Below are 576,716 nucleotides of genomic sequence, written 5' to 3' on the forward strand. Positions count from 1 at the left end.
CCTCTCTCTCTCTCTCTCTTCTCTCTGTGTGTGTCTCTCATGAATAAATAAATAAAATCTTGAAAAAAATTTAAAAAATTTACTCTGTATCTAAAGTGCAAAATATTTCATTATAATTGTCAGATTGAATGCTAAAAACAAACCAAAGAAACAGAACCCTTGGCCATGTAATAGTGCTAGGAGAGTATAGGAAGCTGGGGAGAGCCTAAGTGCTGAGGTCAGGGTCCCTAATTTCCTCATCCTACACTGGAGAGTCAAGGATAAAGCCGATGGCATAAGAGTAACTCAAAGAAGCAGCTTCATTCACTGTGTGAAGTTCAGGAGGAGCACGGGAGGGAAGGGGAGTTAAATGTCTCATGCATCATATCGGGCAGTTACCATCATAGCAACAGCCAAGTGTAGGTCATCAAGATATGGAAGCAGAAGCAAAAGGGCTCATCGTAGGATTCATTTGTAGGACAACTCATCAAACTCGTTACTGTTGTTTTTAACCACTTGGTAATGGTAGGAAGCCTTAGAATTAGAGAAACTTAAAAGAGCATCTCTGAAATAATGAGAAAATACTTGACAGTGAAAACCACACCCCAATCCCAGGCATATTTTGAGGAGTTCTTGCACATTTCATTTGCTGCTGCAGCTGCTAAGTTCCACTGGTACTGAGAACACGGAGCTGGGCTTTATGAGGGACATCGACATTCGCGGACTAAAGAGGGAAGAGGATTTCTTTTTTTTTTTTTTTTTTCCTGATAAAGCTTTAATTGCGGGACATGAGCAGGTACAATATACGTGCTGTCACCAGGGCGATTGTGCCAATGCAATCAGAGTAACCGAAGCTTGATTCCTCCTCTGTGACACTCGCTGATCAGTATTATTACTCCTCTGCCTCCTCATCAGGGTTTTGCAAGAGTTCGAATCCACGCAAAGCAAAGCACTCACACATTTATAAAGATAAAAACAGATGTGAGCTCTTCTAGGACCCAAGTGGCAAGGAAAAGCATTCTTTAAACAATTTTCTTGTAAAAAACAGAAACACTGGAAGTATTTTCCTTTGAGAGGCGTGGATTATTAAACCATCACATTTCTTAGGTTAAATTGTCCCTTTATTTTTGTTCTTTCGACACAGGAGAGGTTGAAATTAGGGCTTGCTTTAATATATTAAAGCGTTCTGACATATGAAGGTATATGTGGTGGGGAGCGGCGCGTAGAAACCAAACCAAACCAAAACAATTTTTTGGCTCTCAGCTGCAAACCCTTCTTTGCCCTGCTTTGTGGTATTGGAGCTGGAACTCTGCACACATTTCTTGACGTTGGGGTTACGCTTTATCAACAGAGGGTGCTGGAGTCACTAGAATGATAGTGACAGCAAATCCACCCCCACCCCCCACCCCGTTATGGCCCCATTAAGAGTGAGGGAGCTACGGGAGGACTTCCAGCTGCATGTCAGGACTCCTCTCCATCGTCCCCACACCGCCCAGTAATGGTGGACTGCTTTTACAGACCTGTACTCACCGAGTTTCTTCACCTCCAGCAGGCTGTGCTCCACCATTCGGCAGGAGAGGGGTGCCTTTTGGTTGGTAGTTTCTTCTCTTCCTCAGCACGGGGAGGGGTGTGTGTGTAATGCAAAGCCCAAGGCCAAGGTGGGGTATAATTAAGCAAGAATGCCAAAAGACTGTATTCTCAGAGGAAGGTGGAACTGGAAGTAAATACAAAACAGTCCCCTTCTCCCTAGGGAACTGTGGGAACATTACTTTGGCTTAATCAAGGCTGTCACCAGTCTGCTGTCCTGTGAATGTGCACCCCAAATTCTCATCACCAGGCTGGTCTTTAGAAACCCCACATGGCCAATTTACTTTAAAAGTGCATCTAGTGGGCAGCCCTGGTGGTGCAGCGGTTTGGCGCCGCCTGCAGCCTTGGGTGTGATCCTGGAGATTCGGGATCAAGTCCCACATCGGGCTCCCTGCATGGAGCCTGCTTCTCCCTCTCCCCATGTCTCTGCCTCTTTCTCTCTCTCTGTGTCTATGAATAAATAAATAAAATCTTTAAAAAAAATAAAAGTGCATCTAGTGCTTGCTTTGGCAGCACATATACTAAAATTGGAAGGATACGGAGATTAGCATGGCCCCTGTGAAAGGAGGACACGTAAAAGTGGATCTAGGGGCGCCCTGGTTGGCTTTAGTGTTAAGCATCTGCCTTTGGCTTGGGCTTGGTTCACGATCCTGGAATTGAGCCTCACATTGGGCTCCCTGCTGGGCGGAAGGGGGCTGCTTCTCCCTTTCCCTGCCACTCCCCTTGCTTGTGCTGTCAAATAAATAAATGAAATCTTAAAAAAAAAAAAAAGGATAGATCTAAACTTGGGAATTTTCAAACCTGGAGGAAAAAAATGAGAACTAAAAGACATTCCCAGTTTCAGAAGTAACTGCTTACCAGAACAGAGACCTACATATTTTAAAGAAAACAAAATCTAGAACTCAAAGGCAAGGGTCAACAAACAACAGCCTACAAGCTAAATCTTGCTGCCTGCTGTTTTTGTAAATCTAGTTTTATTGGAACACAGCCACACCCACCCATTTAGTATTCCAAGCAGACCTGACCCACCCTTCTGCCCACAAAGCCTAAACTATTTTATCTGGCCCTTTTTTAGAAGCTTGCCAACCCCTGGCTCAGGCCACTGACATTTATTATGATTATTGATGTGGTTGGATTCTGGTGCACCAATTTTTGTTTGTCACTGTGGTTTGTTTTTGCTTCCTGTTCCTCCCACCTTTCACTTTCTTTTGGATTACTTGAATAATTTTTAATATTCTATTTTAATTTGTTGGCTATAAATATGCATTCTTTAAAACGGTTGCTCTAGGGATTACAAATATACCTAAGAAGTTTTCTATTTAAGGGTTAGTATCATTCCTAATATTAGACTTCATGTAAATTGGAAAAGCCTTGCAGCAATAAACTGAAACAGCTGAGACTGAATATAAAAATGGACAATGGGTAGACCTCACATGACAACAAACGGACTCAGGACCTCTGCAGCAACCAGTTTAGGTCGCCAAATGAAACCCCTGCAGCCAACTAACTACCCAGAATGGTCAAGATTTGTTTGGTGACTGCTAACATCCTGACTTTTTGTCCAGACTCAGGACCAGAGAGCCAAATATGTTCCCCCTAACAATCATGTTCCATGCCTGCTGCTGGCTGGCCAGGCTCCAGCTTTCTCCTGCCATTGATCTCCAATCAGAACATGCCTGCAGCTTTGTTTCTCATTATAAAGCTTTCCCATTACAGACTTCTGCCTGCAACTCTGCAGAACACAAGTGGTCATGTTTTGCTATAACAAGATCTGAATCTGAATGAGCCTGTCCTCATTTCTGGGTGTTTTTTTTTTTTTTTTTTGGGGGGGGGTGGTTTTTATTTCCACAACTCAAGTGTTCAGCAATACAATAAATGTGACATGATCGTCTGTTACTGCATATATGAACAAAGGTACATCCATAAATTGAAAGAAAAAAGCCCCCAAACTAGAGTTTTATTTCATTTCCTTAGATGTCTCTCTAGTCAAAAAGAAAACAAGGTATTCTCCTGGCCTCTGCACATTGGCTGAGTTGGGGCTCTTTCAGCGGGGAGCTGGATCACTTACAATTCCACCTTATCCTTCACCCCCTGTACCTGGGAAGCGCAAAGATCAGAGGTGGAGGCCTAGGGTCCTCTCAAGTCTTTCCTGAGACTGTGCAGTTCTGGGCCTGTGCGTGGCCTTCTGGATTCCCTGATTTACTCAAGAGTCCTTCAAAGCCCCTTTACTCCAACCCCCTGCCCCCCCATCTATCTTCCTCCCCAGATTTCCGGTGTGTGTACCATGTCTGACACTAGGCAACTGTAAGTAATAGTTTTAAAGCCTCAATAGCTCAGAGAGGGGTAAAACAAAGGCAAATTTCTGAATTAAACCCTCAGGGAAATGCCAGACTGGTCAAGACACAACAATGTGAGAACAGAGCGCCCCTCTGGCACAGTCATGCCACACCAAGAATGTCTTACAAAAGAGGCTACTGCCTCTTTATTAAGCGCTGCTCCAGTTGTTTTAGGTTCTTATTATATTCCAGAGATTCAAAGATTAGATTCTAAAAGCTTTTGCCAACTTAATAGTTGTCTCAGTAAAGGGAAAAGTTTTTGGTGCTCACTACTCCACCATTTTTGGTCATGTCACTATGTCACATTTTAAAAAGATGAAGTTTTAGAAATGGAGGATGGATTAGTGGCTGCCACGGGGTGGAGGAATGATGCAAGAGGGAGAGGAACAGCAACAAGAGGCATCTTTGTGGTGTTGGAGTTGCTCAGCATTTTGCCTATGGTGGTGAATACATGAACCTACACAAGTGATAAATTTAGAACTAAATAAATTCACACGTACCATATAATACAAGTAAAACTAGGGAAATGTGTATAACACTAGTGAATTGTATCACTATCCTAATGGTGATATGCTATAGTTTTATGAATACTGAGGGGAAAAAAAATCAGAGGAACAAATGTACAAGGAACCTCTCTGTATCATTTCTTAACAACTGCATGTGAATCTACAACTATCTATCTCAAAAATTTTAATTTAAAAAAGTAATTCAGAAGATTCAGATTTAGGATGAGGTTTTAGAAGCACATTATTCAACTGATTTTTATGCATCCATAAATGATAGAAATTATCTTTAGATAAATCTAAAATAGCTCTTTTAATAAGTAAAATAAAATTCTCAAGAAAGCATCGTACTATAGAATTATACTGATCTTTTTTAGTGGCACATAAAATAATTGAGCATTTCGCAGTTAGTGGAAACTTAGGATTTGATGATTTATGGTATTTATGGTATGAGGTTTACTTACAGGTCCATTTTGGTTTACATCGCTAGCTTTGGCACTAACCATCAAAATATCTGTAATAAACAGTGACAGTAACTAACAGGATAGATGGAGTCAGGAAGCATATAATAATTATCCACAATTCTGTTAACTACGTGTATAAGACAAGTTCAGGAACAATGGGAAAGTAATATATGCAACTTTATTAAGAAATGAAATATAAATTATAAACTACCATTTACAATTTACTTTTGTACACCAATACATCAGTATTTCCACTCATTAAATAAAGCACATGTAACTCAAAATGCTAAATAATTCTTAGTGACTAAATTCTCTAAAGAACACAATCTTGATGAATACTCAACATTGTTAAGTAAGGTATGGGTGGTTATTTAACCTTAGTTAACAATCACCACAGACATCAAAATGATCATGGTTAATACCAACTGCAGCATTTATAGAATATTACTTAAACCCAATATTGATGTATTACATGAAAATACAGAAAAAAAAATCAAAGAAACTGGTATTTATGACACCAGGTTAATGCAGATTTAAAACCATCTTTGTCAAAGTTTTAACACTGGAAGAAAGTTAAATGTACCTAAATGAGACATGACGCTATTTTTGGTAATATTACAAATTTTGTCTTCCTATGGGTATTACTATTTTAGTTTTCTCCTCTATATGAAAAACTTAAATATGTTACTACTTATGCATGGATTACCTCATACATATAACATTCTATAAACAAATGCATTGGTAACTAATCTATTAAGGCCATCATCAAGTCTTAGAGAAACTTCACTTTAATGTGTCTTACAAAGGTGAGGTTAGCCTACAGACATGGAATGGGTTAATAGGAATAAATATAATTTTTCTTTTACCAGGTTTTTTTTTCCTTTTAATTGGAATAGGATTTGGGGATGGGGTTACTGAAAGCACCAGGGTTCAACAAATTTACATTTTACCAAAGGAAAAAGATTCTTAAAGAATGCAATGACGGGATCTAATCTTACTCTTACAGCATAATCTCCATTTTAGTTAAAGTGATACCATAATGATACTGTAATGCTTTAGACAAAAATTTTAAGATACATCAATGACCACGAAGTTTCAAAGAAAATGCAGTGATCAAAATATTTAACTGTCTTTTCATCAAGCTTTTACAAACACATTCAGTCTTCACTGTCTGAGCAAATCAGTTTTAGCTTCTTCATAGTCCTCCATCTGTCTTTTAACATGACGCCTGTTCGGTTGTTGAATTTATAATGTAACAGTATTTTAGACCAGTTTCCCTCTCCGTATTTCCTCACACCAGATCTCAGATTCTTGTCTTCTTCCCAAAGCCATGCCTTTTGATAAAATGCAGAACAGTTATTCACAGAAACAATTCTTTAAAGAACATGCTTACTATAAATCCAACTGTTTAAAATCAAAGTGATATTAGTTTCTTAAGTATGGAAGAATTTGCATATATGTATTAGATTTCTATAAGAGCTTATAAGATTTCTCAGGGTCCTTACTATTACTGTGCATTTTATCTAAGTACAGTATGGCTCAGCTGCCCAAGATCAGATAGCTACACAATTGTAGAGCTAACCCAACCCAATTTATCAGACTTTAAGCCTACATTGTCTCTTAGATGCTTTTCTACAACTGTCATGAGACTGGTATTCTGCGTCCCTCACCCTTTAAAAAGATTTATTTATTTTAGAGAGAAAAAGAGAGAGACAGAGAGAATGCTCGCACACATGTGAGGGGAGGAGTAGAGGGAGAAAAGTGGATTCCTTGCTAAGCGATGGAGGAGCCCAACTTGAGGCTCAATCTCAATCTCACAAACCTGAGATCATGACCTGAGCTGAAACCAAGAGTTGGAAAATCAACTGAATGAGCCACATAGAAGCCCCCAGATGATACTTCTTAATCCCATGTATCTCTAAACAGAACTTATGAATATTTAATACTTCTTTAAGGAACCCAGAGAAAACCCACTTCTATGTCAGGCAAAGTACGCATAGCCATAAACCTCAAATCTTCCTTAAAACAGATTCTTTTTTTGAAAGTTTTTTTTTTAAGATTTTGTTTATTTATTCATGAGAGACACAGAGAGAGAGGCAGAGACAAAGGCAGAGGGAGAAGCAGGCTCCACGCAGGGAGCCCAATGTGGGACTCGATCCTGGATTGAGGATCATGCCCTGAGCTGAAGGCAGACGCTCAACCGCTGAGCCACCGAGACGTCCCCTTAAAACAGATTCTTGAAAACATAACTAATCAGACGAATTCAAAACATTTTATTTTGGAGAAAAATGGCTGAAGATTTTTAAAAATCAAGCTAGTACCATACACCGAGAAAAGTTATTGATAGTTGGCATTTGCTACAGGTGAGACCAACTAACCTATTCCTTATGCTGACATGCTGAAGGAGCAAATGATTATGTGAGTGTTTATTTATTGTGTCTGTGATTAGTTTCCCCAGTTGAATTTCCTATTTTCTTTAAAAATCCATTCATCATCAAGTCACAAAAAGATAAATATTGTATGATTTCACTTACATAAGGTATCTAGAATAGTCAAACTCACAGAAACAAAGTAAAATGGTGGCTGCCAGGAGATGGGAAGGGACAATGAGGAATTAATGGGTACAGAGTTTTAGTTTTGCAATATGAAAAAGTTATATAGAGATTGGTTGCACAACAACGTGAATGCACTTAATGCCACTGAACCATACAGTTAAAAATCATTAAGATAAATTTTGTTATGTATGTTTTACTACAAAGACATAAAAAATGATCAAGGGACTTGAGAAGACATTTCTTCAAAGAACATACACAAATGGCCAGTAATTGCATGATAAGATGCTTAACATCACTATCATTAGGGAAATGCAAATCAAAACTACAAGATATTACCTCACACTCATTAGCACATCTACCATCAAACAAACCCAAAAAAACAAAATCTAAGCACCAGAGAAAAACTAAATGTTGGTGAGGATGCAGGGAAATTGGAATTCTTATGTACTGAGGGAAGGAATAAAAATTGTGTGGCCAGAATGGAAAACAGAATAGTGGTTCCTCAAAAAAAAATTAAAATTACCATGCTATCCAGTAATTCTACTTATGGCATATACCCAAAAGAATTGAAAACAGGTAATTGAAGAGAAATCCATGGGTATCAACACCCATGTTGATAACAGTGTTAGTAAGCAAAACTTGGAAGCCAACTAAGTTATCCACTGATGGATGAATGGATAAACAAAATATGGTATATAAATAAAGTGAGAGATCATTTAGCTTTAAAAAGTAAGGAAATTAAAAAAAAAAAATTAGGGGATCCCTGGGTGGCGCAGCGGTTTGGCGCCTGCCTTTGGCCCAGGGCGCAATCCTGGAGACCCAGGATCGAATCCCACGTTGGGCTCCCGGTGCATGGAGCCTGCTTCTCCCTCTGCCTGTGTCTCTGCCTCTCTCTCTCTCTCTGTGTGTGACTATCATAAATAAATTAAAAAAAAAAAAAAAAAAGTAAGGAAATTCTGACACATAACTATAACATGGATGAAACCTGAGGACAATTATGCTAAGTGAAAAGAAGTCAAACACAAAAGGACATATACTATAGGATTCCACTTGTATGAGAGGTACCTAAAATAGTCAAACTCGGGAGATAGAACGGTGTTTGGCAGAAGCATGGGAGAGGGGCAAATGGGAAGTTATTGTTTAATGGATATAGTTTTTGTTTTGCAAGTTGAAAAGAGTCCTGTGGATGGACAGTAGTAATGGTAGCACAACAATATGAATGCTTAATGCCACTGAACTATATACACTTTAATATGGTTAAGATCATAAATTTTGTTACGTGTATTTAGTACAATTAAAAAAATTCCTACTCCGCTAATCTGATGCACTATTTAAAAAGAACTCAGGGTGGCTTCCAGAAGACAGACCTGAGATGAAGACTTGTAAATAGCTCAATGCCATAAAACTGGAAGTGACCATAATTAAACCTTGTTTGCGATGCTTGTCTTGGCAAATGTGTTGTCTCCTGAGTGCCTAGTGTACATGGCTAATTGATCTCTAGACAAAAAGAAAGAAGACATGCTCCTATGATGGTCTACATTAACCTGCCCAATTCTCAGTCACCACTCCTACAAGCTTCAATCCACTGCTTGTCACTGATGCTAAAGCAAAAGAGATGTAAATTTTTCCACGTGTGGGTGAACAGTTTAAAAGAGAGAAATGGACTTACAGATTAGATCTTTGAGGATATAATCAAAGCTGTGGATCCATCTCACAGAGAAGTGAAGGTTACAAAATTTTATGTAACATTTCAGGGGCTACTTAGGCTAACCTTAAAAAAAAATAACTGCTTTTACTGTCCCCAACTGTAGAAGTTGCTACAGTTTTGTTCAGTTTTAAAGAGTAGTTCTTAGTTTAGGCAAATTTCATATATACACCATAATTTTCTTGTTTGAATATGAGCTAATTACTATTAAAGAGTGCACAGATGATATCTGATACAATACAAAAACTCATTTATCGCAAGAAATAAATAATATTCTCTGCCTGAATCTTACTTAGGTTCCTGGATACAAGTTTAAGCAGTATTTTCCAGTGGATCACATACAGCAAAGGTAGCAAGCTACTGCCAAAATCCAGCCTCAGGCTGTTTGTACTGTCCAGAAGCTAACAATGGCTTTTACATTTTAAAAGGTTGCTTTTAAAGGAGAAAAAAAAAAAAAAAAGAAAAAATGTGATAGAAACTATCTACGGCCCAGGAAGCCTATTAAAATACCCACTACCTGGCCCTTTATAAAAAAGCTTTGCCAAACTCTGACCTAGAAGTTAGTTATAATTTTGTCAAGTGAAGGTTAACTGAAAACTACCATTTTTAAGTATTTAATGTTTTCTTCTATTGAAAAAGAGCAACTTTAATTTGATATATTGTTACTCTGTGATTATGCCTTCTTTTGTTATGAATGTTTGGAATCTTAATTTCATCTATGTTTTAAAGGTAAGTGTCTTGAAAAACATCATATGGAACAAGATCATATAACCAAATAATAACACAATCTTTAAAAGTTTAAAGAGGCCTGGGCGCCTGGGTAGCTCAGCTGGTTAAGCACCTGACTCTAGATTTGGGCTCATGTCATAATCTTAGGGCCATGAGATCGAGCCCTGGATGGAGTTCTGTGCTGGGCATGAAGCCTGCTTAAGATTTTCTCTCTCCCTCTCCTTCTGCCCCTCCCCTCCCTGCCTGCCCCTGCAGGTGCGTTCTTTCTCAATAAAAAATAAAAATATTAAAAGTTTAAAAAGGCCAACTCCTACTTTCAAGAAAGGAGTTGGATGACACATTTGGCTTATCAGTGACAGATCAGAAAGAAAATGTCAGGGTAGCACAATTTCATGAGTCTACTCTTTTGCTGACTCTTGTAGATTCCATCCATAATATCACATAGCTAACAAAGAATTTAAGATAATATATTTTAGGATATATTAAAAAAAACCTGTGCTTTTTGTGCTTTTCTGTCTTCCTTTTCTTGAAAATTTAAAAATAGAATCAACAACAACAACAAAAAAAATAACAACCCTGGTCAAGCCCACAACCCAAAAAGATACAAAGAACATATAACAAATTAAAACACAAATCATTAAAAAAAAAAAAAAAAAAAAAAAAAAAAGAACCACCAATCTTTTTCTTTCCTAAGGCTAAAAAGGTTTTATATAACTTATATTTGAAAATTATATATCATCTTTAATGCTGTTCAGAGGAAAAAACAATGGTTTATAATGCCTAAAGTGATACTATCTATAGTAAAAAAAAAAAAGTTATATAGTAATTTCCATCATATACTATCTCTGGGAAAAAAGTCTTTCTTCTTGAAAAACATTTACTTTTCTTCTTTAATAGAATAAACTTACAAAAGGAAGTCTCAGTGAACTGTGATGAAGCTGGTAGAAATACCTATCTGTTTAACAGACAAATACAGCAAGGAGAAATTATCTAATCAGGTACAGAGTAGTGCAATAAACATTTTTTAAAGAATCAAAATGTTAATAACACAAAGTAAGATAAAATCTGTTACTCATCTGAAAAAAAAAGTCCTACTCAAAAAGCCAACAGAGGAAAGTAGAAAATAAAATGAGACACTTGTGATAGCCACAGAAATCTTTTTTGGCATGGTAAGCAGTGATAGACAGTATCACCTATAATCTAATTCTAAATTACACAGTTGATTACCCACATTTTGTTTTGAATGCAGAGAGAGAGAGAGAGAGAGAGAGAAACTGTTTTTTAATATACGTCTATTAAATAACACCTACAAACTCACGAGAATTGTTGCCAGAATAACTACTGGGAAAAATCAATTAAAATATGAGGCAGAGACTTCTAGTTTGGGGACTGACATATAAAAAGCTTGCAAATATTACTCCAGTTCTGACAAGAAAAAAACTAAACAAACTGAAAGTCAACAACTCTTTGTAGATCTGTCAGAGAACTAACATCAATAGGTAAACTGCTGCCACAAAACTAGAAAAACATAAAGATGGATACAGAGAAACCCAGCTTACCAGGAACAGAAGCTCACAGCTGGAACCAGTACTGACAGAAAACTTAACCATGATGGATGAACTGATAGAGGCACACTGTGGACAAGCTTGAGTTAAAAAAAAAAACTCCAGATGTCCAGTCTTAGCGGGGCCACAACTCCAACTCATCTCCACTTAACTCCAGCTCCCTCCACCCTTCCATCATGGGAGGGAAATGCCCAACTTTTACCCCTTCTAGCCATCCTTTCTGACTGAAGGGGGGGAAATAAAAGCTGAGAAGCAGATATGAAGGCTTTAGTCTAGGACACAAACTCACTAAAAGAATCAGAAAACCACACAAAACTATAGAATACTTCTTCTCTTCCTCCTTCATTATACCATATTATTTAGGTTCCTGTAAATCAACTGTCTTAGCTGAAAGAGCCATCTCAGGTCCTTACTAAGGAGACCAGGGAAAACCAAAGACAGCAAGGGAGACAAAAATAAGGAAATTTTAGCCTCTGACATGGACTAGAGCAAATAGTAAATAAAGCCTACCTCTGAGCTACACAAACATAAAACCTTATGCCCAAGGTTAGCTTACAGCCATTCCTTTTACCTGATACATCATGTCCAGCTATCAACAAAAAAATGGCAAGGTACACTAAAAGGGAAAAAAACACAATCTGAAGGGACAAAAGCATCATCAGGCTCAGCTATGAGAGAGATTTTGGAATTATCAAACTGGGAATTTAAATAACTACGATTAATGTTAAGGGCTGTAATGGAAAAAATGGACAACATGTAAAAACAGATAGGTAAACGTAAGCAGAGAAATGTAAACCCTATGAATCAAAAGGAAATGCTAGAAATCAACACACAGTAACAGAAATGTAGAATGCCTTTGATGGGCGCATCAGCAAACTAAACATGGATGAAGAATCAGTGAGCTTGAAACTAAAAATAGAAACTTCCCAAACTGGAAAGCAATGAAATAAAAAGAATGAAAGAAAAAGAGAGAGAAAGAGAGAAAAGAACAGCCAAGTACTCTGAGAAAATTACAAAAGATGTGGCCTATAGATAATGGGACATCAGAAAGAGAATAAAAGAAAGAACTGAAGTAATAACAACTGAGAATTTTCCAAAATTAATGACAGACGCCAAGACACAAGAAACTCCAAAGAAACAAAGTAGGACAAATGCCAAAATATCTACACCTTGGCACATCATATTCAAAGTAAAAATTCAAAGACAAAAAAATATGTAAGACTTTTGGCTGCATATATAGCAGCATATGGTCGGCATTTCCCCATTCTCCTTTGGGAATTCACCCAACAGCAACAAGGAAAGAAATAAAATCCCAAACTCTTACAAAAATTAGAAGACCCCTATGATCTGAATCATAATATAGGTGGAAGGGGTACACTATTGGTGAACTGACAGAAGGTATGCAAGGAAGCAGAACAGAGCCACTCTGCCTAGAGATCTGAGAAAGCCTGTGGATGTGCAATTTTGCAGAGTAAAGAAAACCTAGCCTGAATTTGTGGTGTGCAAGAGCAGGAAACTCTCTCATCATGCAGTTGCTCTAAATAGTAAAGGTGGTGGTGCAAAATAAGGAATCATATGGATAAGCAATATTTACAGGAAGCAAATCAGAAGTAGGAACTGCCTGGAATTTGACCTTAGCCCCAGTGTCTGAACATGAACCATCTAAGGGGGGTAAAATTCCTTAAAGGAGAATAAGAAAAAAGAAAGAAAAAAAGAAAAAAGTAGAGTCACCTTCAACTTCTAGCTGTGATAGAAAAGGACTAGATTTGTTCACTTGCTATAAACAACTAGAAAACTAGATAAACTACAGGGAACAATGGTTTGAAACACTGGACCAATGGCATAGGACTAAAATCACTGAGTGCAGAAATGAAGTCCTAAAACTAACTCATCTGAACTTTCTGAATAGAAAAATTCCCTGGGGACGCCTGGGTGGCTCAGCAGTTGGGCATCTGCCTTCGGCTCAAGGCGTGATCTCGGAATGCCTAGATCGAGTCCCACATCGGGCTCCCTGCATGGAGCCTGCTTCTCTCCCTCTGCCTGTGTCTCCGCCCCTCTCTCTCTGTGTCTCTCATGAATAGATAAATAAAATCTTAAAAAAAGAAAAGAAAAGTAAAGTAAAGAAAAATCCCCTATCAAATGGTTTCTTCTTTTTTTAAGGCACAGAAGGACCTTATTTAAATTGGATTCTTATTCAGAAGATATGAATATAAAAGCTTATAAGGTGGATTTAAGTCCCAATTTACATTGATAAATAGACCTATGATAGTACTGTAGTAATTCTAAATAAATGTCATTATCAATATGCAACTTAAGGCTATTTTAAAAATACAGGTGAAAATATTTTTTTTGGAAATTTGAACAGGTAGATTGGTCAATTAATCTAACATGGCAAAATCAAAGACGGTGAAGTGGAAACATTTTACATTTAAGATCTTTTAGAGTTGAGCAGAAATGATGTAAAATAATCATCGTTAATGTCCACTATTATTAAATATAATAAATACCTGTTTCTTCCTAGATTGAAGTTTTTTAGAAGTTACTGGGTGACTGTTCAAAACAGGTCTTCTCCTGTTTTCAGTGGTTTGTCTGAATCTTTTCTTTCCTCCTAAAAGTAGAAATAGTTATCAAAAACTGTTCCAAATTATAATAAAAAGGGGATGTTTAAAAAAAAAAAAAAAAGGGGGATGTTTTTAAAGGTTACCATGAAATTCCTATCTAGTATTTAGCTATCTAAAAACAAACAAACAAAAAAAAAACCCCAAAAAACAACTGGGATGCCTGGGTGGCTCAGCATTTGAGCGTCTGCCTTTGGCTCAGAGAGTGATCCTGGTCTGGGGATCGAGTCCCACATTGGCTCCCTGCAAGGAGCCTAGTTCTCCCTCTGTCTGTATCTGTGTCTCTCATGAATAAATAAATAAATAATAAATAAATAGAACTCTATCTGCTTATTTTTTTCCCCTTTGAATCTGGGAGCAGCATAGTACAATGCAAAGATCAGTTTCTGAAAATCACAGGTGGTACTGAATGTTGTTGATTCTTTTATAGGTCTTCAAACAAGTTAGCTCACCTTCCAGAAGAACCTACCTTTTTTCATCATCTATTAAAAAAAAGGAATAGTATAGCAGCCCGGGAGGCTCAGCGGTTTAGCACTGCCTTCAGCCCAGGGTGTGATCCTGGAGACCTGGGATTGAGTCCCAGGTCAGGCTCCCTGCATGGAGCCTGCTTCTCCCCCTGTCTGTGTCTCTGCCTCTCTCTCTGATTAATAAATAAATAAAATCTTAAAAAAAAAAAAAAGGAATAATATTTATCACATAGGATTGCTGAAATTTTCTTAAGATGTTTAAGGAGTATTTGACCTAGTATAAGAAGACAGCCCTTCTTTCATTCCTTTCTTATTCATAGTCAGTTTAGTAAGATAAAAATGTATTTGTAACTGAAAAGAAAACAGTTAAGTATTGAAAAAAAATTGTTGGGCAGCCCAGGTGGCTCAGCATTTTAGCGCCACCTTCAGCCCAGGGCCTGATCCTGGAGACCAGGGATCAAATTCTGCATCCGGCTCCCTGCATGGAGCCTACTTCTCCCTCTGCCTTTCTCTCTCATGAATAAATATGATCAGTAAACAAAGCTCAATAATATTTCTGTTCATTAGCAGTAGTTAAAATATTGACAATAAAAGATAGTATTTACAATACTAACAAAAAATATATTCTTAGAGATAAATCATGTAAAAGTGGTAAAGATGTGTATATCTAGTAAATTTTAAAGCTTTACTATGTGTATGTGTATATATACTACACATTATAAGAAAATACATATAAGACAATTTAAATAGAGAAATATACTTCTGTTCATGCATAGAAGACTTAATATAATTAAAGCCTATAATTAACACTAATATATAATAACTGTGTCCATTCTTTCTGAAAAGTATATTATTACAACACAGTTTCAAATCAAAATTTCAACAGAGTTTTTTGGTAGAACTTAACATTATTCTAAAATTATATGTGTTGTGAGTAGTCCACCACTGGCCCTGAGCATCCCTGCAGTTTTTGCTGAATGTACAAGGCTTATTTGTTTCCTGATACTAAGCAGTTTTATAGTCAAATAGGCACCTAAGTAGGTCAAAGGAACCATAGCCTGACCACCATGTAACTACTCTCTCAGGGAGCAGACTGGCTAGTTTGCTCTCCTGTTTTGCTGCTTACTCAAAAAGTGGTAGGCCCTTAACACCAAATTTCTAAGATATAGTACAACCTATCTGCCTGTACAGCATCTATCTGGGGCCACTGTATTGCCTATGGGACTCAGGATAAAGAAACCAGCACAACTATTCTGATGCCATGCTACTGTTTTGCTCTGACTCATTAAGTCGTATTGCCTACTTTTGGCACCTACAGAGTGGTAGCAGTTTTTCTGCTTGCGATCTTCTATGAAGTTCGGTTTTTTCCTGACAACATGGAAGATCAAAATACCAAGAATAGTCAAGATATTCCTGAAGAACAGTAAGATGAAGGGGATTTCCCTATCGCATACTGAGTTATAATGAAACTACAGTAATTGAGACAATATGGTATTGTTGCAGGAACAGACCATACATGCTGATCAGACTCTAGTCAGGAAAATGGAAACCACACTAATTATGAACAGAGATGTTCATACTGCAAACTGTTTAAGCAGGTGCTAGAGGACTAAAATAGCAAAAAAGGAAATTAATAAATTAGCAGAGATTAATAATTACCAATGAAATTCATAATTACAGTTGGAGGCTTCAATACTGTCTCTCAGTAATTGCTGAAACAAGTAGGCAAAAATAAGCAAGCATACACAAAATCTGAACAGCACTATGAATCAACCTGACCTCATATTTATAACAGAATTCACATTTTTCTCAAGTGCATATCAACACTCACCAAGATAGACCATATCATGTACTATAAAACAAATCTTAAATTTAAAAAAAGAAAGAAATCCAGGGCACCTGATGGCTCAGTCAGTTAAGTGTTTGCCTTCGACTTAGGTCATGATCCCAGGGTCCTGGGATTGAGCCCCATGTTGGGCTCCTGGCTCAGCTTCTCCTTCTCCTCCCATTCCCCCCCCCCCCCATTCGTGCTGTCTCTCTCTATTTCTCTCTCTCAAGTAAATAAAAATCTTTAAAAAAGCTAAGAAAAAAAATCCTACAAAGTATATTCTCTTCCAAACAGAATTAAATTGGAAAGCAATAATAGAAAGATATCTGGAATACCCTTAAATATTTCAAAATTAAACAAACAGCTTCTAAGTATCCTGTAAGTCAAAGAAAAAAAAGTCTTAAGGGAAATGAAAAAATATTTTGAGCTAAATGAAAAAACAACATCTCAAAATCTTTGGGATGGAACTAAAGCAGTAATTAAAGGGGAGTTTATAGCATTAAATGCACATATTAAAAAAGACCTGGGAATCTATGAATAAAAGGCAACTCATATATAAAGGGGAAGAAAGGCTGACATCAGACTTGTCCACAGCAGCACTCATAAAGTCAAAATATAATGGATCAGTATCTGCAAAGTTGTAAGAAAAATATTTCCAAAGAATATTATATTTAGCCAAATTTCTTTAGCAAAAAACAGTATACACTTAAGGTATAGCATAGTTCCATATGTCAATGGCATTGTAATAATCTTGTATGGGGACAGATGGTTAGCTACCCTTGGGGTAAACACAGCATAATATATAGTTGTCCAATCACTATGCTGTACACACAAAACTAATGTAACATTGTATGTCAACTATACTTCAATAAAAAAAAGAAAGGAGCATCTTCCACCTTAGTGATGATAAGAGTATGGATCTGTCAGGGGTTGCCACCTGAAGAGTCTGCCTAGAGGGGAAGCCATCACAGAGGAAAGTAGAACTGAGAGAGATAGAGGAAGCAGGTCTAATCAACTACTGAGAGAGATAGAGGAAGCAGGAACTGAGGTGAATGACTGAATTGCTGGATCCAGCCACACTTGAAGGTAATGTACCTCTGAACTTCTAAATAGGAGCCAATAAATTCTCTTTCTCAACTCCCTCCAAATAATAGATCTTCCCAGCAATATAAGAATTTAGAAATTATAGAACCTATAATCCCATCTTTTTAAAAAACCTAGCCAGTGGATCCCTGGGTGGCTCAGCGGTTTAGCGCCTGCCTTGGCCCAGGGCGCGATCCTGGAGTCCCGGGATCAAGTCCTGCGTCGGGCTCCCAGCATGGAGCCTGCTTCTCCCTCCTCCTGTGACTCTGCCTATGTCTACCAATCAATCAATCAATAATCTATCTATCTATCTATCTATCTATCTATCTATCTATCTATCTATCTATCATCTATCTATCTTTAAAAACAAAATCTAGCCAAACAAGAGGTAAGGAATGGGGACATGATGATCAAAGGTTAGTAACTAGCATGAAATCAATTTAAATACAGATTAAATTATTTTGGGAATTAAGACTAGTAAAGAGAATTCAACAAATTTTTATCATATAAAATAAAACTAAGAAAAATTGGGAATTGGTAGGAGAGGGCTGTTTTGTTTTTTTGCTAATATCGCAAATCAACAGTCTAAAATTTAAATTTATGATTACAGAGGCAAGCCTAGCCAATCTCTTGAAGCATTTCATATTCTTTATTCTTCATTTTGGAGGAATCATATAGATTATGATAGACTTCTTATGAAACAGCATTTACATAAAGTTCAAAATGTAAATGTGTTTTAAAGTTAACATGTAAAAAAATAAATAAAGTTAACATGCAAACTAATCACATTTTTCTAAATTTTTATTTGACTATTTTTCTACTGATGTAGTCTAGCCCAGCAATTAAAAGCATGGGCTCTGCAGGCAGAAGGTCTAATTTTGCCTGGCAGACTCAGTCGGCAGAGCATGAACCTCTTAATCTTGGGGTTGTGAGTTCAAGCCCCACTTTGGGCAAAGAACTCACTAGGGACACCTGGGTGGCTCAGCATGAGTGTCTGCCTTTGGTTTAGGGTATGATCCTGGAGTTCTAGGATCGAGTCCCACCATCAGGCTCCCTGCATGGGAGCTCCCTGCCTGTGATTCTAGTTCTGTTCACTATTTCTGAGATCAAGTAGATTTTACTTAATCTCTTTTTGTAGTGGCTTCCCCATGTATAGAATGGGATTATTAAAAAAAAAAAGGCACTTTTAAGATTTTTGAGGATTAAATGAATTTACATACTGTTTCGCTGGATGCTAAGTTTTTTCTGCACAGAAAGAATTTAGGTAATTTTCTTTCAAGTTTTCTGAATCACTCGATTTTTTAAAAGTACATGACAATTTTACAAATCTGAAAAAAAATTTTTTGTAAAGGGTATTTTAAAAAAAAATTTGAAAAAACTGTTTAGCATAAATAAAACGAAATCCATTAATTATGAAGAAAGGGTACTGTGTACCCTTTAAGCAAAGTGGAATTAAAAAAAATATGTATGTATATATTACTAACATCTAACAAAAAGTTAAGAAATGTACTACAACTCAAAATCTTCTAGGCTCAATATCCATAGCCAGTGTCAAACCACTGCAATGGGATTACAGTTGAGTTTAACTACTAATCAACTACTTAGAATCTAAAAAAGTAGTATAAGTTTCCATTTCTTTGAATTTTGTATTATGAAATTAAAAGCCCTGAATCCCCAAATTATTTTAGTTTAGAATTATGATTCTTAGCCATTTTGCAGTAAGAGATGCAGAACAATTTTGGAGTAACAACATGAATTATTTCTTTGAGTTTAACTTTACCATCTTTAAAATGAGGATGATAAGATCTATGGATGTAAATGTTTTAGAGGTATAACTTACAAATATTAGTTAAGACTAGTCCTGTCGTCAGCCATCAGTTATGAACTAATTTAGTCAATTAATACTTACTGTAGCTCTACTATGTCCCTGGCATCAAGTTGGTACATCTATTATTTTCATACTGACCAATAAGTTGCTAAGTGTGGATCAATAGTTTAAAAATGATTGTATTCATTTTCATTCATTACCTAGAATGTAGTGAGGTTCAATAAACATTTGCTGAATGAATAAATATCAATGAGAAACTTATAATCAAATTTTAATTTAAAATAATTAGGACTGCTTTTAAGATTTTTTGGGGGGGGTGCTTAATGTTGTTTTTTAAATACAGTGATCCCTTTTATAAGAATAAATTCTGAGGATCCCTGGGTGGCTCAGCGGTTTGGCGCCTGCCTTTGGTCCAGGTGTGATCCTGGAGTCCCGGGATGGAGTCCGACATCGGGCTCCATGCATGGAGCCTGCTTCTCCCTCTGCCTGTGTCTCTGCCTCTCTCTCTCTCTCAATCTGTGTCTCTCGTGAATAAATAAATAAAATATTAAAAAAAAAAAGAATAAATTCTAAATGCAAGGAAGAGAGTAGCTAGATTCCAGAGTCAATCCTCATTATTCATGTATCCTGTATTTGTGAATTTACATCCCTAATAATTTGTAACTCAAAAGTCAATACACAGTGGACACTGGTGGACATTCATAGACCAAAAAATTCATCTCACCTGATGTGTGTTCCCAGCAAAGGTTAATAAACAAGATAACTCTCTGCCTTTCTGTTTTAGCTCTATTATAAATGTCTTTTTTAGTGTCTATTTAATACTACATTTTGTGTTTGGGGGGTAATTTTGCTGTTTAGAATGGCCCCCAAATGTATTGTGGAAGTGTTGTCTAGTGTTCCTAAGTGCAAGAAGACTTGAATGTTCCCAACAGAAAAAATGTGTTAGCTAAGCTTTACCCAGGCACAAGTCACAGTGCTACCGGCTGTCAAATCAGCATTATATATTAAAAAGTGTCTTTAAACCGAAACATGTAAACATTCTGAGCAAGACTATACATTTATATTTATCAGTTGACAAAGCTGGTGACAAGACGCTCAAAGGAATCTAACCCTGTAATTCCCCTAAGGTTTAGTATTTACTAGTTGCGGTGACTTTATAGAACATAACTACCATAGTAACAACTTCCATGTTTCAGATAAGTAACTATTTCAAGTTGCTGAATAAAAGCTAAAGTAGAAAAGCAGTGTGCCAACATAGCAAAAGTACTCCAAGCTAGGCAATCAGAATAGCTAATTTTCTAAATTAAGTACTAACTTTCTAAGTTAACTCTATGGAGGTATGGCATTTAATCCTTTGTGCTTCAGTTTTCTGAAGTGTCTGGGTGTTATGATGGGGAGGTCAGGGGCTGGATCAATTTCAGGGACACATTAATTCTCCACTTCTAAAATTGAAGTAAGAGTACTCACTTTGAAGAGTTTCCACTCTTTCTTCTTTCCTATTAAAATCCTGTTGTTGGCTTCCATGTTTTGACTTATATAGAAAGAGATTCTTGTGAGACCTAAATTAAACATAAAAGCATGGGATTGGTTCCATAAAAAGTAGAATAGCTATGAAAAAAAGATAGATGATTTGTCTTAATCTGTTATAGACCTTCTCCTACTTCAGGTTGTTTCCTTGCTGAGTGTCTCCTCTTAACCACGGCCTCTTAAGATTTTTGTTGTCCGACTTCCTCTCTTCCTATCACTTAATTTCCCTATCTCATCTACTTAGAAATCAAGATTCTTTTGACCTCCTAATTATATAGGTGAAGGAAAAAAAAGTCCTCAGACTATCAGCTATTAACTTTCATCTCTCTTGTGGCTTTTAATTACCAAAATAGGAATTCCAAAATTCCTTTACACATAATGATTATTTTTATAGCTTCCAAAAAGAGCTTTTTTGAAATGAAGGCTGTTTGGAAATACAGGGTGTAGCAAAATTTTGACAACACTGCAAAGTTGGTATTATTTCAATTTTTATAAAGGAGCTAGTCTAGATGAAAAATGTAGTTTACCTAAGCTTAGGAAATGATTTTACCACCACCTAAAACCTCTATTTTTACCTAAGTACACATGCAACCTGCTAATCTGTTCCCGTTCTCCCTGTGCTCTAATGTCATTCTCAACCTCTTCACCAGCTCCCCTACTTCTTTTGCCCCAAAATCTAGCTCTCCCTTAGGGAGAATATTTTTCTTTGTGGCCTACTCAAGTAGACAGGTTTAATCTTCTACCTTCTTATGAACTGAGTCCCAGAGGTGGGTCTCTATACTTCTCATTTCCTAACGAATACCACTTTTAGGGTCCTGGTTCCACAGAAATTTTAGCCCTTGAGGATTTATGCCACTGATGTGTATCTCCATCTACCACTCTTCAGAATCATTCACTAACCTTGCAAGCACTTCCCATCATTCAAAGATCTTTCTCTACCCCCCAAGGATGGTTTTATCATGTTACTTCAGTGTTCTCATGGATAACCCATATACAATCCTGACCTCTCAATTCCTCAGTTCCACTGACCTCCCCCACACCAAACCAAAACCTCGCATCACTGTTCCTGTTCAGCATCTCAGCTGCTCTATCTCTGAAATCATTCATGCAGACTTTCTATTCTCTGAACATGTTACATGTCTGTAACTAAAATGTAGATTAAACATAGTTTTTCAAGTAATTTCATAAAATAGAACTTGGGATATTGGGCAACTCCGGTGGCCCAGCGGTTTAGTATTGCCTTCAGCCCACGGCATGATCTTAGATACCCTGGATCGAGTCCCACATCAGGCTCCCTGCATAGAGCCTGCCTCTCTCTCTCTGTCTCTCATGAATAAATAAATAAAATCTTAAAAAAAAAAAAAAAAGAACTTGGGATATTCATCAGAAATGTAACTGTCCCCCACCCCCAGCAACAGATCCTTGTTTCTAGGACAGAATTAGAATTTATTAAATATTGGCTTTAAGTTCAAGGACTCCCTATATGTGTATGCTAGTAATGGCCTTGTGGAAACAATGTGTAACAACCCAGGATCCCAGAGGCAGATCTCTATGGTTTGGAATTTCAAGACATGTCAAGGTCTTGAATACCTGTTGAGATAAGCAGTCACCTACGATATTCTCTAAATCATAGTATTTATATGACAGTTATTATAACATATCTAAGTCTGTATGAAGTGTTTCAAAGATTTTAAAAGATAGATAAGAAATAGGTCAATTTACTTCACCTCAATAAGGATACTGTATTCCTTGAGAATTCAGTTCCTGCAGGCTGTTTGTCACTAATATTTCAAAAGAAGAAAAAATATGTAAGAATGTAAGCAAAAGAAACTTTGCACAAAGTTAGTACCTACTATATAATCAAGTCCTATTTCAATTTATACAAAATATCTTTGGAAAGAAACTCTGATAATATTAGAACATACAGAGAATTACAACATGGATAATTTTTGCCCAGATGTGCTTACCATATATTAAATCAAGCCTTCACAAACATAAATTAAGCAGAGTTAATGTTATAATCAAGCATTCATATGGCTCTTTCAAAAACTCTTCCATAGATCTTTATTTCCATGGATTCAAGTTTAATTTCTTGCCCTCCCCACCAGGCTCCAAATGAACTTTTTTACCAAGTCCCTTCCCCCTTTGCTGAAGTTAAATTTAGCCTCCACAAACACAGCGTGACCATTTACACCTTTGGGCCTTCAATGGAACAATTCTACTGTCCTAAAAAGACATTTCCTCTTCCATCCAACTGTAAAAATCAAAAGTATCTTTCAAGTGTCTGCCCAATGCTCACTCCTCTTGGAAGCTGTCCATCTCAACTTCTTCAGCATTTAAGTCTATATATTTTAACAAGTTATGTAATGCCTTCTGCTGTTCCTGTTTCATGTCTATAATTCATTTTGTCACAAAATAGCTTATACACTTTATCAGGGCAAAGTTTTTATTTTATCTATCACTGATAACATGACGGTTTCATCTTTCCTATTATTTAATTTTGCAATCACACTTCTGATTCTATCCTTGTTCATTTCTGTCCTGATTTTTATCCTGAGACTGGTGATTTTGATGCTTAACTTGTCCTGATTCTATCTGCCTCCAGGATGGCCTTGATATCTGCTTGGTTCTTGATCTTTATTTTGTCTCTAGTTTCAGTTTTATTCCCTATGTCTAGTGCATTGCAAATTCTTTCAGCTTGACCCTGAATGGCAAGTAAGGGCCTGCTTTGGAGACAACAGAAAGAAGAGAATTCAAAATTGAAGCACGAGACAGGCACGAAAGAGCTTATAGTATTTGAGGATTGGGATGAAGTTCTGTGTTGCTAGAAAGTACCATTTAGGTAGGTAGAGAAAGGCTAATGCTTAGGGATAAGGTTGTATATAAAAAACAAAAGGGGGGGGGGCTAAGTTTGGCTTTGTAAGCCATGCCGATAAACTTCCAACTCTCATCTAGCACGAAACAAAGCCAAAAGAGATTAAGCTGGAAAGTGACTTAAACAGATTTATTCTTATGGGATGCTGACTCTAGAAGTCATGTCAAAGATGGATTTGCATGGTACAAAGCTAAGTAATAACCTAGGACACAAGTGATAAGAAGAATATATTAAAGCATGGAGATGGAAGTCATAACACGTAGGGAGTTAACTGGACATGTAAGGAGAGTCAGGGTACAGAGACAGATGAGAACATCAAGAGTTCTGTTTAGATATAATGACTATATATCCGACTTGAACTCCAATCCCCACCTCGAAGTAAGTAGTTAAGATGAGCAACCTGCAGCAATAAAGTCATGGGACCAAGAAATCCACTGCCAAATCCATCCACCCAGAAATCATAAGGATCTGAGGTCTGGCCTTGAGTTAAGGGTAGAAGAATAGAGGCAATGGACCATAGGTTCAAGAAAAAAACTTTAAAATGGTAGAGTTTATCTTCTTCAATAAGGTTAGCTTCTAAAGCCCAAATGAAAGGTAAAAATCACCCCTGAAAATCCCTAAAGAAATAATTTTGGAGACTGAACTTGTCTCTTACTACAGTAGTCCACCACTTATTTGCAGCTTTACTTTCCACAGTTTCTGTTACCCATGGCTGACTGCATCTGGAAGATCATCCTCCAAAGAATCTTATCAGCCTAACACTATGTCATAATGCCTACATCATTACTCTCACTTCATCTTACCACACAAAGTATTTTATCAGCTCACATTGTCACGCTGTCTCAGAACTCAGATATTCTGAAAGACCACATTCACATAGCTCTTATTACATTATCCTGTTAGAATTCTACTGTTGTTGTTAATCTCTTAGTGTATCTAATTTATAAATTAAACTTTATCAGAGGTATGTATAGATAGTTAAAAACAGAATATATATATATAGGTCTGGTACTTTCAGAGGTTTCGGGCCCAGACTAGGGGTCTTGGAACATACCCCCATGGATAAGGGGTCTATGTGTAGGACTGACATAGCCCATTTCCCTTCGGCATTGAAGCAAATCACAATTTCTTCAGCTGAGCACCAGACCAAGTGGTTAGGCTACTGTTAAAGATGTAAGAAGAGGGCAGCCTGGGTGGCTCAGCGGTTTAGCGCAGCCTTCAGCCTATGGCCTGGTCATGGAGACCCAGGATCGAGTCCCACGTCAGGCTCCCTGCATGGAACCTGCTTCTCCCTCTGCCTGTGTCTCTTCCTCTCTATCTCTCTGTGTCTCTCATGAATAAATAAATAAAATCTTTAAAAAAAAAAAAAAGATGTAAGAACAATGTCTTAAAACACATTCCTCAGTATCCTGGGGCCCATGATGGGGGATGTGAGATCTGAGAACTAAGGGGCACAGATGAGATTCAAGTTTTCAAACTTAACAGTTTCAGAGCACATGCTGCCTGAGAATGTACACTATTTAAACCACTATTTTGCTTAGCACATATAACAATTTACATAAACCATGAAGTAATTGTACAGTATTCCAAATATCCAAATGTTAATAATCAAACATGCCCTCTATAAAAATTGTTAAAAATGTCTCACTAGCAACATGTTCACATAAAGATGCATCCATGAGATTGAAAATAATGAATTTACAAACCTTTTTCCTACATTCAAATTAGCTTCAGTTTCCATTTCAATATTGTTACCATTAGGTTTATCTTGAGAAGTTGTTCTTGACCTTTTACTTTCCACTACTTTTGCTGCTGCCTTAAAAAATGGAGTTGTGGAGGAGGAAGGAATCCATTAGGTCATTTTGAACAAATAGTATTAAAAATAAAGCTTTCTAATATTTTGATAGTCATAACCAATATATCTGTTCACAGGTCAATAAAAAGACTGCATTGTGTTCTCTCCAGTAACTATGACATCAACAGCAGCTGCTTTAGTTACCTGCTTGGTCTACAAGCCTTATAGAGAAAATCTTTCCTTGTATATGTATTTGATACACACAGTGCTTGCTAGGCAATTTTAAGATAAAAGGTTACTTTAAAAAAAAAAAAAAAAAAAACAATAAAAATTCCAGATTGGGGCACCTTTGTGGCTCAGTTGGTTAAGCATCTGCCTCTTGATTTCAGCTCAGGTCATGATCTCAGGGTTGTGGGATCAAGCCCCAGAATGGGCCCCACGCTGATCATGGAGTCTTCTTGGATTCTCTCACTCCCCCTGTACCCCCTTAAATAAACAAGCAAAATCTTAAAAATTAAATAAAAATTTTTAAAAAATTCTAGGTATCTACTACACTCCCTTAATCAGTACTCCATTATAACATTAAGTTAAAATTTTTTGAGGCCAAGACTGAGAATAAAATATTATTAAAAAATCTTTTTAGGGACACCTGAGTGGCTCAGCTGTTGAGTGTCTGCCTCTGGCTCAGGGCGTGATCCTGGGATCCGGGACTCATGGAGTCCCACATCAGGCTCCTCGCAAGGAGCCTGCTTCTCCCACTGCCTGTGTCTCTGTCTCTCATGAATAAATAAATCTTAAAAAAAAAAAAATCTTTTTAAAAGGTCCTTCTTCAGCCCAATTTTACTTTTTCCAAAAACATGCTAAAAATTTCTTTAATCTGTTCTCCCCTCAACTTTAATTCTGAAAAATTTCCCCAACTCTTATTTCATAAAGTTTAAAAACACTGCAAAGATCACTAATAAATGTTACTAATTATAACATTTTGCCATTCTTCTACAAAATCACTAAATAAAATTCTGATTACTTTTAAGGATTTCTATTTCAAGTATTCCCCTTTATAATAACAATTTCTCCTTACTCTACTGTTAGAGTCTGAAACATGCATACCTTCATAAGAAAGGCTGATGATTTTTCGTTTATCACATAATCCACATAACTCTTAATTTTCTCCATCATGTGGTTGTAGGTGAAGTGTTGAAAAATGGAGTGAAATGTGTCTTTCTGAGAGATTATCACAAGCAATTTCCTTTTTAAAGGCTAAAGACAACAGGAAAAATGTATTAACACATAAATCACAAATAAGATAGAAATTTTGTCTTATTTAATTAAAAAAATCACATTATAAACTCAGAGACACAGGAGATTTTTTTAAAATAAATTCTCCTATTTTAAACGGCTCACCAATATATTTTTTCTTACTTTAAAAAAAAACCTACTTTGCATTTCACACACATACAAAAGGATTAAAAAATGATGAACCTGAATGTCCACTGCCAAGTTTAAGAAAATCTCATCTGTACAACTGAAGACATTGTTTACTACCATAATGATTGCACCTCCAGCTTCTCCTCTCCTCAAGGTGGCCATTATCTTGAATTTAGAATTTATCATATCCATACATTCCTGTAACTTGCACTAAGTATGAATGTACCTTTAAATATATGGTACTATTTAGCATATGCATATTTTTCTGAAACTTCCTATGTTTGCTCACTCTGTGACATTTATCCATGTTGATTTGATTTTTATAGAACTAATTACTTTCACTATAAAACAATATTCCACTGATCAAAAATACCACTTATTCATCCATTCTTCCAGCCTTTTGAAAGATTTTAAAAGCTATTTTCTATTACTGCAATACTGTTGAACATTTTTCTACAGGTCTTCTTGTGGACAGTACAAGTTTCTCTTGGACTTGTTCTTTCAAGGCTGGTTATACAATAAAAGCTACAGATCCTTAAAAAAAATCTACTTAGGCTCTATTCAGATCAATTGTCTTAACAGGGCAAACTGTCTTTTTTTTTTTTTTTTTTTTTTTTTTTAAGATTTCATTTATTTATTTATTCATGAGAGACAGAGAGAGACACAGGCAGAGACACAGGCAGAGGGAGAAGCAGGCTCCATGCAGGGAGCCTGACGTGGGACTCAATCCTGGGTCCTCAGGATCATGCCCTGGACCGAAGGTGGCACTAAACTGCTGAGCCACCCAGGCTGCCCTTTTTGTTTTTTATAAATAAAACTTCATGGCTTTTAGGGAAGCCTGGATGGCTCAGTTGGTTGAATGGCTAACTCCTGATTTTGGCTTAGGTCATGATCTCAGGGTTCTGCGATCAAGCCCTGAGTTGGGCTCTACGCTCAGTGGGAGTCTGCTTAAGATTCTCTCCCTCTGTCTTTCCCCTCATTTGGGCTCTAAAATAAGTAAATCAATCTTGAAAAAACAAACCAAAAAACCCGTTCATGGCTTTTAAAATGGGCAGCAAGAATAAAAACAATTACTTCAGGGTATTTATCTAGAAGTAGAATTGCTGGAATACATACTTACAGATTTTGCTAAAATGCTCTCCAAAGTTTAAGTACTAATTTATAGCACTAAGAAGGTATGGCAGCCTTAACATTTCCCCACTCTTTGAGCCAACTGTTAGTATTCTAAGATATTTTAATCATTGTCAGTCTGAGGTATAGAAATACTATTTCAATATATCACATGGGATTGCCCGGATTACTCACACTAGTGAGGTTAAACATTTCCTCTTATGCTTACTGGCTGTAAGGTTTCCTCTTCTGTGAGGTACAGAGTGGGGTTTGCAGTAGCCTAACAGTGCTAAGGCAAAAAAGTAGAGGCAAGGAACCCAATAAACAGATCAGGCTCTCAGCTGAAATCTCTGGAGGGTTATACCCTAGGAACAGGGGCAAATTAGAGACAGACCGAGCCTTAATAAAACTTCAACCAACTCTTGACTCAGCATAGTCCCTCAACAGATTAAGGTGACCAGCCCCCAACTCTCTACAAGCACAGAAAAAGGTGCTCAATTTCACTAGTCAAAGAAAGAGAAACTAAAACCCAATGTGATACTACCACATATTTGCCAGAATCACTAAAAGGAAAACTACAGAGAAGGTCTGTGAAGCAAGTACAACTCTTCCACACTACTGAAGGAATGGACAGAACCACTTTGGAACACTGTTTGGCAATATCTACTAAAACCGAGTATGTACATATCTGATAACCCATCAATTCTATTCCTAAGTATATAACCAATAGAAACACATATGTATTCTACAAAGAATATGTAAAAGAATGTTAATAGCCAAAACCCGGAAATAAATGTTGCTCAACAGCAGAATGGAGAAGTTGCATATTCCAACAATGGAACATTGAGAATAAATGAACTATTGTTACAAGCAACTCCATGGATCAATCTTACATAAACTTGCTATATGATTGCATTACATAAACTTCGGAAACAAGTAAAACTAAACTTGGATGTTGTAAGTCAGGATAGTGGTTATCCTTAGGAAGGTGGGAGGGATAGTGACCGGAGGGTGCTGGCAATGTTCTTTTTCTTGATCTAGGGGGTCATCACAAAAGCATGTTTCTTTTGTGAAAACACATCTCTTTATACACTATATTACACGTATGCTACTAAAGGTATGCTGCTGTTCAATAAAAAGTTCACTAAAAAATGTATAAAACTGGGGATCCCTGGGTGGCTCAGCGGTTTGGTGCCTGCCTTCGGCCGGGGCCTGATCCTGGAGACCCGGGACTGAGTCCCACGTCAGGCTCCCTGCATGGAGCCTGCTTCTCCTTCTGCCTGTGTCTCTGCCCCCCTTTCTCTTTTTTTCTCTCTGTGTCTCTCATGAATAAATAAATAAATAAAATCTTTTAAAAAAAATGTATAAAACTATCATTTCTTTAAGTTTTATTCCAACAATGCTTTGTTTTTAATATTTAAAAACTAAGTTCAATTGACCTTAACATTACACATATACACAAAAATTACTAATGATCACATAAGAAACCTCTAGAAATAAGCTAATTATAATGCTTTTTTTCTGGGGGTACTTGGGTAGTTCAATAGGGTAAGCAGCTGCCTTCAGCTAAGGCCATGATCCCAGGGTCCATCAGACTCCCTGCTCACTGAGAAGTCTGCTTCTGCCCCTCTCCCCTGCTCATGCACATGCTGGCACTCTCTCTTTCTCCCTCCATCTCAAATAAATATATAAACAAAATCTTTTAAAAAATGCTTTTTTTTCTCTACTTGTGCTGCCCAATATAGTAGCCATTAGCCATAAGTAGTTACTGACCCCTTGAAATGCGAGACCTGAATTTAGATAGAAGTATAAATACACACCAGATTTCAAAGACTCAGTACAAAAAACAAAGTGTAAAATATTCCACTAATACTTTTTTATGTTGCTTAAACATTAAAAGTAATGTTTTTGGATGTATTTTGGGCTAAATGAAATATTAAAATCCATTTCACTAGGTTTTTTGACTTACTATGGCTACTAAAACACATATGACTTGCAATTATATTTCTATTGGACAGCACTGCTCTATACTGTTTAAAAGATAAAGCATCCTTTTCTTCCTCTAGTATTCTTTCATTTACTTCCATAGACGCAGTTCTAAAAATTCTAATTTAAACAACTACCTCATAAGAATTCGGGTCATCAAATATTCTTTCAAAGACTTCTTCTGCTTCTTTAAAATTGCCATTTTCCATACAAACAGCTATAGCCTAAAAGACAGGATGACAAATACACATCTTAGATTATTTTTTAAAAATGTAAAGTTGCTGTTTAATATTGAAGTAAGTCTTGTTACGTCTAAACTACTTCACTATCTTTTCAAAGATGAAAACTGTGGTTTGAAAAAGATGTAAACATTTTTCATTGGCCCCTTGCATATTTTATTTGCTAGTAAATGCCCAGCTTTCTAGATCTTTTGAATTTAGGCCAATTAAAAGCAGACATTAATAAACAAATTAGGAGCTACATTATGTACATTTAAGACCCACCTAAATATTAATTTTAGCAAAAGGAAAATGAGGGAGGAGGTTGATGGTGTTCATGACAGGAGGATATTTAAAATTAGCTAGTTAGGATCCCTGAAAAATCTCTAATAGAAACCTAGGAAGCCAGATGATTCTGAATGATCATTTGATAAACTGGCCTGATACTGTGGTAAAATAGGGACCAATCATTACCATCTGGGTAGGTCTGTAAACTTTGACAAGCTATTTAACCTCCTGTGCCTGTTTTTTGTATGTCAAATGGTGGAGATATAAGCACCTACTTGTAGGGCTGCTATAAGAATTGAAGTTCTACATGAAAAGTGCTTAGAATACTACCTGACAAATAGTAATGTATTACATGTTTGCTATGTATTTACAGTAACCTACTCAACTTTATCTTAGTATATTAATGATGGTCTCCTTCTCTAGAAACCCCCAAAACAGACATAACAAAACTCTCTGTCCCAGGCTGAAATTCTTAAAAGTAGCAGTCATATTTCTGCCCATTCTCCTCCAGTTTAATTCTACTGGACAGTCACCATACTAACAATAATTAATTTTTGGGAAGGTGGGACATCACCTGGATTTTCTCTTCTACCCAACGATAAAATAATTTTCTAAAAATGAAGACAAATTTATTTAACTAGAACAATCCTTAGTATTTGCTCTGCCCATTAGCAAAATATACTTTCCCTGCTATTTTATCTTTGGATGACTTTTTAAGCTTCTCACTCTTTAATAGGTTACTCCTTAAATTTCCTCTACAAGATTAAAATTTTACATTATCTTATTTACAAAAATCCACTGATTTCTTACTGAATACTTATTTTTTTCATATTTGTAATCTTGAATAGAAATTGGGAGAGCACAAAGCACTGGTTTTTGAAAGTTGCTTTGTGATCTTTAAGTCAATGCAGTATATTTTCTTACGTGGGGGCAATACATACTTAAGTAGCAAACATTAAGTCCTAGTTATTAGAGCATGCATCAAGACTATAAACCAAAGGTCAATTTACTAAAGAGAATGATTATATTAAGTTTTACTTTGAATTTACCGCCCAACTTCTATTAAGTGGCCCTTAGTTTCTTTAGATGTAATATGTTTATTTTCTAGCAAAATAATAATAATGCAGTACACATACATACCTGAATTTTAATTAAATTCTGTATTTCTTCATGAAGCTTGTCATGTTCTGTTTCCATTGAAGCCCAAATCATCAGGGCTGATTCCAAGGGTGTAATTTGTTCATCAGTTTCAAATTGTGCATCTTTTAAAACCAGAACAAAGATAAGTAACTTAGGAAGCTAAGTAAAACCTTACTTTGTCAGTTTTTTATGAATTAATTTCTTTAAATATTTACTGAGTATATACTATGTACCAGGCACTATTACTGTATCCAACAGGTCAGCCAAGTGATTTTTCAAGTTAATTTCCTTTTCCTTCTTTGAAAAATTAGAAGGAGCAAGCAATTTCAATGTTAGTAGCTTCAACAATTTCTACTTTATTTCCTATTGTCTTCTCCTAATTGTTTCTCCAATATTTTAAACATAAAAATATATTAATTCATATACAAAGTCTCTCTATATTTCAGGCCCTGTGTCAGATATTTAGGATACGACCAGGAAGAAAAAGACAGTTCCTGCCCTTATGAAATTCATATGCCAGCTATGAAAAAAGACAAATCAATGTGATTGGTACTTTACCAAATTTATTATGCCGGTGTTCTCAATCCTACCTATGCCTCGAAATCATCTGAGGAGCTTTTAGAAAAATACAGATGCCTAGACCCGTCCTTTAGAGATTGATTTAATTAGTACAAGGTAGAGCCCCATGTATTTGTATTTTCCAAAAACTCTCTAGGAGGATCTAGTGTATCTGAGAAATAGAAGATTAGCTCTATGAAAGGATACCGGAAAGAATCCTTTATGAAAAAAAAAAAAAAAAAAAAAGAATCCTTTATGAAAGAGAAACCATCCAAATTGGGACATTTAGGATAAATAGGAGATAACTAAGTGAAGAGGATAAGGAGGGGAAGGAGAACATTTCAGGAAGGCAGCAACAGAACATAAAGTAGAGGAGGACAAAAGATATTCACACTCATAGTCAACACATATTAAGGTATGTTAGGCACTAAACTAAGTGCCTAAGGTGCAGTAGCTCCATTATCCACACGATTTCTTTAAAAGAGTATATAATATATAACATTATCAACCTTGTCTTATAAAGTAGGACCTGAGTCTTAGGTCACATAGCTAGCAAGTAGCAGAAGTGGACACCAGAACCCTTAAAAACCACAACTGTGTCTCAGAAACAAGTTATTCCTGTGTTTCAGGAATAACAGGATGCCTGGTAAGTCTAGAGTACATGCTGGAAAGCATGAAATATGAAAATGCAAAGGCAGATTGCCTAATCCTTCTTCATTTCACATTGGTTTTTCTTTTAAAACCTCATTTAAATATTTGCATTTCCTATTCTTTTTGGACATTATCTAACCCATCTCATTAATCTGTTGCCCTCTTATAAATGTGAGATATAGAAAACCAATGTGTCTATGTTAGACCTTTAGAATGTTTTTAGTAGACTTTCACTTTCAGGTAGAATGTAGGACACTGCAGTAGGCCAACACTCTCATTACATGTAGAACAAAGTAGGGTAAGTTGCAAAATCATATTGCTAAAGACATGGGATAGTGGTGGAAGCAAGAGAACTAGATGAACTACATTTCCAGGGGTGAGGTGAGTGGATGATTTGTAGCTTTTCTTCCCTGGCTTTGTTTGCTTATAAGGATGAGAATTCAGTGTATTCCAGGCAGGGAGATTTTACTGGGGTAAGGTAAACAAAGGCTTTTAGTGGTTTCCTTGGGGCTAGCTTGCTGGACTAGAAATTAGGAGAACTGAAAACACATGGTTGGTTTTTGCCTCAGGACTCTTGCTGAATTCTGGAGCACTGCAGAAAGCTGAAGTGGAAAGGAAGGAAGTCTCCCACAGTCCTCAGATCGAGTCCTACATCAGGCTCCTTGCTCAGCAGAGTCTGCTTCTCCCTTTGCCTGCCACTCCCCCTGCTTGTACTCCTCTCTCTCTGGCAAATAAAGAAAATCTTAAAAAAAAAAAAAAGTATAAAATATATCTGAGATTTCAAAGACTCTGCAAAAAAAGGGGTAAAATATCTCATTAACACGTTTTTTTTTTCATTAACACGTTTTATACTGATTTTATGTTGATATATAGTTTAGAAATATTGGGTAAGTAAGATACTGCTAAAATTAATTCTACCTATTTCTTTTAAATTATATATATAGCTCACATATTTCTACTAGGCAGTGCTGCTATTGAGCAACCACTTTATTAAAAAAAAAAAAAGCAAGAGTTACGCATAACTGAAAATCCAACATGCAAATTAAAATAAAATTTAGCTGCCTCACTTGAGTCCATTATGCTGAGCTATATTGATTCTTGATAATTGACATGGGTCTATTATGTCTAAGATATACCTAAAAGGGGATCCTGGTGAATTTCAAGATCAATGGGGTCACACACAAAAATTTGCATTTCTTTACAGAAAGAAAGGACAGGTTGAGGGATCCCTGGGTGGCACAGCGGTTTGGTGCCTGCCTTTGGCCCAGGGCGGAATCCTGGAGACCGGGGATCAAATCCCACGTCGGGCTCCCGGTGCATGGAGCCTGCTTCTCCCTTTGCCTGTGTCTCTGCCTCTCTCTCTCTCTCTTTCTCTGTGTGACTATCATAAATTTTTAAAAAAAAAGAAAGGACAGGTTGGGGGACAGGTTCGGGGACAGGTTGTAGGGGAAAAAAGTAAGATTCACTGAACAATTGCTAATATATGAAACAAAGTTGGCATTTCAGAATATGTTGTCATATTTAATTTACAAAACAACTGTTAACAACCACACTAGCTTATTGTCTACATGGTCAAGAATTCTACAATTATGTCTACATTAAGACGGTTTTCTTCTTTAGCTACAGGCCCAGACTACCTATAATTCTGTCTCCCTAACATTTACTCTGCTTCTAATCCTATTCACTTACAGGCCTAGCTTCACTACTAAAATGGAGCATACTATGTAAGCCAGAACTAGATAGTGAGGGCCATGAGAGTGGTACTAACATATTGGGATTTTATGTAACACAACAGGATTATAAGTAAGCAGCTCATGTTAAGTACCACCTACCACCTGGTACTGTTGGGAAAGCATTTCATAAATTGTAAAAGCCAACATAAATATGTAATTATTTGCGACAAAAGGTCCTTGAAATGACCATGTTGTGGGGCAGCCCAGGTGGCTCAGCGGTTTACCATCATCTTCAGCCCAAGGCCTAATCCTAGAGACCTGGGATCGAGTCCCATGTCGGGCTCCCTGCGTGGAGCCTGCTTCTCCCTCTGCCTATGTCTGTCTGTCTGTCTCTCTCTCATGAATAAATAAATAAAATCTTAAAAAAAAATGACCATGTTGTAAGTATCAGCCATTTCTAATAAACTGAAGCAGTCTTGGGCAGCCCTGGTGGCGCAGTGGTTTAGCGCCACCTGCAGCCTGGGGTGTGATCCTGGAGGCCTGGGATCGAGTCCCACGTCGGGCTACCTGCATGGAGCCTGCTTCTCCCTCTGCCTGTGTCTCTGCCTCTCTCTCTCTGTGTCTGTCATAAATAAATAAAACCTGCTAAATAAATAAATAAACTGAAGCAGTCTTGCCTGTTACAATCTAAAACAACCTGTGGCGATAAAGGAGGGATATTATACCTACAAATCATATTTGCCTATCTAAAGAAGGGCTGAAATCCAGTTCAAATAAGAGGTGTCAATTATCATAGTTGCTAGTAAAAAAATATATATATGATAGTAAAAGAGTCACCACCAAGTTACCATAGTCAAATTTGAAACTCTCCAAGACTGTTCATGAAGTGTGGCTCCTCAGTAACAGTGTTAGAATCACTGGGGAAGTTACTAGAAATATAAATTCCAGGGCCCTTCTCATCCAACCTATTACATCAGGAATTCATGATGGGGAATTCTGTGTTTGTGTGTGTGTGTTTTGAACGAGTTCTCTAATAATCCTGAAAAAAACTAAATTTGACAACCAGTGCTCCAAAAGGATTAGAACTATATTTCTTTTACTTTGCTTTAGATATGCTTCTGTAGATGTACATGCCAAATACATTGTGCCAACTCTCAAAAACAAGTAATAACTCCCATCTGTTTCTTCTCATCATTTTACCTTTAGACATAGATTGAAATATTTCCAAAGTAAGATAAAAACATATTTACCGAGGGATTTTCCTGCAGCGATTCTTGTCAAAAATTGACATATGTATATAGTTCTCAGTTGATAAGCTGTTAGACTGGACAGTCCGTGAATAATAGCTGAAGAAGAAAAACATGAATTTTATTAAAACATTTTTTTAAAATATTTTTTTTCTTTATTTATTTATGATAGAGAGAGAGAGAGAGAGAGAGAGAGAGAGAGGCAGAGACACAGGCAGAGGGAGAAGCAGGCTCCATGCACCGGAAGCCCGATGTGGGATTCGATCCTGGGTCTCCAGGATCGCGCCCTGGGCCAAAGGCCGGCACCCAACCACTGCACCACCCAGGGATCCCAAAACATTTTTTTTTAAAAAGCCAAACTTGACCCAGCAGTGCCTCTGTGTGGTTGGTTAATAGGTTACAAAACAAGAAAAAACTGTCACAAACTGAGAGCTGTATGCTTTTATTTACGGGCAATTTTTTTTTAAATGAGAAAAATAGCAATGAACACGTCTTGCAAAATAAAAACAGATTTTCATATGCAGATAACATTTAATAGTACTTCCACAGGTAGCACTCTATACTAACAAAAGGGGCGATTTGTTAGTATAGATTCAAACTATAAAACGTGTCAAATCATTAGCTGGAAGCTTATGTCTTAAAACCTCTAATACTATAGGAATATTTTATATTTTGGTCAAGGTTCCAGTTAAGTGAGTCTGTTAAGTTGACAAAGATCTTAAAAATATATTTATTGGGGCAAGATGGCCGCAACAGGGATGGCCCGGTGGTGTTGGGGGTGGGGGGGGGGCTAGATACTAGGCCCCGTGCCTTTCCTGTGAGCTCTGAGGATCAAGTGGGCTCACAGCCCAATCTGACAAACACGTTGGCTTTTCTCAATGTGGGCACACTGAAATAAAGCCTCTGCCCCAACAGGCAACTCCAGCATACCACAGGCCTGACCTGGAAGCTCCTGGAGGGCTGCAGTGTAAGCACCAGTTGGAGGTATGAGGCCAGTCAAGCTGGTCCTGCTGTCCCTGACAGGTGTGACGCTGAGCACCCTATGGGCCCAGGGAGGCAAGGCCTCCCTCAGGGCAGCCATCTCTGCTGGTTGCTCTGCCAAGCAGAGGCTCTGGTAGCAGCTGTCAGTGGGCATGTCAGATCTGCCATGCTGGCTGGTGGAAGAGTTTGTGTTGGCTGAAAAAGGTGCTCCATGTTCTAATTCCCAGGCTAAAACCACCTCAGGTGGAGTTCCTCAGAGTATGTGGAGAAAATCATGTGCAGTTCATCTAAGAGGAATGTTCAAAAGCTGCTGCTCAGCTCTAATGTAACAACACTTGTTCTGGAAATTTGAAGAGGCTACTGAGAGCATGGTTTTGTTCATTTGTGACAGTTGGACAGAAAAGCTCTGGAAAAATCCTGGAAGCAAATCAAGTCCCTGTAGAGGTCTTTTATGCTTTGATAAAGGTGTTAGGGACAGTACCTCAGATGTAGACAGTACAATGAATGGGCTCATGCTCCTCATTCTTGGGACTTGTGGTCATCCCCTTCTCTGTCTCCTGTCTAGATCATTACCAAGCAAAATAAAAGAGAATGGTTCCCTTTCCTATTGTAACTTGATTTGGGACAGGAAGTCATGGAGCCAGACATGGAAAAGGGATGGCAACCTTAGGCCCCAGTTTACCAACTACCTATATCTTCCCCTTCTGCTACTGATTTAAAACTTTCAGGATACAATTTCAGCAAAAAAAGTTTACTTCTCAGTCAGAACCTGTTTCTCCACAACCCTAACTTCAAAGAAGAAAAACTGCAGATGTATAAAAACAAATTTATTAATATTAATTTCCCAAATATTTGAATGCCCGCCCAGATATTATGAGTATAATGGTGCATAAGCCATAATCGTAGGCCTCAGTGTGTTTATTATTACTATGTAGTTAACAAAAGACAAATGATTAAACAGTAAAAAAAACATGGAGAAAACTGAAAAACTACAGAATGCTGTGATGCATGTAACAAACCTTTAGAGCGTGTTTTAGTAGCTAGCTGGAGAAGTTGGAAAGCTTCTCTGAGGAAATCATGTTTAAAGACCTGAAGGTATCTGTTATACTTCACCCAGGGCTTGGTTGGTATGTATTACAAACATTAAATCAACTAGCAAAACCAAAAGCAGTCATCCTGCAGCTACCAAGGAAATAAATATTTTTTGTATGTATTTCCTCAATTCTAAACTAGCATAATCTTATGTTATTCTAGAGATTATTCAGACGAAATATAGCCACAATTTAAACAGGATTCAGAGAGAATAGAAAAGTTATATAAAATTTAAACAATTCATTCAATACTTACTAAACATCTACTGCTACCCAATGTCAGGGACTAATAAGACAGCCAGCCCCTGCCCCTCAGGAAGGTTTTAGTTTGAGAAGACATAACTCAAAATTTATGTCAGTTATTATTTAAAATTTTAATGCCACCAAGGTTAAGTATGGTATAGAAGCAAAACAAAAGGACCTGCGCCATCCTAGAGAAGAAAGTCAGGCCTCCATCTTCACTTCACTCTATGTTCAATTTAGTCCACTATGCAATAACTACAAATACCCTACATAGCACTGCCCTGCTTTTTCCTCACCTGTAACAAAACACTGATGACAAAAAACACATTAGGGACATCAAATGACTAGCTTTAATAGCAACTGTATTTAAGCACTGATAATACAAGGCACTATTCTAAGCACTTTACACCAGTGGTTTTCAACTAGGGATGAATTTGTCCCCTAGGGACATATGGCAGTGCTGAAGACAATTCTGATCATCATGAGTAGAAGGGGTGTGCCCCTAGCATTTAGTAATTGAGGTCAGGGATGCTGCCAAACATTCTACAATGTACAGGAGAACCTCCACCTTCATGCCTACACAACCCCTGCCCCCACCATGCATTCACAGAAGAATTACATGGTTCAAATGTCAGTAGTGCTGAGGCTGAGAAACTTTGCTCTATACCTGAGAAACAGCTCTGTGAGATAGATACTACATCACCATTTTACAGATGAGGAAATCGAGGTACCAAGAAGTTAGTAACGTGCTTCAGGCCTTACAGCTAGAAAGTAGCAGAGCCAGGAATCATACTCAGACCATTTATTCTGGGGCCCACACTCTTAATCACTAGCTTTACACTGCTTCCCATGGAGAAAGAGAGGTTAGGAATACAGTCTAGAAAAGGCATTATCTGAGGTAAGGGAGATGCGTGAGAACAATTCTGAGTCAGAATGAAAGAGCTAGGGCAGCCCGGGTGGCTCAGCAGTTTAGTGCTGCCTTCAGCCCAGGGTGCGATCCTGGAGACCCGGGATCATCCCATTTTGGGCTCCCTGCATGGAGCCTGCTTCTCCCTCTGCCTGTGTCTCTGCCTCTCTCTCATGAATAAATAAATAAAATCTTTAAAAAATAAAAAAACAGTTTACTCTTCTCTGGGTTTCTGTGCCCTTAACCTTAAAATAATAGAGGTAACCTAGATTATTCTTTGGGGCTTGATCTAGAACCTCAAAAGGAGTCTTTATTTTTCAGAAAGGTAATTCTGTAAATTAACAGAATTACTATGAAGATATTAGTCCTATATACCCTCCACCCAGTTCCCCCTATTAGTATGGTATATATTACATTAATGAGCCAACATTAATAATGTTTAAAGTTCTTAGTTTTCCTTAGTTTTTACTTAACTTCCTTTTTCTGCTTGCAAATCCCACCCAGGACACATTACATTTACTTATCATGTTTCTTTAGGTGTCTCTTGGCTATGAAAGTTTCTGACTTTCTTTGGTTTTGATGACCTTGGCAGTTTGTATTGGGATTTGTCTGCTGTTTTCCTTACAATTTGACTGGGGTTAATGGGTTTTGAGAATATCAGAGTTCCATTTCAACACATCATATCAGTATAGATACTACCAAATGTCACTGTTCTTGTTGACCTTGATTACATAGGCATGAAGTAGTGCTTGCTAAATTTCTTGAATGTAAAGTTTTCCTCCCTCCAATTCCATACTGTAGTCTTCAGAATAGTCACCATGCACAGTACACTTAAGGAGTGGGGTGTTATACTTCACCTCCTTGTGAAGGAGTGGAGTGTTATACCTCACCTCCTTGAGGTGAAGGAGTGGGGTGTTATACTTCACCTCCTTGAGGATATAGCAGCTACATAAATTACCGGGGATTCTTCTGCATGAGATTGTTTTTTCCTGCCATTTATTTTTTCCATCTTTATTTACATCAATATGTATGGACTCATAATTATTTTACCTTTGGACTCTAATCCAAACTATTTTCTTGCTTGAGTTGCTCTGGCCATTGCAAGCTCTGCAGTTGCTTCTGTGTCCCTTTGTGTTGCCACCATTGTGAGTTTTTCTGTTTGGGGGTTTGGTTTTTAAGTACTCCCTTACTTTCTGGCACAAGATGCTCCAGGTTCATCTTGCATATTTCCTGTCCAAGAATCAAGCCATTTTTCCAAAGAGCTATTGTTCCCTTTATTAAGGAATGGTATTAGAGACCAAGACTGGAGTGCTAGGTTGCTACGTAGGGTTCCATTGCTTCTGTGCCCTTTCATCTAACAGAACAAAGAAATATATGAGCATATACTAACCTGTGCCTAGATATGTATAGAAATACATATGCAACGACTGTTAAAACCACTGGCCCAAAATGGTCTTTCAGGCTGAGTCCCCAATCTGGGGCTTAACACCAAATCTAACTGTCCTTTCAACCTCCCCCAGAAATACAGTCTTAACCTGTTGGTGAGGAATTTTGTGACTGGAGCCAAAGAGCCAGCCAAATGTCCCCTCTCCATCCCCCAAAGGAAGATGAGGTAATCTACATAATGAACTCATATCGGGATTTAACGTTTTCATAAATATTAATTAACCACGGCATCTGTGGTATCTGATACAGGTGGAGGGCCGGTTCTTGAGCTGGAAGATAAGGCACAGACGTGGTCACAATCCTTTTCATCTACCAATACTTGAGGCCGCTAGATTAGCCCACTCTGTAAACTAAGATCACTTACCTAAGGAATGGGCTTACTATGAAGATGAAATGTGTCAATATAGTTTTCTGAAGTATTTAATTTTATATTAAATAGAGCATTTTTCTGTCATCATTGAAAAAGCCAGGCCAAGTCCCTCTTTCTCTAAGGGGTCTGTATCTTTGTCTCAGTTACAGACTGTGGTGTCTTAGGTAGGAAATGTCACTGACAAGTTACTTTTATCCCGCAGCTGAGACTGTGCAGGCATGCCAAAGGAGATCTAAAAACGTCACAAATTAATAGAAAACCCCGATTCTTGGGTCCCTTGGAGGCCCATCGGTTTGGTGCCTGCCTTCAGCCCAGGGCGTGATCCTGGAGTCCCGGGATAGAGTCCCACGTCGGGCTCCCCGCATGGCGCCTGACTCTCCCTCAGCCTGTGTCTCTGCCTCTCTATATGTGTCTCTCATGAATAAATGAATAAAATCTTAAAAAAAAAAAAACATGCATGCATGCATGCCATCCCAGAAATACCTGAGTTGAAAAAAAAAAAATACAAGCGCCAGAAAAGAAAAAAGATGCGGCAATTTCACATTTTTTTTTTAAGATTTTATTTGTTCATAAATAAAAGAGAGAAAGAGACAGAGAGGGAGGCAGAGGCACAGGCCGAGGGAGAAGCAGGCTCCATGCAGGGAGCCCGACGTGGGACTCGACCCCCGGTCTCCAGGATCACGCCCTGGACCGAAGGCGGCGCTGAACCGCTGAGCCACCCGGGCTGCCCGATTTCACACATTTTCACTCACCAAATCCTGTTATCAATTCCAAACGGGAGTCTTACTCTTTTTACTGAAGAGAAAAAAATTAGAATGAGAAAACCTGAGAGGCTGAAATCAGGCGGATGCGCGATTGGAACCAACAACGTTCATTTAACCCGGAGCCTCGGAGCCTCGGTCCCGCGGGTCGGCCCCCGCCCCCGCCCCCGCCCCCGCCGGGGCCGCAGCGCCGCAAGCCCGGCGCGCCCAGCACTCACCCTCGGCGCTGTCGCGGGCCCGGTGGAAGTCCTCGGAGCGGCCGTCGCGGAAGGCCCGGCAGAGCGACAGGCAGAGGAAGTCGAGCATCCAGCCGGCAGCTACCGCCTCGGCCTCGGCCACCGCGCCCGCGTCCTCTTCTTCCTCAGGGTCCCCCACCTGCACCTGGTATTCGAGCAGCTCCTGGCACTCAAACTGCTCCTGGTCATCTCTCGGCGTTTCTGCCGTCGCCTCTTCTGGGGGCGCCGCGTCCTCCCCGTCCGCACAGCCCCGCGGGCTCGGAGCCGCCGAGGGAGCGCTTTCCGCCATGTTGGTCGCTCGCGCGGGCCCGGCCCCTCCGCACGGTGCCCGCGAAGGTCTCTTCCGCCGGTGAGGAACCACCAATCACGCTGCTCGGATGGGCGTGCGACTCGAGCCTTGCTTCTGATTGGCCGAGCCTTGCTCCCGCCCCTGGATGTTGAATTCCCCGCCACGCTGGGGCGGGTTCTTGTTGGTAAACGGGCGGCCGCTACCCCGGGGAGGGAGGGGCCGCCTCGCGCTCCTGTAAAACGCGGGGGGACGGGAATGGCAACACGGTTAGTTCAAATAGAAAAGCGTTTTATCCGTGGTATACTTCAAAAAGGTATGTTATTTAAAAGAAAACAAAACAAAACAAAAAAACACCACTTAGGTTATTAGAACCTGTCCCCGTTTTTCAGGGATAACGCTTTAGACGCTAGGATTCCCCAACCCAAACCCTTCCAGCGGACTTACGTCCCTGCCCCTGCGACCTTCGTGCATCACAGTGACCTCGGGGGCTTGTGAAAACGTAATCGCTTGGGCTCCGTTCCCAGAGTTTCTGTTCCGTGGGACTGCATTGAGATTCTCGAGTTTGCAAGTCTAACAAGTTCCCAGTTGATGCTAGGCTGCTTGTCTGGGGACCACATTTTGAGGATCACTGTCTGGGGAAAGAGTATATTACTAGGGAAATGGATTTAATCAGGTTTTTTTTTTTTTTTTAAGGATTTTATTTATTCATGAGAGAGGCAGAGACAGAGGCAGAGGGAGAAGCAGGCCCTGCGGGGAGCCGCATGCGGGACTGGATCCCAGGACCCGGGATCGGGACCGGAGCCAAAGGCAGACGTTCACCACTGAGCCTAATTAGGGTGCCCCATAATTAGGGTTTAAACCAGATTATGGGGGTTCAGTAAATAATAAGTGAAAATTTTATTATGAAGCTTGAAACTTAGAGCATAAGAGGGAATGGGGATCTCTCGTTATATTCTGTTTCTCTACGTGGGTGATATTTACTTTTGAACATGATTTATGCACTTCCAATATTCAATATGAATAAAGAGTCTACTCTTAAACCCTTTTTCTTTTTTTTTATATTTTATTTATTTATTCATGATTGTCAGAGAGAGAGAGGGAGAGGCAGAGGGAGAAGCAGGCTCCATGCAGGAGCCCCATGTGGGACTCGATCCCAGGACTCCAGGACCACGCCCCAGCCAAAGGCAGGCACTAAACCGCTGAGCCACCCAGGGATCTCCTTAAACCCCTTTTCTTTATGACACAACCAACATTATCAAGGCTTTATGTGTTCTACACATTTGTTATTGCCTTAAGGCCATAGTTTAGATGTGGAGTCATTTAAAGCACTATGTTGTAACCATTAAGAATGCCTAGGTGAGAATGTCCCCTACCAGTTATGCACTAGTTGGGTGACCTTGGATGAGTTATAGCTCAGATTTCTCTTACGTATAGTGGGCATAATAATAATGCCATCACCATAGATTTGTTGAGAGGATTTAAAGCCTTAACAAATGTGAAGAGTTCAAAAGTAAACCAAGTACATAATAAGTGCTCAATCAATATTAGCTGGAAAAGCAGGATATTTGCTATTGCGAAAGAGAGTAATGAATCAGAAGGGATTGCACCTTCAGGCTCTAGAGGCCCCATGGAAAGGAAGTCCTGTTGCAAGTACTACAGGTAAAGGGGTCTAAGGGAATAAGGGCTAAGGTACGTTATGAGCATTATCAAGCAAACCTCAGGTTTTCAACACTGAAATTTTTTGTTATTCAATGCTTTTACATGGGGCCTGCTTTTTCTTCCTTTCCTCCAAGCTTCCGCTTCTTCCCAGCAGGAGTTAAGGCTTATTTTTATGTATATCACCAATTTATTCAAAGCCACAAAGTAAACAAACGTATTTTCCTATGGCATCAATTCACTGAAAGATTCATGGAAGTGAAACCTTTTTTAATATTTAAAGGAATGATGTGGGACCCCTGGGTGGCTCAACCATTGAGCGGCTGCCTTTGGCTCAGGAGTGATCAAATTCAGGAATCGAGTCCCACATCAGGCTCCCGCATGGAGTCTGTTTCTCCCTCTGCTATGTCTCTGCCTCTCTTTGTGTCTCTCATGAATAAATAAATAAATATCTCTAAAAAAAATAAAGGAATGATGTATAAAGATATGAAGTGGAAAATTTTCATTAGGATTTAATCTTAATCAGCAACAAAATTTTAGTTTAGGGGCTACTTCCAGCTACATACTGCACTTTCTGTCCTCTTCTACTGGTATTTCACTGAAGAATATTTAGGAAGGACTGACTTAATAGGGTGCGTCAAAATTATTTTAAACTTTTATTCCAGTGGGAAGTCAACAGAGTTTTATTGGGTTGTGGGCCAGAAAATAGGCCTGGAGGAGGAAGTCTCATAAAAGAAAAAAAAATGTATTAATTTCTTAAACCTACTCATCAACGTGGATGGTAGATTGATTCTTCTGAAATAATAGTTTGACACTGCTATGATCAGAAAACTCAGCTGTGATAACTGTAAAATAGCTACCATAATACTTGTAAAATATAAAGTCTTGATCACACTTTAGCTGTATATATTCTAATTTAATGGTATGATAGATAAATCAAAACATGGCATTTTGGCATTTTTTGATAAATCAAAACATGAAATTTTATGTAATTAACAAAAATTCTGAGGTAGGGAGAGGTTTTGTATTTTTTTTGTTTTTTTTGTTTGTTTGTTTTGCCTGGGTGGCTCAGTGGTTGACCATCTGCCTTTGGCTTAGGGCATGATCCCAGAGTCCTGGGATGGAGCCCCGCTTTGGGCTCCCTGCAGGAAGCCTGCCTCTCCCTCTGCCTATATCTCCCCCTCTCTCTGTGTGTCTCTCATGAATAAACGAATAAAATCTTAAAAAAAAAAAAAAAGTTTATAAGATATCATTTCCTTCATGCCTGCTTTAAAGAAGATGGACCCTAGTAGTTTGAGTTTAAGGAATGGGTGAGTCAGGAGAAAATCTTGAATGTGGTGATTTTAAAGTCCTCCCTTGGGTAAAATTAGGAGATTATATTTCTTACAAACTTTAGTTTGTGGATTGAGCTCCATAACAGCTGCACTTACCTTTAGTTACAGGAGCATCATGAGAGGAGAGATTTGATTTGAGTTTTTGTGATGTTCCTAAGAGTATTTCATGAACCAAAGACTGAAGTTTTGGGGATACAACTTTGACTTCATATCACATGTGCTTTCTATCCATTAGAGCTTTTCCACAAGAAGTACTGATTTTTCACTAGAATCATTGGGGTAATGGCTGGCTGATCGCTGGACAAAGATACTGTGGAAAGATTCTTCTATGGACTGAATTGTATTACCCACCCCCATACCCTCAAAGTCATGTGTTGAAACTCTAACCCTCAATGTTACTGTACTTGGAGATTGGGCTTTTAAGGAGGTAAGTAAGGTAAAATACAGTCATAAAGTGAGAACCTGATCCTGTAGGATTAGCAGCCTTGTAAGAAGAGATGCCAGAGAGTTCTCTCTCCTCTTTCTCTCCCCAGCCATGGAAGACACAGTGAGAAGGTGGCCATCTGCAAGCCAGGAAGAGAGTCCTCACCAGGAACCAAATCAGCCAATACCTTCATCTTGACTTTCCAGCCTCCAGAACTGTGAGAAAATAAATGTATGTTGTTTAAGTCACCAAGTCGGTGATATTTTATATGGCAGCCCAAGCTAACTAATATAGATTCCCGTGAAGTCTAGATGGTATTTCCTGTGCTGTTGCAATTCCCAAGACTGTTTTTGCCTTGTACTGTTTTCTAAAGGAACACTTCAAAACTCATAAGTTTCTTAAATTGTGTTTACCATATTGAAAATTTGTGACTACTGTAAGCTAATGGTCTCATTATGAGTAATATAAACTGTTTTATTTCGCACTTATAAGTGTCTTTTGATTATCCAAATTACACACAGATCTTCCTTGATTTACAATGGGGTTATGTCCTGATAAACCTTGCAGGCAGAGAGGACAGAAGAGAGAGGTGGGTGCAAACTAATTTGTTTTTTAAAAGTAAGTGTTAGGGAACCTAAAATACTAGTTTTGCTGTCCTCACAAATAGTTCTCAACTTCATTTGTGCCTCACATTTTCTCAGTTGACTGAGGTAGACTTCAGATTCACTAAATTAGAATTTCTAGGAGCAAAGTGCAAGCATTTGTATTTTTCAAAACTTCCCCTGTTGATTCCAATACAGAAATGGGATTGACAGCTACTGAACACACAAATAAAATGATACTAGAGAAGTGCCAGATTTCCACTTAACTTTGAGGTAGTGGACACTATAGGTAAATATATGTGAGTGTATATATATATATATGTATGTGTACACACACACACACACACTATAATACTTTTATCTTCCTAGTCTAAAGAAGCACACTCTTATGAAGACTTCTTCCTTTTTCAGAATCGATAAATTAATACCAATGACTAAAGGAATGTTCAGAGCCAGAATGAAGCAGGTTTCAGGAAGGAACATATTATTTCAAATAATTCTAATTCTTTAGAGCTTTAAAAATATTTAGAAGATCTTGGTAACCCCTTGAGATGTTTTAGGAGGTATTACATGCATTTCAGGATAAGCGTGGGATGTGACACAGAATACAGGCATCAGAGAGCTGCTGGCTTGCCCTTCCAGGAAATACAGCAGGTTGGATGCCGGAGTCCAGTATGATTCCCCATGATCATTGCATATCATTGCTTTATTAAAAAAAAAAGAAAGAAAGAAAGAAAGAAAGAAAAACCTTCTGGTGCATGCCTTTAACAAATCATTGATTAGCTAATATTTTTAATAAAATGCATCTGTCAAAAATGAATGCAATAACATTATGTAGGACCAAAAGAATAGGACTGCAAACAGCTGAGGACCAAAGGAAGAATCCTGTTTCTACCTATTTCTCCCGGAAAAAAAACAACTCTGGATAAAACAGCATATCCTGGTGATGTGTCTTACCCCTGGATAGAAAAATAAAGGGAAATCTCTTGACCACAACACTAAGAAATAAATTCTATGGACAGCCTATATTTATTAAAACAGTGCATGAGCTACATATGTAATTTTTAATTTTCTAGGAGCCACATTTTAAAAAGTAAGGAGGTGAAATTCTTTTTTTTTTTTTTTTTAAGATTTTATTTACTTATTTGAGAGAGAGAAAGAGGGAGAGAAAGCATGAGTAGGTGGTTGGGATGAGAGGCAGAGGCAGACCCCCCCACCCCAACAAAGGAGCCCAATGCAGGGGCTTAATCCCAGGGTCCTGGAATCACAATTAAAGCCAAAGGCAGATGCTTAACCCACTGAACTACCACCCAGGCCCCTGGAAATTCATTTTAATATCACAGTTTATTTAAGCCAGTATATCCAAAATACATATTATGTTTTAATATGTAATCAGTATAAAAAATTACTGAGCTGTTTTACATTTTTAAAATGTCTTCAAAATCCTGGTATATTTTACGTTTACACATAGATCAATTTGTAGTAGCCACATTTCAAGTTCTCAAATAGCCGAATATAGCTAGCTAATGGCTGCTGTGTAGGACAAGAAAGCACCATGCAGCTAGAATTTCAGGCTCTGAATTCAGAAAGACTAGATTTGAATTTTTTCTTCACCAATTTCTAACTCCTTACCCTTGAGCAAATTGATTGACCCCTTAATACTTAACTCCTATGTTCCTATGTGTTAAGAATAACAACATCTGTTTTAAAGAGTTGCTTGATGGATCAAGGACTCAATAAAGTCTTTTTTTTTTCTTAAAGATTTTATTTATTTATTCATGAGAGACAGAGAGAGGGGGAGAGAGAGAGACAGAGAGAGGCAGAGACACAGGCAGAGGGAGAAGCAGGCTCCACGCAGGGAGCCCGACGTGGGACTGATCCTGGGACTCCAGGATCAGGCCCTGGGCTGAAGACAGGTGCTAAACCCCTGAGGCATCCAGACTGCCCTCAATAAATAGTCTTAATTGTTGATAGTTTGTCCCAGTGTTATTTTTCCACCCTGCCAAGCGAAAAGAGGATTTATTTGATCATTTGTGTTCAATCTATCTCTTTCACTGAGTAGCTTTGTGTGACCTTGAATACGATTCCTTGCTTCTCTATGGCTCTTTTTCTGTCTTATAGGAAATAATGGTACTACAAAGGAGGAAAAAGTTTTTCTCAACCTTCTTAGGGTTCCTGGCTGTGTCTGAAAATTAAACTGGCAAAGGTTCATAGGAGAAAAATATACAGACTGTATTGAATTTTTACTGGTACATGGGAGCCTTCACAAGAGAATGAAGAGCTAAAGAAGTGACCAGACTAGGAAGCTTTTATAACTTTTAGAGAAAGAAATGGTGAACTTGTGAAGAATTGACAGTCAAAAAGTTTTAGGCTAGAAGTAGTAAATGGTGAAGAAATATCTAGGAAGATAAGAGTTAGTTTAACAAGGTTTGTTTAGGGGATCCCTGGATGGCTCAGAGGTTTAGAGCCTGCCTTTGGCCCAGGGTGTGATCCTGGAGACACTGAGATCGAGTCCCATGTCAGGCTTCCTGCATGGAGTCTGCTTTTCCCTCTCCCTCTGCCTGTGTCTCTGCTCTTTCTATGTCTCTCATAAATAAATAAAATCTTAAAAAAACACACACACACACACACAAACAAGGTTTGCTTATATAGATTTCTTGGCTCCAAATTCCTGTCTCTAGTGATGTCTTCCCTCCTCCTGGTACAGGGAGGGGACCTTTCACATGGGAGTTTTATGGCCTAATTTCAGGGAAGAAAGGTGATGGGAGTGGGGGAGGTCGGAGTGACCTTCCACCATTTACAAAAATTTTCTTCAGCTTAAGGTCTTTAGCATACCAAGGTGCCACTTTCTGGGGTAGCATGTCTGGAACCCCATTAGTGTGTAACTCAGAGCTGGCATGAGGGTTAAATGGGATAATATATGTAGAAGCGCTACACAAACCCTCATTTCCCCAAGTGGAGCTAGAGACATTCAAAGTTGACCCAATTCATGATTTAAAGTTGGTTGGAATTGTGGTGGTAGTTACATGATTGTATAAAAATTCATACTGTTGTATACCTAGAATGGTTGGGTTTTATTGCTTAAGAATTATTCCCACTAGACTTGGTTTAAAAAAACACAGTTTGGGTAATTCCTGGTTTTAAGAAAGTAGCAGTTTTCTTTTCCATGGCTTGTCAGGGCCATATACTAATCCATACACTACTGTAGATTATGAACTTCTGAGTGAAACGTAACATCCAGCATGTCCCATAATTGATCATTGCACTCATTTTTCACAGGATGTTCTATAAAATTACTGTACCAACAAACATACTTTGCCACTATAAACTGCTATACTGAGGTACCAGCTATTAAAATTATTCTGTGATATCTAAGGGTTATGGAAAACTCAGCATCACTGACCAGTCAATCGCACCATCCTCCCGATAAATTTTCTGTATTTGACTTACAGGATGCCTTCCCTTTCTGGTTTTCCTCACACCTTCCTAGCCACTTCTCAGTATTCCTGTTGGCTGTGTCATGTCTCCCTAAACAATAAATATTAGAATAACCCCATCCTCAGCTTTTCAACCTCTTCTTGATTCTCACTGTATTCATTCTCTAATTGGATCATCTCTCCTCTCCTTGTTTCAGATCACAGATCTTGCCAAGACCCAAAGATAAGTCTCCCTCCCTAGCGTTTCTGCTGAGCTATCCCACATCACTGCTTGGATTATTATGCCTCTAAATTTAGCAAGTCCAACTGTAACCCCCACCCTGTCAAACTAGGGACCTACCCCTCATATTCCCTCTGATGGAGTTCAGGGTAGGCCACCCCAAAATGTGCCATTTTGATTACTAATTATTGCTCTTATTTGAGTGATGATTATTTTGAATTAAAGTTGTTAAAGAAACAGCTGGTACAAGAAGGACACTATGACCCTTCTTTGTCCCCCTGAAATCAGGAAATAAATTCCTATGTGAAAAGTAAAAGGCATCCTTATCACCAGAGATAGGAAATTCAGGTCCAAGATGGGTGTAACAAATCTTGTTACTTCTTCATTAATTTGCTCCTTCAAGCCCAGACCCTTTGTCTTGTCAATTTTTCACAAATTTATTGTTTCTTTGTCTCAAAGGTATGCTTTGAGTTGCCTGCTTTGGTCACTTCTTTGAGTCTCATTTTTATGAGCTCCTTTATGTACAAAATGAAGTTTGTTTTTCTCCTGTTAATCTGTTTTATGTAAATTTAGTAGTAGAACAGCCAAAGGAAGTAGAAGAGAAGGATTTTCCTCCCCTGTACCTCAGCCAATTAATTGGGCTCCAAATACAGGCTTCATCCTCAATTCCTTTCTTTACCTCATACAACACATCCAGGCCTTCAATAGCTTTGGTCAGCTCAACTTTCAGAATAGATCCAGAATCTAGCTACTACCCATCATCTTCATCTCCATCCTCAGCCACAGATCCTTATCTCATTTGGACCCTAGTAGTCTCCCAATGGATCGCTTTGATTTTACCATGGTCTTTTTTTTTTTTTTTCACCTGCTCAAAACCTATAATGATTTGTGATCACTCTTAGAATAAAATCCAAATTCCTTACTAAGGCCTAAAAGGCATTACATAACCATGCTTCTATTTATGTTTCTAATGATAGCTCTTAAAAACTTTGCCCATTGCTCACTCTGCTATAGTCACTCCGGCCTTCTTGCTATTCCTTAAATAAACCATGTTCACTCTTGTCTCAGGGCCTTTGCACTTGATGTTACCTCTGACTTGATTATCCCCCCAAATAATTGCATAGATCTCTTGTCAACCCATTGCATTCAAATGCCACCTTCTTCAGAGAAGCTTTAAGTTTTTATTTAAATTCTAGTTAGTTAATATACAGTGTAATATTAGTTTCAGGTGTACAATTTAGTGATTCAGCACTTCCATACAATGCCTGGTGCTCATTAAAACGAGTATCCTCCTTAATCTCCATCACCTATTTAACCCCTCCCTCCACCCATCTCCCCTCTGGTAAACCATCTGTTCTCTATAGTTAAGAATCTGTTTCTTGGGCAGCCCTGGTGGCGCAGCGGTTTAGCGCCACTTGCAGCCCGGGGTGTGATCCTGGAGACCTGGATCAAGTCCCACATCAGGCTCTCTGTATGATGCCTGCTTCTCCCTCTGCCTGTGTCTCTGCCTCTCTTGCGCTCTCTCTGAATAAATAAATCTTTAAAAGAAAGAAAGAAAATGCTATTTAAAAAAAAAAATCTGTTTCTTGATTTGCCTCCCTCTCTCTCTTTTTTTCCCTCTATGATCATTTTGTTTCTTAAATTCTACATGTGACTGATATCATATGGTATTTGTCTTTCTCTGACTCATTTTGCTTAGTGTAATACCCTCTAGCTCAATCCACACCATACACTATAATAAATTCAAAATGGATTAAAGACCTAAATGTGAGACATGAAACTATTAAAATTCTAGAGGAGAACACAGGTAGTAACCTCTCTGACTTTTGGCTGCAGCAACTTCTTTCTAGATGTGTCTCCTGAGGCAAGAGAAACAAAAGCAAAAGTAATTGTTGGGACTTCAGAGAAGCTTTCTTTGATCACTTTACCTAAAAAGCTTTTGTCTGCAATACTCTGCATACTATGTATCACTAACTGGTCATATTTATATTTCAGTTTTTCCTTTTATTGTCAGCTTCTTTTATTAAGATGTAAGGGTTCTGGGGGGAAGGCGTTTTGTCTGTCTGGTCCACTACTGTATCTCCAGTGCTTAGAAAAATGTCTGTACATGGTAGGTGTTCAATTAATATTTATTGAATGACTGTATTAATTCAATAGTTTTCTTAGATGTGACTAGAAGAAAATTGATACTCAGAAGAATAGAAAACATTCTTACCAGTGAAATTCTCTAGAACATTTGAAAACTGTTAGGTACCAAGTGCGCACCAAGATTTGTTGCATCTGTTCACAAAAAACCAGGAGCCTTCCATTTCTATCTTTTATTTTTAGGAGGTCAGACCAAGTCCCATCAACTAGATACTAATGATGATGGTAATAATAATGATCATATCAGCCACATCTAATGTTTATTGCATGTTTAATTGGTGCCAGGAACTTTCCTAGGTGCCTTTTATGTATTGTCTCATTTAATCTTTGCATCAAGTTTGTTAGGTAGATGCTATTATGATCCTGCAGTTTCATAAAAGATGGACCTGCAGTATAGACAGGTAGGTGTTAAGTCACCCATGACCAGTAAGTAAATGAAGTTAGCCATTTAGTAAGATAGAGACCCAGGACCTATGCTATTCCTGCTTCTCACTAGAAGTCTCTCCTGGGATAGCAGACACCAGCCAGAGTTTATTTTCCTTGTTGCTCTTACTTAGGCCTAGAGATTTACTTCCCCTTTCTCTCTGCTGAAGAATTAAAGCCAAAGGCTCTCATGCATATCAACTGTTTTTGCAAATAAGTGCATAAGCACTGCTAGATCCTTCTATGACTCAGGATGTCACAGCACATTAAATTATTCTTCCTCACAAGATTATTTCAAATGGGGACACCTGGGTCAGCAATTGAGCATCTGCCTTCATTCAGCTCAGGGCGTGATCCCAGCCCTGATTGCAGTGATTGAGTCCTACATCAAGCTCCCTGTGAGGAGCCTGATTCTCCCTCTGTCTGTGTCTCTGCCTTTCTATGTCTCTCATGAATAAATAAATAAAATTTTTATTAAAAAAAGATTATTTCAAATGGAAAAGGATAATATTTTGCCTTGTTTAAAAGAATGGAATCAGGGCAGCCCAGGTGGCCCAGCGGTTTAGTGCTGCCTTCAGCCCAGGGTGGGATCCTGGAGACCTGGGATTGAGTCCCACATCAGGCTCCCTACATGGAGCCTGCTTCTCCCTCTGCTTGTGTCTCTGCCTCTCTCTGTCTCTCGTGAAAAAATAAATAAAATCTTTAAAAAAAAATGGATTCAGAGAAATTATTATATTTGACTTATCTTAGGTCGCAGTTGTTGGAATCAAAAACAAATCTTGGTTTTTCTCTTGCCAAGGGACCAAGAGGTTTTGCCTGGAGGAGAATGCTCAGTTTCTGGTCAGTGAAATTTCAGAATAGAGAAGAGAGCCACTGTCAGCACCCTTTTGGGCCTGGCCTGAAGTCTCAGAAAGCCACCATGAAGGGAAACTGATAGAATGAAAGTACATCTGGGATGCCTGGGTGGCTCAGCAGATGAGTGTCTGCCTTCGGCCCAGGGCATTATCCTGGAGTCCCGGATTCAAGTCCCACATCTGGTTCCCTATATGGAGTCTGCTTCTCCCTCTGCGTGTGTCTCTGCCTCTCTCTCTCTGTGTGTGTCTCTCATAAATTAAAAAAAAAAAAAATCTTTAAAAAAAATAAAATAAAATAAAAATATTCAGAGTACAATTGGGACTTAACAATTCCTAATAGCAGATTTGACCAGCATTGCCTTTCCAAATTAACCAATTCCTTGACTAAACAGGTTAATTTGGCTGCTTATTTCATCAGCCCTGTTGATATATTTCTCCTTCCCAGTAGAGGTCACTATATAATGAAATATTTGTTTAAACAATAGAATACATAGCATAATGCTCCCTCATGCAAATATTGTCAATCTTAACAACAACAACAAAAATTCTGTGAAATTCTTTCTTACTAGCTCACTTGTTAATCCAACAAGCAAGAGTAAAATGTGGGGTGGGATGGGGGCCACAGCTGGTTTGAAAGCATCTGCATAAATACAAGTAACATTCATCCGTGTGGCTTACTATTACTTACTGCTTTTGGCAGTCTAGAAAAGTGTGCCCTTACTCTATGTACAGGAGGTGACTATCCTTGCCTAGAAATATAATAATTCTCTCTTCTCACTAGAAGGATAGTTTGCATACAGAATGCAAAATTGGAAATTGCTGGAAGATAATTGCCCCACTATCTTGTAGCATCCAGGAATACCATAGAGAGTTCTGTTGTGATTAAAGTTTTTATCTTTGTCTGGAAACTAATATTTTTTCCTGCCTATACCCTTTACAGTTTTTTCTTTGTTTATAATCATCTCCAATTTCATGATCCTCTTTCTTGGTGTAGTTTTGTTTTTATTTACTGTACTAGTCTCTTCGTGATTACTTTGAATTCAGAAAGTCATATTCTTTAGTCCTATCTTATATGTGTGATAAACCGTATTACTACTGGTAGTTTCTTCCTCTCCATTTTTTTCTGTTTCTTCTTTCTAGAACTCATGATAGAAAATGGCCCTCTGACTAATCATTTAATCATTTTCAAAATCTTTTCTCTTGATAAAAATAGTTCTTTTATCTTTTTGGTTTTGCTTTCTGGGAAATAGTTTCAATTGAGGTATTTCTTTTGAAATTCTTATTTCCATTAACTTATTTTTTAATATCTAGAAGCTCTATCTTTTCCTTTGAATATTCCTTTTTTTTTTTTTTTGTCTTTTAAAGATTTCATTTATTTATTCATTAGAGACAGAGAGAGAGAGAGAGAGAGAGGCAGAGACACAGGCACAGGGAGAAGCAGGCTCCACGCAGGGAGCCCCATGTAGGACTCCATCCCAGGATTTAATCCCGGGACTCCAGGATCACACCCTGGGCTGAAGGCAGGTGCCAAACTGCTGAGCCACCCAGGGATCCCACCCTGAATATTCCTTTTTAAAAAGTGCTTACTGTTCTTGTTTCACAGACTTTATATTTTCTTTTATCTTTCATTGGATATGTATTATGGTTTGTCTCTACCCTAATTACTTCTGATTTCTGTCTAACCTCTTTGTTATTCACTTGTTTTGGTTTCCCTCTTTAATATTAAATGCTTTCCTCAATTGCCTCAAAATCCTTGTTTATAAAAAAAAAAAAAATCCTTGTTTATATTTGAGAACAGAACTCTAAAAAAAACCTAACTGGAAGTATAGGGGAGGAAAAAATTTTTCTCTACCCTTCTAGGTGCTTGTGTGTGGTCTATTAATTATGTTCTCATTAGATTAACAGGAGAAAAACAAAATTGGTTTTATATATACAGGAGTCCCACAAAAGACAGTCAATCAATTGAAGTTTATATGCCATCATGAGCAAAGGAGAAGGAGGCAAGGGTCTGGGCTTCAAAGGGAAGAAAGACAATTCACAAGAAAATGGGAAGAGCAAATGTTTGGTAAATAAGTGTTTGCTATACCATGCAGAAACAATGGAACATAGAGAACACTTTGAACAAATAGGCCCTGCTGAGCTCCCCCTAGCTTAGCAGATCTAGCCCATACTCTTTGTAGTTATCTCTGGTGATAGCTCTCATCCTGGACCAGGCCCTCTATCTAAATTCTTTTAGGCGGTTGAGGAGAAGGTAAAAATCTCTTCCTGAATCTTTGAGCTTTAATCATCTTTTTTTTTTTTTTTAAGATTTTACTTATTTATTCATAGAGACACACACAGAGAGAGGGGGATAGGCACAGGCAGAGGGAGAAGCAGGCTCCACACAGGGAGCCCAACGTGGGACTTGATCCAGGGTCCCCAGGATCAAACCCCAGGCTGCAGGTGGCGCTAAACCGCTGCACCACCGGAGCTGCCCGAGCTTTAATAATCTTCAACTCAAAATAATCAGCATGCCCAAGTGGCACATCCTGGAGAGACTCATTCTGAACTTCAGCAGCCATATATGTTAGTGGGGCTTGTCTACCATGGGCCACACTATAGGTGATTGGAGAGGCATGGATATTTCATGAGAGCCTCTAATCTCTGCCAATTTTTAATACCTTTCTTTTTTTTTTTTTAAGATTTTATTTATTTATTCATGAGAGACACAGAGAGAGAGAGAGAGGCAGAGACATAGGCAGAGGGAGAAGCAGGCTCCATGCAGGGAGCCCGATGTGGGACTCCAGGATCACGCCCTGGGCCGAAGGCAGCGCTAAACCGCTGAGCCACCCGGGCTGCCCTAATATCTTTCTTAGTCAGTTTGGACTGCTATAACAAAAATACCGTAGACTGGGGGGCTCAAACAACAAACATTTATTTTTCACAGTTCTGAGGCTAGGTCTGGTGTCAAGGTGTCAGCATGATCAGGTTCTTGGTGAAGGCTCTCTTCAACAATGATTGACTGTTCATTGTATCCTCACATGGAGAAGAGGAAGAGAGGAAGCAAATTTTCTCCTGTCTCTTCTTATAAGGGCACCAGTCCTATTTATAGGAGCCTCATCTTCAAAACCTGATTACCTTTCAAAGGCTCCACCTCCGAATATCATCACATTGGCATTCAAGCTTCAACATAATGAATTTTGGGAGGACACAAACATTTAGTCAATAGCAGTATCCATAGGTCTTTTCTCTTGAGCTGGATGGTTTCTCCAGAGAGGAATCTTCCTCCCATATGGGGTCCCTGTTTCCAGCACAGTGCCTAGCTCACCTCAGCTGGGTCTGTGTACCTGAGTCTATGGCTGATAAATCTAGTCATGCACTTGGGTAGTTGAAATAGCTGGGATTTACCTGCACCTTTTTTTTTTTTTTTTTTTACCTGCACCTTTTCAGCCTCACACTGCACCTCAGCCTTTGGAGGTACCTGCCTCTTCTCATTTCTTAGGATTTTTAGAGTTCTGAAGAAGAATACCTTCATTGCCAGACTTTAGTTTTTGTGTTACATGAAGTTAATAATCACTAATCTAGCTACTTTCCACAGTGGACATCTGTTGTCTCCTCATCTATTGTCTATGTCATTTAGGCTATCTGTCTTTTACTAATTAATTAATTAATTAATTAATTTTCATTTTGGGCAGTTTCAGAAAGGAGATAAAAATATGTTCAATCACCATTTTAAACTTGAGTTGTTTCATTGAGTAAGTTTGTTTGTTTGTTGTTTTGTTTTAACCATATCATATAGGAGAAAGTTAAAACCAAAGAGGCTAAATATCTTGCCTAAACTAGGAAGTTGGCAAAGAAACTAGCACTTATTCTTATGAACCTCTTTAACAAGGGATAGAAGACAATGTTATAAATATCCACAATAAAGACGACTACAAGGAACTGTTGGTGGCATGAATTACCTTTCACTGTTGTGAGCTGTGTAACTACTGGGACCTTTCGGTGCTGCTGTGAACTTCCAGAACCCGTATTTCCATCTTGCCTTCCCTAACCTCTGCAGCAATATCACCAAAACAGACTTCACTTTAAAATGACGAATTACAATGTAGTTACAATGTTTCTTTTTAGACACTTAAAACAATCAAGCAACATAGAGGTTTCCAGAAAAATTTCTTATAAATCACTTTTTATAAGTTTCATGTTTCTACTGTTGGCTGATTAACTCAGGATGGTTTTGTCCTAATTGAGAATTGGCTTTCCAGTTCCTATAATTTTTGTTTTAAATTTCTACCTTGGGTTTTCTTTTTTTTTTTTTTTTTAATTTGTATTTATTTATGATAGTCACACACACAGAGAGAGAGGCAGAGACACAGGCAGAGGGAGAAGCAGGCTCCATGGAACCCGACGTGGGATTCGATCCCGGGTCTCCAGGATCGCGCCGTGGGCCAAAGGCAGGCGCCAAACCACTGCACCACCCAGGGATCCCTACCTTGGGTTTTCATCTTTGTTTGTAAGCTTCAATTAAATATGTAACAGATGTTAAAATGCGAAGTTATGTTGCCACGCAAAAATAATAAATGTGAAATTTCAGGGTGAGAAACCAAAGCACCATAGGTTTTCACGTTTTCAGAGGAAACGGTTTAGAACCTATTCTAATTTTCCTACCCATTTTAAGGCGTGAAAGGTCCAGAGAATGGAAGGGGGATTTGTGAAAAATTTTTTGGCGGAATTGTCATTATCTCATGAGCCTGCACCCCTTCCCCATATAAGGTGTGAGAGTAGTTTCTGTGTTCTTCATATAAAGTCTAATGAAGCTTCCACAAAGAATTGGTAAAGCTTCTTACACAGAGATCTTAATTTGTGGCCTAGCAGTTGGGGGCACAGTAGACTGAGGTCTGCTCCTGCTCAGAAAACAGAGTTGACAGGAAGAGCTACCACTTGCTTTGGTTGGAGTGCAAAAAAAAATCCTGCTCTTTTTTGGAGTTTGTTAGGACAAGGGAGGTATGAGTTCTTCTTATGGACCAGATGTGGACAGCACCCAACAGTCAGTATGGGTAGACTTGGGTCTCAGCCACTAAAGCTGCCTTGAGTAGTAAAGGCATTGCAGTAGCAAGAAGCTGAAGGTGAATACCTTCAAGACAAAGCAATGCTAAAAACCCATCTTTCATAGTGATAATCCTGCAATTTATCAAGGGAAGAGGGAAGTACTGTGTATATTGCAATCCGCTAACCGCCTGGAGTCAGTGTCAGACTCTACAGGTTTAAGGGCATGCTCCCAGTAAGAGTGCCTTTACTTAAGACACTGCCCGCACTTTGGAGGTACCCAGCTTACCTGCACTATTGACTAACTGGCTATACATTTGGAGTTTTCCATTATCCCCTAATTATTTGCTATAGTGCTCACAGAACTCAATAAAATGCTGTACTTATGATTATGATTTTATTATAAAGGACATCGGGCGAGTTCTGGGAAACAATGCAAAGCTTCCACACCTGATCTTTATTGAATTAGGATCTGTCACTCTCCGCACATCAATATATTCACCAAGCAGGAAGCTCCACTGAGCCTCTCTATCCAGAGTTTCTATTGGGGGTCTTACTGCATAAGTATGATTGACAAAATCATTGGCCAAGTGAGTGAACTTAGTTTCCAGCCTACTTCCCCTCCCCAGAGGTCTGGCTGACCCAAAGTCCCAGTTCTCTGATCCCATAATTGGTCTCTTTGGTAACCAGTTTGCATCCCAAGGGCCTACCAATAGTCACCTCATTATCATTACAAAGATTCTAGCATTCAGGAAATTCCAAGAGATTTTAGAAACCCTGGGCCAGAAACTTGGGACAAAGACAAGATAAATTATTATGCAGTAAAAGACTCAGTGCCCATGAAAGAAAGCACCAGGAGAGTCATCCAGAATGTGAAAAATCAGCTGATGATGGTAATAGTTCAAGTAAGACCTTTTCCTACTTCTCTTCTCTTCCTTTGTGGCAGCCATGGAGGGATAACACTTAAGGGAACAGAGAAACCAAGATGCCAACTGAGTTCCCATCCGTTATCCCACACCAGGCTTCCACCTTGAACCAAACTCAAGCTATGTGAGGCGAGAAGATTTGACTTTAAATAAAATTCAGAGTTTTGATTAGCCTTCTGGACTAAACATTCTAATTCCTGTATTTGGTCTGTGATTGCCCATTACAGTGACCATAGGACCTAAGAGTGAAGAACAGAAAAGTCAGGGATTTGGCAATAATTTTCATTAAGGATTGGGGTAAAATTATCCACACTAAATGAAATTTAAAAGAAAGATGAAGTGAAAAAAAGTAGGTGAGTGTTGGTTAAGTCGTGATTGGTGCTATTCAATATACCAATTTCAAATACTTAAATACACACAAAGAAGAGTGCATTTAAAGCAGCATTTCTGGGACACCTGGGTGGCTCAGCAGTTGAGCATCTGCCTTTGGCTCAGGGCGTGATCCTGGGTCCTGGGATCCAGTCCCGCATCGGGCTCCCTGCATGGAGCCTTCTTCTCCCCCTGCCTGTGTCTCTCTCTCTGTCTCTCTCATGAATAAATAAATAAAATCTTAAAAAAAAATAAAGCAGCATTTCACAATCTCAGCACTCTTGCCATTTGAGATGGTGCCATCCTTTATTATGGGGTGCTGTCCTGTGCACTTAGGGTGTTTATAGCAGCCCTGGCTTCTACCCACTAGATGTCAGTAGCTCTTCCCTGTACTCCCCACCAGTTGTGACAACCAAAAATCTCTGGGTAGGGGGGTGCAAAATGCCCTCAGTTGAGAAACACTGATTTAAAATAATGCTTTTTTATGTAAATGAGTTTTTGTGATTCAAATAATCATTTTCTAATTTACTTGTTTTGAAAATCCGGGTGGTCATACATCATATTTTTTTAAAGTAGGAATAGCTGCAATCCTACTTTTGTAGTTGTTCTCATGCTGAAACAAGTTTATAGAATTTTTGTGGAAAATTTGTCTCACATTGGTCAGAATCACTGACGGAATTTGGGACCAGTCAAAATGAAAAGTCTGTTGTTTAATAACCATATTATGTTTACAATGCCTTTAATCTTATTATATGAAATTTACATAATATTAATGCTGTCTTTTATTTTGTGAAATAAATTTATTGTTGGACTCTTTTTTTAAAGATTATTTATTTATTTATTTAATTTTTTTAAAGATTTTATTTATTTATTCATGAGAGACAGAGAAAGAGGCAGAGACACAGGCAGAGGGAGAAGCAGGCTCCATGCAGGGAGCCTGATGTGCAACTCGATCCCGGGACTCTAGGATCACGCCCTGGGCCAAAGGCAGGCGCCAAACCGCTGAGCCACACAGGGATCCCCTATTTATTTATTTTAGAGACAGAATGAGAGAGAACATGAGTGGGAGGGGCAGATGGAGAGGGAGAGATAATCTCAAGCCCCAAAGCAGGGCTCCGTCTCACCACCATGGAATTACGACCTAAGCCAAAACCAAGAGTCCAACACTTGACTGTGCCACCCAGGTGCCCCTTATTGTTATTGGACTCTTATGACAAAATATTACTCAAGGAAAACCCTTTGTATCATCTGGTGCTAGGAAAAAACTTAGATATATCTTTAAAAAAAAAAAAAACCCAACCTGTTTCTCAAGATAAAAAAATAATGGGAACAACCATTTATTTCTCATTGATACATTGCAGACGTGCTTCACAATAGCATTGTGCTAATCCTCACAGGATCCCAGTCATATGTTATCCACATATTACAAATGTGGAAAATGGATGCTCACAAAGTTAACCTGGCAAAAGTCATGCATTTACTAAGTGAAAGAGCTAGAATTAGAGTCCATGTGTAGTGAGATCAAACCCTTTCTCTTGGGATGCCTGGGTGGCTCAGCAGTGATCCCCGGGGTCCTGGGATCAAATCCTGTATCACACTCCTGGTGGGGGGGCCTGCTTCTCCCTCCGCCTGTGTCTCTGCCTCTCGCTGTCTCTCATGAATAAATAAATAAATAAAATTTTTAAAGATTTTATTTATTTATTCATGAGAGAAAGGCAGAGACACAAGCAGCGGGAAAAGCAGGCTCCATGCAGGGAGCCCGATGTGGGACTCCATCCTGGGACTCCAGGATCAGGTCCTGGGCTGAAGGCAGGCGCTAAACCACTGAGCCACCCAGGTATCCCAATAAAATCTTTAAAAAAAAAACAAAAACAAATCCTTTCTCTTTTCACTCTTAAATTGACTCCTTGGAATGTACAAATACACAAAATGTTCCACTGAGAAGACTAAATTCTACATTTAATATCTTCATTAAATGATACTCTCAAGAAGGAAGGCAATCCTGCTATCTACTATATCAGTACTGTTTACTCAGAATGTGGTCTTCAGCTGGTGCCAGTCTGTGACCTATTGATTACTGGCCCACAAAGTACAAAGCTGAGATTAAGTATTTAGAAACTTTTATAGCAATTAAATATTGCAATGATATCCAAGTGTATAATTTCATTGAACAAAGTCTAGACAAGTTCAAGTGTTGAACTCAACACAGTCTCATGGGCATATGGTGAGGATTGTGAACTATTTATAAGAGTAGGACTACATATTCCTCTACAGAGACTGAAATATAAAAGAAACAGATCCTTCACTACAGATTGTTTTACCACTATTCTAAAACGACATAAATAAACCAATTAAGACAGTTCAAAAATTAGTGTTAATATTTCCATAAGATTTTTTTTTGGGGGGGGTCCATAAGATTTCTTAATGACTATTGCACATTCTCCTGAGTGCAAGAAGTAATGTGACAAGTCTTGCATGCAAGTCACTACAGACTGTAAGACTTTGTGGGTAGTAATGAGTGGACAAAGACAAAAAATGTTGTGGAGCCCTTGTGTATGGGAAGGATGAGGATGTTGATAGACTAGACAAGGAGTCACAAATGTGTGTTCAGGTAGCTGTCAAAACTTTTCCAGATTTAGTTTGAAAAGGAGAAAAACACATAGTGATAAGATGATAAACCCTGGAAAGGCCAGCACCAACAACAGGTAAGAACTATGTGATTCACAGGAACAAGGTAGGTGGTTACACACCAAAGTGAAGAAACCTCAGGAGAGTTATGGGGGTGGTACACAACAATCTTCAGAGAGACAACTCAATGAGGCAATGGATTATGTTTATAAAATTTCCTATATAATCATGTGCCAATTCTGTCTTGGCTGATCTGGGGCTAGTAGGTAGAGATAAGTGAGGACATTTGACTGGATCTGGAAGTGTGAGAGAAGAGAAAAAGGCAGCTCTTTTCAGGCAGAGATTGGTGTCTTAGATTGGCATCAGATTCTCAGTGATAAATTTTACATAGAAAATTGGAATTTGGGCAGCCCGGGTGGCTCAGTGGTTTAGCGCCACCTTCAGCCCAGAGCGTGATGATCCTGGAGACCCGGAATCGAGTCCCATGTCGGGCTCCCTGCATGGAGCCTGCTTCTCCTTCCGCTTATGTCTCTGCCTCTCTCTCTCTCTCTCTCTCTCTCTCTCTGTCTCTCATGAATAAATAAATAAAATCTTTAAAAAAATGGAATTATTTAAAAGTTGTGTTGATTTTGTTGCCAGAGAGGGTTATCTATCAATTGATCTATTATCATCTATCTGCAATCTACCTCCCTTCCTAACTCCTTCCTGTCATCTATCCATCCATTTATTCTCCTTCCCATCATCCATCTATCCACCCATCCATGCATTCATCATCCCTCCATCTCTTTATCCATCCAGTCTCATTCTGCAAAGCACTTACAGTAAAAATAAGACATACTTTTGTAAGAATGGGATGAAGAAAAGATGGTAATCTTTACCTTGATACGATGCTAAAATATTAACCATGTGAAATTCTGCTAATGAAAAAAAGTAATAACTTCAGAAGACAGATAAAATGTAAAACACAGTGCTTAAAAAGGTGAGGATGTTGACTAGAAAGATCCTGATAAGTCTTAAGATACTAACTAATGTGAAAAATATTCCAATTGCCATCATTATTTTAATTACCTTGTCAATAGCCTGGCAAAAATTTCTTGGTATAATTTTTGATATGTTGTAATACAGAAATTCTTTTTTTTTTTTTAAGATTTTATTTATTCATGAGAGACACACAGAGAGAAAGAGGCAGAGACACAGTTAGAGGGGAGAAGCAGGCTCCATGCAAGAAGCCCGACATGGGACTTGATCCTTGGTCTCCAGGATCACACCCTGGGCTAAAGACAGTGCTAAACCGCTGAGCCACCCGGGCTGCCCTACAGAAATTCTAAATAGAAATAAAAGCTATTATTTAAACTTCTACTAATTTGCCCCAGGGCAACTTTCTACTGAAAATTTTTTCCTATGAAGCATTATAACTATGTAATATATGTATTGATTTTTTAAAAGTAATAATCTTACTCTGTCAAATGCATTGAAACCTTACATTTATTTCAGAAGTGTTATGAAAGGATCAATAATTATGTTCTTTTATGTTCTTGCTATAAAATCTTGGAATTCTAATTTATGTTTACCATATTATTTTTACTGGCATAAGAACTGTAGAAATTCTTCATGTCAGATTTACTGGGAACTTTGTAGGTGGCCACAATGCACTGCAATAAAGGATGGGCCTCCTGGAAGGGCCCGTTGCCACTCAAAGATCTCCACTCGACTCTAAATACTGAGTGATGAGGCATTTGAGAATAAACTATAGAAATGTTTTATTAAGCACAAAATACTACTTATAAAGGTACTAATCTCTGCAACTTATGATATTGGATGGATGGATGAAGGGTTAATTGAAGGCTGGATAGATAGATAAGATGATAGTTTTCTGTTGCTGGACAGCAAACCATCTCCAAACTTAGTGAATATCTGATGTACGTTCATCATTTTGTACACGCATGAGTATATACATTCCCAGACGCGGAATTGTGTTTGTGGTTTTCATTGCTTTAGAATAGTTTTTATTTGAGTAAGAGTTTTTCCTGGACTTGCTGTTTCCTGGAGGTTCATGTGGGGTAAGAAACCAGGGCCGCATTCTAGACAGATAAGTTTTTCTTACAATTGTTTTTTTTTTTTTTTTTCTTTTTCCATTTGGTATTTTTTTTAGAGTTGACCTCTAAGAGTCAGTGAACTGGGGCAGCTGTAGGGTTCCTCAGAAGGAACACTCCCCTTCTCTCACCCTAGCCCCTGCCAAGTGCTCTGCTCATGAATACAGACTACTTTCTACAAATATGGCTTGTCTGAGCAATCCCTTGTCGAGGCCTCTCCTTGGACTCCCAAATGGGTCTAAGAGACCTCCTACCTCCTGCCTGCCCATGCCAGCTGGTACTGCTGTGGATGGTGGTTGGCCTTGCACTCAGAGGCTATCCTAACCCCTACTAAGTGTCCTCACCAGTGCTGTCTCACAGCTGCAGCCCTGAGTGTTCTCTTTGATGTCTCCTGCCCAGGTGCTCAATCCCCTCTGCCTCTGACAGTACTCTCATGGGGATTTTGGCTATCTTCTCATTGTGTCACATTAGGGGTGATGCTTTTGCTTTTGCTCCTTGTAGTGTTTTGGTGAAGACTGAGCTGAAAAGAAGAGAGGCTTTTACTCCCTGTATTTGAACCAGAAGTCAGAACATACTTTTGAAGTGTTAATTCAACAGACAAAACTTTCCCTCAGTGACTTTCCCTAAGTCATTTGTTTGTCTCATGAATCTGCAATTTGAACAGGACTCAGAGAGAATGGTTCCTCCCTGTTCTACACAGCATCAGCAGTGGTGGTTTGAGGCTGGAGGATCTGATTTCAAGATGGCACACTCACATGACTGAGTTTTGATTGTTGGCGACCTCAGCAAGGGCTAAGAGTCAGCTTTGATTCTTTCCCATGTGGGTTCCTTTTTGTGGCCTGAGCTTTTCATTGCATGGTGGCTGGGTTCCAAAGGAGAGCAATCTCCCATAGAAAGAGTGCCAGGCAAAAGTTGTATAGCTGTTCACGACCTAGCCTGCAGAGTCATAAAGCACGACTTCCACCATACTCTATTACAGAGTTGCTCAGTCTCCATCTCCACACTATTGCCATTTCGGGCCACATAATTCTTTGTTGTGGGGCTGTTCTGTCTACTGTAGGATATTCAGCAGTGGTAGCACCCTTCCCACCAGTTTGTGATGACTAAAAAATGCCTCCAGACATTGCCAAATGTTCTCTAGAGAAGAGAACACCACTAGGTAAAAACCACTGCTTTATTTTTTGAGGCAGTCACAAAGGCCTGCTCAGTTTCCATCTACTTATAGGAGAATAGCAAAGTTTTGGAAAAGTATGTAGGACAAAGAAATATTTGTGGCCATTTTTGGAAAATATAATTTGTCACAGTAACCTTTTATCTAATGCTATGGGCGGAATGTATCTCCTCCCCCACAATTTATATGTTGAAACCCTATTTGGAGATGGGGCCTTTGGGAGGTAATTAGATCACAAGGGTACAGCTCTTAGGTGGAATTACTGCCCCTAATAAGAGGAGACTTATCAAGAGAGGGCTTACTCCTTCCCTCTCTCTGTGCCCCATGGGAGCAAAAACAGGAAGAGGGCTTTCAGCAGGAAGGCCCTCAAGTGATGGCCTCTTGATCTTGGACTTCCCTGCCTCTGAGACTGTGAGAAATAAATTTCTCTTATTCAAGGCACCTATTCTATGGTATCCTGTTATAGCAGCCTGAATTTAGACAACCGAAGAGTGTAAATTTTTTCTATATATTTTCTGCGCTGATTATTAAAAATGTTCCAGAGCTATGGCGTCATCTTCTTATTACAAAGATGCTTCATTCTGAATGTGCCATCTTGATAATTTTGTTGACATCTCAATTAGAGCAATACTCAAGGCGAAAGCCCTTAATATCATTAGATTAAATTATTTGCATTATCGTCCAAGAAATTGGAGCATTTACCTTTATCTTGCCTGTTATTCCCAGGCTACAAATTTGTGATACATAGACGTAATATCTTTTCATTAATTTTCAATCTTCATTGATTATTTTCTGATTTTTTAGAGCTACTTAATTCCCTTTCTGTGCTTCTACTGTCAGATCACCTTAGTGAAACTTCTCTCTCTAGTCTATGAAACTTAGTCACATTTTCATGTGTTTTCTCTAGTTTATCAGTGATTCTGTTGTGCAGCATCAGAATAAAATAAGTATATTAGATGCCTATTTTCATATTGACAGGAAGTCTGAAATTTTAAAATTCCTAGTTTAAGAAGTAATTGGAAGTAGCAATTTTCTCTTTTAAAGCAGAACTTAAAGTGTTGCCCCAAAAATATTTAAAATTTTCATTTAGAAGTATTCCCTCCTACAGATCTATCCAGTGAAAAATGCCCTGTACCATTTCTTCTCTAATCCTTCCAGTAGTACCATGACAACTCCCTGAAGAAGGTTTGAAGGGCTATAGAATGTGGGCTTTTCATTCTCAGTTTCATTTTATAAAAAGATTTTGAAGGATATGACTTCATTTCAAAACTTGTAAAGACTTTCCATAAAAACCTATCTCATGCTTTTGAAAAATGAGGCTGTCTAACATTTCTGAGTATATTCTATGTAGATTATCTCATTAAATGTCTGTAAGAACTCAGTGAGTGCTTACTGTTATTATCCTTTTTTAATAAACAGGATAATTTGCCTCAGGATGTTCATCTTATTAGTGGCAGAGCTCTGATTAACTTGAGGGCTCTATATTCCCAGCAGTCAAATGGAGACAGAAGCTTGGCTACATTGTCAGGCTACTCTGTGTGCTTAGGCTTAGCATTGGAGTGGGGAGGTTGGGGGAACTAGGCCAGATGAACCAGTCAGGAGCCACATGAGTGGTTATTTTTCCTAATTATCCTTTGCTATGTAAAATACCACTCCAAAATTTGTGGCTTAAAACAACAGTTGTTTCTCATGATTCCATGGGTTGGCAACCTGGATAGTCTTGCCTGGGATTACTCATATGTTCACAGTCATCTTGGATCGGGTTCTAGATGCCTCACTCACATTTCTGGCTGATGGTATTGGCCATTAGCTAAGGTACCTTGACTCTCCTCCACGTGGCCTCTCCCTCTCCGCTAATTTAGAGTAGACTTTTTCAGTGTGGTGATCTCCAGGTGCCAAAAATGAGAGTTGAAGCTGCATCATTTTTTGTGGCATAGGCTCTGGGACTGGCACATTCTTTTGGTCAAAGGAAGTCACAGGCCTCCACCTCTGGATGGGAGGTGTAGCAGTATTGTGTTGCAAGGAGGCATGGATGTAGGGTATCATAATTTATGTGCATGGGGAGCATTACTATAACCATCATCATAGTATTTCTGTATCAGCTATATACTGCTGTATAAAATATCACCCCCCTCCAAATTTAGGGGCTTACAGCAATGACCATTTTATTGCTCATAAATGTGTAGGTCAGAAACTCAGGCACATCTTGATAGGTTTTGCTTTTCTTGGGTCCACATGGTGCTGACTGGGGCAGTCAGCTCGAACTGGAGGGCCCAAGATAGCCTCAGTTACATGTCTGGTACCTTATCAGAGATGTCTTGAAAGATAGGGTTCTGTGTGAGCTGATAGGGCCTCTCTCTTCTCGTGGTTTCAGCTGGGCTCATGCATACGTCTGGATCCTTGGTTTTCTCCATGTTGCCTTTCCTTCTATGTGGTGTCTCCTCCAGAGCCTTCCTCATAGCCTCTCTCTTGAGTTGGATAGACTGGACCGTTTTCCATAGCAGCGAAGCTCCAAGAGTGAGAACAGACATACTTAGGCCTCTGATGACCCAGGCCCAGAGTTATAGTGTCACTTCATGCCCTTTCAGTCAAAGCAAGCCATGAGGCCATCCCAGATTCAATGGTGGGCAAGTAGACTTCACCTCTTGATAGGAGGAGGAACATGATTTGTACAGGGATGAAAGGAACGATTGAAGGCTATCTTTGTGAACTAGGTACCAGAGTGTTCAACTGAATGTGGAAATATGAGAAGCTAGGGTCAAAGGGTTAGTCTAGGCTGATGGCTACCCAAAGAGATTGTACCTAAAAGCCAAAATGACTCAACATTAAGAGAAGGCAACTATGCATGAAGGAAATACCAAGATTCCTTTATTTTTTTTAAGATTTTATTTATTTATTCATGAGACACACACACACACACACACACACACACACACACACACAGAGGCAGAAACATGGGCAGAGGGAGAAGCAGGCTTCCTGCTGGGAGCCTGATTCAGGACTTGATCCCAGAATCCTGGGATCACAACCTGAGCCAAAGGCTGATGCTCAACCACTGAGCCACCCAGGCATCCCAGGAAATACTAAGATTTCTATCAAGCAGCAAATCAAGTAGAAGGAGACAATATAGGACAATGGTGGAGAAAGTAGGTGGAATATGTTCTGGACATGGTGTTACCATGTTAGCTGGCTGTGAGGTGATCAAACAAGAAGCCCTGCAACCTCTGTAGCCAGAGGGAATATTTAACTGTTCCATAGGAAGCACCAAGGAGATCCATGTGTCTTCCCCAAAGCATTTTGTCCAGATCAGACTAATGTGGAATTTATCCTCCCACCAAAAGAATGAGATCATAAAATACCTCTTCCATCACCACAGCTTGGGCAAAACCCAGAAGCAGATGGCCAGACAATATGGAAGCTCTAATTAGGGAGAGAAAGCTGCAGGGCCACCAAAATAGAAGGAGACATCTTCTGTTGGTAGTAACTAGGCAGTTGTAGGCATTTTGCAGAGTGTTTTGGAAGAAAATAAAGGCTTATTTTGTCTGAGTGTGCTATACAAGGTCCAGGTGAAATTTTACTGCTTCAAGTGCCTTTTTTTTTTTTAAACTATCCATTCCACATAGAAGTATTTTTGGTTTTGATTTTTGAAGATTTGTTTTTTATTTTTTTTAATTTTTATTTTATTTATTTATGATAGTCACAGAGAGAGAGAGAGAGAGAGAGAGAGAGGCAGAGACATAAGCAGGCTCCATGCACCGGGAGCCCGACGTGGGATTTGATCTCGGGTCTCCAGGATCGCGCCCTGGGCCAAAGGCAGGCGCTAAACCGCTGCGCCACCCAGGGATCCCGATTTTTGAAGATTTGAACAACTTCTGATATTCCTGACTTTGGCAGAACTGAAGGCAATAAATGTTTTCAATTTTATCCATTTAATATTCTGTGTCTATATAGACTCTCTCTTCAGTCCCAAGGGCAAGTATTTTCATGACAGCAGCAACAACAACAATAAACAAATATTTAAGAGAAAAGTTTACCTTTTTCAATGTATATTCACATTTATTATTTATGTTTTATCTTGTCTTACTGGTCAGTCTGGGTTTTCCATCGTTCGTGACACTCTGGAATATCAGAAGCTGTGAAACAAAATGGTGCTACACACATCAATTTCCTTTTAATTATTTGAGCATTTGATTATTTCCTGCCCTAGTTTACAAGTCCACTATTTTTAGTAAAAAGCAAAGAACATCATATTTGGAAGCCAAAATTTAATTAGGACCCATAAATGCTAATTTTGTTCTTCCTCTAATGAGAAACATTACTTGTTACTGTATGTGTCCTCGTTAACACACAAGATGAAAAGTAGTGGTGATATCTGTTTAATTAGATTATTAAGGTTTGTTCACAGCTAATGAGTACAGTGCTCATCAGTGGGTTGACTTAGAGCAGGAGAGAGAAAGGACTGGACTTGTCCCTTGCTAACTCTCTCCCTCTACCTCAGCCTAGGAGCTGCTGTAGAGTGTGGCAGTAAAGAACCCTGACAGTCCCCAGATTAAGGAAGGTTCAAGTCACATGAGATAAGCCCAGAGCAGATCCTTTTTTATGTGGCCTAAGGCTATTGCTCCTTCAGGGATGTGGAAGGGGTCCTTGTGGTGAGCTGCTCTGAAGTTAAAGCTACATTGGCTTCACAGAAGTGGCTCCTGCTGGGACTGGAAGACCTGCAAGGGCTGGACCCCTGTGGAGCAGAGAGAAGTGAATGGGAAAGAGGGCTGCAGAGAGGAAGAGGTAGGGAGCAATCTCTCAGGAGGATCACCTTAAAACAAAGTATAAAAAGTCAGTCTTAGCTTATAATTTAAAGATATTGTGGGACGCCTGGGTGGCTCAGTGGTTGAGCATCTGCCTTTGGCTCAGGGTGCGATCCTGGGTCTGGGGATCGAGTCCCACATCGGGCTTCCTTGCATGGGGCCTGCTTCTCCCTCTGCCTGTGTCTCTGCCTCTCTCTGTGTCTCTCATGAATAAATAAATAAAATCTTTTTTAAAAAAGTTATTGTTTTATCAAACTTTTGCTTATGAATCTTGATATATTTTTATTTTTAGGTTTGTGCTGGTTCACAATGTAAAATGAATTTGTTGCTGTGAGTTATGCTAAAGTAAAGTTTTACAGTACTTAGTCTCAGGAAATTAAGGGTGTGGGGAATAAATCCCTACTTTTAAAAAAGAGTACATAGGCTACATAGACTGGTTACTTAGCCTTCCCCTTCTCCCTGAGTTCATATAAAAGTGAAGAAAATCAATTACATAGCAGATAAAATATGAAGATATTTGGAAGTGCACAGAGAATTAACTGAAATTTTCACTTTTCATGAGGTGTTTGATGATAAGATTTTGTTTGATGTCCCTCTGAGTATTTAATATTTGGGGGATAAAAATCTCTGGGTAAAATCTAAATGTTTCAAGATGATACAAAGTTAGTTTGGAGAAACCTGCATATTTAGGTGAACTCTAATAGTAAATCAGATTTTACTTAATGCCAAATGTTATATTAATAAATGCCATAATGCTGCCATTGTAAATTTAAACCCAGATGAGCTTAAAACTACAAAAAGTTTCATTGTTAATAATTCATCAATTTCTTCTCTTTACTAATGTTTAATTTTTGTAAGATCTTGATTAAACTGCACAACGTTAGCATCTAACAGATTGTTCTTTTTTGAAATAGTCCTTAATGTATATTGGTATACTGGAAATAGCATCCATATTTTCATTCAGATAATTCCTGTTTTTCAGATTCTCTAAAGACACCAAAATTTAAAATTTAACTGCTTGACTTTAATATGCTTTTGTGATGTGGCAGGATTTTCATTGTACAGCTGGACTTGTTAGATCCAGCTGTGCCTGAAGCCACAGTGGTATGGGTACGCCAAATCAATGTTTTGGTAGCTTAGAGAAGTGCATAAATATAGTGGACTTTGGTAGTTCTTTTTCTACTTCTGAATATAACTTGGGTGAAGGAGCCTTCATTTGAAATTTTTATTTAGCTAATTAAAATATCAAATGCTTCTGTGACAAACTCAAGGCAAAGGAAAATCATATCCTTATTTTTTGAAAGGGTAGAGGAGGCTTTTGGAGGGAGAGGTGGAATATTTAAATGAAAAATATCTCCAGCCTTTCTTTGCGGCCTCACTATCTTTCTTCATTCGTATTGATGTTGTTTGCTTGGTAACTGCCAACTCTTATACTAACATAATAGTGCCAGAAGCTTTCATGTTTTAAACTCTTTAAGGGCTCACACAGCCCTGTGAGGTGAGGCTTGTTATTACCTTCATTTATAGATGAGGAAACAGATAAAGTTGCCCAAAGTCACACATCTATAATGAACAGAGGTAGAGCTTGGATAAGCCTCTGGGTCCAGTGTTTTATCTCTAAATCCATTCATAACACCATCTGTTACTTAGGGATTGAGCTCTGAAGAGCCAGCCCAGATGAAAGAAAGATTTTTCTAGGGTACATAGAATTGATGGCAACAAGCAAATTTTCTGTTGAGTCATTTCAATTGTTCTTAGAAACCACAGATGTTCAGAAAGGGCTTTAGAGATCATCCAAGCCAAACCTTTCATTTTTACAGACAAAGTAACCAAGACTCAGAAAACCAAACACCACAAAATCAAAATGTGGTAAAAACAAGTTTTCTTTTTGAAAATGACTCTAGAGTCTCACAGAAAATGAGTTTTAATTTCTATCAAAGATTCAAAGCTAAACAAAAGAAGAAATTTCTTCATATTCAGAACTGTTAAGCATTAAAAAGAAGAAATTAAAGAAGAAATTATGGAATCTTTTCAATTTCCCTAATAATTGAAGAAATGTTTGCCTAAAACAAGGGCGATAAACCTGGGATAAGTGGTTATCTGTTGTTTTCTCTGCTTCCACTGACTCTTTTCTTAGGAATGATATCTTGATTTTTCTCAGGGGAACATTCCCTCAGATGCCCTCTGTCCAGGCCTGTGCTCGGGTGAGGATGATCGTGTCCATCCTGACTGATCCAGGCTGGGCCAATGAGAGCTGTGCATTGCCTTGGGCACAGTGGTTGGTTCGGGGTTGGGCACAGCACGGAGGCAAATCTGGGAATATGAAGGAGGCATGATTTTTCATTCAGGTTTATGAGAGAACCCCCTTTGGGGGAGAGCCTACTTGAAAATAGAACCAACACAGAGAAAGCAAGGGGATAAGGGGGCATCATTTGAGCCACTGGATCCAGCCCTAAGTCCAAAAATCCTTGCATTTTTGGATACTTGAGTCTCTATGATTGTAGTCATAGGGGATGTTTATTGAGTGCTTCTTAAGTATCAGGGAATGCTGCAAGAGCTATATGTGGGTGGGGGCAGCCCTGGTGGCTCAGCGGTTTAGCGCCTGCCTTCAGCCCAGGGTGTGATCCTGGAGACTTCGAATCGAGTTCCATGTTGGGCTCCCTGTGTACTTCTCCCTCTGCCTGTGTCTCTGCCTCTCTCTCTCTCTCTCTCTCTCTGTGTCTCTCATGAATAAATAAATTAAAAAAATTTTTTTAAAAAGAACTATATGTGGGTTACCTCATTCATTTCTCAAGACAGCGTTGTTGAGATGCCTGGGTACCTCTGTGGTTGAGAATCTGCCTTTGGCTCAGGGCATGATCCTGGGGTCCTGGGATTGAGTCCCACATCAGGCTCCCTGCAGGGAACTTGCTTCTCCCTCTGCCTATGTCTCTGCCTCCCCCTCTGTGTCTCTCATGAATATATATATATATATATATATATATATATATATATATATTCAAAGATAGCCTTATTAAACACTTACTATTATTATTCCCATTTTAAAGGTGAGAAAATTGTGGTTTGGAAGAATCAGATTGGTACCCTAAGGGCACAAAGGTAATAAATGGTGGGCAGGAACTTGCTCTCAGCCCATCTAAATCTTGGACTTGGATTTTTAACCATCTGCATTTTCATTCAATTCTAAAAGATAGTTGGGACTCAAAGATTAGAAACCACTCTCACCCACTTTTGATAGAGACTAGATAATTGCTCCAGATCTTTTTTATAACTATAACAATTCTATATTGTATTGCTTTTCTGTTTTGCAAAAAATGGCAGCAGATTTCATTTTAAGTCTACATCTTGGTTCATCTGGACAAACAGAGCGCTTTAATCTTGTTGAAGTGATATTTTTCCTCACAAATTCAAACCAGTCTTATTTTTCTGTTGATGACTAAACTATTAATAATACTTTGGGTTTTGGAATTGCTTGGCCCATTTTTAAACATTGCAGCCTAAAAGGCAATGTAGACAATTTCTCAGAGCTAAAGGAATTGTTCCTCTATTACCAGGCCCTTATTTCCTGGCTTGCTGCTTCCATCTTTAATGATGGAGTGGTTCTTTTGATGGTGGCTCATTTATAAAGCAGTTACATTTATGAAAACTCCTAAATGGGCATCGGTGCTCACAAATGGGAAATGGCTCTTTGGAGAATAATGGTTGATTACTTGTTCAGTGAGAGCAAAGTTTTCCATTTCCACAAAGAAGAATTTTTAGGCTGTTTATGAAATTTCTTTCAGTGCTTCAGTATCTGGAAACTTCCCAGGGCAATTTCAGACAGGTTTAAGAGAAAGTCTGAGGCCCCCAAAAGAATGTTCACAAGAGGTGTTTTAGGAGGTCTGTCTGGAAGCAGAGTGTTCTCAGCAGGCAGTCAGTCGGTGGGGAGGAGGAAGCAGCTGGGATCCTGCATGGCCTAGGCAGGTCAGCAGTGCACTGCACACAATCCCTCACCTTTCCTCCTCCTGCCTGTCTTCCCTTTTTATTTCATGAATATTTTTCCAACCCCGAAACAGCGATAAGTAAGAAAGTGGGCTGTGATCAGTATTAACAAAAAGGAAGGAAAGGTGAGCTGATACAGCATGCCCATCTCCATTCCATGCATTCCTCCATTTAGATTACACCTTGCTCCTGTACACTCCAGCTGTGGTTTCTCCTACTTTACCGAAATGTTACAAATAACTTTTTCTTGTTTAACATTTTTTTTGGTATTTTTTTTTCTTAATTTGGGAAAAAAATGTACAGGTATAAGAAAAAATCCAAATGGTACAAAAAAATTTATAGCAAAAAGTTTTACATCTCTCCCCTGATCCAGCCCTCAACTATCTTTTGCAAAGGTGACTATGATTACCATTTTCTTTTTTCAGTTAAGGACTTGATCTTTCATGGAATTCCATTCTCTATTTTAAGATTAGTAAAACTCCTTATTGATGGTGTAGGAGAGGAAAGACTTTCTCTGTGTTTGAACACAAAACTCAACTGAGTAAATTTAAAGACCAAATTGGCTATATTCAAAGATTCAGCAGGAGAGTGAGGTTCTTGTCTCATGGAGTTGAAGAAAATCTCACAAAGGAGAGTGAGCAAATTGATAGAATTTGATTAACAAGGATACAGAAAAAGCTTGGGAGTGAGAGGGTTCCTTGGCAGGTTGCCAACAGTGGGCCTCCACCAACTGTCTTTTATTTAGAACTGACCAGAGAACTTGTAGCCTTAACATTCTTATCACATCTTGGTTTGAATAAGGACTCGTAATAATATCTTTAATGGCTCACTTCTTCTTTGGGATCTGGTCATAATGTGATTGCCATTGCCAAAGACCCCACCTCTGGGCAGGGCGGGTGGCTCAGCGGTTTAGTGCTGCCTTCAGCCCAGGGCATGATCCTGGAGACCGGGATGGAGTCCCACGTTGGGCTCCCTGCATGGAGCCTGCTTCTCCCTTCTGCCTCTCTCTCTCTTCTCTCTCTCTCTCCCTCTCTCTCTCTTTCTCTCTCTCTGTCTCTCATGAATAAATAAATAAAACTTTTTTTTTTTTTTTTTTTTTAAAAGGCCCCACCTCTGATGCCTAGGGAAGGGTAGTCTGGTTTGTTTCCTAACTCTGGTTTCATTAAGCCTCAGCATTTCTGAGATTTGGGAGATGATTGCCAATATGTATCTTGGTGGGTAGAGATAAAGAAAGTTTCCAGAGGAATTTTTATATGTTAAAATAGATTTATAGGACCCCGGCAGTGGGGAGGGGGGTCAGGCTAAGACTGATTTTTGTCCTCAGCAAAGTATTAGCATTAAGGCAGCCGAGTTCCTAAAGAAATGTTACTCTGCTGGTTTCAAAGACTTGTCAATGGGCTATAAATAGTAAGGAAATTTAATTTTCCTCTTTTGCCTTTGTTTCCCACATTTAGTGACACTACCATTAAGTCTTGGCTTCCTTTTGTGGGGCCAAGTGACTCCATTTTGAGACTGTTCCTTTTTTTTTTTTAAGATTTTATTTTATTTATTATAAAATCTTTAAAAAACAAAACAAAACAAAGGAGTGAAAGACTATTAATGGGAAGGTGAAAGGAGATGAAGGAAATGAAACACAGTTTGCCCTGTTATGCAGATAAGGTAAAGAGGAATCTCTGTAATGACTCTCTTATACACACTGGAAGTTGAGGAGGAGGTAAGGAACTTTTCCTGAATCTGTTGGGTTTTGATTGCTTCTAATTCAAAATAATGTTCTTGTCCAAGTGGCCCATCTTGGGGCATCCTGCCCTTGGCCCCTACAGACCTTAGAATAGATGAGAGGTATGATAGTTTGCAACAAAATTTGTCTGGGTATGGTGTCCACATCTAATCTTCTCTCCTGGGATAAGGAGCAATCCTCCCAACTTATGACAGTTTGGAAGATGTGTCTTTAGGTCAAAGAAGTGGAGTTCAGAGAAAGCCTTTCCCTGCATTTGCTTTTCTTCGTGTGCCTGCAGCTCAAAACAATTCAATACACTGAAGTCCCACATTGTTGGATGGCATGTCCTGAACTCCTACAGTGGACATTAAGTTTTATTCGGTGTTGCTTTTGTTTTATTTATTTATTTTTTTAAAGATTTATTTATTTATTCATGAGAGACATACAGAGAGAGGCAGAGATATAGGCAGAGGGAGAAGCAGGCTCCCAGCAGAGCCTGAAGCAGGACTGGATCCCAGAACCCGGGATCATGACCTGAGCTGAAGGCAGCTGCTCAACCTCTGAGCCACCCAGGCATCCCAGTGTCACCTTTTTAGAGTAGGCTGTGATGAACATCTTTTTGCTCATACGGGAACATTTCTTTAAGATAAATTCCTAAAAGATGAATTGCCACGTCAAATCAAATTTTTAACTTTTAATAGATACTAAGATACTTTTAATAGATACTTCCCTCCAACGAAGTTATAGTGATTTAACAATCCTACGGTATATGAGAATGCTAGTTTCCTACACAATGAATAAATTGTATTGTTATTTAAAACAAATCTTAGCTATTCTGATTGAAGAAAAATTATATCTAATGGTAGTTTCATTTGCATTCCATTTGAATGAAGTTAAGTAATTTCTAGGCTTTTTTTTTTTTAATTTCTAGGCATTTAAAAGTCCTTTGGAATTCTTTTTTATCACTGTTCAAAATTTATTTGGTATTTTAGTTGGTATGACAGATAGTTGGTTGCGTTGTCTTTTTACATTATATGGCAATGTACACTATATTCTGACATATATAGTACACAAAATAGATCCTTTAGAAGAGTTATGCACAATACATGCAATATTGAATTTATACATTGGATCCCAGGATGTGACTGAAGAAAAAAAGATGGATGAGGCTTATTGGGTATTGGGGGTAAAGGAATCAGAAGTTACAGAACACAGTAAATACACATCTGGTTTGAGGAGTAACTGCAGCATATATGACATTGGCAGGGGTGCCTCCGAGATGGTGGAACTATATTATGTTAACCAGCTTAGGAATACACAAGACAGGTGTCATCCAGCATCAGGGTATAGCTGCAGGGTTTTGTGAATCATTCCCATTTGTAATTTTAGGAAACTGATGTTTTTCTTAGGCCATTTTAATATTATGACTTGAGTAACAGGTCAGATAATAAGGACAACATTTACAACCTCCAACTAAAATCTTGTTGTAGTCTAGACAGTGACGTGGTACACTAGAAAATTTTAAAACTGCAACTCCTCTTGGATCCTCCAAAGTGTATCTGCACTCTTCTTCAAACAGGCCTCTTCCTCGGAGTCAGAGTCACCTTCGCAACATAGGAGATTCCATTCTGTTCCAAGATGCAAGGAGCACTAAGGAAGACATCTTTTATTCCATAGACACCCTTAATCACAGTGGAAATTGGATGCACCCGCTTAAGATTCTTCATTATAGGGATCCCTGAGTGGCGCAGCGGTTTAGCACCTGCCTTTGGCCCAGGGCGTGAACCTGGAGACCCGGGATCGAGTCCCACATTGGGCTCCCGGTGCATGGAGCCTGCTTCTCCCTCTGCCTGTGTCTCTGCCTCTCTCTCTCTCTCTCTGTGACTATCATAAATAAATAAAAATAAAAATAAATTAAAAAAAAGATTATTCATTATACTTTCTGCCAAATCTGCCACAGACAGTCCAATGGCCCAGGAAGTGTAGCCTTTTAGTTTGATCACCTCGTAGACACTGTCAACCACCTGTTTGTGAACCTCTTTCCACTGTTCCTTATCTGCATCAGTGCCTAAGTCAGGGTGCAGATTTTTCAGAGAGACATCAGCAACATTTGCTCCACTCCATATAGGCACACTGGAGTCTCCATGCTCTCCAAGGACCCACTCATGACAGCTTACTGGGTGAACTCCCAGCCTTTCCCCCATTAGGTAATGGAACCCAGGGCTGAATCCAGATTGCAACCACTTCCAATAACGCGGTTTTTGGGAAAGCCACTTATCTTCCAAGCCACATAGGTCAAGATATCCACTGGATTGGAAACAACAAGCAACTTGCAGTTTGGGCTGTATTTGACAATATTAGGAATGATGAATTTAAAGATGTTCACGTTACACTGGACCAAATAAAGATGACTTCCTCCCTCTTGCTGAAATGCCCCAGCCGTAATAATAACCAGCTTGGAGTTTGCAGTCACATTATAATCTTTGCCAGATACAATTTTTGGTGTTCTAAGGAAAAGGCTGCCATGCTGGAGTTCCATCATCTCTCCCTTCAATTTGTCTTCCATGACATCAACAAGAGTGAGTTCATCTGCCAAGTCCTTCATTAAGATACTGATGGCACAAGCCATGCCAACAGCACCAACCCCAACAACTGTAATCTTATTCTGGGGGATATGGTCTTCCTTAAGAAGATTCTGAATCAGCTGATCCTTGAGATTTGCCATTTTGGACTTAGAACCAAAAGGAACTGGGAGTGCACGTCTTGGGTGTGGCTCCAACTCAGTCCTTTGGAATTCTTTTATTGTTGTTTACTGCTTCTTCCGGTTCTGTGCCCATTTTCTTTTGGGCTTAGTGATTTGGAAGAGTTCTCTATAAATTAAGCAAATTAGCCCTTTTATAGTTATATGTGTTGCAGATATGTTTTTCCAGTTCTTAGTTTGTCTTTCAAATCTGTTTATAGTATCTTTTAAAGTTTATGTTGCCAAATTTATCAACCTTTTCTTTCTATAGATTCTAGATTTTGCGATCAGGACTAATGAAGAGGTCTTTATCAATCGACAAATTCAGTGACCACTCCTTCTCAATCCCTATCTAGCATTTGACAGTTCTCCATTCTCTTCTTCCTCTTTCCTGGTTTTTTTCCTAACTCTTTTACTACTTCCAACTTTTCTGGATCCTTCTACTCTTTTCTTTGACTTGGACATTCTCAAGTGTACATCTGTTGGAAATCACCATGAATGACAAAATCTGATCATAGAAATTTAAGCAAAAATGTAGAGATGTTAGAAATCTATTAAATTATTTCACTTAAATGGGTCATGTAATACGCACAGGACATTGAATTTAATAATCTCAACTTTACCATTTTAAGAAACAATAAGACTACTCACATGGGATTACGATGCTTATTGGTTATTTAGTTTATTTATTTATTTAAACCCCACCTGTGTTCAGGAAAGATTTCAGGCAAAGGGAAGATTACATGCAAAGATTCCTTAGTAAAATGAATAAAATAGAAATACCCAAGAATAATGGCATAGTTAATTCTCAATTAACCTAAAATATAATCTTTTTTAGTAATGTAGTGTAGGGGAGGAAAAATAATTTTTCCTTTACCCATCTAGGTTTTAGATGGCTATAAGAAGACAGACTAGCAAGATAAAAATAAACAGAAATTTAGTAACATGTGTACTTCCTGACCTCCATTCCTTCGTAAAGAAGAACATTATTTAATCTTAACCAGAGAAAGAGATTCAAGGTGTAACAACCCAGTGTCATCATTTGCATCTCCCTTCTTAATGGGCATTGGCCTAGGTAAGTATTCTCAACCATCTGGCAACATTTTTATTGTTACCACTGGGGAGTGCTACTGGCATCTAGTGGTTAAGGTCAGGGATGCTACTAAACATTCTAATAATCACAGGACCTCCCTAAAACAAAGAAAACTCATTCAAAAATGTCAATGATTGAGAAACCCTGGTTTAGATAAAAGAAAAATAGGGCTGAATGGATCCTAAATCTAGAACAGAGGTTGATAAACATTTGATAAACAGACGTGAAAGATGCTTATTTCTGAGTTAAGTACATTCTGATTTGATTATTTTTCCTCAAAATATTAGCAGAAATGCTCCATTCACTTGAGAATTCTAATAAGTTGAAATTTTACTGTACACATCTCCATGACTATAGTCATCTAACCTGGGGATTAGCCCACTGTGGTATTTGTGTCTGTTGTCATGCATACTCTTATCTCCCTTGTGGGGGTAGAAAAATACTTTTCCCTTCACTCTTCTAGGTTCTTAGCTGAAACCCCTCTGTATTAAAAAGATTAAACAGGAAGAAAACCAAAAAAAAGTTTAATAATGTGTATCTCTTGTATCTCCATATCATGGAAGATATCCAGGAAAACTGGCTATCTTGCCCCTCCCAATGGCCAACACCATCACCTTATATATAATCTCTAGCTAAAGAAAAAAGAGGATGTTGGGGGGGAAGGTGGGGAATGAGGAGGGCAGCAGTGATGGAAAGTACAAAGTACAGTAAAGCAGGGTATGGTTATTGTGCAGATTTAAGTCTGCTTTCTCCATTAATAAGAATTTCTAGAGATTTAGTCATCCCCAAGTTCCTGGTATAGGGACGGAGACACTCTTACAGATGGAGATTTCCCTTTAAATATAAATGTCTTTTACAAAAGAGTAACTTCTTTTCCTTTTTCGTATGTCTACTGTTTATTAAAAATAATCAGCCTAAAATAATCCTTTACGTCAAAGAGGCATATTTCTGGGTGGCAAATTCTGTTTCCCTTCACACTCTTTTATAACTAACCATAGTATTATCTCTAAATCACTAAATCTTACTCTTCTGTTTTGATATCTAGAACATTTAAAAACTAAAGAATGTCTGCTTCCTCTTCACTTAATCTGGTGGGTAGAATAATTTTTCAGGGAGGAAAAGTGAAAGCAATAGCTAACTTCCGTTTTGACATCACATCACAAAACATACTCGTCCCCTCCTCCCAGTGTCTGTTAAAATAACCCTAGCCAAATCACACCCACTATTTATTACTAGAACCTCAAAAGTGAAATTTTTGTTTTGTACCCTATCCCTCTTCAATTAGGGTACTATTGTATCTATTTCTTTTCAAGATTTTCTTCTATTTTCAATTCCTATGTAAGAGGAGAGCTGCTTGATGACCTCTAAGTTTTCTTCTGGGTTTCCAAATATATCATTCTATATCATTTTTAATATTTAATTATGTCTTGGCTTTCATTCATCTTTTTTAATGTGTGCGTGCACATGTGTTTGAGTAGCGTCATTAGATTTTCTTTCTTCTTTCTTTCTTTTTCTTTCTTTCTTTCTTTCTTTCTTTCTTTCTTTCTTTCTTTCTTTCTTTCTTTCTTTCTTTCTTTCGCCTCCATGCCCAGTGTGGACCCCAACACAGGGCTTGAACTCACAACCCTGAGATCAAGACTTGAGCTATGATCAAGAGTCAGATGCTTAACTGACTGAGCCCCCAGGTGCCTCTAGATATGTTTAAACTATACAAAAATGTATGGCTTATGAGCTCCTTGATGGCAAGAACTATGAATCCCAAGGACAGTTTTACCAAAAAGTTCATGAAACTAAAATCTCAGGGCCCCTCACAGGCATAGGTCCCCTTCCAATACTCTTGTTCTCCAGGGACTCTGGGAGGAAGCAGCAGCTCCAGCCATGTACTAAGGAATGGAGTGCTGCTCTAGAGGAGGGCTCATGCTCTTTTCTGGATTGGCTGTTCTCAACTTTGTGTTGAAGGGGAACAGGACACCTGACTGCAAAATATGCCACTGTGGCATGTGAATTATTTTGAGTTAAAGGCAATGAAGACCTAGCAGATTCAAGGAAAAAAACTTTACCTCTTCCTTAACTACCTAAAATAATTTAGAGAGGAGCCTGGCCCAGAAAGAGAGCTCTCACTGGGGATAGCTTCCCCCCCACCCCACACTATCACTACCACCCTCTTCCCAGGTTTCCTCTGCCAAGAACTACACTTCCCAGAATCTTCTTTCCTGCATGACTCTGAGTTTGAATTTGCCAACAAGAGGAATTTGCATGAGATATGGAAGGTGGTGGTGAGAGAGGCCAGCGTTTTTTTTTTTTTTTAAGATTTTATTTTTTTAATTTATTTATGATAGTCACAGAGAGAGAGAGAGAGAGAGAGGCAGAGACACAGGCAGAGAGAGAAGCAGGCTCCATGCACCCGGAGCCCGACGTGGGATTCGATCCCGGGTCTCCAGGATCGCGCCCTGGGCCAAAGGCAGGCGCTAAACCGCTGCGCCACCCAGGGATCCCCCACCCCTTTTTTTTTGGGGCGGGGGGCAGTATTTGAGGAGGGGCGCTGCAGCTTCTCGTACCTCTGAGGGAGTACTATGTCATTCACTGCTGCAGACTGGGAGAATTGGTTTCTCAGAGAAACTCAGGAATGGTAGCAGTTTGCTGGTGAGATTTGTGAGCTATTTGCTTTGGAGTCAGGTTGCAACCTTCCTGCCCTTTGTTTCCCTAGCTCGTCCCACTGTGTGTGCCCTGATTTCTTTTTTTTTTTTTTTTAATTTTTATTTATTTATGATAGTCACAGAGAGAGAGAGAGGGGCAGAGACATAGGCAGAGGGAGAAGCAGGCTCCATGCACCGGGAGCCCGATGTGGGATTCGATCCCGGGTCTCCAGGATCGCGCCCTGGGCCAAAGGCAGGCGCCAAACCGCTGCGCCACCCAGGGATCCCTGTGCCCTGATTTCTATATTAGTTTTTTTATTTCTATATTAAATTGCTTGACTTCTGTAATACTTTATTGCAAAAGCATTAGTATTAGTATTACTAATACAACTCAGTTTTCTTAACCATATGCAGAGTGGGACAGTTGGTATCAGTAATAGGGTGCTGCCTTAAGTGCATGTGGCATTGACTTTGGGCCAGGCAGTGAACAGCGAAGGACAAGGCTCCGAGGTGGAATGTTGAGGCCAAGAACTGGTTTTAACAGGTAGTGCACAGCTAATGTGCGCTTTCTTTCTTTTCTTTTTTTGTCACTTTTAATGCAGTCTCCAAATGGAAACAAAAGCAGACAATGCATATAAAATGCTGTTCTCTAAAATACCATTTCTTATATTTGTTCCCTTTGGGTCTTGTGGGTCCTAGTTCAGCCCCTTATTTCTCATTGAAATTTTTTGGGGGGGCTGTAATATCTTTTATTTTTATTTATTTGTTTTTATTGAGGTATGGTTGACACAGGGTGTTGCATTCATTTCAGGTGTATGGCACAGTGATTCAGCAGCTCTATGCGTTATGTTGTGCTCATCACAAGGGTCGTAACCATCTGTCGCCCTACAGTGCTATTACAATGCCACTGACTGTATTCCCAATGCTGTGCCTTTCATCCGGTGGCTTATTTATTTCCCAGCTGGAAGCTTGTACCTCCCACTCCCTTTCACCCATTTTGCCCATCCCTCCCTCATCTCAATTATTAGAAGAGTATTCCTGCTGCCAAAACTCAGTTTCAATTTTTTTTTTTTTTTTAAGATTTTATTTATTTATTCATAGTCACAGAGAGAGAGAGAGAGGCGGAGACACAGGCAGAGGGGGAAGCTGGCTCCATGCAGGGAACCCGATGTGGGACTCGATCCCGGGTCTCCAGGATCACACCCCAGGCTGCAGGCGGCGCCAAACCGCTGCGCCACTGGGGCTGCCCTCAGTTTCAATTTCTAAGCCTCAGTTTCCATTCTATGAAGTGGGGGTAGCAGGAGAACTTTCCCAACTCATAAGGTTGCTGTGATAATTCTATAAGATTAGTCATGAGAAGCACATAGGATTTTTTTTTAAAAAAGGTTTTATTTATTTATTCATGAGACACAGCGAGAGAGAGGCGAAGACACAGGCAGAGGGAGAAGCAGGCTCCATGCAGGGAGCCTGACGCAGGACTCGATCCCGGGTCTCCAGGATCACACCCGGGGCTGAAGGCGGCGCTAAGCCGCTGAGCCACTGATGCTGCCCCCACATAGGATATTCTTTACCAAATAACAAGTGCTTGGTCCCTTTTCCCTGTTCAAGTCCCCGGCCCTCTTTGCTTGAATGTCTCATTTGCTTCAGGACAGATCATGTCACTCTCCTCCTTTTTTTAAAAAATATTTTATTTACTTATTTGAGACAGAGAGATCACAAGCAGGGGGAGCAGCAGTGGGAGAGGGAGAAGCAGACTCTCTGCCAAGCAGGGAGCCCAATGTGGGGCTCGATCCCAGGACCCCAGGATCATGACCCGAGTAGAAGGCAGACGCTTAACAGACTGAGCCACCCAGGTGCCCTTGTCACTCTCCTCTTGAAGGAATTTCACTCTCTAGTGAAAGCATGACTTTCGAGGTTCTATACCTAGCCCAAGCCACTCTACATCTTCATGCACTCTGCGAGGTATTTGCTATAATCTGGAACAAGCTGGGTGCTTTCATCTCCTTATACGCGGTGGCTTCTCAAAAACCCTTTAATACATATCTTGCTAAAGAAGCCCCCTGAGCTCTCCATATATAATTTCTGCACTTCATCCCCTGCAGCACCACTGCACTCCGCTTGCACTTTGTCCTAGTATTTTTTTTATTTTGCTTTTTTAAAAAAGATGATAATTTACAGGATGTCTATTTCTTCTATGATTTTCCCACAAGACCTTGTATGGTACAAGGAGCCCGGTTTGGTATGACTCATTTAAGACATCAGCCCTTTCAGGACCCCTGGAGGGCAGAGATGGTTGAGTGTCCACTCTTGGCTCTGGCTCAGGTCATGGTCTCAGGGTCAGAGATTCAGCACTACCAGGCTTCTCCCACTTCTGGGTTCCCACTGGGTGTGGAGCCTGCTTAATACTCTGTCTCCTATTCCCTCTGCCCTGACTCTCCCTCACTCATGTGGAGACATTCGCCACAGAAGGGTGTTCAAGCCCAAGCGTTCATTGTGATGTGGTTGGCATTTGGCTGGGGGCTGAGTAGAGTCTCTAAGGGTTGCAATTCTCAGGACTCATGATACACCAGACTTTCTCTTCCCTTATGATTTTTCCAAAATGCTGTGCAGAAGTAAAAAAGGAAGACCTAAAAACTTGCAATTCTATCAACGAAGAGAAAGAAGACTTCATATGTTTTCTTGTCCTGTATTTCTTGATTTGATAATGATCTGGAAGTCTGTAAATTGCTCTCCCAGCTTCTCCTTTCTCCTATGCTCCTTTTCTTCTCTCCATTTAGCTGGCACATGCTTTGTTGTTTCCCTAAGTTATTTAGCAGAAATCGGAAGATCTATGTCAACCTTGTTCTGGTTGGGAGTGGGATGGGAACCAAGAGCCTAATGGATAGGACTTCACGCTATAGACAAAAGTTTAAGAATAGATAAAGTCAGATGGCTCCATGTAACAGCTCATAAATGTTGGGATGCCATTATTTAAAAGTAAGAAATGGAATGGGATCTTCTTATTGAAGCTCTAGCTACTTTGGGAAATGACTTCTACCATGAGGCATTACAAGGCAATTTCTTGCTAAACCCAGATGCGACAAATTATGTTTTTCTGTGTTACAATTAGCAAAAAATTTGAATTCTTAAAATTGAAAAATTTTATTTCTAATGTCTAATGTCATTTCTTGTTTTTCTTTTTTAAATGACTGGGATTGCAAAATATGTTTGTTTCTACAAGGAATACATGGTTATGAAATTATAGCCAACTTTAAGGCATTTTAGCACAGATTAATTTATTCACGCAAGTTACAGTGATTAGTTTGCTTGGGTTTCTAGGCCTTTACCTTTGCATCATGTCTAGTGTGCATTTGAGACATTTTTTTTTCCTTTGAGACATTTTTGAGAGTAATTCTCTAAACAGGATTTGTGCTTCAGCATAAAATGTAGATATGTGATTAATAGAAGTTAAAAAATATGTTTTTGCAAATTGCTTGCTCTCCCCCTTTACTAATTTGTCATTTCTGCTAAGTGGATGTGGAGACAATTTAACGAATACAATTTACCGCAGTCTTTAGTAAAAAATAAATTTGATTCTGGAGCACCACAAATTGTAGAATCTCGGAAATGAAAAGAACACTGAAAGGTCATCTGGTTTGTCCTTCTTCATTTAGACAGGTTTGCACTTCTCATTATGGCTGGGTGAGAATCTATCCTAATTCTGAAGACATCCTGGAAAGAAGACTCACCAGCTTTCTCGTTATCGCTAATGTGAAACATCCATCACTTGTGGAAAATTTGTCTGAAGGACATCTAATTTCCTCATACTGGAGTTTATCCCATTTTCTTTAAATGAGTTGACAACCACATAAAATTTCTGTTAACCAACCATTTCAGAGAGACAAGACTGAAAAAGGTTGTGGTCATAAAGTGCTTAGAACAGGGTCTGGAACTCAATAAGCTCTACAAGTGCCATAATAATAATTATCATGATTCTCATTGTAGAGGGAGACATGGGGGTTCTTTGGTGATAAAGGAACACCAGATAATTTTGGGGTTAGCAGCTCTGACTGCCTGGTTGTGGTTGAATTGGGTGTGGTATTCTGAACCTGCATCCTGGTTTAGGGGAAAGAATGCATGATTAATGGTTGACCTGGGGGAGGGCTGGAGGCATGGAAGGGATGGCCACACTCCTGCCAGTTATCTGCCGTCCCCATGATGAGATGATGGCAGGCTCTTTGGGGGACAGAGATTCCAACTTACTGATTTTGGGTCTGTTGGACTTAGCACAGTGCCTAACATAGAAAGATGTGATATGAATTGAATAGGGAAGTGTTGATGGTTAGAAAAATCACTCAACAAAATATTTGTTATCATATGAGTATTATTCCTGTCTTTAAGTATGGTTTTATAATTTTTATTTTATTTTATTTTTTTAAAGATTTTATTTATTTATTCACGAGAGAGAGAGAGAGAGAGAGAAGCAGTCAGAGGTGGAGGGAGAAGCAAGCTCCCTTTGGAGCAGGGAGCCTGATGCAGGACTCGATCCCAGGACCCTGGGATCACGACCTGAGCCAAGGGCAGGTGCTTTGCTGCTTAGCCACGCAGACGTCCTTGGTTTTATAATTTTTAGAAATTTGTCCTTGAGCATATTGCTGTTGCTCAGGTCAGCCTTCTCTTTTCCATTTTCTTTGATTTGGACAAAGAGGTAGTTGTGACTCTCCTCTGAAGGTGCTTCAAGTTCATCCAGGCTATTTGTGAGTTATCAAGGCCAGAATGAAACCCTGTGTCTCATTACAACCTTGAGCATTGTGAGGAGTTCTGATATTTCACGCTCTGTGCTGATGCTTCCTGGCATCACGCTGGCTTTGTATGCATGTAAGGACTGATAAAGTTCAAAGTCATGTGAGGTGTCACAATGTTTCAGCTAATGTAATCAGAGGCTTCCGTGCAAAATTTGCCCTGATCAGAGTTGCTGACCACTTTGCAAATCTAGCTATAAGTTCATGATGGGGGACTCTATCATCTTGAGCCCTCAGAAGACTGTCAGAGGAGCCCTCAGGTGGAGAAATGCAAACCTTGGGGCTGGGGTGAGGACTGTGCTCCCTTTGGGCTCCAGCACTCTCTCTGCTCTTCCACAGACACCTGAGTCACGCTGTTAAACCCATCTGCTTATGTGAGGTTGGAGATAAGAAAAGGTGGAAAGGGAGCAAGGAAATCCTTTTTAGTTCTCTTAGACTAGATGTCACGCTCTTTCCCCCCTTCTACCTCCATTTTTTTGTGGCCCAAACTGTGCACTGGAGGAATCACATTTCTAGGGCTGAGGGTGGAGGCTGGATAAGGCAGACTGCAGCAGAAAGAAGGGACCCTATCAAAGGTGCAAGAGTTTTGTATTAACCAGGTCAACAGGGGGAGGAGCTGAGTGCTGCTTTTATTCCATTTCTCTCTGGTTAGGTGGAATTCTGGGAATGTGACTCTTCCTCTACTTCACATTATTTTCTCTCTTAGTCTGTCTCTCTTGAATTTCCAGAAAAGGAGGATTCTGGAAATGTACTGTGGCAGAGAGAATGGAGGAACTTATGTGGGAGAAGATTTATATTGCCTTTTTGTGGCTAGATTGCCCTTGACCTGGGGCGCTGCTGACCCTCTGGAATGATCAGAGACTCCTATGGACATTTTGACTGACTGGCTGCTCCTGGGTGGCACAGCTAACCCTGGAGGGTGGGGGGTACAGTAGGCTTTTGGGGATCCCTCTGTCCTCATCAATGGATTTGTATCTTGAGCATTAGCCCAGAGCAGAAGGGCTTTTGCAGACTGGTGAGCAGTGAGCACATCACTCCTTGTCTAATTCTTAGAATTCACACTGATTTTCTCTACATCATCAGCCCTAACCTCTTATGTCCATAAAAATGCAGCCTTTATGTGTGTTTCTCCACTTTAAGTGAAATGATGGCCAGACGGGGCCTTCTTGCTTTTAGGAAGATGTGTGGTGCTGTCTGAACTAGGGAGGCACAGGGAGTCCAAGGTCAGCCCATTCTCCTTGTCACTTCTTTCCCCTCCGTCAACAGTGCAGGAGTTGGGCATAGAGAGTCTGGGAACTCTGTAGGCACATCTGTGTTGGGCCACAAATACACTGGCCATACTTTACTCAATATTTATAGTCATCTCATTAATTTAACTCAGGCAAGTGTCCTTGGCATTACGAGCAGAAAAACATTGCTGTGGAGAGTTGGAATTTCTCAGAAGGTATCATCCTTGAAACTTTTAGACTATTCAGCAAAGGTCTTTAAGGTAAAGACCATAATGCATGTCCCCAGTACTCTATTAACAGACAGAATAAGGCATTTTTCTTTGATGGGAAGCCAGCATTGGCCAACACAGCCAGGTATTCAAACTCTAGCCAGATGCCTGAATTCAATTTCTGGGTGTACTACCTAGGTGACCTTGGGCAAGTACTTAATTTCTCAATGCCTCAGTTTCCTCTTCTGTAAAATAAGGAGGATATTACTATCAGGATTAAATAGGAAAATATATGTATAGGACTTGGCACATGGTAGTTGCTGTCTAAGAGTCTGTTGAACAAATAAGCCTGTCTCCTCACTACCTGTTAACCTCTTGCTTTGGAGAGCCTGATTCAGTTAGTAGTCTTATCATTTGCCTCACTGGTCAAGCAGGACTAGAGATCTAATTTGTGGGGCCTAATACAACATGAAAAGATGGCCCTTTGCTCAAACATTATTAAGAACATCAAGATGGTAAAATCAGGGCATTAAATTAAGTGTGGGCTCTTCAGAATGTCTGCACTTCTGAGCAACCGCATAGGTACATACTGATCAGACTGGCCCTGGGGGCAGGAATTAGGACTGTCTGGAACTGATTTCAGGAATGGCTGTGGGAGACTATCTTGAAATTCTTTTATGATTTTACCCCAGAGTCCCAGCAAGGTGCTTTGCACTGAACAAAAATCATAAGCAAGTGACATACATCGGTAGCCTGCCTGAAAGGATTCATTTGAAAAGGAGAGTACCCTTAATGGCAATGGATCCAGCTTTTATTTTTTCCCCAGACTTAGCAGTTTTATCCTACACTTCCTCCAAAAGCTATGCGCCTCAACAGTCAGTAATGAGGTGTCAAGAAACCATGGATTGCTGGGTGGGGCGGGCATGTGCGCCATGCTTAATGTAAAGTGACTTCATGCAGAGAACTGAAATGACACAGATGATTCATTTACACATTTATTTTCTATCTTGCTTATTCTACTAGACTGAAATGGAGAACACTGCCAGCAATTTTATAGACATTTTGACATAAAGTAAACAAGTATTTTGATGTTGAACAATTGTACAGACTACTACATGCATATAAGTATGCTGATTGGTGCAGAAATATAGAGTTGATCAGCAAAAACTACTCATACAAAATCACATTTTCTTTTTATGGAGTTAAAATGCAGCAGATATGGGGACACTGATACAAACACCATTAAATGGGAGAGAAAGGCATTGTATTAATGGTGCAGGATGGACAGCTGAACAAACACGAGTATGCTGAACCATATCCTCTTCACAAGATTGAAATCAGAACACCTCGTTTGCAAATATAATGAAAGAAAGCATGTGGAGGCAGATGGATGACACTAGACAAGACTTACCACTTCTGTGTAAGCTTTAGCTTTTATTGAGAGTTTGTACTGAAAATATTTCAACACAGCATAAGATGAAATGTTGACGCTATTACGTGTATGGACAGGACGGGATAACCCAAATGAGAAATCTTAAAACATAAAAATACTGATTGTGCTTCTTTTCCTCTGCAGCATTCAGAGCATTCATAGAGTAGTATGAAAACCCTCGAAAACACTGAAGTGAATAAAAGTGAAAGATGCTTCATGCGACTGTGCCTATAAATCTAGTACCATGTATAATTTAGAAATATGAAATCGTATTACTTAATGTATACAGCAATTGTAGGAACTATTCATTTAACTTGTAATGCCTGATACTCTATATTCCTTAGGTTTTAAAAATAATTTTGAATGCTTTTAATCTGGGGGATGTTAGGGATTTAATAGAAACTCTTAAAATCTCTACAACTTGAGGGAAGAAAAAAGAATAGGTTGCATGTCAACCTGTTTTTTAGGGAAATCACCCATGATTATTCCCAGCAAGGCTTTTTATGTGCATTAATTACTGATAGCTTTGTAGTTTTGCCATAAGGTTTCATACAATTATTTTGTGACTCTTCACAGAGTTGTCCTGAGTTTAACAATAAGATTATAATTCTAACATTAAACATTGAATTAATGAGTCTGGGAGTTAGACATATTTGGTTTTAATAATATATGACTCTATTTAACTGAAAAAGCAGTGGATGATTCAGGCTCCCCCTCCTGATCCTAAACACACTCATGTTCACACGCTCACATATACAAACACATACAGCCCTCCCAAAAGCCAATCAACTTTTCAAAGAATACACACTACAAACTTTAGTTTCTCTTCATTTAACTCATTTGGAGATCTGCCTTTCTCTATTAGGTTTTCTTTTTTTTTCCTCTCTCCCCTCTCTGTCCCTCTTGTCTTCTTTCTTCTTTCTTGTCCAATCCTCTCCCTGTACCCCCCTGCCCCCCGGCCCCCACAAGATGCTGGCCTTTGAAAGTCTAGACGTGTTAATTTTGTACATTTCCAACTTTACTTTTTTGGAGGCCAAAGTGAAAATAAGGTATCCTCTTGACTACTGGACATCACTAGATGGGTCATTCCTGAGGAATGTATATCCTTTGACTGGTGAAAACGGCTAATGTCAGACAGGTAAGCATTCACCAAAATATCCTCTTTTCATTTCACACAGAATAGTGGTGAAGGAAACCATTTAAGGCAGGTCTACACTGGCAATGGCAAATGATTTAAGCAACTAAATAGGAAACCCGGTAGCTATTTCTCTTTAGTTAGTTTGCTAGTAGGCAACACTTTTTAAACGGAGTTATTTGACATATTTTAGACTACGTAGATATGGTATAGAGATTTGTATTACAAGCCTGAAAAGACAGTTAAAAAACACTACCTCAGTATTTATGGTTGAAGAACGCATGATGGAAATGATTCCGTGAGCCACTTTAACTAAAGGCGTAAGTGCACTGCCTCAGCCCTTTCTTGGGCTAGATGTTGAGTAAGTAGTTTATAGTCACTTTTGTACTGTGGCCTATGTACATGACACTGTAACATGATGTGTTGACATAATAATATGAGACAGTCACTCAGCAGCTTTTCAATGCAGCAGACAAGGATGGTCAACGTGGAGCTTTTACATAAGCTATGCAGAGACAGGTACTAACTACATTTCGTGAGCTGGTTGGATGGTATTAATGCTTTATCTGAATACTATTTAACAAGCGAGGACCTTTTTTTTTTTTTAGAAAACAGGTAGGAACACAGTATTTGGTAGGCTATAGCTAACTAAATAGTATGATCTAAATGATCCTGCAATTATGCTCTAGACCATGAATTACTTTTCTAAGCATCAGATGTTGATTGAAACCCCAAACTAATATGTTATCCTAAAGCTTTCATAAAAATACTAGGCAAAATAGAACAAAACAAACCCTCCATTAAAATCAAAATGTTATTTTCGGTTTTCCAGATACTGGATCCTCTGGAGGTAAAATTTTAGAGTATATTGGAGCTTCCTTTGCAGATTCAATGGAAGATTTTCCCAAAATCAGTCTGTCTCTCATATTGGAGTTAGCTGCACTGCCTGACTCCCCAGAATTTGGTTGGAGTAGTTGCACTTCGTGTAAAGACTCTACAGTGTGCTGCATCACATGTAGTCTTTGGTCATGACTCAGCTCTGAGGCTCTTTGTAGGAAATAAGGGTTGTATCTAAATTTTTTGTGACATGGCATTTTAAATAAATTGAAATAGAAAATGAACTCCCTCTTCTGTTACCTTTCTTGGTCAGTAAGATTTTAACATTAACAAAAAAGCAAAACAAAGAAGTCATAGATTATCATAGTCTAATGATAATCTATGCTTTAGAACAGGAAAACAAAACTGAATAAAGAATTCTTATTAAATTGAAAGCTTTTATTCTCATTTTATAGTTTATTCTGGCAAATAGTCAATTGTGGCAAATCTGGAACCAAATTTGGTTATGAATTACCTTGGATATAAATATATATCCATCTCGTTGGGTTTACAAATATTGAAAGCATAAAGATGGAAGAGCGTGTTGCACAGTCACATGCCTAAGTATGTTTAATTTTTTGGTAATAAGGAGAGTGTAAGAGAATCTTCAGATAGATCATAAAGCTAAAGTCTTATAATTGTAGGAAGCTGATTTTTCTTTAGAAGAAGTTGACATTTTTTTTATTAAACATTAAAAATGTAAGGCTGTTAGGTTAAAAAAATTGCATTACATAAGTTGTCATAGCACGTTATTTCTCCAAATAACGTCAGTCTCTTTTTTAAAGCCACATGAGGTGGAGATACATATATACGTAAACAATAGAATACATATATATGTAATTTAGCAAATAAAATATACTCTATTTTAAAGTAACAGTGAGTGAAAATCTACACTTATACTTAGACACTTTAAAATTTTGAGTGTTTAGGGATGCCTGGGTGGCTCAACGGTTGAGCATCTACCTTTAGCTCAGGGCGTGATCCCGGGGTTGTAGGATTGAGTCCCATATTGGGCTTCCTGCATGGAGTCTGTTTTTCCTTCTGCCTGTGTCTCTACCTCTCTCTCTGTGTCTCTCATGAATAAATAAATGAAAATCTTAAAAATTTTTTTTGAGTGTTTAGAAAGCCACAGAAGAATTTTAGAAGACTCAGTAATAAGCACACAAATGTGAGTTGAATGATTTCTTTTGGAATATTTTCAAAAAAAAAATAAAAGTATCTCCTGTCGGGTATTATGTGAGGTACTTCACTTTATACCATCTGGCTTAATTTATAATGTTTTTTTTTTAAAAAAAAACTCACAGGAAAGTGAGAAATATCCATTTCAAATGACCACCTAAAGATACTTGTGTGCAAAGAACTTAAAAAGAAATCTTAATCCAAATTCAAATTATTTCTAACTAGATGTACAGCAAAGTACAATATTTCGAGATGGCCTTTTTCTTCACCCCTAATATCTTTTGCTGAAGTTCTGTTTAAATTGCTATTACATTTTGGCCAAGAACCATATAAAAACTACCAGAGTAATAACAATTTTCCCCCAGCTGAAATGTTGTTACCATTGAAAATGGAAAGGATAATATCAGTATTTTCCTTTTTGGATACTGTTTTGAAAGCAGACACACTAATTGGCCGCACACAGAAATTTAGTGGAAAGTGCATTTAGGATGATGCCCAGTGACAAATCGGTGAGGTAGACACCACCTTTCTCATCAGTCTAGTTATTTACCTTTGAAGTTCAAGAACTTAATAGAGGTTTTAAAAAATTATTCTTTTGTTAACAGGGGGAGAAAACTACAGTGTCATTGCTTTGATGGTCAAACCATATTATTACACTGTGTCGATAGTTCCTTGGTACTCAGGCTTCTCTGGCCACCTGAACAGCTCCCTGGTATTCTTAGCTTTGAGCTTCGAGTTGCTATTGCTAATGCCTCAATGGGTCCTGCCCATGACTTGAGACGGGAAGTACTATACAGTCAGGCAAACTCTAGGCGAGGATTGCTGGTAGGCGCTGCAGACGAGACAGGAATCGAAAATCTGGATGAGCAGGATCTGAGTTTGATCAAAAGAATCTGTTGCTAAACCAAGATGGTGAGACTTGAGAAGGCAGAAGGGAAGGAGGTCAAGTCCCTTCCACAAATGGTTTCCCTTGTACCCCGGGCCCAGTAGGTAATGTTAACAACTGTTGTCCAATAACTTCCCCTTTGAACACATTGTTCCACTTACCCTCACTTCTTCAAACAAAACAAAGAAGCAAGGAAACACAACAATATAAAACAGAAGAGCTTTCGGGCTGAAAACAAGATGCTAAAAGCAAGACATAACCATTATGCTGTCAAATGAAAGATTATTAAAAATGCTTCAGTGTGCCAATGGTACCTTATATATGCTTAATAAACCTTTTTAATATATTCACTGTTGCATTTTTAAAGGTTTAATGTAATACCTTTTTAAAATTGCATAAATTTGAAACTTGGTTATTGTATGACAAACCTAAGTGTTTCGTAAATTGCAGGGCTTTTTTTTGTTTTCTTTTTTTTGGTCTTTGAATAGGAAAATTTTGCCAAATCTTTAGTGAGATTTTCATACTATATACATATGTATACATATGTATATACATATATATTAATTTTGGTGATAGCATTTTGTTGGAGAAGTAATTTGGGTAACGTTAGTACCTATTACTTTCTATGTATCTCTTTTCTTTACAAAAATCCTCCTAATTTCAATTAAACATTATGATGTATTTGCAGGTTAAAGTCAGCCTAGCCCATACACTGCAAATAAGACTGTTAGAAGTATCTTGGTTAAAGGTGGCAGAAATCTGGCTATAATTGAATTTCTGGCCAGCACCCACAGATGTCTCTTGGGAGTTTAGAAACCATCTATTTTTTCACTGGGGTCAATTCAGGGGCATTTTGTGTTCTATCTGTAAACTCCAGGAAGAATGGAGATCATGGGTTTTGGAGTTAATCAACCGAATGACTTATTTTTTACAAGTTTATGATTCTTAAAAAAAAAAAATCACTCTTTTGAGTTCTCTCTAGTTTTGCACTCATAGTGGTAAGGTCAAAGTAGCATTTACTATGTAGTCAGAGTCCACACTAGACACTGTTAAATAGCAAGACCTGTGATTTTGTTTTGATTTGGAGGCGGCAGGTAGAAATATTCTGAAAGTACTGTGCAGAAAGTCACAACAGTTTTATCAGATATTTTGAAATAGGAAAAAGGAAAACTGAGAAATGATCACTGAAAAAAATGTCTAGGATGTAGTTGTGATTTTGGTTATATGCACGTGTAATGGAAGGTGTAAAATCGTAGAAAACTTTCTTTCAAGTCCCCATTACTGCTTCCTTTCCAGGCAAATAGAGAATTTCGCTTTCTTTCCAATCGACCACTAGAAGGCACTCAACATGGAGAATAAACAGCAGATGGCAGCCCATGTCATACTTTCTGGATCTGCGTGTCTATCTCTGGTCTGTTTTCACTATTTTGTGTCTGTTACCCCGGATCTTGATTTTGAAAGTCTATTTTTATTGTTTGGTATGACAATTCACATCCTTTTTAGGTTAAAATGAAACAAAAATAACTAAAAGAAAAACCATTCGGCCATATCATTTGCCATTACTATCCATAGTGGATGGGAGAGAAAATACTTGCTCAGGTTGGATTAGATTTTCATCAGATCAGTAGGTTGTGATGGCTTTTATCACAGCATATAGGCCAAGAGTTAAAAAAAAATAGTTATGGGAGTACAAAAGCAATTATTTTCAATATCATTTTTTGCTAGAATCATATTTCCTTTGATGGAAGAGGGTAATATCTCCATTGAAATACACTGTCACTAGATTTCAGATAGCTACTATAATTTTAAAGATGTATGTGTAGAAAGCATATATGTGGTGGTCATTCAGATCCTAGATTAAGGAATGAAATAAAGAATTTGAGTCTGAGGGAACATAAAAATGGATTATAAGAATGCTCAGACTATAAACTCAAACATACTACCATACTATTTCCAGCTCACTGTGTGGAATTGGATTTCACTTGGGAATATAATCTCTTTAAAGATGGAATCTCTGCTAGATGGTAAAATTAAGGGATAAACTGTGCACAAATTAATTTCTGGCACATGGTAGACAATAAATGTTAGCTGAATGAAGTATTTTATTTATCACAGCAATCTGGAAGTATCTGTTAAATAAATTATAAGAAATAATTTCTTTTTTTTAAGAAATAATTTCTTAAGGAGAGAGATTAAACTTGGAATTATGGCCTCAGTTGTGAATTTCATGTCGATAGTAAGTCTATATTTTATAAAAGCATATACATGTACCTAATATAAATTTCTATGCTTAAAAAAATGTTTAACTTACTCACATGTTTGTCTTTCTTTCTTCATTTTTGTGCTTGTATCTTTTGTTGGCCTTGGGATGTCTTATTATTATAGAGCATCTCCCCCCACCTCCCTTTATATTATATTCACAGATTAATACCCCTTGAGTCTTAAGAAGGAAGTAGTTATGCATTAATGGTAATGGTAAATAAGGACTTAGGTGATTGTGCTGTTTTAAAAAGGCAAGTAGAAGAAACGGTTATTGAAACCAATAACATTATATTGCAGGATAACATTATATTACAGTAAGCACTAGCTTCAATAACATAGAACCAAGGCTTTGGAGTTGGGGCCTTTCCTCTTTCCTATTAGGGATGGGCCTTTGAGCATTTCCTTTTTTTTACTTAGATTTTGTAGAGTCTTTCTTTTTTTCTTTTCTTAGTTCTGTATGGGTGAGGACAGTGGCAGTGGAAAAATATCCAATAGATTTTTTTAATTTTTTTTCCAATAGATTTTCAAAGTCACAAGGACCTCGTGAATAAGTCCCCTGAGTCAAGCCATACAATAGAATTTTAAATATCTTCCATTTAGAAATTCAGAGGGCTAAACAAAGAATAGTGATACATTGCTCAAATGTTACCTGTAGTCAACGGGAAGTAAGACAAACCATAAAAATGGTTTGTTTTTAACCTCATAACCATCATCAACTATTAAAATATAAAATGTGCTACAGACTTTTCACTTAAATCTTGTTATAGTTATTAGTGATAGACCATGACTAGCTATTTTGACAAGCAGCATCCCTAATTGAAAAATTATTTTCTGATTAACCAGATAATGAGGAAAGACAATCCATTATCTTACTCAGGTTAACAATTTGTTATCTCATGTAAATCTAAATTGCGTCTCAAAAATAATTATGTATCAGACTTCCATTTATGCCATCTGTCTATTTCTTAGGAAAACAGTTTGCAGGAAAAGCATTTCACTTGTTGTCATCTGCTTCCCTGGTTTGATAACGGAGTGATTTTTTCCATACTCAGAAGAGACATTTTTCAGTACCCCCAAATGATCCTCAGCCTGGTTGTAAATGGGCCAGGCAGTCAGCTCTGTGAGGTTAAGGGTTGTACCCTAACACCAAGCACAGTGCCTTCTATGGAATACAGAGGTGCTCACTTAATATTTAGGCATAGAATACCTAGTTTTAGTAATAGAGGAGTGCTCACCTAGTATTTGCTGAATGAATGAACAATGAAATGACAAATTCAATTAGACAAAATTTTTGAACTTCGACTAGAGGAATTTCTAAAGTTTTAGTTGTTTTTGTTTCAGAAAATCAAGTAGCTTCCTTCAACCCTCTGGCTAATATGTATGTCATGTTACATCATGAGCTATGAATTCTTTTCTTTCACCCATGAGTGTGGATCTTATGACAAGAATTCTAAATTGGCAAACGTGTGCTAAAGATGGTCAATGTCATTTATCTTCAGTCAATTACCATTTGGCTATGATCCACTGCTGCTTTAAGCAAACCACATGACTATAAATCTATCTCCAGGGTTTTTTTTTAACATAATTTCATATATTAATGGGAAAAAAACCCCTAATGAAGCATACTCTAGTGTGTTGATGCCAGACAACATGGATGAGGCTGGGTTCTTCTACTTGCCAGTGACCTGTGTCAGCTTGAGCAAAATACATATCCTCTCTGGTCCTTTATTGATAAATAACACCTAATTCAGAAGGCTGTTGTGAGGATTAAGTTCAAGAAGAAACTATAAGGTACTCTACATACATAAGGCTTTTTTTTTTTCTTTTTGCTATTCAAATTCTAGGAGAAAATAGTTAAATTGTTGGCTTTCCCCAGCCTGTGTCTACATGAGAGTGAGACTGTTTTGACAAGAAATTAATGGGAACAGATACTTGGCATACACTCTCTCCTTGTTACCAGATCTAGTCATATCAGGATAATGCTTGATCTAAATGCTTGCTTCAAAGCAGTTGGTTTTGCCAGAATGGAGAAATTTCTAGTGGAAATATTTAGAGACAAATCAGATCAACTCCAGGGACTCAATTATGTCACTCTTATATTTGTGATTCAACCCAAGACATTCATCCATGTGTCCATTTCTATACTTCTATGATTCATCTCAGTCTTTGAGCTAAGTTGATCTTGTGGCAATTTGCACTGGTTGTTAAGATAGCTAGAAGAATCAAATTAGCCATTCTTGAGTCTGTATTATTTAGAGTTCATTCAAAGTCTCTACTCACTGATGTTTGTCCTCGGTCACTGAGCTAGTTACCGATGAGTACCCTTTCTCAGTAGCAGAAACCTCCAGCGTACCTGAAAGGTCAGTCTATGTTCCCGTCATTCATGCAGTGCTTCTTAAACTGGGGATATGTTTTCCAAGGGGTACAAAAGAGGTATATGAAGTTATAAGAGTATCAATTTTACTAGTTGATAAGCAATATAAAACATCATTTCTTTTATATTGAAACATAATGGAGTAAAATGCAGCATTTATATGGATTTTTAATGTAAAAATAAGACTTCAAAAGAACTCTGTGCTTGGTATATTTGTAGACCATTTCAGGCATACACACGTTCATTCTCTGCGTCAGGTGCAGTTCATTGAAAGGATTTAGGAAGTGCTGCAGGAGTGCATTCTGGGAGCCCTCAGTTCCCAAACCGCCTCCCTGTGAAACAACAAAGTCAGTTGTTTTTTTGTTTTTCATTTTTTCGTTTTTTTTTTTGTTTGTTTTTAAGGAGCATTTTATTTTTTTCCTAACTGAAGACTTTTGGCCGGAGGGGCTAAGAAGAATTGAAGGTTGAGCTTCCCATAAGATGTTCTTGAAAACTCTTTGAAACTTAAAAAATATTAAAAGGAAAAACGTTTTTAAGGAAAATGCTTCCAGGTTGGAATGTCTAGGATTCCTTCTCTAGGCAAGATTTCTAACATTAAGCATTCTGGAGCAGGGTCTTAGTAGAAAGCCTAATGGACACATGAAAGTGGGCATTAGTGAACAATCAGGGCAAGAAGACAAATCCACCTATGCAGACAGATCAATAAAAAAATTGAGATTCAACAATACAGAGACATTAGAAAAATAACTGTTTCATGAGACTATGTAAAGAAAATGATTTTCATAACTTATTTGCTATTCATCTAACAGAAGACATACCTGTTGGACTTGAAAAACTACATGTAGAAAATTTGAACACTCTAGATTTACAAAAACAGATCGACATTTCATTATAGACATTGAAATAAGTAGGAGTACTGTAAATATCAATAGTTAATGACCATAAACCCTTAAACATTATGTCTTGAGACAAACATGAAAATCATTAAGAAATTATAAGCACAGTGAAAAAGAAACACTTAAAACTGCTTTTAGCCATAGGGATGCTTGGATTTCAACTAAGATCAAAACATGTTTTCTTACCTGAGATATAATGACCAGATTCTGTTAATAAATGTTATTCCCAAAGCCTTAAATTCTAAACATTTGGGTTGTCTTTTTCCAATGTTCTTACTGTAATTTTAAAAATAGAATAAGATTTAGAATTTTTTTCTTTAAACAAAAGTTGTGCTTTAAATTTGGTCCAGAATTTTCCCAAATCTTTCCTGAACTACACACACACACACACACACACACACGCACACGCATGCACACACACACAAGCAATGCATTATGCTGAGGCAAAACTTGGACATTCCTGAGAGACCAAGGAATCATATTAATTTGAAGTCTTTAGGGAGCTTAGAAATATTTTTGTCTTGGGTTTATTGGGGTAAAACTGAGACTACGAGGTTTTCAAGACTTGTCCAGAATCACACATCTAGTAGTTGTGGATCTGGAAGCAGAGCCTTCATTTCCCATGAAGCAAAATGGATTCATATGACCTGGGTTCTTAGCACAGACTCACCAACAGCATAACTGCCAACAAGTGTCTTAACTCCTCTGGATTTCAGTGTTTTCAGTAGAAAGTGTTGGAAGTGACTTTCAACAAGGATAGTCTTGATGATGCTTGGGGACATTGGAAAGGTGAACGGGTGTTTCTAGCTGCTGCAGTTACTGGCAGGTGCCCACTGGGGTCTGTAACACTCCTCGTGCCACAGTGTTCTCTCCCCTCACTGGGAAATACTGGACTCCTTTTATGGTAGCTCATTTCTGAACCCAACTAACTATGAGAGGGACAGCAGTCTCACTTAATAAAAAGTTTTGCTTTTAGTTTGTCAAAAGTCACTTTTTGGAATTCCCATTTTGGCATATCTGCATTCTATCTTTAGTTCTTTAGATAGAGAAGTTCATGTCGGCTATAAGTGGAGAATACCGTCCTTTTTTGATGGCCAACATACAACTAAAAAAAGACACAAAACCCCAAAACAAACCCAATTTCCAAATGTGGAGTGGCATTAAAAAAAAAAAAAAGTTGAGTTGTATGAGAACCTTTGACATATTTTCAGGTTTTTTAGGCTGTGGCAAAATTTGGATTGGCAAAATTTCAAGTTTAAATTCGAAATTTGTTGATAATCTGGTCATTAAATCTTGCCTGTTTTCATGATTTATAAATAAAGCACAAATGCCAGAACTAAGCAGAAGCACAAAAGAAAAATGCACCCTATGAATTATATCACAATAAAAATACTGTATTCCTTTAAACAAATGTACTTTTAAGAGCTTTATAACCCAAAGCAAGATATGTGAGATGGTTTAAGAAGAGGTTGCAATTTTGCAACAAGAAGTCTGTACAGCTCCTCCAGGCAGTAGCTGAGAAGGAAGTACCTGTGTCTCAGAAACTTGTTTCCAGAGGTTCTTGACAATTTTGCATCCCGGGTCCCATTATTTACAAAGGTACACATTTTGCCAGCTCAAAGCACCTTGGTCCTCATAATTATGAATGCATGCAATGACATTTCATCCTTTCATGTGCAAATTCTAAAATTCATTGTAACAGAAAAGGTAAAAGTCGAAAATCTGTCTACAATGTGGAATGAAAGGACCAAAAATGTCAGACATTGCAGAATACTGGTTCCTAATAGAGCTCTCTTTATTTGTTCACTGTTCCTCAGTCATTTTTGTTTGTTTGTTACAAAATGCAGTCTTGACTCTTTATTTAAACAGTACTTAAACTAAACTGTTCATGCCATGCAAAAATAACATTTTATGCACTTTTTTTGGGGGGGGCAGGGGCTTCCCATGGTTTTAGTTCACAGGCATTATTACCCGGTTTTTTAAGAAACAAGTGTTTTATTATTATGATTATTATTGCTTTTGTAACTAGTCACATGCTGGTTTCACGTGTGGGACAATAACCTGTGTCTCCCGAGTTGGAATGAATTTCTGGGGCAAACAAGTGGTTTTCCATCTTGCACCCTTCTTGACTACTGTCCTTTTTCATTTCAGCCACAGCGTGGTAAACGTCTTGCCTACAGTTGTGACTGGTGTCCTGGGGGGAGGAAGAGCCCACACAGGCCTCTTCTCTTAAAGGGTCTCTTCCGTCGCTAGGTTTATCTGCAAAGCAGTTAGGGCTGGGCTCGGCCTGCTTGTCCTGCCCGGGCCCCTGGAGCTCTAAGAAGTCATCGTCTTCGCCAGTGTCTATTTCGGTGAAGCTCCTCCTCTCTCTTGATGAGAAAGGAAAGAGTTTCTGCTTGGGAAACCGGGGTGTCAGCCCCTTGGAAGGTCCCTGACAGTGTGCCGAGCCCTCGGCGCCCAGCAAGGGCCTGTCTCCCTGGGAGGGGGTCTCTTCTAGGAGGATGGTGCTGATGAGCTGCGGGGCGGTGAGGGAGAAGTCCGCCGTGGTGACGGGCAGCGGCCGGGCTGTGCTGGGGGGGGTCTGCGGGGCGCTGCCTCTGTTCTCCTTGAAGTTCACTCTGAGCGATCTGGATTTCAGGGGGTTGCTGCCTTTCAGCGAACTCTTGGGGCTCTCCGAGGCACCGTCGGGCTGCAGGGGGCCGTGGAGCCCACTTTGGGAACCGCTGGCATCCAGGCTCACCGTTATGTCGACTGGAGCATATTCCAGGATGGCATCCCTGGCCGCGGGCCCCTTCTCCCTGGCGAGCATCAGGAACGGGGGCCCCCGGGCTCTTTGGTGCTCGTCGGTCCCTGCGAGGTCGGGGGGGAACCTCATCTGCAGGTGGGAGGCGGAGAGTGGTGGCAGGGGCGACCTCTCCGTCTCGGTGAAGTCGGTGGCGCAGCTGGTGAAGCTGTCTATGCTGGACGTGCTCTTCATGTCCACGATGACCTCGCCCTGCGCCACGGCCAGCTGCTCCTGCGGGCAGACCACCTCTTCCATTTCGATCTCCTCCTCGTAGGCGGATGGCCTGTCGGGCTGCTCTTGGCCGTCGGGGTTCGGGGCGGGGTGAGGCTGGGTCTTGGTGATCTCGTTGTAGAGCATCTCCAGCTTCTGGGCGCTCAGATGCTGCGGGCTGGAGGAAGACGTGTTGTTCAGCTGCTCGTGGGAGTCCTTCTGGCTCACCTCCTGGTACTTGTTCTCGAAAGACTTGTTGGAGCTTGTTTCCGACAGAGCTTTCCTGGCCCACTTCCACCGGCTTGGAGAGAGGTGGTTATCGTCAGCCGAGTCCTTGGTACTGGCCGACTCGCCTGCCTTCTCCACGGCCACGTCTATCAGTTCCATGCTTCGAGCAAAGGCATCTTTTAAGTTCATAGAAACGATGCTTCCGTTCCTTTTGGCCCGCTCCAGAGCCTCCCGCCTTTTAATCGCTTTTTCCTGGCGTTTCTGCTCCTTGTAAAACTCAGAAAAATTATTCACGATGATCGGGATGGGAAGGGCAATCACCAGAACCCCGGCAATGCAGCAGAGGCCTCCCACGATTTTCCCTAGTAGTGTCTTGGGGTAAATGTCACCGTAGCCCACGGTGGTCATGGTGATGGTGGCCCACCAAAACGACGCTGGGATACTGGTGAACTTGGTAGCATCTTCATCCTTCTCAGCAAAAAAAACCAGGCTGGAAAATATCATTATCCCCATGGCCAAAAATAGTATCAGTAAGCCCAACTCGTTGTAACTCCGTCTGAGGGTGAACCCCAAAGACTGCAGGCCTGTGGAATGTCTGGCCAGCTTCAGGATCCGGAGGATGCGCATGATCCGGAAGATCTGAACGACGCGCCGCACGTTCTGGAACTGCAGCACGCTCTTGTTGGACTCCGTGAGGAAGATGGTGACATAATAGGGCAAGATGGCCAGCAAATCAATGACATTTAGTGGGCCTTTAAAGAACTTCCACTTATTTGGTGAGGACAGGAAGCGTAAGAGGTACTCCATGGTAAACCAAGCAATACACACAGCCTCCACGTGTGCCAACTGGGGGTTGTCGTTGGGTTGTCCAAACTCATCCATTTCCTGCAGCTCTGGTAAAGTGTTGAGAGACAGTGCGATGGTGGAGAGTACGATGAACAGGATAGACACGATGGCCAAGATCTGGAAAAGAGAAGCAAGTCCAAGTTAGCAAATCCTCTTAGTTGTTTAGGCAGCTGGGAGACATACGGATTCGCTGTTCTTTAGAGGAATTGCTCAAAAAGATATTCCAGGAAGGTAACGTTACAACCTAAAATTCCCTAACTAATGCAAACACATTCACTCTTTATGAGTTCATCTTACTTAGAAGCCCAATGTAGTACACATTTAAATTCCAGGGCCTAAGCAATTTGAGCAAAAAGAAAAATATCTACCCCCCGCCCCCGCCTTCGTTCTTAGGCACGTTTGTGTGAGTAACCACCCTTTGGAATCGCCTGGAAGAGCAATCTCTCCTCTCTTAGTTTCATTATTTTTCTCCCTTAACCACCTGGCTTGTATTTCTTTAAGTGAATCGCCTGACATGCTACATATGCTAGACAGAATTCATGGTTTCTAGAAGTTTTATTCTACAACTAAAAAACCACGAATGCAGACCCACACATGGAGAGATAATATGGCACTTAGTACAACAATGCTTCTCATCCAACAAATACTGTTTAGCTGGTAAACACTGATGGCAGAGCCAACTCAGGAGAGCCTTCGCCCTGGGATGTGTGGACGTCTGGCTGGCATCATGTGGGAAAGGAAGATTAGCGCAAACTTCATTCAGTCAAGGAAGCTTCCAGAAAGCAGAGCTTGTTGACCATCCATGGTGATTTTGGTGCAGGGCAGACGTTTTACGTGGAGGAAATAGCACAATGTCAGATGAGGCAGGAAAGAGGAAGAGCTCAGGGGGAAATGAGAAGCTGGGGTGACTGGATTTTAGTCAGCTTGAGCTCTGAGTCTGGATTTATCGCTTACTGGGTGACCCTGGGCACATTTTCAACCTCTCATTGGCTCAGTTTACAAATCTGTAGAACAAAGAGAGCAGTCATAGCTGTTTCGTGGTTGTTGCGAAGATTACACGACACACAAATATTGCTAAATGAATGAAAGGCACTCGTATCATTACAGGCTGAAATGAACAGGACTTCGGTCTGGATAGACAATGGCCAGGAACTGGTATGTGGGAAATCCGTGAAGCCATGGACGATACGACAGCCCATGTAGGGATCTCTGTAAGGCTGAGATTTAGAAGGCTGAGGATGAAGATGAAGGTTTGAGAGCAAGGGAAGAAGTACTTTTTTGCTTAGTAAAGACTGCATCTAGGACACACACATCTTGGTGAAGTAGGAAGCCCCTCTTACCTAGATTAGGTCTGGCTTGGTTTCCTCTGACCTTTGTCCATGATCTTGGGCATGGCCACTGCTATCAGATATTATATGTAGCTTTGAGAAATATATCCTGACAGTGACTATTTTATTTTATTTTATTATTTTTTAAAGATTTTATTTATTTATTTATCCATGAGAGACACAGAGAGAGAGAGAGAGAAGCAGAGACATAGGCAGAGGGAGAAGCTCCCATTGGGGGCCTGATGCGGGACTCGATCCCAGAACCCTGGGATCACATCCAGAGCCAAAGGCAGACACTCAACCACTGAGCCACCCAGGTGCCCCATGGCAGTGACTATTTAATTGAAAGATCCAGTAAATATTTCAAGGGATAATGATTAAGCAGCTTGAGACCTCACAGCTCAGTAAACCTGAAATCATGAAAAAATCAGTTTGCCTCTGACATCAGGACTTGTAAACAAGAGTCTTCTCTTGTTCTTTCTCCCTCTGTTTTCCTCTCTTTACTCTTGTACACTTCTCTTCTCCTGGGTTACTTTCCTCACCCTTTCTCCTCTTAGGCCTCCTCGACACCTTTCACTGTTTTCTGTTCTGTTCTTCAGCTTCCAGCTTTCCCCTCAAGTAAAACCACAAGTATCAAGTAAACCCACAGTATAATGTATTTCAGAGTGTGTTACAGATGCTGAATCAAGATTTATTGTTCCTTAGCTTAAGAAACAGTATTTTACTATTAGTATTTTACATATTTTTCTTGGACAAAACTAAGGTAAGTACTTTTTGCCTGAGCGTACTTCAGAATTTCCTTGAAAAATGTGGATCAATGAATCACTGTAGAAAAAAGGTTGTCCTAGACCTATTCTAAGAGATTGGGGAGGCTAAGGTTAGAAGTCCTTCCAGAAGGTTTAGATGCATCCATGGATGATGGATTCAGAGGGTTTACGAAGGCCAAGTTGGGATTGCTCATCTCAAATCTGCACCCACAGAGGCCAATGGCAGGATGACACCAGCAACTTTCTGCTCCTACAACATTCCTTAGAAGGCACTGGTCAGGTCCCATCCACTCTCGTGCTCTTACCATAAGTAACCAGGTCCCTCTGTACTTTCTAGGAGGTCACACAGTCATATAACAGGTATATTACATTAAGAGGGCATTTTAAGTTCTGGGATTGCTGCTATCATTCTTGTTCTGACAATCCATATTCTAGATTTTCCATATCTTATCTGTTCAGATGCCCATTTTAGATGCATCTTCCTGATGCTTATCACTGCAAAGAGCAAGGAGAGAAGTAGCAATAGATGAAACTATTCTATTATCTCCCAATACTTTTTTTTTTTTTATTCATGATAGTCACAGAGAGAGAGAGAGAGAGAGAGAGAGAGGCAGAGACACAGGCAGAGGGAGAAGCAGGCTCCATGCACCGGGAGCCTGATGTGGGATTCGATCCCGGGTCTCCAGGATCGCGCCCTGGGCCAAAGGCAGGCGCCAAACCGCTGCGCCACCCAGGGATCCCCCTCCCAATACTTTTGAACAAAGAACAGAAGTGGATGGTCCAGGGTGGACTTTCAGTTTACCTTGACTCCATAATCACAGCTAGACTTTAGGTCATTTGGCTTCGGTAGCTGATTTTGGGAAATAATGAAACACCGTATAGTACTGACGCAGTCTATGGTCTAGCTGATGGCAACTTAAAACATATGGCTACCTTTTATACCTGGAAATTCAACACATGTACAACATGACCTGGAGTACATTCTCTTTTTTTTTTCTTCTCCAAAGATTCATTTTATTGAATTGAGAGAGAGGGTGGAGGGAGGGAGAGGGAGAAAGAGTCCTAAGCAGACTTCACATGGAGCATGGAGCCTGACATGGGGCTTGATGTCATGACCCTGAGATCATGACCTGAACCGAAACCAAGAATTAGATCCTTAGTGACTGTACCACCCAGGTACCCCTGGAGTACATTCTAGAAGGAAAAGAATGACTACGGCAAAAAACCAAACACTTAAGCTCTTAGCAATTCCATATTCATGTTAAAGAAACCATTGGTACTAAACTGCATTATTTTCTGTCTTATGTTCAGATTTAATCTGTCAAAATCCATTTGCTCTCAGTTTAGAGAAATGGCTTATTTTAAATATCTTGTGAAGCTTGGAGTTCTCCCAGAAAGACAGCCCTGTAGACAAATTATTCAATATATACCAAAGATGATGTGTAGGGCAATAAACCAAATGTGAGTTTATTGTTTTATTGTAGAGTTTTTAAAACAAAATAAATATAACGAATGTGACATTTTGCTATAAACTATAGGATATACTTTTTTTTTCTTTAAAAGATTTAATCTCTTTATTGGAGAGAGAGTGAGAGAGCACAAGTGAGGAAGCAGCAGGAGAGCAGGCCCCCTACCAAGTAGGGAGGTTAATTGGGGGGCCCTCTGGGATCATGACCTGAAATGAAGGCAGATGCTTAACCAATCAAGCCACCCATGTGTCCCTACAGGATATACTTCTAAACATGGATATTTTTTAACAGCAAACCCTTATGGCATTTAGGCATTGCTTCGTTTATCCTAACCATGCACAAGTTAGATTTTTAACTCCTACCACCCCTACCAACTGGCCTCCAGAGCTGGTTATTCTCTCTCAGCTCTAGAAAGCAGCCTTAGGCGTGCACATGGCAAATGAAGTGGACATGCAGAAATTGCAAACAGTTATCTGTGTGATATTGGCCAACTTGGATTAGATCATCAGCAGGGTTCCTTTCACTTCTCATATGTGATGATTCTCTTTCTAAACCACCACATTTTGCTAATCCCTGTCATGTCTACAAACCAAACCAAGGACAAGTCACAGCTGATCCTGTCATTTGGCTGAATGGCCAAAATACACTTTTGTTGGTTAAGAAATAAAAATTCAAATGAGAAGACTTTGAAAGCTATTGCGCTGTTATGTTCCAAGCATTTAGTGACTGGGAAAAGACGCTTTTCTGGATAAAACTTTTCTTTCCTTTTGAATCACCTGGATAACAATTTTAATTTCTCATATAAACACAGATATTCACAGGATCACATGGAGTTAAGATTGGGATTCCTAGCACTTGCATTAACAGGCACCCGAAATTGGTTGCATTGATAGCTGTTTGTGAGAGGAAGTAAGGCAGTTAGAGACTTGCCTCAATTGTACCAGCTTGTTGATGTTATATCCTCTGAAGGGATATAATGATGTTAATGGATGTTTTATGGTGGAAAGAATACAGGACAGGGAATTAAAACACATGCCTCTATCTCTGTGGGCCACTTGGCAAGCCATCCCTCTCTGAACTTCAGTTCTTTTATTTGCAAATGAGGCGCTCCACATTTGCCCTGCTTACCTAACAGGGTTGTTAAGGGTCAAACGATGCACATGAAGCATCCCATAAAATGTAAAGTGGGATAAGTGTAAGAAATGCTGGAGATGTGTCTGGACAAAGCCTTTGGCCAGCATCAAGAGGAAATAAAAAATGCCTAAACTGTTTATCCCCCATTTAGATACAATTTCATGTCTGCTTTCGATTTATTGACATTCAACACTCCACGAAAACACATGGAAACTTCTGTGCCTTGCAATGAAGGTCAGTGCAGGTATATTCTTTCTCCTCTTCCCTAACCTTTCTTCTTTCATAAATATAGGCTGAAACGTGAAAGTGAGGTACCAGCTCTTAACTATATAGCATTCTTGCTTTCTCATTAAAAAAAAAATCAAAACCCTGATCAGCAATAGAAAACAACACGGAGAACGTGATGACAAGAATTTTCAGAAGAGAACCAGCTTATTTAAACTGACAGGAAGAAAAAGCCCTGTGACAAACATTATTATTATTAATATTATTTATTATTAATATTATTTTTAAAGATTGTATTTATTCATGAAAGATGCAGAGAGAGAGAGAGAGAGAGGCAGAGACATAGGCAGAAGGAGAGCGGGCTCCCTGCAGGGAGCCTGATGCAGGACTCGATCTCAGGACCCCAGGATCATGACCTGAGCCAAAGGCAGACGTTCAACCACTGAGCCACCTGGGTGCCCCATGTGACAAATATTATTAAGAGCATGAATAATTTTCTACTTTCACAAGAAGGACAAAGCATGAACATATAAGCCAAAGTTTAAACCATCTGTCGAGGGAAGAGGCTAGAAGTTCGTTAGAATATCATGATTTTCCACCCACCCGTTTTCTCTTTCTAGCTATTTCTCAGGACACTATCAACCGTAGCAAACCAGAAAGCAAATTCTTTGCTTTTTGCTCTAAGTTTTCAGTTCTAGCTTTCATATTCCTAGAACACATAGTACTCTTCCTCTATGCTCGTGACCCTTAGCTGACTACTAGATCTTTCTTTCTTTCTTTTTTAAAAAATATTTTATTTATTTATTCATGAGAGAGAGAGAGAGAGAGAGAGGCAGAGACACAGGCAGAGGGAGAAGCAGGCTCCATGCAGGGAGCCTGATGTGGGACTTGATCCCGGGACTCCAGGATCATGCCCTGGGCTGAAGGCAGGCGCTAAACCACTGAGCCACCCAGGGATCCCCCTACTAGCTCTTTCCTCTCCAGAATGTTCCCTTGGCCCTCCCAGGACAAAAGGGAATCTGCTTGAGTACCCTCAGCTGATATGCACAGGCAAGCATGAAGCCCTTACGTGCTAACACCACATAACACGTTGCAAAGAAGGAGCATCACTGAAAGGTCTAGTTGTTTCTCAATTATTTTTGCCCTGTGACTAACAGGGACCCAGAAATTCAATCCTCCCCCACACCTATTTGTATGCCGTTGAATGAGGGGTTTGAAAAGACTTAATCATCCATGCCCAAGCTGAGGTAAGCTGTCAGCCTGCATAATGCTTTTCATTTGGGGTAGGGTGTGAGAAACAATCTAGTTCCACATATTACCAAATTATTCTTTCAGGTTTTTTTTGTTTGTTTGTTTGTTTTGTTTTGTTTTTTTTTTATTCTCACATACAAAACCACTTCTTAGAAGAGTTTTTGGTTATCTTACAGCTAAAGATACTAATTTGATAGTTTCTTGGTATCTCCTAGAATAAACTTTGTTTCACTACCCACAATATATTTCTGTTATTTTAAAAGATTCAGTATTAGGAAGAAAGTTAATAGGTGGAAGGGCAGTGAAGGAAACTTTAATGTTACTTTCAGTAACTCTTCCAAGAGAAACGCAACAGTGAGCAACACACACTCCAATGTACTCTTTCTAGATAACTCGTTCTTATAAGTCTTCAGGAGCCAGAGAGTGAAAATGGAGACTGGCTAAGCTGGGCAGAACACAAACATCACTGCCCCTATGCACCCCTCAAAGGCAAGGAGCAAGGCTCTCCTGTTTTGTAGACTGTGTAGCATCTCCACGAAAAGCACAACATAAATGTTTTGACTCTTCTATTTAGTCTCTGAATGATAGATTTGGGGGGAGGGGCACAAGAAGAGAATGAGTGTTTATCCTTTGCATAGAATTTCATTTAACTTGGTATCTAGGCTGTAAAAAAAAAAAAAAAAAAAGGTTCATAGAACACTCAAGTTAAAGGAAAACTTAGAAATACTACTTTTCTCATTTTACAGAAAAAGAAATGAAGATTCAGGGAGCCTCATAAGTGCCTGGGAGGTAGAGAAGGGTGGTAGTAATGTGGGGCTCAGGGTTGAAAAGTTTGAGTTTGAGTCCTGTTCTGATATACTTTACTAGTTTTGTGACCTTGGGCACCATAATTTTCTGGGGCTTAGTATTGCCACATAGAAAAATTGAAAACAGGGATCCCTGGGTGGTGCAGCGGTTTGGCGCCTGCCTTTGGCCTAGGGCGCGATCCTGGAGACCTGGGATCGAATCCCACGTCGGGCTCCCGGTGCATGGAGCCTGCTTCTCCCTCTGCCTATGTCTCTGCCTCTCTCTCTCTCTCTGTGACTATCATAAATAAATAAAAATTTAAAAAAAAGAAAAATTTGAAAACAAATACTTGTTTCGCTTACTTATACAACATTGTTTTGAGGACTGTGATGATTTTAATTTTATGTGTCAACTTGTCTAGTCTATGGTGTCCACCTGTTTGGTCAAACACCAGTCAAGAAGTTGTGGTGAAGGTATTTTTTTTTTTTTTAGATGTGATTAACAAATCAGGAGACTGTGAATAAGGCAGACTACCCTCTACAATGTGGTTAGACCTCATCCAGTCAGTTGAAGAATGAAGACAGGTTTTCCAAAGGAGAATTCCATCTTAAGACTGCAACACAGAAATCCTCCCTAAGTTCCCAGTCTGCCTGGCCTGCTCTGTGGATTTTGTGTTCAAGACTACAACATCGACACTCACTTGAATTTTCCAGACTACTATCATGTCCAGTGGATCAAACTTGCTGGTCATCACAGTTGTGCCAGCTAATTCCTCAATCTCTCTCTTAGATATATATATGTACAGTGGACCCCGACAACAGGGGGCTGAACTGCACGGGTCCACTTCCATGCAGATTTCTTTTTGATATAGCACAGGACTGTAAATGTGTTTTCTCTTCCTTACGATTTTCTTAATGATATTTTCTCTTCTCCAGCTAGCTTTATTTTAAGAATACAATATTAATACATACAGCATACAAAATATGTATATGTTAAGTGACTGTTTATATTATTGGGAAGGCTTCTGGTCCACGGTAGGCTATTAATGAAGAATTGAGGAGCTGAAAGTCATGTGTGGATTTTTCACTGGCAGGGGTTCAGTGCCCCTAACCTCTATGTTGTTCAAGGACTAGCTGTTTATATAATCTCTTTCTCTCATATGTCATGTATATATGTAAATGTTTATATGTATATAAACATTTAATTTACTTATTTTTATTTAAAAAATTTACTTACTTACTTACTTATTTATTTATTTATTCATGAGAGACACGGAGAGAAAGGCAGAGACAAAGGCAGAGGGAGAAGCAGGCTCCACACAGGGAACCCAATGCAGCACTTGATCTTGGATCCAGGATCACGCCCTGAACCAAAGGCAGACGCTCAACCGCTGAGCCACCCAGGTGCCCCTCATTCAACAATTTCATAGGAAATAATTTTACTTTTCAAGCAAGACTTTAGAATTCTGGAAGGCACTGACTACCTATGTTTCATTGAACTTCTTCTAATGCCTAACACAGAGCACACGGAAGAATAAGACAGGTTCCTAGCCACGTTCCATCACTTCTAGGCAGCCCAAAGTCAACCTAAAAGCTTTAACCAGCAACAGAATTTTTTTTAACAATAGAAATTCATAGTATACATAGAACATTTTATGATAACAGATCAGCTTTACAGGTTCAGCAACATAATCTTTTCCTAGGTTTAAGCTATCCTTTTTATTAATCCTCTCTTCACTATCCTGAATAGACTGCTGTTTTTTTTTTTTTTTAATCTTATTCTTTAAGAAGCCTGCTTGGGACTATACATTAGCTTTGAACTTCACCTTCACAGAAGGATACATTTTCTTAAAGCAAAGTGCTGTACTTTTCTGTGTCACATTTTTTCCCCCTGAGTCTGATGTGCAATCTGCAGTTAATTCAGTGAAGTGATAGTTCCATGTACAAATCAAGGTAGAGTCAGGTTTGTGCAATAAAATGTTAAGCCACTGAGAAGAATTAAAAATGTAGGTTATCCATTAAAAAACACATACAAGAAAGACAAATATCAACTTGTATATGGAATCTAAAACAAAAGCAAAACCAAAAAAAAAAAAAAAAAGACAAACCACAAAAAAACAAAACACCCCTCATAGATGGATATGGACAACAGACTGGTGGTTGCCAGAGGAGAAGAAATGGGTGAAGGGGGATGCCTTGGTGGCTCAGTGGTAGAGCATCTGCCTTTGGCTTGGGTCGTGATCCCAGGGTCCTGGGATTGAGTCCCACGTCGGGCTCCCTGCAGGGAGCCTGCTTCTTCCTCTGCCTGTGTCTCTGCCCCCTTCTCTCTGTGTTTCACATGAATAAATAAATAATTAAAAAAAAAAAAACAGAAATGGGTGAAGGTGGCCAAAGGTACAAACTTCCAATTAGAAAATAAATCATGGGAATGTAATGCACAGCATGGTGACTATAATTAGTCACACTGGCATATTTGCATGTGGTATATTTGCTATATGGCATAGTTGTTAAGGGAGTAAATCTTAAAAGTTTTCATCACAAGAAAAAGATTTTTTTTGTAACTATGTATGGTGATGAATGTTAACTAGACTTACTGTGGTGATCATTTCACAGTGTATACAAATATAGAATCATTATGTTTTTCACCTGAAACTAATAGAATATTAAATGTCAATTATATATAAAAAAGTCAATTATACCTCAATAAAAAATACACACATATACATACACACAAACAGGCATAAATACATACATACATACAAATACATGCACAGGCACATCACTATTTCATGTAATCAAAAGTCAAGCATCACAGAAAAGAAGTAAAAAAGTCATAAAAGTGTAAACTTAAGAATGCTATACATTTCATTTAAAATATTTATTTACAAATTAATTTGTTAAAATACCATATCTATATAAATCCACATTTTGGAGATGTGCGGGCTAGATCAAAATAAATGGAAATAAGCCTCCCTCCATTTTCCCCTTATTATCAGCTCTCTAGTTCTTTAAAAACATAATTCATGAAAACCTGAGGGCGAAATAACAGATTGAACACTTAGTGTTTTGGACACTAGAGTATTTATAATTGTATCCAGATTCTATAAACTTCTTCCTTTTCCTGTTGGAAAAAAAATGTTTCCTTTTCTCTAAAGACAATTCTTTTTATTTTTTAAAATGGTTTTATTTATTTATTTTAGAGAGCCACATAAGGGAGTGGGGGGAGGGGTGGAGGGGGAGGAAGAAGGAGAGGGAGAAAGAATCTGAAGTAGACTCCGTGTTTAGTACAGAGCTGGATTTGGGGCTAGATCTCACGACCACAAGATCATGACCTGAGCAGAAACCAAGAGTTGGATGCTTAACTGTCTGTGCCACCCAGGTGAACCTCTAAGGACAATTCTAATCATAAATCTACTCTTTGAGAGGGGGTAGATGAACAAAGGATGAATAGAAGTTGCCATGCAGAAAAGAAAATAATGAGTATTATAGGCCAAGAGGACTAGGTGGGTAAAGGCTTTGAAACCCAAGCCATATGGTTTGCTCAGAAAATTCCAAGTAAGGGATGCCTGAGTGGCTCAGCGGTTGAGCATCTGCCTTTGGCTTGGGTCATGATCCTAGAGTCCCAGGATGGAGTCCCACTTTGGGTATCCTGAATAGAGCCTGCTTCTCCCTCTGCCTATGTCTCTGCCTCTCTCTCTCTCTGTGTCTCTCATGAATAAATAAATAAAATCTTAAAAAAAAAAAAGGAAAATTCCAAGTAATTTTGTATGACTGGGGACATCTATAAGGAGGCATGACATGGAGCAGTGATTTCAGGGCTGCTATGTGTTAGTGTGTAGGCTGTGCACTAGTCAACTGCAAAGGGTGCTAATAAAGAGATCATGTGAATGACACTTCCATCATTTGTGCAGTGCGATACTTGCACAACCTTCCCACAATGCTGATTTCAGGGACCTGAGTAGTAAAGTGTGATTGGTGGAGGTATAGAGATGGGTAGGTGTGGATGCTTCTGGGAAATTAGGCAATGAACAAATTCTGAAGGTCACTTGATGCACGGATGAAGAATCAAAGGCCAGTTTTCCTCCAAGTGTGGTCCCAGACCAGCAGCATCAGCATTTAGTGATAACTTGTTAGAACTGCAATTTCTCAGGCCTCACTCCCTAACTACTGAATCAGAAACTGGGGAAGGCCCAGAAATTTGTTTTAGTAAGTCCTCCAGGTGATTCTGATGCTTGCTAAATTTTGAGGGGTAAGGAGTAAAAAATAAAACCAAAAAACAAACAAAAATTTAAGCAAGGGAACAGCATGCTCAGATTTGCAATTTAGAAAGATCACCAATTACGTGGACTTTTTTTTTTTTTTAGCAATACAAAAGATAAATATTTATTCAGAACAAAACTTTTTAACAATCGATTTTACATTCTAAGCCACAAGGAAATAGCAAAACATAAAGCAAAGGAAAAACAAAGACTAAAGAGAAAAGCAGTGTACTGTCTCTTCTACTTTAACTTGGTAACACTTATTGACCCAATGCCCTCTTGCTTGACCTATTTTGCAAGCACATTTTAGAGTTAACAGCTTACTTATGATTCCAGGTTAAAATCACCTTTCTCCTGCGAGTCAGGAAATTGTAGATGAGCTCCAGTTAGAGGCTTCTCTGGGGTTTCTAGCTATTGAGGCTAAGGTGCAAATGTAAACCTCTGGTAGTTCTCCTTATTCAGGAGCACCCCCATTTCTAAGTGGTGGCAATGAACGATGAAGGGTAAGGCCCCAAAGGACTTGGCACTTTAATCCAGATATGACACCCCAGGGAGCAATGAGTGCATCCTAGATTATGTTCCTTTGTCCCTTCCTTATCTCCCAAGTATTCAGAAGCCCTGCTAAATCCCTTTCTGCTTCTCCCTCCAGATGATTTCTTAGCATTCTTCTGGGCTCATCATTCAGGGGGAGATCAGACTTTCTGGGCTGACTGGGGTAGAAGAGCAACTGAAGAGCAGAATTTTCTACTGCAGTGGTTCCAGAAGGAAGTACATTACTAAATTATTGATAAGGTGATCTCAACCTCACCTGCTGTGAAGATGGCAAGTCTAGGAACCCTCATGTTTATGACTCAGTTTACCAGGAAGACAGTGCCCCCAACGTATCTCCGTTGAGTATCTCATGTGAGTACGAAGCTCAGAGTGATCCTTTACTTAAATTGTCACTTTCTTTGAAAATAGTATTTCTTCATATCAAAAAAAATTCTAATAAGCACTTCAGGGTTTGGAAGAGAAATAGAAAAATTTCTCTCTTAGAGTTAAACAACAGTTTATTGGTATAGGAAAACATTACAAGACACACACTATTATTTGCCAGAGCTATTTTCCTTTATAAAATTTTACCTGAAGTGTACTTTCTGCAATCACACTGGGCAAAGACTAGTGGGGGCACCCATTTATACTAGCTGAAAGTACGCTCATTTGTTGAACTATTTCTCACCCACTCCAACTTCCAATTTCTGCAAGGAAGTCTTCTAAATTTTCAGATTTAAAGTGCCATTGAAACCTGGCTTTGTTCCTTGGACACCTCAGTGGCCTCATCAGCTCATCAATCACCATCAACAGAGAAAGGCAAGGATTTATTTCCACCATTATCCCTATACCTAAAGACTGCGACCCAGCAGTTTCAGGAGAAAAAAAAAAAAGCCCCAAAGCCATAATGAAATCATTATTTTCCTTTTAATGAATCTCTGCAGCAAACCTCTTCTGAAAAGTACTTTTGGGGTCAGCATCATCAAGACCACATTACAGAATGGCAGAAAACGGATGACACATGCGGGCCACTCTGAAATGGAGCAGCTCTGCCAAAGGAACAGTGAGAGGAGAGCCAATCCAGCTGTGCTTCCAGAATACTTGCAGGGTGTGCTTTACATATATGCTCCTGGAGGCAGGCTGCTGTGGGGTCCCAGCGCCAGAAAGCAGCAGCAGCTCCGTGATGCTCCCTTTGCCCAATGACAGGTGCTCTTCATGAGCACCACAAACAAGGGCCTTTACCTGAATCCTGCTTGGCTTGTTCGGACAGCAACAATCGTGGAATGATGTGAATGGGCTCAAGCACGTCTGTACTTATCAGGAACTGAGGAGGTGTTTACTGGGCAGAGGGTCCTGCTTTTTACAGCTGTTGGATGTGGTCATTTCCTACAATCACACAGACACATTCTGTTATCGGTATAGAGTCACTCCTGGGTTCTCTCAGGAGGACTATATAAGGCCTTCAAAATGTGATCCTGAAACAGCAGGATCACCTGGGAGCTTACTGGAAATGCAGAAGAATATGAGGTCCCATCTGGGGCCTGCTGAATCGGAATCTGTCCTTACAAGATTCCCAAGGGGTTCATATGCACATTGAAATTTGAGAAGCCCTGACCTAAGGCACAAAAGCATGCCAATAAAACAATCAGCTTCAGAGGCTCTTCTGCAGATTTTTACAGTGGATCTCAGTTTTTAACATTATTCAGAGGTTCTGGGGTGAGTGGGTATAGTTACTAGAAAAAAGCCCCATAGGTGATGCTAACGCGGTCTCCAATTCCTCCCTGACCTCCTGTCCAGCCTGCAGTTGACAGTCATTGCTTTAAACACTTTCACATAATACACTTGAGCTTGACCGTAGAAAGAATGCTGGGTTAGGAGTTAGAGGACCTGACCTTCTCCCTGGGTCTGCATTACTAAATTAATCACATGACCCAAGTAAAGACTGGAGCCACCGTTTCTCCTTGTGTAGCCTGGGGCTACTTGTGACAATTTCATCTACATTACTGGGTTGTAGTGATGATGACATTACATGGTGCATGTGGGAGTGTTCTAGAGGTTATACAATTCCATAGAAATGCCAATATTTTTACACTAACCAAATACATTTTTTTCCCTATGGACTCCAGGATTTAGGGCAGAATTATTCACTAGTATATATTGTTAGAAGCATTCTTACAACTTCCTCTTAGAAGTTAGCACACTGTTCCCTATGTAGTTGCCACTGAGCTCATTTCTGTGGATGCTGCCGACTGATTTCAGTAAGTCTGGTAGAGATAAATGTCTGGTCCTTTTGGAGAGTCAGCATGCTGGATTGAATAGTGCCCTCCTAAATTCCTGTACATCCAGAACCTCAGAATGTGACCTTATTTGCAGACGTAATTAAGATGGAGTCATATTCAGTTAGAGTGGGTCCTAAATGCGATGACTGTTGTCTTTCTAAAGAGGACTGGAGAGATGCAGAAAAACACACAAAGGGAAGATAGCTATGTGGCAGTGGAGGCAGGAATTAGAGTGATATGGCTCTAAGCAGAGGAATCCTAGAATCGATAACAACCACCAGAAGCTAGGACAAGACAGGGCAGGATTCCTCTGTAGAGCCTCCAGAGGCAGCAAGGGCCCCGCTGACACCTGGATTGCAGACTTCTAGCTTCCAGAGCTGTGGTGGGATATGTTTCTGTTGTTTTGAGCCACCCAGTTTGTGGCATTTTGTTGCAGAAGCCCTGGGAAACCAATAGTCAGGCTGTATTTTTCAATGGAGAGGGTCTAGTCTTTAGTGTTAGAGCTGAGAACACACAGAGCCATTCCACAGATTTCCTTCAAAAGTGGATTTAATGTTATGTGCAAAGGAGTGGAAAATCAAAGAGGTTTGGAACCTTAGTCAGCAGGAAAAACAGTTTAATTGGGAGAAACTAAGTTGTATTTACTGTTGGGAGTAAATAGTAGGATTTGTTAAGTAGGTAATTAACACCTGCATTCTAAGTAGCAGCCACAAGTTAGAACATGTAGGTCCAGAAGCTATGGAAGTCACTTACACCAGCAGGATGTAGGAGAAAGATAAGTAAGGAAATACTACAAAATAACAGATTAACGTGGTAAAGTAGGCAATAAGAAAATTCTCTGATGTTAGGAAATTTATTTTATTTTAAAAGATTTTAGTTTTTTACTTGGCAGAGAGTGCAGCAGGGGGAAGGGGGGAAGCAGCCTCCCCTCTGAGCAGGGAGTCTGGATGTGGGGATCGATCCCAGGACTCTGGGATTATGACTTGCGCCAAAGGCAGATGCTCAACTGACTGAGCCAAGGATTCATTCCTGATATTAGGGAATTTACAAATTCAGTTTTAGGACATTTTCTGTAGTGTTGGTTTATAAGTTAAAAGTGTTGTCTAGATAAACCAATTTTTTACATAAAAAGCACTAGTAAGTGTATCTCTGTCTCTCTGTAAGTGGGTCCTTCCAAAACAGCTACCTACATACAGCACCTTCTGAAAATGACTTACGTATTTACGTTTTACTTATTTATTTAAAGTAAACTCTACCCCTAATATGGGTAATGTGGGGCTTGAACTCATGACCCTGAGAGCAACAGCCTCATGCTCTACTGGCTGAGCCAGTGAAGGGCCCATGTACAGCTCTTTTGCATAGCATTTTTCAAACTGTGAGAAACAACCCCTTTGTGGATCATAAATCAGTTCTGAGTCATAACCAGCATTTTAAAAAAGATTTATGTATTTGAGAAAGAGATTATGAGACCACTAGCAGGAAGGGCAGAGGGAAAGTAACAAGCAGATGGAGGTGAGTGAGACGTGGGGCTTGATCCCATGACCCTGAAGTCATGCCCTGAGCTGAAACCAAGAGTCTGCAGCTCCATCGATGTGCCACCTAGGTGCCCCATAACTAGCATCAGAGAATATCAGGGAGGTGAGTAATGTTTTGTCAAGTGTTTATTGAATTGTAATTCCTACTCCTAAATAATGGTAACAATAGTCATTAAATTATACTTATTTTATTTCAATGACTTATATAAAGGTAACATGATGCTAATGTTTCCCAAGCTGAGTTTCAGATAATTTCTATCAATGAGAGAGAAGGAAGCCTACTCTCCCCCAAGGACAAACTCTTAGCCTTTCAATATTACTCTGACTTAGGACTTTGACAACTTATCTACCTTTATATCGCTTCTGTGGCATATTCATATAGACCCTTTCTTAGTTCTGACATTTAGATTTCTGATTTTTTATTCACTACTTTTTGTGCTTGTTATTTGGGTTTTAAATGGATCCAAGGAGTTTACTTCATGATATTTTCTAGGATAAAGCTGGAATGAGAAATTGTCATTAATAACGAGCAAATCTATTTTGCAAACCTCTTATAAAATTCATATGGTTATATACTTTTGTTGCAAGGAAGTGTCATATATTAAACCCTGCCTGGTTATTATTGCCATTTTAGGACTTTTACATTTATTTAATTTATTTTTTAAAAGATTTTATTTATTTATTTGACAGAGAAAGAGAGCATGAGCGGCAGGGAGGGGCAGAGAGAGAGGGAGAAGCAGACTCCCTGCTGAGCAGGGAACTGACTTAACCTGGGCTTAATCCCAGGATCATGACGTGAGCAGAAGGCAGATGCTTAACCGACTGAGCCACCCAGGTGCCTCAGGACTTTTAAAAAATTAACCTCTGAATTAAATAATTCAAAACTGAATAGAAGTTGACATTATTGATATAGACCATTGTCTGATATTGGTTTCTAAATATCGTGTGGATTTTTCAGTGAGATGATTTGTCTCAAAATAAAAGACTGGATTTTTGATTACATACATGTTTACCCCATAAGAGTTATGTATGACCTAAATAATTAATATTAAAATAATTGATGCCATCATTTTAAACTAGTCTTAGCTTATAGGTCATGTTTTAGATTCAAATCCCAGTCTGTCACTCATACAACTGTGAGGCATCTACTTTTCGGGTAATAGAGCTGATAAGATCAAGATTAGAGCTTAAATATACACAGCATCCAGTAGGTGCTTATTTAACAGTGGTTAATGTTTCTGTACATATTCAACAAATAGTTTTCACAGACGAAGACTTATGTCTACAATGATTCCTGGTTAGCAATGTAAAATTCAACTGCCCAGATATTTAGTCTACATACAAAAATATACCGATTGTATTACGAAAAGTGTTCAGATCTGTTTCATATATAGCCTTAACATTCTCATGTCTGAATTTCTTACTTTTTAGGTAGAAGTCTGCCAGTTGTTGACTTATATATAGTCACCCTGTCAAAGCCTCTGGCCATGCCTGCTTTCCTACAGCTGGTAAAATATTCACCAGCTGTGAAGGGAGGTAGAGGATCAGGTCTGAAGGCTACCACACATCTTTCCTTCTCATGGCAGGAAGGAATGTCTGTTCAGAAGCATATGTTCTGTGTTTTGAATCAGGCTCAGTTTAAGCGCTATGTTTTCTAAAATAATCTTTCTTGATCTCCATATTGAGAATCACTTCCTTCTTCGGTTTTCAAAATGGGTTTTTTGGAGACTTGGGGTTCTGTGGATATGCCATAGGGGAAACTCCATAGGGGGCCACCGTGGAAAGGAGAGTTAGTGGACAGGACAATGGGAAACCCATCCCTGCTACAAATCAGGTGGCGCTGTCCTTCCATGTGGTGCTGAAGACACATAAACATGTGAAGAGGTGGACATTTTTCATAGAAGCACTTTCATTTCATGGTATAGCATATGTACACATACAAACACATGCCTGCATATACATAAACAGCTGTCTCTCTCGTTTGGAGACAAGAATACTGATAAACATTGCCTCCTGTGTTTGAGGACATGCTGGAAAAGACCTATGTCTTTTCCACACTATTTACTCACAAATAAATGGCTATTTTATTAGTGGCCACAGCTGTTGTTTGCAGAGTTGGTTATTGAACACAGCTTTGTCTTTTACACTTCTAGGTCTTCTAAGTGCCAGGTCAGTTTTATATATGCCAAAAAGCTAAAATTTGACCTTCCCAAACAGGCAGAGGGCATAACTAAACACATTATATTAAGCTAACACATAAAACTGCAATCCAGTGAGGCCTGGCTGTCACCAACCAGCGGTACCACATTAACTGGCCTGTAAGAGGCTGAGAGGTTTTGGCTCTGGGAGAAACAGAATCATTGGTTTTCTCATAGTATCAGGGTATTATTTTATGGTTTTAGATCATTTAGATAAACATAATAAAGTATATAAAATTCATTTTGTCACATTATTTATAAATTGGTTCAGAATTTCTTAAAAAGCATTTTCTAGGATTTTGTTCAGGTCTGAATACTCAACCCAAAGAAGGCCCATTGAATATGTGTGTTATCTCATCAAATTTTTATTTATGCAAATGCAAATCCAACAAATACCATCTGTGGCCCTTAGAGTTTCTAAATCTTATTTCCTAAGACATTAAGCTGAGTAAAACAAATTCTAAGCTTTCTATATAAATAAAAGAGTTAACATAATAATAATAATAAAAAAAACTCAGTGTCGTTCCCACAGCCCCATTCTCTCATTGCATAAATAGTAGGTTTTTGCTTCTGAAAATCTAAGCAGACAAGAGAACAAAGCACAGGCAAATGATGGCTTAGCACTGCTGCAGAAGACACAACTTTTATGCTGCTTGATCTTTTTGCTTTAAAGTTCTCATCCTAATGATATGGTTGGGAGATTGTCAGGTACCACATATTTGGCAGAAAAACAAAGAACACCAAAATTCACAATAGAAATGGGCTGAAAAGAACTAATTTGCTCTCTGCAAAACCATGACTAGGTAGGTTGAAAATGAGAACATAATTGGCCCATTGCATATTGGCATTCCAGGTTAGTCTGGGAGATGTTGTGGGACAAGTTTTATTTATTCTGGGCTCCCTTCAGCCTGCTTCTTCTTCTACCCTCTCTCTGTACCTTTCACATTCATTCCTTTCCCTCCCCTTGCCTTGTAGGGCCAAGTTCTCAGCCTCTGGGGGGCTGCTCGGGGGTCTCCATCAAAGCACATCCTGCTGCTGCCCCCTCCTTCCACCGTCTCCATTCTCTATAGAAATACTGTCCAGTAGCCTTTACCTTTGGCTCATGTTCTACCAAATTGATACCACTATGAGAGCTGGCTTGTATCTTGACCCAAATGAGTATAACCTCATCTGTAGAATTTCAGGCAATAGAGATATTTTTGATCTGTAGAACTTTTTAAGTTATACACCCACTGTACCTTATTACAAGGCTAATATTATTGGTGAAATGTGCTCTGGTACCAGGAATCATCATTCTTTCAAAAATATTTACCACTTAAATGAATGGTAAGTAATATTTTTTTTTCTCACCTAATCTCAACCTCACTAGCAGAATAAAAATTCTGCTTGAACTGAACCTAAATACTTGGTTCTTTCACGTGGCGTACACTTGTCAATTAAGGATATTTTAGATAGAGTTGACCTATTGATTAGTTCTCAGGCTTTTGACTTTGGAATTTATTCTTTGTTTTTAATAAAATGACCATATACTCACTTAAGGGTAGTATAAATAAATTCCTTCTTATTTACATTGGTTTTTGGCTTTCTTTTTTATCTGAACATTTTAATAAGGGTGATATCTCACTTATTAATGACTGCTTTTAGCCAACTGATGATAGTGTTTACTTTCTTCCACTGAAAGTATATTTGGTGCTAAATTCAACCTTTTGATTCTTGGTTTCTCTTAGCCATAGATGAGTTTATTTCATTTTATTCACTCTCTAAACAGACGATTTCTCAATTTCAGTAATCATTGAAAAAGTCTCAGAAGGAAATTTTTCCTTCTTAGCTTAATGATTTATTGCTCTTTATGTCTAGAAGATTCCTTTATAATGAACAACCTTTTATATTGAACTAACCTTCTACAAAAGCACATGGGAGTGAAAGTGATTTCAAATTAATCCCTAATATAAACAAATTAATATAAGTTCTTTGCACAGGTATTTTTTTTGGGGGGGGGGGGGTTTCACAAAATTTCAAAATGTCATGGATTCTTTCCATAGATTTCCTGATTTAGAAATTGTTTCCTGAAACCAGTTATACCATTTCCAACTTCCTAGGTGATATTTCCACCTACATATTCATTGGTTCCTCTAGTCTTACAGTTGAAAAAGGAAGCTTATGATGTCACCTTCCATCTGAACTTCCTGCCACAAATCCCTCTTGATTTTTCTATACATACAGTCTTTATTTCATTTTTCTGGCCTTGGAGTTAAAGTTTTTTCCCCCAGTTCTGTATGTCTGTATCAATGTTCATATACAAGTCTTCTTCCTCAAGCTCCACATTCAAATCCCTAACTTCTATTCATTCATCCTATAAGACCTATTTTCCTTTTTTTAAAAAAAGATTTTATTTATTTATTCATATAAGAGAGAGAGAGAGACAGAGACAGAGAGAGACAGAGAGAGACAGAGGGAGACAGAGGGAGAAGGCAGAAGCAGGCTCCATACAGGGAACCTGACGTGGGACTCAATCCCAGGTCTCCAGGATCACACCCTGGGCTGAAGGCGGCGCTAAACTGCTGAGCCACCCAGGCTACTCAAGACCTACTTTCCAATCCATCTCTTCTTTTCCCTTCTCTGGCCCTTAACTTTTCATTCCTAAACAACTATGTTAACCTTTCAATTTCAACTACCTTTCTGTCTGGGGATGAAATGAATGTGAGGGAAGAGAGTATTCAGAGTGGAAGATGCTTTCCTTGCCCTTACCAGTTGCAGTCTGCCAGTAAATCTTTCTTATGATATATATATATATTTTAGATTTTTATTTATGAGAGAGAGAGAGGGAGATAGAGAGAGGCAGAGACACAGGTAAAGGGAGAAGCAGGCTCCATACAGGGAACCTGATGTGGGACTTGATCCCCGTCTCCAGGATCATGCCCTGGGCCGAAGGCGGTGCCAAACTGCTGAGCCACCCGGGCTGCCCTTTCCTATGATCTTATCGATTAGTCATTTGTCTCATCTCCCCACTCTGGATTACAACTTCTCAATGGTCAGGACAGATTTGAGGGAGACATTTTCTTTAGAGCTCTAAACATAATGCTTATACTTAAGTGCTTAATAAATAAAATTTAATCAGTAATTTTTTCTAATCAATAGTATTCATGAATTTATTTTTAATATTTAGTAGTACATATTGGCTATAGTAGTACATAATTGGCTATATTTTCCTTTTTTTTAAGTTTTTAAATTTTTTAAAATTTATTTATGATAGTCACACAGAGAGAGAGAGAGAGAGGCAGAGACACAGGCAGAGGGAGAAGCAGGCTCCATGCACCGGGAGCCCGACGTGGGACTCGATCCCGGGTCTCCAGGATTGCACCTTGGGCCAAAGGCAGGCGCTAAACCGCTGCACCACCCAGGGATCCTTTGGCTATATTTTCAATGCAATATGCACGTTCCTCATTAACTTGTTTTCAATACTCTTATCTCCCCATAGATGAAACTATCTTGTTTGGATCACTGGGTGCCTTAATCACTTTTACATCATTCAATTGCACTTTCAGGTAGGCAAGTTCTTTTACTTTACCTCCAAATTCCACATTGAAACAAAAACAAGGCAAAATAAACCATTGCATCCCAACAACCCAACTGAGAACTCTTTCTCCTAAAGCTATCAAGGTTTTTCAATTATACATGGTTCTTGCTAGGAAGTTTAGAAGGTTTAAACAGAATCCAAAGTGCTTTAATTAATGGAACCCAAGCAAAAGAGGAGTGATATTCCCACTCCCTGCAAGGTTTTCTTCTCTCCTAAACTTCATTTTCCATCCATTTATTCCTTCTGAACTCCTTCTCTTAGACAAAACTTAGAAAGTTTATCAAAGTACAATCCCAACTCCAACCAACTGACATGGTATAGGAGAGAATTTAAATGATTAACCATTCATGGAATTTTTTAGGGAATCAAAAATTCTGAGGAATCAAAGTAACATCTGAGTGCCCCATAAGAGACCAGAAGGTCTGATCTTATTAGACCAGGTGTGATTTCTGGGAGCTCCAGACTGGATGAGGAGCTCCTGAGGCCCACTCTCAGATGTCAAGCATGATGAGCATCTTAGCTCCTGGCTTCTGAGTTGGGAGTGCCTTGTGGGATGGGCCATTCTCTTACCTATCCTTGGAATGCAAGTGTTCAGTCATGGTCTGTTGAGTCGAGATGAGAGTAATGAAAGGCCCCAGGGACCTTGCACCCAGCCTGGTGTTTGCCTCCCCCAAACGCAGTGGATTGATGCAGGATCCTAAAAAGTAGCTTGGTATTCCTATAAGGGACAGTAGAGATGCTGTGCTTGAGTTGTTTCATAAATAGCTGGATACATATGATTTTTTTCCTTTTAAAATGTAATATCCCAAAGGGAAGATTCTGTCCATATCCAAGACATTTCAAATAATAATAATTGCTGTCATTCTTAAAATAAAGGATAGAAATCTATGACGTGAGGCTCATTCCCACCAGTAGGTGTCGCTGTTCCATCATGCTCTCCAGCAAATTCCTTTAGGTTTCCCCTGGAAATATAGATGTTACATAAAAGCTATCTTTTCTTTAAAAAATGGTATACTCTAAAGAGAAGATATAAAATGACTTCTCTTTTTATTTATATTCACTGTAATTCTGAATTTGGCCTTGCTTTTCAGCACTGGTTGCCAATAATGCTGGAGAGCATTTTCAAGATAAACCCCCTTTTCACTCTTTGGTACTTAGATTAGCATTGTTGCTAGGCTTCGCCTCACTTGAATCAGTGGTGCATTTCTGAGCAAAATAGCAATAACTAAGTTTCTAGGTACGTGAGGCTGCTCAAAAGGTCAGACTCTTTCTCCTAATCATTTATTCCCTTGCCTATAAAACCAGGCCCTGGGTTGAGCATTCCCTGGAGTTGCCTCAGGTGTTAATTATTAAGAGATGGGTTAGGAAGCATAACAGTTAAGTATGTAGCCTTTGACTCCAGATATCTGGGTCCAAATCCTAGCTCTGTTTCTTGCTACTGGATTGATTTTCTTCTAGCTCCTTATTCCTTTTGTGCTTCAGTTTCCCCATATTGAAATAACGGTAGGACTAATACTACATGATAAAGTTGTTCTAAAGAATAAATACATCTAAAGTGGTTGGAACACTGCATGGCATGTGATTTGTTATATAAATATCTTTTGTGTATTTAACACATATCTTTTAGAATATATTTCATGTATGTGAAAAATAAAAGCTAGTTCCCATGTTGGCACTGCTGAACTGAGTCGACAAGGTTCCTGAAGGACACGTGTGCACCTTCTTTGTGGTTTGTCTCTCACAAGGTATGGATGTTAGGACAATAAAACTAAATATTGTGGAGGTGTTCCCTGAACTTAGTTATTTCAACCGCTCCGTGCATTTTCATAAGGAAAGAGCCACTAGACGACCTTCCATCCGTCACAACCCAGGAAGCTCCTTTCCATGTGGAGTTGGGTTTCATGGTTTTGTTACAAACATAACTTGAAAAATGGAATAGTGAGTGATATAATTAGAGACCCACGGGTCAATGGGTAAATATCCCACGATGACGATGCACAAAAGTTTTCATGAAGATATCCCAATTTTCCAATCAAGTTTTGACGAGGGACGTCAACCACATGGAGGGAGATGGTTAATAGTGACCACTAAAGATCTACATGCATCAACTCATGTCAGTGTCTCAAACACATTTTAAGTAGGTAGTTTACAGAGGGGAAGAGGAAAGACACAATGGTTAAAGACCATGCACAGTGCTAAATATCTGATATTCATTATTCATGTTGCCCTCACCACCACACGGTCGGCTGAATCGATTGTTGTCCTGATTTTATACCAACTGGGAAACTGAGGTACAGTAAGGTGCCCATAGCTGATAAGTGGCAGAGCCAGGGTTTGAACCCAGCCAGTCTGGCTCCAGAGACAACTCTACTAAAGAGGGAAATAGCCCATCCCATTGAGCTGACACTTGAAACTGAAGACTGCCATGACTGCCTAGAACACCCTGGGTAAGGAGAAGGGTTCTGCTCTATTGTGACCATTGATGCCTCAGTACATGTGCCCAAAAATGAATCGCTTGGTTCCTCAGCCCTCTTGTCTGTTAAACACTATTTCCAGGTGAAACACTTTGAGTGATGTGTGCCTGTGTATGCGTGTATGTATGAGTGTGTGCACCTGTGTCTGAGTGAGTGTGTGTACTTTTGTGTGTGTGTTTAGAGGGAATTAAGCTGGTTTGGTTTTAGGGTAAAGGCCATAACACAGATCACGGACAATGTTCACCCAAGGGCAAATAAATAAATCCTGGGTGCAAATCCCAAATCTATCTGTTCTTTTTGTTAGTGTCACTGGGAAGAGAAGGCTGGCTTTGAACCCACAAGAGTCACTGAGAAGACCCTGAAATGGGGCTGAAATCGGGATGGAGGCTGTTGTCAGAGTTTCTGCTCAATAGAGACATTATAATGCTCTAAATGGGAAAATGAATTCTCCAAGTGAATATGCACACAATGCAGAAAACTGCTACTGATTCTATGTAGAGTTTAATTCTTTTTCAGAGAAGCCTTGAGAACAGAATAAACACATTATACTTGGTTGGTGTATTCAAGAAGTCTCCTCTATAGGAAATGACTTTAGAATGATTATTTTCCCTTTCCTTTGCCAGCACCTGACAATGCACGATAAAAAGCTAGAGTAGGGCATCCACGTCCAGTCCCTGAGGATCTTTTTGTTACACACCGAACCAGAGCCCGAGGCAAAATCAAATTTCTGTAGTCAGAAAACATTTTAAACTTTCTTTTATGCCCCTGCCCTGAGCTTTTTTTTTTTTTTTAATAAACACTGTTCGCATACTAAATAGTGATCCATACCCAGCAACTTCTCTAAACCTGGAATAGTTCTGCTTTTTGGTCTCTCCTCTTCTACTGAAACTGTTGTCTCAGGGGTCACTGATCCTACTTGTCCCAGAATTCACTGTCACTTTACAGCTCTTATCTTTCATGACCTTTTGGTAGGATTTTACTCTACTGACCATTTCCTCTTCTTGAAACCTTGTCTCCCCTTGGCTTCCATGATGTTATGGCACTCTTCATTTTCCTCTTTCCTCCCTGGCTACTTCTCAGTCTCTGTTGTCTTTGTCCTTTGTGTAGCCCTTCAGTGGTGGTGTTCTTTTCTCTCCTCTCTCCATCTCTCCCCTCTTCTCAACATCTCTTCCAGGGGTTCTGAATACCATCTGTACGTTGGTAGTTCTCCAATCTATATGTCCAGGGTAGATGATCCAGCTACTACTGCCATGACCACTGAAGATTTATTGAGGCATTTTTTTCATCTGTTTCTCCCAATTTTCTATGAAGTAGGTTATATTATTACCCCAGCTTCTGATGAAGAAATAGGTTTAATAACCTATTGCCTGAACTCACACAGCTAATAAGTGACTTGAACCTAGGTTTTCTCTGACTCAAAGCCCGTATTGTTATGGACTCTGCTGCCAACAGTCACAATGACAAATGAAATCTCTGTTCTTAGTTTCAGGTGTGTTAACCCAATTGACAACTATTTCCCCTGTGATCTCCTATGGGTACTTTTTACCTAACACACCTCAAACTGAATTCATCTCTCCTCTGTCACTCAGAGCTATTCCTCTTCTGTGTGCCATGGCACAGTGCAAGCCCCCACCATCTACAAGTGATGCCAGCATCCTTGATCTCTCTCTTTCTCCTTTCTTGCCCAATCAGCCCTCAAAGCCAAATACCTCTCATATCTATCCACCCTTTTGCCACCCACTGAATGTGGGCCATCATCATAACTTTTTAAAAAATATTTTATTTATTCATGAGAAACACAGAGAGAGACACAGGCAGAGGGACAGGCAGGCTCCATGCAGGGAGCCCGACGTGGGACTCGATCCTGGGAATCCGGGATCACGCCTGGAGCCAAAGGCAGACGCTCAACCGCTGAGCCACCCAGGTGTCCCCATCATCATATCTTGCCCAGATTAATGCCTCAATCTTGGAACTGTCTTTCCTGCCCAGTCCTGCTCCTTCCGAGGGTATTATATACTGTAACCAATCAGTTTTCTGAAGTGCAGAGTCCATCCTCCCTCTGCCCTCACTGAAGGGCTCAATTCCCAACGTGGATTGCAGGCACTGTGTGATTCTGCACCCTGCCTCACTCTCCAGGGTTTCCCTCCTCTCCTGCCCCTTTTGCCGCTCACCCTGGTATCTCGCACCCTATGCTCTAGAATTCCTCTCATTCCCTCTCTGTGCCATGTCCTCTCTGGTCTATGAATTTGTGCACATGCTGGTCCCTTTGCCCAGAACATTCTTCTACTTCTCCACCAAGTAACTCCTCTCTGCATTTGCTTTGTAGCTTAGATCACATGTTCTTTGGCTCTGCATATCCCTTGAGACTAGGCTGGGTGCTGCTCCCTCATATGCTCATGGCACTCTGAGCCTTTCCTATTAGAACACTTACCACACTGAGCTGCACGTACTCATTTGCTGTCTTGCTCATTAGTCCCTAAGCTTTTCAAGGACAGTGGCCACAACCATGCCCATGTTTATATCCTTCTATCCCCACTTCCTGGTATGTGGCCGATGGCTTAATAAATATCGGTTGACTCACTGTCTGTCTGGCTAAACCTGGAGTTTCAACTTTCCTGAAACTGTCCAAGAAATGGCCAGGAAGAAATACAGCAAATTGTCGTTCCACTGGTATCGCCACATGTATCAAGCCCAAGTCTGGCTCAACCCCTGATTCAAGGATATCTTTTTGCTGTGTGGATCCCCTGGGTCAGGAAGTATTTACAAGCCAGGTGCAACTCTATAGTAGGGGCATATAGCAGGGGCATCATCCTTTGGAGGGTATCCCTTACAAAGCATACTAATCTAAAAAAGTATAGAGATGTCTGAGATACTGTGACTCAGCCCCTCTGTTCCTGCTGTTCTGCAGCTGTTGCCTTTGTATAAGCCTCATCATCCATGACCTGAGCCACTGTGGCACCTCCCTATTCGTCCTGCCTACTGACTCCCCCCTTTCCCTGGCTGCTCTCCATCCTGCTACTTTGGGGGAACTTCCTGAAACACCAAACTAATCATTGTTGTTTCAACATCTTTGTTGGTTTCTCATTGCCAAGAGATAATGTTGAAGTACCTTCGCAAGACTGTAATTTCACCCTAAACCCATTTTTTTCCATGCCTCACTATACTTATTTTCCTATAATATGCTATGAGCTCTTGGAGAGAAGAAACTATGCTTCATTTATCAATCTAGTCCATTCATCATCCACCAATCAATTCACCAAGTAATGGAGCATCACTATGTGCCAGGCACTAGAAAAAAACTATTGAGAAAAATCAGACATGATTCTTGTTCTCAAGTCGTGAGATAGTCAATAGTAAAAATAATCAATAAATGAGCTTATTTATAAATAAAAATATTCTATTAAGGAAAGGCTGAGGTTTTTATAACAAAGAAGACTGATCTAGACTGGGGATTAGGGATGCTTCTCTGAGGAAGTGATGGTTCATATGAAGGATAAGGAGGAGTTACATAGATGTAGAATGGGGAGAAAAGTTTATATTCCTTCACCTTGACAAAGTTTTCCCTCATTGGATGGCACAGAAGGGGAGCTCAGTAAATATCTGCTGAATGAATCTGGGGTGTTGGGAAAAAAATACTTAAGGAAAAGTCAAGTCAGACCTTGTCTTAGAGGAAGACTTTAAACCAAGCGATGCTGGCAGTTTCTAGGACGTGTTAGAGGAGAGATGAACACAGCCTTTGTTCAAGTGGAGGATGACAGTTTCTGTAGACAGGAGTACAAGTACCAATGTCTTAGGATGCTGGGAAAAAAAATTGCTTCTCTATCTTATCTCAAGTAGAAAGGAAAAAATGAATTGGAAGTTAAATGTAAGAACAGATTAATTTGGGATGTAAGCCTTATCACATAACATTCAGTGGATACCGAAGTTAAACTTTAAACTTTGTCCACTGGGTTCACAGACACCCTGAGCTACCTGAATCTAAATTGCTAAATACAGTGAGTAGCAGGTAGACAGAGTTACTGATGCTTTCAGGCCCTACCTTTGGCACAGTCTGACTTTGGAGTCTTTAAAACACAGCTTTCATTTTCTATTTGCAAATATTTTTGTGTCCAGAGAATCCAGGAGGGCCCCTGTCTTCCTCTAGGTAAAATTCTTCTTAAGTTTTCATGAAGCCCTTAGTTGGGGGATTTCAATCAGGGTCTGCTCTGCTGGGCATATCGTATACCCTGGAGTGACTTTACCAATCTATCCTTTTTTACATAAAGTACAGCTTTCTTTTGCAAAAGTTATAATTTTAAGTAGCTTATGAAGACTGCAGCTTAGTTTTATTTATTGAGGATACTTAATGGTTGGTTAATTCTTTGTAAATAAAAGCAGCAAGGAACACATACTATCATCAAGTTCCTATTTTTACTTCTAAGCAAACAAACATTGATTTGCTTTTCTGCTATTAATGGAAGCATTCTTATGGGATACTGATTGTACCAGGTGTAGGATTAGAATATGAGGAGATACATCTTTGTAATGATAGACACCCACAGTCATAATTGCCTGGTGCATCCTCCAAGGACAGGTAATATGAGGTCACAACTGGTAGCCCTGGTGGCAAAAGTGTGATATTTATAATGGAAAACTTAACATTAATTAGAAAGCAATCAAGTGACAAGGCAGTCTTTGCTGTCGGGAAGGATATATTTTAAAAAGTCAAAACATTGTGAGTCACTCTTTTACAATGCAATTCTCTATTTTGGCTCCACCTTGTTAATTTGCAAACCAGCTTCTACTCTAAGAGAGGAAAGGAAAAGATTTTCACATAAAATCACCGAGCAGATTTCTTTCACTATATGGTTTGCATTCTACAGATTATCATTTAAACTCTTTTTAAACTATTGACTATTTCAGTTGGAAAGAAACTGGAGGAAATACTTTTATTAAAAAAGATTTTATTTATTTATTTATTTGAGAGAAGAGAGAGAGAGAGAGAGAGAGAGAGAGAGAGAGAGCGCCCGCGCGCAAGAGCAGAGGGAGAGAGAAGCAGGCTGAGCAGGGAGCCTGCCCTGGGGCTGGACCCCAGGACTCCCTGGGATCATGACCTGAGCCAAAGGCAGATGCTTAAGGGACTCAGCCACCCTGGTGCCCCACAAATATTTTTTCTAAATTATAAATTATCTTGTTTAATTTGACCTAATCCTAGGACTAATGAAGATAGCTGATCCAAATCTCTTCCTGAAGAAGTTTTAGGTACTAGCTAGAGTCTGAGGATCTTTAGGGGAATAAAAAGCAAAAGAGTCATTAGTTTCTTAAAATATGACGCTTAGATTAACAACTGTAAAAAGCTTAAGAAATTAAGGAATCTGAAATTTTTTTTTTTTTTTTAGTGGAGAATAAAGAGCAAAAGGCATAATGCCAGGTTCTCACTTTGCTTTGTACTTTTTCCCTCCCCTAAAGCTTCTTCAAATACAGTGACCAGTTTTACTTATATGCAGAAATGAACCCTAAGGTATTCAGATGGAAAGAAAAATGGCAGCTCCTTGACAACTTAACAAAAGCATCAAGAAGAAGAAGAGAGAAAATTAAATAGTGGCTGGCTTTCCATGGTAGAAGAGAACAGTCTTGTTCAGGGTTAATCCCATGGATTTTGCCTGGAGTTATCGCTACTGTGGGCAGTGGCCTTACGGGATTCTACACTCCTTCACTGTCACTCTTGATTTGGGTTTCAAATAGCATATTAATTCCTTTTTAAAATTTTTTACAATTTATTTATTCATGAGATACACAGAGAGAGGGAGAGGCAGAGACACAGGCAGAGGGAGAAGCAGGCTCCATGCAGGGAGCCCGATGCAGAACTTGATCCTGGGTCTCCAGGATCGTGCCCTGGGCCAAAGGCAGGCACTAAACCGCTGAGCCACCCAGGGATCCCCTCAAATAGCATATTAATTCCTGATGGTTTTGTGGCTTTGGGGGGCACAATATGTTGCATGTGTTCTGGACTGAGCTGCATAATCAGTCTCCTCAGGGGTCTTGGCGGGTTCAGGGTTAAAGTGGGGCCATTACAACAGACTTAGGGATGTGACTGATGGTCTTAGAGCAAGTGCCCTTGTGAGAATCAAGCCTGCCTCACGCATAGAATAGGTGGAATGTTCTACTTCCTGGTAGACAGTCAAGCTGCATTGTGATATGTGTGCTCTCATGTAATCAGGAGCAAGTGTCTACAGCAGAGGACTGTAGCCAGCTGCCCTGAGCAGCAACTCCACTCTGCATAGGTGCTAGCGCTCTTCTTTTGCTGAAAGCCTTCTTCCCTGTAAAGAATGCCTCACATTATTAAAATTCACAATTTTCTAATTTGCCTATAATTTTAGGTCCTCAGTTTTATTTTTATTTTCTGCAATTATACTTCCAAGAGTCTTTCTTTGAGTTCCATCTGAATGGCTAAAGTGAAGTAGAGGACTGCAGGATCCTGTTAATTGGGAGCCTTTGAGGTGGTCAGCCCGGAGGGAGGAAAGGGAAGAGAGAATCCTCAATAAAGCTTTGTGAATCCAACCTCAGAGTGTGTTTCATCAGTCTGCAGCGAGCTTTAAAAAAACTCAGTTATTTTCATTTTCAGAGGCCAAGCTTAACTAGTAGAAGTTTTAGAGAAACTTTTAAAAACATTGGTTCTTTGTCCATTTAAATAAATCATTTGATATAACTGGAGTCAGGAACCCCTTGAAAGTAAGGGTGAACTTTGACAGGTATTTCATGGCTAAAAGACAATCATTGAGTAGTTCTCCAGGTCCATTGTGGAGGAGTTCAGTTATAGCTGCATCCCATCCATCCATCCATCCATCCATCCATCCATCCATGCACCCAGTGTTTATCTTTGTCCAAGGTTCAAGGAATAGGACAAGATTCCTGTACCTTAGATACTGTGTTCTGGTGAAAGAGAATGAGGGAGATGAAAGAGGAGGTAGGGGGAGAAGCAGAGGGCAGGTATCTGAGCAAAGAACTACAATACAATGAGATAAATTTCTAAGTAAATAGAATGTGATAAAGGGATACCAATGAAGAAGACTTTATCTTTTTTTTTTCTTATATACCAAAGCTACTTAGTGGTAACCAGATAAGCTAAATTAATTTGTATCTTTGTTTCTTTTTCTTGTCTAATTGTTAAAGAACTCTGAAATGCCAAAGATCATTTCAAGGTGCAAAAGAAAAATGGAGAAAAGTTAATATTATACAGAAAGCGAATAAGTCACTTCGGATAACTAAATTGCAAAGAGTCTAAAACTATTTATACACACTTAAAAATAGCATTGTAGTTGTGCATCTTTGTAACGCTATACTTACCTGTAAGCATATCGATATTGAATAAAAATAATTGGCAATGTGGCCAACTTCTGTATACAAAAGCAAATCATTTAGATAAAAATAGAGTTGAAAATAGAGTAAAGATAGCATAAAATGATAAATGGAAATATTTCAACTACTCTCTACTTCTTAACACCTTTTAAAAATAACCTAGAAATCTATTTTTACTTATACTACTCATATGGGATTTGGCCTGCTATGGACTGTGGTTATTTGCTTATATTTCCATGTGGTTTTATCTCCCCTATTAGTGTATAATCTCCTCAAGGGCAAAGAGCTATAACTTATCTAGCCAAGTACTATATAAAATTAGATTCTGTTTGAATAGAGAAATATATTTTTCATTCTTAAACCTAGACTAGATAGAAAGAGAAACATATTATTTACCTGATCAAGAAGATTTGGCTTCTTAGATGTCTAGCTTTCATGAGGAAGATCATCTTTTCAGAGCTAACCTTTGATTTAGGGTCATGGAATATTTGAGAGGTGTTTCCATCATCTTGAATCTCATTCTGTGGCAAGAAACTGGCATGATTTCTCTTAAGCGGTTTTAAAGGATAAACACGAGAGTTTCAATATTTGCCTTCAAAATAATTTGAAACCAAAGTAATTTTGGACTAGACAGGGAAATATAACTAGAATTTTTACTCTCTGAGTTATTTTTAGTTACATAGTTACAGAAATCTAAATTTTAGAGTTAGAAGTGCATCAAGAGATGATCCAGAACAATCCTTATTTCTGAAGATGAAGGCTCAAGGTAACACGTAATGAGCAGCGATGATGGTACCAAAACTCCAATTTCCCAATTTATGCTTTTTATTTCTTTCTACTATATATTTTTTCACATATAGAGCAAAATAAGAGACAAGCAAACTAATATGCCAATATCCCTTACTAGTCAGCTCTCAGGGACAAAAATCACAGAACAAGTCTGTAATGCAATTCCAAATACTACTGGCCATTATCACTAGTATCCTTAAGCTAGATTGTCTCCAAAGAGCTGGTAAGTCTTTTCTGCAGCAATTGGTTTTTCATTCATTTGTTCATTTTACAATTATTTTGTGAACTTTAGCTGTATGTTAGATATTTCACTATCAGAGTGAAATGATAGTAGACATTTCCGCCAGTGATCATACAATTTGTTCAGTTCCAGCCCTATTGCAGAGGATTTCAATGTGCTTTCTGATGCCCTAGCCTCTCAGCGTCTCAATCTTCTTATCTTCAATTCCTCCCACTTCCTCTGTCTACTTCTGTGGTCCCACCACGACCTTGTTATCTCACCTGGCACTTCTCCATACCTGAAATATCAAACTCTAGAATTGCACACTCTGATGACAGCTTTGTAACCCTCTGGCTTTCCCGTTACTCTACTAGCATGGCACTTGTCTTTGACTCTTCATCATGATATACTGGCCTGTAACACCTCCCTACTTGGGCCAGTTAGCTTTATTTCCTTCTCCATCCAGCTTAGATTCCATTCTCTTGACAATATCTCCAATTCTACTGACCCCCTCACTATCTGCCATTCCAACCCTGAGACAGATTAATCCAACCATGTATCTTTGTAAAGTCTTAGATGTGTTCTCTGGACCACTGCTGAAGAAATGTGCCTGACTGATGGTGGGAGAACCTCAAAGGTCAGAGGCCAGATTGAGTCCCGAGCCCTCAACACTGCTGAACAGTCCTGTCCTACCTTGTTGCTCTGCTCCTTCTTCAGCATTCCCAACACTTCCTGCTGCCCTCAAGACACGAATTCCACACCCACTGTTCTCTATTCACTAATGACCTTGTTATCTATCTCAGCAGAAAGCAGAAGCCCCAGGCTTGAAGTATCTGATTCCTAGCCCGCTTCTCCAACATCACATCATCCACACTTGATTGCTGATGGGAGTGCAAAATAGTGCAACCTGTATGGAAGGCAATTTGGCAGCATCTAGCAAAAGCACACATACCTTGAATCAGCAAACCCACTTCTAGGAATCTATCTGAGAGGTAAAATGGCAAAAGCACAGAGTGACCTATGTACAAGGCTATTAATTCTAGCATTGTTCATAAGAAGAAAACAGGCTGTTGCCAAATGTCTTTCAGTACCATAAACTATAGCACATCCACAGTGGAATACTGTGCAGCTGTGAAAAAGAAAAGGGGAAGCTTTCCACAGACTATAATGGAGTGGTCTTCTGTATTCATTCAGTGAAAAAAGCAAGGCATTGAAGGTTATAATATGCTACTTTTGGTGTAAAAATGGTGGTGAGGACAGAAATATATATACACATTTGCTTACATTTAAAAAAAAAAAAAAAAAAAAAAGCAGTGCATGGCTTTCTGACTCTTACATATTGACCACTGCCTGGATGGCCCTGGACAGGCTTCTGCCTCTTTTTTTTTTTTTTTTTTTTGAAACTCTGCTGTTTTTTGCCAGTCATTTGCTAAAATGCTCCTAAGATTGTCATTCCACTCAGATATCCTGTTGTACCCTGCTCACTACAATGCCAGAGTCATCTTCTAGCAGGAGTCTGTGCCTCTGCCACCAGCTTCCAGCTCTCTGTCCTTGTGTGGCTGGCTCTCTGTATTCCTGCAACCCTCTCTGACCCCACTTCTAGACTAGAAGTCTAGACTTCTAGACTACTTCTAGACTAGAGCAATGCAGAGGGCCAAAACAATGAAATAAATGATAGTTTCTAAAGCAAATAAGGGAGTGTCTGGGTGGCACAGTTGGTTAAGCAACTGACTCATTGGTTTTCGCAGAGGTCATGATCTCAAGGTCATGGGATCGAGCCCCACGCTCAGCAGAGTCTGGTTGAAATTCTCTCTCCCTCTGTTTTTCCCACATACATTCTCTTTCTCCAAAAAATAAAAAAAAAAAAAAAAAAAATTAAACAAATAAATAAATAAAATCTTTAAGAAAAAAAGCAACTTATCGGCATTCAGGGCTATTAAACTTACTACTTTAAAATGGAACCTATAGTTTGTTGTTTCCTCTACTCAAGCATGAAAGTTCTCAGTTAAAGCAACTGTCCTTCAGTGGGGTAAATCACTTTCACCGAGCAAAAAATAAATTAAGCTGACAGGCTTTCACTAGGAGAAGACTGTAAATTAAAGGAAATCTAGAATAAATTTATCAGAAGCCAGGCACATTGGTACATGTGAAAGAAACCCTTGGAATCTTATTGGCTTGACATAGTGATGGGTCTGTAATTGATATTCAAAGAATAATTATCTAATATTTGTTGAATTCAGACAGCTTTTATAAAGTTGTCTGAAAAGTAACGTTCATGAGCCCACGAAGAAACAACCTCTTAAAATAAATTTCTAGGTAGCTCAGCAAAATTAGAAAGAAATATAAAAGAGTAAGGAAAACTTCTGGCTTGGTTTGATAAGAGCCCTGGCTTAATTTCACTATACTTGGTGAGTATAGTTTAGGCTAATGTTGCTTTGGCCTCCATAATGCAGGCCAGAGAATAACTATGCCACCAGACAATATAGGTGGTGAGCTTTTCAATGTCAATGGTATTTTTTGCCTATAGTTGTAATCTGTCAGACACCTAGGTGTTCAGTTCCCTTCAGATATATTAGTCCTTGTTAGACATGTAAATCCTCTTGAATTCCATAAAGAAATAAATCCCCATTGAAAAGAAAAACAACAGAATTTGAAGGATGAAATGAAAGACAGCTAAGACAGTCCCCAGAGTCCATGGGCTGCTTTCAGAAAGCCCAAGTAATCCTTAAAATTCTAGAACTATCAGATGTAACTGTCCTCGAACCACACAGGTTTGTTTTGTAACCACCCAGGGCACCCCCATCTTTTCATCAGGGTCTGTTATACTCTCTTCCAAGACACACCAAGTCCTCCCGTATCTGAGAATAGGGTGCATCCAACAAGTCAAAATTGCAAATGAAGAATACAGTATCAGGGTGAGAATTTTTTTTACTTGATGGAATTTTATACTGATTTCCCATACTTAGGATTTATTTAAAACAGTCATCCTTCCTCCCTAAGCAATAATGCTTTCAAGGGTGAGATCAAGACCACCCAAATGAGGGAGTGTGCTAGAAGCAGGAGTTCTGAATTAATGAATTTGAGGGAAGTAGACGATCAATCTGAATAATTAGGATCAAGTCCCAAGCTTTGGTTTTGCATGGCTGTGTAGTTCTGGTCAAGGGAGCTAATTTTAAATGATTAGCTGCTACTATCTTTTAAATAGGTTCTTAAATAAAACACTTAATCTTGATCTATGAGTATGTATGCAAAACAAGGAGAGGGGATTGGAATATTCTGTGGATAATTCAGATGAAGGTGACTTATGCTTTAAATATCTCAATAGTGGCAACAGTTGCTTTTCTAAATTTGATGTTTAGATAATTTCTTAAGTTCTCTATTATCTTGCTAAGTTGGATAAGTTAGGGTCTGGAGGCTTTATTTATCTAGTTTTATTATTATTACATCAAACACTAAAATTAATTAGATAATTTTTAAATTTTCACTTGATTTTGTATTGTTTTGTTAGTTTTCTGTTATTTGTAGAATGAAATTCAAAAAAGATTTAGAGGACCACTATATTCCAAGGATAAGGAATTATATAAAATTAATGAGTGTGGCCTCTGTCACAACATAGGGATAAATACATGAAAGATCAGGGTAATTTCCTATATTATAATGATATAAAGAAAAAGTTTGGTCTGGAATGGTCTAGAATTTAGATAATGCACATGTTATTTACATCTACACATTTTTAGGCACAACCATTCTTTTTTTTTTTTTTTAATTTTTATTTATTTATTTATTTATGATAGTCACAGAGAGAGAGAGAGGCAGAGACACAGGCAGAGGGAGAAGCAGGCTCCATGCACCGGAAGCCCGATGTGGGACTCAATCCCGGGTCTCCAGGATCGCGTCCTGGGCCAAAGGCAGGCGCCAAACCTCTGTGCCACCCAGGGATCCCCAGTCACAACCATTCTTGTATTTTCCATGAGGCTATTCTAATTTCCTAGCAGCCCAGAACAATAACAAAAACATGATTTTAAAATGCCCATTTGGGGTAAATAGATATTGACAACAAAAGGGAAAAGGAATTTTCTGGACTTGATGTCTGTTATCAGGTTGACAATATGAATTTCTCTGAATGACTCATATCTTGACTTTTTCTTTCTAGCAACAGAGCCTGGATCCAGAAAAACCCTCAATTAAAAGCAATCATTTTGAAAAAGTATGGCAAGAACAAGAATTTCTGACTGCTAAATACAAATGCTTTCTTTTGAAACATTTTCTGGATCACTGGAATTAGTGTATTTGACCTAATAATTTAGATCTCAACAGTCTGATATTTTGCAGCAGGCAAAATGAGCTATATTAGGATGAACTTTGTATATTTACATACACACATCTGCACAGATGTATAAACACGGAAGTTTCCTATGTAAGTATGAGGATTCATACATAATTATGAATCTGATAAGGCTACTTTGTTCAACATCTGAGCTATAATTAGAAAATTTCCTTTATTTTGTTGGTGAAATATCATGTTCACTCTGTGAAAGATACTGTGTTGTGCTGTACATAGTGTGGACACAAAAGTTGAAAGATATGTTACATGTGTCCTAAGGAGGAGAAAATTTAGAGAGAGACAGAGGCTAAACCACACCAATTCTCAGAGCAAGGTATGCAGGTGATGTTGTCCTCCCCAGACTGGCTTATGTAACAGATAAACATAGACAGTGTCAACTTTCTGGAAGAGGGACTGGCTGACACTTGTCATCAGAGTCAGGTTTATTAAATATCGATAGGCACTTAGGAGGATTTTCTGAACAAACCTTCTCTTAGTCTGGAACATTCAGCAAAATAAAACTCTGCCAATGTATAGATTATGCTTCATCATAACTCCTCTCAAAGATCCACGGAAGTTTACAGAAACTTATTTTAGAAACTTGAAAAAAATAAAAGCTCAAGGATATTATGCCCTGCTAATTTTATGAGCAGTAAATGACAGCTCAAATTGTTATGAAATATAGACTTTTAAAATTAGGAACAAGATCTATCCCCTAATCAGCAGCCATATTAATTAACCCCAACATTTTAAAATTTATGTGAAACCATTCAAAAACACTCTGTACCCTGCATTAATTTAGGTAGGCTGCTGGTCATGAGGGCTGGCCCCGACAATGTTAATTAAGAGCTTTGTTTTGTCTTGTCTTTGGCAGAAGGTTTTCTATCACAGGTCCTTTGGATCACGATTTGTATCCCTTGTGAGAAACTCTTAGCCTGAGACTCTGCTCTGTTCATGGCTCTCATCGTCACCTCTTGAACCTCTTAACTTATTCCACAAGTGGAGCTTTATTCTACTTATTGCTTTTTTGTTGCTGTGGTAACCATTTACCACCCACTTAAAAAATGCAGATTTATTATCTGTCAGTCCTGTAGTTCAGAAGTTCGAAACAGGTCTCATTGGGGTAAAATTAGTGTGTTGACAGGGTTGTATCCCTTTTATTTTATTTTATTTTATTTTATTTTATTTTTTATTTTATTTTTGGTTGTATCCCTTTTAGGAGGCTCTAGGCAATAATGCATTTCCTTGATCTTTCCAGCTTCTCAAGGCCACCCCTGTTTTTTGGGTCATGGACCCCTCTTCTTCAAAGGCATCAACCCATGCCTTTCTCCTTTTGTCACATCTTTCTATGACTCTATTCTGATTCCTTCTTCTGGTGTAAAGACCCTTGCAATTACAAGGGGCCCCCCTGGATATTCCAGGATAATCTCCTTATTTTAAGGTCTGCTGATTAGTAACCTTAATTCCATTTGCAGCCATAATTCCTTTTTGCCATAGAACATAACATATTGACATATGCTGGGGACACAGGCATATTTTTCGGAGTGCCCTTGTTCTGCCCATCACATTATTACAGAAAGCTAATAAGTATCATTCTCTTGTGCTCACTGATTGCTTTATCACTGTTGGCCCATTTTTCCCAACCACTTTCTAGGGCCGTAGGGGCAAGGTTGGTGGATCATAGGAGTGTTTGCTACCTCATTTCTTGGAGTTAAGAGATCTACAGGAACAAAGCATGAAAATGCTCACCTGAATATTTACAATATCTCTTTAATATCCCTCCCTTAACTCTAGCAAGTGCCATCAGGACCAGGTCCTCACTGAGTGTCCAGATGCTCTAAAATACGCAGTGTAAACCTGTTGCAAAGTAAAATCAATACTCTTGAGATAGAGTTATGAGAGTGATGGAGACTTGCTTGAATCACATGTAAGGCTATTGGCAAATGAGAGTTTAGACCAGACAACATGGAAACAAAATGAAATGGCAAGGAGACTGCTGCCATTGGTGCCTCACAGGAGAAGCCTTTAGAAAGACTGATGGACGGATCAAGTATGGCCTCTTCATGGTCACGCTGCAAGGTGAGCAGTGAAGTGAGGAGGCGATGTGATGTCATGCAATTGGACATAATCAGCAGGTAATTCCATTGGCTCTTTATTCTGAGAATTAGTGCACACTCACAACTTGAACTTTGATGTTGAGAACTTTAAAAAAATGTAAATCAGACTGGGTGTTTCCTCTTAAAACCCTCTAATGGCTTCCTCTCACATCCAGAATGAAATGCAAGCTCCTTGCCCAGGCCTGGACAGCCCCACATGGCCCTGCACTTCCTCTCTCTGACCTCCTCTCCTCCACTCTCCACCCTGATCATGGGCCTCTCGCCAAGCTCCTTCCCAGTTTTAGCATTTCTGCCCGCCTTGACACCTGCAGTTCTTGTCCTGCTCATTGCCGCATCGCTGGCTACTTCTTGTCATTCAGACCTCAGGCTCAATGTTACCTAAGTGAGACTTTCACCATCTACCTACCCTCACTCCTCACTTTACTTCCTGGCACAGCACTATCACACTCTGAGATTTTTCTTGTTAATTAGACAATTAGCTCCAAGAGAGCAAGGTAAGTGCCAATCTGGCTTACTGCTGTATCCTCTATGCCCAGAACAGTGCCCGGCAGACAGAAGGGGCTCAACTGTGGGTGGCATGAAAGAATGTGCAATTGGGTTTATACATGACTTTATTATTGTATCATTTGGATTGGCACACTTCTGGGTTTAAAAACTGATTTTACAGTGTTCTGGAATTTACTATGTTCTCTGTGAATGTTTCTGTTAAGTGTCCATATAACAAAACAATTCAATCAAACTATGTCGCTTTTAAGTTTGTATAATAAAACATCTAGATTAAAAAAGAAAGTCATTAGATATTTTGGTTTTGTGTGGACATCACCCACAGCTCAACATTTTTCCTGTGTTATCTGTTAGGTGATCCCCAAAAAGTGAGACAATCTTTTGCTGAGTTGCACTACTCTTAGTCGTTTCAACTAATTTTGATAACTAATACACACAAAGATTGAAGAAGGTGATGCATACATAAAAAACACTTTGCACAGCTTACTTAGTCCTACTGTGAAAGGTTTTATGATTAAACTTTAGGTTTCAATTTGTGTTTATTAATATTGTGGGCTTTATAGGTTAAAAGAGGCAGAAGTCCCAGAAGTACAAGTAAAATATCTAAAAATATAAAGTGCATAAAAAAATCCCAGGATAAAGCACTCAACAGAACAAATCAAAGGTATATTTTCTGCTCGATGCTGGAATGGAAAATAAATTTAGTTTAATAGGACTTGGGACATTAAATGTATTTATCATGCCCAGATAGCAAACTGATGAGTGTGAATTTTTTTTAATAAGCAAAATAAATGTCAGGGCAGATAAATCTACCACAAAAGCAAACAGAAGCTCTCCATAAATAGCAAATCACACTGAGCCATGGCCAGCTTGTTTTTTGTCAACTTGCATAAACCTCCTTCTTTTTATCAGTCCTCAGATCTAAATCACACACATTCATCATCCTAAGGTCAAACCACATTTTCTGGCTGTGCAGTAGTCCAGGACAAAATCATTAAATATTCCCGAGGGTTGATCAGTTGGCACTGAAAAGCTCACGGTCTCAGAAGTGAAATGCTATCGTGGTCATTTCCTTAAGCACATTTGCTGCTTTTAAAGATTATTTTGCATACTTGTTTGAGCAGTGATTTAATTTAATTTACAACCTAATGGCTTTGTGTCCAGAGCCATCAAATGGTAGAAAAATTTTCATAGGCAACAATTTTCTTAGAGGATTTAGTAAAAATTAAACCAGAACTGAGTGAGATACAGCATGAGGATATGAAGCAGTGTAGGAGTGAGAAAAGGGAATAGTCCAGGAAGTCTTGTACAGATTTGATTTCTGGCTTGGCCACTTTACAGTGACATAAACCTCAGATAAGCTGGGATACCGTTGGGAGCCTATTTCCTCAGCTATAAAATAGGGACAGTCTGCCAACTTTTCAGGCCATTGGAGGTTCCGTGCGGTGATTTATGGGAAACACATGACATGTGCTAGGTACCTAGTAAGTGGCTGTGGAAGAGCCAGGTGGCCTATGTAAAAATGAAAGAAGAGGATGGAGCAGGAGTAGCCTTAGCTGTTTGTGGAAGGGCCTTCTAATTTGCCTAAGAGGTAATTTTTAAAAAAGATTTCACTTATTTATTCATGAGAGACACACAGAGAAAGGCAGAGACATAAACAGAGGGAGAAGCAGGCTCCCTGAAGGGAGCCCGATATGGGATTCGATCCCTGGACCTGGGATCATGCTCCGAGCTGAAGACAGACACTCAACCGCTGAGCCACCCAGGTGTCCCCAAAGAGGTCATTTTTGATTTTCCATGGGTAGTGGCCCACCTAGAAACTTCCTGTTGTTGCTGCCACTCCCAATGATATGGGGCCCTGGCCTGCGGTCATTGCTCCTGGCTCCCCTCTTCACACCCACAGCTGGTGTCCTCTCTCCAGAGTGAACAACAGGAAGTGTTCCTGCAAATCACATAGTGAGAGCCCAGTACTGGGAAGCTACTGATTGTGAATGATCCCCAGGAGGAAAGAAGTTTAAAATGGACAACCTGAGAGCCTAATAAAGCTCAGGAAACAACTGTAGATTTCCTCTCCTACTGTTGTTTTCAGTGAGCACTGACAAGGGGATGGAGGCATAATGAGGGTGCAGACATGACGTCTTTGGCTTCCCCCCAGTTTCTAACCCACTTCCTCTTACAAGTCTGCTCTGGCTTCTCAGATCTGGGAGCACATTTCAGATCCACCTGCCAAACTCCCAAATTCTCTCCTCTCCACTCAGAGCTTACCTAAAACTCCCATTTGATCAGTCATCTGTGACAAGGATGATATCTGATTAAATTATTTATACCAGGAGGAATGCTTGATAGTAAATGTAATGTGTTAACTCTTGAGAGCTTGTGTTTTAAAAGGAAAAAAAAAATTCCTAGATACTTTTGGCCAGAGCATCCCTTTAGCTTAAGCCATGGCATCACCAGCTCTGTCTGGAACAGGTCCAGCTTTAGTTAAAGCTCAGAAAAAGTTCCATAATACAACAATTTATGAACCATGAGTGAATGGCTAAGGAAATCATTCATTCACTCCATCATTTATTCATCAAAGTGCATGCCTGCATTTTAGATGTCATATGTAAGTGCTAAAGTGGACTACAAGGCACAAGGTAGCCCACATTTTTGGCCTTGGCTTTCTTCGTTCACATCTTGGAAAGAAGACAGGTCTCCTATAACCTAAACTAGAGAGTTACCATTTCAGAGAACTGTATCATACAAACTCTGTTCATCAATAACTTTATTAGCTTATCTTTTTGCTATTAATCTTCCTCCTTTCCAGTTCTTGCTACATAAGCATGTATGATAGTTTTTAAGGCAGCAATGGAACTTCATGGAGGACCTTGACAGCTCCCTCATACCCATCCTGCAAATGGAAACAGTAGTCATGATCATCTTCAGCTCTACGTCTGTATTCTTTGAATCTGTCTCTGTCATTGCTGCCTAGTGATGACACAGGGCCACAGTCTTTATGGTTCCAAGAAAATAAATTTAGTTTATATTGAAAGTATGTAAGCAGCATGTGGTTTTATAACCACTAAGATTTTTGCATCAATGCAGGAATTGGTGTTCCATTTTTATTGTATTTATTTATATACGATATTTAAGCAGGGTGATTAGAATTAAGAGAGGTGACAATCTTAGTCATGTTGAACCATGTGTCATATGGATTCAGTGTCCCCCCAACATGACTGCACTGGCCCTGAGGACAACATGGTTTGGGCCAAGAGTCTCATGGTGGGAGAGCTATGCTTGGTATTCTTGATAGTTTTTCAGTGTAATCCCAAAATGCATATAATGAGCCACCATTTGCAGTAAATTAAATTTCTGCCTCAGATTGCGATCTACACTAACCTAAACTTGTCTACTTCTGTCTACAGAAATAAGGCTACCTCCATCGTTGCTGTTTACAATTATTTACAGGCAAAAGGAGTGGAAACAGTGAAATGTAAGTGAAGGGAACATGATCTTGAGGTCAGAGGTGGCCCCTTTGATTCTTACTCTCTGATATGGGTACCACATAACTTCTCTGGGCCTCAGTTTTCTCATCTGGAAAATGAAGTTGTGGTGAGGATTAGATAAAATAATGCCCCCTGTAGAGAATAGGTGCTTAAAATGCATATACATTTCACTTTTCCCTGCACAAGTCTGGTGCTATGCTTCCTGTAGTGACTGCGGGGAACAAGTGTGGCAAGTGGTTTTCAGGGTAGGAGGACAGGAGGGGACCCGGGCTTCACAGGTATGAAGAACACTGGATTGGTGGGGCTGAGACTGACTGGTTCTGCATCCTGTCTCTGCCCTGCCACGCTCTATACCTTCCTCCATGAACACGTGGTCATACCCACTGTGATTGCCAGCATCTATGCCCTCTGACTAGACTTGTCTTTCCTTTCTATGCCTTCTGTGCCTTGTCTTTTCATCTCTGCAGTCCCAGCGCCTGGCACTGTGGCAGGATGAGTGAAATAACCTTTAGGTATTTGTATTTGGTAGATTGGCTGCCTGAGGTTACTTTGCTAGAGAGAATGTTCTAGAACTGCAGAGTCTGAATCTAACCCTCTGAGACATGATTAGAGAACTTCAGAAGAGAACTTCTCTGTCCCTATCTTTCCTTTCACTTTCCAATCTAATGAAAAATGAAGATAAAGAAATAATGAAAAAAAAAGAGTTCTGCTTTTATCACTTCATGTTTACTGTTAATTTTTTTAACAAAATACTTGGATAAGGGAGATGTCTTTCTCCTTGAGAGAGGCTGTGTGAGAATGTACCTTTACATTCTTTTTCTTCTCCCTCGGTGTCCGGTGTTCCTATGTTTTTAGCCTCAGTGAGCATGTCTTTTTAGGTGGATAATGAGGATTTCTCTATTCAGTGATGCTGGGAACAGTCACAGCGAATGTTGTGAAGGATTTTCCAACATGAAATGTGGTACAGTACCCAGTACTATGGTGCTGTCATCCTCCGTCTCCCCTGACGCGCATGTGGGGCTGCCTGTCAGATGTTGGGGAAGCCCTACAGAGAGTCTGTTCCTTATTGTGCTGCAGAGCTTTCAGAAGTAATCCAGAACATTTCCCCCAGGCTGCAGATCCTGAGTAGATTCTCCGAGTCCCAGAGTTAGTGTTATACAAACTGCAATTTGTGAATCCCAAATTTCATAAGAGCAGTAGCAGCAGCAGATGGTGAAAATACATTTCTAATTCATTTAAAACCCGCTCCAAGAAATGAGTTCTCCCTGTACTCTTCACATTGTTATTTTTCTATATATCTCTTCCATGCCTTCTAAATAAAATAATTGTAAAAGAGAGAGACTGGCTTATGTTCCTCTCTGCTGAGAGGCAGCAGCAGTTTATGTATCACGGTCCTACTGGGGAATCCTAATATCAGCCTCCATTCCTGAAGAACCAGGAGCCTAATTTTGTAGTTTTTCAAGTGTGAGGCTTTCGTGATGGCAAGGTGCTATGTGTAATTTACCTTTATGTCTATGGAAGGGTTTTTTATTTTAAAAGGTATAGCTGTCTCGACAGCAATAGTCAGTTTGAGTCAAGAGCTTGAGGACTTACTTCATCCTTGGTTCTTCATGAATTTTATGAATCACAAGCAAAGTTTTAGTAGCTTTAAAAAATAGCCTTTATAATCATGACTGTGATTGTAGGTACATTGGAAAATTAACTGACTGGGGCACCTGGGTGGCTCAGTGGTTGAGCGTCTGCCTTTGGCTCAGGTTGTGACCCCAGGGTCCTGGGATTGAGTCCTGCATCAGGCTTCCTTCAAGGAGCCTGCTTATCCTGCTGCCTATGTCTCTGCCTCTCTCTGTGTGTCTCTAATAAATAAATAAATAAAATCTTTAAAAAAAATTAACTGACTGGAAGTCAATCATGATATCTTTATTAGGAGACTGCCATGTGCAAAACACTTGATTAAAGTGTAAAGGCTCTTCCCTGAAGGAGCTTAAAATCTGGTGGAGACAAGATACATAAGTGGCATGAGGCAGACTATATTTATGGGGTGTGTCTTACCGATAGTACACCTCCAAGAGCCAGGGAACAGGCTGAAGGACTGTGATGGGGTGTCTCCTCCCTGGAGCTGTATAGGCAGAGGAAGTCCAGGGCCTGTGTAGGAATGGGTTTCAAAGCGGGTCTTGATGGAGTGAGGGGAGCTGGGTGGGGCAGGATTGGGGGGTGTCTTGCCTGTGGGTACAGGACAGAGGGGAGCAAAATCAAGGAGGGGTGACCAGGTAGGTCAGAGAGTAAAGCACTTAGGAAAATGGAGCTGGAAATGCCTCTGGGAAGCAACAGTTTGCCCTGGAAAGAAGCCTCTCACCAGGAGACTTCTGCTCTGCCCGGCAAAGGCCTTGTCAGTTCAGACAGTGGTTCTCATCAGAAGCCTTCTTCCCATTTTTTTTTTAAGATTTTATTTATTCGTTCATGAGAGACACAGAGAGAGAGGCAGAGACACAGGCAGAGGCAGAAGCAGGATCCATGCAGGGAGCCCGACGTGGGACTCCATCCCAGGACTCCAGGATCATGCCCTGAGCCGAAGGCAGATGCTCAACCGCTGAGCCACCCAGGCATCCCCCTTCTTCCCATTCTTGCCTGGAGATTAGGCTAACCTGCTGATCTTCTCAATAAGGGGTGATTGTTTGAAATTATACCATCTGAGAAAATCAGGAGCTATGTCAGCACCTACCCATGTAACCAACAGACTAAATTTGTCACGTATTTTGGCAAAGTTCCCTCTCTTTGTGTTTTGAAATAATGTCTTCCATTTTGTTTTAGTTCTTGGAAGATTGTTCATGGAGTCAAGACCCATCGCCAGCATGGCCAACTTTCAGATGTAGAAAACTACATAAGATGTGATACTGATTGCATCTGTCTTAGACAAAAAGGTCATTTTGGGGTGGAAGGAGGCATTTGCTAATGCTGTGGCTTTGTGTGAAGGGCTACAGTCAGGATCTAACTCAGCTCCCTCCCTTGATGGATCAGCACACAGTTACAGAAAATTCTCATGAAGCTGGTTTAGGGTCTTTGTAATCTCCTTTCACTAATACAGATCAACCATAAACAGAACACATCCTTTGTCTTGCAGAGCTTGCCTGTGGATGAAAAATGCTTTGGCGTTGGGTAGATTCCCCTGGCTCAAGCATCTCTAACTGGTGGGACATGTGCCATCCCTGGAAAATTAAGGCCTGGTTTCTGTTTAGTGTGACCTTGGTTAAGCCATCAGATTATGCTTTTGTCTCTCTTCAGTGCCACTGGATAGCTATTGATTAATATTTACTGAAGGTTCACAATGTACCAGCTGCCACTGTGATGGAAGTAGCTGATTATGTGTTGAAATTGCTATTTTGTTTCACTGAAAGAGTTGGGCTACTTGAAACTTTCTGTGAGTCTCATGGCAAGGGGTTGTGCCAAGGGCAACTGTCCCGTCAGGGTTGGGGCTGCTCCAGGCTCTGTGGGAACAAGGAGCTCAGAAGTGCAGGCAACTCCAGTCTCCTCCTGAAGGGACCTGTTTTGGGAAACAAAACAAAACAAAACAAAAACAAACAAACAAAAAACAACCTCTTTCTGCTCAGAGGGAAGTAGGTGGTGGGGATTTACACTTCCTTCCAAGTGCAGAAGTTGCTTTATGTTTAACTACTTGGGGGTAGGCAGACAGTCTAGGAAGGAAAGAGAAGATCCGCTAAGTAAAACTTTTGGCCAGGAGCCAGAAGATTGTCACAGGAATGTGCTGCCATCCTCACCCCCCTCAACCCCCCTTTCTGTTTGATTTGGTCTTCTTGATGGTATCTGGAAAAGAGAAAGAATGACTATGACCGAGTAGCCTTTAGGATAATAGAAAAATGTCAGGGACTCTGAGATGAAATAAGCACACAGATTCTGCAGGTTGAGGGGGTAAGATGTGGGAGGGCAGGGCACAAAGATCATGGGGCAAGTGAAGAAGCTCACGGGCTTTCTTTGAGTTTGGCACAAGAATATATGAGCGAGTATCTGAAAAAGAATATCTTTTTCTTTTCATAAGTTTAATAGAAACATTTACAACACGTAAAATTTAGCAATTAAACTAATTTCTGACATAGGGAAAAATAATCTGTTGGATATGAAGGCAAAGAAGGATAAAACGGTGCCTTTTTTCCTTCTAAAGCAGCTAGTTTGGAAGTCTTAGCGTTGGGGGTTGGGGTTTGATTATACTCCAAGTTGCAACATCGGCGTCTATAGTCAGAATTAGAAAAATACCATGGAAGATAGAAGATGAAACTACCCGGAGACAATCTTTCTGGCAGCACATTCTACCTAGATTCATGAGAATTTAGAAATAGTCCTGCTTACCATCTCAGAAATCAATTATAATTTCAAAATCACTGCAGAAGGAGTTACTTTTCAGAGTTGAGCTTTGTCATGTGTGCAAATGAAACAGTGAAAAAGGCAGGAGAAAGGAAGGATGGAACAGATGGAGGAGAAGAAATAATGATAGGAGAAAATAGAAATTGTAAAGAGGTCGTAACTTCTGATGTTGTAGACAGTTTTAAAAACACGAAGTATTATGATGTATCTCTTTGTGCCAATAATGCTGACTACTACAATGAAATGGATAATTTCCTAGAAAACAATGAATTACCAAAATGACTCAAGGAGAAGTTGAGAGTCTGAATAAAATAACCATTAGAGAAACTGAAATCAGTAGTCAAAAGACACAAAGCCTGAATGGTTTTACACATGATGCTTAACAAATCTTCAAGGAACAAATAAACTCTTTATTATATCAACTAATTTAGAGAGAGGGAAAAGAGAAAGCTACCCAACTCATTTGGCTAATAACTAAAAATGAATAGGAAGTATAAGAATGTTATAGACTGGGATCCCTGGGTGGCTCAGCGGTTTAGCACCTGCCTTAGGCCCAGGGCTTGATCCTGGAGACCTGGGATCGAGTCCAATGTCGGGCTCCCTGCTCTGAGCCTGCTTCTCCCTCTGCCTGTGTCTCTGCCTCTCCCTCTCTCTCTCTCTCATGAATAAATACATAAAATATTAAAAAAAAAGAATGTTATAGACTAATCTAAAAAATGAATGTGAATGAAAAATCCCTAAATAAAATACTAGCAAATTAAGTCAGCAGTATGTATGACCAAGGACAATATACTCAAGGAATGTAAACATAGCTTGATATTTAAAAGCTCTATTATGAAATATAATAGATTGAGAGATTATGTCATAAACCATGTCATCATGTCAATAGACACAGAAAGTTCTTTTTTTATGGAATTCAACACTCATTTAGGCTTAAGAATTCTTACCAAACTCTCTCTCTATATATATTTAAAGATTTATTTATTTATTCATGAGAGACACAGAGAGAGGCAGAGACACAGGCAGAGGGAGAAGCAGGTTCTCTGCAGGGAGCCTGATGCAGAACTTGATCTCAGGACCCTGGGAATCACAACCTGAGCTGAAGGCTTATACTCAACTACTGAGCTACCCAGGTGCCCAACTAAACTCCTTATAAAAAGAAACCTCCTTAACCTGACAAAAGATAGCTCTTTAAAGAAGATCCCAAACTAATCTATAGCACAGCAATTCAAATGAAGTCCCACAAGAGATTCTCATGATACACAACAAGCTGATCTTAAGATTCTTACAGAAGAGCCAAAGGTTAGAAAGAGTTAAGAGAAGTTGGAAATACAGAAGACAGTGGGACTTGCCATTACTCTGAAGCCTTCCTTGGTAATGAAGGCATGTGGTTGAGGGGTAGCATATTTTAAAAAGGACCAAGCAAACAGAAACAGCTCCAAACATATGTGAAAACATATGTGACACAGGTGACATTGCAGATAAGCATGGGAAAAAAAATTCAGTGGAAGTGGGAAATTGATAAGGTTCCTATTTCCTAACATATACAAAATGGTCCAGAGGAACAATGCTTTACATGTGAAAAGTAGAACTTTAAAACTTTTAGAAAAAACTTTGAAACTTAAAAAAAAAAAAAAAAAACCTTTTTAACACAGGAAAATGTATGTATGATTGCAAGATAGGGAAATCTTTTTAAAGTAAGACGTAACATAAGCCATAAAGAAAAGTATTAACAAACTAGACTACATTAAAATTAAATATTTCTGTAAACAAGACCCCATATAAACACACACACACACACACACACACACACACACACTCACTCACCCACGTATGCACAGGGAAATCTGTGATGCACATAACTTCCAAACAATTTCTTACTAGAATTAGAAAACATATCTACAAATCCATAGGACAACCCAATTGAAATGAGATATCACCTCACACCAGTGAGAATGGGGAAAATGAACAAGGCAGGAAACCACAAATGTTGGAGAGGATGTGGAGAAAGGGGAACCCTCCTGCACTGTTGGTGGGAATGTGAACTGGTGCAGCCACTCTGGAAAACTGTGTGGAGGTTCCTCAGAGTTAAAAATAGACCTGCCCTACGACCCAGCAATTGCACTGCTGGGGATTTACCCCATAGATGCAGATGCAATGAAACGCCGGGACCCCTGCACCCCGATGTTTCTAGCAACAATGTCCACAATAGCCAAACTGTGGAAGGAGCCTCGGTGTCCATCGAAAGATGAATGGATAAAGCAGATGTGGTCTATATATACAATGGAATATTCCTCAGCCATTAGAAATGATAAATACTCACCATTTGCTTCAATGTGGATGGAACTGGAGGGTATTATGCTGAGTGAAGTAAGTCAATCGGAGAAGGACAAACATTATATGGTCTCATTCACTTGGGGAATATAAATAATAGTGAAAGGGAACAGAAGGGAAGGGAGAAGAAATGGGTAGGAAATATCAGAAAGGGAGACAGAACATGAAGACTCCTAACTCTGGGAAATGAACTAGGGGTGGTGGAAGGGGAGGAGGGCAGGGCGGGGGGTGAATGGGTGACGGGCACTGAGGGGGGCATTTGACGGGATGAGCACTGGGTGTTATTCTGTATGTTGGCAAATTGAACAGCAATAAAAAAGAAATTTATTATTAAAAAAAAGAAAACAAAAAAATAAAAATAAATATATTTGTTGGGCAAAAAAAAAAAAAAAAAAAGTGCAACATCAGTGAATGGACAATTCACAGGATGAGAAATTTCCACGGCCCCTAAACATGTGAAAAAATACTCAGCCTTTCCTGTAATTAGAGAAAAATCCAAACAATAACAAGATGTCATCCTACCCTCAAATTGGCTCAAATCAAGAGCCTTGACATGCCGAGTAGTGGAAAAGATGGGGAGGAAAGGAAGCTCTCATGAATGGCTGCTCAGAGAGCTAAAGCAAGGCAATTGTTCTGCAGAAGGATTTGGCAATAAAGTCAAGAAGTGCTGCCTTGTGACTCACAATTCCACTTCCAGGAGTATAAAGAGACGCATGCAGGTGTGTGTAGGAAGACAGACACGGGAGCCTTCACTGCAGCATTGCTGGTAATACAAAAAGTAGGAAACAATTTCTATGTCCATCAAGAAGAGACTATAATCCATCATGGGGCATCTTACAGTGGAACCCCACATAGCACTTAAAAAGGAACCTGTATTCAATGTTTAAATCTAAAAGAAATGTATTTAATATAACATAAGAGAAGTGCTTTAGGCTGCTAGTGACCTCTGGGAAGTTAAAGAGAAGAAGATCAGGGGATCCCTGGGTGGCTCAGCGGTTTGGTGCCTGCCTTTGGCCCAGGGCGCGATCCTGGAGTCCCGGGATCAAGTCCCACATCAGGCTCCCGGCATGGAGCCTGCTTCTCCCTCCTCCTGTGTCTCTGCCTCTCTCTCTCTCTATGTCTCTATGTCTATCATAAATAAATAAATCTTTAAAAAAATATTAAGAAAAAAAAAAGAGAAGAAGATCAGGGTGGGATACCTGTGTGCTTTTATTCCTCAGGAAAGAAACAGTCTGGAGCTGTGTGGCAATGTGCTAGGTTTGGATTAAGCAGGAGGTGGATAAATTATACTGTCCTCAGTTCTTTTCCATAGATGGCAAATCACGGATAATAATTAAAAAAAAACAAACAAAGAAATGGTTAGAGACGAGTCACTTTTATATGATTGAAGTGAAATGCAGCACCAGGGGCATTGGAGAAACAGAGACTCACAGCAGCCTTGCAGCCAGGTTGGTGAGGATGGGGAGGGGCTGTGTTGTCTGCACCCAGATAATACATGGCATGGATGGGAGAACGTTCCTGAGGAGTGGCTGGAGCCAAAGAGATGCCCAAAGGAGGACTGACAGCACTTAGGGAACCTGCTAGTTATACCGCCATTAGGCTGGCACTCTGGGTTTTCACCACACTGTTTTTTCATTTTCTTTTCAAGGCAAGCCTTCTAAAAGAAAATCTGCTGTTCTGAGACAAAGAAACATTTTAGTTCTTTGTAAACCAAATGAAGTAGACCTTCCCCAAGGCCTTGTTCTCAACCATCTGGCCTCTTAGACACCAGCCCTGCCTGGGAACCCTGCTTCCCAGCTGGCTGTAGAAAGGGGTGGGAAGTGGAAAGCCCTCTGGGACCAGGTGGGTCAGAATGTGGGGGGAGGCAGGGGCAGGTGTGGAGGGGATGGTGGAGGAGGGGAAGGGGTGTCTAAAGCAGGCAGTGGCTACACACGGGGCTGACTATTGCCACGGGGAAATATGGGTGAGTGTCACTGGATTTCCCAAGTCTCAGGAAGCCGGAAATAGGGATTTAAGATGTGAAATTTCCTGATTTTTAAATGTTCTAAGAAATTCAACATTTTTAAAAAATTACGTGAGACAAAACAACAACAATAGCCACAAAACATAAGCAAGCTGCTCCTTGGGGATCTCTGCTAGGAGACTTATTATCTCCTTTGGAGTCTGCAGAAAAAACACCAGCTGCTGGGAGCCTTGACTGGTCACAGTACTCCCCCTGCAAGAGCAGGACAGTAATGAGCTCTCTCTCTTGCCCTCTCTTGCGGCCCTCAAGAATTGGGATAGTCGAAGATAATGCAAACATGTGCCAGGTCAGCTTTACCAAACCAGACCCCTGAATGAGCTGGAAGGAGTCATGGAAATTCCCTAGCAATGAGCCATGCCCTCCTGCTACACCCCTCCTTTGCTGCACGGTCCCCACATCCCCCACACTCACTCTCATTCCATGGGTGGCCCTTGAAGGCGTCTGAGCTTTTACAACAGCTTATTGTGAAAGGGGACACCCAGGAGGAGAGGTGTGAAGGCGACACCGCACTCTTACATCAGGAGAAAGTGTCCCTGCCAGTGGAGGAATTTGAGAGTGTGCAGGCGGCTGCAGGTGTGCCCCGAGGGTCTGAATGACACCTGAGGGCGCTACCACGGATTTTTTATTTTTATTTTTCCTGCGAAGGACAGAAGATTGTAGAATCAAAGGAGGAAATTTAGGATTGTTATAGAACTGCTCTTATTTGCAGCTATAAAAAGACACTGTACATTTCCCCAGCCCAGTGAAATGATAACTCTGAGTTTTATTTTTGGAAAAAGTACTTTTCATCTTGTAAAAATTTAATGGCCTCTGAGTGACAGGGAAGTTCCAAGTGGCTTTCACTGGCTCTTCTCTGGCTGCTGCAGAAGGTGGAAGTGAGGGCCTGGGTCTCCCCCGCCTGCTCGGAGAGCAGACAGGCAGTTGGAGGAAACACTCCCTCCCTAACCTCTGGGTGCTTCTATCTAAGAAACTGCCAGCACATGCTCTTTTCTCTTCACAGGAACCTCAGTGAGGCGGGGCCAGGGCCAAGGTAGCCAGACATTGCTGTTATCAACAGTCAACATCTCTGTACTTGTGCTTTTCAACCTGCAGATGTTTCGGTGTCTTCATTACTCTTTCTTCTAAGACTTGGAATAAGCTGAGATTTCCTTACACTTGCAACTAACAAAGTAGATCATACATCTGATCATTAATAAAAGAGTCAGAGTGGGGCTTCTGGAACTTGGCCCTGCATAGGAATCACCTTGTGTGTGGGGGGTCTTATTAAAATGTAGATTCTGATCCCGCGGGTGTGGGTGAGTGTGAGATGCTGCAGAGCTACCAAGTTCCCACGTGCTGCCAATGTTCCTGCCCATGGATTGAAACCTTGAGGAGCAAAGTGGGGGGGAGGGGGTCAAGGCTAGGAGGGGGCAGGGGAGTATGGGAGGGAGGTGTAGCTTCCCTTTCTTCACTCTGAGGATATGCCTTTTCTTCTTGCCCGGGACAATAATCTGTCATGTGAGCCTTGTTGGGGAAAACCTTGTTGGGTGACACAGCACAGGCCCAGGGGGACCCGTGTGTTCCTTCTGTGGAGGATGATGCTGCCACCAGTAGTCATTCGTTGTTCTCAGCTCTGGAGGAGGTGAGCTGAAGATCTGAGGGTGACCACAGAAAGCAGCCACTTGGACTCATGAAAGCAGCAAATGACCAGTTGTGTGTTGGCTTCGTGGCTGTGGCAGGCTAGGTAAGTGAGAGGAGGAGGGAAATGCTGTCAGCCTGTTCCAAGATTTTCCTTGTTGCAGACTGGAGAGAGTGAAATGAAGCCCTCGAGCGCCAGGCCTTTTGGCCCAAGTCCCTGGCACACAGATGGTGTCACAGTCGGACCCCCCTCCCCTTCTCTCTCTGACATGGAGGTGATGAGGGCCTCTGGGCCCCACAGGACCGTGACAGATGTTGTTTGGTTCCGACAGCCGCGTGAGAGCCCCATCCACAACGTAAACATCCCATGTACTCAGCTGGTCCTGTCGCTGCTCTGAATAATTGTCTTCCCAGGTCTTTGCATTCACCTTTCCATATGAAAGATGCCAAGCTACTGAAGGGCAGAGGTTATGGTGTTCCCCTCAAGCTGCCCTTGTGCGGTTGGAGAAGCCCTAGAAACTGAATTGGCTAGAAACCCAACCCACCCCCAGTGTCTCAGGGCACTCCAGGGGGTAAATTTGCCTTAGTACCACCTCAGACACACTGTGAAAGCCTCTGACATGTCCATATCCATCTGTGCCTGGAATAAAATGGAGCCTTCAGGCCTCACTTTAACACACCTTTAATAATCATGGAACGTCTCCAACTAATTCCAATCACTTCCTAGGGCAAAGCCACATTACCTAAGATTCTTCCTAAATAATTTGGGCAGTGGTAAAGATTTTTTTAAACGTATGTAAGAAATTTCTATGCCCAACATGGGGCTCAAACTCATGACCCTGAGAGCAAGAGTCATGTGTTCTACTGACTGAGCTGGCCAGGCACCTCTAAAGGAAAATTTTTTTAAAAATGAGAATTATGTCCTACACAAACTAAAGGAAAAAAAGTTAAAGGAAAAGATGGTCTCCAACTGACAAAGGAGCAAATAACCTAATTCAATTTAAATTGAAGATATGAACGAGCGTGAGTAGGCGAGTCCACACTTGCCTATTGATGCTTCTTCTGGAAATAAGGAGAATGCTACATATACTTCGTGTATTTCATATAATATCAAATTTGTCAAAACTGTAAGCAATGATTTACCTGCAATCAGAAAACAGTAGTTTCAGGAAAAGCTATGCTTGGAAAGAATCTGGGAGGAAAGGCTCTGATTCCTGTAAAGGTAGGTGGGCTCATAGGTATAACTTGGGTGGTACTGTGGATGCTGCAAGCCTCCCAATCCCTGGCTATAGCGGACGAAGACAGGAATGTCCCTTTGTTCTAAATGGGAAGACTCTTGTGTGGGGCATCCCCACTATACTGTGTAGGATCGAGCATCTGCATCACTGTCTCTGCCTCCCCACTGTCATCACACAAACACTGAACACCAGATAATGCCTATTCTCTTTTTTGCCATGCACTCATCACCTACAGCCATAGTTTCTTGTTCCCTTGTTGGCCAGTTTGGTCCTGCCAGAGGCTCTTTGGAAGAACAACCAGCATTTGTTGAGCAACTGTTTTGTAACAGGTGCTTTCAAGTATCTCACTTAATCCCACTCCAATGAGTTGGGGGTGGGGGCGGGGACTAGTTTTATTATTCCAACTACGATAAAACAAAACTTAGGTTTTTTTTTGTTTTTTGTTTTTTGTTATATTTAAAATCAAAGGCTGCATGGCATATGTCAGAGCCAGGTTTCAAAGTCATATTGACTCTTAGTGTCCTTTCTATTGGCTCTGCAAAACAATGAAGGGGCGGTGGTTCCTTGCATTTGTGAGGTGCCTTGCAGTTTACAAACAAGTGAAGCAGCCTTAACCTGCATGATACGTGGTACCCTCCACGGAGTAAGAGAAAAATGACTACCCTGAAGTACTGGCCATGCTGGTTTCCTTTCAAATTTGGATTTTAATAATGGGGTTTTGAAGATGAAAGTCATCACTGAGTCCCCCTATTGTGGCATGGTGGAATGCAGAAGTGGCCAAGGGATCTAGGAAGAGAGCAGAACTTGACTTTGTGCTAGGCCAGATATGAGTGGTGCCGATTCATGGCACAAGGATGAGTCTCCTTGTGATTCCGTCAAGTTGACGAACTCTGTTGAGCTCCTACTGTGTGCATGGCTTCGAAAGGAATATGCAGACACAGCTTTAATTTGGAGGAGATAGCTCCTTCAAATAGATTCAGGACAGAGCTGGCCCACCCAGAGAAGTGTAAAAGTCGTGGTAGGCAGATTAGGTAACCCCCCAGAATATTTTAGGAGATTATGTGCCAGGACTTTCTTTTCTTCTTGATAGTTGAATTGCTTGTTGATAATGAGAGATGGTTAGGCACAGGTTAAAGACCACATTTCTACCTTTATGCTCTTCTTTCACAGAACGGTAAAGTTTCTGTTTCAAAAGCTGTTCTCTGTTCCATGTAGAACATCGCGCTATCGTTAATGTGCTGCTCTTCACAATTTACTAGTGACAGTTATTTTCAGTACAGAGAGAAGTCACAGAAACCTCCACAAATTGTAAATGAAATCTTAAGTCTTCCTTCCATTATTTTTCCCCAGAACTAAAGATAATTAACATCCAGCAACCATGCAGGGACTTTCCCACTGCACACACAACACCAGTGCCTTAGAACTAATGGAGAAAGGATAAAACCCCGTAGAAAATGCACATCAAAGAAGGCCAGCCAAAGAGAGAATTTTTTTTAAAAAGGCTGATTGGGAGATGTTTGAAATGGGGCTTTTCTGACAGAGTTCTATGCCTGAGAAAGATGGTCAGTGTCCTTTATGCTAAGAACTTCAGCAAGTTATAATCACAGCTACACCACTGAGATGACAATTTATATGCAGATGCTACCAAAAGGAGCAATTTTCATAAAGTGCACCACGCTAATTCTCCAAAGACACTGTGTTGCAACAGGCAAGTGGTCACAGCTTCAGAGACTCAGCAAGCCGTGTGATGCTGGCAAGCCAGCAGGAGAATTCTTTACCCTTGAGCACATTATTGTTGTTTTCAGAGAGAGAGAGAGAGAGAGAGAGAGAGAGAGAGAGAGACCTCATGTGGGAGTGGGTAGGGAGTGGGGGGGGGTAGGGGAGGGGAGGAAGGACAGAGGGAGAGGGAGAGAGACAATCTGAAGCAGGTTCCAAATCCAGTGGAGAGCCCAATGCGGGGCTCTATCTCATGACCCTGAGATCATGACCGGAGTCAAAATCAAGAGTTAGATGCTTAACTGAGCCACTCAGGCGCCCCATTGAGCACATTGCTTTTGAACAATGAGGGGCCACCCTCCAAAGCTGAGAAAAGAGTATGCAGGACTGGTCCTACCAATGAGAAACTCCTAGATCTGCTCATGATTCTCTTCCAAGGTATAATGGACTTGTATGATGATTTATACTAGCAAGAATCATGAATGGAATTTTGAAGTATGATTTGATGAAAGTAGTGTATGAATTTAAACTATTCTATTGTATCTCCTACAGTACAAAGTGTATTTTCTCAAGCATCTGCTAGCTATGTGGTTAGCAACACAAATTTAAAATAAATGTACAATGGGAAACTTATGAATTTATTCATTCAAATAATATTTATCAAAAGCCATTTTTTTTTTTTTTGAGTCTCACTGATACAAACAGCCAAGGAAGAGCCTGGGGGAAAGAATGGAATTAAGAATGTTTCAATATGAAGAGAGATTAAGAATGGCTACTAGAGCAAGTCTTGTTGGATAAATTCAATTCAATTCAATTTCTAAGCATTTGCTGAGTGCCTGTTGTGTATCAACACTGGGATGGGAAACGCTGGAGATACAAAAAATGCAAGACGTGTACCTTCTTGAAGCTGACAATCTAAGACACTTACATGTTGGTGAAAGTTATAGTTATGGGTTATTAGTTACAATCTCCTTCTCAAATGAAATACTTGTCATTTTTGTCTTCAGCGGCCTTTGCAATGCTTTTCACCATTAAGTATACCAGTGGAGACTTCAGTATTCTTTTTTTTTTTTTAAATAGATTTTATTTATTTATTCATGAGAAACAAAGAGACAGAGAGGTAGAGACACAGGCAGAGGGAGAAGCAGGCTCCATGCAGGGAGCCCAACCTGGGACTCGATCCTGGGTCTCCAGGATCATGCCCTGGGTCAAAGGCGGCGCTAAACCCCTGAGCCACCCAGGCTGCCCAGACTTTAGTATTCTAAGTGTTGAAAGCTTTGTGAGGCATTCATTCATTCAGTAAACATCTACCAAATAGCTTTTGTGTGCCAGGCATTGTACACTTCCCTCTATAGAATTTTCAACTTCTTTGGTAATAATAATTCCTATATATAATTCTTTTAGCTGGTAATACACATGCTTCTATATCCGTGATCTCATTGCTCTTTTAGCAATCTTGTAAGGTTGGCAGATATTGTTATAGATGATGAAACCAATACTCAGAGAGGTTAGGTGCCTGGCTCAAGGTCACACAGCAAAAACAACAACAACAGAACTAGAAGCTACCTTTTTTGACTCCACTTTAAGTGTTTTTCCATACCATTAAATTAGTGCTTTGAAACAGTAGGTAGGGAAATTATTTTGTATATATCTCATTCAAATACAATTAAAATTTATGAGGAAGTCAAGATTCAGATAAATTAATTTGTTCGAGGTCATACAGCTCATAGGTAGAAGTGACTTGTGAGCCATTACCCTATATTATTTTCTATTCTGGAACACCCTGTTTCCTTTTGATAAGAATGTAGTATGAGGAACGTTCAGATCTTTCCATGATGTGGCCTCCTTGTCCACTGGGCACAGTTTGCACTGTGCCCAGGACACTTACTTTTAGGGGCCCACTAGATGTTTTCATTTTAAGTTCATTTAAAATCAGAAGAAAAAAATGGATGTGACAACTTACCCATAACAATGAACCCAGCCTGGATTATATTTATCTTTATTCCAATGTAGACGTAAGATATAACTTAAAAAAATGCTTTTAATGAAGGGAGTGTCTAAAAAACAAAGTGCCTTGGGTGCATGAAAGTTAAAATGCAGCCCTGCTATGTTGCTCTCTCCCTAATGTATCCAAATCCTGGAAGAGAGTCTGTGATTTTTCCCTTGTGTTTGTTTCTTCTCCAAACCCCCTGGCTGGCTTGGAGGCACACACCCACTTCTCCCTGCTTGCTGAGGGTCACCTAAATCTGTTGCTGTCATCACCTGCAGGGCAGACAACTGAAACATACCCCAGTTCTTACCTATGGGCTGCTTCCTGAGTGAATAGCTTTTCCTCCTCTTTATAGTGAGAGACCTGGTGCTAGCTTGGGCTGGAGGCTCACCTTCCTGGATGATCAGTTTTTTCTACCCTCTATTACAACCACCCCCCACCCCTGCCCTCAGTTCTGGCCACCTACCTGGGTCTGATTTTCATGAATGAGGACTTTGGAGGAAGAAAAAAACACAATCCTACTGAGGAGTGGTTTGGAGTGATGGATGGTGGCAATACCTCATGAGACACAGGGAGGAGCCATGTTTCGATCTTCAAGGGCCTGGATGGAGTCTTTCATGGATGCAGATGTGCACCTTTGGCCCAAACACACTCTTCCTCTGATACTCCACCAGGTTTCTCCATTTCAAGTGCTTTTACTTTTCTTACCAAGTCAATTCAGAATTATGCATTTTTACATCTTCCTGTCTGGGCTGTAACTCTGGCAACTAAGGTAGTACTTTTTAAATGCTCACTTTATAACATAGACAGTAAGCTTCAGAGTTCTGTTCATAACAAGGTCCTTGTTAGAATTGGAAAACGTGAATGTGCATAATTAAATTTCAAAAAAGCTAGAATAAGACAGAAACCAATCTGCACTGGCTTGTAGACTATTATTTCATTGACCAACAACACGGATATCTGCTATACTTAATGTTATTCATTTCAAAGAACTAGACAGACAGAATTTTTCCTGTAAATCCTTATGCCACCCTTGTTGGGTAAAAGGGCGGGGGGAAGAAGATAACAGTCAAGTAATGTTGGAATATACCTAGAGCAAGTGCTATTGCTTCTCTGCTCTGCTCTGTTAAACAGTAGTGATGTCATCTTCATTTGACAAAAAAGAAAAAGAGACTTTGCAATGGGAACAATGTCACTGGATGGATGTTTCAGGGCATACCAGGACTCTTGTGGGCTAATAGCTCCCTTTAAGTGTGAGTGGACTTATTGGGCTTGCCGTATTGAAGCCTTGACAAGCAGGGGCAAAAAATGTGTCCGAACTCACTAGTTAGGTTCATGAAATATGTAGCTTGTACTATTGCGGACTATTTTTTTTTCCTTAGGATTTTGCTTATTTATTTGACAGAGAGAGAGAGAGAGAGAGAGAGAGAGAGAGAGAGAGATATTACAGGTAGGGGGAGCAGCAGGCAGAGAGGGAGAGGGAGAAGCAGACTCCCTGCTGAGCAAGGAGCCCAATCCAGGGCTCAATCCCAGGACCCCGGGATCATGACCGAGCCAAAGGCAGACACTTAACCAACTGAGTCATGCAGGTATCCCTATTGTGGACTACTTTCTATAAAGGTCTCTTTTTAGATTACAGACTCATTTGACTAATTTAAGTTTAAATAAGAGCCATTATTCATTATCAAGAAGAAAATCTGTGGCCTGCAGTTTTAAGACTTTATCACAAAGTACTTACTGCCCAGAACACAGGTAAGAACAGTTTCCTAGAAATTGAGTAAAAATTCACATCTGGAGCGACATGGCTTCTCAGATGAAGCCATATACTTCACAATACAGTATTCAGTGATACATTAATGAGGTGTTACTTGTATAGATAATGTCTAAAGTAGGGAAAAAGAAAGAGGCTTATGATTGGATGAGCAATTGACTAACATCTCTCCAAGCCACTGACTAACTCATTCATTCATTCATGCATGCACGCATTCATTCATTCATTATTATTTATTAAGCTCTTACTCTATGCCAGGCAGAATGATGGACATAGTTCGGGAGATAAAATTCCTCAGAATTCAGAGCTGAAAGACTCAAATATCTTTTGTAGGTATACGGAGGAGGCTGTGAGAGCACAGAACAAGACACCAAGCATACAGTGGGGGGTCTGACATAGTTTCCTGGTGAAGAAGACAGACAACCTGACTTAATTTCAAAGCCTGCATCTGATTTAATTAGGAGTCCTACTCTTTTAAAAAATAATACTTTCCGACCTGCCTCAAAGCATTAAAATAAATGAGATGAGAAGTTTGCTTTCTTTTAAAAAAATAATTCATGAAGTGAAAGTGTCAGTAGAGCAGTCATGGTTGCTTGTAGGAAGCACACCTACTTCTCTGAATATCCCTGCAAGTAAATTCTGACAGGTTCAAGAATGTTATCTTGACAAAAGTGTATTCCAAAAAAGGATTGTTCTGTGTGAAATGTGTTCAAACACAGTAACTGTAATGACAAGAATATTCTGAGTCTTCCCTTTTAAGCTTTTTAACTCACCAAGTCATGTACTTCTGGCACAGAAAACTTGATAATTTTGGGATCCTGTGTACGGCTGTATTGTACTTATTATGCAAAAGTGTTCAGTAGAAATTTAAATTAGGTAATTGAAACTGAGGAAAAAACAAATCTGTGCAAATATACTTAAATGTATACTTATACTTAAAGGACAGTTTCCCATCTTCCAGGCTTTGCTCCATCTACTTTTCATACAGGAGACTCTACAGCACGTGGAGCCCTTTAGTGTTGGGGTTAGATGATGTTTCTGTTTTTAGGTAGAATGCTCTCAGTATTAAGTGGAACTGGCTGGTCAAGCCATACATGCGAAGAGTGATGGGAACATGTTCCAGGGGTAACACAGTACAAGTTTCACAATGAGAATGTCTTTTCTTAAAGTCATGCTCGGCATACCCAGACTTATTTGTTGGCTTTTCTCTTTACTGATAGTTCTTTGCAGTCTTCATTTTCACAGTCTGAATGTGGAATGTACATTCTGCATATTTGGTCTGGGTTGAAATCGATCATTACTGAACAAATATTTATTGAATGACCACACTGGGACAGGTCTTGTGTCAGGAGCTGAAGACACACAATCTACTGCCAACGGACTATTACAAGTACTGTTGAGCACCATAAAGAAAAAAAAAAAACAGAGTGAAGTTAGGACAGGAGGGGAAGGGTGTTCCTTAGAGTGGTCAGGGATCACATTCCTGAGGAGGTGACATTTTGGAGAGGACCAAAAGGATAAATCAGAGGCAGCAAGCTGAGGAGTGAGGAAACAAGTGTTTCACACAAATGCATGAGTTTCGTGTGTAATCAACTCTGAAAGTCAGAGGCTTTATTAAAAAAAAAAAAAGATTTTATTTTTAAGTAACCTCTACAACCAACATGGGGCTCAGACTCACAACCCTGAGATCAGGAGTTGTATGCTCTATCACCTGAGCCAGCCAGGTGCCCTAGAAGTTTTTAAGAAGGAAAGTCCAAAATTTTTGGAGTCTGTGAATGCCTGTTACATGTAAGCAACTTGGAGATAGGGAAAGACTAACATTTATTAAGTAATTATTATGTGCCAAAGACTATTCTAAGTGATTTAATCATCATCATCATCATCATAATCATTCTTCTTTAATAATTATTTAATCAGCACTAAACACTATGCTAAAGGCACTCAACATGTATTTTCTCACAAAATCTATACAATAAGGTATGCCCTTGGAGATGGGGGGAGCACTCTAGTCTCTCTAAAAGAAACTTGAGAACAACAAGGCAGAGCAAAAAGGAAGGTGCCTGCCTGGGTATTGGATGTCTCGGAGCAGGGCATTCTTAAGAGTTAGTAGAGTAGTACCTGGTGCCTGGCTGAAGGAACAAAGTTCCAAGCCTTTAGGGTCCAAGCAATGGGTAACTGTTGGCTGCTGAGATGGGGGCTGAGGATGGGAGTAGTCAGGCATTTCTGAGTGGCGGCGAGACAAGTTTAGATAGTTTTACGGCTATAACTGCCAACAATGGGGTGAAGTGAGGGGAAAGAGGGTCAGAGTGGTTCTCAGAGGCCAGCCAGGGGCCAGCCAGCTGCAATAATTCTGGGAAAAGACTCAGAAGTCCCTTGCCAGGAGAATGGCCATGGGTAGAGGGGAGAAGGCAAGGGTGAGACTCGTGGGAGGTGAGCTTGGCCAGGCAGGGAGTGGGCAGAGAGGTGATGAGTTCGGTACTAGGGGTTTTGATTCAAGGCATCAGCAGGAGAAACACGTTTCATACAATGCTGGGTCTGATTCCTTCTCACAACCATTTCATTAAACCAAACAGAATCCCTTCTGAGAGACTTAATTAAGCAGGGCTCTAATAGAGGCTGGTCACCAGCAATTCCCATTCCTTTACAAAGGCTCCTAAAGAAACATCAGATGGTTAATCAAGCCAGGCAACGAAAGAAGAGTAAGTGCTCAGAGCAGCTCCACATAACATGCTATATATAGAGTCCTATCACATTTATCTTCTGTCTTCCTGTTGTTTTCCATATCTGTACTGGTAAATTATATGTCAGGACATATCTATACTCACTGGAAGCAACAGAAACCTTCCCTATCTTGCTCCTGGATCATTAGCTCAGAGCTCACACTCCTCTGACACATACACATTGGACATAATATACACTCTGGTTGACCTTAATGGAAACTCAATAAATTATTTATACCTCCTCTACAGCAGGCAGAGGTGTCTACTAAAGGAACTCACAGAGGGGTTTTTGCTTTGGTTTTTATTTCTGTTCTTATGACTCAGGAGAGAGAATGGAAGATACATCTTTAGAATAAATAACCTTACTTGAAGGATATAAAAGATGGACTTTACAACAAAATAGTTTTATATTTCCATAGACCCACTTAGTACATGTTTTTGTTTGTTTGTTTGTTTTGTTTTTTGATAAGGAGCATGAAAAGGCTGACATTGGTCCTTTGGGTGGCCTGTGGGTAGACCGCCAGACTTAGAGTGGTAATGGTGGGTTGTAACTCATTGGATGACTTCTGTATTATTTAAGCTCTGATTCCATAATCTTTTCCATCACCCAGCATTCTGCACAGGAGCTACAATTGATTTGAACCAGGATCAGGGATCAACTTAGGTAATGGGGAGATAGGTTCAAACTGGGTTTTAGAAGACAGTGATTTTCCCTCATGCTGCCACCTGGACTGAGTGTGCAGAAAATTATTAAATGTATTGTCACACGTTCACAAATTGGCAGGCTGCCACATGGGCTCCACACTTGTCTCAGAGGCAGGAGGCCCATGTAGGGGACCATTATCCTTCCAGTGAAAGGAATATTCTCTGTGTACAGACTCCAATTCTTACAATGGTGACCACTGAGGACAACATGATGGTGAGCGATCCAGGTTGCGTGACCCCTAAAAGGAGGCCATACTGGTAGGGAAGCCGATAGAAAACACTAGCTTTTTCTTTTTATTTCACTTTCTTTCTTTCTTCTTTTGGGAATGCATTAACTAACATGGGTTTTTGGATAATAATCTGGTATGAGTTCTGAAATCCATTAAAATCTACAAACACCTAATAAAAATTCCACTAATTCAGCATTTATTATCATTTTGACAGGACCAAGCTGAGTTGGCTTATTTTTGCTTAGTAAAACACATTCTTAATAGTGTAAAATTAATAGTGCAAACCAGATTGTAGAGGGAATGTTTAAAATACTTAAAGGACAAATTGTTTTCAGCACTGACAAGCCCTGTAGGAGTGCTGTTTACATAGAAACAAATGACATGCTGCTTACAAACCATTAGAATTTGTTAATTAAATCAGATCTTCCCTACTAGGCAGCACTGAATTGGCTTAATTTGAGTTATTGTATGGTTTTTTTGAAAGACTCAAACTGCACTTCTTAACATTCTATTGTAATTAGAAAGAAAACTACTTGGAATGGTGCAAAAAAACATGGGATTTAGAATCAAACAAATCTGGATTTGCATCACAGCCTTCTTCATTCAACTATCTTCGTGATTCTGGGTGGAAGGCTTACTCTCTCTGACACTCCGTTTTCTCTAAGGTAAAGCAAGGCTTCTATACTTCCTTAGGTTATTGTGAAGATACCACAGTTACATATAAAGCTATTTGAACCCTGAGAGCACATAATAAGGGCTCATTTGTATTTTTCTCTGGATAGCCTTTGGGCTTGAGAGGTAAAAATGTGACTCTAAAGAAATACTACAATCTCACCAACTGCAGAGAAAAGTAAGGGAGAATGGTGATTCGATTAATTACAGGAATAGTAAAAATAACAGCTCTCATTTACTAACAGCTATTATAGAATCCTCTTTTTATAGATGAAAGAACTGTGGAAACTTTTGTTCTTTATAACTTTAGTGTTAAATCCAGTGGCTGAGAATTAGAAAAGAAAGGATTTTCAATAAATACACTATCTTAAAAATCATAAAAGTCTCTTTAATGTAAATATTTTAGAAATTTTCATACTTTTTAAATATTTAACAGCAATTACAATTTTTTTATTGGTCTTAGGCTCATGTAAAAATATTAAGAAAGCAAAAAAAATATTAAGAAAGGAATTGACTGTATAGTTAAAGGCTACTTTTAACTAATGTCCACAGCTGGCAAAAACATTGGCAAGCTCATGATTTTTATTCCTCTTTACATCTCTATTTATACCTGAAAACTAATGATTTGTTTAACTTACTAACTAACTAAATTACATTTGACTTGTCTCTAAACTTGAAGAAATTAAAAATGGTCATTTCACAAATCTGAGTTTCAAATTTCTAGCGTTTCTCAATGAAATAAAAATCCAATCAAACATTTTAACTTGGTAACAATTCTAATTACTAAAGACGGTCTTGAACACAATGACATAAATTATCCCTATTTTACAGAGCATTCATGGGACATTAGGAAATCACCTTAATTAACAGTAGGATTTAAGCACAGCATTTATTTTAAAAAGATTAATGAATTTTGCGAAATAGTCTTTGATTTGCTTTGATTTCCAGGTCAGGCAAATTGAGATTTTCCTTTTGGCAGGGAGCATCCGGTCCAGTCCTGATGCAGGAAGGGTCAATGCCAAACCCAGACTGGTCCCCTCCCACATTCTGCTACACAAGAACACCCTTGGCCCATGCATTGGATTTTGAGCTCTCAGGATCCTCTCATGAGCTTTTTTTTCTTTTTTTTTTTTTTAATCTCTCAGGACCCACCTCTAGGGAGATGTGGTGTAAACTACCTCTGAAAAGGTTACAAGTAAGAGGAGTTAGTAAGCATTTCTTGGCTTCAAATCGCATGGCTATGATCAAATGCTTTATTTTTACTCAAATTACATTATGACAAGTGACATAATGGGTTTGAGGTTAGAAGTATACAGAAAAATCACAATTTGTGAATTTGATCATTTTGATTTGCTTCCACTGGGGACATTAGCAAATGTGTAGGAGCTCAAAAGTTATAAATAGCCTTGTTCAGAGAAGACAAGCACTTAAGCTGAAAAAGAAAAGTCACTCTCCTCATTATGAACTGTACTATTTTGAGAACAAATAAATAAATGCACATAGAAAAGGAACCTCTTGTGTCCTTCTACCTTTTTTAGGTGGGTTTAATGTGTAGATTCTTCTAAACTAGACAATTCCCTTACTAACACACTTATTCATGAGCCGCTATTGTATGCTCAGCAATTTGTAAGGTACTTTGGTGTCATTTAAACAATAAGATACATATAAAAATAAATAAATAAATAAATAAATAAATAAATAAATAAATAAATAAATAAAATATTTAAAAAATAAATAAAAAATAAAAAATAAAAAATAAAAAATTATCTGCCTTTTGAAAAAAAATAAAATAAAAAATAAAAAATAAGACACAGTCCTTAATTTGGGGTGGTTTAAAATATAGTATATACATGCATGCACATAACAAAACAACTTAAGTATAATTATGGACAATATGAGTGATCTTAGGATACATAAAAAATTTTATATTGGCCCACTGGTCACTGTATCTGAGAATCACTAAAAAATAAGACAAAACAAACCAAAAAACCCAAACTTAATACTATCAGCAAAAAAACCAAACAGCAATTACATACTTTGAAAGATGATCAAGTAATTAATACATGTAACAATATGTATCAGGAACCTACAATATGCTATATAATGATATCAGCAAAAAATTCTCCCAAACTTTTACTAAAGATAAATGTATAACTGATGTAGGAAAGATGTTGGGGTTCAAAGCAGATGGCCAAGAATGAATTCTTGAGACCGTCTTTGGTGCAAAAAGTTAGCTTTATTAAAGCCTGGGGACAGGACCTGTGGACAGAAAGAGCTGCACCGGAGTCATGAGGAATGGCCCATTATATACCTTCAAGTTGGGAGGGGGTTAGGGATAGTGTAAGTCTCTAAGGAATTTTGGAAGCAAGGTTTCCAGGACTTTGAGGGGGCTAGCTATTGCTAGGGAAAGGTCATTTATTACCTTCTAATAAAACCTTAGTCATGAGATCCTTCAGATGTACATTGGTGGGTCATATGCTTGGAAGATGATTGCCAAAATGTATCTTGGGGAGGTGGGGGTAGGGATAAAGGAAGTTTCCAAAGGAATTTTTATTTATTTTTAAACATTTTATTTATTTATTCATGAGACACACACACAGAGAGGCAGAGACACAGGCAGAGGGAGAAGCAGGCTCTATACAGGGAGCCCGACGTGGGACTCGTTCCTGGTCTCCAGGATCAGGCCCTGGGCTGAAGGTGGCGTTAAACCTCTGAGCCACCCGGGCTGCCCCAAAGGATTTTTTATATGTTAAAGTATATTTACAGGATTCTGGGGGGTCGGGCTAAGATTGCCTTTTGCCCTTAGCAAAGAATCAACATGGAGACAGTGGAGTCTTTAGAGGAATGTCACTCTGCCTGTTTCAAAAACTTGTCAGTGGCTATAGGTAGTAAAGAAATTGAACTTTTCTTTGCCTTTGTTTCCCCACATCATAATCTTTTGGTTAGGGAGGAGCTAGTTTCAAAAAAAATTATCTATAACGTTCTTAAAGACTGCAAATTTTCAAGTATCTTCCGATGCATTCAGTACTGTTTGTTTTCTGTCGTGTAAATGTATCTTTAAATAGTGATAAAAATTTCACAGAAGTGCTGAACAGACTCAGAACACAATGATATGGGAAGGACTTTAAATCACAGAAGACTTCTTAGAGGAGGAAGAAATTTTAAAACCAGTTTTAAAGGCAATAATAGACACTGCTGGATTGAAGCAGTGAAGCCATTTCTGGAAAAAATAATGACATGAGCAATGGCTTAGAGATAGCCAGAACTAAGTCAAGAAAACAAAACTTGTCTGGAGCCCTTCTACACTTTTTGGCACACTCCTTTCATGAGGTGGTAGCAGGGAAGCGATATCCTGAGCAACCTTGCCCTTCCAGTAAGGAATGACTGGCATGGATGCCAGAAGGACATCAGAACCTACAAGGAATTTGATTTGCAGATTTTACCTGAGTTCAACTCTGTACAATTCAAGCCTGTGTGTCATTGGCCCTGTGGCTCCAGGGACAACTCTCTCTGGTCCAGCAGAATTAACACTTGTGCAAGAAAGCAGAACTTCCATTTGCTTGGTGGGCAAGTATCTCTCTCAGATACTTTGTACAAGCAGATTTTCATTTTTGTCTCTAAATTTTAGCATTGTAGTGTTTTTTTTTTTTTCTTCTTAAAAGTCAAACACAGATTCTAGGCTGGCTCAGTTGGCAGAGCATGCAACTCGATCTTGGGGTTGGGAGTTCAAGCCTCACGTTGGGTAAAGATTACTTAAAAATAAAATCTTTTTTAAAAAAGTATTTCATTAATTTATTTGAGAGAGAGAGAGAGAGAAAGAGAGAATGAGCAAGGTGGAGGGGCAGAGGGAGAAGGAGAAGCAGATGCCCCACAGAGCAGGGAGCAGGATTTATAGTTTGATCCCAGGACCCCAGGATCATGAACTGAGCCAAAGGTAGATGCTTAACAAACCAAGTCACCCAGGAGCCCCACAAATAAAATCTTTATAAAGGTCAAACATGGATTCTAGCCTCTGTTACCCTCTTTCCATGTAATGAATTATTTCCCCACTCATCAGACTAATCTATAGCAGGTTATAACTGTCTGGCTGTACATGCCCTGTGGGATTTGCCTCTAGGTGTGGCTTTGAAGAGGGCAACACTTGCTTCTGGCCCTCATTCTTGCTCTTGAGTTTTCTTCATACCTACAGGTTGTCCTAGGCTACCAGGGACTCTTCACTGCTGTGCCCTCCTTTTTTTGCCCCTTACTTCCCAAACCATTTGGCAGGGTCACCCCATATCCTAGGCCCTGGACCCCAATAGTGGAGTAACCCTCACCTCCATTAGCCTACCCACAAAGCCACCCAAATAAACATAAAACTAGGTTTAAAGCAGTATTCTTTTGGTACACATGTAGCTTCAAGAATTCTCAGGGGTCCCGGGGGGGATCCCTGGGTAGCTCAGCGGTTTAGTGCCTGCCTTTGGCTCAGGGCGTGATCCTAGAGACCCAGGATTGAGTCCCACATCAGGGTCCCTGCATGGAGCCTGCTTCTCCCTCTGCCTGTGTCTCTGCCTCTCTCTTTCTCTCTCTCTCTGTATCTCATGAATAAATAAATAAAATCTTAAAAAAAAAAAAGAATTCTCAGGGGTCCCATACCTCAACCAAATTTCCACTCTAAAATCCATCACTGCCAGTGCCCAATAAACTACCATCAGAAAGGAGATGCAACATTAGAATCCTGGAATAAGGAACTGAATCAGTTAATTCATATCCGCAGTCACATAGTAAATGCTCTAGAAGTAGCATTTTGGGACAGTATGTCCAGTAGTCAAGAAGGCCGACTTTGGAACTAGTCTGCCTGGGGTCAAACCTTACCTCTGCCACTAAAATAGTGGTGGGATTTTGAGCAACTCTGTAGATAACGTTTGTATCTGAATATAAGATTAAGGAGTTAATACCTATAAAGCACTCACACATACCAAATGCTTAATAAGTGTTTGTAGTTATTTCAATAATAGCTTATCTAAATTGCAGAGAAGAAAGGAGATCAATTTCCCATACTTTGGCAGAGAGATCTTTGTGGTACATGGGCCTTTTGGTACCCTGAAAACAACCTCATTTGTGTGACTACATCCTTACCTGCCTCTGCTTAAGGAAACTTTGATGCTATATAACCCAGTCCACACACACACACACACACACACACACACATACTCTCCCCTCACTTTCCTGTCTCTGATTTTATGACCCCCATTTGCGTTGAGACCTGAGGTCTGAAAACCACTGGCTTAGGTGCAGCTCTGTATAAATGAATATATCCAGTCCAGTCAATTTCCTCAGTCTGAGTTACATAGGAAATAGTTTTTCTCTTCTAGGACATTTGATTTATAGTTCATCTCCATGAAGCCAAAACCTTAAAGTTTTTTTGCCTAATATAAATTTAAAGTCACTCACAGGCAGTGATAGAACTTAGAACCAGCAGGGACCTTAGAGAGGGTCTGGTGTTATGAAAACTATATTGAACCAGGGAGCTTGACAAGTAGGTCCTGCTTCCACTCTCTTCACCAGTATGTATGGATCTGAGATGAGTCCTTCAGTGTCTGCGTTTCTCTGTTTGGGAAATGAGGAGCTTAGGTCTTTTCCAGCTTTCTGACAGTTAAAAATTATGTAGCCTTGTAATTTCACAGATTACAGACATCAACATTTAAATTTAATAAGCCATGTAAGAAAAGTGTTTTGTTTTGTTTTTAATAACCAAGCCCTAATTTAAAAAAACTTTCCTATCAATTATTTAAGCTATTTGGATTTGGATTTAAGCAATTAATTGTCTTGTTGGTGTGAACTTGACTGTTTTCCAGGTAAATGGGAAACCTTTCCTTGAAGAGTAATATTGGTTCATCCTTCAAGAGGATGCATCATGCATTTGAGAAATATCTGGGGAGATGTTCATCTGCTCTCGAGACTGTTTACTGATGGATTAAGAAACGGTTAAGGAAATGGATTTTGCCTTTTAATTTCCTTACTACCTTAGGGGTAGGAATGATGCCTTCTTTTTAAATATAAGTCCTGATGGGCACCTGGGTGGCTCAGTCAGTTAGGTGTCCAACTCTTGATTTCAGCTCAGGTTATGATCAGGGTCCTGAGCATGGAGTCTGCTTGTCCCTCTCTCTCTGCTCCTCCCCCTGCTCTCACCCCTCTCTCTGTCTCACAAATAAATAAAACAATAAAACAATAAAACAATAAATAAATAAATAAATAAATAAATAAAGTCCTCAGACACCAGCAAAGGGTCTTCTTGCTACAGGACATGCTTTTCCAGGTGGATGGAAGCATAGTTCTACAGACGCAAGTAGAAAAAGTACAGCCCAAAGAGCCAATCCTTTATTTGAAAGTCTCTGGCCATTACCTGGCATGTAGGTGGTGTTACTTTTAAAACACGACAGAGAAATAGGTTTAAAAAGAGGCACCAACACAGATGGCTAACAAGCACATGGAAAGCTGCTAAACATAACCAGCCATCAGGGAAATACAAATCAAAACCACAATGAGATACTGCTTCACATCCAATAGGATTACTAATTAAAAAGATAGATATAACAAGTATTGGTGGAGAGGAAGAGAAATTGGAGTCCTCACACACTGATGATGGAAATGTAAAATGGTCTAGTCTTATTGAAAAACAGTCTGACAGTTCCTCAAAAGGTTAAACAGAATTACTGCATGATCCAGTAATTCCACTTCTAGTATATACCTAAGAGAAATGAAAACATAGGTCCACACAAAAAGTTGTACACAAACCCTCATCACAGCATTAGTATTAACAGCCCAAAGATGGAAAAAACCCAAATATCCCTTAGCTGATGAATGCATAAATAAAACGTGGAATATCCATCCAATGGAATATTATTTGGCTATAAAAAGAATGCTACGACATTCCACATGCTACCACATGGATGAATCTTGAAGATATTATGCTATGTGAAAGAAGCCGATCACAAAAGTCTATATATATTGGATGATTCCATTTATATAAAATTCCCAGAGTAGGCAAATGGATAGAGATAGAAAGGAGACTACTGATTGCCTAGAGCTGGCAAGAAGAGATTGGGGATGATGGCTCAGGGATAGCTATAGTTTCTTTTGGGGCTAATGAAAATATTCTAGAATTGAATGTGGTAATGGATGCACAATTCTGTGAATATACTGAAAACCACTGAATTGTCTATTTTAAATGGATGAACTGAATGGAATGTGAATTACATTTCAATAAAGTTGTTATTTAAAAAGTAATCAAAGCATATTGAAAACTTCGAAGAAAACAGCAGTGCTTGATAATACTACACACTAAAATTCTCAATTTTGCTTTGTTATCTTCAAGGAATCTCCGGTGAGTGCCTTTTGATGCTTCCCCATCTATGAGATGGCAATAACCATGGCAAACCACTATACCCTTTCTTCCTCATAGGGACCTGGTGAGAATCAACACTTTTATGTCCTGGATTCAGGCTGAGATTTGTCTTTTCTTAAGGAGACTCATGCTTTAAAAATTAGAGGCATTATTGTGAAAAAGAAAGGTTTTAGGGCCCACCTATGAGGATAGTTTGCAGGAGCAATAATCTTAGCATTTGTGTAACCTTAGATCTGTAATGGAGGAAAACAAGATTAAAAGCTCCATTCCTGAAGCCAAGAGTAATTTACATGAGATAAAGGGTGCAGAAAATGGAGAACATTATTCCCCTCGGAGAGTTGCATTTAGTCAGGGAAAGTTACCAGGGAAAGGAGCAACTCATACCAGTGTAAGACAATATGCACTCAGGAGGAGAAGCAGCCACAATAAAAGCCAGATTCCCAGGTGGTCCCATTCTGCAGTCACTTGGCAAGGCCGCTGGTAATCATAGCAGGTTCCAGGGGGGGGAGCCTTATAGATTTATAGTGACAACTATCTTGAAACCTCATATATTGTCCACCTTGTTCCCAAAGTTTTTCTTGATAAAATTGATTTTGCTACAGGCTGTGACCTCAGTGTTAAGCTGTAGAAAGCAGTGAATTGTGCTACCACTTCAGCTCTGCAAAATGGGAAAATTCCTGCTCAGTTTCTGTGTCTTAACACCTCAAAAATGCAGTTATGAAAAATAATTTAACAAGTTTAGGAAAAAATGGCTACATTGCACATTACAGTAAAGAATTAAAGTAACTCCCTTATCTAAGCATATTTTTCTTTTTTTAAAAGCACACTTCTTTTTATAAAAATTAGTGTAGTGCTTTTTTTTTTTTTTAAGATTTTAAAAATTTATTTATGAGAGCTACAGAGAGTGAGAGGGAGGCAGAGACACAGGCAGAGGGAGAAGCAGGCTCCATGAAGGGAGCCCGATGTGGGACTCGATCCCAGGACTCCAGGATCATGCCCTGGGCCGAAGGCAGCGCTAAACCGCTCAGCCACCTGGGCTGCCCCTGTAGTGCTGTTTTTAATGGATGTGGTTATGGTTTCATTTTAAGATATATCTTAAAATTATAATATACATCCCACAAAATATCATTGGGCCAATGCAATTTAATTTGGTCAATCTTCCTTAACATATTTTAGGACACGTTAAAATTTAAAAAATGGAACCCTATGATTTAGAAACATAATAGTAGGGGCACCTGGGTGGCTTAGTCGTTGAGCATCTGCCTTTGCCTCAGGTCATAATCCTGGTGTCCTAGGATCGAGGCAGTTTGGCTCTGTGAAGGGTGACTTTCTTGGAACTTCTCCCTCTGCCTATGTCTCTGCCTCTCTCTCTGTATCTCTCATGAATAAATAAAATAAAATCTTAGAAACTTAACAGTACACATGTAGATTAATATGTGTCACCATTCTTTCTTTCTGGTTCATGTATTATCTTACGACTATGCATGTAGAAAGGCAATGAACTAGCAAAATTCTCAGTTTTAAAATTAAGGCCAAACAGATGAGGTTGAACTTTTAATGTCAGAGAATGAACATTAATTTAACTCTAAAAATTACTCTTTAAACATCAGCTAAGATTGCCTATTTGATGAGCCTCACAGAAAGAGGTGTTGTGGTTTGACAGATCTGAGTTCATATCCTTTATGCACCATTTACTAATATGCAATTTGACCAGGTTACAAAACCACTCTGGAGGCACCTGGGTGGGTTAGTTGGTTAAGTGTCCAACTCTTGATTTTGGTTCAGGTCATTATCTCAGAGTCCTGAGATTAAGCCTTGAGTTGTTCCACACTGAGTGTGAGGCTGCTTAAGATTCTCTCCCCCTACACCTGCCCCTCCCACCCCTATTTGGGCTTTTTCTCTAATAAGAAAAAAATTCTATTTCTACACACACACACACACACACACAAAACCCAAAGCAAACAAACAAAAAACAAAAAACAAAAAACCAAAAAAACCCAAAGCAAACAAACAAAAAACCCCACTCTGAAGTTCAGTTTTTTTCATTGCAAAATACACTATAGGAAGAACTAAATAAAATAATTAAATAAAATAAGAAGAACTAAATAAAATAAAATAATAAGGTTTTCAACGAATAAATCTCCCTTCCCAGGTTACTACATCCCAGTAATTGGTTCAAATCCAGTCTTGATTTTTCACTGTGATTAATGAGGCCTTCTAATTTTTTCCTGAATCTTCCATCTTCTTTATTTACCATTTGTCTATTTACTTCCTGCCATCTTGCCTTGTTGTTTCCATTTCCTCTACCCACATCCATCTCTAGGTAGACGCTCTGCCTCTCCTCCCCTTGTTCTAGTCATTTTAACCAATTAAACCAACCATCCCACAGGCACCTGTAACTGTAACAATGTTAGCTCTTTGTGAGCTTATTCCTGGCCTACTTACCTTTAGCCTCATTAATGGCCATTCCAGCCTTTAAGTTCTACTCTTCATTCACAATGATTCTTCCAGTTCCAAGAAAGTCAATCTTCACAGAGCCAAACTGCCATATGCTCTCTTAAATTTGGATTTTCTATATGCTCTTTCCTTTACCTATCTGATCTGCTCCTTTCTATTCCACTGGCCAACTCCTACTCCCCCTTTGTTTCCCAGCTTAATGACCTTTTCTTGGAAAAGCCTTTCCTGAGCCTGTGGGCCAGATTCCATCCATTTTAAAAGCTCTCCATCCATCCATCCATCCATCCATCCATCCATCCATCCATCCATTCTCCATCTATATGCTCTTGCACCTTTCACCAATGCATATCACAGACTTGCTGATTTGACTCCTCCAAGGAGCTGTGTGCTCCTTGAAGGCAGTAATTGTATGGTCTCAGGGTCCAGCACAAGGTGTGCACATAATAAGTGTTCAGTAAGTATTTAGTGAACAAATGAATATAAGAATGAATGAAATAAGATTATATTTCTCAAGTATGTGTCAGTCCTTGAACTCAAGTATATGTCAGTCTTTGATAAATAGGCATAGTAAAGAAAATCAGTCTTTCTATCCATAGAGTCTACTTCTGTGTTTCCATATGTTTTTGTGGTGAAGGAGGGGAGGCAGGAAACTGTGGAATCTTACTCAGTGAGACTAATAAGTTGATCAAGTGAGAAAAGCTCTAATGCTGATTTTGGGGCAAAGAGAAAATGTTACTAGGCGAAATATTGTTACTAGGCAAAATATTGTACTTGTTGGCTTCCCCCCAAAATATGGATTTTTAAAACCACATTACAGTGCTCTTTGATTGCATCTAACTATCTCATAAGTTTGTAGTTTTAGAACCAGGAAGAGTGCTCAGTAGAGGAACTACTGGCTGTTTTTGCAAGTAATAATAACACTTAAGCTATCTTCAGATATGTAGAAACCGGTGAAAACATTTTATTCCAGAAGCACTGAAAGCCAAATCAGATAGTTCAAGCCTCTAAATTCTCAGACAACTGGTTCCTTCAAGGTCTTTTCAATGAGTCCCATATTAATTCTGTTCGACTTGTTCTCAGGTGCTTTTTTTTTTCTTTTGGTTATTGATGTTGCTAGCCTTACCCAGATACTAATGATCTAGATCTGCACTGTCCAGTGGGACAGCCAACAGCCACATGTGGCTATTGAGGACTTCAAGTGTGAGGAGTCCAAACTGGGACTTGCTGTAAGTGTAAAAGACACTAGATTTCTGGCACTAAGCATGAAAAAAGAGAATGTAAATGTTGATGATTTTTATGTTGATTACATGTTAAAATGATAGTATGTTCGATACATTAGGCTAAATGAAACATATTAGTAATGTTGACTTCACCTGTTTATTTTTATTTTTTTATTTTTTTTAAAGATTTTACTTATTTATTCATGAGAGACACATAGAGAGAGGCGGAGACACAGGCAGAGGGAGAAGCAGGCTCCGAGCAGGGAGCCCGACACTGGACTCGATCCCAGGTCTCCAGGATCAGGCCCCGGACCAAAGGTAGTGCTATACTGCCAAGCCACCTGGGCTGCCCTATTTTTACCTTTTTAATATGGTTACCAGAAAATTTAAAATGTGGCTTGCATTATTATATTTCCCTTTGTCGGTGCTGGTCTAGATTCTAGGACAGTTGAATTAATGGGTCTGGAAAGCAGGCTGACCCCACTGCCTGCTCAGATCTAGCCAGTAATCTTGATTATCTTTTGCCAGAAGTTATGCTAGTCCCTAGAAATACAGAGGCAAAACAGATATATCTGACTTTGTGAACCCCCTGTCTAGTCTAGTGGGAAGCAGCTCCTGATACATAACTCAATAATTTTAATGGCATGAAAAATTCAATGAAGAATATGGAAGATGATATTGGAACACAAGAGGGGGTCAAATACCTGGTTTGGGACAGTGAGAGTTTAGGAAAAGTGTCCTCAGGGAGGCATCTGTCAGAGCAAAATGTTGGAGAGGAGGGGCCAGAGGCCTGAGACATTATGATATGTGTCTCTTTTGATGAAAATCTTAGTGAAACCAAAAGCAGCTGGGAGTTGCTGAAGTGTAAGGGTGCAGGGAGAAATGACAGAAAGGGGTGGAGAGATAGTCCAGTCTTGAAGTGCTGTCTATACAAAATCAAACTGTCCTGCAAACAAGGTTTAGAGCATAGCAACATTAGACATATTACCTAAGAAGGTACAGTGGAAAATAGATCTTAGTCTTCATAAATATAGCTGTATGATAAGGCTGTACCTGCTTTTAGCTGCCTTGGTACAAGAACAATTCAAGATTGACCAACAGTGACCTCTGACAGGCAGGTAGAGAGGAAGGACTAGTGCAATGGAGCTGAGAGGTGTTGATGGGGTCCCCAGTGGGAAGGTCTTTGGATCTAAAGTGAGGATGGTCCCATGCATGCGGTGGGCATAAAATACATTTTCATTGCGTTGATGTAACTCCTAGTTGAGTGACCTTCTTCTCTTTTTTAATTCTGTACTTAGCTTCTCTGGGTTATTGCTCTTAGACTTAATGCTTATCTTATCATCTTAGGCTCTACCTGTGACAGCTTGGTCATGTTTCCTCCTGCCACAGTGGCTCTGCACATGTTCTTTTCTCTACTTGGAATGCTTCTTTCACTTCTTACTTTATCTCCAATGTCAGCTTCTTACTTTCCTTCTTACTTTATCTCCAATGTCAGCTTAATGATCACTGCTTTGGGAAGTCTTCTCTGATACTTGCTCAACTTTCACTCCCTTTTGGCACCTAACAGGTTACATTTACTCATTCTGTGATTAAAGTCAGCCTCACTATCTATGATGCACTTGAAGAGGGAAGGTATTAGTCATGTTTCTGCTTACTAGGTTCTTAGCACAGTGTTCGACACCAAATAGAAACTTGATAAACATCAAGTAGACAAATGAATTCTAACTCTTAAAGACATTGCAAAATCTGAAAAGTACTAATCAGCCCTTATAAAACATCACAGTGTCTAGGTTGAAAACACGCATCAAAAGCTAAATTTTGAAGTGTTTTCCTAAAACTTTAAAAAAATATTGAACTGACATTTGCATGTTATCCGAGTTGTATTTGCCAGGCATGTGTGGAGGAACATGAGATTTTACTTATTTTGATTTTATTTTTTCTGTTTGGAGAAAATGCATAATAATCAAAAGGTAGCAAGATTCAGTCTAGAGAATACCATAATAGCTCCTGATTAAGACTGACTAGCCCAGGAAGCAATCAGTGGCTCTAAATAAATAAGTAAATAAATATCCCATAAATAAGTTATTATATTATTCAAACCAAGCAAATTAGCCCTAATTTAATTGGGAAGAAATGTCTTAGACTTACAGATGAGTTGTCAATTTTTTTTGGTTTATACTAATAAAAGAATAATATCCCATAGATAGTGAGGAGGGTAAGAGAAGAAAGCAGAACACTGCAGACGTATATATTCACCTACATGGAAAAACACCACTTAGAATTTAAAATTAAGTAGAAGTTGGAAGCAATTGGGAAATTTTCATTTAAGTGAGGCTAATGTGAAGGTGTGGAGAAAGATTTGTCACCCCCGATGCACATAAAAAGGCACATTTTGGGAGAGGAAAAACAGCAGGTCCCAGAAAATTTTAAAATATCAGCTTATAATCATTAGTTTTAGTAATGACATTGAAAATGGCAATAGCTAACATCTGTTTAATTATTTGCTGGTTACAAAGCACCTTTATATAATGACATAGCACCTAATTCTCGCAATAAGCCCCTGGTCCAGCTATTGCTCTCATTTTACAGTTAAAGAAACTGAGGCTTGGAGGGTAGGTGGTAAAACGTAGGTCAGGATCCCTAAAGCAGAGCCTAAGACAGGGATTCTCATTCAGTGATGTCCTGGAAGAGTGCCTTCAGGAGCACAGGAGTGTTGGGAAGGAAGGATGGAGGAAGGAAAAAAGCCTATGGGAGAACATGGTCTCAGAGGGAGATCAGCTTCAGCCTGAGCCCACAGGAGCTCTGAAGCATGCTGCGTATTGGTTCCACCTTAGGCAATGGGACTGGCCTTTTCTACTGTATGCCATTGGCTGTAGGCTTCCCTGGGTGGAGGACATGGTGTAGGATGTGTAAATTCCTGAGCAAGCTCCTCCTGGCCTTCCATGAATAGGGAACAACTCTGCTCTATTAGTAGCCATCATCCAGAGCAGTTGAGGATGGGTGCCTTGACCCAGTAAAGGGGATCTGGTTGAGGAACAACATTTATAATAAGCAGGTTTGCCCAAGATTACTCAGATAATAAGTATCAAGTACACTTTGGATCCAAATCTACTGATTCCAGATTTCGTGCTCTTTTCTATAGAATTTAATAGAAACCAAACATTTCACTTAAAAAAACAAAAAAGGAGTGCCTGGGTGGTTCAGTCGGTTAAGTGTATGACTTTTGATTTTGGCTCAGGTCATGATCTCAGGGTCCTGGGATTGAGCCCCATGTCACTGGGCTTCCCACTCAGTGGGGAGTCTGCTTGTCTCTCTCCCTATGCCCCTCCCCTTGCTCACACTCATTCTCTCTCTCAAATAAATGAATAAATCTTAAAAAAAAAAAAAAAAGAAAAGAGAAAGAAAAAGAAAAAAAGTCTATTGCTATAGGCAGAGGTAGAATTTAGCACCTGCCAGTGCAAAGGCTCTCCATGTAGTCAGTGTTTTGCTGTTACTGATTACATAGTGTTAATGAAAAAGCATTATGATCATAGACTTATTTTCTTAATTCTATGTATGTGAAATCTAGAATTGAATAATTCACAGTACCTAAAAGCTACCTGATATAACAAAGGCTTAATTTTATAAATTATAAATGACCAAACTTCTAAAACCATGAGTGACTAGATAATCTGTTAATATTTGTCTATTGTTGCTGTGCATTCACTAATAGAATATTCTTACATGGAGAAATAAGAATAAGAAATTAACCATCAAATTCTATTGGAATATCTCCACCATCCTGTGCAGAGAATGATTACAGATGAACCTACTCAGTTGTAGATTATCCACTGTAGAATATGGCTATTGATTGCTTTTTCATCCCACATGAATATTTAATCATATGCTCTGCTATAAAACCAAGATTAATGTAATAGAACTATAGGGCCTGCAATATTTCAACCGTAGTTTGTATCACAGGAGCACGAGTGTAAACAAAGCAGTAAATACAACAGAACATGTAATATTGCTGATAAGTAACATAAATCTTTTTTTGGATTAGACGAACAGCAGTAGAAATGGCTATGAAATGCATGTTGCAGTAGTGAAACAAGGATAATGTTTGTTCTAAAAAATATATCTGGGAAGAAAAACTTCAAAAACATTTAAAAACTGTCTTCATTTAAATTAAATCTGCAAGGGACTGGCAGCCTTTTTAATTAGTGTACATCAGTTAATACTGTTTTTTGAGTGCCATGCTAGGGAACCTCAAAAGAAGCATAATATATGGTTTCTTCACTCAGTTTTTAAGGAACAGAAAGAAACTTATTTTGAGAATAAGATTTTAAGATGTATGGTAAGCATTAAGGTTTGTTGACAGAATTAATATCTTCTCTCATGGTTTTCCTGACTGGATTCCAACAATGAAGAGATTTTTGAGAACGTGAAAATCTTCTGGAATAAATTACATATTAACTTACATTATCTAAAGTGGCATTGTCCAACTGCAATGTAATGTGATTCACAGGTGTAATTTAAAAATTTCTAAAAAATAAACAAATAAAAATTTCTAGTAGTTACATTGAAAAGACTAATAAGAGACAGGTAAAATCAATTTTAATAATATATATTTAGTATAATAATATTTATTTAACTCAATATATCTAAAATGTTATCATTTAAACATGCAATCAATATAAAACTTATTAAAGAGGTATTTAAAATTCTCCTCTCTCTCTTTTTCATAAAGTCTTCAAAATCTGTTGTGTATTTTATACTTACAGCATATCTCAATGGGAATTAGCCATATTTCAAGTGTTCGATAGCCATGTAGGTAATAGCTACTGTACCGGACTCATGAAAACAAAGGCATGACCTGTGAAAATTAAACATAAGAGAGTCCCTTTTCCTCAAGTTTAAGAGTGCTAACTAGAACTCCTTAAATAGTAGATAAAAGAAATGAATTCTTTCCTTCTTATACTCCTTTTTGTTCTTTACACACACATCAGATTTTCTCATATCTAATCAAGAGTTTGCAAAGACAGTGGGGAAGGTTCTGGAATTTGGAAGCATGTGGCTTTCCACTAGCTCCTATGTTTAGAAAAAAAAAAAAAAGGAAAGAAAAGAAAAGAAAGAACGCTTTGCTCACTTCAGGTAAGTATCAGCTCTTCCAGTAGAGCCACCTGGCAGCATGCTACTTGGTGAGTAAATCATGCCAATGGTAGTGCTGGAATCTTCTCTTCTCTCACATGAAGCCAACTGACATTTTAGAGCTGTGGAACCTCAGTTCATGGATGTTCAGTGGGAGTCGTGGGGATAAGTCACTTGCCTGCTCTGGAAGGGTTTGTGTCACTTCCTACAAAATGATGGAAGTTCAGTTGAGGTACATCAAATTTAGGTTTTGGAGGAGAGATCTGGCTCTAGGTGTCCAGGTCCAATTCTTTAGAGAGATTTCACTTCAAATTCATTCATTTTGAACCTCAAATTATAAAAATAGTGCAAATCAATGTGCAAATGTAATAAAGTGCTAATTAATATAGCGCAGGCACTCTATCATGTGTGGTTTGTCACAAATTGTTGTAGATGGCATATTTTGCTTCTCCTAACTGGACTTCACTGCAACTGCACTGTGCTCAGGTCTCAGGGCTAATCTCACAGGAGGAGTTCCCTAAGTACCAAAGGTTATAGGCAGTGATGCTGAGAATTTCCTATGTGTAGATATCAGCAGAATAAGGAGAGGTGGAATCTTCTGTAGTTCACTTTGGGAAATGTTCTATTTCATTCCACAAAAAGGCTCAGTATATTCATATGCTTTATAGGCTTTGCTGCCTTAGCTTTTAGGAAGATAATCAGGTTTGGTGATCATGGACTCTTTTTCTTTTCTTTCCTTTTTTTTTCTTTTCTTTTTAAAAGTTTTTATTTATTTATTCATGAGGAGACACACACACACAGAGGCAGAGACATAGACAGAGGGAGAAGCAGGCTCCATGTGGGGAGCCTGATATGGAACTAGATCCTGGGACTCCGGAATCACACTCTGAGCTGAAGGTAGACGCTCAACAGCTGAGCCACCCAGACGTCCCTCATGGACTCTTTCTCATGGGATATAGTTTGGTTTCTGTGTGGGAGTGTCGTGGCTTAGGTATTGGCAAACATGGTGGAGAGTTATCCATCGTGCACATATGTCGGAGGATGATAGCAACTATATGGGATTCAATATCAGACACAGACACAAATACTGGATTCCCATCACACGACCATCAAGATAACCGTATCAACATCTTATGATTGTAAAAAAAAGAAATTTTTAAGATGGGCACTTATACAGAAGTTCTGTTGTGTAATCACACACACAAATGGGAAATGATTTGAATAATCAGCCTCTCCCAAATTATGCCATGTGTAACTTCCCTCATCTCGTTCACCCAGGGTTTTAAAACTATCCCATTAAAATTTCTCCTCTGACACTGACACATTAACTGGAGTTTGGGATTTATACGATTGTATGATGACTACTGTACCTCACAAAAGTCTCCTTCAAATAATTTTTTTTATAAAGCAGAATCTGAGTTTTGTACCATAATTACTCATGCGGCACGCATGAGCAGAGGATTTTTGCAATTTGTTAAATGTAAATGGTATGAACACCTTAAATATGTACTGCCTTTAGCTTATGCAAAATTAAATCTATGCACACCCATACCTGAGAATGTACTATTAGTGCGTTTAGTGTTGACTTAACAAACATTTGTTTGGTCGCTACTAGATGTCACAATGATGCTTAATGTTGGGATACAAAAGACAAACCAAGTGTGATCCCCGTCCTCAAGACGTATATGATTCTATTTGACAAAATTCTGGCTATTGTAGATGGCTAAACCTCACCACAACTTGAATGGCAGGGCACTGATTACCAGACACGTAGCACTATTGGATGTTAGGTCACAAGATTTGAAGTCTCATTTTTGTTTTTTGAAGAAAGCCCCCCAAGCCTCATGGTTCACATCAGTGATTATAGAAAAAAAGATATCTTGCACTCTTGAAGAACGACTGAAAAATGAATACTAGCACAGCCTCTGCTTTTAAAGAGCATTTTTGGCCAACTCTTCTCCAGAGCATTAAACAGATTTAGCTTTCTCACTTTAAATGTCTATAAATTTTCAATGGAAAGAAGATTTTAAAAAGTAAGCAGAATGCTGGTTTATATGATCTATTTTAAATGATGATTGACAGACTCTGAGACTAAGAGAACTTGTATTTAGGAAAAATGGATTTTATAGTTACAGCACATGCCTGCTTAGAATTAGAAAGATTGCTAGAGCTAATCCCAATGAAACGGAAAGAATTTTTAATTTACATATTGTAATAAAGAATTGCAAGGCTGGTGAGTGAAAACCCTCTTTTTGTGGCTAAGAAAAGGAGAATAATGAATACTTAGCTGGTCCTTAAAATAATTAGTGTGCGTGTGTGTGTGTGTGTGTGTGTGTGTGAGAGAATGTGGTAGGTGTGTATTAATCCCAAGGATGAGGAAAATACTAAAAAATTAAAAAATAATGTTAGAAATAAAAGTTAAAAATGTATAGTAATTTTATAACGTTAGATTTTTAATCTCCAATATTTTGAATAATTCTAGGGAAAATATTTCCAGTAGTAAGTAAGCTCTTTGAGGCTAGACACAGGGTCTTTCCATTAATGTATCCCCAGTATTTAGCACATGCCCAACTCTTATTAAGTGCTCAATAAGTAATTATTGAATAGTAGGTGGATGGATCAGTTAATAAATTATTTGAAAAATGAATTTTGGGAGAAAGGAAATGAAAGTAACATTATTTAGATCTATTGTGTGTTATACCTTGTCTTGTCTTAGGTGCTTTACATAGTAAGTCACAGATCAGTCCTCTAAGGCAGTACTACTCAAAGTGAGGTCCATGGACCTGTGCCCATCTGCAAATTGTTTGTCACAGTTCATGACAAGATAAGTACAGGAAATAATAGTAAGCATTGAGAATTTTTTATTTCTATAGCAGTTTGACATTGTCAAAACAGCCAAGGGCATGATCATGTTTATCCCAATTTATGTTTATTATTGTTATTTATAAAAAATACCAGCCTATAACAAATTGGGAATTACAAAAGGAAAAGAAAAGAAAAGAATGAATGAACCAGAAACAAATCCTTTAGCAGAGAGTTTGAAAAGCACTGCCATAAGATATGTACTACAATCCTGCCTTCACTGACAAGGAAACCAAGGTTTATAAGACAAGTAGCCAGTAAGGTTGGGATTGTTGGAACCAAAAGCTCCCAGCTTTTATATTTGGAAAGAAGATAAATCTTCTAGCTGAGGGCCTGATTTATGACCCTCATAAATAGACCTGGTGATTTTTCTAGATTCCAAATGCAAAATGCGTCTCACTAGTGTAAATAACAGCCTTCCTGGCAACACCAATATTTAGGATTGATTCCCAAAACAATGCAATGCAGGGAGAAACACATGAAATAAATGGAAAGGGAAAGCTTTACACAACAGATCAGGCCTGGCTTATATATGATGAGAAGAATGAATGTTCAGAGTGAGAGAATTTAATTTGCCTCCCACAGAGACCTGTGTTCTACCCTACACATCCCACAGAAGCAAATATGTGTGTGGGTATGTCTGTCTATTTATAATAAGATAAGGAAGTGAGAGAACTAGCTGGGCTACATGGCAAAACATTGATTCCCTCAACCAACTATTTACCTGGAACATCCAGGATATTGGATGCCATGCTTTATTTGGGCAATCCCTTTTAATTTGTGTTTTCTTTAGTTTGAGCATAAATAGAAGTCCTGCTGACTTCTCAGAAAACCCAGGGACTCCTAGGTCAGTAGCAGCAGATGATTCTACTGAATGAAATTAAAATTTCATATTTTACATATTCAAAGTGATCTCCCACTCTTTATTGTTGTACAGATGCAAAAGAAAATACATAATTTCATGCAAGAATACCGAATTTATGCATATGTTAACAAATATCTAGGAAACTAAATGGTTAATAACAACCACAGGCTAGATGCTGTAAAGCAACTTGTTTATAGAAGCACTGTGCAATCCTAGTAGCAAGACTGAAATCAGATGCTTGGAAGGCTGTCATCCTGAGAGGTCCCAAGTTCAAGCACAAGTTGAAAGGCCACTTGGGGGCGATGTTGTAAAGGGCACAGGGGAGTGCTTGACCAACACAAAACCCCGAATGTTGCTTCTAAACCTAATCTCTTCCTGAAAGAGCTGATTTTTATGCTATTTCTAGAGTGGAATTCTAATCCGACTCATGGAATCATTTCAAATTTTAATGTGGGAGACTTTCAAAACCCTGCTGAAGGATCACTTCTCTTTACTTTTCCTAGCCTCCCTCTTGCAAGTGAAACATGTATTTTATTAAAGAGCACCTGTGGGAATTAGTGAATATTTTTAGTATGCTGTTTTCTTTTTCCTTATTAAATTATAATTTCCTGAAAGGCAAAGACAAAAACATACAACTAATGTTCAAAAGATGTTTGTTGAATGAAGGTAGAATGTGAAATTTTCTAGGAAAAGAGGAGACAGCTCTTACAGAATTGTTTTCTGGCATTTAAATGACATTGATCATTGATATCTTTGTTACATGAAAAGTAACTATGAACAAATGTGGAAGATACAGAATTCAGAAAAAATAGAACAAACATATTGTGCAAATCATTATTAGTCTAGAAAAAATATTTATCTGGTAATGAGAAAAGTAGAAGAAATCATGCAGAATGAAAGATGATTGATGTTGAATGAGCATCTTATTATAAGCAGTGATTTTTACTATTATTATCTATAGAAAATAATGTTTTAATATATAAATATATAGCATATATGCTATTATATATAATATATTGTTACATACAACCTTATATGTGTAAATATATAAATTATATATCATTATATACAATATATTGTTTTATATATTTATGATAAATAATATATAAATAGATTGTATATAAGCAGGTAATATAAACAGTGTATTGTTTTAAATTTTATATAGTTTATTATATTAGATTACCTTTTTATTTTTTAAAGATTTATTTATTTATTTAGAGATTGAAAGAGAGAGCATGAGCAGAAGGGGCAGAGGGAGAGAGAGAATCTGAAGCAGACTCTGCAGTGAATGTGGAGCCGGATGTGGGGTTTGCTCCTATGACCCTGAGATCATGAGCCCAGCAGAAACCAAGAGTCAGATGCTCAACCAATTACAGAACCCAGGTGCCCGAGATTACTTTTTAATAAAAATAAAGAAAATGTTTATGATAATGCTGAAAATAAGTTTGAATACTTATAAAATAATAATTTTTTTTTTACAAAAAACAGTGGAAGAGAATTATCTTGCTTATTCAGCATCCTAAATTCATGTTGGCCTCAAAAAATTTGGAAATTTGGGAATCTCTGGGTGGCTCAGTGGTTTAGTACCTGCCTTTGGTCCAGGGCGTGATCCTGGAGCCCTGGGATCGAGTCCTACATCGGGCTCCCTGCATGGAGCCTGCTTCTCCCTCTGCCTGCGTCTCTGCCTCTCTTTCTCTCTCTCTCTCTCTAGGTCTCTCATGAATAAATAAATAAAATCTTTAAAAAATAAAAAAAAATTGGAAATTTCATATGAATTAAGGATTTTTCTTTAAAATTTCATAAAAATCACATGTATGAAATTTTCTTCACTTTACATATTACTTTATCCATTTTTCTGTATATGCAGACTTACAGTATATGTTACAACTTCGATCCAAAAATCTTAATGTGAAATTACCATACCAGAAAATAGCTATAATATGTACAACATTTACTCAAGTACTTAGTTAATAAAAATTTTAAGAAGTGTGCTGGGTGAGTACATTTTCTAAAGAGAATAATATTAACACCACATAGCCTAATTAATATAATTTAAGAGGGAATGCCAGTTTGAATATATATATATATATATATATATATATATATATATATATCAAACCCCATAAATAATTCTAAAGAAATACAGCTGTGTTTTAAAAATATTAGTCTGTTTAAAAAAATATTAGTCTAGGCCCGAACTTTGCTAATAAAATATTTTATAGTCTTGGTGGGTTTTGGTAAATAGTTTCTTTAATAAATAGACTGAGAAAAAGTTTTGAAATTAGCATAACAAATGTTTTAAAGTGCCTGAAAAGATTTGTTTTTCAAAATCTGCAACATTTCCCCTTCTGATGGGAAAAACTGCTATGAGATTAGTAGATCTTGCTATGCCACTAGTTAGCTCAACATTTATTGGCCAGGTAGTGTAAGGTGATAAATTTTCAACATTAGAGGCTTTTATTATCTAAAAATCATGGATTCCTTACTGATGGGATTAGAATGAAACAGATTTCACTGTATATGTACTCAGTAACTTCCTCTCGAGTAGCCTAGGCTCAGGGAAGATTGAGAAATCATCTGGAAAAGTCATGGTGCAACTTCTAAATGTAGTACCCATCAGTCTGATTTAAGAATTTGTCTAAGGACCAGGGGAGTCTCGTGAAAGACCCCCAGTAATTGTCAAAATCCAGATCTTGGGGTGCTCAGTTGGTGGAACATGCCACTCTTGCTATCAGGGTTGTGGATTTGAGCTCCACACTGGGTGTGGAGATTACTTAATAATAAAATCTAAAAAAAAAAAAAAAAAAAAAAAATCCAGGTCTTTAAGAAGTATCTTTGGAAATCATGAGGGTCCATATTACCCCAGCAGTCATTGTAGGCATGCCAGTTTTTCAGTCAACAAGCAGAGGCACAAGAAATCCTAACTAGAGGAGGAACCTCTGTAGTTCATTTGCCACAAAGCTCCAGGTAATATAAAGGTTGTGGCTGACCTGAGAAAGATCATAAACCTCAGGGGGTCCTTTTGCTTGTGAGTAAAGGGCAGTTATAGGGTGTTATTCTTGAGAGTTGCAGCCCAAAGACCAGTTATTAGTAAAGATTTCTTTAATTCAAAGAATACTATGTATGTATGATTCTAGACACATTGAATTGATAAAATTGGGCTCAAACTCCTTTTTTTTTTAAATTTATTTTTTTATTGGTGTTCAATTTACTAACATACAGAATAACCCCCAGTGAAACTCCTTTTTATAGAATTAGAAGCCACCATCTGGAGAAATGTTCTAACCTTAAATGGTCATGTTCACTGTGGAGAAGAGTTTTAAAGAGGTCCACCTTGAATTTTAAGTATTTGAATAAAAGGAGAGAGCAATTGATAATGTTTTGGGTAGTGAAAGTAGAATAAGGTGATAAACAGGCAACAGAGTTCATATTCCTTGGCACAGATTAGCCGTTTATGAAAGGGATACCTGCCCCAACTTGCAAAATTTCTAGGAAAAATGAAAATTTCAAGAAGAAAGAGTTAACGTAGGTTAGCACTACCACTTGCAACTATTACCTGTCTGCTGCTGGGCCATGGTAACAGGCATGTCATGCCTCTTGCAAAGTACTTCCATTTTTAGATTGTTTTCAAAGAAACATATCTGAATTTTTCATTCTCATTGTTATTTGATTGACTATAAGCTGATGGGAAAACAGGCTTGTTTTATTTATTTTCTTAGAGAGAGAGAGCACGAGCACAAGCAGAGGGTCGGGGTGGAGGACAGAGGGAGATGGAGAGAGAGAATCCTAAGTAGGCTCCATGCCCAGTGAGAGCCTGACTCGGGGTTCAATCTCACAACCTTGAAATCATGACCTGAGCTGAAATCAAAAGTTGGACACTCAACCAACTGAGCCACCCAGGTGCCCCCAAAATTTAAAATATTATTATTATTATTAATAATAATTATTATAATAATATAATTATAATATAATTATAATTATAATTATAATTATTATTTTAAAATAATGTTACTTTGCAAATCCGACTGAACCACCCAGGTGCCCCCAAAATAGGCTTGTTTTAAAATAATGTTACTTTGCAAATTGTAGCCAGTTTTTTTTTTAAAAAGCAAAATTATAGCTGCAGCATGACAATTTTGAATATTATTTCATTGGTGAATTTTTTTTAAAGGATTTTATTTATTTATTCATGAGAGACACACAGAGGGAGAGAGGCAGAGACACAGGCAGAGGGAAAAGCAGGCTCCATGCAGGGAGCCCGACATGGGACTCGATCCTGGGTCTCCAGGATCGCACCCTGGGCCAAAGGTGGCGCTAAACCGCCAAACCACCCGGGCTGCCCCTGGTGAATTTTTTTAATACTAGTTTCTGTTACTTCTTTCACAGAACTTGGCAAATTCAAAAGAATTTGTCATTTTAACTTAAAATCTAGAGAATTCTGTGAGCAAAAGAGCCCAACTGAAAATTTACTATACTATACTTCAAAATTAGTGAAGGATGGAATTAGTAAATAGGAATTGTTATGACAGGACAAAGAAAAGGGAGGCCAATACAAGGATGAAGGACACTCGAAAAGCCAAATATACCATATGTTGGCAAATCGAACTTCAACAAAAACAAATTAAAAAAAAAAAAAAAAGAAAAGCCAAATGTCAATGCTTGTATACTTGGGAATCCTGTTAATGTTCACAGTCAGCACAGCGACTTTTGAATACAGTGACTATTCATAGGATTGCTGAAAGAGTGAATGAGTATGTGAATGAATGGATATTTTCTAGAAGTGTATTTGTAATGGTTAGGGCAAGAGGTAGGTTTTTTATCTGATTTACCCAGTTTGGCTGTCTACACTAATCCTATCAATAAGATATTTATGAAATTTTCAACTTGTGCCCTGAGTGAATTGTACTTTTAAGTTGTGAGCTGTACTTCCTAGTTCACCTACATCTCAGGTGTCCTTACAAGTCACACATCTGGGAAACCTTTGAATGGGAAACATCAGAATAAGTGCAGGTTTTTTTTTTTTTTTTTAGATTTTATTTATTTATTAGAGAGAGCATGAGAGAGCGAGAGGGCATGAATGCAGGGGAGGGCAGCTGCAGAGGGAGAGGGAGAAGCAGATTCTTGGAGGAACAGGGAGCCCGACTCGGGGCTCGATCTCAGGACCCCAGGATTATGACCTGACCTGAAGGCAGACACCCAACTGACTGAGCTACCCATGCACCCCATAAGTGCAGGTTTTGATTCTGAAGTACTGGAAGGACTGTCAAGTCCAGTTCCACAACTCACAACGCCAAGTGTAAAAGACAGAGACTGTTAGTGTACAGGTTATCCCACCAGGGATGCAATGAAGAAAACATGATTCTCAGAACTCTCTACCGTGGGCACTATCCACCTTTTTTTCAGCATGTTGGAGTTTATGCTTAGCCTTTTACTGTTGTTGTTGTTAGTTTGTTTTGCTTTGTTTTCGGTTTGTTTGTTTTCTATTGCTTCCTTCTTCCTGACAAGTGCTTTTGAAGTTTAATTTTGAGGATGGTGGGGTATACTATTTCTTCCCATAAGGTATCTTAATTGTATATTAAGTTAAAATATTTGACGACTCTATTACACTTAACAGCAATGTGAAGTCTTCACAGCATACTTATAATCTGAAGTATTGTGAACAAAGTGGCTTTGGTTAGCATTTGCCTGGTTTGTTTCTATCCTACATGCATGCTTCCCTTGATTCCGCACCCCCCCCCTTCAAGTCATGTGTGAGCTGGGTTACTCTTCAAAGGTACAATTGTTCTTGGAACATGAGAAATGAGCCTCACTACAGGAATCTTCACTAGAGGACTAATATGATCCCCTGTGTTCTGCTAATTTTCCACTCATTAGCACTGCCATGGTTTGGAGGAATCAGTTGCCCTATTTGCAGGGCTCAATGGAGAGTGAGAGAAATAAGAAGGCAAAGCTATATACATTTCTGGCATGACTCCTTACATTATATTCAAAGATGGTGATTAATTTTTTTCTACAGTAGTCATAGTAATGGTTTCCCTAAAATATCCCTGGGTTTCTTACTTAGAAAGGCATGACTAAAAAAAAAAAAAAAAAAAAAAAAAAAGAAAAAAAAAAAAGAAAGGCATGACTAGGTTGGGTGCATCCTTTTTACCCACCAGTATTCTGGACATGGAGCTCACATCACTATTCCTGGGCCAGATGTCAGACTAAAGATATCTTAGGAAAGTCACAGCTCCCTGGAAGATTGCTCCAGGACTGGTTTGAAGTATGTGTCTGAGAATTTCCAGCAAGGAATTTTGGTTTGGTTCCACTGCATATCAAAGTCTTTAAATTATTTTGTGAGTTCCCATGAGTTGGGCTTGATAATGAGTCCCTCAGAATAGTGTCTCCGGGGGGGTTGTGTCAAGGATGGTCCTCAGATCTCTTCAGGCCTAATCCAAATTCATGCCCTGCCTTACTTCAGATGTTGTTTTCTCCTATAAATTGCTTTCTTCTTTGTATACTAATGTTTCTCCAAACATTTCCCTGATCAAAATTCTAATGCCACCTCGTACTATGTAACTGCAAAGTCAGATGTCTCTTCATGCCATCTTTCCTTATCATTATCATGAAATATTTTTGCCACTTGGGAGACCAACAGAAGAAGAAACTCAGGATGTTAATGGATCAATGCACGTTTAAAATTTAGGATACATGGTTCCTAGACAGGTTAAAAGATGTTTTGTACAGGTGTATAAATAAGTAGATTGTTAGAAATAACTAGTTTATATGGAAAATTTAATGACTCACAAGGGCACAAGTATGTCTTTTTCAGTTAAGTATTGCTTTAACAACTCTGTTTTTTACAAAAAGACACAAAATTAAGAGGAAGGGATGGTGGATCTCTTTGTTGTTTTCTGGAGAGTCTTCTTCTGCCTTCATTATGACTCAACTGATAGGCCCTCTCCTCCCAACTGCACAGTTCAACATTCTCATCTCCAGAGAGTTTTGTCTGAATTCCACTTCAACCAGCCACTCCCAAAGCCTCTTTTTATTTGGAATTGCTCCTCTGTCGAAATTTATACTCCTTTTCTGCAACCACAACATTTTTACCTTCCAGCTCTTGTCCTTCCATAGTTCTGATAGCTCAATTTTGATTTACTTATACAGACTTTTCTTCCCCTCCTGGACTTTCTGCTACTCCCACCCTAAATAATTTCTACCATTTGGTTCTCTTATTCTGCTTTCACAGAGCAGAGATACAGGTCAAAGGCCCCAACCATTCTAATCTTCCCTCCTAAGAAGTCCACACAATCTTTCTGTCCTCAGCTGGACCCTCACTACTTCCAGCAGTCTTCTAGTTCATTCTTGTTGGAAGCATGTCACATGCCCCATAGTAGCTATCCAAAACTTATGAAACTTTTTTTTTGTCTCTTTTTCATCTCACTTTCCCCTTCCCTCAGCCCTGAACCATTCTGGTAGATCTTCACAACTGGTTTCATCCCTTCCTTAACTCCCAAGATAAGGGCATTGTTGTGATTAATAAAGTCCTTTGTCTGACTCCTGGTGAGCACACACTATGGTGTAAGTGCAAGACTACATCAGAGTGGCTCTCAAATTTTCATTGCTTTCTTTGGCCTAGTGTCACAAAGCAGAGGGAAAAGGTGTCTGGATGAGATTCAAATGGTGTCCAAAGAACCAAGAGGCCAGGCACTAATTCTCAGCCATGGCATGACCCAGAGGACAGAAGTATGCATGTTTACCTGCCCAAAAGACCAAAGAACAGTCCATAAACCATGAAAAACAATCAGTAGATATTAAAATGTAAAGTTACTATGCACCTGGACTTAAGAGACTAAATGAAACATGGAAGAATGGGTGGGATGGGTAGTAATAAGAACTTGACAAATAGTTATTCTTACTTGGACAAGGCATTGATTGGCTTACTCTATTTAGTATATAATGTCCCAAGTGTCCTTTTCTTTTCAGTTTGAATTAGCACTAGCTTGGGTTTTGAATGGCCCTATATAGTTCTCTCTGAATAGGTGCATTCTGATGAGCAGAACCTATGGGTGAGTAAGCAGACTTTCACATATGAGGATAACCTATTTTTTGGTTACCTTCTGAACAGGAAAGCTGAGGTCTCTTTCCCTCCCTCCCTTCCTTGTTGGCAAATATCTATAACGACATCTTTCAGCTCTAAGAATTTCTACGGTTATAGCAACATGTGTGGGAGTATGTCATTTGAAGGCAAAGAGACTATGATGAAGTGGGTTGTGTTACACTAAAAGCAGAAGAAATAGTGAAGAGCAGAAGAAATACGATTTTGAAGAACATTGGATATTCTCAGTTGACAAAGAGTGGCAATTTTTAGCAACCAATTATGGAATAACTAGGCTTTTTTTGTTTTGTTTTAGGCAACAGTTCTTTTTCCAACTCTCTTTCTCTTCCTATTACTCTTACTTTCTTATTACTATAACAAAGAATAAGAATTCATGACACAATTTCTCACTTTCTGCCTTACAATATTTATATAAAGGTGTCCACCTATATCAGTGGTTAAAAGGCCAGTCACATACAAAGACTTATTAAGACATTTTAATTTCAAGCAGACATGTTATTTTTGCTTTGTTTATTTAAATCATCAAGTGCTGAGGAACGGTTTACAAAGCCAAATAGAACAGTATATTAAAAGCTAATATTTGGACGGTACAAAGTGGAAAGAATGTGCAATTTTGAAGTGCCAAACCTAGGTTGTAATTCTGACTCACATTTATTAATCATGTGACCTGAGGCACGTTATCTCATTTCTAGAATTCTCACTTTTCCCATTGGTAAAGAAGGAAAAGGAAGATCCTTCTTATAGAGCTGTTGTGAGGATTTACGAGACAATATTTTTAAAACAATGTCTTTGGAAATTAGGAACAACTGTGAAAATATTAATTTCTCTTCATTATTATTCCATGTACTCTTCACACAGAGGCTGTTTTAGCACTGCATCAGAGAACACAATTCTGACAATATTAGTAGGCTTCCATTCACTCAGGAAGTTGTTTCTATAGTAGACTGCTTTTCCTTAGTAATGTGCTGAGTTGGATAATTACTGAATCTGAGTACATATAAAGTATTTTGTGAGCATGTCCACATACATAAGTACTGTTAAGACCATCTTTACTCATAATAATTCAGGTTTCCCACATCCTTAAATTTGGGGAATACTTTTGGGCAGTATTATCTAAAATAAATGACTGACTTTTATTTCAACAGGTACAATTTAGTCTTTAACGGTGAATATTCAGAATCTTCTCTAGGTAGAATCATGAGGAGACAAATGAAATTATAATGAATTATGGGAGGAAGCTTGCCTGAAGGGGCCTCAAAATTAGAGTCGAACAGAGGAACACTAACATTATTAATCTGGAGATCATGAATGCGTGCAGGTACAGCGCCCATGCATTTCTTTTTAATAATATTTTATAATAGTATTCTGAATGAGTCAGAACAAGAAATATAAGGAGCTATTGTCAAGCTATCTAAAATGTTAAGCTTTCTTTGAGTTCTAGAAGAGAAAAGGCACCAGCATTATTACTAGTTTACATTTTACTTTGAGACTTTTGCTTAAGTAGTACTAGGGACTTTGTAGGCTTAAAGTATTAAGAATGGGTGAATATAACAACCTCATTCTTAGAGGGCTTAGAAAATGAATGATCTTATCTTGGCTTAAAAACTATAGAATAGAATATATTTTTAGCATAATAAATCTTTTCAATCCTTCCAAAAAATAGATCCATAGAAAGAGCTAACAGATGGAAGCCCATGTGCTGTTTTGTAACATGTCCAGGGTTTTAAAATTGGATAAATACTGAAACCCTGCAGGCGCAAATCTGTCCTTTCTCAAACAAAATCCTATGAGATCAGGAGAGCTGCTCTAATCAAATATGCACATTAAAAAAAATCTAGGAACTCTTGCCAACTTCTCTACTAGGGCCATATGATAAATGGTCTCAGAGCATGGGCATTAATCCATTTCTTATTGATGAAAATATGCATAAGTACTTCTAAGATGCTTATTACTGTAACAATCCAAGCACTCAGGATAGTAGATCAAATAGAAAATCATACTGAAATACTGTAAAAACTAGGTTATTTTCCCACATGCTCACAGCACATTATTTAACAAGACACTATAATAATTTAAGGCCATGAATACATTTTGATTATATTTTTCTTTGTTTTTAAACTGAAGTATAGTTTACATACAATATATTAATTTCAGGTGTACAACGTAATGATTCAACAATTATATGTATGTTATGAAATGCTCACCAGAATCAGCATAGCTACCATCAGTCATCATACAGTGGGGAAGCAACCTAAGTGTCCATCAAGAGATGAATGAAAAAAATATGTGATGTATACATACAATAGAATATTACTCAACCATAAAAAAGAATGAGTTCTTGCCATTTGCAATAACACAGGTGGATCTAGAGGGTATTATTTTAAGTGAAGTAAGTCAGGCAGAGAAAGACAAATACCAAATGATTTCATTTACATGTGGAATAAAAAAAACCAAGAAAAATGAATAAATAAATAGACAAACAACAAAAACAGATTCAGACTCATAAATATGGAGAACAAACTGGTGGTTGATAGGAGTGCAGGATGGGTGAAATAGGTTGGAGGGGCTCAAGAGGTATAAACTTCCAGTTCTAGAATAAGTAAGTTACAGGAACAAAAACATATAGCACAGAGAATATAATCAATAATATTGTACTAACTTTGATTATATTTTTCAATGACCAATCCTTAAGCTGAATCCTCATGAAAGAATTGGTTAAAAAGAAACTTGTATTTTTTCACCTTGTTCCTTCATCATATATTTCATATTATTCCTTGTGTCAACTATTTCTTTTTCTATATGGTTGCCATTAAAAAGAAATTTTGTTGAAGAAAGAACAATATTGCAATTTGAAAGCACAGAACAGAAAGTGAGGAAGAAATAAGGTTTTCTGAGGCTTTATATCACCAGTGTTTGGCACGGTAACCTATTTGTAAATATCAAGTAGGCATTCATCAATGTTTGCTGAAAGACAAGTGAATAAATAAATAAAAGGTTGGAGGTTTGGATCTCTTCACAACTTAGGGGCTGGTATAGCAATTGAAGGTGTTTTTCTCATTTGTCTTGAATTTACTCATTTCTCCTAAGATCACACTTAAGGAGCTGTTTGATTGGAATTTTTTTTTTTTTTTTTTTTTTTTTTTACCATGGCAAAGTATATAGGTTTAAAAGATCTCTATGATGTATTTTAAAGGGTAGATTTTGTTTCCTGGCTTAAAACAATCCAATAACTACAAATACCTGTTCAAATGCTTTAGAAATGATAGTTACTGTTGAGATAAAAATTTATCCACTTAACTACTATAAATGTTTATATATACCAGATGCAAGGATTTCAAAAACGAGAATGCCACATAGATTCCTCTAAGAAGCTTGGCAAGATTGGACAGCATATTGGGGCTGCCACATACATGGACAACCACAAGGTGTTGAGTTCCATGATAGGGGATACCTTGGATACTTGGCCTGGGTTAAGTTCAAGAAGCAGGGAAGTTTTAAGGAGCCTGAATCACTGTGCTTTAAGGGAAAAGGCATGGTCATATGAGAGAGCATGATGTGTCCAGAGGAAAGATTTGTAGTGCAATGTGGCTGGCACTGAGGACTTAGATCTGGGGCTGAGGCAGAGTGGGGAAATGGTGGGTGATGAGGCTAGACAGGCAAGGAAAGGTAAGAGACAGGGATGAGCCAACAATACCTCTGACATCTGTCAGGTTCACTTTTTGCATTAGTAAGGAAGAGTGACACAGTGATATGGTTGGTCCTGGACCTGGAAGGTAAACATCTCAAGTATAACATGGATGAACTTGCCTTGAATTTGCAAGGAAAAGAAAGAGCAAGGCCCATTATTAGGTTAGCTCACATATAATTTTTTAATGGATTACCTGTGGAAAAAAATCTCAATGTCAAAATGACTCCCCAAGATACATCCAAGTTACTTCTCTCTCCTTCCCTTCTCTTCCTGAGCCACTGGTATGTGTTCAGAGGATGGGAAATAAATTTACTACTATTCAGCTTCCCTCACCTTCAGCTATCATACAAAGGTCAATCTTTCTCTGCTGAATCAGGTGATCTATTCTAAAACCAAATGATTCTTTTTTTTTTTTTTAAGATTTATTTGAAAGAGAGAGAGAGAAAGAGAGAGAGAGAGAGAGCAGGTATGCTCCAGAGTGAGTGGGGGAGGGGCAGAAGGAGAGAGAATCTCAAGCCCTCCCTGCTGAGCACAGAGCCCAATGTGCAGCTTGATCCCATGACCCATAAGACCATGACCTGAGCCGAAATCAAGAGTCAGCTGCTCAACCAACTGAGCCACCCAGATGCCCTCCCATATTTATTCTTGAATTATCTGATATTACAGATAATTAAGCTAGGTTCCCTTCATTACAGTGATCAGCTAAAGGTGACTGTAACAGCAACATTCAAGTATGAAACAAATATGGCAGAGAATGAAAAAGCAAAAGTAACACAAAGGTGCTATTTTTGTTGCTTATGTTTAGCTCTCATAAATCGCACAAGAATTGTATAAAAGAAATAGCAACATATGTGGAAGTTATATCTGCGAGCACTCTGGGTTTTAATTCTTAATGTTCAAAATTATGGACTAGTAAGATAAAGAAATTAATTCCTTTAAAGTCATGGTTTTATTTCTTGCAATATCATTTCCCAATGGGGAAGAGACTTTAAGGAGTCCTCTATTTCACCCCACCCCCCCATTCATTATTTTCTTTAAGAAGAAAAATCTCTAAAGAAAGAAATTTACCATCCTCGGTAACCTAGATACACATTCTCAGGAAATATCTAAATTAATCCTTCATGCTGCAATTTAAACTTATTTCCTTTTATTCTTTCCTCAGTGAAGTAAGGGAACAGCTGTCTGCAGCCCTTGTCATATGCTTGCAAACTATTCTTATCACCTCTCAAGTCTTCTCCTCTTTTAGTTAAGTACTCCCTTTGCCTTTCCTTATTGTTCATAAATTTCAAAAATTTTACACTGTTTTCACTTTTTTTTTTTTAGGATGGGAAACCCCAATGAGTGGACCTGCTGTCCTACTAGGATTTGTGCTACATGGAATTCAACTGGGGAACCGTTGATAATGTAGTTTCTGCTTCCTGTATTCCTATCATACAGATGTTAGATTCTTCTGGCTCAGCTTTGATTGAAGTACCAATATGATAAACACTAGATAAAGTGTAAGGAAAATTCACATATGAGATTTTTAAACAAAATCCATGAGGCTAGGAGCCACAGCAGATCAAAACTTTAAAAAGGGAATCAGCTACCAAAATAGACGCATTGGGCTACATCAGAATTTAAAAACTTCTGTATACCAAAGAACACCATTAACTGAGTGAAAAGACAACCCACAGAAGGGGAGAAAATATTTGCAAATCATATACAAGCACTTTTTGTATTGCACTTCATAGATACTGCCTTTTTTACAAATGGAAGGTTTGTGGCCACCCTGTGTGGAGCAAGTCTATTGGTGCCATTTCTCCAACAGCTTTTGCTTGCTTCGTATCTCTGTTACATTTTGATAATTCTCACAATTTTTCAAACTTTTTCATTATTATTATATTTGTTATGATGATCTGTGATCAGTGATTATGACTCCCTGAAGGCTCAGATGATGGTTAGCATTTTTAAACAAAGTATTTTTAAAAATATTTTATTTACTTATTTTAGAGAGAGCAAGCAGGGGGAGCAGGTGACAGGGAAGCAGACTCCCCGCTGAGCAGGGACCCGGATGTGGGCCTCCAACCCAGGACTCCGGGATCATGACCTGTGCCGAAGGCAGACCCTTAACAGACTGAGCCACACAGGTGCCCCCAATAAAGTATTCTTAAATTAAGGTATGTACATTGGTTTTTAGACATAATGTTTTTGCACACTTAGTAGAGTATAAATAACTTTTACATGCACTGAAAAACCAAAAAATTCATTTGATCTGCTTTATTGCAGTATTTACTTTATTGCGGTGGCCTGGAACTGAACCTGTAATATTCCCAAAATGTACCTGTATCTGATAAGGGAATGATATTCAGAATGTATAAAGAACTTGTACAACTCAATAATAACAAAAGCAAAAATAATTCAATTTAAAAACGGGCAAAGGATTTGAACAGATACTTTTCCAAAGAAGATACACAAATGGCCAATAAGCACATGAAAATATCACTAGTCATTAGGGAAATGAAATTAAAACTACAGTGAAATACCACTTTAGACTCATTAGGATGGTTATTATATTAAAAAAAAAAAACCAGAAAATAAGTGTTGGTTAGGATGCAAAGAAATTGGAACTCTGTGCACTGTTGGTGGGAATGTAAAATGGTGCAGCCACTATGGAAAATAGCAAGTCCTCAAAAAGTTAAAAATGGAATTACCATATGATCCACTAATTATACTTCTGGGTATACACCCAAAACAAGTGAAAGCAGAGATTTAGGTATTTGTACATAAGTAGTGTCATTCATGATAGCCAAGAGGTGGGAGAATTCAAAGCGTTCTTTTGTACATAAATGGATAAAGAAAATGTGGTATGTGGACATGGTGGATTATTATTCAGCCTTAAAAAAAGATATAATTTTGACACATGCTACAACACGGATGAACCTTGAAGACAGTATACAAAATGAAATAAACCAGTTGCAAACAGGTAACTATTGTAAGATTGCACTCATATGAGGATCCTAGAGTAGTCAGTCACAGAAAGAAAGAACAGTGGTTGCCAAGAGTAGGGAGATGGGAATGGGGTACAGAATTTCAGTTGGGGAAGATGAAGAAGTTGGATGGTGGTGATCGTTGCACAACAATGCGAATGTACTTTATGCCACAGGAACTGCACATTTAAAAATAGCTAAAATGGTATATTTTTATGTTATGTGTATCTTACCAGAAAAAAAAAAAAAGATCAGGGTGCAGAAGAGAGAGAGAGTAGATTATGAGGAGGTTCTCTAGAAGAAGCCTTGCCTTGGGCTACCATCTACTTTGCCTCTTCCCAGCACGGCTGTCTCTTTCACTGCAGGTCTAGTGGGGGATGGGCTGCCGTGGGACACTTGGAGAATTTTGGCTCTGTAATTAGGACACCGTTAACCAATATATCTCGAGAAGGGCAGACTCCCTGCTTCGGTCTCATGACTATAAACTGCTGCTTTGAGAAGGGCGCTTGTAGAGTTTTGAGGGACTGAAGACATGAGTGTAGGTATGGACCAAGCAGAGAGCGACTTGGATTTTCTTAGATACCACCTACCAGGCCTGTCTCAGGGGCAAAAAGACCTCAGCAGCAATGGTCTGCAGCACACCACAGAATGCCTGGCAGAAAGCCTAGGAAGTGACCATTGGACCACTGCAGGAGAGCCAGGGCATGAGGTAGGAGGATCCTGCAAGGGTCCTCCAAAGACTCATGGATGCATGATGTAGGAGATTCAGCTTTTAAACGTCTGTCAGGCCAGAGAGCATGGAGCCAGTATTCAGGAGCTCTTGTTCAAGTAAAAACTCTTATTTCCTTGCCTCCCTCCACACCTGAGGGGGATGAACACAAGCCAAGGTGGCTCAAAGCAAGCCAAGGCCCAGAGAACAGATTCAAGCAACTTCTGAATTTTGATTAATACCTTGGACTCTACACTTTCAAATGTCTCGGTTAAGACTTCTCTGTGAAGTGGCTACCTCTGAGTGAGTAGAAAAGTTATAAGTAGAAGAGGAATATTACTTATATTGCATAGTGTTCAGAGGGACAAGAGGAGGCAAACATACCGCTGCACCTTGATCACTAACCACCACCTGGTACAAGTTGGGGGCTCCCTTGGAGCTTCCATGGAAAACCCCTACAGGTGAAAGTAAAGTCAGTGGCCCCTATGGCAACAGCTTTGTGTTCTCTGTGTTTGCTGTGGTAATTTACTTTTTTGAGCCTCGATTTCTTCACTTGTAAAATGGAACTAATTATAGTATCTGCCACCCTGATGGTTTTTAGAAATAAGACAACGAAAGTAACTGCTTAATAAATGTGAGCTATAATTATTACTATGGGTAGAAAAAATTACAGGTGTTTGCCTTTTGAGAATTTAGTTTCCAACAAAGAATATCACGACTGTTCTCTCTGAAATCCTGGAAACTTGCATGTGGCAAGGAGTTTGGAGGCAGAGGAACAGGTATCAAAGTCTCAACTCAGCTGAGCTCAGATCAACATTAACAGGGGGCTTACCACAAGCAAGGTCCTTTGCTGGGCCCATCTGGGGGATAGTGTAGGTGCAGAGACATCAGGAACAGTGGAGAACCTGTTTCTCTTTGGCTGGATTTGCTTCATAAAGCCTTTGCCATGGCAACAGGGAAGCACTTGCAAAGAACTGCAGCTGACACTGTGAAAAATATCACCTGCTCTCAAGGTACTCGAAATTGCACAGCATGACTCATGATGGCTTTCTCTTTCTTCCTATCTGCTGGATCATAAATGCTGAGCAAACACAGGGTATTAAAGAGGCTCCTGTTACAGAGATGCCTTATGAGGGAGAAAGCATGTTCACGAAAGCAGGGAGGAAGGATCTGCAAAATGACTGGCTCAGGCTATGAGGGAGTGCTCAGGAAGTCAACAAATATTCACCACCTGCTCTTCAGGAGCCAGGTACTGGTCTAGGTCCCTGGGTATTGGTGATGAACCAGATGGACAGGTTGCCATTCTCTAGCAAGTTTAAGAGAACTGGGCACAGTGGGAGACAGGCCATGCACACATAAATAAATAAACCAGTAGTTATCACACAGAGTAAGTGACACCCAAAGATAATCTTTGGGTGCTTGAGAAAACGAAGTAGTGACATTGAAGCTGAGATGTGAATGGCAGGAAGGATCTAGGATGTGGGAAGATGTTAGCAGAGACCATTCCATTCACACAGAAGAGCTACAGGTCAGAGAACTAAGAAAATGTCTGAATTTGGAGGACCCTGTACTGAGTTTGGACATTATTCTAAGTTTGATAGAAAACCACAAAAGAGTTTTAAACAGGGCAGTGATGTCATCTGATTTATAGTTACTTGAAAAAGATCACTGTGGTTGCTATTGGAGATTGAACCCAGTATTAGGTAGCAGGCAGGGTGGCGGGAGGGAAGCAGAAAGAGATTGACTTATCCGAATGACAAACAACAGTGTTTGGTCTAGGGTGGTAGAGGTGGAAAGAAGGTAAATGACAGAAGCTGAACATGCTCGTTGCTCTGTAAGCAAGGTAAGAACAGCCCACGCAATACTTATGTCAACTACCGAGTAGCACATAATCAGTAAATATTGCCATGAAGTTGTTCTCCATTCCTTCACATTATGTCTGTGTCTGTGTCTTTGTAACTTGTCTTTGCACATCGTTCAATACATAGATACCATGCACTTGCTGTGTGTGTGGTAGTGGCCCTTCCCACCAAGGAACTCAGCGGAATGGAGGGAATATAAGGCAAATGCACAATTAACCAGCAAACAATACAGAATAGGGCAAATGCCATAAAAGCAGAGGTATCAGTCTTGTTAAATGAGAGAGGGCAGCAGCTACAAGAGCACACAACTATTCCCTGAAGAAAGGCGCTTTACAATGACTTGGGAAAGGCCCTTTACGATGACCTGATCAGACTGGCAAATGAATCAGAATGCAGTAAAATGGTGTAGAGAGACTGGGTAACAGGCTGGTGTAGTAGCCTAGGATGAGACCCTAGGCTGCAGGGGAGTCAGGATGAACATGGAAGGGAGGGGACGAATGTGAGATACATTTAGGAGGTGGAAGCCACTTCAGCCACTAGACTTGGTAATTGACTGGATGGTGGGGATGTTAGAAGGAGCGCTAAGGAAGAAGCAAGAGGGAAGGAAGACTCGCATGGCTGCTTCTCTCTTGCATTTTTTCCTCCCATTTTTGTTGTAAAAGCAACAGATTTTACTTTTGTCATAAAAAAAAGGATTGCTCATAGAAGGTAAGTTTCATGGAACTACATTTTATTAATCATTGTCTAGTTTTTCCAATTCCATGCATAGTGGGACTCAGGGTGTGTGTGTGTGTGTGTGTGTGTGTGTGTGTGTGTGTGTTTTAGTTTAGGAGAATGTAGAAACTGACTTGGGATAAGTATACCAGAAAATACATATCATTAGCTTTAGATTCTTTAACAAATTCTGATATTTCACATTTGTGTAAAACTTAGTGTATTACATACTTACGTATGAACAACATGGGTTTGAACTGCATGGGTCCACTTACGTGCAGGTTTTTTTGATAAATACAATGTAATACTGTAAGTGTATTTTCCTTATGATTTTCTTAATAACATTTTCTTTTCTTTAGCTTACGTTATTTGTAAAAATACAGTATACAATACATATAGCACACAAAACATGTGTTAATTGACTATGTTATCAATAAGGCTTCTGGTCAACCACAGGCAATTAGTTAAGTTTTGGGGGAGTCAAAAATTATACATGGATTTTTGACTGTGTGTGGGCTAGTGACCCTAACCCCTGTGTTGTTCAAGGGTCAACTGTATTATCTCAACCTCAGGGTAGAACCCAAGGTTTAGAGCAGCTAAATGTTACCCAAGGTCATCTGGCTGTAAGGAAATGAGGCCAGCACTTCAACTTTAGTTCTTTATGTTTAAATTTGTTGTCTACCTAACAAGTGTTTTCAGGTCTTCTTAAATCATGTGTTAGAATACTAACAGAATAATAACAGGACTAATAACTAGTCATATTATTAATAACTACTACACATTTATTTAGTATTTTTAAAAGGCAGATCAAAAGATTTCACAGAAAAACTCACCAATCCTTAACAGCACTCCTTATGAGTGCATGGAAACCAGGATGATGGTTCTTGGTACCAGATAAGAATATGAAGAGGAGGGTTCTGTGAATATTCATGGTTCAAAGCAAGTCATAAGACAAAATGACTAAACTTTTCTTTGTTTTATTTATTAGCAAATGCTGTCTTTTGAGGAATGAAAATTGAGGAAGAAAATATAATCTTAATTCAGTGGGTAGAAGCATTTAAATCTCTAAGAAAAGAATGAGAACATGCTAAAGAATCTCATAATGAAACCTTAGTAGATTATAGTTCTTTCCAAGGAGATTAGAAATGAATACATTTGGCTTATATGACAAGAATGAATAAGAATGGAAACATGCCTGGACTTTGTAGCAGGAGAGTCTCAAAGGAAAGAGATAATGTCAAGAAGAAAATAACAAAACTAATGAACATAAAGAAAATAGGGTGGTTCTGTCTGAATACATTGGAATGAATGAAGTGAAAGACATAAAATGGTCTGACAAAAAAATCTGACAGAGGGAATTTGGGGTAAAAAATTTAGAGAGAACAAGTTGAACAGTTTTGAAAACTTCAAGAAGTAAAGAAAATAATATTAATCTAAATTGGGGGACAGAATTAGAGGTAGAATAATCACAACATTTACTATGATGCTATTTCATAAAGTAAAAGATTGGGATCCCTGGGTGGTGCAGCGGTTTAGCGTCTGCCTTTGGCCCAGGGCGCGATCCTGGAGACCCGGGATCGAGTCCCGAGTCGGGTTCCCTGCATGGAGCCTGCTTCTCCCTCTGCCTGTGTCTCTGCCTCTCTCTTTCTCTCTGTGTGACTATCATAAATAAATAAAAATTAAAAAAAATAAAGTAAAAGATTTAAAAATTTAAAGGAACACTAACACAGAGCAAAAAAGACACAGGTCAGATACAGGCAAGAATTTTCAGATAAAATTTTGCAACAGAGAAGCAGATAAAGATAATGTAACTATGTACAAATTATGCATTTGTTTTAAGTCTGGAACTGAAAATCCCACCCTGGACATGTTTGAGGAGTTCACCTGGAAGTCTCACATGTTTGGAGAAATTTATTGTGCAAATTAATTGGAAAAGAGTTCATGGAATAAATATGGTATTTAGGGAAATGGAAAGGTTGATTTGTGAAGCTATTTATTCAAAAGATATCATTTATCTATGATTAAATTATTTGTAATAAAAGATCTATAAATCCAGTTATTGCTAGGGGTTTACCATCTAAATAAAAATATATTTGTGAGAAAAGGAACTGTGGAGGCCGATATTAGGCCACTGGTTTGAACAATGGAAACTTGAGCAAGACACTAGAGCCCCCAGTGAACACTGAGCTGACACAAACAGGCTCACTATTCAACTCACCTTGAAATAGCCATAGGCCCTAACTGACCAATGGGCTACTTACAACCAGGCACACTTTCTACGATAAACCAAAAAAGGGAAAATCCTATATGTTTCCATACTTCCTAACTTTACAACAATAGCTCCTCACCACTGCCTCATGACAGTCTCTCCTTTGCTGTCTTGCAGGAGGTTCAGTAAACTTCTCTTCATTTTGCCTTGGGAGGGTGATTCCTTTCACTGCCTGTGTTACCAACCAGAACCCACCACAGTAACCATGCAAAGAAGTATTTGTTTTTATGCTAACTGTGTGGAATAAATAGCAAGGCTGTGTGGCTCAGAGGGGATGAGAGCTCAGAGGATACATGTCAGAGGAGGGGGCTTTGCAGAGCAGTATTTGGAGAGTTGGTGGCCACGGCAAGATGGGAATTTGTCTTGAGTAAAAGTGTGCAAGCCACATGTAAGCCATGCTTTGGGAACCAGGAAAAAACCAGCCAGCTGGGATAGAGGCTCTTCGTAGGACTATATGAAGACAAATGTCACTGATGTCAATATAAGTAGGGGTCAGATATTAGACCGAGTTTAGACTTTATTTGACAACAGTGGAGAACCACTGAAAATTTCAAATAGGGGTATAAATAGATGAGAACATTGAAGCCTCAAGCAGGCTAGCTTGGGAGGGAAGAGATTGGTGGGCAGGCACCAATGAAGAGGATGTTACAATAATTATGGGGATGATAAAAAAAATAGAACAGATATTTATTCAGGGCTTACTATGTGCCGCCTATCATTCTAAGTGCTTTGCATACATTATCTCATTTAATTCTCTCAGCATCCTTAAGGGAATGAAATTGTTCCTATTGATAAATCCCCCGTAACAGAGACAATTAGGAATACACCAGGGCTAATCAGTCCCACAAAAGTAGGGTTATTCAACTTGCTGCAACAGGGAGAACCTAGACCATGGGAAGTCAGAGAGTGTTTGGGGAAGACGGAGGAGGCAGGGTTTTTGTTTTGTTTTGTTTTGTGTTTTTTGCAGGGTTTGGATGTGTCTGAATAACTCTGAGGAGGAACTAAGGTGAACAGAAATTGGGACGCCTGGGTGGCTAAGTGGTTGAGCATCTGCCTTTGGCTCAGGTCATGATCCCGGGGTCCTAGGATCGAGTCCCACATAAGACTCCCCGTGAGGAGCCTGCTTCTCCCTCTGCCTATGTCTCTGTCTTTTCTCTGTGTCTCTCATGAATAAATAAATAAAATCTTAAAAAAAAAAGGTGAACAGAGATCATCTCTGGATTGGGATTCCCAGAAACAGAATCAGCTCTGGGCCGCTGCTGCCATCAAATGTAGTTAGTTCAGCATTTGGCTATCTCAGTAATCTTTTTTTTCAGGAACAAAGTGGAGCTGGGGAAAAGTCACTGATAAGAGAGTGGTCATTATTCAGAAGAAAGGAGGGAAGACATTTTGTGGCTGCAGCTGACCTTGGAAGAATCATCCTTTTGTCTTGGCCTTGTCTCTGACTATGTGTCTTTTATTGCAGTCCAATAGTTACCAGGGGAAGTCTTACTTTTTCCTCTTGGGCTTTGCTCTCTTACTATTTGCTCTCAGGCTGGGGAGCCTGAGACTCAGATGAATGATTCCATGCTACTGGGATACCGTAGAGCCTGGATTTGAACCTGCAATTGTTTAGGCATGAGATCAGCAGGGTCTAATCTGGAAGATAAAATAGAAAGGAAGTGAGCTGTGAGTGAAAGGACTGGAGACCCTGGCGATTTAATGTAAGGAATGAAAAGGAAGTTACCAACCATAGCGTCTCTTGGTACACTGTACATGTATCTCAGAGCACATCAGAAGGGTGAATTTTATTTTAAGTTAACGAGGGGAAAGCTACAGCCTAAAGATTAGCATAAGTCAAGCAAGTAAAGCAGATAGTTTCTAAAAAATCATCATAAAATATGTTCACTCAATATCAATTAATTAAAAACTTACATCATTATTACCTAAAAGAGTTTTCCACCCACCTGGCATGGCACAATATTAGTTCGTATTACTTTGTCCTTAAAATAGCGATGTGTGAAGGAGGTATGACTATGCATTTTCCAGGTGAGCTCTAGGAAGTTAAAGTGACATTCTCAAGGTCACAGAACAAGTGTGTGTATTGGGGGAAGGGTGGGAGAGCTAGGGTTGCTGCCCCCTGTATAATTATTCCAAACCAAATTCCCTCTTAAGGTACAAAGAGTATTGGACCTGGCGTGAGTCTTGATGCATCTTAGTAGGAGTAACAGATTTAAATTTAGCAAGCTGATTGTCAGAAAAAAAAATCTTGACATTATTAAAGAAGTTAATAATATTTTTGTTACATACCAGGGTGGTAAGCCATGGTATCTAATTTTTTTTTTCATTTTTGTTAAAGGTTAATAAATTTCCCTTGCCTACAAACAGAATAGTTGCAAGAATTTTTCCCACTTTGAGTTAGAATGGGAACCACGTTTTAAGAATGAAATTCAAAGGCTATGAATCTAGCATTAAGTTATAGGCCATTAACTATTGGGTAAAGCCGTACATATCCATCAAATCCCTCCTTCTATACATGTCTACGTTTATAAAATAACAATACTGTTGGTTACTCTTTCCTCTCAGACTCAAAGTTCCCACTTGATGCTGGGGGAGACACCTATGATATTTATGAAACATTTTATTGGTACACAGTTTAATACAACCTATTTAAATTTTTTAAAAACGAAAGTGAATTTAAAAACTAATAGAGAATGTACATTAAAAACATGTCCACTAATACTATTGTGAGATATGTAAAGATTTCTGTGAGGAAAGAATTACAAGAGGTTCTAATTAACTTCACTTGTAAGAGTCACTGAAGAATCCCCAATAAAATTGGCTGGTTTTGGCTAACAATAAGCAAAAGGCTTATTGCAGAAAGGCTGACAAGGGGAGAATAGGTTTGGTAAGTCACCATTAGGTAGAGGAAAAATAATTCTTTGGGTTTTTGTTGAGAAATTGACTGAAATAAATATTAATGCTCTAGATCTAGACTGACTATTGCAGAATCCAATGAGGAAAGGCAAATAGCAAAAGACTTAGAAATCTGATCCATTGCCCTAAAGGAATTTGAGAAATAATGCCACTTTGCTTTTCTTTAGAGCAGAAACTCTTCACATCAAAATCTGAGATAATATTGAGTCAAAAGTCTGATTACTCTGCTTGCTCCAAAGACATTCTAGAAAAATCAGTGACTCTTTGGGATGTTCTGTACATCTTTTAAAGATGTCAGGGAGAGTAGGCACTGCCTGTTTTTCAGTTTGTATAGACTAGGCCTTACATGAACCTGCCTGTGAGGGGCAATGTTGGGAGAGAGGAGGGCAGAGCTATTTGAAGCACCACTTGCCACAGCTCTCACCAGGGTTTTGTCCTATGAAACACAGTTTGCTCCTTCACAAATATAAAACCATTGAGAAATTGTCATAAGCAGAACCTCTTTTATTCATTCAAAATGCTTAAGAGTCTTTTCTGGAGACCATGTTTTTCTTTCCTCTTGGAAGATTATTTTTCTACAGGCTGTGGTGTCTTTCTTTAGGATGTTGCACACCAGGATGTATAAAAGTGTTTAGAGATTCTCTAACTTTGGGTATTTGTGAAATTCACTGGCCTCTTCACTCGACCCATAGCTGGGGGAAGAAAAGCCCTCCACAGACATTCAAGGTCCTGAACCTTTTCTCTGTGAAAGCACCAACAATGGAGACCCATAATTGATCTGGTTTGTTCACCATGGGGAAAGAAGTGAACAATGTATTTAATTTCATTTCTTCCTTAGCAGAAGTTTAAAAAATAAATATGCTCTTCGAATACATAATAGAAGAACTCCATTAATAAGGATCAAGAGTTGTGGTTTTAGGGTGAACTTGGTAGGGTATTCCTTAAGGAAAAGACATTATTCATGAATTTGTATCGTGAAACTATCAAAATGTTCAGCACATCTATATAGTCTGATTAAACTGTTTCAGAGCACATTGCTATTTAATTCATCTGCTGCCAGGCTACTTGAGAAATTGCTGTATTTTGTGCATATTTTGGACTAACTGCTTCAAAACCTTGACAATATGTTTAGTTTGCATAAATCAGGCAAAACATATTTTGTTTTGTTCAGCATGCTCTGAACTTTCACAGTTATTTCATTATCTGTTCAGATGGTCCCTCAGCCTTGCTTCGACTCAAAGGGAAATTGTAAATGTTGTTAAAATAAAACCCGGCTGATGCATTGGCAGCTGTGCAATTTGCAAAGGACCTGGGTTCAGGGATCTAGCTTCAATCCAAAAAGCTTATCTTCACTAGCTTCTCATGGCGATGCGCATCGCTACTCACATTTTCCTGAAATCTGTCCAATCTTCTCTCTTTAAGGAAATCTGTATTCATTTTGAAAGGGATCCATCTTCCCTTCCTGGACTCATGTGTTGCTGATTGTAAGTTTTTTCCCCTTTATAAAATATTCTAAACTTTGTCCTACTTATGGTGATATAATTTTGAGTCACTTAATTATGACAACTTTATCTTTCTTATTTTCTCTCTTCTCCCATAATTGTCCTTTACAGTTAACTCGAAATAACTGTATTTGAATACTTTTTTCTTTTATATTGTGACCATTTCTCCATACTCTTGTTTAGTTCCCACAAACTTTTTATATTAAGGTTTCCATTTGGGGGTTCATTCTCCGGGTTTTAGGAAATTCTTCATGCCCTTTCTTTTCCTTCCTCAAGGACAGAGGTGGGCTTCTAAGTCTCTCTTCCACTCTTTGGATCCTTCATGCAGAATTTTCCTTGTGGACAAGAAATTTAGTGTAATGGGACTAGATCTCCACCTTTCCCTTTATTTTGAAACCTGAGATATGAAGGCTAAGACTTGGGAATTTGTCAGTAAAAGACAAAGGAAAGTGTTAACCGAAGTTCAGTTCCTATTTGTTTTGTTCATCCATTCGTGTATTTAAGAATATGTCTGGAGTGGTTCAGGTGCCATGGCAAGCCCTGCAAATACACTGGAGAACAACGGGCAAAGGTCCCTGCATTCTCTGAGGGTATGTGAATGAGGGAAAAAAGGCAAACAAACAGTTATAACATGGGTAAGTGCTGTAGAAGAAGAAAATACATGTTATTAGATTACATTTAATACTTTAAGAATTAATAGGAAGAAGATAAAACAGGATTTTCCTATCTTTTTTAGCCCTTTAGTCTGAGTACATTCTGGGGAGAGTTTGCACTAAAAAATTAAAATATCTATCAGAAACCATTTCAGAACATTCCAACTCCTCTGCCTCGGTCTGGTTCATTTCCAGTTCTCTGTTCCTCAGTATAAAAGAAGGATGTGTTCAGCATTGGTTTGAATGGGTAGGGTTGCCTGTCTCTGTTACCTGGGGGGATTTTGTTAAAGAGCTCCTGAAACATGGGGGAGAAGACAGCCCACAATTTAAAGCGCACATTTTTGCAATTCCTTTTTCGTGACCTTGAACTTACCAGTTTATGAGGAATTCTCCAACCTCAGTTAAAAAATGTGTCTCCTTTCTCTGCTCTGCTTAATTCCTCTTTACCTATTATTGACTTTCTGATAGATTTCTTTAATTTTTCCAGTAATTCCTATAGTTCCACCCACTGTTTGCTCTGTAATTCACACACTATTCTTTGGCTCATTATCTTGCATTATTTATGCAGAGCAATTATTATCTCACACACTTGGAGGTGTCATTTATTAGAACTATGGCGTGCAGAATAAAGTAGCAACAGGGCAACTGAAAAAGAATTTTAAAAATCTAAAAGAGTGCATCCTTCTAATGTTAGGCCTTTGTCTGGCATTGATTTAAATGAAAATTGGCCTTAACCCTTTGGATGAATAAAATCTTTGATTACCTAAAAACTTTCTATTCCTCTGATTTTTATGTTTTTAAATGAGTCCTTTAATCAAAATGAGTCAAAGGTTTACTAAGTACTGAAACTAACTTTCATGTGTGGCTTTCATAGGATGGCTAAAATGATAATGATGAGAATTAACAAGTTTGAAGATATAGAGCAACTAGAACTCCATATATGCTAGAGGGAGTGTAAATAAGTACAACCACTTTAGAAATCTGTTTGGGGGTACTTTTTTTTTTTTTCCCCTGGAAAATGCCTTTTTTATTTGAGATGCGACTGATGGTTTTCCAGGTGAAATGACGTGTTTAAGGTTTTCTTTGAAATTACTCCAGCAAAAAGAAAACTGAAGATCAGTAAAACAAGTATGGCAAAATGCTAATGATTGCCAAAGCTGGGTGACATATATGAAGTCCACTGCTCTATTCTGTGTATGTGTAGATGCTTTCTTTTTTTTTTTTAATTTATTTTTTATTGGTGTTCAATTTACTAACATACAGAATAACCCCCAGTGCCCGAACCCATTCACTCCCACCCCCCGCCCTCCTCCCCTTCTACCACCCCTAGTTCGTTTCCCAGAGTTAGCAGTCTTTACGTTCTGTCTCCCTTTCTGATATTTCCCACACATTTCTTCTCCCTTCCCTTATATTCCCTTTCACTATTATTTATATTCTGTTTGGGGGTACTTTTAAAAGCCAAATATACGCCTATCCCATGACCTACTAATTCTACTTCTAGGTATATACCTATTAGGAGGATAATGAAAAATCATAGAGAAGAATGCTTATAGCAGTATGAGAATTCATAAGAGCTCCAAACCAGAAACTATCTAAATGCTCATCAGTATTAAATGGATAAATAAACGGTGGTATATTCTTTTTTTTTTTTAAGATTTTATTTATTCATGAGAGACACACAGAGAGAGGCAGAGACATAGGCAGAGGGAGAAGTAAGCTCCCTATGGGGAGCCCGATGGGGGACTTGATCCTAGGACCCCGGGATCATGCCCTGAGCCAAAGGCAAAGCTCAACCACTGAGCCACCTAAGCATCCCAACGGTGGTATATTCATATGCTATATTATTATACTGAAATGAGAAATGAGTTAACATGTATAATATGATCGAATTTCACATATAAAATATTGAACAAAAGAAACTAGATACAAAAAAAATCTAGAAGATTTTATTTATAGCAAATTCAAAATCAGGCAAACTAATAGTCAGGAGAGTCCCCCTTGGAGGATGGTTGAAAAGCTTGATGGTAACACTGGTGTGTTTAATTTGTGAAAATCGATCAACTTATCTACTTTTTATTTGTGTACTTTAGTGTGTGTACATAATTCTTCAATAAAAATTTACAAGGAGACAGAACAGGAGAGAGAGGTTGCTGAAGAGACAGGCTAAGTTACTCACTGACTGCATCATGCACAGACCCAGACAAAGGAGCAAATTTGACAACGTTTATCACTGATGCCCCTTTCCATCTCTTTGGGACTTTCTCATTAGTCTCACTATCATGGATCTGGGGTCCTTACAATCTTTACCTTTTCTTATTCTGTACTGAAATTTACCTTTTCTTTTTCTGTACTGAAGTTACCATTAGGAACAGATGTTTATCAATCATTTCCTTCCAAGTGTAAACTTAATTGGGTGTTTCATCTCTCCGGGGGTAGCTGTGTTTTAAGCCTTACAATATTTCTAATGTGAAATACAAAGTCTCCTATTAAAGGCACTTCAGCAGCTGAAGCCTGGTTTGTGGGGGGAATAGGGCTTCTGAAATCACACTGATGAGGCTTCTGCTTGCCTTTCTCATGAGTAATGCCAACACTGATTGCGCTCTGTTCACTATCATCTTAACCGTTCTTTATAGTCACATAGCACCTCATCTACATAATTTTATTATAGAAACATACAACTTCATTTCATAATATATTATTGACATGCTTATCATCTCCATTAAACCATGAGTTCCTTGAAGGCTGGGACTATCTTTCATTCATCTTCATCTCCAGTGACCAAGCACAGTGTTTGACACAGAGGAGGCAGTCAATCAAGTCTGCTGGGAATTTTACCATATCATTAAAGATCATCTGGTTCCCATGCAATTTATGCTCTCCTAAGACACAGAGAAATAAAGAAACCTTCCAAATTCTTTATATGGTGTCAGTACAACATTGACTCCGAAATCTGACAAGCACTGCACAAAAAAAGAAAACTATAGCTCAGTGAAACTTATGCATATCAATGTAAAAGTCCTCTATTAAACAGTAGCTACTGGAAGCTGGCAACATATTAAAATAATACAACTTCTTGACTAAATGGGGATTATTCTGGAAATACTGGGATGGATTGGTATTAGGAAATGTATTAATATAATTTATCATATTTTTAGACTTAAAGAAAGACATATGGTCATGTCCACAGACTCAGAAAAGAGAATTGTCTAAGTCCAGCAACTATTAAAAAAATTAATTAAATAAGAATTGTTGGGATGCCTGGGTGACTCAGCGGTTGAGCCTCTCCCTTCGGCTCAGGGAGTGATCCCGCGATCTGGGATCCAATCCCACATCGGGCTCCCTGCATAGAGCCTGCTTCTCCCTCTGCCTATGTCTCTGCCTTTCTCTGTGTCTCCCATGAATAAATAAATAAAGTCTTTAAAAAAAAAAGAATTTTTGACACAGCAAGTATATCTCCATATCTTTATCCATTCATCCATCCATCATCCATGCCAGCTTTTTGGAGAAACAAATTAATAAAAATTAATGGAGAAACAAAAGAAGCATTCCTACTAATGTTACAGATGGAACAGGATACTCACAGTTACTACTGTGGTTACTTAACAAAATCAGAAAAGAGAAAGTGATTAGAAGTATGAAAGTATAAAGCATAAAAAATGAGAGAGATCTATTACTATATTTGGATATGAGATTTTACTTGAAAAACCCAAGAGAATCAACAGCAATAACATACAATGAAATAATGATAATTCAATAAGACACAATATCAATGAATAGAAATCAACAGTCTTTGTACATAAATACAAGTCAGGAGGTATAATGAAAGAAAAGGTCCCATCTAGAATAGTATTCTCAAAGATCAAACTTAATGAGAAATGTGGTAACTTACATGAAAACTTTAAGACATTTCTGAAGGACATAATATTAGACTTTTGCAAATAAAAGGATACCTCATACTTGGGATCAGAATATGTGGCAAGAGAAAGCTGTCATTCCCTCCTGAAGGAATTTATGTAGTTAGCATAATCCTAATAAAATTATCAAAGAGTTTTTAAGGAAACTAAACTAGCAGATTCTAAAGTTCAGATGGAAAAACAAGCAAAGAGCCAGGAAAATTCTGAGAAAGAAGAGAAATAAAATAGGACCAGCTCCATCAGATGTTAAAACATACTATAAAGCCTTCATAATTAAATCAGTGTGGTGTAAGCACACAAAAGATAGATCAATGGAAGAAGATTTAAAAATACAGACCCCATCACTTACAGGTCTTTATATGATAAATGTGGCATCTTTGGGATGGGGGTTAGCCAAAGGGAAAAGGAGAGTTGGATCCATTTTTTATTACAGAATAAAATCCAAATAGGCCAAAGACATAAATGTCACAAATAAATGAAACTACTAAAGTTCTAGTAGAAAAGGACAAAATATTTTTATACATAGCCTCAGAACAGTGAAAACCATTTTAAACTGACTCAAAATCAAGAACATTAAAAAAATAAACAACAATAGTAAGAAAAAAGATGGGAAACCCATTCCTTATCTGCCACTGTGTGTCCTTGTTCTAGATAACTGAAGCTTACTTCTTTAAGCAAGATGTCAGATGAGAAAGGAATGGTTGAAAAGATAGGATAATAGATAATATAAATATAGTTTGGACAGGTCTCTTTTCATGAGATGACGCTGCTCATCATTTCTCTTTGCTTTTATGCTCTTGCTTGACAACTGTGACAGTTATACAACAAACTGGGCCATAATTTACATACTACAACTTACATAGCTGATGCCATGCCCTTCTGACAGACTATATCACATTTTAAATACTTATGAAGGTCTACCCAGAGACATGTAGGCTTTAGGTTGTGATACTCATGCTTTCCCTCTTTTAAGCCACCAAATTAATTGATGTCAAGCTCCAAAACTTTGAAAAATACTACCTCTTTTTCAAATGGATGTCCTTCTATTAATTGTGAGAAAAATTTTAGAGTAACTGTATTCTTCAAAAACTTGGGAATAAAGGACATGTCTGTCCTCCTCTAATAGCTATATTATAAAACCAATACTGGCCTTAAAGACACTGGGTGATACAAAGACAAGACTTGACCATACCTGCTTGAAGGTACTTCTTGATCTAAACAAGAGAAGGAATCTATGTGTCCATCAGATCAGACTGTAGCTGGCTAGTAATGGATATCTGAACAAAGAAGGATAAAGAGTCTCCATCATAGCAGAGCCTGCAGGATTGCTTTGGATCCTTTCCCTCTGATGATGGCCACCATCTGGCTTCTATCAGAGACAGTCCAGGTTTATGCCTCTTGTTCTGGTGTAATTATTTACAATGCGTTCTTTCATTCTCAAAACAAAATGGATGATAAATGATATGGTCATTCTGTCCCTAAACCATCAGCCTTCTGTGTCTCATCTGTTCTCTCATCCCTGCCCCATGGTGTAGAACCCTCTCTGCTAAGTTCCTTTGGACAGTTGGGAAGATCTGTTATTATTTTTTTAATTAAAAAAAATTTTTTTTAAAGTAGTCTCTATGCCCATTGGGGGATTGAACTCAGACCCTGAGATCGAGTCATATGCTCACAGACTGAACAGCTAGGCACCCCTGGATGATCTGTTCTGATTTTGATTGGCATCTTCTCAAGATATTCCTCCTTCTTCCAGCATATCAAATGCAAATGATGCATCCACTCCATACCTACCTAGATTTTAGGGTAGGGGGCAGGTTGATGCTACAGGTAAAAATCATCCAAATGGGAGTCAAGGTGAGAAGGATTTAAAGGGTTTTAGTGTTCTGGTCCTATTGACACTAATTAAAAGAGTGTGGTAATTGTAGTCATGGTAAAGAACACGAAGATAAGACTGACAAAGATGCAAAGACAAACAATAGGAAACAAAAGCCTTGTAAAATGCCCTTGTAAAAGGCATTAGGTGATTATTTCCTTCTTGCTTGCTCTGGGCCATAATTTACGTGTGTGTGTGTGTGTGTGTGTGTGTGTGTGTGTGTATAAGCAAGGAATAAATGCTTATTGATGTAGACCACTGATATGTTGTGATGACTTATTATGCAGCATTATTGTGGCAATAGACATCCGAAAAACACATTCCTATACAATAGCATTTTAAAATTTTCTTTCAAAATAATTAAAAAAAAACCACGTTACAATTTAAGAATGCCATTTGTTTCTAAATTTTAAGGTGGAAGGTCTGATTTCAGCCATGATAAGCACTGAATATACTAGAGAATCTAGAACATTTGAGACCTTTGGGGCTTCCTTAGGAAGAGGCATTCTTGCAGACTGATTATTCCTTGCCAGAGAAGTGACACAGGATATTTAGGGGCAATAGTGGTACTATGAATTCATTTTTAAAAGGTATTTCTCTAATAAAGTTGAACAGAGAAGTTTTACTTGATCTCAGAGACAGATGTCCCAGAGCTAATCAACCTTCCTTCCTTTCAATTCTCCAGAGTAATGGCAGTGATGCATGGACTTGCCAGGGAGAGAAGCTGTAACTACTCCAGGTTTAGGTTTCTCTTTTTGTTAATTTTAATTTAATTATAATTTGTAAATGCCATATATACTTTTGTGTACAAGTAAGATTCATAAGAAAAAGGATAACTAATTCTCATGTATTAGAAGAGAAATTGGGGAAAATGTCTTAGAAAAGAGAATGGATATATGATGTCTTAATTTTATCTCCACATGGAAAAGAGTATTATCTCACACCATCATGTGGAGCAGAGCATTTTGATGAAAGTACTGAATTGTAATTTACTATATTTAAAGGCCTGCTTTCTGATTGCTTAAGATGACTAATGGGCCACACAGGTCCTGGACACAAAAACACTTCATACATTTATCCAACAAATATTTATTGGGCATTCAGTTATGGCCAGACATTGTGCTACAATAGTAAGCGACATTTATCATGATCCTGTCCTCAAGAACTTTATACTCTAATGTGCAAAACAGGCATTAATCAAGTAATGAACCAAATAGATATAAAATTATAACTTTGTGAATAATTAAAGAGGCCTCACCTTTGATGTTCTGAGTAGGAGCCTCAGCAACATGAGTATTTCAAGGCCATCATACTTGGAGCTATGAGTGTATAAGAGATTGGATGCAAATTTAGGATCAAGAAGATTCCCTCAGGACATAACTCTGGGCCTGAAGGATAAGTAGGTATCCTAGGTAATGAGCTGGTTGGCTTGGGGTGAGAGAGGGTGGGGAAATATGCTGAGTACATGAGGTCCTTGTCTATTTTCCCGTTAAATGATCTAATCTTCAATGGTATTAGAAAATTTCTCCCAAAGACACTGAAATTGTGCTGTGACTAATATTTTCTAACTGTAAACATCCTCTGAAACTTTTTTCATTTCATAAATGAAGCATATGGATTCTAGTTCACATTCAAGGTTAGTATGAGGGGCTGGATTACAATGACATTTCTTAGAGATAAAGACTATGTAACACTTTTAATTTTAAAAAAATTATTGAGTTGCCCACTATATGCCAGGCACCACACTAGGTGTTGTGCTTTTTTTTTAAATTATGATATGAAACGGATCATTGGACAGTTGAATCATTTTTTGTCATCCAAATATTTTTATTTGGGAATGTCATGAAACATCAGTAAATATAAAATTATTGCATAGATTTAGATGTACTGATCAAAACACATATCCTGAAATACATCAACAATGTGCAAGAAATTGCTAAGAGAACTCATCCATTTACATAGCACTGTAGCTTATATTAAGATACTATATTTCAGAGCAGAACAGATCCCTGGTCGTGTAAGACTCAGTGAGGTCAAGTGAAAGGCTGTATTTGGCCAAACAGAGAAACTTTGCGACGTGAAGATTCTTGGCTCTTGTATAACTTGCATTGAAGCTATTGAGAAGGTTAGCATCAGGAAAATTGTCAAGATAGGATATTTTAGCAATTTTTCAGTGCTTTTAATAGTACCTCTGCTTTACTAACTGGGTTTGTCCTTCTGTTTCCTCTTCTCTGGTTTTTTATTTCTCCCAAAGTCCCTTGCTAACTCAATAGAGGATTTAGAAAAACACTCTTTTTTTTTTTGGCTCATTTTAACCTAGGTTTCTTTTGTTCATCTATTGTTTCCTGGAGAAATGTGAAGTTAGACTGAGACATAAATTTATTCTTGTCTCACATTTGTGTAATGCAGAAGTGGCCACCTTCCCCTGCCCAGGTGCCACCTGGGTGGTGTTTCCTGATTCATGCTGCTGAGCAGTTCCCTGGGACTCGGTGAGCAAATCAAACACAAATCTGTTTGTATGAGCCATTAAGGGTCAGACCTCGCCTGTGTGATGCTATGAGTGGGATCCCAAGCAAGATTAGTCTGATTTGTGCAAGGGAAAACAGAGGCAGGAAAGAACAGGGTTGCCCACAGAACCAAGCTGAATGTCTAGAAGTGAACAGTGTTTCCAGAAACCATCTGCAAGGTCTATATTAGCAGGAAGCGTAATAATAACTCACACTTGTAGGGTGATTCAAGTTTGCAAGGGCTTACTCACTGGAGAGAACACCCTACGATTCTCACAACAACCTTGGATCCCAGAGAACAGCTTGCTTGTGTTGGCTTGCACACAGTATATGGTTCGTATACTTCATATCAAGAGCTCTTTTGGGAGCAGGCATGTTTAGAGATATAGGACATAACTTGCACGGTCTGCATGCTGTGAAACCAGATCTCTGCAGTTTCCAAAAACAGCTATAAATCTCCCACTGGCTGTTACTATGTGCATATTTAGGTCTGCTAGTTGTATTAAAAGACCCAAATATTTTCCTTCCTTGGGATTTTTACAGTGGGCTGTATTCTCTCTTGGAAACCTCTTCTCCTTTTCCTTTGCGGCAGACTCTTCACACTGGTCATAGTTAAAATGGATCTGCCTCAGATTGAGAGAGAGAGAGAGAGAGAGAGAGAGAGAAGGAGAGGGGGCAAGAAGGGGTGAGTAGGGAGAAAGGGAGGAGGAATGGAGGGTGGGAGAGAGAGAGAGAGAGAGAGAGAGACTCTGAGACAGAGTGAAGATGGGGAGGGGAGAGATCTGTGACCACTCTCTAGATGTATGAGACGCCTTCTGCTATTCTTTCATTACTCAGTTATTTCCCTCAGAGTACTTCTAACAATCTGAAATTATTTTGCTAATTTCATTTTCTGTCTGTATTCCCCACTGGGAAATACACACCATATGGGTAAGGATCTATCCTTGCCTATCAGCATGCCCTGAACACTGTAGCTGGTCCAAGCATTCAATAAATCCTTGTTGAATAAATGAATGAAATAATCTAATATTTCTGCATTAGAGTTTTCACCCAACTACATCTTTGACTAAAACTTTTATCACTTTTCATTAGTTGTGAGCTTAAAATAAATTTAAACCATACAGTTCACATAACATACTTCTACCATTTTACAAATGATGAAATTAAAGTCCCCAGGTTAGTTTTCCTTTTCCAGCCAAATGCGTTTCGTACCATAACTTGATCATTCATGGAGAAGGACAATATATATAAAACATTCCAATGGTCAGTCCTTTTCTCCCCCCCAGAATTTATTTATTTACCCTAGGGAAAAAGAGAGTGTGTGCAAGCAAGGGAAGAGAGGAGAGAGCAGGGGAGAGAATCCTCAAGCCAACTCCTTGCTGAATGCAGATCCTAATGCAAGGCTGGATCCCAGACCCTGAGATCATGACCTGAGCCAAAATCAAGAGTTAGACATTTAACTGACTGAGTCACCGAGGCACTCCCCACCCCCCGATCAGTCCTTTTTTTGCACAAAGGTCTCCCCTGTAGATTTCATGTACACAGACTGAAGAGAACGTATTCTGTGAAGTAGTTTGTAAACTCAGAAGGACATAATGATGTTTGCAGGGTCTCATACCTTGAAAACAAATACCAGCATCTGAATTGGTTATTATATTTAAAGAACCATACTGAAAATGGGTTTGAGGTTGAGAGGAATATGAATCAGTCTGGTAAATGAGGGGTATGAAGGGGTAATTGAAAAAACTATTGGATCAATAAATTGGGCTAACTCCATATATCACCATTCCCCCAAGATCTTTATTTGCAGCAGGAATAACTCTTGAAAACATAGCTAAACATAGCTGTATGGTGGAAGGCAGATCTGTACTCGAAGATAATGTTCTTAAATTCCATCTTACAATTCCCTTAGGGGCCCTACACCCTGCTATGTCATCCTTGGAAAACAAGAACAACAGTAATATCTGTCTTGTGACTGATTTCAGAGATGGTAACTCTCTGAAATATTTGTTAAACTTTACTTTTCCACTTTGCTCTCGTAAGTTGTTTGTATTTTGATTCTAATAATAATAGGTAATAAGGACTGAGCAGCTACAATGTGTGAGGTGCTACTCCGTTTTTCACTTTGGTATTGCCAATTGGTAGCCAAGTTACGAGCTGACAAATACAGATAACAGATGTACAAATAGTGTTGGTTCAATAGCAAATGAATTTTCCAAATTGCCTGCCATTCCTTTCATTTTGTTAATAATATAGCAAAGCCTTACAAGTCACTTTCAAATGTTATGGTTTAATCAGTAGTTAATTTGGGTTAACCTGTGGGGAGGGGTTGGTGTCGAGAACAAGGGAGTTGAAAAGAAAGGACAATATTGATTAAAGCCTTTAGTGGGACACGATCAAATATGAATAGTAATCTTTATCAGAAGAATCAATTTTATTTTATGTTTGCTGTCCCCAGGCACTCAATCTTTCCTACTGTGCTCCCATTTCTAAGTGACCATCAGTAGGTTCAATATCCTGGTAATACTTTATGACTCAAAACAGATTTTCTAGGTTCCATATTCCATCACAGCAGTGAGTAAAGAGAATGATATGCAGTACCATGCAGGCTTTACAGAGAGAGAGAGAGAGAGAGGGGTCAGGAATACTTGCTCTTATTACCCTTGCCCTGGACTACAAGGAGGCTTTTTTTTTTTTTTTTAAGATTTTATTTATTTGTTCATGAGAGACGCAGAGAGAGGCAGAGACATAGGCAGAGGGAGAAGCAGGCTCTCTATGGGGACCCCAATGGGGGACTCGATCTCAGGGCCCCGGGAACACTCCCTGAGCCAAAGGCAGATGCTCAACCACTGAGCCAGACACGTGCCCCACACGGAGGCTTCTTAGAACATTTTTTTGGCCTCCCTAAATCTCTCCCCACTTCAATATATACATTATTGCCCCGCTAATAGAAGTTTGATCCTATCACCCTTCTTCTAATGAAAGTCCCTTTGCAGCTCCCCACTGTCTCGGGGATGAGGGAGACTCCACATATGGAAGGCTCACAACTAGGCTCAGCTTCCTTTCCAGACCTGCTACCTTACCTTGTCCACTCATCTCCCTTCTCTCCGGCTAAACTGAACTACTGTTCATTGTTTTATTTTGTTCTCTTTTACTAGAACATGTCACTCTCATACACCTTTGCACAGATGTATATCTATATAAAATGCCTGTTTGCCCGCACACACATCCTTCTCCATCTAGGATGGAAAGGTAAAGCCATCGGTCAAAGTCAGGCCTACTCAAATCCTCCTTCCCTCTTTCTCTGCCCCTTCAGCCCCATTATCACAGTGGCCTGGTAGAAGCACAGTTTGGAACTCCTCATTCATGCTTCTTGCTTTTCTCTCCCTTTGCCAGACATCTCATTCAACTCCCAGTACCCTGGTTCTCATTCACATTTCTCTCACCTGTCCACCTGCCCATGCACAGAAACTATCTTTGAGACACTCGATTCTGGTGTCACTGTTTCTAGGAACTCAATGTTTGCTCCTTTTCTTCCAGACTGTGAATTCTCAGGATTATAGAGGGGAATGAGGAGCAAGAACTGATATTTGCTAGATAGTTCTAGGTGCCAGGACTTTTCCAAAAGCTTGACATGCCTTTCAGTTTTCACAGGTGTTGTATAAGTATCGTTATGCCCGATTTATAGAGCTGGGATGCTGGTGGTCCAGATAGGTTGCTACTGTGTGTACGTAGTTCCTCATCATCTAGAGCAGCTGTCACGCTTTGGGGCTTTTTGAGCCATTAGGGAAGAATGGGCAAATGTTGAGATGCTATCATCACAAATCAAAATCTGCACATCTGGCATAGGTCAAGTGTGAGAGTCGCAGGTAATTTAGGAAATGTTATGGGGGTGTACTGCCCATGGAAGACAAACAAAGACCATGGAGTTGGCTGGTTCTTGGCAGTCTCAGTCACTGCTTGTTCTGACCTCGTTGATGCAGATGCTGGCTACTCTGTGCTGCCTTTGCTTGTCCTATGTTCCCTAAAGTGAACGAAGAGGTTCCTGTCTTACTTATTCCTACAGATTGAGGCCACTGGCACAGAGCTGCAATTGTCAGAAGTGAGCACATGCATCTCAGGGGTGATCACATTTACTAGATCATGTGACTTTTCAAAGATTTAGATGATAAAGTTTAGGGACATTTGGATGGAAATGAATCTCTTAGTGAACATTAATTCTTACAGGAGGATATTTCAGATGTTTTACTATATTCATCAAAGGAACAAAAAAACCCACAACTTTTTCTGATGTGAAAAAGACAGGAAAGGAAGCTGTCTACATTTCTACTAATTAGGTCATTATTACTTACCCTGGGCCTGAACTCTAACCAAAAGTGAAAACTATAATGGTTGGCAGAGGCTGCTCATCTCCATTAGGGGTGTTGAACATGGCACTTCCCAACAGCAGTGGCAATAATATGGGTCCCTAAGACGAGCACGAATTCATTAACACACTAAAGTCAGGCTTCAGAGTAGCTTTTAGTTGCAGACTTTTCAATCTTTGTCATCCCCAGTCAGATATAAACAAACAAATGGTCGAAAAGAGAATGGCTACGTAGCACACTGCCAAACGCTTAAATGACCTAACAAACTTCCTCTAAGTTGATTAAAAAACAAAATGAACATCTGTTCTTAGTACACTGCAGTATATTTAATTAAAGCCAATATGATCTCAGCAAAGTGGAAGATCATCAACACTTTGGAGTATATATCAGCCCAGAGACAATATCTAAAGAACAAGGATATTCTCTGCATATGTGATTTTATACACCAAAGATGATGCCCTGGATTATTCTAAGAGCTGTGACTCTGAGCAGTAACCACTGCTGTCAATAATTAATGCCACACATCGACGCATTTAGGGATTATTTGTCATCTCAAAGTCCTTGCAAATTGCCTTATTTGCCCAATAGGACTGAAATCACTGGCATCAATTGCTCAAGAATATTCAGCTCTGCTGTAGAACACAACAGCTGTTTGACACCAAATAACAACACTACACAACAATTGAAGAGAAGTGCAGTCGAATTCCGAAACCAATTAAACCTACAGGGATAAATGGGGTAGGAGGAATGTAATTACCCAAATTGAGATCCAGGCAGGCTAATAGGACTAATAAGAAGCTCATCTTTCACAGAAATTTAATAAGCAAATCAGTTATTTAATTTTTCTCTTAAATGTTATGTCCCCCCCCCCCCCCCGGCCCTCCTGGAGGCTGGAGGAAGTGGCTTAAATGATTCTTTATTTGTTTTAGCAAATGTGTAAAATGGAAAATGAGGATGAGTGGCTGATTTTTGGCTCTCTCTCACAGCCCTCACTCGGTTCATCTGGAAAACTTCTCTCCAAGCCATGAATACAAGCTACCTCTTCTTAGATACCGTCTCTGATGTGCCCAGATAAAGAGCCTCCTTGGTAGTTTCAGTGCCTTGATCTTACCTCTATGGTAGTCCTCATTATAGGATACTCTAGAGGAGGGTTTACTCAATCTGTCTTCCTCACTAGACTCGAGGGCAGGGGCTATATTATTATTCATTCTTTTATATCCAGTGCCTCAATTCACACATAATCAATGTATTTTGAAATCAAGAAGTGCTCCAGGAAAAAAATTAAGGATTCTGGAAAAGATTAAGATAACAGAACAATCTATAAAAAACGTAAGGTGTCTTATTATCTGACCTTCAAAGTTTAGGTTCTAAAGCCTAAACTATAGTTGGTACAATACCAATCTTCCCAAGAGAGCTCACCAAAATAGGGTTCAGGGGAGATCAGTGAGTATGTTCTCCTCTTTTTACTAACTTAGAAAGAAGGGACATGCTGTAAGTAAAGATATCTTAGTTTTTTGGGACAAGCATCTAAAAAGGGGGTATATGATGACCTAATATACTATATAAAACTTCTGTTTCAGTCAAGTAATAGCATCTTTTTGAATCAAAGGACTCTGGCAGGACTTAGTATCATTCCTATTTTTTCCAGGTCTACCAGGGATTTAGCTTGCATTGTCTTTCCTAGGGGAAAACATGAATCTCAGGATTCAAGTCAAGATTTATCCCTTTCATGTTTTGAGCTACTGGTGAACCACTTCACATAGGAAACAGAATGAATGTAATGGGAGGGAAACTTTACAAAGAGCTTCTAACATCAACATCAGTTGAAATAAACATTTCACTCTTTTAGGGAGACTCTGAACCTGCAAGAAGGTTTTAACTTAGATGGCATTTTTTTGTTTGTTTTTTGTTTTGTTTTTGCTTGTTTTTTAAGAGTGCAAGAGAGAGCAAGAGCACCAGCCGGGGTGGGGGTGGGGGGGAGTCAGAGGGAGCTGGAGGAAGAGAATCGTAAGCAGGCTCCATATCCAGTGCAGAGCCCGATGTAGGGCTCGATCTCATGACTGTGAGATCACAACTTGAGCCAAAATCAAGAGTCGGATGCTTAACCAACTGAGCCACCCAGGCATCCCTCAGATGGCATTTTTATTATTGGAAGTCAGACAGCAGCACATGAGGAGCCATTTTTACCATCAACAACTATAAAGGCGACATCACTCTCTGAAGAGTCACTTCAGAAAGAAAATATGAAATTCTGTTACAATAATAAACATAACTGGAGCCAACTGCACCCCCCTTGAGGGGCTGCAAGGCAGAAAAGAAATCTATGAAAACGTAGTAGAGATTGTGTGACTGGCAAAACTTATTTATTGACTCTTGACAGACAAATTATGTACTGGCCCTTTTATGGAGTTCTAAGGTAACAACCATATTTTCTCAAATACAGAGCATTAGGGGACTAGGGGCACTGATTCACATGAGCTGTTAGCCACACTGAGGATTCTTTACAAACACACATAGGCTTTCGTTCAGGAATAAACCAGCTACCTCATGATCTTTTTATTAGACAAAATTCAAATGTATTCAATGATCAAAAATTGTTGGCCAAGAGACATAGTGTCCTATAGTTAGGGGCTGAACTCTGAAAACATTCACTAGTTATAGTTGAATAAAATATAGAAATGCAGCATGCTGAATTTTCCACTGAAGCTGGACTGCTTTCTTGAAGGGGGATGGTTATATTCCAATGACACGATGCTTCTGCCAAGCGAGGTTTCTAAATGTCTTTTTTAAATTGTCATCTTCAATCTATGAAGAGACTACAAAAGGCAAAACAGAATACATTCACACACAACGGTGAGCATATGCCCATGCACGCATGCGCACAAACACACACATACCCCTTAAGGTGTTCCATGGGCACTTGAGTAAAAGCTCAAGGCTTGAATAAAAACATCTAAATACAGATAGCTCTGATTATTTCAATCCCACACTCAAACATTTTCAAAGTCTAAGGCCAACTGATGAAACTCAAATATATCAACTTGGTTTTTACGTCGGGCTAGCCTCAACCAGCTAGCCTGATGCCCCCTTATTCTCCCTTTGGTACTAATGCATCGGGCAAATGGACTAGAGCATTCCCAGAAAGCTCCCCGACATATAAACTTTCCTGCTTGTATGTAATATTTATAGCTCTACTTACTGAAATTCTATTATCCTTTGAAGTTCACATTGAATGCACCTTCTTTCAAGAGTCCTTTCTGACTAAAATTAATCTTGGTCCTCTCACAATATCAAATTTTTCCTCTAATTATATTTACATATGTCCATGTCTTGAAATACCTCTCTCTTTTAGTGCCCAGCACAATGTCTGGCCCACGGATGCTGAATACATATTTGCTGCTTTATGTTACTGTCTTCTTCCTGGGTTTTCTTGATTGAAAAACAGGGATCACATAATGTGATGTTTACGATTCTCTTCCTCCAGCTCCCTCTGACTCCCCCTCAACCCCGGCTGGTGCTCTTGCTCTCTCTTGCACTCTTAAAAAACAAACAAAAAGAAAACAAAAAACAAACAAACAAACAAATACTCAATAGATACTCAACAGATCCAGCATTCTATGGCTCTATGGTCATGAAGGTTATTCTTTTATCTGATCCTCTACTCTTTTTTTTTTAGAAGTCATAATGTGATGTTTCATTTTCTAGAACATATGAAATACTGAGGAAATTTGTTTCATCAGTGTTTTGAAAGTAAATTATTTTTGTTTGAATATTACCATGTTTTATGAAGTTCTGAAAACTAAACATGTACTGGAGAAAACAATAATGTGTTCTTAGGAGGTGTGTTTTAGTTGAAAAGAGTTGAGTCCTTTCCCCGTATTTGTTATTTATTTAGTTTTGTAGACTGGAGGCCAGGAGGAAAGTATTGCTATTTCAGTTTTATGGTTAAGGAAACTGAAGTTGATTTGTTTAAAGTATCAGCACTAGACACTTAGGAGAGACACTAGGCACTTAGGAGAGATATCTCTAGAACACTTCATCTGGCCCTCTGAATTGTGAAAAACAAGTGTGATGATGTGATTAAAGGTCATCTATAAAAGTTGAGAAGATGGGGGGCACCTGAGTGGGTCAGTGGTTGAGGATTTGCCTTTGGCTCAGGTTGTGATCCCAGGATGGAGTCCTGCATCAGGCTCCTCCACGGGGAGTCTGCTTCTCCCTCTGCTTATGTCTCTGCCTCTCTATCTGTGTCTCTCATGAATAAATAAATAAAATCTTTAAAAAAAAAAGAGAGTTGAGAAGATGGTAATGAGCCCTTCTCTCATGGTCTTCATACAGGTTAAGTGTATCTGCATTTTGGAACTGAGGTCTGTAATAGCTGTGCCTTAAGACTCTGCCTCGAAATATTCCACAGGGATAGAGTCCCCCAGAGACAGTGCTATGTTGGCAAAGATGGTCCCAGAGAAACATTACTAGTCATGAAGCTGCAAGAAGAAAGACAGTGAGAGACTCTTTACTTATTGGTCACTTCTTTGATCAGTAGCCATCTGGGAACATGTTCATCCTGTCCCTTTTTTTCTGAAAGACCATTCTTAACAAATCTGGCCTGCAAATTAATCTATTAGAAGCCTATCAACCTGCTACACATGGCAGATTGTCTCTACTATTAGGGCAAGTCATATTGTACTAATGGGGCTGGATGAAGCAGGAAAAGAGAAATGGAATACTAAGAGGTTTGTGTGTGAGAGCGTGTGTGTGTGTGTGTGGGGGGGGGAGTTGGGAGTTGGGAGTGAGCCACGTAGGAGGGAGAGCAAGCCTTCTATGTCCGACCAAAAAGAAACCCACTCTTTATTAGCATATCTGACCACCAGGATTCCCAAGTTGGCAGAGCTAGCTTTTACCATTAACTATTTTGAGGTTTCCAGGAGTAGAAGGGCAGAGTAGATAAGCGAATAGTCCACTTTCACAAGTACCTACTGGAAGACTCTCTGAGAATAAGGCTCCATGCTCAGTGCAATGGTAGATACAATACAGAGAATGTGCCTTCAAAAAAGAGCTTATGTTTCAGTGGGTGTGTCAGGGCATTCATGCTTGGGCCACTGAAGAATCGTGTGCCTGTTCTGGATTACCAAGTCACTGAGATGCAGAGATTTGGGGTAAAATTCTTTGTAGGCTAGTCCTAAGGCACAGCTGAGAAAGTTCTCTTGGGTGTCACACATTTAGGCAGGGCCTGCAGAGTTCCAAGCCTGGGGGGCTATTTTCTTCAAACTTATAAAAATGCAAAAGATATAGGTTGTTTTTTCAGGATCGATGGCAGATGCAGACTGTTGTACATTTTCCAAACTTGACCCATCATAAAACATCCTAATGAGAGTATTTTGGAGGACAGGGTTCTGTGTACGTATATGAAGAAGGGAAAAGATGGAAGGAGAAGAAAGGACAGGGAAACAATACCTCAGATGGCAAGAGGGGTAGAAAAAGGGATCTAAGAAATGGTTAGACACAGATACAATTTTGAAAGTCATGCAAAAGAAACAGTTCCAAAAAAAATGGGAAGACAATGGGAGTTCTCTTTTGCTGTTTGCTCATCTCTTCCTCCCCAACTCCCCCAAAGAATGCACAGGATATGTCCCAGGAGCATTCCAAACAAGCCCTTGGGAGTTGTCATGTCCTCGCAGCGGTCAGCATAACCACAATCTAGTGCAGGCCACATTACTGTAAGTGATGTGGATAATTGGTTTTGCAGAGCTAAGCTTTGTCAGCCTCGGTTATCCCAGATGGATGAGAAAATGCTCTCAACTTGACAGGTGCTGGATACTGAATCCCACAAACCTCATTTCACTTTATTAAGCGACTCCCATTTGTAGCACATTTTCTTGGCAATAAAGTTAAAAATATATGTGGAAGAATAAACTGATCAAATTGATAGAAGTTAGCAGCTGATTTCTCATGGTCTCTGGTGAATGCAGGCACTACTCCTGTGAGACATGGCCTGGAGTTCTGCTGCTGACTGCCCCATTGCAACTGAGGTTACTATTTCTTACACTCACAGCTTTGGGGTAATTTACTGTCAGTCTTATGTATGGACGGCACAGAAGCCAAAACTTTGGAGTTCCAAGATGATAAAATAGGAAGATTTGTTCCACTCCTTAGCAACCTTTTTAGAAGCTTCTGTGGGCACTGTGTTGATAGAATCTTCAAAAATCTTTTAAGACTTTTTTAACAATGATCCTTGCAAATTCAGATAAACAAAGATTCTCCTTTAGAGATTACAAATGTCATCGGCCAGCATCACCCAAATCATGAAATGAGGAGCAGAGGTTCTGAAGTTCTCACTGTTATCATATTACATATCATACCATCATTATTAACCCAGGGAAGTCATGATGCATACTATAAATAGAATTGTCTGTAGCCTACAAAGTACTTTACACACTTGATCGCAACAGACCATCAGATTCACCTAAAAACATTTCCAAGAATATTTAGCAAATGCTCTGCTCAGAAATTGTGAGAAAGTAACTTTCTGGATACTGTGTGTGAAGTATAACTAGATTTCTCTATGTAAGACACATGCACTCAGGAGCATATTTTTGATATATAGTTGATAAGAATTTGATGACAAACCAAAATTTTCGTATGATTACCTCAGCCACAGTAAGATCTAAAATATTTGTTTTGCTTATTTATTCTATACAATAGATCAAAAACTATTTCCCTGGTATTCACATCCAGGGAAATTTATTGCGGGTATTTTAATGTAATTTTCAGTAAGTTAGTAAATCTGATTAGACTGAATAGGTACATAAATTCCAATGTTATTATCTCAATAAAAACCCTGAATATTTATAAATTATCCCACAGCACTAGCGAGAAGCTGAAAACCATAACTGCTTTTAAATTTGACATGAAAAAAATAAATTTGATATGAATCAATTTTCTGAAAGTGTCCTAAAGTCACAGGAATAGTGATGAAGTAACAAAGTTATTTTCTATATCTTTGGAAAGTTATCAAATTGCCAACACTACAATTAACATTAGCCAGCTGTTTGCCTCCATAAAAAAAGCAAAATCCTTTGATACATAAGATCTTTTATTTAGCTTTTCTGTATTTGTGATGAAGACACAGGAACATGAGAAATCTTAGATCTTGGTTGCAAAGAGCAATCCTGCACCTGTGATAATTCAGGCACTGATTATCCCAACAACTCTACACAGGTGGTCACCCCATGACAAAAAAACCTGAATATTTCCTTTGGTAAATATTTCTGGTGATCTAAAAGACCATGGGTCATAAATGTGGCTGCCAGATGGAGCCTTAGAGAGGGCTATTATGATCTATTTATTACTGCAGGAAGAGAGCTTTACTTTTTCCTGGGTGTTACATGCTATATTGCAAAGTGAACAACAGCTCTCAGGGCTACATATTTATATTTCAGTCATGTGGAAAAAAAGACTTACCTTCTTTCATACTCTAAAATTATAGAAGCTAATTTAGTTATTGCTGCATCATTATATAAGCATCTCTGAGACAGATGCTTACCTGTTTGCCTGCTTGAAGAATAAACAAAATATTCATTAGTATGAATAGTGGCCACACGAACGGTTTTGGCTTTATTTGCTATTGTATAGAGTCATTTTCAGGGATTTTTGCATTATCTTCCTTTTTTTACAGTTTAATATGGAACATTTTAGGACGTTTGGGGGGTGAAATTCTAGTTTCAGTGTTTGTTTGTTTGTTTTTGGCAGTTCAGTACTTCTGATAAATTACTAGGCTCATGGTAACTAATCTGGTTTGATTTCCTAAAGTCATTGAAATACCTGACTCTTCGTGTGGCATGTGGATTACTTCCTGTGTTGCACTCTCCTTTTAAACAAATCGAGGTGGCTTTAAAAAAAATATCTTAGTATTGGGTTCACATTACACAATATTCAATGGAAATCTCAGGCTAGTAGTAGAAGACATTCAGATTATTTATTTGAGGGGTGTTTGTAAGTTTGTTCCTCTAGTTCCAAAGTAGGTCACTTGACTGAAATTTGAGCCTAACTCATGACTGCTGTTTCTTACACATCAACTCTCCTAGGTCCCACTGAATTTTTAAAGAAAAGGGGAAGTAGGAAATATGTAAAATTTATTGAGTCACCGTTTGTCTACTTTGGAATGCATCTGCTTACTCTACTTTAGAAAGAAATGTGATCCATATGCTTTTTTCTGTGTGGTACTAAAATTCTAGATCTTATTTATCTTTTAATTACCTTGCATTAATCTTGCATACATCTTGTGCGAGTGAGCATGCCCACACCCACTCACCCATGTTTAACATCGTCACTTATGTATTTTCAGTCTGGATCTATTTTGCCAAATGTACCCTTTAGCTTGTGGCAAGAATCTTAGTGTTCCTACCAGTGTTATCTTTGGTTGACCATATTTCCCAAACCCCAAATTGGGGCAAAGACTTTTCCAGTGCTTACTTCTCTATGTCTCAGTAGCATTTGAACCAGCTGGTCATTCCTTTCTTCTTCAACCACTTTCTATTTGGCTATTTGTCGCCAGATACTCTCAAGCAGTCCTCGTGGCTTTGACTAGTTTTTATGTAAGGGGGGGGCGGAGGGCTTCTCAATTTGTATCTCTGGCCTTAATCTTGAGCTGAGCCCCAGAACAATATATTCAGTTGCCTACTTGATATCATCATTTAGCTGACCGATAGACAAGTTGAACTACAGATTTTTAGGGCCTCCATATTCATACTTTAGTTACCCTTAACCTGCTCCTCTCCTAGGCTTCTCTATTTTAGTAAAGAATACCTCTATCCACACTGTTTTTTCAATCTCAAACTTCAGAGTCATCTCACCTCCAATCCAGTAAGTGTGGTTGACTCTACATCATGTGCCTTTAACATGTCATGCCTGACCATTTTCTTTCTACTTGTTAGAGACTAGGATAAACCGTCATCATCTCTTTTTTTTGGAATATTGCAAATGCCTCTTAACTGATTTCCTTCTTTCTGGTCTTGCTGAGTCTACCTCAATCCATTTTTCAGTAAGCGGTGTCACTTTCTTGCTTAAAGCGGTTCACTTAGTTACTTCTCATTATATGTAGAATAAAATGCCACAACCTTTTAACCCTGGCTTTTAAAACCTTGCTTAGTCATTCTCAGTCCTTTCTGCATATGAGGAACTTGTGTACAAAACTAATGTTGAAACCTTAGAGATTCTGAATAAATGGATATGTGGTGGGCCCAGGCTTTGGGTGTCTTGTCTTTTCTCTTTTCTTTTCTTTCTTCTTTTCTTTTCTTTCTTTCTTTTTTCTTTCTTTCTTTCTTTCTTTCTTTCTTTCTTTCTTTCTTTCTTTCTTTCTTTCTTTTTTCTTTTCTTCCTCCCTCCCTCCCTTCTTTCTTCCTTTTTCTTTCTTTCTTTCTTTCTTTCTTTCTTTTTCTTTCTTTCTTTCTTTCTTTCTTTCTTTCTTTCTTTCTTTCTTTCTTTCTCTCTCTCTCTCTCTCTCTTTCTTTCTTTCTTTCTTTCTTTCTTTCTTTCCTTTTCCTTCCTTCCTTCCTTCCTTCCTTCCTTCCTTCCTTCCTTCCTTCCTTCCTTCCTTCTTTCCTTCCTTCCTTCCTTCTTATGCTCCAGAATGTATAGACAGGGTTGAAACATTGCCTACATAGTCATCTACCTCTATCCATTTCTTGTCTGACTCTTGCTTTCCTTCTTGATGTTCTAGCTCCAGTGGCCTCCAGCCCACACTAAGCCTATTCATGTCTTGGGGACATGCTCTATCCCCTGATTTTCACAAGGTTGGCTCCTTCTTGTCATTCAGTTATTTTTAAAAAAATTAAGATTTTATTTATTCATGAGAGACACAGAGAAAGAGAGAGGGAGAGGCAGAGACACAGGCAGAGGGAGAAGCAGGCTCCATGCAGGGAGCCCGACTGGGGACTTGATCCTGGGTCTCCAGGATCCAGCCCTGGGCTGAAGATGGCGCTAAACTGCTGAGCCACCCGGATTACCCTTAAACATTTTTTTTAATTGAAGAATAGTTGACATACAATATTATATTGGTTTCAGGTCTACAACATAGTAATTCAACATTAATATACATCACAGAATGCTCATTATGATAAGTGTAGTTATCATCTGTCACCATACAGAGTTATTATCGTATTATTGACTATATTCCTTATGCTATACTTTTCATCTGGTGATTTATTTTGTAAGTGGAAGTTTGTACCTCTTTATCCCCTTTATCTATTTCATCCATCCCCCACATCCCTTCCCTCTGGTAACCACCGTTTATTCTCTGTATTTATGACAATGTTTCAGTTTGTTGGTTTGTGGGTTTTGTTTTTTAGATTCCACATATAAGTGAAATCATATGGTGTTTGTCTTTGTCTGATTTATTTTACTTAGCGTTACACCCTCCAGATCCATCCATGTTGTTGCAAATGACAAGATTTCATTCTTTCTTTATGGCTGAGTAATATTCCATCACATTCCCACACCCACACACACCCATCTTCTTTATACATTCATCTACAACATCAGTGATCATCAGGGAAATGCAAATCTAAATTACAAGGAGATATCACTTTATACCAGTCAGAATGGATAGTATCAAAAAGACAAGAAATGACGTGTTGGTGAAGACGTGGAAAAAAGGCTCTGTGGTGGAAATGTGAATTGGTGCAGATAGTACAAAAAACAGTATGGAGGTTCCTCAGAAAATTAAAAATAGCAATCCAGTAATTCCACTATGGGGTATTTATCCAAAGAAAACAAAAACACTAATTCAAAAAGATAAATGTCATTTGGTTCTTAGCTCAATTGTCACCTTGTCGTAGAAGACTTCCCTAATCAGTAACTCTCAGGTAGCCACTCACTGGTCTCTGTCACATTCCAAAATTGTTTTTCTGACCCAGCCCTGGTTGTTTCTAGTCCGTTTATTTATTCATTTATGTTCATTCCTTTAGATTGTAGATTTGATATAAGCAGGAACTAACCCCAGCACTTAAAATATCATAATTTCTCAATAAATATTTAATAAATGAACAAATGAATGTGGTATCAGTGTAATCATGAGAAAATATGACAGACTACTTGGAGCTTGGTACTTTCCTGGAAGATCCAGGGCTTTTTAGGTGCTTAACAACTAGAACGTTTAAAATTGCATAGGCATTCTTAGGTTTAAAGCACACATCTTTGGTTTGAGGAAGGGAGAAAGAAGAGGTGTTTCTGTTCTTTTTTTCTTAAATGTTCTAACTGCTTAAATTTTAAGATATATCTAATCAGTAAGAATCAAAAATATCCTGCAGCCAATAGTTTTACTGATGTTTTATCAATCCATCATTGTTCTATCTTCCACCATGGGCTGATGATATATGGAAAGATTAAGGCAGGATTCTTGGCTATCCTGTAAACACATTATTTGGCTCTGAGGCTATGGGTCAGGTTATCAGATGGTGGAGCTCAATGGTTTCCAACTCTGGCTGCACATTAGAACCTTCTGGGGGAATTTAAAGTATAAATATGTCTGGGGGCTTCTGGGTGGTTCGGTAGGTTGAGTGTCTACCTCTTGATTTTGGCAGGGTTCTCAGGGTTTTGAGATTGAGCCCCATAGGGGGGCTCTAAGGTCAGCAGGGAGTCTGCTTGGAATTCTTTCCCATTGCCCCTCCCTCAATGCATGGGCTCTTGCAGTCAATCTCTCTCTCTCTCTCTCTCTCTCTCTCTCTCTTTTATCCTGGATTCCACAACAGGATAATAATTAAAATAGAATTTCGAAGTATGGGGCCCTGCCACTAGTATTTTAAAAAGTTTGTTTTTTTCCTCTATGGCTTCCCAAGCGATTCTGCCATGCTGTCAAATTTAAGAGCCACTGACATTCAACACAATTTGGCCTGGAGGAAAGAGAAAACCTATTAAATATGCTAATACAGGTATAGAAAACATCCTCAATAAGAGAAATCCTTTGCCAACAATAGAAATGTTTAGTTTTTACCTTGAAACACATTGATTTTTACTTCATCATCTTGTTTTACAAAGTCACGAATGCTATTAGTGGTCATGAAAAGAATTTTTTTTTTTTGAGGAAAAAATATTTTTAAAATGCTGATGAAGCCAGAGAAATGCATAATGTGCAGTTTATTGAGAAAGGGACTAAGAATTTTTGTTAGCTCAACTCTCTGTCTGCAAGAAGGCAGCCTCGGGCAATGGAGACCAGGCCTCAGGCTGAGAACCTTCGGTTTGACACTTACTTGGTTATTTATCAGTTGTGACCCTGTATAAGTTACTGAGCTTTTCTTAGCCTCATCTATTTCTGCTGCAAAATGGGATGATTAAGTTCTTCCCTACTGGACTAATATGGCAAACATGGATAATATGTGTAAAGTGCTAGGCACTCTGGCTGATTTTTTTTTCACTTTATTTTCTTTCTGAATTACAAGTATACCCACCAGCAGGACTGTGCCTGGCACATAGTAAGTGGTAAAGAAGTATTTGAAATGTCGGGGCGCCTGGGTGGCACAGTCAGTTAAGCATTCAACTTTTGATTTTGACCAGGTCATGACCTCAGGGTTGTGATTTTGAGCCCCATGTCTGGCTCTGCACTCAGCAAGGGAGTATGCTAGAGATTCTCTCTCTGTGCCCATCCACCCATTCTTGGATGTGTGCTTTCTCTCTTTCAAATAAATAAATAAATAAATAAATCTTAAAAAGGGAGTATTTGAAATGTCTATTATTTAAAAAATTTTTTTTTGATATGGGAAAATTTTACTTCAGGCTCTAAAGGTATTATGTTTTTTTAAAAATTAGTTTCAGAGGTTGAATTTAGTGATTCATCAGTTGCATATAACACCCAGTGTTCATTATATCAAGTGCCCTCCTTAATGCCCATCAGCCAATTATCCCTTCCCCCCACCCGTTCCTCTCCAGCAACCCTCAGTTTGTTTCCTAGAGTTCAGCATCTCTTATGGTTTGTCTCCCTCTCAATTTTCCTCTAATTTTATTTTTTCTTTCCTGCCCCTATGCTCATATGTTTTGTTTCTATTTTTATTTATTTATTTATTCAAATATTTTATTTATTTATTTGAGAAAGAGCATGAGTAGGGGGAGGAGCAGAGGCAGAGGGAGAAACAGGTTCCTCAATGAACAGTAAGCCCAAATGGGGCTCAATCCCAGAACCCAGAGATCATGACTTGAGCTGAAGGCAGACACTTAACTAACTGAGCCACACAGGCATTTCTGGTTTGTTTCTTAAATTCCACATATGAATGAAGTCATATGGTATTTGTCTTTCTCTGATTGACTTATTTTGCTTATTAGCATAATACCCTTTGGTTCTATCCACATCATTGTAAATGGCAAAATTTCATTCTTTTTGATGGTTGAGTAATATTCCATTGTATATATACACCACATCTTCTTTATCCATTCATCTGTTAACGAACATCTGGGCTCCTTCCATATTTTGGCTGTTGTAGACTATGAAGTCCTAAAGGTATTATCTTAAACATCTTATTCTAACTTTTTCCTTCCCCTCATTTTATAGGAGGGTATGGATCACTTTTGTGTGTCCGGAACAGGTAATTAAGTTAGAAAAACTGTAGGATGAAACTCTGATGAATATGTTGGTGGCTCCCAAAATGATTATCAATCAGCATTTTCAGTTTCACCTGCTGAAGGGTACTCTGTCATTCCACTGAGGATGGTTTTCCCATCCTGTCTATCCTGTGAAGCCTGGACCCATGAACTTGCTACAGGTGATCAGCATCCTACTGCAACCCCTATGAGGGTGAATGTGCTATGTAAAATGGCTCATCCCTGTTTCTTGTCTTAGAACTCTAGACCTCACTCGTCTGAAACTCAGAAAAAGGATTTTATTGAATCTCTAACATCTTGCTACACATATTAGCCACTCAGAATGCTTCAGCCATGTTTTTAAGATCTCTCTCAGTATCCCAAACATGCAAATCTTTGGGAAGAGTCATTTGGTTACTCTTTCTTTCCCTATCTGGTCTTTGTTTATTCATGGAAGTGTTCATATGGGATATTTTCTTTATTCTGATCATATTTTAGGATAAACCAAGTAACAGATTTATAGGACATTTTTATTGATGTTGACAGAAAAAGCAAAGATAAAAGCATCGTGAATTTGGTACCCCTTAGGAAAGATATTTTTGTTAAGGCTTTTTTATCAGCTAGACATGTAGTAAACATAGGAAAATCTTATACACAAATTTCAAGCACAAATTTTATCATTAACAAATGAAGTAAAATTTTAAAAAAGGATGTCTATAAGGTGTTTTTCAAAGGCCTTAAAAGCTAGGGTATTGTTTGATCTTTAAAAGTTAGGGTATTATTGGAAACATTAGATGTAATGGGGAAAAACCCAACAGTGCTCCCTTGATCCTGCCTCCCTGCTGGCTTCTGTCACAGAACAATCCTTCCCCCAAGTGCCAAAGTTCTTGAAAATATATTCCTTATTTGAAGCTTCCATTTCCTCACCTTCCATTAACCACTACAATTTGGCTTTCTTCCTTACATTCCACCATAAATACTTCAGCAATGTCACCAGTGGCCTCTTAATTATCAAATTCAATGGATTTTTAAGATATCTTCCTTACTTAACCTTTGTGGCATTGAATCCTGCCTTCCTGAATCCGCTCAGCTTCCAGACTTACACTCTTCCTGCCTTTCTGACCTCTGTAGGGTCTCCTCACCTACTCCAGGTTCTTCTGGGAGTTGACCTTGAAAAGGTTCTCTTTCCCCAAGCTGCTCTCCAGGGGACTTTCATTTACTGCCTTGACTTGAATTGTCACCTACGACATAATGGTAGCTTCCCAATCATCACTTCCAGCCTTGACTTCTTTTCTTAGAGTTTCAGAACTGCATTTCCAGTTCTACAGGTGACATTCACTTAGATATCCCACAAACAACTCAAAGTAAGGCATCCTAAATGGATCTCTATCATCTACTCTGAGCCCCCTTCTCCTTCTGTCTTCCCTCCCTTACTTCAGAGCATGGTATTTCACCCAATTCTTTGAGCCAGGAACCTGAAAGTCAGTCTTGCCTTTTCACTCAATTTCATTTCTCATATCTGATTAACTACAAATTACTGGCAAGTCTATCTTTTAAATATATCTTTTTAACATTCTTCTCCCTAGCTCTACTCCTACCTCCTAAGTTCAGATTCAAACCACTAATTGCTTGGACAACTCTAGTTATAAACTGGTTTTCCTCAGTCTAAATGTTGCAGCTCTCTGCTATACTACCCACTCCTTCCAAGCATAAGTATCTTTGTCAGAGTGATCTAAAAAATGAAAACTGTATCTCATTTTGTATCTCATTTCATGCTCAAGAAATTTCTGAGGTCCCTTGCTACATTTAAGATAAAGCGTGACTTACTAGATTCTTGAGCATTTGCCCTCAAGGTAGTCTCATACAGGGCCATTTCCTGATATATATCCTACCTTCCATTTCTGAGTAAGCTGTGTTCCTTCATATCTCTTAGCCTGCCTACATTCTTGCTTCCTCTTCTACCATCTGGACAACTTCTACTCATCTTTCAAGATCCAGCTTAATAGTAATTTCTTCTATTGAATCTTCCATGGCTCAGAGAGATTTAGATATTCTCCTATACTCCCAGAACAAAAAGGTAAGACAACTATGGTTATGAAAATGCCCTCGGAATTGGGCACAACTGAGTTCTCATCTTGGCTCTACAACTTCACAACTATGAGCTATTGGACAAGACACCTAATCTCTCTAAACCTGTAAAATGTTGACAATGACAATCCTTAGCCCACTATTTTTGTAAATATTGGAGGAGATAATCAATGAAAAACACTTAGCATGGTAACTGGAATATCAAAGTAAGCACCCAATAAATGATATCTATTATTACATTTTCATGGCATTTGATCTTACAGCAAACAATTGCCCACTATATATGACTTATTATAATTACTTGATTATATGTCTGCCTTTCTCAAAGGCCTGTGAGCTATTTTATTTTATTTTTTTAAGGTTTTATTTATTTATTCATGAGAGACACACAGAGAGAGAGAGAGAGACAGAGACAGAGACACAGGCAGAGGGAGAAGCAGGCTCCACTCAGGGAGCCCGATGGGGGACTCGATCCCGGGCCTCCAGGACCACACCCTGGACTGAAGGCAGGCGCTAAACCTCCAAGCCATCCAGGGATCTCCCTTGTGAGCTATTTTAGGGGTTGTGTTTTAGGGGTAGTGTTTCCTTTGATCCCTAAGTCTGTGGCATATAGTAGGTAATCAAGGAATTTGTAATCAATGAATAGAACAACAAATGAATGTAATATCAAGGGTAGCAAGCCTGTTTATACCCCTTGGCATGTAATTTGTGTAGAAATCTCAGACTAGTTGCTGAACAATGAAATATTAGTCCTAAAACATCCTCATGAAGCAAGTAGATGATGAGCTCTTTTATAATTTGATTTTAGGTGTGGATCTGGGGAAAAGGGAAATTAATAAGTATGGTTTCATACAGTGAATCAGTAGATGTAGGCATTGAACTAGGTTTTCTCTTTTGATTCTGTGTCACTATGGACTGAAACATATTCTCTTTTTGGGATTCATCCTACATCCCGAGGCATTTCAGTATCTCAGAGCTACTTCTAGGCTTCATTCATTATACTGTACAAATATACCTGATGTTATGGCCTCAACTGTGTGCCCCCCAAATTCATGTTGAAGCCCTGACCCCCAAAGGGATAATATTTGGAAGCAGGGCCTTTAAGGAAGTATTTAGGTTAAGTAAGATCATAAGGATGGGGGTCCTAATCCAGTAACACTGGTGCCTTTATAAGAAGGGGAAGAGACACCAGTGAGAAGAAGCCATTAGTAAGCTGAGGAGAGTTCTCACCAACTCTTCTGGCCCTTGATCTTGGATGTCTATCCTCCAGAACTGTGAGAAAATAAAATCCTTTTGTTTCAGTCACCCAGTCTGTGGTATTTTGTTATGGCAGCCAAGCTGACTCACATACCTGTGTTATGTAACTTTTGCGGTAATCATAAAAATATATAAATTGATATTGTCGATTAAGGGTTTACTATGTTGCCAGACACTGACACAATGCTAAATTCTCAATATGCGTTACCGCCTTAAATCCTTTTGATAAATTTAAGAAGCAGATCCTATTATTATCATCATTTTACAAATGAGGAAACAGAAGATCAGAATAGTTAGGCAACTTTCCCAAAGAAACAGATGTAAAAAGTATCAGATCTGGAATTCAGGCTGCTTATCTTCAGAGCCTATGTACTCAACCACTATGCTAGGTAGTAAAATGGAATTATCTGACATGAGCAAGACTATTAGTGGTTAATTAAAAACTTAATTAAAGTGAGAAGAGCAATAAAAATATAATACATTATTAAAAATGTCATTTTAATGTAAAGTGCAGAAATGCACATTCATTTGCCAATATTTTACCCGGGGGCAAAAGAAGCAGCAAAGCAATGCTCATTTCTTTGATATGGGTTATTGGAATTCTGCATTATCTTTCTTCCATAAACCATACTCTGAAATGCATCATTGACAATCTCTAGTTTTAGTTCCTTCAAAGTGAAATGGATCCTTAAAGACCCTTGCTAAGCAATTTGTGTGAATATCTGCCTACCTCTGTCTTCCTGTGCCCAATCTTGTAAAGTTGCCATCTCCACACCTAATTCAAAAGAGTTTTTTAAAAGCCACACTCTCTTTATTATAACTCTCTAATACACTCACTTTAGTTTTTTTTTTTTAAAGCAACAACCCATTTTTTATTGTGCTTCTATTTCACGAGTTTTATATACTATTAAGTCGCATAAATACAATAATCTCAATTGGCATAAATAGGTTGGGTAGCAAATACAACAGACTCTTAGCAATTCACCACTGGTGTGGAGGGAGGAGGAGGTGAGTGGCATCCTTTTAGCCCTGAGTTGCCAGTAGGTTCTGGAACCACTCCGTGTATGTTAGAAGAGTCTTGGTTACTCTGGCTACTTGGTTAAATGAAGTAGATTAAGAGAACTTCTGCTAGAGTGCTATGTACCCCAACTCCTCCCCACGGGTACTTTTAGAAAATGGTATCCCATTCATTTAAACTTTGTATTCTGGGTTTTAATCTCAGTGTTTTCACAGAGAGACTTGTGTTCTTGGGCAAAGCGATTATTATTTCATGATTTTTTCCATAGGTCAGTGGAAATTAGACTCATTTTCTAACTATGATTAGAGCAAAAATGATGAGTATTTCATGAACAGAACGGGATAGTTTAGAGTTAGCAATTGGTTAGTGTGGAAAGTACTAGCATGTAGCAACGGAATATAATCTTTAGGCATTGGTTTATTATCACTTTCTTTTGTGAATTTAAATAAAATACTATATCCCTGAGGCCTAGGAGAAGTGCTCATGGTGAAAGGAAAATGGGAAGCAAGATGTCTGTCCTTCTTTTTTTAAAAATAGATTTTATTTATTTATTTGGCAGAGAGAAAGAGCACAAGCAGTGGGATTGGGAGAGGGAGAAGCAGGCATCCTGCTGAGCAGGGAGCCCAAGGCTGAGGTCAGCCCAGGACCCTGGGATCATGACCTGAGCCAAAGACAGATGCTTAACCAACTGAGTAACTCAAGCACCCCTATGTCTGTTCTTCTTTAAGAGTCTTTTTCAAATGATTATTATTCTCTGCTATTTTTATTCCTGATCCTTAAAGACTGTTTTTATTTTAGGATAGACATAATCAATTTAAGATATTCAGAGCTAAACAAATCAAGGCTATCAGAAGATATCCTCAAGTTATCCTGGTCCTCAGGAAGCCCAACTGAACTGTCTGCTGATGTAAAACAATCTGCTCAATGAACCTAACAGAGGAAGAATGGAGCTAGCAGGATATGGTAATAACCAACAACCTCAGAGCTGAGCCATGGTGCAGTTTATTTAGTTGTATGACAAAAGGAGATATGACCCATAGAAAATACTGCAGTTTCAGAAAAATTTCATGCTGAGTCCAGGCTTGCCTTAACACAGCCAGAGAATGGCTGAGCATGAGCTACCCAGGCAAGGGGAAAATATACCTTCTCAATGTATACAAGGAGCAAGATGTTGGGTAGATTTGTAAACATGGGTACTGTTCCTAAGAGTGTCTCAAACTCACTGAGTAACCTTAGATAAGCCATGTATGAATATATTACTCATTCTAAAATTGTGACTACAAATAAATTTGGCATAAAAACACCTTAAGAATTATAAGGATATGTGAGCAAAATGAAGATTTTTTTTTAAACTCTGAAGATCTAACTAGATAATTATTAGTAATGAAATGTGGAGATATATACATATATAAGGTTATATAATATATATGAGGTTATATTATATATATTATATAAGGTTTCTAATATATGTTATACATATAAAGTTTATATTATATATATAAGGTTTCCATCTATATAACATGCAACATATTCTGGTAAATGTCATGTTGTGTGTATCATCAGGAATGAGTGCATACATTTTAAATAAGGTAATATATTTTAAAAATATACAGTTACAATGTTATTTTTGGGCTTGTAATGTCTGACCTGAAAATCAAAGATAATTTGTGATTTTATAAACATAAACAGTGAGCATGTAAAGATGCAGGGAAATTGTTTTGCTTTTGTGTTTTCAGGTTTTTTTCTTCCTCCTTCACATTTAATTATGAACAACTTTATTTTTTTGCAGAAAACTAGTGACCTTTTTGAGCCTGTAAGCCACATTTCAATATGGAAATAGTTGTGAATTTAAAAATGGAATTGCCCTTTTCAATATGCTGGTTGTAGAGAAAGGTCTCATTAAATATAAACCCAGATGTGTCTCATCTGGTACCTAAGCCATGGCTGATACACAGTAGGTGCTCAATGAATAGTAGGTGCTGAAAGAATGAATCACATCTTCTACAATAAGTTCTGGGAACTGTTTAAATCACTCCCAAAGGAAAATAAGTCAATGGAGACAAAGTTACTTTGCCCAAGAAGACAATATACCAGAATGGGAAATACATCAACAAAACAAATGACTTACTATTCATGGCAGTTATCTATAATCACATCAGAGTGTCAGAAAAATACCTGATTAAATGGTTTCATCTTCCCTTAGGACGAAAAACATCTTTTAATTAAGAGCATGGTTAAACCTGAGTCACTTTCTTTTCTGGTTTTATCTGAACTGTTGACTGAGTTAATGTTATTTTCTTCCTTGAGGAAAGAAGAAAAAGGAGCAAAACACATTTTATTATTTCCTCAGTGGCTCTCATCACCCCCTAGGATGGACTTTACAGTCCCAGGGAAATGCAAGACATGACTAACACATATTTAGGCAGCTCTCAATTATTCAGGAGCTCATTATCCAGAATGGGCTGTTTATAATTCCTTTTATTCCCCCTGCCCCCCCATCGTTTCTCCCACAGATTTTAGTTAGGAAGATAAATGTGAGGAGGTTAAACTTATATCAAATATAGTTCCTTATTGGTTAGCAGCTTTGATCAAATGTTTGGTGTAATTAATTTCTACAATGAGATTTGGAGATTTTCCGTAGATTTCAGTTATCCCTAGCAACTACTCAGATTCTTTTACAAATAATAGCAATGAGCCACATTCCCCTTATGTTGAAACCAGTTTAAACTGAGTGACACTGAATTATGAGTTTGTTTGTTTGTTTTTTTTAACTCCAAAGGTCTAACTAAATAATTGTTAAGTGATGAAATGTGGGCTGGGATATTGATGGTTTCCATCTGTAGACACACAATGTATTTCGGCAACACAAACAACCACAGTCAGAGGTTTAAGATTCTGATCTTCTTTAGCAAACTTGAGTTGTACGCATGCTTAGTGGCGTGCCCTTAGCTCAGAAAATTAAAATAAATGAGAATCCATTTCTTATAGGAGATTCTGGTCTGGAAGAGCTCAGAAACCAAATCAATAAAGATAAAACAGTGTGCTAAGTACAATGGTAGAGACTACAGGGAGCATGTTACATGCTTAGAACTGATTCCCTAACCAGCCTGAGAAGGTGAGGGAAGGCTTCCAATGTGGCAGGCACCTGGACTAGTATCAAAGGATGCTAGAGCTTTTCCAGAAGACACTACCATCTTCCAGGGAAAGAATAGCATATGAGCAAGGTCATGGAATCAGAAATATTATGGCATATCCATAAAATCAGGAGTTTATTCCTACTCATAGTCTGACTGGAAGCAAGTTTCATAAAAAACTTGGATCATCATTTCTCATTTGTCCATACTGCTATGTGTATGGCTTATAGCAGTGAATGAGAGGTAGGCTCCTGCTCCGTAAGAGCTTACATCTAGGGGCGCCTGGGTGGCTCAGTGATTAAGTGTCTGCCTTTGGCTCAGGCTGTGATCCTGGGGTCCTGGGATTGAGTTGCACATCAGGCTCCCTGCAGGAAGCCTGCTTCTCCCTCTGCCTATGTCTCTGCCTCTCTCTACGTGTCTCTCATGAATGAATAAATGAAATCTTTAAAAAAAATTAAATAATTTTTAAAAAAGGAGCTTACATCTAGTGGAAGCAAACAAATAACTCTTCACAGTGGTAGATTCAGTGAAGAAAACAAAAGAAAGTAATGGGATGGAAAGTCAGGGGATGCAGGGAGAGCAGGCATCTTTAGGCAGTGAGTCAGCAAGAACTTCTCTGAGGAGGCAACACTGAACCATGAAGACCCAGGGATTTCCCAAGCAGAGGGATCAGCATTTGCACAGGCTTTGAGGTAGGGATAAACCTGGCTATGGAAGGCCCTGAGAGGTGATTGCTGGTCTGCAGAATAGTGAGAAGAGGTGAGAATGGTGGGAGAGACTGCACAGGGCACCTGAGGTCAGTCCTGCAAGACCCTGCAGCCCAGGGCAGGGGTTAGATTCCACAGGAAGCGTGTGCCAGGAAGAGAGAGATGTGAGCTGATGTGTGCTCTACAAAGGTCACAACTGCTGCTATGTGGGGAATAAATTATGGGGATGAGGCAGAATAGAAGCTCAAGGCCCTTGTATGAGCCTAGAAATGATGGTAGCTTCAACATTCTGTAAAGTGGAAACAAATAGATCCCCATAAGATGACTATAAAGTTCCTAGAACTACTGTAGAAAAGAGTTCTGTAATACATGATATGAGAGTTCTATCTATATTATAGAGTAGATACAAGCATCAGATGATGTTGCAGAAGGCAAATCTTAAAGTTTCTTACAACTTTAAATTGCTCTGAATACATCACCATTCTTATGCATAGTAAAAGCATTCTCTCTTAGGTTATAATAACAACTAGTTGAAGGATTCTTAAACTAAAATGTAGTAAAGTCAAATGTACAGCAGAAAACTAAAAAAGACTCAGAGAGAAAACCTTAAATTAATAGCTAAGCACTCTCTTCAAATACTCTGCCAAGGTCAACAGAAATTTTTCAATATGAAATTGAACTTCAACTTGAACGTCACTCCCAGCCAGCAAGACAAATATTGGGAAAATTACTTATGTGAAGTGGGTTTTACTCAAGAGTTACCCAGAAAAAGTAGATGGAAAGAGCCACTTAGGATGGATAATTTGGAAAGATGGCCACCACATAAAAATAATGGGTTATAACTAAGCACTCTAGGCATGGAGTCTTCTCAGAGGTTTAGATAATCAAAATGAAACAAGGCATACTTGCACACTGTCCTTGTCTTTAATCAATCTTAAATAATTAAATGGATTGTCCTGGAATTCTCAATAATGTGAGTAGACACTGGGAGTAAGTGCAATCAAAAACTTTTTTTCTTTCTTTTTTTATTTATTTAAACTCAATTTGCCAACATATAGTATAACACCCAGTGCTCATCCCATCAAATGCCCTCCTCGGTGCCCGTCACCCAGTTACCCCATCCCCCACATCGATCTTCCCTTCCGCAACTCTTTGTTTGTCCCAGAGTTAGGAATCTCTCATGGTTTGTCTCCCTCTCTAATTTTCCCCCCTAAGTTCCCCTCCTATCCCTTATAATCCCTTTCACTATTTCTTATATTCCACTTATGAGTGAAACCATATGATGATTGTCCTCCGATTGAAACTTCTTGACATCTTATACCAACATGCTATTTGGAAACGGTGGATTTTTCTTTCTTTCTTTTTTTCCCCCTCTAAAGATTTTATTTATTTATTCATGAAAGACAGAAAGAGGCAGAGGCATAGGCAGAGGGAGAAGCAGGCTCCCTGTAGGGAGCCTGATGCGGGACTCGATCCTAGGACCCCAAGATCACGACCTGAGCTGAAGGCAGACACTTAGCCACTGAGCCACTCAGGTGCCCTGGAAAGGGTGGACTTTTCTAATGTCATTTAAGCACCATTTACATCGATGTGGATGGAACTGGAGGGTATTATGCTGAGTAAAATAAGTCAATCAGATAAAGGCAATTATCATATGGTCTCACTCATATGTGGAATTTAAGAACAAAACAGGGGATCATAGGAGAAGGGAGGAAAAATAAAATAAGATGAAATCAGAGAGGAAGACAAACCGTAAGAGACTCTTAAGTATAGGAAACAAAATGAGGTTTACTGGAGGGAAGACAGTTGGGGGACGGGGTACTTGGGTGATGTAATGATCACTGGGTATTTTATGAAACTGATGAATCACTGAACTCTACATCTGAAACTAATGATACACTATATGTTAACTAATAGATTTTAAATAAAATAATAAAAAAGGAAAAAAAGTACAATGTTAATTATTAAGGAATTTTGGTCTGAAGAAAAAAGACAATTTCTTAATGATCTGAGATTTACACAATTAATTCAAACACTGAAACAGGCTTAAAATTTGGTTCCAAGTTTGAGAAGTTCTTGGTCTTGAATGGTTTAAATTTACAGATCTTCTATTTAAGAATATTAACTTTTTTCAGCAGCTAAATGACACTCATTTTTGAGAGGAAATAGAAATGGAATAACACAAATTGAAGTGGGATGCATTTATTAACCCTATGGTTTAAAATGAAATGATTTCAGTATCAGGACCTTGCAGATATTTTGGTCTTTATTTGTCAAGCTGGCCTCAGATTTTCAATTCCCTCTGAGAGCAGATGGTCGAAAATCATACAATACAGTAAAAGTGCCCAGGCTGAGGGGGGAGCAAAAAGTTTTTGGCTCCCAGCTCTGAGCTTGAACCACTAGATTCCACTTTTAGCTTTGAAAATTATTAAATAACATTTTTAGACACGGAGGCTTTGATTTATGGTGGAATGGTGGCTTTATAGCACAGCTTCATCCACAGCAGCTGCTCAGAATAAACGGATATAGGTCCATCATCTGACCCCAAGTATTGTGCATAGTAATTGGAAGAAGGGTACTAGATAAATCTCAATAACATGTTCAAACTAAACACATAATCCTGAACAGCACTGGAGAATATTGAAATACTGGGTCACTAGGAAGCGGCAGTCCATTTTTATACAGCTCTTCTATATTCAATTTTGTGCTGAGCTGAGAACATTCAGCTTGACTTACCCTCTATATCATTTAGTCACTGCGGTTTTACGTGTTCTGATCTGGCACCTTTTCTTCATTTATCTGTAATTTTATATTCTGAAATTGTCAAGTGGCTTTAAAAAAGAAGAGCTCCAGACAGAGCCAGAGACGGTCAGATTTTCTAGGGGCCATAAAATTCACCAATTGAGTACTTTCAAATCAAATCTATGGACTGAATTCTGGAAGAGGGTAAATGAAAAGGAATAGGATCAGAATTGGAGCACCATGTCAAATGCATTTTGAAACCTTCTTGTTCATGTCCTCGTTGGGGAACTCAGGCATGAGGCAGTGTGCAGCTGGCTAGAGACGCTACTGGCAGGAAGGTGTCTGGTTTTAATTCAGCCTCAGGAAAGGATGTCGGCCGGCCTGGCTGTTCAGCTCGAAAACATTCTGTGCTCAAGCTGTCCTGCGTGCAAGTGTCTCTGTGTGACTGGCATTTTATTCTTTGTTCCTAGGGTCAGTGCTAGGGGGAGCTGAAAAGGGTCTCTCTCAATTAGAGACCGCTGCCTTCATTGAATGTAGGCAACATTTCTACAACAAGGACTACAGAACAGGGAAGTGAAGAAAACGCTGTGTTATCTTTGCTTTGCAGGCTGAGGATGAAGCTCACCTTGTTCTTCCTGAGTTTCTGACGCCAAGGTCTTGATTGGCTTCTACTCGGAAAGCAACGAGCTCAGATGCGACTGAGCCACAAGCCAAGCAGGTGCTGGATACTTTCCAGCAGTTTGTGTACTTGCTCACTGGGGCAGAGGGAATCACCACCGAGCTCAGCAATCCAACTACTTATAACTGGCTGCTGAGGTATTACCTGGCTTCTTACTCTTGCCTGCCCGGCAGGTAGCATTGGCAGCTACGCTTAAAAGGGAATGTGTCAGCCAAGCCCTACACTTGGCTTTCCAAGTGACCCACTAGGAAATGAGGCTACAAAGTTGGGTTGGGATTAGAATATATTATTTCGTGATTGTGGACTTTACTGATTCTGAATGATTTCCCGAGAAAGGAGGTATTGACTCTAGCTACCATTTAATATCTCCTAAACAAAGAGATAGGCAATGTTCACCTCCTTCCAGGGAGGTGAGGTAACACAGCTGAACCTAAAGGATTGGTAGGAAGCCAAAGGCCAATGGAAATTAGCTTCTCTTCATAAATCTTCATTTTCCAGGGCAGTAAAAACAATAATACCTCTGTGTGCAAACTCATTCTTTGTTTCCATAATTAGAAAACTAAGCTGTATAACCACTGGCGACAAAAGAGAGTATTAATTATAAATATCACACAGCAAGTGATGGCAGAGTATATGGCCCGCCCACGAGAGCTATTAACGCTCACACATGCTATTTTAGACAATTCATTTTTAGTCTAACGTTAGTTTATAAGTACCAAGCATGGAAACAGGAGCATTTCTGATATCCTGTGCTAAAGAAAAGAGAATGAGGAGAAAAAAGGCCAGCTTTATTTCAGATGTCTGGAATAATATTATTTTTAGTAGAGAAGAAGGCTTCAAATGGAAGTTCAGTACCGGAGTCTTCTTGGGGAGAAGTAACAAATTACATGCTCAGTAATAAATCAGTGGATATATTAGATACCAAAAGATTGTACCAGCCAACTGTTTTGAAGAGCTATATGTATATTTTTTTTGTCTTAAGATCAGGCAGAAAGTCATGTGTTACTACTTCCTTTTTCTACTTCCACCACCTGAAATAAGTAAATCAGATATTTTCGGGTTATGTGCATGTCCACGTGCACATACACACATGAACTATTTTTGAGCATTTCTAATAATATGACCATATGGTACATTCACATATCACTTTTTAAAAATCTGGGGTTCTGACAATTCTTGAATAACAAATACCAAAAAAAAAAAAAAAAAAAAAAAAAAAAAAGCATGGTAGCCACTGAGACGACGCTCTTTATAACACCAATTTTATAAACCAAGAACAAGAGACACGAAATGAGGGTTACTTTTCTAGGAAGACACATTGAAGGCGCGTGCCCCTGACTTCCTGCCCTAGGGGGCTGCCTGGGATGACTCAGCTGCTGAGTCACCACAGCGCAGTCCTCCATCATTTCCAATTCCAATGACAGTCAAGTCATTTTCACCCCCCCATACTTCCCAAATCTCAGAGTCTCCTCTGATTTGCCAAGTGCCACATTAAACCGGTTCATAAAATGACTTAGTAACACTTTGCAATATGTGAGGCTAAAATAACAAAAAATACAATATTATTCAGCAGTCTGTTGAGCTTCATGTTTACATAGCACTAACTATTTTGCCTCTAGGTACTTCATTCACTGGTAGAACACTGCACTACAAACAAATAAGATGCTACTTAAATGAACTAACACGAGAATAATTCTTTAATGTCCTGGTGCAATGCAGATTTAGTTCAACAAGGGAATTCGTCTTGTTTGTTTAAAGATGATGTCTACATTTCCTGTGAATTTTCTGAGATCTCCTTCATTTAAATCACACACAGCATCAAATCAAAGAATCACAACAAATCACAGAGTCACAGAGTGTTAAAACTGGAAGGAACCTCAGAAGTCATTCAACCCCTTCTCGTTTCCCAGCCGGGTTCAAGATCACTCAGCTGATTTGGCAGCCCCAGGGTCTCTCACTCCCTGAGACTTTCTTTGTTCTGCAGGTCTCTAACCCAATGCCATGATGCAGAACTGATTAACAGAACGGGGATTAATGCATGTTGATCTCTGAACTGTCCATCATGGTCATCACCCTAGTACCCTGTCAGAAGGAGCATTGGCAGAGTCATCTCCCTCAGGCTCAGGCCCCAAACTGCCATCCCATAGATGTTTGTAAAGGATACTGGTTAGCAGCAATCATAGAAACACAAATAAGATGCCGTGAACGAGGAGCTCTACATTGAAAAAGCCAAAAATATTCACCGGTGGAGTTGATAACATCCTCCTGAGATCCTGATGCCTACACAAAGCAAACATATGTAAATAAGGACAGGAGGATGAATAAAGAGCAATGTGTTTTTGAAAACACAGGAAATAATTAAATCGTTTTTTAAAAAAGGACACAGCCTAGGATTTCGTAGTCTAAAATGTGGGCTACCTGGCTGTTCTCACCTGTAGGTCATTTTTAAAAAGCTCATTCATACAACCACCTAATTTTTTGTCCTCCCATTTATTAAGACAAGGCTGGGGGTGGGGTGGGTAGGGAGAGGCAATGTGCTTTTCTGCTTTTGCTCCAAGGCCAAGAGGCGTTGCCATTGGATTGTTTACTGTGAGTCACAAAGTAAAGTCACCCATCTGTGTTTTTTAAGTATCTATTTACTTAAGAGAGAATAAAGAACATGCTTTTAAAAATACATGCACACATCTTGTGATTGAAGGGAGAGCCACAGTTCCTCTTAGGTCAAACTGTTCCTATTCTGAAGGAATTTCTTGAGCTTTCTCATTATGGGAGGTCCTAACAGAGGTCAAAAATTGGCAGCACGGGGCCACAATTTGGCCTCACATGGTTTTGCTCTGTAGATACAGTATTTTTAAAGATTAGAATTGGGAGTGTTTTTCAACATTGCCTATACTCTCTCCTCCCCGGAGTCCACCTCCACCTCTAGATGTTAGCTGGGCCAGTCCCTAGAGGACTGAGTTTTCAGATGCTGTCTGTTCCAGGAGGGAAGAAGGGGTTGTCAAGGCTGTCACTGTGCAGGGGAAAGATAGCCTTCCCTGGCTTTCCTGTGCCTCCTTCTTGCTCTCCTCTGTCCAAGGGACTTGTAATCTTGAGCTCAGGAAGGGAAGTATGAACTGTGTCAAGAATTCTCTACCCTGGCATCAGCATTAGACCTGAGCTGTGACTTCTCTGATCCCTTGACACCTCATCCACATAGAGACCTCAGTTGCTGAATGCTTCACTCAGCCAACTGTTAATGGGCTACTCCCCCATCTTTTTCCAACACAGACCTGGTTTGAGTTGTTCTCTGCCTCTAGAACCTATAGGAAGTTGGATTCCCTGAGCCACGGTGATGAATTTCAACAGGTCTCTACATAGGAGGCTTTGGAGTAATTTAATACCAGATATCATTATTATTTATACCTCATCATTTTAGCTTTTTGTTGCCCTAAACACACTGCCAAGTATAATTCAGGGACATCTAAATGTATACTAGGGCATGAGAACTCTCTTATTTATAGGCTATGATTGATGTGATTTTTAAAATATACAATTATAATGACAGAAGGTGAGGTAAAAGTGACAGGAGAGTGGAAAGTAAAATTACAAAAATAGCCTCCTTTGGTTCATATACAAGAGAAATGGACAGAATAGTATAGTCAGGCTAAGTGCAAACTTTGGAGTCAAATTGCCTGGGTTAAAATGATTCTCTAAGCCTGTAACTAACCTTAAGTAAGTTACTTACCATGCCTCAGTTTCCTTATCTATAAAATGGGGATAAAACAGTAATAATCTCATAAGGTTACAAAAGATTTTATGAGAAATGCATGTAAAAGCTCTCAGTACAGTTTCACATAAGCCTTTGATCATTTTTTTAATTGTCATTATTGTCACTGTTTAGCACAACTTAATAATGTGACTTGAACGGTACTCCTTTTAAGAATTTCAAAAGCTTTATGAGACTAACACTCTAGATTTTGAATTCCTCACTGACTATTTTATCTCATATCAACCACAGCTCAGACCTTGGAATGAGTAAGTAATTTGACTAGTAATTTATCTAAATATTTTAGCATATGAATATTTTAGCATAGAGTTCTACAGTTTAGTTCTTAAAATTCTTAGGTACAGAATTAATTATGAAAGCGGATAAACTCCAGGAAAATAGAAGTGAAAACTGACCAGTTTAAAATACTTAAAAAGCCGGAAGACTTTTACCTAACATCCGGGACAGTACTCTAGTAATAAAATTCAATATTGCTAAGAATGGATGGGGAACCCAGGTGGTTCAGTGGTTGAGCATCTGCCTTTGGCTCTGGTCATGATCCTGGAGTCCTGGGATTGAGTTCTGCATTGGGCTCCCGGCAGGGAGTATGCTTCTCCCTCTGCCTATGTCTCTGCCTCTCTCTCTGTGTCTCTCATGAATAAATAAATAAATTTAAAAAAATTACTGCTAAGAATGGCTTGAATAAACTTTAGCCCTGCTTCCCAATTTCCATTAGCACTCTGGAAGCACATAAAAAATAATGAGTTATGTAAGATCTCTATAAGCCTTTATGGAAAAATTCTGGAGCCACCCTAATGTAATATATGCTAATAGGAAAATGGATGAATAATCAAATGGTAAATTTTGCATCATGTTCTCCTCAGAAAGCCCAAATAGCCTTGACAGGTCTTTCTGTGGAATTTCATGAAGATCTTTAACAACTTATTAATTATAGTTGGCAAGATTAGGTGAGATTATATGTTTTTCCATCCTAACAAAAACTCAATCTATTTTTACCACATATTCACAGATATCAGAGTAGTTGGCAGGTCTGGGCAATACAAAGCAGGCTGGGTAAATTTTCATGATGCTTGGCTCAACATGGCAGTAACTGAGTGACTGGCTTCTATTTATCAAAAATTTCATTTGGCAGATGTTAAGAAGTGTCACCGAGAACATGCCTGGGCCAAAAAAGATGCTAAAATTGTTTTGTATTACCCTTCCAGATTAAAACTCGAGCTTGGTCCTTCCGTTCACTGAGTATGGCCAATTGAGAGAATGGACTGAAGAGAAAGGTTAGGCAAAATTTCCCCAATGGGTAGCATGAGCCAGACCAGTGCCACTCAACCCTTGGCCATTTTAAGCATTAGTGACCAGCTATCAAAAGAGATATTTTTGAACCTGTGGACTTTTCAGAATGCCTTAGGTGACATCACAGAGACAGGAACTGACTAGAAATCAGCATCATCACACACCCACCTAAGCAAGGGTGGAGTTCTCCATCAAATAGTGGACACTGTATGTGGACAGCATAAGCAAGGATTCTGAACAGAACATCCCCCACCCTGGTATTTATGTTAAGTGGATGGGCCAATGTATTTGTAATACAGCCTCATAAATTATGCATGTATGTAACTGTTTCTATGGCAAACACTGAATACTGTATTTTCTACTAGCATGCTAGAGAAGAACCCAGAACAATGTCAAACATGAACAGAAAGGAACTGGTACTTAAGAACAAAAAGGAAGTTCCTCTTGGAAGTCCAGATAGGGAGGGTAAAGAAAACAAACTTGATAAACAACAACAACAACTATAACAAGACAGAAGCTCTGCACACCTAATCACGTACTTGACTTTTCATGTCGGCATTCCTCAAACTTGGGTAGTCTTGCCCACTTAACCCAGTGGTTCAGAACCAGGAGACATTTTTCTCCTCAGGAGGCATTTAGCATATGAATGGCTGGATACATTTTTTATTTTGTATCGAGATGCTAAAGGCTATGGGCCAACGACGCTGTTAAACATCTTACAACACACAGGACAGCCCCCATGACAAGGAATTATCCAAAATGTCAACAGTGCTGAAGCTGAGAAACCCTGACTTGACTCTTACCTATGGGCACCACCTGCTCTAGATTTGGGCTAATGGTGGTTCTGGTCAGGTCCACCAGCCAGGGCCTTAGTGGCTCAAGACCATCAGCCTTGCAACTTAGTTCTGCTCTGCCCTTGAACCCAGTGCCAGGTTCTTGCTTTCTCTCCCTAACCCACATCACTGAGTTCCTCTTCTGATTTCCTGACCCATGTTCTGCTTGTTTCTCCAGGAACTGTGGTCTTAACTATCAATTGGGTCCTTTAGGCACTAAGGTTCTGGTCCTGCACTCCAGTCCTCTGGGCCTGGACTTTGGGGCCTGCCATGGGATCTTCCTGATGCTAACTACTTATCTGCTTCATTTTCTGCTCCCGGACCTTCCTGAAGACTGTAAGGATTGAAGCAACATGTCCACCTCTTAGATTTCAGGGCCTAGGCTTTCTGTTTACAATATTATACCAAATGGTCTGTTTTGCCTGGTTCCTGATACACCTGACTTTTGACAATGGCTGGACTTCCCTCAGACCAAAATTTCCAACTACCCCCTGCTTGCACTTGCCCAGAAGCCCAGTCCCCCTGCTCTCTGTCTCTGCTCTGTCCCTGGTTGGCCTGTTCTCTTATCCACTCACTGAGACCTGGTTATTAGAGAACCTAAAATCCCCATCTCAAGATAATCCTTCAACAATACAGAAACATTAGGCTGATCTCCTCATTATTAATACTTATCAGATTTTAGTTTATATTTAGAGAATCCAGAGAAAAATCAGCTCCCTCAAAAATAATTTCATTTAATAAAATACAATTTTGGACGTTGATAGGGTGAAAGCAGAACTCTACACCTCAATGAAAAAAATAGGGAAAGGAAATTACTTTATCTGGAGGCAGGTAAATTAAATATTTAAGAACATGCCACAGCAAAACTGGATGCTTTTCAAGAGAGTAGTTCTGTGAACAGAGGCTTAGGTAACCACTGATGTTAACTGTTGGAAAGGTTAATTACATATCATCTTCCCCCTTTTTATCATCATAACTTTCTGGTAATGTATCCTTTCCTTAATTATACACTTTATGTCCATCTCCTGTGTAGTAATTGCTACCTCAGATGACTTTTCTGGAGAAATCACGGGCTCCAGCTAAATCTAGTTCTGGTCATGTCTGTCAGCCAATAGCTGGGAATTTTTTCTTCAACAAGACACAAATCATCATTAACAAATGTAGCTGAGTTCTATCACAATGGAATGTTTTAAAAATATCATTTGGATGGATACAAGAACAGCACAATTTCCTCAGAAGTTAATGCATGTTGCTTAAAGTCAATATGCATAGCAATATGGTTTGGCCAGGAACTCAGTTCAGAAACTTTTATACACAATGAATATACATTATTACTTTCACTGTACTGTATCTATATTGATTCCTGAAGTGAAATAAGAAATCTCTCTGGCCCTAGTAATAACAGCAGAGATCATTTATTGAACGCTTAATTTGTGCCAGCTAGCAAAGCTTTTTAACGATTATCCCTTTTAATCCTCACAATAGTTTTATGAGATAGGTGTTATTATTATCCTTATTTTACAGAGCAAGGAGCTAAAGCTTCAAGAAGTAACTGGCCTAAGATCACAGAGCCAAGAAGTGACAGACACAGGGTTTAAATTTAGTAGTACAACTGCTTCAATATTCCACTACTATGCTACTCTCCTTCCCACTAATTTTGAATATTTTATTTATCTCTTAACAGTTTAGGAACACTTTCTTGCTCTGTTTTACAAATAACAGCACTTAGACTGTCCTCTTTGGAGCTCAGGTTGGGCATTATAGATTATTTCCTTAGGAGGCCTTTAAAAAAAAAAAGATTTTATTTATTTATTCATGAGAGGCACAGGTAGAGAGGCAGAAACATAGGTAGAGGGAACCCTGTAGGGATCCCAATGCGGAACTCGATCCCAGGACCCCGGGATCACGCCCTGAGCCGAAGGCAGATGCTCAACCATGGAGCCATCCAGGTGTCCCAAGAGGTCTTTTCAATTAACACACATATGCACACACACACAGCTTATGTTAATAGGAAGCATCAAATACCATTAGGGTCTTGGAGACATAGATAGCACATGGGGCAGATGGTTACAGGTATGTGTCTGTGTCCTGGCTCTATTATCGTAAGAAAAATACTTTTTATTACTTCCTGGGCTATTCCAGGACTGTTAATGAAGGGATATTTTTGAGCTGTTGTAGCTGTTGTTGGAGAAGTTATTATTTTCTCATACTCAGGTTTTCATTTACTGGGGCCAGTGTTATTGCATAAAGAAAGGAGTTTGGGCTGTGATGTGGATCCTTATAGTGCAACCCTTACTACTTAAGAAGAAACGTAAGCAACTGATGCATAGTTTGGAGAAAATGAAAGGTCTATGATTCTCAGCTAGTGATGCCAGGACCTGAATCACCTTTTGCCAGAGCCAGATTCCCACAGAAGGTCCAGAAGCCTCCCAGGAGCTCTCTAAACTACCACTGCCCAGGGCCCTTCAGGGGCTCCCTTGAACTCTTGCCCACAGCATGTGGCCTGAACTCCACAGAAGAACATGCGGAACTGTCCACAATCTGTTTGCCTTTTCAGCTCATCTTCAGCTACTCTCTACCCTCCACATACTCCAAGCCTCCGGGCCAGTGGAACTCCATATGGATCATTTCCTTCCACTCCACTGCCCTTTCTCTTATTCCAGGAGTGCCCTCCCCACCTTCATGGCTGAGTTCCAATTTCACACCAGACTAAGCAACAGGGTTACTATGCTTCCATTTTGCCTTGTACATATTCTTATCAGAGCATTTACTATATTGTTATATTTGTTTGCTAACTTATCTCCCTATGTAGATTGAGAAATTGGACAGAAGTTATGGCTAATTCACCTTTCTATCTCAGAACCCAGCACACAGGAAGTGTTTAATCAATGCCCAAGGAAGGGTGAATTAGGCTCTTACATTGTTCTAGGACATTAACAGTATTCAGCACACATATCTACCTTAGTTGGTTCTTGGTGAATCTTTTAATCTATGAAAATCTTACATTTTATATTTTTATGTCACTTGATTTTCAAAAGAATGACAAAGGTGTCAAGATATTTTAATGGGGAAAGACCAGTCTTTTCAACAAACGGTGTTGTGACAACTGGATATCCACAGGCAAAAGAATGAAGCTAGGTTCCTTTTATATATCATCCACAAAAAAATAACTCAAAATGGATCACAGTCCTAAATATAAGACCTAAAACCATACAATTCGTAGACAAAAATAGGCGTAAACTTTTGTGACCTTGGATAAGGCAATGGCTTTTTAAGATATGAGACCAAAAAGCAGAAACAACAATAACAAAAAAGTAGATACAACGAACTACATCAGAAGTATAAGCTTTTATGCTGCAAATAATACGGCACAAAAAATAGTGAAAAATATAGCAAGAAAGTGAGAAGGCAACACACAGTATGGGATAAAATATTTCTAAATCACATATTTGATAAAGGACTTACCAACATATGTATCCTTATCTAGAATTTCTTACAACTCAATAATAAAAAGTTAAATAACCCGATTAAAAATTGGGCAAAGAGTTTAAATAGATACTTTTCCAGAGAAGATATGGAAATGGCCAATAAGCACATGAAATGATGCTCAATATCATTACGCATCAGGGAAATGCAAATCCAAACCATAATGTGATATCATGTTGATACCATGTCACACCCACCAGAACAGCTATAATAAAAAAAAAGGCAATAACAAGTGTTGGTGAGGATGTGGAGGAGTCAAAACTTTTATTCATTTGGTGGGAAAACAAACTGGTGCAGTTACTCTGGAGAGCAGCTTGGGAATTCTTCAAAATGTTAAACATGGAGTTACCATATGACCCAGAAATTCCACTGCTAGGGTAGTGAAACACATGTCCATGTATGGACTTGTATATGAATATCTACAGCAGCATTATTCATAGTTGTTGAGAAGAGGAAATAATTCAAATGCCCATCAATGGATGAATGGATAAACATAATGCAGTATATTCATATAAAGGAACACTATTTGAGAATAAAAGGAATGAAGTACAGGTGGATGCTACAACATGGATGAGCCTGGAAAATATAGTAAATAAAAGACATCAGTCACAAAAGGCTGCATAATGTAAGGTTCCACTTACATGAATTAGGTACAGAAAGTGAACGAATGGTTGCCTAGGGCTAGAGAGGGAGACGGGAAGGGCTAACTCTTAGATGGGTGTGGGATTTCTTCTTAGGGTGATGAAAATGTGGTAAACTTAGATTGTGGTGATGAGTGCACAACTCTGTGAGTACACTAAAGTTCTTAAATTATATACTTTCAATGGATGATTTTTATTGTATGTGAATTACATCATAATAAAGGCATTTTTAGAAATCCAAAAGAAGGGGACCAGCAAGTATCAGTGCAAAGATGGCTTGTGGATATCCCAGGTCTTAGACCATGAAGGAATAATTCTATTTCTTTTATTTGCTTCTCAGAGGTCTTCTTAGAACCTGAAAGTGGATCTGATACTCTAGGGGGAGTATTTTTTGACCATCTATGGATTATGTTCAGAACTGGTTGAAAAGTCTGATGAACAGTAGGGGCCTTCTCTCCAGGAAACACATAAGAGGATGTGTTAATACAGGAACACACACAAACACATACACACACAATTTTAGGGGGTTCTCTGAAACCCAAGACCCACATAACGAAATGCTCTTCAAAAAAATGTTCCTTAGTAAAATAGCTTGGGAAATGTCATGTGGAAGAGTTGTTTTGTAGGAACCCCGAGGCATCCTGGTATAAAACAACTTAGTAACTTTGTTTCACCCAGTGTTTCCTGGCCATATTATATATATGAAAAAATACTAATAAATATCTGGTAGATCACAAATTCTCTTGAGACACAGTTTAAAAAACAGCAAACTTGGAAGAATTTATCCCTAGGTTATCTTTTCAGGGCAGTGGTTCTTGATTTTGGCTGCACATTATAATCTCTAGGGGAGCTTTCAACATATCAATGTCCAGGTTGCACTCAGATCAATTAAATCACAATCTCTGTAGTTGAAGCCCAGGAATCCATGTTTGTTAAAGACCCCTGAGTGATTCCCAGATGGAATCGAGGCTGAGAATCACTGTTGTAGGTCAGTTCATCCATATCTCTAGGGAGAGCATTCATCACTAGCTCATGATCCAGAAGTCAGGGTTGGGTCTCACTCACTGTTCACAATCATCCCAAGTGATTTTGATGGACATGGTCTTTAGACTGTACTTCAAGAAGCAGCTTTAAGAATGAAAGAGGGGGAACATCTGGCTCAATTAACTCATCACCATAAACAGAATCTTTAAAATCATTCTTACAGTATGGATTTCAGACTACCAGCAATCGGCATCACTGTGGAACTTGCCAGAACTTAAAAATTGGGGACCTAACCTCAGACCTAGAGAATTAAACACTCTGGGGTTGGGACCCAGCAATCTGCGTTAAAAGCTCTCCAAGGTGATGCTGATGTATTCTGAACTCTGAGAACCACCAGGATGAAGCATAGCATTAATCACTCATGTGTTTTAAATAAACTAGTAAGTATTATTGATTATATAATAATCAGATTGTCTGTGCTTATCTCAACTCTACCGGTAGAGGTCCCAGGATGGTTTTCAAAGGGATTCTTTTCCATGAAACTTATTCTGACCTTCAAAATTGTTAATAAAATGCACAATTGGAACTGTAATTATTTTTGAGGGAGAAGGTTAAAGCTAGACAAGATGCCTCCCAGGGATGAAGATTTGGATCGGACCATCTTCGCTCTGATTCTGAAGAAAATATCCTCTTTAACTATAGATGAGCATAAAACAGACAGACCAAAACCAGCAGAGAACTTGCCATTATATCTGGTTTCATAAAATCTGTCAGGAAGGACTGTGGTGGTGAAACTAATGTTATATCTAACAGCACAACACACAAATGGAAATCAGATAATTCCATTTTTAAAAAAGATTTTATTTATTTATTTATTCAGAAGGAGAAGCAGGCTCCCTGTGGGAAACCCCATGTGGGACTGGATCTCAGGCCCCTTCGGATTACTGAAGGTGGACGCTCAACTGAGGCACCCAGGTGCCTCCTGCCACCCCCACCCCCACCCCATTATTTCTTATCGGGGAATTTATTCTAGGGAGTTTTAGAGTTATAGGCACGATGTCTGTACTTTACTAAGTCCGGTCTACTTTTCTGTTGGATAAGAAAGCACCAAAACCAAACTACCCTGTTAGTGCTCAATGAATTTGAGACTATATCCTCCTAATATATAGTGCCTGAGAAGTAAACAGAAGTTGGATAGGCTTATTCTGTGATTACTATTGCAAATTTTCTTAACTAAGAGAGAACATAAGCAAATGGAATTTACATACAATGGCTAAAGCTTAGTGGCTTTACCCTCAATCCAAAGCTGAGCTGCCTACATCATCAATAATCCAACAGCCAATTCAAGGCCCAGGACAGAATTTCTATGTAGAATTGGAAGTCAAGTGGACAGAAGCACCTCTTTTCCATTGCTGTCCTTCCTGAGCCCACACTGTGTGCTGCAACTATGAGCCCTCTACATTTTTCCTCCCTCCTCCAGCTCTTCCCACCTATATGGACCTCCTTTTGGCCACTCCTAGCCTGTGCTTCAGAATCCAATTTCCCTACATCTTCAATCTCTCTCTCTCTGGAATGTTGTCTTCACTTTCCTCACCTTTAGTGAAAACTGACTTTTTCCCTTGCCAAATCTTGAGTAAAGGTGGCACACTCCCTCCCATCTTTCCAGATCAGATGTTGGCTCTCCATCTCCCAGCAGAGAAGTTCATCCTCTCCATCCCTCCCACCTGTTTCCATCCTTGCACTCTGCCAATTCTCGGGGTCCCATCTCTTTCAAAGAGGACTTCCCATATAGCTCCCAGTCTTTCTTTCCACCTCAACCCCTGAAATCATCTTGCAGGATCATGGTTTCTTAGTCACTGGCCCTGCTCTCTGCAGCACATCTCTGGACCACTGTGGTACACTTGCCACACAGAACTACTTGGAATTCCTAAACAAAACAAGGTCCCTCTTACAACCATGCCTTTATACACATTGTTTCCTCTGCCTACAATGCCACTCATCCTCTCAAAGTCCTGCATCTTCTTCAGGGGTCATTTAGATCTCAATTCCTCCAGGAAGCCTTCTGTTTCTGTTTTCCAACAGTTGTATGCAGGCCTTTACAACAGCACTTACTTGTTTAAGCCTACAATACATTCTTCTTCACATTCAATCATTTAACATAAACTTATTGGGTATCTGAGTCATGCTAGACGATACCAAACTTCAGTGACTCAACCACATACTTGGGTAAGTGTTTCAAGGACTCTGTTTTTATCACTGGCAACTACTGGCATTACCTGCAGACACTCAATTTTCCAAGTCCATGCTAAACTCTTTCTGAGAAACAGAAGTTCATTTTTTAATAATTACAACCAAATGGTGCCTCTCCCCTTGGGCTTCATGTCAAACACATGGGTCTCCATTTCATTTCTCTGCTCTGACCCTCCATATAGCAAAACCTGCCAAACAACTTCAGTTACAGTGTATTCTGAATCTGCCCATTGTCCATTGCAAGCATTGGATTTTTGAGAGGTATGTTTGGCAACAGGTTGCTCAAGATGACAATAAATTAGTGTTTCTGATACTTCATTGTTATATCAAAATCAGAACTACCTTGGGGAAGGGTAGTATGTTAAAAACACAGATTTACAGCCTGCTCTGGAAGTTCTGATTTCTTAGGCCTCTGTTGGGCCTAGGAATCTGAATGTTAATAAGTGGTGGGTACTGTTAATAAGTGGTGTTCTCAGATGTGCTGCTCTGGAGCCCCCAGGTTCTGCTTCTGCACTAATATATATTGTCAATGAGAAAATCCCTAGAGAAAAATTCTTTTTGAGCTACTACCTGATATCAGACTCTCAGCTTTAGGGTAGCACCTGTTTTAAGAAAGCTTGTTTAAAAGAATTTTTCTTTTTTTAAATTTACAGAGTCCTGGTTGAAAATATCATTTACTGTTACCAAACCATCTTTGCATAGGGGCCCCAGACCATAACTTTATACTGAATATAATTCAAAACAGAATTTTCTGCATATAAGTTTTTTTTAAAGATTTTATTTATTTATTCATGATAGTCACACACACACACACACACACACACACAGAGGCAGAGACATAGGCAGAGGGAGAAGCAGGCTCCATATAGGGAGCCTGATGTGGGATTCGATCCTGGGTCTCCAGGATCGCGCCCTGGGCCAAAGGCAGGCACTAAACCGCTGCGCCACCCAGGGATCCCTGCATATAAGTTTATAAACTTTGTTTTGCCATCAAAATGAAAAACTTACCCATTGTATGTATATGCATGTACACTCAAACACAAAATATACATATTTATTAATATTGTTATTTGCTTTTTGCTTTGTTTGTTTGTTTCCTTAGCTACCAGGAAACAAAGTCAACCTTTCAGTGCTCAAACTGAGAAATATAAACACTTAATTATCTATCCTTAGGCCTCCTGGAGCAGGTAAGCATAAGCAGAATAATAACAGTAGTTAACATTTATTGAGCACTTTCTATAGTCCTATACATCTTTATTTAGTTTAATCCTCTAATACCTTGTGAATAGGTACAAATGTGAATAATGTATATTACTTTACATGTATATAGGAAGCTGGGGAAAACAGTAGAGTCAGAGTGCTATGAAGACACTGGGTGCCTGGGGGGAGACTGGAAATACTCAGTGGCAAAGGGTAGATTCCAAGTGGAATTCCACTAAAAACTATATTCTTATCAGTTTTGGCTTTGAGTGATACCAAGCTCATTTGTCCCAACATATCAGCAGAACGTTTTAAGACTGCTCATATGACTATATTGAAATGGGTACAGACATCACATCATTCCTGCCTGGAAAATGTGAAAGCTATGGATAAAGTGCTTATAGCCTCAAAACCACAGGGCCACTCTTCTGACCACTTTCTGTGTCAGAAGGTCCCATCTGCTGGGAAGCAGCCAGTAACTTGCAGTGAATTCCTAATGTAACTCTGGTGACATAATTGCCTAGTTTGTTCAGGGCAGGGAGATGGCATTCCTCGGAACTCTTGATTGGAAGGACAACCAATTCCATAAAGAACCTATAGAGATATCAGTATCTATAAAGGAAGTAATAGCACTTTAAGTAAATTTTTGTTTCAGATGTTTAATTGAAGTCTGTTGAGGATTTACAGATACTAGAAGTCTGCTGATTGAGATAGACAACTTATGTGTCTTTACAAAAGGGATATACTTTTGCTAGTACATCTCTCCTGAGGCTTGTACAGGTTGTCAACAGTAGAGATATTAAAATATGATTTCTTTCTTTTGCAACAGCATTTTATTCTAAAATCAATGCCACAACTTTCATAGCTAATGGATTTTGTTGGTATGCATTTATCTGCTGCAGAGAAAATCATTGCTTAAATCAGGTTGCTCCAAATAGGATTGACTAAAGCAAGCAAGATGGTATTCTTGTCAAAGCCACCTCATATTCCAACTGACATATTGTATTCTAGTGCTGACAGCTGAAGGCTAGAGTTTTGATTAATCCATTTTCCTCTCATTATAAACACAACCTCTCTTCCCTGAAGGTTCCAGCAATCACTCTAGCAAGTGTTAGACATTGACAGAACAACATTTATCCTTTGGTGGCCACTGTATGTACAAGAGAGAAAGCACTGGTTTTGTTTTCCAAATATCCTTGGGTACTGTTGAGAGGGGCTCATTTGTGAATGCATGTATTTCAACAAGCTCAAGGTTGTGTTTTGTTTTTCTCTTCCATGAAAGAGGGCAGTGAGGGAGAAGAAGCAGGGGCACAGTTAATCCAAAGCATGACAGACACTGGGTGAAAAGTCAGTTCAAAATGCACAGTAAGGCAGCACCCTACCAGAGCCTGTGTTACTGGGGGCATGGTAGAGAGTAGGGCAGCGTTCCTGCAGGTCCACCTCCATGCTATAGTGCCCAAGTCAGAAAGTGCAGATTGACTCCCACTCCTCATATGGCCAGGCTGAACCATCTAGGTCACTTGAAAGCTTATTCTCAGGACTCCTGTTTGTTGTCATGACTATTTTTGAGACTCTTAGGTTTTGAGATAGTTGAAGCATACCAAGGGACTCAGTGGCCAGTTTGATATTCAGTCACCAAATACAGCTGGGAGGGAGAAAAGAAGGGTTCATGATGCCCACTAAAATCAGCTTTATGTGGTATAGTATGAGGACAGTAGTTAACAATACTGTACTGTGTATTTGAAAGTTTCCAAAAGAGATTTTTTTAAAGATTTGATTTATTCATTTATTTGAAAGAGAGAGAGAGAGAGAGAGAGAGAGAGAGAGAGAGAGAGATTGAGAGAGGAAGGGCAGAGGGAGAAGGAAAAAATCTCAAGTAGACTCTGTGCTGAGTGTGGAGCACGACTCAGGGCTCGATCACACCACCCTGAGATCATGACCTGAGCCAAAACCAAGAGTCAGACACTTAAGCAACTGAGCCACCCAGGTGCCCTGTTAAGAGAGTAGATCTTAAAACTTCTCATCATAAGGACAAAATTTGTAACCACATGAGATGAACTTACTGTGCTAATAATTTCACAGCATGAACATGTATTAAATCATTATATGGTACACCTTAAACTTATACAATGTTATATGTCAAATATAATACAGTTTTGGAAAAAAATAATCTTCCTATTTATTAAAAAAAATAATTGGATTCATGCAACAAGGAGGTGATGAGTCCTCTATTTGTTTCCCAAACCTGATAAAGATATGTGCTCAGGGGTGCCTCGGTGGCTTAGTTGGTTAAGCATCTGATCTTGGTTTTGGCTCAGGTCATGATCCTCTGGTGGAGAGACAGAGTCAACATTAGGCTCTGTGGTCAGTGGGGAGTGTCTTCCCTTCCCTCTGTCCCTCTTCCTACTCATGCTGTCTCTCTCTCTCTCTCTGAAATAAAGAAATAAATATTTAAAAACAAACAAACAAACAAACAAAGATATGTCTGGCGTGTGGTCTGACAATACAAAGAATTTTGTAAATTATTGTTCTTGTTCCTAAGTCCAGGACTTAGACTACTAATTAGATATCCACAGAGGCCAATTCTGCAAAGCTCAAAGTTAAGTATTGCCAATTCCAGGTGAATCTGGGGAAGTAAACATGAGGCTGTATTCAGTACAAACTATTTACATGAGCCTGTGAGCTCTATGCCTATGTACATCTTGAGTTACTGATTGATTGACCTAATATAATAACTTTTAAACTTCAGCATGCATCAGAATCAGCTGTGGGACCTGGTAAAACAGGTTGCTGGGCTTCTGATTTCAAACTATGATTTTCTGATTCAGTAGGGTTGGTCTGGGATGTGGCCTGAGTTTCCAGGTGACGCTGTGGCCACTGATTCAGGGACCAAGTATGAGAACCACATCCTGAGACCTTGGGCAAGGGGAGTAACTTGTATACCCTATTTCAAAAATGAGGATTTCAATACAGGCTTCCATTGTTAAGGTTGTTCAAGTGTTTACTCACTAAAGGGAAAAAGAGAAATGTTTATTCAGAAACTCTTGTCTGTTAGGTGCTTTCACACATTGGCTCATTTAATGCTCATGACAACCTGACAGGTGTTTTTACCCTCACTTCTTAGTGAGGAGAATAGAGGCCTAGAGAGGTCAGTTCACTTGATGAAGTTCATGAATATAGTAGGTGCTCAGGCTTGACATTCAAACTGGGTTGGTCTGACTGCAAACCTATAGACTTGTGACATCTCTGCTTCTCCTACACCAGCTTATTTCCATCTGTGTAAAGGGTATCTTATAAAACCTCCAGAGAAGGAAAAAGCAAGGATAGGTCAAGGCATGATTCTAAGTTGACTACGTGGACCACTGCTGTCCAAATTCTGGATACTCCATCCCTGCTATGGTGAGTCTTTTTGTTTCTACCTGAGATATTGGTAAACCTATCTGAATTCTTATGGCTTTGCCCCAGACCTTGATCCTGATCTAGTGTCCAGCCATCTCTACTGCCTTTGAACAAGTGACTTATATTGCAAAGGCTCCTGGTGAATTCTCCAATGAATATAATTGCCTGCCATGCCACTTGGGTATAATGATGCTCCTCAGATGGGACGCCTGGGTGGCTCAGTGGTTAAGCGTCTGCCTCTGGCTCAGACTGTGATCTTGGCGTCCTGGGATCGAGTCCCACATCAGCTCCTCACAGAGAGCCTGCCTCTCCCTCTGTCTCTGTCTCTGCCTCTCTCTCTTTCATGAATAAATAAATAAAATCTTAAAAAAGTGATGCTGCTCAGAATTGGGGCAAAACCCCATGCTCCATCACACCCTGCCTCACTGGGCCTCTTTCAAATAATAGGGATGGTACTTTTGCCACTTTTAATAAATGGTGTGCATTCCAGATCAGCCATGTTATAGTTTGGTTAATTTATTTCACACAAAGACAGAAATATACATTCTGTTGAAAGCCTAGCGCACTGTAGTTGCATAATTTTAGGTAACTGTGGTGGGAGAAACTGTGGTGGGAGAGTTGGAGCTGGGAACCAAATTTAAATTCTCATGACCACTTATTAATATTTGTTGTCTAAAGGATGCATACTCCTGTGCAAGATTCTTCCCAGATTATCCAGGTTTTTTTTCCCTATAAATTCTCATTAAGTTATTTTATGTCTTAATTTCCAGTAAAAATATACTAAAGTGGCATTCTTTATTCCTCAGGGTAAGTTTATTTCCATATTTTATAATGCAATATAATGTCACAAAACAGAATAAATGAGCCAAGAATGAAATTTTTTCTATTGAAACTGAAAAGATTAATATCTTTCCCTCTATCCTGCTGACTCTTTTACTTACCAGGAAAAAAAAAAAAAAAAAAAAAACCAAGGCTCTTACTAAAACAAGAGGGAAAGTAATATTCCCCTCAGCTCCCACAGTCTGTCTCCTCCCCATTCTGGTCCCTACATAACAACCATCGATTAGTTCAGACTAAGTTCATTAAACAAATGTGCCAGAGCCTCTAAAAGTTTTTGTAAAATATCGGCATGATTTTATCCTCATTCCCAGCTGGCCTTTAATTATCTGGCAGAGCTAGGGCATGTAATAAGTAATCCAGATAAATAACACTTGGCATATTTTAAGTAAATGTCAAACCAGGTTAGTTTGTAGAGTCTGCTTTTTCCCCATTAATGGGATGCCCATGGGAAATAACCAATGTTCTTTCTTTACTGAATTTTCAGTGACTGCCAATTCAACCACTATTTAAATATTAGGTACTCTCTGCAAAAGTACCCTGGACTTCCAGCTGCCTCTCTGTCTGATAGCCTGCAACAAAGACAAGAGAGAGTAAAACACTCATGAGAGGGAAATGGAAACAGAATTCTGTGGAATGAGCATGGAGCAAGACGATCTCCTTGAGTGTAAGAATCAGGAGATTTTACTCTAAGGAAGTAGAAAAATACCATCTAAAGACAGGTCTGGGTTAATTTTGATAATGAGCTGTAGAATTGTATAGCTATACACATGTCTGTGCTTCTAAATGTTTGCACCCATCTGGCTCATTCTTTGCCTCGCCCCCTTGACTGCCTGGCCCTGGACTTCTGCCCTGCCCAGCGGGTTAGTCTAGCAAGGCTTTTTGTCTGCTGCCACACCTAGGCTGCCAAGGTGAAAATAGCAACTCAACGACAAGGGCTGATGCTGCTACGGAATTTTGGTCTCCATTTTTAACTGGACTATTCTTTTACTTGTCCTTCATCAGCTTCTTTTCTGTTCTTAGTGGCCACCCCAAAGCTTTACTGCTCTCCCACAGACTTCTTACTGTGCTCCTGTTCCCTTTTGCTCGGCAGACACCACCAACCCTGCTTTATCCAGAACAGAGATAAAGAACATCTCTGCAATGAGTAGTCTCACAACTTTGTGAACGACCCGGGTGATGTGGTTAAGAAAGCATCAGCTCCCAGGACTCTCTTTCCTATCTTTGATTCTTCCCTGTACACCATGCACATCCCACAGGACACCTGATCTTGGCTTGGCATAGTGGTCTTGGACCCACTCTGAACCTTTGAACTTGACGACCACTCTTCTTCACTTCGTTGACTGAGACTCAGCACTTCTTGGGATTCAGCTCACACTCACTCTTTGGCTCCTTCTGTTCCTGGAAATCTCATTTTTCTTTTGTTGTCAGTGCCCAAACTCTAGCATCAGCTCCCACTGCATCAACCCTGGCCTTCTACAAGGAAAGGCTCAAATGCAAATGTTTTTATATATTCTTCCTTGTTTCTCTAGGCTCACAAAACAAAAACAAAAAGGTGCCCCTCCAGGTCAAAGCTCCAACTTCTCTAGCTACCACACCCTGTCTCCAATTCAGGATCCATGATGTGTCAATTATGCATCGCTCTCTTAGGAATTTCAACCTCTTCTTTGGTATCTATTCCTTCTTTCAGGCTTATGAATACACAGACACAGACACACAGGCACACACTCTTCCTTCCTTGAATTCTGCATTTTCCTCTAGCCACCACTGAGCATCGCTCTTTCCACTGACAATTTTTCGGAAGAGTCATCCATATTCCCTGCCTCTATGTCCTCATTTCTTTCTTCCACCTCATTGTGGTCAGGCTTCTACTACCACCACTCTGCTAACATGGCCTGGCCCAAGCCCCCATGGACTTCCATATTGCTAAATTCAATAAATGCAGCAGTTGATCTAGCATCATGACCTGTCCTGCTGATTGGTTTGTTTCCTGAAGATGTCTGCTCCTTCATCTTTTGTGACACTCTCTTGGTTCTCCTTCTGTCCTTGCAATTCCTCAGTCAGCTTTGCTGGCCCCCTTTTCTCAGCCCTATCTGTAAGCACAGATACCCACCAAGACTTGGTACCCACCAAGACTCTGCTCTTCCCACTCTACCTGCTCTCCCAAGAGAGTCTCACTGACTCCCAAGGATTCAGTTATCATTTTATGACAATGATTCCCAAATGATATTTCTATCCCAGTCCTATCCTGAGCATCTGACATACCATATGACATTTAATACGTCTGAAACCAAAGTCATTTTTCCCCTCCTTTTGCCTTCCTTTTACTGATTTAATAGAACCTGAAACCTGTGCCTTATCTGGACTCCCCCCCTCTTACTCCCTATCTAATTTCTTCAAGCTCTGTTGATTTCACCTTTCATGATTGCTTGAAGCTGTCTCACCTCTCCATCCCTAACTATTCCTGTCCTCTCTTTACTGATCTATTGCAGTTCTAACTTGGTTATAGGAAGAACCAGATAAATAAATAACTTAGCTCCTTTTTTTCTCTCTGCTTCATATTAAATCAGTTGTTTTTAACTTTGACCAAGTATTGGAATCACTTAGGAAACTTTAAAAATGAATGTTGATGCTTAGATACCAATCTCCAAATATTCTATTGTAATTAGTGTGGGAAAGATCTAGGAATTGAAATTTTAAAAACTCCCCAGGTAACTCAAATTTACAGCCAAGGTTAAGAGCTGTTGGCTCTGCCCATGGGACCATCCTTGTATCAGCTCTGAAATGTAAAGACCCAGCCTATATGCTTGTAGGATACCAGTATAAGATATCCCACAGGTTAAGACTCAGGGTGAGGATAATGTGATGGGGTGGAGGGATGGAATGGGAGCACAGATCTATAGAAAGGGGGAAAGCAGCCATGGCAGGAAGTGAGGGGGGGACACTGACCCCACCAACTTACTGGCTTGTGCAGTGTCACAGGACACTTGCTTCCTAGTGTCCTGATCCCCAGATGCTTCAGGGCATGCCCCAGACTGCAGAGCCCAGGTTGTGCCCCCATCCCATGATTTGTTGAGCCTTGTCCTGGCATGGGAGTCTTAATATGTCCACTTCTGGGCTGAGCCAATGGTGAGAAGATCTAGAATGTTCTAGAAGTTCTGGCCAGAAGGTGACATCACATGTACAGCTGCTGAAGGTTGCAGAAGGCAGCTTTCCTCAGCTGGCAGGACTCCTGCACATGCCTCCTCAGCTGGCCACTTTAAGATGAAGACGCTGCCCATTCCAGGCTCCTCTCCTGACATTTATACTGCAGAAGTGGGGTTACCATGATAAGTAAAGAGCTGGGCATGGTGGAGGAAGGTTTCCTTCTCACTGAGCTCTGAAGAATGGAACTTTTCTCTTGGCTCAAGAAAGCCAGAACATTTGCTTTCTAAAACAAGCAGCAATCTCCTACTTGTCAGCACACTGGCTATAAAATGACAACTGAGACTTCTAACTCATGATAACCAGGTATTACAGGTTGAATTGTGTCCTCTAAAAAAAAAAAAAAAAGAAAAAAAAAAGATCTGTTGAAGTCCTAAGCCCCACTACCTTAGACTGTTACCTCATTTGGAAATAGGGTTTTTACAGAGATAACCAAACTGAAATAAGATTTTTGGGGTGGGCCATAATCTAATATGATAGGTGTCCTTAGAAAATTAGGGAATTTGGACATAGAGACAGACCCGCACCAAGGGAAAACACTATGAAGGCACAAGGAAAAATGCCCCAGGAAGACAGAATTGCAGATGTATCTATAGGCCGAGGAATGCCAAAGACTGCTGGCAACCATCAGAAGTTAGGAAGAGGCAAGGAGGATTCTTCTACAAGTTTAAGAGGGAGCATGGCCCTTGCTTTTGGACCTCTGGCTTCTAGAACTATGAGAAATGAATTTCTGTTGTTTTAGGACACACAGTTTGTGGTACTTATTATGGCAGCCCTGGGAAGCGAATATACCAAGTATACTATCCATCATCAGAGGTGCACGCTCTCTGAAATGCATTCTAGCCCAGGAACTTTCTGGAGCTAGATGTATTGTTTAGTAATGTGACCCTCTCCTGACTCCTTTCCTCTACAGTCTGTTCTCTGCAGACATCAGTTACCCAATTCTTTGGCAGCAGTTTGGGGGAGTATAGGTTCAAAGGTTTACTCACAACTCTCTATAGTTAGGGAGGGCCATTACCTTATGAATAATCTAGCTACCATTTAATGCCTAATAGGTACTTGGTCTCATATATATTATCAGCTTTAATTTCCATATTAACCCTATGCCATTGGTAGTATTATCTTGATTTTAGGGTACAGAAGCTGAGGTTCAGAAACATTAACTCTGCCCAGGTAGGAAGTGACTAAGGGGCAGGCCTCGGAGTCTGCCCTAAGCCAACCAGGTCCCTAAGACCTTGCCAATTTCACTGTAGCATGTTGCCTCCTGGGCACGGTGATTTCTTCAGGCCCTTGACCATACAGATCTGGCTTCAGACGTTAGCAGCAGGGATTCTGTGGGCATCTTTTTGCTAAGTAATTGGTGACTGTAGCTTTTTAAACCACCGGCTTTCTGCTCAAGCTGGGGCCCACTTGCGGCTGTTCTACTTGATGAATGAGCCATGATCCCACCCTGAGTTATAGAATAATTAAAAGAGGCTTTAATCATTGACCCAACCAACATTTCTTAACAGAATTATTACGGTAGGCCCGAGGGACCCAAACTCTCTCCATTCCTTCTGTTCTTTAATTGAGTATGTTTACTCTCTGTTGAGTATTAAGAATTCTCTGTATTTTTCAGATACAAGTCCTTTGCCAGACTTGATGATCTGCAAATATTTTCTCCCAGGAGAAAGAGCCTCCTGTCCTCCACAGGCCTTTGTCACAGGAGGAGAGAGAAATACAATCCTGACTCCAGCTATGTTGCTTCCATTCCTATCGCTGGGGCTACGGTGCCCTTCACCAAGGAATCCAGGCCAGACTAACCTGGGGCTACCATTCCTCTTTTTACTTCCTGGACAGCCTGTGACTATTATGCATCTGATGGATACAAAAAGGTCCCGAGATAGCCACAGTTTACTCAACAAAAAAAATCCCTAAATAGACATTTTAAATTTTAATGGCCATTCTGAGCCGTGAGTCTGTAATTAGTCCAGATACTATGGCAGTCCAATTAATGCAAATCATATGGATGCTATAATGCCATTTCCCAGGTAATAGCTACAATAGTCACATGTCCATGTCTCTCTTTATTTTATTTGTATAATACCTGTATCTGAATTCACAGGTGGTCACACATTGTAGCACCAAACCTGAATTGAGGTAAGGATTATATACCTGTCTGCTGGTAGGTCTCATTCAAAATTCAGTGCAGATACTATTATTTTTTTTAAATTTATTTTTTATTGGTGTTCAATTTACCAACATACAGAATAACCCCCAGTGCCCGTCACCCATTCACCCCCACCCCCTGCCTTCCTCCCCTTCTACCACTCCTAGTTCGTTTCCCAGAGTTAGCAGTCTTTACGTTCTGTCTCCCTTTCTGATATTTCCCACCCATTTACTATTAAAACGCAGCAGAGTTTTTTGTTTTTGTTTCTTCCCCCCACAGAAGCTCAATGGAGATACAACTTGCATAAAAGTTTTAAAACGCCTGGGTCAAACTCCTTTGTGAAACAGACTATTACATTTTTAAAGACTCTGATTTATTAGCGGAATAATGACCTTGTAATAACCATGTTAGCATAAGGTTGCACACTTTTTAGTTGATATTTGAATGTTGAGAAAATTTCTTATAGGAATTTCACTGATCCCAATACCCACAAAAGGAAAAATCAGCCATGATGTCACTTACTGTTACTGAGTAGTCTTGGCTTCTGTGGGAAGGATGGTATCCCTGAGTCAGGGCCACAGATGAGTCTCTACTGTCTGCTCCTTTTGTGTAGGATTTTCCAGCTTTCAGATAGACCATCTCTAGAAAGGCCCATTTCTTTTTAGTAGAGTGGGCCTGGCTATGATCTCTCTCCTTTTATTTATTTTAAATTAAGAACAGTAGAGTTTGGTTTTGTTGATCAGTTCTATACGTTTTAACAAGTGTGTATATTCATGGCGCTACCAGTCAATCACGATACAGAACAGCTCCATCATTCCCCAGTACTACCACTCAGTGGTCACCTCATCCCTTACCCCTGGCCCCTTGCAAAACTTATCTGATCTCCAACACTGCAGTTAGTCTTTTATGGAATGTCATACAAATAGAATCATATACTATGTAACCTTTTGATTCTGGCTTCTTTCACTCAGCAGCTATCTTTGAGATTCATCTCAAAGTTGTGTGTTTCAATAGATCATTATTTTATTTTGGAAAGAACACTTAACATAAGACCTAGGGGTTTAAATGTACAATACAAGATTGTTGATTATAGGTACAATGTGAAAATGGCAGAGCTCTAGAGATTATGCACTGACTCGGTGGAAATTTTATGCTCTTTAATTAGTAATTCCCCATTTTCCCTCTCCCCTTAGCTCCTGGCAACCACCATCCCACTCCTGGATTCTATGAATAGGACGACTTTAGATACCTCTTTCCATGACTGGCTTATTTTATTTAGCATCATGTTCCGAAGGTTCATCCATGTTGTCAAATATTGTAGAATTTCCTTTTTCTTTTTTCTTTTTTTTTAAGGCTGAATCATATTCCATTGTATGTATATAGGACAATTTCTTTATCCATTCATCCATGGATGGACGCTTATGTGTTTCCTCATCTTGGCTACTGTAATTGGTGCCTCAGTGAACATAAAGGTGCTAATATGTCAGGTGTTAATATCTCTGATTTCAGTTCTTTTGGGCAAATGCCTAGAAGTGGAATTGCTAGATCACATAATGATTCTATTTTTAATTTTTGGAGAACCTCTACATTGTTGTCCCTAGTGACTGAAATATTTTGCATTTCCATCAACAGCATGCAAAGTTTCCAATTTCTCTGTATCTTCACCAATACGTGTTGTCTTTTAATAGTTCAATACTTTGTATGGCTTTAAAAAAATACAGTTTGGATGTAGCACAGTTTGCTTATTCATGTACCCATTGAAGGAAACTGCCACATTATTTTCTAGAGTACCATTTTGCTTTCCCACCAGCAATCTATTTAGAGTTTAAGTAGCTCTACATCTTCATTGGCACAAATACTGTCTGAATATTTTATTTCACTCATTCCAGTAGGTATATAATAGCATCTAATTGTGGTTTTAACATGTATTTTCCCTAATGAACAACAGAACTGGGCATCTTTTCATGTGATTTTTTTTTTTTTTTTTTGCCATTTATATATCCTCTTTTGGTGAAGTGTCTGCTCAATTTTTTTTTTTTGCCTTTTTTGTCCTTTCCATGTAATTTTAAAAAATAAACTTTTTAGAACAGGTTAGAGCAACAGAAAAATTGCAATGATGGTAGACATCTCATACAACCTAAACTCAATTTTCTTTATTATTAACACCTTATGTTAGTATGATAGGGTTTTTTTTTTACAATAAATGAAGAAATGTTGATATATTATTATTAATTAAAGCCCCTACTTTATTCAGAAATCCTTATTTTTTACCTAAAACTGTTCTGTGAGACAGTCTTTTCTACTCCAGGATCACATTCAGAATCCCACATTACATTTAGTTATCATGTCTCCTTGGTCTCTTGGCTGACAGTTTCTCAGACTTTTCATGCTTTTTGATGACCTTGATAGTTTTGAAGAATACTGGTCAGGTATTCTACAGACCATCCTTCAGTTGAGGATTGTCTAAATGTTTTTCTCCTCGTTAGACTGGGGTTATGGTTTTAGGGAGGAAGGCCACAGAGGAAAAAAAATGTTATTTTAATCTTGTCATAACATACTAGCAACATGGATTATCTCTGTTCATGTTAAGCTAGATCACCTGGCTGATTGTCAGATTTCTCCACTCCTCCTTCCTATACTGTAGTCTTTGGGAGGAAGTCATTATGTTCAGCTTGCACCTAAGTAGTGGAGAGTTCTCTTTCTCCTTGACAGTAGATTTGCTACATACATCATGTAGAATTCTGCTTTTGCCCATTTTTAATTGAAGTATAATTGAAATACAATGTCACATTAGTTTCAGGTGTACAACCTAGAATGATTCATTTATAAACATTGCAAAATGATCACTACATTAAGTCTAGTTACCATCTGTTACCATACAAAGTTAACAACATTATTGACTATATTCCCCATGCTGTATAATACACCCCTATGACTTATTTGTCTTGCAAATGGGAGTTTGTACCTCTTAATCCCCTTCACTCATTTTGCCTATTCCCAACCTCCTTCTCCTCTGGCAACCGTCAATTTGCTCTCTGCATCTCTAAGTCTAGTTTCATTTTGCTTGCTTTGTTTTTAATTTTTTTTAAGAAGTCTCCATGCCCAGTGTAGAGTCCAACACAGGGTTGAACTCAGGACCTTGAGATCAAGACCTGAGCTCAGATCAAGAGTTGGTCGCTTAAATGATTGAGCTACTCGTGTGCCCTGTTCTGTTTTTTAGATTCCACATATAAATGAAATGATATGGTATTTATGTCTCTGTCTGACTTATTTCAGTTAGTGTAATACCCTCAAGGTCTATCCTTGTTGTCACAAATGGCAAGATTTCATTCCCTTTTATTGCTTTTGCCCATTTTTAAATTGAGTGTTTACTTACAGGGGAGTTTCAAGAGTTCTCCAGATATTCTGCATACAAACTCTTTGTCAGATATATGAATTCCAAGTATTTACTCCCAGTTGATGGCTTGTCTTTTTATTCTCTTTTAATAGTAGCTTTTGTAGGCAAAACTTTCAAATTTACTGAGGTCCAAATTATCCATCTTTGGTGCTCTACAGAAAAAGAAATCTGGGGCTCTGCTCACTTCCCCGGCTGCAATTGCACTCAGTTCAAGGCTAAGGGCAGGAGACCAGAAAGAGATGGTTCTCTCCAGCTTTTGGGGGCTATAGCTCTTTAGACCAAAGAGAAAGAATACTCTCTCCGGGGTTTAGGCATCAGTAAACCCTGAGCAACTGCTTCTGTGGAACTGTCTGGGGGCTGGGCTGTGAGCAGTCCCTTTTGTTCATCCTGAGTCTGAACTAGAGGGCCTCTCTTGAAGTTCTCTCTGTCCACACTCGAGGTCCACTTCCATGTTTCAGGCTGCCTTGATTTCAGGCTGTGGAATACTACAGGGAAATGAGAAACTTGCTAATGAATAGAACTGGTGGTACTTCAAATTCTAACCTTCTCCCCCACTTGGCCTACTGACATCTACTTTGCAGAGTCTTCTAATAAGGGTTCCATACATGTAGCCCAGGCTTTATAGCTTCAGGTCTAGGTAGGCTTGAATTAGTATAGTGTAAGGAGAATTCCGGCCCAAGCTCTTTCCAAGTGCTGATACGTCTTAACACTTTCTCATTTGACACCATCCTTAGGCCCCATGGAGGGAAGCATGTGAACTGCAGACCCGAACAGGTGCAATGTAGCAGGGCTCCAATTCCAGTTCTCACAGGTTCAAATAAGCAGAAAAGCACCGACAGTATCTTTCTTAATGGGTGTTCTGTTGGATGATCAAAGAGCATAAATCCTAGGAAGGCTTTTTAAGGCAGAATATTGGTAGGCTGAAATAATTCTCCCTCTTATCTATATCTAGGAGTAACTAGATCTAACTTGTTCTTGCTATTCTGCATTGATACAATGGAGAGAGCATGACATCTGGCATAAAAGGCTTAATTCTAGTCCTGGACTTTTATTAGCTATGGGGAAAGTCAGTTAAGCTTACTGAGTCTGTAACCCATAGAATGAGACAAAGAGTGTCAAATAAAACTCTGCAACTGACAAGTTCCTTAGTTGGTTATATCCTTTTCTTACAGTTTCCCACAGTACCTGTATTTCTCAGTGTGTAACTCTTATCCCAACTGTAACTACTTGTTAATGACTCTTTTGGACTAGGCAATAAGCTCCATGAAGTTAGGCACTAGATTTGCATGATTCACTACTATACTCTCAAGGCACAGAAGTTGTTAAGTAAAGATTTGTTTAATTGTACTATGATACAAATGATGTTGCTAAAGTGGTCAATATATGATTATTATGTTATATATCTAATGGCAGACTGTGCTCATCAACAAACTCAAGTTCAGTAGGCAGAACCAAAGAAGCTTTAAGTCAAAGGGAATAACTAATGAAAATTCATTAATTAATGAAAAGATAGATTTCCACCATCACTCCTACTAGCCAAAATCATTAGCCTATTCAAAGATTCAAGTTTGCTCTAAAGACACTACTAAAAGAGGAAATTACAGCAAACTTACAGCATCCTTCCTCATTGTCTTGACACATTCAGGAAAGAATCTCACCTTCAGTCTCAAGCTCTCCTTCAACATTTTGATTCATAGAATAAGATCTCAGAATCTTAGTCTTCCCAGGAAAGATCTCTTGCCTCCTGGCCTCTATTGGATTTCAAGCTTCTACAGAGCAGGGATTATTCTTTTTCATTGAGTGTTTGTGTGGGAGCCCACAGGTCACCCAAAAGAGTGCCACATACATATTAAGCCTCATGTGGTTGTTTGTTTAATATCAAAATGTCTAAATGGAAACAGTACTAAGCTAATTTTTTAGTGTTAAATTTGGAATCCCAAAGTCAGGGCTGTCTGAACAACGTATATTTTAAGTAGAACCAAGAGCTCCTAAGCAAAGTCCCTGTAACTTGCCCTTGTGCCTGGACTTTGTATTATTGCAATTACTTTGTTGAATGGAAACACTGGATCTCCAAAGGGTTTCTACTAAAATGAGATACAGTACAGGAAAGAGTCTAAGCCTTTGGGCTTTGAAATCAGTAGAGTTGAGTTCAAATTTCAGTTCTATCAACTTTTAGCTATGAAATTCTTTTAAAGTTGTTTTTAAAAGAATTGAAATTCTTCTAAAATTCTTTTAAAATTGTTTTTAAAGAATTGAAATTCTTTTAAAATTGTTAATCCTTTAGTTTCTTCATTTATAACTTGGTAATGAAATGTTAATATCTATTCATAGGGATGTTGGACATTAAGAGAGATGATGTATTTAGGGTACTTAACACAGAAGTTCATCTCTTCTACAGGAAGAGAATATATCACCGGGGTGAGTTTGGCTTCCAGAGGTGGAACTGCTGCACTTGAATGAGGAGATCTGAGTGTCCATCTCTTGTTTGTCTGTCTCTGTCTCCTACCTGTATGCCCTTGAACTGAATGTTCTTTCCTTCAGTTTCCTTTCCTCAGTGATAACCCCCATGTCAGACTTGATACATGGAGGACATCCTTTCTTGAGTTTCTCCACCAATGGATATGAGCATGAGTTGGGCAAAATATTCAGCCATTAATGTGCATTGATTCAGGAAACAAGAAATAGATACTGTTAATGGAACTAATTATGGAAGTAAAGACTAAGGGCTTGGTGCATTGGTTGGAAGGGGCATCTGTGAATGAACTAAAGCAAAATTCAACAGAGAAACCTAGAAGACAAAAACAAATATATTGTAACCACCTTACCGAGAACTGCAGTCCTCTTTAAAAACTAGAAAAGTAATAACTTAGAAATAAGTATTTCAAATCAGTCAGTGGTACAAACATTCATTATTTCTTAAACCTCTAAGTTTGACATACAATAAGTGACAATAAGATACACTGTTGATGGAGTTAGGTATGACCAATTTGGAAAGCAATTTAATATTCTCTTGTGTAGGTGAACATAAACATACCCTATGACCCAGGAATTTTACATCGAGTATATAAAAGAAATTTCTCATTAATTGGCATAAGATAATAGCAAATGACCTAAAACAACACAAATGTCCACTGCTAGAACAGACAAATAGACTGTGGTATGTTTACACAAGGGAATACTATACAACAGGGAAAATGAATAAAGATCAGCCACATGCACAAATTGTTGAATATTAGACTCATAATGCTGAAGAAAAAGGAAGTTACAGAAGGCTTTGTACAATATGACTTCACTTTTCTAAAGCTCAAATAAGTATACTAAGCAGTGTGTGGTTGGGGATTTAGATGATAAAACCTTTTACAAACACGAAACTCACTATTACTGTGAGTGTGAGGAGGCAGGAAAGGAGCGCACAGATATTACTTTAAATAGAAAATTGCTAATATTCTAGATCTTGAATTGGTTGGTGGGCTCGTGGGTCTTTATTACTATGTTTTTTGCACATATATTTATGTTACCTTTCTGTATGTGCCAAGTATATGTATTAGAATAATCTTTTTAAGCTAGCTATATCATGGTTTTGGGGTCTAAAATGTTACTTCCCTTGTTTAAATTGTTCTAGGCAATAAGAAATAGGTGGGATCCTAAGTATTTATATTTATACTTAAAATTTATACTTAAATTTTATACTTAAAATTTATACTTAAAAACAGCTTTTGGCTCCTTTTTTGGGATGTAAGGGAATGCTGTTACCTATAGAGTCCAGAAAAATACAGTGTTTATTACCATAAAACACACATATTTACCAGATAAAAAATGATTTTTTCCCACAAAATTTCGGAATCTATGAATGGACCCAGAAAAGGCCCTGGATGATTTTAGGTTTAGGAGCACTCTGCACAGATATGTATGTATCAGAATAAGCCATTGTAATAAAACTTCATGTCATATTTCTTTAGCTTCCAATTTCTAAAATAAAAAGTCGGTTAAGTATTTTGTAAATCGATAGGATTGGAAAAAATACTGGGAAAATTTATTTATTTATTTCAACCTAATTGTTCTTCCTCAAGATCCACCCCTTCAAAGGTTTGCAGGGTTTGAAATAAAAATAGCATAAAATTTACCACGGCATAATAAAATACTATAAACCTAATCAATGACAGTTTGTTCTTCTAATGGATTTGGTGTGCAATCAATCATCTAGCACAGAGAAAGGTTGTAAGCATCTGTTGAAGCTATTCTGATAGAATAATGCTGAGTGACATAAAATCATCTTACCAGCTACATTTACTTCAGCAATTTTCTTAATAAAACTTTTGCATTTTTTAAGTTCATAGAATGTTAAAAAAATTATGACAAAAATTTCAATTCATTTTAAATTAAGACAATCCACCTGCACTTTTAATCAGTGTTATTTGTTCCAATATTTTGTTTACTCCTTCCTTGCTTTTTTATTTTATCTTACTATCTGTGGGTACCACCCTGTTCTCTACTTTTCATTGCAATTTCACACTTGACCAAAGAACAGGGGAGCTGAACAAAGCTGTTGATATGTAAATAACAGCTTTGAAGATGGAAGTACCAGATTGTTCCTAAACAGAGAAAAATTGCAGTTGCTTTAGTTGAATGTCTCAATATATAATTTCAATGGCTTTCTAACATAAAAAGTGTATCATCTATGTTTGAGCTTTCTACTGAGCACAAGAGCATTATAGTAGGCTGATAATCATCCTGATAATTTCCTTTGGTTTTAGACATAACCTCTGTATTATTTCAAAAATATCTCTGAATTTCTTACTGTGTTTTCAGAGTCTTTGGATTTGCAAATTCAAGTGATTTTGTTTATAAAATCAGAACCTGCGTAACCTTTCTTTGTGGCAATCAATGCCATGTCTGGGTGTCTTACTATTCCCGATTTAAGCAAATCTCAGGTGCCCTTTAAAACATCTCACTAACCCATTAAGATGATATCACATTTCCCCTGGAATTGTGATCAAATAAACCTTTACTTGGAATGGACTGGAATGGTGGAGAGGGGCATTAAACTGAGGCTCCAAGATAATAAAATTTAGCTAGAAGAAAATTCAGTTTTCTGGATGGCTAGTCTACACAATGCTTAGAAACATTTGGGTGATTCAATTTTGTGGCTTTCCATCTAGAAGTCAGCTGTCATGTGACCATCATCTTCCACAGAGTTCTTCAGGTCAGCACAGACCCGGCAATCATAGAAAGATATATTGCAGTTCCTTCAAAGAGTGGTGTAATCATTTTGAGGCTATACCTCACAGCTGTCACACATGTTGGGAAATGCAGAAGGCAGAGTTTCTGTGCACTGCTCAAGGTCATCTGGAAAAGCAGCACAGAAGGGCACACATCTCCCAGCTTATTATGCAATAAGACATAAAGTTTTTTTTGCATCATCTTCCCATTGAGTCACCAGTTTTTTTTGTGCGTATGTGTGCTTTTTTGCTGGTAGACAAAGAAAATTTTGAAAAGTTGACAGCAGCCTCTGAGTCTAAATGTTAAGGACATCAAAGTTCTATTAATGACCACTCTCAATTGGACAAAAGGACAAGCCAGGGTTGTTGCCTTTTTCTCAGTATTTTTCATAATATTTATGTCATCATCTGCTCAATGTAACATTTGCTAGCCATAGGCAAATAACAAGTTGTGCTCAGTAGAGGATAGCGTAGAATTGTGACAACCATTAGCTAGAAACGAAGCACACAGAAATGATGCTTACAAAAGGAGAGTGAACCTACAGGTGGCCACGTGAATCTGCAATACTTCTGTAATGATAGCTTCAATCTCATAGCTCTAGTCTGCTAAGAAATTCAAGACATGAGCACTGCTTCTTCCTTACTCAAGCAATCTGAATTATCCTCAGGACTGGCACACAGAATAGGCAATTGATTATAAATCTGATTTGAGAGTTCTAGTGTATAATATAGAATTTGAGTGGTCTTTGTCCTTGGTTCTTGGGAGAAAGTCTCTAAACGCCTGGAATTTCCTGAGTAATAGCTGTGCCCTTGTTTTCATTCATGGTGGGCCCCTCAGACCACACCTGAAAGTTTATGCTAACGAGGAGAGGCAGGATGGGGACTGGCTATGCTTGAAAGAGGACCTGCACGTTTAGATGGTGGTATCTTTGAGCCAGATAATATCAGATTCAACCTTTGGAGAGGGTAGGGGGACTGAAGATTGAGTTCAGCCTCCTGGCCAATGACTTGATCAGTCATGCCTACTTGATGAAACCTCAAATAAAAGCTTTGGACACTGAAGCTTGAATGAGCTGTCCTGGTTCATAATTCTTTGCATAAGGTCACATATCAATGTGCTACTTGGGTAATGCATTCCTGACGGTGACAGAAGTTTCATGTTTGGTATCTTGCCAGACTTTCCCTATGTGTCTCTTCTAATTTGTATCTTTTTGCTGTAATCAAATTGTAGTAATAAGCACAGTGATTCTAGTGAGTTCTGTAAGTCTTTCTAGTGAATTATCAAACCTGACAGGGTAGTGGGAATGCCTGAATTTGTAGCCAGCTGGTCAGAAGTGAGGGTGGCCTGGGGATTCCCAAACATGTGATTGCTGTCTGAAGAGAAACCAGTCTGTGAAGGACTGGGTCTTTAACCTCTGGCCATTTAGTAATACAGAAGCCCTAAAATACCCATATTCATTCTCTCTCGGATTCCCTCCTTCCTAATTAACATTGCACATATTTTTAGGATAGAAAACTCCTTATCTTACATTTATTTTATCAGTGCAGTTTCTAAGCTTGCTCACTTCACTCCAATTTTGCCAAGGATATGCTTGGTTTCTTTCTCAAGGTGGGTGGTTGGCACCAGATCTCTCTGGATGGGTGAGGGGGAAGGGAGCCCCATATGCATATTTAATTTAGAAGATAAAAGAGAAATCTGTGGTAGCAAAGGGTTGCCTTCTTTTTGCCTGTGTTCCATGTCTCATCAGTTAAACAGGACCAAATAACTGGATATGCTGGCAGGAGCTGCAGCAGTGCAAGGACAAACTAGTAGGATCCAGTGGATTAGCCTACAAGACTAGTGCAAACAGAATATAATTCAAACACCTTTCATGACCAAAGGGCCTCACTGGCTCACCTTTGTGGCTTTTTCCTATCATTGTGCATTAGGCTCCAGCCACATTGGCTTTCTTCTTATACCTCCACCACTCTGGTTTGTTCCTGCTTCAGGTCCCTGATGCTTGCTTTCTCTCTGGAATGCTCTTTTCTCAGCAGTTCACATGGTGGCTCCTTCTCGGCACACACATTTCATCTCCAACATCATGTCCTCCCAGAGGTATCCCAACTCATACTTGGTAAAGCACCGCCCACCCTTAGCCATACCCTGGAGCCCCTTCCTAGCCTATTACTTGGAGAATTTCCTTTTGTGGCACTTGTTGGCAGAGACGTTATCGTACCTATTTATTTGATTACAGTCTTGTTTTCCGCTTCTACTTTTCCACACGCATAACTCTAACATAAGCACAGATGACAGGGACTTTGCATAGCTTGTTTACACTGTATTCTTGGCCCACAGAATAGTAACTGGCAGCTCTTAGTGAATGAATGATGGAATGAAAAAATACACTGGGTGCTCTCACTGTGGAAGGTGGTGTGAGAACTATAGGAAATGTGTAAGACTGGTTTCCATCTTAAGGAACCTGAGAGATGGAGGCACACACACATAAGGAGGAGAGAACTCCAGCTATTTCTGCAGCTCCTTCTGCTTTCTACTGCGTGGTTCAAGACTGCACCCTTGGCCTTCTCTTCTTCATGCTTCATGGACCTCTCCCTGCAGTATCTTACGTAGTTGATTCCTAAATTTCTCCTGATAGTCTTAGCAAAATATAACAGCCCTGTTTTATTTCTCCTGTTTTTAAAAAATTAAGATTGCCTCCCAGGAAACAGAAAGTAGGGGCAAAAAAAAATTGGCAAAAATGTATAGGAAAATAAGATTCAGGGCTACTAGAATTGCACCACGAAGTAAAAGTCCATATTAAGTAAGGGAAGAAGACTTATGGTGTGATCATTTTCTCATATTATTTTTAGGGTACAGTTTTATGGAGATTTCATTAGACGTGACAGAAAAGTTTTAAAGGATAGTTGGATTTGTATAATCACAAGTAAAATTTTTTTTAATCACAAGTAAAATTGACAGGGAATATGATAGTATGTATAGAGTATGACATAATTTAGCTCTGGTGTTAAAGGCAGAATAAAAACCAATGATTGGTTGCTTGACTCAGAAGGAAAAAAAATACAGAAGGCAAAGAATTTAAAATGAATTAAAATTTATCCAATTTAGAATCATTTAAAAATGCCATAGGCCCAGAGCCAAGGAATATTCTTGGACTGGAATTTGTTCAACACCCTAAATTTAACCAGCTGCAGTTCCTTTTCAAGTGCCATCCAATACAACCCTTTGAAATAGAGGGTGTGTTTTTAAAGGGAAATTGGCATTCCATCTGAAAGGTGTAATAAAACCTCCCTGGGATATTTATCCTCTAGATAAACAAATGCAATTAAAAAATATGTTCAATGTGTATTAGAAAAGGTACAGGTCATAGTTAGGGATAACAGAAAGAAGAGCAGTTGTGTTTTCACTGGGCCATACTTAGGATAGTGCCACATTTATAGACAGGCAACTTTAATGCCTAATACTCACAAGGGAGAGTATCTTACTATTTCTTAGAATCAGAATATCCTAGAGCTACAAGAGACCTTCTAGAATGTCTAGTTGCAATACAAAGACTTCATTTTAGAAATGAGCAGATGGAGGTCTTCATTCTAATACTTGTAAGTGACAAACTTCCCCACAGCCCCACTCCCTCCTGCTGCCCCAGGTCTCACCTGGTACCCATGTCCTCATTTATTCATTCCACAGATATTTATGGACATAGACTACACTTCATTAAAAATAAAAGATGACTAAGATTCGTTATCTGTCTGAAAGGTGCTCGTGGTAGAGTGACACAGCCCATACCATGTTTCCAGTCCCAGGAACATATGGACTGAGCTAGTACAGCTTCCACCCCAATTCCAATGGTAAGCACTTATAAATGCTACTAAAATGTGACCATCTTCTTTGAAAAATATGGAGCCAAATTTGAAAGAAGAGGTTATCATCAGCTTGGTAATGTCACAAGCTGCCTAGAGGATTCACTAAGTAATGGACCCACACCTCTGCCACAAGAATAGGTATGAGTAGAAGCCAGAACAGAGAACACTACAAAAGCCAGAATCTTGGGAGAAAAATGCCCTTTCCATGCAAAGAAGAAGAGGAAACATTCTACCTATATAGGTACCAGAGAGGACATGTACGAGGATGTTCACTGCTAAACTGTGGTGTGGGAAGTTAGAGGCCATCTGGATGTCTGTGGCTGGGAAGCACGGATCAGCTAGCCAGAAAGGCAACAGACCAGCTTATTTCTGCCCCTAGCTCTGGAATGTGGAAGGGTAGGGTGGGAGGTGTCTCCTGGGATAAATAAAAATCCCCAGGCTGCACCAACCATGGGTGTAAAGTCTTAATTTATACCACCCTTATGGTGTTAGGAATCCTAAGCAAAGACGTAGCTAAACTATTTTTCAAGCTGTGAGAGAAAAATACATCTTCAGAAAGAGACTGCAAGAGTTATCACTACAGATCTGTATTTGAAAAAATTATTAGAGAATATATATCAAGAAGAGGAAACCTGAATATAGAAGGAGAAACTGAGATTCAAGGATCAATGGTGAACAAACACAATTTTAAACTGTGCATAATCTAAGAAGCCTAAGTCTAAACCATAATGATAAGGTGATGTGGAAACAGGGCAGCAAAAGTATGAACAACTTGAAATATAAGCACAGACAACAGGGTCACTAATTCTGCCAGGAGAATTAAGAAGGAGATGACTTTTTAATTGAGGATCAAAGGTTGAGCAGGGATTTAGCAGTCAATGAGAGGAAGAACGAAGTTTTAAACAGTAAAGCTCCCAAGTGGATGGTAGATGCGTGGTATGTTCCAGAAACCACAGAGCAGTGCACAAACCAGGTGTTCATTAGGAAGCAGCAAAACAAAGCCTGGAAAGGTGAGTGCTAAAATTTGTGTTCTTCCTCAAAAATCAATGTCACCAAAGTTAGCATGTACAAAACGTCCGATTTTAGCCAGAACTTTTGAAGAGATATAGAAAACATATGAAATTTAAACATAATGTTATAAATAATAATATCAGATTGCATCATTGGGGGGCTTTACTGACAAGATTATTTTAAATAGTAACTTTCCTATTTTCAAAATATCTCTGTTCATTTTCTTCCCTCTAGATCCCCTGGGGATTTATTCCCTGAGACTGCATTTGATCGGAAGGAAAATTCTCATTTATTAAGGTGTTTTGTTTTGTTTTGCTGTTTTAGTAACCAACAGTATTTCAACTCATAGTTAGGAAATGGACCTGAAAAGTGAACATGTCCTGACCAGAGAAAAATACATTGATTTAAACCAGTGAGAGAACGAAGACGTCAATTAAAATACCTAGAATAAAGCTGTAATATGTAAAATGTAATAGGCAGTCGAACCATTTAGAACTCACTTTCCTCTTGCTACAAATGCCACCTGTCTAGATTCACAGATACATAGTCACATGAATTCCAAAATGTTTTATTTGGTTGGAAGAACTGACAAAGAAGATCTTGAGAGAATTAAGGTTGGTGTTTAGGGTTTAAAGATAGGCTGAGGGATTTTCTTCAGCTGTAATTCGGATGCAAGCATTGAAAGAAGAATGAACGGCTGCCCAAGTCTGTTGTGAGGGTCAAGTTTGTGCTTCTCAAAATGAACTGTTTTTCTGCTCCATCCCTTCATTTTGGCAGTCATTGGTTTATGGGCCTCATATTTTCCTCAGGAGAAATTGCTCTTTGAGAAGGATTTTATAAGCATATTTGTATTAAGTTTGAATGAACGCTAGGGCTTAAAGAGGAGGTCTTTCCCTGCCATATCCACTTTGTGGTGGGGACAGCGGTCTAAATTTCTTATTCAAGGGGCACCTGGGTGGCTCAGTGGTTGAGCAACCACCTTTGGCTTAGGTTGTGATCCAGGGATCCTGGGATTGGGTCCAGCATTGGGATGCCCGCAGGGAACCTGCTTCTCTCTCTATGTCTTTGCTTGTGTCTCTCATGAATAAATAAATAAATAAATAAATAAATAAATAAATAAATAATCTTTAAATTTATTATTCAAGAATACGAGGCATTATTAGCTAGGTTAGGAGATAAATCTTGATCTGGGGCACTCCAAGAGCCCAAGTACTTAAACATAGGTCCCTACTTATTATATCTTTTAGACCTAAGTCTGCTTCTACATCTGCTTCAGAAAATGATATCCTATATGCTCTTCTGGGTCAGTGTCCATGAAAATAGTACTTGTTTGGTAGAACACAATTTCAAATAAAGTACAAATAGGCTGATTTCAACTCGATCTATATCAATCCACCATTTGAATATCATCCGGGCTCAAAGAATATCAATATATAGCAAATTTAGACAGAAGATGAAAAACATGAGCTCACAAGGCAGTTTTATTTAAGGGCAGAGTCCAAAGCCTTCAGAAGGTGAGTATTTACAATGAAAGGATACTCATAACATCATTAAGCTGAGCCCAAAGTAGAGTTATCTAGAAGCAGCAGTACTGTCGGAATCAGTCAACCAGTGTTTATTTGTTGAATGTCTATTTTGTGCATACTATTTTACAAGGCACAATTTGATGAGGTTCCTCTCTTCTGATTAGTTGGAGAGATAAAATTCCCATGAAAAAAGTCAGGAAAAAATATATTAAAAAATGAACTATGAGGTACCAATAGAGTTGATGACTGATTATCTATTTTTTCCTTTTTTATCTTCAGGACAAGGTCTAAATCCTTACAGTATTAGGGAACCCTTTCTGTTTCGTTATTTATGTATCTTTCAGTCTCATCTTCTGGCACTTTATTTCATGAATTCAAAGCCTCAGCTCTATCAAATCATATGCAATTTTCCAGATTTATCTTTTTTTTTTTTTTTTTTGGCACCTCAAACCATTCCTTCTGCTTGAAATGCACTTCCCACTCACTTTTGCTTAATTCCTACTCATCCATTTAAAAGTCTACTCCACTGGGAAGTCTTCCCTAATCTCTAAAAACTTTTGTGCCTCTCCTATTTGTTTTCACTGATGTCTGTATTTAACCACATGATAGCAATTTCACATTGTACTGAAATCTCTTACATATTTGTTTAGTTCCCTTATTACCCTAGCTTTTAAAGTGGGGATGAAGATCTGTGTGTGCTTCATTTACATTTGTGTCCCTAGTGCCTAATGTGAAACCAAGGCACAAATAGGTTGGTCAATAAATATTTGTCGAATGAATTCCAATGTGGTGATGGGTGGCAGATGGCAGGTAGATTTTCTTCCATAGGGTTGAAAGATGGGACTATAAGAAAAGAAATTATAAGGTACAATGGGGTGGAGTGATTATGGGATGATACCTATGAAACTATATAGGAGACAGGTGAGATATTTTATCCACCAAATCCCACCATATATTCGAAAGCCAAGGACCAATCACTTGATAACTGGAGAACAAATTTTTATAAAAATGGGTGTTTTAATACTAACAAGTGGTATAGCTAAAATATGTGAATAATTAAAAAAATTTAAAGTTAGGGATTGTTTTCCATAAACAAAATTTTAAGTTTATATTCTTTACTTTCATTTATAATGTGATCTCAGAATGAAAACTACATCTTCTGCTATAATGTTCTTAGATGCCTTTATTGTAAAAAACACTCTTTGTCTAGCTAGAACATAGATGTAACATAATATGATAAAACTATTTTTAGCTTAGCTTTTAGATTCAGTGTGTTATTCTTTTGCCAGGGATGCTCAGACTTGACTCTTTTTGCCTTGTTGCAAAATGATGCCAGGGCAACCTATTAATTTTAATCACCATATGCCAGCTGTGTACAGTCACAGCAGGACAGCAAGGGGTGGGCTGGGTGGTTTGCTTTTCTCCCAGAGACTGGTGGAGGGCATACAGGGCTGCTTGTGAATAACCACCATAATATATTTGTGTATGCAATGGCCAGGGGCTGGCTCTGAAATGGAGAAGTAGGGCAGCCCGGGTGGCTCAGCGGTTTAGTGCCGCCTTCAGCCCAGGGCCTGATCCTGGAGATCCTGGATCGAGTCCCACGTCAGGTTCCCTGCATGGAGCCTGCTTCTCCCTCTGCCTGTGTCTCTGCCTCTCTCTCTCTGTCTCATGAATAAATAAATAAAATTTTTAAAAAAATTGAAATGGAGAAGTAAACACTGGGGAAAGCTGAGAAAAAAGAAGAAATAGACTTGGAGCTGGCAGGTGCTCCCTTAGAGGATGCCTAGAAACTGCCCTTTAAGCATCAAGAAACAATCACAGAAGTCAATTGTGATAGAATGAGCAATCAAATTGTGACCATCAACTCTTAGGGGGGATTTCCTGCCCAGGGTCAGAATATAGGGTGAGTCGTACAAGTTGGTACAAACTTCTAATGTCAAACAGAAAGATAAACACTTATAAGTATAGTAACTATAGGTTGTTGTTTCCTCTAAAATGAGGGCTCTTACTCCTTTTTAAGGGGTCATGGAGCCTCTGAGAAGTTGATGGACATTGTGGACAGTTTTCCATGAAAATATACAATTCCCATACATACAGAACCTTTCCCCATTCCTCAGAGATCCTCTCAAGCAGAAAATTCTTCAAAGAATCTTGAAGATTATATTTGTTTGGAATTAGTCAACTTGAGTAAGGAGATATATTTTTGGTATTAATAGTCTGAAAATTCTCTTTTTTTTCAAAGATTTTATTTATTCATGAGAGACACACAGAGAGAGAGAGAGAGGCAGAGACATAGGCAGAGAGAGAAGCAGACTCCATGCAGGGAGTCCAATGTGGGACTCAATCCCGGGACTCCAGGATCATGCCCTGGGCTGAAGGCAGACACTCAACCGCTGAGCCACCCAGGCGCCCCCAGAAAATTCATTTTTTTAAAATTCATTAATTTATTTATTCAAGAGAGACACACAGAGAGAGGCAGAGACATAGGCAGTGGGGAAAGCAGGCTCCCTGTGGGGAGGCTGATGCAGGACTCAATCCCAGGACCTTGGGATCATGACCTGAACCAAAGGCAGACACTAAACCACTGAGCCACCCAGAGGCCCCTAGTCTGAAAATTCTTGATTCTATATATGTGATCCAAGTCGGTAGTGGGTATAGGGCTACCATTTTGATAATCAGGAAAATCTTTCATCTCACTCAAATTTTTTAGCAGCACCTGATATAGGCACTTCTAAATTTCAGTGAAAATGTCATCAAAAGTAGGAATCTGAAAAACAAATGCTAATAGCTATGTAACAATCAAGTACTGAGATGTATTCTTCTGAGAGGAAATCCAGATTATTTTCTGTTCTTTGACCTAGAGCAGAACAGTCCTCCTCAATTGTTCAGTCCTCACCCCTATTTCCACACCTAGTGACTAGTTGGTACTAATTAATTTAGTAATCTCCCCATCCTATCTATTGCAGAGGACCTGATTTTTGACTCAACATTAAGTTCACCACAGCTTCTCATGCTGCCATAAAATTGTCAATTATAATACTTGAAATTAAGCATTGAATCTGGCTCTCGACTGGAAAACATCACAGAAAGGATCTACATTCTCTTTAAATACTGTTACTGAAAACATTTGTCTTCAACTGATGCATAATTTGCATTAATGAACACTGGCTAAGTAGGCATGTTTACAAGCTGTGAAGGTGTAACCTTGTCCCATAGTGACTCTGAAATGAAGCCAAGGTTTTAGCAGAACAGGCAATTGATTTTGTCCATAAGGAGCACTCATTACTTAATATAGTTGGCAAAATCCAGATATTATAAATCACAATTAATAGTCCTTATTCGTAAAGCAAGCACATTATTGTTTATCTAGTTGAGAGATTATTTGCAAATTCAATTATAACCCAGACTTGTGGTAGGAATCAGCTGGAGTGTCATTTGGTTCTTTCATAAAACATAAATAATAGCTTGAATATCCTGAGAAAAATTTTTTTTTACAATTTTAAAAGATATTTTAAGTAACCGTGGTTTCTAGTATGCTTAATCATATAAAGAAGGACAAACAACCACAACAAAATAGCAAGGAAAAATAGCAACTATGCTTTAAATATTATACAACCGTAAAACTGTTTAAGTTAATATGTAAGTTACATAAGTTTAAATAATGGTATCTAAATAAATATTAGACACATACATATATACATACACATAAATACTTTCAAGAGGCATATCATCTTCCAAGCAGTTGCTAGCACATTTACTGCAGCAGGAATGAGACTGGGTTTCCCAGAAGTTGAAGTCTATCGCAGCAGATTTCTCCCACAGACATCTCTGACATTAGTCAGAAATAACTAATTCTACATATTATTAATTTGGCATATTTTTCACCATCACATTTACCTTGAGTTCAAATTTCAGTCTCAAACTCTAAGCTAATGTAAACACATTATCCCTACATGTGAGAAAAAGGGGAAGACTGAAGGAGGTGTAACATGGTAGGATATGGGTCTAAAATCCAAACAAACTCTTTATTGTTTCAAGCAGGGCGTTTTGTCAGAAAACTATAAGGACAATGCATGGCTCAGTAAAGAATGAGCATTAACATTTGTCATGTTTCTTTAATAAGAAGAGCTGATTATTTTCAACATTTTCAAGTTTCCATAAATGAATCTTATCTTGTTGAATTTTATCAGTAATAACTCTGGAGACTGAGCCAAGGTAGCAGTCAAGTCCCCAGTTCTCCATCATCAATATGGAATAATAGAATTCTGGTCTGCAACCTCATATTTGAACATCTGGGGCCAAATGTAGTTCAGAATTAAAAAAAAAAAAGTTTTAAATGATGAAAGGCAAGAGGGAGTATATACTGACCAGAGCATAACATGGCCAATGGGGAATCCAAATCAATAATATTCCTGCAATGAAACATTTCAATATTTACACTTAATTGTGTAATTATATAATAAGCAAGGGCTATTAATAGTCTTATGTCAGTTTAAGCCAAATTTTGTTGTCAAGTGAGTTTTGATGCAAAACATGGGACTCACATGTCAAGTGAGTTTTGATGCAAATCTTTCAGTCTTCAGTGGGATTTTGGAACTGTAAATTAAGGATGGTGGTCCTGTATGGATGCATGGAAATTATTTCCTAGCATATATATTCTCTAAGCAGGAGCAATGAATAAATGACTTGACAATCAACTTACGGTGTGATTTACTGGCAGGCTGTAATTTCTGTGAAATCTGAACTCGAGTCAGCTCTGTCCAATTTCTGTAATATATCTTAATGGCATCCATTAAGAACAATCTTGTTGGCATCTGAGCAAACCAGGAGCTTAAGGGATTGGCAATCTGTTTAGTAAATGACTACCATGCATACCATGCATACCCTAGGTGTATTCTTAGACCAACAGTGCCATTACTGTTCCCAGAAGACAGTCTAGAGTTGTTCCTTTCCTTAATAAACTAAAAAAATGAAATGATCTAATCTAATGTGTATCAGCACCTGCAGGGACCATCAGGAATACAAAGGCCAGCCTTGGTGAAGTCCTCAGTCTCTGAGTTTCGATCAAATTCCCTGGATGACTCTCTACAAAGTTTGAAAATCCCTCATCTAGACAATATCTTGTTACATTATAACCTAATTGTTTTTATGTGTGGGAGACCTTTACCCAGGCTGAGTATCAAGGCTGAGGTATAGACTCTTGTGGGAAATGGGAAATTATTGCCATTTTTTTGTAAGATACACAATGACTTTCATGAGTGAAATAATAAGTCTTGCTGGGAAATGATGTGATTCCAACTGCTTGTAATCAAAGCACTTGTACAAGCCTCAATACTTATCTATAGCAAAGTACAAGAAATAATCAAAAGTCACTTCCTGGTGACCAATTCTTACTTGTACAAATGCAAAATATTGTGTTAAAAATGGAACTACACTCCTGGATGCTATTTAAAATTGTGAAGATCGTAGATTGGGGAGTCTGTGATTTAAATAGCTGGGGTGGTAGAAAGTGACTATAATTTGACTATGAATCATGGTGATGCTCACAGGAAGATTGTGACAAGGAGACAAAGGGCCCTGCTGTCCATTATAAACCACTGAATTGCCTTCAGATAAATGCATCTTGTCCTTTGAGTGGAAGCCACCTATCAAATTTCCCCCATAGCCTGCTTTGTTCACAGTAATGAAAATGCACTCTGCACGGTACAAGCTGCCTAATTCATTAGCACAAGCTTGCGTGGACCACCTGCCTGGCTCTGGGAGGAAAGTACAAGGGAGGGGAAAAAAAAGTACATTTTTCTAAAATGGCTGACCTTTGTCTGAAACTGTTGAAAGTCTTCCTTGTTACTATGAAATGCTGCATGCAGCACGCAGCCAGGTAACCCCCTAGAGCATACCCCAGCCGAATGACACTGATCTCCTCTTTGAAGAGGTCGCCACTTCAGTCTGGTCGCTTGGTCTCGAAGTCTCAGAGGCAATGGCAGTGGGTCTCATTTAGCTTTCTACTCCCAGGGACACACACGCAGAGCTGCACTGGCTCTGCATTGTGGATTCTGTGGTTCAAGTGTTGGGATGGTCATCGTTGCATCCAGCCTTTTGAAGATAACTCTTTAGGATGGTGATACAGGTAGGGAATGTTCAGACCATTCTTTAAAAAAACATATTTCAAAAGCCCCAAACGACACAGACATTCTATTTTTATATCAGACGATCTGTGACTTCATATACACACGCGCCTGGGAAGCATGGGCACTCTCCATGAATCGATCTGAATAATAATAACAGGAAAATGTTTTGAAATGGTTGAAGTTCTAAGGATAACGTGGACAGGCTGCTGTGGACTACTGACGTGGGCTCTGGTTTTCACCAAAGCTGCCCCTACTGGTTGAGCCCCGCAGCCAGTCAGAAGCACTTTTTTTTTGAAATGGTAATGCTGTTTTTGCAAATCTTGATGGGTAAAACACCGTTATGCTGAATCTGTGCTAAAGTTGATAATGAGACTGTTTTTACATCTTCAAGGAGTATCTAATTACTAATCTAAATGTTGTCTATTCCAGAATGCAGATGCTAAATACTCCATAAGCAGTCTTCCAAATCAGCTCAGCATCCTGGGAAAGGACAGTTGCCTTTAAGAAAAATCAGCATCTATAAAAAGAGCTGGATCAAAAGTAGACGCCCCATCACACACCCACTGTGGTTGGGCTGACGGAAATAGCCACTTGCACAGATTTAGTTCACTTCAATGTCAGGCAGGCTTCCCCTCCAACCACTCGCCTCCCTCCCCCCGTCCAGCTCCTTAAACGATTGCTATGGTGCGTTCAGCGCTCATAGCAGGTGCCTTCAAGTCATCGGCACCAAACACGGGGCTACATCAGAAGCCTCAGCATGAAGTAGCCAGCTCAGCACGCTCCTCCGCCTCGCCGTTCTAACAACCACTTTCCTAGGAAGGGATGACGTTTTAGTGCTAACACTGAGAAGGTGTATACAAGGCGCAGGCACTGTATTGAATGCTTTAGGCCACGACTTCACTGAGTCCTCCAACAGCTGTATGAGGAAATGGTGGCTCAGATAACTTGTCCAATGGCACACATTTTAATTAGTGGTAGAGCAGATTCTCAACCCTGCTTTCAGCCCTTCTGCGGTGCTGCCCATTTGGTCACACATCCAGGTGTAGTGACCTCTTACAGGGAAGGGTATGTCAATCAATGTAGCCACATCCCACTGCCTACCTCAAAACCAAAACTCAAATTCCTGAGTCTAGCTGACTTGTATTTTAAAAAGATACTATAAGTGAGAAGTAAAGAAATAAAGGGATAGGGTTTTGTTAGAACTTGGAATACTCAGGACGCCTGGGTGGCTAAGTGGTTGAGCGTCTGCCTTTGGCTCAGATTGTGATCCTGGGGTCCTGGGATCCAGTCCTGCATCAGGCTCCCTGCAGGGAGCCTGCTTTTCCCTCTGCCTATGTGTCTGCCTCTCTCACGAATAAATAGATAAAATCTTTTTTATTTTTTTAAAGAACTTGGAATATTCTGTGAAAACACATGGCTTAAAGGGCATGAATGAAGTTTTATCCCTTAGTATCACATCTGTCCATGCTAAATAACAATAGCCTTAGCATTTGCAGAGTTCCCCTGCTTCCTTTCTTCTTTGTCTCTATTTTCCCCTCCCTATTCTGCCTCTTACAGGTTAATTTACTTACTCATGACTTTATCTGTTCTATTATTTCTTTAGTGTCTTCAACACACCAGGCAGAGTTCTGGTGCAAGAGATGCAAAGATGAAATTAGTGCTCTCGAAGTGCTTACTTTTTAGTTAGAGAGATGTATAGGCTGATACATCTTATGACAGGGCTAACACATTGAGCACTGTCATAGCAGGTAGTTTGGGTAATCAGCCTAACCTCATTTAAAAAGGTATAAAACACTCTAATATGTCTTGTCTTTAATAGGATGCTTTATGTTTAATAATGATCTCAAACACAGTTGAAAAACATTCAATAAATAAAGTCACTCTTTTGTAACCTATTCCTTCTCCCAAGTCCACAGAATGACCAACACCTGTTTCAACATTTTAATGACTGTACACATGGGCCTGGTACGAGGTTGTAAGTCCTACCTTCGCTAATTAGGCCTTGTGGCCAAAATCTTTTGAAAAAAAAATCTAGCTCTTTAGTAGTCATCTCAAATCTATTAGCTACACTTTCTTATAATGTGCAAATATCTAAAGGGTAGAGTGACCAGCATGATGTTGCCAAATGTTTCCTAGAAGCCAATGGGCTGCCTCCCAGCAGTGGAGTCAGTTTGGAGGGAAGACTGGCTATATGACCACAGCTTGTAACACAAAGCAAACTTGCTGCACCATCACTTGTAAGGTCTGGAGATCCAGCTGACAGACTGAAACTCTGGCATTCATGAGTTCTAGTTAACGACTAGCACCTTCCAACAAAAGACCTGCAGCCTGACATATAGTAAGCTGCCACTGAATGGACAACTGTGAGAACAAGTAAAGAAGCAACTCCTAAGGTCCCCTAAAATAAAAGAAAACATCTTCAGTGTAAAGCAAACAAAACAGCCTACACCAGATAGAATCAACTTCATGAGTGTGGCTGCAGTGACTTCCAAATGACGTATCCTCTTGGCATCTGAAAGGGAAGAAGTATCAGCAGGGAACTCAAATCTGACTGTGAAAACATCTTCCTCTCTGGGAAGATGAATTAGCTCAACTCACAGGCGCTATCAGATGCCATGTGACTTCAGGCGGCCAATCCTAGTAAGGCAAAGCAGCCCTGGTCTGGCAAGATTGTCATGGCTAGGATCCAGCTTCCCAGGCATGACATTAAAGAATCAGAGTTGCTAAAATCAATTATCTGTTCAAACATAGAGCACTTTCTATTAGAAGTTCTGTGACATATATTGATTTGTAATGTGTTTTTCTCTCCTCTTCTTAGCTCTTTTCTCACAGTTGTCCCAAAAGGAGTCGACCTTTTCATCCCACGTTGCCGGAGAGCCAACAGGTTGAGAAAGGTTAAGTGATGTGTTCACCCTCAAATTGAGCACGGCCTCTCACTTGTGAGTAAGTGCCGCATTGCATCACAATATTTATCCTTGGGCAAGGGGCCTTGCTTAAATCAGCTACCAAACTGGTACATTTTTATGAAGTATCTGTCTTCATCTTGTTTGGGAAGTATTTTTAAAAAACAGTAGCACTTGGTTAATGGGCAAACTCTCTTGGCAGATACTTACACGTGTAACATACAATGATGATTGATACTCAAAATGTGAATTGCAAGATTCTAAAATGCCTTCCCAATCATTCAAAAGAAGATTAAATTCTGCCTGCTATGGGTTTTTGTCTTAAGTGCATTTTACTGTACGCTAATTCTTAAGTGAACAGTTCATCACTGATCTATATATATAATGACTTTCTTGCAAGTGAAACATTCCATTCTCTAAAAATGTAGCATAATATATGTATAATTCAAGATGTTTTCCTCTTACTCTCTCCTTTCCCACTCATCCACCCTTCCATCCAATCCATCCTTACAACCCTATTCTTCATAGTGTGAGCTTCTGATCATTGCACCAGAATCACCAAAAATTCATATCTCATCTGGCAGCTATTTTCTAGAAAATTGGGTTGCCACACAACAAAAGGGAGGAGATGGAGAAAGGGTTTGCTGGTCAGGGGGTAGGGGGTAGGGGGTAGGGTTGGTCAGGAGAGCTACATCTAGTGTCATTGTTTTTGTAAAAATAACATCTTTTTTCTTTTCTTTTTTTTTTTTTTGGTACAAAATTTCCCAATCATTTAGAGTCCGAAGTGGTTTGTTTTGGTGAGAGTTATCTGAATAGTTTCTTAATAATAAGATTTTTAAAAAATTGGCTAAGTTAGCTGGACTTTAGAAGTTCAACTTTGGGCTTGATTATAACCCTATGATTCTGATGTCTAAAAAAAGATACGATAAATTCTTTCTCTCCATGTATATTGTATTTTACATAGATGATTTAGCTCTGCCACTTTATCTTTGGAGGCTCAGTATTGAAAGTAAAAATATCTAAAATAGAACTAATTGGTTTTTTCCTTCAAATTTCACTGTTCATTGGGAAGGAAACACTATAAAAAGTGACACTGATTGGGAAGAAACCAGGACAAACGAATCAGTTCACGAGTTATTGCTTTCTTATACACTCAGTAAGACTTCACTGGATTAAAAAAATGCCAATCACAATAGGTAAAATTTAATCATTAAGATGAGCATTATACACTCCATTCTATCTTAATATGGGTTTAACATTCAATAGGTATTTCACTTGAAATTAATACAAAGCAATCTAGATTTCATCAAAGGCTATTGTAGACATACACTTTAAAATGTATTGTAGTGAGTTTGGAATGGTGGTTGACTGAGCAGGACAGTCTGAAGGAGAAATGTGTCAGAAGCAAATGCATGAATGTATTTTGGGGTTTAGCCAGTCCTAAATATGCTAAACTCTCCCTCACTATCTAGTGAATCTGAAAGTTTTGCTACTAATGTATAACACAGAGTCTTTCTCAGGAGCAGACTGAATTGCAGGCCTCTCTCTCTCTTTTTCTTTTTTTAAGATTTTATTTATTTATTCATGACAGACACAGAGAGAAACAGAGGCAGAGACATAGGCAGAGGGAGAAGCACGTTCCATGCAGGGTGCCCAACGTGGGACTCGATCCCCGGACTCCAGGATAACACACTGAGCCGAAGGCAGGTGCTTAACCGCTGAGCTACCCAGGCGTCCCCCTCCACCACCCCTTTTTAAGATTTTATTTATTTATTCGTGAAAGAGAGAGAGAGAGAGAGAGAGAGAGAGAGAGAGGCAGAGACATAGAGGGAGAAGCAGAGGGCCTCTCTTTTTTTTAATTAATTTTTTTATTGGAGTTCAATTTGCCAACATATAGCATATCACCCAGTGCTCATCCCGTCAAGTGCAAAGGGCCTCTCTTATGTGGAAGGATGACTAGGGGCACCAAAGAGGAACTTCAAATTAAATAAACATCGAAAACATTAAAAGGAGTCACAGAACTAGCAGCAAACTTCTCTCCTATTGGTTACTGAAATTGCCACATTAAAATTTATTCTTTGCCTTTCATTAAGATATATTCATAAGAGATGGAGTTATTGAACAATTTGTAATTCATGAAAATTTTTCTTCTTGAGAAATGTGATCAGGGAAGGGAGCATTCCCAGAGTATTCTGATGTCAGGTGAGATTCTGATAGGCGGTAATTCGCTGCATATTTATCTTTGTCAGTGAAAGGAAACACACAGAGTATTCATGACTGGTCAGGATAATGGCCTCCCTACCTGTGCACAGTTAAGAGTCAGTTCTTTAACCATCAGGTTTCTCTATGTCTAGAATCCTGGAGCTGAAGCCCAAAGAAATGTTTGCAAATTAAAAATAGAAAATGGGCCAATGGAATGGTATTCACCTCAAATTCTTTGAAGAGTCACATCAGGTATAAATAGTTTGCTCTTCTTCCTGCAATGCCTTTGTTGTACACTTTATCTGGCAAATTCATGATACTTTCAGGTCCTGATTAAATGTTACTTATTTTCTATAACTTCTTTTGCATTACTTTCCCTCCCCCCCCCACCTTTACCACACAGGTAAAAAAAATTAATTATTAACTAAGACATTAACTAAGGTATAATTAATTTTCCTGCAGTGCTCATTTATCTTCCATTACAGCATGTATCTCATTATACATTATATCATGGGTATTTGTCTACCTCCGCTAGTCCCACTAGACTATGCAGACTTCAAGGGCTGTTGCTCATCTTGTATTCCAGAAGAATACAGTGCTTGAAACGCAATATATGCAGGTGGTTCATTAAGGGTCTGTTCAATCAAACATCTGCCTTTCTCTAAACTAATCTTGAATGATTGTCCATTCATCTAGCTCTTAAAACACAGTCCATTAATAGAATAGCAGGAAATCAGACCACAGAAACAAGGCCAGAAATCAGTATTAACAGGAACAGGGAGAAATGCCACATATGACACTTCTTGATCAGCCTCTCTCTGAAGAATAACTAAGTATCACACCACCAGGATAAATGAAAGCATTATAAACCTCACAGATTTTACCCAGAGAGTCAACAATATCTGGAATTAATGTTTACTTCCTCCCTCCCAATTTAAAAAGTGGGCAGAAATGTTGTCAGGAGAACAGAGTCAACTTGAGAATAAGGTATCCTGGGAACACTTCTGGAAGCCCTGCAACTGCCAGAGAAGAATTGACTTCTGTTCTTTTGCATGGTTTCTCAACTGCCACGCAGTTAGTTTGGTGGAGGGATAACTAACCACAATTTCCCCAAGAAAGAGGCCTGTTCTGTTTTCTGCAGTTTTGAACTGTTTTTCATGTTTCCTCAATTATTTAGTTTTCTTTGCATTTGGGGATAAATAATCTTGGTATTTAAACGAAGTCTACAAATGTTTAAAAAGTATTGCTAAGACTATTATTTATGTGCACTCCATAATGTTATGCTTTACAATAGCCACTTAAAGAATCATGTTTATTCTCTCCTTATCTCATGGTTCAAACACATCTTCAATGTTCTGCTGTATATTCTTCAGTCATAGTTTGTGATTTCTTGCCTGTTCTTCCTTGTGACAGTCTGTTATGAATTCGAGTACCACCAGCCATTTCAGACGATCTATGTAATTCAAGCATTTCTTCTGGCTGATGGTCACCACACATAGCTGTGACGAAGGAAGACAGCAAGGATTACTACCCTATGGAAGGTTTCAAGGAAGACCTTGCCAACTAGATACAGATTTTTGCCAATATTTCAAACAAGATCCCAGATAAAAAAGGACCTCATCTATGCTAAGGGTTGGAGGTCACCTAGTAAGTGAACAGATCGACAGCTTTACCTGGCTATAATCTAAAATCTAAGCTATAAAAATGCTTCCATTTTATAATAGTCAACACAGTTACATAGAAGTACAATTATAACGAGCTGTATGACAAAAAGAAGCCACAGAAGGGGAGCAAAAGTCTCGGTTAATGAGCTTACTATAATAGCCAAAGGAAGATAAGGCACATACCCCTACTACTGAGTTTGTGGTGTGATTGCTAAAATATTTGATAGCTAGAAAAATTTTCAAATTGTGCACAGATATTAAGTAAATGGGTGAATGCACTGCAGATTTAAAATAGGTCCAGGAGGATGTGTAGAGAAGCCACGTCTTACCTTTGAAACAACTAGTTTTTGTCTGAAACATTTCTCTTCATTTTGTTTCAATTTCTAAAGGTCTCTTTAGCTCATTAAAAAAAATCTTTCTGTCCTAACTTGTTAAACATGTCCTGGTTCCTTTTTATCTTAGTAGTCTTTTCATCCAATGAACACAAATATCAGGAATATTGGCAATGAATAGTGATGAGATAAAAAGAAGAAAGAGAGGAAAATAGAGAATATTTCCATTAGGTGGGGTTCATGTTGCTTAGTACATTAAGCAGCTATTGGCTTCAACGGGGAAAGAAAGTATCTCCCAGACTGCCTCTTCATTTTCAGTGTCACTCTCCAGGGGGAGTATCAGTTCATCAACCAAAGAAAATCTCTTTATTTCCTGATTACAAAAACAAAATATATTAACAACCCCAAACATGTAAAATATGGTAAAACACAAAGAAAAATTATGGAAAAATAACATGCAATTCAATTCCTGAGAGACATTCATTCACATTTTAGTGTATTATTTAGCATTTTTTCAAAAATTTGTATATGTTATATATGCATGTATATGTATTAGTTTTTATAAAAACAGCACCACATGTAATACTGTTTGTAGTCTACTTTTTCACTTAAATGTAATGAAAAATTTCCTATACCATAAGTCTTTTAAAGAATGATTATGACTACACAATATCTACATATGGATTTGCCATCATTTATTTAACCAATATCCTATTCTTGGATATTGTCTCAGTTTGCTTGGGCTGCCACAACAAAATACCACAGATTGTGTGGTTTAAACAACAGAAATTTATTTTCTCACAGTTCTGGAGGCTGGAAGTTTGCGATGAGGGTGCCAGCATGGTAGGGTTCTGGTAAGGACTCTCCTCCTGCCTTGTCACCTTCTCACTGTATCCTCATGTCAAGGAGAGGGAAATAAAGAACAAACTCTGGGGTTGCTTCTTAAAGGTCACTAATCTCACTACCAGGGCCCAGCTTCCCAGCCTAATTATCTCCCAAGGGCTTTACTTCCAAATATCATCACAATAGGGAGTTAGGGCTTAGACATATGAATTTGGGGTGGGGGACACAATATGGTCCATAGCCCATCTTTAAGTTGTTTTCATCTTGCACTACTATAATAATGTTGTGATAAACATCCTTGGACATATAGCTCTCTGACTATAAAAGCCTTTTTCCTTGGCATGAATTCAGAGAATTGCTGGATAAAAGACTATGATCCTTTTGAAGCTTTTTTCCAAATTAATTTAGGGTAACCAATTATATCCTCAGTTCATTCAAAATTGGCTCAGTTCAAAAATAACTACTAACTGCTTATTATGTATAAGTTACTATGAGTACAATAAACAAGGAATGAGACATAGACGGAGACAGAGAGAGAGAATTCTTGCTCCTAAGGAGTGGACAGTCTGGGCAGAAGGATGAGGGATGGATTTGGTGGTAAAGTACACAAAAAACGGGAATTGAAACATGCTCATTATTTCCTCTGCCCCCTAAAGAGCCAGTTCATTTCAGCAGGATGCGTAACTATGATTTTTATACATATTGCCAATCTGCCTTCCAGAAAGCTTGTAATATTCCTACCAGCTGGATAGAGAACTCACTTGTCTGTCAGTTTGGTTTTCAAAAATTATTAGACTGAACTTGACTTTTGTTGGCCTCCTCACTGGAACCCTGCTTTTGTCTAAAATTGCTAGTAATCAGTTTGCTGGCTTAGTAACTAAAACTATGCCAGCGACAATAGAAATAGCCTTCATTAGAGAAAGAAGATAAAACACATGCTATTTACCACAGACAACCTGTTCCTCTACAATGAAGAAGTGAACATTTTGAAATATTTAATACTCCTTGCCTAAATTTTAATTTTGGAATAATCTGTGTAATGTGGCGGTGGGGCACTGATGCAATGGAAGTGTAATTTTCTTTTCTAAAATATGGTTTCCTTTAATAGAGGAGAGTGACTGATTTTCTAGAGGTGTTAAGAGAACCAAATCTTAAACAATTTGGGGGAAGTAACTGTGACATCTCCAGGGTTAAAAAGAGAAGAAAAGTAACAGTTCAAGTTCTCAAACCCAAGCCCTTTCTCTGAATAATAAAGAATTTTTGTCAGAATGATAACCTATGACTTCCTCATAATGGAAAGGGAAAGTCATATCCTTACTGTGTGTTGGGTACTATGCTAGATTCTTTCATTCATATTACCTCAAGAAATTGTTTTTCTCACAATTGCTTTATACAGTAGGGGATACCTGATTTAGCAAAAGATCGAAATACAGGACACCAGTTAAATTTGAATTTCAGATGCCCAACAAATATTTTTGTAGCATAAATATGTCCCACAAAACATTTAGGACATACTTAGACAATTTTTATTTACCTGAAATTCCTTTTTAACTTGGCATCCTACATATTTTTTGGCAACCAGGGGTAGGTATGGTGATTCACATTTTACTTTCTATACTATGGAAATGAAATGGCCGGGAAAGAAATCAAATAAAGTTGCCACTGTTTGTCTTAAAAGATCTGAACTCCACAAATTAAGGCATTAGCTCTCCTCTGACATTCAGTTTCTGTATCTTATGGCATATTTGGCTTCCTTTCTTCGTCTGCATTTTGATTTAAGTTTTTCCAAAATGATACATTCATTGTTTTCCATTTCTAAGCCAAGGCACACATTAAATGGGGGAAATGGCTATACAACTGGCATTGAAATATTAATTTGTTTAAAGATCGATTTTCCTGGCCATAACCATGCACTCATATTTAATTTACAGAACTGTGGGTACACAATAGAAATACAAAGCAGACAATGACACGAGATATTCTCAAGTAAGATTATGAGATCGGGCCATAACGCTATGACAAGAAGGCAGAGCAAGTAAAAGGGCAAGAAGCTAATTGGGAACAGAAAAGGAAAAGCTCTAACTTGTAAGGGAAAGGGACTTAGCACCTGAATAAAGGAAGCAGAAAGGGAGTATTACTTCTCAGGCACAACCTGCAAAAACTGTGATCAGATGGAGGATGAAGGGGATCTCTTGATTTGTCCAAGAGAATCTTTAGATAATTGCCAGAGAGAGAAATCTAGTTTACACTGTTCTGTGAGCAAAGGTCCTAGGGTGGGCACAGGTAATTCTGACATTTTTTGGTTTTCCTCAGGAGCATTTGTTCAACTGATTTTAAGCTGGAAAACATGACCACAACTCTGAGCCTTTTGCGTTTGGGGCCCCTGGATGGTCTGGACGAAGAAGTAATCCCACCTGCTATCTTAGTGTGTGCCAGGGGACTCACTACCAAGCAGAAGAGGGGCTGCCACCTGGAAGCTACCAAAGAGAAGACATAGACCATTGAGTTTCCCAGGTGCTGGATTACAAGGCTTTGGGCCCCAGGGAGGCCATGATGTTGACAATGGCATCCTGATGATCTGAGCACTCCTGCGAGGCTGGGAGGAGGGCACACAGACTGAGGTCGGTAAAGAAATTGTTATCATAATGGACACCCAAGAAATCAGGATGATCAATTACTTTGGGACAGCAGGGCTTGTTTTTTTTTTTTTTTTTTTTTTTTTTTTTAATAAATCCTAAGGCTTTTAGTCTCTTTAGCTCTAGTTTTACCACATTTAAAACATGTTTCAGTTCAAATAAACACAGCACGCAAAGCGTGCTCTCAGCATGCATTAATGCAATCATTCAGGTGCTCCACTTAAAGCAAGGCAAAGAAAGTGAATAACTGAAGAGGAATTTCACTTCTGTGCACTTTGCAGTCCAACTGAAGATTTAATTAACCAATTATTTTATGATTAAACAGAATAAAAACAAAAATTCCACATGACTGGAAATATTTAAATTAAATGCTTCTCAGCCCTCTCAGGCAAATGTAAATTCTCCATGCATTGATATGTACTTTCTATATACTATCAGTGATGTCAAAAGAAGAAATGAAGTTGGATCTTTGAAAAACTTTGGGCAGTTTAATTTTGGATTGATTGGTGAGAAAACAATGGAGCTCTCTAACACATGGAGTTTTCTAGACACCTGGATGAGGAAGATGTGAACCAGGCTTGGCAAATCATAGAATATCTGGCATTTTCTACAAAATGAGTTCATTGACTTTAATTAATAATGATGTATTTAATTTAGTTGACTTTGTCAACAGATATCCAGACAGTTTTATTTATTTATTATTACTGAAGTATAACTGACACAGAATACTGTATTGCTTTCAGGTGTACAACATAGTGATTTGACAAATCTATATGTCATGCTCTGCTCACCACAAGTGCAGCTCCCATCTGTCACCATACAACCCTGTTGTAAAACCACTGACTATATTTCCTATGGGAAGATTTATTTTAATTTGGCTTCTTAACTGTTCTGAAACAACAAAGATTTTATTAGAGTGTAGATGTCTATAACAAAGCCTGTTTTAACCATTTTAGGACTATTTTGTCCATTTATTTGATCACCATCTACTGTATATCAAGAACTGTGCCAAGAGTGTATAGAGCAGATTGAGAGAAGGTCCAAGTAGATGCAGCTGGCTCATGAGGAGGTAATGTTGCCATGGTGATAGGCTGCATGAGGAGATTGGACAGGTGATGATGGTAGACAAGGTGTAGTCAGATTTGGGGAACAATGAAGAGGTAAATTGACAGGATCCCTTGATAGATTCCACAGACTCAGTAAGGGGAGCTTTGAAATGAGGGTCCTGGAGTTTCCTGCTTGCTCAGTAATAAAGACCAGGATGTTTGTTACTAAGACAGCAAACCCTGGAAATAGATCAAGCATAAGGAGAAGTGAGTATATTTGGGCAATCAGGGGAATCTATCTAGGAGATGGTTGTGTATACAGATCTGGAGCACAGAGAAGGGCCATAAAAATTACTGGTTCAAGTTTTTCTTTTATTTTCTTTTTTAAAGATTTTATTTATTTATTCATGAGAGACACAGACAGAGGCATAGAGACAGGCAGAGGGAGAAGCAGGCTCCCCAAGGGCAGCCCGATGTGCAACTTGATTCCAAGACCCCATGATCATGACCTGAGTCGAAAGCAGACGCTCAATCACTGAGCTACCCAGGTGCCCCACTGGTTCAAGTTTCTATTGCCCGAGGCACATCAGAGATGAAGGTACATGGGTGCTCTACAGGGCAGAAGCCTGCAGAGCAGAAGGCTTCAAATGAGAGATTGATTCAGTCCCATCTTTGCTATCTGCAGGCTCAGTGCCTTCCTTTGTTAAATAAGAATGATGACGCAAGGTGAAGTCTCAGTTACATGCCCTCATACGTATGAAGACAGTGTCCTGCATCAAGGTTGAAATGCTCTTATTGACCACTGAACCACTGTTGCCCTCCCATTCCTCAGCCTCTGACATTTTGCTTCGTTTTTTCTGATACCCACCCTACCCATTACTTTATTCTCTCCTTTTAGGTAGCAAGGATATAACAATATTCGGGAACTATTAACTGCCAGACCTCATACTACATAGTGAGAGTATGGCTGAAACAAAGGGAAAAAGTGGTTGCTCTCATGACACTTCTATTTTGAAAGAGAAAAGACCATATCAAACTCATTCCCACATTGTAACTCATCAGAAGGATTGACCAGCAAAGATAGTAACCTCCAGATTATGCAGTGTAAACTATGCTTGAGAGATACCCTATGAAGAAATACTAAAAGGAGGGTCACAAAAATAGCAGTATACATACCAGAAGCAATATGAGACAAAAATGGAGTAGGAGGCTTACAGCTGGATGATGAATATCCTCTCTTTAAATTATTTCAGTGTATCTCTAATGTAATCATAGCCTTGCTTGGAGATAATAATGAAATCCAAATTTGGGGTCCTCTGTGACTTTGAGACCAAGGTCAAATGAAACTTCACCTCTCTCTTCCTCTTTTGCACAAGGCCCTACTCAACTAGTTTTATTGTATGTAGATAGTACAAAACACCATGTCAGGAAATAAACAGAGACAGAAGAAGAAAATCTTTGGCAAATTTATAAGTATTTGAAAAATTATAAGACATTTATTTAAAAAGTATTTATATTACATGAAGGTTGGTAGTATCTAAGGTGGGCCATATAATATACTATCAAGATGCTCAACAAATGTTTGTTGAATAACTGAATCCTACCTACATTCATGCACTCATTCAACTAGTTTTTATCAAGCACCTACTATCTGCCAGTCATTGTGCTGGGCCCTGGGGATGCCAAGACAAATGAGACCCATGACTGAAAGGTGAGAGAGACATGGAAACTAAGTACAAGGCAGTGCTATGAAGGCTCAGAAGGTAACTATAAAGGGTGATCGGAGCACAGTAATGGAAACCATGAAATACGGAAGGGAGAGGGTGTATAGGAGTAGGAAATGTTTTGGAAAGAAATGAGTTTGGCCATGAAGGGCTACTGGAAAGAAGATCTGAAGCTTTGAAGATGAGTTTGAAAAAGGTGATAAAGATAAACTGATGAAAATTAAGAGAAATGGTTTTTAGGTGAAGAATTACAGTAACATAACAAGGGCTAAGATCCAGAGAGGGTTTCTCTATAACAGATGAGAAAAAAGAAGGAAAGATAAAGGTCATCTATATATGAAATTATCTTCTGCTCTCTGACACTTTCCAACTTAGTATCAGAAAACCTGGCAGCTAATGTATCTTCTTCAAAGCACCAAGTATTAATAAACTTTAAGAGATCAGGACCCATGACTGGACAGGAAGAAAGATGTAAAAACAACTAAGTAAAACAGACTGTGCACTGGTGTCTAGAAGTTCAATAACCAAAAACTCATTTCTGGAGGAAAAGGTAGCATTAAAAATATACTTAAGAAGAGAATATGTGGTTTAGGGTATAGTTTCTCAAGGCCAGACTGTGAAACATGTGGGAAGATGAAATGGATGAGTAGCCCAGGTTTGATCACTCATTGGTTAGGCTTCCATTTTTCTTCAACATCATGGACCACCATCTTGAATGCTTCCAAGTCTCTAAATGTTTCCTTCAGAATATAGAATGGAAAGACTGGCTATTTTTTCTATTTCTTTTAACCAATTTTCCCCGTTAAATTTTCTAATAAAACTCATTTTCCTAGGATTTTCTTTCAGTCTTTTGGCTCATTGTTTTTCAATTAGAATTGATTTTTCTTTTCTTTCTTTTTTTTTCCTTCCTTCTTCCCTCTTTCCTGCCTCTCTCTCCTCCTTCCTTCTTTCCTTCCTTTCTTCCTTCCTACCTTCCTTCCTTCCTTCCTTCCTTCATCATTAGGTTACTACAAGTGCCAGCTACTACCATCTACTCATGACTTCTCCTTGATTATAAAATGACTGAGCAAGAAAGAGCAAAGGAGAGAAGATTTAACCCTCAGGCCCCAAGGCTTCTTTCTACTTTTCAACTAAAATGAAATCTGTGGGAGGACATTCACAATGATTTAGGGAGATAGAAAATTAAGATTTTTAAAAAGAAATTTAGATTTTTTAAAAGAAAATATATTTTAATAGGAAGACCCCCACCTATGCTATAAACCAAACCAGTAAATGTTTGTTGATGTATTTAGTAATAAATACTATACCATATTCTCAGCAGAAGAGATTTGAGATGAAATGAGTGTCATTATCCTCCACACTTTAAAAGATTAATAAATTAGACGGTTTTATGCCTGAAATCCCTCCAAAAATTTAGTTCCAGGGAATAGGAGAGGAAGGGCACGTCTTTCTAATGGTTCCATTAGAGTGTCAGAAATTATTGGTAGCTAAGTTCTTCCTTTTGGATGTGGCTGACAGACACCATGGGTTATGCAAAGCTTGAGGGTAAAAATCAAAAGGAGTCCAAAGACAGTGATTCGAGAGATTATTCCATTTATTTCACAACATTAGGCATTATTCCAGGTAGAATATATATCATCCAAGAAAATGAACACTGATGCCTATCCCACATTTCATGTCTCATACTACTCTCTTGCCATAATGTTCATCTTTACATTTGAGGTGCTACTTTCAAATCTACTGAAAGATAAGAAAAAAATTATCTCAATTTATGGCCTTGCTAATTTATTCGTGTCTTGAATCTGTTTATTTATTTGTAAAAAAAAAGGGGGGGGGAGGGAACTCCTACAATAACAATGTTCACCTTATAGATTCATTACCATAATGAACAATTTCCTGACCAAGTGGTTATTAAACATCAGAATATTAAAACATATAAACCATGGTGCATCTCTGATATTTACCATCTCTAATATTTAGTAAGCATTCAATAAGTGATAGTTCCTGCTGTATTGTTATTTCAGAAGAAAACCACATTATCCAACTCAATGTCAGCAAGAGTCAAAAGATCAGTCTAGGGAAGTATTTGGCCTTCTAAATTCAGCCTCTAGGCCAATAGTTTTCAAGAAAAATGCATATCATAAGATAAAAGAAGGTAAGAAAGTTGCCACTGCAAAGTCAGATTCAGTGAATAAAACACTACTACCCTTTCCACCAGCAAGATGGAAAATTCATGTGGCACCTGGCATATCTTCAAAAAATGGGCTCCTTCTCTTTCCCCGCCTTCCTTCCTTCCTTCCTTCCTTCCTTCCTTCCTTCCTTCCTTCCTTCCTTCCTTCCTTCCTTCCTTCCATTATTTTTAAAAGATTTTATTTATTTATTCATGAGAGAGAGAGAGAGAGAGAGAGAGAGAGAGACACGGAGACACAGGCAGAGGGAGAAGCAGGCTCCCTGCAGGGAGCCTGATGTGGGACTTGATCCTGGGTCTCCAGGAGCTGAAGGCAGGCACTAAGCCGCTGAGCCACCCAGGCATCCCCCCTTTCCTCTTTTAAATTGAACTTGCTTAGATGAGTCTGCAGAATGAAACACAATTATGAATTATTTGCTTTTCCTTTCATGGAGAGCAGTCATCATTAGATAAAAACAAAAGCATAGATGAACTCATATTTAGAATATTTTAAGTAATACATAAGTAAACAATCAATTAGGACAAAAATCAAGTTAATTAAATTCTTAAATGATCCCCTTATGAGCTCAATGTTTGGCATTTACATATGCTGTTCCTTTTTAGGAGTACCACACACTAATCTTTTTTTTTTTTCTTTTTTCCATAGGCATCTTTTTCTTTTTTTTATCCAAATTTTTATATAAAAATGTTATATAATTCCAGTTATTTAGAGGCATCTGAGTGGCTGAGTTGGTTAAGCTGACTCTTGATTTCAGCTCAGGTCATGATCTCAGGGTTGTGAGATCAAGCCCTGCATTGGAGGAGATCAGGCATGGAGCCTGCTTAAGATTCTTTCACTCCCTCTCCCTCTCCCTTTGCCCCTCCCCACCCCCTCTCTGTCTCGATCTCTCTAAAAATAAAGAAATAAGGAAATTCTAGTTATTTAACATAGAGTGTAATATTAATTTCAAGTGTAGAATTGAGTGATTCATCACTTACATACAACACTCACTGCTCATCACAAGTGCCCTCCCCAATACCCATTACCTATTTACCCCTTTCACCACCTCTCCATTAACCCTTAGTTTGTTCCCTATAATTAAGAGTCTGTTTATTGGTTTGCCTCAGTTCTTTTTTCCCCCAAGTGCATTTGTTTTGTTTCTCAAATTGCATACGTGAGTGAAATCAAATGGTATTTGTCTTTCTCTGAATGACTTATTTCACTTAGCATATACTCTCTACCTCCACCTGCATCATTACAAATGGCAAGATTTCATTTTTTTAATATATTTTTAAAGATTTTATTTATTTATTCATGAGAGATACACAGAGAGAGATGCAGAGACACAGGCAGAGGGAGAAGCAGGCTCCATGCAGGGAGCCCGATGTGGGACTCGATCCCGGGTCTCCAAGATCACGCCCTGGGCTGCAGGTGGCGCTAAACCGCTGCGCCACCAGGGCCGCCCAAGATTTCATTTTTTATGGCTGAATAATATTCGTGTGTGTGTGTGTGTGTGTGTGTGTGTGTGTGTATGTGTGTGTATGTATACCACATCTTCTTTATCCATTTATCAGTAGATGGACGTTTAGGATCTTTCCATAATTTGGCTATTGCAGATAATGCTGCTATAAATGTTGGGGTTCATGTGTCCCTTCAAATCATTATTTTTGTATTCTTTGTATACATACCTAGTAGTGCAATTTCTTGGTGGTAGGGTAGTTCTATATTTAACAAACTGGATTACTTGTTTTTTGGTTGTTGAGTTTTATAAGTTCTTAATATATTTTGGATACTAACTCTTTACCAGATATGTCATTTGCAAATATCTTCTCCCATTTCTTAGCTTCCTTTTTAGTTCTATTGGTTGTTTACCTGTGCAGAAGGTTTTTATTTTGATGCAGTCTTAATAGTCTATTTTTGCTTTTATTTCCCTTGCCTCAGGAGACCTATCTAGAAAGAAGTCGCTACAGAGACATCAAAGAGGTTACCACCTGTGTTCTCCTCCAGAATTTTGATGGTTTCTTATCTCACATTTAGGTCTTTTATCCATTTTGAATTTATTTTTGTGTATAGTGTAAGAAAGTGGTCTAGTTTCTTTCTTTTACATGTCGCTATCCAGTTTTCCCAACACCATTTGTTGAAAAAATTGTCTTTTTTTCCATTAGATATTCTTTTCTGCCTTTTTGAAGATTAGTGGACCATACAGTTGTGGGTTCATTGCTGGGTTTTCTATTCTGTTCCATTGATTACTACAGCTGTGTAATATAACTATAAGCCCAGGACTGTGATACTTTCAGCTTTGCTTTTCAAGATTGCTTTGGCTATTTGGGGTCTTTTGTGGCTCCATACAAATTTTAGGATTGTTTATTCCAATTCTGTGAAAAATACTGGTGGTATTTTGACAGAGATTACACATTAAATGTGTAGATTGCCTTGAATAGTATAGACATTTTAACATTCGTTCTTCTAATCTGTGAGCATGGACTGTTTTTCCCTTTCTTTGTGTCATCTTCAGTTTTCATCAATGTTTTACTGTTTTCAGAGTACAGATCTTTTACTAACCTCTTTAGTTAGGTTTATTCCTAGGTTTCACAGTTTTTGGTGCAATTGTAAACGGGACTGATTCCTTGGTTCCTTGTTCTGCTGCTTCATTATTGGTGTATAGATATGCAACAGATTTCTTTTTTTTATTTTTTTAATTTATTTTTTATTGGTGTTCAATTTACCAACATACAGAATAACCCTCAGTGCCCGTCACCCATTCACTCCCACCCCCTGCCCTCCTCCCCTTCTACCACCCCTAGTTCGTTTCCCAGAGTTAGCAGTCTTTACGTTCTGTCTCACTTTCTGATATTTCCCACACATTTCTTCTCCCTCCCCTTATATTCCCTTTCACTATTATTTATATTCCCCAAATGAATGAGAACATATAATGTTTGTCCTTCTCCGATTGACTTACTTCACTCAGCATAATACCCTCCAGTTCCATCCATGTTGAAGCAAATGGTGGGTATTTGTCATTTCTAATGGCTGAGTAATATTCAATTGTATACATAAACTACACCTTCTTTATCCACTCATCTTTCGATGGACACCGAGGCTCCTTCCACAGTTTGGCTATCGTGGCCATTGCTGCTATAAACATCGGGGTGCAGGTGTCCCTGCGTTTCATTGCATCTGTATCTTTGGGGTAAATCCCCAACAGTGCAATTGCTGGGTCATAGGGCAGGTCTATTTTTAACTCTTTGAGGAACCTCCACACAGTTTTCCAGAGTGGCTGCACCAGTTCACATTCCCACCAACAGTGTAAGAGGGTTCCCTTTTCTCCGCATCCTCTCCAACATTTGTGGATTCCTGCCTTGTTAATTTTCCCCATTCTCACTGATGTGAGGTGGTATCTCATTGTGGTTTTGATTTGTATTTCCCTGATGGCAAGTGATGCAGAGCATTTTCTCATGTGCATGTTGGCCATGTCTATGTCTTCCTCTGTGAGATTTCTCTTCATGTCTTTTGCCCATTTCAGGATTGGATTGTTTGTTTCTTTGGTGTTGAGTTTAATAAGTTCTTTATAGATCTTGGAAACTAGCCCTTTATCTGATATGTCATTTGCAAATATCTTCTCCCATTCTGTAGGTTGTCTTTGAGTTTTGTTGACTGTATCCTTTGCTGTGCAAAAGCTTCTTATCTTGATGAAGTCCCATTAGTTCATTTTTGCTTTTGTTTCTTTTGCCTTCATGGATGTATCTTGCAAGAAGTTTCTGTGGCTGAGTTCAAAAAGGGTGTTGCCTGTATTCTTCTCTAGGATTTTGATGGAATCTTGTCTCACATTTAGATCTTTCATCCATTTTGAGTTTATCTTTGTGTATGGTGAAAGAGAGTGGTCTAGTTTCATTCTTCTGCATGTGGATGTCTAATTTTCCCAGCACCATTTATTGAAGAGACTGTCTTTCTTCCAATGGATAGTCTTTCCTCTTTTATCGAATATTAGTTGACCATAAAGTTCAGGGTCCACTTCTGGGTTCTCTATTCTGTTCCATTGATCTATGTGTCTTGTTTTTGTGCCAGTACCACACTGTCTTGATGACCACAGCTTTGTAGTACAACCTGAAATCTGGCATTGTGATGCCCCCAGATATGGTTTTCTTTTTTAAAATTCCCCTGGCTATTCGGCGTCTTTTCTGATTCCACACAAATCTTAAAATAATTTGTTCTAACTCTCTGAAGAAAGTCCATGGTATTTTGATAGGGATTGCATTAAATGTGTACATTGCCCTGGGTAACATTGACATTTTCACAATATTAATTCTTCCAATCCATGAGCATGGAATATTTTTCCATCTCTTTGTGTCTTCCTCAATTTCTTTCAGAAGTGTTCTATAGTTTTTAGGGTATAGATCCTTTACCTCTTTGGTTAGGTTTATTCCTAGGTATCTTATGCTTTTGAGTGCAATTGTAAACGGGATTGACTCCTTAATTTCTCTTTCTTCAGTCTCATTGTTAGTGTATAGAAATGCCACTGATTTCTGGGCATTGATTTTGTATCCTGCGACGCTACCGAATTGCTGTATGAGTTCTAGCAATCTTGGGGTGGAGACTTTTGGGTTTTCTATGTAGAGTATCATGTCATCAGCGAAGAGGGAGAGTTTGACTTCTTCTTTGCCAATTTGAATGCCTTTTATTTCTTTTTGTTGTCTGATTGCTGAGGCTAGGACTTCCAGTACTATGTTGAAGAGCAGTGGTGAGAGTGGACATCCCTGTCTTGTTCCTGATCTTAGGGGAAAGGCTCCCAGTGCTTCTCCATTGAGAATGATATTTGCTGTGGGCTTTATATAGATGGCTTTTAAGATGTTGAGGAATGTTCCCTCTATCCCTACACTCTGAAGAGTTTTGATCAGAAATGGATGCTGTATGTTGTCAAATGCTTTCTCTGCATCTAATGAGAGGATCATATGGTTCTTGGTTTTTCTCTTGCTGATATGATGAATCACATTGATTGTTTTACGGGTATTGAACCAGCCTTGTGTCCCAGGGATAAATCCTACTTGGTCATGGTGAATAATTTTCTTAATGTACTATTGGATCCTATTGGCCAGTATCTTGTTGAGAATTTTTGCATCCATGTTCATCAGGGATATTGGTCTGTAATTCTCCTTTTTGGTTGGGTCTTTGTCTGGTTTTGGAATTAAGGTGATGCTGGCCTCATAGAACGAATTTGGAAGTACTCCATCTCTTTCTATCTTTCTAAACAGCCTTAGGAGAATAGGTATGGTTTCTTCTTGCAACAGATTTCTGTATCTTGGCTTTGTATCCTGTGACTTACTGAATTTGTGCATTAGTTCTAGTAATTTTTTGGTGGAGTCTTTTGGGTTTTCTATATAGAGTATATGTCATCTGCAAATAGTAAAGTTTAACTTCTTCCATGCTGATTTGGATGCTTTTTGTTTCTTTTTCTTGTCTGATTGTTGTGGCTAGGACTTCCAGTACTATGTTAAATAAAGTGATGCGAGACACACCAATCTTCCTTGCCTGTTTAGAGCCCATTCACAGTTTAGGTTGTATCGTAAATATGATTTCTTCCACAAGGCTTCCTGGGACTCTTCAAGGATAAGTTCGATTTCCCCTTAGGTATGTGTGCATTCTTTTTTGAGACTTTATGAAATGCTAGTGAAGTTGCTAGTTTACATATTTAAGTCTTCAATGTGAATGTACAGATAGCCAAAGGAGAAACTAAGCCTAGGCTTCATCGAGAGCCTGATGTATGAAAGCAGGACAGCAGTCATTAGGGCTGTTCCCAAATATTCGTGGCTATTTGCCTCCTGGGCACATGGTAGGATTGTATCTCTTGGCCCACTTGTGGTTGTGCTGGGTTATGTAATGTGCTTTGGCCAAATAGTTGTGAAGGATATCACCTCTGGACCAAAACAATCAGTTGCCAGAACAAGACCTTACTCAATTCTCTTTTCTTTTTCCATGGGACCAGCAACTTCTTGGAGAGTGGCTGTTCCACCAGCCTGAGTCATTGAGGAAGATAATGCTGAGCAAATCCCCTAGCTGACCATGATGAACACAAAGTACAAGCAAGAAACAAATCTTTATGATTGTAGACTACTGAGATTTTTGCATTGTTTGTTACTAGCTTAAACTAATAATTTTAAGTTATTAGCGTGACTTAGCCCTTCCTAATACTATGAGTCCATAGTAATGATGAGTAAGTTAGAAAATAGCACTCTAGCCTCTCTACCTGCTTAAATTGTCTTGAGAGGTCTTCTAATCCATTGCGTCTCTTTCAAGGAAGATCATACTGTAAATTTAGTCTCAGAATCTCCAGAGATGACCAGGAATACATTTGGATATATAATATTTTCATTAGGAAATTCTTCTTTGTATCTAACCAAGAGCATGACATTTGGAGTCTTTGACAATACTGAAGGGTACTTTGTGGATTCACTATGCTATTGGTTCTATTATGACCAAACCATTGGTAACTCAGCTCAGTGTGAGGTCAATGCTTACCATTGTTGAGGTAGGTGAGCCTCCACTGTCCATCCCATCTATTTTTCCTTTAGTTTCTGCTCTCTCAACACACACACACACACACACACACATGCATACACACACACACACACACACACACTCCTTTTTCCTTACAGTTCAAAATATGCAGAGCCTACCCAATAACTAAGACCATATTCCCCATATCAGTTTCATTACTGGCTCTAATAATGTGTCTTTGGATAAATCATTTATCATTTCCAAGTACTGGTTTCTTATTTGGGAGTTATTATGAAACTTGAAAGAGATAATATATAAGAAACAAAATAGAACTGCAATGTATTAGCCACATCCTGTGGAGCATGTGATTTGAAGGAGCCAGAAGCCATAACTGCCCTCAAATTGCTAACACTCATTTGTGTTAGCACCTCTAAGAGTCACTTATGAAATTAGGTAAGTTATCTGGGGACGGATTAAAATTAATTAATTATTGTCCTCAAACATCTGCCAGCTGATGGTCTTGAGATCACTGAGACTCAAGATAAAGATGTTCTGATGATACGAAGGGGATTTTTAGACTCCCTGGACAGATAAGCGTAGACTGAAGACCATGAACACTTATTGGTTGGATTATTGACACAGCAAGAGGTGGCAAATTCAAAGACTCCATTTTATAGCTTCGTCTAGGACCAATGGAGTTTCTTATGACTGAGCACTCACAGGACTATGAGAGGCATTTCTGTAAGAAACATTAGAACATTCTGGGTACAATGTAAATTACTGAGTGGTTTCATGATCATCAAAAAGAGCTATACTTGGGGATCCCTGGGTGGCTCAGCGGTTTAGTGTCTGCCTTTGGCCCAGGGTGTGATCCTGGAGTCCCGGGATCGAGTCCCACATTGAGCTCCCTGCATGGATCCTGCTTCTCTCTCTGCCTGTGCCTCTGGCTCTCTCTTTCTCTCTGTGTCTCTCATGAATAAATAAATAAAATCTTGGGAAAAAAAAGAGCTATACTTGACAAGATAGCTGGACGAATCTGGTTATTTAGGAAGGTTAACCAAGTTCTAAACAATTAAAGATTCGTTTTGGGGATCTTCTTTTGTCCTTACTGCATGTCAAAGAAAATTCTAAATTTTGTTTTCTTGGGACCACTGGGTGGCTCAGCGGTTGAGCATCTGCCTTTCGCTCAGGGTGTGATACAGGAGTCTTGGGTTTGAGTTCCACATCAGGCTCCCTGCATGGAGCCTGCTTCTTCCTCTGCCTCTCAGTCTATGTGTCTCTCATTAATAAATAAAATCTTTAAAAAAATAAAAATAAATTTTGTTTTGTTTTATGGTGAAAGTGATACAGACTAGGGAGATTTTTCTCTTTTCTTTTGTTCTTTTCTTCCTCTCTCTCTCTCTCTTTTTTCTTTCAGTAGAAAAAGAATAGTATTCCTCTTTCTATTCTAGCCATATTTAAACTGAGAAGTTAAGCTCAAATCATTGGCCACTAGATGGAAATATGCAAAGGTGTGGGAAATAATGTCAATACTTGGAAAAGGTGATATTATCAAAAGGTAAATGATGTGTTACTTTGTTCAGCACCTGCCATTTTTCATTAGCTATTCCTTAACAACCTGGCAGGGTAGATATCTAGGTTATACATTAGGCTACTGATGTCCACAAGGTAGAAAGGTCATCCTGGGAGGGTTTGATTTCTAAAATCTTTTATGTCACTAAGTCTGTGGACAAGAATTGGATAGAAATAAGCTTGACCTTATGCCAGATTCCTATTCTTTAAACTAAGTCAGACTTTCAGAAACACATGGTTTCCACTTTTATGAAACATAGAGGAAGACATTATTATGAAGTCCAAAGGTAAGAACTAGAAAATTACATAAATACGTAAAATTCTGATATGAAACAAGTCACATAAATACATAAAATTCTGATATGAAACAAGTCTGTATTTGCTTCCTGACCAAGGGAAGAGAGGGAAGGACAGATTTATGAAGTCAAGGACTGAGAAGTAATTACTCTTTCCACTATTAAAGGACAGAGTGTCTGAATATATAGCACTGATACAAAGAAGCTTGCAGAGAGATTTGAGGCTTATTCCAACCCTTGATAAGAGAAGCATTAACTCTAAGATAATGCATCAGAAGATGGCATTCCCCAAAATCAATGGCAACTTCCAGTTCGTACGCAACTATTGATTCTTTATTGTACAGGACAAGTCATTTTAGATGACCTCAGCAAATAAGAACAAAGTTGTAGATTCATCTCCACTAGCACTTAGCTGTTTCTTCTACAATCACACTGCTGACATAATGTACTTTCCCAAGAAAGAAGAAATTAAGCCAAACAGATAACCCACATTCTTACTTTTCATAAAAGGCCAAAATTCTCCTTACCATCAATGCTGAAAATCTTTCATTTGCCCAAAGGTGCACTTTCCATCTTTCTCCATTTTCTCTGGGCCCCGAAAGGCTGACTAAAATGGACTACGGCAACAGGTTCCCTCACTTTCTGTTCTAATTGTCTGATGGGGCACAGTGGCAGGAGACTAGCTGCAGCTGGCCATAGAGTCAGAGTGGTCTGTGATTACATCCCTCACCCAGTGTCCCAGCTCTTATTAAGGGCTCTCTCTACCCAAGCCTCTGTGTCTGAGTTCTGGTTTTCTTAATTCTTTAGGCCTCAAGATTGGTAGAGTCCTCAACCACCTCTATGGGCTCCCCTTGCTCTGCTCCACCTTCGTAGATTCCCTTTGTTACACTCTTCTAAAATTACCCTAATTTGAGTGCACTGCATGATCTGTGTCTTGCTGGCTGATGCCCTGATTGATAGTTTATTTGAATATGAAAAAGTATATTTCCTAGGCCATATCTTGATCTGGAAAATGGGAGAAAAATAAAACTGAACAGGAAAAAGTTAAATCTTATTAATTAAGCCTTCTTAGGGGGCATCTGGGTGGCTCATTGGTTGAGTGTCTGCCTTTGGCTTGGGTCATGATCCCGGGGTCCTGGGATCAAGTCCCACATCGGGCTCCCAACAGGGAGCCTGCTTCTCCCTCTGCATATGTCTCTGCCTCTCTCTGTCTCTCATGACTAAATAAATAAAACCTTTTTAAAAAATAAATAAACCTGGGACACCTGGGTGGCTCAGTGGTTGAGCATCTGCCTTCCACTCATGGTGTGATTCTGGGGTCAGGATCGAGTCTCACGTCAGGCTCCCTGCATGGAGACTGCTTCTCTCTCTGTCTCTGTCTCTGCTTCTCTCTCTCTCTCTGTCTCTCATAAATAAATAAATATTTTTAAAAATTCATCAAAAAATAAACCTTCTTAGTTAGAAGACATGCTCTTTTTGGTTCTTGAGCTCTGGAGAAAGATGGGGCATTGATGTTGGTCGCACTTATGTCTGGGTGACAACTAATGTGCCCATGCAGCATACACTTGCAGGAGTGGAGTCAGTGTTTCTGATACTCCCTAACTTGTATGACAACACACCATGCCTCCTTTTGTCCCATTTTGCATTCTGTAAAATGGAGATACAAAACAAAAAACCAAGCAACCGAACCAAACAAAACAGCAGTGCTTGAAGATCAATGATCAGGAAGCTAAAGGAGAAGAGAAATACAGAGGCAATTAGTAAGCTCCTTCAGAATATAAAGGGCATCCAACCAACCATTCTTTATTCCTCCTGGGCTCCCAAGAATTTAAATTGCAGCATGAGAAACCTAAATTAGAGATTTTAAAAAAGAGTTGCTTGCTGCCCATGAAGGTTATTGTCTATTAAAATACTGAAGTGGCTTAAGTAAAGAAAGCTGTGAAATTAGTTTCTCTGGATGTCTTTGAAATTTAGGTTCTTACCTCTTGGGGGATGGTTTCATTCTGACTCTCTCTAAAGGCAAGGTTTGAAATTAAATAACCTTTCAAGGTCCCTTCTTAGTCTATAAAATACCAATCAGAAAGCACCAACATTTACCAGGTGATGGCAGAAAGGGGTACAAAGCTAGAATTAAACAAAGAAGCCCCACAGCTGACCACAGCAAGCAGGTGATACCTGGGGGAGCGTGACTCAGCAGAGAACCATATGGGCAATGAGCAGCATACACCCTAAACAAACACAGATTCGTGAGTAGAGACTGGAGCTGTGGGCAACACAATGGCAAGCAGGCTCATTTCTTGAAACGTTTTTGAGAAGTCTGTGATTATGAAGAGGTGTGACGAAATTGTTATTTTAACAAACTTGTAGCAACTTTCAAAGGGTCCTTAGGTTTATTATACAGAAACCCAAGCCATTTTTTATTATTATGCAGGAAACAATGAAAAGACAGATTCACCTTTAAAGGGTCCTTACATTTATTATACAAAAACTAGAAGCTTTTTAAAAATTATTATGCAGGGAACAATGAAAAGACAGATCACGTTTATTTTCCTAACTCAGGGAGTGTTTATCACAGTATTGTATAGAGACAGAAATAATATAATTCAGGAGATAGTTAAAACAAACAAACAAACAAACAACTACAAATCCCTATGTCTATATGCATGAGAAGAAACCCAGGGCCATGATACTAATTGGTAATTTACTTCTCTGCAATAATTAAACAGCAGTCCTGAAGCCTGAAGAATTCACAGTCACCTTATAAGAAAGATATTTTATTCGATATGGGTCACTCATGGACTATGCTTATTTATTTTTTACTTTTTAAAAAAAATGTGGTTAGTGGTTTGAAACCAATACTCTGAGCCAAAACCCTTGATGCACTTCCATCCATATAGCTCATAGCCAAGTATCAATATTTAGCTATTGGATGAGTGCTACATATTATTTTTAATTGTGGAAAATCAGGACTTTAGCTAGTGAGAAAAGAGTAAAATTAGAGCCTTCAAAAGGCTCTTAGCCTGATTTCAACAGATCCCTCATCCCATGCTGACCAGACATGCAGCCTTGGCTTAACTCAAGTTAGATGCTTCTGAAACATTTTGTCAGTTCTGTTTTGGGTGCTATGGAAGTGCAGACACCATTGTGTTCACCTTTTATCTGAACAGAGTTCTTAGCCTAACCCTTCTCTTCTCCATTCCCAACCAGCTGCCACTCCCATGTTCTCTCAATCCTCTGCTCTGCATCCAGTCCAGCTGTCCGTCAGCTTTCTTCAGATGAATCGGGCAGTCTGTCTTTCAGTTTTGCCCTGGCCATGGAAGGCCCTCCTCCAGGAGGCTCCATCTAGCACCCCTCCTGTCCAGGTGGGTCTGCTTTTGGCTGCCCATGACTGGGAAAGTGCAGCTCTAGGAGTGGACTGTCTGCTCCAGTCCTCCAACAGAGTCCCAAGAGTGTATCCCAGGTAGGAACTGGATCCCTGCCTTGTCCTTCTGAGTTGGAATCTGCCTTGGTCTTTAAAGACTGAGCCTTTTGTCTGCACTCCAGTTTCTTCCACTGAGAGTACCTGGGTGCCATTATCTGCTGCCAGCCATCCTGGTAACAAACACCTCATTTCCATGCTCCCCACATTAGACAAAATAACTCTGGTGCCTCTTAAGATACCTCCTCCATCTCTATCTGGATCTTATATTGTCTGTGGACACTCATGGGTGCTCTGGATTGCCTGATTTGATTACTTTCTTCAATCTTCAAAAAAATCTCAGCTCTAGTAGGTTCTTAATAGTCTCCTAAGTTACTCTACCACTACCACATCCAGTGTTACAGCAGGTAAGAGAAACATGCCCATCATGTCCATCTTTGCTGAAACTAGAATGACCACCTACCAGTAAGATTTACTTCTTCACGTATCTCAGAGGGCCTTAGTCTTTTCTTCCCTTCTCTCCATTGGAAAGACCTAGCTTTAATTCCTTCTAACACTGCATTTTATCTTTACATTCTATCAGAAAAAATGGATTAGGCTCTATGTGGGAACTCCTTGATGGAGTTGGTAAATAGGGGCTATTTCCTGTCTATGAAGGTGAAAGGATAACTAGGTAAGATGTGGACAACTTAACTAAGTAAGACATGGACAACGTGGACAAAGCTATATACAACAGAGAGGGGCCATCTAGAGAAATAGGTTCCAGGGATAATACATCTTCAGCTAAATCACTTTGCTAGTAAATAACTCGAACTTCAGTCCCCCAACACAGATTGAGAAATTGAGAAAATATGTTAAAGGGATTCACTGATATATATAGAAAGAGTCCTTCTGAACCAAGATTTAAATCACCTTTGGCTTTGTTACCTCTCACATCTGTGAGATCTGAAGTTACTGCTAGATTCTTCAACTGCAGAGAGATCATTCAAAAGGATAACTCCTGATTTATCTTGAAGACCACTCCATATTTTTGGGTGCTGGTTGGAGAATCCCTCTGATGACTGACGTCCATTGAAGGACACAGTGCTTGCTCATTTAATGATACCCTAAGTCCAGGACTGCTTAACTGTTTTACAAACATACATATAAACACACACACACACACACACCCCACACCCTAGCTTTCTCTCGTACCCTGTCCCTGAGAAAGATTAATAGTTGTGCCATCTCAGTAACTCCTTTCAGACTGCAGGCTCTTAGGAAGGTAAGGTAATAATACAACCTTTCACTAGATGCTTGAAATTGGGCAATTTGCTTGCTTTTCTGAACTTCACTTCCCTCATCTATAAAATGGGAACACTAACACAACTCATTAAGTGAGATAATATTATGCTAAAATATTCTGCAGACAATGAAGAATGAGCCAGATGTTAGTAATTATTTTCATTCCACTTTGGTAGTGCCCTACAACCTTTATATAAAAGGTTATTTGCTCAATAAATGTCATTGACTAAATGACTGATAAAGTAATTTGGACCTGAATTCCCTCAATTAACTCTAGTAGCAAAGGTCTGTTTTTCACGGTCACTGACATTATCCAAGAATGGATTTTTGAGCTGTAAGGCTTACATGTGGGATGCTTACCCTCTGGCAGCTGTACATTGAGAATTCAAATGGAAACATCAGTCTTTGGCCTCATTCTGAAAATTTATCTACTAAATTTAAGTTTATCTACTATATTTAAATATATGAAATTTTATCTACAAAATTTAAATTTTTATAGAACCAAAGGCAATATACTTCTTAGAATGGCATTAATAGGATGATGTTTGGAAGCATTACCTGTTCTGCATGAACAACAAACTGTTCAATCCAATGCTTCCTCTCTGAGTCTACACTGTTTTCATGGGTGCTTTTCAGGGAGTTCAATGATATTGTACCTCTTGTCCCAGAACTACCCCCATAAACCACTTTAACTACATGTTACATTCAGATATGCCAGCGCGGGGCGCGGGGGGGGGGGGGAGGGGCTATCCTTTGTAGTAAACACTGGAGCATGACCCAGCTTTTCCCTGACCTTGACCTCTGGACCAAAGCCCTCAACCTCTCAAATGCCAGGAGCTTTGGCAGCCAGCAGCTCCAGCGAGAACCTTTCTAGAAAGGTCCACGGCTGAAGTGTCATTTTGCCTAAGGTCATATCTCTTTCCCAGGAACCTGTACCTGAGACAGAGGTATAAAGGTCCCGCCCCCTCCTCCCAATTGCTGACAACTCTGGAGGTCTGTCCAGCTCCTGAGCAACCTGTGGGATCATGTGAAGCTGTGGTGGTGACAGTGCAGTTCTACTTTTCTCTGCCCACTCTTGTTCTCCACACTTCCCCACAGGTGGTGAGCCTAGGGCTACCTCCTAATGAGGTAGCACTGGTGAATCTCTACCCTGAGATGCTCCCCAGGACCTGGGCCTCCACACCCTCATCTCCTAATAAGAGGAATCTTCTGTCATTCTTGTACATGCTGATGGTTAAGCTCTTTCCTTTTGATAGCACCATAACTGAGCTTGGAACTGTGCAGAAAATGGTGCAGCTAGAAGAGAAAAGCCTTGAAGTTCCATACCCTTCTCTCACTGGCCTGATGATTGAGTGCTTATTGATATTTACATAAGAACTCTTGATTGCTGCCCCAGCAAGATGAGAAGAAAATCTAAAAGCTTCCTTGGTAGAACCAGGCTAGGGAAGTGGTTCCTTAATGCTCTCCACTGGCCTGGAGATGGGGCCAGGTCCCTGAGAGGAAGCACAATTCAAATGCAGGGCAGCGAGTGTCTGGGGAATGGATCCCTGGAAATGTACACAACTACAAGATTCCTGAAGTAGCCCCCTAAACCTATTCTCAAGTCCTCCCAGCCACTTCCTAAACATCTTCTAACGTGTAACAACAGATCTGCCTCACGACTCTTAACCAGAGCTGTGTCTAACCAGACTGAATAGAACATAACATTTAACAGCTCAAGCTCACTATTTTTCTAGCAGATTCTTGGCAGAAGCAGGCTTTTAAATTAAACAAGCAGTGCATCATGGTTCAATTTCTCCACATCATTTCTTTCCCTCCAAGAGTGGTGGCCTGAGACAGTGAGGGCCTGATAAGGTCAGCCCTCCCCTCCTCTCTGATATGCTTGGAGTCCAAGGCTTCTCAACGGCCACTAGCAAAGTAATTGACTGCATGCCCTGTTTTCTAGGCTCTGGGGGAGAAAAATGCAAAACAAAAACAAAACCAGACTTCTCCCCGAGACAGACCTGCAACCAGGCCACAGACAGATTGTGTGCATAATTTTAGGACACTGGCAATAAGAACTGGTACCGGCTCTATCCTGCTGGCACAATTTGGTGTCATCTGAAGATGCACATTTCTGTCTGTGTTCAGAAAGTGTTGTTTTGGTTTCAGTGGGGAATTCCGTGGAAGATGACAAGCTGGAGGGTGGGGAAGAAACCAAGCTCCTTGGAAATGATAGCAGTTGTTCAGTGTGTTCCTCCACCCTTAAACAGGTTCATCCACAAAATGTGATCCAGGGATATTAACTTAATGTTTGAGTTATGTGTAACCACCGATTAGATCATGTTTTAAATCAGTGCTGGGGTGGGCTTTTGACCTCAACATCAAAAACAAAGGTCAAGATGAAAGGCTGCCTAATGCTTTGCATTTTGCTGGATATTCTGTACTCAAGTTAGGATAACCATCGTAGAAGAATTAGAAAATACACATCTTGGGAAAGAAAAAAGTTAAAATTACCTATAATCTCACTTCCAGAAATAATTAGTTTTAACATTTCGTATAACATCTGGGATGCTTGCATGTATGATATTTTACATATACATATTCTATGTGAAAAAATACTGCTTTGTAAGATTTAGTCACTTAATAAATTATATGTCCATATCACTTTAAAGGGTTGTATTTCCCTTTTTTCTGTGTTCCATAAATTATTTAGCCATTTTCCCAACTATTGGACATTTAGGTGTTTCCTGTTTTTTGCTATGATAACCACATCCTCAGTTAATATCCTTGTAGCTCAATCTCTACACGTGTGAACACACATATGAGCATTTCCTTAGGATAGGATACATTCCTAGGAATAGTATTAAAAAAGGTCCCTTTAATGTTAATTCTGCTTATTCCAACCTATCCTCTTATCTAGTATAAGAAGGATGAAAAAATGTAAGGAGGAAGACGTTACAGAAAACCTACATAAAGGGACAGGTGCAATGTTCACGTACCACAGCTCATACCACACCTGTAGCGTATCAGCATGCTATGGGATGCAGGGCAGTGAGAATGCTGGAGGCTGGTGTTACCAGCAGATAACTTGATCACTAAGTGACTTCTATTGCTATGAGATGTGCTCGCTTCCATGCAACAGGTTAATCTTTTATATCATGAATGTAAAGAAAATGGCATTAGTAACATTTTTAGTGTGTAACTAATAGTGCCTGTTCCACAAAGAAGTTTAGTATTAATTTGAAATGTGTTAGAGTGGTGGTTCTCAGACCTTAACATGCACAGGAATCACCTGGGGGGCTCATTAAAACATGGGATGCCGAGCTCCAACTCCAGAGTTTCAGATACAATAGGTTGGGACCAGGCTCGAGCATTTGGATCTTTCACAACTGCCAAGTGATGCTGATGCTGTTGGTGCCAGGATCACACTACAGCTATTTAAAACTTGGTTAAAGAATCTTCAGTACTTTCTTGTTTTTATTCAAATGCTGCCTTATGTAAAACAAACAAACAAACCCACTTCTTAGATTTCTATAGACTGAATGCTTGGTTTCCCCCTCCAAATTCATATATTGAAACCTAATCCCCAAAGTCATTCTATTTGGAGGTGGGATCTTTGGGAAGTGATTACATCACAAGAGCAGCATTCTCTTGAACGGCATTAATGCCCTTTGACTCCAGAGCACTCCCTCATCCTTCTTGCCATGTAAGGACGCAGTGAGAAGATGGGAGTCTATGAACCAGGACATAGGCACCTGCCAGACACCATATCAATCTTGGATGTCTGCGCCTTCAGAGATGTGAGAAATAAATTTCAGCTGTTTACAAATCATTCAGTCTATGATATTCTGTTATTGCAGTCCAAACAGACCAAGAGATATATCAATAATTGCTCCCCAAATGATCTGTTTTGTAAGTTTTAATTTTCTGAAATTGGATTGACTTTAAGTGGCCTCTATTTCTAAGGCAACTCTTATTCCCAGGGAGTGACGACTTCTGAGTAAAATCTTTGCTGAGTAGCATGTGCAAGTATTTAGCTGGAGAATCAGGTACTGGAAAGACAGATAATATGTAAGGTAAAAGTAAAAATACCAGTGATGATGATAATGATGATGATGATGGTGGTGGTGGTGGTGATAACCATAGCTGATATTTGCTGAGCACTTATTCAGAGTCTGGGGCTTTCCTAAGCACTGTACAAGAATTATCTCCATCAATATGCACTGCCATTGTAGGAGCTGGGTCTATCCCATGTTTTTCAAAGGTGAGAAAGCTGAGGCATATATCACATGTTATGAAAAAGGAATTGTTTATTTAGTTATCTGCTGTACCAGTCTGTTTATTTTGAATATGGACCTTGAACACCCCCCTTATCATGCCCAAGGACAGTGTACTAAGCTTTAACAATAAGGCAGCAGTAATGTTTACACTGATTCAACAGTAATTTGCTAAGATAATACATTTTAGTCTTTCATATGAATGACTGGGATCATAGTGTGACAAAGGTTTTTGGGAGGATAATTCCATTTTAGATCTATACAGGAAATATTTTTAAATACACAAAGCCATTGTTTTTCTTACTTGCTTTACTCATGAATAGACCAATATGTAGAAAAAAGTAAACCCTTCTCAGTAGAAAGAAAATATAATTGATGAAAAGAAAGCATCTTGTTAAAATTAGAAACTTTTAGCATGCCTATGGCCTATGAAGGTCCCTAAAGTTTAGCAGGGTGATTTATGCAGAAAAAGTGGTTCTTAAGTAAGAAAACAGAATCTAAGACCAGAATGGGTTGTTCTCTGATGATCACCACGCTTTCTTGGTTCCTGGTTTTCCTCCTGCCACTCTTTCTGTCCAGAAATCCTTCCGTTATTTCTTCCTCAGCCTACTCTGACTCAAAGGCTCAGGTCAAATGCTTTCCCAAAGTCAATGATTCTTACCTAGGGCCTAGCACCTCCCTCCCCCAGCCACATGCACACACCACACCCCCCTCCTATATACATATACCACACACTATACTTATAATTCACGCATACATCTCCACATATCACACACCACATATCATACACACCCACCCACATATACCACATACATACACATACCACACACAATTAACATATACATACATCACACACTACATACATACACACTGCATGCACACATATACACGCCACACACACACCACAAGCATACACACATACCACACACACCTCACATATACACATACTGCACACACACCACATATATACCATACATCGTTTATATACACACACCCACAAACACACTGCACACACACATACCCCACATATCACACATCACACACTGTACACATACCATGCACACACATAACCCATGTCACATACATTGTATACACACACTATGCATACATATACTGCACACTGTACATACACACTGTGCACACATATGTACCCTACCTATGACACTGCACATACACCAATACACCACACATATGCCCTCATATACAAACACTGCACTATCACACACTGCACGCATACATAAACCACATATCATGTGCCACACACTGCACACTATCACACACTGCACACATACACTATAGACATCCACACAACACACATACATACCACACACATATCATAAACACATATAACACATACATAAACACATGCCATACATACACACCCCACATATACATACCACACACTGCACACATACATATACACATACCACACACATACACATGATCACACACTGCCCACATACCACATCACATACACACCACATGCATACCATACACATAGAACACATGCATACACATACACACCGCACATACACACACCACACATACATATACACCTTCAGTGGTTCCAAAAAACTCTTTGTAATTATATGCTTAATGGGAGGTATATTTTTCTGGAAGAAGGTCTATTGCCTTTATCAAGTTCTCCAAGAGATTCATTTTTTCTTTAATTCCCAAAACTGAAACAATCCCTTCCCTGTGAATTATCCTATACCTTTAAACAATTCTTATGCCATTTAGCATATGTGTTCTAATTATTCCTGCTTTATATGCCTGGTAGATTATAAACTCCTTTAGGGCAGGATCCATGTCCGATTCACCCCTGGGTTCCTGCCAAAGCACTTAGCACTGAGAAAGCCCTTAATAAATATTTACTGAAGGAAGTAAAGAAGAAAGGTAGGAAAGCAGAGAGGGAAACTTCAAAAACCATCAGATTTATTCCCCATCTCCTGACAAGGTTATGCCAAACCGCCTCCGATAGATGACTCTGCAAGTGTCAGCTACTAAATCACTTTAGAAAAATCACTTTCTCAGTGTGGTTCCCCAACTATAACCTAGGACCACAATTCAACCCAATCTATATTCTCTCTCTGTCACTAATTTAATGTGTCATCGTGTACAGCTAATACTTAATTTGCAAGAGGTCTTGGAAAATACAAAACAGACCGAGAATGTATTAAGCAAATAGGAAAGGAACTGTTTTAATGATTTGGCTGTCTGTGTAAAACAATGACCAAAATTCTGCCCGTGATTCATGCAGGGGTTATGAATATACTGATACATCAAAAATCGGTTCAGAGAAGTTGAATTAGTCAAGAATAGAAAAACTGTAGCAGAAAAAAAAAGAGTATTTGGTAATGCTCTCTAATTTATGGATGGCTCTGCTTAAAGGAACCTTTTCCTTTAAACATAAGATCTTTCCATGGGTCAAAGGAGGCATCCAATGTAGATTAAGAAGGTTCTATTTTTTTTAAATATTCATTTGTTAGATTACTCAATTAACTTTTACAAATCCATCATCTGTGAAAACACTTATCAGAGTCTCATAATCATGTGTACATGGGAAAATCTGTCATTAAGTAAATGCCATCCTTGAATACCTGGTCCCTACTTTTTGAAGTAGATATTTTATTGTCTATAGGAAAACTATTTCCAGGGTTGAAGTTTTCTGGTAGAAGAAAGCATACATCACTATGTATTCTGCTTTCATTAGAAGGCGAAAATTTTATTTCCTCGTTTCCTTCTCTAAATTGGAGGAGAGAAATCATGGAGGCAGTAGAAGAGAGGGCAAAAGCTCTTTATAAACTAACAATGACAACTTGAATATATTGGGTGCTGACTTTATGTCCAGCGCTGTGTTTACTTATCATTGATTATGTGGTTTATTGCTCAAAAGTTCCCTTGAAACTGGGCACATTATTAACCCATTATATAGATGAGGAAAGACAGGCTCATAAAGACAATGTTAACTCTTCAGCTTTACATACTTAAGTTACTAGATTTAACTGGGACAAAGATTTCAGTGTCCTTGTTTTTTTTTAGGGGGACACTATCAACTGAAGATCCTTAACACATAAAGTTCAGCGAGTTACACACATAAAATATTTATTAGTTTTGTTTCAAAAACTTATACTTTATCCATTTAAAGATTTATTTATTTATTTATTTATTTATTTATTTATTTATTTATTTATGAGAGAGAGAGAGATTGTGTGTGGGGGTGCGAGCAGGAGGAGAAGCAGAAGGGGAGAGAAGGGAAGGAGAAAGATCTCAAGCAGACTCCCTACTGAACATGGGGCTAGTCATGGGGCTTAATCTCAGGACTCTGAGATCATGATCTAAGTGAAACCAAGAGTCAGAGGTTTAATCCTCTGAGCCACCCAGATGCCCCCTAAAACTTATACTTTATGTTTTTAATGAAATAAGACAAATACAGTGATGCTATAACACTTTTTATTAAAAATAGCTACTATTACTACTTATTGCTTGATCCAGCTTGATAATGTAGGTAACACACTGTACTCACTATTTAAAAGAATTCATCTATGAATGGCTCATACTTATGAATCAGTATTAAATACCCTCTATGTTGTTATATCAGACAAAACTTGAAAACACTCTATTTTTTTAATGTTTGTCTATATAGGAGCTATCATTTTCTAGAACATTTTGATCTAATTTTTCCATACACATTAAAAAATGTTGTTATTTAAAAACTGCTGCTACGTGATGGGTTTATTTTTGGTCTTTAGAATGATTGCTTAAGGCAGGTTTCTCCTTAAAATGCAGGAATACATAAATGGAACAAATCCACACAATATATGAATTCTGGCATTTTCTGGGTCTTGTGGAGGGCCTACTGTAGGAGACACAAAAGGAAAGGCACACATGTAGAGAGGGAGCAGATGTGGCTGTGTCACATATGCAAACTTGGTGATTTGACTCCAAAAGCCAGTGTTCTTCCCAGCCACCTTATGCAAAGAAAATGGCTTTGCATGCCTGCAAGAGGATATTTTAAGAAATGACCTTTGCAGAATAAACAAACAAAAATTAAGTTAGGCCAAAAGTACTTTCATATCCTTTAATAGTTCATAATTTAGTTATGCTGCAATTATTCCTCTTCCTCTCATAATGACAACAAAGGACATAAAAATGCACACACAAAATACTACTTTTCATTTTTCTTTCCCAAAGTACATGTATTATTTCATCCTTAGGATAAACACCCTATAATATGTTTGGAATAATGGTCAATTTGAATGCATATTTTCCTGTTGTTCAAGAAAAGGAAAAACAATATAGAACTGTGAAGCACGGCAGCATGTTAGGGGGCTAGTTTGCTGATTTTTAGATAAGCAGAGTAGATACTTCCGGTTTGCCAGTGATGATAGAGACCAGGGACATTCTTACTCTCTCCCTGCTCTGGTCCTCTGGTTTCTCTCTGCAGGTCATTTAGCCTGAACCAGAACCTGGTAACTACTGGGAGGAGCAGTATTCCACAGATAAGGTTAAGCTGGCTAAATTTTAAGTCATTCTGAAAATATTTCCGGAATATTATGAACTGCCTATATATTTCCAAGCCTGGGACCAATCCCAGGCAGAATGAATGACATTCTGTACAGGCAGTTGTTGCTTTTTTTAGAACACAGAGCTTGCCCTCTCTCTGGCTGTGGGGTGGACGTGCAAGTTGACAGACAGTAGGATTTATGCTCCTTGTATGACATGGTCTCTCAACAAGTCCCAGAGAACCTTGTACAAGGGTATGGGAAGGACGAAGCTTCTCCTGAACAGGTACACCTCCAGACACAACAATAGATGTTACGGGGTGCTTCTGCAAAAATGATATCGAGGCTTCAAAGGAGTGGTCTCCCTTTGTGCAGAGGACAGATACAGACCAAGGTTGAGAGAGGCGCTGTGGGAAGTGCAAATTCCCCAACCCCTGCTCCTGTGCAAACAGGGAGCCACACAGGCATCATCCACAATCTGGCTGTAACTGCAAATCTGCCAGCCACAAATGGAAGGAGGGAGTGCAAAAGGTACTCAATTACTCATTTGTTCAAATTAGAAGAGGCAGCTAATTATGGTGACCAAACAACGGTTGCCAGGGATAATGATATCATAATGTTATGATAATCATAGTATTCTATTTTCTTCATTATCAAAAGCAAGTTGTATAATTCCACCATTAGCAAAAACCTTTAAAATGAAACTCATGAGACTCACATCATCATTAGTTTTTTACTATTTGACTTGAGAGTTTTGAAAGGCCAAATGAAGTTTGTTCTTATTTCACACTTTTGAACAGAGACTATTCTGAATTAGGAAAGATATCACTGTATCTTAAGATCTGGTGAATAATACAAGATTAAGTACCAATAACCTCCAAATTAGAAAAACACCTCAGTAATACAGAATATAGTTTCAGAAATAAACAGAAAGTTATCTTCTTAAATTCATGAGATTATGTGTGGGGGATGGGATGACATGTATGCATAGGGAGTACCTCAGTGGATACAAGCCTAGAATTCAAGACCCAAGTGTCTTTTTATCCCACAATGCAATCCCTGGATGTTGGCATAATGTTAGATGGAAGACAACACAGACCACTGGAGGTGAAGAACTTTTCTATTCACTTTCACTACTATTAACAAATGCTGTTGTTGGGTGGAAAACATGGGGACCTGTCCAATTGTTCCCACAAACCAAGTGTGGCTAGAATGAGATAGTGTTTTCTTAAACTCTCTGTGGGAAAGGCTTTGCTTCCCACCACCCCAATCCTTCACAGATTGATACTCTTGTAAAATGCAATACAAACCAATTAACAGAAAAATGAATTTAAAAAACCAAATATACAAAACACAACCCTTCAGTTTTTATAATTAGATTCAGAAGATGGTCAAACTGCAAGATATGAACACCCACTCTGCATTCTGTGTTTATCTCATCATGGACCACTGACAGACAACTCACGTTATGCAGCACCAAACCTGGAAGTTAGAGATCTTTAGTCTTCTCACGTGAAATATTGAAATGAGAGAAGAAAAAAGTCAGGGATAAAGATGAGATAGATTCAAGCATGTAAATATTAATGGGAAGATGATGACATCATGACAATATAAGCTGCTATTAAGGTTCCCTGATAATCAGCTTTGGAGAATCAAGGAACTTGCAGGTTCTCCCTGAGAATTACTTGAGAATTTTAAGGACATCAATGATTAGTGAGCTTGCTGTACACGTGCTACAGTGTGTAATTAACCTGTGGCACCTGCAGAGGTTGAATATTATTGCAGCAAACAGATTAGCTCCTTAAGCATGAATAAAAGCTACCAGTTACGTTCATGAGAATAATTATAAGGCTTACTACTTCTGAGATTTCAGGATCTAAAACCAATTATCAACTGGAAGGAGTTTCCCATTGTAGAGTAAAATGGCATTAGTTCAAGTATGTAAGACTTTTTTTTTTTTTTTTTTTTTTTTTTACTGAAACTTCAGCATTGGCTGTTAAGAGGATTTAAGTCAACTGGTTATTTGTCCAAAGTGACAGAATGTGTCCTCACAGTTATGACACTTCATTTTTATTCTGAGAAAGTTAGGTGCACAGGGAGGCACGGTGAGGTCTGCTGCTAGAGCTCAAATTAGAGTATTATAGAGAATGACAGGCACTGGGGAAGACCAAGTCTATTTTTTAAAACATCAGGTTATATAAACACTTAATTCAAAAGGGAAACAGATTAAATGCCCCCTTAGCCTGGGGGAGCTGAACCAGTCCATCTTATGAAACAGGCATGAAGCTGACTTGACACGCAGCTCCATCAATGTAGCTGTTCAAAGTCTGCCATGGGTCTTTCAACTAGGACAAGCACCTGGCTACTCTCAAGACTCCTTTAACAAATTCAGTTGTCCTCATTTTTAGAAGAATGGAACCAGAAGCTTTTGCAAATGTGAGAGTCAACTGCTCTTCTCTGATTCTAAAATGTGAGGGTATTTGTGAGATTCCTCTTTTACCTGCTGCATTAAGACACTTAACAGATGGTTGTGGATGCTTCGTGGCATCTGAATTAAAGAAATAGTCATAGTATCCTTCTACAGTTTTAATTTCAGGAAGTATAGCTATCCACTTGATATCACCATAAAATAAAATGGTCACCTATAATTGTGGTAAGTTGTTAAAAGTCATATCAAAATTTGAAATTGGGCATTTCTAGAAATGATGGCTCTTGACAAATAGGACTTGGTTGCTGTCTTCAAGAAGACTCAAGTCTACTGAGGGTGACAGATACACTGGGAATTATAGAAACTCTAAAGTGCTATGAGAGATGCAGGCATGCATCTTACTACTTCTGAGATTAGTAAAATCTCATTACATACATTAGGGGACCATGTAAAAGGCAGAAAGACTTTCTGGGAAGTGAGAAAGTTTATTTTTGGCTTTATTCCCCTAAAGGAGGGATCTTCAGCTGGTCCACAGACACTGAGATGATAGCATGATAGCATCAATTAAGATGACTTAATTGATGACAGTTGGTAATGACAGCGATTTTCTTCTTGGGAGAGAGGAAACAGTAATTATCAAATCACATGGTTCCTCTACATGGACTAAGGAATCAAGACATTCTGCTCATATCATTTTTACACAGCAGCTATTCATGGGAAGTAAGTGACTTAAATGAAGTTCTTCCCATCTCTCAAAGCTCAATGAATCCAGAAAATATGACAGGTTGGTTTCAGAAAACTCTCTCACAGTACCCACTATGACTACATAGCTTTAAATTGTTAAGAAGTTGAACTTTTTTTTTCATGGTTGGAGTAAGCTTAAACGAGATTTGTTAATGGAATAAATAATCCTAGGAAAAATAATAGTTTTGTTTTAGTGTCACAAATGAAAGAAGTTGGTCCCAGTCTGGTTACCAAATATAAAAGACAGATTTTATAGTAGCAATACAAAATACAAGCAAGACTCACAATCCGAAGAATTTTGTTAATTACAAAGTTCATATTATCCCAAAAAAGGCAAACAGCCCAAATGTCCATCAACTGATGAATAAACAAAACATGGTATATTTTATATAGTGGAATGTTGTTCAGTAATAAGAAGAAAGGAAGCAGTGATATAATCTACACAACATGGATAGACCTCAAAAAACTTACGCTAAGTGAAAAAACCCAAACACAAAAGATCATACACTGTATGATTATCTTTAGGGTAATGTCCAGAAGATGCACATCTATGAAGACAGGATGTAGATTAGGGCTGATTGTGGGAATGAAGAGTGACTGTGAATAGGTACAAGCTTTCTTTTTGGAGTGATGGAAATGTTCTAGAACTAGGACATGGTAATAATTATTTAACTCTGTAAACACGCTAAAAATCACTGACATGTACACTTAAAATAGGTGAATTTTATGGTAATAAACTTTGCTGCAGTAACATAGTTATTCAACTTAGGAATCGATGAACAATTACACAAATGACGTAACTAAATTTTAAAGTCTGTCTCTCTATATTTATTTCTATATCCATCTATATATCTGACTCAAAATGTTATTTATAAATGTAATATATCACAAACTAAAGAAAGTGAATTAAATTGCCCCCTTTCTCTTTTTCTTATGGTAATTATTCTTTAAAGTAGTTAATTTATCTATTTATTCAATATTTATTTAAGTATTTATTAAGCACTTTGCCAGGCACTGAAATGCAAAGTACAATGAGCTCTGATCTTTGCCTTCCAGAAGTTTATGGTTTAGTGTAATAAAAATAATAAAGGATAAGAGTAAAATGTGGTGAGTACTAAGACAAAGGCAACGGATATTGTGGGATGGGGAGATGATTTTCAACCAAGCCAACTCAAGAACATTACATAGGAATTAGCTACATGATGGCTCAAGGAGGGTGGATATTCCAGCAGAAGGAACACCATGGAGGGAGAAAGAGCATGATGAGGGTGCCTAGGTTGCTCAGTTGGTTAAGCAACTGACTCTCAATTTTGGCAGATTCTGATCTCAGGGTCCTGTGATCAAGCTCTGCACTGGGCTCTGTGCTTAGTGGAGGGTCTGCTTGAAGGTCCTTTCCCTCTGCCCCTACCCTTGCTTGCAAGCTCTCTCTTGCACATTCTGTCTCTCTCTCTCAAATAAATAAATACATCTTTTTTTTAAAAAAAACGGAGAGTGAGCGTGATGTACTGGGGAACCTGAATAGTTTCTGCAGACTAAGGTGATGACTATACTCCAGATATCCAGAGGAAACAAGGCCAGAGTGCAGAACCAACACCAGTTCAGAAAAGGCTTACTATGATAAGCTAAGGATTGCAAAAGGGTCTTACATTTTTGAGCGTGAAATCCCATGAAGGGTTTCAAGCTGGTGAATGAAAATCAGATGTATTGTAAAAAGATCATTTCAATGTGAGTGTGGAGGACAGACAGGATCCCCTTTCCAGAGGAGTGGTGCTCTGAGCCATCTCTTGGGCTCTGCGTCCCAGGCTTCCAGACTGTGATTCCACCTTCAGTAACCAGGGCTTCACTTGGCTTCTGGAACTTCTGTACTTCACGGACACTGGCCTGCCTTGCCTTCTGCAGCCAAACTTCTCTAGCTTCCCTGCAAGGGAATTCCCATTCTTCCCCTGGCATAGACAAACCCGGCTCCCAGCAACAGCTGCTTGTCAGGGCAGGCCACCTCTGGGCTCTGGAACATGGGATGTGGAGGGGTCATCACCAATCTTATTTTAAAAGATATTCAGATAAAATAATGTGAACCAATGTTTCCATTTCCAAAGCCATTATATCTTTCTAGAATATGATGTTGTAGAACCATCACTGTTGAAGGCCAGAATGAAATTACTGAAACAAAATTTTAGTTTGAAAGAACTAACCCTTAAATTATCTGGAATAATATCGTTTGTGTCTTTAGGCTTAACTTGCACAATACTTAGACTGTGGTTTATTTTTGTATTTTCATCATTGAGGTCTTATTGTTAATGAGTTCCATCGTTGCAGCCCTTCCCCCACAGAGAAAATCATATGCCCCCCACAAAAGGTCGCAGACTTGTTGGAAATGACAAAGTCTGAATCTCCTTAGCATTCTCATCATTCACTGAGGGAGAAAAATGACAGGTCAAGCTTGAAAACAGGCTAAATATGATATACACACAAAGTAAAATTATGTTTCAGTGAGGAAAGTTTTCTATTATTGTCTCATAGATTGCTTAAAATGTTCACTGGTTGATGACAATAGGGCCGAGAGGAAAAAACTAGTACTCTTCCGAAAAATGCCCCCAAAGACATGAGAAAATACTATAAAAAGGCATATGGCATATTGATCAATCAGTTTTTAAATATTGTCTTTACTTTCAGGAACAGATATTCTAATATGTTACTATTAAGACCTATCAATATCAAAGAGTGAGTTCAATCATATTCATTCATTTCAAAGATTTATGAAGACATCATCAGCTTCCTGTCAGTAAAAGAGGATGCTTTTCATTATTCTCAGTACCATTCCCAAGTGACTTCACACCAAGTTTCCTAGGTAATTGATGCTAGGAGGTAAGCACTCATGGGCATCAGACCATCCCAGAGAATTCTGTGAGAATCTCATAGACATCTCACCTTCATTATCCTATGCCATCAAATTTGGAAGAAGACCACTGTCCTGGAGAGCAAGGTAATTTTAAGATGGCTATTTAGGACATTCATTTAATTCTAAGTGTTGATCTGTGTAAACATGATATGTGTTTAATCTCTCACTTCTGTGCCATGGGGCTATTTCTAAACAAAATCACCCAGGATATGTAATTCTACCATGAGGTGAACAATCATTTACAGACTTAGAAAACTGCTTATCACCCAGTGATGAGAAACAATTTCTTAGAGGTCACTACAGGATACTCAGTGATGTGCTGTGATTGAGGTTAAGTTTGTTTTTAGGCCGCTTACCATGCTGGCAAAATAATTTATTGACTGCTTTTTTTTTTCGATATCACCTTACAGCTCTGTAGCTTTGCTTCTCACTCTCTTTCATGTTTCTTAAATAGGAAATATCCCCAAAAGAATGATTATACACTACTAACTTGGAGAAGTCCTAACAGAGCTTCTAAGACTAATATCAGGACATTTGTGTTAGATACAACAGGCTTACACTACAAACTCCATCTCAAAGATAGAGTATTTTTCTACGTGAAAGGTTAAGGTCTTGACAAAGCAGATCTCTGAGAAATTTTGTGTTTCAAATGGGAAAAATATAATCGTAGAGGCAAAGCTATAAACAAACAGAACTGACATCAGAACTACTCTCCCCTTTGTGTGCTACCCTTCAGGCATCTTGAGCTCTTCTGTTTCTACAAACACCCAGGTGTCATGCTCCCTCTGGCATCTGGACCGGCTCACACTGTTGTTCCCTTTGTCTTCCCTGTCTGACCCTGCCCACCTCCTCTGCCACTTACTTTCAGGTTTCAGCTTCAATATTCCTTCTCCTGGGTTACTTTTTCTGACCCACACAAGTAGCTTCTTGCTACATGCTCCCATGGCTCCCTGGACCTGCAATGTCAGAGCACCCACCATTCCTTGTGTTTAATACTGTGTATCTGTCTTTCTGTCTAGACTGCAAGCTAAGAAGACAGGAGCTCTGTTGGTCCTGTTCAACATGGTACCTCCATCTCCCAGGATCAGGCATGGCATATAGCAGGAACTCAAATATTTATTAATGGATTAACTAAAAATTTCCCCAGTCTTTATGAACATGCATTTGTACATATTGTTTTTAAAATTCAGAAGAAGAAAAATGAAATTATCAAAAGCCCTATAAGAAAAAAGTTGTAAAAATATGGGGTGCTGATTCTAAGAATGAGGTATCCCCAGCCCAGAGTCATTCTTTTCTGAGATATATGTATCAGTATGGCCTGTCACAGTGGCTTTATGTTAGAAGTTTTTTCTGATTCATAAGAAGGGCAGATTATGTATTGACTCCAACATACGTGTTTCAGAATAGCAATGGAGTCCTCTCAGGCCTCTGAGAAATGTTTCTTGCTCTCTTTGACCTTTGTGAAATTATAATTTTTATCATTTCTTGGAAACTGCCTAAATTTGTTTTGACATAAGGTATTTAAAGATGAAGGATGAGGAGTATAAAGGAATAAGGATGGCTGTGTTTATTCAGAGGATAGAAGCACAATAAAGGTGACATTTAAAATATGTTGGGTGAACCTCATAAAATAAACCTGAATACATTTGTGTGACTATCTCACTGTTGAAGCACACATCTCATCAGTGCACTCCGTGGCTTTCTAATGCTCTGAACACAATCCTGTTCGTCCAGTTCTTAACAAATTCTAAGCCTTCTTAGTGATGGTTGCTTTCAGCTCTTGGTCACTGATCAAATATTCTCTTCAAATCTCACATATTCAAAGCTCCCCATGGTACCAGGATGTACTGTACTAGAGACATGCTTTTTTTAGAGAAAAGGGTTTATTTGAATCTCTACAGATTTATCAAACCTACTTATAGTTTGAGGGTAGGTAGGGGTCAGGCAGGGACAAATGACGACATATCTTCTTTCCTCATGCCCTCTCTTCTTCCTCCTGTCTTTTAAATATTGCCATTCCCAAAGACTCTAACTTGCTTTTCTTATCCCTTTCCACTCTCACCCTGGATAATCTTGCCTGCATCAAAGGCTCCACTACCACCTCTATATACTGCTGACTACCCAATCTCCAGATCTGACCTCTTCGATCTTCCCTAAATCCTTATACACCACTGCCCCCTGGGCTGGCACCAGCTGAATGTCTGAAAAATATCAAGTCAACAAAAGTGCAGCACCTTATTTTTGTATTTCCTTTCTTAGTGGCCACACAGTTGACTCAAGCCAGAAACCCCAGAGCCACTCAGGATCCTAATTCTCCTTCATGTCTATCAGTTAGTCAGTCACCAAATCCCCTACCTTTTTAAGTATCTCCAGAATCTGGCCGCTTCTAACTCTACCGGTGCTTTTAAGCCAGGCTTTGCCATTTGTCTCTCTCTCTTTTAAAGGTTTTATTTATTTATTTATTTATTTATTTATTTATTTATTTATGAGATTCTCTCTCTTTTAAAGATTTTATTTATTTATTTATGAGATTCTTTTAAAGATTTTATTTATTTATTTATTTATTTATTTATTTATTTATTTATTTAATTTATTTGAGAGAGAGAGAGAATGTGCATGAGCAGGGGGGAGGGGCAGAGAGGGAGAAGCAGAACTTCCCACTGAGCAGGGAGTTGGACGTGGGACTCAATCCCAGGACCCTGGGATCAGCTGTTTTTCTTAATTGATGAGCTTGCTCCTGGTCTTACCCTCTAATCTGCCCACTGCCTCAGCAGCGTGATGTTTTTTCTAAACAAATTTTTTACAGTAATATCCTTCGATCTCTACCCATGTTCACCAAATAAAGTACAAACACATGGGCACACTACTAGCCCTTTATATCTGGCACCAGCCAATCTGTCTGACCCCCTCTTCTCCTGCTGTATAATATGTGAACTTTCTCCTTCTCTCCAAGTCCCCACCTCCATGCCCCACCCCCAGCACCCTGCCCATGCCTCACACTACATGGGGAACTGTCACCCCGTGACTTCCTCTGTGCAGTTTGTTCTCCTTTTGGTAGCAGAATTTTGGAGTTATTTGTGCTCCAGCTGAGGGTCAGTCAAGATGCCCTGTCCTTCCTGCTCAATGGGGTGGGCTCCTGACCTAAGCCAGGCCAGTTGGAAGCTCTTCCCAGAATTGTCACTGGATAAAATGACCATAAGTGGACAAGAGGTGGAGCAGATTCACTTGGCAGCAGTGCCCAGGTGGGACTGTCCAGTAATTCCTCTATCGAGATCCTAGGAGTTTTCATCATTCTAGGTGTTCCTAAAACTTAGTTTTCCTTTTGATCCTTTAATTATTTTTGTAAGTTGCTTGCATGTACCACCCTCCTCACCGTCCCCTCCACGCCCCCCACCCCCGCAACACACATACACCCAATCCTAACTGAAAAAGCTTGTGGAAAAAATGGATTTTACTGCTTTATTCTTCTTTCTATACTGGTCTGGCACAATGCCTAGAAATCAATAAACATTTATTGGATTAATTAATTAATGTTTGCATACATGAATAATCAGAACCCTCAAGAGGAAGCAGAAAAAAATGCATCATAAGCAATGAAAGGTGCCGACACTGGTCAACACGGACAATGGTGTATTGGAGCTATTTTCTCTTTACATCTCTAGTGTTTACTTCATATGCCCTGATGTTGCAAAAGAAAGGATAAAAGAGTTTTTTCATTATGTCAAGATAAATGTTGTATACAAGCATCCACCTTATTATTTCATCAGTATTAGGCCATGTGATGCTTTTGACTCTCCACTTAATGTGCTATGGATACACAATAAATATGAAACAACAGTAACTTTTAGTGTTTGGAGGCAATCTTATTTCATTGACGGTATTTTATCAAATCTGCCCTGGTGACAGCATTTAGCTCTTATGCCAACAAGTACCTGGGCAATTGTGTTGAGAAAGAATCTGAGGCTGAGTCCAGTGGCACAGGGAGAAAGAGAGCTATAGTCCAATACAGGGATTTTCTAGTTTCTAGATTTACTAGAATTGACTTTAGAGCTTATGGATGGAAATTCTTGTGTGAACAGGATAATATTCATATTGTAATTGGCAACTTCATAATAGTAGTCAGCAGTTTTCCTCAATCCCAAACACAGTACAATCATTTATATATGTGTATTATATATGTATATAAATAGAAATCATATATATATGATTTATTAAAGTATAAGATATTCTGTTGCCTTGTTACTACTGAGTAAGTCATGTTGAGTTTTCAGGAGAAAATACCAGATAACCATACTCCAGAGGACATTTATCATGGCCTGAACCAAATATATACATTTGAAAAGATAAGCCTTAGTTATTTTCTAAAAGAAATTATGTTTCATATAGAAATCAGATAATCAAGTAACATAACATGTTATCTCAAGAAAACTAAACATGTCTTGAAAATGGGAAAATTGAAACCCTTCTCATTACAGCCTGTCAAGTCAAACACTGTACTCAGTGAGGAGATGGCACAATTAGACACCAAAGAACCATATTTTTACCCACCGGGCAAAGGAGACCATTGCATTTGACTTCTTCATCAAGATTGTACCAGGACAGAGCATAAGCAACCCATGTGATAACCAGAAGGGCAAAGGTTCCTAGGAAATTTAACCTAGCTAATCCGTCTGTACATATATTCAGCCAAAGCTTGGATGGATTCATGAGCCCCAGGGGGCATTCCTCTGCAAATAAGTAAAAATACATTTCACTTGGGATTACAACATGGGAATAGCAAGCCTCTCTTTCTGTGGCCATTGACACCTTCACCTAGTGATGGTGCAGTCCAGATGGAGAAGTACAGTATCACTCGAGGGTGATGTATGTGTTCCTGTCTTGAAAGCCTTGCTTGCTGTCAGATGAACTCCTGCTAAAAGGATAGATAGCTCTTCTCCAGAATCAAAGATGGCATCCTTTTTATAAGAAGTCTCACTTAGGAAATACCAGAGTCTCCACTGAGCCTTTCTCCCAACTTCTCGTGCCACAGAGTACCGTATCTGAGATGCAGGTTAACTCTGGAATTAGTAGTCAGGAAAAATAGCTAGTCTAGGAGATTTTTAAAAAAAAACACTTTTGTTGTTTAATTCTGGCATCTACCCAGTAGTAGGAGTGAATATGTAGAAGGCCAGATATGTAAGGCAGCAAGATGTCATCCCAAGAGCAAGCAAAAGGAGCCTAGGATCAGGGGTCCCATCTGGCTTGTCCTCTTAGTGGCTGTATGCCCTTGAGCAAATCATCTTGGGTCCCCGTTTACTCAGCCAAAGAATGAAGGGCTTGAATCAGATGATCCCCTCTACCTAGAAAATTCAGCAGGGGAATATATATACATTTATGCTTTCCTTTAAAAGCGTGGGAAAGTCTATGATACTCCACTGCCCCTGAGAGAGTATAACTGGCAACTTTGGGTTGATAACCCCTCAGTGAAAATATTAACAACCACTTCAATGTAGTGAAAATAAATTACACTGCCCCAGTAACAAGCTCATCATTTGAACTTGACATTGGCTTACCAATAAACCTCTTCTTAATATTTCCAGTGGGAAGTTACGCTATTATTTCAAGTTTGACGTCTCCCACTATATCATCTCATCCCCCAAATCAAACTCACTCTACTTCTCTATTTCTTGTTCTCTGCCAATTTAGCCATTTTGAGGGTTGTCTTTGACTTAATTTTTGCATCACTATTTATCTAAAACGAGCTCTCAGTTCTTACCCATGTTTGCCATGTCTGCTCCTTGATTTCATTTGGAGGCTATAATGAGAGAGCAGAAGGGATACAAGAGAGAGCAGCAATTGGGTGCTTGGCATATTTAATCCTCACAACTGCCTTTTGAGGTAGGTTCTATAATTATCCTCATCTTCTAGGAGGAGGAAATGAGGCTCAGAGAAGTCAAGGATTGTGTAGCAAGCCTCAACCAGCACAGAGTAGCAAAGCCAAAATTTAAAAATATAGGCAGCAGGCTTCAGAGCCCAAGCAATGCCATCCTGTCTCTAGTACCTCTGAGGGCCTGGCATGACACTCAGCTCAACACTGTTCTCTCTTACCTCACTGGTCATCAGTAAGACCTTGTGAACTGGGTCATGTCCTCACTTTATATGTGAGGCCTCACAGCCAGGAAGCACCTCCAAAATCCACACTATTTGCTACCCTATAGTGCTTCCTTGCTCCCATGCCCAGACTATGGCACAGCTCTGCTTCACCTGTTCCACCCCACACTGTCCCTTATATAATCACTGTATTAAATTTCGCAAGATGCTGCATTAATCATGTTAATTTCCAGATCAAAAGCTTCCAAAGGCTTCTTGACTGCTTTTAGTTAAGAAATTCCAAATTCATAACTCTGGTATTAAATAAAGGCCATGTGAAAATGTGAGACACCACTCCTCCATTATCTGACCTCTCTTTTCTCTCTCACTTGACCTCCTATGGCTCCTTACACTAAGGATCTCCATTCCTTATCACATCCTATTTATTCCTCCATGTTTTGACCCTTCACTTATAAATTCATCTAGGTTTCGCCTAAAGCCTGATTTCCTGGAATACAGACCTAGGTCAACCCCTAAATGTATGAGAGCTCAAAGTGTGTTACAGTGCTCTAGATATTAAGGTAATTAGAATCTTATTAAGCCATCAATATTATTAAACTAAGTTTTATGCTAAGGAGGTGACATGATCGTGAAACTTGGGTATAATATGAGCTTTTGGAATGTTAGCTGCATTATTGATCTTGGCTTAACAGAACAGGATGGATAATACAGAACCCATTACACTGTGATGCACCATCCATTAGAGATGAAGATTGGATCAGACAGGAAGTTATCAGCTGCCAAAAGCAGCCCTACAATCAGAGAACAGCCTTCCTAGGCAGCTGGGTTGGTTCAATAGCTGTCAGAGCCATGTCTAACAAGGATGGTCAATTCTGCTGTTCTCTAGAGATCATATAGTCAGTCCCAGATCGGGGATTTAAAATGATGCCAGGTCCCAGGGGCTACTCAAAGCCACAGGATAAACATGGTTTATCTTTAATTTACTTTTGAGGATTCAGGAAAAAATGTAAATAATTGAACTTAAAATATCTCATAATATTTTATGTCAAAACATAAAAACTCCATGGGCTTATTATAGAATAGAATGGAAAATTCCACATTGTTTTTATAATAAAACATGAACCACTTTTAAATTTGACTCCTTTGGTTTACACAGCCAGACTCTTGGGAGTGCATATTGCTATCATCTGATATCAGAAGCATTTCGGTGGAAAAGCTCAAGAAGTGCTGATGTAATGTGCTAAGTGTTGTGGACAAGACCCAGTGAAATCTAGTTACCATGTGATGAGAGTCTCCTGCAAGACATAAAGATCATGTTCCATTAATACATATAGGAAAAAACAGGTTTATGATGATCTTATGTGAACCTGTGTACAAATAAGAACATTGTCTGTGCTATCTTTAAAAATTGATTGTTCCTCTTATTCTTTCAGCTTATTATTTTATTTTATTTTATTTTTTTATTCTTTCAGCTTATTAACTGAGGTTTCACAATGTACCCTGGATCTTCTAAAACATGATTTAGCTATCATGTTGTGGAAGATGTGCAATCTAAATCCCTTTTGTGCAATCTAAATCCCTTTAAAACAAATCTTCCATGAAACAAGGTTATTGCAGAATCAATCTGGGTCAGGATTATAACTCAAGATTAAAAATCTAAGGCCTAAAATCCAACTATACACTTAAGTCATTCAAAATCATTTACCGTGTGATGGGCACTCATCTAGACATGAAGAAAATAAAGACAGAAACATTTCTCAGAGGACATTATCATAAGAATCCACACAGGGATACATAGCAGGATTCTTGATAGATGTATCATAGCTACAGAAATACCAGGTTATACTTGGCAATGTAACTTTATCAGGATAACTTTGGATCATTCAGTAATTCATTCAGTATATATTTGTGTGGCAGGACCTGTTTTAATGGCCTATGGTACAAAATGGAAGTCCCTGACTTCATTAAGTTTTTTGTGTTCTTTAAAAAGAAATAGATAGAAGGGGATAGAAGGTGATGGGCTAGGATTTGGTCAGAGAGGGCTCTCCAGTTAGATGACATTTGAGCACTTGAAGAGAGTGAGGAAGAGAGCCACGCAACCACCTTGTAAGAAAACAACAAAGGAGGGATCCCTGGGTGGCGCAGCGGTTTGGCGCCTGCCTTTGGCCCAGGGCGCGATCCTGGAGACCTGGGATCGAATCCCACGTCGGGCTCCCGGTGCATGGAGCCTGCTTCTCCCTCTGCCTGTGTCTCTGCGCCTCTCTCTCTCTCTCTCTCTGTGACTATCATAAATAAATAAAAAAATTAAAAAAAAAAAAAAAAAAAAAAAAAAAGAAAACAACAAAGGAGAGCTTCAAGTGCAAAGGTCCTGAGGTAGGATTGCATGTGGCATACTTGGAAACTAAACCAAACCAAATAAAAGGTAAGGCCAGAGTGAGTGAGGAGTAAATCTCATGGAGCCTGTCATGATAAGGACTGTGGATAATGTCAAGATAGAAGCCACTAAAGATAGTGACATGGTCTATACTGTTTTGAAAGGATCATATAGGCAGCTACATGGAGAGTAGACTACAGGGCAATTTTTAATACAGTAGGTCTTCAATTCGGAAGCTCTTGTGATAAATAGCCTTGTTTACAGATGATGGTGGCTTGCTCAAGCAGTGGAGGTGGTGAAAAGCGGTCGGATTTTGGATGTTACAAAGGTGGAGCCAACAGGATCTTCTGGTATAATGGATGTGAGATAAGAAAAATAGGAGTTAAGGGTGTTTCCAAAATGTTTAGTTCACATACCAGAAAGAATGGAGTTACCATTTATAAGACTAGGAGAGAATATAATTGGGGAAGACAGGTTTACCTTGAGATGTCTATTAGAGATACCTAGTAGTAGTTGGATCCTGAATTAGGTTCAGGGATGAAGTCCAAGCTGAAGGCAGTCTTGGAAGCCTCAGCATAGTGATATTTTATTTAAAGGTAGGAAGACTAGATAAGATCACCTAAAACTGAATGTAGATTCAGAGAATCTTAATAGGTCTGTGGACCAAGAACTGAAGCACTCCATTGTTGATGTGTTTTTGTAACAGCTTTATTGAGATATAATTGAAACACAAATGTTTATGGGCAGAAAAATGGGATGAAGTGGCAAAGGGGACTGAGAAAGAGTGACCAGTGAGTTAGGAGAAGAACAAAAAGAGAATGATGTCCTGGAGGCTTAGTGAATGCTGCTGATGGATGAAGTGAAATATGTACTGAGATACTTGCACTAGATTTGACAATGCTGCTGTCAAGAGCAGTTTTGATAAAAGTCTGAATGGAGTTAGTTTCAAAGAGAATGGAGAAGAGGTAGACTTAGGGAGTGAAAACATTTTTTTTTCCAATGATTTTCGGTAAGAGGGAGCAAAGAAACAGCTGGAGGCTACTGGCCACAGGTGGAGGAGGAGCTTACAGTCTGTGTGTGTGACGAGGATGGTCCAAGCAGAGGGGAGGCCTTACTAATGCTGGCTGGGACAAGGACAATGGCTTGGTGGGGAAAGGGGCAAGATCTGTATCAGCTTCCTGGGGCTGCCACAAAGTACCACAAACTGAGTGGCTTAAACAATAGGTATTTATTATTTCACAGTTCTGGAGGCTGCTGGAGGTCTAAGACTAAGGTGTTGGCAAGACCATACTCCCTCAGCTTGATAGGGAAGGATCTGTTCCAGGCCTCTCTCCCAGCTTCTGCTAGTTCCTTGGCTTGTGGCTGCATAAATCCAATCTTCATAGCACATTTTCCCTGTATGTCTGTGTCCAAATTTTCCCTTTTCATAAGAACACCAGTCATATTAGATTAGGGGCCTACCCCTATCCTAATCTATAACAATCCTATTTCCATATCAGGGCACATTCTGAGCACCAGGGCTAGGATTTCAACATATGAATTTTGGAGGAACACAAGTCAGCTTATAACAGCATCCAACATAGAGTAGAAAAGGTGTTGTTTGTGAGGAGGAAGCCAAGGGATGTATATGGATTCAGATGCTGATAGAAAGTTAGCTGCCGTCGTGGTGGTGGAGTTTGTGGGAGTGCTCTTCTGATTGTTTCTATTTTCTCAGTGAAATAAAAGGCAATGTTAACATCCTAGGGTCATCCCTGATTGTCGAACTAACCTAAACCTCTGCTGAATACTGGCCATACTCAAATTTTAAGTGAGTCCCACTACACTTAAATGTGAATTCTACTATACAAAAACAAAAACAAACAAAAAGCATATGCAATTTAGCAAAGCTCTCATTGGGATTGTGATTTAAGGAATTAAGGAATTATGATCTAGTGTGAATATTAATAAATTTCTAATACTAGCTAGAACGGTAGGTTAATAGTTATGTAAATTTAGATAATGGGAGGAGATAGGAGGGCAAAAATATAGGAAACAGAGAGAACAGATCAGAAACAGACATATTCCTCAAGCCAGGAAAAATACGGAGAATTCTCAGGATGGACCCCTTCTCTGGGATTTTAATAACCCCAGAACAGAGGTACAACAATTTCACTACCCATGGGAATTGAGGTGAATGCACACTGCTTATTGCCCTCAAATAACTTTATGATTTAAATGAACTCTTTCAAGCTCCTGATGTTTAGCAATTACTGCACTTGATTTTGCAATAGAGACCTTGGCAAAAGAAATACTGTCATTTCCCCAGAATTTTCACCTCAACTCCGAAGAGTTTCCATGCCTATGCGAAGACCAGGTTGGGGAGGTGGATGAGATAGGCAGATGTGAACAAAAACAATGCAACTCATTTGGAATGTTTATTGCTGTTTTAGTGAAAACATCTCTGCCTTAAATGAATGTTTCCAATGTTACACTTTTCCGAGGCTTAATTTTTCTCTGAAGCACTCACCATAATTGCTATTAGCATTTTTTGTCTATCTTCAATGTGTAACGAGGGGCAATGGAGCTCTTATACCAGATAGAATGATCTCATTCCACATATAAAAATAGGACTACAGACTGCCTTATTCCTACAAGCCTCCCATTAATGTCAGTGCAAATGGTGGGAGTAGACCAAGGGTAAAATATGGCCTGCAACCACCTAGAACTCTAGACACATGGAAATGGAAAACATCTATTATATTGTCAGTATGCTCATACCCTGGGGACTTGGACAGAATTTTTTCTTATTGCGTACTTTGTTCAATTTTCCTCAATGTTGCTTTGAAACATATTGAGCAAAGACTGTGCTCGTTCTTTCCATCAGGAAACTCATAAACATAAAAGCTTTGATTAAAAAAAAATCTTGGCAAAGAGACTTAAACATTTTTTATTAAGTTTTCTTCCCCAATGTACCTACATATACAACCTTGCTTTGTGATAAAAACAATCCTTTTTTTTCTCTCACATTGTTCTTTTCCAAAATGTTTTGACTGGTATTAAAACCCCCATTCGGGGATCCCTGGGTGGCTCAGCAGTTTGGTGCCTGCCTTTGGCCGAGGGTGTGATGCTGGAGTCCCAGGATCGTGTCCCACATCAGGCTCCCTGCCTGCTTCTCCCTCTGCCTGTGCCTCTGCTCTGTGTGTGTGTGTGTGTGTGTGTATCATGAATAAATAAAATCTTTAAAAAAACCATTAGTCATTTCTACACCTAGTTGTACATTAGCAAAGGAATGACTAAAATTTAGAACAAGTAGTCAACCTATCAAACAAAGTGAAACCATAGCAGTTACTTTTGGGTTGTTTCAGGATTATGTTTGATCTCTCATACCCATATAATACCACTTTTTGCTTTTATACAAGAAAAAAAATCCTTATTTTTCTTCAATATACTTCATCCAGTGGTTGCAGTAGCAACAGATAAACTGTTCTAACAATTCTTTTACCTATTCAGTCTTTCTCTCATGCCTTTGTGCTACCAGCACAGCTTTATAATTACACTATTGTATGTAGTTTTCAACCTACAAATATCCTTCTCTATGAGTCAGAACTTAGGGTTTTTTTTTTTTCCATTCAAAACATTTATCAAATACTTATTTTGTGCCAAAAGCTTGGGCTACAAACACAAATGGCATGTCTTCTATCACCGTGATTTAAGCAAATAACTTCATAATGTCCTTATTCATAAAGAGAATTGCAATCTTTGTCATGATGATATTTGTAAAGCATCCTTTTATTTATACTGAACTTTTTTTTGATAAGCTAATGGTACTGATGAATGGAAACTATTATGTCGGTAAAGTCTAATTATTGTACATTACCTCCTGAAAAGCCTAAAGTTGCAAATGGGAAATAACTAGATTCAAAATGCCATTATACCTTGTGTATGGTATAAGAGAATGGTCTAGTTTCATTTTTCTGCATGTGGCTGTCCAATTTTCCCAGCACCATTTATTGAAGAGACTGTCTTTTTTCCAGTGGATAGTCTTTCCTGCTTTGTTGAATATTAGTTGACCATAGAGTTGAGGGCCCATTTCTGGATTCTCTATTCTGTTCCATTGATCTCTGTGTCTGTTTTTGTGCCAGTACCACACTGTCTTGATGATCACAGCTTTGTAGTACAACCTGAAATCTAGCATTGTGATGCCCCCGGCTCTGGTTTTCTTTTTTAATATTCCCCTGGCTATTCAGGGTCTTTTCTGATTCTACGCAAATCTTAAGATGATTTGTTCCAACTCTCTGAAGAAAGTCCATGGTATTTTGATAGGGATTGCATTAAACGTGTAAATTGCCCTGGGTAGCATTGACATTTTCACAATATTAATTCTTCCAATCCATGAGCAATGGAACATTTTTCCATCTCTTTGTGGATGAAAGATCTAAATGTGAGAAAAGAATCCATCAAAATCCTAGAGGAGAGCACAGATAACACCCTTTTTGAACTTGGCCACACAGCAACTTCTTGTAAGATACATCTATGAAGGCAAGGGAAACAAAAGCAAAAATGAATTATTGGGACTTCATCAAGATAAAAAGCTCTGCACAGCAAAAGAAACAGTCAACAAAACCAAAAGACAACCTACAGAATGGGAGAAGGTATTTGCAAATGACATATCAGATAAAGGGCTAGTATCCAAGATCTATAAAGAACTTATTAAACTCCACAGCAAAGAGACAAACAATCCAATCATGAAATGGGCAAAAGACATGAACAGAAATCTCACAGAGGAAGACATAGACATGGCCAACAAGCACATGAGAAAATGCTCCGCATCACTTGCCATCAGGGAAATACAAATCAAAACCATAATGAGATACCACCTCACATCAGTGAGAATGGGGAAAATTAACAAGACAGGAAACAACAAATGTTGGAGAGGATGTGGAGAAAGGGGAGCCCTCTTGCAATGTTGGTGGGAATGTGAACTGGTGCAGCCACTCTGGAAAACTGTGTGGAGGTTCCTCAGAGTTAAAAATAGACCTGCTCTACGACCCAGCAATTGCACTGTTGGGGATTTACCCCAAAGATACAGATGCAATGAAACGCCAGGACACCTGCACCCCGATGTTTATAGCAGCAATGTCCACAATAGCCAAACTGTGGAAGGAGCCTTGGTGTCCATCGAAAGATGAATGGATAAAGAAGCTGTGGTCTATGTATACAATGGAATATTCCTCAGCCATTAGAAACGACAAATATCCACAATTTGCTTCGACGTGGATGGAACTGGAGGGTGTTATGCGGAGTGAAATAAGTCAATCAGAGAAGGACAAACATTATATGGTCTCATTCATTTGGGGAATATAAAAAACAGTGAAAGGGAATAAAGGGGAAAGGAGAGAAAATGAGTGGGAAATATCAGTGAGGGTGAGAGAACAGGAGAGACTCCTAACTCTGGGAAATGAACAAGGGGTAGTGGAAAGGGAGGTGGATGGGGGGTTGGGGTGACTAAGTGACAGGCACTAAGGGGGGCACTTAACGGGATGAGCACTGGGTGATATATGTTGGCAAACTTAACTCCAATTAAAAAAATAATTAAAAAATTAAATTAAATGAACAAAAAAAAATGCCATTATACTCTTCCAAAACCTAAGTGGATTTTGATACATCCTTGATCTATGATGAAACCTACATGTTAAGATGTTAACATAAGCAGTTTTCAGCAAACCAAATGAAGGAAAATCCAAAGCCTTACTGAAAAATGACCTTTTAACTCTAAAATGTTTAATTCTTTGAGACAACCTTTCTAGGTAGATAGTATCATCATTATTCACAGAAGAGAAAGTTAAGGGTAATAAAAGGTTAATTAACTTGCCCCAGAGCCATAAGAGATGTGCTTGGGATTAGGACTCATGAATCTGACTTTATAGCCTATGACCTTATCGGTATGATACTACACCATGCTAGTTTTCTGTAGAGATGGGCAACCCAGAAGCCAGACTGACCACGGAACATATCAGATGAAACTACTAATTAATATTTACTTCTTTATATTTTTATTATGGCAAAATACACCTAACTGTTCTTTTGTTATTAAATAAAAAAAATAAGAGCAAGAGACAGCATAAATTGATCTTTCACTAGAGATAGTATTGGTGAATACAATACAATCTACCATTTTAACCATTTTTAGGTGTATAGGTCAGTGGTATTAGGCACATTCACAATGTTGTGAAACTATGACCACCATTCATCTCCAGAACTTTTTTATCAACCCAAACTGAAACTCTGTATCCATTAAACAACAACTCACAATTCAGTACTCCTCCAAGACCCTGGTAACCAATACTCTACTTTTTGTTTCCATGAATTTGATTATTCTATCCGCCTTATCTAAGTGGAATTACACAATATTTGTCTTTTTGTGTCTGGGTTATTTCACTTTTCATAATATGTTCAAGGTTCATTCATTTTGTGGCATGTATCAGAATTTCATTATTTTTTAAGGCTGAATAATATTCCATCATATGTATGTACCACATTTTGTTTATCCATTCATTTGCCAGTGGAGATTTGGATTGTTCCCATCAAAAGGATGTGAATAATGCAGTTACGAATAATGCTGCCACAAACATTAGTGTACAAATATCTGTTGAGTCCTTCCTTTCAATTCCTGGCATATATATTCAGAGGTGGAATTGCTAGACCATATAGTAGTTCATTGTTAACTTTTTGAGGATCTGCCATACTGCACCATTTCACACTGTTACCAACAGTACATATTTCTTCACATCCTTGCTAACACTTTTTATTTTCTGTTGTTTTAATAATGCTACTAATTTTAAGTTGCAACGTACTGATCACAATGTGTATGATAAGAATTATAAGAATGTAAAGAACTTTTAATGGTCATAAGATTCGCACTATAGGGAGATGCAGGAGAGTTGTACTTGAAGCATTAGTGCATTTGAACCAGAAAACTTTTCAATAAACAGGAGACTTTAGATACTTTGGAACAGTTGTTATTAAATAAAAAAAATAAGAGCAAGAGACAGCATAAATTGATCTTTCACTAGAGATAGTATTGGTGAATAAATACCGGGCAATTATGGGAAAAAATAAACTATCTTAATTGATCAAAATTGCCCAAAGCCTTTTGATGCCCCTCTATATTTGTCTCTCAAAGAGCAATGTGCCATTATTCCAAATTTTATAAAACCACCCATAATTCAGGATATGTTAACATGTTGGTAATTACTGGAATAGAGAAATAGCCCATGTTAATTTGCTGCAACTGTAGAGGAAATGTCTATGCTAATGAGTTTGAGGGAAATGAGGTAGCTGAATATTATCTTTTATGGTTCTAAATAGCGGTTCCATTATTTTTCTAATTCATTTAGCTCAATTAAAAACAATAATTTTGTAGTAAAAATAAGCTTTCCAGAACACCTTTGATTATTCAATGAATACTGGGTCCAGCTGCCCTTAGATGCATAAGCAAAAACCCCAAAAACCAAAAACCAAAAACCAGAAACTCCAGTACATTTGCAGTACTTATCACTTTCTTGCTAAGGAATGTATGAGTCTGAGGACTGTCCTCACTCTCATTTTATCCATTAGCACAACAGTGTTGTATAAAAAACAACCACTGAACCTCAGTAGAATGGATTAACTATTCATTTAGCCCATAAGTCTTCAGGGACTGGTCTTGCTGGGGCTTAGCTGATGAGATCTGGGCTTGCTCACATGTTTAAGTGTTAACTATTGGCTGACGCCGGACAGCCACAATCAAACAATATGGGGGACCTGACTCTGTCTTATCCTCCAGCAAGGTTCCAGCAAGCTTAATTTGGGTGTGTTCCTATGATCATGGCAATGAGGTAAGAGAGAAGAAAAAGACAGGCGTATGTATTTTCAAGTTCCTGACTGGGGCACAACCATTAACATTATCTTGACCAAAGCAAGGCCAGATAGTTAAATTCATAATCAAGAGGTGGTGGAAATGTACTCTACCTATTGAAGGGAGAAGCTGTAAGGTTATATTGACTAAGAAATTGGATACAAAGTGGGATGAAAGATGTAATCATGAATACTAACAGTCCATCACATTCACTTTTGTATACTTGAGCTGTGATGGAATTTTTCTTATTATAGTTTCTGGGGCAGGACTCTTTTTCTCTTTGGTCCAATCACAAGTCCCACAGCAAGTATTGTGCCAGGCTATAAATAGGGCAATAAGAATTCAACACAGTGTCTAATGCAGAGTAGTTGTTCAATAAATGCTGGATGAATGAATTAAAGAATGAAAGGTTCTACAGGCTATAGTTTTCAACATGGCAGTGACTTGTAACAGTATTAATTAACATAAGACAAATGTGTGTTGGGTGATTTTCTACATCTATACTTATTTTTTTTTTTAGATGACTGCATCCAATTTACCCAACAAATATGAGTTGTGCATGTCTTTTGTCCAAAGGACTATGGTAAGAACTCAGGAATGTGAGTGATACCTTTTCTAGTGAAAAACCAATGAGAGAGATAAAAAATCAAACTCCATCCTTGTTTAGAATTCTGTAGGATGCATAAAATATCCTTCAGATGAGAATGATCTGTAAGGTTTTATTTGGTTCTGAAATTCCACAATCTTATTATTTTAGGTACAAACTAATGGAAGGCAGAAAGGCATCCAGAGTAACAGATGAATTTAAAGGAGAAAAGGTCATACCATTTGTGATTGGAGAATAAAGACTTATAGGAGAGGTCACATTTAAGGACTTTAAAAACCAATGGAAGACATGAAGGTACATGGGTAAGTGAGGCTTGGCATAATTCGGGCCAGGCAGTGATGCGATTTTACTTGAACAGAGGGTAAATGTGGACAATTGGTAGGACAAATACCTGGAAAGAAAGGTTGGATCTACATTGTTTATGGCTTTAAGGAGCACACTGAAGAGCTAGTACTTATTTCTGCAGACACATTTGTTTTATTTTTTTTATTTATTTTTTTTTTAATTTTTTTTATTTATTTATGATAGTCACCAAGAGAGAGAGAGAGGCAGAGACACAGGCAGAGGAAGAAGCAGGCTCCATGCACCGGGAGCCCGATGTGGGATTCGATCCCGGGTCTCCAGGATCACGCCCTGGGCCAAAGGCAGGCGCCAAACAGCTGCGCCACCCAGGGATCCCGACACATTTGTTTTAGAAAGATTAATATGACAGCTCTGTACAGAACTGCCTTATGTAGGGAAAGGAGGTGGATAGGTAAGTTCACGGACTACTGAAATAGTCTAGGTGAGAGATAATGAGGATCTGAATTGGAAAGATGGCAGTGAGAGCAGGGAATTTGAAAGAAAGAGGGTTGAGGTTAAGAGAGGAATAGCCCAGCATCTTGCCCATTAAATCTTTTTCATAGGAAGCCAGTCAAGTTACATGCCAAGTTTATATATCTTACGGCAAATAACAGTTCTCAAAACTTCCCCAAACTTTCAATTACAACGAACTTATTTGAAAACCAGATTCTATCAAAGACAGAGATCCTTGTCACAGTAATTAGTCTTGAAAGCATCACTAGAGTCATGAGAAGCTTAAATTATTTATCACCAAAAGCAGTAGTCACCTAAAGAAGCACCTCACTGGTCATTCACCTTTCAGCAGGCTGAACTGTCCACCTGGCTGGTTGAGCACAATCTAATCTCTTGATAACTAATGACATCTTCTAGACCATCAACACAAGAAAGATAGAATCCAGGCTTCAGAGCTGTAAGTATTTTAGAAATTATCTTGTTCAATCTCTTTATCTTATGAACGAGGCTCAGTGAGTCAGGTGATTCAGCTAAATAATTGGAGAACTAAGCCCAAATCTGACTTTCTTTACCATGCTCCTCTGGTGCTCTTTGTATGATACTAATTAGCATGTAGGCACATTCATGTCTGTTCATATGTTTAAGTCAATATTCTCAACCATGGGGCCTTCACCTAAACTACAAAATATTTGAGGACAGGGAACAGCAGGTAGTACAGTAATGCCAGTATGGAGTAGATTTCTGTGAAGAGGAGGCTGCTTCCTAATTCTCTAGGACCCTGAACGACGAGCTAGGAGATTTGAAGTCCCTTGAAGTAGAAAATGTGAAATTGTGGGGTCATGGAACCATGGAGGGTTTTTTACAATTATGCTTTATTTAAAAGTACTGTATGGGAACCCATGAGTGGCTCAGTTGGTGAAGTGTCTGCCTTGGCTCAGGTCATGATCCCAGGGTCTTGGGATTGAGCCCCACATTATGCTCCTTGCTCAGTAGGGAGCCTGCTTCTTCCTCTGCCTGCAGCTCCCCCTTCTTGTGTGCACTCTCTCTCTAACAAATAAATAAAATCTTTAAAAATAAATAAAAGTACTGTATTACCAATGGCTCAGTTGGTTAAGCATATGCCTTTGGCTCAGGTCATGTTCTCAGGGTCTTGGGATCCAGCCCTGCATCAGGCCTCTGCTCAGGAGGTCGTGTGCTTCTTACTCTCCCTCTGTCCATGCTCTCTTTCACTCTGTCTCTCAAATAAATAAGTAAAATATTTTCTTTAAAAAGTGCTGTATTACTTTAAATTCTTGTACCAAACCTTAATGAAATATGTCACAATTTCATTACTATAAAAAAATAAATTTTGTGAAAATTGCCATAGGCAATTAGATTTTTTTAAAAACTTCAAAATTAAGAGAAGTTTCTGTTTATTATAGTGACATTTCTAAAATTACACCACTGTGAATCAGAATCTTTTGGATGTATTTATCTTTTTCCTCTCTGTGTCAGGTTTCTTTGAATCGAGAAAGGTATCTTTTCATTGAGTTATTTCCATAACCATTATTAGTTAAATATTTTAGTTAAATTCAAAACTCAATGTCATACATGCTTTAAAAATCTAACTGATGCTTAATTCAACCAAAGTCTCTGACCAGCAGTGATTCAGTTAAAATGTAAATGTCAAACACATGCAATTCACAAAGCAAGGGAAGACATGATCAGTGGCTGCAGTGGATCTTGAGCTGTGTTGTGGTCCTGGTAAAAAATTATGAAGAAACAAGTAGCTTTCCCTTGGGGTCTACCTCTCTTCCTCTTCCACACAGTGGGCAGCTTCACAAAGACACACCTGAAGAGCCAACAGAAAAAGAGAAATTGCCTGACCAGCCAGGTTAGTCTAATGAGTTCAAGCAGTTACACATAGGGCAACTAGAATATCCTCACATCTGACAGATTAGAATGATTTATAAAACATTCATTAAAGTCACAAATAAAAACCAAAGGGACAAATACACATATAAAAAGAACGACTCCCATGATTAAAAAAAATGTCTTTGAGTAACAACCAATCTCAAATGATATGCTATGTACAAAGCAAACATGGTCTCTTTCCTCGTGGATCTTCAATTCTAGTTGGGGAGATAGACAGTAAGCAAGTAAATAAACATATGCAAACATAATCATCACTTACAAATAAGTATTACTAAGGATCTGATGAGGGTTCTGTGGTGGAGAATAATAAAGAAGATGGATTGACTTAGGTCTGGTGGTCAGGAAAAGCCTCTTTAAAGAGTGATATTTAATGTAGGACCTGAAGGATGAGGAGATACCAGGAACAAAAGCCCAGAGAAGGAAAGGACGTGACCTGTTTTAGGAACTTCCAGATGATTCATGTGTAACACAGGCTTAAGCTGACAGGCCTGGGTTATCCAAACCCCTTGCACATCACAAAGAAAAGTCTGATCTTTGACCATCTCCTTTAAACCCTCCTTTGCTTCCTAGAGCTGTGATTCCAAGATAGTTTATGTTAATATTCTGATTTATGATTGAGGCCTTGGGTTATTTGTTATCACTCCGACCTCTGAAGAGACTAGATGTTAAGTAACTAAGATCAGCCGCATGGATGCTCCATGCCTATGTCACTAGTCCCCAGTAAAAACTCCAGTAATCAAGGCTAAAGTGAGTGTCCTCAATTAGCAATATTTCATATGTTGTCACATGCATGTATCATTGGTAGGAGAATTAAGGGCTATTCGCATGACTCCAATGGGAGAGAACAACTGGAAGTTCAGAGCTGGTTTCTCCTGGATTCTGACATGTGTACTTTTGCCCTTTTAATCTGTATCTTTTGCTGCAGTAAACCATAACCATGAGTACAACAGGTTTTCTGAGTTCTGTGAGTCTGTCCAGTGAATCACTGAACCTGACAGTGGTCTTGGAATCCCCCAACACGGTGAGAGCAGAGGGTAGTGAATGATAAGAACATATGCATGAGGAATCTCTGATGAAGAGATTATAAAGATTACAGAGTTTATGTTTTACATGCAACAAGACTCCACTTAGGGTTGTTAAATAGAGTGTGGTGGGGAGGGTGGTGGAGATGGAGAGAAATGGAAAATTTGAGATATATAATGGATAAGGAGGATGCAGACTTTGGTAGTGGACTGTATTTCAAGAGGAATAGTGAAGACAAATCACAGACTATTACTAGGTTTCTGTCTTAACTGAGTATATGATGGTATCACTAAAATGGAGAAGACTGGAAGGAATGGTTTGTAGGATAAAGGAAAGGCCAAAAGTTCATGTTTAGACAGGTTAAAGTTGAGGTGGTTGTGCGACATCTAAGTGGAGAGTACCAAAGATACAAATTTGAGAGGTGAAAGCAGATAGTTAGATGGATAATATTTAAAGCCATGGTAATGAATGTGGTCACCTAGAGAGGCTGTACGCAGATAAAAGAGTCAGGGTCCAGAACTAATCCCTGATCACCTTTAACATTTAGAGCTCAGGAGGAGGATAAAGAGGCAGGTTTATTATGAATCATGGGCTAACTTAGCTAATCCTCACAAAGGTAATTATTACTCTTTTCTTTTCTTTTCTTTTCTTTTCTTTTCTTTTCTTTTCTTTTCTTTTCCTTCCTTCCTTCCTTCCTTCCTTCCTTCCTTCCTTCCTTCCTTCCTTCCTTCCTTCCTTTCTTTCTTTCTTTCTCTCTCTCTCTTTCTTTTTTTCTTTCTTTCTTCTTTCTAGGCTCCATGCCCAGCACAGAGCTCAACATGAGCCTTGAACTCACAACTCTGAGATCAAGACCTAAGCCAAATCAAGAGTCAGACACTCAACTGATAGAGCCACTCAGACACTCTCCCTTGCCCCATTTCTTAGAAGTGCAAAATATGACATAGAGAATTCAGATAACTTAAGTATATCAGTTTCTCCCTTTCTCTCTCTCTCTCTCTGTCTCTCTATCTCTGTTTTCTACCACCTCTTCCTCCCAAATACACAATTACATGGAAGAACAAGAATCCAAACATCTGGCTCTAAAACCTATGCTCTTTTTTGTTCTACGTCAGTGTCATAAATAGGAAAACGAGAAACAAAAACAACAAAATAAGCAACAATAAAGTCAGTAATTAAAAGAATTTCTAGTAGTCATAATTTCTAGATTCAGGAATACACACAATAAAGTTATCAATAAAATAAAAAGTCTTTTTGCCTCTTATTTAAAAGTCATCAAAGAAAATATAAAATTGTCTACATTTCAGACAACTAACCAAATAAGGCATAACACCAATAGATAGTTCTCCCCAATCATTCTTTTTTTAAAAAAAATTTGTTTATTTAAGAGAAAGAGGGCACGTGCACATGAGCAGTGGGGAAGGGGCAGGGGAGAAGCAGACTCTCCGCTAAGCAGGGAGCCTGATGTGGGGCTAGATCCCAGAACCTTGGGATCATAACCTCAGCCAAAGGCAGACACTTCACCCATTGAGCCATCTAGGCACCCCATCTCCCCAACCTTTCATTCAGAATTCATTACAAGTTTTTTATTTCCTCATATATAAAATCAAGATCATGGTATGAAAAATTATACTTGAAAGTGTACTCAAAAGTGCTTTGGTAAAGTGTTATAGATATTGGTCATCCCTATTCTCTTAAGGTCTGTAGAAAATGGGCAAAATCACATTTTCTCTAGGTGAATGATACATGGAATAAAGAGAGAAGGCCCGTTTTTAAGCAGCAGAAAGAGCTATGAGAAAGGGATCCAAAGTGTAATTTTCTAGTATAGGGGGATGGTATCAAGTCTGTGCTACTAGAAAGTAAATGAGGTCTGCCAGAAGCATCTGCATAACAACTTCTCTTTGTATTAAATATATTATTATTTTTGTTTATAAACAAAAGAAGGAGAGTTGAAGATGTTCATAGGCAGTTTTTTTTTTTTTTAAGTTATCTTGAGGGGTACCTGGGTGGCTCAGTCGGTTAAGTGTCTGACTCTTGGTTTCAGCTCAGGTCATAATCTCAGGGTTGTGAGATCAAGTCCTGAATCAGGCTCTACACTCAGCAGGGAGTTGGTTTGGGGATTCTCTCTGTCTCTCACACTGCCCCTCCCCCCACTCATGCTCCAGCAAGCAGGAGTGTACTCTTTCTCATATAAATACATCTTTAAAAAACAAAGTCATCTTGAAAAGGAACACATCTTTCTGGTTTTACTTGACTAAAAAAAAAGGGGGGGGAGACAGTCATAGTCTGTGGCAAATCAGGGACAAATAAGGGGCGCCCAATCACCTCCATGTGGACACAGGGAGCCAGTTCCCCTTCTCTCCCAGTGCACACAACTCCACCCTCCTTATTCGCTGCAGTAACCAGTTTATTTTCACAGTACGGCAGCTGGTTAGGAGGGGAGAGTTTTACTGTGTTTAATGATTAGCTTGATGGGAGGCAACTAGTCTGTTTTGGCTGGATCTACAGTTGCTTTTTTAGTTGAATAAAACATAATCATCTGGATGGAACTAAGTTTTTGGCTGGGACAAACTCAACCTTACAATTTGTAAATACCCATATAAGCAGGAATGATGGAAGAACTAATTTACCTATGTTCGTTTCCATAGTAGTAAATTTGAATGAATCCAATGAATATCCATTGACTACTTTGTGCTAGGGCCTCTTCTTAGGATGTAAGGATATAATATAATAGTGAATAAGAGATTGCCCCCACCAAAATCTGGTGATCTCCCTGTATAATGTTTTTTTTTTAATGCTTTTATAATGTTGATTAAAAATCTCCATTTGGTAATTCCATATATATTTTTTTATGAATATGTTTTATACCTTTAGCTTTTTAAAAATTTTTATTTATTTATGAGAGACACAGAGGGAAAGAGAGGCAGAGACACAGGCAGAGGGAGAAGCAGGCTCCATGCAGGGAGCCTGACCTGGGACTCGATCTCAGGTCTCCAGGATCACGCCCTGGGCTGAAGGCGGTGCTAAACTGCTGAGCCACCTGGACTGCCCACCTTTAGCTTTTTAAAGATTTTATTTATTTAGAGAGAGAGTGCGTGTGAGCTAGGGGCAGGGGCAAAGCAAAAGGGAGAGAATCTTTTTTTTTTTTTTTTTTTTGAGGTATTAAGGAACTATATTTAGGATATAAAGCAGGTTTTACAAAGAGAGAGAGAATCTTAAGCAGACTCCATGCTGAGCATGGAGCCAGATGCAGGGTTCGATCTTACAACCCTGAAATCATGACCTGAGCTAAAACCAAGAGTCAGACAGAGCTACGCAGGTGCCTCAATACCTTTAGCTTTTAAAATGGCAATATGAAGGACAAGCAACAGGTATTTCATAGGATTTCTCTGTTCTTTTCTCTAACCCGTTCCCTCAGAATTTCCCCTAACTCAGAGAATGACAATTCCATTGTCCCAGTTGCTCCAGCTAAAAGCCTGGAGACACCTTCGTCTTCTCTTAGAGATGCTTCTCTCACCAGCATCTACCCACGTCTTACCACCTCCCCGGCAACTACCATGGTCCTTTTGTTTGGATGATCACAATTGACACAGGATGGCCCTCCTCCGTCTTACCTTTCCCCTTCCTCTTATTCTTAGCACAGCAACTCACAGCATTACATTCAAAAGTGCATCAGTTCGTGGCAACATATCACTTTTGTCAATCCCCTCCAGCAGCTTCCCAGCTCACATGGAGCAAATTAAATGCCAGTCCTCCAAGGTTCTCCCAGATTTCTTTCCTCATATGTGCCCCTGCCCTCCTCATTTGCCCTTTCCCTTGGTCCTCGGCACATCAGCCTCCATGGCCCATGTGATACCCACTGAACACTGAAGTCACGCTCCTCCCTCAGGCTTTTGTCCTTATTTCTCTGCCTGTACTAACTGGTTTGCTCCCACAACCTTCCCTGATCATCCCACTTCCCTGCAATCCCCCAATAATTCCAAAACCGTTTCCCCATATTATTTTTTCCCGTAGCAGCTATCATTTCCTAACATACTATGATTTTACTTATTTATTTTACCTGTTTCTATTTCTCTCTACTGGAAAGCAGTGGCAGGTGCAGAGGGACTCTTGTTTTCCTTATTGCTGTATTACTAGTACCCAGAATAGTCTCTGGCACCCAGTAGGTATGCAGTAGAGATTTGTTACGTGAATGAATGTTAGAATGAGAGAGATGCTTTTTATATTCCAAATCAGGAAGTATAGTCTATCCTTTGAAATAACATTATACAGAAGTGGTCTCTGTGATATAAAAAGGTTTTGTGTGAGGCAGGTGGCGTTTTATGTTGATCCTCAGCAACAAGACCATCAATCAAACCACAGACGAAGGAAAGTGTTAGAGCTTTAGGTGAGAGGAGTGATAGGCATTTGGAGATGTTATCTCCGAGTGTGTTTATGGCATCTTATCCTCAAGCACAGAAATAAATGAAAGCTCATGACCTCAAATTAACACTTAGCAAAAAATGCAGGAGAGTTCTTCCTTCCTCAGAAGGAAAGAAGGAAGGAAGGAAGGAAGGAAGGAAGGAAGGAAGGAAGGAAGGAAGGAAGGAAGGAAGGAAGGTTGGTTCCTGTGCCTAATCCCTGGGCCAGCCCTGCAGAGAATCCCTTGTGCAGACTTCATCTGGGAGGAAGCTGCAGAGTAAAAGAGAGTCAGGAGGCAAAGTGGACACAGGGTGGAAGAGACAGCCTTTGGAAAGAGAAAGGTCAGTAAGTTTCATCCTTATCTCCTGGGAACGTCTAGCTTTGGAAGCCCAGGTGAGTCAGAATTCCTGCAGTGAAAACAAACTCTCCTTTTTACCTTAGCCTAAATCAGAAAACTGGAGCATATCAAAAAACTAAAATAATCCAACTTTTACATTCAAAGATAATTTTTATTTCAGGTAAGGCCTTGTCTAAAGCACCATAGAAGAGACCCATTCATTTCTGGAAAGAAACTTATAAGAAGACATTGATATTGTGTTGACAAATAGACAAACTATAGTTGTTTTTTGGAAGCAATACTTTAACATGTTTAAAGTCTTTGTTTACCAAACCAAAAAAAGGAGAAATATGAAAGCTATTATTTTATTGGTGTAAAAAAAATTACCAATTTTCTTTCTGGGTGCTCTACCTTCACCTTAATTTTACCACAGTTTACCCCATCTCATGTTACCCTCTCTCAGAAAGCTCCAGTGACTCATCAACCAACAGAGGTTGGTGAGATTTTTTATATTTAAGCAATGGACCTCTTTCTTAAAAATAAGTGTTATATCAAAATGTAATACAGACAAAGTGGAAATGCTCTGCTTTAGGTAGGGTGGGGATAGAAAACTCAGAAACCAACTGAGTGGTTCTGAAACCAATCCCCACCACCACTCATCAACACACACACATACTCACAAACATTTAGGCTCATGAAGCCATTCCCAAGACCCTGGCCTAAAAAATTAAATAGCCTTTTTTCTCCCACTCGCTGTACAAGATCTTCCACAAATGATGACCCCAAATTACCTTTCCATCATTCTCTGTTTCAACATCCAACAGCTATCTCATGTTAAAACAGCATCCTGCTTAGTTACTTGGAATACTTCCTCACTTTCATTCTGCCTGTCTCATATCATAAAAAGCTGGATTGGGATCAAGTGCCTCTTAGTTGTGTGAACCTTATGCAGGTTACAGAATCTGTACAAGCTTTTGTTAATCCATCTATAAGGGCTGAAAACAGAAGTACTGACCTCCTATTGTAATGAGCAAACCCATGAAAAGCAATTAGCACCTGGATGGTAGAAGTGTCCCATCAGTGTTGGCTCTCACCTCATGCCCAGAATGCCTAAATGTTGGGGAGGAACTCAGGTGACCCAGAATCTTGCCACTTCAGGGAGAACTCTAATTCCCTCTAAGATGGTCATTCAGTAGCTTGAAGACTTCTGTGTCACCAAAGAGAAAGAGTCTGAAAATTGTGCTTTCATTGCTCACAGTTGGTAACACATTCTTGGAACATGTGAACTGTGAAAATCCCACTTATTTTTTCCTTAATTTTTAATGATCAGATTAGTAAAAAGACCCAAAATCCTCTTGCACCCCTCCTCATTCTAGATGCAGACTAAAAGGGGCCAAAGAGCAGTTTTCTGTGATTCCTATGGGCAGGATGAGCTCTCAGAGCCACAGAATAAAGCAAATGAGGAGTGTTAGCCACCTGGAATCTTCTAAGTCCTCCATAGTAAAGTTGTGAAAGGGGTGACACTGAATGGGTTATGATGTGACACTGCTTCCCTTAATTCTAGGGCAGTCAGGTCTGGCTCTAGAACATCATCCATCTCCTCTAGCAGCCTCTGTTCATAGCCCCCAGCATTATGTAAATGTTTTGTGACCTGAAGAAGGTTGGGAAGAACTATCCTCCTTCTGTCACTTCCACTGGACATCTGTGCTAGTTCCCCTGTTTGGGTTTGGTTTTGGGAGGAATGCTCACCAGTGTTCTCTGTGGTCTACTGTGATCCTGGAAAGCTGAAACAAGTCCAAGTGGCCCCTAGATCCATGGTGGATCCATAGAGAGTCTTGATGCTCTGTGCTGTGTTAGTCCTGGAGATGTACCAGGCAATAGCAGTGCTGCCAGGGCCCTCAGATCAGGCCTAGAGCCCCACAATTGCCATGGAAGTGGTGGTATTGATTTTTATGGCTGGATTTTTAATAATCAAAAGTCTCTTCTGTGCAAGTAGAACAAATAACTCCTGGCTACTAGAATTTCTCCCCTTTAGGAGAAATGACATAAAATTCTTGAGAAGCTTAGCCTCACTGAAAAAGAAAGGCAAGAGCTGGAGACATCTAGCTCTTTACTTAGTTTTAAAAGGTCTTCAAGAGGAGAAAATTAAACATTTAGAAAAGTTAAACTGAAGCCTGACATTACAAGAAAGATTCAATCCTTAGAAGATGTATCAACAAACATTCAATTTCAAGTAGCCACCACTAAAACTGCCTTCAAAACACATCTGAAAAATAAAGAATGACTTCATACAGCACTAAAAGATGCTTTGGATGAAAATTCTACTTCTCAAGAAGTAAAAGCTGTTTTCATAAGAGGCTAAGGAATGGAAGCAAGAATGAACAAACTTATATTAAACAGAATAAAGTAACAGAAAACACTGAAGTGCCCATAGGACAAGTTTAAATGACAAAGAAAGTTAAATGAAGCCTCTGGATGATCTCTCGCTAAAGAAGAAAGACTAGGTTGCTGTTCTTAAAGATGCAACATGGGTGGTAGAAACCTGGAATTGGAAAAAAGAATGTACCAGAAAAAGGAGACCTTTTGAAATAGGAAATTAAACCAGTTTTGAAGAAACTGATTGATAGGGCTGAATCAGATACATGTTTAAGAAAAAAAAAAAAAAAAAGAAAGAAATGTACATTAAATTAACTGAAAAAAAAATAAAATAACCAATGAATTGAAAGATATTAGATGACTGCACACAAAGGAGGCTTCCCTGCAGTTAGAAAAAACAAAAACCACTGCAGGGGGCTCCTGAGTGGCTCAGCCAGTTAAGCATCTGCCTTCAGCTCAGGTCATGGTCCTGGATCCTGGGATTGAGAGGTCATGATCTTGGGGTCCTGGGATCAAGCTCCATACTGTTGTCAGGCTCCCTGTTCCACGGGGAGCCTGCTTCTCCCTCTCCCTCTGCCTGCCGCTCCTCCTGCTTGTGGGAGCGCTCTCTCTCTCTCTCCTCTCTCTGTCAAATAAATAAATTAAATCTTAAAAGAAAAGGAAAGAAAGAAAGAAAGAAAGAAAGAACGAACGAACCATGAAGAAAGTCCAGGAAGACTTTAGGTCCTTTCTGACCTATATTAAATAAAAAGTGAATTTTCACCAAATATCCAACAGAGAACTAATTTAATCCATAAAAACAGACAAGAATCTTTTCAAAGCTGATACCAAATCATCCATGCATGTGAAGGACTGGACGTTTATAAAACACAAGCCAAAATTCTTTCAGAAAAATCTGAATGAATCACAAACTTTTATGAGAGCCAGGTAGAAAAACTTTTCATGAGAGCTCATGAAAGAAAAGTTCATGTTTAAGAGCCTTATTGGCTGAGAGGAATCTCAGTAACTCAAGGAGAGAAAAGGCATACATCAGAAAAAAAATTATTGTGGAAGAACTTAAACATTTTGAAAAGTATACTTATGTCCTTTACGTTGGAATGAGGTATTTGATAGGCGGTCCCAAAGAGCACCAAGAACGACCAGATCCCCAAGGAAGAAGGTTGTGATGGTGGAGAGATTCAGGTCCAGGATCCCATATGAACCAGACGCCATCCTACTGGGGGCCAGAACCTTTGGAGCAGAATCCTTCCATGAGACCACTGCCATCCTGATATAGGACATCCTCCATGAAGGCATGTTATAACTTTTCCTGGGGCTCGTTGCACTAGTACTTGGGACTTTGTTTTGATTAAACCCTCCCACATGAATGAAAAGCCACAGGTCATTGTGCTGGTTCTCCATCTTATGGTCCCATCACTGGTTAGATATGACTCAGGGCTCCTAGGAGATAGTTCCTAAGAAAAGAACTCCGTTTCCTTCCCCTATTCTTGAAAGCAAGGACAAATCTCCCTAGGAATTCTCGCTTGTCACTGAGGGGCTTCCCTGGCTCAGAACATCCTCTACTGGCAACAAGTGGTATCTCTACACCAAGCTCTAAATTGGGTCTTCCTCCACACAACCGGAAAGCAGAAGTGAGTCACCTTCCAAGTTGATTCTACCTTAATAATAAGCCTCCTTCTAAGGGTCCAAAACCATAGCAAGAAGCTTTCTACCCTCAAACTAAAGTAATTTGATGTTTTCTCCATTAGTTGTATTGCCCCTAAGTAATTATGGCTCAAATGGAAGCCTGATGGAATTATAATTCTTAGGACAATTTATAATTGTAGATTACTGAAATGTGAATCTTGTAGGTTAGTTACATCTTTGTAATTCTATGTGGAAGTAGCATAATCATAATATTTTTATTGTTGTTAAGTCCATTAAAATCATCTAGAAACACAGCAAAAAAAATTATTTCTCCTAATATAATTTTGATTTTGGTTTTATTGATATTATGTAATAACTATACAATATTTCAAATGGAAACTTGACAGGACTATCATTCTCAAGTGAATGCTTTATAGCTATACATTATATAAATGGGAATCTTGTTAATAAATGTTTTATATCTTATACCTCAAATCTTTTCTATTGACACAGAAACTTTTTTGTTTTTCTTCTAAAGTAATTTTTAATTTCTTCTTTTAGTTTCTGCTATTTAGTTAATTGATTATACACATTGCTCAATGGAAGTTAAGTACAATTCTTAGGAGAATATTTTATAAATGTAGTTTAAAGTGATTTTCATGGATAAATGTTTCCTTTTCTTTTTCTCCTAAATAATTAAGGGATAAAATTTCCAGTTGTTGCTGCTGCATAGGTTCTCTATAATGTGACTTGAATAGTACTTAGGAGCTTTACATGAACAATCTTGTAATTGGAGATATCTGAAACTCCAAGTTTATTTCTGTGTAACTGGGGCTGAATTTACTCAAGATTAATACATTTAAGTATATAAATCTTGATTTAAAAATTGTCGGAACATTCAAGACAGTCAATAAATGTTTGTAAAATTGAATTAAAATCACTTTAAATACAGTAAATTTGAAAGCATACTGAGGAGTTTTCTACCATAGTACAACAGAGCCTGTGGCCAATGATCATTTAGAGGCTAGGGGCTCTATCCCAATGTGCGCTTACAGAAACAGACCACCAACTTTTTTCTACCCTGGGCAACATGACTCCTCCTTTCCCCTTGCACATCCTCCGACTGAGAAAGAGGAGTTCTAGGCTTAAGCTGGATTTGATGAGAAAGTACAAAGACGATCAAGGAAATCTATGACTTTAAGTGAAAAATAGCTTCCATAGTACATGTGCTCCTGTTTCCACAGGGGGAGAAGAATTATTTAAAATACAAAGAACGGCCTGCCTTTATTCCTTAATATTGAACTTCCTGCTAATACAATGTGAAGGCTTTAAGCCATAATGCTTATAAAAGGCCCAAATTGTGAAAATCTAAGGTTCTCATTATAGAGGTAACTTGACTATATTGCACATTTTTTCATATAATAAAACCCTGGAAAGTTTATCTAGATATTGAGAGACAATATACGTGCACAATTTGGATGAGTTAACATTACAGTGAAAGCCTTCACTTTTGCATTTCCTGGCTTTTGTGTGCCATTATTATTATTTATGACTTGAGTGTTGACAGCCAATTCAGCATTACATAAGCCTTAGAGTAAGCATGGTTTCCAGCTTGGGGCTTATTGAATGAATTATACAGGAAAAATATTTCATATTAAAACTTCCAACTCTGGATATAGCTAATTCTCAAAGGTACAAGTTGCTTTGTCTTTAAGACACTTGTTCTTTTCTTTCTTTACCCTTTTTAACTTTTTGCCTTCATTTGGAGGAGAGCAATGAAACAATAAATGAAGACGTTAATTTTCCTAAAATATAGCTAATCTGGTGTTCCAGTGTTGCCACACTGACAGTATAGGGGTAAAGAAGTAGAAAGGAGAACGTGACGATGACAATTGAGTTACAACTCATGCTAGTTCTTCTGCCCATCATGCCATTCCTCTCTGATCTCCAGCTCAGAAGTCTCTTCCACTGAGAAGCCTTCCTTGACTCCCATGCCATGCCTATTGAAACTGTCTGACTCTCACCTGACTACACACTCCCTGAGTGCGAGCAGCATGCCTTCTTCAGCTGTGCATCACCAGCATCTAGCACTGAGTGCTCAGCAACTATGGGAAATGCATGAATTAAATAAAAAACAAGAAAGGACTAAGTTTGAGGTAGTGATATCCATCCTATCTTTTAGAATGATATGACTGATAAAATTTCCACCCTTCTACTCAAAGTGTTAATCATGATTATGAGTACTTTCTGACCCAATCAGTAACCTTGCAAATAGCTTACCAACCAGCATAATGCTTAAATGTATCATAGTCAAAATATGCCTGTTCCTCGATTACCTTTACTTTATGGGCAGCCTATTATTGGTGTACAGGTACTCTACTTACATTGGTAATCAGTAATTTCTGAGGACATACCTATGTCTCTTCTTCATTCATTAATGCTGTCATTTCATAAATCTTTTAATCTAATGAATACTCAAGATTTTGCTTGATAATAATTTGTTCTCCATCTCATTTGTTTTTCTCCTGAAACTCCTATTATATGGACAGTGAATTTCTCACTCTGTCCTTCACATTTTTTGCCTTTTCTCTCACAGTTTTCTCTGCTTATCTCTCTCTGCTCTGCTCCACATTTTAGGAGAATTATCAAGTTAGTATTGTTATTCACTAGTTGGTTTTAAATATCCATTCTGATGTTTACTGCCTTTTTATTTAATCTTTCTTTTTAAAGTGAATGGTGGAAGAAATTGGAAAAGCAGCTAATGATTCAGAGTCTAAATTATTAACAAACCCACATACCTATTACTTTACACTCTGAATGACCCATAGAAATTGCAAGCAAATATTTCCAAGAAAAATATTAAGCCTTTAAACAGCACTTCTTTTTATTTTTATTAGATATCAGAATCCAATTACATTTACTGAGTATTGGTTACTAACCTCAGAGTTTGTATCTTGTACTCTTCTAGATGTTGTGGGGGTGTAAAAAATACATAACACTGCTTATGTTCTGAGGCAGCTGATAATCTTTAATCTTTAAGTTTTACACTGACATGTAAGATGATACTTATGATTTGGGAAACTTGAGATATGCCTCATGATGACAGGCATGTTCACAGAGACTATCTGGAGCATGAAGTGGCTCTAGTGAAGCATCTAGATTTGCCAACCTTGGAAGAGAACATCTGTTGTGGGCAGAAGCAAAGGGAAGACATCTGAACCCCAGGTTAAAGCCCAGGTGGAGTTCTGGTTTTGCCAGACCTTGCACTCTGGCTGAGTGATCTCATTTTATCTGTCTATGAAATAGAGAGCATAATGCTGAAGTAACTGGGTAATTATAAAAATTAAACAAGGTGGCACACTCTCCAAAGTAATTTGTGATCTAAGAAGTGCATTATGTAATCTTATCTTAATAGAATTCCCTCTTCCTTTTTTAATCACCCAAATTATTCTAAATTAGAAACAAAAAAAGCCAGATATCTTCCTTTTCAGAGTGTCAACTTTAAGACAAAATTCAATTTCTCTGCTTAGAAATAACTCTTTACAATGTAAATCAATAAATCTATACTATAAGCCAGGCACATATGTCATATGCATGTAGTTCTCCTTAAAGGTCTGGATAGCACAACGTTTAAGCTTTATATAAGGGCCATAAGGTCTCTGTCATGACTATTCAACTCTGCTGTTATAGCACAAAAGTACCCGACAACACGAAAACATCTGGGTTTGGCTGCGGTCCAATGAAACTTTAAAAAACAAAGGTAGGTCAGATTTGCTGCCTCCTGTTCTAGGTAATACTGAAATGAAGACAAAATCCCTGACCTCACGAAGCTTATATACTAGTGGGGACAATAACCAATAAAAAAACAAACAATATCAATGAAATGGCAGATGGTATTAAAGTTTCATGAAGAAAAAATAGAAGCAGAATAAGAGAATTTCTAGTGATGAGTAGGAGAAGATATTTTAGATGGAGCAGTCAGGGAAGGCCACTATGCGGATTTACCATTTAAAAAGAAACTGGGATAAAACCGAGGAGCAATGCCATGTCTGCCAAGTGAACAGAAATTCTAGGAAAAAACCCTCACAGATAAAAGAGCTATTATATTGTGTAATGAGTTGGGCAGTGGCTCTCCAAAAGTTATGATGATCAGGAACCATAGAATATGACTTTACTCGGAATAAGGGTCTTTGCAGATGAAATTAAGTTAAGGATCTTGAGATGAGATTATCCTGATCTGAATGGGCCCGAAATCCAACGGGAAGTCCTTATTCAAGAAGAAAAGTGGAAACAGACAAATCGAAAAGAGGGCAGAGGCCAAGCAAAGACAGAGGCAGAGATAGAAGTTACAAAACCGCAAGCCAAGGGATCTCTGATTGCCAACATCCACCAGAAGCTAGGATTCTCCCTCACTGCCTTCAGAAAGGATCAACCCCACTAACATCTTGATTTTGGATTTCTTGTCTCCACAACTGTGAAAGGATACATTTTTATCTTAAGCCATCCAGTTTCTGGTAATTTGTTAAGACAGCTCTAGGAAACTAATGCAAATGGAAATACGCTTGCTATGTTCCAGGAACAGTGAAACCAGTATAACTAGAGCCATGAGGTCAGAACTAAATAAAGTAATCTGGGTAAATATGTAAAATATTTAGTGGTAAACATGACAAAAGCACCACCTAACAGAACATACGCCATTTGTTACATTCTGCCAGAACATACTGATACATTTTCAACCAGAGAGATCAAAGAAAAGACTGGAGAGGTAGGCAGAGGCCCAATCTTACTGGTATTTGTATGGCATGAAAGGGAGTTTGGATTTTACTTTGAGTGTACATTAAAGCTATTAGAAGGTTCTGAGTAGGGAAGAACATGATTTGATGTCTGATTTTAAAAAGATCAATCTAAATGCTGTGGAAAAAAGGACTGTAGCAGGAGGGCAAGAGAGGAAGTAGGACAGTAGGTAGCTCTGACAGTAATCTAGGCATCAGAGGATGGTGGTCTGATTCAGGGCCACTACATGATTCTGCAGGTTTGGCACAGCACAATCCCAGAGGGGCCATTCACAGTATGTACACTGTATATTTATCACATGGTTTGTATATTTGTTATAATAGCTTTCCAGCAAATATACTGTGATGTGTCTTCTAACAGTACAGAATAGCAATATTCCAAAAGATGGTATGTCTTGAGAAAGGGATGCATTTAAAATATTTGCATAAAAGCTAATGATGCTCAGGCTATAGGCTACTGATGCGAAGGTACTGAGATGAGGTCAAATTCAAAATAGATTATAGAAGTAGAATTGATGGACTTGCTGCTGTTGGAAATGAGATTGAGAGAAAAATCAAGGACAACATCTCACTTTCTCAATTTGAGTCACTGGGTGATATAATTTACCAAGATGAGGCAAGCGGGGTAATACTCCTCTGCTGTGTAGTGTGTTTGTGTGTGGTGGAGTTGGGGACTCAAGAGTTATTTCTTCCTGTTAGCTTTGAGATGCCTGAAACATTCAGGTACAGAGGTCTAGTAGACAGCTGCTTGTACTAAATTATGGATTAATTTCTGATAAGCTCTTTCTAGCATTATTGTATCTTCAAATAATGTAATAAATTGATGTCACATTTCCTAATACTGTAAGGTTGACTGGATAAACTGGATGCATATCTAGTGCCCAAAGACACACACACATACAAAAGGCATTTTTCAAAAGGTGCTTGGAATCGACTGTGATTATCTAGTAAAATTTACAGTGGATGAACCACATCTGGGCCTCTAGCCAAGTCACTGCTGAGCCTTTTATCACTGGTTTGTGTGGCTCAGCACTGCCTTCATTGACTTTGGGGGGGAGAAAGTCTCTGGATGTTAATGTTAAGTAATCTTTAACAGTAGGAGTTTAATGAGTTGTTTTAGTGTTGGATGGTAAGTACTTCAAATCCATAATTCCACTTCACGTTGCCTTTGTTATCCAACACCATCTGAACTGAAATACAACTTTCGAAAGTATTCCCAAGAGAAAATTGTTTATTATTCTTTTGCCCAAATAGCTTCCCTTGGCCCACAATGAAAAATTATTTACTTATGGGAAAAAATGGCTTTCATCAGCTATAGGTCATACTGGATATTAACATAAAGATAAATGGTTAATAAATGATTTTATAATGCTTGTAGAAAATGAAATATGACACATAACTACATCTCATAAGTAAATTCTAAACATGCTCAGATTGAAAGAAAAGCATTAGGCTTCTGCTTTGTTTTCTCTTCATTCCCTATAGTCTCTTCACCAAAAAGTTTTCTCAATGAATGCTGCAGAGCACAGGAAAGGCATTTTTTCCAATGATTCCCACAGCCTTGTGACACAGTAATTTTAGGGTTTGGAAAATTAATGTGAGTTTTGACACCCAGTACTATCTTGAAGCTCCCAAATGTACCAGTCTACTAAATAGGTCTTGGCTGCCATATAGTAAATATGAAAGTGTCTCTGGAGAGATTAAGAGGCATTTTTATTGGGGGGGAGGTATCTCTATATCTATATCTTTGTATCTATTTCTATGTCTTCATCAGAGTTTAGAGACATTGACAGGTAAATTCTTTAGAAAGCATAAAAAATGTAGACTTTCCCCTTAAAAATGAGAAACAAAAAATACTCTATAAATCCCCAAACTCTTATTTTCCAAGCAGACTACTGAAGATACACTCATTCATCAGCGGATGACTAGATCTTGGGATGTGGGATGTCCAGGTGGCATCAGAAGGACCTGGCTGGTGGTGATCTCTGGCTATGACAAGGGCCATCAACATGATGTTGAGCAAGTTACTCAACCTTTCTTTCTTTCTTTTTAAAGATTTTATTTATTTATTCACGAGAGACACAGAGAGAGGCAGAGACATAGGCAGAGAGAGAAGAAGGCTCTCTCCAGGGAGCCCAATGTGGGACTCAATCCCAGGATCCTGGGATAATGACCTGAGCAAAGGCAGATGCTCAGCCACTGAGCCACTCAGGCGCCCCTAGTTACTCAACCTTTCTGAACCTTAGTCTCCTTACCAGAATGGAGATTGTTGTGAAGATTAAAAGGGAAAATGTACCAAAAGGTAACTCAAGGCCAGAATTCTTCCAATGTCATTTCCTTTTAATGATGCTTTCCTTATTTATGATCTATGGTAACATTAAATGGGTTAGAACCCTGGGCCACTCTTGGGGTGCCTAGGTAGCGTAGTCGGTTAAGTGACAACTCTTGGTTTGGCTCAGGTCGTGACCTCAGGGTTGTGAGACTGAGCCCCAAAACAGGCTCTGTGCTCAACACGGAGTCTGCTTAAGACTCTCCCTGGGCAGCCCCGGTGGCGCAGCGGTTTAGCGCCCCCTTCAGCCCAGGGTGTGATCCTGGAGGCCCCGGATCGAGTCCCGCGTCAGGCTCCTTGCATGGAGCCTGCTTCTCCCTCTGCCTGTGTCTGTTCCTTTCTCTCTCTCTCTTTCATAAATAAATAAATCTTTAAAAAAAAAAGACTCTCTCTCATTGCCCCTCCCCCCTGCTTATACCCCCCCCCCTTTTTCTAAAACAAATAAATAAAAATCTTAAAAAAAGAAGAAGAAGAAATTTGGACCGCTCCTACCCAGTCCTGCCTTTGGTGGGTGGGCCTTCTTGGGTTCACTGCCGTCTCATTACCAGCTAATCAAGAACATTCTTGTCACTATGGGAAGAGTCATCTGTTCAGTGAGATGTGGCTGTCATCCATTACAATTTAATAATCTGCCCTGTTGGATTTATTCCAGGTGGCTATGTCACTTTATTTGATTATATCATATTTGGAACTGTTAACAATCTCTATAAGGAGGAAAAGATCTGTGTGCTTAGAGATTCACTGAGATTCTAATGGGATCCAGTCTATGATGGAGGCCTGGGAAGATTTTCATAATACCCTGCTTGACACTTGTGACCCACATATCCATCACAGAAGCATCTATTCTCATTGATGATTAGTAGGAAATACAGCTTTTAAAGGGCTCATGACTCATTCTCCAATCTCCCTTCTCCAAATTGATATCAAATCCTTTAAGTGAACGGGAGGTGGTGTTCTAGCATCTCTCTCAGAGAAGTTTAGAATAAGACATACAATGGACTCTCAGCGATGAGTAACTTGAAAATAGAAACCCATATCTGTAAATCCAACATGGTATAGTTCTGGAAACCATGAGTAAGAAGATGCTGAAATAAGCACAATTTATTCCATTCTGTAAAATATAGAAGAATAATAGGAAAAAATATATAGTCTTAGGCTATCACAAATATGGAAATCTCTTCTTTCAAAAGTAGACAATAAAATGTCTTTGATATGAAACCATAGTTTTGTATTATGTATATATCTATAAAGATAGGAAAAGTATATGATGCAAGAAAACAACAACACAAAACCCTGCACAATGTAAAATTTCACAGGAGACAATGTCAAAGTAATTTAGTAGCAAATATATTTTCTCTAAAGTAAATGTGCATAGATATTTTCTATTGATTCTACTACTTGGTCTGGTAAATAATACAGTCTTCTATTTGCTATAAAAGCTAAATAGACAGGGCATCATTTCTGAAACAGTAATTGCTTCCTTCTTTTTCTATTATGCATTATTCTGTATGGACTTCTCTAGATAGACTAATAAATCTAAGAAGAAATGAAATATAAAATATGTATAGTGTAGTAAGAATGTAATGCATTTGATGCAAAAATATTACTGTGTAATTTAAAAGTTAAATCTCATTCCCTTCATCCTAAAGTAAACCCAAGGCAACCAACCAATGACAGGGTTAAACTTCACTCATGATTCTCATAACTAAAGTGACACAGAAGAACTAAAGCCTAGCTTAAAACCGAGCTTTTTGTTGCACTGTCTGAATCAGATACTATATTCTTTCCTACAGAGACACAGTATCATGACTACTGAGAACTGTAAAAACCTCTCTCCATGAGCACTCCGCTCAAACCCCAGTACTTAGACACTCACTGAACTTGAGCATGGGTTCTGGCAACCCAAGGCAGTGTCCCTGGGAAGACCCAGCCTCCTTCAGAGTTCATGTCTGGAATAGCTCAAGGCTATCAAAAGAATTTACTGTTCTTTAAGCCAACTCCTGAAGATAGAGGCCCCTGACCTCCATTCCTTCGAGTATTCACTAAAAAGGACTTAACATTGTGAATCCTTCCTCTGTCCCTCTGAGATGTAAAGGTATATCCTATAACTCAGGAATGTCTTTCTCAAGGCCCTGAAAGCCATTCCTCTGAAACGTAATCGTTCAGACGGATAAGACCTCTGTCCCGGCAGGAGAGCAGGAATCCTAACCTTGACTTGAGCCCTGTATTGGCCTCCTCCTTATTTTCTTCATGAGGAATGGAGCTTATCTCCTCCTCCTACTATCCGAAGTTACTGAAGAAAATCTGGCATCATTGTTTTAATGTCCAGCTCTGTTTATCTTTGACAGCACCAAGTTCTTGCTTTTCCACTGAAATATAATTATTACATCTATGTCTTTGGGTAAGTGTCCAAAGAACTTCAACAAATGTATGTGCTTTCTAAAGTAAATTGAAGAGTAATAATATGTTGAAACGGAATTGATTTTTAAATTTCTGTTAGTTCCTTGGCACAGAAAAGTTCTAGCAAATGTGATGGATGTTATTTTATAAAAAGAGGAAAAACAGTGTTAAAAATTAGCCAAACAATTAAGCGTCCGGATAGGAGGCATTCATCAAGAAATGACAACATGGCTATTAAAGGAAAGCTATTTCCTCAAGTTTCCTCTCCTGCAGTAGATAGTGGTGGGCTGGGTTGCACAGTCAGCATTTGTAAGAGTTTGCTTTGCCATGATAGGTTTTTAGAACTCAAAAACTATTTTAAGACATGGAAGAGTCTCTGCATGCTGCCAGCCCCTCACGTATCCTGCCAACCTCGCTGCCGCAGAGAAGGATGTGAGCGTGTTTATTGAGATGCCAAGAGTCAGGGAATCCTCAAGTTCCATTTTTAGCTCTTCCATTTATTTACTGAGTGATCTTGAGGTTACTTAACCTTCTTTTATTTTGGAACTTTGGCCAAGAATATAAATCATTATAATTTTCCTAAGAAGATTTCAGTAAAAAATGTTTTTTTTTAAATAAAAATGTATTATTATTTTGCATCTCTATGATCTTTCTCAGAACTGCAACACCTCTGTCAGGTATTGAGAGTTGTGGTAAATAGAAAAATGTGCTATTTTTCCAACTCTTGTGCTTTTAAAAAGTAAGAAAAGGTAAATTCCCCCAAATCATACATTATTAAATATGTCCTAGGCTTCCCCCTCCCCACACCAAATTCTCTCCCTCTGTCTGCAAACCCCTCAGGACTCAGGAAATCACACATTCAAGTAACAGAGAAACCATGTCAGAATCACTTTTTCAAAATACTGTATGTGTAAAATATATATAACATAAAATTTACTACTTTAATCATTTATAAGTATCAGGGGCATTAAGTACATTCACATTGTTCAACCATCACCACCAACCGGTTCCAGAATATTTTCACTGTCCCAAACTGAAACTTCATACCCATTAAGCTTTAACTCCTATTTCCTGCTTCCCCAAGTCTTGGTAACCACCATTCTTTCTGTCTTTATGAATTTGCCTACTCAATGTATCTCACTGAATAGAATGGAATCATACAATATTTGTCCTTTGTCTGGACTATTGATGTCTTCAAGGTCCATCTGTGTTGTAGAATGTGTAAGAATTTTCTTCCTTTTGAAGGCTGAATCCGTTTTGATCTAATTTTTTAGGAAATATAACCCCTGTCTGAAAATTATCTTTCTGATCTTCAGCATGCAACCAAATAGGTGCTGGAAGATTTACAAACCAATTCTTCAGTTCCTTGAAACAGTTCAGTTCTGAGGGACTATTATTACATTCTATCACAAGAAATAATGAATTCAGGAAAAAATATATTTCTTAATTTGACTTCTCATAATATATACATTATAATACATTCAATCCTAAATATCAACAAATGCAAACATAAAATAACATGCAATTCAAATGGTAATATTAATGTATATATGTTTAACACATATATTTAAATATACCATATTATTAAAATGTATAAAGTATTCCTGATATATCTGTTATCAGGTTATATTAAACTTACATGTACCTAGAAAAAAACAGTGAAAACACAATTGATTCACAACTCAAAGCACTCCTTAACTTAACCTGGTATATCCTTCATCCATGTTATAAAATGAAGGTGAAAAATTTTGCTGCTGACATTCATGAAAAAGCTAAAGAAGAGGAAAAGATAAAAATAATTTCCGGATAGGTGACATTTTCAGGGATGTATCAATTTGTAATTTGTGAAACAGGATATTTATTATTGTTCATGTTTCCATCTGGAGTTTTATCCTCAAGTAGGTGGGATTTAGTGAGTGGTTAGAGCTGACAACTGGAAGCATGAGGACATAATTTGGTTCCATTCTGAGATCACCAGGCAGTTTAACTGATAGAATTTAAAGCAGTCCATGCCCTCTGTGAAGCTTCAGTTGAACACTGCCACCCATTAGTTACTCTGAAATAGGAGCCCAGAAGCTCTGATATCACTAAGAGCTGAGCCAAGTGAATCAAAGTGAACTATATATAATACTTTCTCTGGGGCTGCCTTCAGCAGTAGAGGAAGATGGAAGCTTTGTTACTAGGGCTTGCTAAGATAGAATTGATGTTGTGATATATATATATATATATAAAAGATGCACTTGAGAACATAAAATGCACTACTGCCATCTTGTAACTGCTCATATGAAGAGTTCAGGAGTACTTGGATGTTCTTGCAAATAAGACATATTCCAATAATGGGACACATGGTCTATAACAAGGAGCCTTAAAATGACAAGGGGCAGACATCTGAAGTATATATACTTAGAACATGAAACACCAAGTTCTGAGTATAAAACCCTGCGTCCATGAGACATGGTTCTTAGGGGGGAGATGGGCTTTAGGATTTTGCATCATTGCATATTAGACACCATCAACACTGGTGTGATACTGATTAGGCTTTTCCCAGCGAGCACTGGGAAACAGATTGCATTGTAGGGCTGAGACTCAAGTGTATTCCACAGAGATCACAAACACAATTTTTCTCACTTTCCAATAGAAAACCCTGGCATCATTTGCTTTTCTCTACTGCATTCTGGGGCATTCCTGTCTCTATCCTTTCTGCATTAGCTTTTGGCCTACTGAGCCAACAAGCCTATCAGGGGACTTGGGATCAGGTGAACTGGATTTGAGTCTGACTTTCACCTCTTTTGGTCAAGCCATTTAATTTTTCTAGACATCTTTGTATGGTAAGAGAAATAAGCTCACAGGCTTTTTTCAAGGACTAAATGAGATAATGTATATGAACAGTGAGTACCTGGTACAAGGAAAATATCCAACAAATCTTAACTAAATTATGAGCCAATACAGTTAGAGAGCAAGCAAACACCTGACATGTATTTAAAATGATATTTAAAATGATGGCTATCTATTTTATATACAGAGATCTTCTAGTAAGATGCTATTCTAAGGCAATGTCAGTGTTCTATAGACAAACATGCAATTTCTCACATGGCAACTACAATTTGGCAAAATTTGTCCTAATAATACAAAAGCAATAGGTATCATTTACTTTTAGGCTCCAATTTGTGGCATCACCATATTGCATTGCAAATTGAATAAATTTTCATCTTTTGCCTCTTTGGCTTTTGTTGCAAAGACCCCCACTTGCACCATCAAACTGGCCAAACCATTACTAATTGGCATAGGGCACAAATCTGGTAAGTACCTGGTTAATATCACCAAGCAATATAAGTTGAGACAAGACAAAATGAAACAAAAACACTATTTCATTTCCAAATAGCATTCATCTGAAGAGAAGGGGATGTAGGATTTCTAAAAATCAGAGTTTAATGTAGTTGGAATAATTATGGTACACATGGGTAATTAAATTTCTGTTAAGAATTATTGTTTTCATAGCATGAAAACAACTAGTTCATGTAAAGCACAAAATATACTTTGAAAGAACATGGCTTTTTATATATAAGTTTAGGTTGCCAATCATAATGTTATTACTTATTTATTACCTACATATTTCAATGAATGAAAGGCCATTCATTCCCTAGATGTTCAAAGCACTATAATCCACAAGCAAAGGTTATTTCCTTTGAATTGTCCCACTTAAGCTAATTTCATATTGCTGAGAATACAAGAAAAAAATTTATTTAAATTCCCTTTCTCCATGTTGTTTCAGGGCTATTATTTTCTTCGAGTACAGTTGATGTGCTAAAAAGTTTTCTTTACAGGCTTCTGCTCAGAGAAGAGAGAATCTGTGTATCAGATATATCTTCCCTTACTCATGCAGAAGTCCACTAGTCTTCAAAAATCAGTTCTGTATGGGAAGTGTTCAGAGTCTCTATATTTTCCATTAGGGATTTCTGGAATTAAAGAGTATTTCCCAGAAGAGAAAATCTAGCAGTGACCAAGAGTCATATAATTCAGAAGGAAATGAGTAGTCCTCAAAAATGTACACCACATTCTTATCAAAAGGCAACCAGGGGCACCTGGCTGGCTCAGTCAGAAGGGAATGCAACTCTTGATCTTGGGGTTGTGAGTTTGAGTCCCATGTTAGGTATAGAGATTACTAAAAAAATAAAATCTTAAAAAAAAAAAAAAAAGGCAGACCAACACATCCCAACAGAGTGAATGGTTCATGCTACACACTGCAGAAGGATCTTCTTCCCATGGTGAATCTGGGATTTCAGGCCACTTCATGAGTCAGACATGCAAAATGAGTAGAAAGGAATCACTAAATGGTCTCAGTCTACATTAGGGATTGATGCAGGTTTAAGGGTGTGCTATACCATCACTGTTGTCCTGGGATGAGTAGGGAGCTTCTAATTCCACACTTTAAATTACTTCCCAGAGTTCTAGCCCCTCACACCTCCTCGATTAAAAGTGAAGATGCCTAGCACAGCACCTGACATAAAGAAGAAGCTCCACAAAGGGACTATTCTTTCTATCCTTACTTTTATTCTTCCCTTTTTTATTTCCAAAATTGAAGGTACAAGATGTTTTGTGTTAATTGGCTGTAAGTGGAAAGGGTACCTGGAGTGCACCCATTGGGTGGGACTGAAAACAGAATAAAAGCATGCTCTTGAACTAGCTCACAGAACAGCTACTTCAAATGTATCATATTATGGATAGGGAAATAAGATTCTGGTAGGCTAGTAAAAATTTTGTTTCCTTTTCTTGGCAGGCTCGAAAGCCGTCTCTCTAAAAGTTAAAATAGCTATTTCTTGACAAGGCTAAAAGCTTTAAAATGTACCTTTTTTCTTCTGGTTTCAAGTCCTCTGTATTCCAGCTTATTTCAAATCTTGTATTATTTCAACAAAGTACTCCAGGATATGTCTCAACTCTACTGATCAAAATACTACATAAGCCAACGCAAAAAAAAAAAAAAATATTTGCTGAAAAAGAGACCCTGAAGACTGAAGAATCATCAGTGAGCTATTTTACCTTTATTCTGCTATTTTGATATCTGATTTTGCAGAAGACAAACAGAGTTCTGTGAAGTTCTCAAAAATGGTTAGAAAAATTCTTTTGTTGCTTAGGTGGGTTTTCAGAAGAGGATAGCCATTGTCGTAACTCCCTCCACCTACTACACCTGAGTGTGAAAGATACAGAGGACCTCAGAGCCCCCAGGTGTTCTGAACCAGGTCATATGACAGACTGTGGACTCTTTTCTCATGTGTATTAGTACTGACTCCTTTTTCTAGACTATAAGTTCTTTGAGTCACTTCCTACCCCACTGTTTTCTTTTTAATGAGGAGCTGCACCATCCAGAACAGTACTGCCTACTAGAAATACAATGTGAGCCACCTATGTACCTTTACATTTTCTAATAATATTTTTTAAAAGTATACAGAAATAGGTGAAACTAACTGCAATAATAGATTTCATTTAGCAAAATATATCCAAAATATTATCAGGTCAACATATAATCAATATCAGTTACATGTGATACTTTAAATTTTCTTTTTTTTTTTTTTTTTTTGCACAAAGTTTCTAAAATCATGTGTCTGTCACAGCACATCTCAGTTCAGACAAGTCACATTTCAAGTGCTCAGTAGCGACATGGAGTGGGAGGTTACCATATTAGATAGTATAGATTGTTCTTCTTCTCCATACACTTAACTAAATCCTACCTAATTAAACTTCAAGGTTCAATTTAAATCCTGGGCTTAGCACAGTCCTGTGTCCAGAGTATATGATTAATAAGTAGTTGATAATTCACTGAATAAGAATTTCTAGCTTACAGAGTTACATTTGCATAGCGGTCATGATTGCATATGAAATATCTGGTCTCATCCAGCTCTTCCCTGGCCCCAGGCACTGTGTTCCATGCTTTACACATACTGGTTTATTAATTTTCATGACTAGCTTGTGAGGTATGACTGTGTTCATTTTACATAGGAGACAACTGAGTCTTAGTTTAAATAGCCGGCCCCAAGTCATGCCACTAGTAAGCAGCAGTATCAAGATTCAAGTCCAGGCAGCCCAATTACAGAGTTCTTTTTTTTTTTTTTTTTAATTTTTTTTTTAATTTATTTATGATAGTCACAGAGAGAGAGAGAGGCAGAGATATAGGCAGAGGGAGAAGCAGGCTCCATGCACCGGGAGCCCGATGTGGGATTCGATCCCGGGTCTCCAGGATCGCGCCCTGGGCCAAAGGCAGGCGCCAAAGCGCTGCGCCACCCAGGGATCCCCCAATTACAGAGTTCTGATGCACACCACCCACCAGAAACTCATGGTATTCACATGATCTAAGGACAGGAAAAGGTATTCAATTTCTTTGGTTTCTAATTCAATGGGTTGTAAAAACGAAGGTGAAAAGGACCAGAAGTATTAGTAATGCGCTCTAACTAAGCAAATAAAGAAAGAATCAGCCAGGACATCAGAATATCCATTTCTTTGCCTGGCATAGAAACACACATGAAACACATCTCTCTCTTGAGTGGACAGTGAGGAATTCATGAAATGGACTTGACTTAACTCACCCAAGCAGTTACAGAAAAATAAATATATTGGAAAGTGCTTTGTAAAATGGGGGTTGGGGGAATGTGAAAAAATGAATACATCTACAAACAAGGAGCAATTAAGTCTATTATCACCAGCAGAACAATTGCCATCAAAATAATCATCCCCAAATTAAAGCATATGATGATACTTTGATTCATCAAAATTGTTATTGAAGAGGAAAATTCTGTTAGATTGTAGAGAGGGAATTTAGGCAGTTTCATCCATGCCATGATTATATCAGGAACCTGTTGCCTGATCTCCTGCACTTCTTCTTCCATTTTTAACATTTAAAAAATTCTCATTGTCCTTTTACTGATCTTCTTCACTCCTCCCCATACCTCTTCCTCCAATATAGGAACATGTATAGAATAAACACTTACTATGTAAATGCCCATGATTATGGTGAGGAGGGCCTCCAAAGACCAACTTCTTTTGCTTTTAGAACTTTTCTTAAGACTCGTCTTGTGCCATTTATACTATAAAATTGAATGAATTGATTAGCTAATAATAGTATCATTTAAAAAACCTTAGGTTCAGAATGTAAAGTTTTTCACCAAAATCATGAATAGTCAACTGGCCCATACTGAAGTTAATCATAATGTAATATCAACAGTTTATACACTGTAATTAATTTCCTTCTTCTTAATATATTTTTTCTCATGAGTTTTATGGACTTTCTAATATTTTGTCATCTAATATCTGATTTTATAGAGCTTAAAAATGGAATTTTTAATGAAGTTGGTTTTTTGAAAATGGATATTCTCCAGCATTAATGTTTCCAGTATACTGGGTTAAGGGCTACACTCCAGATATCCACTGAAAGCAGCACTTTCTGAAAGATCAGGATATCATTTTCTAAAGTGAAGACTCTGATAAAGCAGGATTTGGGTTACTTCATTTCCATGGTATGCCCTGACATCAGATCATTGACGATCATAACAAAATCCAGCAAAACAGAGGATTGGCCCGTAGGTACAATTTTGCTGTTCTTTCACTCATCTCTGATTCATTTGTTCCTCAGGTGCATCTTCAGCTGGGGCTGTGCATCTGGCACCAGAGATAGACACATTCCCATTATTGGAGAAGTCACTGTCTTAAAGGAGACCAATATACAAAGTATGGTCAGTATCACACCAGCAAGCAAAACCTAGAATCAGAGTTAACAGTTGATGTTCATTGTTCACATTACTCTTTTCTTATGCTTGTCTAACTGGGTGAGAGAGCCCCTTCATTGTTGGTCAGGGGGACTGCTGTGCCACTCTGAGGTTATAGCTCTAGACATACTCAGTGATGCATTTGACCTACTGCTCTTGAAAAGACAGTGAACTATGTGTAATTTAGGAAACAGAACAGATGAACACATGGGAAGGGAAGGAGAAATAAGATGAAAACAGGCAGGGAGACAAACTATAAGAAGACTATTAACCATAGGAAACAAACTGAGGGTTGCTGGAAGGGAGATAGGTGGGGGGATGTGGGGTAACTGGATGATAGGCATTAAGGAAGGCACTTGATGAAATGAACACTGGATGTTAAATGCAACAGATGCATCACTAAATTCTACCTCGGAAATTAATACTACACTATATGTAAACTAAATTGAATTTAAATTAAAGGAAAAAAAAAAGAAAGAAAAACAGTGAAAAAAAAAATCCATGACATACTTATGACTCCCAGTCTTGCCTTCTCTGCCATCAGCTCTCTGTTATTGACTCTGTGCTATTTTGGGGGTTTCCATTCCTTATTCTATGTTTAGTTTTATTCTCTAAGGAAAACTTTAAATTATTAGTTCTGAACCCTGGCTGCCCACTAGGTTAATCTGGGAGCTGCAAAAAACAGACCCATATCAGAACCTTCTGCCCTGACACTGTATTTCAACTAGTCTCCAGGGTAGCCCCAGCACCCTCATTATTCCTTTCCTTCAGTTTTATTGAGATAAAATTGACATACGGCACTATATAAGTTTAAGGTGTATAGCATAATGACTTGACCTACATATATTGCAAATTATTTCCACAATAAGTTTAATTTTCAATACTCTGTTGGTGATTCTAGAAAACAGCTGGGATTCCAAAACACTGTTCTACTCAGTGATGATGAAGTCTGAGGAGCCAAACTTGGGTGAAATCACACATCCCTTGGCATCCCTGCACAACCCTATGTAGGAGGGAATGCTCTCCCCCTTCTCTGGGTGGAGACAGAAGAGAGGCCAAATGAAACAGGCTCTGTTTGTCAAATAATAACACAAGGCAACCCTCACAGAGGGAGACAGAGAAATCTAAAACCAAGGAAAGAAAATGTGAAACATTAAGGAGTTTTAAAATAAATGACTGAATGAGGGCTAGAAACATGTTTCTCTGAAGGTTGAGGAGCTGGTAATTAGTAACATAACTAGTGGATATCTAATCAATAGATTTGGGGCCTGTGAGTTTTATTTCTGTGCTTCCCCTGTGGGTGGTAAACCAAGCTTTTCAATAGTCAGGCTAGGTCAGAACTAGGCCTAGGATTCTTCTAGGATGTAACAAGACCACCCTGGGGAAGGTCTTGTTTAATAGCCTCAAAGATCAGGGACCTAATTCCCCAGATCCTAGCTTCCTCTGTATCATGATGGGCTTGTTAGCCATAAAATTACTTAAAAATGTTTAAAACCTATTTATATTACTAGACTGCCATCCAGGGAGATAGAAAGAAGGAACTTCCTAAGCGATAACTGGTGCACTCTGGGCATACTGGAGTTAACGAAATATCAAAGAAGTCACAATGAATCTCCATAAACTGGGTGATGGAGGGGCACCTGCATGGCTCAGTCAGTGAAGCATGTGACTCTTGGTTTCGGCTCAGGTCATGATCTCATGGGTTGTGAGATGGAGCACTGCTTCAGGCTCCATGCTCAGGAGGGAGTCTGCTTGAAGAGTCTCCCTCTCTTTCTCCCTCTGCCCCTCCCCCCAATAAATAAATAAATAAATAAATAAATAAATAAACAAATAAATAAATAAATCTTTTTTAAAAAATTGGGTGATGGATCAATACTGTCTAAAGTTGGCTTTAGAATCATTTCCTTCAGGCATTTATCCTCCAAGGCACTAAGGGTGTTTTTATTTGGAGTTTTTCTATTTGGGGGTGGGAAACAATGCAATGTAGTGGGAAAGGTTCCGTGTTCTTTCACAACAGCCACATGTCCTAGCAGGTCATCCAATCTCTCCAATATAACTTCTTCAACAATAAAATGAAGAAAATGGCATCAAATGCCTTCTGAGTTTCTACCAGCTATAAAAGACTATAAATCTATTGAAACTGTGTTTTGCAGAAGTTTAGGGATAGTGTTGGCTTTTGTGTGCTTTTTGTTTGCTTATTAAGAGGCAGAAATTAGTAGTTAAGATTTTAAGGCTGACTTGAAAATACATGTGTTTGCTTTATACAAGCGAACAGCAAAATTAGAAATATTCATTAAAAAGAACTCAGGGCAGCCCAGGTGGCTCAGCGGTTTAGTGCCTGCCTTTGGCCCAGGGTGTGATCCTGGAGTCCCGGGATCAGGTTCCTCATCAGGATCCCTGCATGGAGCCTGCTCCTCCCTCTGCCTGTCTCTGCCTCTCTCTCTCTCTCTCTCTCTCTCTGTCTCTCAAGAATAAATAAATAAAATCTTAAAAAAAGAAGGAGAAGAAGAAGAAGAAGAAGAAGAAGAAGAAGAAGAAGAAGAAGAAGAAGAAGAAGAAGAAGAAGGAGAAGGAGAAGAAGAAGAAGAGCAGCTCAGTGGGGTGCCTGGATGGCTCAGTCAGTTAAGTATTGGACTCTTGGTTTCAGCTCAGGCCATGATCTCGAGATTGTGGGGTTAAGCCCCACATAGGGCTCTATGCTCAACGCAGAGTCTGCTTCAGGTTCTCCTTCTCACCCTCTCTGTTCCTTCCCTTGCTCGCTTATGCTCTCTAAAATAAATAAATAAAATCTTTAAAAAAAATTATTAAGAACTCAGCTTCTATGAGAGGATTTTCTGGAGCTGTGAAGGAGATTAGCATGTAGTTATTTTGGAAAGAAGCCAAAGAATTAGCCACACCCTGAAGCTTGGGGGTGTGTGCCCTTGGTGGATATAGTTTCTGGGGATTAAAGAATAAAAAGGCTTAATTTCATGGTTGTTTACCAATCTTGTGCAAGTTTCCATGTATCTACAGGGAAAAACTTGGAGGCGCTCACTCTAGGTTGAGTGCATTGTGAAGGACAAGAGAAAAAAGAAGTCATGACATTGCAAAGCTCATAGGATCTTTGATGATCCCTTACAGTGTTCTGAACAGCTGAAGTAGGAAACTCTAATTACTAGTATAGGGGAAAGAGTGAGAATTCCAACAATAACAGATGAGTGTAGGTGTTAACATGTGCTAACTGCTCTCCATTCATTTTCTCAATCTCCACAACTATATGAGATAGGCATTATTATTATTCCACTTTGCAGGTGAGAACACAGAGAGTGAGCTGACCAAGGTCTTGGAGTTGGTAAGAGGGGAAACAAGGAAACACCTATCCAACTACCTTTTAGTTTTTTTTTTTTTTAATTTTTATTTATTTATGATAGTCACACACAGAGAGAGAGAGAGAGAGAGACAGAGACACAGGCAGAGGGAGAAGCAGGCTCCATGCACCGGGAGCCCAACGTGGGATTCGATCCCGGGTCTCCAGGATCGCGCCCTGGGCCAAAGGCAGGCGCCAAACCGCTGCGCTACCCAGGGATCCCACCTTTTAGTTTTTTTAAACCCTTTTCTATCTACTCCTCATTCCATAGCTTGTTCATTTCTTCTCCATCTCCTTCTTCTCCTTCTTCTTCATCTTCTTTATCTCACTCAATTACCTTCCAGTCTGGTCTCTTGTAGGTTTTTTAGTACCCATTCTGCTTTCTCTTCTCTTATGTGGTTGACGGCTACTCTTTCACGACTTGTAGGTTTAACAGTCTTCTAGTCAAGTTCATAACAAGCAGTGCAACTCCTCTGTTAAATTGAATTTATACGGAAAGGAGATGAGAGAAAAGGGATTTGGAGAACAGGGAGTTTTCCAAGAATTAGCTGTTTAAAAAGATACATAAGAGAAAGGGAGGGAGGGAGAGAGAGAGAGAGAGAGAGAGAGAGAGAGAACAAACCTAATAGTGGCAATGAGCACTGAAGCATATCTGCTTCATTAGCACCACTAGCAACACTGCACACATTTCCTCATTCCTCCAGTCTCCCAGCCTACACACATGCTCATGATTAGCTAATAGGGATCATTTGATGGAAAAGAGTAAAGTGACTATATCACTCTGGATGGATTGATAGCTCTAATTTCCCTAGAAAAAAAAAGGATCGACTCATAAAGAGGAGGAAAAACACTGTTTATAAAAGCAATGAGCTAAACTGAAATCCCTTAGTACAATTTGCCAACAAGCAAAAACAGATTAACTCTCTCAATATAGGCTATTAAAAAATACAGAGTTCATTTAGAGTAGGACTGTTCCGATTTAATCTGGTAACACTGCTAAATACTGGGTTACCCCCAGCCATACGGTGCAACAGACCATTTCATCCTCATGTCCTTTTGGTTATTGTTAGCAGAGACTGAGACAACGGCGTTGGACTTGCATCACCTAGTGATGGTAGCAGAAGGGCTTTAGCTCCAGAATCTCTATCAGCCATGTCAAGCCACCCCAATAAACACTGCATCTTAATAGAAACCATATGCTATGCTTGTTTGGGAAATTCACTTTCTAGGCAAGAGAACTAATCACCAATCTTTCAACCCATTACTGCTTGTAGGGCTTGCCTGGGAGAAATGACTTGGGAAGCAGATATTTTAGGACTGGAAGGCAGTCAGTCATTCAGTCTTATGGCATGTCAGGGTTTGTCAGTGACAGAAATGGGTCAACACCTGAGTTCCATGGTTCCTTATTATTTCTTCTCCTTTGACTACATTGCTCCTTACTTTGAGCTAAAATTAAGATCTGATTTTCTATCATTTGAACTGTCACGACAAAAATTGCTCTGAGAGATCAAGACATGATTTTTTTTTAAAAAGATCTCTCTAATATTTATTTATATTAGAGAGAGAAAGAAAGCATGAGCAGGGGAAGAGGCAAAGGGAGAGGAGTAGAGAGAGATGGAGGCAGACTCCCCGCTGAGCATGGAGCCCTACAAGGGGGTCAGTCTCAAAACCCTGGGATCATAACCTGAACTGAAATCAAGAGTCACACACTTAATTGACTGAAGCATCCAGGCACCCCAAGATTTGACTTATTTAAGGGAGAACATTGCAGTTGTAAAGAGCACGGTCTTTGGAGTCCAAGAGAACTAGCTTACAGCCCTGCCTCTGCTTCTTTATAACATGTGCCTTTGGGCAAGTTGCTTAAGTTCTCTGAGCTGCAGATTTTAATATGCAGTATAACAAGGATCATAATATTCCCTACCATAATGTTGCTTCATACTATAAAACTTGATGAGATAAAGTATATAAAACATTTAATAAATATTGCTGTCATGATCGCAACCTTATCTAATCAAAATGAAAGGATTAGAGCTAACTGGAGAAAAACTGCATCCTTTCCATAATTCATAATAGATACTTATCTGCAAATAGATTTCTAATTTAGATAAAAAGCTAGTTTGCTTGCTCTCAGTTAATTTAATACCTTTTAGTAGTACATATTTGCTGTAATGATTTGGACTTCAACCACCTCTTCCCAAGTGACAACTTAATGCTAGACTCTCCATGAAAACTGTCCTTGTCACTTAACTATAAGCCATAAGAGATGATACTATGTTCCCTGTTTTATAGACAAGGAGCTTCAGGACACTGTGTGATAGGCCCAAATCTGTGATCCCAGTGCTATTGTCCCAGGTTCTCTGAACATCAGAAAACTTACAACAGGAAGAGCTAACCTTCACCGAGCATGCATATATGCCAGGCACATATGGAACATATGTTTTAGAGTCCTCTAAAAACACTATAAGGTAATTGCTACTATTCCCATCTACTAGACTAGGAAAACTGAGGCAACAAAGAAATTAATTAAGGGACCCGCCCAAAGGGACACAAGTAGTAGGCAGACCCAGACCATTTCTCTCTAAAGCCTGCACTGTTAACCACCATGCCATAGAGAAGTACTGGATGACAAGACTCTTTTGGTCAGAAGGAAGGCAGCTGGGGGTTGTTTTAAATACTTCACTGACAAAGACTCTTATCTTTTCTCCTTTACATTTCATGCTCAGATAAATTTTTAGCTACTTTCTTCATAGTTAACATGGCAGTGTATTTACCAGCCTTTGTAGTGTACTTCATATTCTACCAAAATAGCAAGGGGCAAACCCTTGGAGGGGGGTGGAATACTGGAAGTGAGGAAATAAAAATGAAGACCAGGAACATTCCCCACTACTACATGGCAAGATCTCATTGGGGAAGGTGAGGGCATTCTTCATTCAATTCTGGCCTCCATTCTGCCCAGAAGGATCACATGGAGTTCCTCTGGGGCCTTTTCTGTCAATCAGGCAAACTCAGCTGAGCGACAAGATAAAAAGTCACCAGGACGATATCGCCTTTATTTTAATGGCAACCAAACCTAATCTTGATGATGTAGAATCTCGCCTAAGTTGAACTGTATTGCTTTGGAAGCACTCTCAAACCGTTCAATCTTCGAAGGTGAAAGAGATGAAATCAGCCTCTTGGCTGCTGCCTCTGCCTCCCTTCAGTAAGGATTTACAGCTTATAGCCAAAGAGGAGAGGAAGCCTATCTGCGTCCAGCTTTACCAATGAGCACAGACAGGAATGCCCAGGCCCTCACAGCCAGCTTCAGGCATCATGAAGCATTACATAGGGATTAGGTTTCCCCCATAGGTTTGAAAGCACAACCTGTGCTATATACATCCAGACCAAACCTGGGACAGAAACACAGATGCCAAGATTTCAGATTCACACTGCCAAGGCCAGCTCCCAAGACGACAGAAGCTAGCAAGTTTCTGGGCTTCCTGAAGAATTCCAGGAAGCTTAAAAGAGATTTAGAGGGAATGAAGGGAGTATTTTAGTCCAAACCTAAATGTCTCCCCATCAACACAAATTATTAGACCACATTGTCTCCATTCGCTAATTATACTTAAAACTTTTTAAAGCCATTATCTTCCTTATGCTAACACTGTCAAGACCCTAGTTGAATCCAAATTTTAACTTGATATATTCTCTTATAAACTTCTTATTCTCTTTAATTAGATTTGAGTTGATTAAAGCTAATGGCATTCTTCATAGTTGTTCTTACCCTGCTGAGGGAACATGGCATCATTAAAATCCCAATATACTTAAATCCCAATGCCAAGGAAGAAAAATGAAACTGAGCCATTTAACTTTCCCAGTAATATGAATGCATTTAATCTAGAAATCACAATTTGTATGGGAAAGAAAACAACCTTTTGGGAGAAAAAATTCATCCTATTTTGTTCATAGCCTAAATTCTTGCCATGCAAAGTGCAGCCTAAGGACTTGTAGAGGCCATATCACCTGAAAGATGGGTAGAAAGGTGGAGGCTGAAGTCCTTTTCCAGACCCAGATAGTCAGAATCTGCATCTTTGCAAGATCCCCAGGTGATTCACAAGCACATGAGAGTTTCAGAAGGCCTGCTCTATATTCTCCTGGGCTCTCTCTACTGTGGTCATAGTCACTGAACAGAAAGATAAGTACACGATTATCATGCTCTTGCCGGGAATCTCTTTCAGTTAGTTATCTAGCATTTCCTGAAAGAAATCATTGAGCCCAAACTTTAAGGATGCTTCAAGTTTTCCCACATTTGAATCAAGTCTAAGAACTCTCCCAAACATGGACATCAACCAGATATAGAAAGGTAAGAGAATGCAGTCACCACGGCCAAGTACTGATCTCCCAATCTCCAAGGGGAAGGAAAAGATGCAGAATATGCAAGTCAGAAAGACAGAACCCCACAGAAGATGTTCTAGCAAAATGGTTCCCTGAAGATACCCATGCTCTAACTCCTGCAACTTACGTAGGTGAAATTACATGGCAAACAGACTTTGCAGATGTAATTAAGGTTACAGATCTTAAAATAGGGAGATTATCCTGGATTTTCTGAAGGGACCAGTCTAATAACATGATCCCTTACAAGAAGAGAATGTCCTTTGTCTGGGGGGGTGGGCGAGATGAGGCAGAAGGAAAAGTCAGAGAAATTCAAAGGTTGAGAAGGATTTGAGATGCTACTGATAGTTTGACTATGGGCACTCAAATAAGGAACACAAGAACAGAGAAGCCAACCAAATATGCCCTAGACTTCTGACCCACAGATCTCAGAGATAATAAATTCACCTGTCTAAAGCCACTAGCAGTAATTTGTTTTGGCAGCAATAAAATACTAATACAAAAGGGATTAAATACAAACCCACTGAATGACCTGAATTATTTCAGACTATAGGAGTTACACATGGAGGTTATGTTTAACAGAAGTCTGCCATATTAGAGGGAAGCCTGGTGGTGATAATAAACACACTTTTTTGATCTCCAGGAGTTAATTTTGTCAATGGAATATGAAGCATGCCCATTAACAGTGTTGATTCAGTTTCCTAATTAAATGCTTACCAATTAACTGCATAATTCTTCTCCTAGTAACAGATTAGGCCAAATTATGATGTTATCACTGGTGAATAAAAATATCCTCTCACAGCATGAAGGTTGGCACCATCATACTTATTTGCCATGGTGACCAGGCTGTGTAATTCAGGAGTGGCAACAATTAATTGTGAGTGAGGTATAGTCCACAGAACAAGCAGGACCAGCAAACTTCCGCAAATGGCCACATAGTATATATATTTTAAGATTTGTGGGCCAAATGGTCTCTTTGGCAATTCCTCAACTCCTCCAGGGTAGTGTGAAAGAAGTCATAGACAATATGCAAGTGAATGAGGCTCTGATCCAAAAAAACTTTATTGGCACCCAAATTTGAATTTCACATAATTTTCGGCGTTTCAAAAATGTGAAAAACAGTCTAGGCTTGGAAACCATACAGCAACAAGCAGTGGAGTGGAGTTAGCTGACCCCTGCCCTAAAATTAAGGCTGTACATGAACAAAGGAGGTACTGGCACAAGGCTGAAGACTCCTTCAGGACATTCTGAATAATATGGAAGTCAACTCAGTAGGAATATCTCTGTTTTTAAAGAATGAAATACTCATTGTTGTTAGAGTTGTTAGAACTCTACCTTGACAAAGAACACTTGTTCATGTTGATATTAATGTATGATAATTTAACAATTTAATTACAAAGTTGTTATGGGTTGAATTATGTCCCTTGTTCCCCCCTCAAAAAAAAAAGATACGTTGAAGTCCCAATCCCCAGTATCTCAGAATATGATCTTATTTGGAAATAGGGTCTTTACAGATATAATTAAGTTAAGATGAAGTCATTAGGGTCACCCCTATTTCAAAATGATAGTGTCCTTATAAAAAGGAAAAATTTGGACACAGAGTTGCACACAGGGAGAACAACACATGAAGAAGAGGGTGGAAACTGGGGTGATGCAGTAGAAGGCAAAGAACACTGAGATTACCAGCAAACTATCAGAAGCTAGGAAAGACACAGAACAGATTTCTACCCTCACAACCTCAGAAGGAATCAACATTGCTGACATCTAGATTTAGGGCTTCTAGCCTCTGAAACTAAGAGACAATCAATTTTTATTGTTTAAGCCACCCAGTTTGTAATACTTTGTTAAGGACAACCCTAGGATACTAATATAAATGTCTTTATTCCTTTATTCCTTTGCGGATATAAAGGGGTGGTCTCTATGTATCTTCTTTCCCCTCATTTGCCATAATAACTGCAGGGTGGTAGAAAGGGCAATGCTAACAAATCTAGTAATACGGGGGATTGGCTACTGGTCTGCAACATTAAAAAGAACATATGTATAGTGTGGCCCTTTTATCTGTTGTGTTAAAAAAATCAACATTAGAGAGGTCAAGTCAGTCACTGGAAACTCACGCTATCTATAGGTGCCTTGCTAAAAGAGAGTGGCAGTTTGATCAACAAGTACTAAATATAGAAATGAAATATTAATTGAACCAAATATGTAAAATTGAAGACCTCTGGATTTGGAGTACAGAATGAAAGGAAAAAGAAACAAAAATCTATGGTTTATTAACTTCCTATCCTGTTACATGTCTCCATCTATGTTAATAATTATGTGAATTTTATTAAATACTACACACAACAACTTACCTAAGATTAAATCCTTATAACCATTAAAGCTAGTAATATGGGAGGTAAATGCTTAATAACCAGCTCTTGGGGGAAGAAGTCTAGTTTCTCACATTTACCAGTTTCTGTGGTGTAACTATTTCCGCCATAGCTGATTTCAAACTACTAGCATTGTTTCACTGGCATCATTTCTCATAAGTTGTTGTGGACCAGGTCCAGAATACAATTGGTTATAACAATATTAATTTACATAACTGCACATTTGACAGACACTCATGCTTCAAATGGGTTAGCTTACTGTAAGGGATAGGGCAAGTTAGCACTTTGGTACTAGAAGTGATTGCAGAGTTTCTAGACACTGCTGTCTCTAACTAGCTTTGTGTGACATTAAGAAAAGGACTTATCTATGTAGGCCCCAGTTTCCTCATCTGTGTACTTATTCAATTACTGTTCCTGCTCTCTAAACCACTATAAATTGAAGGAGGGCAAAGGCCTGGTCTCTTGCTCATGGTTAGCTTCAGAGGCTAGTACAATGCCTGGTTTAGGAGGCTCTGAGAGCGGCCAACTGGTATTCTTGCATGTTCAGAGCCCATTCTCTTCTGGTGACAGCACTGTCATTTTCTTTGAGGAACTTATCTTTTACTTTCAATGCATGTGATTGAAGTGAATGAAATTTATTCCTTTCCTGGCACAAAATTGAGCATGTGAATCACAATTCCCTTTCATACCAGCTATTATGCTTAGCCTAGGGATTGGTATGCAATTCAAAAAGGACCTATGCAGCTCAGTGTTGCATTATTATCATTATCATTACTATTATTTGGGGATTCTGGGAAAGAGAAATTTGTTTTCCATTGGGACTACTGAGAGGATATTTTGTAAGCTTGCAGATTCTGGAAGCCATAGAACTCCAATGAAGGGGCAGCCTACCATTCCAAGACTGATGAACATGGAATGGAGATTAACTCTGGTAACATCACCACCCCTCCTGTCAGTGGGATCCTTTCCATTGTTAACACATGAACCTTCTCCATGGTGTTTGAGTACGAGTCGCAATTTATTCTTCAGAAGTCCTGGATTTATCCTACCTAGATTTACCGTATCTGACTTGTCCTTATGTCAGAACTCTTAGAAGGCACAATGCTTCAAACGTCTTTCTGTTTTTGTCCTTGGTGACAATGGCTTTGACTCTTCTCCATTACATCACCTTCTAGAGTTGCACATGGCTCACAAAGCACATTTAACAGCACATGTGTGCAAGGAGTAAGGCTAGGCCTATTCCCAAATGTTGACCTTAAGAGAAATCCACCAACTCCCAATATCATCTATATCTAAGGATAAAGGGGTGGATGCAAAGGTGAGAACTTCCCTACCTTGAAAGCTGCTTCTCCAGACACTGCAGAGACACACATTTATTAGCATGAGTTTTCTTGAGATATCAATCTCAACAGTCAATCCTCCAGAAACTTCTACAACATGTGATTTTGATGCCTGCTTAGCACTTCCTGCTTGGGAGAAACCTGCTAACCTGCTACACCACTGTGAAAGGAGCGCTTCAGATAAGGTCCGCTACTCCTTCAGTGCACAGCACACACACACACACCCCAACAGGGATATAATCCATACAATAAAGGGCAATACAGTTAGTTCTGCTGTAACATTCCACAGGTTTCTAAAGATCATCATGCTACGCAAAATTGCGCAATAAAAACCACAGGGCTCATGAGAAAAATGGATGCTCACAAACTGCAGCAGTGAAGCATCGAGGAAAAAGGCACCTAATAAAAATGGTGGCAGAGCTTTACACATGTTAAATGGTTCAGAAATACATAAATACTGCAATAAATATAATACTTTAGAGTTAGCTTATGGAAGTGGGCTGTAGAGGGGCCTAAGCTTGTGAGTTATTGTACAGCGAGAGGAGAAAGGTGACCTGGAAGCAGAAAGAAAGCAGGACCCTAGGTGTGAATGTGTGTGGCTCCCAACACAGAAGGAATTGAAGTAGCTGTAAAAAAGGCAAATGTTAGAGACTCGTGTAGTGTGTGGTTTGTGCACCCTTTGGCTGGGTGCAGTCTTATGCATTCATTGCTGTCTGACATGGACAAATCACATGGATAAAAACAAAACATTCTGTTATGTTCACACCACTCCTAACATATCAACTGCATTTTCTAAATAAGTAGGCAGCAGAACTGACTGTGCCCTGCTTTTTGACTCTATACTTTCTACTGAATCTAGGTCAGAGATAAGGTTGTCTATGATATATAATAAACATAATTGGGTGTACAGAAAAATCCATGTTTAAAACCTCCAGAAGGTGTTTATCTGTTAGTCATTAGGCTAACTCCCGCCTGCCCTTTCTCTTGACTCCTCAGTGACCTGTAGACTTAGCACTTGGGATCCTCATATTTTTGCATCTTCTTCTGCATAGAAATCTGCTTTCATGAAAGAGTGTGATAAACTTATTCTTACTGAAGCATACATGACTGCTAAGGTTAAACGAGAAGGAACAATTTTCTAGTGATCAAAACTTCAAGGTAAAGGAATTTTTTTTTTTAAGATTTGTTTATTCATGGAAGACACAGAGAGAGAGAGAGAGAGAGAGAGAGAGAGAGGGGGGCAGAGACATAGGCAGAGAGAGAAGCAGGCTCCATGCAGGGAGCCTCATGTAGGACTTGATCCGGAGACTCCAGGATCATGCCCTGGGCTGAAGGCAGATGCTCAACCGCTGAGCCACCCAGGGATCCCAAGGTAAAGGAATTTAGCATGTATTTTTGGATGTTAGGCATTATCCGACAAGTGGGAGAACTAGGAGTAGAAGTAAAACAGTCTTGTAAACATTTCATAAATAGCACACAATGGTCACCTACTCAGAACAATAACCCTCAGTGCCTCCTTTATCCTGGTTGTTTAGGAATGACTATGGCACCAGAAGATGCATGCCTCCAGCTTGGTTCCTCCTTATACTAGTTGTTTAAGAGTGTTGTTCAGGGCCTATCCCACCACCCTCAAATGTTTTTCACAGGGTTGTTATGGGGAACAAATGGAAGAACACAGTTCCTGGCAGTGAGCTTGTCACGTCATCAGGAGTCAGCACGTATGATGGCTGAGGGCACTAGCTCTGCAATCAGAATGTCTGAATTAGTGTTGACCTCACCACTCCCTCTTTCTTGGAACTTGGGTATGTCCCATGCTCCCAAGGTTCCTGTTTTTTCATCTATACAATGGGGATAATGATCCTTCTAAGAAAACAAAACTAAATACATATCCGAGTGCTCAGCACACTGTCTAGACTGCTAGGGCTCAATACATGTTATTAATAACAATAACGGAAATTCAGTAAGAGTTAGCTCTATGGACACCCTCTGTACACCACAATACAAACTGTCGTTTAACTGTATGCAACACCTATACATATAAGCTGCCCTGAATGTGACAGATTAATTACTCATCAATTTCAAAAGCTACCACAGTTTATCCCATAAAATGTGGCCTTAGCTTTGTGGTTTGCTGAATGAGCACAGGTTCCTAAGGACCCAAGAGACTAGTTGCACAAAAGTGCTGGACAGATGACCTAGGGTGGGCTGTGGCCTGTGTACATGGGCATTCTGGGACTGCAGGAAAAGCCAGGTGTCTTGTGTAGATATTCAAGCTAAGCTCTTGCCCTCTTAGGTCTCTGGCCCAGACACCAGAACTAATGTTTATGCTATGTTAATAAATGTGACTTTGATCTTCTGAATGAATTCTAGGTTTTCTTTTAGATGACAGTCTTTCTATAGAAACAGAATCGCTAGGCTGATTTTGAAATTGCTTTTTTATTCTGGTGACATTTGGTAGTTTTGCGTTTAAGCTTTTAAGTATCTTATTTCTGAAATGATTACATGTACTGTGTGACCGCATTCTCAGGAGCCTGCAAAGTTCTGATTCTGAAGCTGAAGTCTGCACAGAACTCTTTGCTGCTGACAATGCCGTCCCCATGTTCTTTCCTTGAATAGTATCACCTGATAATTCAATACCAGCCTTTGTTCAGAATAATTTTTTTTCTCCTTTGGACCCTAACCCAAATCCTCAAATGTAAAATATCTCCCACATTGGAAACAAATATTTTGAGAAAAGATTTTCTTTCTCATTTAGCTAAGGCTAGTGAGCTTTGTACTTAGAAATTATAATTTAGATGAACTGAAGCTTCTAGTATGTGTATGTTCTAGATTTATTCGAACACAAGCTCCTCTGGGAAAGCACTTTGTTTTGTCCACTGCTCAATTTCCAACATCTAAAACTATTTCTGGAACATTGTAGGTGCTTGTGTTAGCTTCTCATCTCTATGTAACAAATTGCCACAAACTTAGTGACTTAAAACAGCAGACACGCATCTCCCAGTTTCTGTGTGCCAGAAGTTCAGAAATGGCCTGCCGGAAACTCTGCTAGGGTTGCACAAAGGCTACAAAAAAGGTGTTAGCCAATGTTGAGGTCTCGTCTAAGGCTTGACTGGAGAAGTAGCGTATCTGACATTGTTGGCAGAATTCAATTCCTCATGCCTGTGATACTCAAAGTTGTGGTTTCCTGCCAGCTGCTTCCTGGAGCCTCCCTTAGTTCTGGGTGACTGCCCTCAGCCTCTTGTCACGTGGGCTTCCAACACAGACAGCCCACTTCTTCAAAGCCAACAAGGAGAGAGGAAGACTCCAGCAATATGCACACCATAGTGTTATGTAACACAATCACTGTCATCGTGTATATCCTTTGTACCTCTCTCCTGTTTGGAAGGAAGTCACAGGCACTGCCCACACACCAGGGGAATGCAGGACACAAAGCATGAACACCAGGAGGCGGAAGCCCAGGGGTCGCCCCAGAGAGTCTATCTGCCACAGTGCTCCTTATGACATGTTGATCCAATAAATGAATCCAGAGCCACAGTATCTCTTACCATTTAGTGTGATCAGGTAGAGTTAAATTTTGAGTCCTTTGGTTCTATAAACAGACTTTCAATTCCTTCTTTAGTTAAAAACATACCTCCAAGAAAAAAAAAGATTTCTTGAAAACCATCTCAGGCTTATAAAATGTCTAAGAGATTGTATATGTACCACAGAGTTATAACTGCATCATTTGTTGTTGTTGTTCAAGAGAGTGTTTCCAAAAAGCACAAAAGGATGGTGTGTCATGGCAGAGTGACATCTCAGTCAAGGAAAAGGTACTGAATGTGTGTTTCCTCTTTTAGGCTGCTCTCCCACATCTTCTGAACATACAGATAACTGGAGAAGTTTTCCCTCAGAATTATCTAGTTCCATATGCTTTGACTGACAGACTAGTATAGAAAGCCAAGCATGCATCAGGAAGAACAAAGATATTTATGACGTTAGCACACGTTTATAGACTAGCTAGTTTAAATATTTTACTAATATGAACATCACATAAACTAGATTATTTAAATATTAGAGTGGAGTGAACAAAAAAAGGAAGAGGCATGGTTTTTAGTTCTGTGTCTCCTAGCGATTTATAGGATTAGCTGTGGACCAGCTTAGCCACTCTATCTAATGAACATAGGCTTATGTGCTGATGAAGACTTAGCCCTGAAACATTTGGCTGTCTGTGCAAAGGAAGGGGTGATCACCAGGACACTCAGGGAGCCATGGCTAGAGAGGACACTATATGTAAATAGAAGCATGTTTCAGGGGCCAGCCTCAGTGTGACCCTCCACAGCTGAGAGTTTGGGCACCTGATTTCCCCATGACTTCCCCTCATCTATCAAATAGGGAGAGGGACCAACCTACATCCAATGAGCATTGTAAGAATAAGTTAATATAGGTGATGCACTTAGAATACTGCCAGGAAGATAAATGTTAGCTGTAAGATTTAACACTATTTGTTAGGAAAACAGATTAAAAACTTATTCAACTGATCATATGCATCCAAATACCTTCTTTCACAGAAACATGAAAAAACAGAAGAAAAGATGTCCGTAAATTCACTCTGGTAACCTCAGAAGAAGCCACATTAATACAGTACTACCGAGAACCATTTTCCTTTTCTTCCCAAATCAACAATGAAATGTAGGCTCTGTGTTCTGAAATGTTACAAAAAGGTAATCTTTGAAATCTGGTCTAAGCTTCCTGTGTGCTAGAAGCCTCCCTCCTTCAGCTTATTCAAAAAGTCATGACTCATCTTTTTCCCTATCAACCTTCCTTCCATTTGTAAAACAGTTTGGGTTTTACATTTTGGGTTCTTCACTGTCCCCTGAAATGTATCCAAATGGCTGGGGTTCCAAGGACTTCCATTAGAAAAAAATAGTAACAGCACACCAGAGCCTTCGCTTTCCTGCCTTTTCTGTCTCCTCATTCAAACTGTTTTCAGTAAATGATGCCTCAGGCCTCTCCCCAACCCCTTCCTCCAGGTCAGCTTCCTGAGTCCCAGAGATGCCTCCCACTGCTCCTGGCCGACCCTCCTCATGGCTGAAGTTGAGTATCTGCACTCCTGGAGTCATGTCACTTCAGAAGGACAAAGGACGAGAAATGACACTGAATTGTGATGAGCATCTCTATGATCTAGGTTGGTAGAAAGAATTTATTTCCTTCCTCCAGCTCTGAGGATAACTATTTTGCCTAATCAATACAGTCAGAGAAAGTTAACCTCAACATTGATTGACTTTGGCTGACTGCACCAGAACTCTTTACAACAGAAATGCTGCTATGAGATGGCATCATGATTAACAAGCCAGTCAATGAAGACGCACCAAAAATAAACCTTTACCAGCCTCCGGTTTCCTTCTTTTTACATTATTCTGATTGTGTAAAATCAGAATGCTGAGCCCACCCCCTTGTTTCATAGACGAAGAAATTCAGGCTCAGGAGATTAAGCGTCTCACACGAGCCCACACAATGAGTTCAAGAACAAGTTGGAATAGATCCCAGGTACAGAAGTGCTGAGATCCTGGGCTCCTGGAGCTGCTCCATGGGGTTCTTGTTCAGGTACTTCTGACTAGAGGTAAGATGCACTGAACACTTCAATAGATAGGGGTCCGAAATGTAGCCACTTCACATCAAATTCTGCTGCGTACAAATTATGTTTGAGTGAACATTTCTATATAGAACAGAACAATCAAACATTAGGGCTCTCTTATCAGATTCTTATGGCATTAACTGCAGGCTAACTTTTTTTTTTTTAAGATTTTATTTATTTATTCATGAGAGAGACAGAGAGAGAGAGGCAGAGACACAAGCAAAGGAAGAAGCAGGCTCCATGCAGGGAGCCCAATGTGGGACTCGACCCTGGGACTCCAGGATCACGCCCTGGGCCAAAGGCAGGTGCTAAACCGATGAGCCACCCAGGGATCCCCCAGGCTAACTTTTAAAGGACATTGCACAGTAGGATTTCATTATGCAGATTATTCACATCCTTTTTCATTAGATTCCTGTTTTTTGATTAATTTTTTAATCAAAGTATTCTGATTAATAAACTAACCATTTTGGAGGCTTGACACAAGAGGAAATGCCTTTCATCCCCACTTCACTTTGCATATATAGGAAGATGCTTATTCAACACTTGTCACCAAGGAGATACACACACACACACACACACACACACACACACACACACACACACACATACTCTTAGACTTCCTAGTTGATCATGACCACTGTCACATTATTCCAGCTGTTATGTACAATGGCAGATCATGTTAGTAACATGTTTGAATCTATCCTGCTGCTGGACGGTCAAGAAATGCTCTATCTAGTCTTAATCCCCTTGGATAATAATGACAGACTGCGGAGACATTTATTCATAAGACCAGTTACAGAGGTATAGGGCTTTTCTCCTTCTGGAATAATTTATAAATCATTTAAAAAATATTTATCATATGACAAAACCAGACAAATATTTTTTTTCTTGCTTCACAGAACAAAGCAAAGCCCTAAGAAAAGTCTAAAGCATGTTCACGTTCTTTGCACATTTCATAAGGATCAGAATGATATCTTATCGCTCTATCCCCAACACTTCAATCAGGTCTTGGCACCTTGCAGATACTCATTAACCAAGCACTAATAGAGTGAGCTATTAAAGTAGATTATAGATAAGTCATACAAGTTTATGTTTTAAAAGGCAAACTGTTAACTCTAAATAGTTTGTCTAGGCTCCCTGGCTTGGTATCTGCTTGGGTTTACAGGAACACTCACATCAGACCGTATGAATACCAGCCTTCAACATTTAACTAGAAGACAACTTTTCAAAAGGAATTTCAAGATTTGATTAAATTAAGCTATAGATTTCACTAGATCTCTGACTTTTGTAATTAATGAACAATCTTATTCGAAATTTTATTAAAACTGTAGTGTTGAAAAAAAACTATAGTGTTGATACTAGGGTATTTCTTTTTTTTTTAACTGTGCTGCTAATTAAAATGAATGAAGGAAAATAGTTGAGCCATGTTACTATTTTATAAAAACAAACAAAAAGCTTTCTGGGAAGCAAGAGAAAGAGCCATTAACTGAATTGATGATCCATTCCATCTTTCTAGTTGTTTGAGTAGAAAGATCTGGAAGCTGGGATGTGGACTGGGTGATGTGATCATGTTGAGGATCTTGACTGCCGTGTCTTCCAGGTACACCACCAGATGGCAGAAGCTACTTGGTATGTAGGGGAGGTCGTTCCTGACATGCTTGGGTTTAAATCATTTGGATCAGAATAAGTCACAGAAATAAAAGATACAGCACATGGAATATAGTCAATGGTATTATAATAGTGGTTTTATGGTGACAGATGGTAGCTACACCTGTGGTGAGCATAGCATAAGGTACAGACTTGTCAAATCACCATGTTGTACATCTGAAACTAATATAACTCTGTGTGTCAACTACACTCAAAACACACATTTTTAAATCATTCTGATCAAATAAAAAATTCAGATCAGAAAGGGTTAAGATGATGCAATTTCAATTGGAATTCTTTTGGAAAACATATTTGCATGAATTTGCAGTCTTATTTTTTATGTCAAAAAAGAAGAACCATATGTATAGGATCACTTCTATTAAACACAATATAGTAATATTTCTTGTTCTAGGATATTCATGTACAAGATGGTTAGATTTCTCAGATAAAAACAAAAGTCTCAGAAAGACAAAAGTCCAGATACCATGGGAGTAAGGCGGATTGGGGAGTTATTGTTTCATAGGTATAGATGAAGTTTTAGTTTTGTAAGATGAAGCTTTCTGGAGGTTGGCTGTACAGTTTGAATGTACTTGACACTACTGAACTATACACTTAAAAATGGTTAAGATGGGGGGATCCCTGGGTGGCTCAGCGGTTTGGCGCCTGCCTTTGGCCCAGGGCATGATCCTGGAGACCCGGGATCAAGTCCCGCGTTGGGCTCCCTGCATGGAGCCTGCTTCTCCCTCTGCCTGTGTTTCTGCCTCTCTCTCTCTCTGTGTCTATCATGAATAAATAAATAAAAATTTTAAAAAATTTAAAAATGGTTAAGATGGTAAATTTTATGTAATGTGCATTTCACCACAATTAAAATAAAAGTCTAGATACTCACTTCTGTATCTAAGGGCCTAACACATAATGCACTGAATTAATATATCTAAAATATGATGCTGCAGGGCCTGACATCTTTGGACAGAAATACTTCTAAGAGAAGTCCTTTGGTTAGAAAGGGACACTGGGATTTATCACAAACTTAAGAGGGCACCAAAATGCTTGCCTCTCTTGTACATGTTGTTCATTTAAAACCTTTTCTTTCCAAAAAGTGTAAGATCCAGTAACTCCTTCTATTTAGCACTAATTTATATTGTTGCTATTGCAAAAGTGGACTCAGGATTGAATCAGCACAGACAACCTTCTTGTTTCTTTCCAGATGCACCTTCCTAGTTTTTTTTTTTTTTTAACATTTTTATTTATTTATGATAGTCACAGAGAGAGAGAGAGGCAGAGACATAGGCAGAGGGAGAAGCAGGCTCCATGCACCGAGAGCCCGACGTGGGATTTGATCCCGGGTCTCCAGGATCGCGCCCTGGGCCAAAGGCAGGCACCAAACCGCTGCGCCACCCAGGGATCCCCACCTTCCTAGTTTCTGCTAGAAGAGTACCAGTCAGCTCTCTGGACAGAACATCTCAATTATTTGTTATATTTCCTTTTACATGACAACATAGTATTTACCTGTGTCTCAGGAGAGTAACCAGAAAACTAGTTACCTAAAGCAGTGCTGTCCAATAGAAACACATGTAATCTAAGATTTCGATGCCACATTTAAAGAAGTAAATATAAACAGATGTTTAAGAAGTAAATATAAACAGATTTTAATAATGTATTTTATTTAACACAATATATTAAAAATATCACTTTAGAGTGCGGTCAATACAAACATTTTTGGGTTTTGTTGTTTTGTTTTTTTAAATATTTTATTTATTTATTCATGAGAGATACAGAGAGAGAGACAGAGACATAGGCAGAGGGAGAAGCAGGCTCCGTGCAGGGAGCCTGATGCAGGACTCAATGGACCCCAGGATCACTCCCTGAGCTAAAGACAGATGCTCAATCACTGAGCCACCCAGGCGTCCCATTATACAATCATTTTTGAATGAGATATTTCACTTTTTTTTTTTGGACTGTCTTCAAAATCTCTACAATCTCAAATCTCTACAATTGTAGGACATCTTCAAGTCAGACTAGCTAGCGATATTTTCAAAGTGTTCAACAGTTACCATATTGAACAACAGTTTTAAGTATTAACACATCCAATGAATAAATAATTAAGCCATTTAATATACCATATCAACCAAATGGTTCCAAAATTTGTTCATATCTCACTTTCTTTGTTGCGGTTTTGAAGATCATTCGAATTGCTGCCCAAAACTGATTATGTCTGTATACCATGCAAATACGGAACAAAATTTTGGGGGGTTAAGACTTAGACAAAATAAAATTTGAATACAATAAAATGTTTTGGAAGTGCAAATGAGTAAATCTCTTCACTACTATTATGTCTTAGTATCAACTGTGAAACAATAAAAAATTATTTTCATTGAAATCATCTTTTATTAAAATCTAGTTTTATCAGTGACAAGGATGCATGACAACACAACACGACATCTGTTTTTAAATTAATCCTTAGGCTGAATTAACTGGCAAGAGAAAAAGGGGAGTTTCTCTGACTCTGAGGGGAGGAGACCTCAAAACTTATTTGGGGGCACTATTTGTTTTTGACCTTGGACCTACTCCTCTGGCCCTAGGTCCTACAGAAACTTGAATCATTTGATATTTAGTGCTTTGGGATCCTCTTCCTACCTCCGCCGTGCAGTTGGAAAAGCTTGTGAGGTAATGTCAGTCTACGCCACCATATTGGCAGGTTATTTTTAGCTTCCCTGTCACACAGATGCATCAACACAAGGGGCTGTATGGGAAACAGCAGTGTGTGGAGGTACCACAGTGTGGGAGGCTGCAGAGCAACTGCGGGTGAACAGCTCTCAATGTCACTGCTGATGTTCTAGACTGTGCGCCCCAAAGTCCTTTTCCCACCTATGTACATCCCTCTCGAAAGAGCCGAGAAGCTTAGATAATATTATGGGATGTGTTTTCTTTAAAAAGGCTGCAGACAGCACTTGCCAAAAATTGCTCTATCTTTAATTGGTTGTTTATGTTTTTGAGGGGTGTGGGGGAATTTAGTGTCTGGGGAAACCACTAGGTAGAGAGTTTAGAAATGAGAAGAAGGCGTGAAACCTAGGCACTGGAGACAAACAGGGTCAGTTCTGGGCATGTCAGTGTGTTTGGGAAATTGGTCTGTATCTTTCAGGTTTCTTCAACATTAGGAGATGTCATATCTGCAACCTGTCTGTGTGCCCTACCTGATCTGGACTGATTCTGTAGACATTACTTGGTTTCCTCAGCTTCTCCAAGCCTTTCCTCTCCCTGACTAATCAAACCTTATCTTAAAGCTCCACTCACTGCCAGACACACTGACAAACAAGTGATCTCTTGGTCTAAGTTGCCCTAACCCTCCAGCCATTCCAAAATGATGGGTTTTAACCTGGTATCTGAACAGTATTTCAGAACACAACAACATCCTTACCTCTGAGTTCAAAAACAAAGATATGCATTTGGTTATGTATGTTTCAGATGGAAAAGGAAATAGCAAAAAAAAAAAAGAAAAGAAAAGAAAAAGCGGGCGGATGTGGAATAAAGGCAGGGAGACATCATTTTAGGAAGGCAGGGCTCCAGGGCCCACATCAGATTTTGACTTTTTTTTTTTTTTTTTTTTTTTAATTTAGAGAGAGAGTGTGTGTGCATACCTGGGGGGGGGGGGCAAAGGGAGAGAGAATTTTTTTTTAAATAAAGATTTATTTGTTTGTTTGTTTGTTTGTTTATTTATTTATTTATTTTAGACTGAGTGGTAGGGGAAGGAGCAAAGGGAAAGGGAGAGAGAATCCTAAGCAGCCTTCATGCTGAGCGTGGAGCCTGACGTGGGGTCAGTCTCACGACCTTGGGATCATGCCCTGAGCAGAAACCCAGAGTCTGAGGCTTAACCGACTGAGCCACCCAAGTGCTCCCCCAAATCAGGTTTTATTGTTTCCTCCATCTAACTATAGACAGACTTGAAGGACTCCTCTTTGAGAGATGGGTTTAGCTTTCATTCCCTGAGATTCCCATCTGATTCTTACCTTGCTTCCTATAGGAAGCAGAAATCCGTGCATTTGATTAATGTAGACTAGTAGAATGGAAACCCCAAAATGGACAGTGAACCATGGCTCCTCTTAATTAGTGGGCATTTTACTGTAGACCCTTACTTCTCAGTAACTATTTCACCGAAATTAGTTACATAAGTCTACTAAGACTTAAGTAAGTCTACTTAGTTACATTAGTTATATAAGAAATTAGTCTACATAAGTCACATGACAGCTGGAACCTGGCCCCCCATGTGAAGCCAGAGAATTTGGGGGAGAGGAAGGAGTTCTAGAAGTTAACAATACCTGAGTGCTAAGATTTATTGAGACCCCTCCAAACTTCCTCCATTATTTCAGTGTAAGGCAAAGAGCAGAGTGCACAGTCTCTGTGGAATCTATGCCTATTATATCAACCTCCTCTCCATACATTAAGCAAATATTTATTAAGTTTTTCTCTGTGTGCCAGGTATAGTTTTAGGAACCGGGATGAGTTGTGACCTAGACAGACAAAATCCCTGCTCTCGTAAACCTTACATCCTAAGAGGAGGTGGAAGATAGCAAATCAATAGAGAAATCGGAAAATTTCAGACAGTGCTACCTGCTATGGAAATAAAACCAAGGAATGTGATACACAAGGGAGGGATTTCCTTATATGCGGTAGTTTGTGAGGTACTCTTAGAACAACACTGAGTATTTAGATAGAGGTCTGTAGGAGTGCTGACAATATGGACTCCATCTCTGGCCCTCCATTTTGTTCATGTCCATGCGATGACCTCCCCTCAGCTACATGGTCCAGGCCCCCTGGAGGTTAATTCGGCCCTGACCAGAATACAAGGCTTGTTCTGATCTTCCTCTGATGCGCAGATGGCGCCACTTTAGATTAGCTAATAGAGATCCTCTGGCGCACAGATGGTGCCACTTTAGATAACTACCCTTTGACCTCACCACAATGACCCCTGCCTGTCCCCTCAATGCTATAAAATCTGGGGATTAAGACCCAGACTTTGCAGAGAATAGCTGTGCAGTGCCTGGATCTCAGTGCCCCGTAACCCTTGTCAGTACTGCCCTGAATAAAACTCTATAAACGGTATGTGGTAGCTTGCTTCATTTCTCAGTCTCAAAGAGAAATTTCGGTCTAGAGGATACTTTACTGTCTTCTCCTAACAAGGCCTGATTGAAAAAAAGCCTGAGAACTGGAGAATTTCACATTAAGATATACTGGGTCATATCTGACTTGGGTGATTAAAAAAATTCAAAAAAACCATGGAGTTAAAAAAAAAAAAGCCTCATGAAAGTGACTTTTAACACCCGGGAGGTTATATATGACAGGTTCTGTTGTAGCTTCCACTCCTCATAAACTTGCCCTTGCACAAACAAAATCCATATTGCTTTAAAAATTACAGCTTCATTTCCACTCCAGTTCCAATTTTATAGCGATTCCAAATCTCCATTTGAAACTTTAAATGGCCAGGAAATAGAAGATGACAATTCAGAAAGATCCTACACTTAATTCCAACAAAATATATAAATTTAAAAGGAATCCTTTAACACAAAATTTAAAAGAAAAAGAGAAAGGATAACATGGTGGTCTACTGAGAACTTTAAAATGCCTAACTCTCCAGACAGCTCAGAGAGGCTTTCTTCCCTTGTCAATATGTTGTCCCCTTGGGTTTCATGAACTAAAGAATGGCAAAGAATTGGGACAATCCTGTACAAGGCAGCTGACATTTCAACAGCAATACATTATTTTCTCTATATCTTAAGCTTAAATTTTCTTTTGTTCACTGACTTTATAAACTTCTTAAATTCTGATACTTAAAGCTTTGAGGCTAAGGACTCCTGTGAGACTGAATCTTCTTGTCTTTTTTCCTTCACCCATTCATTTAATTTATTCAGTTTTACAAAATGTGTGTGCCTGGTGTGAGCCAAGAAAAGCCAATTTATAGGTTTAGAGAATCTTTTTTATCTTGTTCAATTTTTCTGTCAGTTTTCCAAATTTTAAAGTACAATACAGGTATCAGAGTTCCTAGTCTATACTACTTCTCTATTATTTCTCAGTAATCCCCCAAAATATACTCAGAGTGCTCTGGCCTTTTATGGGGTAGGATAGCATTTTTCAAAACCCGGAGAAATGTCCAGGTCTGTTCAAGCTATCACATGCATGTTTGTTAAAATGCATATTCCAGGCTCAATTATGGGCCAGATAAATTAGGAATTTATGGAGTGAGGCCCTGAAATCTGTATATTAAACCAGCACCTTGGGTAATTCTCATGCATTGAGAATTCAAACTCTACAGCATTAATATGAATTTTGTGCTCTAGCCTGAGCTTGCTTTGCCCTCACTATATGGCTCCAGAACAGGTAAGGGCATTAATAGGACTATAGATTACTAAATGATTTTACATACAACATCTTACTTGATTCTCACAACCACTTTTCAGGGGAGGCAGTAGAGATTTTTGTTCTATAGAGAAGGGAACTGAGGTTTTAAAAAAGCCAAATGATGTGCCCATTCCAAGTAACTAGCAAGAGGCAGACCCGGGGCTAGATCTTAGGTCTTCTAAGTAGTTTTATGCTATTTCCTGGATTGGCCATAATTTCCCCACCTACTACAAACGTGGAGTCAAAGAGATAATAGCTCAGGAAGCCAGTACTAGGTGGAAAGACATCTGTTTACTGTTGTGGACTGCTACTGCTGCCGTCGCCACTTCTATCACCCAGTTATAGTAATCATATGTAGTCTCTGCTGCAAACTGAATTGTGTCCCCTGCCACCCATCTTGCCCACCACTGTTCATATGTTGAAGTCCTAATGACTAGTGCCCTTGGAAGAAGAGACCCCAGAGAGCTAGCTTGCTCTCTCTGCTATGTGAGGACACAGCAAGAAGGTGACATTTGTAAGCTAAGGAAAGAACCTTACCAGAACCCAACCATGCTGGCATCCTGATCGCAGACTTCCAGCTTCCAGAACTGTGAGGAAATAAATTCCTATTGTTTAAGCCACCCAGTCTATAATATTGTACTACAGCAACCTGAGTCGACCAAGACAGTTCCTGCTTCTTTGATAATTTTAGTTCCTCAAAATTATTTTGGCGTTCAGTCACCTAGTTGGGGCATCTCTCCAGGTCTCCATGGAAATCATGTCTCCTCTGAACTTTTCTGTTAGGATGCAGTAGGAACAGAAAATTATTCAAGAAATGAAATCAGTTGTTTTCAGAAAGGACAATCTACAGAAGCAGACAAAGACTCTGAGCATCTAGTCACAAGGTGGGGTATTTAAAGTATCCCAAAGCAATTCTCCTTTGAAAAAGCCATTGAAGAGCACACTCCCTTATAAACACCCTCTCTCCAGCACACAGAGCAAGGACAAACATAGTAAACAACTGAAAAAGCCATGGACCAGTATCTACTCTGTGTTTGATCTTATATTTTACTGTGTGAACTCATTCAGTTGTAAGAACAATACAGTCAGGTAGGGAGCATTCATTTAATAACAAATCAAGTTTCCAAGTTAACCTTGCCTGCAATCACAGGGCTATTAGGACAGAGCTAGAATTTAAACCCAAAGCCTCTCTGATTCATTTACCATCATACATTCACCCTTCAGAACAACAACAAAATCCTTTCATGGTGGGAGCTAAAAGAAATATATTAGAAACAAATTAAAAGATCTTTTGTTCCTATTTGACATTTAATCAATATCTTATAAAACTACTTTTTACCAAATCCACAGTACTGGGAGAAGACACGACAATGTTGTCAGAAGGAAGAGCTGCTTCATGAAGACTGCGCATTATACACTGTTACAAGAGCAAAAGTAGTTTGCATCAATGGTGTGACTCGGTATGTTCCCCTGTCCCTCCTAGGAGGATGACAGGCAGCATTTCTACAGGAGAATTCACGGCTCACCCGACTAAAATTAGATGGTCCACATTTATGCTTTAAGTTGGTGTCATTATCTCAGCAGCCATGTGGGAGTTTAAACCCATAATCTCTGCGTATTGAGAATGGATAAAACTCAATCTAAATAACTGCAAGAGCTCAAGAAACCACTCTTCCGCATTGCTTCATTCTGTTGATGAATTTTAAACGTGGACCATTCAGAATTTACCAGCAGAGGAAAGAACTCTGCTAATTAAATGTTCAATGTGCCAACTGGCAGCAACTGACACATCCGCTGTTTAACCACATCAGAGCTATCATGAAACTGCATTAGATGGATGGAAATGGGTCTCAGACATCCCAGGATGGCTGGGATAGGCCAAAGTAGGTTGACATTTACTTCTGGGAGTGCAGCTTCAACTGAGGCATGAAGTTTCACCAGTTGAGCATACTCTACTGATAGACAGATCTTAATACACAGCAAAACACTGATATGATGTAAGAGGGATTTTATTTTCATGTTGTTTTTCTTCTAAGTTAAATGCTGGAGAAACATGGGACTGATCAGAAATATTTTTTTATACCAACATAACACAGAACTCATAGTCTGTCAGTGACTCAGTGTGTATTGGATCAGTGTGAAAGGAATCTAAAACCTTCTTTCCAAGGAATATAAATTTATAGTTATCATAGCATAGTAGCAGATTCCCTAAGGATTTGCAGAGGCCAAATGTGATAATCTGGTTTTTGCTTGTTATGATTGAGTTCAGCTGGAAGATAATTGCCTGTTGGAAATCCAATGCTTTCATTTTTATTTTCAGCTTATCTTTCTAAATTCAGATTCATTCAATCTAGCCATAGTGTGGAAAACCCTACAATGAAGCAGTAGGACACAAACAAATTAGTCTATATGTAACTATGGAGCAGTTCTTCATCCACTGTTATCTAGATTTTTAAAAAAATTCTATAAAGTGTGTGTGCGTGCATGTGTGCAAATGTGTATGCATGTGTGTGTGCATGTGTATGCATGAGTGTGAATGAATAAAATGACAACTGACATTAACTTTATAGAATATTATTTCAATGGGGGATCGTATCTTCTAATGACACCATCATGTTTAATTTTCCAAAAAAGTGTTAGAACATGCGGAATCTATGACATATACTGAAAAGCACATTACAGATTATCTTCTCACAATGCACTTTATATTAAAAAATAATTTCTAGTAAGTTAAAACTTGAAAAAACCTGGGAGTTCTAAGGACTACAATAATACTTGCCTCAGGAAAAAGCAATTTTTTAATCCACAGCATTCAGATGTCCATTCTACCTCCACAAAGCCCAAGGCAACTGTTTCTATTTACTTTGTTCTAGACTTTGACCCTGATATCTGGGTTCCTGGCACGGTCTGCTTCAAAGTGTCGAATATTACTAAGATTCAAATTAGAACCACATATTCAGGGGCACTTGCTTCTAATTCCTGTAGCATATTCCATGATACAATTTGCTTAAAAGAGATAGAAAAGGGAGGAAGAAAGCAGGACAAAATTTTCATCAGTTGGAAATGACAAAGAAGAATTAGAAGGGATGTCTCATTCTATAAATTGTCCAGCAAGTCTTCAACAAAGGTTTATTTCCTTGCATTTTCAAAGATTATATTGCTTATGTTTACATTTGCCAAAAGTTCTGTATAACCAATCTTTAGTCACTTGTGACCAGGTTAAGGATCACGATTCACCCAGAACCCAGCATTGCTGAATCCTGCAATCTTAGAATAATAAATACATTCCTACTTGTTAGGGAATTAAGTTGGAATGGGGCAACAGTCAGGCTTTTTATGTTAATCTCTAATGTTGTTGGAACAGCAATGAGTTGAGAAAAGTCACAGAATTTACTGATTATGAATTTTAAGAAAAATGTAGAGTTGATAATGACATGGCATAGGATATATTATTTAAGAGTACTTGACATTTGTATTTGTATTAGTATTTTCAACGTTTGTGTGTTTTATTTGAACTCTGTAACAGTAAGCTAGCATTATTTTTCGACTTTAAATAATACTGTAGTTAGCATTTAGTGAGTTGTTAAACAGATTTTAGGCACATATACTACTGAATTAATACCAATTTCATCCTTATCACAATCCTATTGTCCCTTTTTGCAAATGAGGAAGGTGAGAATCTGAAAAAATAAATGGATTCCTCAAAGGCAGCAAGTGGGCCACCTAGGATATTAAGTCTTAATTGGAGTGAGCTAAGGCCTGATATTTTCTTTTCCTATATATAACTAGTACAGAGCAAAAAGTTGAAACTGAAAGAACCATATTTACATCTTTAGGTGTTGCAAGGTGGAAGGTACACTGCAATAAGAAGGTATTCCTTACATAGTCCATTGTGAACAGCCAGTGTGCCTTGCCACAAAGCAAATTGCTACACATGTCCTTTTGTCCATCAATGTGCCACACAGGTTATATTATATGTTACAACTCACATGGCAAGGGAATCTTTCTCATCACAGGAAATATAGTTCATTGAAAGATCATATATTGCAAAATATACACGTAAGTGACTAAACGTACACGAGGGAAGTTGATAGATTCAGATAGGGGATTTCAATATGCCAAGGTCACAAAAACTCAAGAGCTGCAACTTTAAAGGTGGTGAGACTCAGGTGGCATCTGGAAACAGGGAGACTCCATCCATATTTAAGAGACTTCTCTAGGTTTGTGACCTTTGTAAAGGTATTGGCAAAATTAATACAGCTAACACTTCAGAATACCAATCAACATTAAAAATGGTATTTTAAGATCAACAATTTGCATAACTGTCAGGAATTTATTTAAAAATACTGATAAGGGCAGCCCCGGCTGGCTCAGCAGTTTAGCGCCGCCTTCAGCCCAGGGTGTAATCCTGGAGTCCTGGGATTGAGTCCCATGTCAGGCTCTCTGCCTGGAGCCTGCTTCTCCCTCTGCCTGTGTCTCTGCCTCTCTCTCTGTGTCTTTCATGAATAAATAAATAAAATCTTTAAAAAAATACTGATAATATGATGAGAATTGAAATATGGCCTCAGTTGTAAGATGTATAGCATATCTTTTACTCAGTGCTCCTTATTCCCTAGAAAATGACAGATACATGAGTCTACAGTAATCTCAACATAAACACCTTGATTCTTTGAGCATCACTGTTGTTAATCAGTATCAGTGACAAGGCAGTGTCAAAAGGTGGTTTCTCCAACTTAAGGCCAGCCTGTGAAGTCAGTACTGATTTGAGACAAAACCACTTCCTTACAAATCTGATCTCATTGGATTTGACCCAAGTCGCCCTGTTATCTTTTCTATGACCCAAGCTGCCTCTCTTATTCTTACATGCTTTAAAATACCAAAATCCTGTTTTATGTAAGCTATCTTCTGAATTTACCCCATCTAATCATTAATTTCCTTCGTTTTCCTCTGGAATGATTCCATTTTTAATTTAATGATGTCTTTTTTTTTAATTTAATGATGTCTTAATTCCTCACCTACATTTCAAAATGAGCTAATAACAGACATTGCATCCTATGGCTGGTTGTAAGGATTGAGTTAATATACTTGCAAAGTGTTTAGAACAGTGCCTTGCACATACAAAGTGCTATATAACTTTTGGTTATTATTAGTGGAATTGTTACTGAATATGTAATAGGAGATCACATCCTTCACTTTTCCTTAGTCATGACTTGTTTAGAAAATTTGAGAAAGAGACAAATCAACTACATGTCTAAGCTTTTTAAAAATAATGCTTGGTATGGGTGTGCCTGGGTGTTTCAATCTGTTAGGTGTTTGCCTTCAGCTCAGATCATGATCTTGAGGTCCTGGGATTGAGCTCTGCATCAGGTTCCCTGCTCAGCAGGGAATTTGCTTCTTCCTCTCCCTCTGCCCCTCCCCTTGCTTTTGTTCTCTCTCTCTCTCTCTTGCTCACCCTCTTTCTCTCCCTCTTTTTTTTAAAAAAGGATTTTATTTATTTATTCATGAGAGACAAAGAGACACAGAGAGAGAGGCAGAGACACAGGCAGAGGGAGAAGCAGGCTCCATGCAGGGAGCCCGACGTGGGTGGGACTCGATCCCGGGTCTCCAGGACCACATCCTCGGCTGAAGGCGGTGCTAAACTGCTGACACACCTGGGCTGCCCATCCTTCTCTCTCAAATAAATAAAATCTTTAAAAAATAATCCTTGGTAAACTCAAAAAATATGAAATAAATCTTCATCATAAATTCATCATTATAAATTCAATTACTCAAAACCTGGATTCTGTTTTAAACTTTGCTCCTAGCTTGAAGCCTAGTTTGCCTGTACATCAGCTGGAAGAAGCGATCCCACTGATTTAAGCAGGAAGACTGGGAAGTTAAACCCTTGAAGCCACGGGGATTATATTTCAGTACAACATCTACTTTTCAAGAGAAGTGATTTGAAGTGCTTTAAGAGTCATCATCTTTTCCTTCCAACAACTTCTCACTCTGATCTTTTTCTGTTCATAGATTTTTTTCGCTGTTGCCTTATCATAACACTATGGCCAGAAAAGTCACCAAATTCTTTTCAAATACTATAATTTTATTGTACTTTAATAGGAGCAAGAAAAAACTATTTTAGGTTTTCAGAATACGATAGATAGATAGATAGATAGATAGATAGATAGATAGATAGATAGATACTCAGGACCACACTTTGTACAAGTCTCAGGGAGCCATGAGCATATTCTATGCGAATAGCAGTCCCTAGATCAGGTTCTAGTGAATGGCGCCCTGGAGCTGACCGCCAATGTGGCTCCACTGAAGAGGTCTGGATGATAATGCTGTATTCAACTGGGGACCATAAAGAAAAATGTCTAGATAAATGTACATGGGCATAGTGCTTGATGGTCTAAAATATTTTACAGGTATTTCAAGAACTGAAAATCAAATTATAGTAAACTGAACCTAATTGACACTGTAACATAAAATATTTAAAATTTCTATATTGGTCTTTTTGCCTAATACCATTTTGCAGTACATTCCAAGTCTTATTTTAACTGTGTCTACTCTGGTTTATGTTCAAGCACAAATAAAAGAACAGCAGAAAATCCTAATAATATTCATTATGGGTAAATTCTTGTACCTAGTGGGAAAAAAATAAAATTACAAACCTTGATGCAGAGATTTCTTTCACTAATGTTTTTTATGCAGAAGGAATAAAGCATTTTTTGTTTTTGTTTTTTTTTTTTCTCCTTAGAAGGCAAATACAGCACAGTTTATAAGGAAACTTCATGAAAAAAGTATTAACTGAAATTTTATGAATCAAGCCTTTAAAAATGTTCCAGGAGAGTTCATTATTTTTCAGCATTACCCTTTTAAATCACTTTTAAAAGCAAGCAACTATCACCTGATACCATGTGCTCATATGTATGTATGTATTTGTAAATATGTGTGAAAATGTGTGTGCGTGTTTAGGGGAGCTATTTGGCCAATGGATCCAGGTTACACCTTGGGCTTTTCCACTAACTAACCACATGATCTTGAACAAGTTGTCTTAAATGCTCTGGGACTCAATTTTCTCATCTGTCAAATGAAAGAGGTGTTACTCTCAACCTCTGAGACTTCTTCTCATTCTAACACTCTATTAAACAATTCACCCACTCCCCACCACATCACTCTGGCTTAAAGTTAGTTATACCTTCATCATAGAAAATTACTTGTGATATATAATTGCACCACATTATGCTGTTGAGTAAAATCACTTGTTTACTCATCGTGCTCCTACTTATAAGCCATCTTTTCACACAATCTTTGGAAGGCTAACATCCATATTTATAACTGTAAATTGGGCCAGGTTGTGAAGTTGAGTAGGCTCCTGGTTTCCACCTAATTAATCCGTGCAGTGGTATCCTATATCCAGCCCCTGGACTTATGCCTCACCCCTTCCTTTTTGAAACACTGTGCTTTATATCTTCTAAGAGACCACACTGGAATTGTCATTCTTTATTAGTCTCCTTTGCTGCCTCCTCTTCCTCTGCTTAACCTCTCCACGGCAGCAGTGTTCTAAGGCTAGTTCCTGGGCTCCCTTCCCTGCATCTATACATGCTAGCTGCCAGGTCGACACCAGTGGGCATCTCTAACTTACATCCCCTCTGCTTCCACTCTTGCCACCCTACAGTCCACTTTCCACATAGCAGCCAGAGTGATTTTTTTCCCAGAGTTAATTTTTAAAAGTAGAAATCAGATCTCATCACACCCCTGCTTTACCACCAACTAATATCTGACCACTGCACTCAAAATCATGTCCAGCCACCTCTACCTGGCCAACAGGGCTCTGTGTCACCTGGCCTTCCCTACTTCCTTGGTCACTCCCACCTCCTCATCCCAGCCACTCCTCTCTCTGCTGGGAATGTCCCCTGCATCCTGCTTTAAGTGTACATACCACAGGCTTCTTCTCCAAGAGGTTTTCTCCTACTATACAATCTACAGTAGCCCTGGAAGTCTCTATCACATCTCTCTGCTTTAAAGTCCCTGATCAGGGCCACCTGCATGGCTCAGTCAAACATCTGACTCTTGATCTCAGCTCAGGTCTTGATCTCAGAGTCATGAGTTCAAGCACAGTGCTGAGCTCCATGTTGGCCCTAGAGCCTACTTAATAAAATAAAAATAAATAAAAATAAAAATAAAATAAAATAATAAAATAAAATAAAATCCCTGAATAGCTCATTAATATCAGCAAAAAAATTTCAGGTTATTGACACTCTGCCCCCATGAGAACATACGCTCCATTAGAGCAGGATCTTGTCTTCTCAGTTCACACTGAACCACTGGCTCTTTGAACAATGCCTGACACATAGAAGATGCTCAACAAATGTTTGCTTAATAATGATGAATGATGACTTCTGCCTTTTCATTTACAGACACACAAAGTGAATAAGTCACTTTTCTTTCATAAGTATAATTTTATAATTATAATTTACATTTTATAAATATGTTCAAAATGTATTAGACAAGCTAAACTTTTTAATAGTATTTCATATTCCTATATAATCTTGTTTCACTTCTATATGAAGTGCATGTATGGATCTTCTCCATTTTGCAATAAATAGACTTCCTTCCTAAGACTGATTATTCAGTATGTAAGTGATAAATCTCCAGAGACTAGGGAAAGCAAATTTTCTATAGCTATATCTGAAAGTTAAAAAGAAAAAGACTTGATTATTTTCTAAATATATCATAAAGTATAAATCCAAAAATCATATTTTCTTGCTCATTGTATTACTGTTAATCATAGAGACAATGAAGTGCTTTATCCTCATTATTCTTTATACATTTCAATATATCTGCATTTGCCAGGACATGCCGACCTGGGAATGCATTGGTGAAGAATGAGTCACTATAACAGTAACACAATTAAATTCTCTAGCCCAGTCTCCAATAAATGCATTGTGAAAATCCCAGCCCTCCATCTCTACCCCAAATTGTTGCCTTTGGAAACAAAGGGTCATTGGAGTGCGTTGAAATACCCTGAAGACAGTCCTTTCTACTTTATGAAGCCCATCTCCCTCCATTCTGCTGCTCAAGTGCCTCTGCTTTGGTCTCCACCCAAACCCTGTCCTTCTCCTCACTCCAATGGCTACTGCTCCTCTGGCTGCCTTTGACACTGATCACTTCTTCAGCATTACCACTGCCCATGCTGCCCCAAACCCTGCTGGAAGAACCCTCATAAGAGACCTGGCTTATGAGGTCCCTCATAACACCACTCATAACAGCACTGACTGGTGTTAGTCAGTGGTTGAGGTAGTTACCTAGTTATTTATCATCTTTCCCTCTCTCAACACACAGTATAGTCCAGCATTCTAGAACTGATTTTGTCCCGGGCTCTTCTTTAGCCAGACCATACTCTCAGCCATATGACTGTGATCTCAGGCCCCAGCACTGGTTCCAGCTCAGTCTTCCTTCTAACATCCAGCCCATCAGCAGGTATTCATTCTCAGCAATGAGGTCCCAGAACCCAGAGCCCAGCTCTCATCTGAGGTACACTTTCCCACCTCAACTTTTGCTTTGCTTTCCAGACATTATTTTATTATATGGTTGATCACAGATTGTGGCAGTTAAGTGGTAGATATCTGTTTCCATTTGTTTGGATCATTTCTCCATGGAGAGCATCCCTGGAGGTTATTCACGATCTCACCACCATGGCTTATTAGACCTCCATGCAAATCACATGCTGGCCAAACAGACCAACCCACAACCTCATAAAGGGCCAAACCTAAAAGGGTTGTGCAGCTAAGGACCTCTCTCTAGAAACTTAATGTTCCATTTGTTTCTGACTGTAAAAAATTAATAATTAATAAGATAGATATTAATAATGATAAAATAATAAACCACCATTATTCTGTTAGTTATGGATAATCATTAACATTTTGTACATTTTTCTATCTTTTAAAATATTATACATTTTAAGCAATGGTACAGTATTCTATCTACAATTCTGTATTTTCTTTTACTTGAATCATGAGCATGTTCAGATACCACTAACTATTCATCAGCAGTATATGGGATTCCATGGATTTGTCACTACTATTTAATCATTCCCCTATAATTGTTTCTACTTTTTTTCTCTTATGTAGTTCTGTGAAAGAATATTACACCTAATATTGAGTGAGTCTCTTATTATTCCTTAGGATCATTTCCTAGAAATAAAAGTACTGGGTCAAAGGATATGAAAATGCCACCAAATTGTTTTCCAGAAAATGATACTAATTTAGTTCGTACTGAGGTCCCATCGCACTTCATCCTCACCAGCACAGAGTCCTTTTACTTTTTTTAAGTCTTTGCACTCTTTGCCATTGTACAATTTGAAAAGTAAGTTGTTACTTCAGTCTATATTTTTATTTGGTAATATTTTGGTTAATTTTTAAATGGTCTTTTTTTTTTAATGGTTGGAGTGGCACTTCTTTTGTTTAGAAAATATTAAGGTTATGACATTTTTATAGTTTCTATTGAAAAACTAGTCTAAAATTATTACTTTTATATTCCTATAAGAATAAATTCCATGTAATTATCACTTGTCTATACCATTACACTCACCAGCCATCATTAGCATCTTTATTGAGTCACACATCTTGACAGAGATAAAGTGACAAATTGGAAAAAAGATTCATTTGGAAGATTTCTTTTCAGTGAAATTGGTCTGCAAGTAAATTACTTTGTGTGTAACACAAAAGGCTTACTACAATTTTCTTAAAGCAGTTTTCAAAGTACTAAAAAAATACTCTATATACATCTCTTTGTGTATGGATATAACATCTAACTCTTGAAAGGTGTTCCTTTCCTTAGCAATGGCTTAGAAAGCTGGTCTAATAAGGCCACATGGCTCTCTTTAAATCCTGATCTCTTCTCCTCAGAAAAGTCCATGGTATGGTTTTCCCCATAGTTAAAAGTCTTCATGTCTCAGACTTGTAATAATGACCCAAATGAGCCCAATGAACAAAATCAAAAGCTGCCAACACCACAAAACCCCTAATGATGTCTTATGCAGAGACCCTGGTATAGCCAAGACACCAGCCAGCTGCCAAGAAGCTAGATGAGTGTGTGGGCACTGTTGCTACCACCATATCACAGCTATGCTGTGTCAGGCTTGCTAACGAGCACAGCAGCAATGCGATGGGGCATTACATTTCTTCTTGACATTCCCCCAAGTGACTTTTTACAGCCTCCTTCTATTAATTAACTTCATCTTCTATCCTTATGCTGCAAATACTTTCTTATTGCACATTTGAGTGGCACACAATGGTGAACCACACTTAGGTTGATTGGCTGTCTCAAAAGTGACAGCACAACAGGAACAAAATAAAATATTCTAAGCAAGACTGCTGATAAAGTTATGAGAAGAAAACCAACTTGGCATCAAGATGCAGTCATGGAAAGCTTGTCAAGAATGTTAAAAATCATTTTCTGCTCCTTCACAAAACATAAGAGAAGGTGTGATTGATGGCTAGTTCATAAAATAATGAAAGATACACTTAAAAAAAAGTCATGTGCTTCTACTCAGCATTCTAATCCCTGATAGGGATGACCTTTGGAATTTAGGTGAAAGGACACAAAATTTAAAACCACAAAAATACTTTGGGGAAAAATACAGAATTAATTGCCAAAAACGTTCATTTGAACAGGTACTAAGGGATTAATTAATACATCCACTTGCTAAGCACTTTTTAAGCAATTAATATGTTCATGGTTCTTTGCTTGGTGATTGTGGGGAAAGTATGTATCTCTCTCACTGCTGGAGGACCTTCTAAGTATAAGACATGTATTAATTCTAATTTCCACAACAACTCTACAAAATTATGAGACAGGCTTAAAATCAGTGTAGCTATTAAATACCACATCTGGAACTTGAACTCAAGGTTCTCATTTTTCTGAGCATTGACTTTTTCTGCTATGGCACACTACTCCTCAAAAGAAGGCATTAAGAAACAAATAGAAAGTGAGCTCCATCCTACTGGAAGATACACACATAAACATTAAAAACAGCTTATAAAGAAGATGTGGTATATATGTTGTGTGGTATATGTACATATACATAAATATATATACATATAACATATATATGTATATATACATATATACATATAATACACGATGGAATTATTCAGCCTTGAAAAAGAAAGAAATCTTGCCATTTTACAATGTGGATGGAACTAGAGAGTATAATGCTAAGTGAAATAAGTTAGAGAAAGACAAATGCCATATGATTTCACTCATATGTGGGATTTAAGAGACAAAACAAATGAACAAAGAAAAAAGAGACAAAAGCATGATCCATTCTTACACTGGTGGTGTAGGAGTGCAAGACAGTATTATGGGAGTGTAGGGCGGGTGACATTTGAATGGAACGCTGAAAGATGAATAGGCTGTCCACCTTCAGTAGGTGGATATGGGGAGAATGGAAAATATTCAAGAAAAGAACTGGTAAGTAAGATACACGGTCATGTAAGAACATGCTGCAGTCTGAAAAATAGCATGGCCAGAGCACACTGGAACATGGAAGGTGGAGAGCAGGGGGTGGGGGAGAGTGGGGGAGGAAATGGTAGGTACTGTGGTTAAAAAGAAGACTGTGGCCAAATAACGGGCGGCGGGGGGGGGGGGACTGTGGGTCAGACTAAAATATTTGGATTTTGCCTTATAGACCCCTTGGAGCCATGAATGAGAAGTGAGTGACGCATCACACTACACATGTAGTTTAGTACATCACTTTGGCACTAATGGAGAGGATGCAGGAAAGACAGCGTCCTTAGTTGGGAGGTTATACAAGAGATGCCCAGAGACTAAATTCCAGAGGTAAAACTCAAGATGATAATTTGCAGAGTTTAAGGGAAGGATGGAAAATACATTAGGTTTGTGGGAGGTATGGCTTCATGGTCAGTGACTAACATGGTAGATTTGTGTGGCATGCCTCACCTTAATCCTTGATACTCCTTCTAGACAGAGGCATCTAGAGAAAGACAATGTTCATGTCTCCTTTCCTTGGTGCTGGGAGTGCTCCATCATGCTGTGGGACTTCTGGGGTGAGGTCAGTAGAAGCTTTGCAGCTCCCACCTGGGTCTCTAGGAAGCTGGAATTGCCATGTAGAAAGTCTGACTATCCTACTAGAGAGATCATGTGGAAATACTCAGACGCTGCCTGGGAAAGGAAAGGGGCTGCTACAAGCCCAACCTTCCAGCTGCCCCCACACAGGTGCCAGGCTTATGAGCAAAGACTGGCCAGCTGCCAGCGGAATTCTATTGGTTGACCTCAGTTGATGCTGCCTGATATTACAGAACTGCCAGGCCAGGCTTTGCCTGACCTCCCAGCCCACAAAATTGTGAGTCAATGGCTGTTGCTGAAGCCACTATCTTCCGGGGTTCTTTGGGAAAGATAACTGGAATCCCCTGAGTGAGATGAGGTGGCATGATTCATTTACTCTCTCACACAGATGTTCTGTAAAGCTAAATGAACACATATTGATGAGGGTGACAGAAATTAAAGTAATTTAAAAATGCACACTTATCCCCTGATTAAAATTCAGTAGGATAGCAAAATATTTTAGTAGTGATTCAGTAATGGATGTCAGTGGGAGAAATTCAACTTACTGTGTTATGCCACCCAAAGGAAGGGGAGCAATTCAGACAAAATTGAGGCCACCTCCCCAAACTTAGTCTGGTATAATCATGACAGACCACTTAGTTACCGATATAGATATTCTGAAATTAAATGCCAAGGTTCATTCTCTCTTAATAGTTTTAAAAATGGCTGGAGCTGCCTAATATCAGTTATTAGTACCAAGAATAGAGCTTCTAAGCTAAATAGAACACTCTGCATTTCAGGAATGATAACAAAGCTTTCCCAGGGCTCTGCCCACACACACAGAGTGAACAGAAATAGAGAATGTCTGGAAAAGCACAAGCCTTCAACTACTTGATTGTTGACCAGACTTGAATTGCAATCCCGCGGACCTAAGCAAGTTACCATATATTTGCAAATTTGTGCATGTCTCTGGAGCTTCATTTCACGACTTCTTGTCTTCATTAGTGGCCTGCCAACATTATCTAGAGCCATTATCTAGGGCTCCAGTGATATTCTTCACAAATTGTTTTTGTGTTAGAGTGTCCTGTACTGAACTGGCATCTCAAGCTACCCAGGTCAAGAAACCACAACAGTGTCTACTTCAAGAATTAAGATTTACCTTTGCTGGCATAATAGTCTTATTTCCAGTGTTCAGCAGCCTGCCTGAGTATTTACCCCTTAAATACGTAACAGTGGAAGTGAAGTAATCAAGTTGAATGAGTCAAATCACTATCCAGCAGTCAATGCAAGATTTAATGTTTGACTCCATACAAAAGTGGTTAGATTTCCAGCCTAAAGAAGTTTAATTTGTCATGTAGATATCACTAGTAAAAAGAAGCCTATAAAGTTCATAACCAGAACTTTCAATGTTACTGTTTGATGAAAAGTGTGTGACTCCAAATTTGCTTCCTTTCCCAAATTCATGGCTGATAATCCTCTCCTTTCTTTAAGTCACAGGAAGCAAAATGCTAATTGATAAAGGTCTAATGATAGTATTTCCACTGGAATGTGTATTAACAACTTAATTATCAGAGTTTTATCTTTGGAATCATTTTGTGAAAACAAAATGCTGATTGTTAAGGATAATCCCTTACTGGCAACTAAAAGGCCAATGTAATTGACACAATGGTGAAATTCAAGTACATCAACTCCTACTTAGAATTAAAATTATGGTTAATTAAGAGAATGTTACATGAAATACTCTTAATTCACCAACTAAATTATTTAAAAGATAATTAACAAATTTGCTGATGCTCTTTCTTTACAGGTACTAATTTTAAGATCAAAATATAGGATTCATTGTAACTAAAACATATTATCCCATTTCTTTTTAAGTGTTTATGAGTTGGGACACACAGGCTGGAAAAGTTAGGGGTGAATTCTAGAACCATGGATCCAGGATAATTTCATATTTTCATATGAAGCCAGAACAAATAATTTTTTACACATTTTTTGGGGGGATTCTTCTACTGGACACTTTATTTATTTATTTTTAAATTTAAATTCAATTTAGCTAACATATAGTGTATTTTATTAGTTTCAGGGGTAGAATTTAGTGATTCACCAGTTGTACATAATACCCAGTGCTCATCACATCAAATGCCCTCCCTAATGCCCATCATTCAGTTCCCCATCCCCCTTCCTCCCCTCTAGCAGTCCTCACTTTTTTCCCCATAGTTAAGTCTTTTTGGTTTGCCTCCTTTCTGCTTTTATCTTATTTTTCCTACCCTTCCCTTACGTCATCTGCTTTGTTTCTTAAATTTCACATGAGTGAAATCATATGGTATCTTGTCTTTCTCTGACAGACTTATTTCACCTAGCAGAATACCCTCTAGTTCCATCCATGTGTAACAAATAATCTTAACCATATCATCAGGGCCGAAGTCTACCCTTCTGCCCAATAAACTTAATTCTTTTTCCAACAATTTTTAAGATTTGATTTATTTATTCATGAGAGACATAGAGAGAGGCAGAGAGATAGGCAGAGGAAGAAACAGGCTCCCTCCAGGGAGCTCGATGCAGAACGCGATCCCAAGACCCTGGGATCATGACCTAAGCCCCAGGCAAACTGCTCAACCACTGAGCCACCCAGGTGCCCCCAACAATGTCTTAATGAAGAAAATAGTCTACTCTGTTAGGTTGGACTTTCAAGAAGCTGGGACAGACCTGAAGCAAGACTTGCAAGGCCAATTCCTATATTGCCTGGGCAAAGATACTTCCACCGAGTAGCTACATTTTTGTTTTTACAGTGTTCCCCCAAATTTCTTATGGTGCCTGGATAACCCATTGATGCATTAACTATAAGCAAGACAAACAAATGAAAAAAACCTCCAAAACTGTATATAGATTCTAGACTTCTGTTTTTGTGTGTGTGTGTGTTTTCTTTTTTTTCTTTTTTTAATTTTTTTTTTTAATGCAGGGACTTGATCCTTCCCCTATAAAAAGAAAGCATGCCAGCTTCAGGCAACGTGAAATGGAAATAAGTTGGCTGCATACAGTGTTCCTGCAATGCTAGGGCCAACAGCATAGTCAATAACATCAACAGAAAGTCCTTAGGAGGTAAACCACATGCTGATTTGGGCATTACATTTTGACATCATGTATATGATATTTGGAAAATTCCAAAAGGTAGGCACAAATTATGCAAATAGCAAAGCACATGATTTATTTAGTTCAGTAGAGAAAATAAGATATAAGGCTTTTAATAAGTTGTATCCCGAACCACTTCCTTACCTTTATAAATAGAGTATACAGAGCACAAAACAAAATGCTGCAGAAAATTCTTGTTGAAATTAGGTAAATGTAAGTTATAAATAGAAAGGAATTTCTTGAAAATTCTAAGCTATTATTAATGATTTTGAGGCAGCTTTATAAAATAGCAAAGATTAACATGTCTTGAACACTTTCTACATGCCAAGCACCTGGAAAGCACCATATTCATAATATCTCATTTAAACTTCACAACATACAAATGAGATGCTAAAACCATCTTATTTATCATGTGCAGAGACAAAGGCTGGAAAAGTTACATAACTTGTTACAGCTGTGGAAAATGAGGCACAGAGCAGTTCAGGGACTTCTTATACAAGATCATGAAAGCAGTAAGTGGTAGAGCCAAGATTTAAATCTAGTATTCTAGTGCCAGATTCTGATTTTACCACCTCTGTATACTAGACAGTCTCTCCATGTTAGACAGAACACCTTACTAGAGAAAATCTGAGTTCAAAATCCAGGTAAGCCATTTTTACTTTCTTCATAACATTTAAGGAAATCATCTATTCACTTTTCAGTGTCTCAGCTGCAATTAGGAAGAACAATACGTACTTCATAGGGCTGCTGTGAGGATTATGCCAGCATATATGTAAAGCACAGAGGACAACACCTAGCACATGGAAGATGTTGGGTAATAATCTTAATTTTTCCTTATATTTATTTTTAGTTAATTCCTTCAAAGTTCATGGAATATTTCCTTTGTATGAACACTGTGCCAAATATTAGGGATTCAGTAGTGAATAAGGTAGATGTGTTCCTTGTTCTTGAGACAAGGAGTGAGAAAACTTTTTCTAGAAAAGCCCTAAACATAAATATTTTTGGTTTGGAGGGGCATAACAGTATCTGTCTCAAGTACTGCCAGTGTAAAAAAAAAGAGCCACAGAAAGACACAAGGCTATTTCCAATAAGGTTTTATTTGCAGAGATAGGCAGGAACTGGATTTGGTCCACGGGCCACAAGCCACAGTTCACCGACTCCTGATCAAAACCATGAAACAAGCCATTACAAAACAATGTAGAATGAGCCAGATTCAGGACATATAGGATATTATGGAAACTCAACATGGCAGGGCCACTTTATTCTAGGATCTATTCTAGATCCATGACATCTTCTTAAACTAGTGATACACGAGGTGATTATCAAAGTGTGAGCAGAAATTAGCAAGAAGGACTTCTGGAGAAAACAACAACAAAAACCAGAAGGCCCAGAGATAAGAGATTTACATGATGTATTTGAGGACAATCATGTGAAGATGTTCAATGGCTGGAGCAGAGAGGGACAGGATGGTGGGCAGGGCAAAACAGGACTAGCCCAGGATGGATTCTGTTAATGAGTTTGAAGGTGATGCTAAAGGGAAGGGGTTGCTGTTTTACCCAGGAGACTGCCAGGATCACACTGTCTTACTGTTTGTAAAATAGCAGCACCCATAGGGTTTCTGAACTATGAATGATTCCCTTCCACTAAATGGTCCCAGGTTGCTAGGCTCTTTGTTCTTGTACCAGTTGTTCAGAGCTTTCCTGTCTCCATTTGTCCAGTAGCTTGTCAACCACCACTTCTGATGAATGTGAGTATACTGAGGGAATTTTTCTAATCTTGTTGTCCATTTCTCGTCTGCAATAATATTTAAAACTATTTGTTCACATGCTTGAAATTTTTTTTATTTAAAAAAAGAGTAAGTAAATTGGCTGAGTGAACTTTCATAAATAACATGCAGCACAGGGACGGAGGGCTCTGGTACTCCCTGCATTTCCTTACTTGGAATTAGTGAGTCAATGATCCCCAGGTAAAGAAAAATACTGCTACGTGAAGAGCATATAGCTTGCTGAGATTTGTATGCTTTTCTACTGACACATTTGTCTAGAAATGTGGGTCATTACCAAAAGAAAAGTCTAGGGGACAGCCACCAAACTCAAATACTGTGTTTCCTATAACCACCTAAGATACCTGAAATGTTACCTTTTCCTCCACACCCCGCCAATCATACCAACAAGACTATTCATCAAAAGCCAAAGTGTTTAAATATTGTCCTGCCTGATTCTATTTAGTTTGAAAAAATATCTTCTCAGTCATCTGGCCCAGACACTGCTATAGATATGCATTTAAATGATAGTGAGTAGAAAGAATAAGGCAGGACCAAATAGTTTTGCTTATTCTGGTAGAGTTAAATTTTTTACATTTTTCAAACTGGAAATAGCTTACATCTCAATAATAAGGAATTTGTTTATCTTCTTATTCCAAATTCTTTGAAGGCTATCATAAATATCAATGGAGCTGGTTCAGAAGAAATATCAAGATGAGGTGTCGAATGAGATTATCATTTCCTCAGACTATGAATTATTTGAAATTGAGGCTAACTTTTCTCATCTTTCTGTCCCCTACAGTGTTTAAGGTAATGTCTTATTCAACAAATTACTATTGAGTAGAGATATGCAAAACCACCTTTACTAAGACTTAACTGAAAGGTTTGTATTAACTAACATTCTACACAGAGATTTCCTTTTCCCTTCAATCTGAAAATTAAAAAAAAAAAAAAAAGAACTAGTTTCCATTTTCTTCCTATGAGGCCAATAAACAGAGCAAAGCCATTTGGCAGACTGTAGCTCATTCAATATTTATGAAATTAACCATAACCCAGCAGATTCAATCATTTTAGATGCCATAACAATGGTCTTCAGAATTGATCACCAATTCAGCCATGGCAAAGATGATGGCTCCAGATGAGGAAGGGGTTTTTGGAAATTCACTCATACCCTGATGTGGTCCCTAACTCCTGTGGTCCCACATCGGACACCATCTCCTAAAGGATTATGAAGAAGAGACAGTTGTCAGACACAGCCCTGATCTCCCATTCGTTCTCAACTACTTGCCTGGAGTTGTCCAAGAATTAACAGAAATAGGAAAGGAAAGCAGTTACCCTGCTTTTCCTACACCCACCTCAGAAGAGACACATTCTGAGAAAGCCTAGGTTTTCTTCCATTCAGCTCAATTTTTTGACATCTTTCCCTTTGGTCACTAAAGATCCCAGAATCTTTTGCCTTTTCCATAGCCAAAAAGGAAGATCTAACACCTCTTCAAGTTGTGTGCTTGTACTTCTCCTAACAAAAACCAGTTTGCCATGAGGACACAAGAATCTAATGCAACTCTTTCCATAAGTCATATTTCATTTATAGTGTTTTGTACTTTAAAGTACTTCTTTTCACACAGATATTTAGGGCTCAGCATATCTTTCTAAATGTAAATATTATACAAACTTTAAAAGATGTCTATAAACAACCATGAACACTAATTATAGTAGTTGTTATTTTTTTTATTTAAATTATAACCAGCAACTACCAAGCATGCCAAATATTCAATGGAATCAAAGAAAACTTCTTTTTACATGTTCTCTTCTCTTACAACAACTTTACAAAAGAAGCCTAAAATAAAAGTCTATAAATTTCAACGTAGCTCAAATTCAAAAACTCTTTTATTCATTTTTATTCGCTCAGATCCTCTTTAAATGCTTATACTTACACAAACACAAACCTACATTTTCCCTCAGGGATATAAGACAAAAATGACCTGTATGGGTATTTCAGGTTTTCCCTCAGTATGTTAGGTTATGATATTTTAACAAAACAAAGCCAAAACACCAAAATATCAGAAGCTCAACACATAGCAGTCTCTTTCTCATTCTCAAGGCATGGGACTTGAACACATGTTCTGCTCAACAGTCACTGAGAGACCCTGGCTCATGAAGATCCATCTCGATACACACTTCCATATTTACCAAGACAGGAAAAAAGAAATGTGCAAACTACACATTGAATCTTAAAAGTGTCTGCCCACTTTAATAGTCACATTTCACTGGACAATATAAGTCATATAGCCATGGCACCTGAAAGACATATTTGTGAATAATCCTAATGACAACCACAATTTTCGGTATACCTTGCATCCAGAAATGAACCACTTACAATTAATTTATATACTAAATTATTTTATATATACTAAATGTATATATTAATATATTTATATTTGTGTGTGATATTACTGTAAGAAAAAGAAAAGTCATTCTTAAACTCAGCATCATTGCAAGCACTCACTCTACTATACTTAACTCTGTTTTCCTTAAGAGTGAAGAAGAAAATCACAAAGTCATTCTTAACCCAAGTATGCATTTCATAATTTCCTTATCATGAAACTAAGAGAAAAGACAACTTTTGGGTAAAATTACAAATCAGAAGGTTTCTATGTATCAGAGCATGAGGCAGATGAATAATCCATTGAATCTTTCATTTTGGCTCACTAGAGCCTAAATATATCCAGTACTTGAGCAGATGGACATAGCATAATTCAATAATAATGTGAATCTCTAAAGCCAAAATGTAAATTTCTTATGCTTTAAGTTTTAGATGTATACTTTGATGTAGCTAAATATTCATTTCAAGAGATTATCTAGCTCTTAGTTACATAAGCTTATATAAGATTATTCTCAGTGATACTATTCTTATAATTCAAAAGGCTAACATTATAATTGGAAAAGCTTTACATAAATAATAGCCAAAATAATTTTATCTCACCAAACATCTACTGAGTGTCCACTAAGCCCCACAGTACCCACAAGGGATCCAAAATTGAATGAAATATGACTATGATTTTCAATCTTTTGATCATCTGGTCTAATTACCCTACAGTGAATTTTTCCCATTGTGTACAAGAATCTTATCTTTCTTGAATATCCTCCTTAAAATATTGGGACTTCATGTCCATGCAGATAGGAAAATTTGAGGAGAAGGAATTGGATTAAGAAATAGAAATATAACTCCTGACTTTTCACTGACAACATACGATAGGATTCTATAGTTTTGTCATTAGGATTACTAGAATAAATAGTTTCTACTTCCACAGCAGGTAAGGTATTTAATTCTTACTACATTTCTGAGTAAACTTCAAAAGAAGCTTATTCTATGTGCCCATCACCTTCCAGTTCTCCTCTAGACTATCAAGATATTTTCAGTTGATCTATATGCTTGGAAAAAAACCTTTTGGTTCCAAAACCACTTAATAACCCATTGGATGCCCTGAAAGGGACAGATCAGTATCTGGCTATAGAAATCTGTGATTATGGGAGTCATTGGATTTGAAGCTACCCAGAGCTTTCAGGGACCTGTGAAACCCCTGAATGCCTATAAAACTAGCTCAACTGAATATAAAGTGTCCCAGCATTGGGAAAATACACTTAGGAAGTATTATGGTTAAAAGAGATTTTCAAAGAAATTAACTGAAAAGAGCTGACTGAACAAAAGATGTTTCCAAGCGAAAAGGGTAAAAGGATATTTAAAAGTTGAGTGAAACATTTTCACTTTTACCTCTCCCAAGATGTGACACAAACCTATAAAAGATTCTCATCTTCCTTTTCGTTATTAGTCACTGGTCAAGCACCATAAATTTAAACCAGAAACAAAAGTTTTAGCTACCATAATTAAAAGAAAGAGCAGTAGCTGTGGGCATACTACACTCAGCTGTGATTTTTAACTTCTGTTTTTGTTTTCATTTGGGTGCACAGTGACAAATACACACCCAGAGAAACAGAAGACCAAATCTCAGGGTCTTTTCTTGGTCCTAACACTCACAGGAAATGGAAACGTGCTGTATCTAGGACTCAGTGGAATGCATTTATCTTGTGTTCATAGCATATGGTTCACTTTCATTAAGCATTAAAAAAAATTAAAATGCTAGTGTTACCTCTTGCAAACTGTGAGAAAAACACTACAAGATATAAAAGGAATCATTTGACCCAAATCAACCTGAAGTGTCACCTTATTCTAGTCCTTGCTACACTAGCATGAAAGCTTGTTATGCTCTGGTAGAAATTTATTTCTGAAAGGGTTCATATTTCACGGGCCATGTGGTGTGTATGTCATATGATATGCTGGTTACCATGGTGAAAAATGAGCTTTTCTTTTAAAAGAAGTGACTTTGCCCTTTTGCTCAATGGTATTAGCTCTATTCTAATTCCAGTGTTCTTTTAGAAAAGAGGTAAAAAAAAAAAAAAAAAAGCAGCAGGAAAATGAGGAAAACCATCTCAGTAAGATAGCTCTATTTTTTATAAGATTTTATTTATTCACCAGAGAGAGAAAGAGAGCACATGAGAGAGAGGGAGAGAGACAGAGAGAGAGGGAGAGAGAGAGAGAGAGAGAGGGAGAAGGAGAGAGAGAGAGAAAGAAAGAAGAAGAAAGAAAGAAAGAAAGAAAGAGAATGAAGAAAGAAAGAAAGAAAGAAAGAAAGAAAGAAAGAGAAAGAAAGAAAGAAAGAAAGAAAGAAAGAAAGAAAGAAAGAAAGAAAGAAAGAAAGAAAAAGAGAGAAAGAGAGAAAGAGGGGGATCCCTGGGTGGCACAGTGGTTTGGTGCCTGCCTTTGGCCCAGGGCGCGATCCTGGAGACCCGGGATCGAATCCCACGTCAGGCTTCCGGTGCATGGAGCCTGCTTCTCCCTCTGCCTGTGTCTCTGCCTCTCTCTCTCTCTCTCTCTCTCTCTCTGTGACTATCATAAATAAATAAATAAATAAATAAATAAATAAATAAATAAATAAATAAATAAAAGAGAGAAAGAGCATGAACTTGGGTGGGGGGACAGAGGGAAAGGGAGAAGCAGACTCCTCACTGAGCAGGGAGCTCCACAAGGGGACAGGATGGGGGCTTGATCTTGAACCCTGAGATCAGGACCCGAGCCAAAGGCAGATGCTCAACTGACTGAGATACCCAGGCGCCGCAGACACCTCCATTCTTATATTAGTTTTGGATTTTGTGAAATTTGAATTACAAGGCAGATAAATGGTATATTTATACGTTAATTGTACCACATGGTACTTAAACAGGAGATAATTCTTAGGTGATTAAATTACCTACAGTTAAAGTTGCTATAAAATTTTGAAGAGTAAAATGAATGACTGGGTGTTTATGGCTCCATATAGAATTGAACCCAGGGATTCTCAATTCTATCACTCACAACCCCTCCTTTGGGAAACATCATTTTGTGTGGTCTCATTTACCATATTGAAATGAAATTCATGGATAATTGAACTTACCTACACACTCACTTTTTAAAAAATCATTATAAGAATCCAACTGTAATATAAAAGAGATAAAAGGAAATGAATTTATAATAAAGTAATCTGTATTTTCATAATGTAAATTCTCAGGTTGGATAACTGGAACCAAACACCCATGTGCCTGCTCTGAGCTGTATAATCACCATGAAAGCGGTATGGTATCTGCAAATGTGAGTTATTAGTGCCTCAAATCCCATGAGCAGTGTTGCTACTGATGATGTGATTTCAGAAATGTCTAACATCTCCTGCAAAAATCAGAGCAAAAGTATGTGTACTCATCTTCAGATACGTATTTCTGTTGGGGTCCCTGAAAAAAAAAAACACTGTTGATTAAAACTGGGTTTATAAATATATCAACAGAGCTCTAGATTTGGATAATTAGATGGGCTTCCCAAATCTATCAATTCTTCCTTAGGTGGGATGGCTTTGTGCATGGCAGAGGACCCCTGCCCCTACTTACTAACTGCCAACAGCACCACAGTCATTGAGACAACCTCTCCCTACACATATTGTCTCCTTAGGGAGAGGCATCACCCCATTAAGAACCGCTGTCCTAACATATATTAAAAGGAACATTTATGTTGAAAAGCTAGACATCTATGTTTTCATAAGTTTCTCCATACCACAAACTTTGACTTAAAGCAGACAACAGATGCACAGTCCAAAATTACAAATAAGCCTTCTAAGTGATTCAAATTAATTGCTTTATTTGCCATCATCCATTTCATACATTCTGAGGGAGTAGCAATCTACACTCACACATTCAAGGGCTACCTAATACTGCTGTAACCTCTGAGTAGTAAGCTGCTAGTGCTGACCCTGGCTGACTGCTCAGTTTAGCTACCCCTCCTTTCTAGTGTTGGGTGTCCTCTTCTTGTTGGTATGGTTTCTGCATATTTTCACACTTCCCCCTGAGTAGAGCAATATGCCCAACGAATCAGTACAAAGAAGCTGGAAGCAGACTGTGGGCTCAGACCCAGCTTGGCCAACAGCTCTGTGACTCAGGGCCTGTTTCTACCTGTAAAATGGGGTGAAAAAATAGCAGTATCTTTGGTTTGTTGTGAAGACTAAGTGAATTAACCCATTAAAGTGCTTAGAGCAGCGGTTAGTGCAGAGTAGGTGCTCACTAAGTGTTGGCTATGGTCCAAATGAATGGAGATGAATGATATTCAAGAGTCTCTTTTAAGGTGAAGAATCCTCCCAGAGACGCTCAGACATTATAGACTGGAAGAAAACTTGGAAATTTAAAATCATAAACTTGGAAGTGTGTCATTATGAAAATTTATGAGAAAGACAGGACTTTCAGGTTTGAAAGACATGACCATGTTTCAAGGTGCCAGTTCTGTTCTAATCCAACAACCAAGAAATTAGCTTTTCAGTAAAAGTGTTCCACAAAAATAGTGCACACAGAGCATAACATTAGCCTTTTTCTTGTATAGGGATAGACATTTAAATCTATTCTCTTTCAGGTTTTAAATGAATCATTTTGTTTTTAAAGAAGTTTTATTTGAGTGTAGTTGACACATAATGTTTTATTAGTTTCAGGTGTAAAGCATAGTGATTCAACACTTCTATACTTTACGCTATGTTCACCACCAGTGTAGTTACTTACCATCTGTCACCATACAATGCTATTACAATATTATTGACTATATTCTCTATGCCATAGCTTTTCTTCCCATGACTTATTCATTCCACAAAGCTGTAGTAATCAAAACAGTATGGTGCTGGCACAAAAATAGACACCTAGATCAATGGAACAGAAGAGAGAGCCCAGAAATAAACGCAGGCTTATGTGGTCAATTAATCTATGACAAAGAAGGCAAGAATATACAATGGAGAAAAGACAGTCTCCTCAATTAAATGAACTATTTTAATAAAGTTAACTCTGGCTCTAGCTCATATACATATATGCTCACTAAAATGTAACAGTCCTATTTTCCTAATGTGATCAAATCTTAACAATCTTAAATAAAAAGTGATTTAAAAATTAAGTTTCACCCTGTTTTGAAGTTTACATTTGCAATATTTATACTAAATGCTCACCCATGCATTCTTTCACTCAGCCCCCATATACAGAACACTTATGATTTTCTTGTCATCTAGTAGGAGCTGGAAATAATGAACTAAGAGATATAATCCCAGTCTTCAACAAGTTCTCGGTCTCTTGAGCCAGACAAGCTGACCCACATGGATTGGCACTCATTGTGCAAACGATGTGACTCTAGAAAGCATAGGGTAAAGCTGTCCTAATAAAGCTGCACTGATGAACCGTTTGCAAGGTTATGAAGTCAAGATTTTTAATTTCTTCACTATCTAGTCTGTACATACTGGTAAGCAACACCAACGAACTGTTTATTTCTTGACAGCAATGCACTGGTAGTAAGTACTTAGTCAAAGAGAAAACTTAAGATTTTATCTTTGCTTTCCATATAGCTCATATTTTAATAAAGAACTCAGGGATGCTCATCTCAGATTGAGAGTACCTAGCCATGTTTGAGAGAGGACAGTGTATATTACCTATTTTGTCGAGTTTAAGGGGGGGCATTTCCTGATGGCTGGAAAATTAAATATGTGACCACCAGAAGTGACCCCAGTTCTAAGAGTCAAAAGTGGTTCTAAATAAATGTCATGTGGTCAGAATGTTGACTGCAGATTGCCTTCTTTATCCAAGGATTATGTATGCTGTCTCCGCAGCAGAGGCAATGGAGTCACTCAAACCAGGACTGGAAGTTTGGAAATGCCTCAAGGTTTGTTTCTTAACCTCTCAGAACTTTAGTTTTTCATCCTCCAAAGTGAAAATAAGAGCACCCAACTCACAAGATTACTGTGTGGCTGAAATAGGACAGTGTGAAAAGTATTATGACAGCTTATTAATGTTCGTCTCCTTCCTAGACATCTCACATTTCTGCATTATCACCAGGCTCCTCAATTTGCTTGCTTCCTTTCTATGAAGATTTCTTTTAACTAAGTACAGAAATTACAAAATGCTCAACACATTTGTTTCAAAGATGATATCACTTGATATATTTTATTATCTTTTTGGTGAAATAGTTAAATTACCTGGGGCTTATATATAAAAGAGAAATCCTAATTTAAGTAGTACCTGGAACTCCATCTCGAACCTCAACAATAAAAAAGCAGCTACAGAGAGAGTCTTGCTGATCCTCAGAGATAGTCCTTCAAAGTAAAATGGAATTGGTGACGGGTTCTGCATTGGTAACCAGTCCCACATACTTCTAAGCAGTTAATTTTGTGAAAGTTTTTCTGATCTGCAGTGAGGAGGCAGGGGGCAGAAATGCAGGATTTCATTTTGCTAAGCCTAAGGCATCTCTCTGGCTGGGTGGACATTTCTTCTGTTCCACACAGAGAAACATCAGTATGTCACTTTTCAGGAATGCCGGTGGGCTAATAAGAGACCACTTTGAGTGACAGAGAAGATGTGAAATGACAATTAATTGTTGGAAGAGATCTGAGTAGATAGAAATGCCATACCCTTTAAAACGTTTCAAAAGACTGCCTTTTCAAACTGCCAGTTTCCTTTCTCTTTTGAAAAATGCAGATTTAAAAAAGATCAAATGACAAATTCAAACAAATGTCAGCTGCCATTATTTGGCTGAAAAAAGGTATTTTCCAAACCTGCTTGGCAAAACCCAGTGGGTATCTGTTACAAGAAATCAGAGTCTATCATCATTTATACATAAAATCTCAGGGGGTTTCCCCCCTTTTTCTCACTGTTAATGAAACTTGTTTTTAAAGAAGATATTCAAAAAGGAAGCATTTACTGATCACCTGCTTATATGCACCACACTGTAACATGACTTTGAGTATGAGAGAGAGGGAAATAGGAAACAGGAGCTAAGCCTTCACACAGCTTGAGATGTAACTGGGGATATGAACAAATATCCACGGAAAACTCAAGAAGAAACAAATAATTAAATGCATGATGATTTCTTAAAATGTTACCAATTTTGATATTATGAACAATTCCAAGGAGTCACTGGCAACTTTTCTCCCTGTTACTTGAGAGTTGTTCACAAAGCTTGCTGGCGTCTTTTATCTACACACTGCCACTTGGCCGGGACAGAAACTCTAACAACAACAACAACAACAACAGATCCTCTTGTTTGGTGCTATTTACCAGGTATTCTGCAAAGCTATGTGACATGTGTGAAGCCATTCAATCCCCAGCAAAACCCAGGGACCCAGGACTGTGACCACCCCATGTTCCAGATGAGGAGCGTGAGGCACAATGTGCTTACCTGCATGAATGCCTAGCATGTCCTTGAGTCCCAGAGACATGATTTGCAAGGGAGAGGTTCTAGAGGTCCCTCTTCACCACCTCCCTCCCTTTCTAATAATCTGGGGTAGGGGAGCCAAGAGAGATGAGCACAGAGAAAGGAGCAAAGGCTTTTGTAGCTCCAACAGCTCCAAATCAGGGCTCCTGATGGCAGTTTTTCTGAACAGCAAGTAACCACAAAGGAAACACCCAGGTGTGTTCCATGATTTTAAACATTCTAAATGTATAAGACCATGCCTTTTTCATACAGTACGAACAGCAGTATTTTACTTCCTCAAGATTACACAGATATTTGTTGTGGCTTTCCAGAGAAACAGTTTAGTTCCCACGCAGGAGATGGGGAATGGTTTATAACATTGTCAATAGGTAGAGCTTCATATTATAGTCTCAATCTGGTCTAAATTCTAAAAAAATATTATTTCAATTCCTGTAAATTGTTCTTGCTACTTGTACTCGATGAACTATCGTAAGCATATGTATTTATATGCATAAACATAAATATGCATTTATTTATCTATAGTAAAGGTCAGAGAAGAAATGTGCTTCCTCCATTTGTGTGGAATTATACCTGGGGAGCTGAGGTGCAAGGGGACTTGTACAAGTGTCAGCACTGAGCCTCACTCTGAGCACTAGAGCCAAACAAGGTCTACAGCACTTTCTTGGCTTTGGATTTCCCTGCTTTCATAGTTCATGTTTACCTGCATCTGGATTTGCCTTTTTTTTTTTTAAACCTGTATTTATCGATCTTCTCCAATTGACTTTGAAAGAAAAGCAGTCCTCTTTATTTTTTTTTATTTTTTTTTTAAGCAGTCCTCTTTAGATGCATCTAAAAAGGTATTTGGATTTGTCTGTGCTTGGTTTTATTTTTTCCTAAATGCTCTTTTATTTAGACAGCACTAACAAGTTCATTAATTACAAGGGTTGCTTAAGACTAATCTACCACTACTAGCATTCTTACAACTGGTTTATGCTTATGAGAGAGGTTTGTTTTTGTTTTTGAGGCATTCTGTTCTCTGGTGAAACCAAAGTTTTGACAGGCAGCAATTTTTCTCTAAAAGTAAAAAAAAATGAGCAACTAGAACATATCAGTTTAAATCCCAGTCTTAAGATAAAAGACACAAAATGTTAAGGGCTCTGGATGTTATTCTGTTGGATAAATAACGTACTCATTCACTCTACATAATTTTAGTATTTAACGTGATCCAGTCTCTTTTCAGAATTATTAGGATAGGCCCCAAGTGGCTTCATCTTTTCCCCTTGCTAAAGTCTATTTTCAACACAGGAGTTAGACTGAGCCTCTTACACTGTGAGTCAGGTCACCACTGCTCAGAAGTCACCATTGGCTCCCATTCTAAGAGAAAAGCTGAAAGCCCCAGTGACAGATGATGGTACTTTCCAGCATCTGGACTCCCTTCCTGTCTCTGACCACATGTCCTGCAATGCTCCCCCAAATTCACTGAACTACAGCCTCCCTGCAGTAGACCAGCACTTCTCAACCTCAGCACTGTTGACATTTGGGGCTAGGTGGTCCAAACTAGATGGTTTGTTGTCAAGGGAGGTCTTGTGCACTGCAGGATGCCTGGCATCATGCCTGGCTTCCACCCACTACATGACAGTAGCACCTCCTCCCTAAAAGTTGAAAACCAAACTCTTCTCCCAACATTGCTTAATGTTCCCTGAAGGACAAAGTCACCCAGATTGCAAGCCATGCTGCCAGTCATGCATCCACCACTGCTGGAACCCTCTCCCAGACATCCACAGGGATTCTTCACTTCTTTGTCACTTTGCTCAGAAACCTTCCCTGGAAATCCTTTTTATTTTATTTTTATTTTTTTTAATACTTATTCACCACTTCCACCAAAACCCAGTCCCTGCCCTCATGGAACTTCCTTTTTTTTTTTTTTTTTTTTTAATTTTTATTTATTTATGATAGTCACAGAGAGAGAGAGAGAGAGAGAGAGAGAGGCAGAGACACAGGCAGAGGGAGAAGCAGGCTCCATGCACCAGGAGCCCGATGTGGGATTCGATCCCGGGTCTCCAGGATCACGCCCTGGGCCAAAGGCAGGCGCCAAACCGCTGCGCCACCCAGGGATCCCGGAAATCCTTTTTAAAATGAAACGACCAACCCCAGGTACTCCCTAACCTTGTTACTTGCATTATTTTCCTCCATATCATTGATCACATGTGTATATGTTATATGATTATTCATTTACTTTATTTGTCTCCTCCCTATACAATGTAAACTCCATGGCAGCAGTAGATTGTGTCTGTTCTGTTCAAGTTGGATCCCCAGCACCTAGGACAGAACTGGTACTCAGTAAATATTTGTTTAGTAAATGAATGGTCATCTGAACTGCTGACCGTACATACCTCTTCCCTTTCCAATGGATCTACTCAGTAAAGGACTATAAGTCCTGCCCCCAGATTTTTTTTTTAAGATTTTATTTATTTATTCATGAGAGACACAGAGAGAAAGAGAGGCAGAGACACAGGCAGAGGGAGAAGCACATTCCATGCAAGGAGCCCAAAGTGGGACTCTATCCCAGGACTCCAGGATTACACCCCGGGCCAAAGGTGGCACTAAACCACTGAGCCATCCGGGCTGCCCCTGCCCCCAGATTTTATGTAATTTTATTCTTTTTATTTTTTTCTTGTTTGCTTTAGCATTAAGAATGCTCAAAGCCTGTTGCCCGCCTCCACCAATTGTACCCAGCACTTGTGTCATGAATATTTTATATGCTAATCTTCCCAGTTTCCTTTTTATTTTTCTACCCATATTTCCTTTCTTTTATCTAGCCATCCATCTATCCACCCATCTATCATCTCTAGGTTAGCTTTCTATTTAGTCTATCTTTCCCTCTAGTCTATTTATCTATCTGTCCATCTGTCTACGTATCTACAATCCATTCAATCATTTATCATCTTATCATGTTATATATTTCTGCAAGATACACTGAATAATTTAGAAAAAAATGAGATCTAGTAATACATGTTCTTAATCAAGAAAAGATTTTTCAAAATGTTAACCTCAATTTAAAAATCTGATATTTTTATTTCGAGAGAATGTTTATTATTTATTTATTTTAAATCTACACATCAAAAAACAAGGGCTGTTCTAAATACTTGTCTGATCTTAAATTCAGAAAATGTGGTTCCTTATGAAAAATTAGTAATTAAAAAACTATTTAGCTTCTATGAATAATAATGTTCTAAACACTCCTGAGTTATGATAGCATTTCTAACAAACTTGAATGTCTTTGAGGTTCAGCATGGAAAATTTTACGGCTGAGACTACATTTACTTTGAATCCAATTTTTCCTGAGCCAAATAATTATTTGCAATCAAACATATTACTGTTAATGCATCATAATGACAAGGGATTTAGAAGGTCAATGATCTGTGTTCAATTTCATACCCTACTAACAGATACTTAGATAAGAAATATGAGCCAATGAGCCCAACCGGAAAACACAAAGTGATAGTTTGATCACTTTCCTCTCTCAAGGCAAAGACACTGTTTGTGAACAAGAATAGAGCTATTTATAACTGCTCAACTTCCAGGCAGTTATATTAGTATCAGTGATTAACACAAAGACAACCATCAGGAGAAGAGCAATGAATGCAAATGCTATGCTGTAATCAAACTTTGTAATGGTCAGTTCATTCTTTTTATTTTCATTATTTTCATCAAGATCCATTTCCCCAAAATAGACTTATTAAGATTTTAATTTGCATTCCAGATTCCATTTTAAGGTATTACTACCATAAAAATTTGGACAAACCAACAAACATCAATTTAATTAGCTACCTTTAAGGAGTTTGGTTCTAAAAATGAGATTAAAATAGCTTGTTACCTACACGGAGACATTACCTTCACGATCTAATAAAACTCAAAGTGCAGCAGAATATCAAATATCTATGGGGAAAAGAATCCTCTTGGTAATAGTTCAAAATGAATTATTTTGAGAGGCCCTTGGGTGGCTCAGTTGGTTAAGCATCCGACTCTTGGTTTTGGATTAGGTCATGATCTCAGGGTCCTAACATTGAGCCCCCACATAGGGCTCTGTACTAAGCACAGAATCTGCTTCTCCTTCTCCCTCTGCTCCTACCCCCCCCCCCCGCCACTTGCACTCTCTCTCTCTCTCAAATGAATGGATAAATAAATGAATTATTTTGAGTAATAATGGTAATATTAATTATAACACTAATATATAAAATATTCTGGGTGCGCTTATGTACCACGCATTCAGCTACCTAGGTTATCTAATCCTCACAATAACCGTATTAGGTACGAATGAGTATCCTCTCCATTCTCCACTGAGAACCCGAGGTTCAGCAAGGTCACCAATTAGCAACTGCAGAGCCAGCCCTCCAACACAAGTTTGTCTTACCCCTGAGCCTTTGCTCCTCACCTCTGTGTTGCCCCCACCTCCCCAGCAGCTTCTCACCAGCAACAAATAGTTAGGGGCTCAATTGTCATCCACCTATGACCTTCCATGGGAATGCAGATGCGCAGATGGGCACTCAACCTGGGTCAGTACATGGCCCTCTCTGGCCCTTCCAACCTTCCTCATACTGACAATTTCCCTAATGTTCCGTACATGCACTGGGCACTCTAATCCTTTTCCCCTAAGTTTATGCTTTCTTCCTCCTTCTCAAAATATTTTTCTTCTATTTCTCCTATTTGGTTCCCTCTCATTTCCAAAGCTTTCTCTACCTGTTAAAAAATCACATTATTAGATCCCATCTCTGAAATTCTAAATGCCATACAAAATGAAAGATTAAATTTGTGGTGTTAAGAAGATTTTCTGATCATTTTATATCTATCAGTTTTGTCTCCTGTAAAGTCTTATGATCTCTTCAAAGATTAGTTTTCCCCTGGTCAGTGCACAAATAATTGGAACAGCAGAACTCAAAACATACTTTAACTTGACAGTCTCCTTTTGCAGTAAAATCAAAAGAATTAAATTATAGTACCCTACTAAAACTTAAAAATTGATATATGATAAGGTCAAAAGATTTAACAAATGAAAATGACTTTCTAAAATTCTTAGAAGACACATATGAAGCTTAGAAACTTCTTATGTACAAAGTAGCTCTTCAAACAATAATTTTATGAATTATTAAATTAAAACATGTCCAAAATCCTTCTTAAATGACTGGGAAATTTTAAAAGGGGTTGACTAAGGTTGTTTCTGAAAAACTCATCCAAAAGAAAAAACCCAAATGAGAAAATCCCATCACTGCAGTCTGAAATATCAAAATAATATTTGAACATACCGAATGTCCAAGTAGCATGCCGATAGCAAGAAGTATTGAGCTTAAAAAAGAATGCCTAATTTCTATTTAAAAACAAACAAACTTGAACTACAAAGTTTCCAGAAAATACCTTTTTGGATTACAATAAAAGTCAGTTCCCCTCAGTTGAAACCATTATGATTCTTTTAGCTTTCGTAGTAAAAATAGATTCCTGATCTCCCTTTTTTACATTATGCCATTAAGAATTTATTTTTTCAGACTCTCTTCATATTCCTACAAAAAAGACACCATATTGGAGCTCTGTCTTGATTCAAATCTTGAATTTATCCATCTTTGTGGCGTTTTCTGAGTAATAGGATAACTCCACTTGGAGCCAAGGTCCTCTAAAGGTTGGATGGTCGAATGTGAAGAAATGATCTATCCATCCTCTAGAGGGTATGGGAGGACTCCATGCCCCCTGTGGCCCAGATCAAGCCCCTTTCTCTACTCCCCAGTTCATACACAGGCTACATTTTACCTATGACAAGAGTTCCCAGAACCCTCAGTTCAAATAAAATGAGCAATCTTAGCAAAGCAAAGCATCTGAAAGCTTGCCTTTCAGCAGCACCTGACGCCTTTCTCTGCATAAACTCTGTGGCATACAGAGCAGCCTACACGCTATTCTAGATGGAGAATTTATACAATGTAAAAATGGAAAACCCACATCTATGGCTCTTCGCCTATTTCAAAAACATAAAGCCATTTAAAACGGGTAAGATATCCAGCTTTCTTAAACTGCCTAAAACAAACCTAGAATTACTCTGGTCTCATCACTGGGATGAGATATTCAATCTCTATCCGTGTTGTTTAATTTTTACAGAGAAATTGAAATATTGTCAAACATTTGGTCCTACTGTTATTTCTACCTTTGTTGTCATTTGGTGGCAGGTACTGAGTGTTTGTTATGTGCCGGGAACTGTGCTAGGTTGTCAGTAATTGAAAATGAAGAGACACAGACTGTTCCCTCATGTATGATAGCCTAGCTGGAGAAATGAGCCCTGCATAGATAGAATCCCTATTATAAGTATGAGGAAAGAGGTAGGGAAAAATAGAGGAAGGAGAGTCAGGTGACATCACAGAAGAGGGACATATGAACTGAGACATAAGGAAGGAGAGAAAAGGGGCAAAGGGAACTCTAGGTCAGCAAAATGTGGTGGCCATGAATGTGTTAATTGTGTGCAAGTATGGCCACAGCCAGTTTACAAGTCTCCCCTGTGCAAATTAGAAAAAAGATGTCTCCTCTAGTTGAAGGTAGCCATGTAAGAGTAATGCTTACTGAGAGCAGTAAGCAAGCTGCCTAGAGCAGAGCTCTACCTTCACAAATGGAAAATTGCCTGGAATAATAACTGTACGAGGAATGGTAGGGCATGTGGTTGGAGAGGAAGGTGGGGAAGAGTCTTAGATGCAATGCTCAGGAGTTTGAACTAGACTGTAGACAATGGGAAATCACTGGGGTTTACGGTTCAGAAGCAACCCAGTCGTGTTTTCAAAGGTAATTCTGCTGGCTACCTGAAGAATACCTTAGAACTGACAGGAACATGAAGTGAGGAAGTCTAGTTCAGGACCTCGTATCAAGCGAAGTATAAGGTGATCAAGGCCTTGCCTATGGCAGTGGATCCAGTGCTCCCAAATGAAGAGAAAAAGAATAGCATAAGTCAAGACAAAAGCAGTAGCAATGGGGACAAAGTATAGATTTGATGGGAAATGGAAGGCTCAGTGGTTGTAATCAGAGTTCCAGATTCCAAAGGGAGAGCAGTTTCATCCATGTGCTGAGTTCAGGATGGGGGTCATTTAGGCTGGAATTTATGATAGCTCATTGCCCTGCAGGATAGCAAGGGGGTGCAGTAGTAAGATAACTGTCAGTCATAAACCAAAATCTTAAATAAATACTGGCTAGTGACAGGAATAATGAACAGTGATGAGAAAGGAATGATAAATGCAACTAGATAGGAAGAATAATTGTGCTGAAGCATTGGTAGAAACAATACAATTTCCAATAGGTCACTTAGTAAGGGACAAGACACACAAATTTGATCTTTCTGGGTTTCGGCCTTAATGGGATAAATGATGTTTTGGCACAGGACTGATAGAAAGTAGCAATAGGCAAATTACGGCTCAAGGGCCAAACCTAGCCTGTTGTTAAGTTTTATTGGAACCCAGCTACATCTGTTTTTTTACCTGTTGTCTATGGACATTTTCACACTACAGCAGCAGAGCTGAGAAGCTGTGACAGAGATTGTATGGCCCACAAAGCTGAATATATTCACTATCTGGCCCTTTACAGCAAATGCTTGCTGATCTGTGTTGTAAAGGGTCAATGTGGAAAACCCTGAGTTCAGAGTGTGGCACGCAGCCGATGCTCAATATAAATTGTTTCCCTTCCGCTCTTTGAGGAAGGTCACACTAATTATTGAAGGGACAAGGAAATGTGGCCTTCACTTCATGACTCTGGGCTGCAGAGAACAAGGCTCATTTTTTCTAGGTTGTGAAGGAAGCCGTATTGTTAGAAGAGAACTGGTCTCAAAATAAGAAGACAGGATACGTGTTGCAAGAACACCCTGATGATATCAGAAGTTACAGCTCTACCTCGCAGAGGACTTTGAAAACAGAAGCTAATCTAGCCTTGTAAAAAAAGCATCCATTACTGTATTGGGTATCAATTAACCAGTCTTTTCCCCCCAGAATTAAATTTCTGCTCAGAACAGAAGGCTCTAAGGATACTGACAGCTATTATGAAAGGAAAACCAGGTTAATTTTAACAGCCAGAGTTCATGAATTAAGGGAGGGCACAGGATGGGTAAAGAATCAAATTCTTTCAAACAGACAGGAAAACGGACTTATACTGATTTTAAAGTCTAGAAGAAACAGTCTACCTACTCTTAGACTCTGATACTTTGGGATAAAGAAAAGCAAACATTTGCTTATAAGTTAAAGACAAAGTGAAATGTGGATCTTTTCAAGTTTATCCACCTTCTCTACTTTGGAAACTTCACTACATTCGATTTCACTGAAACTTAAGGAGATATCACCTCATTAAAATATTTAAAACCAGGCTTAAAAAAGGTAAAGTCCAACTGGATCCTAAGAAATTAAATGGTAAATCAATAGCTGTTCATGTACAGCATGGTGACTAGAGTTAGTAATAACACTGTATGGTACATTTGAAAGTCGCTAAGAGAATAGATCTTAGAACTTCTCATCACAAGAAAAAGAATTTTTTTGTAACTATGTATTGGTAATGGATATTAACTAGACTTATTGTGGCAATCCTCTTGCAATATATACAAATATCAAATCATTATGTTGTATACCTGAAACTAATGTTATGTTCTATGCCAATTACATAGTAATAATACAGTTGTTCCTGGAAGTGTAACTAAAACATTCTCTGAAGAGGAAGGTTCTCGAGGGGACCAGCAGTGCTGTACCTGAAGTGGTCAGTGGGACAGGTTTACTTTTGCATTCCTGATAAATAGCAGAAACCTGCCCTCTAACCTTCAGACTCAATTTTAGATGTGTGCATCAAAATGCTGCAGAAGAGAAAAGTTCAAAGTTTTGGCATATGCTGGATAACTTAACAAGACAGGGAAACAGAACCCGAAACATTTTTTTCCCACTGAAATATAATATTTCTTTCATCAAGCACATGCATGGATTGTTGAAATATGCCTATCAAAACAGTTTGCGGCCCTTTGAGCTACCTCATGTATAATCTATACACAAAACTTTGAAAAAAAAGTGTAATTAGCACTTTGTAAACACTCCATGTAATTTAAAATATTTATAATGGCTCATGAGCTAGAGTTTGAAAAATAAAGACCAGTGCTTAAAAGAGATTTTCGCTTTGAATTTTAATATTGCTCATAATGCAATTACTTTACTTACATAATACAATAATTTTCACACCTGCAGAATTCACTTAAGAAATATAATAAAATGTGCTAGATTTTTTTACATAGCAAATATGTAATAGTAAATTCATGTCATACTAGATTCTAGCCTACGATTTCATATTTTCTTTCATTGCATTTGTAGTTCATTGCATCTGTACTATACAGCAAATTATCACCTTTTAAAAAACAGGACTACCTACCAATGTTTTTCTGCCTCTGAACTAAAAGCTTCACTGAAATCGAACAGGTTGCTTACCTTAAGGATATTATGCAAGGCCTCCTGCTAGTTGCATAATAGTGAAAATTTCCATTGTATTAATGAAATACACATTTTTCACAGCACAAATGTGTTGCTATACTTCATAGATAGTGGCCTTGAGTTATTTTGCAATCCAACCAAATTCTGGTTGAAACCATATGCTGGGACACCGATGTAAAAGACAGTTCTAAAATGTTGCCAAATATAGGTATAACTGTAAGATGTAAACTAAAATTTGAATGTTTAAGAGAAAAACCTAATTCAAGGAACAAATACAGTTGAGGATTTAATTTAGATGATGCCAACTAAGACAACTGCATTTTTAATATCAAAAATCGTATTCTAGGTTTTACATTAATTAGTGATAAAATAAGACTGGAAGCCTGGGAAATTTTTGACTCATGCAACTATCCTGAGGTTCATTTCAGTGAAGGATGCCATGACCAAGTAGCTTCATTCAGAGCTGTATAGGGAATACTTGTCCTTGGCAGTGTTGTGGCATAGGATAGAGAAGCTATTTAAAGTGGCATTCAACACTTGTGGTTGTGTCAGGAGTGACTCAATGAGACATAAGTAAAAGTGTGAAATCTAGGGTGGCAATGACCTCTAGCATCCTGAAACAAAATCCTAGGAGACTAATGAAAATACTTCTTCCTGCTATTCTTGGACCATTAGAGTACTTTCTATGGACTTCATGCCCGATCAGGTTATCACAAAAGCTGTATTCTGAATAGCTGCCTTACTTGGATGGCAAAGTTGCATCTACCCTAAATTACCAAATACAGGTTGAAGTTTATTATATTTTTTAAAAGATTATTTATTTATTTATTTACTTACTTACTTACTTATGAGAGACACAGAGAGGGAGGCAGAGTCACAGGCAGAGGAGGAAGTAGGCTCCCTGCAAGGAGCTGGATGTGAGATTCAATCCTATGACCCTGGCATCACACCCTGAGCCGAAGGCAGACACTCAACCACAGAGCCACCCAGGAGTCCTGAAGTTTATTGTATTTTTGTGCAGGTGGATTTTTATAATATAATATGTAGTAATAGAGGGATGGCAGATAGATAACATCTCTCTCTCTCTCTCTTGTGCCTGCACACACACCCCTCCCCTACACACACACACAAACAGATCTAGTTCAGTACCACTCAGTGAGAGCTGATACTACCTGGTTCACCTACCCTAGACACGCAAACTTCACTACAAACCTTAGTTGAATCTATATACTTCAGGTTTCTATTCTTAGTAATATCCAGTATTCCTTTCACTTAAAGTTTTATAAAAATGTTATGATTTAAGTGGAAAATACATTTTCTCTATGCATTAGCAAAAGAGTTAATGTAAACACAGCCCAAACTAAATAATACATAGGTGCAAAATCTGATATAGTTCTGATGTTAGCTTTTAGCTAAGCTGTAAAGGTTTTGGAGGCACTATTCCATCACTATTCCACCTGCCTCTGTGAGTGTCACTATACTCCTTTGTTCCTAGCTGGCTCATGTCTAGGTTCTTTATTCTAGATTGGTTACATCTATGTATCAAGGCTGACACTGCAACTACAGAGATGTCTCAGTCTCCTTAAGTCCTTCAAAAGTTCTTTATTTATTTATTTATTTATTTATTTATTTATTTATGATAGTCACAGAGAGAGAGAGAGAGAGAGGCAGAGACACAGGCAGAGGGAGAAGCAGGCTCCATGCACCGGGAGCCTGATGTGGAATTCGATCCCGGGTCTCCAGGATCGCGCCCTGGGCCAAAGGCAGGCACCAAACCGCTGCGCCACCCAGGGATCCCCAAAAGTTCTGATTGTAAATTATAAAGTGATCATCAACTCTATTCCAGAAGATGTGGGAAAGAGTAAGTTTGGTGAAGGGCTGAATGTTACTGATAGATACAGGAAGTACAGCTTGTGGAATGTGCCCACTGTTTTGGCCTGGAGACTCCTTTATCCTTCTCTGGTCCACCACCGAGGCAGGAAGGGTATCAACGACCAGGCTACTGGTGGGCAAGAATAATTTCCAGGCTGACTGCTACCTTAAAAAGCCCTGTCACTCTTAGAATACCTAAATAGAATATATTTTTAAAGATTTTATTTATTTATTTGAGAGAGAGAGAGAGTAAGAGCACAAAGCTCAGGAGAGAGGCAGAGGGAGAGGGAGAAGCAGACTCCCCGCTGAGCAGGGAGCATGATCTGGGGTTCAATCCCAGAACCCTGGGATTATGACCTGAGCCCAAGGCAGATGCTTAACCAACTGAGCCACCCAGGTGCCCCTAAATAGGATATTTTTAATGAGGAATACATCCTGTGAGAGTTTTGCTAATCTCTATTGTACCATATGATCTCCCCTATAAAATACAGGAACATTTGATAAGAGTTAGTATATGTAACAATGAGGAGAAAAAAAACCAAATAGGGTTAGGCTAGTGCTCAGTGGCCAGCTAAGCTCATTCTATCAAAGTCAACCAGCTCCAACAAATGAACCTGATATCATACAAAATTCAGATTTATGCCTCATCACATTATAGATTATTGAATGTCATGGAACTCCAGGGTTGTTCTCAAATAGAATAAATGCTATTCTATTTGAGAATAGAATACACCAATACTACACCAATGCTAAATCAATGCCAAAATCAAAAAATCTATTGTAATCTATGGTTACTTCATGAATTATACATCAGCAGCTGGAGGTTTCTTTTTTTCTATATAATCATGCATTGATCTAAAAGGAATTTTTATTCTGGCAATTCTTTTAGAATCAACTTTATTGATCACTTGAAAAATATCTTTCTTCATTAGAATGGTCAATTCATAGTAATAGAGCTCAGATAAGAACACTTAAAGTATTATTCAAAGCCTTCTACAGTCTTCCAATGTGGAAAGTGTTAAATATTGTGACCATTCCTTCATAATACTTATGCTTACCTAAAATAGTACATCGTTCACTTTGTAAAGTCTCTCACTTGAAATAAAGAAAACAAATCTGTTAATAACCAAAGCAGTGTGCATGAATTTTCAAAGCCAGAATATTTAAATACTGCTAATGTAGTCTGTTTTGTGATAACATTAGATAACGTAGAAAGAATTCCTTGGTTTTGTTTTGGTTTTTTTACATTGAAAATGATAATTACTTATTGAGATTTAAAAACCGAGCTTGAAAGGAATCTGAAAATCTTACTCTAATATTAATGAAAACCAGCAATTTCTCAAAGAGACGGAAAAAAAGTGCTTGAAAATTAAGACAGGCCTTCCTCAAATGGAACAAAGAAGCAAAGAGGAAAAGTGCACGATTCTTGGATAATTTCTTTTTTTTTTCCCAAAACTATTCACATGTAAGTTAATCACTTAGTTTATTGTCCAAACTGGGACACTTTTTAATAGTGAAAGGAAAAAAAAAGAGTGAAAGGAGCTGCTGCTAATAATTTGCCTCAGACAAAAGGCATTAACCAGGGCATTCTCAGGAAAAGCAGGACCCGTGGCACCTTAGGTAAGGGAAGGTGCGATATGAGCTTTTTATCAATTTCCTCTTCTGTTCTCACCATTCTCTCCCTGATCAAATGAGGTCAAGTGGACAAAAAGTGGTGCATTTTCAGGGCAACGTCTCGGGGACAGCAAAGAAGCATGGATCTCCAAATAGGACCAGTAGAGCTCAAGAATGGAATATTTGAAACATTTTAATCAAAATCCAACATTTTCTATCTTATCTTTTATTTGTTTACGTCTAACTGATTCTAGGCTTTCAACCAGTTAGTCTGCATGAATTATATATTTTAGAAAGAAAAAAAACACATATTTCCAATCTAAACCTCTACAGCCGGGCCAAGTTGTTTTAAGCTATCCCCTATGAGCACCTCTGACCTCTTATGCCATGTTATCTGAAAAGCACAAACAACCTCATCGTACAGCTGGGCTTTCGAAAGGAAAGGGCAAGATGAGAAACAGTAAACAACACAGAAACGACAGGACTGGCACACTAATCAGGCCACTGGTAATCTTAGATAAGAACTGGGGAACTGCACAAGTTCCACCAAGCCACCAAGAGGTTCCTTGATGTAGGGAGATTTCCATGTGAGCTCACATTGCATCAGTTTGTTTGGTTGGCGGGGGGGGGTCCATTTATGGTTCTAATGGCTCCTTGTTGTTTACCACAAGACAGTCATCAGAAAGCTCACGGCTACGTATGAGCAGAGTTGTCCACCCGACTGTGTGTACGTGTGTGTGTATGTATACATACAGAGATGCTGGTTTCCCCTGCTAACTGTAAGCTCTCTTTATGCCACTTTGCTTTTATGAAAGACCTACATTACTATCTGTTTTCACTAAGTGAAAGAAATGGGAATAGGATTTTCATTATTATGAAATGATAACTGCTTCTATGCTTTATGCCATTTTACCTTACAAAGGATTTCATAGGAATGCTCTATTTTCAGATAATGGGGAAACCTGTACATGTGTACACACACACATACACACACACACAAAACATGCGATAGTTTTGTTCTTGGACTAAAAGGAAATAATTGGTGGCTCCGTTCCAATAATATTTCTTTTTTTCATCCAAAACATTTGAATAACCGATCCATAAACTAGAAATAGAATGAAAATGTTATGTATTCCTTTCTCCTTCATGAGTACACAGGGGGTTTTATTTTATTTGGATTTATTTTCTTTTCACTATTTCTGTGACATGAGACACCCACACAGTCTAATTCAATTGGATAGTGGAGTGAGGTTCTCAAGGACTTATCACCAATAGGGCAACTAAACAGAAGCCATCCCCTGGGAAACTCAGAACTTTGACCTCTGGTTCTCCAGAGAGCTGTAGTCCCAGAGGCAGACGTTGTACATCTGCTCCTAAAGGCAATAATGTCTAAGGTCTCCCAGGCCTTCCCATGCTTGCTTTAGGTGCCATGCCATGTCAATGGGGATGGTCAGGTAGATGTTTGGAGGCCATGAGCTGGAGGCAGGTATCCTTTCCATGATTGGATGTACTCCCCCATGGGATCAATGCCACTGCCGCCAGCAGGAGAAAATTGGTTCTTGTGGAGAAGTATGAAAAAAAATCTTAGATATTATAACAGTCTTTAGCTCTCCAAGCTCCATCCTACCTGACAAAATCTTATTCCTTAGTATTTAGTTTCTCTCTTTAGAGGGAATTTAAATTTAACTTCATTTTTCTCCTTAGGGGGCCATTAATGAAAAAAAGGTTGAGAAATAATTTTCTAGTCAATCATCTTCCTTTTCCTGAGGGAAGGAGGTAGAGGGACGGAGGGAAAGAGGAGGAAAGAGAGGAGGAGGAGGGAATGGGAAAAACAAGAGGATGAGGGAGGAATAATCCTTAGATAAATAAATGGTAGCTGCAGATACACAGGAAAAGTGGAAAGGGAAACCAGTAAGAAACAATACCTCCTCCCCGCGGCCCCCCCCTAACCCCCCCAACGGGCTCCCACCAACTTGACTCTGGACCCTGCCCAACAGGGTTGCCAGGTGATTCTCACTGTACTGGTTCAGATGAACAGAAATGTCTTTCTGCAGCCTTATATTGTGGGTTTTTTTTTTTTTTTCAAATATGGGCTAAAGTCTAGCTTCCTGACCTGACACCTGAGATGGGCCTGTTGGCTGGCATTGTCCCGAACACCATATCCATGTATATGCCCAGGCTGAAGCTTGCCTCAGAAGGCTGAGCTGTTTCCTAACTGGGTTTGCCTGAAGACACAGTTGACTTCTTTTGTTCTTGACCTTTTTCAGATATCTAAAGTGAAGGCACTGTACAGTACTGAATCTCTTTCTTTTCAGCTCTCAGGTGGGCCATGCTCCTTGTGGGTTGTTGTTTCATCCTAAAGGCAGACAATATCACATGCCATAGGATCCACTTCACTTAAATGCTTTCAAATACCTCTTAGAGAGAAGTTCCTGTAATGCAAAATTTAAAGGGGAACAGCTACTGCAGTCCCTTTGGGAAAAGGCCAAAGAAAAGGGAGATAGGTATTTCCAAGCCAGAGGCTGACTAAATGGCCCAAGGCTGGAAGAGGTACAGTATCAAGTCTAATTCCAATTCACTGCCCAGGAAACTGGCAGCCAGTTAAGCCCATCTTCTCCCCTTGCACATTCCTATGAAAGGCACGCCAGAACCAGCAATTCCATGTCACAGTAACCCAGAGATTTGGACCAGCCATCCTCCAGGCCCATTTGGTGGGCCCCACATTCACAAATAGCCTCAAATTTAAACTTTGTACATTATCTCTGCATGAGGGTATACAGAATGTCACCAAGATAAACTAACAAGACTGAAAAAACAGAAAGTCCATCATGCACATATAAACTCATGTCATAGTACCAGATTATAGAAAAAACTATGAAAGAACAATTTCTGTAAGCCCTGTTATTATTTTGTGAAAAGTACAATTATATTTCATATTATCCTGTGTGTGTGTAAAAATGTTAACTTGTTAAATGAAGACATTTAAGACATACCACTTATTTAAACCCCGTTTGGCATTTTTTCCAGTTATTTATATACTTCAAAGTTCAATTAATAGAAGTAATACCAAGAAGCATGTTCTGTAAAAGCCAAATTGTTATTTTTAGGGTCATACTCAAGGACAAAATACAATAGGTCAATGGGCCTTGCAATAATTTTGTGTGACATACTGGATGGACATACTATAGGCTGGACAATTATTATTGAATTGATTACTGAGAATTTATTCCATGTCATCAATATAGCCTATTGTGGAATATTTGATAGAAAGGGTCAAATTTTTCCTCCTGTGCTAGGGATCTGGCAAGTGAATTCATAATTTTAACTTTCTTTATTGTAGAAATACTCAATAGATTATAAAAGACAGGAAAACCCAAAGAGAAAAAGACAAATACTTTGAAGGATATGAAATTCCTGCTTAAGCCAAGAGAATATATTTTAAATTCTGGAGAGAAAAGAGTGTCTTTCTACATGTCCAGTTAGATGTGTTAGCCCACACAGAACATGCTATATATGTTCAACTGAACTACCAAACTGAATAAGCAATCACCGTAGAGGCAAGGTAAACAGATATTCTCCAACAAAGATATCTCACCTCCTAAGCAAGTTAGGAAAAACACATAGATTCCAAGTATTCCAACACAAGAGCTTCATGGCATAGGCAGGATCCTGCTGTACCCATAACACAAATAGTGAGGGCTAGAGTATCATCCTACTGCAGTTTTAACAAAGCAAATTGTTCCTAAGTTGTAAAAATACTATTCACACACAGGACTCACCTCACCAAGAATTATTCCAGAGAAATAACAAGTTATACGATTTGAGAAGAGTACAGGAAAAAGTAGTGATTTACATAAGACACCATACAGAGCTGTTTTTAAAAGGTTCCAAACCTCACACAAATGAACAATACTTTCACTAAAGTACCATATAATCAAATGTAAATGATTTCCATAATATTTCACCATTCAAACAGAGAGGAAAATGTAGATATTTAAATAAACAAATACAATTCCTTATGAAAATTTAGTAAAAAAAATCTACTTAGGTTAGCAAAGATTTGCCTTACTTGATTAATAATTTGGAAACAAATTTATTATTTACAACTACATTAAAATTTCCAAAACCAATGTCCTTAACTGCTTAGTTTGTAGGTAGATATCTTATCTGTGCATACAAAATTTGAAGCAAGTTTCAATAATCTATCTGATGTGCAGGTATATATAATAGCATACAATAGGCCATGATCAATGTTACCTTCTTAGAGATAAAGAGATGGCTGCTGCTTCTAAAATTTAGAGATTAAATGAACTCCCTCATCTGGGAAATCAAGTTATTGATCATATTCTGTCCTCAGTGGAAATGCTTCAGAAAAACAAATGTATATACCTTACACGTTTTTTTTTTCTATAACAGTACTGAATTTTAGATATGTGTTAATAATGCTGTTATAAGCAAATAAGCCATATTAAACTTCAAATTTTCTTTGATATAGCTGCTGATTTTTGCATACATGTCGAACACCCTCTGGAGCATTCGATGGAACAATGACTTAGACCCCAACCGCCTAAGGGCTTGAAAGAGTTCATTTAACATCCAAAATACTCCTTTAAATCCAGAGTTTATCTCATTCATCTTTAAAATTTACTCCATATTTTTACCAGTGACTCACATATGTAACTTAACACTTGACACTACAAAGAGCAGTAACCTTCTCAACCAAAACCCACAAGTATAGCATATCTATTTCTTTCTTATGGATAAAAGAAAAGTAAATTATTCATAACTACAAAAAAGACCTAGTTGAAATCTTTCCGTTTGCTACAAGGTGTGCATTTCCTCATTGTGTACAACAGAAACATATTTTGTTTCACTGACTTCCATGCTCTGGCCAGAAAGTAAAATGCCTTTAGAAGTCACCATGATGCAAAACTAGGCATATCAAACAGGGCAGAAGCAATTTTACAACCATCTGCATTCAGTTGATTGTTTACATAATTTACGTGTTGTAGATTATAAGATCTTACTTTCCACTTAATAATGGCCTATTATATTTCCATAATCTTTACTGATTTTTAAGAATTCTGAAGCAACTTAAGAATTTATGTGATGACACGTTTTTCTGCTATTTTCCTTTTCTCTCTTCCATATTCCATTTTCATCTAACATGCATGAAATACTAATACTACGCCTCTGCAGCTAAAGATGACTCTTGATATTGTATTCATATCTCCTATTGCAATATAGAACTAAATATATGGGATGAAAAGCAGTTTGTGCTAACCTTCAAAGCTCTAAATAAAATTAGATAAACAGAATCATGCAGTTGAATTAAATGCTGCAATTCGTGGCAAAACAAACTTACTCTGAGACAGAGATGTATGCAGCACAATGGAAATGTGAGTTTACCTTCATTATAAGCAAACACGATAAACTCTGAGGTAGGGTAATACCTCAATTGTGGAAAAAAAAACGATCATCATTGTCAGAGTAGGCCTCATAATAAGAGAGGTAAGGGAGGCACCATGGACACTGACTCACTCTTTACACAGTTTAACCAGAAGGCCCTTTTTCAAGCAAGGAGCCCCACAGTCCTCTGAGTTACATGGGGCCACACTCCCTCTTTCCATGCTCCTCCAGAGAACCAGGCCAGGAGGTACTCCCTCCACGCTCAATGACAGCACCACACTCCAAAGTGCTGAACCCAGCTAGCCCTCGAGGACAGCACCACTCTCCAAATGTGCTGGACCCCAACTAGCCCTCGAGGACAGCACCACTCTCCAGGTGTTCTGGACACCAGCTAGCCCTTGAGGACAGCACCACTTTCCACGTGTGCTGGACCCCAGCTAGCCCTGGAGGACAGCATGACACTCCCTGTGTGCTGGACCCCAGCTAGCCCTCAATGACAGCAACACTCTCCACGTGTGCTGGACCCCAGCTAGCCCTCAATGACAGCAACACTCTCCACGTGTGCTGGACCCCAGCTAGCCCTCAATGACAGCAACACTCTCCACGTGTGCTGGACCCCAGCTAACCCTCAATGACAGCACCACTCTCCACATATGCTGGACCCCAGCTAGCCCTTGAGGACAGCACCACGCTTCACGTGTGCTGGACTCCAGCTAGTCCTTGAGGACAGCACCTCACTCCCTGTGTGCTGAACCCCAGCTAGCCCTCAAGGACAGCCCCATCCTCCACGTGTGCTGGACTCCAGCTAGCCCTCGAGGACATCCCCACTCTCCATGTGTCCTGGACCCCAGCTAGCCCTCAAGGACATCCCCACTCTCCACGTGTGCTCTACCCCGCTAACCCTCAAGGACTGCCCCACTGTCCACGTGTGCTCTACCCCAGCTAGCCCTCGAGGACTGCACCACTGTCCACGTGTCCTGGACCCCAGCTAACCCTCAAGGGCTGCACCACCGTCCACGTGTGCCGGACCCCAGCTAGCGCTCTCCCCTCAAACTCCAGCCACCGCCACCGCGCAGCGACACGGCCACCCAAACCCTTGCAGCCTCTGCCGCCCAGCCCTGTTCCGACCCAGCAGCGCTGCTTAAGAACGAGCCCCGCCACCGCGCGCCACTACGCGGAGCTCCGTGCGCCTCTGCAAAGCGCTCCTCGCCGCGCGGCCCTACCTGGTCCTGCCTCTCCAAAGCCTCAGAAACGCGGCCGCTTACGCTGCCTGGAGGGGAGGCCACCAGCCCTCCTGCCCGCGCACGGGGGGGGGGGGGAGCAGCGCCCCGCTTTTCCTACCTTTGCAGCCACCGACGAGTTAGGTTTCTCCAGCAAGTCCCAGAGCTTCTTCCTTTTCTCGGGGCAGCAGGTGTTATCGAACTCTTCCCCCTCCCGCTCTCGCATGGTCTCGGCCTCCCGCCTCAGCTCCTCGTTCATCTGCTCCTTCTTTTGATGGTACCTGGCTTGGCAGCACGACTCCAGGTAGATCTCGTCGATGCCCCAGTAGTCGAGCTCCTGGCCGAACGAGAGCGCGCACATCTCTTCCATCATGTGCAGCTTCCCGGTCCGGTAGAAATTTAAAATGGACGTGAAGGCCCCCGGGTGCCGGTCAAAGAAGTACTCGTTGTCGCCCAGGTTGTAGTCGTCGCACACCTCGAGCAGGCTCTCGTGCGTGTTGCAGTCCCGCAGCTTCCCCAGGCGCGTGCGCGGCAGGCGGTCCAGCGTGCGCCACAGGACCTCGTGGTTGAGGCCGCCCACGTTAATCTTAACCCGCCGCGAGCACGTCTTGCTCCTAATGATGTCCACGGGCTCGGGTGGAAGGGAGAGGGTCGACCTGGAGGTCTTCCTGTTCAGGCCAGGGGGCACCTTCTCTGCCATCGTGATCCGGACAGCGGCGCGGAGCCACGATCCTCCGAAGGATGAGCTGCGGGAGGGTCAGCCGCGGCGGTGGCCCTCCGAGGCAGGCATGTCCACCGGCGCGACTGGAAAGAAAGCAACAAGGGTCACTGGGGGGCAGGCTGCCACCCGCCCAAAGCCTTGCCTGCTCCTTGGGAGGGCTTTGCTGTTCCCGCACAACAGGGAGGTGTCATGTTAATTACTGTGCATTGCTTGAGACAGGAAGCTCGGCCTTCAGAGATGAGAAAAGAGGAAAAGACTACGGTGTATCACACGCACGCACACACACACGCACACACAAGAGGCTGTGCATTCGGTTGCATGCACCTAGAGGTTGGGAACTCCCAAACTGATCACCAGGGACCGCTTTCTCAAGCTCCAGACTGAAATATCTCAGCCTGGCTGAGCCAGAGACACCTGAAACTAAACTGACCATATCGCCAACCTGTGCAACCAGTTCCTGCTCCTTCTCCATGTCAGAGGTTTGGCCTGCTGCATCCCCACATCCAGTTTTTTTTTTTTTTTTTTTTTTTTTTTGGCGGGGGGAAGATGTATTTTATTATCGAAACTTCTTTGTTTCCCCTTTATGCAAAAGTAGCACAGTTAGGACTCTGTACCTTCATCACATTGTTTTGAGCATTAAATGAGTTCATGAGTGTAAAGTTCAGCACCGTGTCTGGCCCCCGAGACTATGCAGTAAATTTCAGTTCAATACTAAATGGAGCCCGTGACAAACATGCGGGTTTTTGGAGCATGGGTGGGGGCTGGGAAAAACACAACCTCCCCCCCCCCAAGCTAAAGCTGAGAAATCCTGATCCATCTGTCTACATCCAGTTAAGAACCAGGTCTTAACCAACTTCATCTACTAAACATGGCATAAGTGCTCCACCGCCAGGACCCTGTCCCTGTCATCCTTGAACCTCAGCATCTCTTGCCTACATTTCTACAGCAGCCTCTTAAACCAGATCCCAAACTCTGGTGTTGTCAACCTAAAAACCATTCTCAACATGGCTACTAGAATGATCTGCTAAGATGCAAAATTGATATTAAGACTTTTACACTGAAAGCTTAGAACACAGCTGAGAGAAACTAAAGATCTAAATACATGAGAGATACTCAATATTCATGGATTAGAAGACCCATTATTGTTAAGTTAGATCCTGAACTCTGGTGTTCTCGGCCTAAAAATCATTCTCCACAGAGCTACTAGAATGATCTGCTAAGATACAAAATTGGCCCTTTCTGTGCTTTAAATTCTACAAAGACTCATCATTACTGGCAGTAGAAAGTCCAATTAGCCTTATTAGGTCTGGCCTAAGGTGAGGTCCATCCTCACCTCTCATCTCTCCATCATCACTATTTTCCAGCAACCCCAGAAGACACACATCCTCCTGTCTCAAGCTCCTAGAGCTTTTTTCATGCTGCGGAAGGGCATCCACCTTTCCCATTTCCTTTTGACTAACTGCTGCTTGCTGTTCAAGACTTCTCTAAGACATCAATCTCCAGAAAGCCCTCCATGATATTCCTCTTCTAGGATCATGAAACTCTGTGAATGTCACTTCTGTTTCATTATACCACTGCAATAACACCTGCACAGGACGTTGGGAGCTCTTAAAGACAAAGAATATCTTGTCTGTCATATCCTTATCACTGAGCACGGTGCTTATAGATTGGAAAGGTTTAATAAATGTTAAATAATGAATCAACAGTTTTCCACAAAACAGCTGACAAAAGAGCCAATAGGACCAATGCATAAATGGAGTTATTTGAGTGACTTACCTAAAATGCATTTATGTTTACATGTTATATGTATATATGTTTGTGTATACATTGTATATGTCAGAACATGTGTGTGTTTGTGTGTGTGTGTGTGTGTGTGTGTTCGTATTTGTATTCTTTTCCTCCACAGCTCTTTTCTCCTGGGTATTAATTCTTTAAGACATTACTGCTCTAGTATTCCCTTTTGTTGATCTATTATTTTGATCTGCAGCAGCATCTTCTTATTTGATCTTCTCCTGTAATGTTTTTGCAGAAAATCATGGAGCATCAAGCAATACATCCAAAACACCACTTTTAATGTAAAACGTCATGTTTATAGTCAATGCCCTTACACCAAAGGGAAAAACTCTTATATTTAAGAGGTCCTCATAATTAGAACTCTTTTTTAAGATACACACCAATGTCTGTATGTCTCTGATTTCTCCATTTTTATAAGTTATAATTATTTCTCCATCAGAAGTCAAGTATCTTCTCAAATTAAAATAAGTCATATTTATGAAAAATGTAGATGGACGATATATAAGTATTTCATACAATAAATAGATACACTTGAATAGAAAGGTTTTTTCAAACACTGACAGAAATATGGTAAGTAAATACATACATACTTTCACCACAGATGACATAAACACCTATTTTTACAAAAATAAAGAGGAGGCACAATGATTTGGGTAAACAACTTAAATTCTCTGAGCCTCAATTTCTTACTCTACAAAATGGGGATAACAGTATCTACAGTATCACAGGCAGTATTATGATGATTCAATGAGGTAGTTTATGTGAAGTGCTCACTACAGGGAGGTATATCTGAACAGAATAAGAAAATTTGTATTTCTCATCTTAAGTTTGGTTTCGACCAACTGAAAGAAAACTGAGATTAGAAGCTGCACTAATGTCTACTAAGTAAATGCTGGCGTTCACATATTTTCCTTATCCATATGTACTGTCTTCTCTAGTAAATTATAAGTCTATAAGGCCAAAACCATTAGTCTCACCTTTTCTGTGCCTGCATTGTACCTACACAGAACAGGCACCTCACAGTGCGTATCTTGGATGCCATCAATGCCCATGGCCAAATTTTGTATTCAGGTGACAAGGGAGTATGAATACATACACAAAATTGAGCAACAATATTAGAATCAGGGAATACAACTAAAAATATTAGAGATGGGGAAGCTCTGGTCACAAATATGAATGTCTGTTCTCCATCACATAACTTGGTTATAGATACAATGACATCTCAGCAATCCATAGATTATGTGAACAGTCCACATGAATAAATAAACAAGGGCTAATCCATTTTTAATTTGGCTACAAATAGACATAAAATGAATTTACTCTTTTTGGAATATCACATCTTATACTCATGTGAAAAAGATAAACAGTTTTTGAACTGACTAGAGTATCAGATCAGAGGTTTTCCAGAAAGAGTGAGAACAAACTCCAACGTCAACACAAAGATCTCATGTTGGAGGGCAGGGGCTTAATACGACTTGCTTTCTTGGAAATGTCAGTATTAAAAGCGTAAATGCTATGTCATAGTCACCATTTGTCTCAGACAATCTCACACATGACTTATAGTGAATTTTCCTTTTCATAGGTTGTGTGTCTCAGGTGAAGAGAGGTCATAAGACTTAAATTTCACAATATCTTTCTTACTGATCAAAAACTTTCTATTATAGGAAATCCAGTGTTGACTGCAAATTCCAGAATAAAAGACAGCTGAAATTCAATGCCCCGTCTTCAAAGCAGGGGTAGAGAAACTTAGGATGAGAAAATGTGACCCACTGATTTGATTTTCTTAAGACTTAAAGATGGTCTGCTCTGATTACTGTTACTGTGGTTAAAAGCTTTTATTTTTCCTTGGCAAAATGTTCTGCTTATTATCTGATAAGGAGTGCAGGCTCAAAGGCCCAAGTTCTCAAGCAGTTGCAGAGCTGTGAATAGTGTTGAGAGAGTTCATCAGGCATTCAGAATAATCATGGAAAACAAATGGTCGTCGCCTTTGGAGGCCGTATGTAGTTCAAGTGCAGAGTACACTACCTCTGAAACCGTGCTGAGCCTTTCTGTCTGCCCCCCTATCATTCTCCCTTCTCTTTCTTCCTCTGTGGATTTTCTCTCCCACTTTCCTGTCTCTGTTTCTCCACTCATTGCCTTAACTTTCTCCCATTCCTCCCCTTCTATTCCAATCTTGTTCCCTAGATTTTTCAATCCTCGGAGCCTCTGACCAACAACAAAACCAAACTATATAATTTCAAACCTGTACGTACTTCATAAAGTTTTCTATAGCTGGGCAGCCCGGGTGGCTCAGTGGTTTAGCGCCACCTTGGGCCCAGGGCGTGATCCTGGAGACCCAGGATCGAGTCCCACTTCAGGCTCCCTGCATGGAGCCTGCTTCTCCCTCTGCCTGTGTCTCTGCCTCTCTCTCTCTCTCTCTCTCTGTTTCTCATGAATAAATAAATTAAAATCTTAAAAAAAAGTTTTCTATAGCCTCACTATGAAAACCTCTTGAGTTGAAAATGCCACATCTCTATCCAGAAGATGAGAAAAACATCCAAAATGAGCTGCTTTGTATGGGAAGTTGTATGAGCTTGCACAAGGGGCTCTGCTCAGAGTCTCAGGACCCCTGGCTCCAGTTTGGGCTGAGCTCCTACCTCCCCATCTTTCTGGTTGGACTGGTTTCCTCACCTATTAAAGAGTGGCATTTTATGCCTACAGATCATTAATACCCTATGATGCTTGGCTAATCTTTACTCCCACTATGATTCTGTGATCTTTACCACCCTCCATTCCAATCACTACCTTCACTTAAGATAAAAGTAAGTAAAAAAAAAAAAAAAAAAAAAAGATAAAAGTGAGTATATCATACTACCTCGGAGTCACTAAAGACATTGTTCCTGTCTAGCTTCTTAAAAAAAAAAGGTGGTTTCCATGTTTCCTTTTAAGAATTCTTTCATATTTACCAGAGCTTGAAACTACCTTCAGAACATCATAAAAGTTTCACTTCTTTTACTTAGTGTTTAATTTTCTACCTTTTGACTTTTCATTTTGCACTCACGTTCTTTTCTGCTATATTAATTTTACTTCTAACAATGAACCTGTCGGTTTCCTCTGGGGTAGGTACTATGTCTTGACACTCTTAAGAGCTCGCAAAATTTATGTTTTTAATTTTAGTAATTAAAATGGATATGATGCGACATTTTCTCACATTTAGTTTTACAAGTGAAATTATGTCGATCACAATAATTTTACTCCATAAAAATTTATCATCTAATTCAATTTAGTATACAATATAAGCTGTAATAATTCAATGTTTAAACGATAAAGATGTTATGCAACTGTGTAGAATTTATATGCATAAATAGTTATAAACTGACGATATTTTTATTCCGAGGGCAAAATCTCAGTGAATCTTTTCTGATGGCAGTTTGTTGACTTATTTCACTCATTTGATCAATTGAAAGTCAAGCTTAAGGCAATCAGTAGACCAGTGCAAATGTACTAAAATTCCCTTCATTAGTCTGTTAGAGAAAAAAGTGACTCTTTAAGCAATAAACAACAACAAACATTCTCGTTTTGCACAGCTGCACTGTGTTCCTACCAGCAGTGTGAAATTATGCTGCCACCCATTCAGGACCAAACCTGACAAAACACAACTTTCTGATCATGGCATCATAATTACAGCTTGAGACTCCAGGTTGTGGCGGCCGGCGGGGGGGGGGGGGGGGGGGGCGCAGGGTGGTGAGGGGTGGAGGGGGTTTACTGTAGTCTCAAAAATACTACCATTATGTCATATACTTGACACTTCCTTAAGGTAACAGGGCAGGATAAGTCCCATGTGTGATCCTGTGAAGATGAAAAGCAAATCTTTCTGAAGATCTAAGTGATGTTTAACATTTCATTTCTGTATTGCTAATATACACTGAGCCGGCATTTACATGCTCTGAGACCTCACAGTCTAAATCACTCTATGTATAGCTAACGCATTTTCTTAAATTTTCATGTATAGTATTAAGTAGTAAATGAATCTTTTTTAATAACAGCTTTTTCTGTATCAGAGAGCCACAACGTTTATTTGTAGTAGATATCAGGAGAGAAAAGCACCATAACTATTAGTTGAAACTGTAATCAATGCTTTAAAAAAATTTTTAGTACTTACTGAAATTTTTGAAAGTACTTTCAGAATTCACTAATGAAAAAATATTATAACAAGTTAAAAATGAATCAAATTCATTGGAGAAAGATCGAACTTTGAAGTCCTGGAAACTCAGGTAATCCTGAGAAATTCAACAAACCTGCTGAATACATTAGAACCCGGCTGGAAATATTAATGAATTTCATAGTGTTTATTGTTTTTTAATGTATCAAACTCTAGTAATAACTGATACATTGTCCTTGCCATCAGAAAGGTGAAAGGTGGCATTTCCTTTCTGCAATCAAAAGTTGTGAATATCAATATGTTCCTCGATTTTAGCACAACTATTTAGTCCTTAGTTTGAAAAAAAAATCCAGGACTTTTATCCTTGATATAACCGATGCTTTTTTTAGATACACTCAAACAAAATCCTAAAAGCTTTGCTTTCAGTGGTCAGAGGAAGCATTGTGTTGCAGTAAGAAGGGAAAAGACAAGTAATAAGGAGAATATGTAATATGAGCATCATTCAATATCACAGATGTCTCTGAATAAATTTATAAACAAACTATTTTATGTAGACACATAATATGATTTTTCTTCATCAGAATAGAGAACTAAATAATTAGATCTCAAATATATGTTTGCTATAATTAGTAAAACACTAGGTTTGCCTTTAAAAACATGGCTTTTTATAAGATGTAGGTGATAAAAAAAATCCTTCTCTACTTTGAAAAATATAATACTGATATTATAATGCATACTATAATGCATCTTGAGCCTTTTTATAAACTATAAGGTATAGTCATGGCTTGAAATTTTCAGTCTGTTTCCTAGCACACAAAAAGGCTAAAACTTTTATATGAACGTTTAGCCATTCACCTGGTGGAAGATTTTTCTATTATGGAGGCAAAAGTGCCCTTTACTTTGGGCCCCAAGATGCGTTCTTTTAAATGCTTCTTTTTGCAAACATCTTCCCAGAGTCACAATGCCGTGAAGGGGATAAATAAAGATGAAAGAGGATGAGAAAAATAAAAAAGACAACCAATTAGAGAAAATACTGGTGCCACTAAACGAAATGAAAACAAGGCTGGGCCACCCTGTAATATCCTGATAAAAATCACAAACTTCAGTTACTACCTGGTATTCTATGTGGATGATACAATCTTCAATTTGAGTGATGGACTTCATACACTGTCTGGGTGTTCGGCCTAAGTTCGATTTAGCCTCTGTAAAACCAAGTAAAAAAATGTTCATTAAATTTGGATAGAATTTGAATATCTTCTTAGGTTTCTTCCAATAAAATTAGCTTTTAGATTATGTAATGATTGTCTGGAATGTTCAGTAGTAACATTCTTGACAAAGGATGTTTCTCTCAGTTGGGCTCGTTTAATAGCAAAAATATGCTTTCTAACTACAGTCTGGTCTCTTACTTCTCCATGATTAAACATATTACAGACAATGTGGTTTTTACTAAAAGCTTGAATACTGAGTCAGATTTGAGATTGTTTCTATGACCTAAACATTATATCATACTTTATGTCCCCTCATGTTTGGAGACTAGAATCACAAAATGTGGCAGAAGGGAGCTTGCACATGATCTAGTCCAATTCCTTATTTCTATGTTTCAAAACTGAGATTCAATGAGGTCATGTGACTTGGCTGATCTCTCTCTGATAGTTGCTAAACTTGGACTAGAACCCAGATCTATAAATGCCTACAAAAGTCTCGTTCCATTACATCCCACCTCATTATTCTTTGCTTTTCACCTTCTAGTCAGTTTCTAAAAGCTTTTATCCCTTTGTCTACCCCCATGTCAAAATATTGATTCAAACTACACTAAGTTGAGATGTGTTATTTCCTATATATTGCTCATTTCTTTAAAGGTTAATGGCTGTAGTCAGGCAACTTGATCGTGTTCTTTTTTTTTTTTTTTCCTTAAAGATTTTATTTATTTATTCATGAGAGACATAGAGAGAGGCAGAGACTCAAGGAGAGAGAGAAGCAGGCTCCATGCAGGAAGCCTGATATGGGACTTGATCCCAGGACTCCAGAATCATCCCCTGGGCCGAAAGCAGGCACTAAACTGCTGAGCCATCCAGGGATCCCAATCATGTTCTTATTAAGAAAAGTGAACTTCACAGAATCGTTCTTTCATTACCTCTCCTTTCCTAGGACCAGTTCTTATAACTACCTCCTTCTACCCTGGACCCCTTCAGGTGGTTCTGCACACGGCAGCCCCAACACCAACAGATAGGAGTCATCTCTTATAGAAGACGCTCCCATGCTTTCCACTCTCTGGATAAAGACACACTACATACAAAGACTGCAAGGTCTGTCCTCTGCTTCTCTGGGCAGTTCTATCATCTACCTTGCTCCCTCTCACTCTCTCTGTGGTCTAGCTTTTTCTTTCATTTCTTTTCATGTGCTATTCTCCTTCCACCACAGGGAATTTGCACATTTTTTTTCTCCCCTCTTCACCTTCAGATATCAACTCAAGAATCACATCTTAGATAGCATCCCCTGATTACCTTGACTATACAATTTATTTTAAAAACTTACATAGAATTAGGTGCCTTTTACCTGTAGCACTGGTCACAACAGTAGTCTTATACTTTATTGGAATGAGTATTTTAATTATTTGATTAATATCCATTTATTATACTCTAAATTCCTCGAAGGCAGGGGTCATGTCTCATCTTATTCGCCACTGTATCCCAAATGCCTGGCATGAAGTAGAACCACAATGATATTTTTGAATGAAAATGTAAATGATCAGATTTATATTTTACTTAACATTTATTTAAAAATCATATTCTTATTCCAGTTATCTCATATTACCTGCCGCTCCCTAAGTCTGACATGACCTTCATATACGACATGTTCTTTTCCACATTCTCCATCTGATAAACTCTTATTCATTATTTAAGGTCAACACAAATATCTTGCTCTATAGTGAACTAATCTCTTCAGCCATAATGGATTAGAAGTTTGTTTTATGTGTAATAATGGTTTTATCTTATAACTATTCATTTTTTTCATTTTTTTATTCATTCATTCAGCAAATACTTATGAGCCCTACTCTGCTTGAGGTGCAATCTCTGACATCATGGAGCTTACATTCTAGTGGAGGTAGATACGCATTCTATAAACAAACATACAAGCGACTGACTACAACTGTGATAACAAACTACTCCAAAGTGCTTCTATAACTTAAAATTTATGGTTCTACGAGATTTAAGTGAACACTACTCATCTACATAGGCCACTGGACAGATGAACGATAGGAAAAAGTTCACCCTTTCAATTGCCTTTAAAAAAAAAAAAAGATTCATTTATTTATTTGAGAGAGAGAAAGTGAGCCCACGAGAGTCGGGGGAGGGGCAGAGGGAGAGAATCTTCCGTTGAGCATGGAGCCTGATTCAGGGCTCAATCTCATGACCCTGTGATTGTGACTTAAGCCAAAACCAAAAGTTGGACGCTCAACTGACTGAGCCACCTAGGCGCCCCCATCCTTTCAATTTCTTAAGCTTAAAATTTTGCAGAAGTGAATTTTCTATTTCTCAGCTTACACTACTCACTCCAAAGACAAATATGCAAGCCAAAAGAGCCAATGTGACTGAATTTCCACTAATCAAAAATAAAGAAAAGTAAAAGAAAGGAAAGTACCAGAGTTAGTGAGTCCATTCCCCACCACCCACCCCCAGAAAAGATGAGCTTACATCCTTTAACAATGATCTTTTCTCTTTCTAAGGAATATAAAGTATTGTCATGGAAAAACTATATGAGGAGGGCAAAGTCTAATCAAAGGAATGACCTCCCCCCCCCCCCAAAAAAAGGAATGACTCATCAGTAATAGAAATTCAAGAAGATAAGTATTTGGGTTGGGAAAATAGCTTAGGTTGAAAAGCAGAAATCTTTCCCAAGATACTCAAGTCACAATATATAGGTGACCACGTCTTCAAACTTAAAGGAGACTATGGCCAAAATTCACCTTAGGATACTCAGTGTAGCCACAGCCATAGGTACCTTTCCTGACTGTTCATATTCAAAATACTGTCATGTGTTCTAGCTTCTAGCATGAAAAACCCGTTTTTTAACAAATCAATGGTATCCTTCATTAATGAAACTAATTTAAAAAATCAGAATGTGTCACAAGTAATTGTATGCTTGATTTTTATTCTGGGCATTAAGTAGAAAAGGAAAGAAGCTCACTGAACTACAGAAATCCATCTCCACGTCCCTTATAATTAATGTTTTTCATCCACCCTTGTCATCAGTGAGGATCATTAAACAGCATTTATGAAGCATCCATCTGTATATGGCACTTTATAAATATTCCTCCCCTTGCCCCTGCCCCCTTTCCCAATCTACCATGTGTCTCTGTTTTATAAAATGCTAGGGAGCTCCAATGATCATAAATAATTAATGGTAAGAATGTAAAGCAGATGGATGAGATAACCTACTAGCATCTAAGAATCATAGGATGTTAAATTTACTGCTAATAATATAATTTAGCACAATTTGATAAGAAAATATCAAAGCATTTGATGAGGAAAATGATCTAATCATATTCCATCAACATTTTCTAAAATAAAAATGTGAAAATTGGGGACCACAGATGGACTGACTAAAAGCCTTTGAGTTCATGTGACTTGTACCAGATGATACAGTCTTGAAATAAATAATTTGGAAAGCAGTGTGGAAAAACCAACAAAAATTATAGTTATGATAGTAAAATAGGGAATTTCATTTTGGAGCCAAGGTGAAAATATTCATAAATAAAGGACACCTGTTGTTTTCACTGGAAGAACTAGTAGGTTTAAGAATAATGAAATTATGGGTTTTTCCCCCTTTTTTCAGTTCTTTTTTAATGTTGTTATATTATTTTCCCAATGTTCTTTCTTCAAGGGAAGAATCAATAATATTGGGTTTACATATGGTGATATATAAAGTATTCTTTTTCACTTTTACAAGGCTCACGTAGTCAGGATTATAGTCAAAGAGCATGTCAATGTAAAATAAGCTATTGCTATAAGATTCAGATTTGCAGTTTGGATTTTATTTCAGCTTAAGATCAAAATGTCCATAAGTAGAAACTATTTCCTAGAAGGTAGGAATATTCTTGGAGATGTATCTGAAGGAAAGCCAAAGTTATGATCTCATCTGCTTTGTGAATTTTGTTAATAATTACCATTTTTATCACCTACCACATGTTGGGTGATTATTTTTTTAAGATTTTATTTATTTATTCATGTGAGACACAGAGAGAGAGGCAGAGACATAGGTGGAGGGAGAAGCAGGCTCCCTGCAGGGAGCCCTAGGTGGGACTCAATCCAGGAACCCGGGATCAAGACCTGAGCCGAAGGCAGATGGTCAACCACTGAGCCACCCAGGTGCCCCGTGTTGGGTGATTATTATATGCAGCCACTGTGCTTATCTCTTAAATTTAATCTCAGAATGAAAATTTTCATTAATTCTCAACCCACCTAGGGATGAGTATATTGTCTTCGATTTATAAATAAACTGAGGCTTAGAAAGCTAAGTTCCTTGCTCAAGATGACATAACTAGTAAGTGCTGGTGCCAGGACTCCAATCCAGCATTATCTTAATGCAAAGCCCATGTCTTTAACCTCATAATAAGATGCTGGAGATTTTCCTTGAATGGCAGGATTTTGGATATCTCAGAATATTTAAGAAATAGAAAAATGGAACCAATATTGAGGAATATGTTTAACATGATATAGAAAAATAAAACTCAAATAATTCTTACACCATTATATCTATCCTTTCGCCTAAGTGGCATGTATATAATATATTAATTGTTATAATTTTCTTATGTATAGAGATGGTAGGGGTGGCAATTACTTTTGCAGTTCTAAATTTTAAAACTAAACATATTTTATTTTATTTATTTAAAAATATTTTATTTATTTTTAAAGATTTTATTTATTTATTCATGAGAGACACACACAGAGCGAGAGAAAGAGAGAGAGAGAGAGAGAGAGAGGCAGAGACACAGGCAGAGGGAGAAGCAGGCTCCATGCAGGGAGCCCGACGTGGGACTCCATCCCTGGTCTCCAGGATCTGGCCCTGGGCTGAAGGCGGCGCTAAACCGCTAAGCCACCAGGGCTGCCCTATTTTATTTTTTTTAAGAGAGAGAGCGAGCACAGGGAGAAGCAGATACCCCACTGAGCAGAGAGCCTGACGCAGGGCTCAATCTCAAGACCCCAGGGTCATGACCTAAACCAAAGGCAGACGCTTAACCGACTGAACCATTCAGGTGCCCTCTAACAAATTTTCATTAAGTGACTTTCAAAAGTAATGTCATTAGCCTTAGTAGCTGAGACGTATAGTCAGGATAGATGCTTTAAAAATATAAAATTCATAGCACTTGGAAGGGCAACATTAGTGGGTTTAAGTGATTTTCCTAGTGTCCATTCAGCAGCAGGGCTAGAGGCTAATTCTCTCGTTCCTGAGTCTATATTTTTCCACTAGACCTTGCTACCTTAGGGCACCAAAAATAAATACAAAATAACAACAATGGAAGAGAAAAAGTGAAGCAAGAGCAATAGGACTCTCTCATACTTAGTTAAACCTATAAACACTGATGAGTTGAACCTAATAATGATTCCTGAATACAACATAAATCTGTAATTTTTCCTATTCCAATTATGGTCAGAATGGGAAAAGATCATAAATTACAGATAACACATACAGATTTAGATACATTATTCCTTTCTCCTTCCTTTCCTCCCTTCCTTTCAAAACAATGTGTCACTTAGTTATCACTATATACTGAGGGCAGGGTATACAAAATTAAGTAAAGTGGCCCTTCCTCTCAAGGATTGCAAAGAATATTACAAGAATTTGTGGATTTGTGCTTTTAGCATATGTCTTATAGGCTCAGATAATATTATGGACTTAAATAATTCTTTAACTGGCACCTAATTAATGCTTTCTACATGATTTAAGCATATTGGTGGGAAGGAAAAGTATAAAATACCAGCAAATGACACAGATATCTTAATTCAAGGGGCTTTGTAGAATGTGATGTTATATATGTAAGCTATAGCCTTGGCCACCATTTGCAATTTTAAAAACTCTTTGGAGTCTTAAATGAATTAATGAATTTAGTGGGTTATTTCATTAATTCATTTGACAAATATTTGAGCACCTACAACTTTATCAAACACTGTGTTCCAAATGTTATGAAATAGCTGCAAGAAAATGGTTCCCTAAATTTAAAGAAAGGAAAAAGACAAAACCTTTACTATTCTACTTCAGCTGCCCATGTCTGAAGTTTATTATTAAGTATTTTGCTGGGCCAGAATGAAACCAGAAGCCAAGTTAAAGAAGTAACTTTTTAATAGCTTCTAAGCTTTTTACATGCACTCTTTCTATAAAGCCTAATGGTAATGCTCTCCTTAGATTTAGAGAAAAAAAAAAAAAAACCTAAGATTCCAAATTTAAAATGACATTTATCTCAAAAGTAAATTAATATTTAATGGTAGTCTAATTAGTAATTGTGATTTTATGAACTGAAGACATTTAGCATGGGAGCCCCTAGACACATTTGTTCTAAGCCATACAGACTACAGAACAGGACTAAGGACAGACCATCTCTTCTCAAATGTTAGTTTACTGTTGTATTTCAGAATCGAACCTTCTAAATACCACTTTATCATTCTGGTATTATCTTACTGGAAGATAATGCTTTTCATTTGTGAAAAGCAGGACAATGAATTCAAGAGATCCAGTCACATGGGAACTTTCAAAGGATTAAAAGCAACTATAATGTGATCTAGGTGGTAATTGTGAAAGAAAAAAAGAGCACAATACTTCACTGTAATATGCTTTACATAATAAATATTGAAATTATTATATCTGACAAACCTCCACAAATATATCAATTGGCATGTCAAGAGTTATTATCATTTCAGAGGGGTTTTTTTGTTAATAATCTGAAGTGATAAAACAGCTCTTATAAATAAGCACAAAAGAAATCAATATGCAAAAGGAAAGGAACTTCTTAAAGAACACAGTCTTGTTTTTAGAGGTTATTTTAGAGGTTAGAAAGGAGGCATGAATAGAGGAAGAAACATGAATATAGGAAGGAGACAGAGAGAAAAGATGGATGACAACAAAAAAGAGGAAGGAAGGAAGGAAGGAAGGAAGGAAGGAAGGAAGGAAGGAAGGAAGGAAGGAAGGAAGGAAGGAAGGAAGGAAGGAAGGAGAAAGAAGAAAGAAAGAAAAAGAAAGAAAGAAGAAAGAAAGAAAGAAAGAAAGAAAGAAAGAAAGAAAGAAAGAAAGAAAGAAAGAGGAAAGAAAGAGAAAGAAAGAAAGAAAGAAAGAAAGAAAGAAAGAAAGAAAGAAAGAAAGAGAGGAAGAGAAAGAAAAAAAAGAAAGGAATAAGGGGGAAAATTCTGTCTGGGAAAAGTGGGCGTGAGAAAGCATTTAAAGCCACATTAGATAGACACTTACAAAAATAATGTTCTACATTTGTATAATATTTTCTATTTTGTACATAAAGAAAGAAATGCCTTCAATAAAGAACAATTCCTATGGACAGAAACAAGTCATAGTGCATTCAAATTCCTTCACTAGGATGTACCTGGGAGATACTCATCTGAGTCAAAATAGACATTGGACTCCACAGATGGCTTGCATGTTTATATATGGTTAGTTGGAGGCTGATGTTGGTTGTAAGTGCATATTTCTAGAATTTAAACCATACTGCTTTTGCAACTTAGTGTTTCCTAAAGTAATTCATGCAATAATAATCCAGACCTGCACTGTCTCATATGGTAGCCACTAGCCACGTATAGATATTTACATTTAAAATTTAATCTCTCAGCCTCAAAAGTCACATTTCGAGGGTTCAATAACTTATATGGCTAGTGCCTGCTGAATTAAACAGCACTGATACAGAAAATGTTCATCATATCGGTTCCACTGGAAAGCACTGGTCTAGACAACTCTCCTACGAACTTATGAAGCTGAGTTCTATTCAGAAAATAGGGATGAGAGAAAAATTCTGTTGGTAGCACCATGTTTTTCCTTATCTGTATCTCATTCCACCAGTGGCCTCTATTCTTACCAGTGGTAGCCTCTTAACCTCCACTTACAAACTGTTCCATCCCAAATTCTAGCACCATTCTAGCCCTTGTCAAGAAGCACGTAAAGAGTGTATGAGGGTAAAATAGTGCAGGGCCATGGCCTGGCGGTTTATCATCAGGCTGGTCCTACTCTAGTCTCACTCTGCTCCACCCTGGGCTGCAGTTCTTGGCAGCTGCACTCCTGCTGCTGTTCTGTGACCTGGAACCTGACTTATGTCCTGGTTCCATCCATTCCTTCACTCACTGACACAACAAATTAACAATGAGCACTAACTATGTGCATGGCCATGGATAAAGCAGTGAATAAGGCTAGCCTCTGCCTTATTGAGTTTACATTCTCACACAGCAAAGCTACACAAGAAAATGACCCACAATTTAGAATTGGGGTAAGTGCTGCAAAGGAGAATATAAGGTATTGAGAAAGAGAATAATGGAGAGACTCAGTCTATTCTGGGTGCCCAAGAAGACTTCTTTGAGCAAGCGATTTTTGACCTGAAATCAGAGAAATGAGTAAGAGTTAAGTAGGCAAAAGTGGGAAGAGAGAGCATCCCAAACAACCACCTGTGCATACTTTGTGGCAAGGAATATCAGGCACTTTGGATAAACTGAAAGAAAGCCAGAAATCATAGCAGACAATGAGGCATGAATGGCCTGAAATGAGGCAGGTGGCAGGGGCCAGGCTGACCAGAGCCTCTATAAACAACAACCCTATACTAGTGATGCTTTGGAAAATGAAGAAGGAATATGGTAACTCCCGAGTTAAAGATTTAGTTATCATAAGAAAAGTAGAAAATCATTTAAGGGGCTTAGGTAGATGAGTGATATGATCAGATTTATTTTTTCTAAAAAAAAAAAAGATAAGGGCAAAATGGATTGAGAGGACAAGAAAAGAAGCTGAAAGTCCAGTTAATAAGCTTTTGTGGAATTCCATAAAGAGGTATTAGCAGTTTGGTGATGGCACAGTGAAGGGTCCTATCTACTGTGCCTGAAACCCTGCATTTATAATGTGACAATCACATGGCTTTCCTGACAACAGACACTCATGTCTAAACTAGTCTGGACTCCTGCTAGCTTAATACAATAAACTTCTTTCTAAACTCTTAAGTATCCACACACACAAACTATAGCATTTGAGCCTATGGGGCTGGATCTTCTTAATCCTGCCTGCCCCATCTGTCCCTACTTGTCTAAATCTCCAAATAGTGCCTGTTTCTTGACTCCTCTCCCCATAATTTGGCCAGGACTTCCCCTAGTACTCCATAAATCTAACTTCCTACCCACTTAGATTGCCATGTGCCATTCATCTCTGGTCTTTCCAGATGCTATGTGTGCCTACCTGAATGATTTCCTCTTAGGACCAGCATACCTGGACCCTGACATGGCTGAGTGCCCACTGTTAGAAAGTAGGAGGAAGAAGTAGAAAAAGAAGCAAAGAACTCAAGACCTGGAGTCTGCAAAACAAACAAACAACAACAACAACAAAAACAGGTGACCAGAAGCAGAGCATAAAGGTATCTCTGGGTAATAACGGCAGCATAATGTCTCAATGCCCCTACTTTAGCACACCACAGATCACATGCGGCTCCTCACTCCAGAAGTGTCACCCTCACCCTTTCACTTCCAGCAGCTTTGCCTTTTTGCCCATTGCTTTCCTTTACAAATAGTTCATAAAGAATCACCAGTCATCTGGACCTAGGGCAGATTCACTGCCTTTGCCACTAAAGAGGAATCTGGGGGTTCTTGTTTGTTTCTAGATAGACTATAAGCACTGTGAGGTTAATAACCAATTTTGTTTAACCTGGTGACCTAGAAGAGTGCTTTACCTATGAAAAGTACTTAATAAATATTTGCTAAGCCACCTGACTTTAAAATGCTGGCTACGATTTTGAGACAGTTGGAAAATAAGAAAGCAATAAGTCCTTTTAGAGAAAGAACTACTGCTTTGTTTAGGGGGGAAAAAAAACATAATGGACAGGTTTGGCTATTACAGGCAAGTCCCTTTGTGGACCTGCACACCAATCCACTGTACTTTGAGAAAGGACAGAGGGAAAATTCTGGATAAAGAGATGTGAGGAAGGGTCTAGGAGCAGAGAAAGGCCTAGCAAATGGCTTGTATCTAGGCCTCAGAGAGATCCAGGCAGTGAGCAAACCCCTACAGTGAGAAATGGTAAAGACACTTCTAGAAGCATTGACAACTAATATTCAATTAGAATTAGTTTCTTGTTTATTGGTAGAATTTCCACCCTTTATCCCAAAGCACTCAGCTAGAGTCTGTTATGTACATGAGCCTTTCACCAGAGATGCTTTAGGGAGTGAAGGAAGACTGTACTAGTCTCAGAAGTCTGGATGGAGAGCCAATTAGAAGACAGGGGTGAGGTGGGGAGATGCTATGCATAGAATAGATTAACTGGAGAGTGAATGTAATTCAAACCCTTTCCTCTCTAATTTATTCTGGAGGAAGATGACTACAGCAGGAAAGGGCTAATTGTCTAAATTTATGCTTCACTTTTATAAGAGAGAACTGTCACTGGGAAACTCTTGTAAACTCAGGGATTGCATTTCCCAGCCCCACCCCTGCATCTAGGGGGGGCATCTGACTAGTTTTTATCAGCGGATTATAAACAGAAGTGTTGCTGTCATCATCTCTGAGCCAAGATGTTTAAGAAGTAGATGTGCCTTTTCAATTCTCCCTTTCTCCCCCACATAAACACCACTCCTCATTTGATATGTGGCTGAGAAACTCATATTTTGTCAAGCCACTAACATTTCGGTTTGTTATAGCAGCTAGCATCATCCTAACTTATTCTGGAGCTGATACCTTGATGTGGGTGCTGCCTTTATAAAAATGTAAATATGTAGCGTGGCATCAGTCAGGAGACAGACAGAAGACTGGAGGCCTGGAACCTTCTTAGGCCTTGGCAAAACTGCACTAACTCTAGAGGAAATGGCTAGAATGAGCCAGAACGCTAGTGTGTGATGGTTGCTTCTCACTGTCTACAGCATGATGTTACAAGATAATGGATGAGCCCAGGAAAGAATTTGCTGGTTTGAGAAGAGAAATAAGGGTGAATAGCCAAACTCTAGAAATCCAAGACTATGGAGCTACAACAGTACATTGCTTCAGGGACTCTAATAATGAGAAATAACGTTGAAAACAGCTTTGAATAACAGATACCCATTTTTGACAAAATGAATTAGCCTTTCAACAAAGGTCTGATTAATGAAGTCACCCAACCCCCCCATGGCTATTCTTTCAGATAACCTCAAAGTAACCACTTGAGACATGGTGGTTGAGACATGAGCAAAGAAATGAAGCAGGTTCAAGAATTATGAATAGGAAAGAATTTTCAGCAAAGGAAATACATTAAAAACCTATGAAAATTTTGAGGGAATTGTATTGTCAAAGAAATCAGGATCCTGGCCTAAGGAAAAAGGAAAAAAAAAAAAAAACAGTGACTATAAAACAACCTCTAAGGCACCCAAACTTGGACCACAAGAAGGGTGCTGAGAAGTAATATAATTCTCAAGAAGGGCATGTTTCCCAACATCTATTTTGGATGTGGCCATCGTGAGAAATGGGTAGGGAAGAACCACTCAGAGGGTGACCAGGGCTACAGATAATAATGAACAAAGGACTTATTCCAAGACAGCAAAACCAGAGTCTGAAAAAAAGAATTCCCCCTACTGCCAGGGCAGGAGGTCTTAGCATTGTCTAGCAGAGTTTCTTCCACGTTATAGGCCAACAACTGCTCTCTACCTCCCATTCTTCCCTTTTCCAAAGGGGAATTTTTAAATGCAATTATTCTATACTTGGTCCATCATGTCGTGAGAGGCCAATAGCCTGTCTCTCAGTATAAAGGTTTCTGGACAATGAGGAGCCATATCCAGACTTAATGGGGAGGACTTAGCATCATTACCCTTACAGCCTGGACTTCGAGATGAATGCAATGACCAGGGGGATTCAGGAGTCTCCTGGGGCTGAGATTGTGCTACATGTGGCCAGAGAGGCAGAATGTATTTAGCAAAATTTTGCTTCTCCTTCCATGATACAGAAATGTTGCTGGGGAGTGGCTAACCAGCCAGATGTTATATACTCCAGCCCTCTTTATATATAGATGGAGTGATGTGATTCTCTTGCCAACAGAATGTGAATGGAAGCAACAAGGTGTGTCACTTCTTGGTTCTCTCTGTTTTTTTCTCTTCCACAACTGCCAACTAGATGCAGAGAATTCCAAATCCCTAGAACTCAACAAGAATACAGGTCCCCAAATCATCGCACAAAACACCCACATGCACACTGGACTCTCATATGAGCAAGAAATAAACTTCTATTCCATTAATCACTGAAATACAGAGTTTTATTACAGAAGCTCAAGTTACCACAAATAAGACAATGACCCCTGAAGAAGAAAGAGTGGGGGTCCAAGTCTGTTATTCCAACCCAGGTTGAAAACTGAAAGACTTAGGGACACTTAGGTTAACAAATGCTTGCCATGGAGAATTCACACCCTCCTCTTCTTCACCATTCTGTTAAGGTAAGTCCTGGACCTCATCCTACATAACTAGTCTCCTGGCTTCAATCTTTTTTCCTCTTATCATCCATCTTCCTCATGCTAGCTCAGAGACCGTCCCTCACAAAAAGTGGACCATGTCACTTTATTTAAAACTGCAGTTAACCCCCACCGCCTGTCCCACAAGATAATATCCAAGTGATGTAGCACAACACACAACACCTTTCCTAATTGTCAAACTTCTTCAACCTCATCTCCCCTCATTTTCCTGTAACTGCCAACACTGAGCCCCAATTACCAGCCAAACCCTTTTTATGACACTGCTTTGCAAATGCTATTCCCTTTGTCTAGAATGTTCTCTACCTGCCTCCTATTTAGCCTGGAGAATGCTTACTTGTCTCTTAAAAACTAGCTTAGTGGTCACTTCATCTGTGAAATCCTGTCTGTCACTCCCACATAGGAAACAGAGCCCTGACATTTATGATCATATCAACCAGCCTCACGTACTGTGCCTACTATTGGGAGTGTTTCTGTAACTCAGTTATCAACATGATCTGATTTTGTTGCTGTTTATTTTCTTTGTTATTCGGTCAGCCTCTAAATGGATCTTCTTACTAAAAACTTTGAGAGTTTTGCTTTTTCAAAACAGTCCAATGATGCATTTGAACGAGACTGGCTCCTTTCAGTGAGAGACTATAGCCATAAGATTAATCCAGTCTTTGGGTGAATTCTCTACAATTGTGAAATATTTGGAAGGCAAGGTCCAGGAATACCAGAAACCCCAGAATGAGTACAGAAATCCTGAGCCCCCTAAGTTTCATGCTACTGATCAGATACATATATACATGAAAAACTTTCTTGTATCTGTGATGAGATCCTAACCCTGTCATACAAAGAATATTTTCTACATTGCCATTTCCTAGGAAAACACCTACCATATTTGGAACTTCAAGATTTGCTCACCATTTTGGAGAGTCATGTCACCAACCATTATGCTGCTCATATAAACTCATTCACTAATACACTACACCCACATGTTTGCAATTGTAGCTGTCACACAAAATGGATATATTTACTTCATTCTTAGTTCAAAAATGCCAAGTGTACAAAAGTGTCACCAATATTCAGCTGAATGTCTTCTCTTAAATCCAAATTTACGCATTTTAAGTAGCAAGCCTCAATACCCTTTAGCGTAGTTATGCCTGAGCACACACAAACTCATATACCTACAACTTTATCATAAGCAGTTTTCCTTTTATTTCTGGCTTCTATTACAAAGAACGTATTGATTTTTCAAATGTTACATATGAAGATAGGTTATATTTTCTACAAATATCATTTCAGGGAAATAAAAGGGACATTACAAAACCCTGCTTACAGAAAGGGGACACTGGGTCTGACTGAGAGTCACGATTAAATACATCTAGGAACTCAAAGCAATCACATTTTTTTTTTCCTCTCAGGATGCTTCTGTTAGGCAACTACTCCATTGAATTGCCATCCTGCTCTGCCAACAGCATTTGTGACATTTTGTTATGATTTACTTGTCTGCATGTGCAGGCTGTGAGTGCATGCTGTCTGATTCATATTTATGTCCCCAACACCTAGCTCGGGGCTTGGCAACGATGAAGGAGCTCAGTAGATATCCTGAGGATGAAACACCAACTGAGAATCCTCAGGAGGTAGGCAGTCCCTGGCTCTCCTTATAGATCTCTGAATCAATTATTCTCTATTTTGCCTATACCAGTATTATTAAGCTTTTTTCATTCTGCCTAACATCGAAGTGAGTTAGGCACAAACTCTCAATTCTCTCTCTTTCCTGTAGGCCCAGGAAGTACCATGATCACCTCTGTATCCCCACAGAGCCTTGCACAGAAGAAGCAGTCAATAAATATTATTTAAATCAAATTATTCCCCAGGAATATTGCCATACATAATGGTTATGCTTTTGAGTACTAATATTACTATACGTCAGGTATATTACTGATTTTTAAAAAGGGCATTTGTGGATTGGGCTAGAGACCTAAACATCAAAAAAGTACTGCTTCTCTAAATGCATTACAAGTTTCAAAAAAACCAAACCTTTAAAATCAACTTATAAGCTATAACCCAATTGTAGGTGGAGGGTTGTCTATACAATATGTGACTAAGCCTATGAGACTTAACATCTGTGGGAAAATTAAAATGTCAATCATGAGGATATATCTAAATATTTCATTATATGGCATCCTGCAGGGACTATTTGTCCATTTTACCTTCCAAATTTAATCCAGATGGTGTTTTTCACATAAACAGGAGCAGTGGCTATTTAGAAAGAACTTTGCCTCAAATATCATATAAGGTTTTCTTGATGAAAGTCTCAGTAATTTATAATTTGATTTATGCTTTCACAATTATATTATAGCTGTCACTTAATAAAATAAATGCATTCTAGGAGCACCTGGGTGGCTTAGTGGTTGAGCGACCCAGGTCGCTCTGCCTTCAGCTCAGGGTGTGATTCCGGGGTCCTAGGATAGAGTCCTGCATCAGACTCCCCTCAAGCAGCCTAGCCTGCTTCTCCCTCTGCCTGTGTCTCTGCCTCTCTCTGTGTCCCTCATGTATAAATAAATAAAATCTTTTAAAAAATGCATTTGAGACAATATACTAGAAAGTAAATCTGTTACGTGACTGTATTCCAATTTCTATTAATATATAGGAGAACATTTCACAGAGGGAAAAATGGGGACATGGGTAAGAGATAATTATATTGAAAAACTAATCATTTTTCTTTTAACATATGAATATATACTTCTAAAAATAATAAATTAAAAATAGTTATAATACTTTATTCAAAATAATTCACAAAGTTTTTAAAAACTGGAAATGAAAATAAGCTATCATTAGAAACTGGCCAGTCGGTCATCCGTCCCAGCCAGCTTTATTCTGTGGTCACTGTAAGAGCAGTACTTCCTAATGTTTTAGCATTCTGATAAAAGTCTACCCAACTTTTAAAGATCAGCCTCCAACTAATCTAGCTTCCTATTTCAAATTTATGTTGAAAGTTTTTGGGTTTTCACCTACTGGAAGTCCCTTCTTCTGACCTTCTCCAAGCATCCCTGTAATCATAACTATGGTCATATCCTTTAATGGGAAGACAGAGCTTCAAAAAAAACTAGAAGCTGCAAACATCTTTTCTTATTCCGTCTGGGATAACACTTAATACTTCTTAATATCACAGTAGTTAAGTAGAGCCAGAATGCCTTAGCTCAAGTTTGTACCATCTACTTCCTATGTGACTTTCCACAAGGAAAGTCTCTGTACTTGAATTTTCATTTCTGTGTGAAGAAGAGGATTAGTGATAGCTGCCTCTTAGGGTGGTTGTGAGAATATTTAATATTTGTACAACACTGGAAATATTTCCTGGCCAAAGTGCTTGCTATAATAATAATAGTAAAAAGAAATTTATTTTGTTTATATAAGTAATAATATAATCACTAAAATATAAATATGTATATTTTAATTTAATTTCAATTTAGAAAATAATCACTTTAATAAAAGTTGTTATTGTTTTTTAATAATTCCCCAATTCACAGACTATGACAAATTTTCATGAGCATCTTCATGATTTGCCTTAATTTATCAAGCATGAAATTGCTAAATGCTTGTCTATATCCCAGAGATCCCTAACTATATATGTGATTCTTTGATTAGTTCTATATTCAAAGTTTATTCTCTATACTGTAAAAAAAAATCCTTGAGGGGCAAGGACTATGTCTTCTATCTATCTGTCTTACACTGGTTACATTTTAATCAAGTACTCTTCTCCATATACACACTTAACCAGTAATGAATGAATTAATAAATGAGAAAATAGATACATGATACTAAATCACAGTATAAATAGGTACAATTCAACCTACAGGAATAGGTACTTTTCCCTTAAAGATAATATGGTAGGGGGAAAAAAAAGATTATACGATAAGATTTGACTTACACAGGCCAATGAGTTTCTGGTCCCACACACTGGACCTTCTGCCCGACAATCTGGACTTGTAGTAAAGAGTTGGTGGGAATTTATATTTAAGAAGCACAAGGAGGAAACAATCACTGGACAAAAATGGGCTACAGATCTAGAGTATAACTAAAAAATTTAAGACTGAGCTGCTCCATAAAGTTTATCTTATCATTTTGGGAGTAACAAGGTCGTAAGTTCTTACCTTAAAAAGTACTCTAAAAAAATACTAAACTTTAAGAAATATCACTTATAATACATGTTTACTCTTCTCTGAAGCCTTTGTGAAAATAATAGGCATTGTGACTTTATGCAAAATCCACTTGGTGAATATAAGCAAATCTCAGATAAATTACATTCTGAAGTAAACAGAGTATCTTAACCTTATGTATTTACCTTAAAATGTACAGGAGAAGATGTCCTATCAACTTTAAGGAATTTAGTCTCTAAGGGATAAAAACATTTCAAATAACTAATTACTTCTTTATAATCATCAAGAAAAAAATGCATTAGGTTAGAATGAAATACATTTTGGAGCTTTCCTAGATTTTACCAGTAATTTGGTCTATTTCCATAATACGTATACACATATCCCAGTCTCTCTAGAACACCATTTCAAAATGCCAGACATAAATTTAAAAAAAAAAAGTATTTTTTCCATGCTTAATGAAGATTTCTCACAGATATACAGGCAGGTATGCAAAAAAACACGGACGGATATTATTTTGAGTTGCCAAGACATAACACTGAAAGCAGATCCTGCCATTGCATTTTTCTAGCTGTCTCACTTTTTTTACCATCCTGGAAATGAGAAGCGTGAGTCCACATTCACAGTGGCTCCATGGTGCCAACAGGGAAACTTTAAAAGCCAAACAGCAAGGATTAGATAAGATAATAATAATTTTCACTACTCCCATCTGAATATTCAATAAACATGTATGCCTGGAAAGTTAAACTGTGGGATTTAGAGAAAAGTGAAATTGGAAATAGTTTAAGCTGACACATGGACTGATTCTACTTAGAAAAACATCAGAGAAAAAGAAAAGACAGACGCTAGAATTCTCAAAGTGGCAGGCAATGGAGTTATTTTTTGGAGTCGGTGTGTGTATATGAGGGAGATTTGGAAGCGCTACCCGGGAGAAGGGATGGTGAAGGTTAAAAGGAGGAAGAAAGCAAAGAGAACTGCCAACTGATTCACTCCTTTCTCCAAGAGTCTGAGCTGTGCCAGAAAAGGAAAAAGAGTGCATTAGACCGAATTCTATTCATGGTAAACAACTGGTCTGAACCTGACAGCAAGAGGGAGGGCATTAGAGTATTTACTTTGAGGAGGCATATTCATTCTTTTAGGTGAAGAGCATAGTTTTTATGCAGTGGAGAAAAAAGTTATTTATACACTGTACCCTCGATATTCTCAGAAAGTCTAAGCAGCCACGCAAGAAGTCTAAGCAGCCACGCAAGGTAGCACATTATTTATGCCCTACATTAAACACACCACCTCTAGCAGCAATTAAATGCACATATACATACATAATGGGCCAGATTATTCAACTGTTTAAATATTGGTTAATCTAAGAATCAAGAACTCTTTAGTTTAGATGTCTTTCGATCTAATTCATGTCTTACCAGTAAGCTTTGGGCAACTTTATATTTATTCTCTCTCTCTCTCTCTCTCTTTCTCTCTCTCTCTCACACACACCCTCTAAAGATTGAAATAAAGTAAAACTTTATATATATGTATGTGTGTGTGTGTGTATTTTAATGTTACCCTCTTTTTTGAAAATCTTTCCTGGAAGTTATATGGTATTGACAAGTTGGCCTTTAGATTTTTGACCAGAATTCACCTTTCTCTTGTCTTATGAAATGTAACATCTCAATTGATATTTATTGATAAACATACCAAGAGGCCACTGTCCCACACAATGGCACATATTTACAAACAATAACAAATTCCTACTTCTCTTTTGAGCTGAGCTTAAAAAAAAAAAATCAAATCCCAGCAAAATCCAAAAACCAACGCAAAAAAAAAAACAGAAATGCGAAATGCTATTTAAAATATTGACATTATTGCATAACTTGATTAGAAGGAATGTTGAACCTGCATGAAATCAGCCCAGCGTACATCCGTGCATCCTCAGTTTTTCAGTGTAATCTTGTATCTACGGTTATCTCACTTGTGCAGTCCTACATGATGTATAAAGGGCATGTCTGTGCACATTGCACACTGACAATTTTTATGAATGAACACACAAAAAAATTGCTTATAATTCTAGAAAATGGATGGCAGCACACTGTTTTGCAAACGGTCATTAAGCCCTGGAAGCAAACGATGAGGGGAAATGGTCGGTGTCTTCTGGAGCCATTCGGGGCAATGGTATTCTCAGGTCTTGCAGCAAGCAGAGTGTGTTGCCAACAGCCATGAAGCCCTGTCCTTAGAGACTCCTTCTCCCTCTCGGGGACCCTGCTACGGACCGGAGACCGCGCACCTCGCGGGGGCTAAAATGCATGCACGTCTCCGCGCTCCGAGGACTGCCCGTGCCTCCGACACAGCACACTCCCCGAATCCGGTCCCACAAGTGTGTGCATGTGAGTGTGGCATGCACCAACAACGGAACAGAAGGCAACACGAGCTCGTCTCCTGGAAATCCCGTTCCCCATCCCTTCCCAGGCAGGCTGCTCGGAACCTTGTCGGGGGCTGACACGGGAGCGCCTTCCCCACGGGGACGGAGCCTTCCTCGCATTAGCAGCCCTCTCGGGGCTCCGTCGGCTGCAGCTTTGTGCGCGAGTCCACTCGGCGCCATATGGCGGTGTCCAATTCCTTTGGCAACTCCCGTCTGGCTGGGCTGCCCGCGGCGATCCGTTCTTAAGGGAAGACCCCCTCACTTACCTGCTCCCACCGACCCCGCTGGCCGGCGGCACGGCTCGGGCGCCACGCAGGGTCGTGGGATCCCCCGCTCCCTCCGGGGCTCCTCTCCCCGCGACGGTCCCCTTCGCCAATGATCTGTGGCTGGCGGTCCCCCTCCCCTCGGCGGAGAGGAGGGTCTCCCCGGCGGGCGGCAGCTCCCGGCGTCTCCCCCCGTCCTCACATCCCTGACTCCCTTCACCGTCTCCAGCGCGAAAGCCCCGGGGGAGGCGGCGGGAGGACGCGAGGGGATCCTTAAAAAGAACAATAATCTTCATCGATCTTCGCCCCCTTCCCCACGCGGGGCCCCATCCCCCCGCCGCCGCCGCCGCCGCCGCCCAGACCGGAGAGGGCTGGCATAGAAAAGGGAGGAAAAAAAAAAGAAAAAAAAAAAATCGAGCGGGGCTGAGCTCGCCGCGCGCGGAAGGAGCCGGGAAGGCGAGCGGCGCGGGCCGGAGAGTTGCCGCTCGCTCGGGCCGCGGGCGGAGAGGTGGCGGCGCCCGCGGGGGCGGGGGCGGGGTGCGCGGTGGGCGTGGGGTGCCGGGGGGGCGTGGGTCTGTGGCGGAGCCGGGGACAGGCTGCGCGCGGGAGGCGAGGCAGGGCGCTCGGGGGCGCCGGGCCGGCGCGCACACCCGCCCGCGGCCACCCCGCCTCGCGCTCCGCCTCCTCCCGCGCTCCGCGCACCCGCGGGCTGGAGGGGCCGCCGCCGCCGCCGCCGCCTCTGCTCCTCCACCTCCTCCTCCTCCTCCTCCTCCTCCTCCTCCTCCTCCTCCTCCTCCCCCTCCTCCTCCTCCTCCTCCCGGGCGCTCGCGGCTCCCGAGGTGGGCGGCGGGCCCGGAGCCGTGCGCTCGGCCTGGGACAGCGCCCCCGAGCCCAGGGCGCGGCCGGGCGCCGCCCACACCTCGCCGGCGCCTCCCTCTCCCGGGGCGCGCCCGCCGCTCCCCCGGGGCCCGGCCCAGCTCCACACCCACCTGCTTGGCTCCGGGGCTCGCGCTCCGCGGGGCAGGAGGGTCCGCGCCGGGCGGGCGCCGCGCACCCGGCGGCGGGGAAAGCCCGGGGCGCCCCGCCGGCAGGCGCTGGGGCGGCTTCGCGGGATTCCCTGGGCCACGCCCGCCCTTCCGCGACCCGGGCCCGGGGCATCTTCCCCGCGGGGAGGAGCCCCCGCCGCTGCGTGCCGGGGCCCGGGGCATCTTCCCCGCGGGCGGGGGGCGGGGGGCGAACCCGGAGCGCAGAGGGGACCTGACTTTCCTCCCGGCAGCTCCAGCTCGGTTCGGGGGCCGTACCGGTCCCCGCAGCCCCTCTGCCCTGGGTTTGGGGGCAAAGGCGGGTGGCTCGGTGGCAGCCTCAGCTCCCGCCTCCCACGGGGGCGCTCTTCGTACTCCGGCTTGCTGGCTTTTGCCCGCTCTCCCTGCGAGCTGGAGAATTTGTGCCAAGTTCCTCCTTGGCGAGGCCGCCTGGTGGACACCCAGACCTTCCCCTACCTTGGGGCCGCGGGAAAGACAGGATGAACTTGGATACTAACACCTCTGGGCTCTGCAGGTTGCTGACCCCTGCGCTCCTTAATGGGCACAGTTCCGGGGGCTTGTAGGAAAACAAAGTAGCTTAAGACACCCTGTGAGAAAGCCATGTAGGCCACGATAGCATATTTGGAGCCGGGACTCCCTTCTGAGTTCCTTTAGGCCAAGAAAGATGGCTATGGAAGAGAGTCAAAGATGCACTCAGTTTTAAATATATCTCCTGGAGTCCTTGCTTCTGTTTTCGTAGCCCTGAGGTGGACTGAGAAGCACTATCACCTAGGGACCCCTACACCTTGATTTCTCACCTCTCCGTAGGCCCGACCTCGTGCTGGGTGGGTTTTTTTTTATTTTTATTTATTTATGATAGTCACAGAGAGAGAGAGAGAGGCAGAGACACAGGCAGAGGGAGAAGCAGGCTCCATGTACCCGGAGCCCGACGTGGGATTCAATCCCGGGTCTCCAGGATCGCGCCCTGGGCCAGAGGCAGGCGCTAAACCGCTGCGCCACCCAGGGATCCCGGGTTTTTGTTTTGTTTTGTTTTGTTTTGTTTTGTTTTGTTTTGTTTTCCTGAGGTGCCAGTTGTTAGGAAATTCTGTAAAGAAGTTCACCCTCCGGAGCACCCAGGTGGCTCAGTGGTTGAGCGTGTGCCTTGGGCTCAGGTAGTGATCTCGGGGTCCTGGAATGGAGTCCCACATCAGGTTCCCCGTGGGGAGCCTGCTTCTCCCTCTGCATCTCTCATGAATAAATAAATAAATAAAATCTTTAAGAAAAAAAAAAAAAAGTTGGCCCTTCGCACTCCATCACCCTCCGCCAAGGACCCGTCCTGGTCCTTTGCCCTTCTTGAGGCTTCTCAAGCATGAACACTAGGACAAGGAAGAGATTCCCACACCTTTATCACCAACCCTGACCTATTTCCAAGCTTCAGCTCCACATTTCCAGGGACCTGCAGGATGTCTGCTCCTGCGCCTGTCTTTCCACCTTCCCACACATTTCACCAGCTTTCTGCAAATTGGTTCTTCGCCAAGCACAACCCTGGCCATTTCATTCCCCTGATCACAAAGGTTTCCTAGCTCCCCAGTCCCTACCAGTGTCGGCACACCTGGGCCCTTGCATGGGGAACTCTCCTCCTAGGACTCCTCCTCCCCCTTCTCATGTCCACCATCATTCCAGCACTTCAAGTCCCACTTCAAGCTCTGCCTCTTTGGACTCTTCACCTTTGATTTCTAGCACATGGTTGGAGCTATCTTTTTAAAGACATATCCCCTCCTGCTTCATATGTGTACTCCCCCTGTACAGGTCTTACTGTTCCTCCAGGGTAGATACCATAACACTCTGTTTGCATCCCTTAATTTTAATCCAAAGCCACACATGTAACAGATACCTATTTATCCACCAAACATTTATTCTGTGACTTCTCTCAGGCACTTGATATTTGTTAAATGAATAGAATGTATATAAGATGTTTTTTAAGTCCAGAAAAAAACACTTAAGATTTATTTCAGGTGTGCTTAAATTCAAGTGGTATAATCTTTCTAATGAATTCATAATCAATGTCTCTAGTGAATTTTAGAGGTGGTGAAAATCCTGTTACTTTACTAGCCCTACGTCAACATTACTGGTCAGTGCAGTAAGTATTTAATAATTTGACAAGTATTTGTTAAAAAAAATTTTACCTTAAATTTCCATTACAGTTTAGAAATCCAAACCCATTTTCCTACTAAGTGATCATTTGTCAAGAGATCAAATTACTATTAGCTAAAAGACATTGCTGTTGTCTCCATTTTGTGGAAGTAGGGTGCTAGGAGTAGAGTATCCATCATGCTTGCATTGTGTCTATAAGCACACAATGCTATGGAAAAACAGCCTTTGGAAATAAAATATAATTCCACTTAATAAATTACTCATGGCCCAAATGGGTTATGGAGAATAATCCCTAGTATACAAATTGTTTGGAATAGCTGAGTTCTCCATATGCACAGCTTGAATTCCGGATGGCTGCAAAGACTCTTGTGTTGATTACCACCACATGGTTCTACTGCCTTAGTGTATATACAGTTTTATATTTTTTTCAGTTGTTCTCCAAAGCAAAAATTAAAATGATCTAGCTGAAAAGTCAGACATGTTTTCACATTGCTCCTTAAGCCATTTTTTTTACATTTGTTGATATTTATGGAAACATTTCTCTTGCTTGTATTTCAATTTCTCAGATTTACCTTGAGTTTTGATGGAATTATGTTAATAAGAAAGGGGATAAATGTCTTGTATGTCAAAATGCTTCCCTCATAATGCTTGGTAAAATAGTTTAATATAAGTTTCACTTGCAATAGTCTCATGTACATCAACAGATAAGATTTAGATGAAGAAGTGTTTCCTCATAGATCATAATGCTAGTGTATTGAAATATATATTTAGAGACACAAAAATGTAAACCATAATAGGTTTTTGGTATTTTTTGTTGAATAAAGTATTTGAAAACATTTATTATAACCTAAATAACATTTACTGACTAATGTTCCAAGTTGGAATTTCATTGGCAAATTGACTTGCAGAAAGAGCCTGTATAGATTAGAATGAAGTAGAAAAGGCTTGAGGATGAACATATTTTAAAATGTTGAAAGCATAAGGCTAAGAATTTACATTTTTGGAGACGGAAGAATTAGAGTTGGTTTTAAAAGTCTCTTTAAAAGGTCAAACAGAAAGAAATGTGTGACATACTGAATAAAACCAAACAAAAACAAGTTCTAAAAGAACAATATTTAAAAACGAGGTAAACCCCACTAAAGGGGAAAATTTACAAACATTTATATAAATATGGTGTCTGTGTGTGTGTGTGTGCGCGCGCGCGCGTATTCTGGAAGGATATACATTAACAAGCTAAAGAAATTATCTCTAAGAGCTTGAGAGGCAGGTTTATTTTATTTGATATAACCTGATTATACCAAAAGATAAACTTTAATATTTTTTAAACATCAGGACCATGAAGATACTACTTTATATTTTTAATAGTAAATCAAACGTATGCATAGTTTGAAAGTACACTTTTTAAAAATAGGGGCTAATTAGGGGCTACTGTGGTGCTTATCATCGTACAAGAAAGCAACCACTGAAGAATAATTGGAATTTACCACATTCTTAGACCTAATATGCCTTCTTCTGCCCTTCTAAAGGAAATATAGGAAAGCTGAGATAGTTTAGAGCAACTCTCAGAATCTTAGCAGCCGCCGAAATCCTACACTTGTGCATTGCAGTGAAGGCTTGAAAAATAAATGAGCTGTCTGTGTGTTCTTCATTGAGGAGATAAGTACTATCTCATTGATTCTTTTTAATTTAGTTGAGACAGATTTGGCTGTCCTTTGAAAATTTAAAGTGAGAGATAAGCTCTAGACTGACTAAATTTGTATTTTTTTTAACAGTTCTTATACTGAAGCATGAACTTTTTGAAAAGTGCCAGATGCTTAAACACAACATTTTCCTGCCACATAGTGGTATGAATGTAAGTACTGTGTTTGAATCCATCCTTAGTGATGCTTCCAAATATTATGAGTCTAGAACTTAGTTTCTTCGTAGGAGTTGAAGAGGCTTAGGATAAGGGGTTTCTGGGGCCAGTGAACTGCAAATTTAAAAAATATACTACTTAGGATCTGAAATGTAACTGTGTTATTCTGGGACATGATGAAACAAGGATTGGCTTCCTCATTAAATCTTAGTCCTATGTCTGTTACGTATTTGTATTGTATAATAATAACAGGTAAATTTTACCAGGATATACCAGTACCTACATGGCAGGCACTGGACTAAATTCTTTTTTTTTTTTTAAATAACAAATTTATTTTTTATTGGTGTTCAATTTGCCAACATACAGAATAACACCCAGTGCTCATCCCGTCAAGTGCCCCCCTCAGTGCCCGTCACCCATTCACCCCCCCCGCCCCCTCCCCTTCCACCACCCCTAGTTCGTTTCCCAGAATTAGGAGTCTTTATGTTCTGTCTCCCTTTCTGATATTTCCTACCCATTTCATTTGGGGAATATAAATAATAGTGAAAGGGAATAGAAGGGAAGGGAGAATAAATTCTTTACAGTTATATGCTAATTTGCTCCTTACAATAGTACTTTGAGGTAAGTACTATCCTGTTTTATTTAATAAAGGAAGTAAGTGAACCACAGAGAATTTAAATTATTTGCCTAAGATCACACTGTCAGAACTGGAATTTGGCTGAGGCAGTGTGACCTTAAAATTTTGGACTATGTTCCCTCTACTTCCCCCTACATTAATACTACCTTTCTGCTTGTTTCACTAGGTTGCCTCAAGTTCCTGTGACAAAACATCATATAAAATATCATTTTTAAGTTTCAGGATGGAAATCTGATTAAGATAAGTGTGGGAACTGCCAAACACAATCTACATTAAAAAAAAAAAAAATAAGGAAAGGAAATAGGAGAAAAGAATGTGTTGCTGGTCCTGAAGGGGGATGGAGATAGGATATACACCTTTTGTTTTCTCAACAGGTAGATTGATGCTGCTCCACCCACGCCACTCACTAGTTGTCTCCATGACATTTGTCTGAGATTTGACCTAACACTGCTGGGTGCATTTTGGATGAGGCATGTGCCATGGACTAGAATAAAGGATTTCGGGTTTACGTCAGAAAGGAACCTGTGTAAATCACAATCCACCCAAACAGGACTAAACAGCTTAATATTGTGAGCATGCCACCAGCATGGTAGATCAGAAAGTTTCTGGAGCTCTTAAAATAATCTGGGTTTTGGATAAGTAGGAAATGGAATAATCTCCAATAGAGGAAGTACAACCAGTCACAAGTGAAAAGAGGCCTCTTTGCAAATACAACGGCTTTATTCTCAGCCCCAGACTTCACATCATTATAAGCAAAAAGAACTACAACAAGCAAAATGAAATTAGTTACCCACAGTCTTTTCTGAAAAATTTCTGTATGGACCCAGGACTCGACAAAGCAATTGGTTTTATATTGTGGTAGATATTCTAACAATGCCTTTGTTTCCTTCTGAGAATAAAGTCTGAGTTGAAAGTACCTTCAACAGAGACATACTTCCAAGAGGGCTATGATTTCGCAGAATGACAAAACAGTATGCTGCCATATTTCTTGGTCTTCCCAGTAATTGGCACTCTTGAACCTTTAAAACTTTCTTTGCAGGATTAGGTAGAAATACTAATTATTACTAGGATCTGTAGCCTTAAAATGATCATTTCTCACTACTAATTAAGGCCATGCTTTAATGTTTTGTTCTAAATAAAATATATTATGGTAATAAATGTAAAATCAGAGCTTTTTAAAAGTACCTGTAGCATTGTATATTCACTAAAATTATATCAAGAATTTAACATAGTAATTATTGAAAAGCACTTAGTGTTAAAAATAGATATAACTATCAAAGTTAGTAGACACTTATGAGAAGGGATACAAACTCAAACATAAACACATTTTCCTTAAAATATAACAGAAATAATGATGTTTTTTCAATAACACTAACCTTCGGGTTGCTTAATTACCAGCAAATTGTCAGTTTATGGAATTGAATATATGTGGTAACTATGACACATATTCATTATTTTACTTCATATATTATTTGAAGTTAAATATTGTCAATGTGCATTTTATGTGGTTCTATTTGTTAATTTAATCCTTTTCAATGAAAATGAATGAAGATTTGTTTCAAGAAATACGGATATGTTTCAGAACACAAGAACGAATGATTTTGACTGGAATTTAAAATACAGAAACGAAAATTTTGCAACGACTACTTCTGACACCTCCCGCCACTTCTACTCTATGAATAACTAAAACAGACCAAGTAGGCTTTGGAATGTGTCGTATTTCATATTTGATTTAGCTAATCACATTGCTTATAGCGATAATCACACATGGGAGGAAAGATGGAAATTCAAACATGGAAATCTATCCTGTTAAATCAGTCTTAACTGGCACAAAAGCAATTTAATTGGACTTTCTGCTACTGCTATGAAATAAGTCTCCCAACTGCCCTAGCTGTTGATCAGTTCACATGGCGCTATGTTGACAGAGATGTTAGCATCATGAAAGCAGCAAATCTTCATGAGCTTTCAGCAAGCCATGAGTCATCTATCGTATTCCTTTCTCCCATGTAAGAAAGTGAGGGCAACAGAAAACTAACCCCTACTGAGAACAGCAACAAAAATCAAAACCATATGTCTTCTGTAGTTAATGCTAATTGGAGTAGGGGGATAAAATCTCACCTGCATTAAAGAATCTCTCTTAATCCCTCTTTCATATTTGTACTTACCTCCAAAACTAGTCCCTGATACCAGCTGTTGGGGGGTGTGCATCACTGGTACCAGGTCGGGTTACTAGTTATAATGCACACAAAGAGGAGTGCGTCCTTCTCTTATACTGTTTTGAAATTAATGAATGCAATAATTGTGACAACTGCCTTTGATAACAAGTGACACAAAAGAAATATAGTGGAAGGCCCATCATATTCTCTATTACAGATTTCATTAATTTAAAACACTTCTAATTCTTACATTCCCATGAGAAAACTTGAAAGTTCATCATTTTGCATAAAGTTCATTTGAAATTTTGAAAGGTATCCTATAGGATATCATGAAATAATTGTTTGAAAAGAACATGTTTCTATATAATACATAAAATGAAATTTACCTATTGAGAACAAGCTCTGGGGCACCCGGGTGGCTCAGTTAGCTAAGCATCTACCTTGGGCTCAGGTCATGATCTCGGGGTCCTGGGATGGAGCAGCACATATGGCTTCCTGCTCAGCAGGTAGACTGCTTCTCCCTCTCCCTCTGCCCCTCCCCCTACTTGTGCTCACGCTTTCTCAAATATATATATATTTGAGATATATTATAAATAAATAAATATATTTAGAAAGATATATTTATATTAAAAATATATATTAAAATATTAAAATATATTAAATATATTTAATAAATATATTAAAATATATATTTAAAAATATTAAAATATATATTTAAAAAAAAGACAAGCTCAAGAGAGCTTGTTCCTGTGAGGTTATTGGCTTATGTAATTCTCTATGTTGCCTATGGCAATTACCAATAGTTGTATAAGCGGAGACTAACATACATACCCACACATACACACACACACACACACACACACACACACACAGACAAACTTAAAAAGCCAAGTTGATAAATTGAATTAGTTGAAATGTGAATGCTGAGGAAGGAAGACACACTTTGCTGTCTCTTTACAAACTCTCCAGTTTACTCCCTAAAGCATGAGATCTGAGTGCCCGTAGATGATATTATTGTTTGGCTTGCAGAACTATAACGTACTCCTGGCATCCCTATTTGAAAAATGGGGCTGTTGACATTTAAATGACTCTGTTAAGATTTGACCTGGAAAATTACAGTCCACTCTGTACACTTTATTACCAGAAGAATGTGGCCAGATGAGAGAGTATTTGGAAAAGAGTAACACAAATGATTAAAGAGGAAAATAGGAAGAGGAACATTTAAATTGTACTACTAGAGGGCGCCTGGGTGGCTCAGAGATACCCTGTGTCTAAAGAATGAGAACATAAGTATGAATGCACGTAATATTGAGATTAAAATCAGTGACTTAATATAAATACTATTAAAGAATGAGGTGAAAGATAACCACCGTCTATTTCTAAAACATCATTTTAAAAGATAGGGAAAGTTCTTCTCAAAGTATTTAGTAAGCCCCTCTTTAAAACAAAACAAAGCGAAACAAAACATAAAATAGACCTAAAGAATGTAATTTGTTCATGATAAAGAGCTACCTTTCTCATATTCAAAGAAAAAAGTACATTAGAGCTTTTTTCCTAATAACACTTGCTAAGGCAAATGAGCACCTAAGAACCGTGATACTTTCTTTGATTCTTTATTTCTTTATTTTATTTCTTTAGAGAGGGGTGGGGAGGGGCAGAAGGAGCAGCCTAGCAGGGCTGGATCTCACTGCCCCAAGATCATGACCTGAGCCAAAATCAAGAGTCAGGCCCTTGACCACCCAGGTGCACCTCTTTGATCACGTAAATAATAAGGTACATTATGTATCTTGGGGACCCATTTTATGTTAAAAATATGTATTATATCAAGTAATAACACTTTGCTATAGCCCAAAGTTATTTATGATTTAGAGAATTAAAATTCTAACAAATCTCCTGTCTAAATGAAAACTTACTTAAAAAAAAAAAAAAAAAGAAAACTTACTTGACCATCTCAGAGTAAATGATTTCTATACAAAATCATGCATTTTTCCCCTTAAGAGATGTGTGGATTTCACAAAGTTTTCAGTGCTCCTATTGGATATCCCTTCCTTATTTCCTTCACACTATCACACTTTATGAACAATTTTATATCTGTCACAGCTAGAGTAGCAGTTTTAGTAGCTAAAATGTATAATAATTTCCACCACAAGTTGGGTTCCCCCTTAGAAAGTTGCATGAAAATGATGAAATCAGGAAAGCCAGGATCAAAGTTGACCACATCCTCCTCCCTGATGCCTCCAGATGATTTCCTCCAGCCATGGCCCGCACTGCCCCTAAGACTTTCATCCATGCAGATGACTCCTTAAGCCACATTTTCTGATCAGTTTATCATTGCAATTGGCGCTGCGTTTCCAACATGTATTGGATTTTCCCACTTGCATACTCTACCATTACCTCAAATTAATTCATCTGAGAGTTCCACCCCTTGATCGCCATGTCTGCTAAAGGGTACCACCGTTCTTTCAATTGCCTGCATCAAAGCTTTGGCAGCCATCTTAACCCATTGCTTGCTCCCTCCCCCATTTAGCTACTTACCAAGCACTATGAATTTTCTTTCACAATGGCTTCTAACCCAGCCTTGTAGGCACACAAACACACACAGCCTCATACTCTGCCCCATTTCCACAGTTCCCTCCCATATGAACACTCTCCCACTCTCACCTTCCTCAAACACTACTATCACCTGAGTTCAAACATCTTTCCCTGCCGCCTGTCAGATAAATGTCAGACCCCTTAACATGAGGTTCAAACCTTTCCATGATTTGACCTTACCTCATATTTCCAACCTCATTCTCCACACTCATTCCTAGAGTCACTTACCCTCAGAGATTTGATCTTTCCCAATTCACTCTTCCAACCACTCCATGTTCTTATCTTGAAATACCCTCTCCTTCCTTTTCCACCAATCAGGCTTCTGGAAAAACCTTACTTAAATCCCATTTACTCCCTGAAGTCTTTCTTGACTACCATAGGCAAAAGAGCTTTTGTTCTCTCCTAAACTATACCACATTTTCTGCTACTCTTTTTTTTTTTTTCCTAGAAAGTGGTGGCATTTAGAATAGACATACTTCCATCTACCATATATTATATTGGACTTCTAATGTAATATATGTATCAAATGCTATTTTATAATTACTTTCAAGGAGAGTTTCAAAGGACGTCTGTTTCTCGAGCTAGATGATAAGCAGCTTAAGAGAAATTTGGTAAAGAAAATATTAAAAATCATCAGCTTTGAAATTACAATAATCTATGAAGTTTGAAACAAACTGTGGACATTGTCATGAGAATAGGGAAATTATTTAGCTTCTCTAAGATTCAGATCTCTTGTTTGCAATCTAATCGTCTCGAAAGGTTGTATTAAAGGTTAAGTAAGATAACATATGTAAAGATTCAACCACAGAAGTAATGGAAGTCACCCTCAGTAAATATAAGTTCTTCTTTTCTCTTTGTGTCCTCTAAGTAGCTTACTCACAGTGGCGAGTTGCTCAAAATACATTGATAACAAAATTTTGGTGACAATTTAAATTTTTAACACCTCTTAGAAAAGAAGTTGCTCAGTCTCACTAGGCCAAAAGTGCATGCAAGATGATTGAGAGTAATGAGGTTGACAATGAAGGTTGGTGCAAGCCTGAGGAAAGCGTGGATTGTCAGGCTATGATATATGACATGCTGAAACACTTGGCCTGAGAGTCCTGTGAACTCTTGCTCTCTTTTTCACTTGCCACCTTTGTAATATGTGGGTAAGAACTACGGGGAAGAAGAGTAAGTGCTAGATATTTTCAAAAGCATGCAGTTGGTTTCAGAAGCCTGGACTAACTTCCTGGGCTTGACAGTCAATAGCTAAGTGACCTTCAGGAAATCCCTTTACCTCTCTCAGTTTCTGTTTTCTCATCTGTAAAATAAGACTAATAATTTTATTCTTATGGAATTTTTTTGAGGATCAAATATGATTAAATATATAAAATATAATTCATAAGATATAAAGTACCATATGAATATAAAATGTTAAAAGTGACAAATGTGTCCCATTTCTTAGGTTATTCTTTAGATTTGGTGAGATATACTATACGATCTATAAGTCTACACACCCCAAAAAATAAAATGCAGGTCTATGTTTATGGTGGAATGGGAGTTTAACAACTACATAACAGTGAGGTGAATTCCATTTCAAAGGAGGGCCATAGGTACAAAGAAAACAACAGTACCAAATGCAGTGAACCCTGTAAGATAACTACTCTTTGTCCCTTTTTCTTTCTCTGGTCTCAGTATTGTCAGATTTCAAAAGCAGGTGGAAATTCCATAAAGCAAAATAATGTAATTTAACTGTTTACTAAATGTGTAAGACAACACTTGAAAAAAGTAATAGCATTACATCAAATGAAACTAAATCCAATAGGCAGAAAATTCAATAGACTGTTGCAGAACAAAAGCATGCATTTTGCCTAGAGCCCAAAGGACCAAGGGAATGGTAGTGAGGAAGCCCCCATGTGGACACATTCCTGTTGGAAACTTACCTTGCTGGCTGTGCTGCTGGGGTGTTAGATGCAAAAGCCCCAAATCTTGTATGGCTTTATGCAGGAAAGATAATTCAATTCAAATTCAGAAATCAACAATCTGAAAATACCCATAAATTGTAAACAGAATTAAGGAGCAAGTAATAATCAGTAATATTGTTTATATTTCTGGGTATCATTTAAGGACATTCATCACTGACTTTTTGGTAGCAGAAAAGAAGATTATGTTTCTTTGGTAACAGTAAGTAATACAAAAGTAGTATTATATAAAGAAATAAGCTTATAAATGTCTGGATTGGAATGTCTATTATGTATACAGGATATTTAGAGGATAATTCGGCTTCCTTTTACTGAAAATGAACTCAGAACATAAGGATATGAAAAAAGTCTACTCAAAAGTCTAGCTTTGATTATATAGTTTAATTATTTCTGGTTTGTATTTATGCCTTCAGGCTTGACAGTCTTCCCATTTAAGGTAAAAAAATGAAAAATCAAAATACATATTTCTTTTAATTAAATTTCTAGTATCAAAAGACATTGCACAGTTTCCCTTGATAAAATCAGCCTGAACAGTGCTTTTGTCTTTTTAGTCAATGATTAGTTTCATGGTGTTTCATGCTGTTTTTTTATATTATGATCTATAGTGCTTGATTAGGCAGTAGGACTTCACTATTTCTAAATTAGAACATAGCATAAAAAGAAACAACTACCCATATGGGATTCAAACTCTTTGTTGGAATACATATTTTGTAAATAATATGATATTGTAAATAACTTTATATGCATGGTTACTTAGTTGCAAAACTCTGAGGTTTGTGAGAGTGAGTTATTTTTAAATACCATAACCAATCTTTGGATTGCTTAACAGATCAGATGCCTATGTCTTATGTTTGAAGCTTTATCTCTAATTTATAACATAAGGTAAAAGGCCATCTTGAATTTCTTAGGTCTTCAGTAGGTATCTTATATTAAGAGTGCATACTAAATTTCTAAGAAATTTTGAAGGAAATGGAACAAAAATCAGGTTGTTGTTAGACTTCTTGCTGGCAAAAAAGTCTTCAGATTTCTTTAAAAAATCTATTTTAAGCCTAGAATTCTATACTTGGCTAAACTATCAATAAAATCCGAAAATTAAAGAGATTTTTAGACTTTCAAAAGTCAAAATATTTTCTTTGCATTTATTATTTAAAATTATTCTAAGTAGCTTCCTTATTTTTCCATATTATTGTAATTTTTTATTGTGATAAAATAGACATAATATATAATTTATGATTTTAACCATTTTTAAGTGTACAGTTAAGTGGTGTTAAGTACATTCAGTTGTTGTTCAACCATCACTGTTATTCATCTCCAGAACTTTTTCATCATCCCAAACTAAAACTCTATACACATTAAGCAACAAATATTCATTGCTCTCTTCCTTCAGAGCCTAGTAACTACTATGAATGACTCGATGAATTTGACTATTCTAGGTACCTTATACAGGAGGAATCATACAATATTTGACATTGTGTGTTTGGTTTATTTCACTTGGTTTCAAGGTCCATTAAAATGTCATCCTTTTTAATGGCTGAATAATGTTCCATTGCATGTATATCCATTTGGATTATTTCTACCTTTGGCTATTGTGAATAATGTTGCTATGAACATTAGTGTACAAATATCTGTTTGAGTCCCTGATTTAAATTCTTTTGGATAATACCCAGAAGTGGAATTTCTGGTATAGGTTTAAGTTTTTTAAGGAATTGCCATACTGTTTTCCACAGCAGCTGCACTATATTCCCTTCCTACCAGCAATACACAAGCATTTCAATTTCTCCACATCTTCACCAATAGGTGTTATTTTCGGGTTAGTTTGTTATAATAGCCCTCCTAGGGTACGAAGTGGTATCACATTGTAGTTTTGATTTTCATTTCCCTAATGCTTGTGATATTGAGCATCTTTTCATCTGTTTATTGACTATTTGTGTATCTTCTTTGAAGAACTGTCACGTTCTTCGCGTATTTTTTCCCCAATTTGAAATATGATTTTATTGTAACCCTTTGGTTTTTGTCGATGTTATTTTTTTCTTTGTCTATTTTTAATTTTTTTAAAAATATTTTATTTATTTATTCATGAGACACACACACGCACACACACACACACACAGAGGCAGAGACACAGGCAGAGGGAGAAGCAGGTTCCGTGCAGGGAGCCTGATGTGGGACTCGATCCCGGGACTCCAGGATCACGCCCTGGGCTGAAGGCAGGCACCAAACCGCTGAGCCACCCAGGGATTTTAATTGGGCTTTGCCAATTTTTTAATTGGGCTGCTTTTGTTGTTGAGTTGTAGGAGTTTTTTTTTTATATATTATGGGTATTAATAACTTACGAGATGATTTGTAGATATTTTCTCCCATTCTGTGGGTTACCTTTTCAATCTGTTTATAGGGCCCTCTGATGTTCTAAAAATTTAGATTTTGATAAAGTCTATCTATTTTTTTTATTGCCTTGTGTTGGTGTCTTTCCAACTTCAATAGGATATAGCTTTCCTTGTATGTTTACTTCTAAGAATTTGATAGTTTTAGCTCTAATGTTTATGTCTTTGATCCATTTTGATCCATTAATTTTTGCATGTGATACAAGTAATGGTCCAACTTCATTTTTAGCATGTGATATCCAGTTTTCCTAGCACTATTGGTTAAAAAGACTATCCTTTATCCATTGAATGATCTTAAAACCCTTGAATGATCTTAACACCCTTGTTAAAAATCATTTGGCTATGTATGTAAAGGTTTATTTGGGGCTCTCTCTTCTATCCCGTTGGTCTGTGTGTCTGGTTTTTATGATGCTCACCAATTTTTAAGTTATTTAAATAAGCATTCCAACTAACCCAAGAAAAAAGACAAGATAGGCTTTAGGAGATAGAAGTGCCAAACCAAAAGATCAATGGTATATAATTCCCAAATCATAGTTTTACTAAGACATAAAATGTAACTAGTTCAGATAGGAGCAAGGGGCCAAAGTTTCCCAATCTAAACTTATGGAGAGAAGATTAGATTGATTAGTTAGAATGAGAGTTTTGTTAAGCTTGGGAATATAGTAAAGACGTGGTGGAACAGAGAAATGAGAATCCATTTGAACCTAATTATAGGAATGTTTCCTTTGAATGGCACAATGCTCATGACATTGGATCTGTAGAAAACATGTAATTGAATCACACTATTTGGCTCTGCAGTAAATAAAATTTACATATTCATATTATTGTAAACTTTAAATTGTTCATTAAAGTTTCAATTATAAAAATTAATCCATAGACAAATCAGAGATTTAATTGTATTATGAGAAAGAATGTAAAGGTTAGCCATCTTTATAACATAAAAGGTATGAAATAAGGAAATGGGTTGCAGTTGAAGAGATGGATAGAAAAGTGGTGTACCGATGTCTTGATCTTTTATACTGGCTGTGGTTGTCAGGCTAGGAAGTGGAGATTTAATAAGCTGTTTAAAAGTACGGAGGTACCCAATAGAAGAAGTGTAAATAGTCATCAATGATGGGAAAGTAAGGAAAAAGGGAATGAGAAGTAGGGAGATATATATGAGATAAACCTTCATCTATCAGTAGGACATCAGTAGACACTGTCTAAAAATGTTATGAAAACACAAACACTAATGAGCACTAGTGAGCAAGTTAGATTACTGAGGCATCACAAAGGAACTAGAAACAAACATTTTTAAATAATTGCTTCTAAAGAGCAAACTGGTGGGTTGGAAAGATGCAGCAGCAGACTCTCCAGTCTATTTGACTTTGCAACCAGTGCATATCTTGTTTTGACATTGTAAAGTGAAATACAAAGTGTGATGCCAAATAAAAAAAACTGTGAGATCAGATTAGAATTCATAAGTCAAAATAATTTGAGAAACTGATTTGATTTCAAATATTACTCAATTTACTAAGGATTAAGTGATGGACATCTTTTAAATACGGAGGGTACCATCTGCAATTCATCATTAGTCCTAGATCATAAACTAATTGATAACGGTCTTCAAACTAAAACAAGGGAAGTTGAGCTATTAAATATTCATCTTGGGCAGCCCTGGTAGCTCAGTGGTTTAGCGCTGCCCTCAGCCCAGGGCATGATCCTGGAGACCCGGGATCGAGTCCCACATCAGGCTCTCTGCATGGAGCCTGCTTCTCTCTGCCTGTGTCTCTGCCTCTCTCTCTCTCTGTCTCTCTCTCTTTGTCTCTCTCTCTCATGAATAAATAAATAAAATCTCTAAAATAAAATAAATATTCATCTTAAAGTGTGTCTGAAATGAAAATGTAAATCATTTGCTTAAATGATTTTCTTGAAAAATTAAATTCATAAATAACTTATTTGTAAAGTGAAGGCAATTAAAAATATCGATGCTGTGTCTGAGTCTATAAATATAGAAAAGTTTCACTGTTCCAGAACTCAAGTATCTGATCCCTTAAGTTATCCTGGAAAACACACAATAATTGGGACATAAATTATAAACTTATTAAAAGGCAAAAACTCCAAAATATATAAAGAACTTATAAAATTCAACACCCCCAAAATGAATAATCCAATTAAAAATGGGCAGAAGACATGAATAGACATTTTTCCAAGGAAGACATACAGATGGCCAACAGAAACATGAAAAGATGCTCAACATCGCTCATCATCAGGGAAATGCAAATTAAAACTGCAATGAGATATCACCTCATACCTGTCAGAATGGTTAAAATCAATAACACAAGAAGCAGCAGATGTTGGTGAGGATGTGGAGAAAAAGGAACTCTCTTGCACTGTTAGTGAGAATGCAAACTGGTGCAACCACTCTGGAAAACAGTATGGAGTTTCTTTAAAAGGTTAAAAATAGAACTTCCCTAAGACCCAGCAATCAGACTGTGGGGTATTTACTCAAAGAATACAAAAATACTAACTCCAAGGGATACGTGCACCCCAATTTTATAGCAACATTATCTACAATAGCCAAATTATGGAAACAGACCAAATATCCATCGACTGATGATAAAGGTGTGGTATATGTAGATCTATCTATCTATCATCTATCTATCTATCTATCTATCTATCTATCTATCTATCTATCTCTATCTATCTATCTATCTATCTATCTATCTATCTAATCTATCATCTATCTATCTGTCATCTATCTTATCTATTAGCCATAAAAATGAAATCTTGCCATTTGAAATGATACAGATGGAGCTAGGCAGCATTATGCTAAGTGAAATAAGTCATAAAAAGACAAATACCATATGATTTCAATCATATTTAAGAAAGAAATCAAACCAAACAAACAAAAAAATGAGCAAAGAGGGCAAAAAGAAAAAAAAAAGAGAGAAAGAGGCAAACCAAAAAACAGACTCTTAACTATAGAGAACAAACTCATGGTTACCAAAAGGAATGTGGATGAGGGATGGGTTAAGTAAGTGATGGGGAATAAAGAGTGTACTTGTTACGATGAGCACCAGGTGATGTATGGAAGTGTTGAATCACTATATTGTACACCTGAAACAAATATTATACTGTATGTTAACTAACTGAAATTTAAGTAAAACTTTATAAAAAAGGACAAAACTTCCACATCTCAGTATTTTACCAACACACCTCCTCATGCCCCTGCTGGTGGATATATTAATAGATATTGATATCAATATATACACACAATCCAAAATTTTGGGGAGGAGTACCAATCTATATGTACAGAGCTTTTTGGTAAGTAGGTAGAAAAGGGAATGTAATAGGAAGTACTTCACAGCATCAAGAATGAGTTTTAAAAGCAAGGGAAGAGACTGAAAAAAAAAAAGGAGGCACAAGAGCTTTAAAAAAAATAACAGTTGGAAGCCATTTCATTTGCTGACAAAATGCCCCACATATCAGAAACCCCAGAGAGCTGATGGAGCTTCAAAATTGCTATAGCAAATGACAAACTGCTACCTATATGTAAATGACTCTCAAGAATGGGTTTCTAATAGACCATTCTTCTGCACTGCAGACATATTTACTTAACTACCCACTGTACATCTCCAGCTGGATATTTTACAAGCATTTCAAATTTCTCATCCTCATTCTCTTCTGGATGCTACAACTCCTCCTGATTTCCAATCTCAGTGGCACAATTCCTGAGCACTAATCTACACTTTTCATATCTGCATGACTTTACACAGTTTCCTCTACTTGCCTCTACAGTTTCCTTCCTTTTGCACAGATCCCAAGATGTGAGAAATGTCTGGCCAATACCTATTCATTTCCAAGACCCAATAGTGGAAAAAGATTTCCTATCCTTCCTGGGTCTCCAAACAGAGTCTCATTGCACTCAGTTTAGACAGACATTTCTTGCAGTGTCTGTAGCACTTTATCACTAAATCTCTGTACTAAATGGTAAGCTCTTTGAAGGTGCAATTTGTACCTTTTTCTTTTAAGATTTATTTCTTTGAGAGAAAGAGCATGAGCAAGGGGAGGGGCAGAGGGTGAGGGAGAGACAGAACCCTCAAGCCGACTCCTCACTGAACATGGAGTTCAACACAGGGGCTTAATGGGGGGCTTGATCCCAGGACCCTGAGATCATGACCCAATCCAAAACCAAAATCGTCAGTTTAACCAACTGAGCCACCCATGCATCCCCAACTTGTATCTCAATTGCCATTGGTGCTTAGTCCCAGGCCTTTACCATCTGCCCTATAAATGTTTACTGAACAAAGGAGTAAGTTATATAGAAGTTATCCAATTATTTTTAATAACAGCAAAAAATATTAATAGGCAATTCTCAAAGTAGAAAATACAAATGTCCATGAACATAGGAAAGATGTTCAAATTTGTAAGTTGTTAGGGAAATACAAAAAAACAAAAACCGAAACAATAATTTAGAATGCCAAAGATGGAAAAGATTGATAGTTTCTGGACTGGACAGTATACATGGAACTGGCATTCTCAAAAATAGTTGGTGGGACTATGAAATATTACAGTAATCTGGTAGTAATTATTAAAACATAAAACATATATTCTTTGACCCCAAAGTCTCACTTCCAGGAATATGCCTGACAGAAAGAAGAGTGCAGCAATTTATTAGAGAATTATTTTAGTAGCAATTTGTCCCCAAACAAACAACAAACTAACAAATGAAAAAATTCCTAGAAATCTAATTAATGGATATTCAGTGGATAAAATTATGATACATCCATGTTGTGGAAAAATACAAAGAATGAAATAAACCCTTGTGCATTGACTGGAAGAAATTTATCTAGGAATGCTTGGGTCAGTCAGTCAATTAAGCATCTGCCTTTTGCTCAGGTTATGACCCCAGGGTCCTGGGGTCCCCCAGCATTGGGCTCCCTGCTCAGCAGGGAGTCTGCTTGTCCTTCTACCTCTTCCCTTATACCCCACTTGTGCACATGCTCTCTCTCTCTCTCAAATGAATACATAAAATCTTTAAAAAATTAATTATGATATACTGAGTCAAGAGTAAGTTCCAGAATATTATGTATTATACAATTTAATAAATATATTTGTACATAGTCTTTTACAAGAAAAATATAAGGAAAGATAAAATTGCCAGAGGAAAGTGTCAGAAGACTGATTTGCTTTGTATACTTATAAATTATTTGGTTTTAAAGATTTTAAAATTAATAAATTTAACATACAGAAAAATACAGAAAATATAACTGATACCTGTCTTTCCAACACTTAGATATATCAAATGTCAATACTTTAACATATTTCCTGCAGGTCTCTTTTTACAAAAGGATTTAAATGTCATCGATAGAGCTAAAGCCATTTACCCACATCCCTATTCCCACTCTTCCTCCCATCCTTCCCAGAGATAACTACTATCTTAACATGGGGATAAATCCTTCCTGGCCTGATTTTATAGTTCATCTGTGCATATATGCTCTCATAAACATCCTAGATTTCTTTTGGTGTGTTTAAGTTTACATAAATAGTATAATTTTTACCTATAGTTCAGTTACATTTTTATATTCAACATTTCTTTCCAGCTTTATCCATGTTGATGTAGTTAGTTCATTTTAATTGCATATAATATTCTATTGTTTAACCTTACCACAATTTACTTATTCTGCTCTTGATGGAGATGAACAATACAATGAATATCATTGTCTACATCTTCTTGTGCGCATGTGCCAGAGTCTGTCTAGGTTATGCAGCAAGAAGCAGAACTGTAGGACCACAGAACATTTCTATTGGATCGATCAATTTTACCCCTCAACTGATTGAGAGTTATTTATTTAATAATTATTTATTTAATAATTATTCTTAAATTTTTGACATGCATTCTTGAATCTAAAGAGCTAACAGTAATTACAAGGTCTAGCTTCAGCTTGAACTGTAGAAGCATCTTGGAACACTTGTACTTAAATTATAGATCTTCCTATCTTCCACATCATGACTGAAAATATTTTAGTTCCACCTTTTTTAAAAATTATCTCACTCCAAATTAGCCTTTGGTCTTATTTTTACAGCATGTTTATTTGGATTTACCAGATGTCTTCTAATGCCTTCGTTCATCCCTTCTCTTTTCATCCTATCCTCCTCCTTCTCTATCACTTTACTTATGCTTGCAATACATCTGTTAGTATTTTTAAAAATATATACGTAAAAATGTATTTATTTTTATCTAATTCTTAAATGGTATTTTGGATACTTTTAAAATTGGAATATCACAGCTATTTTCTCTCAATAGTCTGACTGTACCCCCCTGGTTTTTAGCCTCTTTATTGTCTGTTAGAAAATAGCTCTCAGCACAAATGTTCCTTTCTTGACCATCTACCTTTTATCTGGGTGATTAAGGGGTGATTTTTAACAACCTTCTCATTGTTTTTGGTGTTTCATACTTTTCTATGATTTTTTTCCAGGTGCAAATTTATTTTTATTCATTCTAACTAGACTCAGTGTTTTTTTCTTTAATTTGAGGATTTCCATCTTATTTAAGTTCTGGAAATTTATTGATTATCATCTGTTTTAATATTCCTGTTCTTTATACACTCTCCTCCTTGATTCTTTACTCCTTGTCTCTTAACAGCTGTTTCATATTTTTCTCTATTTTTCTCATTGTGCTGCATTACAGTGAATTTCCTTAGAAACATATTATAGTTAACTAATTTTCTCTTCTACTGTATCTTACCTACAATCTGATTCATTAAGTGTTTAATGTCAAATAGTTGAAATTCTTATTTCTATTCTTTTTTATTTAATAAAATGTTTTATTTTCTTAGAACATCCTGTGTTTCCTATAAAGTTTTCATTTGAAAAGTATTTTTAGCATTCTAGATACAACGGCATTTGTGACTTTATGTATACTAACGTTCTGAAAGTCTAATCTGGATCTTTCTTCTTCCTGTTGACTTTTGCACAAGGCAGATGATTGCCTTGTACATCTTGTAATTTTGGAAGGTGAGTTTATTTTCCACAGAGATTGTTTTTTCAGGCGAACCACATGTACTTTGGGCTGAAGCATGACGTAGAGAGGGCATAAATTTGCTCCTGCCTGGTGTCCCAGGTGTTTGCCCACATATGGACTAGTTTTTGGCATTAACTTCTTGTTGTGATGGTTCTCTTACTATGCATTTGGTAAGATTTATTGGCACAGTTGTGCGCGCTGCGGCAACACGATCAGGGTCCTGAGGATAAGGGGTGAGGAAAATAAAAGAAAAGTAAAGAGATGGGGACAGGAGGGACACAGTGGATGATGTCCAAGCAGTGCCAGCTTTATTCAAGGTTTTACAACATTTTATAGCATGATCAAAACAAAGCCAAGAAGGTGTTTATTTTTAGCAGGTTTGTGAAACTCTCCAAAGTTCCCCTTTCTCAGCATGTAAGACAACTTCACGGGTGCCAGAAGACCTTGGTAAATAGATAAGCTTGTTGCTCCAGATGTGCATACTTCAAAGGAATATTAGGTATGGTAAACAGACCAGCAAGGACAGCACAGACCCTTATTTACATTTATGCCCAGGTCAGAATAAGTTTTATCTATTGTGTTATGTGGGCGATCACGTACAAGTGAGCCCTGAGAACCATTGCTCAAGCCCTTTCTCAAGCGTCTACCAACTATTCACCCTTTAGGCTGTCGAGCCTTTTGAGTGAATGAGGGACGCAAGTCCAGGCCTGGTTTGGTTCAGTTACTCCAGCTAGTTCGTGGTCGCTCACAGGCACATGGCTCAGGCTTTTATTTCCTTCTTCAACCAAAACTTTTTATCACCTCTCTGGACAGAGGTGTTGGCAGAAGTTTTTAAAGCTCACCTTTCTTGAGGAGGCAGCCTTTCCAGAGCTCAATTACATGCAGGTGTCTCAGTTGTAGCTAAATACCATGAATGGATGGAGCCCCAGAGCACATTGATTAAAACCCCAGCTCCTTGACCCTACCTCTATTTCTGATTCCCCATCCCTAGCAACTCTAGCTAGTGAGTTTTAGCACCAGGAACTTTCCTTCTCTCTTTTTTCTAGCTCAGTTGTGTATTTTTTAAAAATTTGGTTGTATTTCATCCTTTATTACAATGAATTTATAAAAATGAAATTTTCTTTGTTAGTCTGCAATAGGGTCAAATTGAGTTTCTCCTTAGAGTTTGAAATATTATAGGGAACAGTTATTAGAGTTGTAACTCAAAGGATAAATTAAAAAGTATGCTTGATTAGGGATATTTCATATAGAATAATGTGCCTTTGAAATTGACATAATTTTAGAAGTTTTGAATCTTGAGGTACTGCTCCCTTAGCTCTCTGGAAGATGCAGTTATTCTCAATAATGTACTCCTTCAGGGTTGTGGATACTCTAGCATTTACCATCCATCAACTTTAGAAATTCATATATAAAAGTTTATGATATAATGTACGCATGGTCTAGATCTAAAACATGTAGGAACTTATTTTATGACAACGACAGCATCTTAATTCAGTGAGGATAGGATTTTATGACAAAGATTATTCATTTTCAAGGCTTGGGTAAAGACTAAAAGGTAGCCTCTACGTGGCCAAAGGCAGATCCCACTGATCCTCTGGTGGCAGGTTCCAAAATGCAGACATACCACCCAAGAGAGACCATGCAACCTCAGTAGGACTGTCCTTTATTATCATCAAAGGCAGCACTAACATAAAAACAACCTGTCTTGAATGCTCATGTGTCCCACACTACTCATAGTGTTTGGCATATATGGTATCTCATTGATACTCTCACCAGGTGAAGTAGACACTATTATTATCACATCTGACAGATGAAGAATTGGAGCATAGATAACTCCTGAAGATCACTCAGTCATAAACAGTAGACTTGGGCTGTAAACTCAGGTTGTCTTAAGCCTGATCTTAAACATTCTTCACCTCACCCAAGAACAGGAAGCACCAAAACAACCCTTACCAACTTTGCCATTTTGCCTAGGATTTTTCCTTATCAAGGTAATTCTATTCTTAGACTTCTCCTCTTGCTCCCCATCCTCATGTAGAAGCACAGAATGAATCATTTTTCTAAATGTCCCTTTTTTTCTCAACATTTTGTATGGTCATTCTTCCTGACTGAACACCTACTTATCCTTCAAGTCCAGCTGAATCAGACCTCTTTGGTTAAGCTTTCCTTGATTTCAGGTAAAGTTTGTTATAGTGGCTTGACTTGCTTGTTCACCCATCTGTATCCCTCAGTACACAGGGAATAAGGTCAAGCTAGTAGGGCAGAAAGGTATACAATTGCTTGCCTACTTTTATTTACTAGTATTTATTCTGTATACAGACATATATGGATATAAATATATATGTTTATATGATTATGGTCCCTATATGTGTTTGGGTGAGGAGCATAAATGTAAGGGAGGGCCAATCATTTCCACACTCCTTTATCTAACACACATTAAATGTCCACTACATGCCAGTTAATACCCTACATTCTGGGTGGTCTTTTTACATCATGTACTTAATAGATTTTTTAAAAAATTAACTGAGGTCAAAAGTTCATTCAGATTTCCTTAGCTTTCACTTCTCTGTTCCAGGATTCCGTTTAGGATGTCACATTACTTTTAGCTGTCATGTCCTTTAGGCTATGACACTTTCTCAAACTTCCCTTATTTTTGATTATCTTGAAAGTTTTGAGGCATACTGGTCAGGTATTTTGTAGAAGGTACCTGTTTAGAGGCTTTTCTGGCATTTTTTTTTTCATGATTAAATTGGGGTTGTAGGTTTTGGGAAAGAAGATCCACAGAAGTAAAGTGCCATTCTCATCATGACATAATATCCACTTCATGCATTAGCACTGTTGATGTTGCATTAGCACTGTTGATATTGCTCTTGACCACTTGCTTGAAGTGCTGTTTGTCAGATTTCTTCACTAGTTTCTCACTTTTCCATACTGTACTTTTTGGAAGGCAGTCACTGAACAGCTCACACTTAAAGACCAAGGAACAATGTTCCACCTTCTTGAGAATGGAGTAACATAAATCATTGGAATTCTTCTACAGAGAAAGTCCATCTTTTCTCCTTATTTGTCCATCATTTATTTATATTGGTACCGACTTATGGATATTTATTTTTATACTCTGGGCTATAATACAATGCTAACTTATTTATTATGTTGCTCAAATTATTTCCACTTTGGCCATTGGGGGCTGTTTTAGTTGACTTCTGTGCCTCTTTGACATATTCTCATCATTGTCGTTTTTTTTGAGTACTTTCTTACTTTCTGGCACTGTAAGATGCTCTGGGCTCATCTTGTATTTTCTGTTCCAGTTCTATAATTAGCCATTTCTCTAAGGATGACTGGTTCTTATTTTGGAGAATATAGTATTAGAAATCAAGATCTGGGCAGTAGATGTGCTTGTTGCTACTGGGGTATTATTACTTCTAGGACCTCTCAGTTGACAAGGCAAGGAAATATATATATGCAAACAAACCCTTGTTTATGTTTGTGTGCTATATGTATAAATATGTACATCTCTGTTTATATTAAGCTACATTAGTTCACATGGATGTCTCCAATTCTAATCTGTTACCACATGGATCTTTCTAGCCTCTTTCCCTTACGTGTCTGTAATGTCCTACTCCAAAGCGAAGAACCTGGCTCCCACCTTCTACCATCCATTTACTTAATTGTCCAGTTCCAGTATACATGTGTAGTGGTTTCCATTTATAGGCTCTTATTGAAGAAAGTTGAAGCCAATTATTCATTCCTGAGTGCCATTATGGACTGCCTGTAGCAACAGAAATGAGCATCGACCTACTATTATTAGTGGCATTTGGAGAGTGTTAAGAAAATTAAAATAATCACCAAATATTTGTCTTACATGTACAAACATTTATTTTTATTCATTCTAACCAGACTCAGTGCTTTTTCTATTCGATTCTACAAACATTTGCAAAGAGGTATCCATACTGACAGGTACCAACAAAGGCATGGGTGGAGCAAAGAGACCCCCCCCCCCCCCAGAAAAATAGCAATACATGGTATAAGTATTCATTCAGTGGCTACTGTGTGCTGAGCATTGTTCTGGGTATTGAGGAAGCAAAGATGAGAAGGATGCATTTTTAACAGTTTGAAATGTAATTGAGTAGACAGATGAGAGGCAGGCACAGAATGAGAGAGAGGCACATTAGAGAGAGGCACGTAGTCAGAGCCTGCTGAGTATTAAAATATTTGCATAAGCAAAGGGGAGGGAGAGAGTGCTTTTTACCTGGGAGTACATACAGAAAAGGCTTCAGAGAGCTGATCTTTGATCAGAGCCTTGAATACAAGCAGAAATTCAATAGCAGAGAGAAATAAAGAGGAACCTTGGCCAAGAGAATAGCATGCACTAAGGCACAGAAGCATAAAGGTATATGTCATTCCTAAAAAATCCTCAGTATCCTATCCTGATAATATCCTATTACCACTTAGTGACATTGTTTCCTGATAAACCATAAATATAAAAGATTAATGGAGGTTTATGCTTTGGAAACACAGTGACATTTATAACACCTGCACTATTTCCAGTGTGGGACAAACAGTGCCGAAGTGAGTTACTAATAGCATCCTCAGAGAATTAGCTTCTTACAACAACAGACATGGAGATTATGCCTGAGGAAGGAATGGGATAATTAGGTTTTGTGATCTCTTGGGCCTAATAGAACAAATCGCTTCATTTTTCACTTGAGATTAGCCCAATGACTAAACTATACTTTTAAAATGTCATAATATTTATCACACCTTTTCTGAGTATGTGACCCTGAAATACTATATAATCTTCTTCAAGGTTATATGAAAATAGAGAACTCTTTCATTGTAAAATAGCTATAACCAAAATTGTATTCATTTTTATCTGTTTGGGTCTATCATACTTAACAAGTTGCTTTGTCCCATTTTTACAAAAGTAACCTTCATCCTTCTATAATGTCATTATGCTCATATGTTCCTTCTCTTTCAGGGCTGTCATCATCACAAATAGTTTCCTATCATATCACCCAAATACCCAACAGCATTCTAAAACCAGAGCCATATATGGTAATTACTGAGAATTCTTTGCAACATCAACTGTAATCAAAAGTTATTTTGGTGAAAATTCCTTCAGTAATTTCACCTTTATTCCAAAATATTAGGTTTAAGCCCAATAAATGCAGTATCATGAGGCCTAAAGATTTTCAATAATAATAATAGTATTAAATGTGATCTATTAAATTAGAATAAAGAAAAGTAACTTCACAGCATAAAGGGAACAAATTTAGAACAAGGAAAATTCCTTTATGAACAAGAAGTCAAAAGAGGAAAAGTGTAAGAACTAGGGGTTTGACACCTATTACATGCATCTATATACATCCTATACAAAAAATATAGAACTTGCTAGATAGGATTTTTGGGCTTAATACATGTTTTTATTGGTATCGAGGATTGGTTTTGGTTGGAAGATTTACTGTGACATCTGATGTTTAGCAGACTTTTGGGCCCCATCTACTCATGCTTTCAGTAATTCCATGGAGGGGCCTGCTATAATGACAATGCTGATACTCTGCTCAGATCTGCCCCCAGAGCCTCTTTACTTTACCTCTACTTTATTGTGCTCACTCCTATTAGACTGTTCCTGCACCTTTCTTCAAGAACCACTATTAGGCTACTCAACTGTTTCACATAGACAAGTGAAAGGTGGATGTGCTCAGGAAATTACCTATTCTTCCCCTAACTGGAGCAGCCCAATGACTGACATAGAAATATGAAAGACTAGCTTACTTCCTTAAAATACAATACACTCTATGATGTTATTTACGCTCCAGACTTTCCTAGAGTATCAGGCTGAGAGTTGGGATTCATCTGAACATGCCTATACTTGCCATTCAGGCTCTAGAGACATGGCTGATCCTATCATTCGAGAAGGATCTGTTGGAAGAAAAAAATGCCACATGGAGTCTCTGGAAAGTCACAGTAGGAATGTCACAGCACAGATTGTGGGTTCTAGAGCAAGGTCATGTCATCTGCAGCAGGGACGTGTATACCATTTGAAGACTTGCTCTCAATATTATTCTGGACCCTGGTAGAGACTGAGTGTCTGGGGATCCCTGGGTGGCGCAGCGGTTTAGCGCCTGCCTTTGGCCCAGGGCGTGATCCTGGAGACCCAGGATCAAATCCCACGTCAGGCTCCCGGTGCATGGAGCCTGCTTCTCCCTCTGCCTCTGTCTCTGCCTCTCTCTCTCTCTCACTGTGTGCCTATCATAAAATAAAATAAAAATTAAAAAAAAAAAAAAAAAAAAGAGACTGAGTGTCTGTACCATTGGACATTCTTTAACTATGCAGACCAGGCTGGCCATCATGTGGGTGCTGCAGACCTACCACTCAGTTTTAATACATTGTGCAATAAGGGTGATACAACTGAGTTCAGGCCCAAGAAATTTTCAGACTCATCATTTCTACACCAGGGCCTCTCCTTTAGCTCATGTCTATGGCCTCATGGGGGATTGCCTATGACTGACTGATGGAAGAGAAAAAAATGAGTTTGATTCATGGCTTAGTATGTTGCTGAACTGGAAATGGATTACCACTGCAATACAGTCCCATTTATGGGTACTTCTAAAAGATAATGGTGAGTAGAAATCTTCTTAATGACCATTTGGTCATCCACTCTGTGTTGAAATAATAGTGCCTGAGATACTGATTTACTTGAATTTATGGGTGGGAGGGAATGTCTTCGATGATTGGTTAGGGCCCAGAGGAGTAAAACTGAAAGGTTGGGCATAAGGAGGTCATGGAGGATGCATGTCAATAGACCAATGGAAATGGCACAAAGTGTAAGTCTTGGTATCACATATTAACACCCACTGGGGAGCATCCACTACAGAAGAGACACTAGCATACAGGTGAACTGAATAATTAGTCCAGTAAATGATAGTCAGTCTTTGTCTTTGGCTACCTCAGTGCCACTCAATGGGTTCATGTGTAGAATAGCTATGGCAGAGTGGAGATTATACGTGGGCCCACCACCATGGATCTCTCACCAAGGCTGATATATCTACTACTGGTGCTGATTGTCCAACTCATGAGCCACAGAGACTGAATTTAAGCCTCCAATACATTACTATTTTTGAGGAGACTAATCAGTCACTTGGTGACAAACTGATCACCCTATAAAGATCCCTTCTGTCCTGAAAAGGCCAACAATTTGTGCCTATTGGAGTTGAATCATATTCCAAATATGAATCTTCCTTTCTCTATGCAGATCTCAGCCTGCACCATCATAACACTTATGGAGTATCTAAATACTGGTATATGATTCCATATATCATTGCCTCTAACTTTGGTAGCAAAAGAGGTACAGCAGTGGGCATATAATTATGGGATCCATTGGTCATACCACACACTAAATCCAGAAACTACTAGCCTGACAGATTTTTTTTTAACAATTTATTGTTTCAAAAATGTAAAAAAAATCTGGTTTTTAATACCCTTAAGAACCTGAGTTCCATCCATGTTGACTCAATAATTCTACTTTAAGAGCTTTATCTTCAAGTAATAATCTAGAATACAAATAAAAATCTATATAAAATATTTGTCATAACCTTACTGACAATAATAAAAACCTGGGACAGGTCTCAAATCAGGAAAATAGAGAAGTAAGGTATGTACATATTATGGAATAATATTCAACCATTAAAAATTATTTCTACTAACAATTGTTAATAATTATAAATTCAAAGGGAAAATGTTTAAAATATTTAAGAAAATTTTAATTTAAAAGAAAACAGAAAAAAAGATTTGGGCTAATGGATACCAACATTAATTATAAGGCTGGAGTCATTAAAACAATGCAGGATTCATGCAAAGACCTCTGCATATTAATGACAACACTAATAGCTGAATTTTCTTAGCTTTTACTCTGTGCCCTCTACTGATCAAAGTAACAGATAAGTATTAACTCACTTAATCCTAACAACAACAATATAAAGTACATACTAGTGCCATTTGCATGGAGAGGTTAAGTGTCTAGCCTCTCTGGAATGGAATAAGTTACTTAGAAACAGACCCAAGAGTATGTGCTACCTTGGTTTATGATAGAGAAGGCACTGTAAGTCAGTGGGCAAAAGACTGGAACTGTTTAATAAGTAACGTTGAACACATGGCTCTCCATATATATGGGGGAAAATGAAATTTGTTCTTGACCTCATCCAATATGCTGTACATAAACAAACTAAAGCTAAACACTGAAACTATTAGAAAAATATATATGAGAAATATTGATGACTATATTGGTCAGAGTCTGGGCAGAATAGTGATCACTGAAGAGTGCTTAATGACTGGACCATTTGCAAAGTTGCAGGGACAGTAAAGGAAAATAAATACGGGATGATGAAGCGTTCTGGGGCTGACGACAGCAAACAGTTCTGTTACAATCCCTAGGCTTGAAGGGGACATGGGAAGGGATCCATTAAGAGAAAAAGGAGCTGCAGAAAAGGGACACTCACCAGGAGCTTGACCTGAGATAGAAGCATGCAATATTACCAAACCTTCATATGTCAAGGAAATACATCAGGAATATAAATACCTCAATTTTTCCCACTTCTTGCCTCTCAATCTGCAGATGTTTTCCATTGGCCAAAATCAACTGGAAGCTAGAGCCCAAGTGAATCCAGCTGGCATGGAGCACAGAGTAGAGAAGGATGGAGAGTGAATCTGGAAGGGCAAACAGTGACTATCTGATAACACAGTGACTGAGAGTCAAGAAAGGAACTTTTTTGGATAAGACCTAAAGCAGCCCAATTCTTAGGGCAGAAAACTGATAAATTTGACTATAATCAAATTTAAAACTCATATGATAAAAAATAAAAAAATAAAAATAAAACTCGTATGATAATCCAAGTCAAATGTAAATGCCAGATTGAAAGAAGATCTCTGAAACTATCCATATTATTCATGTATATATAGATGCATAATCTGTATATATGTGTATATATATGTGTGTGCATTTATACACAGGTGAGTGTGTGTCTGTGTACCAAATGTTGGTAGGCATGTGAAGAAAAGATCCTCTCATTCATGCAGGTGAATTGGTACACACATTTCAGGGACAGTAATTTGGCAGTATCAAGTGAAACTAAAATTGTGCATACCTTATGATCCAGCAATTTCTCCTCTAAAAATATTGTCCAGAGAAATTCTTGCAAATGTGCTCCAGGAAGTCATATTTTAAGAATATCCACTGTAGTGTTCCTTAAATATGAGAAAAAATTGAAAAGAACTAGATGTTATTCAGAGGGAATAAATAAATTGTGGTCTCGTCATATAATGAAATATTATGTAGCAGTTAAAATTCATAAGCAATATATTTACCTTTGACAATAAAGATGGATTAAAAAATAGGTTGAATAAAAAACAACTGAGTTGAAGAAAGCTTTGGAACAGTATGGTAGCATTTAAGCAAATATTTAAAACAAAAACAATATAATGCAAATGTGTGTATAACAAAAATGTAAAATATTGATTTGAAGGATGTGTGTCACATTTTGAAAGTGATTGCCTCTGGGGAGACAGGAAAATAGATCTATGGAGGAAGAATTTAAAGTAATTCAATTTTATTTATAACCTTTTACTTATAATGTGCAAAAATTCACAAAATGAGTGGGACAGAGGTATACTAAAATGTTAATAGGCAGACTCTGGGGCACTTTGGGCAATACTTTTCCTACTTTTTATATTTTTCTCTATTTTTCAAGTTTTCTAAAATGACCAGTTATTGATTTTATAATTGTTGCCCTCATGTTTGTTTTTTTTAAAGATCTTATCTGTTATCTATTTGAGAAAGAGAGCACACCGATGAGGGGAGAGGGTTGGAGGGGCAATGGGAGAGGGAGAACAGGCTTCCCACTGAGCAGGGATTCCAAATGGGGCTCGATCCCAGGACCCTTGGACCACGACTTGAGCCAAAGGCAGATGCCTAACAGATTGAGCCACCCAGGTGCCCCCCCTCCATATTTTTTTAACCATCCATGTTATAGGAACAATCATGGCAGTTTCCACTTTTTTTTTCAGTTTCCATTTTTTTAAGATTTATTTATTTATTGATATATTTTTAGAGAGAGAGAGCATAAAAGGGGAAGAGGGATAAAGGAGAATCTCAAGCAGACTCTCAAGCAGATGTGGGGCTCAATCTCAAATCCCTGAGATGGTGACACGAGCCAAAACCAAGAGTTGGATACTTATCCAACTGCGCCACCCAAGCACCCCATGGCAGCCTCCATTTTAGAAGAAAAACTAAGTTGCAGTCAGCACAGGATATGAGGAAAGCCTGGTGATCTGTACTTGATGCTCTCCTCTAGTCAAGGGTAAGTCATAGTGACCTTGAGGTGAGATGATGATTTAAGATGTTCTGACTTCAGCAATGCTTATGATTCTCTCCTCATTTTGTACTCTATGCATTGAGAAAAGAGCATGTAGAGTCATGGTTTTCATTAGGATTATTTTCCCAGGGTCATGTCCAGGTTAATGAAATATATGAGTGAGTCACCAGTGATTGTGTACATATTTAATGCATGTGGTCTGTTTTTAGGCATGTTTAAAAATAAAGTTTTTTTTGGTTCTCTTCCTAAATTTATTATGCACTATTTTTTTTTCTCTTCTCAAAATTCTTTTACTCTATTACAATTAGCTCTCTTAAACTGGTTTCTCTGTCCCCACATGCCTTCTTTCTCATTCATCATTTTTATTTTATTTTTAAAAGATTTTATTTATTTATTCATGAGAGACACAGAGAGAGGGGCCGAGACCTAGGCAGAGGGAGAAGCAGGCTCCTTGCAGGGAGCCTGATGTGGGACTGGATCCCAGCACTCAGGGATCATGCCCTGAGCCGAAGGCAGACACTCAACCACTGAGCCACCCAGGCGTCCCCTCTTTCATCATTTTTAAACCAATCAAGCCAAAAGGTGAAGAACACGGAATTTGAAGTTGGAAATTATGGGTTTGAGTGCAGGCTCCGCTTCTCATTATTTACATAACATTGAGCAAATGAATATCTTTCTGAGCCTCAGTTTATCAATAAACTGGAGATTGTACCACTTTGACCTAAGGTGACTGACCTCACCAAAATAACCAGATTACAGGTGTCAATGGGATTTGCAGACTATAAAATGCCAAAGTCAGGGTTTGCCAGCTTTCTTGAACTAGGTGGACACCAGGATAACCAAGGAGGGAGGAGAGAGGAAGGAACTAGTCATCTCCTTGCCAGTCAATGAGTCAGAAGATTTGTAGGAGGTGTTCCTTGAAGGAAATTACTAGTTAATCCATGAGCATGCACATAGGGCATACTATCACTCAGATTGATCAGTGACCGCATAAATCTTAGGTAGGAAGACAGCAGATCAATGGCATTGATATTTTTATAGCTTTACATCTTTCTTTCTTTCTTTTTTTTTTTTATAGGGGGACAGGGGTAGAGGAAGAGAGAGAGACAGAGTCTTCAGAATCTTAAGAATCCACACCCAGTTCAGAGCCCAATGCTGGGCTCGATGTCACAACCCTGAGATCATGACAGAAGCCGAAATCAAGAATCAGATGTTTGAGCAACTGAGCTACCCAGGTGCCCAGCCTTATATCTTTCTATAGTTGGACTTCTTGACCCACATCCCATGCATTCAATTGCATACTGTCATAATCCAAACCAAATGTAAATGTAAGAGTACTAATAGTCATCCATTCCTTCAGTTTTAAAGAGCATTTTATTATGTTCCAGGCACTGTCAGGGGCCCACCAGTGAGCACATGGATAAAAATTTTTGTCCTTGTGGAAGGAAACAATAAACCGAACCAATCAGGAAATAAGGACTTTTAGAAAGTAATATATACATGCTATTGAGAGTAGGGCAGGGGAAGGCTAGGGAGTAAAGGGTTGGGCCGTGCCTCTAGACAGGATGGAATGGAAGCCTGCAGAAAGTGACTCGCAAACCTCCAGTTATAGGGAGTATTTGTTTTCTACTGCTACCAGAGCAAGTTACCCCAAACCTTATAACTCAAAACAACACAAACTTACTATCTCAGAGTTCCTGTAGATCAGAAGCCTGTATGGGCTTGGCTGGTTCCTCTGCTCTGGGTCTCATAGGGCTGAAATCAAGGTGTGGGCAGGTATAAGCAGGCCTGGACTTTTATCTGTAGGATTTGGAGGAGGATTTGCTTCCCAGTTCACTCAGGTCTTTGGCAGAATTAGTTCCTTGGAGCTGTAGGACTGAAGTTTTCATTTCCTTGCTGGGTGTCCGCTAGAGCTTCTCTCAGCTCCTAAAGAACACCTGCATTCTTGCAACTGTACAGTGGGTCTTTCTCATGCTTTGAATTTCTCTGACTTATCCTCCATCACAATTCTTCTGCCCTTAGCCAGAGAAAGTTCTTTGCTTTTAGGGTTTATGTGGTTATATTTGTTCCTAATTCAGGAGACGCTCCCTACTTTCAGATCTCTAACCTTCATTCCATTGGCAAAACCTCTTTTTTCTACGTAATGTAATACTTGGAGGTTCAAGTGATGAGGATGTGGGCATTTCTGAGAGGGTGTGTGTGTGTGTGTATGTGTAATTCTGCCTTCCACAAGGTTCAAGGGCTCCAGGACCAAGACAGATCCATTCCTGGGACATCTGGAGCTCTCCAGACAGCTGCCTTTGGCTTAAGAGCTCCCTGAAGGCTTTATGGAATCTCCTATAGTGTGCATGACATTCTAGGATGCCTCTACCCAACGACCTTCCTTCCCTGTCCCCCTCACCAGGGTCAGACTTGCATCATAGAAATCCCTCTAGTAAAATTCTGGCACATTTAATCCCGTCTTGGTGTCTGCCTTTTGGAAGACTTGGACTAACAGAAGAACATTCCAGGTGAGGGAACAGCAGTAGCAAAGCCTTGAGAGGAGGCCTTCCTGCTGCACTCAAGGAGAGGAAAAATGGCTGGTATAGCTAGAGAGGAAGGGCTTGCCTGCAGACAAGTTCAGAGAAGTAGGTGAGGGGAGCCTTTTACTCTGAGTGAGAAGAAAAGAAGCTGTAGGATTTTGAGCAAAAGAACGGCATATTCTCCTTGTGTGTTAGAAGGATCTTTCCTACAGCTATTTGAGAATTTGATTGTAGGAGGGTGGTAGCAGAAGAATTGGTTGGAAAACTATTGCAAGATTCAGATCAGGATGATGGGATTGGCTTAGGGTGGTAGTGGTTGAAGGGATCAGAATTCAGATGTATTCTGATGGGAGGGATGACTGTATTTCATGAAGGATTGGGTGTGGCACGCAAGAGGAAAATGATGACAAGAATGGAGCTGCCACTAATGAATGCAGTGAAGTGAGCAGTTGAGGGGGGAATTAAGAGGGACAGGCTTGAGGGGAGACATCTTTGGACATTTTGGACATGTTAAGTTTGAGGTGTTCATTCAATAAGTATGTGGAGAAGTCAAGAGCCAGCTGGATGTATGAATCTGGTGTTCAGGGAAGAAGTCTGAGCTGGAGATATAAATTTGGGAGTTGTCAGCAGTAAGATGGTATTTTAAGGCCATGAAACTTAGATGAGCTCACCAGGGAGTGATTGTGGATAGCAAAAATTTGTAGTTAATAAAAGCACATATAAGCGAGTGAATCTGTATTACTTACACCTGAATATCAACCAACATTCAAAAAGTACCAGAACATTTGTATGTTTGTCTTTATATTTCAATTTCTGAGGTGCACATTCTTAACACCGTACGTCTCTGCCTAAGAACCAGTAGAATAAATTTTTACCTGCAACTTTCCTGCTTAATTAATGAAGTTGAGAACCAAAAATGTTTTTTGTCTTTTTTACATGATAATTCTAACTGCAGAACTGAGACCTAATGTTAGAGCTGGAGGCCAATTTGCTTATTAAGTTCATTTCTCTGTATATTTTAGACCTGAATTACATTCATCAGTATTTACCATTTTCTTCGATCTCTGCTGCATTAGGACTAAAAATCTATTTTCTTTCTTCTATACATATAAAAATTGTGTTAACTACTTCAAATCAAATAGTCTTCACTGCATTCTTGCAGGGCAATTTCCCATGTATACATCTTTGACAGAACAATGCAAAGGGAACTTTCTTATTTCCATTATTGGAGAAAAGATGTACCTGGTGAGTGTACACAACTGGTACTGCAAGGGAGCCTCAAGGTTGCATGGCTAAGGGAGCACACCAAAATTTCATCTCCCTTGTCTTCCCTTAGTTCCTTCAAAATATGATAGTACAAGACCTTGATTATGCCCATGAATGTTTTGGGCTAGAAGGAGTCATTGCAATCACTTACTATCTCTCAGTTTATCAATTATATCAAACATTAAGCTCTTGTCAAGTATTTCCAATTCTTGCTGATTTGTCTTCTTTCCCCCTGTATCAGGTTCCTGGGGCTGCAGGAAATTAGCACAAACTTGGCGATTTAAAACAGCAAGAATTTATTTTCTCACACTTCAGGAAGTCAGGAGTCTGAAATAAAGGTGCCTGTGGGGCCATGCTCCTTCTGAAGACTCTAGAGAAGGACCCTTCCTTGTCTTCCAGTGTCTGGTGGCCCCAGGTATTCCTTTGTTGATGGCAGTGTAACTCCAATCTTTTCTTCCTGTCTTCCCATCGTCTCTTTTCTCAGCACCTCTGTGTCTCAAAACTCCCTCTTCTTTCTCTTATAAGGTCCATCCCAAATCTAGAATGTTCTCCTCCTAAGATTCTTAACTTGATTATTTAATTACATCTGCAATGACCCTATTTCCAAATAAGGTCACAATCACAGGTACCGGAGGTCCTAATGTCGGACCTAGGAATTGGACATGTCATTTTGGGAGATCTATTCCAACCATCACACTTTCCTCCTTCCCTCCTTCCTTCCCTTCCTTTCTTCTTGAGATGTTTATTCAGTATATATGTGGAGATGTCAAAAGGAAGTTGGCTGTATAAGTCAGGGATTCAGGGGAGAAGTCTGCCTTAAGATTTGGTCCCTGCTGCTGATAGTCAGTCTTCGGCAGTAGCATTGGTGTGAGGGAGCTCATGTTTTCGGGCCATGAAGAGCTTTCGCCTCTAACATTAGGTGTGTTCTGTTCACGGTCCTCTTATATACTGGGGTGACCAAAGATAAACCCTGGCTGATGTCCAGCCCATTGGATTCATGAGTACATCTTCTATGAAGTTTAATCTCTGGGGAGCAATGCCACGAGCACAGATATCTTTCCAATTCATGCCACTTCACAAGTCCATTCATATGTTTTACCCCTCAAACTCCTTGCCTCCATTCTTCTAATATTCCATGCTCTTCATCAACCACCCAAGTCACTGGAGTCTGTTGATATTATTTCCCAGGCCATTTCTTCCTTCATATAAATTCCGATGACCTGAAATGTTTGCAGCTCTACCCACTGAGATAATTTCCCTGCACTGCTATCTTTTAGGGCCAACTCTGAGTGGGACTGTAATTTAGCAGCAGTCAATTTTGGGCTTGCACCAATGTACTGAGACAACCCATCTATAAGTGAGGCCTGATAATTTTCCTCCCTCATTGGCTGGTCACAGGAAAATTCCTGAATTCATGGTAGAAAGTGAGGGAGCAATATCAGTTCAATAGTGACAGGTGAAATAAGAGTCTGAGCCACATTTTCATGTATTTTACTAATGCTCTCTGGACCAGCCTAGGCTTGATCCCCAAAGGATCATTTCCACTGTACAAAAAATTGCTTTTGCACCCACTCAGTATCATGACTTTGAAAATCTGATGGTCACTGATATTGCATAGTCGAGTCACTGATATTCCTTGGTCAAGCTCTTAGTCCCTGTGAGGGCTTGGGAGGGTGCCAAGATCTAGTGTCTGAGTGATGAGCAGTCCTTTGCTGAAGAACATGCAGCCTTGCTCTAGGACCCTGGGACCCTTCTGCTAGGACTTGCCAAAAACTCTCACAGTGTCTCCTCTACCACTTTTGGGTCTGCAAGATCCTATGACCTAAGAGGCAGGGAAGGTTGAACTAGAGCTTGGACCTGCTGCAGAACCCTTTACTGATTTGGGCCCCACTTGAAACTGATAGCCTCCTAAGTCACCTGATGGAGAATGGGTTTGGGGAATATTCTCAAGTATGGTTTATGCTGCCTCAAAATCTAAGTAATTCCAATAAGCACTATACTACTTAATGTCAGGGTGTACATGGAGTGATAATTTATCTTTTACTTTAGAGAGGTTGTCTTGGCATGTTTCAGATCAATGGACTTATAAAAATTTACCAACATGATGGACGTATAAATCTATTTCCTATTTCTGGCATGCAAATATATTAGCATAGCATCCAGTGTACTTCCTGCTTTCTGCTTAACATGAAGTTATCAGTACATTGGACCAATGTATCATTTTGCAGAATTTTAAGACAGCCAGAGTCTTCCTATGTTATGAGAGAGAGCATGAGTTAACATAACCCCTGAGAAAGATATCGAATGTAAACTGCTATTTTCTCCATATGAAAGCACACTGCGTATACTTCTCTTTACTGATAAAGATTAAAAAGAATTATTATTAGAACAATAGCACATAGTAATGCACCAGAGGTTTTGTTGATTTCTTCCAGTAAATATTGGTTTGGTTCAGAGAACCATTGCAGTGACTCTAAGATGTGTTGGTTTAGGACTCCATTTATCATCTGGCTTCGGTAAATGTCCATGACAAATATAGTGATAGAATTTGGGACCCCCAGGTATTATTGCTTTCTTAAACCTTGAATACAACAGCTCTCAAAAAGTTTGAATTTTCGTTTTCATTCAGTGTGAAGTAACTCTGATTAAACAGCCTCCCATCTTGTTGGGAAAGTGTTGGGAGGATATTTGTTGAATAATTTGCGGTGATGATCAGGGCTCTTCCTCAAAAAGAAAGTCTCTGCTTCAACCCATGGCTCTTGCATCTGAGATCTGACTCAGACAAGGAAACTGAGCAAGGAATTGCAATGCCTAATTGAAGTAGTTAGATGTTAACCTTCTTGCCAGCTCTTAATTTTTTTTTTTTTTTTTTTTTTACAAATCAAGCAATTCCCTAGTCAGCTGCCCATCTATCTCAACCCTAAAATAATGATATGTGGGGATCCCTGGGTGGTGCAGCGGTTTGGCGCCTGCCTTTGGCCCAGGGCGTGGTCCTGGAGACCCGGGATCGAATCCCACGTCGGGCTTCCGGTGCATGGAGCCTGCTTCTCCCTCTGCCTGTGTCTCTGCCTCTCTCTCTCTCTCTCTCTCTGTGTGACTATCATAAATAAATTAAAAAAAAATTTTAAATAATGATATGTTAGTTGCCATGATAGATCAAGATAGGCCAAGGTGTGTTGTTGGCCACTCTGGCCTAGCTGCCTATTGTGGTACTTATGTCTACCTTTGCAGTGTATTCTGGCTTCTGTTACTCCAGAAGCTCATCCTCTCCACTGAAATTATAGATTTTGTTCTATCTACTACTCTCTACCTTGGCCCTCAGGGGACAGTCATCTTTATCCAAATATGGCACTGCCCCCAACAACTAGTATTTCTTTTTGCCTCAATAAAGGGCATGTCCTTTGTGCTACTTGAACCCTGAGACAAGGGCTTGGCTATAGGTAGGTTATTTCACAGATTATTCTAGGAAATAAAAGTGAAGAAATAGAAGAGCAAGACAAGCATATATTTTTCCTACTGCTTCTGTAACCAGTTTCCACAAAGTTAGGACCTTAAAGCAAAACAGATTTATTAATGAGTTTTATAGGTTTGTAGTCCAACAGAGATCTCACAGGGTTAAATCATGGTGTTAGCAGCCTGCATTCATTTCTGGAGGCTCTAGGGGAGGATCTGTTTCCTTGCCTTTTCCAGCTCCTAGAGGCCTGCTTATATTCCTTGGCCCATGAATATTCTCGCCATATTCAAAGCCAGCAACATTGCCTCTCTCAGACCATTCTTCCATAGTCCTATCTCTCTCTGACCATAGTGAGGAAAGGTTCTCTGCATTTGAAGCCTCCTGTGATCATCTTGGGCCCCTTTAGAATATCCAGGATAATATCCCCATCTCAAGGTCCTTAAACTCAATCATATTGGCAAGGTCCCTTTTGCCATATAAGTTAATATACTGATGTATTTTGGGGATTATGATGTGGACATCTTTGGGGACCATTCTTGCATACAACAAAGAGAGTGGTAGGAAGATCAATCAATGATGCTTTGATGAGTGTATTAACCTGTGGGATGCAATTTTGCTGGTGGTCCTCTGAGAAGCTGTGCAGAATGCATGTCGGAAGTGTCCCACTTCAGGACAGGGAGCCTGAAGCATTCTACTACCTCCTGTTCCCCATGGGTTGAAGGCTAAGCTCGGACACATTACACCTCCTCATTTTGGGGGTGGTCCCTGTGCACAGGTGAGTGGTCTCTACAACTTAAGGAGTGGTCAAGCAGAGAGATGTGGCAAAGTACACATAATGCTCAATATCCCTTGTTTAAAATCAGGTAGGTCCAGAGGACATGATGTTGTATCTAGCAAGTATGCCTCAATCTGTCAAACATACTTCACTACAGTCCTTTTTAGAAAATAGGTTAATTAAGGAGATTTGGGGCTGTGCATTATACAAAGTATAATAATGCTTTGGTATTATTATAATAATATTTTGTTTGTATACCATTATGTATACAAAACTTGTGAAACTTGATGACCATCTCTTCCAAGTAGAAATAGCTATCTTCTTATTCTTTTACCTTATTCTTAAAGCTTTAGGAATAAGCTCCTTCTCCACTCCTTCTCCTGGGTTGTCTTTGTGGGCATGGTCCAGAGAAAGATAATTTTTTCTCGGTGCTCCAGTAGGACTTTTGGAGCTTTCTATCCTAGTTTCATCATAGTGTTTTGTAATTGCTTGTCTGTGTGTCTGTCTTCTCTTACATCTATCATATCTTTGAGGAGAAGAATTTTGTCCAGTAATTTTTCATTCCCAGTGCCTAACATGGTGCTTGGTGTTATGTATGTGTGTATCATATATCATATCATATCATGTCATATAATACTATATTGTATTATACTATGTTCTATTTCCTTTCAAGGTTTATCTTTGTAGATTTTTAGTTCCTGTGTCCTTTCTCTACTTATTCTCCCTAATGAAGTATTTGTATTTTTCTTGTTGTCTGTGAGATCTCTTTATGTAGAATATCCATTGCAACAACCCCTCCCTTTAGAGTTGACTAAAATGAGCAGTAATTGTTAAGCATCTCTCCTAGGAGAGTAGTGGGAATGAGCAGAAGGGTTTACTTTGCTGGGATAAACAACCCACTGTCACCAAAAAAGCTTGACTGACGACCCTCACTGTACACATACCTAGTTTCACCTATTGTTGAGGATGGGTATGAGAGGGGGATATAAATAAAATTAGGAAATGATTTGAATTTGAATAACTCTGGTATCATATTGTTTCCAACTAGATTACTGAATCTTTCTGGGAAGAGAATTTTTCTTTCTTTTCAGTATGTCCAGTGCTCCAGTACTACTACATTGCCTGATACATAACAAGAACTAATTCAATGTTATTTAAACATCCATCAATCAGTAGTCAGCATTATGGAAGAGGAAAGGACTTCAGAAACTCTACCATGCAGAATTCCGCAGCTTGTCTTCCATTTTATTCAGTACTAATATCATAAAATAGTAATTACTGATTAAAACATTTGGGAAATCCAAGATATACATTTTTCTAAAGATTAATCATATTCATTAGTATACTAAAGGCCCTGAGATGTTCTGCAGTTGAGAAACATTTTGCTCTGTTTAATCTGGAATGAAAACTATTCCTTTTTTTTTCTTAATTAACAGAAGGTTAATGTTGTGCTCAAGACTATTAGGAAGAGCAATTCTGTTCTAATCACTTAATGTAGCAGAATAGTTAGTGAGCTTGTTTGGGTTCTCCCAGATGGTTGATAGCAGAGCTGGGGCTAAAACCCAGTCTCTTGACTTTCACTTCAGTGCTTTTTTTTTTTTTTTCCCATTGTAAGATGCATCAGTTGTCGCTCAATGGTCATGATTGGTGAAACAGGTTGGAATGCTCCTGCTGCTAAGGGAAAGAGACTAAAGAGGAAAAAAAACATCAGCAGCATTTCACGGAAAACTTTTCAAAGAAACACACATCATCCATATTGTACTTTAAAAATTTAGGAATGAGAGAAAATTATTTTCATTGGCAAGTTTAATATTAATGAGAGTGGCATATTACTTGAAGCAATGCCAATTGAAAAGTGCATTAGAAATGGGGGGCCTTAATGACTTATTTGAAGAAAAAAAGATAATTTAAAGGAAAGTCAGATGATGAAAGTCTAATCAGACGTAAAGGCCAGGATGAGAGTTTGGTTGGGAACAAATTTTCAATTTCCCATGAGCCATAGAAGCATAAACAAAATGGAAAAAAGACCCAAATGAAGTCTTTCTATTATTTTAAAAATTGAATCTACTTATTTGAAGAAAACTAGAGGAGGAAATTACTATTCATGGAATGCTTATTTTATCAGATACATTATTTCACCTAATTGTCCTAAGACATGTGAAAGATGAACATTATAGTCACCTTCTTTTTATAGACAGGAAATTGAGGCATAGAAAGGTTAAATAACTTCTCTAGAAGTCATAACTAGGGAAAAAAACCAAGATCCTTTGGATCTCAAAGTCTAAGATATTTCATCATTCCATATTGTTTTAGCTCTCAAAGAAAAGTATTGAAACAAAGACCTTAGGTCTAACTAGTTGCTAGAGATCATCCAAGGCATATGGTCCAGTGCTTTCATTCTGAGTCTTCAGTGGAGGGGGTCTGATGGTGCCCAGGAGGCTGCAGAGTCTGTATTATCTTGGGGGTGAAGCTGTAGCTTCTTTGGGATATGAAGGCTCTGCTTAGGTAACAACCTGCAAGGTAGTAAAAACAAACAAACAAACAAACAAAAACAAAAAACAAAAAAAAATACAAGCGAAAGACAAAAGCAAAAAGAAACTAGTCATTAGTCATTACAGGGAAGGAAGCAATGAAAATAAGAGACAGATTAAACATTCCTTTTTTTATCTCAACCTTTCTCAGTAAACAGAGCAAAAAGCTGTGAAAAAGTATCAGGCATTGACAAATTAATTTTAAAAAGAATATTGCCAGTTATATCTAGGGTAATCAAATGGTCTTTACAACAAGGCCATAGCTTTCCCCTAGACATGGCTCAGCAAGCCAGTTTGTATGGTGACTGCATTTTGAAGAAGATTAAAGCAAACTTCTTAATAAAATATGCACTGTATCTCTTTGTGTCTTCAAAGTAAAAAGAGATGATTAGTGTTATGCTAAATACCTTCATTAAATGCAACTTTTTATCTTTGCATGTGGAATATTTGGCCAATAATGAAAGATTATGCTATTTTCTGAAATGGCCTTTCTCTTTCCATCCATACAGATGACAGGCTAATAAGCCAGCATGTGGTGCTCAGTCTCTCTCCCTGTCCTTCACTGTCCCTGTCCTTCACTGTCCTGTCCTTCACTGTCCCCCACCCTCCACGCTCACTCAACCAACTTAGTTACATCTTAGCCCTTCCCCTCTTCGTCTGTCTCTTCGATATTAGACTCTCCAATACCTCTTTAGGCCTACCATCTCTGCCACTTCTTTGTTGCTGTTTTATCTACTCACCTTTCCTAATGATTTCAGACTGTCACACTGTTCTACCCTTAATTGTCGACCTCCTCAACCAGGTTTCATGATCAGATGGAGCTGAACTGCAATCAGTGCCACCCTAGGTCCTTCCCATTTTAATCTTCCTTTCCCCTCCTCCAACCCTCCCTCCTACCTTCCCTTAGGTTCTTACTCCCACCAGTCCACGTGACTCCCACTGTCTGGTTTCTTTTCTGTTCTTTAGGCTTCTAGTCTCTGGAGAACAGAGACCACGAAAGCACACCGAGTAGAGATCCAGTTTGATGCCAGCCATGCGGCACTCATTAATTTTTATAGTAATATAAAATTATTAAACTGAATGTATAATCTCTTTCCCTGAGATATTTCCTAAGAAAACATTCATGTATATCCCTACACGAGCCAACTACTCTCATGTGCCCTTGGACAATGACAACTAGCATTGCACTGAACTCTACCCCCTCAAACAGTGAGTCTCACTTCCCTACCCTATAAGACCTCTCGGCCAATGTAGGCTGTCTGCACAACCCTCAAATGAATGTTTTTACACAACCTCTACTTGTACTCCACCCTGACCTCCCTTTTTGCCATTTGATATTTATTGAACCATTTCAACATGTAATAGCATGCAATTGATAATGAAACTCCTGCAAATGAGCAAAAGAGGAGGATCGTGCTGGTTTTCAAAAGGCAAGTTTAGGCTTCTGGGGCACTCTCAACAAAATTATACAATTTGAAAGCTTTTGATTTCAAGTAACAGAAAATCCTGACCCACTGTTTATATAATAGAGAAAAATATATTACCTAACCTAATTAGAGGTTAGGTTTCAGAGCTGTTACAGTGGCTCAACACCTTGAAGGACCTTAGGCTTTCATTTGTTTCTCTGCCTCCTCCCTGTGTTAGCTTTGCTCTCAGGTTGTCTTGCCTTATGAATGTAAAATGACTGGAGTGGTTGCAGATATCAAGAGACAGCAACACTCAAGAGACAAAAAGGGACCATCTCTTCCAGGGCCTCCTTCTATATAGTGAACAAAGATTTTTCTAGACCCCCCAGTAAGCCCCCAGTAAAATCACCATAGCTATCAGTTATAATTTACCTTTGGAGTTGGAGATGAGGAAAAAGGTTGGACACCTGAGTAACTCCAGGGGTAAATCTTAATTGATTCAATATCATTGCCCATGGGAGTCATGCTGCATTACCACTGGTTTTAATGTGTGAGAGCCCTAAGTTCTGGTGGCTCTTCTTGCCACTTCTGTGCCCTTCCATGATGTGCAGAAATCAATTTTGCTACCACAAGACCCATGGGTTCTGAAAATCCACTGTGTGACTGACACCCAATATCTGACCCTGATGACAGGTGCACAATGTCATCATCCTATTTCTTTCTATTCCATCCTGAACAGCCCTGTCTGCTGAGATGCACTATGTTGCCATTTTTCTCCTATTGCTCCATCCCTCCCTGAGGGTCTGCTCAGGAAGAGAAGCTCTGATCTCTACTCTCAGATTCTATAATCTATTGGACATTGTATTATCGTTTACTATTCCCTACCTTCCCCTCTCTCCCATAGCTCAGTCCAAATGGCACAGAGTTCAACTAGTATCTAAACTCCCTTTCCTCTGAAATTTCCTTCCTACTCCCACCTTACTTTGAGAATCTTTGTATAATCTTATTGATGTGAAAACATGCTCTGATTTATCATGATTTTATTTGTACCAAATTCTTTTAGCACCTAATCTTTATTTTGAAACTCAAAGTGAACATAGGTAGTAGGAGAAGGAGCACTTAAGACTGAGTGGCAGGGGGGAGCCTGGGTGGCTCAGTAGTTGAGTGTCTGCCTTTGGCTCAGGGCATGATCCCCGGATCCTGGGATTGAGTCCCGCATCAGGCTCATCACGAGGAGCTTCTCCCTCTGCCTATGTCTCTGCCTCTCTGTTGTTAATGAATAAATACATAATATCTTTAAAAATAACACTTAGTGGCAGAATCTTGGAAAGCTTTATGGGGAAGGTTTTTGAGAAGAGATTTAAAGGATGAATAGGAACTTTCAGGAATAGTGAGGTAGGGAGTAGTTTTAGTTTGCATTGCCCTAATGATTAATGCTGTTGAGCATCTTTTTATGTACCTAATGGTTACTGCATGTCTTTTTTCAGGAAAAAATGTATATTTAGATCTTTTTAAATCAGATTGTTTATCTTTTTGCTTTGAGTTATATGAGTTTTAAAATATATTTTAGATATTGACCCCATATCAGATATATGACTTGCAAATATTTTCTCCCACTCAGTAGGTTGCCTTTTCATTTTGTTGATAGTTAGGAAGTTCTTGTTCTTCTATAAGAGAAAACTGACAAGAGCCCACAATATGTTAGCTGTAGGTAAATGGCAATGGGGTGATAAAAGAGGAAGTTCTGATAGAAATTGATGACTGATTCAATATAGAATAAGGGAAAGGACAAATTTAGGATGACCTTCAAGTTTCTGGCTTCAGTAAGTGGATGTTTGTGTGCCATTTTATATGACAGTGGATACAAACCATAGGTATGCTTCTGATCACATTGAGATGGGGAGCTTGCCAGGTAGAGCAGGGTGGAAGGAATCAACATTGGACACAAGGATCTGAAAGGGGCAAGTTGTTCAGGATAGCTATAAATCTAGGAGTCATAAGTAGCAAGATTATAAATAGAGTCACCAGCATGTATAAAATTGTCCAGGGGGAATAAGTAGCATGAAGAAGGGAGGAGAAGATTGAGGAAATAGAAGTCAGTGAGCCTTGCAAACATCTACACTAATGACTGGACACCATAAATCTGTACTGGCATCTACCTGCAAGACTACATGGTACCTGCAGTGCTACTACACAACCCAAGTACAGGAAGAGAGAAGGATAAATAGGCTTCATTAATTTCACCTTCAAATTAAAAGCTCCTTAATCTTCATTCTCCCTTTTATCTGTGTCTGTCTTGCTGCCTTGTCTAACTCACCATCCTTGCATTTGCTCCCATTCTTTCTAGCATATTCAGAAGTCTTCACTCATTGACCATACTCATATTTACTTTGTTGTATTATTCTTCTCTCCCTCTGCTGATTCCCTCTCCTTTTCCTGCAAGATCTTGGCTGTCTAACTTAATAAAACACTTCCAGCCTACTCTTACCTTCCTTTGTTCAAATCTGTTCAGTCCTTTCTGTTATATCCTTATTTGTTTTATTTATTACTGAGGAGAATGTTGAAATCTCTGACTATAACCATGAGTTCTTCTGTTTCTTACTTCAGTTCTGCTTTATGTATTTTGAAGCTTTGTTACTACATACATAGTGTTGGAGGAGGTTACTGAAGGGACATGACTACTGGTTGACCCTTGAGTTGGCATAACAATGACGTTGTCACTATTTTTTTGTTTCAACAATTATCTTTTAAAAAAGACTAAGAAACAAGAAAAGTTTCATTCTTAGGATTTAATTTTTATGTTTTGTATGTTCAACTTGAGTAAAACAAGAAAATCTTCAGGGACCTTGAACTCATATGTCCACACATGCTGCCTCAATGTTATTTTTCCATTTTGATAAGACAACAGTGCTACTTTGGTAGAAAAGATTTTCTCAACTTCCTTATCAAATGACTTTGTATATCTCAATGTGTTGCAGAAATGGAAAAATCTCCTGTAATTTTGAAAAGGATTTTATAGAATAAAACATAAAGTAACTTTCTTTGTTCATTTACATGTTGGGTATTCCTTAATGAATCAATTTGTGATTAAATAATATTTTAGCAATAATGTATATTATGCTGAGAGATATAATTTTACCTATAATACATTGATAGCTTAGAAATATTATATGAAATACAATATCATACCCTATCTTTCCTACTTTGCCTTGAAAAACAAAAGAAATCATGTTGTCTTGCGCAAAGGTAGGAAATTATCTGTTGTTACACTTCTGTTTATTTGTATTCCTCTCTCATTTTCTATATTTTATAAATCTCAAGAATAAAATTACTCAAGAATTAAAGTTACTGTACACTTTAGGGAACTTAAATGAGAAAGAGATCCTTCAATGTAAATATTTAATCTGAAAATATGAGAACAAAATAGAACAGATAGCACATGGCTTGAGAGTCTATATAATGAAGAAAAGAAACAAAACTAGTGAGCCGTGATATAGAATGACGTTTAAAAATTTACAAAAATATGAATAATGAATAGAAAACCTTAAAATAATTTAATGTTTTTAAAAATACTTTTTTTAGTGATAGCTGTGTGGTTTTTAATGGTCTTTCTTCCTTTTTCTTTTTAAAGATTTTATTTATTCATGAGAGACACAGAGAGAGAGAGAAGCAGAGAGACAGGCAGAGGGAGAAGCAGGCTCCATGCAGGGAGCCCGATGTGGGACCGGATCCCCGGTCCCCAGGATCAGGCCCTGGGCTGAAGGCGGCGCTAAACTGCTGAGTCATCCAGGCTGCCCTGTAATGGTCTTTCTGATGCACACACAACCACTGTCAATATAGATGATGATATGTTTTAAAATTTTTGAAGGGCACCCAGGTGTCTCTCAGTTAAGTGTCCAACTCTTGATTTTGGCTCAGGTCATGATCTCAGGGTCTTAATTTCAGATTATGAGATTGAGCCCCACATTGGTCTCTACAGTCAGCAGGGAGTCTGCTTGAGATTCTTTCTCTGCCTCTCCACCCCCCCACTCTTCCCCCTTACTCTCTTTAAAATAAATAAGTCTTAAAATTTTTTAAAAATAATTATCAAACACCTATTTTTTTATTTTTAAAAAAGATTTTATCATCTATTTGAGAGAGAATAAGAGAGTGAGCACAAGGAGGGGGAGAGGCAGAGGAAGGAAAAAAAAGCAGACTCCACACTGAGCAGAGAGCCCGATGTGGGACTCGATCCCAGGACCCCGGGATCATGATCAAAGGCAGCTGCTTCATCAACTGAACAACCCAGGTGCCCCTAAAAACCTACTTTTCATAAATGTTCTTGCCTTCTGCATTTTGTCATACTATGTAGCACTAATAAAGAGAAGTGACATTTACTATAACAAAAGAAGTACTTACCTGTGTGTGTATTACATGTATGGTTATTATTAAATTCCAAACAAAAATAGAAACATATCTGTGACATGCATATAGTTATTTCAAAAAAAAGCTATTTTGTATTTTTTAATTAGTTTAAGAACTTGCCTAAATTTGTTAAGATTATTACAGGCTACATGGAAGATGATTATACTGCAGATAATATGCACTATTATTAATTTTTATTAAATATTAGCATTCAATCTACTAACAACTTTTCCAACCCTTGACATAACTATAAAAGGATACTAGTCCACAATTGGGCATCATTTTTTATACAGAAGCAATGGAGGTAAAATAAGTGCTTCTCATTATATATAAGATAACTTTTGAGTGTTTTTGTTTTTAACTTTTGAGTGTTTTTAGAAAAAGGGGTTAAAAATTCACTGTAAAGAGAAATAAAAGTAATATAAAAAGATCAATATAATAAAAACTGTTTTTTTTAATTATTAAAAAGAATAAACCTATGGTGACATGGAACAGTAGAAAAAACAAGTAGAATTAGAAATGACAAAAGCATATATTGGTGTGAATCTAGCAGAGGTTTAAAAAACAAATAACAATAAAAACAATCTTATTCAAATGCTTTTGCAAAGCTAAACAAAATTTCTATGTTTCTAGAAAAATGTAACTTACCTAAGAGATTCAAGAAGAAATATAAAATCTGAAAATACACATAGCCATTAAACTAATTGTAAAAATTCCTTTACAGAGAAAACATTAGGTTCAGATGGCTTAATGAAGTAGCACCACTGTACATTCAATCATACAAACAATCATACTCTGATCGTTTACAAGGTTTTCTAAAACACAGTAAAAGAGAATACTCCCTATGGTAGATTGTAGGTGGCTTTCTCACTGACTTTGGACTTGGATGTGTTAGGATCACTCTCAAGGAATGGCTGCTCTTCAGTCTGGTGCTGAAATGAGAAAACATCTAGAGTTCAACTTAGCACAGCCTAGTGCAGTTTTCCTGAAGCTGACCTGCAGACCCATGGGTGAGAAGTAAATAATTTATATTAAAGTCACTTCAATTCTGGAGTCATTTGTTACCAAAACTCAAACTGACTAGATACTTCCCTATTCATTCTAAAGGATAGTGTAACATCCCTTAACCTGGACAGAACAGTAGAATAAAAAATGTATATAAAATTTCATTCATGCATAAAGATGCAAAAATCCTGAATATGACAGTAGCAAGCTTAGTGATGATTAAAGAAAACTGTACATCAACCAACCTGGAATTCAAAGAAGGCTTAACATTGAAAAATCTGTAACTATCATTTACCACATTACCAGATTAAAAGAGAAATCATATGAAATCTCAAAACATGCAGAATGAAAATTTAATAAAATACAATGTTTATTTATATAAAAAACTTCTTTTTTAAAAGATTTTATTTATTTATTCATGAGAGACACAGAGAGAGAGAGAGAGAGAGAGAGAGAATGGCAGAGACATAGGCAGAAGGAGAAGCAGGCTCCATGCAGGGAGCCCTATGTGGGACTTGATCCCGGAACTCCAGGATCATGCCCTGGGCTGAAGGCAGGCACCAAACCCTGAGCCACCCAGGGATCCTATAAAAAAAAAAAAAAAAAAAATTGTTAGTAAAATAGGAATAGAATGTAAACATTGTTTTCCATGGTGAAGCATTATAAAAAAGACAACCATACTCAATATCACTGCTTCTCTACAACAGTGTACTTAAGATCTTAGTACAGCAAAACAAGAAAAAGAAATAATTGTGAAAAAAAAAGCAAAAGTGGTTATATTAACAGATAATATGATTACTTCCATAGAAAACCCTGATAATAAAAAAAAAAGATAAAAAAAAAAAAAAGAAAACCCTGATAAAGCCTCATAGATAAATTAATAGAACTAATACAATAAAAGATATCTGGACTTCCAGTTTTCAGTCTGGCACATAAGGAACTTAAAAATCATCATTCCAGAATAAAAGCCCCCCAAATCCTGAGCAAACTGAGAAATCAATTCTTCTTAGGTCCTTCAGAGAAGTGAGTTTACTTGGAAAGCTGCTGCCCTTCAAACTGGAAAGACAGCCAGGTGAAGACAAAGAATCACAATTTACCAGAATAGAAGCCCACAAGCAGACCTTTTCACAATAACCAGTATCAGGCTAGGAAACCTTAAGCTGTAATGGACATATTGCTAGGGGCTCAGAGAGGACAAGTGTGAGAGTTTAAAAGTCAAGAACGGCCCAGAAATAAAGAGGCCCTCACATACTTTGTATGTTTTACCTTCAGGAGCTCTAATAGCTCCTCACAGTGAATAAAGGAGAAAAATCCCCTTGTGCTTCAGGCCAGGGGAGGGACAATGTAACCATGTTGGAATACACAAGAGTATTCTGTTCTCCTTAACAATGCATTCCCTCAAGACAAACTGTTTTACCAATGCATAATCTATTGGGGTTTTGTCACTGTCTAACCTACCCAGGAGAAGGAAAACACTGATCTTGATTGTGTGGGAAGGGAAATAGCGAACCCTAGCCCACTCTAGCCATGCTAACCCACTTAAGGGGAATAAAAGACTGAGAAGCATCTCTGACATTCACAGCTGTCAGAAAGGCAGACTAAAAGACCAGGACTTAATCATAGGGCTAGATAATACTTTCCCTTTCCAGAAATTTTACCACCACATAGCTAAAGATGTATTTGCTGGAGTACATCATGTCTGCTTTTCAACAGAAAGTTACAAGGCATACTAAAATACAAAATCCCAGTTTGAAGAGACAGAGCAAACATATACATCAAGACTCAGATACAGCAGTGATGCTGGAATTGTCAGAATGTGAGTTTAAAACAACTATGATTAATATGCTAAGAGCTCTAATGGAAAAAAGTGGACAACATGCAAGAACAGATGGGTAATGTAAGCAGAAAGATGGAAATTCTACAAAAGAATACAAAAGAAAGCTAGATATCAAAAACACAATAATAGTAATGAATAAAGGCTTTGTTGGGCTTATTTAGTAGACCAGACAAAGCTAAGGAAATAATCTCTGGGGCTGAGATATATAAATAGAAACTTCCAAAAATTTAAAGCAGGGAGGATAAAGATTTAAAAAAAGGAACAGAATATCCAAGAACTGTGGGGGCAAATACAAAAAGTATAATATACGCATTTTTTTAATACTATATAGTAAAGGAAAAAAGGAACAATTGCTCCTTCTTTTCTCAATAATGACTGAGAATTTCCCCAATTAATGATAGACCAAACCACAGATCCAGGAAGGTCAGAGAACACCAACAGAATAAATGTTTAAAAAAAAAAGACACCTAGACATATTATATTCAAACCTCAAAAAAATCAGAGATAAAAAAAATCTTGAAAGAAGAGGAAAAATGGCTTACCTGTAGAGGATCAAAGATAAGAATTACATCTGACTTATCCTCAGCAACCATGGAAATAAGAAGAGAGTACCGTGAAATATTTAAAGTGTTGAATTAAAAAACCCCACCAATCTAAAATTTTGTACATTGCAGAATTATCCATCAAAAGTGAAGGAGAAATAAAGACTTTATCAGACAAACAAAAATTGAGGGAATTTGTTTGCCAGCAGACTTATTTTGTAAGAAATGTTAAAAGAAGTTCTTCAGAGAGAAGGAAAGTAACATAGTTTGTTAAAAGATCTGCATAAAGAAAGAAAGAGCATGAGAGTGGGAATAAGTGAAGGTAAAATAAAAACTTTTATTTTTCTTGTTACTATTAATCTAACAACAATTTGTTCAAAATAATAATAGCAACAATTTTATATGTATACATATGATACAAGGGACAGGAGGGAGGAATTAAGAATGTTTGTTTTTAAAAGGTACTTGCGAGGAACCTGGAGGTCTCAATCAGTTGAGCATCTGCCTCCTGGTTTTGGCTCATGTCATGATCTTATGGGTCATGAGATCGAGCCCCACATAGGAATCTGTGCTCAGTGGGGAACGTGCCTGGTGATTTTCTCCCTCTGCCCTTTTCCCTGCTTGCACATGCACTCTCTCATAAATAAATAAATAAATAAATAAATAAATAAATAAATAAATAAATGCTTTTCTTTAGAAAAGGGTACTTGTACTCCTAGAGAAGTGATAGAGTGTTACTTGAAAGTGGATTTGGATTAGTTGCAAATTTAAGAGCAACCACTAAAAAGAGTAAAAAAAAAAAAAAAAAAAAGAAGTATGATTTGTATGTTTGTATGGTAAGAAAGGAGAGGGCAGCCCCGGTGGCTCAGCGGTTTAGCACCTGCCTTCACCCCAGGGTGTGATCCTGGAGACCTGGGATTGAGTCCCACGTCAGGCTCCCTGCATGGAACTTGCTTCTCCCTCTGCCTGTGTTTCTGCCTCTCTCTCAATCTCTCTCTCTCTTTGTGTCTCAAATAAATAAAATCTTAAAAAAAAAAAAAAGAGAGAAGATAGAATCATGAAATTCTTAATTAAGACCAGAGAAAGACAGAAAAGATGTAAAAGACATAAATAGGAACAGAGAATAAGGACAATAAGTGCAAAACAGTAACAAATATGGTAGATATTAATTCAACTGTATGAGTAGTCACTTTGAAAGTCAATGGTCTAAATGCATCAATTAAAAGACAGATTGTCAAAGTGGATAAAAAGCAAGCCAACTATATATTATATACAAGAAAGTCACCTTAGGTATAAAGACATATGTAAATTGAAAGTAAAAGGATGGAGAAAGATATGACATGCTAACACTAATCAAAATGGAAAGAGCTTGTGATGCCTGGGTGGCTCAGTGGTTTGGCACTTGCCTTCGGCTCAGGGCATGATCCTGGAGTCCCAGGATTGAGTTCCACATCAGGCTCCCTGCATGGAGCCTGCTTCTCCCTCTGCCCGTGTCTCTGCCTCTCTCTCTCTCTCATGAATAAATAAGTAAAATCTTAAAAAAAATGGAAAGAGCTTTATTAATTTCAGGGCAGACATCAAGAACAAAGAAAGTTATCAGGAATAAAGAAGGGCATTACATAATGACAAAGGGGTCAATACCCCCATGAAAATGTAACAGTCCCTACTGTGTATGCACTGAACAACAGAGCATCAAAATATGTGAGGCAAAAACTGATAGGACTGTGAGGAGAGATAGATAGATAAATCCACTATTATAGTTGGAGACTTTAATACCCCTTTATCAGAAATGGACAGGTCCAGCAGGCAGAAAATCAGTAGGGATTTAGTTGAATTCAACAGAGCCATCAATCAATTGCATAAAATGGATGTCTGCAGAGTACTTCACCCAACAGCAGAATACGTACCCATCGCAAACATACCTGGAGCATTCACCAAGATAGACCACATTCTGTGCCATAAGACACAACTTCAGAAATTTAAAAAGAATAGAGATCATGCAGTATCTGCTTTGAGATAACAGTGATGTTAAACTAGAAATCCATAGCACAAAAATATATGGAAAATCCTAAAATACTTGGAGACAGCACACTTCTATATAACGTAAGGATCAAAGGAGAGATCTCAAGGGAAATTGAAAAATATTGTGAACTAAATGAAAATTAAAGTATGACTTGTCATCTTTTCCCTGCTTGCAGACAACCAGCTTCTCACCGTCCTCGTCCTCACATAGCTTTTCTTCTGTGTATCTAGAGCACTGACATCTCTTCCTCTTCAAATAAGGACATCAGTCATATTGGATTAGGGCCCCACCCTTATTATGTCATTTAACCTTAATTACTCTCTTAAAGAAGCTTTCTTCAAACACAGTTACATTGGGAGCGAGGGCTTCAATATATGAATTTTGGGAATGTGATTCTGTCCATAGCAGTGAGGATATAAAGTAATGAGAATGCAATCCCCTGGTGGTGGTTTGTGTGACAAATCATTTCACCTATTTAGAAAACATTTGACAGCACCCTAATGGTTGAAGTTGTACATGCCCTGTAGCCTAGCGATTCCACTCCTAGGTATAAGAAATTCGTAGGGCTGCTAGATTGAGCAAATAAAAATACAGGACACCTAGCTAAATTTAATTCCAGAGACACAACCAATAAATTTTAGTATTAGTCTGTCTCAGTTTTGCATGGGGGCATACTTATGCTAAGAAAAATTACTTGTTTCTCTAAAATTCAAATTTAATTGGATGTCCTCTATTTTATTTGGCAATCCTAGAAACTCATACATATGTGTACCAGGAAACATGTACAACGTTGCTCTTTCGGATATTGTTCGTAATATAAAAACAAAGTGGAAATAACTCACACATGTATCACCTGGAGAATGTATAAATAAATTGTGGGGTATCAAATGGTAAGTGTAGATGACCTCCTGTTATACACATTGTCTTGGATGTGTATCACAAACTCAACAGAGGAAAAAAAGCAAGTCACAGAAGAGACATACACAGAGTGATTCCACATACGTAACCTTAAAATTATGCAGAAGGAAACAATATATTTTTAAAGATTCATATAAATGTGGGAAAACAATGCAGCAAAGTAAAGGGGAAAAATGAACATAAAATTAAGGATAGTGATTACTTCCGAAGAGAAAGAAGGACAATGAGATGGGGAAGGAATACACAGGTGCTTCAAAGGTATTGCTAACATTTTGTTTCTTTTTTATTTTTAAGATTTTATTTATTCATGAGAGACACAGAGACATGGGCAGAGGGAGAAGCAGGCTCCTCAGACGGGGCCTGATGTGGGACTCGATCCCAGGACCCCAGGATCACACCCTGAGCCAAAAGCAGATGCTCAACCGCTGAGCCACCCAGGAGTCCCTAACATTTTATTTCTTAAGCCAATGGCTGAGCACATGAATTTATGGTTTGTCATCATTGTTCATCCCCCTGGCTACAGGGAACAGAAAGGCATCTGGAAATTCTATCTGGAGACCACAGAGCTGGTGGGTTTGCAGGGCAGGGTGAGGCCAGGGGATGATGAGGAGAAGGAGGAAGAGGAAGAGCGGAGCAGCTCCTGTGAGGAGGAGCGGGCTGTGGATGAGGGGGAAGGGGATGAGGACATCCTAACTTCACCTCCAGGCTCCAGCCTGGCTGCCTAAAACCCTTATTGCTGGGCTGGTCTGGGACAAGTGCTGAGTCCCTGTGCCTTCTGCTCTCTCCAGTATCTCTTGCTTTTGGACTGACCTGGGGATATCTCCACTCTGCTGCCCCAATTGTGAATAAAGATCGTCTGTTTTGTGTAAAAAAAAAAATAATAATGCATCTGTGTGGTGTGTGTGGGTGTGTATTCTTTTAGTGTTTGAAACTATATAATAAGTTTGTTTAATAAGGGTTTTATAAAAGATTTGTTTGTTTGTTTATTTATTTGAGAGCAGGGGGAGGGTCAGAGGGAGAGAGAGAGGGAGAATCTCAAGCAGACTCCTGGCTGAGTGTGGAGTCCAACCAGGGGCTGGATTTCATGATCCTGACGTCAGGACCTGAGCCAAAATCAAGAGTCCCACGCTCAACTGACTGTGCCACCCAGATGCCTCATAAGGGTTTTAATACATGGTTTACATTATATATCTATTTTTTAATCACCCATATTTACATCCTATGCTAGGGCTCCTTCCATTAATCAGGGCAACAATCCTCTAATTCGCTATTACTGTTATTTTACCTTTAATTTGGTGGTTTTCTGTTTGGTTTTGGTTTGGTGGTGGTGGTGGTGAGTGTGTGTAGATTAGTCCAATGACTGATATGGAGAAAATACCATTATTTTATTAAATGACAGCTGGTAGGGCAGCCCGGGTGGCTCAGCAGTTTAGCACCACCTTCGGCCCAGGGCCTGATCCTGGAGACCCGGGATCGAGTCCCACATCAGGCTCCCCACACCGAGCCTGCTTCTCCTCTGGCTGTGTCTCTGCCTCTCTCTCTGTGTCTCTCATAAATAAATAAATAAAATCTTTTAAAAAAATGACAGCTGGTAGCACTACTATATATCTCAGAGGGATAAGTATTGCCTTAAGCAGCATAGTTGTAAATTGTGACTCTAGGGCAGAACTCAGTGTGATTTCAAAGTCTGGGTCTTTCTCCAGCTTATTTTCCTGTGTGAAGTCTTGAGTTCAAAGGAAGAAAATGTTCTCAGAACACAACTTGTTACTCAAGTTGAACTTTTTTTTTTTTTAAAGGTTTTATTTATTTATTTGAGAGAGAGGGGAGAGCATGTGTGAGCATGAATCGGGGGAGGGACAGAAGACGTGGATCCCAAGCAGAGGCCCTGTTGAGAGTATAGCCTGACTCAGGGCTCAGTCCCAGGCTGAGATCATGACTTGAGCCAAAATCAAGAGTTGGATGCTCAACCAACTGAGCCTTGCAGGCACCCCTCAAGTTGAATTGCTGTATCCATGACCTTGACGTGTACCCTGCTGTGAAGAGACAATAAAAATGGTGGCAGGACAGAAGATATCAGAGCACACTGAATATGATGAGGATAATTGCTGTTTGTAGATTTTTTTGTTGCTATTTCTGTGTACGCGTATATAATGATGTAAAATATTATCTTTGCATGTGGTGTGGGTTGCAGTTGAAAATTTGAAAGCCTGTGAAAAAGAAAAATCAGTTTTTCCACCTAATTGGACTTTTACTTTTTTTATTTTTTATTTTTTCTAATTGGACTTTTAATAAGACTGAAGCATGTGAAGCTGACAGACAGAGGATGGGTCTCTTCTTCAGTTGTCCTACCAATAATTCAATTTTTTGAGACTCCCAAACTGTTTTAATGAACTCTCCCAATGTCCCCAAGCCTGTTGATTGGCACCACCAATCCATATAGTCAGCTTGGATTCTAATTTCCCTCCATTGTCCTGGCTACCACTTTACTTTTTAGGTCACTACTATCACTGACCCTCTTCAAGTAAGCCCTGTCAAAATACATCTCTCGGCTTCCTAGTTTGTCTTGTTTGTTCTAACCTTTAAAATTTTCTCTACCTCTTTTCACAGGAGAGTGAAATCTCTAAAGGGCCCATTGGATAGTGTTCCTCTTCTTACAACCTTCCATGGTTTCTCTATGCTTAAATAGAGTTCAAACTCCTTTGTACAGTAAGTAGATAGTATCCTACCTCTCAAGCCCTATTCAGCCCCTGTAGCTATACCTCCCTCGCTTCCTCCCCAGCAACCATCCACCACAGTGAACTGTTTGCTGTTGCCCTACCACACCAGACTTGCTGTCACCTCCACTATCTGCCATCTGCTAATCAACTGAGACAAACTAAACCTGGGCTAAAGTACTCAGTACTTCCCTCTTTCCTCTTTCATACTATGAATAGGCACTGAATTACATTCTCCTATTCACTCATCCTGTCCTTGCCACTGGCCTGCCAGGTCCTTGAAGTCATGGAGGACCTAGCCCAGTTCCTGATGCATAATCTATTTGGGGGTTGATTGAAAACGTTTACAGGCAAATAAATTCAAAATAGATCATAAGAAATTAATTCTGGAAGATTTTGGATTAGATCACCTGTAAATAGTTATTCAAAATTTACCTCTCATTAGGCAGCTTCTCTGAATATGCACCCTTCAGTGATAACAGCCGTTCTGAAATCATTCTCAGAGGTATATAAATAAACAATGGAATTACACAGTGGTGGCCTGTTTAATCTTTTCCAGAATCATACAGATCATATCAGTGGATGGAGGACTTTCTCCATGGTAACATTCCCTTGAATGCAAAAGCTCCATGTACTCTGAAAGCAATCACTCAGAGATGCTTTATCTGCCAAATCCAAATCTCGACTGGCTGGAAACTTGGACCAAAAAGTGTGCCCATAGAACAGGTGATATCCTGTGTTCTGTTTGCTGAAAAGAAGATACAAACTGTGACACACAGATCTCTGCATTATAATTATTGCCATAAAAGACTGGTACATAGTACCTTCCCTAAGAAACTAAATGTAACAAATATGTTCTTTATTATTTGATAATGAATCAATAGGAGAGCCAATTGATTCTTCATCTCATTACTCTGCTCAAAGATGCAGAGCCTTCAGCTTGCAGAAGAGCTTATAATTTATAAAGGTAAATATTGGCTACATTGTGAACATTCTTTGGAACACCCAGAATTACTGGATGTGCAAGTACTGATATGAGGCAGAAAGAGATGAAGTGTCAATAGTCAGCTACTGCTACAGTATTAAAAAGATAGGGAACATGATCTGAGGCATAACAGAGTCTAACCAGTAATGAAGGTGACTACAAAAGCCAAAATACTGATAGACTTAAATATTTGATTTTAGATATAGTCTATTTAGATTCTCTGTTTTGGAGAAATTTGGATGCATACCAAGAACAAAGATTATTGTGAAATAATAAATAGCAGAATTATTCTGGGTATAATTTCCAAAACCTGCAATAATATTCTGAAACTGATTGGAAGGAATCATCATCACTCTATCATGTGTGTTACTTCTTGGAGGGAGGAGTCATTTGAAGGTTTAATTTTATTTTTGTCAACTTGATAAACTTTGAAATAAATGAAATAAATTGAAATCATTCCTCAATTTAGCAATTATTTGTTGAGCACTGATTATCTGTCAGGCAGTGTTCTAGACTCTGGAGATAAACAGTGACCAAAACAAAGTTCTCAACCCTTGTGAAGGTTCTATTCTGAGGTGGGGAAGCAAGACAGATAATAAACAATTAACATAAGAAATGAGAGTAAATGATACAGTACAGTAATTGCCCCTTATCAGTGGTCTTTCAGTCCATGGTTTCATTTACCTGTGGTCACCTGAGATCCAGAGGCAGAGGATCCTCTTTCTGACATATCCTCAGGAGGTCCATAGAAGTCCAACACTACCTCACAATGCCTAAGTCATTCATCCCACTTCATCTGATCATGTGGGCATTTTATCATCTCGCATCATTGTAAGAAGAGTGAGATCAGTACAATAAGATCTTTTGACAGAGAGGGAGAACCCACAGTCACAAAATTTTTATTACAGTATATTGTAATTATTTTATTTTATTTATAGTTATTGTTGTTCATCTCTTAGTGTGCCTAATTCGTAAATTAAACTTTATCATAGGTATGTATGCATGAGGAAACACAGTTTATATAGGAATCACTACTATCCATGGTTTCAGGCACTGGGGCACTTGGAACATATACCCCATGGACAAGGAGAGACTACTGTATAAATTAGAAGGTGGTGATACTGTGTCAAAAGCAGAAGAGGAAAAGAAGGAAGAGGAAGAAAGTGGGGGAGGTGGAGGAGGAAGAGATGGGGTGATATTTTTGAATGTACTGGTTAAGTTGGTGCCATAGAAAACAAGAGCTAAGCAAACAATGGTTGGAGATGAGGGATTTGGCTGTGTAGCTATCTGAAAAGAGCATTCTGAGCAGAATGAGCAGTCGGTGCATGCTTATTTTGTTCAGAGAACAGGAAGGAGGCCAGAGTAACCAGCATGGTAATCAGTTTATTGGTTAAGCTAATACAATGAAATTTTAATGGTTTCATTAGTCTTAATGGAATAGAATTTATTTTTGCTCACATAAAGTCCAATGGGGAGCGGAGGCAGTAATTGCTTCATTCAGAAGCCCAGACTGATGGTGGCTGTGTCATCTTTAACATGTGACTTTCAAGGTCGCTCTGGACACTGATATCCAACAGATGGTAGAAGAGAGTATGAAGAGTTTCAAGAGGTGTTTTTATACTCCAGGGTTTAGGTGACTAACTGTTCCCATTTGCCAGGTTTCCCAGGATGGGGGACTTCCAGAATGAAAATCAGGCCTGAGCATACCAGGGTGGTTGGTGACTGGCAGCCAGGCCTAGGAGTGCACATGCCATGGCCTCAAGTAGTTGCATGGCCTCACATAATGCAAAGGGGCTTAGAAAACACAATTTAGCTGAGTCTAGAACAGATAGAGTGAGGTCAGACAAGAACAGGGAACAGATTGCATAGGACAGACCACTGGAAGGACTCAGGAGTTTTACTCTGAGTGAGAGAGATGAGAAGAATTGGAAGGTTTTAAGGAGAGGAGTTCTATTTTATTTACTATACTTTCTGATTTAACAAAACACATATGATTTTTCAAATATCAGGTGCTCTTGTAGGCATTTGCAAATATAAAAGTAATTTAATTCTCATAACAACCTTACAAAATAAGCCCTCGTATCATCTCCATTTTACAAGAGGAGGAAACAGACGTGGAGAGATTTGATAACTTCCTTAAAATCCTGGGGCTGTAAGAGATCGAGTTGGCATTCAAATCTAGGCATTGGAGCTAAAGACTGCATGCTTTTAACCATTCTAATATTCACTACTGAGATAACTCCCCGGGGGGGGGGGGGGGGGGGGGCGGGGCGGTTTGCAGAAGCCACAGGGCAAAAGCAAGAGATGTGGTTTGTCTGTTCTTGGCCCTTGCATGTTGGGGAGCAGCCTCTCTTCCTCATGCAGGTAGACTTGTGGTCCTATAATTCTCTACCTGGGCCTGCCCTCCCCACTAATACCCCTCCACCAGAAGAATGACAATGAAAGCAGTAACCATAGTGTGGATCTTTGTGGTGGGTTGAAAAACAGTGATAAAAAATGAAGAGGATACTTTAATAATCACCTCAAAGACTTCCACCCCCTGCTGACTCCTCAGTGTCCTCTTCCTTCTCCTTTTCCTGATTAAATTATTTTGCCTAACCACATGGCACGTTTGCTTTAAATCAGTATAAATATTGCTTTCTCATGGACTTAAATATAATTTCATAATTGAAGCTCATACTTCTGTGAATTTTTTTAATACTGGAATCTAAATGTTGGAAAATCCTGCCATCTGTTAACATAGACTCCTAGTTTGAAAACAAAGTGAAGTAAGCCCTGTGAATATGTTTAGGCCAATTCCATAATAGATTGAGTAACCATTAATTATCTTCCATAATCAAGAGGAGCTGAAGATATCAAAAGATAAATATGATACATTGTTTATTTCCTAAATAACTTTTAAAAAATGAGATGCCATGGCATCATGCTGATGGCAGTGCTGCATATCAGCAGATTGGGGAAAAAAAATTGTTTAAACAAAGGAGACAAAGACAAAGCAGCCAGAAAAACTCAATATGAGCAAGAAAGAAAAACATACTGATTTTAAGAATAGGGATAGGCTAGGAAATAGGTCTCCCAAAAAGCTGATTATAACATGATGAACAAGGTCAGATTACATTTCCCCTCAACTCTCCATCAGATAAGCTTATGTTTTAGAGTTGATCTCAATAAAAATAGTTCAATTAGCAATTTTCATTGCTGGGTAAAACAAGATGGGTTTATATAAAGAGGACAATTCATATTTCATTGCTCACATATTTGCTCTTCATAAAAACATGGGAATTCACCTCTCATAAGCTTAAATATTAGGGACTATTTCTAGTATGTGTCTGGAATTGCTAAACCTTCCTTCTGAGACCTGAACCGAGTATTTAATTACTCGCATACATTGGCAGCATGGCAGGGATATAATTAGTGTGCTTTCATTTCATTCATAAATTAAGAGGAGAATGTCTTTCCAAACATGATTAGTGAGTTATGGCTTTGGCTTCAGGGTAGACAGTAAATCTAATAAATAGAAGAATATACTTCCTTTTACCAACATATCATTAGCAGGGAATAAAGGAATTAGGATATATTCATGGAGTTTGTAACATTAAAGAGCTTCATGTAAAATGAAATTTATTGGTGGCTTTTAGTAACTAGATGTAAACAAATTTAAACAGGAATTAAATAGCTCAACCTTAATTTCTTTATTCCAGACTTGAGTTATAAGAAAAAAGATGTATATGTAAATATCAAAATTTCTAGTCTCCAAAACAGGAATATGTCAGATGATATATTGAGGCTAGGAGAAAATTATTCAAACTTCTATTTATATACTTTTAAAAAAGATTTATCTCTTCATTTTAGAGGGAGAGAGAGGGAGCTTGAGTAGGGGGAGAGGCAGAGGGAGAAGCACGCTCCCCACTGAGCCCTGAGCCTGACACAGCCTAGATCTCAGGACCCATGAGATATGACCGGAGCCAAAACCAAGAGTCAGTGTCTTAACCAACAAAACTATCCAGGCACTCCTAAATTTCCATTTATTTAAACTTTGTTAATATTGTTTTATGTATATTGTTTATAGACACATATGTATACTCTTATGTGTATATATATGCATATTTTTATATATATATAAACTTTCGGTTTCGGGACACCTGGGTGGCTCTGCGGTTGAGTATCTTCTGCCTTTGGCTCCCGGTGTGATCCCGGAGTTCTGGGATCGAGTCCCACATCGGGCTGTCTGCATGGAGCCTGCTTCTCCCTCTGCCTGTGTCTCTGTCTCCTCTCTGTGTCATGAATAAATAAATAATAAATAAATAATAAATAATAAATCATGAATAAATAAATAAATGAATAAATGAATAAATAAATAATGAATAAATAAGAATCTTTAAAAATTTTAAAAAATAAACCTTCAGTTTCATCTCTAAAAGAAAAATTTTAAAAAATTAACTGAGGTGTTTGTGCGTTTTGAAACTATTTCTCAGCAATCAGTGGTAGTTAAACACTAGGAAAAAGCTTATTGCTTCTGTAGGACAAACCTGGCAAAAGTCTTCATCAGCCAGAAGGGGACAGATATAGTCAAGGAGCTCCAGGCTTGGTTACTATGACTATCCCTAAAGTGTTCTTTGTGACCACGGGGTTAGAGTTTTTCTACTTTCACATTACTTAAATAAATTCCTTTTTAAAAAACCTTGTTTTTAGGGGTAGTGGAAGGGGAGGTGGGCAGGGGATTGGGGTGACTGGGTGATGGGCACTGAGGGGGGCACTTGGCAGAATGAGCACTGGGTGTTATGCTATATGTTGGCAAATTGAACTCCAATTAAAAAAAAAGAAGAAAAAAAAAGAACGAAAAAAATTTTTAAAGTACAAAAAATAAAATAAAATAAAAACCTTGTTTTTAAAAAATTTTTGAAACATTTTATTATTTATTTATTTATTTATTTATTTATTTATTTGAGAGAGAGAGAGTACTAGCAGCGGGGGAGGGGGGCGGGCAGGCAGAGGGAGAGGAAGAAATAGACTCCCAGCTAAGCAGGAAGCTGGACTCAGTCCCAGGACCCCCGAGATCATGACCTGAGCCAAGGCAGACACTCAACCTACTGAGCCTCTAATTTGAACTTTGATGATAAATTAATGATTGGAAAGAATCAATATTGCATGATCGGCTATAGGCAGATTTGACATACATACACTGGTAACAAGTTACAATTTATGCAACAAAATGTGATTCACCAATCCTGCCTCATTTATTTTGTCTTTGGCTCAGTAACTTAGTGTAAAAGACTCACTGCTTTCTCTGTTTCTACATTTCATTTAGAAAAAAAAAAAAAAAAAAAGCTAGGTGGGAACATTTAACTATCACCCTCTAAGCACATCTAAAATTTTGTTAGGGAGGGGATATTGGGAACTACTGGGTATTTCTGGTACAACAATATAGTGTGAATGATTTATGGTTACATATCAATACAGATATGAACTATCAAGCCCCAAATAGTGTTTATGTGAGTGGCCTATATAGTCCTTTGCAGGATGACCTAAATAATCTCTAACTAAGTAAAGAAATGAAACCGGGAGTGTTTTGTAATTCAAAAGCAAGAATAGCTGTAAATACAAGCACGACCAATTTAAGACTTATAGGGGAGAAAAAATGAGTTTCCCTCTAACCTTCTAGGTTCTTAACTGAGACTCCCCTATAATAGGAAGATGGATCAACAGGAGAAAAACTAATTTAATTTCATATGTATGGGAGCCCCTAAAGTATGAGTCTCAAAGGCAGCCAAGGCAATGGAGGTTTATATACTATCCTGATCTAAGGAAAGGGAGAGGGGTCTGGGGTTTCAAAGAGGTGGAAAGCAATTCACAGGAAGGTGAGAAGAGGAAATGTTTGGTAAATAACTGTTTGCCAGTCCATGCAGATAGGTGTCCCAGATGAAACTCTGACAATAGCTCTGCCCTGGTATAAGCCCCCTTTCCAAATTCCTTCAGGTAGTTATGGGGGAGATAAAAAGCTTTTCCTGATTCTGCTGGGTCTTGATTGTCTTTAGCTCAAAATAATCCACATGCCAAGGGGCACATTTTGAGGTGGCATATTCTACTCCCCTTTAGCCAACATCCATGGTGCACTCAGAATGAACAGTCATTTTGGAAAATGATTCATTTACAAAATCCAAATGCCTGAGGATGCAGGCACACCACAATAAGAGCCTCTCAACATTGCCAAACTTTGCATGGAAGTTGGACCAAACTTTAATAATATGCTACTTTTAGTTTACATAATCTTTAATAACTCAATAAGCTCCTTGAAAGTGATCCAGTTGTATGTTAAAATGGATTTCCATAGAAATACATATAATCTAACTGATTATAAACTAAAGAAAGGATTTTAATTTTGTATCAGTTCTCAGTCTGTTACAAGACCTCACAACAGTGGGCCAGGGATCATACTTTTAGAGTCACTGACCTTCAGACACTGTAGCATCATTAGACTCTCCTGGCTATGGGGTCTTTGCAGCCTCACTCAGAGTGAAGACGGTGTTGAGGCTTTCTGTCTTATATGCTCTTGTTTTTCATCTTCTGTGCTTGTATTTTAATCTTTATTATATCTTTGGCTCTTTGCATTTGCACACTGCTGAGTGGGAGACAGTACCCTCTATCTATTTTGGAAAAACAAGACTCCTCTTTTTATCTTTAGTAAGCTGTGTTTGGGCTGTCTTCCTCAGTGCTGAGCTTAATTTCCAAGTGCTCCTTTAACTCCTGAATTGTACTCACTGAACTTTTGTTACTTATTTGGTTTCATATAAATCTCAGGCCTTTAGTCTTTGGGCAGGCCTTTACCCACCCAGGGCAGCACAGCTGCAGAATCAGGACTTCACTGCAGCATTATCTTTTTGTACTTGTCGGCCGTCTTGGTCCTCCCTACCACTTTGGTCTCAAAACCCATTTCTAGTTCTTAACAAGGCTCTCCAGGTGTTATGTACAGGAGAAAATTATATTTTATAATATAAACTTAAAAAGTTCTAAGGATCATTCTGCAATGGAGGAATCAGGCTCCTTGGAGAAATGACTGAGTCTAGGAGGGGGATAGGGAAAATACAGGATGATCCTCAAGCAGTGCCCAAAAGTAAGGCAGTGCTCAAAAAATAAGCAAAAGGAGCATGGAAAAGGGATACAGAGCCAATGTGAAAGAGCTACCAGTGGCCAAAGCGGAAATAATTTGGGCAAAATAAAAATTAACATATAATCCAAAGTATAATATCAATGAATTTATAATTATTTCAAATAATGATTCAAAAAATAAATACATGGCAGAGAAGGGGTAAATCTTCCTTAAAGAATAATTCCAAATAATATAGGTGGATATTGCCCCCTCCTCTGCAGAGGAGTGCTTAATTCTTCCTCTTCTTCAATGTGGGCTGGGCTTAGTGACTCACTTCAAAGGATTAGAGTATGGAAAGTAATAGTAATTCCATGCTGTAGAAACCTGGCAAACACTATTGAAGGGGAACAGGATGTTCCATCCCCAAAACATGCCACTTTTAATTTGAATTTAAGTTAGTGAGAAAGAGCTGGTACAAGAAGAGAACTCCGACCATCCTTGGTTTCCCTGAAATTAAAAATAAATTCCTCATGTGAAGGGTACCTCACCTATAACTAGAGGGTTAAAGTCATCCTTATCACCGGAAATAGGGAATTTAGGGCCATGAAGGATGTATAAACAAACTTTGCTACTTTTTCACTATTTTACTACTCTAAGCTCAAACCCCTTGTCTTGTCAGTTCCTCATAAATTTGTTTCTTTGTTGAAAATATATAAAATCTACCTACTTGGGTCACTTCTTTGAGTCTCGTATTGTTATGGGGCCCCATGTGTACAAAGTTAAAGTTTGTTTTCCTGTTAATCTGTCTTATTCAATTTAATTATTAGGCCAGCCAAGGAAGCTGGAAGGGAAAAAGGAAAAATGTCTCCATACTTACATCATCTTAACCAAGTTAAGGTTAAGATCTCTTTGTTTTATTGTGCTATCAAATATCTCTTCAAATACCTTCCTGACATAATAAAATGAGAAGGGCACCTCACCTCTGTGATATTCGTTCCAGAAAACCCATGCCCCCCAGTCTAGTTATAGGAAAGTACATCAGATAAACCCGAAATGAGAGACACTCTACAAAAGACCTAAGCAGTACACCTCAAAGCTGTCAAAGTCATGAAAAACAAGGAAGCTGAGGAACTGTCATAGACCAGAGGAGACTAAGGAGATGAGGAAATTCCATGCAATGTGGTGCCCTGAAGTGGATCCTGGAATGGGAAAGGATATTGGTGGAAAAGCTAGTGAAATAAAAATAAAGTTTGGAGTTTAGTTAAAAATATGTACGGACATTGATTTCTCAGTTTTGACAAATGTACCATGGTAATGTAAAATGTTAACATTTGCAGAAACTGAGTGAGGGGTATAGGAAACAGTCTCTATTACCTTTGCAATTTTTCTGTAAAAAATATTCTAAAGTAAATTTAATTTTTATAAAAGTAAAATGGAAAATTGAGACAATCATCCCTGCTCAATACCCCTTTATCAACAATGATAAAGTCTTCAGTTCTCAGATACCTCGAGGTGGGCTATGCTACGAGCAGGATATGAGAGAGCCCATTTCAAACAATGTTTTTACAATACCTACCATACTCAGAAAATGTTAGGCCCTGTCTTTCCATTTAATTTAATTTATATTTTATTTTATTTTTAAATATTTTATTTGAGAGAGAGTGCAGGAGCAGGGGGGAGGCACAGAAGGAAAGAGAGGGAGAAGTAGACCCCCCTGCTGAGCAGGGAGCCCCACCACGGAGGTGGGAGGCTTGATCCCAGGACCCAGAGATCATGACCTGTGCCAAAACTAAGTGCTTAAGACTGAGCCACCCGGGCACCCCTTCCTCCTTCCATTTTAACTTACAGCTTTTTTTTTTTTTTCTTTAACAGAGGCTTCTGGCAGAGGGAGAAAGAGTAGTGGGAAAAGGAATTCTATTTTTTACATTCAGAACTCTTCATGATGGTGCGTCCTGATATTTACGTGGACATTAGTGCAGAAAAATATTCGCCATCCTTCCACACAAGATTCCCAAGGCACATATTTATAGGCATTTTGCTACCAAATGGGAATTTGGAGGGCCCCTTCCTTTCAGAAGGGCTTTTACCCTCTGAAAACCAGGGCTATGTCTGTGGCTTAGGCTCATGGCCCAGGGGAAAACTTCTCCTCCTTTCCAAGTACAAACTTACATCCTACCTCAGGTACCAAAAACTGGGTAGTGGGAGCATTCGGTGTGTATTTATATTTGTACCTAAAGCATCCCAAACTTAACAGTGATTTCAGGTCGAAAAAATCTCCTTCCTGTCACTTGGGGTGATGGACAAGTGTCTTGCAGGGTATGTCAAAAGTTACCCATCACCCTACTTATGAAGAACCTTCTTATCTAAGTCTCTTGGGGGAAGGGAAGGTCCTGAGGGGCTTGGGTAAGTTGACTCTCCTAACACTGCAGGGTAGGTTTGAAGAAGGGATGGATGTTGGAATCTGTTACATTTTTTCTTTTTCATTTTTCCTATCCCAAATCTAAATGCTGTGTTTCGGGATCCCTGGATGGCGCAGCGGTTTGGCGCCTGCCTTTGGCCCAGGGCGCGATCCTGGAGACCCAGGATCGAATCCCACATCGGGCTCCCGGTGCATGGAGCCTGCTTCTCCCTCTGCCTGTGTCTCTGCCTCTCTCTCTCTCTCTCTCTCTGTGTGACTATCATAAATAAATAAAAATTAAAAAAAAAAATAAATGCTGTGTTTCTACCTAATTCCTCAATGTCAGAGGTATTGGTCATACACTGACACACTGACATTTTCATGCTTTTATTAATTAGCAATTAATGCCAAAAATGACGAGCAACATTTGCAAAGAGGCCAATTAAAGACTACATATTGTCAAAATGCATAAAAACCAGAAGCCCAGCAGGCAGGAGAGTCTCTGCCAGCAATGCCCCACTGAGCGATTGTTCTTGTTCAAATCCTCTAAGTATGAAAGCTTGTCAGGCTGCCTGCAAATACTTGTTCCCAGGTTAGTACTGGTAGAGTTAATGCAATCTTAGTCAAATTCATGAGGAACATTTTTTCAGAAGCAAAAGCATTTAATATATATATGTTGATATGCTTCTTTTTTTTATACATTTATTTTTTACTGGTGTTCAATTTGCCAACATATAAAATAACACCCAGGGGATCCCTGGGTGGCGCAGCAGTTTAGCGCCTGCCTTTGGCCCAGGGCGCGATCCTTGAGACCCGGGATCGAATCCCACGTCGGGCTCCTGGTGCATGGAGCCTGCTTCTTCCTCTCCCTCTGCCTGTGTCTCTGCCTCTCTCTCTCTATGTGTGACTTTCATAAATAAATAAATAAATAAATTAATTAATTAATTAATTAATTAAAGTAAAAAAGAATAACACCCAGTGCTCATCCTGTCAAGTGCCCACCTCAGTGCCCATCACCCAGTCACCCCCACCCCCCCGCCCACCTCCCCTTCTGCCACCCCTAGTTTGTTTCCCAGAGTTAGGAGTCTTTCATGTTCTGTCTCCCTTTCTGATATTTCCCACTCATTTTTTCTCCTTTCCCCTTTATTCCCTTTCACTATTTTTTATATTCCCCGAATGAATGAGACCATATAATGTTTGTCTTTCTCCGATTGACTTATTTCACTCAGCATAATACCCTCCAGGTCCATCCACGTCGAAGCAAATGGTGGGTATTTGTCATTTCTAATGGCTGAGGAATATTCCATTGTATACATAAACCACATCTTCTTTATCCATTCATCTTTCGATGGACACCGAGGCTCCTTCCACAGTTTGGCTATTGTGGCCATTGCTGCTAGAAACATCGGGGTGCAAGTGTCCCGGCGTTTCATTGCATCTGTATCTTTGGGGTAAATCCCCAACAATGCGATTGCTGGGTGTAGGGCAGGTCTATTTTTAACTCTTTGAGGAACCTCCACACAGTTTTCCAGAGTGGCTGCACCAGTTCACATTCCCACCAACAGTGTAAGAGGGTTCCCTTTTCTCCGCATCCTCTCCAGCATTTGTGGTTTCCTGCCTTGTTAATTTTCCCCATTCTCACTGATGTGAGGTGGTATCTCATTGTGGTTTTGATTTGTATTTCCCTGATGGCAAGTGATGCAGAGCATTTTCTCATATGCATGTTGGCCATGTCTATGTCTTCCTCTGTGAGATTTCTCTTCATGTCTTTTGCCCATTTCAGGATTGGATTGTTTGTCTCTTTGCTGTTGAGTTTAATAAGTTCTTTATAGATCCTGGATACTAGCCCTTTATCTGATACGTCATTTGCAAATATTTCTCCCATTCTGTAGGTTGTCTTTTAGTTTTGTTGACTGTATCTTTGCTGTGCAAAAGCTTCTTATCTTGATGAAGTCCCAATAGTTCATTTTTGCTTTTGTTTCTCTTGCCTTCATGGATGAATCATGCAAGAAGTTACTGTGGCCAAGTTCAAAAAGGGTGTTGCCTGTGTTCTCCTCTAGGATTTTGATGGATGGAATCTTGTCTCACATTTAGATCGTTCATCTATTTTGAGTTTATCTTTGTGTATAGTGCAAGAGAGCGGTCTAGTCTAGTTTCATTCTTCTGCATGTGGATGTCCAATTTTCCCAGCACCGTTTATTGAAGAGACTGTTTTTTTTCCAGGGGATAGTCTTTCCTCCGTTGTCGAATATTAGTTGATCATAATAATATTCTGGGTCCACTTCTGGATTCTCTATTCTGTTCCATTGATCTATGTGTCTGTTTTTGTGCCAGTACCACACTGTCTTGATGACAGTACTTTGTAGTATAACCTAAAATCTGGCATTGTGATGTTCCCAGATATGGTTTTCTTTTTTAAAATTCCCCTGGCTATTCAGGGTCTTTTCTGATTCCACACAAATCTTAAAATAATTTGTTCCAACTCTCTGAAGAAAGTCCATGGTATTTTAATAGGGATAGCATTAAATGTGTAAATTGCCCTGGGTAGCATTGACATTTTCACAATATTAATTCTTCCAATCCATGAACATGGAATATTTTTCCATCTCTTTGTGTCTTCCTCAATTTCTTTCAGAAGTGTTCTATAGTTTTTAGGGTATAGATCCTTTACCTCTTTGGTGAGGTTTATTCCTAGGTATCTTATGCTTTTGAGTGCAATTGTAAACGGGATTGACTCCTTAATTTCTCTTTCTTCAGTCTCATTGTTAGTGTATAGAAATGCCACTGATTTCTGGGCATTGAGATTGGGGTGGAGCCTTTTGGGTTTTCTATGTAGATTATCATGTCATCAGCGAAGAGGGAGAGTTTGACTTCTTCTTTGCCAATTTGAATGCCTTTTATTTCTTTTTGTTGTCTGATTGCTGAGGCCAGGACTTCCAGTACTATGTTGAATAGCAGTGCTGAGAGTGGACATTCCTGTCTTGTTCCTGATCTTAGGGGAAAGGCTCCTAGTGCTTCTCCATTGAGAATGATATTTGCTGTGGGCTTTTCGTAGATGGCTTTTAGGATGTTGAGGAATGTTCCCTCTATCCCTACATTCTGAAGAGTTTTGATCAGGAATGGATGCTATATTTTGTCAAATGCTTTCTCTGCATCTATTGAGAGGATCATATGGTTCTTGTTTTTTCTCTTGCTCATATGATGAATCACACTGATTGTTTTATGAGTGTTGAACCAGCCTTGCATCCTGGGGATAAATCCTACTTGGTCATGGTGAATAATCTTAATGTATTTTGTATCCTATTGGCTAGTATCTTGTTGAGAATTTTTGCATCCATGTTCATCAGGGATATTGGTTATGTTGATATGTTTCAAACACTGCTGAGTTTCTCTCCTCTAATAAAAAAAACAATTAGGCCTAATAATAATAATAATTGTTTTTGTCTAAAAACTATTAGGCAAAATAATTAGATACTTAAATAAGAGTAGTCTACATTCTATAATATGGCCTATTTACAAAGAACATTCCAAGTGAGATTGAACACACTGGGGTTGATTAGACTTAGAGTTACATTTTCAGACTGGGATTTAATAGTCATGTGACCTGGGTAACCACTCTGAATTTCAGCTTTCCTATTTATAAAATTTAAAAGGTAGCACATGTCTCATTGGGTTGCTGTGCTGATTTGATATTGGGCTGGATATTTTGAGACTAACTTTTCCTCCTTCTATGTTTCCTGACCTCATCTCCCTCATTCTTTCTGTCAGTTCCCACAAGTGACTGGCTTCACCAACTGCCTCTGGGCAAGTGTCAGGTAAGGAGGGAAGTAGAAGTATGAAGCAGTCAGTCAGAATGACTGACACTAAGTTTCCTGCCAGCCAGAGGGATGGGCATTAAAATAAAGTTTAAATTGATTTATTTAAAATATAGGAATTATTTCTTGGATACTTAAATATATGGAGTGAGATCCATATCACCTCATATGTAAAGCGATCAGTGTTACCTTAGGTATGTGGAAGATACTCAATTATTAGCTAGCATTATTTATCAATTGACATTGACAACCATAAAAAGGATAAGGAAAAAAACCCTCTAATATGAAACCACATTCTAAAAGAGACAAGTTATATAGAGACAAGTAAATATAGTGGTATTTTCTCTGAACCTGACTTGGAACTCATTTTCCATTATAATACTTAACTGATTACCAAAATGGTTGAGCTAGAAGAGAGGAGAATAGGATCAGTGGATAGATAATACCATGAAGTCTGGATTCAGTATTTTAGCCTTATTTAACGGGGTAGGTACGAAGCCTTGTCCCCTGGAGCTACACATACATCTGAGGGCTTTTGGACTGTTTTTGTTTTGCTTTTGGTATTTAATCTGTAGTGACAGAAATCTCAGATGGGATAAATAATACATTTTTGGGTAAACCATGCCTTTGATGGATTGGTCTGGTGAAAAAAAAGCACTGAATTGACATCTATTGGGATTTGGCTCTTGGGTATGAACCTTGAGCTCTTTGATTTGGAATGACCCGAGGATGGAAGTGAGGACACCAGAGATGCCTTTAGTGTCAAGCAAGGGGAAGCTGTTGTCTTCCACTAGAAGCAACAATCCCAGGATGTCAACTCACTTTGTCAGAGTCACCAAGAAAGACACAGCTCACGCTCACCCAGGCACTGATGGAACAACATGGTGCTCATATAGAGACAAAGCAGGATCAGCCTTAATAGTGAGTGGCAGTCCCTCACTAGCCAGTGAGTCTTACCTTGCAGCTGACACAGGGAGATGGTTTGTGTTGCAGGGAAAGGACTTTGTCCCCTCCCTTCCAGGAACTGATAGAGCAGTGGGATTGCTCAGGTGCCATATGATGTATACAATTAAGCAGAACAAACTCAGAACATGGAAAAGAGATTTCCAAACAAACAAATATGTCCAACATAGGCTGTGAGAGCTCTTTATCTCTCCACAGGGAAATGTTCCAGGCCCAGGACATATTCCTATGCAACTGTTCAAAGGTCAAAAGACCTTATGCATATGATTGCCTTTCCTAACATTTTGTTTCCAGCAATGGCTAGTGTATACTTAACCTATTTTTGTTGATTTCTCTGCAAATACCTTCTTGCCTGCTACTATCCTCTGCCTTCTCAATTTTTAGAATTCTTAGAATTGGAGATTTATTTGGGAGAATATATATCAGGCCACCAAAACAATTTTGGCCTTTCATCTAGGTAGAGAAGAACTCAGTTTTTCTATTTGAATTCCAACATTTGCATAGTTCTAGTGGCCTGGGATAGGAATCCTCTCCTGTGTGCAGAGCAAGGAAAATCTGGGAAAAATAGTTGAAGAGAAAGAGGTCATCTTTGGCTTTTTCTAGGGCTCACCTCAGTGCCAATCCTAATCTCCGGGGTTCTTCAGAATGCCTTCAGTTGTCATTCTAATATCTAAGGTGATGGTACATCTGATTTGCTCTGGACAGCCACATTTTTCCACTTCACTTTCCAAGTGTCACTATTCTTTTGTTCTTCAACATGGCTATTCACTATTCTGATCCGTTACTCTACTCCACTATTATTATTGCTGCTAATAATAAACACTTGTATTGCAGATTATAAACTGATATCGGATGAATCTGTCCCATAATTCTGGCTGTCTCAGTGAGGGGAGGTACATTATTATTCTTTAATGCCCTAGAATCCAAGGTTTTTATATCTCCTGCTAATAATACTGCATTAATGTCCTCTAATAAAAAAAATGGCTTTGATAAGAAAACCTTAGTAATACAGAAGAGTCGGGATTAATGGAAAAGGAAGGAGGTAAGATAAGGTGGAGTCTTCTAAAAAAGCCAAAGAACTGCTCTCATCTTCCTTGAATAACCATAAAGTTTCAGCCCAAACCTAGGAAAGTAAAAGCCAAACTTTCAACATCTAAATCATAGACATGAGGGAAAGAATGACTTTCTCTTTGTCTCTTTCAATCTATCAAAACCTTAACTCACTCTATTAGGCAGAGTTGCATGAAACCAACAAGGACACTGGAAACTTTCAAAGATTTCCTTGACACCAAATGGCAAGTTCATTGGAGTAGAATTGGAAAAACTATAAATGATGAAGTGTAGTGGTTTCTGGATGAGAAACAAATGGTTAGTTCTACTATCTACTGTGTGATCTTAGTCAATTTACTTAAATCTCTGAGCCTGTTTTCTCACCCATAGACTAGTAAGTGAAAGAGACAAATAATACTTCGGATTATTTTAAAAATAGTTTTGAACTTGCAGACCCCCTGAGAGAATATCAGAGACCCTCAGAAGTCCCTGACCACACAATGAGAACTGCTGACCTTACCCGAAGATTGTAATAAGGATTAAACGAGGTAATATATGCTGAGGATTTATCACAATGCTTAGTGCCTGATAGAATCCCAATATTGTTAACTAGATAGTTAAGTTTAGTTATTGTTAGTCACAAAAACTCTTATAATACTGAGGTGAGATTTTACTGTAATGATACTGGACATGATGATGCTGTGGCCCAGAAGTTCACCAGTATGCCAGGTCAATGAATCTTCTATTTTATTTCCTGCTCAAAAGTGGCCTTCAAAATATGCAGATGTTGGGGTTCCAAGGCTATGATTTCATTCACCTCTTTTTTATTTTTTTGAGAGAGAGCATGCACAGAGGGGATGGGGGAGGGTGGGAAAGAGGGAGAGAGAGTCTTTGTTTTTTAAAAATTTTAGTTATTTATTTGAGAGACAGAGAAAGAGGAGAAGCAGGGAGAGCTGGGCAGAGGAAAAGAGAGAGAAACAGGCTCCCTGCTGAGCAGGGAGCCCAATGCAGGGCTCCATCAAGGACCCTGAGATCATGACCTGAGCTGAAATCAAGAATCAGATGCTTAACCAACTGAGCCATACAGGTGCCCCCATTTCATCTCTTTAATATTATTTACACTTTTATTCCCTATTTTATGGAATAAAATTTATTCTTAAACATAATTTGTAGCTTATTGTAGAAAATTTGAAATGCTATGCAATGTAGAAATTAGAAATGCCAAAAATAGTACCACATTCAAACTCAACTATTGAAAGAAACTATAGTGAACATTTCGGTGGATTTTCTGCTGGTCTTTTGTTTCTACACAAATGTATGTAATTTAGGGCTGTTATAACACAAAAATAATTTTGTTTCCACGGTTAATCTATATGTGTGAATTACCAAACTCCTAAAACTAAAAATTAATTTGGTTTTACCACAGTCTCAGTCATCTAATTTCTGATTTTAGAACTTGTCAGAATGCCTGGTTTATGTCTTAATTCAGCATGAAGATGGAGCACCTTTCCCTCAGTCCCATATGCGGACACAAGTCACTTCTGTGGATTCTTAGCATGATGAATAACCAGTAAATGGAAAGTAATGTAGCTGTCTCCAGTAAAACCTGACAATACAGGACAGATAATAATAATATACTAATTATAGAAATTCAATGAAAATTTTTGTTTAGATTCCTATATATTTAATAAAATTCTCCTAAATTTTTTACTCATCTTTAAAAACTTTTTATTTTTCAAAACTTTTTAATATATACTTTATTTTTCAAAACTTTATAATATATAGTTTCCTAGAAAGCTACTTATTGAAGTCTCTGTTTACTAAAGATTCATCAAACATGATTTTAAATGATTTATGTATTAAATGATTTATTAAGTATTCACAATGTGCCATGAGTTGTGCCAGGCCCTCAGCATACAATGGTGAAGATGGGAGCCATGGTGCTGTCATGGAGCTTACAGCCCAAAGGGAAAGACAATAAAATGAATATAGAAATAAACAAAATTAAAAATTGTGAGGTTTCCTTTTTTAAAGATTTTATTTATTTATTCATGAGACACACACACACACACACACACACACAGAGGCAGAGACACAGGCAGAGGGAGAAGCAGGGAGCCTGCCGCGGGACTCGATCTCGGGTCTTTGGATCATGCCCTGGACTGAAGGCAGCGTTAAACCGCTGAGCCACCTGTGCTGGCTAATTGTGATGTTTCTGAAGGAAAAAAAAAGATTAAAGGTAAATTATAAGGTTACACAGAAGAAACTACTTCAGATAGAAAGGTTAGGGAAAGCTTCTCTATGGAGATGGCATTAAGTTGAAAAAAAAAATAAGTAATTATTTTGTCCAGAAAAACTGGGGAAAGAGGACAGCAGTGTGCCTGGGGAGGTGGAGGTGATAAAAAGTTGGTTATCCTGGCCCAAGCCAGAAAAGATCCTTTGCTGTAATGATGAGTGGGACAGGGCATCATGGATCATGAGCCTAGACTAGGTTGGTTGGGGACCAGATCATGTACGGCTTTTCAGACTCTTCTAAAGGGGTCAAAAATCATTCTAGGTTGGATGGAAACCCATTGATGGTGTTTAGCAAACAATCTGGGTAGCTCTGTGCGCGTGAGAGAACGACCTAGCTCAGATCTGGTAGAGGCAGCAGATACGGAGGGACATGGATAAGCCAAAGCTGTGCTTCGAAGACAGGGTGGACAAGACTTACTGATGGTCTGGTGATAACAGGCGAAAGAGTGAATGGGGCAAGTGTGGAATCTAATGTCTGTTTTACGTAACTGGTGGATGGAGGTGCCATTTACAGGATTCAAATTGCAAAAGGAGGGATCCCTGGGTGGCGCAGCGGTTTGGCGCCTGCCTTTGGCCCAGGGCGCGATCCTGGAGACCCAGGATCGAATCCCACATCAGGCTTCCGGTGCATGGAGCCTGCTTCTCCCTCTGCCTGTGTCTCTGCCTCTCTCTCTCTCTCTCTCTCTGTGACGATCATAAATAAAAAAAAACAAAAAAACAAAAAAAAAACAAATTGCAAAAGGAGAAAACTGCAGGGAAAGATCAAGAGTTCAGTGTTGGGGGCACCTGGGTGGCTCCATCAGCTAAGCCTCTGCCTTTGGCTCAGGTCATGATCCCAGGAGCCCCACTGAGCCCCATGTCAGGCTCCCTGCTCTACAGGGAGCCTGCTTCTCCCTCTCCATCTGCTTGCCACTGCCCCTGCTTATGCTCTCTCTCTGTCAAATAAAGACATAAAAATTTTTTAAAAAAAGAGTTCATTTTTGGACATGTTATTCTCATACTCCACAGTTCAGGTCATCCCAGCTCCTCAAAGATGCAGCTTTACATGGGTCCTGGCCCCTGTAAGGCTGGAAACCATGCTGCCAGGTAGCCTGATGCTGAATGAATTTGTGGTGCAGTATTTATGGCTGGCGGTCAGCAAATGTTGGAAAACATTTGCTGTATCAGGATTCTGTTTTGAGTGGCAGAAAACCAATTTAAACCACTTACTCAACAAAGGGAATTTATTGCCTCATTGTATCTGAAAAAATCAGGACTGCCCCAGGCACAGCTAGATGTTCAAACATCTGAATGCTGTTGTTCTCTTCTCTTTGTCTGTCTCTATTTGTCTCTGTCTACTACGGTCTATTTTTCTTTCTTCTGTACTGCTTTATTCTCAGGCTCCCTCTTCCTGATGGGAAATGACTTTTTACTTCAAACGTTCATACAATCCTCATAGCTCATAATCTTAAAGGCAGTGTAAGAGCTTCTGCCCCAAGGTCCACATATCACATACTCATGATTTCCAATCACCACAAGAATGGAGATCCTTCGACATTCTGGATCACATGTTCATTCCTGGACAGGGCAGAGTTGCCTCCCCTAGAACTGCAAGAAATAGATTCTACAAAGACAGTAGTTGAGTTCCCAGAAGGGAAAGAAGTACTGGGCAGGCTATAAACCAGTCAATGACAAGAAACAATGACTTTATTTTCAGAATTATCTGCAGCTCTTCTCTTTGGCAGGAGTTGGATTGCCAGGCCAGTTGTCTATTAAAGGCAGGTTATGACAAATCCTTGCCCTCTGTGTATACAACCATACTTATATTTCTATTTCTAATAGCAGGAGGCATGCATCCACTACATCCAGGGGTGACATCAAGTGGTCAGGGTATAAATTAAAAAGAATGGTGGAAAAAAGGACTCTGAAGAAATATCAATCTAATGGAACAGTGGGGAGTATATTGAGGAATAGAGGTGAAGTTGAAAGTTGATAATTGTTGGAGCTGGGTACATGGAAGTTTATTATACCATCCAACTTATTTGTATGTGTTTGAATTTTTCCTTAATAAAAGGTAAGAGTTTTAAAAAGAGGGAGGTTGGCAATGAGTAATGGCATAATACATCATCTTCTAAATGACAACTGGAAATTATTGTTTTATGTTTCAAGATGTCATTCTTCCTAAAGTCCTGAAATAGACCACACTATGGGCTTGATATGGAAATCAGATAGGAATTTGTACTAAATCCATCCATCATAGCCCATAATTAGACAATTATCTAAGTCAAAGGCTAACTTTAAAAAAAAAAGAAGACAAAAACTGCAAATAATCTTGAAGTATTCTCAGCAGATTTCCCTAACAGAGGAAAATATATGGTAGTTGCCATAATGGAAATGCCAAGCATTAGGCCTATCTGCTCCTTGGCTACAATTTTGTAAGGATTCCAAGATTACAGTCTATTAAAAAGGAGACACAAATTTCAAATGGAATGCATTAGCTATTGAGTTTAATATATTGAGAACACCAAATATTTCCTTTTTTAAAAATCAGATAGACTGTAATTTGAGTTCCACCCATAGGGTTGAAAAGAAAAAAAGAAAGAAAAACAACAACAAAAGACTAGTATCTACTATTTCACAGTGGTCCCTTGGTGGTTCTAGAGCTGAAGCAATCTTCCCAAGACACTTTATTTATCTTAAGCCTTTTAATCCACTCCATCATAGGAATGAGCAATACCCAGACCTAGTAAGGAATTCTACAAGGTCCATACCTCTTGACCTTGGTTAATACAGTTGGGTAAATAAATTTCAAAGGTGTCAACTAAGCTTTTATATGACATTACTCATCAACTTTATACCTTATGTATCCTTTTTTTTAACTATATCTAATGGCCAAACTCAGGTCTTCTGAGATGACTATATTATTTTTGCTATTTCTGCTATAAAAAAGATTTAGAGCATAGGAGGTTTAACATTGTAGTTCAGGTTTAAAAAGCCTACAGGTAGTTTCTTTTCATTTTTATTTTGTATGCCACCCCACTAACTTGGCTGTGGTATATAAAGCTGGCTATGGTATGTAAATTGTGTGTGTGTGTGTGTGTATATAGGCTAAAAGAGAAATACTCAGATGCCCATATGGTAAAATAGTAGCTAGCAAGTTACAAACATGTTGATTTTCTTATTTGAATCATTTTCCCCTCAATAAATGCTTCTGTATAAAAATTTGTATAACAATTATACAATTTTATAATTGTATAATTATACAATTTGTATAAAATTGTATAATTTGTATAAAAATTATCAAAAAGGAAGTATCAAATGTAATTTGCCTTATCTGACTGAGTGCCTATATGAACCCAAGAGAAAAAATAAAATCAGGAAATTTCCTTTGAGGGCTCAGTCTTGGCCAGGTGACAGGACTTCATGCTCATTCTTAGTTCTGCCATATTGATTGGAAATAGCACCTTAGAGGAAGAACATCTGGGTCTTTTGTCATTTGCTATCTTGTTTCTTTTGTCCTTTGTTTTTGCTTGGTAATTGATATGGCTGGTATATCCAGAGAACTTTTGAGCACTGGGCACAAATTTTCACATTGAAAAATAGGCAAATACAGAGGTTCCAGCCAATTCCACTGAGTGGGGATGCTCAGTACAGTCAGGTGTGATGAAGCCACACAACAGGCATGTGTTAAGTTGATAAATGTGTCCCTGCACTGATGCATTTGCTTATGTGCTACATTTGGCACCAAACGCAAACCCTTCCCAACTTAGCAATTTCAATTCCTTCCATTAAACTCTCCACGTTCATCTCTTGTTTTTCTGACCATCTGTGCTGAGTCTTCTATCATAAAATTCATAAATATCTTTGCTAAACTAAACAAATCAGTCTTTCCATAGATCAAAGAAAGAGACCTGTTTCAAATTCCCCAAATTCTGTAGAATAAGAGCAGAAGGCTTAGTTTCTGTCTCCTTTTGGACCTAGATTAGCTAGTGGATTGAGGCCATACATTTTTGGAACATCATTGTTTCTCACCAATTTTATAACATATATTTCCTTCCTCATATTCTTTAAAACAAGAAATTACGAAGAAAGAAATTATGGCTCTTTTTTGCTAAAAGGATTTGAGATTCATAAATGCACCAACTACTGCACCAAGTCAGTAGTTCATAATGCAAAATATATTACACTGTAGACACTTAAAATAATTTATTGAATGAATTAATAAGTGAACACTGCATATATTTCTTGAATTACACCTATCTTTTAAATACCTAACAGGGGGCAGCCCAGGTGGCTCAGCGGTTTAGTGCCGCCTTCAGCTGGGGGTGTGATCCTGGAGACCTGGGATCGAGTTTCACATCAGGCTCCCTGTATGGAGTCTGTTTCTCCCTCTGCCTGTGTCTCTCATGAATAAATAAATAAAATCTTAAAAATAAATAAACAAACAAACAAACAAACAAACAAATAAATAAATAAATATTTAAAAAAAAAACTAACAGGCCTAACACATAGTAGGCATCCAGTGAATGCCAGGTAGAATTAATATGCATATTTGAACTGGGTAAAATAGCTGTAAATCAATGACTTTACTCATAGAGGTATTTATTCAACAACTATTTGTTCAGAGTTTAGTCTTTCCCAAGGACAGTACTAAGATTGGCTAAAATAGAGATGAAATCCCTGATCTTGTGGAGTACATGGTGTGGGTGCAACAGATATTAACCCAATATTTACACTGGGGATTGTACAATGCAGAAAATACTTTGTCATATGAGAAAGCATAACAAAGAAAAATTCTGTATACTGGAGGTGAACAAAACCTCAAAGAAAACTTTCTGGCAAAAGAGATGTTTAATATATGATCTAATTGATAAGCAGGAAAGATAATTGGGAATAGGGTATAATTGATGTACTGTTCATGATAAAATGTTTAATCTGAATCTATTCTTAAGAAATCAACTAAATCAAGACTGTGTGGAATTTTTCAAAAGAAAATGTTGGTGGGGGAAATTTCGGTGGAGAAAATGACTAAAATAAATGGAGTTCATATTATAACTAGTTGTTATCTATCTGTTGTGCATGCAAAATTACCCTCAAACCTAGCAGCTTAAAGCAGTTTATTATCTCATAAACATTTATTAGCTCACAGTTATGAGAGTCAGGAAATCAGGAACAGCTTAGGTATCCTTTTTTTTTTTTTTTTTTAAGATTTATTTATTCAGAGAGAGCGCGAGAGAGGCAGAGACACAGGCAGAGGGAGAAGCAGGCATTATACAGAGAGCCTGATGTGGGACTTGATCCAGGGTTTCCAGGATCACACCCCGGGCTGCAGGCGGCGCTAAACTGCTGCGCCACCAGGGCTGCCCCAGCTTAGGTATTCTTAGGTGTGGTTCTGGCTCTGGGTGTATCCTGAGGTTGCAATCAGGGTGTTACTTAGAGCTGTAGTCATCTGAAGCAGGGGTCAACACACAGCAAGTATGTTAAACTCCATCAATCTCTGTCACATTGTCTGTGTTCCTCCCCTCCTCTTCCTCTTTCTCCTCCTCCTTCTCTTCTTCCTCCACCTCCTTCTTTTTTACTTCCTTTAGAATATGTAAAAACTATTCTAGGGGTGCCTGGGTGGCTCATTTGGTTAAATGCCCAACTCTTGATTTTGGATCAGGTCATGATCTCAGGATTGTGAGATCAAGCTCTGTTTCAGTCTCTGCACTCAGTGTGGAGTCTGCTTGAGATTCTCTCTTCCCCTCCATCTATCCTTCCCCCTGCTCACACATTCTCCACTTCTAAATAAATAAATAAAATCTTTAAAAAAATCCTCTTCTACATTTGAGTGTCATATAACAACAGGCCATGGGAGGGATTTGGCTCATGCACTGTAGCTTGCTGACCCCTGATCTAATGGCTTGACATGGTTGTTGGCAGGTCTTAGTCCTTCACCATGTGGTCCTCATACAGCTGCTTGAGTGTCCTCATGTCAAGGCAGCTGTCTTCCCCCAGAATGGTGGATCCAAAAGCAAGAGCAAGGAAGATGTCATAATTCCTCTTATGACCTAGTCTTGAAATTCATACATGGTCACTCCTGCCACATTAGAAGCAAGCCATTAAATCTAGCTCACACCCAAGGAGAGGGGCACCCACTTTTAAAGGGAAGGATTATCAAAACTTCGTGGACAAATTTTAAAATTAACATAACAGTCTTGTCCTCTATGATTCTCATCATACTTCTAATGGTGAGGAAGAAGTTGGAAAACAGCACTGAGCATTTGAAAATTTACCTTATTTACTCCAAATAGCTTTTGTAGTTAAGAACTGAAACAAATGATGCTCCAAAGCAATGATCTCTTTTAAAGTATCTGTAATATTGGGGTGCCTGGCTGGCTCAGTTGGAGGAGCATGTGACTTTGATCTCAGGGTTGTGAGTTTGATCCCCATGTTAGGTGTAGAGATTAAATAAACTTTAAAAAAATAATCAGGTATCTGTAGTATTGCTAATTATCTTATAACCAAATTGGAATTGACCTCCAAGTTTGAATCAATGATAGCATGAAAACTGATATGGGAAAAGAAAGATGAGTTAAAATGTCCCTTTTAAGGTTTTTGTGCCTGTTGATGCTGCGATTAAAATCATTCCATTGTTCTGAGGCCCAGTGGTTATAATGTATATTATGATGGCATTTAGAACACAGAGTGTACATAATACATACCGATTAAATCCAATATTACTTCAGCAAAGAATTATGGCCAATATTTACATCTCTATGACTCTGGAATGATTACTGGAACCTAGCAGGATTAGATGTTATCTTTGCATCCAAATTAAAAGCATAAATCACTACAAAATAACATATGGAAGGAGCAATGTTATTTTGTCCTTGTCCCTGTCACAGCAGGCTTATTGCATTGAGAAGTATGCCAGCATTTACAAATGGACTAAGATACTGGCTTTGTGTCCAGAGAGTGTGGTCTCCCTATTTAATGACATGGGACTTCAAGAACTCCAGAGCAAGTAAGCTAATACTAATTCTATTAATATGTGTGTTTTTTTAAAGATTTTATTTATTTATTCATGAGAGACACACAGAGAGAGGCAGAGACACAGGCAGAGGGAGAAGCAGGCTCCCCGCAGGGAGCCCAATATGGGACTCGATCCCTGGTCTCCAGGATCACACCCTGGGCCGAAGGCAGTGCCAAACCGCTGAGCCATCCAGGCTGCCCCAATATGGCTTTTTCATATCAGTAGTAGAGGGTGAACTTAAAGCAGTCAGAATTCAATTATGTTTAGAAAACCCATATATATATTTTGTTAGCATTAGTTACAAACACAAAATTACCTTTCTTCTACATCAGGGATTTTAACTATAATACTGAATTTCCATCAGGGTAGAGTAAAATACTGTTTTAAAAGTATTTTTGAAATTACTTATTCTTGTGTAAATGAACAATGATCATCATCACAGGAAGGGCACTTTGACCTCAAGGTCTTGGTAAGCCATTTTCACCAGGTTTAAAAGTAATCAACTCCAAAGTGTAGTAAAGTGAGTAAGTTATCACATTCATATCAGATACATTAAAAAATCTAGGAGGAAGAAGACATTTTACAATTGTTATGTTTAAGATCTCCAAAATTATTACAGAGGAAACCTTTCTCTTTGATGATACCAGCAATCATTTTTAAAAAATACTTTTAAAAATAATCCAAAGATCTCTTCTTAAAGGATTCTTATATTGCTAAAGGCTCTAGTATCAACATTTCTCAGATTTTTCTAAGGTTCTTTGGAGGAGAGGAAACAAGGAACAATCCCTTTGATATGCTATTATATTTTAATCAGTCACAATATGCTATTGTGACATTCAAATCTAAATATATTTTTCCAAGACAAAAATCACTGGAGCAACATGATAAGCCCATTAAAATATATATAATAAATCAGAAGAAAGGTCACTTTTTCTCCTAAAATAATGAGCAACACTGCTCATTGGTGACTTTAGCTTCTTGGAAACCATTAATCAAAATGTAGCATTGTCCCTTCACTGCTCGAACACGATGATGCTAGAAGAAACTAATAATTGAGTCCTTTTGAAATAGAAGAGCATTTCAAATAAAGGAATTGAAATATAAAAATGAGAGATGTCTTTGACTCCAACAATTTCCCCTTCAAAGTCAGAGGACTTTGCCTCTCTTATCAGCAAAGTTGTTCAAATAACTAGAACCCAATTTCTTAGACATCTTTCAGAAAATTAAAGCTGGTTGAAATCTTATGAGATGGCTAACCAGTTGAATGTTTTCAGAAGAATTTGTACATCATTGCTTTGCCTGCTTTGGGGTTTTTGCTGCAATCTGAAATTCAAGAGGTGATCTATGGAAAGTTTGTGGGAGAATTCTTGCTTTCCTAATATTTCTAGCACCAGAAGATGAAGTGATTTTAGTTTTTTGTAAAATTCCTTTTCCTTTTGAAATGCTTCTGTTTAACATCACATAGTTTTGAATATAAACCTGTATCTCTAAGGATAATTTCACTATCAAAGCTTTGATAAGGTCCAAGAGAGGAAAAGGACATCACTCAGTTGTGTTAAAGAAAAACAAAGAACTGAGCATGCCAACCTTTGCTCACATCGTCACATGTACTTTCCTGATAAAGTGCCATGATGTCATAAGCAATGCTCGGTGACAACACTGTACAGTGAGGCTGGAAAAGTGGTTGGACTAGAAGGAAGAGAGTTTTGATTTATGTAAAAATACTATGGTGGTTATCACCAATAATGGCAAACTTAATATAGTAAAGAAAAAAGAAGCATGTGGTATTTTAATGGGCTTTAATAAAGCATTTTTTAAAGCTCATTTGAATTTGCATTAGTGCTCCTTTAAAACTGCCAGAAGCTTGATAAATGAGCATCTTAATAAAGTTAAATTGTAGCCAGTTTGAAACGACAGTATCATATATTTTGTAAAATTACTGCCTATTGCTTTTGTAGACTACAACTCTATACACGGTCCAAGATTAAGGAAAAAAACAGGAAGAGGCACCTCATAGAGGACTAGAACACTGTAAATCATTTAGTTCTGAACTCTTTAAAATTGGAAATTAGAAAGTTATGAAGGATTTGTAGATATGCTCAGAAAATAGTGAATTATATATATACATATCTTCACCATTAAATTACCCATAAAAGATATGTAAAGGGAACAGACTGATACTGCTACAACTTTGTCATTTCAGCATTATAATAAAGTTTCAAGTTCAAAGCAATGAATAATACAGTGAAATTTTTAAAATAGCCATGCGACATTCCAAAGAGCATGTTTTAAACATCACAACTAATATACCGTTTTCAATGACACTGTTACATTTGTTTATTCACTCGTATTGTCAGTCAACCATCATGGAATATTCTCAGACTCTACTATATGCCAGGCTCCATGCCTGTCACAGATGATAATATAATATAGTAGTGGGCAAGTTAGGTGTGGTTCCTATCTGCATAATGCTTATATTCTGGTGAGGGAGCAAACAATCAGCCTACCATAAACACACACACACACACACACACACAGATAGAAAAAAACGTGTAGTAATAAGTAAAAGGAAGGAATTAAGCAGTGGTTTCAGAGAGAGGCTAAGAGAAGATCTATTTTGGTCAGGGCAATCAGGGACAGCCCCTCTGAGAGACGTATAAGGTGAAACAGCAAGTGAGGAAATGGGTGGAGATAGGAAGAGACCATATGGGCAGTTCTTCAGCTACATTTGGCTATGAGAGGGAGCAGTGAAAGGGAGTTTAAAAACAATTCAGCAAATACACAGACAATCTGAACATCACTCTCAGTTGACTATACCTAATTGTCATTTATAGTCCAACTTCAACCTTCAACAGAAGAAGACATGTTCTTTTAAAATTCACCTGAAACATTTACCAAAATTTTGGACCAGGAAGCAAATGTCAATAAAATTAAAATGATTGAAATCATAAAAAACGTTTTCTGATCATAATGAAATTAAAGTAGAACAGAAAGCTGGAAAAATTCTTAAATGTTTGAATTCATATACTTCCAATAATTCATGGATCAGAAAAGAAACACCAAAGTAATCAGAAATTAATTTAAAGTGAATGAAAATGAAATCGATCATATCAAAAATTGTGAGATGCTTCTAAGCTTGTGCTGAGAGGGAAATTTATGGCATTAAATATTTATATTAGAAAATTAAAGGAAAAAGGTCTTAAATGAATGATTAAGCATTCATCTTAGAGAATAAAAAAGAAGATAAAATTAAACACAAAATAAGGAAGAAAATAATGCTAGAGGAAAAATCAATGATATAAAAGCAGCAAAGAGATTTAAAAAGGCAATGAAATAAAAAGCAGGTTATTTTAAAAAGAGCAACTAATTTGATAAATGTCTAGTCAGACTGAATAAGAAGGAATGGAAGAATAACAAATTATTAGCAGTAGGAATGAAAGAGGGCCATCACTACAGACTCTACATACATTAAAAGGTATCAAGTAAATTTTAAGAACAACTTTATGCAAATAAATTTGATAACCTACATGAAATAGGCAAATTCCTGGAAAGACAAATCACCAAAGCTCACTCAAGAAGTAACAGATAATCTGAATAGCACTATATCTATTAAAATAATTGAATTTGTAATTAAAAACCCTTTCATAAAGAAAACTGTAGGCCCAGATGGCTTCACTGGTGAATTCTACCAAAATGGATAAGGAAGACATAATAAATATTCTATGCAAACTCTTCCAGAAAATAGAACACATAGGAAAAAAAAAAAAAAGCCTTAACAAAATGCCAGCAGACTGAATCTTGCTCTATATAAAAAGGATAGTGCTTCATGAACTATAGAGCATACTAAAGAATGTGAGGTGATTTCAACATTTGCAAATCAGTATAATTTGCCATTTTAACAGACTATAAAAGCAAAACCATGTGTTCAGCTCAATAGATGCAGAAAAATAATTTGACAAGATTTAATACCCATTCGTCATAAAAATCCTCACTAAGCTGAAAGTAATAGGAAACTTCTACAACCTAATAAAAGTCATCCATGAAAACTGACAGCAAGCATCAGTATTGATGGTGGAGGTCTGAATGCTTTTCTTCTCAGATAAAGAACAAGGCAAGGGTATCCACTCTCACTACGTATAGTCACATTGTATTGGAGGTCCTAGTCAGTGAAGTAAAGCAAGAAAGACTAAATAAAAGGGATAAAGATCGGAAATAGAGAAACACATGTCTTTATTTGTACATGATATGATCATCTATATAAATAATCTAAAGCATCTTCAAAAGTAAGTTAGTGAGTTTGACAAATTCACAGCATAGAAAATAAATATAAAAATCAATTGTTTTTCTATATAGTAGTAACAAGCAATTGGAAAGTAAAATGTAAAAATCCATATACCATGTAAAGTAGCATTAAATCAGGAAGTATTTAGGGAGATATTTAATAAAATATGTGGAAGATCTAAAATATTAATAAGACAAACATTACTGAAACAAATTAAAGAAGTTCTAAATATTGGAGAAATATGTCATTTCACAGGGCAGATAAAATTGTTAAGATGCCAATTCTCCCCTAACTGACCTATAGATTTTTATATGTTATTGCAATCTCAATCAAAATCCCAGCAGTTCCTTTTCAAGAAATTGACAAGTTCTTTTTAAGATTTACATGGAAAACTCAAAAGATCTAAAGTAGCTAAAGTTTTTGAAAAGGATAATTAAAGTTATGGACTCTCCAACTACCTGATTTCAAAATTTACTATAAACTATAGTAATTAAGAAAGAATGAAAAATAATTCTATGAAACAATAGCATTCAGAAATAAACATGTAAAGGCATTGACTTTCAAAAAGGTACCAAGGTAATTCAGAAGCGGAAAGAGTAGTCTTACAAAACAAATGATTCGATATCCATACACAAATTAATGAATTTTAACCCATGTCTATTACCACATACAAAATACAGCTCAAACATGATCATAATCTTGGATGTATGCCATGAAGCCATAAAACTTCTGGAAGAAAACATTGGAGAAAAATTTTGTGACCTAGAGTTACAAAGACTTAAGATACAAAAAGCATAAACTATCAAAATTAAAACCTATTTCTCCTTGAAAGACATTCTGGAGAGAGTGTAAAATAAGCACAGACTGGGGGAAAATATTTGAAGATAATATATTTGATAAAGCGCTTGTACATTTACACATAACAAAGTACTCACCCATACTGAGGATGAACTACAGATTCACACAATAGCATCTCAAGAGCATCCTGCTGAGTGAAAAATGTCAGATCACAATAATTCATGCTATATGATTCCATATATATAACATTTTGGAAAAAGGCAAACTAAAAGAGGGCAGAAAATCAAATCGGTGGTTTGTTAGGGGCTCTGGAATGGAGGAGAGTGTTGATTTGCAAAAGACCAAGAGGGAATTATTTGGGTGATAGAAATAGGTGACAAAGGAGTTCTGAACTGGTAGTAGCAACCTGACTGTACAGATTTGTCAAAACTCATCAGTCATTTAAAGGTGAAACTTATTGCACATAATTTATGTTGCAATAAACCTGACCATTCCCTCCCAAACTGAGAGAGAGAGAGAGAGAGAGAGAGAGAGTGCAAGAAATGGGATATTTCTGTACTACTCTTTCCTATGTACACATGCAAAGGGTAAGAAATAAAAAGAAATTTCACTTTAATAATTTCAACAGAAGTAAAAGGAGTAGCTGAAGATAGTGTTATTGAGGGCTTTCAGTGTTTCAAACACTTTACACATTGTTTTCAATTGATTCCCACAACGATATAGTAAGTAGGGCGATACTACAAATAGGGATAGTAATCGTACTTATCTAATAGGTTTGTTATAAAGATTAAATTTTGCAATATTTGTAAAGCACTTAGAAACCTCCTGGCATACAGTAAGTGGCATATAATTTTCTCTTAAACAAATAAAAATAACTGTATTATTAAGCATACTTTACAGTTGAGAACACTGGCTTTGGGAGTTGAGGGTTATGTGGGAGCTTACACAGGTGCCAGGTAGAGGAACTGTGATTCAACTCAGGTATCCTGCTCTAGAAGCCAAGTTCACTTATCAACTCCTTCCATTAATATCCCAGCTTCTGAAGAACAATAAGGACACCATACGGATACACTAGAGATACAATAAGGAAACCTCCTGGTGTCAAAATATGATCTTATGGAAGACCTCTTGTGGCTGACCTTTTTTCTTCATCCCATATTGCTATTTTGGTTCATCCTCTTTCTTAAACTGATATCCCATTTCTTAACTGGTTTCCAGTGCATTGTACACAAGTGATTGGGTTATTTTCCTATATAAGCAATATTGATCACATCATTTAACTGCCTAAAATGCCCTTTTACTTGTTATTATCTGTAAGATACAAGTCCAAAAGCAAAACTACAGCCCAAGGGACTTACATGTCTAGCCCCATGTCTCTTTCCTCTTCCTTTTATTATCCACTCACTCCTGCCTTACTAAACTTCTGACCCACCTGTAGGCAAAACAGACTTTTACCCAGACTCTGCTCTGTTTAAATACATCTCCATGTTGCCTCTTTGGGTCAATTGGGAGGGCTTTCAGCTGTTAAGTAAGAGAAAACCTGACCATTGTGGTTTAAACAAATTGGGGTGTTTTTTCTCCCTTAACAAGACTAAAGGTAGGAAGTTCAGGGATGTTGTGGTGCCCCAACAACTGTATCAGGGAAACAGGCTTCCTTCTGTCTCCCTGTTCTCTCCTCTGAGGCCCCGTGGCTCTTACCTCTGCTGCATTTCCTTCTAGGCAGTGCATCTGTATACCAGCAGATGGAAGAAGGGAAAAGCAAACAATGGCCTTCTAATCATAAGTCTTTGTCTGCTTAATTCAGGAAGGGCAGGCTTTTCCAGCCAACCTTTGCTTCCTTCTAATTTGACAGAATGAACCAACTGCTGATGAAGAGGACAGATGTTACCAGGGCTGGTTTAAATTAATTTTGACATATCCCATAAGACTAGGGTAGGGATCCAATTGCTTGAAGATCAGAAAATCTCTGTGGGGTTCTTCAAAAAATATGATTCTGTTTTCAGAGAACAGGGGGCATCATGAATGTGGATCTGACACATCTATCCAACTCCTACTCATCCTTCATGGCCCAAGTGATGTGGCAACTCCTCTGCTAAGTATTCCTCATTTCACCTCAAGCAGGGTTGGTTATTGTGCCTTCTATACTCCAAGAGCATGTGAAGCTTTAATTCAGCAGTATCATTTACCATGGCTTCACTGGGATACCTGTTCTTGGGCTTATTTGTCCTTAGACTGCATGTTCTTCAAGAGCAAGGACACTGTTTTTGCATCCTCAAAGCCTAGATTTATACCTCACACAGAAAATGCCAAGTAAATGTTGAGCTAAAGAGAGAGTTGGACTCCCGATGCTAGGAATCAGTCTAGAAACTTTCAATTCTGTAACAATAGCTCATGCTCATATAGCACTTACTATATATCAGCCACTCTTCTGAGGACTTAAAATCCTAAATTCCATGAGGTAAGTACTTTTATTATCCCCAATTTACAGATGAGAAACCTGGGACACAAGAGAGTTTAAGTGACTTGTCCATGGTCACCAAATAAGAATGATTCAGGGGCACCTGGGTGGCTCAGTGGTTGAGCCTCTGCCTTAGGCTCAGGGCATGATCCTGGGGTCCTGGGATCGAGTCCCACATCAGGCTCCCGAAAGGAGCCTGATTCTCCCTCTGCCTATGTCTCTCCCTCTCTCTGTGTGTCTCTCATGAAAAAAGTAAATGAAATCTTTAAAAAAATTTCAGTTTTCCACCTGTGTGTCTTTTACTACTCACATACTTTGCTTCTGACACTTCTGGTCACCAAACACAGGGTTTTGTTTTCCTCACACCAACAACTCCCCATGACACCAGCTGAGTGTCCTGCAATTCAACACAATTGTGGCACCATCCACCTGGAGACACCATAAAATT

General features: G+C 38.8%; 2 protein-coding genes, 5 long non-coding RNA genes, 1 other non-coding gene and 1 pseudogene across 14 annotated transcripts; 5 read left to right on the forward strand and 4 right to left on the reverse strand.

Moving 5' to 3' along the window:
- The first annotated feature begins 2,063 nt into the window (after positions 1 to 2,063).
- Positions 2,064 to 2,168, forward strand: LOC140620469 (U6 spliceosomal RNA). Its single transcript, XR_012020253.1, has one exon. It is a non-coding gene; the product is annotated as a U6 spliceosomal RNA (small nuclear RNA).
- Positions 2,169 to 5,029: 2,861 nt separating this feature from the next.
- On the reverse strand, positions 5,030 to 42,115 carry TERF1 (telomeric repeat binding factor 1). 3 transcript variants are annotated; one of them, XM_072804263.1, is made up of 10 exons: positions 41,758 to 42,115; positions 35,744 to 35,839; positions 31,612 to 31,733; positions 30,103 to 30,189; positions 26,552 to 26,701; positions 25,356 to 25,465; positions 22,502 to 22,555; positions 20,715 to 20,806; positions 13,931 to 14,031; positions 5,030 to 6,203 (listed from the first exon to the last, which is right to left on the reverse strand). In XM_072804263.1, the coding sequence occupies exons 1-10, from the start codon at positions 42,062 to 42,064 to the stop codon at positions 6,027 to 6,029; spliced, it is 1,296 nt and encodes a 431-aa protein (XP_072660364.1). In that variant the 5' UTR covers positions 42,065 to 42,115; the 3' UTR covers positions 5,030 to 6,026. The 3 variants fall into 3 exon arrangements, with proteins under 3 accessions (XP_072660364.1, XP_072660366.1, XP_072660365.1); XM_072804265.1 differs by lacking the exon at positions 13,931 to 14,031 and having other exon boundaries at positions 41,758 to 42,110; XM_072804264.1 differs by lacking the exon at positions 26,552 to 26,701 and having other exon boundaries at positions 41,758 to 42,106.
- A 90-nt stretch (positions 42,116 to 42,205) lies between these two features.
- On the forward strand, positions 42,206 to 113,000 carry LOC140620270 (uncharacterized). Of its 3 annotated transcripts, XR_012020049.1 has the most exons (6): positions 42,206 to 42,377; positions 45,290 to 45,481; positions 45,588 to 45,709; positions 95,361 to 95,475; positions 108,515 to 108,597; positions 111,118 to 113,000. It is a non-coding gene; the product is annotated as an uncharacterized lncRNA (long non-coding RNA). The 3 variants fall into 3 exon arrangements; XR_012020050.1 differs by lacking the exon at positions 108,515 to 108,597 and having other exon boundaries at positions 42,220 to 42,377; XR_012020048.1 differs by lacking the exons at positions 95,361 to 95,475; positions 108,515 to 108,597; positions 111,118 to 113,000 and having other exon boundaries at positions 42,220 to 42,377; positions 45,588 to 45,730.
- Positions 77,390 to 78,648, reverse strand: LOC140619973 (L-lactate dehydrogenase A chain pseudogene; annotated as a pseudogene).
- Positions 79,498 to 92,230, forward strand: LOC140620271 (uncharacterized). Its single transcript, XR_012020051.1, has 3 exons — positions 79,498 to 79,683; positions 91,021 to 91,126; positions 91,956 to 92,230. It is a non-coding gene; the product is annotated as an uncharacterized lncRNA (long non-coding RNA).
- KCNB2 (potassium voltage-gated channel subfamily B member 2) lies at positions 101,368 to 486,121 on the reverse strand. 2 transcript variants are annotated; one of them, XM_072804260.1, is made up of 4 exons: positions 485,616 to 486,121; positions 466,251 to 466,339; positions 458,603 to 459,285; positions 101,368 to 103,782 (listed from the first exon to the last, which is right to left on the reverse strand). In XM_072804260.1, exons 3-4 carry the CDS (start codon positions 459,179 to 459,181, stop codon positions 101,626 to 101,628), a joined length of 2,736 nt encoding a protein of 911 aa, XP_072660361.1. In that variant the 5' UTR covers positions 459,182 to 459,285; positions 466,251 to 466,339; positions 485,616 to 486,121; the 3' UTR covers positions 101,368 to 101,625. The 2 variants fall into 2 exon arrangements, with proteins under 2 accessions (XP_072660361.1, XP_072660362.1); XM_072804261.1 differs by lacking the exon at positions 466,251 to 466,339.
- Positions 115,535 to 117,070, forward strand: LOC140619974 (uncharacterized). Its single transcript, XR_012019732.1, has 2 exons — positions 115,535 to 115,786; positions 116,359 to 117,070. It is a non-coding gene; the product is annotated as an uncharacterized lncRNA (long non-coding RNA).
- LOC140619975 (uncharacterized) lies at positions 134,909 to 138,522 on the reverse strand. The gene is made up of 3 exons (XR_012019733.1): positions 137,771 to 138,522; positions 136,518 to 136,731; positions 134,909 to 135,363 (listed from the first exon to the last, which is right to left on the reverse strand). It is a non-coding gene; the product is annotated as an uncharacterized lncRNA (long non-coding RNA).
- LOC140620267 (uncharacterized) lies at positions 138,578 to 156,243 on the forward strand. 2 transcript variants are annotated; one of them, XR_012020047.1, is made up of 5 exons: positions 138,578 to 138,739; positions 139,978 to 140,241; positions 141,943 to 142,283; positions 146,174 to 146,241; positions 155,986 to 156,243. It is a non-coding gene; the product is annotated as an uncharacterized lncRNA (long non-coding RNA). The 2 variants fall into 2 exon arrangements; XR_012020046.1 differs by lacking the exon at positions 155,986 to 156,243 and adding an exon at positions 149,063 to 149,353.
- Positions 486,122 to 576,716: the final 90,595 nt, after the last annotated feature.

This window comes from Canis lupus, chromosome 28, assembly GCF_048164855.1.
Source record: "Canis lupus baileyi chromosome 28, mCanLup2.hap1, whole genome shotgun sequence".
NCBI classification, from domain to species: domain Eukaryota; kingdom Metazoa; phylum Chordata; class Mammalia; order Carnivora; family Canidae; genus Canis; species Canis lupus.

Bases quoted from the DNA above. Each gene is read 5' to 3' on its own strand.
- KCNB2 (XM_072804261.1), bottom strand. From the start codon at position 459,181: ATGGCAGAGAAGGTGCCCCCTGGCCTGAACAGGAAGACCTCCAGGTCG. The intron at 103,783-458,602 runs GTAGGAAAAGCG...TCTCTTTTCCAG, and splicing joins ACTCGTCGGTGGCTGCAAAG to ATCTTGGCCATCGTGTCTAT.
- TERF1 (XM_072804263.1), bottom strand. From the start codon at position 42,064: ATGGCGGAAAGCGCTCCCTCGGCGGCTCCGAGCCCGCGGGGCTGTGCG. The intron at 31,734-35,743 runs GTAAATATGTTT...TGGTTTTAAAAG, and splicing joins CGCTGCAGGAAAATCCCTCG to ATGCACAATTTGAAACTGAT. The intron at 20,807-22,501 runs GTGAAGTAAATT...TGTTTAATTTAG, and splicing joins AATACAGTATCCTTATTGAG to GTCTCACAAGAATCTCTTTC.